At 38.7% G+C, this 576,716-nt stretch overlaps 1 protein-coding gene across 1 annotated transcript; it reads left to right on the top strand.

Annotated features, from left to right (window-relative positions):
• Positions 1–234,399: 234,399 nt before the first annotated feature.
• Positions 234,400–529,256, top strand: TOX (thymocyte selection associated high mobility group box; the record flags this gene model as incomplete). The annotated part of the gene is made up of 9 exons (XM_079722330.1): positions 234,400–234,501; positions 378,310–378,375; positions 396,250–396,492; positions 483,090–483,371; positions 496,396–496,626; positions 508,716–508,796; positions 521,531–521,896; positions 528,740–528,885; positions 529,220–529,256. 9 exons carry the CDS (start codon positions 234,400–234,402, stop codon positions 529,254–529,256), a joined length of 1,554 nt encoding a protein of 517 aa, XP_079578456.1.
• Positions 529,257–576,716: the final 47,460 nt, after the last annotated feature.

Here is a 576,716-nt window from a genome sequence, read left to right as displayed (position 1 = left end):
CATTTACCAACTAAATTTATATATACATTAAGAGATGTAGTGGAATAAATCCATACTAACCAAATGCTAAACTCTATAATAGCCTAGACATTTTCAAGGAACTCAGGGGATAAAGATTAACTTGTGCTACCTTGGGTACAATTGAAATTTTATGACTGTGTAATGAGGGTGTAAATTGCCCTCAGGCTCAGATATGCTGCCATTAAGAAGTTGTGGTTTCTCATTCATATGCCAGATAAGCATGAGTTTACTTCCTTTTGCTCCACAGAGCAAAGGGGAAAGGGACCAATTCGTAAATTTACAACAGGAGACCAGATGAAAGTCACTGCTACTACTCTCATGTCTACCAGCTGTTCACAGCAAAATCAGACAATTAGCCTGCTTCTAATATCTGTTTTAAGTATACTTAGAACATCACAAACATTGTCCTTTAGCCTTAGATTGGCATTCAACTTTGTAACTACTTCTCAAAATCACAGGCCATTCTCCATTCCAGAATTAAAACTAAATTGAGTATTTTTATTTCTTTCTCCTGCTAACACATTTCTGGGTACCACTTACTATCAAGACATTACACAAGCTGTTCCCAGTTTAATGACTATTGATGTCAGACCATACATTTCAAGGTCAGCTCAAAGTCATGCAGCACTTTGTCAGGGGATGCAGGAATCTGTGTGTGAACTTCCTTCGCAGTTCTCTCCAAGTGATATTTCCACGCGCTTCTCAAGTGCTCATATGAGAGCTAAAGGGGTGTTTTAACAGCTGTGTCAGTCACAAGAGCTCGCTTCAAAGAGACTGTATTATTTGTTAGAGTTTCACACTGTTCCTTTAATTTACATAAACATAGTAATCTAAAGTCAAGATACTTATTAAAATAGTCACAGATAATATCAGGGATCTGAAAATACATCCGGGCCTTTTTGAGCTTTATGAAAGTTCAGCCCATGCCTATACCTACAACATGATTGAAACCCAGTCCTGTAGGGTCTTACCCTAGGTACCTTTAAGATCAATACAATTTACTGCATGATCAATTTTGCTGAAGTGATCAGTATTGATCATGATGATGTGCTAAATTAATGTATCAGTGATTTAGCTCCTAACTGTATGCACACACCATCATCATCAAGCAGATGCTACCAGTGTAGAAACTGGGTATTTCAGAAGGCATATTCACCATTTCAAGACTTACGGGCATCATTTAGCTGAATGCAATGACTGTGTTACTTTCCTTCTAAGAGAAACTTGTGTGCTAGATAACCTGACTGCTACTATGTATTGAGAATAAAGTCAGACAATCCATTATGTGATAGGAGTGAATGCACATCCAGGAGAATGGGAGAAGAGAGATGTTATTTCAAAAAAAAAAGAAAACCTTAAGTTAATGCCCAGTGCCTTATAATAAATAGTCAATACTTTAAACTTGTTAACCTTGAAACTACAAACACACACACACACACACACACAAATACACCCACCCCCTGAGTTTGGACCTGCTGTAGATGGGAGACAAGCCCTCAGGGAAGGAGATCCAGTCAACTTCTCTCTTTCCTCACCGAGTAGGACTCTTTCTCCTTTATCCTCTCCTCCAGTCCTTCATCCATCTTAAGGAGGTTGCAGTGCAGGGAAGGAGACCATATATAGTATCACAGGCCAGTTCTGACACAATTACAGGGCAGCTCTTCCTATTGACAGTCTTGACAATTTAGCAGGTTAGCCAGAGGTCCCCTCATGCCCGGGGACAGGAACTTCTGACTTGCATCTCTCTAGATGTAAATGACTCACCATCCCCATCTCCTCCTTAAGCCTCCTCTCTCGCCAGGCATCCTGTGATACCTCCAGCTTCTCTGATGAGGTTGCTCCCCCTTCAGCAGCCCTCTTGGCCCCAGGAGCCTCCTTTGTCCCAACAGACTCTAGGAGTACCTGCAGCTGCTTTTCCTTGTCTCCATCACCAGCTGCTGCCCCAGCCAACTCTTGCTCTTCAAATTTCTCAGGCAATTGATCTGATTGCAGCTCCACAATCCTGATTTTACACAACATTTCATTTTGAACTAAAGACGCTCTTCAGGGGCAAATGGGATGTGTGAGCTACCCAAGTTAACTTTCTATCACTTTTCCTATAACATATGGAAAGCCACGTACTTACTGACACACGTAGGTAGTGATAGAAAAACTCTATCATTTGCAGAGTAAGAGAGGGTCCTCTTTTATCTGATTACATCTATTTTTACTTGTTTATTGCCTACCTCTCCAACTAGGGAGCCCCACTGTAGCTCAATGTCTGCTATTTCTTTGGCGAATGAATGGATGAATAAATGAAAGCCAGTTTGGAGGTTTGGAGAGCCTGGAGTTAATGTGAACTGGGTTTTGCTTTACAGACACCTCCTTCCTTCCACTAGGGTGTGGGATCCACAAGGTCAGAGATTTCTATAAGTATTCACTGAATGGTCCCTGTAACAAGAAGACACCTTTCCATGAGTGTTGTTGGCTGGATTGAATGAATTGATTGAATTGATTGGATTGAACGAAGGTACAGAAAAGAACTAGAGCACATTGTTGTAGATGGAGAGGCTAACGGATTGGAGGTAGGGGCTCAATTCTTTCCCAGGTGACTGAACATTACTCATAAAAAAGGATGCAGTGATCACTCATATTAGGGGGTGGTGTCTATTTTATTCAAATGATAAGCATCTTCAAAATAAACAACCCCCAAAGGATAACTCTCTATGTTGTAAAATATAAGCATTATTTTTAAAATATAAGTCTATTTTTAACATACACTCAAATAGTCATAGATTCTCCAATACTGTCTTTTGGCTCATGTACCTTTGTATGAGGTTTGGGGATATCCCACTGATACCAGAATTTTCTTGACTCTGTGTGTGTGTGTGTGTGTGTGTGTGTGTGTGTGTGTGTGTGTGTTTTCTTTGTAAGTTGATTTCTGGAAAGAGTTTGACAATTTTGCCTGCCAAATTTTGCTTTGCAAAAGTTTAATCCCATGCAGTTCCTGTGAATGAAATTGCTGATATTGGCCAGTGTTGCCATATTTTCCATATAATGTTGTTAAAATTCTACTACTTGCTATTTTACTTGTTAGTTTATCCCAGGAAAAGCAGATTTTATTTCTATTTAGTTTCAAAAATATCTTCACAATTTTTTGAAGAAGTTTAAAGTGCTTTGGTGTATATTTTTGGTTATGTTGTAAATCAAGTCTCACGTTTGAATTTAATTTTAAGAATATATGACAGTTACAGTATAAATATAGTGGTTTTTCTTTGCTCCAGACTTTTTAGTTCAGCAAGCTTCTAAATAGGAACACACATTCTAATTAGTTTTCAAATTTCAATTAGAATGCTCTAATAACTCTTAGCTTCCTGACATTTCACTTGGCAAGAGGAATAAATGTAGTAAAATTCTTATGTAGACTGCTACTAAGAGCAAAGTATTAAAGGCACTGAGTTAACTAATGCAACCAAATGTAAATTTACATTCTTTGAGACTCTAATTATTTGTTAATTAGGTGCCAATTGAGTGCTAAATCATATTTATTGAGGCTGAACAACAAAGATATGTCTATTACCATATATACTTGTTTGTCAAGAGCTATGCTCTCCACAATTGTATCATTGATTAAATGTGAATACCTTCCTGCAGAAGTCAGATTTGCATATTCATCCTACCACAAAGAGGCCTTCATCTTAAGCGATATTATGTATATTTTCTGTTCAAGTAACTAGATTCCTCTTGATTATAAGACAGATCATAGCTTTTACATGAGAAAAAGATGTAACCACATTTCCCAATTCTCAGTCTGCTTTTATATGTACAAATTTACAGATTTACAGATTTGTTGCTTCTTTTCCATTTTGTATTGGAAATTTCAAAGAAACACTTTCCCCCCAAAATTGTACTATATACAGTATTGCAAATTGCCTTTTTAAAATCCCTCTTCCTCTTTAACATTGAGATATATAAAGGAAAAATTTAAAATATGTCAAGCACATGAGATTTCTAAGATTTTGTAGCCAGAACAATCTGTACCTCTTGGAAGAAACCTTGAGATTTTAGCCTGAGGGAGAAAAAACAATTTAGCCACTAAATATGTACTCTTCTTGCTTTCAGGAAACCAATTTTGATGTTCATGGGGATTGAAGAATGTGTAGACCAAATTCTTCCAAGTTAAAGAACACAGTCAAAAATGGTGCTTCCTAAGGGAATATAACATTTCTGGTAGAGAACCTCTTCCAAGTTGCTGGAAGAAACGTCAACATCATAAAGACTGTAAGGTTGATACTGGAAAGCACCCAATAGTGCCACAGATGAATTTATTTAGTAGGGGAAAATCATGGAGTTGCATTACCCTGCAGTGGAATTCTAGAGAAACACTATTATTTTTCTACATGGCTTTAAAAATAGTTGGTATATACAGAGTACAATACGATGCCTTAGAAAGTAAGCAGAAGTGTAAGCATTTAAAACTAGATCCTTACTTTCCAATCTTTTTTTAATGAAAAAACCTATTTGTCTCAGCCCACTGTAAATGATTTGGATTCCCTTCCTTCACTCCAACCTTAACTTTCTAACCCTGAGATACTCAGGGAATAAATAAATAAACAAAACACACACATACACAACACAGCAACACGTCTTTGCTTATTGGCTGTTTATTTTACCAATGTGTTTTTTGATGTTTATAAGCATGCACTTCTTACTTAACTCTACACCGACACTCAGATGTAAAATTATATTTAAATATAAAGCGCTTTATTTTGGGAAATTGCTTTCTGAATTTGAAAAAAATCCAATAAATATCTTTGGCAAGTATTTACCTAAAGGAAAGAGAAGTTAAAGGTTTGGAGAGAATGAATGGAGACACTTGCAGAAGAATCAACAAAAAATGTAATTAATTAAAGGGTCTGGGGTCCAAAAGGGATCAAACACACAAGTATGTACTATATTCTTAAATAATATTATGGAAACAGACCAATCTTTTTAGAATTTTAGAGTATGAATTAAATAGACACTGTATTATTTATCTACCACTGTGTAACATGTTGCCCCAAAATTAGCAGCTTAAAACAACACACATTTATTATTTCACAGTTTCTGAGGGTCAGGAACCTGAGAATGGTTTATACAGGTCCTCTGTCTCAGAGTCCCTCATATGACTGCAATCAAGGTGTCAACTGTGGCCATAGTCTCACCTGAAGGCTCAACTGGAGAAGCATCCACTTCTAAGCTTACTCACATGGTTGTTGGCAGGATTCAGTCCTTCATGTGTTGTTAGACTGAAGGACCCTGTTCTTTGTTGGCCAAGAATTACCCTAAGTTTCTTCCCAAATGGACCTTTCCAACATGACATCTTGCTTACTAAAGAATGTAATCCAAGCAAGCAATGGAAAGAGTCCAATAAGATATGTCACAATCTTGTAGAATAATCATGGGAGTGATATCCCATCATTTTTGCCATATTCTCTTAGAAACAAGTCATTAGTTCCAGCCTACACTCAAGGAGGGGTGTTACACAAAGGCACGAATACCAGGAGGTGGGGCTCATTGAGAACCATCTCTGAAAGCTTCTTACTACACACTGTTCTATTCATGTGCACTCATCCCTTACTTTGAATAAGACTTGTCCCTTAGGAAGATTGTAAAGATAGACACAATCTTGTTGTTTTCACCAATATGCAAAATTCCTACTCCTTGATAACTTGGTGCTACATTTGCTATGTTCACACCGGACAGAAGAAAGATTAGTGGGGTTTCCAGGTTTCTTTTGGCATGGGAGGAGAAGTGGTGATGCTGGAAGAGAGGAGGACAGCCAGATTCTCTCAGTCATGACAAATAGTTGCTGTCCCAGAAAAAAATATTTCAAAATCTCTTTCCATACTACCTTCCATTTTCTGGTTTTGCCTCCTGAGTACAAAATTCACACCAGTAAAACCACTTCAGTCATCAAGACCTCTCTGATATCTCCAAGTAAAATTAGTGGATATTCCTCAGGGCCTTTCACACACTTAATACAAATCATTTGTGCTGCCTAAAATTTTCCCTGGGTGTTCTTTACATAACGACTTCTACCGCAAGTTAGCGGTTGGTTAAATGTAAGAATGTAGAGAGTGGAACAGCATCTTTAACCTTTTCTTTGGGTGTATATTTTCCCAGAAATAAAGGGTTTGATCATTCTAGAAGTGTTCTCAAGCATCACTTTCAGGCAGTGTGTCAATGATTCCCAAATGGAATTCGTAAAGTAGCAACTACAAATGAACAATGAGGTTGGGAAAGCCATGAAGTAGGGAAGCAGAGCTCCTGACAGAAAGAGAATCTGCCATAAAGGGACTCTGACTTTTCAACTTGAAATAAATCTTCACAATATATTGTATGGGAAGGACTGTTGGTCCTATTTAGCTAGAAAAGGGGATGAGTGTTTATCGGTTTCAGATTAGTTTCAGTTTCCTTACCAGATTGATTGTATATTGGCAATTACTAGAGAGAGGGTCTCTATTAAATTAGTTTGAAATATATGAGTTAGTGACATTAACTAAATTCTTATTAAGAACAACTCAGTCTGGCTACTTTATTTTGTAGCTTCTCGGGGGTTAATTACTTGTCCACTTGAAAATATAATCTATCTTGATCTGTATTGTAAAGATTAAAAGAGATCAATAAAAATGCCCAATACCATCCATGCCCAACATAGAGGTGGTGATAAAAAGTTGGTTTCACTTTCCAATTTCTTTCCTTTTTTAACAATTTTATGTATTATTTAGGCAATATGATAGTAGCCAATCCTTTCCAGTTAATCCTTTTTTTCTACTATTATGATCATCATCACCTTAATTCAGAACTTATTATTTCTACCTAAACAACTTAATGTCCACATCACTAGACACTTCTTCAACCTGTTCTAAACTCCAAGCCATCAGTTTCGACTTCTGAAAGTGCAGCCCTGATAATATCACCTGTGTTACTTCTCTGCTCGCATATCTTCAGTGGCTTCGTTTTATTTACTAAATTCAATGCAAATCTCTTGACTATCTCACCGGCCAGGAAACTAACCTCAACTTCCATTCTGGATTTGTCTCATATGAGTTTCCTAAGCATACCTTATATTCTACTAAAACTTGATTTCCAATTATTCTCTGAACATGTGTTACACTTTTCCATATTTATGCTACATTTTTCTAACCGAAATATACAACTTCTAACCTAACCTATCAAAATCCTGTCTGCCTTTTAAGCTCAGTTTGCACCAGATCCTTAGACCCTTCCATGGTTTTCAAGGCAGAAATGTGCTCACATGCCTCAGGAACTTCAAAGCATGCTGTAATACACATATACAGTACTCACTACAATTATTTCTAAATGCGCCAGAACTTATGCATTGCACTACAAGCCATTTAGATGTAGAAGCCATTTTCTACATAACATCTACATATCTTCTACATCTTTAGATGTAGAACCCATTAATTTCTATACTTCTACATAACATCAGCTGCAGTATCTTACACAAAGTAGAAACCCAATCATTGTTTTTTTGCCTGAAGGAACAAATACAGATAAATGCTTCACACAGGCCTTGATACTTTCTACTTTCTTTTAACATTTAGTTAAACCCTTTAAATGTTCATCTAAATTTGCTATATTAAAAAAAAAGTCTCTTCTGAGTTGATTTGGGGAAGAAAACTAGTGTTTCTTGAGGGACTATTGCGTCAAATAATATGATAGGTCTTTTTCAAAACATCATCTCATTTGTATTTGCACTATAAACTATGATATGATATCACTAGGGTCCCTGTTTTCTTTGGGAAAGTTGAAGTGTTTAAAATAACATCTAGATTATAGCTTAGAAGTTGCAGAAATAAGATTGAAATTCAGGTCTTTATGAATCAAAACTACATATTCTTTGCACAATGCTATCCTTTCTGCTTTCATGGCATGACTCAGTATCAACAAAGGTTGTGTATTTTGAGGCCAAAGTGTGTGTATTTTGAGACCAAGGTGTGTGTATTTTGCCTCGCACTGGTTCTGCCACTATATTTTATTTATAACAAGTGCTCAATAAATATTTTATGGATTACTCAATAAGCATAAACTAATAAAATAATTTTAAATATTGGCAGCTCCTAGGAAACAAGACTCAATCAGAAAACTCAAACCCAAAGGATTCTTATCTGAATTTTTGACTCATACATTTAGTCAACAAATATTACCTAAGATCATGTTGTTTACAAACAAGAATAATTTTACTGCCCTTGCCTCTGGGAACTCAACCACCATGTGCAAGTTTCTGCTCTATGTGTTTTGGACACACCAACTCTTCTCAAGTTGGAACCATTAACATCTCATTTTTGGAGATGGGGAAACTGAACCTCAGAGTGTTCAGGTAGCTTGCCCAAATTCACACAGCTAAAAATTTCCACAGTCATTATTTGATCCCAGGCGGCCTGGTTCCTGAGTCCATGCTCTGATTGACAATGATAAAATGATAAAAATGCTTCAGGTTCAATTTTAGAGATAAATATATTGTATTGATTTGTATAATTTGAGAGATACAAATATTGCTGTAGGAATTTGGGAAAGAAAGTGACTCTATCTTACAGGGAACTTAGGAATGGCTCCGTGGAAGAAGCAGCATTTGATCTAAACCTGTAGAGCCAGCTGGAATTTCTATAGAAAGAGACCAGAAGGATTGGAAGAGGGACATGAGTAAAGCAAAAAATGGAAAAGGTTTTTTGGGTTTTTTTTTTTTTTTACATGGTGAACAAACCATTCTGGCTAGCGTAGCCTTTCTAAGTAGAAAATTAGTGGCAAATAGGAGCAGAGGGACAGATTTCAGAGAACATAGTTTGCCAGTGTGTCTAAACTTCATTCTGTAGGCAGCGCTGAAAATTTCACACCAGAGGAGAGATTAGTAAAGCGATGATTTATAGATTTTAATACGGCAGAGACAAGAGGGTGCCAAAATGGAGCAAATCCTGGCAAAATTTTATAAACAGGAGAAGCATTTTTATTTTCAGAAGATGAATTTAAAATGTTTTATTCTTTACAGTCTTGGGAAAAGTTAACAACCTAATATCCATAAACAGGCACAGAAAGGGGCATCTCAAACAAAATGACAGAAAAGAAGAAATGTGTTGCAGATTAGAGTTTTAAATTGGAATGAGAGGGTGAAAGGTAAATTACCATTTCTCAGATATTACAGCAGCCATGTTTTGTAGTAAGCTTAACATCTCCTAACATACATAAAAATTATACTCTATTAAACCATGCACTCTTCTGCCTTAGGGCTTTTACTGTTGTGTAAATATTCTGCAGTTGGCAAATTTGGTAAATAGTGTACAGCTGCAACAAGCAGGTAACCATATCAAATAAGTCAGTGTTGTTTCTAGAACAGATGAAATATCATATGTACAATTTTGCAGGCTGTTTTCTAAAATAAAGATGGTAATGAGAGTAAGACTACTATTTCCACTGAATAAATTCAGTCCCTTGAAATGGTATTTTCTTGTGGCTATAATCCTTTTGGAAAATGATATCTTTAACTGGAATGAGAAGATGCATTTTTATTTTACATATGACTTAAATCCTATGATATTTCAAAGTTATTACCTTGGGGATGGCAAATTTTTTTAAAGAACATATCAAAGGACCACAAGATCATTGAAACTGGTTAAATTCACAAAATGTCTTTATTCACTATTGTTTCTATTGTTGGCATTTTTTTCACCTTGGAAAATGTACAAGGTGGGCTCATTTCATTTTTACATTTAGTCAATTTCATTTTATACTGCATTTCACAAAGAAGCAGGATAAGTTTCCCCCTTACTCACCCTTACTTCTCTTCATTTTTTCCTCTCTCTCTTTTCAATCAAACCCTCCCACCCAAAAGAAATTGCTCCAATTGAAATTTCTAAGAAAGTTCTATTACCCAAAAAAAAAAAAAAAAATCCCTCTACTGGAAATTGCTACAAAAGAATTTCACCCTATTACTCACTCTTTTCTTGGCACTTCATTAACATCAGTATTAAATCAGTCCTCAACTGGAATCCTGCATTGTGCATGAATTATTCTGCATGAGTGGCCTATTGTAATTCAGAAGTCTTTATTTTTTTTTTCAATTTCATTAAAGCTATATAGTTATATTGCTATTTAATAAGGCAGGTTTACATTCATTTCCAAGTCTGGTTAAGGCACCTAAAGACATTTTGAATATGCCCTAAATGATTAGGCTAAAGATATTATTTTTATGGGGTAGTCCTTTTAAAACTCAGATGATAATTTAGGTACCAGTAATCCATACCAGTGATCTCCACCGTGTTCCACATGCATATTTCTTTTGTAATTGATGACACAGGTGTGTTCTCTTTCATGAAATACATTACAATATGCAAAATAAATTGAATAAAACCAAATTTTACTAGGAGCATCCAAGTACATTAGCAATTAAAATGTTGACTTCATAATTTAGGTTTATTAATCACTGTTTATGCTGCTTAATGAGAAAAAAATACAGTTCTGAGAATGTGAATTTTGTTAATTCAGGTACATTTGGGTAAATGCTAAACATGTTCAATATTTGATTAGCCAAATAAATGGTTTGAAATCCACTAGATAATTTGCAGCTATCTGCACTGTTTCCTTCTGACTTGGTATCTGGAAGATGCATAAGCCAGTTGCAACAGGCTAGAGCAATTAACTGGTAATTTGGAGCATTTAACTGGAAGATTGGCTTGCGAGGAGGTCTCTCAGCCATGATGCTCACAGGAAATGGATTCTGTATGTAATCTGGCTCAACAAAATGGTTCATGAAACACTTTCACAGCAAGACTGTATCAGAAGCCAATGAGCCCTTGTGAAAATGCTTTCTGGGAAAAAATTTGTTCTAGTCTAAGCCAACTTTAAAACAATTGCCAAATTAGCTAGATGCCTTTATTTTTACATCAAGAAGCATCATTTTAATATGGAGAAATGAAGTCCAAAAGCAGATTGAGGGATATTTAAAAGCTTTACATATGAGCAAGTTATAACCTCACATCTTTCCAGTAACTCATAACTTTAAATATACTTCCCAAATTTCTGTTCTTGCTTTGATTTCTTGCTGTATCACACTGAATTCTGTTAGTCTTTCTTCATTCCTACCAAATGATTGTATCTTCTCAACATCAAAGCACCAAATTGTTTTAGTTGGTTTACTCCAACTTCTCTCAAAGTCTAAGAGAATTACTACTTTGGAAAATTTATTTGAAGAATATGTACTCCATCTCCTCTTCTAGAAACTCTAAATCTTATCATTTCAGAAAATCAGACCAACAGAAGGCAGAAATTTGGATCAGTTAGTTGGAGAATGCGATAGTATGGAAACAGTGATGATTACTGAACCAATTAGGGAAATCCATTAATGGGTAGAAAAATCGCAAAGTAAGAAAATGTGATGGGGCAGTGAAAGGAGAAAGGAACAAACTAAGTAGAGCAAAAGAACACAAAATCAAAGAGCCTAAAAACAGATGGCCTTATCCTCCAAAGGAAACCTCCCTTTCATCCCTACTGAGGAATTCCATAATTCCAGATAATTATGGTTAAATTACTATAATGAAGGATATAGCTGGTAAAGAAGATGTGATATATATATATATATATGTAAGAATATTACTCAGCCATAAAAAAGAATGAAATTTTTCCATTTGCAACAACATGGATGGACCTGGAGGGTATTATGCTAAGTGAAATAAGTCAGACAAAGGAAAATACTCTATGTTATCACCTATATATGGAATCTAAAACATTAAACAAACTAGTCAGTAAAACAAAAAAGAAATGGACTCACAGATATAAAGAACAAACTAGTGGTTAACAGGGAGGAGAGGGAAGCGGGGAGGGGAAAGACAGGGCTAGGGAATTAAAAGGTACAAAGTACTATGTATAAAGTAAATAAGTTATAAGGATATATTGTCCAGCACAGAGACTATAGCCAATATTTTATAACTATAAAAGGAGTACAATCTATAAAAAATTTGAATTACTGTGTCATACACCTGAAACTAATATAATATTATAAATCAACTATACCTTAATAAAATAAATAAACTAATAAATAAATAAAGGATATGGAAAGTTTATTTTTAAAAGAAGAAAGGATATAGTTAAGAAGAGCTGAAAGAAAAAGGGAATCTAACGTTAGAACAGTAGCAGATGAATTGAGAAATAAAATACTTTCACAGAAGCAAATGTAGTTGAGCTGTCTATAATGCAAAATGCACTCAGCTTCCTGGATTTCATTGAACAGTTAAATTATACGATTCCACATATTTTATAACTCTGGCAGCTATTAGAGGTTAGAGATAAACTATGTTACTCTAATTCCATTCAGATTTGAAATAATCAGTACAGTTGAATATTGCATCCTTCCAATTTATAATATAGGAATAGCCATATGAAATCTATTATTATACTTTCTGTAAAGACGTTGTTAAAGACATTGTCTGCTGCAAAACAGTATTCCCTAAAGTTCAACGTAACACATTTCTTATCTAATTCAGTGTCAGGGAAAGCTATGTGTCACTTAAAGAACACACATGCTTTCTCTACTGTGATAATAAAAGTTACATAATTGATTGTACCTCAATTTTACCTAAAAATATAAGCCTTTTATTTTTCTTAAATGTAAAATTTTAAATTCAAATACCATACCTAAAGCCTGGAATTTGGAAATGAATAGGATTTTATTTTAATCCATTAGTTACTTGTTTAATAACAAGTAGGTTACTTAATATCTCGCAAACTTTCAATTCCTTATTTATAAAATGAAAATAATAACAACTATCAAACCACTAGAATCTGAAAGGCACAAATAAAGAATGTATTTATAATAATAAAAATAATATCAGCAAACATTTGTTGAATGCTTAGACTATAACATTACTGTGCTAAGCTCTTCACATACCTTATCTTATTTAATGCTTATAAATGACCCTATGAGGTAGATATTATAATTATTCCTATTTAACATCTGAGACTATTGGGCTTTGAAGAGGCTAAGTACTTGCCCAAATTTAAAGAGTTAAAACCATCATATTTTTCTTGGGCTGTTATCAATGTTTCTGCTTTTAATCACATAACAGCACTAAACTACCTCTGCTCTATTTGTGCATAAGATGAGGAGAATATAAAGAATTTACTTAGGCTATAGAATTGATAAGATTTGGCGATTGATTGGCTGTGGAGATAAGAAATAGAGATTTATTTCTGAGTTTCAGATTTAGGCAATTAAATGGATGGTGACATTATTTATTCAAATAAAGAATTCTAGAGCAAGAATAAGTTTGGGGGAAGGATATAATGAGCATGTTGAATAAGAAAAACCTGTGGGACATCAAGTTATACGTGTCTAATGGGTGGTAGAATAACAGTCTGAACCACAGAATAGAGGTCTGGACTGAGGTATGTCCAGCACATACCTAGAAGTTAAATTAATAAGCATTAATGAGATTATCTAGGGATAATGTATGGAGGAGAAAATAAGAGATGCAAAGACAAGGCATGCAGAAGAGAAAGAGCCATCTAGACACTAAAAAAGAAGGGATCAGGAGGATAAGAGGAGGACCAGGAAACATGAAAACAATATAAGAGAAAGTCTTATGAGAAGCAGTGTCAAAAGCTAGAAAAGTCATAGGAACTGAAGACTAAATATGACTGTTTGCTTGTCAATCCCTCAAACACTGAAGGAAAAATTGTAGAATTTATGCTAAAAAAATAATTATTTCCTACAGTTGTTGGGGAGAAAAAAATTTCCTTCTACACTTCTAGGTTCTGTGGCTGGTCTAATAATTAAATTGAGATAAGACTCATTAACAAGACAAAAATAAATTAAATTTCATATGTACAGGAATCCCGCAAAAAAATGAGACCCAAGCGCAAGGCAGGCAGTTGAAGCTTATGACATTCTGAGCTAAGGAATGGGATGGGGCCTGGGGATTCAAAGGGGAGGAAGGTAATTCACTGGCCAATAAGAAAAGCAGATGCTTGGTAATTAGATCTTTGCCTTGCTATGCAGATAGATCATTCAGATAATAGTTATCTCTGGTAATAGTAATAGCTCTCTCTCCAAGCCAAGCCCCCAATCTAAATTATTTTAGGTAGTTAAGGGAGAGGTCAAAGATTTTCTTGAGACTGCTGGATCTTGATTGCTTTCAGCTCAAGATAATCCACATGCCAAAGTGACATATTTTGCGGTCACATATTCTACTCCTCTTCACATGCAAGTAAGAAAAAGTTTACCTATCTTTCATTCTTCTTAGGAAGCTATTAGAAGATAGTCACCAAAACCAGGGAATAAACCAAGAAAGAGAAGGACATGGAATCTAAGAAACTGAGTTTTAGGGGAGACTACGTAGACTTCTGAACAGAGATTATTACCAAAAATAAAAAAGAATACTACATAATGAGAGAGGGGCCTATTTATCAAGAATACAAAATAACCTGAAATGTATATGTACCTAACAAAGACATTTATAATATATGAAACTGAAACTAATAGAAATAAAAGAAGAAATAGACAAAGTCTCAGTTATATGTGGAGATTATGACACTGTCCTCAGTAATCAGTCCAACAACAGAGAAAACTGGGCATAAAAGACCTGAACAACAAGAGCAACAAAAATAAACACAACCTGATTGACATTTATACAATTTACCCAATAACAACAGAATACACATTCTTTTCAACTACACATGAAACATTCACCAAGGGAGATCATTTTCTGGACCATACAACAAGCCTTAATAATCTTAAAATAATTAAAATCATACAAAGTATGTTTTTTGACCACAATAGAATTATACAAGAAATCAATAACAGAAAGATATTTTTTAAATGTCCAAAACTAGACAAAGATATTAACAAAAAAGAAAACTACTGAACGATTTCACTGATGAACGTAGATGCAAAAGTCCTAAACAAAATATTAACAAATTTAATCTGCAATGTATAGGTATAATATATCATAAGCAATTGAGATTGTTTTTCCCCAGGAATGAAGATTGATTCAATTTTTGGAAATAAATAAATGTAATTATCCATATCAGTAGATTGAAAAAGAAAAATCATATGATTAGCCCAGCAATAAGAAAAAGAAAAACATTTTTAAAAAGACAATCTTCACTTACAATATTTTTTAAAAACTCTCTGCAATCTAGAAGTAAATTTCCTCACCTGATAAAAGATAGCCATGAATGACCTACAGCTGATATACAAAATGGTGAAGTACTGAATGTTTTCCTTTAAGACTGGGAACAATGCAAGCAAATCCACTCTTTCCACTCCTATTCACCATTGTGCTGGAGGTCCTACCCCAGTAAAATAAGGCAAGAAAAAAAAAAAGAAAGGAAATGTTTATAAATTTAAGCAGAAGAAATAATAATGTCCTAGTTTGTAGACTACATGATTATCTAGATCATCCCAAAGAATATACCCCCAAAGCTACTAGCTCTAATAAGTCAGTTGAGCAATGTTGCAGGAAACCCCGTTAATATACAATAGTCAATTGTATTTATAAATACTAGCAATAAACAGTTTCAAAACAAAATTTAAGGTACCAATCACAAGAACATCAAAGTCTGAAATACTGTACTTATGATAAATCTAACAAAATATATGCAGGGTTGCTATGGTGAATACTATAAAACTTCAATGAAAGAAAATTAAAAGACCTAAATAGTAATGAGAAGAACCATGTTCATTGATTCACGTTAAACAGTCTCAAGGCAGCAGTAGGTGCTAGGTAAGAAGATCATGTAAGAAGACAATGAGCTCAAATAGATTGAGGCAGCCGAGCGTGAGGGTGGGTGCTGTTGCTCTGTTGCTGAGAAATAAATTCCAGACAACAGTTAAGTAATATCATAGCCTGCAGTTGTGCCAAAGGGGTAGGGAAGGTGGAAAATCCATGCCTCACCAGAACCAGGGAGGCAAATAAGAAATTGCGTTATAACAGCACCTTCAAGGTAGCAAGGCAAGTGAGAAACAGCCTTATGCCAGATCCTCATAGGACTGCCTATCTTGTTGTGTTCACAGGAGGGAAGATGGCAGGGGGTCCATCAAGACTTTGGTCACCCAGAACTTGAGTCTTGAGTACATGGCCAACGGGGATGTGTGAGGTTGCCTGGGTGCCCTGACAGAGCAGTTCTCCTACAATCAGAAGACTTATAGTATCATTAAGATAATAGTTCTCCCAAAATTATCTGTAGATTCAATACCATCTCAACCAAAATCCTAGAAATCTTTTCCAAAGAAATTATCATAAGATTCTAAAATACACATAAGCAAAATAATTTGATCAGCTAAAGCAATTTTTAAAAAAGAATAACAAAGCTAGAGTCACACTATCTGATTAATTAAAGTTACATTAATTAAAACAATGTGGTATTGGGGTAAGGATGGACACAAAGAGTCACTGAGGAGAATAGGAAGTCCAAAAATACATATGTACATATACTGAAGAGTCTTTTCAACAAATGGAACTAGAACAACTAATCATTCATATGCAGGAAAAGAAAAAGAAAAAATGAACATCAACTCTTACACTGAATACCAAAATCAACTGAATACAAAAATCAACTTGGATCACAGAACACTTGTAAACTTTCATAAGAAAGTATATGAGAAAAACTTTATGACCTTGGATTAGGCAAATATTTCCTAAATAGAACACAAAAAAAGCATGTACTGTAGAAGACAAAACTGATAAGCTAAAATTAATATTTATAATTTCTGCCCTTCAAAAGACTCTTAAGTAAATGAAAAGATTAGCCACAGACTCAAAGATACTGTCAAAACATGTATCTGATAAAAGGCTTGTATTTAGAATATATAAATAACTCTTACAACTCAATAATAAGAAAACTAAAAGCCCAATAAAAAAAGTCCATAAAATATTTGAACGGAAACTTCACCAAAGAATAGCTATGTATGGCCAATCACATACAAAAAATGCTCAAAATCATTCATCTTTGGGAAAATATAAATTAAAATCACTATGAAATACTATCAAACAAATGTTGAAATTGCTAAAACTTGATAATACCAAGTGCTGGTGAAGATACAGAGCAACTAGAACCCTAAAACATTGCTGATGGGAATGTAAAATGGAAAGCAATTTAGCTATTTTTTATAAATGTAAACATATGTCTATCAGATGACCTGGTAATCCTCGTCTTCAGTATTTACAAAAAAAAGAAAGAGAGAAAATATACACTCCCACTAATAAATGTATGCAAATATACAATAGCAGATTTATTCATAATCATCAAAATTAGTTACAATCCAAATGTTCATCATCTGGTGAATGGATAAACAAATTGCATTCATACAGTGGACATTCCCCCCCGCCCAGAAATTACTAAGTAAATAGGAATGAACTACAGATAGATGCAACAACATGGATGATCCTCAAAAGTGCTATGCTAAGTGAAAACACTCAGACATAAGAGGCTACACATGTATATTTCCATTAAGACATTCTGGAAAAGGCAGAAATATAGGGTGAGAAATCAGATCAATGGTTGCCAGGGCCTGGGAGAGGTGGGAAGGGAATGATGACAAACGGTCAGGCTCGGGCTTTAGGGCTGATGGACATATTCGTGGTAGAGGTTATAGGACTTTATATGTTTCTCAAAACCAGCAAACTCAAAACCTAAAAAAAGAGTGAATTTATGTATGTGAATTATACCTCAATAAAGCTGACTTTAAGAATAAGAAATTCCTTATAAAAGGGAAATTTGGTCACATACAGAAACGGAGAGAACACCATGTGAAGATAATGGCAGAGATCAGAGTGATGCAGCCACAGCCAGGGAACACCAATGATTGGTAGAAAACCACCAGAAGTTAGCAAGGAGGCATGGTATAGACTATAAATTTCTGTTGTCTAAGCAAAAAAATAAAAATAAAAATAAGAAATGGCCATGAAATAGAAGGAAAGGCAACAAAATGTGGGATGTTCGCAAAGTCACCAAAGAAAGTTTTTCAAAAAACGTCAGCAACTGTAGCATATACTGCTGAGACATCAAGTGAGAGAAAAGGGAGAAAAGTGACCATGGGATTTGGAAGCAGAGGGATCCCATGGCCCTTGGCAAGAGCAGCCTGAGGAGAGCCGTGGATAGACGTCCGGTTGAAGCAGATGGAGAAGAGGCTGGGAACTAGAGGAGCTTCTCTATGGAGACTGAAGGATGGAACATTATTTAGAAGAGGAAGTCAGTTCATGAGATAAGGTTGCTGGGTTTTGTTTTGTTTTTTGAATACAAGATGTGCCAGAACATCAGTGTGTACTGATGCAAACATTGATCGTAATGGCAAAAACAATGATGCTTCAGAAAAAGGGAAACGGATACTTATGAAGCACACCCTGACAAACCTAAGAGGCATATGGGATTCCCAGCCTTAGCGAGGGACTTGTCTTCAGGAACTCTCTATCCGTGGTAGCAAAATGGATTCACACTTGAACTTGACTACATATAATTATGTAATTGTACCCTACTTATTTATGAACATATTTTTAAGGCTAAACCAGAAGAGGTACCATCTGAAGAAAGCAGAATCAATAGGGGTTTTTCAGGCAACTGAATTGATCAGATTGTAACACTTGGGCAAGACATTAAGCACTGTGATTTTTGTCAAAAGAAGCAGAAAATATAATGAATCTGGTTATGTATAATACTTCCTTTCCCACAATAAGGAGCAGGCAAGTTGGTCTACGGAGACACGGTTTTTCTTCACACTAAGTTCAGGCAGAAATTTAACCACGAGTTGGGCAGCCTTTTTAAAAAGCTGTGAAGTTCTCCTCTTAGCCACGTAGGAAGGCAGAGAGAGAACAGGAATGCTCAAACCAGCAAGAGTTTCTGTGAAGGCTGAGAGGAATGCATAGTTAATACTTGGCTAAGAGGAAAATTATAAAATAGATTCTCTTGGAATGAGGAGCAGGTAAAGTTGAAGGGAAGTTGCAAATGCCACTAGAGTATGGAATTCTTTCACACATTACCCACCAGAAAACCTACCCAAATACCATACTGTTCTTGTTTGCTTACCATTTTTTTCTATATATTCTTCACTAAACTGCAAACTCCATAAGAGATTAAAGCTTGGTTACAACCCTACCCCAACTTACACATATTGCTCTAGATTATACCAACCCTCAAATATCTATAGAAGGATTGTTTCAAATCACTGGGGAAAAAGAGAAAAACTCACCTTGTGTATTAAGACGATTTTACCTAACTACGTAGCACTAAGGTTGCAAAATGGCTCCCACAGAATACATGTGTAATTTGTCAGTTAAAGCCCTCAATGGATTGATTAATTGATTGATTCCAAAAAGGAGGAAAAGTAGTTCTGGCTGCATAAATGATATAAGGAAAAGCCAGTTGTAACCATCAGAACAAAGAGATAATAATACTTTTTATTTTCGTTTATCCCTTTGCAACAATTTAAAAAATGTATTCTATACCTGTTTGTTCATTCTATTCCAAAAGCATATATTTTCCAAGTTGAGAAATGGTTCCTTTGACAACACAGTGTGCATGATTATTCAGAATATACTTAGTGGTATAAATTTGCTTTCTTTACAGCTCTCTGATTTTCTGACTTTCAGTGTTAGAGTCTGAAGTATGTGTCTAAGAGAAATTGCTAGCAATTACGAGTTTTAGGCCTCTGGGGTACCCACCCTTGGGTACACAGACAATTATATTTCACCTCCTCTTATCACTGTAGCTCACTTTTTTCCTCCTCTGCGACCTTATATCCTTCTTCAATGTAGCATCTTTTGTGTCTTTTGTACTCCCAACATTTTTATGATTGAACACAATGCTGGTTTATTCTGTCCTGTCTTTTTGCTCCAAGTTCTGTATGCCTGAATTTTTGTAATAGATGGTAAATGTGAAGTTCTTTTCATTAAAAGTAATCTTTTTTCCCCAAAGCTGTCTTTGAAAGCTGCTGATTTGTTATGAACATTCAAGGAAGAATTAAACTTCTGAAAGTTGCCGCACGCTGTTCCAGCGGAGGTCCCTGCACTTGGGCAGTGTTAGGTACACATAGCAGGAGGGAAAATTTCTTAGTTGTTACAGAAATAATAAAATAGTAGCAGGTGTGACAACTGACATGGATTGAAAAGTGTGTACAATCCAGCAAACCATAGGAAAAAAAGCCAATCTGAAATGGTTCGAGGTTATACAATTTAATATCAGTCATGTCACCTCTTCATGAGATGAGCTTTGAGGAGGAGAGCCAGATGAGCAAGGACTGAAATATTTATTCTACATGTAATTCCACTGTCACAAAATGAACCATTGCTCAGGCATACCCCTGCCAAGTTGGAACATAGAAATATGGAAAGCGCAAACTCAGGACACTATATTTGATTCAGTCTAGGACCAAGAGATGCTGTTGATAATTAGCCTTCTTTTGAGAAATACATATTTCCACAGATGATGTTCCTTGAAACAACAGATTCTTTGCTACTCATTAGTTATAATTTCATCACTACTGAAAGATGAAGATACACTGTGTTGTGGATGAGAGACTAAATTTATTAGCCTCTAACACCCAGAACACTGTCACATCCTGCCTGCATTAGTCTCATCGTGTCTACTCTTTGCATCTCTATGATACTCAAACCAAATCAATGACCATCTCCAGCAAACCCCATCAAACTCTGGTTTCCCCACTTACAAAAAATATGCAAAAATTCTTTTGCTGAGGTCATAAGATATATTTCACTTATGAAAGTCCATATTGTAGCCAGAGCCTGCTTATTAGTTCTGTGCTACTTTATCCTGCCATTTCTTAAACTCTTGCACACTGTTCTGTTGAAGAAAGCCTGAAAGGATGGTAGTGTTCCACAGAAGGAACCCTGCCCTTAGATTGCTGTTGGAAGTGCTGGCTTCTAGTTCTCATTTGGCTAGTTATGAGACTACTTTGGGCATATCACTTAATCTCCCTGGGTTTCATTTTCTCCCACAAGTAAAATTAAGGGGATATGCTAAATTATTTCTAAGTTTCCTTCCAATTCTGGCATTTAATTATTTCTTTCAGACAGTGTTAATGTCCTCTGGAGTTTTCCATTTATCAGAATGTTCAGGATGAATGACTTGTTGATGAAAGCTTGTTGAGAATGTTGGCCTTCAGAGTGCTCAGCATAACATTAGTCTACTTTTCTCGTAAGTCTCATAAATCCCTGAAAAAGACTTAACTATTAAAGAAGACTTGATGACAGTTGGTTAGCTCAAAGAAAGATAAAAGGCAATGCTCTGGTTAAGAGGACTCTTTCACTTCAATAGGAAAGCTGGCAAATTCTAATCCCTAGCAGTGAGCCAATGTCAGAAGTTTTTTAAATACTCTGGAGACCACAGTCTATAATCCTGACAAAAGACACATGGATTCTACAGCAAGAATCATCAGGCTGGAATGATGGGTTGATCCAAGAATCGATTAACCACAAGCATGAGGTTTAACACTTGAGGAAATGTCAACAACACTATGGAAAAGAAAGTGAATCATCTTTGTGCCTAGGCAAAGTTTCAAAAAAGAGTCTGAAAGTGAAAAACAGATGGTGAGATGACAAGCCAAAGATATCTGACATTTTCACAACATCTCTAAGACAGCAGCTTTTGTAATGTTCTGAGTGACAAGACAAACTATTAAGTATTTATTGAGGATCTTTTACATATTCAGCACTGGACAATGTGAAAAAATAAATAGAAGACATGTAACCACATATTCTTGCCCAGAAGGAGCTTACAATCTAATTGGGGAAACAATTAAATAGTAAAGCCTTCTATTTCCTGTTCAGAACAAGAAAAATAATGGAATTTTTAGGTAAGGATGATGAAAAAGAATCCTCAATAGCTTAATTTATTTCTATATTCTGTTTCAAGGAGAAAAATGCTCAATCTGGTTAAGAATATTTAGGAATGGAATCAAAGCAAGATGATTATGTAAAGAGGCTGTAAGAAATTAACAATTTGTTTTGAAAGAACTCAGTCTCTCGAAGAATCATATCCCAATATACCACCAAAAACTCAGATGGGATTCCAAAAATCGCTGTCAATAATTTTAAGAATACATGGAGAATAAAAGAAGGTTACTAAAGATAGGAAAATATTCCTTAAATTTGAAGAAAAAAAGGGGAGGTGTGAAAGATTATGCCCAGATTTATATCATCAAAATTTTAAAAAAAAAGATATCTTGAAGATTAGAACAAACTGTTAATCAGATGAGTTGTGATCACTTAGGACAGAAGAGGCACTTAATAAAAGCCAGTGCAGGGAAGATTTATTTATTTAAGAAGTATTAAGACGTCAGTGAGAGTGAAACATAGAAAAAACTGTAAGCCAGAAATACTTTAGTAAAAAACATTCTGTAAAGGCTGCTGTTTATCTTCTTTTTTTCAAACTTGAGTACCAGAATCTTGGTTGTAATAACCAGGTAGTGTTACTAACAGAAATATGTTTTTGAAAATCATGCTCTTAATAAGAGATATATAGATTTTGCCACACATTATACAGCAAAAGAGAAGGTCTACCGAGTCGGTCTTATGTCCACCTGTAATGTCCAGTGCCCCCTGACTGAACAGAGTTCCCATGATATTCTGTGGTGCCACATGCGTGTGTCTCAGAAGACTTTCCCCAAGCTGATCTCCCTGGGTGTCACTTCTAAGTTTTAGAACCACAACCACTTGATCTTAAGACTTACAAGTACATTTCATATCAGTGGATTTCTGTCAGAGGCTTTGCTTATCTACAATACGCTCTGCAAAACGCTGGCTGCTGTCTTTACCAGATCATGGGAACCCCTGTCAGGGTGCGGCCATCTGTTTCTCTCTACCCTGAGTTTAGGATTTCTGATCTTGCCCTCCCTTGTGTTATCTTTGCCACTATCTGCCATCTCAGAATGCTGTGGTCATGGGCGTGATGGTTCTAAAAGGTTTTGGGCAAGAGGGATTACTTTATGTTTGGCGTTAGAGCTGAAAAATCGTTTCCCATTGCACCATACCAATGCTCTTCCTGCATCGCCCTAATAAACATTCCCTAGGGAATGCGGCTTGTCACATTTGCAAAAGACACAAAATGAGAAAGGGTACCATGATGTGGGATGACAGAATCAAGGTTCATAACTCTCTCTCGGTTTGGAAATATGAGTCAATTAAAGAGATGGATTTTTAAGTGATGAATGAAAACATCTCCTATTTGATTAAATTGATTGTACAAGTAACATGTGGATGATCAAGCTTAGCAAAAGTTTGAGTAATAAAGATATAGGGGTTTTCACTGATCCCAAGCTCAAAGTGAAAGAACAGATATTGAATGGAAACTGAGGTCCCAATAATGTAATGACGGAGTCCTTTGAGGAATGATAACAGTCCCATATCACTCCACACTTTTCAGACCTCATTTGGTGTATTTTATTTCATTTTACTCTCCATATTTTAAGGAAAATATTGTCAATATGGATGTCTTGCTTATTACCTAATTTGTCCCTGGTTATAGGTCAGACTACACTGAGGAAGGAGAAGGGGATAATATGTGACAGTTATCAGTTCTTGCAGCTTCTCCCCCTTTCTGAAATCTGTTACATCAACCAGTGCCCCTTCTTGAAGTGGTCACAGCATCCTTTTCTTATGTTGAAAATCTCTATAACTGATTCACTTTGTTATAAAGCAGAAAATAATAAACCATTGTAAAGCAATTATACTCCAATAAAGATGTTAAAAAAAAAAGAAGAAAATATCTTCTTTTGGGTGTCTGTTCCTTCATACCTGTGTTTTAGTGTCATGAGAAGAAACTATGCTTTTGCCAAAATCATTGTTCCTTTCAAAGGAGTATGAATTTGTTTTCCATGCAAAGAAAAGTCTTTCATCCTCATGAGTCAGAGTATCTCCTATCCTGTCATTCTTCTTTGCATTGGCCCAGTGCCAACAGTCAGTTATCAGTCACAGTTGTAAATAAAAGTTTATATTGATGCTGCAGGGATTTCTTTATGATATTTATGATATGAAAGATTCCATGGGAGTTGCTAATCAAGCAATAAGAAGGATCACCTATACCACCAAATGAGGGTTACATGTATTTCTAAATGAGGGCAACCAAAATGATGAAGGCAAGGAATCAACATCTAAGAACAGAAGAACCATGGATGTGTAGCCTGAATAAGAGTGAGGGATACATATAGCTACATTCATATATTTGATGTATATCAGGAAGGAAGGGAGTAGTCCCAGAGGTAGAGCTGGGATCCATGAAGGAGAGCTCTTTGCATTTAGAGTTTGGAATGGAAAATCTAGCAAGGTCCATCCAAAAAATATGGCAGATAACCTTCTGAAGTCAGAGTTCACCAGCGTAGGAAGTGTCCTAACTTCATACCAGAAAGGGTTTAGCCAAGAGGAACGTTTGTAACACTATGGAACTGTTTTGTTAAAGACCTGCTTATCTTTTGTCTGTTTTAACAGCTACTGAATGCAATGAAGGCATTTTCCAGTTTGTCCTGAATTTTTCCAAAATCACAGGAAAATGTATAAAATAGTTTTAAGCTCTTAATTTGAGACATAGAATTAGGACGGAAATGTCAAATGTTTTAAAGGTGCCAAACGTAGAAAAAGTTAACAAAGAGAAATAATTCCAATAATAAGTTTGGATATACCACCTTTTTTCTACTATAGAAAGTAGCTTTACAAGATGACAGAAAATTTTTAATTCAGTCCATCAACCCAGTTAACCACCCAACTGGTAGATTTTGTAAAGTGGTAAAAGATGGCTGAGTTGATTACAAACTTTTTTATTAAAGAATTTTGAGTAACATTAATACTTAGCACTGGTCGTTGTATGCTGTTAATATCTCAACTCATTTTCCATATTTAAATACAAAGACTTTTTTTAATTATGAGGAAATTATATTAAATGTAAGTACAGAATATTCAACTCTGGAATATATCAAACGTAATGTCAGAGTTTAAATTGAGCAGGGCACCTTTAAGGATTGTTTTCTCTTGTAATCACAAGAGAGTGGTGAAGCTATGAGCATTACACAAAATGTGTACCAAGGAAACCATTCACAACCCATAGGAGCTTGTAATTATGAAACAAAGCTAAAAAATTCCCAGTATCCTTATTGCACACAATAATAAGGGAGTGTTAATATGCTTTTAAAAATTATTAAATAAATATTTCCATGAAATGTATTGATAAAAGGAAATAGTCATATAGAATCTATCCTGAACCAAGTAGGGGCAACTCTGTGGTAATTTATTTCCTATAAAGGACTTTGACTTTTCTATCATATGCTCATTTCACTGTCAGTGGATATGAACATCCAGTAACAAGTTGTATTCTCTATTTTTTATTAAAATATGTTCTTGAACTATGACATACAGAGCACATATTAAAGTATTATATAGAAAACCGCACAGATTATATGTGTGTAGTTCAACGAATTATCACAAAATGAACCCACACATGTAACTACCCCAGAGTCAAGAAATAGCACCTCAGGGCTTCCCTGGTGGCTCAGTGGTTGGGGGTCCGCCTGCCGATGCAGGGGACACGGGTTCGTGCCCCGGTCCGGGAACATCCCACATGCCGCGGAGCAGCTGGGCCCGTGAGCCATGGCCGCTGAGCCTGCGCGTCCGGAGTCTGTGCTCCACAACGGGAGAGGCCACAACAGTGAGAAGCCTGCGTATCGCAAAAAAAAAAAAAAAAAAAAAAAAGAAAAGAAAGAAAGAGCACATCACTAGTACTCCAGAAGGTTCCTTGTGACCCCCAGTTCCTCATTATCCTGATTTCTAATATCACATATTGGTTTCACCTGTGTTCAAATGTTTTGTAAAGGGAATCCTGCAGTCTGAATTCTTTTATGTCTGGGTTCTTCCGTCCAACATTTTGTTTGTGAGATTCATCCATGTTGCTTTATGTATTGTAACAGGAGTTTGTTCATTTTCCTTGATGTATAGTATCCCCTTGTGTGAATAAATTACAGTTTGTTTTTCCATTCTTCTGTTGGTGGGCATCTGAGATGTTTTCAGTTTAGTACTGTTATGAACATTATTATACACATTTTTTGCATATATGTATAGATTTCTAATGATATATAGCTAAAAGTAAAACTGCTTGGTTATAAAGTATATGTATCTTCAAATTTTGTAGCTACTGCCTAACAGCTTTCTACAGGGATTATACAATTTTTATTCTACCTGCAATATAAGAAAATACCATTGACTCCATATCCTTACTAATATTTGGTTACATCAGTCTTTATAATTTCAGTCATACTGATGAATGTGTAGTGGCGTCTCATTGGGTTTTCATTTGCATTTCCCTGATGACTACTAAGGTTAAGCACTTTTGTTTTTGTTACATGCAATGTTCCACTTATATCATTTATATCAATGTTGGTAGCTTGTTGTTCAAATCTTCTGAATTTTTCTGCTCACTGACTTTTTTGTCAGCCAATTCTCAGTTACTGAAAGATGTGTTATAATCTTCCACTATTATTGCAGATATATTTATTTATTGGCTTAGTTCTGCCAAATTTTACTTTATATATTTGCTAAATTAGGTGTGCTTTTATGATAATTAAATCTTCCCTGTGGAATGAACCTTTCCATTATTATAAAAAAAAAAAAACCTTGAATCTTTAGTATTCTTTGGTTACTGTTTACATAGAACACATTTATCTGTCCTTTAAATTTTAACCTTTCTGAAATTCTGTATTAAGATGGGTTTCTGATAAGCAGCAAATGGTGAGGGTTTTTTGTTTACTTATTTTTTCAGTCTGAAAATTTTTGTCTTTCAATTGAAATATTTAGTTGATTTATATTTAATGTAATTACTGATAGTTGATGCTTTAAATTTACCATCTTACTATTTGCTTCTACTCTATTTTTTCCTACATTTATTGTTACATTTTTTGATTTATTTTTAATCAAATAAGCAATTTTAGTATTTATTTGCTCACTGCAGCTTGATAGTTACACATTATTTTATTATTCTTCTAGTGGTCACTCTAGAAATAATAACTGCATTTAGATTTGTGAATATCTAAAATAAGTTAGTATGTTTACCATTTCCTGGATAATTAAAAGATTTTAGAAAATTTTAACACTATTTACTCCACTTCTTCAATACGTGATATTGTTGTTATATATTTAATATTCAATATATTATTCTTGTTTCATATGTCAAAATTCATTCACATTTATCTATACATTTACCATTTCTGCTGTTCTACATTTGTCCATGCATCTTGAGATGCCATAGGAAATCATCCCTTCTCCCTGAAGAAAATTATTCATTGTCTATTTTAGTTAGTTTTGCTGCTGATAAATTCTTATCATTTTTATGTGTCTGAAAATGAATATTTATGTCCTCATTTTTAAAGAATGTTTTCACTGAATATACACTTCCAGGTTGTGTTAGGAAGTTATTATTATTGTTCCATTGTTTTTCAGCTTCATTTTTAATGTTTAGAGGGAAACTGTCATATGTGGTATGTCTATTACACATTAGACCTGTAACACTATATTCTATACTGCTGATTGAAACATATATTGTGCAATACCTTTACAAACATTGTATATTACTGCTGAATATGGCTTAGTGGACTGAGTAACACCCATTTCATCCTGGACAGCTTTGACTGAGTGGTCACTTAATGTCCCAAAGTCATGTGTTCAGTTTCCATTTGGCTCAGATAGCAGGTTAGTAGCTGCCTCTCAAAAAGAAATGGTGTTCCTGGAAAATGGAGCACAACTCTATTCTAAAACCCTTCAGTTCTGTGCTGTGATTATCTAATGGGGAATTGTCAGAGGCTCCAAACAGAATTCCTACTTTGCCACAGCACTTCAGTTGGATCCTCTCTGTAGCCTGGACCTGCTGTAGAGCCTTCTAGGGCAGGACACTTGCTAACAGATCAAAGCCACACAAGCAGATGTGAGATGTGTTGTCTCCAAAATCTGAAGAGGACCACTAACCCTCTTTATTTAGTAGAATGTGTTGTAAGATTCAGCAGCATATTTTTCTACTGTCTAACTAACAACTGTCTTACTAAAGCAGGTAGGGCAGTACATCTCCAATTCTCTGACTGAAAGACCAGTTTATTTTCCCTAATTCATTATGGACTGATACTTTTATAATCTGCAAAATCCCATACTTGGATGTTGCATCAATGTCGAATTGCTACAAAAGTTTTCCAATGCATATTCTCACATAATGTTTTTATCTTGTCATGAACAGATAACACAGTTTATGGACTAGCACCTGGAATGCATACTATGTGCCAGCTTTATTTTAGACACTATGTATTAAGGGAACAAACTGGGAAATGTTCATGTTTTCAAGGAGTTTATGTTCTGGTGGAGGATAAAAACCATAAAAAATAGAGTTAAAAATGATTTAATGTCTGGTGATGATGAGTATTATAAAGAAATAGTAGGGCACTATCAGGCCATATAGAATGATGACTGGGTGCTATTTTAAATAGACTGATCAAGGAAGGCTTTTTTTTCTCTTTTTCATTTTCAGGTGACATTGGAGATGAGACTAAATGAAGTAAGAGAACACGACTGTAGAAATGAGTAATCCATGCATGTGAAAGTTTTGTAAAGGCTCTGATTTTGGAGCACCTTTAGCACCTGTTAGGATTGGGGAAAAGTTCCATGTGGCTAGAGTACAGGTAGCAAGGTGAAAGTGGTAGGAATTGGTGGTTGGTCATGTAGAGCTGGAAGCAATGTTAATACTTTGAATTGTTTGAAGGTTTTCAAGCAGGATGTGTAAATAATGGAGAACTACTTATGTTTTAAAAAGATAACAGGCTACAGAGTGACAAATAGTTGAATTTGAGAGCCTAAACCTGGTATATGATTTCTAAAAGCCTTGTATAAAGCAAATTAATTTCAACACATTAGAGTCAGTGAGCAGAGATTACAAATTGATAGATGAATAATCTAGATTTTTACAAAGCTTTCTCTATGGCCACATGTACAGGGAGCAATAAAATTACATGTCTTAAAGGTTTCCAGCCATTTCTTCCCTCCAGGAGTATTCAAATTAAGAGGTTGCCATATGGAGCCATCTTCCAGTGACAGGGCAACTTCCTAAGGCAGATAAAGATAAAGCCATTTATCTCATGAACTCCTTGGGGTGTAGAGAGAGGCTCACTAATCCCTTCTTACTCCTGCTGCTGCCACTCTAGGCTGGCTGCCTGGCTTCAGCTTCCTGTGGCTACTTCATTTGTTTAAAGCTCTTTTTCATTGATTGTTATTGCTTAAAATTTGGGGGAAGGGGGGTTCAACCATGACATCCAGACTTCACTGAAAAATGTAAAGGGCCAAGGAATATATATATATATATATTTAATGGAACTCCGATATTTGGGTAGATTACATCTACAGTAATTGCTTTAAGATGCTGTTAGATTACTTGTATTTAAATCATGCTTATTCCCCCACAGTACTTCATAACCATTCAGTAAAATAATACTTCACTCTAACAATCAAATGAGCTTTAACTAGGGGGATCTTTTACTACACTAAACTAATTTGCTGAGGAATAATTTAGCAGGAAAATTATTTCCTGAAAATCAAATATATATATATATATATATATATTTTGTTGTTGTTACATTTAGTTTTGATCTCATTTTAATATGAAGGAAAAAGCTGTTTACCTGAAGTTAAACTCAACTACCAATTGACTTTGAAAAAAAAAGATAGACAGAAACCTTCTCTTTGTAAAAGAGTAGATTATAACTTCTAACCTCTCTAGGGAGTGTACAGAGTGATCTGGGGGCAAAGTAATATGGTTTGGTGTTCTACAAGTGTCAAAATCTCACTGGTTTCCATGCTCCAACATGTCCACATCATCTGCCAAAAGAGTACATGCCCACACCCTGCCAAAGGACAGCAGGTCATTAAATCCTGAGTTCCTGACCAGAGCTGATGGCCTCTGGGATGTCCCTTGCCCCACATAAGGAAGTGAGAGGGAGGAGGTGGGCACAGGGAATCTTGAGTGTGAGAATTGTGGATTGGAACAAAGAGACTATTATTAGTCTTTGCTAGGTGCCGAACTTGAAGCCAATAGAACCAGGGCACATGTAGCCATATTTAGTCAAAATGAATAGAAAATATAAGAAAATCTTCAAAGGGATGAAAATCTGAAGAAAGTGTACAGAAGGGACCCAGAGGGTCCAGAGACAGAGCCTGGTGTAGGTGCCTGTAAGGTGTATTTGTACTTTCTACCTACCCCTACTTCCTCAATACATTCAGTCTTTCATTTAAGATGGTTTTAGTCAGTTTCTGTTTCTTGCAAACAACAAGGTATAATCAAAAAAGGTAGATTTTAGACCAAACTAATATGGACTAGTGTACATCAGTTAATTTTTCTGAGCTTCCAAAAGAGATTTTAATATTTTCCTTATATACCTCACAGAGTTGTCATAGAATCAGGTCAGGAAGTACCTGTCAATGTGCTTTGTAGGCTAAATAATTTTGAAACTTAAGTCATTGATAACTTTATCATCAATTCAAAAGAGGGAGCCGTAAGACAGACTTGCCAGACCTAGGCAGACATTGTGCTGAGATAGCTCCCAATTTATTATCAGAATGACCCAAGTTTATTGCTGCCCCTCACAATGAGTCAGGCTCTGTGTTATTACTTTATATTTACCATCTCATTTAACAGCTAATGTATGAAAATAACTCAATGTTGAGAGTTTAAAAATCACTCATAAATCAATTTATAGATGTTACAGTTAAATGCTTGCTTTAAGTGGTGAGGCAAGAGAATGCAACAATATCAAGAGTGATGGGATGGCATTAAAAATGTAAATGAAAGGCTTTATGCAATAAATGAGAGTGGCAATTTGAAAGGGTTCAGGGAGATGCTGTTTAGCATTATCCCAAAGACTGTCTGCATTTTAAGAAAAGGACTTCTCTATAAAATTTTTCACCAAAATCTCATAACTGAACATATGCGCACAATAAAATATTTAAAAAAATATAATTGGAGGATTCTTGTTTAGTAACAAATATTGTTATGGTGAAATAAACTTTCATGGATACCAAAGAATTTTTTTCTCAGTACAATACATCACAATTACTGGAGTAGGTTGTAATTCATTAAATTATCAAATAAAATTCCTCTTTTCTAATTTAATAAGTAAAAAGTAAATGCATATAATTCATTTGTAGTGGTTGTTCATAAAACAATGTAATGGAGAAAGAGGGAAAACAACACTGATAAAGATCTTTCCATATTAGAATAAAATATGTTTGTCTATAGAACCAACTGTATTAAGACTCATCTGCTATCAATAACATAGACTATCTTGTTCATTATCTTAATTGAGAGATGCCAGAGAAAAAATCATAGAAAACAACAGTGGGAGGGACCCTTTAATTACTTGCTAGCTCAGTTTCCAATTGCATTTAGTCTGCTACAATTACCTAATACGGACTGGGAGGGAAGGAAACTAATTTAGGAATTTGCTCCAATTCTTTCTGCTGATTTTCTGCTACAAGTGTAGAAAACAAAAGACATGTGTTAACTTGTGGAAATATTCTCTATTGTACTTTATTTGTAGGTGTAGAATCATTTATTTCTATTTTTGGTAAATGAATGGCCAAACAAGCATCTCTCTTCTTTTTTGAACAAAAAAATAGAAAATGTTGAGATTAAAGTATCATTCTAAAAAGTACTGTTACTTATTGAAAACTATAATACCATATGTAATTTCAATTTCTTTAAAAAATTTTTTAAATAATTTAAAAATTATTTAAAATTTTTTTAATAAATATTAGACTCTAAACCCCACTAGGAGCAGTGTAAAAACTTCTAAGCAATTTAACGGCATTGATTATTTTTTCCCATATACTATGAGCAAGTATTTTCTGAATCCAAATCAGCATCTTTAGTCTTGCCACCTAAAATAAGCAGCCAAATCATAGAACTCTTTTGCTTCTTCAGTGCCTCCTGTTGGTTAGGAATTGGAAACTATAAGAGAGGTGAGAATAGAATCAGTGCTGCTTGGGGAAAGGGATACTGTAGTGTCAAAGGAACATCTGTTTATCTTGATAAATTCTCCGTGTGAAACTCAGAAATTGTTCAAACATTCTGATTGTGTGGTGGTGTGGTAGTGTTTGGCTAATCGATTTGGAATTAACTAATCTCCCTTTAGTTCTCTGAATATCCACTCCTTTGTCATTTAGGAACATTCCTTGTTGATTATAGAGCATGAAAATCATGTCTTTTCCATTTTTTAAAATTGTTATTCGACAAGTGTGGATAAGGAAAGGCAAATTTCAGGAATGCAAATGCTTGAACATATGCACAGCTTCAGATGGCATTGCCAAGTTGTGGGGGCCAATGCTGGTGCCAGCAGCCTAGTGAACACAGAAATGGTTTTGTGCCCTCTCTGGTTGATAACAGATTTGTTAGAGATGATTATATGAATGTCATATTTTCATATGGCACATAAATAAAATAAAATTGTCATAGGATTGCATAAACTGGTGATCCTTCAGTGGGGTATTAAGGTCATTCCTTCATGAATACAGAAATCTCCCACATCTGAATATCAACTTGCAAATGCATTATGTAACATAATACTGTATGTTTATACTTTATACATTTTAATGAAATATTAAACAGGCTTATTTTGAGTTCATAATATAAATTGCAGTAGAGGTCATGACAGTAAAATGAATGCAGTCGTTTCCTTAGAACAATTTTTTTAAAGCCCTACCCTTCTATAACCTAGGAATAATCAAAATAACACAATTATAAAAATTTCTATCATCATGTCTTTCCTCCCCAATTCTCTCTCCCCTTTAGTATCAAGGAATACAGTTCTCTAAATATCTGAATGTCCCTCTAACCTACCTCTTCACCCATAAGGTCTTAAGGTCAGAGGCAAATTGACTACCAAAGATTCTGCTAAAGTGGAAAGCTGTCCTACGCAAAAAAATAATCTATTTCCCTCAATTTCTTCGCATTAAAGAGTTCTAATGCACAGTAGGCATAAAATTAATAGGCAGTTTACATAACATTTGTAATAAATTACCAGATAAAAAAGCTTTCTCAATTGTGTGATTCCGAGATTGAAGAAATAAAACTATAAACTTTATTTTTTACTTGCATTGCTGCCAGCATATTGTCTAAAACATCTGCTCGGGTAATATGTCATATCCAGTAGCCTGTGCAGATTAGGCCAGTACATAATAGAAGTAGATGTATTTTTAAATGCCAGGTTTTAAAAGAAGACAGCCCCACTTGGTATTTCATTATAAGTAAAATGACTTTTCATGTCATCCCATCAGTAGTCATGCAACTTTGGGGAGAGTTTCAAAGGTCAACATCCATAACTCTTTATTCTGTACTCATTCACTATTTTCTCATGAGAGAAATGCAGGAAGACTATTTTCTAAGTGGACTTTCGTTTCATCTAACAACAACAAAAAAAAATTGTTGCCTGAGTTGCTGTATATGCCAACCATACCTTCAATTTGATACATACTATTACCAGAGGAACAATATATCACAAGGAAAAAACAAGTTAAAGCTCTTGTTTCTTCCTTACATCCAAAATGCATGACTGCAGAAAATATGCTTAAAATAATCCAAGGTACCTAGAGACAGTCCCTCAAGGTAAATAAGAAAGACATATACTTCCTTTAGAACTGCAAGGTATTGACTTCAGGGAAACATGTTTCTCATTCTTTCAGTCAGTATGTCATCCTCCAATTAATTCCAATAAAAATAGTTAATAGAATTAGCAATGCAAAGGCGTTACATACAACAGAAAACAAAGATGCCAGCCTGTCTGCAGGCTGTTCATTCCTTCCTTCATTCCACAGCAACAAGGTTTTCTGAAACTCTTCTCTGGGCAAGGCAGGTTCTAGGCTCTGGAGATGCAAGAATGACCGAGGTCGTCTAAGTCCTTGCCTTTATCCAAAAGATGGAGATAAGTAAGCAAAACAATATTTAAAGAACAACAGCTTTAGGTAGAAAAAGTAAAAAGTATTAAAAGCATATGAGGAAAAGTTAGTTCCTTTTATTGAGTAATCTCAACTCATGATTTTATTGGTAAAATCAGAGAGAGAGAGAAAAGGAGAAGGTAACATGATAAAAGTCAATTTTGCTGGTGGAACTGGGACCACCCCACATGGAGGAGCGAGCATCATGGTAACATACTTGCAGGTTGGGGTTGCAGTGTACCTGGAGAGTTAATAGCATTCTTCCAGACCATTAACAAAATATATTCTTTTCACTCCTCACCACTCACTCCCTACCCGCAAACTAACTGCCCATCCCATTGCAAAATAACTGTTACAAAACCCTGGCAATTCGTGCCAAATAGATTATCTAATTTCCACTTTTGTGTACCTCTCCTTTCCATTAAGAGTCCTATGCTCTCGCTGTTTTCCCTCAAGTACCTTGCTGAATCAATAGCTGTGTAATCCAATAATATGGTTCAAGATAAAAGTATAAATGGCAGAGAGTGGTTTTTATTATGTTAGCTCTATCAAGGGCTTCCAATAGCTCAGCATAAACAAAGGTGGAAAATGTTGACTTTCCAGAAATTGTGGCAGACACAATAGGAGAGTTATCTTTGGAAAATGGGACTTTTAAGATTTGCTCAGAGCAGAGCAACAAGAGCTGTCACCCTTCTTTGCAAGTCATGCTGACACTACACCATCGCCTGCTGATCAAATTATGTGGAGGACAACCAGACATTGTGTACCGACTGATATAATGTAGCACGAATGCCACAGCTTCACCTGTGAGTATTCTTGCCAAAAATGTTTAACCTGAATTTAATCGAGCCTTTAGAACTAACTCTCAGAACGGAAAATACAGAGAAAAGAGGAACAAGTTAAACAAAACCATGAGAAAACTATCAGACAAATCGAAAGGTGGAACATTCTAAGAGATAATTGATCTGATCCTTCAAAGAATCAATGGATGATTTATGCATAAAAGAAACTTTAAGAAACCAATTAATTACTTTAACACATTATCCTTGAATGATTCTGTTTTTTTTTAAGAAATGACTATTAAAAGTATTTTAATAACAATTGTTGAAATTTAAATATGGGCTAAGTATTAGATGATATTTTTAGATTACTGTTAATATTATTAGCTGTGATAATCGTATTGTTTTTATGTAGGATAATGTCAATTTTTTTGGCTGTGCTGAAGCATTTAGGGAGAAGTGTCATGATGAAATGGTTCAGCAAGTATAGAAAAGGTTAACAATTCTTTTTTTAAAGTTTTTGTATGATTAAAGACTTACAACTAAAAATGGGTTTATTATTTGTTTTTCATAAACAGAGTTCTTTCTATATGGCCAACATAATTTTTCAATCTCATGGAATTTTAGTACAATAACTTTGTTATCCAGAACTCTGGCTAGAGTCATTCTAGAAATCTGTATTTTCCAGATAACCAACTTAACCCCTTATGTTACAAATGTAAAATGTTCTTCTGAAATTACTGTGAAATAATCAGCTCTGATAAGTAGAATTTACATAATATAATGGAATTTTTTCTTATTGAACCTAGGTCATTCTTACAAGTAATTGACATTGTGACACTGATGACAAGACAATTATGATTGAGTGAAGCTGATACTGATATATACCCTGGTACTTATTTTCCTGAAACTCTCCGGTGTCAACTTAACCTGAGTCTTTTTTCTTTTTCTTTCACTTCTTTGGTAGTATTTGTTGAGCATGTACTTTGTGCCAATTATAGGTCTGGGTTCCAAGAATGAATGTTCAAGGGGCTAGATAAAGGTGTAGGGCCAGGAAAAGTGTATTTGGGGACAGACACACTGAGCCTGAATCTCTTAGGACTGGTACAGAATCTCATTTGGGAACCAGGAGAAACAGGTCCATGAGAAGATGGAAATGTAAGGAAAGCTCAACCTCCCTGCGGAGGGATTCACAGAAGAAGTAGTTCTTTAGCTAAATCTTAAAAGATGGAAAAGAATTTGGCAGCTAGACAAGGAATGTGGAGTGTCAGATATTTTGAACATGTGTTACTACGAAGCTAGTGCTGTTTTCAACGGAGAGTGAAAAGAGATAGAAAGGTTGTCAGATCAGTTTTAATGAAAAAGATGAGTTCAGTGATGCTTAGATCAATATGATCATATGATAAACTCTCTTACTATTGTATCATTGACAAGACAGCAATAAAGTCAGATATCATTTCTGTCTTCTTTTTTACCAGCCTTGTAAGAAAATGGGAAAGAAAGTTTAACATAGGATCCAAGACTCCCTGGCTTCAAATCCCTGCTCCACCGCTTACCAATTGAATAACTTTGGGCAACTTGAGCTCTATGTGCTTGAGTTTCCTAAAAACTACCTCATAGGGTTAAGAGGTTGAAATGAGTTAACACACATGAAAAGCTCAGAACAGTGTCTGGGACAGTGTGTGTACTCAGTAAATATTAGTAATTTTTAAATTATTAAATGTTCAAGGGTGAGATGTCTTCAATTATTATTGCATGGCTTGATCAAATACATCATCTTATGACTGATTTTTAAATATTCTTTCTTAAATTTAAAATTTATCCCTCCCATTTTGAAATATTCTTAATAGCTGCTCTAAAATAACAATGGTATGTAGAATAGTATAATAGAAATAGTATTACTATGATGTCAAAGAAAATTTAAACAGACTGGCCAATGAAGCAAATGCTAAATAAAGAAAAGCAGTCTTCAGCATTTCATTGCTGCTCCCATTGTGATTGCTATGAAAGCTCTGAAGCTTTCATATTAAGAAGGCAAAATGTCCTTGGTTACCATCCCCAGCGTGTAGTTCTGGCTACCTCTAAACATGCCAGAAACGTCTGGAGAGTCCACCCCCAGACATGAACTACATGAACTGCATTTAGTGGTCCAACAACGTATGACGAATTGCTAGGATATCTATACACAGTCCTATTTGATCCTCCTGACTAAATTGTTACTCTTACTTTTTTCTCTATGGTATTGTAAACGTATCATAAAATTTTTTAAAAGATTGAGGAAAATTGTAGGAGGTCAATTTAACATCAGCAGAAAGAGTTTTGTGGGTTCTGCAGCTCTTCAGAACTAAGCCTGGGAATTCCCTGGTGGTCCAGTGGTTAGGACTTAGCGCTTTTACTGTCGTGGCCTGGGTTCAATCCCTGGTCGGGGAACTAAGATCCTGCGAGTTGCATGGCGTGGCCAAAAAAATAAAATAAATAATTTTTTCTTAAAAGAACTAAGTGCTCTCTGGAGGAGAGCACATAAAGTGAGAACTGCAAAGCTCATGTCACTATGTCCACCCATACGATGTTGGGGGACATTAAGAAACCCTGTCTGTTCTTGAGGGTTATTAGCAATTACTCTGATCCACTTGTATCTTTCCCAGGTTCTTTCTTTTCTCCTTCTCTGTTCCATGCCAGATCTTTCTGAAAGGGCTCTTAGATGTAGGAAAAACAATAAAAAGAAAAGGAGGGCCTCCCTGGTGGCGCAGTGGTTGAGAGTCCGCCTGCCGATGCAGGGGATACGGGTTCGTGTCCCGGTCTGGGAGGATCCCATATGCCGCGGAGCGGCTGGGCCCGTGAGCCATGGCCGCTGAGCCTGCGCATCCGGAGCCTGTGCTCCGCAACGGGAGAGGCCACAACAGTGAGAGGCCCGCGTACCACAAAAAAAAAAAAAAAAAAAAAAAAAAAAAAAAAAAAAAAAAAAAAAAAAAAGAAAAGGAAACATGGAAACCCATGGAATCTGACCATCCCTCTCTTATTTTTGCTCTCCTCTGTCTCATCTTTAATTTTTATCCATTCTAGCCTGTTTGGAAAGGTGCATTGGATTCAAAATCTATGAGTAAAAATGAATGTACTATAAATAATCTTTTCTTTTCCTCGAAAAAGAATTTCAGTATCTTAGCCCACAAATGGGACATGATCAGTTCTATGATGTAATCAACTTTAAGAAATAGTATAATATAATTTGCAGTGCCCTTCAGAACATTAATACAAGCGGCATGAAATAATGATTTAATATTATAGAGCACTTCATTTCATCAACAAAAGTACCCATGCAGCCAGCAATGCTAACAAATGTGCACACTCAATTCAAATCTCATCAACCTGACATGCTTTTCATTATTATAATGTCAACTTCTCAAGAGCAGAATGGATGAAATGAGAGTTACCTAAGATTCATGAATGTTCGAGGGTGACCATCTTTCCTTTCATTCTGCCAGTGTGAAAGTCATTAATGACCCCTACCACCCTCTACAGCTTTTGCCTTTGTTCTGATTTGTTTCTCCAGCAGATGCAAAGAACTGCTGGTTCTTTTCCTCACACTGTCTTTTTCACCTTGGAGAAGAACTTCTATTAGCTTTCTGATCCAAAGCCTAGGAATATATGCCTTCACTTCCAAAATGTACTAAATGCCTCAAAATATGTGTTCTAACCTAATTCTCTTTTTCATGATTTTTTTTCTTTTTAACATGCTAAGGTTCTCAAACCAAAAATGCACCCAATATTGTATTTTATAGTAGTAATATTTTCCACATTCACAATATTCTCAATCCAGAAACTCAGGAGAAAGTCATCTTTATTATAAGATGTGCTTGTATTCTAAAGTGATGAGAGAGAGGGTTTTGCTGTCCATTTCAGAGTAGCTGGTATAACATTATGTTAGGTTTCCTGGGACATTAATTATGAAATATCTTACCCCATTAGCAGCATGTATGTCAATTATATGTTCTAGATTAGGGGTTGTATTATAGTCACTGGGTTCAAACAAAGTCCTGTAGCATCTTAATTATTTTTATGCCCCAGTGGGTACGTGATATCCATCCACATCCATCTTCCAGTGTTATATATTCATTACTGCCTGGGAGGGAAGAATGAAAATTGCTACTGGGTGGGGGGGGGCTGAGAAAAAATATATATACAAGGTTATGATGGTTTTATATTTTTGGTGGTGAGGGAATTCATTTTTTAGCATATCAGCAAAATTAGAGATATGTAAGAAATAATTATATAATTGTGTGTATATGTGTGCAAAATGTCAGTGCCCAAACTTGCTTGGCCATGGGAATAAAACAGATGAAGCAAACAAGCTGAGGTTGATCTTTACAGGGCTAGAGACTGACAGGAACAAAAGGCAGCAAGTCCACGAAGGTGGGGTGAATGCCAGCCCAAGCAGAGTTCATGCCAATATACTAGTACGTGGGAAGGATGTGGCTAAAGAAAATATGGGTGGTAGATTTTAGACTCAAGTGGGTCACAAACCAGTGAAGCCTGTCCAAGTGATTGAACATCACATAGAAGCAAGGGTCATCTGTGTCCGGTTTATTTTACTTAGCATAATGTCCTCCAGGTTCATCCATGTTGTCATGACTGGCAGGATTTCTTTCTTTTTTAAGGCTGAATAACATTACATTGTAGGTTTATACCACATTTTCTTTATCCAATCATTTGTTGATGGAAATTTAGGTTGCTTAAAAATACTACGTGATACTACTTTAAAGATAAATTTAAAATAGTAAAACGCATAGAAGCAGAGAGTGGAGTGGAGGTTTTCAGGGTCTTGGGGGAGGACGAAATGGGAGGTATTAGTCAAAGGGCACAAATTTTCGGTAACACAAGATGAATAAATCCTACAGAACAGCACGATGCCTATGGTTAACTCTATGATATACTTAAAATTTTGCTAAGAGGGCAGATCTTATGTTAAATGTTCTCATCACAAATAATAAAATAATAATAAAAAAGATTGATGGAGGAAACTTTTGGAGGTGGTGGATAGATTTACGGCATACATTGTGGTAATGGTTTCATGGATAAGGTACTTTTCTGCAAACTTATCAAGTAGTATGCATTACTTATGTACAGCTTTTTGTAGGTAAAGAAGTTTAAAATATAAATAAGTAAATAGATAAATAAATGAAGTAGAATTCAAATCCCTGAGGCATTAGGCAGGAGCATCTGGACCCAATCCAAGAGAGCTGGGATTCAACGCCATGTTCTGATCCTTGTTGGAAGACAAATTCAGAACCAGGCATCTGGACAGTCAAACAGACTGAGCACACATGGGGTCCCTGACCACACTGACAATGGGCTTAAGGGCACCAGACAGTTTTCAGAAGGCACCCCTATGGGAGAAGATGCCCTGTAGGTTGCCAGAACCAACTCTTGATGGTTTGGGGCTTAGGATGAGTCTGGGAGAGCAGACCCTAATCCCCTGGCACCAGGCAGCCAACCCGGGCTCTGGGCAGTCTCAGAGGAGAAAAAGCATACAGAAGCAAAGAAATGCAAGTAAAACCATATGATGTCAGGAATTGTGGTGGATATTTAGAAGTAGCACACCAGACAAATTCCTTCCTTTCAAATTCCACCTGATGAGAAGCATGAATTTACTTAAACTTCAGCAGCATAAGTCAGGAGAACACACCATTCCCATTCCTCCAATTGTAAGTGAAGGTGACATAACTGGCATTCAAGGCTTTTACTGCCTAGGGTTCTGTGCACTTTTCATTTAGGGTGGAAATATTAGGTGACAAAAGAGTGAAGGAAATAGTTGAGGAGCTCCATTCTCAAGATAATGAAAGGAAAGGCCAGTGAGGTTCTCAGTTGCCATGTCAACAATAGAGTAAAAAATTTGAGACTATGCTATAAGAACCATGTATGATGTTTTAGTATTTCCAACTTCCTCATCTTTGTTATTTTTATTTTCCTTGGTCTGTTCTCCTCAGAGATTCAAAGTTAAATGTCCATACAAATAATTGTTCCTAGGGCGAGCAGGAAATTAGACATTTTTCTAAGGTAAATATTCTGGGATGCAAAAGCCCCAAGGGAAAGTGGGTAATATCGGGTTTAACTAATAAGTAAACAAGCAAACAATTGTTCACTTTTTGGAGCATTTGCTATGTATCAGGCACTATTCTAAGAATTGTATGGATACAGATACAAATGTAGATATGGATATAGATGTAGATGTGGCTGTAGACTTGGGGATGGAGATAGAGAGTTACAGATACAGATATACAAATTCAAAGAGAAAGGGAAAGCAAGCCGAGCATCCGCTGCCTGCCCCAAGGAGGAGAAGGCAGCCAGGCAACCCGGGACAGAAAAGTAGCCCGAGGCTAAACTGTGAGGGTTTCCTACCTTTCCTAACTAGAACTCTTCCACTTCACGGATGCTCAGGACAGAGCCTGGATTTGTGACCAACTAAGGTCAATGCTTATAATCCCAGATCTGAAATTAGCATGATTTCTAAAGCTTCAAGAGCTTTTGGCCTTTCTGATCCCACTTGGAGAGGTTGAGTAACCCCCAAATGTTCTACCGTCTTACCTTTCAGTGTGGGAGACACAGAGACAGGGACTCCTGGACCAAGTACGTGGAGCTGTGTCTCTCACACCATAGAACATGGACCAAATACATTGGCACCACCTTCAGCCTTTTCATTTTATTTTTCTTTTTTTAGACTTCAAGTGTCTGGAATTGAGTCATGGTAAATTGTCATCATTGGCCCAAAGAAGGTTCTTAATTTATTGCATTGTACTACATTTGCTTTATTTTATTTTATACTTTCTCTATTTTCCCTTTTGCCTACTAACTCAGTCCCCTCCCACCATAGGCACCCAGCCCTGGTATATTTAATACACGTCTTTTCCATCCACCTTCTTTACGTGTACTTAGGTATATGTATCTCACACATACGTGGCATATGCAACATTAATTCTATAATTAAGTTTGCATATTATTGGAGATTTTTGTTTTTTAATTAATTTAAATAGCATTGTACTATAAACCTTGTTCTCCAAGTTTATTTGACTTAACATTGTATTTTGATAACTTCCATGTTGCCAAGTGTAACCTTAGTTAACACTTCTGAATTCTGAAGAGTGTTCTATCCCATTCACATGCCACATTTTACCTCTCTATTCCTGATTGGCAGACACTTGGGTTACCACTGGCTCGCTGGTGCTACAGTAATTGGAAATAAAACAAAAGCAATTTATTAAGCTGATACAATTTTCTTCTGGAAAAAGAGGAGTTATTAAACAAACCAACGTTTTATGAATTGTAGGGGTATTCTTGAAAGTGATCAGAAGGCTGTAATAATCTCCTCTGGAAAATTATCTCAGTTGCCACTGATTGCAGTTTACAAAGTGAGTGCTTCAGAAATTTGTTCTGCAAAAAGCAGAGTTGAAAAAGTGAACTATATTTCTTTATTGTAGGATTTCTCTGGGTGTTTAATATCTAAAGGAGCATATGGCTCTCTCCAAAGACATAAAGTAATGATATAAAATATTGCCTTAACCAGAATATCTGTGAACTTGTCAAACTAGTGTTCCACAGAATATATTTCAGGAACCACTATCATGTTGTTGTTATATCTTTTTAAAGACACAGTGATAATATTAGAACTGAATGAGATTTTCACCAAAAAAATTAAGCTTTTAAAAGAAACGATGTCCTTTTAAAGAGGAAAACATTTTGATTGTAGTTTGATGTTATTTGGTTTTTTTCCAATATTACACATTTTATGGTTTCGTGGTTTCTATTTTTCCAACAGACTAAATCACAAATCTCTGCACAAAACCATGTTTAGGAGAATGTGCGACTGGCTAGTTATTAACAGTGCTTATGCTTCGCTACACTTTTTGCCTGATCAAGTCCACCAACATAGGAGAACCGAATCTACTGCAAATGGTAAACCAAGGAAGTAGGCTTGGAACTTGGTTGTGAGAACAAGAGCCCTCTACGTGCCTGTCTGCAAGGCCCAGGGTGCCCCCGTTCCCCAGACCAGCTCTGAAGATGTTGGCCACACAAGTTCTATGAACCAGCACCTGCAGGGTGAGCACTTGTGTTTAACTGAGTTCAGGGTCAGCCAACTGGATTCAGTATGTTCAGTCTGAAAACACAAGCCATTGTTAAAAGGCAATGCATTGTTAATAAGCGGGAGAACAATTGTCTGGGAACCTTCAGAAACTAGGTTTTCAGGTTTGGCTTCTCGTCCAAGCAAAACTTTGGAAACTGAACTTTAGGAGGGAAACTGGGAGTCATTATTTACCATATTGAATTCAAACCTGAAATTTGCAATTTAACGAGCAAAGGATCGTGGCATGCATTTGGGGAAAGCAAGAGATGATTCCAAATAAAAGGCTATACATTCATTTATTTCATCTTTATCATTTATTTTTGTGAACTGCTAAAGCTATGTTTTATTTATTGCAACTCATCCATATATAATTCTCTGTGGTTTATAAAACAGCATCTAACATTTCCACCCCAAATTTATAAATTGCATTGATTTATTTTTGTCTCTAAGCTTAAAACCATTTATTACAACAACAAAACATCCTCGTATTCTGGTGATCCAAGAACAAAGTCGACCCACTTACTGTGTGGTGAGCATTGACAGCTGGCCAAATGGGGTGATAGCTTTGATTTTAATGTGTCTTAAGAGAGTAAATGAAGCAAAGGCAATCTTCATCTCATGTGAAAAGTTGGATTTTTGTGTGCCTTGTCGGCAACACTGAGGTGCAATTCTCACAGTACTTCATTGATTTTCCACTCAACCGTGACCATTCAGATGGCAAAAAGCAGGGTCAAAGAATTTTTAAAGCTGTTTTTTTTTTGTTTTTTTTTCCTGTTTGTCTATAAAAGTACAAACAGAATCAACTCTAATTACTTCGGTGGTCATCAGTGGTTTGCCAGTACCAAGTCTTTAGGGGTTTCACAGATTATGAAGTTTTAATTTTACATGAAATGAAGTGGTTTTATAGAGAGAATCATTAACATCACAAAGACAGGGAGAATAAAAATTCTTCACACCTCCCCACCTGTGATGTTAGCATATATCATGGATGACAAAGCACTTTGCATTACTTGCTTTAAGCTCTGAAAGGAGACAGACTTCAACAGCAGGACATGAAACAATGCTTGTAATAGAGCTATGAAGTCTGGCTGCTGTAGGATGGCAACTGGGCCTCAGCTTAACTTTAAATACAAAGTACCCTTTCCATACGAAGATTAACTTTTTCATCCTCTCCCAGAGGATGAGAAAGCATTTGGAGAGGGAGGAGGTGACAGCTAAGCTCTACAGGGACTTTAGCCACTAGATAACATTTAAACAAGTGGAAATACCAACCCCGCGTGCTTCAAATTTGTACTTCTGTCATACAAATAGTAGTCACAATCAGTACAAGCCGTGAGACCACTGTTCTGGTATATTATAGTGCAGTCCTTGAATATACACAGATTTAAATTTCTCAGGTCTGTAATTTAGTTGGTGTATCTGTGTTTACTTCTCACTTTTCAATATAATAAAATAAAACAAGAATAGGTTTTGGAGTTGAGTCAGAAGGTCCTGAATTTTCACCTGCTTTGTCGAATTAGGAAGCAAGCATAGCTCTTTCAGCCTGTCTCCATCTCTGTAATGGGAATAATAATATGACCTATTTTGCAAACTTCTTACACCAATTAATTAGATTACCTATCAGAAGTGACTAATAGTGTCTTACATTCAGTACATTTTAGTTCACTTAGCACATGTGGCTAATATGCTACAAGAAGCTTGCTATTCAAGGTCTACTTGTTAGAAACATAAAGCATTCTCACATTCAAGGGAGAATGCACATCCATGTAACACAACGCTCCTAGAGCCATACTGCTCCAGCACTCAGAGCAGCCAAGTGACAGCAAGTTCTCTACTAGGTCATCCTGCTAGAGAATAAAGGCAAATTCCCAGGGATCCAGTATTCTACGGTGTCACATGTGACTGACAGAGTAACGATGTGTGGCCTCCTCCAAGTCCATGCTTCATCGGCTAACCTCAGCATTTCGGAGCATTTCAGAGTTTATTCGCGTGTGCTGCTGCATGGTGGGAAGCGGAAAATGAAAACTCCAGCATGCCATCACCTGGAAGGCCACAGATGCTCGCTGGAAAGTGAACACTGAGCGCTCACGAATGGAGTTGCAAACGCTGACAAGATAATTGCCAATATTGCGAACATGAAAAAAACATTTCACCCAGTCTAAAGGAAAGAAAGCCCAGAGTCTTCTATCTCCATACTCATCCTGGCAAGACTCTGAAAACAATTACTTTTTCTTCCCATGGCCTTACCAAGCACCTAACTGCCTTGACTTCTCCCATGAAGCAGCGTTATTCACCCTTTCAGATGAAAGAAGAGCTCTGAGGTTAATACTCAACAACCAAGCGTGGACTTTGCCTCCCTTCCCCCAGCAAGAAGGCTAAATTGTAATAAATAAGTAAATAAATATGCACTCTAGGCAAGTCCCTAGCTCACTGCTTGCTTTTTTCCCTCAACAGAGAAGAGCCAGACAAAAAGGACCTCCTCTGTCGAGATGAGCGCAGAATATATTGTCCACTTTTTACTTTCAGCGGAAAAGGCGAGGCCGATGTGACAGGACCCTGAGACCACAGGCACCAGCTGGCACTGTCCAGGCAAACCAGGACCACAGCCAACTTGCCTCCTGCCTATCCTGAGGGCTAAGGATGGAGCAAGAGACTGGCATCACGCATATGGGCTTTACTAAATGAATAGAAATAAAAACATTTGACAGAAATAGAAATTTTTATAGGTACAATTCTTTTCTCTTTTGATGAGAATTTTTAAGATCTATTCTCTTGGCAACTTTCAAATATACAATACAGTATTATTAACTATATCTCCAGGCCATAAATTACATCCCCAGGACTTATTTCTTTTATGACCAGAAGACCACCTTCATCCATTTCACCCACCTCCCACCCCTCATCTCTGGCAACTCCCAATCTGTTCTCTGTATCTAAGAGTTCAGTTTTTTTTTTTTAAAGATTCCACATATAAGATCATAAAGTATTTGTCTTCCTCTCTCTGACTTACTTCACTTAGCATGATGCCTCAAGGTCCATCCATGTTGTTGCAAATGGCAAGAGTTCCTTCTTTTTATGGCTGCATAATATTCCATTGAATATATATATTCTTTATCCATTTATTTATCTATGGACACAAAGTTGCTTCCATGTGTTAGCTATTGTAAACAATGCTGCAATGAACATGGGGGTGCCGATATCTTTTCAAGGTAGTGTTTTTGTTTCCTTCAGTTTAAATTCTTGCATAGAATTGAATAGAATACTTGAATAGAATTGCTGGATCACATGGTAGGTCTATTTTTCATTTTTGAGGAACCTCCATATTGTTTTCCACAGTGGCTACACCACTTTACATCCCCACCAACAGCACACAAGTGTTCTCTTTTCTCCACATCCTCACTGACACTTGTTATTTCTGGTATTTTGATAATAGCCATTTTAAGAAGTGTGAGGTGGGGACTTTCCTGGTGGTCCAGCGGTCAAGAATCCACCTTACCATGCAGGGGATGCAGGTTCGAACTAAGATCCCACATGCCACGGGGCAACTAAGCCCACATGCCACAAATACTGAGCACATGCACCTCTACTAGTGAGCCCATGTGTCACAAACTACAGAGCCCACATGCTCTGGAGCCCATGCGCCACAACTAGAGAGAGAGAAAAAAAGAAGTGTGAGGTGATACCTCATTGTGGTTTTGATTTGCATTTTCCTGATGATTAATGTGTTGAGCACCTTTTCATATATCTGTTGGCCTGTATGTCTTCTTTGGAAATATGTCTATTCAGATCCTCTGCCCATTATTTAATCAGATTTTTTTGTTATTGATTTGTGTGTGTTCTTTATATACTTTGGATATTAACCCATTATCAGATATATTATTTGCAAATATTTTCTGACATTCTGTGGGCTGCCATTTCATTTTGCTGATGGTTTTCTTTTCTGTACAGAATCTTTTTAGTTTAATGTAGACCCACTTTATTTTGGTTTTGCTGCCTTTGCTTTTGGTGTCAAATCCAAAAACACTGATGTCAAGGAGCTTACCACCTAGGTTTTCTTCTAGGAGTTTTATGGTTTCAGGTCTTACATTCAAGCCGTTAATCCATTTTGAGTTAATTTTTGTGTATGGTGTCAGGTAATGTTCGAGTTTGACTCTTTGCATGAGGCTGTCCAGTTTTCCCAAAACCATTTATTGAAGAGACTGTCCTTTCCCCAGTGTATATTCTTGGCTCCTTTGTCATAAATTAATTGAATATATATATGTGGTTTTACTTCTGGGCTCTCTATACAGTTGTATTTGTACAGTATACAATGCAAACATATTGATCTATGTTTCCGTTTTTCTGCCAATACCATGTGGTTTTGATTATTGTAGTTTTGTAATATAGTTTGTACTCAGGAAGTGTGATGCCTGCACCTTTGTTCTTCCCTCTCAAGATTGCTTAGGCTATTTGGGGTCTTATGTGGTTCCATGATGCCACTGGATTTTTTTTTTTTTTTTTGCAGTACGCGGGCCTCTCACTGCTGTGGCCTCTCCCCTTGCCGAGCACAGGCTCTGGCTGTGCAGGCTCAGTGGCCATGGCTCACGGGCCCAGCCACTCCGCGGCATGTGGGATCCTCCCAGACAGGGGCACGAACCCGTGTCCCCTGCATCGGCAGGTAGACTCTCAACCACTGTGCCACCAGGGAAGCCCTACCACTGGAATTTTGATAGGAATTGCAATGAATCTGTAGATTGCTTTGGGTAGTATGGACATTTTAACAATATTAATTCTTTCAGTCATGAGCATGGAATGTATTTCCATTTATGTGTGTTGTCTTCAACTTCTTTCATCGATGTCTTAGAGTTTTCAGTGTACACGTCTTTCACCTCCTTGATTAAATTTATTTCTAGGTATTTTATTTTTTGATGCAGTTGCAAATGGAATTGTCATCTTAATTTCTGTCTCTTGTAGTTCATTATTAGCATATTGAAATGCCACAGATTTTTGTATATTGATTTTGTGTCCTGCAACTTGACTAAATTTATTTACTAGTTCTAACGGTTTTTTGGTGGAGTCTTTAGGGTTTTCCATATATAATAGCATGTCAGCTATGAATAGTGAGTTTTACTTCTTTCTTTCCAACTTGGATGTCTTTTATTTATTTAAGATAAATCTTAAATTATTTCTAATATGTGTTTTCTCCCCCACATAGTTTGGAAACTACTGCTCTGTTTTATGTACAATTGAGGACTTAAGGGATTCACTTATTTATGCACTGGAATGAACCGAGATCTGTGTTTGAGATAAAACTTGCTTTATATGAGGGGACTTCATTGCCCAACTCTGTATGAATGCAGGAGAGGCCATCTGCTCAGGTAAGATGTTTGTTTGGCAACTTATTTTTCGTAGACTCATATTAACCCAAACCTCTGCTCAAGGGTTTTCAGCGAATATGAGTCTGCCCTTAATTAACAGCATGGAGGTCCCACATACTATATACTGTCAAAGACTGTATCTTTCAGATGTCCACCTTTCTATTAAAAGCCAGGCTGTGAGAAAAAGACTTTAACAGAGGATTGCACAAAGTCAATAAGCTTCCATTCATCCATATTTTCCAAGTTGTACTTTTTATTTTAATTGAGGGAAAATTCACATAATATAAAATTAACCATTTTAAAGTATGTAACACAATGACATCTAGAAAATTCCTAATACTGTGCAGCCATCACATCTATCTGGCTCCAAAACATTTTCATCAAGCCTAAAAGAAACTCAATACCCATTAAACAATCTTTCCAATTCCCCCCAACCCAACTCCTAGTAATCACTATTGGCAACCACTAATTTGCTTTGTGTCTCTATGGATTTACCTATTTTGGAATATTAGACAAAAATAGAATCATACAGTATATGACCTTTTGTTTCTGGCTTCTTTCACTTGGTATGTTTTCAAGGCTCATCCATGTTGTAGCCTCTGTCAGAGCTTCATTCCTTTTTATAACTGAATAATATTCCATAGTATAAATATACCACATTTTGTTTATCCATCTATCCACTGACAGACATTTGGGTTGTTTTTACCTTTTGCCTGCTGTCATTAGTGCTGCTATGAGCATTCCTGTATACGTTTTGTCTGAATATCCGTTTTCAATTATTTGGAGCATTTATTTATGAGTGAAATTGCATATAGATAGATGATAGATAGATAGATAGATGATAGATCTGTGAGACTTTCAAATTTCAATTCCTTTTTAGAAGATATAGTGAATAAATAAGTCATAAGATCCTTTCCCTTGCCTCCTGGTAACCAGAGAAACACTGTAGATGATAAATAATGTTAACTCAAGCAACATTTCCTGTCTTTCCTGTCACTTTGTCTACTTTTTGCATATTTTTCCTCCTTTTGGAAGCGACTACTTACCCACCATTAGTATCTAATCCCTGCACCCAACACCTCTCTACAAAGTGTACACTTCATTCTTAAATCACATGCCTTCCAGAACTGGTTAAGGAATTAATGTAATGATTAATGGATTTCATATATATGCTTATGTTGTCAATGTTTATTATGTGTCTTATCCCACATAGAAAAATGTACATTTAATAAGTATTTTCAAAGTCTTGTTAAAAAAAGAAGAATATTAATTTACGGCATATTCAATACCATGGCAGAGACAGTGAAGAGGACACTTTAATAAAAGAATAGCTGTACCTATTCCAATGCATCTCAAAGAATGCCAACATGCAGCCTTCTGCTCCTTCTTCATGAAAAGTTAGACCTAACTGGAATATTTGCATTCAATGAAGCAAAGAATCTCCTAAATTTCTTGACAATATCTGTGAGATTCAAGGGTATCCCAAGCAATCCATTTGGGAACTGTAGATTTTTAGGAACTACATTTCAAAGCAATACAGTTGAAACTACATATAGTTTAAAGTTATACTTCTCAGATCCGTTATTTTTGCAAAGCTCCAGTGGAAAGAGCTTTAGAATTGAAAAACATCTTAATTAGCATTACATTGCTGAGAAATTAATAAAATTTGTGTCTTTATTGTTCTTAGGAATAATTAAAATCAAGAAGACTACAGCTGACTACTCATGAGGATGAATATTACCCTACACAAATTTGCAGTAATGTCAAAAAGTGGAACTTGAGCTTCTAACCTCTCCTTTCCCCTCTTCTTCCTTCCACTATCTCTACCAGTGCAGAACATGCTAGCCCACATCCTTCCTTTATGCAGAGGAGATCACCTACTCTGTCCCTTTTTGGGTGTGTAGAAATCTCCACCGGCTATTCTGAGCCTCGAGTCTAGCATCCAGGCTTACCAGAGCTAGAATAGGGAAACACCTCCTGCCAGGTGACATTTACCACATGGAACAGGGGGAATTGTACTGGGGTTCCAAGAGCACATCACAGCTACTGTGCCCTCAGCAGCCCTGCCCAACCATTGAAGTTGACTGTACTGGATGAGACAGTGGATTCATGCCTATAGTATTAGAAACCTTAAGCTCAGCATCCAAGTCAGATTCAAGTTCTACTGGTTTTAATACTCTTGCCCCTACTAACCTAGCCCAGAATAACCTCCCTTCCTCTGAACTCTCAACACACATTATACCATGTATCCAACCTTGGCAAATATGCCTTTGTATTCTTTGTGTTTCATTTCTCCCAATAGTTTGAGAGTATCATATTTTCTGGCTTTTATTTATACCACTTTGGCCAATGTATCAGGTGCAGTGTTATTAAATGCAAGATCAGTAGCTGTAGATTGATTATATATGTGGGTATATATGTGAGATGAGATATTTGAAACTTTAGGATGTGTTAGCACATGAGGCTGCATATGCCAACAACCTTAAGCAACCTGAGCTATAATATAACCCTGAATTCAAAGTTTTGATCAATTACAAAGTGCTATTTCAATAGTTTATATTTTTGTTTTTCGAATTTTCCGTGTGCTTCAAATGCACAACACAGAAAAGCCATTTTAATGCAATGCCAGAGCCATGCCTTTGTATAATTTGTGAATAACCAATCTTATATCTTTGTATCAAAGCTATGGCCCCTTCTGTTTCTGGGCAATTTAAAATTGCCTTTTGGGGAAAGGGGTCTGGCCCTTTAAGAACGAGAATTAGGTATGGGTATAAAACTTGAATTTCATGTATGGTAGCAAAGGATACTGTACGTTCAAGTTCAAGCCTCGGTTCCAAAAGTTAGGAGCTGATCAGGAGTGAGCCATAGGAAAGATATTTTCTCCGAGTAGAAAAAGGACATCGTTCTCCATGGATGTGCATATGGCATGGGCCTCATAGCCACAGAATCATCTCATTTTAGCAATGGTGAAGATTCAGAGGCGAACTTACCTGATACTCTCATTGTACAGATAAGTAAACTCTGTCTAGCTAAGCACCTGCTCCCCCACCTCCCACCCCTCCTCAGTCCAGCAGGATTACACCAAACAGTGGTCCTGGCCTCAGGGATGGGGAGACTCACCTCACCTCCTCTAAAGCCCCACTGCTTCCCTTGTGCTGTCACTTCACTTTATCCCTCTTCATCCCCTAGAGAAGGACGCCTTAAGATTTCAATCAATTTATTTTCATGTCTACTTCCAGTTTGTGGGACATGTTTGACCTAGCAAGTAATTTGAAGACATGCTTGGTAACTCATCTGATCCTCAGTTGTGACATGACCTTGAAATAAAGTTCCAACTACCTTGAAACAAAGTTCCTCTCTAGTTCTAGACTTGCACTGTCACATATGGCAGCCACATATGTCTACTGAGCCCGTGAAATGTGGCTGGTCTAAACCGACAAGTACTCTAAGCATAAAATACTTCAAAGACTCAGTATAAAAACACTTTAAACTATTTCAATAATTTTTATATGATTCCAACTTTTAAATAGTATTTTGAATGCCTGGAATAACCAAATATTATTAAAATTAGTTTTACCTGTTTCTTTTTGCTTTTTAAATGTGGCTACTACAAAATTTTAAATGACCCCTTTGTGACCTACATTATCTTTCTATTGGGCAGCATTGTTCTAGGGTCTTAACTGGTTTCCCAAATTCTGTTCACTGTACCACTGACATCAGAATCAGGGTGCTTGTACCCCCATGTTGATCTCAGCATTATTTATAATAACTAAGATATAGAAACAACCTTAGTATCCATTGATGGATGAATGGATAAAGAAGATGTGGCATATATACACAATGGAATATTACTCAGCCTTAAGAAAGAAGGAAACCCTGCCATTTGCAAGAACATGGGTGGACCTTAAGGGCATTATGCTAAGTGGAGTAAGTCAGACAGAGAAAGACAAATACCGTTGGATCTTGTTTATATGTGGAATCTAAAACAAACAAATAAAAACCAAGCTCATATACCCTTTCTAACAGCTTGCCTGAGAGTTTCAGACTTAACTAGCCAGCCCCTACAATCACAAAAGCCAATTCCTTAGGATAAATCTCTATCCTACTGATTCCATTTCTCTGGTGAAACCCTGTCTCTGAGACACTTAGTATATAGCAATAAAGATGATTTTTGAAAAAAACAAGACCAAGCTCATAGGTACGGAGAACAGATTGGCGGTTTCCAGAAGACAAGTGGTAGAGCGTGGGCAAAATTGGTGAAGGGAGTCAAAAGGTACAAACTTCAAGTTATAAAATAAGTAGGTCACGGGACTGTAATGTACAGCATGGTGACTATAGTTAATAGTGCCATTGTGCATATTTAAAAGTTGCTAAGGGAATAGACCTTAAAAATTCTCATCACAAGAAAAAAAATTGTAATTGTGTTGGATATTAACTAGACTTATTGTTATGATCCTTTCACAATATATACAAATATCAAATCATTACATTGCACAGCAGAAACTAATATAACGTTAAATGTTAGTTACATTGCATTAAAGAAAAAGAAGGGGGGATGGAAGAAGCAGGGGCTCTTTTTACTAATTTAGACAGCCAGGCTGCCTCCCAGATTTACTAAAACACATCCTGAGGAACAAAGTCCTGGAATCTGCATTTTAACTGGCTCCTGCACTAATTCTTCTGCCCAACAAAGCCTAGGATCAACGACCTAAGATGAGCTTCAGATAATATCTCACTTCCTCTCTGCTGGTCACAAGGGAAGCAGAATGAGGAGTCCAGAAATGGAACATTCAAAAGACAAAACAGCCTTAATCTCGTTAAGCCTACCCATCTAGTGAGAGATGACCCACAAAGGAGTTGGATGCTGAAATGTAGCGAAGTCCCACTGCAACAGAATTACATTCATTTGCCTTGAAATGCTTCCAACCCTAGGCGTGGGGGTAATGGATGCCTGCGGGGAGTGGGCAGGAGCAACTGGTGGCTATTGCACAGACTTCTGAGTTAGAGGTGGATTCCAGGGTCTGTCCCTGCAATCAAGAGCTGTTTCTGCTGGGAATGACACCTCCACTTCTGAGAGTCCATGCTCTCATTAGCAAAGCAGAGAAAGTAATGCCTACCTCAAAGCTTGTTGTGAGATTTAAATTAAAGGATGTAAATGAAATGCCAGACACATGTGTAATAAACATTCAACAAATGGTAACAAGTTTTATTATCATTAATGTAGGTTGAAGGATGAATTTCTTCATTTAGTCTTAAACATAGGGTTAAATATGATTAGAATAAACAGCATCATTTAAGTATTGATATTCATGATAAAGATTCAGATGATACCTAGATATTTATGCTTTTAAAATATTGCTCTAGGGGACTTCCCTGGTGGCACAGTGGTTAAGAATCCACCTGCCAATGCAGGGGACACAGGTTCAATCCCTGGTCAGGGAAGATCCCACATGCTGCGGAGCAACTAAGCCCGTGTGCCACAACTACTGAGCCTGCACTCTAGAGCCCAAGAGCCACAACTACTGAGCCTTTGTGTCACAACTACTGAAGCCCACACACCTAGAGTCCATGCTCCACAACAAGAGAAGCCACCGCAATGAGAAGCCCGCACACTGCAACGAAGAGTAGCCCCCGCTCGCCGCAGCTAGAGAAAGCCTACGGGCAGCAGCAAAGACCCAACACAGCCAAAAATAAAAAATAAAATTAAAATATTGCTCTAAATTGTGCATCATTTGTTTTAAAGTTTAGCAATTAGAAACTATTTTCTGGGCTTTATCACTTGCATAAAATTTCTTAACTGAAAGGCATAGCTGAATGACTCGTATTAAATTTCATTTTATTTATCCACAGTTACATGAAACCTTACAATTCAAGCCATGGAGACATTTCCAGTCTTACTCTTCATCTGGAATCAATTAGCAAAATTTTAGAAAAGTCCCTGGAAAAAATAGTATCTAAAAATCTAACTTTGCTAATTAAAAGCAGCACAATCATTATTGTATATATAAAGGAACAAATCTGCTTGTGCATAAAGAAATGCAATAGCATCCAAAATCTAAACTGAGTCTCAATTCCCTCTGATCTCAATGGAAGTAAAATAGCCACAGATGCTACGTCTTGCCCCTTGGATCTGGATCAGCACTGTGACAGAGGTGTCAGATTGATCAGAGTGTCAAGAGTCATGAGACTGTAAGAAGTAGCGAGGAGGCGAGGAGAAGAGTAGAGGCTTATTGATAGGGGTAAACTAAGAGTGAGGTCCAGAAAAAAAGATAGAGGTCAGACAGAGAAGTGTGATCAGGGGTAGAGGTGATACTGTGGTGGGAAGATGGAGTGGGTTGGGGCCAGGTTGATGGTTTTGAGTGTGAAATGCTGGATTTTGTTGTCTTTCGCAAATACTATGACTTTTGGTCAATTGATTTTAAAAAATTGCTTGATAAATTGCATATGCCTTGTATATTTCTCTCTCCTACCTTTAATTTCCATTTCCTGGTAGTCAAGTTGCCTCACTTTCACCCTTGCCGATTCATTCATTCACTTATTCATTACATAAATATTTATTTTGCTTATCTCTACTATTTTTCAGGCACTCTGATTGATGCTGGGGACATGAAAATTAATAAAACATGGTCCCTGTAGGAGATAGTCATTGAAATACATAGAGCAGAGGTATGTACAAGGGCTCACAGAAAAGGTCTCTAACTCTGTGAAAGAAAACCACGCAAATTGAGATGATATTTGAATTGAGTCCAAAGGTGTTCACAAGAAAAGCCAAATGGAACAAGTCACTCTACACTTATGAAGTAGCAAGGTCAATGACATGGAGACAAGACAGGTCAGGGTACATTCAGAGAATGACAGATGGCTTGTGTGACATCCAGGATGCACAGAGGTGCAGCGACAGAGGGGAGGTGGGGAAAGTAGACACAAGAGAGATTCATTCATAAGAGGTCTTGCTTATGCTAAGGAGAGGGGCTTCATCCTATACAAATGAAAGAGTATAAACCAGAGTTAATAAAATGGAATTTGCATTTTAAAAGAATCACATCAGTTGCAGGTGATAATGAATTAGAGAGAAACGAAAGCTGGAGAAAGAGAGATAGCTTAGTAAGAGGTTGTCAGAAGGATTCAGGAAAGAGTAGATAGTGCCCTGACCTATGCCGGCAGGCAGAGCAGAAAGTGTGGAGAGCTATTTTAGGAGGTAGCCTTGACATGGACACCATCTATTTCCCCCCTAAGATACACAGCAGTGGGTCCTTCCATATGCAGAACACTGTAATAGTCAAAAGAGAGTCAGAGGCTCATGCTTTGAAGAGAAAAGGCTAATAAGACTAAGGCAAACAGTAGATCTAGTTATGTTTTATTAAATGCAATGCAGTAATGGACAGAGGACCTGGGGGAACCCTCACTGTTACCCATTGTAGCTTCTCCTTGCTGGTGATAGGTAGATGGCAGAATAGGAGGTGGAGGAGAGAAAGGACCATTTATGAGCTTGTGTATTGATCAAGTGTTTAAAATGTGGCATTATTATGCATTGTGTATTTTAAGAGATAATAAAAAAGAAAATTGCTGTAAATTGAAGTTACTCCTAAGAATAATAATGACTTACTGAATCCCAAGGAAAAGCAACCAGGTTACTTCAAAAGAAATATATAAATTTATTAATTTTGAGGCTATTCAACAATTTCTTAAAGTCAGAGAAATTGATGAATTCTTAATATATTAATTCTAGAAGCTTAGAAGTCCCAGGAATTAGATTTCAAAGGATTTTCAGATACTGATTTCTTACAAATCACATTTTAATCACACTTTTAATATATATTCTTTGTTAACAAACTGGAAATTGATCTGCTGTCTTTTTGGATTATTTTGTCCATGAATCATTGCCATAATAAATTAGCAGCAGCATATGAAATTGGGGATGGATGAAAGGTTCGTATTCACTCTTTTCCAAATGCACAAAAACCCCACATTTCCTATTTCATGGAATGCCACTCCTTCTCCCTCTGAAATCCTTTGCAGCAATGAGCCTTTAGGCTTCCAGCTTCTCTCTCCCAGAGAAAAGGACTCAGGAGGATGGCAATGTGTGGATGTCAGGTGTGACTTTCTCCTAACACCTCGGGCACATCTCAGGAGTTAAAATACTGGCTGGATTATCAGCACTGGACACCTGCACACAGGTGAACATGTCTGAGAAAGTGGTTTACTTCCATTCTTGTTCTCTCACGTCTCAGGTCTTCACTTGGTTGGCCACAGTTAGGCTGGTAAATATGGGTTAAACTTTCAGAACTCATCAGTATTGAGTCCAAAACTAGATGAAAACTGTTGCTTTAATGAATGACAGAACAGCCCAGACCAGGGGTCTTTTCCAGAAAGATGGCATCTAGTGGTCAGAAAAGGCAGGTAAGAAAAATTCAGAGGTCAATGGTAACTCACAGAAGCATGGCTTGGCCAACTGGGTAGATGATGGTACCTACCAATTGCTAAAGGTCCACAGGGGAGGAGCATGTCTGGGGAGAAAACTGTGTTTGACATACTTGTAGGACATGCCCAGTTGGATTCAGGATTGGAGGTTGAAAAAATCTGGAAAGAATATATAAATTCGTGAATTATTAGATAATGGTTGAAGAAAAGGATGTAGATTCAGCTCATCATAATTTCTTTCAAAAAGGAGGAGGGAAGAAAAACACGGATCAATTTTTTTTCTTCTCTAATCCTCAAAAGTAGAACATCCATTCGAGCTTGATGCTGCTGAATGACAACCAAGGGTAAAATTATTGTACCTTTTTTTCTTTTCTAAGTTTTTAACGTGGAGATTTTGAAAGAATTCTTCAAAGCAATCCAGTGTGTGTTTGTCACAGCCTCTAGGTGATATGTTCTTAGGGAGAAAATATTGATATTTTCTCTAAACCAAGCTTGGCGAGGCAAACTTATTGTAGAAAAATACCTATGAATAACTAACAGACAACTTTCCGTTTTAGCCTGTCCACTCTGGCAGAAACGTGTAACAATAGCATACCACTAAGAGACATGAAATCATCACCCCTCATTATCCTTAAGTGCTTGCAACTTCAATTAAATTGTTACTATAAGTACTGTTCTGTTATAATCTAAAAAAAAAAAAAAAAAGATCAAGCAGTCTGATCACATAGTCTGATCATATGGTACAGTTCGCATTATAGGAAGCGCACAGTCCTGATGTAAAGACTTCCCTGAAGTACTTCAACCAACATCTGACTTCTCCCTCTAGAAATGCAATGTCTTCATGCAAAACAGCCAAAGAAGCATCTCTTCTAATACACTCGCTATTTTGCAGGGGATGTAGTCTTTATTTTTAAAAAACAAATAAAAATTTTAAAATCCTTATAATCTCCTAAAACAAGAATTGTAGGGATTCTGAGATAAGAACTGACAGTGCTGCTTGGCATTTCCCTGTGCTAAGTGATGCATCTCCTGGAAAAATGTTGTCGTTTTTTGGAGTTGTTCTAAAAACAAACGGAAGGATGGAGAGAGAGTGCTGTTATAGATTTCCCACCAGCAAGGGATCAAGATTGATTTCTGATTCAGTCCTGGGAGGAAGATGACACTTTGGCAAAGAGCAAGTAGAAGGTTTCTAAAGCCTTCCTTTCACTCTCCCCTGACCAGCCATGGGGTTAAGAAGCAACTACAGGAGGTGAATCAGCAGCTAGCTTTAGGGAAAGATCTGACGTTGTATTGTTCTAATTAAAGTCCAAAAAGGAGTTGATTTCACAGAGCTTAAAAATCACACTAAAAATATCCTTTGAGACTTTCTTGGCAGCTTGGAATTACTGCAAAGAATTTGGTATGGCACAACTCATTTTTGCAAAAAACCCAGTAAACAGAGACATATTTTATTAAATAATAACAAACTCTAATACGTTTAAGCAGCCAACTAATGTCTTCTGTTTTCTTCACATCAAAAGGAAGAAACAAAGAGTTTTCCATCAGGATTTGTGCTTTTTCATGGACAAAAATTTATAGTAATCATTGCACTGGTTGAAAATAAGGTTCTCGGCAAGTTCCACTATATTCAATATCTTGTAGTAGCCTATAACGGAAAAGAATCTGAAAAAAAAGAAAAATATATATATATACATATAACTGAATCACTTTGCTGTACACCTGAAACTAACAGAATATTGTAAATCAACTGTACTTTAATTTAAAAAAAGGATAAAATGCAAACAGAGCTAGTCCAAAGAGAGTGGTGTTATGAGAGGCCGTGTGTGTGTGTGTGTGTGTGTGTGTGTGTGTGTGTGTGTGTACCCAAGCAAGTGTATCTGCACCTTCTTGCTCTTGCTCTGAGGATGTTGTGAGAGGGACAGAGTCAAAGGATGAGAGGAAGTGTAGGGGACAGTGTGGGCAGGGCGTGTGATCATTCTCTCTGACGCTCCCTTTTGGAGAGGGCAGCCGGGTCCTTGAATGTGGAGAGAGAAGGCTGTACTAGCATGTACTGGGTAACTTAGTGCTCGAAGCCACGCTCGTCAATGGTGGCAGGAGCCTGGACCTGCTATTCAAAGACCTGTCTGCTAGTCCCAAGTTCTCTGAGTTTCAGTAGCCCCATCTGTAAGACAAGGGCACAGATACATGTGATTGATTTTAGGCATGTGAATATCAGGTAAAGTACAATGAAGAGTTATTATCATGTCTCCTTGGACAGAAATTATAACTGAGTCTCGGAGGTTGGGGTCACACTTATGAAGGGCTTGTAGGACACTGGGCTGCACAGAGGTACACCTGCTTCTGCCTTAAAATGAACGCAAAGAATGTAGGGTTTTACACAGAGTCTACGTTTAACTCTTCCTCCTTGAAAAAAAGGGGGGAAAGAGATAAAAAGGCAGAGGGAACTCAGTGTGTATCATTTCTGAGAAATCCTCGTGGTTCAGCCATGCATACTTGTGGTCAGGAGATGTCCCAACATCCGTCACAAAAATGCCCAGTCACTGGACCTTGCAGCATCTCCGTCTTGTGCTCAGAATATACCAGGTGACAGTGTTTCAGTTATGGCCATGCAGCCCCCAAGTAAAAAGTTAAAGTGAAGCCGCAGGGACATAAAACTTTGTTTGAGTATAGAAAGCACCTCACCTTGCTTGGGGCGGTGAAGGAACCAGATTGACCCAGAGGACTTCCTGAAAACTGGGTAAGATATGGTCATTGCTTGAACCAGGAACTATACTTTAAGATGTGAGTTTTCTCCTTGGTTTTGTGTTCAGGAATTTCTTAGGAGAAAAACAAAGTCATCAACAATGAGAACTATTCTATCATTTAGAATGCTTACAGGGACAGAAAATCCCCCCCAAATTGCTTTTAGGATTAAAAAAAAAAAAAAAACTAGGCACCATAACTGAAAAAAATCAAAGACATGGTCAACTTCGGGCAACATGGCCCAAGGTTCAAGTCCAAATTCCCATCCATGATGGCTTCATTTTCAGCAAGCTCTCCCTTCAAAGGCACAAGTTCACACAGCACATTTACACTTCATTTCCTCAGATTCAAATCCAATGAGAAAGAGCAAGAGTATATTTCCCAGAACTGGCCAAAATCGCCTTTGCCTTATGAATTTAGAACAATCAGAGCAATTGCAGTCTCTTACTTTGCTCCACTCATGAACTTTAGGACTCACTCTGATATCACAGAGGCTCAATTTTTTAATATGTTATAATATTGAAATTTTTTCTATAAACAAAATATGGTTCAGAACTGGAAAACAAGTCATTATGAAGAAGCTTACAAAATAGATGTAAATATTTCATTTATTTGCCTAGAAACATACATCTCAGGCTCGTTTTTTTTTCTGTTTGTTTGTCTTAACATCTGATCCTCAAAAATCTTCCCATTAAATCAGCATTAAAAGTCAACAAAATTATTAAACCTTCATCTGTTTACTGAAACAAATTTCAGAATTTAATCTTCCATTTCAAACTAAATCTCTAGTGGTCTACATACTGTAAACATTAATTAAAAGCACACTCTGGAAAGAAGAGATAAATTGGCTGGGGTACACACATTTGAGAGTCAAAATGTAGGAAACATTTCCAAAGCAAGTAATTACTTATAATGCCTATTTCTTTTAATATCTACGTTATTGGTAACTGACAGATTATTTTATGCATTACCCCATGCCACATAATATTCTTGATGTAGACAATTGTTGCTTTTTAAGATTTTATATTTTAAAATCATATATTTTATAAGTATAAAATTATATATATAATTATATAGTATAATTATAATATAATTTATATATAAATTATATTATATGTATATTATAAAATTAATATTATATTTTATGCATAAAATTATATATGTATATTTTATGTGTATTTTATATGTATAATTACCTTGGATGGACATATATTTTATATGTCCATCTGAGGTAATTATTTTCTAACTGAATTATATATTGATACTACGACCCAATTTAAATAATAAATTAGAAAATAGAGGGAGCGAATGTTTCAGATTCTACAAAATTCTAGCCTCAACCCTTTTTTCACCCTCCAAACTCTTCCGTTTCCATTCTACGTAAGGAAATCATAAATCCCTATTTCTACTTCAACTTTATTTCATTTCATTCCCAACTGAATTCTAGACTCTTCCACCGAGATGTCTGATTTGAACCTCCAAGTACAGGTACAAAATTTAACTCTGGGCTTCCCTGGTCGCACAGTGGTTGAGAGTCCGCCTGCCGATGCGGGGGGCGCGGGTTTGTGCCCCGGTCCGGGAGGATCCCACATGCCGCAGAGCAGCTGGGCCCGTGAGCCATGGCCACTGAGCCTGCGCGTCTGGAGCCTGTGCTCCGCAACGGGAGAGGCCACAGCAGTGAGAGACCCGCGTACCGCAAAAAAAAAAAAAAAAAAAAAAAAAAGAATGGGAGGCATAAAGCAGTCATTGGCCCATAATATGAAAGAAATCACATTACACATTGCTAAAGACCTCCTGCTCTGGCAGTAGGGGGGATTCCTCTATTAGACTCATATTTTACTCAAGGCACTTACCCTCCCTCCTGACGTGGTGATCTCTACTATTGGCACCTCATTCTTCCAGACAACTGAGCTCCATTCACCTTTGACTCTTCCTTCCCTTCCTGACCTTCAGATAGCTGCCAAGTACACAGAAAAATGTTTCTGACAATATCTTTCAAATGTTTACTCTGATCTTTCTTAAAGAAATGAAATGTGGAATGCAACATGTTATTTTCATCTTATGAGATTTACAAATATCTGGAACCAGCATATAAGTCAGAGGATATGTAGTTATCTTGATGTATTGGATATGTCACTCTAAACTATAGTTTTATAGAAATATAACTTTAAATTTAGTAATATGTCTGTCTAAATCCATTATTATTTAAAAATTAAAGCAATCCAGGTCAGTCATGTGCTTATCAGAAATATTTTAAAACTTTATTTCAAAGTCATACTCGTACCTCTGGGCACATCTTACAATAGTAGCATCTGTTGATCTTGTATTTTTATGGGGATCTAGTCAACAAGTTCTTATTAAAGATCATCCATATTGCCAAAGAGGATGTGAATTCGTTGCATGGTTTTCTCAAAATTCATGTTAATATTAATGAGAAAATACTTTAAAAACTGCCTTTGAGATTTGATGATTTGAGCAACCTAAATGTCCATTGACAGATGAATGGATAAAGAAGATGTGTATATATACACAACGGAATATTACTCAGCCATAAGAAAGAATGAAATAATACCATTTGCAGCAACATGGATGGATTTAGAGATTATCATACAAAGTGAAGTAAATCAGAAAGAGAAAGGCAAACATCATATGATATCACTTAGATGTGGAATCTAAAAAAATGATACAAATGAACTTATTTACAAAATAGTAATAGATTCACGGAATACATAGGAAACAAACTTATGGTTACCAAAGGGGAAAGGGGCAGGAAGGGGTGAATTGGGAATTTGGGATTAACAGATACACACGACTATATATAAAATAGATAAACAACAAGGATCTACTGTAGAGCACAGGGAACTATATTCAATATCGTGTAATAACATATAATGGAAAAGAATCTGGAAAAGATTATATACATATATATGTGTATATATATGTATAACTGAATCACTTTGCTGTACACCTGTAAATCAACTATACTCAATAAAAAAAATAAAAATAAAAAAGAAAGATAAAAAAATCCAAAATTCTTCTATTCATATGTTAATATCTTACAAAGGTTCTGGGAGAAAGTTTCTTCAAGTATTAAGTACAATCATAATTCTTTTGTAATTTAACTTGATTAGATTCTAATTTTGCATGAGAGCAAAATTAATGTTTTTCTTTGGATCTGAAGAAATCCCTAAGGCCTATGAAGTAGGTGGGAGACAAAGAGGAGCCCTTGGCTGGACTGAGCTCCCTGGCAGCTGCCGCCTCCTGGTTTGTTCCAGAGAATTCGAGGTTTTCTAGCAGCTACCACCTACCAGGAACTGGGCTTGGACATGGTCAGAATCAGGTAAGTGAGGGCGTTGCATCTACCTTCACACAGGTCAGATGCGTCCCCTCATTGTTTCATCAGTTTCTATCCCCCCATAATGGTAGGAAGTTTCTTCTTCTCTCTCGATCAGAGGAGTAATTGTTGCAAGCGTACATAAGGCAGGAGAAGAAGTGGGGCTATGGGGATGAAATTGAAAATTAAAGGAGGATTACGAGAGCTTGCAGTTTCTTAGAGGAAATGATGCTTGATTATAGAAGGTAATTAGAGGATCATTTTCTGAGTTCTATGTCTTATAAGTGATTCATTTTATATTATCTAATATTTATATTTTGTTTAAACATATTTTAATCTCGAAAATCTTTTTAAGTTTGTAATTAGGCTTTTAAGAGCAGCATTTCTGCAATATTCCACACTTCCTTTCTTACCTACATTTAGTTATAAACTGAAGTCTTGTAGATATCTCATAAGATTCTGAACATATATTTAGGAATATTTTAAAAATTAGTTTCATATTATGCTTTGGTAAGGTTTGCTAATAGCACAATAGGTCGAGAGATGGCCAATCTGGGTCAGTGAACTGTCTATTTTACTGATGCCACTTCAGAATGGGAATGACAGGCAACTTCAATATGCTGCCACTGCACCTTGTACATTTATCAGTGAGTCCCTGAAGGGTTAAGTCTTCATTGTCCCCCAATCCCACCCACTTCCCACAATTACTTGGCCCTTAGGAGGTATCCAGGGCTGAATAAGTGACATAACCAGGATAGCATCTACATAATCACTAGGTATTGCCACTTAAATACAATATATTAATAAATTCATTCCTTAACTGATGTTTTTAACACTATGTTCAAAGCTAATTATCTAATTTTAATAACTACTGGAAAATGCAATATTAAGTAAACTCTATGAAAAAATGGAAACCCATCTTAATAGTTGGTGTTGTTATAAACTCTAACACCCTTCCATAAAATAAAATTATTCTCAATAAAAGAAAATTCAAAATACTTTTATCCTGCTTCTTTTATTACACACTTAGAGAACCATCCTTAGTGTGAAATCAATGGTTAGATGTATAAATATAATATTTTTATAAATATGTATAAATATAAATATATACTTTATAGATATATAAATATATTTATATTTATATTTATATTTATTTATAAATATATTATTTATAAACAAATATAATTATAAATATATTATATTTTATATTATTGTATATTTTAAACTTTATATAACAAACTTATATTCATTAATAATATATAATATATTTTAAGTAATATACAGCATATTATTAAACTATATCTTTTACATTGTAATTACATGTTATATATATATTATTATATATAAATTTCAAAATACATTATTTTACTATAAAGAACTTAATAATACATATAATAAATATTAAGTGTAATAAATATATAACATTTAAAATATATAATTTATATTAAGGATATTTAAACAAGTACAGAACAAAAGTAATAGCACCAGGTTAATAAGTGCTAAGAATTTATAGTCCAACTACACTGTATACATCTGTTATCTCTATGGTCACCAGAAGGAACAATTTGACATCACAGCAAATTCTCCCATACACTTATACATCACTAAACCAAAAGTTTCAAAATTTCAAAACACAATATCTTGATTTTGTATTTCAAATGAAACACCCACTGAATACAGAGGGGAAAGTTATGCCTGCTTAGCCATCTGTGATTTTTCATTCTGTAAAGCGTATCATATACAAGTGAGAGAAATGATGTTTTGCTCTGTTCATGGAATTTGCCAATGCAGGATGTGAGTACAGTAACAGTGTTGTCTCCTCCCAACGAGGTCTGATACATTCATTCATTTGCCAGACAGCTATGGAGAAAAACTAATTCAAACAGCATGGAGAGTGAGAGAGTGAAAATAATTGACTATATAACTTCTGTTGGGACATACTTTGAATTTTCAATTTTTGTCATGAAATCAAATGTCTTAATTTCATTACCATTTGCATATATCATTCAAAGCATATTTTAAAAAATTACATCTATATACAGTTAATTCATCTCATCTGAAAATTCAGATAACGAGGGATAAAGTGAATTTCATTTATCTTCAATTACCGTCAATATTCCTTGATTACCAATGACACAGTTTTCAAGCTTGACGTTCTGCATCCTCGCATTTTGACAAATGGATGAGGTGGTAAGGAGAATGGAAGGGAATCAGAGATTCTGGAACTTCTTCCCATTGGTACAAGCAAGACCCTGCTAAGACACACCTAAATAGGAAGAGGGAGAAGAACAAAGTGTGCCTCCAATAATTCCAGCATTCAGGCTCTCCATGAATCCAAGAATAATCAGTAAAATTGATGTGGTCAAGCAGAACCATCAATTGTGAACATCTAAGAATGCAACGAATGATTTATTTTGTGTTCATGTTTTGACGTATCCCTCAGAGAAGAGATGGATCAATCCCCCTATTTGTTATAAAAACAAAAAAATTTTTTGATTAAATTATTTACTTTTAGTCTGTTTGTGATCGTTTTACATAAATAGAGCTCTGCTTTCACATATTTTGAAAAGTGGAGGGGAAATGCAATATCACCAAATAAGACATTCCCCCTGAAACAGTCATCTGCATAACAGCAAAGACTTCTGCTGATAAAATTTGTATAAAATCCATCTGTAAACCATTGCTGATGGTTCACCTGAGGACAAAGAACAACAGGATTGGTCTTAGGTCTGAACGGCGCAGGAGCCTTTAAACAAGTTGCTTGTGTTGTCACATTTCACTATAAAATTTGATTCCTTATATGAGACCCACGCAATTACTCTCTTTGCCAATAAAAATATGTTTTTCTCTTCAGTTATGTAGTTATGTAGTTGTTATATGAGTACTAGTCAGGTTCTAGGTAATTTCTAAACACAAAAATCCATTTAATGAATTGAATATAGTATGAATTTACACGAAGTCAAATAACACACTTGACTGAACTGTTATCTGTTCCACATGTTCAGAGGCACTGAGAAGTAGTCCAAATGTCTCTATTAAGAATACTCTCAGGGGTTTCCCTGGTGGCGCAGTGGTTAAGAATCCGCCTGCCAATTCAGGGGACATGGGTTCAAGCCCTGGTCCAGGAAAATCCCACATGGTGCGGAGCAACTAAGCCCGTGCACCACAACTACTGAGCCCACATGCCACAACTACTGAAGTCCGTGTACCTAGAGCTCATGCTCGGCAACAAGAGAAGCCACTGCAATGAAAAGCCCATGCACCATAATGAAAAGCATGGATACATGTCATTATGTGGTTGTTCAAACCCATAGAATGTACACCAAGAGTGGACCCGAAGGTAAACTATTATCTCTGGCTGATTATGATGTGTCAATGTAGGTTCATCAGCTGTAACAAAAGTACCACTCTGGTGAGGGAAGTTGGTCAAGGGGAGGCTACATGTATGGACGCAGGGCGTATATGGGAAACCTCTGTACTTTTCCTCTCCATTTTACTGTGAATCTATAATCGTTCTAAAAAATTGTTTTTAAAATGTTTATTTCTGGAGAACAGAAGAGAAGAGAAAAAAATACAGGGAGGAAATTAACATTTATTGATGACCTATTTTGCTCTGGGAACTAGTACTAGGAGTTCTAGGCCCATGAGGTGACCAGAGGTGGCAGGCAGGTGAGAACAATAGCTTAGGCTCATCTTCAAAACCTTTGAGAGATTTCATGGAAAAAAAGGGGGAGATGGCAGAGCTGTCAAGACATTATTTTTGTGGGAGACTAGAACATATTGATATGGCAAGGGAGAGGACAAATGGAGAAAAAAAACAAAGAAATAAGAGCAGAAAACGTTTAGTCATTAGATGAAGTCTCAGAAGTGATACTGAGAGCTAACTGGTGGAGCCTTTATTATTACTAGTCCCAGTTTAGCATGAGGACCCTGAGGTTCTAAGAATTTAAGTGACTCTGAACAGCAAATGAACAATATCATTTGATCTACAGTCTTGTTTGCTAGATTTTTTGAGAAAACTCTCGGTATTCATCCTTAAACACATTTCTTAGTCACTCATTAAAAAAAAACAAAAAAACAAAAAAAAAACCTATCTCCCATTGCTTGGGTCCTAGGAGAACATAGAGGTGACAAGCGTCTTACCCATTTAGATCTCTGAGCACCCCTAAGCCAGAGACATGTGAGCACAATGCCTGGGAAGCCTCTGAAACCTGAATGCCTGGGAATATCACCCAGAGGTAGTAAGAAAGTATCCAGAATATTCCTAATTGCCAAAGGGGTCCTGCATGCAGCCCCCATGGAAGCACAGGCATGAAAGATCAATTGGTAGTTCTATTTTTAGTTTTTTTGAGGAAGCTCCATCCTGTTCTCCATAGTGGCTGTATCAATACTGGGCATATACCCTGAGAAAACCATAATTCAAAAAGAGTCATGTGCCACAATGTTCATTGCAGCTCTATTTACAATAGCCAGGACATGGAAGCAACCTAAGTGTCCATCGACAGATGAATGGATAAAGAAGATGTGACACATATATACAATGGAATACCACTCAGCCATAAAAAGAAACAAAATTGAGTTATTTGTAGTGAGGTGGGTGGACTTAGAGTCTGTCATACAGAGTGAAGTAAGTCAGAAAGAGAAAAACAAATACCATATGCTAACACATATATATGGAATCTAAAAAAAAAAAAAAAAGGTTCTGCAGAACCTAGGGGCAGGACAGGAATAAAGATGCAGACATAGAAAATGGACTTGAGGACACGGAGAGGGGGAAGGGTAAGCTGGGGCGGAGTGAGAGAGTGGCATGGACATATATACACTATCACATGTAAAATAGATGGCTAGTGGGAAGCAGCCGCAAAGCACAGGGAGATCAGCTCGGGGCTTTGTGACCACTTAGAGGGGTGGGATAGGGAGGGTGGGAGGGAGGGAGACGCAAGAGGGAAGAGATATGGGAACATATGTATATGTATAACTGATTCACTTTGTTATAAAGCAGCAACTAACACACCATTGTAAAGCAGTTATACTCCAATAAAGATGTTAAAAAAAAAAAGAAAAAAAGATCAGTTGGGTTAGAAAACACCAGTGCATGCTGTGTCTCTCTGTGACTAGACGCTAATGCTTCCTCTAGTACATTCTGTCTTAGAAAGCATTTTATATTCCTATTCCCTGAATACACAGTCACAATTGACACATTTGCTTATTGAAACTGGAGGTCACAATAAATTTCCTGCCCAGCACCCTCCTCATACCATACGAAAATTATACATATTCCTTGGAAACAGAGAATCATTTAAAACATAGGGAGTTGTCATGGAAATACGTCCAAGAGTGCTGCGAATGTGCGGTCGATTGAGGATGTCCGGGAAAACTGTATAAAGGAGGAGGAGAGAGAAAAATAACAGGAGGACATTTTCCTCTCGGTTTCTCTGCAGCACCCAAAACGACTCCCTCTAGAGAATGGAAGAGAAAAAACCTCAGTCGTGTTCCTCTCCCTTCCACAGCCTTCCACCTAAACCTGAATCTTGTTCACTGAACAAAGAGTCCATCTGCTAAGGTCACTGGTCTTCCCAGTCAGTTAAGCTAAACACTGTTCTGTGCTAGCCCAGAAAGAGCCCAGACTAGTGTTCTTAAAAGATGGCAAAAGTCATGGGGAGGATGCCTAGCAGGATGCCTAGCAAGACGCATGGCCAGGGCCCACGCCCAACAACCCACAGAAAAATTCTCAGATAATGCAAATAGTGGATGAATTCACCAGGGAGGGAGATTGTTTCCGTCCTGCTTACCCTGTGGTTCACAAAGACTGTCTGACTTGTGTGGAGTTGGGCTCATGTTAGCAGCAGGGTTTTCAATGAGAGAGTCTTTTGTTTTTTTATAGCTGTAAGATTACATTCAGTGGTACTTGCTATTGTAGTTAACTGTGGTCTTCACTCCTCATTCAATTAATATCTAATCCTCTAAGTGCAACATGGTGGAGCGATAGAAGAGGTGATTCAGCAAGTACAACGGAAACGAACTGGAGAAACAGCAAGTCAAGTGCTCAACATGAAATGCATATCAAATATAAGATTTTGCAAAGGGTAACTTAATTTGCATGCTCTGAAAATTCCATTTTGCAGTGAGGCATTAATTTTTGACCTCAGGAGAAAGTTCTCTCATAAAATGAAATGTAAAAATACTACTCATTGGGTCTCTCTTTTTGCTCTGTCTTTTTCTTCTCTCCTTTTCCCTTTTCATTCCTCAACGAAACAAGAAAAAATAATCAGTATAGGCTTCTAGCACAGCGAGAGAAATGTGAGACTGGCCCTTCAGGGAATTTTCATTCTCAAGTGGATGTAAATGTATTCATCAATTCAAAGAAATGCATAGTGTGTTATATACACAATACATTAATAAATAGCCATGCATTAAAAAATAATGAGGTTTCCACAAAACAACATCCGTGGTGCATAGGGTCATAAAAAAGATACAAAAAGAGGGAGAAAAGATTATGTGTGAAATCTGATTAAAATACAGAACCGCCAACATATATGTAAGATGTAATAAATATTTTACTAGTTAACTATAAACAAAAGAACAAATGTGGTAAAATGTAATTAAAAATGTAAAAGTGAAGGATGTGATTTATTTCACTATAATAATATTAATATTACAAATGGTATGTAAATGGGTCTCAAGCCTGTATTGTAGAAAGAGTGGAAGGAAGCCATTCATTCTTATAATGAGATTTCATCTCTTTTTTTTTTTTTTTGATTTACATTTGTTTAAGCATTTCAAATAGTGAATGAATAATGTTGCTCTTAAACCTTACACAGCTTAGCACATTCTCAAATTTCCATCAGCCCATGGACGATATTTGCATGTTGGCAGGCAGTTTCCAGGCAGAACAACTAATTGTGAAAATAGAAGAAAATTGACTGGCAGAAACCAAGAGTATTTTTAGTGCTGTTGGCTGAATGAGTTTGGCTTTGAGTAGTAATCCTTACTAGTGAGTGTGCTGGAACCAAAAACAGCATTTTACAGAAGTTGCCTCAATTAAAACAGGTGAAAAGACCAAAAGGTAGCATTCATCAACTACTACTGGCTTAAAAACTGTTAGGGGGTCTAAACTGCCGAGATTATGGGAATTGAACTTTCCTGCCATTGCCTCTGAAACTGAGCAGAAAGCCAGAGGTTTAATTCAACACCACTGCAACCCAAGCACACAAAACTACAAAAGATGTTGAGACTTGAGGTACACCTTGTATTAGAGGCCATCCCTTCTACTGGTTGAGCCTCAGTCAAAGGGAAAATACATCTTACAGAATTCTCTTCCACATTCATGTAGAACATGCCGTATAAAATCGCCCTCAGATTGGACTACAGTTTGGTGTCGATAAATGTTATTTGTTTACAAGTTTCCAGCATTCCCCATTTCAGTAATTATTTCATACCTCTCTTGCGGTACATACCTCATGAAAGGTAATAAAACCTCTCTTATTATTATCAGATAGACGGGAGACTGAGTTTCAGAAAGGAACTGAATTGGCCAGCTTGTTCAGCTAGTATGTAGCAGAAATGAGGTTTTAATTCCAACTTTCTGACCCCATATGCTCTGAGCTCTCACTATACTCCACTGCCCCAAATTCCATAACATCTCCAGTGTTTTCTGCCGGTTTCCCCTTTCTCCCTTAAGATGCCGCTGTTTCCGACCTGCCCGTTGCATTAACTTTACCTAATTCCCATGTTTCCATATTCCATTATGAACTGGGCCATCCTGCTGCCAGCTCCCCAAGCCTTACGTTGGTGTAAGTCACTGTCCCCATCTCTGGCATCCCACACCCCCTCCGTTGGTGTAACCCAGAAATGAGCTCCGCTTATATTGCTTACATTATCCCCACCTCCAGATAGGATCTAAAGCAGAACCACATCATGGGAATTTCCTCTAATTCAAATACCCCAAGTCATTTCTCCCACTATAAAAATGATCATGAAACACCCTCTTCTCAATGAAGTTTTCTGAATAGATCAAAGAGCAATTCTTACTTCTCTGGTCTATTGGAGTATAAGTCAGGAATATTTTATCTTAACAGGTAGAAGGAAATCCAGCTACAATGGCTTACACCAATCTGGATTTCTTTTCGTATACAGTAAGATGCTCAAAAGTAAATAGTTCTTGGTTTTGCTTCTTCAGTTTAAAAATGTAAGGACCAAATGGCACCACTTTTCTCTTATCTATCCTTCATGGTCATAAAAAGGTTGCTGCAGCCCAGCCATCACCTCTACACCCGAGGCAAAGAGCTGGAAGAAAGCACAATTTCAGGGGTGATATGAGAAAAACAGGAGCTTTTCCCGGAGTTGCATATCAGACTTCCCCTTCTCTTTCATTAGCCGGAAGTATGTTGTGTGCCCTACACTAACTAGAAGTTGGTTAGAAATAAGTTGGGAATGGTGACTTGGTTAGCCATCCAAGAGTGTCTGCCGCAGTCATTGAACCAAAGTAATTATGTTTCCTCACTGAGCAAACATTGTACCAGATGTTTATCCTCTCACTCAGTCAATAAACAAAGCCTAACTGAGAGCTTTTCATGTGCAGGGCATTATGTTTGTATTATGGGAAGTACAGAAATAAACCAAACACAGATGCTACCTTCACAGGACACAGCCCAATAAAAACGTATATAGACTATGACATATATAGCATATATAAGGTAAGCCTTGACTACCTTAAAATCTCGATAAGTATGCCTGGCACTGAAGCATGGTAATAAATGAGGATGCTTTTAAAACTAGCAAACAGATAAAGCAGTCTATTGCAAATACATACCGGTTCAAGACAGTATAAAATGCAGATAAGGGGAAAATTATAATAGGACAGAGTCAGCAGTAGAAATTTTCTTGTGAGAAACAATGGGGATGTCACGTGTTAAGCCTAAGGAAGAAGAAACATGAGTTAGAACAGAGATTTCTGAAACATTGTTAGTCGGATAGCCCTATCAATAAAAAAATCTGAGCATTTGAGCACTATGTGTAAGGACAAGCTGTTTATAAGTTATATATATTCACCATTTTACTAATACAGTATATACACAATAGAACACACAAAAAATTGAAAATTTAGAGAGATGAGATTCTAAGGTATCTCTCTACAAGATACTTATCAATTACAGAGTTACCTGGAAGATGCCACCTTAAATAAATGACAAAACTTAACATGACCACTAGTAATTGGTAGTGGTGTATCAATATCATCTGCCTTCTAATGGACGATATCACTTATATGGTATTCCTGCTAAAAATGCATACCCTGGTTTTAAGCATGAGGAAACATCACACAAACTCAAATTAAGGAACTTCTGCAAAATACTGGGCCAATGCAATTAAAAATAAGTCAAGTCCATGATAAATAAAGGCAGAGCTCCAGTCTTTCCCAGATTGGAGACAAATAAGGAGAAATGGATGTGGATCTTGTACTGGATCCTTGAACACAAAAAGGACAATTTGAAACATTTGAACATGGTCTTTAGATAAGTTAAGGGTATTGTATCAATATTAATTTCCTGGTTTGGATAAGGGTACTAATGGTTGATTATACAATATGTTAACATTTGGGGAAGCTGGGTAACGGGTATACAAGATTTCTTAATACCATTTTGCAACTTTGTCAAAGTAAAAAACAAAAATACTAAAAAGGATAAAACCTTTAAAATATGGATATAGAAGTTCCCAGCAATGTTTTTTTGCCTTAACCCAATGGACTGACTTGCTTATATCCTGGTCCCTAGTGTTTGTGAAATTCATATCTGGATGCCTGATAAAGCCACAGAAGAAAGCCAGCCAGGATTTGAAGAAGGCAAAAGTGATTGTGTCAGAAAGTCTCTTGAGTTAATGTAACTCTTCAGGATGGCAATGTTATACATGTTTTTAAAAAATGCTACTTAACTATTTGACTAAGAAATTCTACTTCTAGGTACTTAATGGGAGTTCATAATCAGCAGTGAAGACCAAAGTATACAAAGACTTCACTGGGGTATTCTCTGAGTTTAGACAACTGGAACGAATTTCAATACCTAAGAGCAGTTAAATTTATAGTAAATCCATATGGTGGACTGCTTAGTAGCCCTCAGAGTTACATGTTCCATATTATTTAGGAGTATGGCAGAATACTTATAATCTTAAAAGGAACAAACAATTGAAAGTTAAAATGCAGTTTTATTCCAATTGTGAGTGCAAGTTCTGTGTGTATTTAGATGTACCAAATACTGTGTCTTTCTAATGCAAAATTCAGACATGCAGTTTAGAATTTTAAAAAGTAGAAATGAGTAATCATTTGTGCTTAGGGTTCTGAAGAAGTATCCTGGACCCTGAGCAGGTGTCATCCAGTCTAAGGGTGCTTGGGGTCTAATTAGACTACTCTAGGCAAGGTAAAGATGGGGCATATATTAATCTCTTTGAATCTCCTTGAAATTAAGAGGATAGGAAATACAAGATAGAAGCTTAGGGCTTCCCTGATGGCGCAGTGGTTGAGAGTCCGCCTGCCGATGCAGGGGAAGCGGGTTCGTGCCCCGGTCCAGGAAGACCCCACATGCCGCGGAGCGGCTGGGCCTGTGAACCATGGCCGCTGAGCCTGCGCGTCCGGAGCCTTTGCTCCGCAACGGAAGAGGCCACAACAGTGAGAGGCCCGCGTACTGCAAAAAAAAAACAAAACAAAACAAAAAACAGAAGCTTATACAAGAGTAGGAAGAGACCAGCAAGCAAATATTTTGTAGGGTTCCTTTACTTTAGTATCATTCTCATAATTTGTATTTTTGTAATCCTTTGTAAATTCTCCATGGTAATTGACAACAAAAGCCTACAAACACAAATGGTTGGTGTGCCTATCTTCAGCATCAGGAAGGAAACAGTGAGCTGAGGGGACTGTGTCCTTTCCCACCACGAGGCTGAGGGAGTATGCAAAAATCCAAGTGGGTGAGGCAGCTTGAAGGAGGAGACAAAGGACAGCAGAGTCCCTGGGTCGTGCCACAAAGAGGAGATTTAGAGCACAGGAAGCCACCCTAACCATGAGCAGAAATCTTGGGACCCAGCAAAACAACAGGAGCTAAAGGACAATAAGAAACATGAGATGGTCAGAGAGAAAAATGATTCTGCGCCAACACATGCTCTCCTCCCACCCCACCCCAATGAATCATCGGCCAGTTTGTATTATCACCTTTAACACACACGTATTGAATGCCTACTGTTAGTTCCCCCATGAATTCAAAAGCATTTATTGGGCACCAACTTTGTGGAGAGGGCTTAAGGAAATTATTTTTGAATGAATCAAGGTGGCCATTAATATGGTCTCCCCATAACTTTGTTGACCTTTACCTGTACTCTCTCTGCTGTTAGGTCGCAGCAACCTTTGTGGAGACACCTGCCGTCTTTGACCAGCCCCTGTTTGCTTCCCTTTCAAGTATGACACTTAAGGCATCTCTTTACCCCTGGTCTTTACTCCTTGGTCCATGTCACTGTCCCTACCAGCTCTCATTCAACCCAAGGTAGAGCTCCCAGATGTGACCACCCAAATGTCACTCCAGGAATGGAAGAAGAAAGAGAGGAAAGGGGAGATGAAGAAGATAATTATGATCTCCCTTTCCACTGTAAAGTTCCAAAGCCTAAATCCTGGGGGGAAGGGACAAGTGAAAGGAAGTTCTGTGATAGCTCCACTGCTTTCCCCAAAACTGTGGTAATGCCATCATCCTGCCATTGCTTTTCCCTTTATATTTTACTGTTAACATCAGATTAATCAAAACAGTAACAAACTTAGATGACAAAAACTTAGGGAGTGAAAGACAGATTTAGATATTGAAGGTAGACCAAAACAATGAAAGATTACAGCTAATTTTTGAATTGAAGTAAATGAAGAGATGTAATTTAAATGTTCCCATATTTCAATATAAGTTACAAAACTCTTATGCCTTCCAAACTAAGTTCATAATCACTAACAAATAATTCTATTTTAATGCTCTGTGAAAGCATATAATCAAATCATTTCACAACAGTTCTCAACATTCTATTGGCGGGAGGGGAACCTATGATAGGTAAATTATAATTCAGTGGCCTATTGGAAGGTTCTGACAGGTGAATTTTAAGGGGATGTGCCTGCAACAACAGAGAAGGAAACTCACACTTCAGAGCATCAGTTATTGGCCAGACATTTTACTTCTCAATCTTATCTTACTGAGTCTTCATCAGTACCTTTAAAATAGAGACACATTTATTATGTCATTATATACTGTAATGTAATCATAATATTCTAGCTATTATTGTTACCACTAATACAATGGAGAGAATTTCACTTTTTATTCTTTTGGTCAATGTGTAAGGAGGAAATTAAGCCAAAATTACCCCCATAAAGTCACTTAAATTGCACTTTAATGTCTAAGAGTAGACACTTATCCAACCAATCATTATTAACTTCCTCTATCTCTGCTTTTGGTCTAAGCATTCCTTTCCCTCCTCTCTCTCCATAGTTGCTTTTAGGTAAGTTAAATGTACACCCAAAGCAAGTACATCATCATTCATTGAGCCTCTAGTATGTGCCAGGAACTGCGCTAAATTCTTTGTATATGTATGATTTCTAATGCATAAAAAAATTTGAAACCTGTGAAACTTTATCACTATTTTACACAAGAGGAAATAAAGCTCACTCCTATAGGTTAAAAAATGCTGTTTCCTCTAAAACTTTGAATGTGAAATGTCTTCAGCCCTCAAATTAAAAAAGCCTGCAATGTGGGTACACGGACACTAGGTGACAGGAGGTCTTCAGTCATAACTTCATGATCTACATGGCAGTTACCATGTGTGTTTGAAAGCCTCCATCACTTGCTAACATCCTAATCGCACTAGGGTGTAACCACTCCAAGCCCTGACTGCCCTGTTTGAAAACGGAATAAAATTAGTGCTGACTACATAAATTGAGTGTGAGGATTAAATAAAATAATGAGACACAACAAGTGTTCAACATATATTAACCCCCTGGAATACTTAATCTTCTCCCTTAATCCAAGAGTTTACCTGGCATTCCAGACTTTTCTTTAACAACAAGGAGTATTCTTCAGCCCTTTCTGTTGCTCTGATACACTACTTCCTGTTTGCCAGCTCATAAAATCTGGCCTCTCCCAGCAGATAGTAGATTATATAATATAATATATAAATAGCATCATACATATATAATTATGTATATAATATATGTTGTATCATATTTATAAAGATAGCATTTTAGAGAAACTTCTAAAGAAATACTCAATTGTTAATATGCATGGGGTGCTTACTGGGTACCCGGCACTGTACTAAGTATTAATTTAGAAGTATGATTTCATTTCATCTTCACGACAAGCTTTTGGAGTTGGTTCATAATAATAATGCCATTCCCAATATTATTTCCATCTTACAGCCAAGGAAATGGAGCTTAGAGGGGTTAACCAACTTGTGCTAAGACATGTAGTGAGTAAGAGATCAGCTTAGATGCAAACGAGCAGGCCAACTGGATAGCCCAAACCCTCAACAATATACCAATGATTATAAAACTTGACTTTATACCACAGTGTCTTGGGGAGTGTTTGTTTGTTTTTTTTCTTTTTGCGATACGCGGGCCTCTCACTGCTGTGGCCTCTCCCGTTGCGGAGCACAGGCTCCGGACGCGCAGGCTCAGCGGCCATGGCTCACGGGCCCAGCCGCTCTGCGGCATGTGGGATCTTCCCAGACCGGGGCACGAACCCGTGTCCCCATGCATCAGCAGGCGGACTCTCAACCACTGCACCACCAGGGAAGCCCTCGGGGAGTGTTTCTTGAAAGCACTGGAAGCTTTCCACGTCCACTGAATTAGAATCTGAATATCCTCATTTCCACAGGCAGTTGGGTTATGCAGACAGACTTGAGATCAACTGTGTTACACTTTTCTGCCTCCCGCTAATAACAACTAACTTGGGGCACAATTCTCTACTTTTCTCGATCATCCTGAAATTTTCTTTTCCCTGAAAATGAGTTCTAAATGTTCAGGGAGTTTATCCTTAACCTCATCAAAGCACCTCTTGCTGCTCCTCTGACAGAAATGTGCCTGCTCTCTGCCTCACTGTTATAGGAAGAATAACTGCCAGCAAGCAAGATAAAAAAACAGGTTCTCTTCTGTGGTTTCCTGTTCCTGGTTCTACTGCATCTTTCTCTGCTACTCTGTCCTTGCACCACTTGAAAGAAGTAAAAAGAAAAAAAAAATGACAGCGTAGCATAATCCTATGGAGACCCTAAAGTGGCCACAGGGGCTGAGCATTTAGAAGACAGTAAAAAAATTCTACACTTTTACGTTAAAGAAATATTAAGTTGCCTTTTACCATTCACATCTCTAGTTGGATGTAGCTTATTTAAATTCATTTAAAGATAATAATGATTAATATTAGCCTGTGGGCTCAACCATTTTGCTTTACCAACACTCAGTAGACTGTTCCCTTTCTGCCTTAGTTAAGGAGTTATTAGACAATATTTCTCTTCTCAGCAAATCCAAAGATCGAGGGTCTAACCCTGCCTCAGCACATACTGTCACATGTTCTTTGGTCATTTTCTCCAGACTTTCAAATTTCTCCCCTGTGAAATTTCAGGATCGTACTAGATGACTTCTAAAGTCATACCTAATTCCATAATAGTATGATTTTATCACCCTAGAAAAATATGAACGATGTCCTTAATATAATTATTTTTCCCTTCAAGTGCTTGCACTGGTACAGAAGAAAGAGGTGCGGATGTGTCAGAAGTTCTTGATGCAAAACACTTGGGTTTTTAGAGTCTCATGAGCTCATTTAGCAAGTGCTGAAAAGAACAAGGTATTCTAGGCTACATCATAAGAAGTATAGTTTTCAGGTTAAAGGAGGTGAAAGAAACATCGTACTTTTTGTTATTCAGATGACATTTGGATACATATGTTTAGTTCTATCCAGTGTCTACCTTAGGAAGACATTGGCAATCTAGAGTACATCCAAAGAGAGGCAAAGAAGAGAAGTCTCACAACCAATACATGTGAGGAACAGCTGAAGAAGCTAAGAATGTTTGATTTCAAAACTCAGCCTGCCACACATATGAATGATCTCCTTGTGAAATTTAATTTATTCAATGAAGTTCCAGAAAGCAGAAACAAATGTTGGAATTCATAGGGAAGCAGTTTTGTGTTTGATCAGAAAGAATGTCCCAACAATAAGAATTATCTAAAAATAAAATAGATTTCCTTCAAAAGTAAATAATTCCATATCATTGACCCTATACAAGCAGAGGCTGTATGGCCAAGTAGCAGGGATTTCATCACTTGGGTTTCTCCATTTGGACCAAGCTCAATAAAAGATGCTATGGTCCCTGACAAATCAAGATTCTCTGAACCTAAGAGTGTGTCACTTCCCAGCCACATTGCGGTCAAAAAAGATACTTAAGTCAATTCTTTTGCTGAATTGAAGAGAGCACACGATAGGTAGAAAAATATCTTTTCCTGTTTTGTTCTGAAGAGTTTCTAATTAATATTCACCCAGTCTGAAAAAGTGAAGCAGGCCCATACATTTGCATCCAGTTCTAAATTTCTCAAAACTGTGTCCATGAGAGGTGGATCGTGGTGCCTTTCTTCCATCAATCACCTGCTCCTTTCCCATGATTACACCCAGTGTGGTCTGGACTCTAATAGTTTTTAAACTTTTCATCAAGATTAAATCTACAGAAAGTGGTCTTACATTTTCATAATAAAATTAAAATCCATTAAAAGCAAGAATTACTGTGCTAAAAAGCTACCCCATACACCAGATTCTTTGACATTATATTTCAAGGATAATCCATGAAACTGTGGAAAAATAAGGGTCAATTTGAATATTTACATTAAATTAGGCAGGAGGTTAGAACAAATGGGCATGTACTAAAAGGACAGATGATTTCTAATCATTCACACTGGCTTTGAAGGCATAGAATGGGATGTGGCCTGCAGTTAGTCAAAGAATCCCAGGTCATATCAGAATCTCTTTCCCGTAGTTTTAAACCATTTTGCTTGCTCTCAAGATGTTATCGGCACTTCTGCTTCTACATCAAACCAAGGGCCACCCCAATGATAACGTCCCCCTAGGCAGCTAATGTAACCAACCTTGTTTGTGAATCATGGTTTCTAAATGACAAACACAAAAACTGACCTGCTTTCAGAACATCAGTTAAGAATATAAATGTTCTCTGCAACACTTAATAACGTTAAGAGAGAAAAATGCTTCTCCCTTGTAGAGTAGAAAGAATTAAAATGATAAATGAAAGCATACATTAGACTTTCCTGGTTTTGAACACCTCTGGATGATTAGTTGGTAGAGAAGAAAGGAAAACTCCCCAGGGTTCTATTTTTACTGACAATTGAGGCCAGAAGTTCAGTGCAGGCAGAAACACAAAATAAAGGGGAGAAAATTAAATTCTATTTTTTAAATGTGTATTGCCACTGAATCTCAGATAAAAGTTTCTAAAGGAAAGTCATTTGCATTAATTCCAGTAATTCAAACAGGATACATTTTGCATGTCTGTGTTCCCACAACCTTGTGAATATGAAGCTTGTCCCAACCTCTCCAACTTCTCTCTTTCCAGTGTCTTTGACCATGATTGCCTTTCCTCTCCTTGAATCCTGTCTGCAGTTCAGGCTCTGGTGAGCAAGTTACACGGAGGACATAAAAACACTTACGGTGTTGGCAATGTTCATTGCAACACTGTTTACAGTAGCCAGGACACGGAAGCAACCGAAATGTCCACTGACAGATGAATGGATAAAGAAGATGTGGCACATATACACAATGGAATATTACTAAGCCGTAAAAAGAAACGAAATAGAGTTATCTGTAGTGAGGTGGATGGACCTAGAGTCTGTCATACAGAGTGAACAGAGTGAATTAAGTCAGAAAGAGAAAAACAAATATCATATGCTAACACATACATATGGAATTTAAAAAAAAATGGTTCTGATGAACCTAGGGGCAGGACAGGAATAAAGACGCAGACATAGAGAATGGACTTGAGGACATGGGGAGGGGGAAGGGTAAGCTGGGACGAAGTGAGAGAGTGGCATGGACATATATACACTACCAAATGTAAAGTAGCTAGCTAGTGGGAAGCAGCCACATAGCACAGGGAGATCAGCTCAGTGCTTTGTGACCACCTAGAGGCGTGGGATGGGGAGGGTGGGAGGGAGGGAGATGCAAGAGGGAGGGTATATGGGGATATATGTATATGTACAGCTGATTCACTTTGTTATATGGCAGCAACTAACACACCATTGTGAAGCAATTATACTCCAATAAAGGTGTTAAAAAAAAAAAAAGATGAGTAGTTACAAGGCTAAAAAAAAAAAAAAAAAACACTTATGGTGTTGGGTGTTTACCCACGAGGGATACTTGCATTGTAACAGGGTCATGACCTTAGTCTTCCAGCTCTTTTGTAGAATTTTGGAGTCAGAAACTTTGGACTCCATCTGAGGGAAGTGGATAGTCATTGTGGGGCAGGGTCTTCTAAAAGTCCTAAAATTAAAAACATATGCAGAAATATGTCATGAATGCGTACTTTCAAAATAGCCGTTCTACCGATGGCATTTTGTTGTGTGTGCTGGAAAACAAGCATTATTAAAACTGCTTCACTGACTCCTAGCATCATTGGGTCCCTTCTTGAAATATTGTAAGGGAGCTCCTCCAGCATACTGGAGAGTGTGAGATGCCAGGGCCTTTGGAGACAAAGTCTCACAAGTGTCTGATTAACACATCCATTCATTCATTCATTCATAAAATGCTGATTGAGTTACTACTAGATCTCAGACCCTGTGCTGGGAATGAACAAGGCATGATACACACAACTATATATAAAATAAGTAAAAAACAAGGTCCTACTGTAGAGCACAGGGAACTGTAGTCAATATCCTGTAATAAACCATAATGGAAAAGAATATATACTTATTTACATATATATATATATGAATCACTTTGCTGTACACCAAAAACTAACACAGCTTTGTAAATCAACTATATTTCAATTTAAAAAAAAAAAAACAAGGCATGGTCCCTTTCTTCAAGGAGTTAACAGTCTAAACTCCAGCCAAAGAACTTTTCCCCTCTATTTATATTGTGATGGCAAACTTAAAAGTACAATGCACATAGGAGTTTGAACTGAACTTTACTGTTTTTTTCCCCCAAGTCTGTATTCCAGAACTTGCAGGGTTTGCTGCTTCTGTTATATAATATCATACAATGTAAATACCAATATAGCGTATGGACAACCATTTTGGAACTAATGTTTATGCTTAAAACTAAGCTTCAGCCTTGATCTTTGAGGATCTTCCTGCAAATGAAAAGGAAACCCCACATTCTCTGGGATAAGTAAACTTAGTGATCTCAAGTTATGGATGATAAATCTGCTGCTGCCTGTTCAAAATACTCATATAAAACCACACCAAAAAATCTTAATCAAATCCTTCTTTTGAAGTCTAGAAGTTGGTCTGTTATTGATTATCCCTTCCCAATATGTATAAGGCTAATAAAAAATCATAAATATGCCATTCACAATGACATGGATGGCCCTTGAGGGCATTGTGCTCAGTGAAATAAGTCAAGACAGAGAAAGACAAATACCATATGATCTCACTTATACATGGAATCTAAAAAAAAACAGATTCATAGATACAGAGAACATCTTGGTGATTGCCAGAGGTGAGGGGTAGGAGGTGGGCAAAACGAGTGAGGGGAGTCCAAAGCTCTAAACTTCCAATTATAAAGTAAATAAGTCCTGAGGACATGAGGTACAGCATGATGACTATATTTAATAATACTGTATTGCATATATGACAAGTGCTAAGGAAATAGATCTCAGAAGTTCATATCACAAGAAAATAAATTTTTTGTAACTCTGTATAGTGACAAATGTTAACCAGATTTATTGTGGCGATCATTTCACAATATATACAAATATCCAATCATTATGTTGTACACCTGAAACTGATATGATATTATATTTCAATTACATCTAAATTTAAAAAATCATAAATACAAGTATAAATATATACTACTCTACTTCTCTCTTTTTTTTTGCAAACTTGAAGCAAACGTTACAGTGCCTTGGCAAAGATTTACTGGACAGAGGTGGGATTGTAGAGTCCCAGGGCCACAGATCTGGTTGTAAACATTAGGTACACAGTAAATATCTAAATATATGAATTATCAAGTTAGAGTGCTAGTCCAAAGGTTTTTATTTCGTTACTTGGTTTTGTATCTCAATAAAGGTACAGCGGTCTTTAACCTTGGGAAAGCTACAGCTGTCCACTACCACTTCTTAACAATTTTTCTTAACTCAGTTTAATTCAACAGGATTTGAGTGCCCTGGAAGTTTCAGCTTAGGCATCTGTGCTAGAAAAGGACCCAGAAAAAAATATTGAGTAATTTGTCATTTGTTGTCATAGAAAAAAAATAATCAATATATTGTGTTTTTTGAATGACCTACTTACCAGTTTACATGTACTTAGAAATCAGTTTTATTATTTACGTAATAAAGAAAGGTTCACAGTTTGATATTTCAAAAGCAATATACGTGTGGAAATAGGATTCCTGTTTAACTCTATGTGGTTTATCTGCAGACCAATTTTACCAGACCTTTACTTAAAACCACCCACATTCTGTAATTGAGAAGTGTCTATACCTTGGGTGGTCACCTAAATGTTGATTCTTCTTACATTATGCTTCACTCTTCCTTTGATTTTTTTTCCCCCAGTTTCAGAATTCTCAAGTTCAGCTCCCAAGCGGCACCATGGGAAGTTACTTTACTATGATTATAAAGAGAAAGGATAAAGTGTGCACTATTTTCATTCCCATCACAATCATTGTCACATGAATAGATTCTTGATCTGACATTTTCTATTCTTATGGCAATCTTTGTCACAAGAATAAGTTTTTTCTTTAAAAAGATGTTTCATCCGTGCTGTGAAAGCCAGCGGCCAAGTCTACAGCTCTGACCTTTCTAATGTTCTTCATTTGATTAGGCAGCCATTTCTCGTCTTTCCTTTTAGCACCACTGGTAACTTAGGAAAAAGGGGCAGAATAGCTAGTCAATCAATAGGAGACCATATAAAAGGTGAAGGCAGAATAGTTTACTGCCTTTCACAGATAACACTAGCCATTGAGAGTCTCATGTCTTGTTCTTGTGACAAAAAAAAAAATGGCAAAGGAACAGAAAATGGCACAACATGAATCCATTCTCATAACAACAGTCGTAACAAGAGTGAGAACTGGTACAAACAACCCGTTCCTCTTCTAATCTTCAAGTTGGAAACTTGTTGCTCTATATGACTGTAGTTAGAGTTATCTTCTGTCAAGTCAAGACAATTTCCTTTTTGAATAATGAATTAATTTAAATGAATTCCACTTTGGGAAAATACCAACCACAGATGAATCATAATCATTTTATTTCCACTCATCTACCTATAATTTCATACACTTGTCTCAAGATAAATCATTCCCATGTAATGGACTAAAGTCACCAAACAAAAAAATGTTTCAGAATTTTTTCTCGAAAGTAGATGAAAATAAAACATTTGACAATAAAAAATATCACTGAGGTTGAATCAATCTGGAAAGAATTAATGACTAGTCGGTCTGATTTTCTGGCATCCTGTATAAATTGTGAGTTGGAATCTCTTTGATGAACTTAACTGGTGTGGACAGCCAATGCTGGTCATCACTCCAGATAGCCAGCTCAGGTCCTTGAGCAGACCAGGAGAACTAGACGGTCCACATTGACTTTCTGATCAGATTTATTGTCAATTCCTACCTTTTTTTTCATATGTAGATATCTAAAATCATCTAAATCATCTAAAGAGACATTATGAGACAAATAATGATTATTGATTATGAAACAAATCATCTAAAGAGACATTATGAGACAGTTTTAAGGTGAGACACTCACCATTGAAATATTTTTATTTCAAAAGGAATCATTTTATCTATAATTTTTTTTAAAATCAGAGTTAAAGTTTTGACCAAATCTATTGTATTTATTGCGTATTTGGTATTGTGTAAATGTTACCTTTGTTTCATGCATCTAATATGCATTCAACACATAATGAGAAGACTTAGAAAAGATAGCAGTAATGAGGGGAACCCCAAAGCCCTTCTAGGGTTTAGCTTTATTAGTAGGAGACTGAGTCAATTTCCACACCCTGAGCATTTAATCCAAGCAACTTCTGGCTGAATCTAGCACACAGAACTCCCTAGAACAAACTGAAAACATTTGCTTTGATAAGTTCAGGGCATGGTCCAGATTTGGCCCTTCCATGGTCTTTTGGATAGAATGCCAAATTTGTGTTTCCCCATGCTGGATACTCAAAGGGAGAGTTGTTAAGTTGAACTAATGTTAACAAAACAGTAGCTGGAAGTATGTAAATATGCCCTTTTGAAATCCTTGCTTTAAAGGTGACAGGAGTTTAACCCCACTAGTAACGTTTAACTCATGTAGTTGCTTCAAACACTCTGAGGTAGGAACTTCAAGATAGAGTTAGATGTATTCTCTGCATGAGTGACATAAAGAAGGTCAAAGCGAGAGCCATAACCAGACAGATGAGAAATAAGAAAAATCTTCTGTATTAGAGAGAGCTCACATCAAATCTTTACAGCTGTTGTATAATCACTTGGGGTGCAGGATTCTTTCCAAAGGCTGTAATAAAATTCGTCATTTATTGTAGCTGACTGGTGCAAACTTAATATCCTTTAGGTGTTATAAAATCTATGTCCTGAGAGCAGTTTTAGTTCATCATTTTTCTTGTTCCTCTAGAAACGCATATTCTCTTTTGAAGCATTCTACTCGTTCCTGTATTATATTTTGAAACTCCTATGTGAATATTTTGGTATCCATATCACTTTTTATAGCTTTTCTACATTAAATGAAAAAGTGAACTTTTTCTTGGTACTTTGTTTTTCTGAATTTGAATTTATGTCTTAAAAAAGCAGAAACAGGAATATAAAATATTTTAAAAAGACACAGAAATGAATACAGTATGTACAAACCCAAACTCATTTTGGAGGTTTCCTTTAAGTCGAAAGGACTCAAACCAAAGCAGAAGGAAAGCAAGGGTGAAAATCATATAATCACAGGAAAAGCAGGACCATTCTAGAATTGGAGCCTCCACTCTGTGCTAGATGAGCCTCACCAGTTCGTAATGACATAAGGACCAGGTCCCAATCTATGCAGAGCCTTCGGGCTGGTGTTGCAAAAGTGTCGTGAGTCTATTTAAAGAAGGTTCCTTGTCATTTCAGGCATGGGGACACAGGCCCCTCAAATCAAACTCAGGGACAGGGCCCTGTGTGGCCTGAGCCCGCTCTCCTCTCCAGCTCACCTGTTGCCCGTTGCCCGCTCTGGTTTGCATCCACACCACATGTATTGCTTCGTTTGTGCCTCAGCTTCACTTTTCTGTCTGTGACCGCCCTCCTTTTTTTTCTTTGCCTAGATAACTTCCCCGGGCTTTTCAGAACTCAGCTTAAATGTCATTTTATTATGAAACCTTTCAAGACTCTCTAGGGGTTCAGGCTAGATACACTTCCTGGGGCCTCCATAGTACCTTGTGCATCCCTAAAGCTCACCCTTTTGTATTATAATTGCTTATCCACTAGTTTCCATTCCTACTGAGTTTGAACGTCCATGAAGGCAGAGGTCCACCTATGTCCAGGTACCACTTTCTGTGCTCATCACAAAGTAGGTACCGAGTAAATATCTGTGGAAGAATAAATGAACTTAGGAGAGAAATAATTTCTAATCTATGCAGGTTAGCTTGGGTTACTAAAGATTAAGAACCATATGACAGAAAATCCTAGCCCTGAAGTTAAGATGTGCTGCCAGCACAGATGTGACCACACAGGACGCCCAGAAGAGAATGTTGGCTGGACACGCAAAGAAATTAGATTTAACACCAATTCCCTAGTTATATCAGAACCTATCTCTAACTTTAGAATCTGCTTTAATCTGTTCTAGTACAGTAAATTGAATACTATTCTTGTTAAGAAGAGTGAGCTCAGAAATTTTTAACAAATTTTTTTGTCATTTCCAAAAAGAAGTCATTTTAAACACCTCTTAGGTATTATGATTAAATGTCTTATAATAAGAAACATCCCACTTACCATAATTAAGCTTCCTAGCGGTGAGAAAATCATAAAAGCATCCCTCTTAAAGAAAGACATATGAGTATACTAACTGTTACAATTATTCAACACTCAAAACCACCCTGAGAAGTTTCTAAGTGGTGATGATACAGTGTTGTACTCCAATTAGACGGTGGTTACACAAATCTGTGCATATGATAAAATTATATTCATCAAAAAAATGCACTGTTTTTGCACTATTTTTAAACTATTTTTGCTTTATTTTGTATAACTTTTTCATTTTGCATTAACTAAGGGTAAATGAGGTCTTTGTTGAGCTTTTTTCACTAATTTTGCACTATTTTTGCAGCTTCTTGTTGCAAATTTTAAAGTTTTAAAAATGCACTCTGTGATAGAAACAATTACCTTACTGTGTCCAGATTAGATAACTAGAAAAGTTAGCCATTTATCCCAAGGTCTTCCAGCTGGGACACAGCAGAACTGGGACTGGAATCCAAAGACCATGTCTCCAAAGACCATGCTTTTCGCATTTCAACACAGAACTTGCTTAAATCAAGTACTCCAAGTAAACTATCAAATACTGTTTTGATGCTCTCAAAAACTTTTCTTAACCTATTTGATGTTTTCTTGCAAATGGAACACACATCTTTACTAATAGCAATACCACATAGACATGCACGCCAGCTCACACACACATACACACACACATATACACACATACCTACTTCCATCTCCATCTTCAGTGCCATCAAGTCATGCAATGAATAGTTTGAATAACTTGACAGGACAGATCTAGAACCAGAGGAAATCAAAAGTTGACAACAATAAGAAATCTTTCTCTGTGTGATTTTGGTAGAACAGCCACACCCTCAGATACCTTATTGGTGCAATTTACATATTTGGAACTGGAATTGGCATAACAGTGGTGGGGAAAAAAACTGAGACTGGAGAAGGATTTTTTTTTAGCAGGATGCAATTCAGAAATGTGTTCTTCCATATGTTCTTTGGATAAGGCCAATTTTTTCACTTTTACATTTAAAAATGATTCTATTTTTTCCCCACCTCAAAATTTTATAAAAGTATATCATTTCCAAATTTTCTATAACATCTTAAGTAATTACCCTTCAGAAAATTATATAATTTTCTACGACAAGTCAGATCCCACTTTTGCCCCCTACGTAGGACACACTTACTTAGACAAAGCATTTGCTGGGACTAATACAGCCCAGGAGACCAGCTCTAAAGGCATTCAGTGGTGATTATTAACAGCCTCCAATCACTGTTCTATCAGAGTGAGACAATGACAACAGAGGCACCACTTGGCAGAGACAGGATGCCAGCGTGATTGTCTATCTTTGATGTTCTCTGCTTCTAACCCTCACTTGGGGTTAGAGCAGAAGGTACTAATGACATTAGAAGGTACTGAAAACGCTCTTCTACTTTACAGTCTTTTTTTGCTTTCCCTTCAAGGTCTTCAGTGTTGTACTTTGTTCTTTTATGTGACTTGTCTAGAGAGATGTAAAACCCTTGCATTCTAGAGATGAGAAATGAGAAAAGCAGACCCAGTCAGTCAATCAGACCTGATGTGATTAGAGTCAGTAGCGATAACAGAGAGAGCGGGGCATTAGAGTTCAGACTAGTATTGCCAAAGCTAACAACAAAACCACTGTGCTATGCTTTCTCACCCTTTTCTACTCCAGGGTATCATAATCTGATTAAAAAGGGTGCATCCTAAAAGTGTATCCCTTGTTATGAGTTATGATTGAATTATGTCCTCCTGAAATTCATGTTGAAGCCCTAACACCCATTGCTACTGCATTTGGAAGTACAGCCTTTAGGGAGGTAATTAATACTAAAGGATATCTTAAGGGTGGGGCCCTAATCCAATATGACTGGTGTCCTTATAAGAAGAGACACCAAGGCCACTGGCACACAGAGAAAAGGCCACATGAGGACACAGAGAGAATTCAGCATCCCCAAGCCAAGGAGAGAAGCCTCCTGAGAAACCAACCCTGCTGACACCTTGATCACAGACCTTCAGCCTCAGAACCACCAGGAAATAAACTGCTGTTGTTTAAGCCCCAGCCTGTGGTATTGTGTGATGGCAGCCAAAGAAAATGAATACGGCATTCACGATTCTATAGGAAACTAAGATAACACATTTGATCAACTAATTCAATGAGAATTTGTTGTACACTCAAAAATTGTGTGATGCAAACTGTAAATGGTATAGAAGTTCAGAGAAAGAAGAGCTCGGTAAGGCAACATGGAGAAACACAGTAGTGAGCATCTTGCATTTTGAAGGGCCAGGTAGAAAATACATGGGGTCTTTGGGCCATGTGGTCTCTGTCACAGCTGCTCGACTCTGGCATGAAGAGCAGCCACAGACAATACAAAAACAAATGAAGGTGACCTATTCCAACACGAGTTTATTCCTGGACACTGACTTCAAATTTCATGTCATCTCCCTGTTTCATGAAATACTTTTTTAAATAAACTTTATTTTTTTAAAACTTCAGATTTAGGGCTTCCCTGGTGGCGCAGTGGTTGAGAGTCTGCCTCCCGATTCAGGGGACACGGGTTCATGCCCCGGTCTGGGAAGATCCCACATGCCACGGAGCGGTTGGGCCCGTGAGCCATGGCCGCTGAGCCTGCGCGTCCGGAGCCTGTGCTCCGCAGCGGGAGAGGCCGCAGCAGTGAGAGGCCCGCATACTGCAAAAAAAAAACCTTCAGATTTACAGAAAAAATGTGACGATAGTACAGAGAATTCTCATATACCCACACCCAGTTTCACCTGTTACAGACACTTTACATTACTATGGTATGTTTATTACAATTAGCGAATCAGTATGTATACATTATTGTAAGCTCATACCTAATTCCCATCTTTTCAGTTTTTACCCACTGTCCTTTTCCTGCTCCAGGATCCCATCCAGCACCCCACACTGCATTTTGGGGTCATGCCTCTTTGGCCTCTCGCGGCTATGGAAGTTTGTCAGACGTTCCTTATATTTGATGAACTTGACAGTTTGTGGGGTACTGGTCAAATATTTTGCAGAGTGAGTCTCAATTGGTATTAAACTTTTAATTTTTTTTAACCATTTAAAAATGTAAAAACCATTCTTAGTCTATGGGCCATACACACACAGATGGGGGACCAGATCAGGCCCTGAGGCCATGGTTGGCCAACCAACCATGGGGTTTCAAAATTGTTTTAGCTTCAGATCTCCTTGTTCAAATGGAACTTTGCAATAAATCTCAATAGAGACAATGATGAAATCAGCATGAGGAGGAAGAATGAAGCGCCCAGTCTGTCCCTCACCAGGATTCCAGAGAATCCCTAGAATGACACAGGTACGGTGGTTTAAGGGGCCAGAAAACCAGGTTTCTATTCCAGTCCTCTCACCTATAACCTGTGAATTATGGCCAATTATGTAAATACAATGTACTTCAGTTTCCTCAACTTCAAAAGGAGGGGATTTGACCATACATACACTTTTGTGCAAAACTTCTATTTTTTATGATTATTGTCAATGACTGACTCTTTAGGTAGATCACATCTGAGCTTTGGTTTAAAGGATTATGAGGATAATGAACCAAGGTGGGGTGCATTTCCATCCCTCCGTTTCCCTCTTCCTCATAGAGAGGGCTCCACTCCAGGGAAGAGTCTGAGAAGGGTAGCCCCTCGTTGGCAGCCCTCAGATACATGATTTCCCAGGGCCAAGCCAGGGCGGAGGTTGTTTGACAAGACATGGGAACAAGAAAGTGTCACCCCAGGAGGAAGCAAGTCTGCTGCAGCCTGAGGAAACAACTGAATCTGGGGAGCTGAGAGAAATGAAACCAGCAATATACCACACTATATATATAGAGACTGTGGTGATAAACAGAGCTGGGTGTATCAGGTAGGGCTGGATTGCGGAGAACCAAGGAAACAAGGCAGATGGGGTTATCCTTGGTGTCCCAGGCAGATGGGGGATATTTAGTTGTACCATAGCAGGGCCCATTAACCAAGCAGCAACAGAAGATGCAATACAGCAAGACTTTGAGAGTTCAGGCCCTGATGAAAGAAGGCCTGGTTTGAGACCCAGCCTTTTCATTTGCTAGATTTGGCTTTAGACAAGTCACTTAACTTCTCAGTGCCTCTGTTTCCTCATCTGAAAACTTTAAATAGCAATAAGACATCCTCCTTTGGTTCCTGTGAGAATTAAATGAGTTAATACATGTATAATACACAGAAGAGTTCCTGACATATCATATGTGTTCAATAAATGTGGCCTATTATTTTTATACAAAAAGAATTAGCTACACACACACACACACACACACACACACACACACACACACTACGAACTATACTCAGAAAGATGGGCAAAAACTTTTAGAGTGATTTAGCATCTAACATTAACATCTGGATGATCGCAGAATAGGAAAGGATGGAGCTAAAAGAAATTTCAAAAGAAGTGTTGGTTTGACTAAATGACAGATTGAAGAGAACGACCCAATAAAAGATTATTCAAAAGTTTTATGTCTACATGGCTAGGGAAGATGTGGTGTGGTTGACAAATGAATGGAGAAGCTGTAAAAGAGAATCATTTGTGAAGGAAGAGCCCTGTGGTTTCACGTATCATGTTTGAAATGCTGAGAAATTGTTTATAAGTAGTTCAAAGACATGAGATTGGAGATTGGGCCAAAGTTTAGGGCACTGAAAAATGCAGCTGAACTGTAAGATGATATCTAATCATTAAGCCAAGTAATGAAGTTAGGAGTGAATGGAAGCCTAAAACTTTAGAGAATGGGAAGAGTTAGCAGATGGAAGCAGAAAGAGAAACCATCAAAGGACACCAGAAAAGGTGCAACCAGAGAGGTAGTGAACAAACAGGAAAATGTTGTATGTCCGAAGCCAAGCAGCAAGAGAGTTAACACTGCAACAAAATTAGAGAGAATTACAACGGAAAAGAGGACACTAGATTTTATGATAAGGAAGTGATTGGATATCTTTAAGTTAATAGATTAAATAAATTTGTTGGGATAAAAAACATATTGCAGAAGGTTAAGAAAGAATAATTTAGGAAGGAAAAGGAGTAAGTGAAGATGGACAATTCAATCCAATTTAAATAAATTAGAAATCACAAGTAATTATCTGTCATTACTGTGAAGGTTTTTCTAGCTACTTGAGATGCATAGTCAGTAGGAAAGGAAGGTGTTGAATGCCTCACATGATCGCCAGAATATGGCAGCTCCCTTTTTTTTAAAGTTTATGTATATTCTTCCTTTTTGTTATTTTTATTTTATATTGGAGTATAGTTGATTCACAATGTTGTGTTAGTTTCAGCTATACAGCAAAGTGATTCAGTTATACATATACATATATCTATTCTTTTTCAGATTCTTTTCCCATATAGGTTATTACAGAATATTGAGTAGAGTACCCTGTGCTGTACAGTAGGTCCTTGTTGATTATCTATTTTATATGTAGTAGTATGTATATGTTAATCCCAAATTCCTAAATGATCTCTCCCCCGCCAACACTTCCCTCCTGGTAACCATAAGTTTGTTTTCTATGTCTGTGAGTCTGTTTCTCTTTTGTAAATAAGTTCATTTGTATCATTTTTTTAGATTCCACATTTAAGTGATATCATATGACATTTGCCTTTCTCTGTCTGCCTTACTTCACTTAGTATGATCATCTCTAGGCCCATCTATGTTGCTGCAAATGGCATTATTTCACTCTTTTTTTATGGCTAATATTCCATTATGTAGATATATACCACATCTTTTATCCATTTTTCTGTCAATGGACATTTAGGTTGCTTCCATGTCTTGACTATTGTAAATAGTGCTGCTGTGAACACTGGGGTGCATGTATCTCTTCTAATTATGGTTTTCTCCAGATATATGGCAGCTCCCATTTTTGACAGAGATTGCATGTTCTCTCCCAACATCCATCATTCCCTTCTTTAAATATCAAAACTGTGGCTTTCAGTTGAGCATATTGTCAGCCAGACGTAAGACTACATTTCCTAGCTTCCCTTGCTAGGGAAGGTGTTGGACTAAGTCCTGGCCAATGAAATATAATCAGTCTTATGTTGTACTTCCAAAAGGTCTTCTTAAGAGAGAACAGAGAAACCCCAACCGTGTCCCTCCCCATTCTTCCACCCAGAGACAGATGTATCACCTAGAAATCACCTTCGACCTCCTGCAGTAGGTGGAATAGTGAAAAGAAAGAGCCTGGCTTTCTGATGACCTTCACGAGGGCTCCATAAATGCCCTGAGTATCTATTGGGTTAGCCAAAACGTTTGTTCAGGTTTCCCGTAAGATGGTACAGAAAACCTGAACAAACATTTTGGCCAACCAGATACATTGCAACTTCCTTAATGTAAGAGAGAAATGTGTTTCTATCTTGTTTAAACAACATTATTTGAGAGAAAACATTTATCTTTCTATTATATGCCAAACCTAATCCTAACACTTAATCAATGATAATCAGAAGGGTCTAGGGACAAGATGCAGAAATCCGGAACCTGCTCTGTTTATTATTATTAGAAACAATATACACTCTGAGAAACCAGAGGAGATAGAAGGAATCTTTACCAGTATGGCTTTTGGCCCAAGTGAGATGGCACCCTCAAAAAGGGAAATAAGAGAATGTAATGAAGGTATTGTTTATCTAGACATGCAAAGCTAATGGAAGCCCACAGCGCTGATGTAACACTCTAGAGCTAACAGGAGTGGGAGATCATTGCTACTCCTCAGCCTGAAGACCGAAGTGGGAGCAGTTCCAGGAACTGGATAGGGCTGTAATGATTCAGCACTTGACAGATGCTCTGGCCTTCAGAAGGGAAATGTAGTGACTGTGGCCTGATGGGGAGGAAGCCACAGCACTGAGCACCCAGGATCCCCTTATACTCTCTGATCTCTTGAAGGTACCTCCCACTGACAGAACCCAACCAGAAGCCAAGGACAGGAAACCCACAGATGCCAGTTCATAATGTCCAGCATAGCAGGGCACCAAGCAGAGAGAAGAAGTGGACTGGGGGTGGGAAGTGGGGAATGGAAAATATCAGAGATTATTCAAAGTGAAGAAAATGGTGTGAAGGGAGTCATGGTAGAGAAAATTCTGTATGATGCAGAATGAGACAGTATGTTGTTTGGAGCAGGGTCTATGGGGGATGAGATGAAAGCAAGGACCCGGAATATTTAGGAGAGTCAAGAAGAACATATTTTTTCTTCTTGACTCTAGTGTGTATGGGAGTCTGTATAATATTATTTTGTGGAGACCCTGTATAGACAATTTTGATTTTACAAATTCATCACAAAATTCATGGGCCCATGTGAGAAGTAGGGATCAGTGGATGAAAATTTTCAAATCTCCCTCTGCAAGAAAAGGTTGCAACGCCAAGGCTCTCAGGAACCCGCTTGTACTGAAACAATATTGATCTTCATGTTCTTTCAGCTCCTTAGGGCCATTTTTAGCACTGGTTCCATGCTACTCCTGAGCTGTATTGCCCAACCTGCCCAGAACACCAGCTTCCAGTGATAAATGACAAGGTTGGTACTGAGCTTCCTGGAGAGTAAGCATGAGTGCAAGTCTTATCCAGAACATGCAGGAAAGTGTGAACACTGACTCAGTTTCTGCTGGTGTTAAATTCACCTTTCTGAAGATGTGGTACATATATACAATGGAATACTACTCAGCCATATAAAAGAATGAAATAATGTCATTTGCAGCAACATGGATGGACCTAGAGATTATCATACTAAGTGAAGTCTGACAGAGAAAGACAAATACCACTCGATATCACTGTATGTGGAATCTAAAATATGACACAAATGAATTTATTTGCAAAACAGAAACAGACTCACAGACATAGAGAACAGACTTGTGGTGGCCAAGGGGGAAGTGAGGTGGGGGAGGGGTGGATTGGGAGTCTGGGGTCAGCAGATGCAAAGTATTACATATACAATGGATAAACAACAAGGTCCTACTGTAGAACACAGGGAACTATATTCAATATCCTGTGATACACCATAATGGAAAAGAATATGAAAAAGGATGTATATACATATATGTATAACTGAATCGCTTTGCTGTACAGCAGAAATTAACATGACATTGTAAGTCAACTATACCTCAGTAAAACAAATGTTAAAATATTAACCTCTCTGAATATTATAACATCAACTTAGACCAACACATTTTCCAATCACAGTCTCCTTTCAAATGCTTCAGGCCACACTCACTGCACCCTACAATAGGACCTCTCTCAGTGGTTACCAGACCCGAAGACAGGCGAGTGAGAAGAGGAGTCGGTTCCTTCCGCAAAACTAAAGGTGGACCTGGGGGTGCGTATCGTCACCACATCTGCCAGAGAAAATATCAAGGACAGCGAACTGAAGGGCCAGGTGGAGCTGGGTCAGGAAGGTCCTGGGAGGAAAGGGGCGGCCACGCCCAGAGGGTGCTTAACGTGCAGTGCGGATGCATGGAGGGAAGTGGGACCGCCCTGGGGGACCTCTGCCCCACCCACCTCCTTCTTCAGGTGCTGCAGCCAACCCACTGGCCACACGACTCAAGACCAGGGAAGACCCGTGAGCCCCTCTTGTGTTCCATTTACAGGAGGGTCACTTAGCATCAGCACATTGGCTGCATTCTGGTGAACTGTCAGATGACCCAGGAGCTACAGTGGATGGTCAGGCACCCACGTGCAACCAGAGCCAGGCCAAGGCATCAAGGACCTGCCCAGGGGAGCCAAGCTGACGGGTGGTATGGAGGGTGGAAGACCTCTCAGGAGGGGAGGAATGCAGATGGTGTCTAGTCTGGCCTAAGGCCCCTGTGGAGATGGCGCTATGGGATGAGGCATCCTGGGCAAGGGGACAGGGTGGAGAGAACATAGAAGTTGGAGAAAGATGCTCCAATTCCAGGCCTGGTACAGGGCTCTGCTTGCCTCGGTCTGCCTGCCGGCTGGTCTAAAACAGACAAAGAACAATAGAAATAAACTCCCTAGAAATAAACTCCCAATAAACTCTTCCAGCAAGAGAAAGGAGGGCACTTAAGTACCTAAGAGTTTCCCTAAAGTTCTATTCACCCATTCATCCCAATAAGCCTTTGAAAAACCAAAAATACACTGACCTGGGTGGCCCAGCAAAATCAAATCACATCTTCAAATTGAAGCTTCAGCCCAGTAACCATAACCAAGTGGAGAAATCCATGCAATCTTTACATTTAGAAATTCCTTCTTGATTTTTCTAATGGCCACCCCTAGTGATGCTTTTCCTCAATAATCTTGTACTTTGAAGAGATGTAAATACAGTAATGATGCTCTATATTTGTGAAGAAAATGAAGGGAAGTGTCCAGGGCATAAGAACCTATAGTTACTGCAGCTGTGGAGTCAGACGTGATGTGCCAGGTCCCCTGTGGTATCATAACAACAAGCTAGGGCATCAGATTTCATGGAATAGAAACCCTTAGTTTCTATATATAAACCCTATATATATAAGGGTTTATATATATAAACTCTTAGTTGAGGTTTTAAGCTAATCTTATGTATCTAGCTCTTAGCAAACCAAAGGTACTGTGAGAATCATATCTCAAGTATAAGGCATGATACTTATACCAAAAAAAAAAAAAAATAGACCTGAGGCAATTATCTGTATAACTAGAAGAGAAGAAAACACTGTGGGAAAAACAAGTGGAGACTGTTTACTCTGCTCAGATTCACCAAATGATTGCTCAGTTCTCGAATGGGTGTGAAAATGCAGTTTTAAGTTAGTTGGGGATGAAACTAAGGAGATAGCTTTACCAATCCAGCCCCTGCAGATATCCTACTGGGCAGACATGACAAAATTGCACCTATTTAGGGGAGAGTTATAATACGGAAAATTAACTGTGGCCCAAAAATAGATGATGAGCATGCACGCAGCTGTGTCCCCACTGGAACCCAGGCGGCCATAATGGAGTTGAAAGGCCACTCAGGGTGGACTCTGAACCGAGTCTACAGTGCACCCAGACTGCAGATGCTTTTGCACTTCAATCAAGATCTCTTTACTTCCCTGCTTCTCATAGAAGGTCTTCTGGGAAAATAGTGGAATGCAAGCCCAGAATATTTCATCAGCTGTTCTGTGCCAGACCGAATTTCTTCAGTTTATATTTAGAAGACTTAGGTTGGCAAGAAGCACTGAAAAACAACACTGAAGTAGTTCTTGTATAAATTACAGTACATCAGTGTCACACAAATCACCAAAACTAAGAAATTCTAAGAATTTTATTTATAAGTTATACTTTTAAAAGTCAAAAAATGGGAACACTGAACAACACAGAAGAATTCTCGAGGTTGACTTCTCCCCTCTTTAAGTTGACAAGAGTTAAAAAGACATGTTTCCATTTTCTTTACTAATTAGAAAAAATTAAAATACATCCATCTGTTTTTGCTATTTGGATTGATGGCATCTCTTTCAGGTTTTCTTCCTAGACTGGAGAAAAATCACAATTTTTTGTTTTCTAAGCAGAAAAGTACCCTTTTTAAATATATTTTTTCATCCCATGCCATGAAAGGGAATATCATAGACTCCCTTATTTATTGGCAAATATTCTTGTATTTCATTTATGCTTTCAAGTGCTTCATTGGCAATCTGTGACAAACTGTAAAATTCACCACCTCTCCTCAGAACAGCTTATGAAATCTGTCAGCAATCTGTGTAATTTACAAGAACCTTAATTATGAATCAGTGTTACGTTATGAATAGAGGTGTTCGTCGTTAATACCATCAAAGCTCAGTAAGCAATACCACTGTCCCAGAAAACAATATCCCTCTGCCCAGCACTTACTTCTGGATGACCACTTCTGCAAATTGGTGCACACAGACTTTTTACCTGATCTGATGGCCAAGTTAAAGGAAAATGATGCACGATCTAGGGAATTTTTACATTGCAAATAAGCAAGAATATTCTTACTGGAAAAGTGAAAGTCTCCTGAGACTCTTGGTGACTGACACGATATTTTATCTGCACACTGAAACAACACACTTATCAAATGAAAGGGAAGAAGAAAAATTACTCAAGATTTGATCTCCTTTATAGCTTTTAATAGTAAAATACACTGTATGATTAATGAACCTGTCAGTTGTAATGGGAAGAATACGTAACAAGTAACTGTGCGTTACTCGTTTGTGATTTTATCTTTTATAAATTCAGCCATGTGTAGTGTGATAAAATTAACTCTTTACAATTTTAAGGTAATGCTGTAAAGTGAGTTAAAAACCCAGTCTGTTCAATTTTTGACTCTCTGCCAATTGTCAATATGACTTTTAAGAACACATTTCCTGCAATCAATAATTACTCAATTAACAGCTTATTAAGTTTATATGTCAATAAATTTTGTTACCAGCTGTTTGAGGAAGGGGAAAAAATACCCTGGCACTCCTCGAGTATGCAATATTTCTATTAGAAAAATTAGTTTGTAAAGTTTTCTTTGCTGAATTTATTAACCTATATAATATTCGTAGAATTCAAGCCTAGACATGTAACTACCATTACTCAGAAATATATGCAAGGCTTAAGTTAGGGAACGTAAGGGAGTCTGAATATCATTTTATATCAGACGTGGAAAGTAAGTAAGTAAGAAAGAAAGAAAAAGAAAGAAAGAAAGAAAGAAAGAAAGAAAGAAAGAAAGAAAGAAAGAAAGAAAGAAAGAAAGAAAGAAAGAAGAAAGATGGGAGGGAGGGAGGGAAGAAGGAAGGAAGATGAGAAAGATGAAAGATGGGGGAAGGACAGAGGGAAGGAGGGAGAGAGCGTTAGAAGACTAGACTAAGTAAAGGAGAGAAGGAATGAGAGGGAAGAGAAGGGAGATGGGAAGCAGAGGAGAGGGAAAGTGAGGGAATAAAGGCAAGAACGGCACAGAAAACTCAGAGGAAACTCAGCGAGAAGAGTTAGGTAAGGGTAGTGTTATCACTGAAAGAGCTTCCCCATCGGCCTCTTTCTCTAAACTTCCTGATAACTGAGCAAAGTGGTCTCAGTTACATTCTTCATGGGAAATGCAAACCCTATGTGAGCATCTCAACGTTTACGTCCTAAATCCTTGAGATTAGGGGCCAGGCCCTGTATGGTTTGTTGGGTGCCGAAAAGCAAAAGAGCAAAAGTGGCTTCTCTACTCTTGGTCTACTGGGCTCTCCCCTGGCCCTCAAAACTGGCCTGAATTCCCACTGTTGAGTTATTTTAATAGACTATAGAGGTTGGTTGCAAAGAAAGAAAGGTCAAATTTACAATTGTCGTACGTAAAAATGAGGGAAGGAGAGGGAAGAAGAGGAGGAGGAGAATAATTTATGGAGCTTTTACTGTGTGTCAAGTTTGGCATTGTATCTTTACATGTATTGTCTTATTCAATCTTTCCATTAAAATTGTCAGTTTATTCTCATTTTACCTATGAGAAACAAAGGCTTAGAACAGACATGTTAGCTGCTCAAGTTCACAAAGCTAAGAAGTAATTGTGATAAAACTTAGACTTAAATGAGCCACAGTCAGCAAAATGAGATTCAAGAGAAATCTAGTTTCCAGTGGGAGAGAGAGCAAGTCTGCAATAGGTTGTTTGGAGTTTCCAATCACAGAGACAGCAAGAGGTCATGGGCCACCAGGAAGAGGAAGAGAGGGTGGAGTAAGGGCCACTTTGAACAAAGCTCACTTACCTCACCTTCCTCAGGCCCCACTTCTTCACATCTACACAAAGTCACAGTTTGTTCCGCCTCTCCCAGAAAGGAGAATTAGTTCCATATTGCTTCCAGAGTGCAACATAACTAGAAAGGAATTTGGACATAAAGAAAAGCCCTGAGTTATATCCTGGAGGCTTTCCATGCACAGTTGTTCAGGTTGTACCCTGTACAACTCTAAGTCATGACCATTCTGTAAAACCCTCATGGCGGCATCTAAACCTGGCACTGTTCAAAGGGAGCTCTGCCACCTTGGGGAATTTATGCGACTTCTCTGAAGCCCACTTCCTCGGATGCAAAAAGGGCATGAAAATTTCTACCTCGTGGAATTCTTTAAAATTACACCTGGCACAGAGTTGGCTGTTCAATAGATGTTATTGATATGACTCTATTGAGAGAGTCTAATGTCTTCAATTCAATTCAGCTGAGTTTTTTTTTTTAAGATCTTCAAAATGGAGAAGTAGAAAATCAGTTTAGGGACTTCCCTGGAGGTCCAGTGGTTAAGACTTCGCCTTCCAATGCAAGAGGTGTGGGTTCGATCCCTGGTCAGGGAGCTAGGATCCCACACATGCCTTGCAGCCGAAAAAACAAAACATAAAACAGAAGCAATATTGTAACAAATTCAATAAAGACTTTAAAATTGGTCCACATCAAAAAAAAAAAAAAGAAAATCAGTTTAAAAATAGGACATTCCTACATGCGTTAAATGCATTCAAATTATAATTTGATATATATGCAATTGACTAATCAAAATGTGTTCCCACAGTATGAGAATTATTACAGATTATATTTTGGCCAAATAGTGGGGGAAAGAGTTTGTCTGCGGGGTCAGGGAACATTTTGGGGATAAGATAGGATTTAACTATTGGAGTATTGACAGCTTATGGCAGGGTGGGGAGGAGAGGTTGAAGGAGAGCATGAACGAATAAGTTGTAAAATCCAAAATCAGATAAGAGAATAGTGAATTCATGCAGCAAATACCTAAAGTAACTAAGGGGTACCCAACAGGAAAAAAACAAAAAAACAGGCGTTGGGGAGCCTCTTTGTAGTCCTGGATGGGACAAAGCCCTTTGATTCTGGTCAAAATTTTAAAAAAGAAATTACTCACAAGCACAATATTTCTTTTAGCAAAATAATAATAACTTGATTTTTACTAAATTGCCTATATTTATAAATTATGTGTACCTAATTTTATTACTTATCTTGTAAATCTCCTACTATGGTATCCAAACACTAAAGAATTTTACTTACCAAAACAAAAAATTTTAAGTCACACTCATAGATTGTAATAATAATAATACTCTGTGGGATATTAATTTGGGATATAACTCTAGTTTAATTTCAACTAATTACTACACTATCTGTGGTTTTAGTGCCAGAATTTTCCACATTTGGGTAATCCATAGATTAAAATTTATCAGAGGTTATTACATGTGGCATATAACATGAAGTTAATGACTCCAAACTCAAATATGTAACTTATGACCTTATCATTTCCTACAAGTTTCTATGAAAACCACAGAAAACATTGCCAGGAACAGTTGATCAGCAAATTATAGCATTCCTATGCCAAACATATGAACAAGTAAGAACTTTAATGTGCAGATAATTGGTCTACCTGAGATTTATTATTGCACCCTCTATGGTACCTGGGGACACAGGTGAGTTGTGGGGACTGTACACTTTGAGGCCATAATTTACACTCAGCAGAAATCTTGAGTCACAAAATGATTGTGTTTCGAATCTTTGTTGCAGCCTAATGAGTAACATATGGAACACAAGCAGTATCTTTTTAGCCTCCATTTACCCAAGCAAAAATGAAACGATGGTTAAATAAAGACCGTCCTTTATTAAAACCCAATGTTTTGAATTTGAGATTGAACCTCCCTTTAGGACAAACTAGAATCAGGTTTCTTTTGACCGCATTTCCTTCCTTCTTCCTTTCTTTCTTCCCTTACCTCATGGCCAAAGGTCCTATTTTATGGTCTTTACTTACCTCCGTTTTGTACATAAATGAAGGTAAGAAGCATGCTTTGTAATTCCATTAGTGGAATAGTGATAGCTACTGCTTTCCCTTATTATCAGCTATAGTATTTGATAAGAAAAATTCTATTGGATGGAAGTATCAGTTAATATTTAAAAGCTCATGATTTCTAGGTAGCTATTCTTTTTTTTTTTTTTTTTAATGATTTGCTATCTTTTAAGCTTTCTAATTTAGGCTAAAAGCTCTTTCATTTCTTTCACTGGTTTTTCCCTCTCTTGAAAAGTGTTGTATCTTCCTCTTTTTAAAAACTCTCTTCAGGTTTAGAAATAATACAAGTGGTTTTGCAATAAGTTGTCAATTTCTAAGTACACGAAGAGGTAAAGTGTATGTCCACGAAAACATTCAGTTTCTCAATAATTTTGATCAGCCATTTTCAATTAACTATAAACTAGAGTTTATGCTTATTTACAACTAACATCTGTTTTGACCATTATTCTCAGTTGGGTCAAGACAGAATTACGAAAAATCAGAATCCTAGAATTTTAATATTCCATATGGCTAAATTCATTTTGCCTCTATGTGAGAGGCCGTGTTTCCCTTACAGAAATAACACAAACTGTAGGTTGTACATTTCTCTGAATGTGTTGAGTTTGCATCAAAAAAAAAAAACAAGAAAAAAGCTGTGAAAATTATGTCACTTTTCCTCCTGCAGAAGCTTCTAAGCTCTTTACACTATGAAACAGTTAATAAACTCTTCACATTTAGATTTTGGCCTGATGTGCTGAGACATAGAAATGACAGCCAATCCTGGGCTCCTAAACAAAATTTCCGAAGCAACAACGTTCAAGGCCTGTTATTGTGTGTGTGTCCACCTAACTTATGATGTCAAGTTTATGAGAGAAGACACTTAATTTGGGCTGATCCTCCTGTTAGGATACTGCTGTTATTCAGTTGCATCAGACTATATTAATGCAAAATTACTTTTCAGTTGGAACCCCAGATCTAATCATTGTGGAATATTTATTTTCTTTTTTTTCCTTCTATTTTCTAAATTGTATAAAGTGTTTTGAAGTATGTTTTAAAACTTCTCTTTTGGATTTTAAAGAAGCCAACAAGAACTTTATAACTGCTCATAGGTAGGTTTGGGAGGCAAATTGATCTCTCTCTGGCATCTTTCACTAAAGGTATTCTACCAAACTAAACCTTCCCCATGGCATACAATTAGCCTGATTCAAGGGATCACACTTTTAAATCCTAATTTTCAGACAATTAAGTTTACAGTCAAGTTAAAAGTTGCTACCATTTTGATTATTATGTTTTATCTAGCATTTAAATGCCACTTTTACTCAAAGTGAATTCATAGGATGTAAAAAAAAAAGAAAAGACTGCAGGACCATCATTCTGCCAGGGTTATCTTAATCATGTCAGGACATGAAATGCAGCTTGGCAGTTGGCACTGTTCAAAGCATGCCAGACATGGACACAGCCTGGTAACTAAAGACATTCTGATAAAAATAGGAGTGAGAAGGAAAAATAGGGGCCAGGTAGATAGGGAACTACAACAAGTAGTAACCATTTCAAGGGAATACTTCTGTTGCTAAGAGAGATAAATCAGACACACAATCAAACTCAGATCTCTTAAGGCCAACATTGCAAAATTAAACTTCTCTCCACTTCCTTCAGCGTTTCCCAGTCCCACCACCCACCATCCAATCAGGCCTGAGAGCTATCCTAGTATCCTCCCTCTCCCTGGCTCACAGCAGTTAGAATTAAATTTACAGTAGAATATTTATTGACCTAAAAGATATTCTATATATATTACTAGGCAGATTCTAAAACTTTAAGTGCATTGTAATAGAGATCTGTAAAAAAACAATTATATTAACACACACACACTGAGAAAAAAAAGTAGTAATATATTTATACATATACATGTATGGATACATATGCAAATCCACCTCGACTTATGATGATATCATCTCCTGATAATTCCATCATAAGTTGAAAATGCATTTAATGCACCAAACCTACATCACAGCATAGCCTTGCCTACCTTAAACATGCTCAGAACACTTACATCAGCATACGGTTGGGAAAAATCATCCAACACGGAGCCTGTTTTGTGAGGAAGTGTTGAATATCTCATGTAATTTATTGAATACTGTACTGCAAGTGAAGAACAGAATGGTTCTCAGTGTAGGAGTTGTTTTCCCTCGTGAACACGTCTGACTGGAACTCACTCCCGCTACCCAGCATAGGGAGAGAGGACACGACCACACACCACTACCCCCAGGAAACAATCAAAATTCAAAATTTGAAGTATGGTTTCTAATGAACGCGTATCACTTTCACACCATTGTCAAGTGGAAAATGGTTAAGTCAACCATCTAAATCGGGGACTGTCTGTATACATAAAAATACATATGTGTTTTATATTTATTTTTATATATGCATATCTGTATTTGTATATTTCTTCCAGGTGGTTAAATCTATGGGATGGGGTTGTGATGATTTATACTGTTCTCTTTTTGTTTTTCTATAGCCATCCCAATAAACATAGGTCACTTATAAAAGAAGGGGGGAAAGTTTATTGTTAATTGACTCTCTATTTATCTAGAGACAAATTTCCAAACATTTTGGCTCTCACACAGATTCTTCAGGATCTACCCTGGCCACCCCACATACTCTCCTTCCCTATAATGTACCTGTTCTTTCCTGCTTCAATGTTCTTTCCTGCTTCAATGCCTTCGCATATGGTTCTTTTTCTCTAGAGTAATCTCTCTCTACTTGTCCACCTGACAGATGCATTTTCTCTTTTCAAGACCCGGAATTCGCCAGGAGTATTCCCCTCTTGGTTCCCATGCTGACTGGTACAATCATCTACCATTGTGCTCATCTACCATTACACTGTGAGTTGCCAGAAGGAGGGACTGTGTTTAAGTCACCTTTGCTTCACAAGTGCCTGGTAGTAGGCACTTAATAAGCGTTGAATAAATGAATGAGTGAATGATGAATTCATAGACTTCGTAGAGTTATGTTGAATGTTAGATGTAAGGTATAGAGCAGAGTGCCTGGAACATAGCAAGTGTTCGGGAGATGAGTAGTATCTATTACTGTCGTTACTGTATGGTACACCTCTGTCTGCTTTGCCTTGAGTGTTGGGTCTCTGCATTGCTCAACAACCTCCTTTGAGGCCAACATATCAGTATGTTCCAGAGAATCAAGAATTCTGCCATGGGTGCTGCATATTTGATCGTATTCTTTTTTTTTTAACAGCGTTATTGGAGTAAAATTGCTTTACAATGGTGTGTTAGTTTCTGCTTTATAACAAAGTGAATCAGTTATACATATACATATGTTCACATATCTCTTCCCTCTTGCATCTCCCTCCCTCCCACCCTCCCCTCTAGGTGGTCACAAACCACCGAGCTGATCTCCCTGTGCTACGTGGCTGCTTCCCACTAGCTATCTATTTTACATTTGGTAGTGTATATATGTCCATGCCACTCTCTCACTATGTCACAGCTTACCCTTCCCCCTACCCATATCCTCAAGTCCATTCTCTAGTAGGTCTGTGTCTTTATTCCCATCTTACCCCTAGGTTCTTCATGACCTTTTATTTATTTTTTCTTAGATTCCACATATATGTGTTAGCATACTGTATTTATTTTTCTCTTTCTGACTTACTTCACTCTGTATGACAGAATCTAGGTCCATCCACCTCACTACAAATAATAATTTCGCTTCCTTTTATGGCTAAGTAATATTCCATTGTATATATGTGCCACACCTTCTTTATCCATTCATCTGATCATGGACACTTAGATTGCTTCCATGTCTTGGCTACTGTAAATAGAGCTGCAATGAACATTTTGGTATATGACTCTTTTTGAATTATGGTTTTCTCAGGGTATATGCCCAGTAGTGGGATTGCTGGGTCATATGGTAGTTCTATTTGTAGTTTTTTAAGGAACCTCCATACTGTTCGCCATAGTGGCTGTATCAATTTACATTCCCACCAACAGTGCAAGAGTGTTCCCGTTTCTCCACACCTTCTCCAGCATTTATTGTTTGTAGATTTTTTGATGATGGCCATTCTGACCAGTGTGAGATGATATCTCACTGTAGTTTTGATTTGCATTTCTCTAATGATTAATGATGTTGAGCATTCTTTCATGTGTTTGTTGGCAATCTGTATATCTTCTTTGGAGAAATGTCTATTTAGGTCTTCTGCCCATTTTTGGATTGGGTTGTTTGTTTTTTTGTTATTGAGCTGCATGAGCTGCTTGTAAATTGTGGAGATTAATCGTCAGTTGCTTCATTGGCAAATATTTTCTCCCATTCTGAGGGTTGTCTTTTCATCTTATTTATGGTTTCCTTTGCTGTGCAAAAGCTTTGAAGTTTCATTAGGTACCATTTGTTTATGTTTGTTTTTATTTCCATTTCTCTAGGAGGTGGGTCAAAAAGGATCTTGCTGTGATTTATGTCATAGTGTTCTGCCTATGTTTTCCTCTAAGAGTTTGATAGCTTCTGGCCTTACATTTAGGTCTTTCATCCATTTTGAGTTTATTTTTGTGTACAGTGTTAGGGAGTGTTCTAATTTCATACTTTTACATGTACCTGTCCAGTTCTCCCAGCACCAATTATTGAACAGGTTGTCTCTTCTCCACTGTATATTCTTGCTTCCTTTATCAAACATAAGGTAACCATATGTGTGTGGGTTTATCTCTGGGCTTCTATCCTGTTCCATTGATCTATATCTCTGTTTTTGTGCCATTACCATACTGTCTTGATTACTGTAGCTTTGTAGTATAGTCTGAAGTCAGGGAGCCTGATTCCTCCAGCTCCATTTTTCCTTCTCAAGATTGCTCTGACTATTCGGGGTCTTTTGTGTTTCCATACAAATTGTGAAATTTTTTGTTCTAGTTCTGTGAAAAATGCCGGTGGTAGTTTGATAGGGATTGCATTGAATCTGTAGATTGCTTTGGGTAGTAGAGTCATTTTCACAATGTTGATTCTTCCAATCCAAAAACACGATATATCTCTCCATCTATCTGTATCATCTTTAATTTCTTTCATCAGTGTCTTATAATTTTCTGTATACAGGTCTTTTGTCTCCCTAGGTAGGTTTATTCCTAGATATTTTATTCTTTTTGTTGCAATGGTAAATGGGAGTGTTTTCTTAATTTCACTTTCAGATTTTTCATCATTAGTGTATAGGAATGCCAGAGATTTCTGTGCATTAATTTTGTATCCTGCTACTTTACCAAATTCATTGATTAGCTCTAGTGGTTTTCTGGTAGCATCTTTAGGATTCTCTATGTATAGTATCATGTCATCTGCAAACAGTGACAGTTTTACTTCTTCTTTTCTGATTTGGATTACTTTTATTTCTATTTCTTCTCTGATTGCTGTGGCTAAAACTTCCGAAACTATGTTGAATAATAGTGGTGAGAGTGGGCAACCTTGTCTTGTTCCTGATCTTAGTGGAAATGGTTTCAGTTTTCCATCATTGAGGACGATGTTGGCTGTGGGTTTGTCATATATGGCCTTTATTATGTTGAGGAAAGTTCCCTCTATGCCTACTTTCTGCAGGGTTTTTATCATAAATGGGTGTTGAATTTTGTCAAAAGCTTTCTCTGCATCAATTGAGATGATCATACGGTTTTTCTCCTTCAATTTGTTAATATGGTGTATCACGTTGATTGATTTGCGTATATTGAAGAATCCTTGCATTCCTGGAATAAACCCCACTTGATCATGGTGTATGATCCTTTTAATGTGTTATTGGATTCTGTTTGCTAGTATTTTGTTGAGGATTTTTGCATCTATGTTCATCAGTGATATTGGCCTGTAGTTTTATTTGTGACATCTTTTTCTGGTTTTGGTATCAGGGTGATGGTGGCCTCATAGAATGAGTTTGGGAGTGTTCCTCCCTCTGCTATATTTTGGAAGAGTTTGAGAAGAATAGGTGTTAGCTCTTCTCTAAATGTTTGATAGAATTCGCCTGTGAAGCCATCTGGTCCTGGGCTTTTGTTTGTTGGAAGATTTTTAATCACAGTTTCAATTTCAGTGCTTGCGATTGGTCTGTTCATATTTTCTATTTCTTCCTGGTTCAGTCTCGGCAGGTTGTGCATTTCTAAGAATTTGTCCATTTCTTCCAGGTTGTCCATTTTATTGGCATAGAGTTACTTGTAGTAATCTCTCAGGATTGTTTGTATTTCTGCAGTGTCAGTTGTTACTTCTCCTTTTTCATTTCTAATTCTATTGATTTCTAATTCTATTGATTCTGCAGTGTCTTCTCCCTTTTTTTCTTGATGAGTCTGGCTAATGGTTTATCAATTTTGTTTATCTTCTCAAAGAACCAGCTTTCAGTTTTATTGATCTGTTATCATTTCCTTCATTTCTTTTTCTTTTATTTCTGATCTGATCTTTATGATTTCTTTCCTTCTGCTAACTTCAGGGGTTTTTTTGTTCTTCTTTCTCTACTTCCTTTAGGTGCAAGGTTAGGTTGTTTATTTGAGATGTTTCCTGTTTCTTAAGGTAGGATTGTATTGCTATAGACTTCCCTCTTGGAACTGTTTTTGCTGCATTCCATAGGTTTTGGGTCATCGTGTCTCCACTGTCATTTGTTTCTAGGTATTTTTTGATTTCCCCTTTGATTTCTTCAGTGATCACTTGGTTATTAAGTACTGTATTGTTTAGCCTCCATGTGTTTGTATTTTTTGCAGCTCTTTTCCTGTAATTGATATCTAGTCTCATAGCATTGTTGTCAGAAAAGATACTTGATACAATTTCAATTTTCCTAAATTTGCCAAGGCTTGATTTGTGACCCAAGATATGATCCTGGAGAATGTTCCATGAGCACTTCAGAAAAATGTGTATTCTATTGTTTTAGGGTGGAATGTCCAATAGATATCAGTTAAGTCCATCTTGTTTAATGTATCATTTAAAGCTTATGTTTCCTTATTTATTTTCATTTTGGATGATCTGTCCATTGGTGAAAGTGGGGTGTTAAAGTCCCCTACTATGACTGTCTTACTGTTGATTTCCCCTTTTATGGCTGTTAGTACTTGCCTTATGTATTGAGGTGCTCCTATGTTGGGTGCATAAATATTACAACTGTTGTATCTTCATCTTGGATTCATCTCTGATCATTATGTAGTGTCCTTCTTTGTCTCTTGTAATAGTCTTTATTTTAAAGTCTATTTTGCCTGATATGAGAATTGCTACTCCAGCTTTCTTTTGATTTCCATTTGCATGGAATATGTTTTTCCATCCCCACACTTTCAGTCTGGATGTGTCCCTAGGTCTGAAGTGGGTCTCTTGTAGACAGCATATATACGGGTCTTGTTTTTGTATCCACTCAGCCAGCCTGTGTCTTTTGGTGGGAGCATTTAATACACTTACATTTAAGGTAATTATCGATATGTATGTTCCTATTCCCATTTTCTTAAATGTTTTGGGTTTGTTATTGTAGGTGTTTTCCTTCTCTTGTGTTTCTTGCCTAAAGAAGTTCCTTTAGCATTTGTTGTAAAGCTGGTTTGGTGGTGCTGAACTCTCTCAGCTTTTGCTTGTCTGTAAACGTTTTAATTTCTCCATCAAATCTGAATGTGATCCTTGCTGGGTAATCTGGGTTGTAGGTTTTTCTCCTTCATCACTTTAAATATGTCCTGCCAATCCCTTCTGGCTTGCAGAGTTTCTGCTGAAAGATCAGCTGTTAACTTTATGGGGATTCCCTTGTGTGTTATTTGTTGCTTTTCCCTTGCTGCTTTTAATGTTTTCTTTATATTTAATTTTTGATAGTTTGATTAATATGTGTCTTAGTGTGTTTCTCCTTGGATTTATCCTGTATGGGACTTTCTGTGCTTTCTGTGCTTCCAGGACTTGATTAACTATTTCCCTTCCCATTAGGGAAGTTTTCAACTATAATCTCTTCAAATATTTTCTCAGTCCCTTTCTTTTTCTCTTCTTCTTCTGGAACCCCTATAATTCGAATGTTGGTGCATTTAATGTTGTCCCAGAGGTCTCTGAGACTGTCCTCAGTTGTTTTCATTCTTTGTTCTTTATTCTGCTCTGCAGTTGTTATTTCCACTACTTTATCTTCCAGGTCACTTATTCGTTCTTCTGTCTCAGTTATTCTGCTATTGATCCCTTCTAGAGTATTTTTAATTTCACTTATTGCGTTGTTCATCGTTGCTTGTTTCCTCTTTAGTTCTTCTAGGTCCTTGTTAAATGTTTCTTGCATTTTCTCTATTCTATTTCCAAGATTTTGGAACATCTTTACTATCATTATTCTGAATTCTTTTTCAGGTAGACTGCCTATTTCCTCTTCATTTGTTAGGTCTGGTGGGTTTTTACCTTGCTCCTTCATCTGCTGTGTGTTCTTCTGTCTTCTCATTTTGCTTATCTTACTGTGCTGAGGTCTCCTTTTTGCAGGCTGCAGGTTCGTAGTTCCCGTTGTTTTTGGTGTCTGTCCCCAGTTGCTAAAGTTGGTTCAGTGGGTTGTGTAGGCTCCCTGGTGGAGGGGACTAGTGCCTGTGTTCTTTTGGATGAGGCTGGATCTTGTCTTTCTGGTGGGCAGGTCCATGTCTGGTGGTGTGTTTGGGGTGTCTGTGGCCTTATTGTGATTTTAGGCAGCCTCTCTGCTAATGGATGGGGCTGTGTTCCTGTCTTGCTAGTTGTTTGGCATAGGGTGTCCAGCACTGGAGCTTGCTGGTCGTTGAGTGAAGCTGGGTGTTGGTGTTGAGATGGAGATCTCTGGGAGATTTTCGCCGTTTGGTATTACATGGAGCTGGGAGGTCTCTTGTGGACCAGTGTCCTGAACTTGGCTCTCCCACCTCAGAGGCACAGCCCTGATGCCTGGCTGCAGCACCAAGAGCCTTTGATCCATACAGCTCTGAATAAAAGGGAGAAAAAATAGAAAGAAAGAAAGAAAGAGGATAAAATAAAATAAAATAAAGTTATTACAATAAAAAATAATTATTAAGAAAAAAAATTTTAAGTAAAAAAGAAAAAAAAAAAGGATGGACAGAACCCTAGAACAAATGGTGGAAGCAAAGCTATACAGACAAAATCTCACACAGAAGCATACACATACACACTCACAAAAAGAGGAAAAGGGGAAAAAATAATCTATCTTGCTCCCAAAGTCCACCTCCTCAATTTGGGATGATTCATTGTCTATTCATGTATTCCACAGATGCAGGTACATCAAGTTGATTGTGGAGATTTAATCTGCTGCTCCTGTGGGAGAGATTTCCCTTTCTCTTCTTTGTTCTCACAGCTCCTGGGGCTCAGCTTTGGATTTGGCCCCGCCTCTGCGTGTAGGTCGCCGGAGGGCATCTGTTCTTCGCTCAGACAGGAAGGGGTTAAAGGAGCCGCTGATTCGGGGGCTCTGGCTCACTCAGGCCGGGGGGGAGGGAGGGGCACGGATGCGGGGCGAGCCTGCGGCGGCAGAGGCCGTCGTGTCATTGCACCAGCCTGAGGCGCGCCGTGCGGGCTGCACAGGCTCCCAGAGAGGAGGTGTGGATAGTGACCTGCTCGCACACAGGCTTCTTGGCAGCGGCAGCAGCAGCAGCAGCCCCAGCGTCCCACGCCCGCCTCTGGGGTCCGCGCTTTTAGCCGCGGCTCGCGCCGGTCTCTGGAGCTCCTTTAAGCAGCGCTCTTAATCCCCTCCCCTCGCGCACCAGGAAAGAAAGAGGTAAGAAGAAGTCTCTAGCCTCTTCGGCAGCTCCAGACAGTTTGCCCGGGACTCCCTCCCGGCCAGCCGTGGTGCACTAACCCCTTGAAGCTGTGTTCATGCCGCCATTCCTCTCCCTGCGCTCCGACCGAAACCTGAAACCGGAGCCTCAGCTCCCAGCCCCGCCCACCCCGGCGGCCCAGCAGACAAGCCTCTCGGGCTGGTGAGTACCGGTCGGCCCTGATTCCGTGCGGAATCTCTCCGCTTTGCCCTCCGCACCCCTGTGGCTGCGGTCTCCTCCGCGGCTCCGAAGCTTCCCCCCTCCACCACCAGCAGTCTCCGCCCGCGAAGGGGCTCCTAGTGTGTGGAAACCTTTCCTCCTTCACGGCTTCCTCTCACTGGTGCAGGCCCCGTCCCTATCCTTTTGTCTCTGTTTTTTCTTTTTTCTTTTGCCCTACCCGGGTACGTGGGGAGTTTCTTACCTTTGGGGAGGTCTGAGGTCTTCTGCCAGCGTTCAGTAGGTGTTTTGTAGGAGTTGTTCCACGTGTAGCTGTATTTCTGATGTATCTGTGGGGAGGAAGATGGCTTCCGCGTCTTACTCTTCCGCCATCTTTCTCCTGTCTGTCGTATTCTTCTATGGGCACAGGATAACAAGAGCAAGACATCTGGACACAGGGATGACCTAAAAAGCTGATGATTCTTAATTTTTTTCAAAACACTAAGGGCCTGAGGCTTTTATAATTAAGAGGCAGAGCAAGAAGCAATTGTCTTTAATTAAAAAGTCTTCTATCTCCCACTTGTATACCCTTCCTTCAGGAAGCATTTGCCTGTCTGATTAACTTTCCCATTCTTTTTTCCTTTTAAGGATATTGAACATTGCAATGTTCAGTATGCATGATGTGTGTGTATGTTACAATATGATCTGTCAGTACCCACTTCCCCTGTCTCAACCTAAGGCTAGGCCCAGACCTCAAAAATACCTAACAAATACCAACAATAGTTATCTGCTGAACTGAAAGAAAACTTGGCAGGAAAAGTAAAGAATAAACATGTTCGAGCTAAACCCTTATAATGAGCTCTTACCTGGTAGAATGGAAAGATGCCTAATGTGTAACCTCGAAAGCTTCTTTTCGACTGAGAAAGCCATGGGAGGGACAGCGTTTTTCATGGAAGACCCAGGGATATGGCACCATTCACATCATTCTGAAACAAGTACTAGCGTACCCATGTATATGTTTACAAAATACTTTTCCAAGATTCTTTCCATCTGTTACAGGTCATAAACTTATTCTGGGGTTTTTTTGTTTTTTTTGTTTTTGGCCTTTGGCCTTTCTATCTGCCAGTGACTTTGTAGCAGTTTATTTGGGTTGGGTTCTGATACAGTCCAATTCTTTTAAGTCATTTATTTTAATATTTTTAAGTGTAGGGATATTTTTCACTTATGAAAAGATTTAGCTTTTCTACACTGATTTTCCTAAATGTTCCATCTATAATTTCTCTACTTCTATTAACTTGATTTTCTTGCCACTCATTCCCCTAATTATTTGGCAGTATTTTGCAATGTCTACAACAGAAGGACTCTTTTATTTGGCATATCATTCCACAATATATGGTCCCAAAAGCAAAAATCTATAGGATATATTATCTCTAACAAACTAGTTTTATAAAAAATGACTTAGATTAATCTGGAAAGATTGTCATTACATTCTTCACATACTGTATGTCAGACATTGTTAGTACTTGTGGGTGTTGATGATTGTTTTATGTAATTACTCATGTTGTTTTGTGAAAGTGCCCCATAATATCACTCTAATTAAGATTCTGACAGCATGTCCTTTTGGTTGTTGAAATGCTTATTGAACAAAAGTCACTGTTTTTCAGACTAAATTCCAACATGAATAAAAATACCTAAGTCACACATGTGATTAAAGTGAGATTCTAGTTCCAAAAATGATTCTCTAGCACCTGTTAAAAGGACGAGAAAAATAAAAGTCGTGTACATACAGAAGGATATTATCATTTGAATTCGTACATAAGTAGGTATATAAATAGGCAGAATTTAAGAAGCATTGGATAAGACTCTCTCCTTGAGAATATCTGTGCCTAGCATTTCACTATTAGAAATCAAATTATTTATATTTCAGAATTCTTTGGTGTCTTTATTGACCCATATTAAATCCTAAAGTTATTGGAAAGGGCAGTCCCTAATGGCCTTATCAACTATACCATATGGAAATTAACTGACAGATGGCAGAACAGCAGACTTTAGAAATGGAATGCACATAGGTACCTGGTTGAGGGAATCACCAGGAGGGGGAAGTAAGAATACTTCAAAAGAAGTTAAGAGGACAACACTGAAAAGAATTTAATCTGAATAGATGACAGCCAAATAATTTTCATTCAGCTTGTGCTATAAGTAGTGAAAATTTACATTTAGAAATTGTGACCTAATCATTGAACACATACAGGGCTTCAGTTTCAGAATTTTCACATGTGTGAAAAAATAACAACAGTGTAAATTTGTGGAAACATATTCAGATGTATCAATACCAAAACAATGTTAGCCTTTTTTTTTTTTTTTTTTTTTTTTTTTGCTAAAGGGAGAACTTACAGATTCCTGAGAGTATAACTTACAACTAAAGAGAACAACTTGGAGACATATTGAATCAAAAATTAATTATAGGGCTTCCCTGGTGGCGCAGTGGTTGAGAGTCCGCCTGCCGATGTAAGGGACATGGGTTCGTGCCCCGGTCCGGGAGGATCCCACATGCCGCAGAGCGGCTGGGCCTGTGAGCCATGGCCGCTGAGCCTGCGTGTCCGGAGCCTGTGCTCCGCAACGGGAGAGGCCACAACAGTGAGTGGCCCGCGTACCACAAAAAAAAAAATTTAATTATATATGTCGAATTGGATGATTAAGTAAATGGATGGTGGCTGGTGGGAGCAGGTTTCTCACTGTTGGGATGGGAGTTTACAGACAAGCAAAGGGAGAAGGCTAGAATGATCCATGTGTCAATGGATTAAAGTTAAAGACATCAGAAGGAATTCATGTTTAGCTTAATACAGATACAGATGGTTACATATACATATGGATACATTTATGGATATTTGTATATATACAAGTTAGTATACATACATAGTTCCTTTCTCTGCCAGCTGAGAGGGCCCAGAAGCAATGACACCCCAGAAGCTAAGAGCACACCTGGGGCCCAGATCTTGGTTTCTAACACCTTTGTCAAGTAAAATGACTCCTTGTAGAAATGGCTGGACATAGGACTGAGGCCAGAAATATACAAGAAGAGCCGGGAGTATCTCACAGTGCCAGGAAGTAAGGAGGTGCTAAACACACACACACACACACACACACACACACAGTAGAATTGGACTATAATGAAACTATAAAATATTTTTGCATCCATATTAAAGTAAATAAATAAATAAGTAGTGCAGGCTGCACTTCCTTCCAAAGATGACATTCTCTAAAAGGGATGGGGAGAATAGAGTAACTTTACAGTGGGGAAACTTGACAAACAGTAACTACCTGTGCCAGGTGATCAAGGTCAACATCAAGGATCATTCATTTTGATAGTAGTTACCTTTGATATGATGGGATAAAAATGGTAATTTATCTCTGTGATCTTCCTCCCCAAAACATATCGCCCTGCTCTAATCATAGGAAAACCTCAGACAAATGCAAACTGAGGGACATTCTACAAAATACCTGACCAGTGTTCCTCAAGACCATCACAGTCAGCAGAAATAAGAAAAGTCTAAGAAACCGTCACAGGCAAGAGACATGATGACTAAATATAATGTGGTATCTGAATGGGCCCTGAAAGAGAAAAAGGACATTAGGTAAAAACTAAGGATATCTGAATAAAGTATTGACTTCATAATGTATCAGTATTGGCCTGCTGATGGCAACAAATGTACCATCCTAATATAAGTTGTAATATGGGAAACTGGGTGAAGAGTATATGAGAACTCCCAGTATTATTTTCACATAGGATTGTATGTAAAAAATATCCTAAAGACTTCCTTCAAAAAAAAACTGTTTTGAATTAATAAACAAATTCAGTGCCATCGTAGAATTTAAAATCAACAAACAAAAATCATGTGTTTCTATATATTAATAATGAACTATCTAAAAAGGAAATTAGAAAAACAATTCCATTTACAATAGCACCAAAAAAAAAAAAAAACTTAGGAATAAACTTACCAAAGGAGGAAAAAGGCTAGTATACTGAAAACTAAAGAACCCTGATGAAAGAAATTTTAAAACACATAAAATGCCAATTATATCCCAATAAAGTTGAAGACAAGACAAAAAAGTGAAAAGACGTCTGTGTTTATGGATTGGAAGACTTAATATTGTTATGATGTCCATACTACCCAAAGCAATCTACAGATTCAACTCAATTCCTATCAAGATCACAATGGATACTGATTGTAACTGACCCATAAATGTGTTATGTGCAGAGCTATGTGTATGGAAAACTACAGTGATGGCCTGTTCTTTATAGATCAGTAATTATTGGTTTTAATAACGAGAGTTGGCTTCTGTGTTACAGTATTTAATATATATGGTCTTCTCAGATATAATGAAAAGGTGTATAGCCTTTGCTATCAGACAGGCCTGAATTCAAACCTTCAAATCTCAGCCTGCGACTTAATAGTGCAAGTTACTTAAACTCCAAACCACATTTTCCCTTCTATAAAGGGTGCATGATAACGTGGCAAGCTTATCTGGGTTTTTTTATGAGATTCAGACTCTACACAGACATATACATGTACATACGTACATACATACACAGATATATAGATAGATGATAGAGAAAGATAAAATACAGATAATTGATAGATAGATAAATAGATAGATAGACAGACAGGATGTAACTAAGACACTAGAAATAGCCAAGAAATAAGTTTTGATACTATTGCTATCCCTGAGATTCTTTCATGGCTCTGTTAATTACCCATTGATACACTTTAGTTCTAATTCCTCCCAGGTTCTATCACAGAAGACAAGCCTTGTGGGTGTGCAGAAAGCCAGGTTTTTGGTAAGCATTATATACTTCTTCCATGCCTCCTACCAGGCAGCAGATCTTAAAATTTCCCAGGCAATTCCATGTACCAATTCCCTTGATCAAAGTTCTTTGCAATTACACACCAGTGTGAGGCCATCTCCATTGTGAGGCACAGAGCCACCAGCCATTGCTGACCACTTCAGTTCTTTGGAAGGAAGGTTATACTAACAATAAAGTGGTAACTGCCTGGGAGGGATGCCAGTTCTTAATATCAGGAATACTCTGGGTACCTTTGCAGCCCAAAAGGCTAACAAATGGTGGGCATGATGTTGTAGAGTATTGGAATAAAACAAATTCTGGTGCATCTGTGCCTGTAATATTTCTCCTGGTTCTGGTGGCCACAATTCAAGAAAGGTAAAATGGAACTGGAAAATGTGCAAAAAAATAGGAATTTAAATGTTAAAGCAAAAACAGAGATTTGAGGTCATAACTCATTAGTTACTGAAGTCAAAATAACTTTATTTTTAAAGCATTTATCTCTGAGATATTCTTGGAGAATAGGTTCCAGGAACCATCGCTATAGGGAGGTGCCATTAGAGATTCAAATAATAGAGTATAAATACATTTATTTAGACAGATATCTTGTGCTCTATGTATCAGGTTATTTCCAGATTATGCCAAAAAAAAAAGGCTTTATGGACTTTTTTATTGCCATGCTTCTTAATTCCAGTTTAACTCTGTGGTCACATTGAAGCTGCTTAATTACTATGTTTCCACTCAACACATCTCTATTCTGTAACCCCACAAGTAGTATATTAATAGACTTTTATAAACAGGATTTCTACTGACTTCCATTAATGCTGAATATTATTTTCATTGTAGCTAAATACTATAAAATATTAAAAGGAACACTGGGTAAGAATTGCAAGGAAATTTCTTTCTTTGCAGACATAAGCATACATGATGAATTGTACAAAAATAGGTTCATCTCTAGAGAATTACCTTTGCAGTCTCACCCTATGGTATGTATGGAGTACAAAGCAGCGTTCTTTGGGAGAAGATTTTATCTTTCAGTATTAATTCACTCCTACACTCCCTACAGAAGGCAAAGAAATGCCTGCTTTCAGAGTATATGACATCAGCATCACAAATATGAGTACGATATCATGGAGGAGTTTTTCTTTCGAAGGGCTTGTGAAACCATTTAAAAAGTTCTATTCTTGAAGGTCAGTCCTCTAAGGTGGATTTCTTAAAGACCAAACAGTTGAAGGATCTAGCTTTGCTTTTGCCTATTCCACGGTGAAAAGGTAAGGGATGGGACCTATGGTCTCCATGAAGAAGTTGAGTGCTGAGACATTTCCTTAGTTGTGGCTGGATATCAGTAGGATGTACAATCCTACAAGAAGTAAGTTTCAGACCTAATAGCTTACCAAATGTCTACCAACTGAGCAGAGAATGTGGAAGGAGGCCAGTGCGAGGGAAGAAAGTACTTTTCTGTCAATATTTATTCATTCTTAAAACATCCCTTGAGTGCATTACTCTGCTAGGCACCTTGCGAGGCACTGGAATCACAGCATAATTTTGTAAGATTAATTTCCCCTACATTAACTGTAATGAAACTATATTGAAATTTGGCTTTGAAACGTTTAATTTTAAATTATCAGATGTTCCCCATTTTTATATGAAGACTCACTCTTCACTCTAGTCACCAAACTCACTCGCTGTCCTTAGAACCAAGGTCAGAGGCGCCCCTGATTTCTTTTTCCAAGGTAATCCTACCAGAGAATCATAAAAGAGAGGAGTTGGATGTGAGTCTAGAGATTGCTTGGCCTAATTTCCTCACTGTACCGGGGAACGCTTGTTAAGTGCACCAGCTTTGTCGTTAAATTTGCCCTGGTTTGAGTCCTCTCTCTGTGGGACCATGAGATACAGATACGAGAAACAGAGGTAATTGCAGAAATGATCTCTCAAGAGTTACTGGGAGAATAAATAGGAGTGTCAGAAAAATGACAGAGTACAGCAAACGGTCACACCAATCAATGTTCTCCAGCAATATTATTGATACTAACATATTCTTGTACTATCACTATTTTTATATTTCTATCATATTATTATCATTGTATTGTTATTCTCATTGAGAAGCAGAATAAAGCAGAATTCAAGAGGAGAAATTCTGGAGCCATACTGACTAAATTGAAATCTCGGCTCCGCCATTAACTGTTAAGTTACTTAATCTCTCTAAGCCTCGGTTTCCTCACCATTAATACAGAGATAAAACTAGGACTTCTGTACAGGATTATATGAGGATTAATCTAATTTAAATTGTTTTAAAAAAGAAACACTTGGAAGAGTGCCTGGTGTATAACAAGCACTATTTAGTGTCAGTCTCAGTAGTAAATAATAACTACAGTTGCTTATAGGTGAGGAAGCTGAGGCTCAGTTGGGGGAGGTGACTTGAGAAAGCTCAGAGTTGACACTCAAACCTGGTCTTCATTCACTTTGAAGTCTTATTAAGTAATAGAAATAGAAGTAGAAACGCTGAAATAAAGTAAGCAGGAATAGGTATTTACATGACATCTTTCTTTCTGTTAGTGCTTTTCTATCAAATTTACATTTCTTTTTAAAATACTTTAAACTTAAGCTCGAAACGAGGACAAATCAAGGCACTCAGGGACAGATGATTTATTAAACTGTTTATTAAAATATTTTATTTTAGGGACTTCCCTGGCGGTCCAGTGGTTAAGGCTCCGCACTCCCAATGCAGGGGGCAAGGGTTCCATCCCTGGTAGGGGAACTAAGATTCCACATGCCGTGCAGCATAGCTAAAACTAAAAATATTTTATTTTTATGTGAAATATTAAAAGCATATTTATAAAAATATGATTTATTGTCTACTAAAGAAAGACAATAGTTGAATCTCACATCTCCCTTCTTCAGCTTCTACTTCCGTCACCACGTCCATTGTTTTCTCAAAAAGCCCAGCACTCAGCTCCCCAAGGCCCAAAGAAAAAAGTCTGAAGTCCCTAGTGTGACACTCAAGGTCTTTCACAGTCTGGCACCATCCTAACCTCCCAACGTTCCCTGCCCCCTCTTGGGACAGCTCCTGTGTGTTTGTCAAACTATTCACATTTCCCCAAGCTCCTCATGTATCTTCCAACACCCCTGCCTCTTCTCTGGGTGCCTCAGCCCATTTCCTCCCTGGGCTGTTCGGGTTCCTACCCACCACTTGTGTGCATATCAGAATTCCACGAGTCCCTTCAAGATAGCTGAAACGTTGGCTTATGAGAACTTTTCCTCAAACTCTCATTCACATTCCACTCTGTCTTCTTTTGCGTTTCCATATGCTTTGCTTACACAAAGTTACACTTACTTCACTTGCCTCGCCCTGTAGACAATTTGCATTCTGCTTGCTCAGAAGGTCACAGCAGGAGCATTTGCCCTGTGATTATAAGCCCTCTAAGACTTCTGGAACAAAGGCTACATGATACTACATCCAGAGGCATACCATAATTTACTCCACCATTTCCTTGATTTTGAACACTTAGTTTCCCTTTCTTTTCACTACTGTACTCAGTGCGGCAATAACAATATAATGAATTGTCAATGACTTTTGCAAATCACTGGAGACTTTGAGAATTAATTTTTGTGAGCTTTTTGTTATATTTTCAGTAAGTCATTATTCCTTTGTGTTTCACCTTTCCTGGTGGTCATTTATTTGATGGACTTGTTTTCCCAAGACATAATACTTCATAAAATAACCACTCTCTCACTTCCTCAAGCTGCTCCTTCTCTCTCTCACACCCACAGAATATTGTCGTTTTGGCTTTTTTTTTTTTTTCATTTTTGTACTATATAGTGGCATTGTGAAATCTAATAAAAATATTTGTGATATGTTTTGAAATGGCATTAAAAATTCTATCAAAAAAAAACGTTAATCTTTTGAGGTAGCAAAAATTTTAATTCTTCCCCCCCCTTTTTTTAGTTCATTTCATTTTTAGCTAAGGGAAAGAACCATATGTCTTCCAATGTTTTTTCTTGTTGGCTTCCTCAATGAAATTTTTCTTGAAAAATAGGTCAAATGAATGGAGGAAAAAAGTTGGTCTTTGCACTTGAGAAAATTATACCAATGTTTTTTTAAACACTCAAATTTCCAAGTTATCTTTCTGAATATTTACTCAGCAATTTTTTACTACTCCCACTTAATTGTAGCTTACAAACTATATAATACAAAATGGAAAATATCGGGTTTTTGAGTCACTTATTTATTTATAGTCTTGTTGCTTTTAATGAAGCCTTTGAAACTAGGCCATACAATAGTTTTGTAGAGAAATCATTTTGCATTTCTTGAGAAAAATGCTTTGTTAAAACCTATTCAAATGTGTTTTCAGAAACTAAATGCTTGAAAAGTAAAAATAGGGATTTTTTTTTAAAAGTGTAATCTATGCCAGAAGCCAAGCTGCGAAGCATCCAGAAAATTTTAGACTGTTGGTAAATATTCCAGTGACATTTAGATTAATCAAGTTACCAGAAAGAGAAAGATAACAATGAACCAGTACTTAGATGAGGGAAAAATGAAGAATAGCAGCCAGCTTCTAAGAAACATCTAATAAAAAAAAAAAGTATCAGAAAGGGCAAGGAGAAAGAGAAAGCAGAAAGTCAAGAAACTTAAAAACAAAAAGGAGGACTTTCCTGGTGGTGCAGTGGTTAAGAATCCACCTGCCAGTACAGGGGACACGGGTTCGAGCCCTGGTCTGGGAAGATCCCGCATGCTGCAGAGCAGCTAAGCCCATGCACCACAGCTATGAAGCCTGAGCTCTACAGCCCACGAACCACAGCTACTGAGCCCACATGCCACAACTACTGAAGCCCTCGCATCTAGAGCCTGTGCTCCGCAACAAAGAGTAGTTCCCACTTGCTGCAACTAGAGAAAGCCTGTGCGCAGCAATGAAGACCCAAAGCAGCCAAAATTAAAAATTAATTAATTAATTAATTCCAAAAAAAAGGCAAAAAGGATCTTTTCTGTAATGGTTATACATCGAAAGTTCTTAGGTTTATCTCATTAGAGAGAAAAATCAAGAAAAATGTAAAAAAAAAAAATCTTTAACAGAAAAAATCTGAATAAATAGTTCATTACCCAGATACGCTAATTGGAGGTTTGAAGCTTCATCTAAGCCAAAAAAGATACATAGCAAGGTAAGTTTATTCAATCCTTGTGAGAAAACACATCTAGACTAACCAATATTTACAGAATTTAACCATTAGTGAAATGGGTATCTTACTGTACCTGAGTTCTTTTATTTCTTTATCTCAAACTCCAACCTGGGTTTTATCTTTTTAAGATACAATAAATTAGTAAATTTGGCAATGTAGTCATTTTAGCAAAATACTATTTTATAGACAATCAGCAACAATTAAATAAGCATGCTATAATTTTGACTCAACTAATTATGCATGCTTAAAAAAGTCTATTATAACTGAATACTTAACCTGGCAGAAGCAGCCACATGATGCTACTTTGCCACATGGCCAGTTTAGGAGGAAACATATATGACATTGTTGGATTGTTGGCCGTACCTTTTTGAACCAATGAAGAAATGCCAAATATTAAAGATTCCATAATTTTTATGCTCCAGTGGGCCTTATTTGTGATCCATCTTCATAAGAAGAAAAAAAGAAAGCAGGTTCTTAAGGAACATGTGTATGTATACATCTGCTGAAAGATCCATCCTAGTCAGAAGGGAATATAACCAGCTCCTGGTTTCCAACCAGGAGGTTGAAGAAGTCAAGTAGGTACCATCAGATGCTAATTTGGTAACCACACAAATAGAATCTCTAGTGCCCATATTCTCTTAGATATATGTCACATGACGCCGACTTGGCACTGCAGATACTATTATGCTTATTTGATCTGAAATGGGCTGATTTTACTGGACCACGTCTCTTCATACATGCCGAATTCCCAGTGAAGTGAAGAACCCTTCTGTTTACCATTGAAGTTTATCATCATTCTGTTTATCATAATGAAGTCAATGCGAGCTCTGTGCACACAAGGTATAAAGCAGCCAGCAAACTCAAGCCCTAAATACTAGAAATCTGGAGAGAGGCCAAGGATGAACTGGCATGAAAATGGAATTGCCATCTTGCCTTTACAGCTGGTCTCTTGAAACGAAATGGGAGAATATCAGAGGACGCACTGCAGAAATGGTACCTCTGCACGACATTCAGGCTCTGGGCAAACAGATGACTGAAGCTGTGCTGCTGTCAATCTGCTGCTGGATCCAGGGGACCACTTTCAACTCCTTATGAAATTAATTAATCAAAGGGAAAATTAAAGTGGAGCAAAGCTATCTTTGAAGTAAAAAACGTGCATCTCGTAAAGCAATGGTAAGTTCAATAATTCAAAAGGAAACAGTGGTTGAAGTGATGATCTTACCCACATTACGTCAAGGTGTCCCCCCACCGCATCCACTCCCACCATAAACACGCATTTTCTGAAAGGATTGTCTCAAGGTCTTATCAGCACTAACTGTATTACCGAAGCACAGAGAATACAATCAGATCTCTCCCCTTCATAATGTAGATGTTGTCTTTTTAAAGCAAGCTTGATTATATTCTGAATAGGTCAGTCTGTGTGCCTGACATTTCTCCCCAGTTCCCCGTGACCTTTTAATAAGAATGACTCGGGTTTTGCACTGCCGAAAATGGAACTGTCCCTTTTCAGTCAGTGAGTATGAGAAGCACTGTTTGAACAGATCACATTTTCTGTACTGAGTTATTACTCATACCACAGCAGAGTAAATGAAACCTTATCTTTCTTTAAAAACACGTGTCCTATTTGGCTTTAATTTTACCTTCTTCTGCAGCTCGTTCACATACATTTGTAAATATTTAAGCAAATGTGCAATCACATTTGCTCAGGGAAAGTAACAAATTAATAAAGTCTCTGTTGAGCAAATCTGACTTTTATAATGTATGCTTAAACAGATGTCATCTTTGAATAGCACTGCAAAGAATTATTAGCACGGACCTTCCATGGTTATAGACAGAAAATTATCAACAGTAATCCAATTTCTAAAATTTCAGAAATGTTCCTCTTTATTAAATTCCAGTAACAGAAGATTCAGCCAGACAGATCATCCATGCCCAGACGAACATGAGAATGGTAGCCATCCCAACTTGAAAGGCTATAACCACAGCGCCCCAGCACCAGCCTCCTGATTTCCTACTACAATACTGATCTGTCTGTAAAACCCACAGTAGGAACCCATTATGTACAACTTGGGGACGTGGGGTCAGATTCTCCTCTGAATAAATATGTACTGGAAGGGCCTGGCTCTGAGCTTTATTCCCACAACTGGACTGAGTTTCCTGATGTAGAAATTACCTGGGACTATTTAGAGGATGATAAGGCAAGGATGATAACTAATCTAGTGTGATGTGAGCAGGGAGAACCAGCCATAAAAAGGTATCAGCGAAGTGGGCAGCAAGTATGTATTTAATGCTCACGATGGCAAGACAAGTGTGTGAAACTCTGGGTTCTATTCTCAAAGATTCTTCAAGGATGGCCCCAGTCTTTGTGGAGGCTGGAGGAGAAGCAGATGATCAGCAAGTAAAGACACTAATAAGCTTATAATTGCAAACTGAGGTGCATGATGTAAAGAACATACCAAGAATGGGCTAGTGGAAAAAATTATCTAAATCAGGAGTTGGCGCATTCTTTCTGTAAAGAGCAAGATAGTAAATATTTTGGGCTTTGCAGACCACATTTGATCTCTGCCGCATATTTTTATAACCTTCTAAAAATGTAAAAGTGGTTCTTAGTTCAAGGGTCTTACAGAAGCATGACAAAAGCCAACCAGCCCATGGGCCATAGTTTGCCAGCCTCTGATGGCAAGAGAGGAAGGTGGCAGCTGGAGAACAATTCTACAGAAAGGCTCAAGGTGGAAAATCAAGGTCAGCTTAGTTGAAGCAACAGAGAGAGAGGCTGGGGAGGTGTGCTGTGCTCCGCGGTCACGGTGAGAAGTTTAAAGGTTATTGTAAAGGCGGTAGGAAACCACCAAGGAGTTTTGAGCACGGGATATGACACGATCCCATTTACATTTTGAAAAAGCCCATTTGCTCCCTGTACAGAAAATCGGCATCAGTTTTGTGGCAGAGTGGTACCCAGAGCCTGTTGAGAAGGAATAAGGCAGGAGAGAGGGAGCAAGTAGGCAGGATGGGGCAGTGGGGTTGAGAAAAAGTGGACAGGGAGAGCTCCTGTCCCTTGACCTGGCTCTTTGGGGGCTGGAGAGCCCTTGCACAGAGGTGAAAGCATCTCTCATCTGGCTACTTCTAAGGCTCTGCTGGTTGGGCTACTGCTCCTGGACATCATTTCTTATTCTTTTAACTTCCAAGAACCCAATTGTGAACGAAAAAATATTCGCTATTTTAATGTGGTTGGTTCAACCAGCCATATTTTGAAAAGTAGGAATGTGTCTATTTAGGGGAAACCTGCATGGATATGTCAGCCCAAATGAGTGAGAGGGAAAGATTTAGGAGCTAATTGGTCTCCTCCTTTTCCCCCGTCCTTTCCCCTTTTCTATAAAGGAGCATAAACTTGATTAGACCTGCCTGGACAGGGGAAGCAGAAATGAATTGTCTGCTGTCTCCAGGATGTGACTCACCATTTCCACCCACGCTCCCTGCCATGCCTGGAGGACTTCTCAGCACGCTTCTGCCAAAGGCTCAGGACTCACCTTTTCCATGAAGCCTTCCCAGAAGACAAGAAGGACTCACCTGCTTTAACCCGTGACTACAGATATGCACACCTGTGTTTTGAACGTCGGTCATGGATTCAGCCTCTTTTCTTGGCTTTAGGTTCTTGTTCTTAGTTTCCCATCCCTACTTTCAGCCAGGGGCAGGCATTCACATATTCCAGGATGATGTTTACTCTATAAAGTTCCCCCTGAAAGGACTGCCCAGTTTGTTACTAAGGAAAGTATCAGAAATAGGGGCAGCCTTATGAACAGACACTACTAAGTTGGTACTGACTCAAATATTACAAAGGGAGAATCTTCTCTAGTATGTACCCTACTCACCTCTCAAGGGCTTAGGAAATTCCTACCACAGCTTTAGTTCAAATCAACAATGTTCAATGTGTCTTACATGGAATACTATCCTCCTTAAAATCTCTAGTAAAAGAAACAGCTAGATGTGGTCAAACACTTCCAGAGCATTCTGCATACTAACTTTCTCCCTTGGAAACTCATAAAGCAGACTAGCGCATCAAAGACTGACCCTGTTAAACTTTATTTAACCAACGGTTTCCACAATCCTGTGCCCACAAGACCCACTACTGTTCAACAACCTACTAGTTCCTCAAAATGCTTTAGCAAGTGCAGAGTTCAGGCTGCCCTCAGCAGGCCTGGGATGGTGTGGGGAGTGGAGGAAAGGAAGAAGCAGTTGTCTGGGTGATGTGACCCAGGTCAAATTAGCTCCTTGAACTAAGAAGGTAACTCTGACCTGGGCGTGGGTGGAGGAAAACAGTGTGCCCTACCTTGGGTCATTTCCCAGGAAGGACAGGTGGGGTCAAATGGAGATGTGTGGCCCTGTGAGTGGACAGGTAACACTGACTCCACAGAGGGACAACTGGTCATTCGAGAGCAAACAAACTGCCATGTCAGAATGAGCCCCAATCCTTAACTGCTAGGTTTTGGGATGGGGTTGCGGGGAGGGTTCTTACAGTGGAAACCACAGGCTTTTTGCCTCAGGCAGGATTGGATTAAAATCCAGGCCTTTCCCCTTTCCAGCTGTGTAACTTGTCCTGTAAGCCCTGTTTTTTGTTAAATAAGATGAATAATATTAATACAGGATTTGTAAAAATATAAAATTTTCTATTTCTATTTCAAACTAATTTTCTCAAAGTAACTAATATATGACTAAATAAATAGTAGAAACTATATAGTAGCCTCTGAAAGAAACTTTAGGAAGTGTCTTCATGGACCATCCCTAAATTTAGCCAGAATTAACACTTTTCATGTTAGATTCAATTATTCCCTAGTGCAAATTTAAATCAGGTATTAATTTTCCTCATCATGCCCTAATCTAAAGGTCCATTTATCCCATACATCTTATTTTTGTAACAATAGAAAAATATCTAACCATATGTAATTCTTCAGAAATAAATGACAATTTCTCATGGAATTTAAAAAGGTGAACCTTTGGCCCAAAGACACATGGATGGCCGTTGGCTTAATTTCAAAATCATTTGTGCATTTCTTAAATATAAAGCTTTTTCACTAGACATAGCTCCTATTTCATTTAGTTTTTTTTTTTTATTTCATCAGTAGGAAGGAGACGATACTTTTTATATAAAGTTGGACTTAAGATAGAAAGTGACTCAATTTGGGCAGTGAAGAGATGAAGTGCTTCGTGGATAGTCATCAGAATTCTGCAGCTGCCCAAAATACTCCTAAAAATCAGCTGTGCTTACAGTCTCTAATTCTGATGGTGAAATGTTTTTGGCCCAGATAACATAGTATTTGCTACACAAAAGCAAATCAAAACACATCTCCCATGTAAACGCCACTAAGGAAGGCATATTATATGGAGGTGTTTTGTTCATATGTCTAACTACAGGCAGCTTAAGTTGAAAAGAATCTCATTATCTCGGGCCTACCATATGTATGTGTGCATATAAGTAGAAGGAAAACAAACTTAAAATACGGCCTCGGCTTGTAGGATTGTGAGGGCCAATCTAAGCTCTTTAATCGAGGTATTGTGTATTAAGTTTAATACTTATGATACACATACTCCAAACACAGACCCTCAAGTCAAGAGAAGATCAGGTAACTTAAATGTTTACACTCACAATTAATTAAAAATTAAATAATGAAATCTCAAAACAGTTACAAAAGTTGTAGTATAGTTTAAATGTTTTCATTTAACAAATTAACACTTTAACATAAAAATGCAATGCAATATAAATATGCTTTTCACAGGATAGTCATAAAACTTATTAAGAATATATCTAGCTCACAAAGAGCGTGGCCTAGTAATGGGAGAAGCACATAAAGCTCTGTGATTATCATGTTTTTTCATTTTGGTCATAGTTCCTCTGCAATAATGTGTGTCACATCACTTGGAAATAGCATCAAATATATAAATTTAAGACCTTGATGAACATGAAGGTCAGGCAAATGTCCCTTATAGTTACATACCAGTGATAGGCCAGGCTTTCATCAAAACTCTTCTGTGTATTTATAATGACCTAAAGAAGAGACATAAGTATGCACTTCAAATTTCACAGTTGGAATTAATATTAGATATTATCTGATTCAATATAATTTAATGACAGATGGGAAACCTAAGGCTCAGAACAACTAAATGACTTGCACATAAACACAGAGCTAATAAGAGTCTGATAAGACAAAAATCTATGTTCCTTGAGCATATTTCCAAAATATTTTGCTTATATCTAATTTTAAAACACAAACTGAGAACTTGGATCTATTTCAGCATCAGGAGGGAAATGAGAAAAATCTCAATTTGATAATTTAATAAAGTCCCAAAAGAATTTAATAAATAATTAATATTAACTATAGAATAAGCTACACACCCTCATTTAATCATAAAGAACTATTTATGTGCTACTCTAATCAAAGAAACTATGTAAACAAATATAATACAGTGAGATAAAAAGTTATACTGAAACTTTCTAGTGAATGTATAAAAGTAGTACCAAAAAACTTTTAATAATACTTAACTTTGGGAGAGGGCCTGGTCATTTATTAAAGCAATTAAAAAGAAATTTTACTTCTCATTTTATTTTTTCTATTCTCTTTGTCTTTTGTAAACATGTGTTTTTCCTAATTTTATTTCATCAAAAAATAGCCAAACTCTACATCTTTATATAAGAAATTTAATATGCTACAAATGAATAATATTCCTTCTTTGCAAATACCCGTGGAAAATTCACCCCAAAATTAATCATATACTAACTAGGGCAAGGAGAAAGTCTCAGTAAATACACAAAACAGAACTCATTGAGCCATACTTTCTGACCCTAATGAAAAAAAGCTACTAAAAGGTTCTATTTAACAATGAACAAAATCTTGTGTTTCCAACCACGATGTAGTAACAAGAACCAGATATGTAGTCCCAAATGAAATAACCAAAAAACTGGACAAAATATATGAAACAACATTTTTCAAGACACAGAACATCAGGCAACAAATGACAGTGATCCTTGAGGGATGAAACATAAACAACGTGAGCCATATGACTGCCCATAGTTTATGTCCTTGAGAGTTTCCAGGCAACAGCACAGGGAGATTTAACCTAGGTGAATCCAGTGGACTCCCTGAGTTGAGACAAAGCTGAAGTCCAGGAGATCAAGGCAATTAGAGTTACCAGGGCAGAATACGGGACAGGAAAGCTGTTGCTGACGGGGAATTCCAGAGATTCTCATTAAGTAGTGATCAGTTGTCCCCCTTGATTACTGATCAGTGCATGCATGGGATAAAATTACCTACGACTGAGGAAAAAAACACTTAAAAAGGATTGGAAGTAACAGTACTCAGCAGCACTCACATAGTACAGAGAAAAATGTTTGTTCCTACCAATCAGACTACAAAAATTTATAATTCCTGGGGCACTGGGTAAAGTACACAGGAAGTTCTTGCCTCGGTGGTAGAAAATAATGAGCCCTAGTCTAAGCACTGCACTTGACTCACCTAATCTTCAAAGTAAGTCCTGAAAGAATCAAACTATTTCCAAATAACTTGACACTGACTGAGAACTAAGCAGAAGAATATTTATAAGAAGTTCAAGTTTTCAATACTCAAAAAAGTAAAATTCATGGTGTCTGGCGGCCAGTGAAAAGTTATCAGGCATGCAAACAAGCAGGAAAATATGACCTATAATAAGGAGAAAAATTACTCATTCAAAAGCAGTCAAAAATTATATAAATGTTAGAGGTACAAACGACTAGTTTTGTAAAATAAATAAGTTACAAGAATGCAATATACAGCACAGGGAATATAGACAATATTTTATAACTTTATATAGAATATAATCTATAAAAATATTGACTCATTATGTTATACATCTGAAACTAATATAATATTGTTAAGTCTACTATACTTCATTAAAAAAGGTAACATAAATGTTAGAAATACCAAACATGTTCATTAAAACAGTTAATCTAACTGGATTCCAAATGTTCAAAATATTAAGGAGAGACATGGAAGATCCAAAAAAGAACTAAACTAAATATCTATAGAGAAAAACTTCAGTGTCTGGGATGAAAAATACATTGAATGAGATTAATGGCAGAGGAGATATTGCAGAAGAAATGATGAGTAACCTTAATAATCTAACAAAATAAGCAATCCAAAATGAAATGCAGAGATAAAAAAGAATTTAATGGGCTCAGGGACAACTTCAAATGGCATAATGTACAAGCAATTTAATAAAGAAGAGAGTATAGTACAGAAAAATTGCTCAAAAAAAATAGTAGTCAGGAATTTTCTAAATTTGATGACAGCCACAAACCTGCAGATCCAAGAAGATCAATGAATCAAAGCATAAGAAACATGAAGAAAACTACAGCAAGTCACCTCTTATTCAAATTTCTCAAAACCAGTGATAAAGAGAAAATCTTATAGTAAGTGAGAAAAAAAGTTACATACCAAGAAAGAAGAGGAGAAGGACATGTTTCTCATCAGAAATGATGACAGCAAGAAAACAGTGAAGCTATATCTTTAGAGTAATAAAAGAAAATAACTTTCAACTTATAATTCTGTACCCAGAAAAAACATCTTTCCAAAGCAAAGGCAAAATAAAAAGTTCTAGCAAACCTACACTACAAGAAATATTAGGAATCTAAGAAAAAAAAAAAAGGTCATGAAGTACCTAGGGGTAAGATGGGAATAAAGACACAGACCTAGTAGAGCATGGACTTGAGGATATGGGGAGGGGGAAGGGTAAGCTGTGACAAAGTGAGAGAGTGGCATGGACATATATACACTACCAAATGTAAAATAGATAGCTAGTGGGAAGCAGCTGCATCACACAGGGAGATCAGCTCAGTGTTTTGTGACCACCTAGAGGGGTGGGATAGGGAGGATGGGAGGGAGATACAAGAGGGAGGGGATATGGGGTTATATGTATACATATAGCTGATTCACTTTGTTATACAGCAGAAACTAACACACCATTGTAAAGCAATTATACTCCAATAAGATGTTAAAAAAAAAAAAAAGAAAGCTGGAGAGGCAAAGTAGATTTCAGAGGAAAAAATATTATAATGGATAAATGTAATAACATAGTACTAAAAGAGTCTGCTCATCAAGATTGCATAACAACTCTAAACATTTATGCACCTAATAACAGAATTTCAAAATACACAAAGCAAAAACTGATAGAACTGCAAGGAGGTATAGATGTATACAGAGTTATAGTCAAAGATTTCTATACCCTTCTTTCAATATCTCATAGAATAAGTAAACAGAAAATCTGTAACGCTGTATAGAAGACTTAATAGCACTATCAATCAATTTGATCTAATTGATACTTACAGAACCCTCTACCCACCAACAGCAGACTATGCATTTATTTCAAGTACACATGTAATATTTATAAGATAAACAATATTTTGGACCATAAAAAAACATTTTATATATTTAAAATATTGAAGTCAAAGTATTTTCCCTAACCACAATGGAATTAAATTAGAAATTATTAATAGAAAGTTCATATACTTGATCTTATCAATAATGCTTGCATCAAATTAAAAAAATATAAAGGGAACAAGAGAAAGTATTTTTAAGTGAGTAAAAATGAAAGCACAATATTCCAAAATCAGTAGAATATTGCTAAAGCAGTACTCATAGGGAATTTCTCACCAGTGTTTTGTAGTTTTTAATGTACACATCTTGCACATCTTTTGTTAGAAAAACAATTGAGGAGACTTCCCTGGTGCTCCAGTGGTTGAGACTTCACCTTCCAAAGCAGGGGGTGCAGGTTCGATCCCTGGTCAGGGAGCTAAGATCCCACATGTCTCGCGGCCAAAAACCAAAACATAAAACAGAAGCAATATTGTAACAAATTAAATAAAGACTTAAAAAATGGGGCTTCCCTGGTGGCGCAGTGGTTAAGAATCTGCCTGCCGATGCAGGGGACACGGGTTCGTGCCCCGGCCCGGGAAGATCCCACATGCCGCGGAGCGGCTAGGCCCGTGAGCCACGGCCGCTGAGCTTGCGCGTCCAGAGCCTGTGCTCCGCAACGGGAGAGGTCACAACAGTGAGAGGCCCGCGTACCACGCACACACACAAAAAAAATGGTCCACGTCAGGGCTTCCCTGGTGGCACAGTGGTTGAGGGTCTGCCTGCCGATGCAGGGGACACGGGTTCATGCCCCGGTCTGGGAAGATCCCACATGCCGTGGAGCAGCTGGGCCCGTGAGCCATGGCCGCTGAGCCTGCGCGTCCGGAGCCTGTGCTCCGCAACGGGAGAGGCCACAACAGTGAGAGGCCCGCGTACCACACACAAAAAAAATAATAATAATGTCCACATCAAAAAAAAAAAAAATCTAAAAAGAAAAATACAGTTGATTTTTCCATGCTGATCTTATACCCTACAACCCTACACTCATTTGTTTTAGTAGCTTTTTTGTAGATTCCATGGGGTTCCATAAACTATCATGTCATCTGTGAATAAAAGCAGTTTTACTTCTTCCTTTCCAATCTGGATGCATTTTATTTCTTTGTCTTGCCTTGCTGTATTGGCTAGAACCTCTCCTATAATGCTGAACATTTTTGTTCCTGACCTCAGAGAGGAATCTATCAGTTTTCTCCTGTTATGTACACTCTTAATTTTAGGGTTTTCATAGATGCCATTTATTAGGTTGAGAAATTTCCCTTCTTTTCTTACTGTGCTAAGACCTTCCTTTTATAAGGAACAGAGGTTGGAGTTTTTTAATGTTTTTTCAGCATCAACTTATATAATCATGTCAATAGGTACAAAAAACTGCAATTTAACATCATATCAAAAATATGAAATACTTAGTGGTAAATCTGACAAAAGAGGTACAAGGCCTATACAGTAAAAACTACAAACATTGGTGAGAATTGAAGAGGACCTAAGTAAATTGTGATATTCTGTGGTCATGTGTCAGATAGTCAATATTCTTAAGATATCAACTATTTCCAAATTGATCTATGATTTCAGTGCAATCCCAATCAAAATTCCAGCAGGATTTTTTTCTTTCTTTTTTTTTTTTCAGAATTGACAAGCTGATTCTAAAATTCCTATGACAGTTGAAAAGACTTACAAAAGCTAAAATAAAATGCCTTCTAATTTACATAAAATTGTTGAAGAGGATGTCACTGATAAAAAATTCCTCTGAGCAGAGATATAAAGGAAGTGAGAGAGCAAATGAGCTGGGAAGCTCTGGGGAAAGGGAATTTCAGGCAGAGGGAACAGCAGGAGCAAATGTCCTGAGACAGGAGCATGTTATATGTGCAAGGAACCAAAAGGAGGCCATTATGATTGGAGTGCTCTAAGCAGAAGAAGAATAAATAGACATGAGATTAGAGATTTAGCCAAGTGCCAGATTATGTAAACTGAAGACATAGAGTTAGGACCACACCGAAAAACTATGAACATTGCAGTGTTATGATCTAACTTGGGTTTTTGTTGGATTAATTATAGACTGAAAGGAGGTAAGGCAGAAGCACAAAGACCACTGAGAAAGCTATTGCAATAAGCTAGTCATAGTATGATAGCTCGGACCAGGCTGGTAAAGGTGGAAGTCAGGAGAAATGGTTGGATTCAGTATATATTATGAACCTAAGGCCAACATGATTTGTGGATGGATTGTATTAAGGTAAGAGAGAAAGAGAAGAATCGGGCTGTCTCCAAGATTTTTCATCTAGGCAATCTGGATTACCATTTGCCAAAATGAGAAACATCACAGAAAGAGTAGGATGGAGGGGGCAAGAAAAGTTTGGTGTAGTTCAAGGTAGTATCCCTACCAAGATAGTCAAGTGGAACTGCGAGCATAGTGTTCAGAGAAGCAGTCCTGGCTGAAGATACGAATTTGATATTTAGAGCCATGAGACTAAGTGAATTCACACAAAGAAGTGAGAGTGAGCCCTGACCTGTCCAGATGTGTAGAGGTGAAAAAGATGAAGAAACAATATGAAAGAGACTGGGGGAATTCCCTGGCGGTCCAGTGGTTAGGGCTTGGCACTTTCGATGCCATGGGCCTGGGTTCAGTGCCTGGTTGGGGAACTAAGATCCCACAAGCCACACGTCGCAGCCAAAAAAAAAAAAGAGAGAGAGAGAGAGAGAGAATGGGAAGAAGCAGCTGGAAGGATGGGAGGAGACTAGAGAGTGGTGTCCCGGCATTCAAATGAAAACAGTTTCAAGAAGGAAGTAATTAACAAATGTGTCAAATCCTGCCTGAGGAGTGGTCACTGGATTTAGAACCAGGGAGTTCATTTGTGACTTGAACGCCAAAAGTTCAGGGTGCAGTGTAAACATGACTGGATTGGGCTCATGAGAGAATGGGAAGAGAGGATTTAGAGATGGAAAGGACAACTCTTTTGAGGACATTTTCTGTAAAGAGAAGCAGAAAAATAGGTCAGTAGCTGAAGAGGGGATATGAAATAAAGGGAGAATTGGAAATAAATCAAAGCTTGCCTTTGGGTGATAGAATGAAAGGAGGGGTTTTTACCCTTGATTTGTTTTTGTCTATATTTTCCAAGTCCCTATAATGAATATATGTTGCTTTTATAACCAGACACAAATGAAATATTAGAAAAAGAAAAATATGTGAGTAATTTCTCCTCCCTCTTATGTATCTGTCTCTCCACTACATATAGATAATGTCTGTTAACAAGATAGAGAAAAACAAGCTTTTTTTTTTTTTTTTTTAAATATCCCAGGCCACAGCAGCAAGAGACAAGCTATAGAGCTCTTTCACAACCTGCATCAAAATTCAGGTGCCTTGGCTCAGCCTTCTGTGCCCCAGGCAATGACCAGAGGTGTGGATGCCACCCAAGAAGCACTTTCAGAGTCTGGGAAGCCTTTCACTTTAGTATCCATCTGTTTGTTACTGTTCAGGCTGCTTACTATAATTTTGGATTAGAAAATGGTTTTAATACCAAGTAAGTTTGCTTCCTTTCCCATTTGTTAAGAAGCTATGGAAATAAAGAAACCAATACCATTTACAGTTGCATCAAAAAGAATAAAATACCTAAGAATAAATTTAACCAAGGAGGTGAAAGACCCGGACATTGAAAACTACAAGATATTAATGAAAGAAATCGAAGAAGACACAAATAGATGGAAAGATATTTCATGCTCATGGGTTGGAAGAATCAATATTGTTAAAAAGTCTATACTTACCCAAAGCAATGTACAGATTCAGTGCAATCCCTATCAAAGTTCTAATGGCATAGTTCAAAGAAATAGGACAAATAATCCTAAAATTTGTGTGGAAAGACAAAAATCCCTGAATAACCAAAGCAATCTTGAGAAAAAAGAACAAAGCGGAAGGCATCACACTCCCTGATTTCATATTATATTACAAAGCTATAGTAATCAAAGCAATGTGGTATTGGCATAAAAACAGACATAGATCAATGCAACAGTATAGAGAGCCCAGAAATAAACCCACACATATATGGTCAATTAATTTACGACATAAAAATTTTGCCATTTGCAAGAGCATGTATCATGCATAGTGAAATAAGTCAGACAGAGAAAGACAAATACTACAGGGAGAAAGGATCTAAATGGGACACATTTAGGTTCTTCAGTGACACTGCAGATGCCATCTGAGTCTTAGGTAGTAGATTAACAATTGTCTCTTTTATTATTGTGCTTCATAACTTGCATATATATTTGATCTTTTTGTATGTTTCAAATATGACATTAATAATAATCTTATTTGCCCACAATATTAGCTTTAGGAAATCAATTTCCCCATAAGCAATAAGCAAGCAAGTGATTGAACAAAATATCCTTCTCTTCCTTGACCTCTTCTTACCTCAATATTCCAGATTATTCAAGAGAAATGTTTCTGCTTATTTTTTTTCATTTGATCAACATAATTTGATGGGATTTAAGATGGCTACCACCTTCCATCTGACCCTTTAAATGAAGTCAGTTCTTCCACACATCTTGTGAGAATTGCACAGAGAATACAACTGTGAGCAAGAAAGTGTTCCCATGCCCCTTACACGCTCAATCCATACCTTCCCATTCTGAAATCAAAAGAAGAAGCAGCAGCAGCTGTGGTCTGAGATTCTCTAACTACTTCTCATATTAACTCTGCTTAGTTTTCACTAAGGGTCCAAACTCAAATGAATCAAGGGTCCATGCAGGCATAAATGCTTGCACACACACTATCTAAATGATGAACCCCATAGAGAGCACAAACTCTTCAAAAGTAAGCTGTAACCCCTGGATCCAGGCAGCAGTTGTCCTGTGAGAATGCAGGCCCTGTGTTTCTAAGAAACAAACAACCATGTTTTTATTAGTAAAACCATTTTTCAAAGCTGGCTCAGCATTTCGTTTTAAACACAGTGTGTCAAACAAAGCATGACTATAGCCATCCTGCCAGTCTTCTGGCCGACACTTGGAAGTCCTTCTTTGTAAAGTTTCCCTCACTGTGCAAATGATACTGCTATGGAAAGCAATGACATCCGAACAATTAGGGCCCAGTGGGTGCTGTAGCTGTTTGTAGGGTGTGTGGCCTGGCATCCTTTGAGAGCTCCTCTGCCCTTTCTGCAGGGGTGTTGGGTGGAAGTGCCAATACATGACTATTTAAGGTCTTGCAGCCTGTTTGCTCCTAAGCCAACACAACTGAGGCCTGGCTTGTTGTCAAGCCACCCCTCCAGGTGTCAAGAGCACTTGGATCAGCTCTGTTTAGGAGGTTGCCACAATGTCCTCATGCCCACCAAGGCCTTCCTTTTGCCTCATCCTTATCTCAGGCTGTAGCTCCCCACTGATCTGCTGGCCTCCAGCCCACCAGTTCAGCTCCCAGTTCACACTTGGTCTTCTCAGCATACAGGCTGTGATATATGGATTGGCCTTAGGATCTCCACATAAACTTCACCACACTCCAAGATAATCCTAGAACAGACTCATTATCCCCTCTAATCCACTGCTGCACTGGTGGCCTCCCCAGCACCCATTCATCTTTTTCAAAATCGTTAGTTTCCATTTAGGAAAGCATTTGTTTCTAAATAGTTGTTATCAGGTGGGTTAAACTAACCCAATCAGCAAAGCTCACCCCTCTGGCTATAGCTATTGATTCAGGAGTGTACAAGTAACAAATCAATAGAATAAAAAATACTATTTCAGTTAGAATTCTGAGCAAAGATGTCTCATGGTGGACATGAATATATGTCAGTAGATCACTCTAGAAGATTCAGACATTAATCTGGGAGCCATGGGTGAAGAAAGCCTTGAGAATGAAGTCAACAACACAGCAGAAAGAGTAGAAAACAAAAGGAAATGGGAACCTTGGTGACAGGATTAAGTCCCTTAATCAAGCTCTACCTGATGCCTGCCCTTGTATAGACTTTTCATGTTGGCCAATAACATCCTTTTGTAGTTTAAGCCAGTTTGAATTGAATTTTCTGTTATTTGAACTAAAAGAATCCTAAAGAGTTCTTCATCCATAATCCACCTAATTTAGACTCTTATCCAAGTGCCAGCTGATTGTAACAACACTGACCGTAGATACTGAACAAGGCTGAGAGGGGGGACTCAAAGGGTTATAGGCTCTGTGATCAAGACATTCCTGGATTCTTCTTACTTAGAGAATAAAGGAACAGAGAACACTTCCTTTTTTCCCAAATCTATAAAATTCGGTAGATTTTGGACTAGATTTCTGGGAATTCAACAGAAAAGAACTATTTGACTCAAAAAAATGTGCAAGGTAAATGAATGTGGTAAATTGAAAACTATGACCACAAATTCATCCCATCCCAGTACGTGCACCCTCTTCCAATGTAACTTTGCCTCCCTTCCCAGGGAGTGGAGCCCATCTCCTCCCTCATCGTTTAATTCAGACTAATGTTCTGACTTGCTTTGACCAACAGAATGCAAAGGAAGTAAGCCATGCAACTTCCGAGGTTGGAAAGAGGCCTGAGGGGGCCCTGCAGCTTCTGCTGTTTCCTTGAGACTATCACACAAGGAAGTGTTCTAGCCTCCTGGAGCATGAGAGGCTCTGTGGAGGAGAATGAAGTACCACACCCACAGGTCAGCATTGCACTGACTGCCAGATGTGTGAATGAAGCTGTCTCAGCCCTTCCCGCCCCCTGCCCCAAACCTCCAGTTGAATGTATCTGCGTTGAGCCAAAGAAAGCCAGAAAAGGATTCTTTCAGGCAACCCAGAGAATCCTGATAAACAATAACTCACTGTTGTTTTCATCCACTAAGTTATGGAGTGGTTTGTTCTGCAGCAAAATCTGACTACTTCAAAGAAGCTTAAAGAAAGTACATTAATAAAGACACAAAGAATTCTCTAATGTATATCAGAACTCTTCAAATCTTTGTCATAGGCCAAAGCAGGAAAATCCTGCTTTGGGGCTCAAAGCAGGAAAATCCACATCAGAAAAATGATAGGGAACATGACAACAGAGACAGAATCTTACATTATCCATTCAAGGACCTGTGTACACATTCTTAAAAATGAGATAGAATATGTGAAAATCCCCCTGAAGCGACAGTCACATCTCTTTCTGGGATTACAAAACACATTTACTTTAAATATTTATAGTATATGGAAAGATTCACCAAGAGAAGCAGGAAAAGATCATTGAAAAGAAAAAACATACTTGTTATGTTGAATCAGTCAATAGAGAAGGAAGATGAAATTTTTCTCTTCAGTGTATTCTGATAGTTTGGTGGTGTTACCAAAAACAAATTACTGACAATGTGAAAGCATTTTTTTCTAAGCACATACTGGTTTTTGTATTTGTAAAGTGATTAGTTTAAAAGATGAAAGGCAGGATGGTCAATTTTTCCTCCCTAAAAAGATTCCTAAGTATTTATTGAATAGTGTAAGTATGAACGCAGACTTGGGACCACATGTTTTCTGGGTCTAATGAAAACGGATTTCTAAGAAGGAAGTAGGTACCTAAGGTTTGGCAAACCTAGCAATGACACGACCCTTGTCTTAGTTTACTGGAGCTTAGGGTTTTCGAAAGAATCTGTGCAAAATGATCATTTACATAATAAGTAAGTTTCCTCTCCTTATCTGCCTACCTTCAGTCTGAATGGTCTTTATGTAGATTGCTTGATTCTTTTAATCCAGCGATGTCACAGGTACTTGCTGGGCGTATGGCACTAAACAAGACCAACAAGGTCCCTGCTCCCATGCAGTTTACACTGTGGTATAAAGAAACTGACAGGGAAGGAGGCAAGGACACTGAAAAAATGCATACAATTTTATTCTCTGTGTAACTGGCAGCTACTGGCTGCTCTTAAGCAGGGAAATGACAGGATCATTTTTTACATTTTTAGAAAAGCACTCTGGCCACTGTGTGGAGAATGGAATGCTGACAGGCAAGAGTAGAAACAGGGAGGCCAGGTGGGAGACCATGCGAGTCTCTGGATTGGGCGATGGGAGTTTAGACTCTAATGTGGCTTCGTAGTATATTAGCTTGGCGGCCCGGGGCAAGCAGGTTAACCTCTCTGTGCCTCTCTCTCTCATTTGTAAGATGGAGATAATGCTCATTTTGTGGAGTTGCTGGGAGGATGCTTAGGACCTCGGTATGTCATAAGCGCTCTGTAAGTGTTTGGTTTTGCAAAATTGCAAACTTGGCCTAGACGTGCACTCGTGAAGATGGAGAAAAGGTGGAGCATCTGGGTAGGTTTTGGGGGTAATTCTATTGAATGTGCTAAGCATGGAAATGGATGACTCGAATGTATTGATATTTACTTAATGACACCTTTACAGCTTGCTATATCCTTTTGGATAAGACGTGAGTCATAAAAGAACAGGACTAATCTGTCATGAATCAGAGAATTTTATATCTGAAAAAACATTCAGAGCAAATGCAGTTCAGTGGTTTTTCAAAAAGTGTTGTGCAAACCCAAGGGTTCTTAAAGGCTCCCCAGCAGTGGAACTCACAATGGAGGTGCCTTCCCCATGACAAGATATTTTGGGGCTAGCACAATGCCTTTCTCCCAGCAGGCATTTCTGGTAAGTATTGCATCCTTTGAAACATCAGCAAAAATGGATGGAAAAGAGAAATAAACCAAGTAATTATAATGCTCAGTTATAGATCTCCTAAAAATGCTTAAAATGAGTGACACAACTCCCTCCCAAGTAAGCAAATTCCTTCAAATTTTATTTTCTATATTTTTATATTATATTATAGCAACCAACTAAAAATTCAATATTATTGAATTCAATATTCAATATTCAATATTATTGAATTCAATATTACTGAATTCAATATTCATTTTTCCATTCCTTATCAAAGAATCTCTGTTCTTTAAATCCATTTTTCCATTCCTTATCAAAGAATTTGTTGAATCACCCTTTGAATTAATTTCCAGCCTCCAGCAATGCTTTGGAACTCTCTTCTTTAACCTCCTCCCAAACTTATTTACTCTCAGTAGTCATTTCTTATGAAAAAGAGTGTAGCCCTTTGTCTCCCCTGGCCCATACTTCCAGGCTCTCAACTTTATCTTTCCACATCTAAAATTGCTCATCAAGATCTTTGTAAACAAACACATTCCTCTTTTAAGAGAAATTTTAGTCGTCCTCATTAAAAAAAATAAAAAATAAAAGCTAACATTTTGTATCTACTGTCTCTACAGGTATAGGTAGGAACAAAGCTAATCAGATTCGGGGGTTAACTGCTGATACAGGGGTGACTCATAATTAAATCATGGCATCCATCATGGTGTGACCACCTCAGGTGCCGTCCAGGTTGACTTTACTATCCTGGGAGTCAGTCTGATGGGTCATGCTTGCAAGCTGAAGGGACTCTCCATGTCAGCCACCAGGTGTGCCCCTTGTTCTCAGTGATTCAGCTAGTTTGGAGCAAGACACTAACCAGTAGCATGATGGGTGTAAAAGGCAGATTTGATCCCTATGGAAAGCACATTGACAGGTACAAAAACAAATGGAATTGGATCCCTTGCTGCTCTCGGAAACCAGCACAGAAGGCCCATCCTCCATGCTCTGCAGCACAAGGATGGTCAGAGGAAGAGTCAGCAGGACTCAGTGAGGCAGGAGAAGCCTTGTGCTCTGCACAGAATTACCGGACTTAGGACAGCAAAATTTTCAATTCCACGCCCTAGAAAGACATCCTGAGACATAGTCATCTTTGGCGATAACTGTCTCGAAATACAAGTTGGGTTAGCCCTGAAGGTTGAGAACATAGTGGGCAATGCTTGGGAAGGTCAACGTGACAGGTTGGAGGAGTTTTTTTATACATAAAAAGTAGAGATGCTACTTATTTTATTTAGTGGCAGCTTTGGAATTTGATTTTTAAAATTCAAAATGGTGATACAAAATGCCCAGGTTCTTTGTGTCCATGAGGAATCCACTGTTCCTTAAAGTAAATTTCTTATGATTCTTAAATAGTTTAGGTTCTGAATTCTGCTAAGTGAATTATTATTAACTGAGGATTGTGTGTGTGTGTGTGTGTGTGTGTGTGATTTTATACCCCCATTGATTGGTTGCACTAAAGTGCAATACATTTGAGGAGAGAGCCTAGGAAATTTTCTATGATGACAGAAGCTATCTTCATATTTTCTGTTATAAGTCACCGTTATGATGAGTGTGTATGGTGGTATATGCATATGAATCCAGGTATGTAAAATAAATGAATGTGGATTGTATATCTTTGTTTCAGATTGCGACACTCAGAGGCAAAAAGATACACATGTTAGTCTTAATCCACATCCCCTATAACTCAAGGCACTTGAGTTCTGCTTTGATATGACCAGGTCTAGCCTTTGGACACACTCCAAGGCAAAGACAAAGCTAAAGAAAGGTGAGCAGAGTGACAGTAAGAAGGTGCAGAATGAGGTTTGCAATGGCAGGCCTATGAACTGCCTTCACCATGACAGCTATAAGCACATAATCCAATTTTCAGGTAGAGTTATACCTTCCTCTAAAAGGAAACATTTGATAATTACAGTATTCACATGAAATATCATCAAAGTTGGATGAAGAAGAAAGAGAAGGAAACAAAAGCAATGCATGCTGCTATTAATTTATAGTTCTTGTAACAATAATTAGGGTAGGTAGACTAAAAATCTCCCATACTTAAGTAAATGGTTGAATTACTTCCAATTTTATTTTTCTATATTTTTCATTTTTGCTCCCATTCAGCACAGCTTATTGAAAGCTGTAAGCTTTCCTATTGTTTGAGCAATAATAGTGAATCCAACTAAGATGCTCTCTACATTTCTTCTTTTTCCATCTGACCTCAAAAATCTATACCCTGTCTATTTAGATTAAGCCATCTAGTTGTGCCTACAACAGTTGATTGCCATGTTTATTATTGCCATTACTATTTAATAATCTGTGAATTTACCTCCAATGTTTTACATCACCCAAGGTAAACTATTTCTGATCATGTTGCTCCTTCTAGAATTGCTCTGAGTCACATTCACAACTTCTCCAAGTCTCAGCTTCCATGGAAGGTGCTGCCTACACTGTCATCTGTGAAATGTTAAGAGAACTATCTAATCAATTCATGTAAACTGTTATTATTAATGAAAATATTTTCCCCATAGGCTTGCACATTGTCTAAAATTCCTATCACTATGTCATTTTATAAGGTCTATCATTTGATACAACTTCAATGAGTTTATCTGTTTAATTAACTCATTATTAATTAGCACAGCCTGGGACAAATAGGATTCCAGTAAAGGATGAATAAATTGTGGTGAAGATACAAAAAGGAAAGCCAAAGAATCACACCAGTTCCCAGAATACAGCTCAAAGTTGGTCAACACACATCCTGACCCCTCTACAGACTGGGTACACTTAGGCAATGGGAATCATGTGCTGAAGAAAATGATCTAGAGTCTGACCTCATAAGACTGCTGAAAATAATTGGGAGATCACCATGGGAAGGTTCAGAGAGAAATGAAGGCAACTTTTTTGTCTTCTAAGCAATTTCCTGAAAATCTCTGATCAAGTCTTCCAGAACCTCAGCACTCCTTGATCTGTTCAGGACAACACTGAAAATTTTCCATCTATCAATTGCCTAATAATGACATTGGTCCTCCAAATAAGTAGAAAAAATTATCCCTACCACTGAAATATTATATTCATTAATGTACTATTTGTATTGTTACAGTAATATGGACTAATGCATCATGTAGGGGAACAAAATCTTGACCGTATCTCTCCCACGGAGGAAAAATGGCATTCCATTGATTGTGCCTGGAAAGAATCAAGTGCTCCGTGTTCTAAATGGTTTTGAGCTTATATAGTAATTTACAGGAAACTAATGTTGTGTACTCAGGTTAGAGTTGAGAGCTAATTCTGTAACACTGAAGTGTTTTTTAAGATATCAGTGAGGTTGACTCATTTTAAGATAAACCACAAGCCAGTAGAGCAAATGTTGCTAAAAAGGAAATGTATTCCCAGCATCACATTAAAGCTGCTGCTGCTACTGAGACCATTTTAGGAAATTTTGAAAAGGCAAGTACTCCTTTCCAGTTCTTCAGCTCACTTTTCTTAGTTTTAAATCCTAAGTACTCAGAGGAAAGGACCCCACCAGACGGAGGTCGTGGAGTCGGGAGCTGGAGAATGGGTTTACAGACTGCCCTCGTTCTGCTCACTTTTCCCTTTTCCTCCTTTTCTTTGTTATGGCTGATCCAAAGCCGCAAGTGGCTGAGATCACAGAGGAGCCATCTGCCCCTGCACAGAGAATCCTGATTTCTCCCTTCTTTAACTGAAGTCATTCTGATCATAAACAAAGGAAAAATAAATGTAAGAAGAAACAGAAAAAAGAAAGACTACAGTAAACAAAAGCACAAAGAACAAAATAGCCTCACCCAAAACAAACACAGACAAAGAAATTAAATGTGTGCAGATTTTTTAATTTTTTGATCTTGTAACTTAAAAGGGGGAGAAATAAGATACATTATTTTAAATATTTTCAAATTATATGTCAGAAACTTCAAGTAAATCAACTTTGAGATTTGCCTCTTGCTGATGATTCTAGCCTGGAAAATACAAAATGGTTTGTATCTTAATTGCCTTCTCCCAATGGAATAATTACTTAGAATATTGATGTCAGCCACGTTCCCAGGTACCTAGAGGACTCCTAACCATCTTTTAAGACTCAGCTACTATTTGTTTTCTTGGGCAGCTCTCCCTTACACTTGACCCCTGAACCCTCGAGCCCTTTGTGTCTGTAACAGGTATTTGGTACCTATCATGGACTCATGGACTACTTTGGTAGTTCTGGGTGCCTTTCTCTCCCCAACTATACTGACATCTCTTTAAGGACAGAGTACCTCACTTCTTCTGTGTCATCCATAATCTGTACCATGGTTCCTTGCATGATCATCATCATCATTGTAGTAATGAAATAATGCAAAGTGTTTTCATGAATAAGATCAACTCACCCTTGGAACAATCCTACAAAGAAACTGAAAGAAAAGTTAAGCAATTCACTTAAAGTTAAATATTAGTAAATAACAATGATCAACATATTTATTAAACTGTTACCCCTTAATCAGTGATTCCTAATATTTACCACATCACAGCACACACGTTTGGATGGCACTCTGGAGAAAATGGGCTGCTGGTGACTGGGAGTAACTCACCAAGGCTGATGGAAATCCATTTATCAGTATACCTTTGACCCACTGTGGCACATCAACACAGCATGGCCACTGTATCAGGTCTTGACAGTTCAGGCGTAATAAGAGTAGCAATAGAAAGTGGAATCTGGGGATTTCAAGTACACGAATTAATCTACTAGAAGGCAGGAATGGCAAGAAGTCAACAAGTCCAGGCTGGAAAGGGAGGCCACTGTAATGGAGAAAGTGACAATGGACATGGAAAATGCAATGGGACTAAATCAGGATTACATGATGCAGTGCATATAAAGAATGGTTTCTCTAGAAAGGAAGGGGGGTTAAGCAAGTCAAAAAGAGAAGGCGATCAGTGGCATGGCTGGTGTTGACTAAAGCCAAGTGGATGTAGAAGTTCCTGGAAACAAGATGTGAATCCAGTTTTAAAAGGGCCATCAGGATAGATAATGAAGTTGCCCTAGATGGTTATTGGAAATAGGATAAAAGACGTGAAGTCACTGGGATTTTAATTTTTTTTAAGTGCTTACTTATGTATGGGAAGTAAATCATAGATTCTAATGAATAAATGATTAGATTCTCACCTTCCGTGTGAAAATATTCTCCAAATGTCTCTGAGGGTTATGACAGTTAGCTCAGTCTGCATGGCAACAACCAAAATTTACCCATCTATTTACAGCTTCCCCATTCTGTTATGATGCAAATATGTTTGTTTCCTACTGAAGAAAAGCACCATTTTCTTTCCAATGATAAAGAGTCTTAGTTTATGGCAATCTGTGAAACCCATTAGGTGAAATGAGATTTTTTTTTTTTTTTTTTTGCTTTTTCTCGCCTTTTCTGAAAAAATGCAATAGCTTCACATTATATGTGAACATCTTCTCACAACTTTCCTATTTAGAAACTATTATAAAATATCCAAATGAGAAGTAAATGTTCTCTTTATTTCACAAACCACTTACAGGAAGGCAAACACGTACAGATAACAGATTTGAGAACGTGTGAGAAGAAACTCAGGGAATTCCAAGAACTGAAACAGCATTAGTAATGAATAATCTCATCAGGATTTACACTACTGCATTTAATTCCATTTAAAATGTGGTTTCTAAGCTTACCTGTCCTCAGATGATCATTATCTAGTGCAGTCACCTTAGTTCTTGTATCTGTTGTCATCAACATAGAAAAAATATTGGCAGCATTAGAACCCCTGATAGAAAGACTCATTAAAGAATGCAAGTTTTGTGGAGAGAAAGGTTTGGGACATTACTGGCGAGGTAGTTCATGACGAAACCCAACCTGAAATGGAGTGTACAATTAAGAGAAACAGTGATATCGTGGAAGGTATGGTGCATATTTTACCAGGATTGGTTCTTGGCTGCTCAATTTCAAGGCCACCTGGCCTGATGAAATTTTATCAAAAGTAAGTTCATTTGTTATGTAATGAGGTGCAATTCAAAATCCCTTGATTTACATAAAAATTATCTATAATTGCCATAAATGCCCAAGCATATGGAATCATTACCTTATAGTACATCCACACAGCAAAATGCAATGAGATAATTTTTTTAAAAATCACATTCCTGAAGAATATTTGATAACATGAAAAGTTCCACATTATATTCTTAAGTAGGAAGAAAAAGGAGTTTACAAACCAGAATCATTGACTTGATTCCAATTGATAAAAAAAATATATGTGAGTGCCTATAAAAGACAAAGAAATTGAATAGGAAAAAAAATTCATAAAAACAGTGGTTCTCTCAGCTTGTGGAATTAGAGATGATTTTTATTATATTTTTCATGTTTCTCATTGTTTTCTAAATGTTCTGCAGTAAATGGTTATTAATAATTTTTAATACTCAATCCAAAATGGTAAAAATATTTAATCTGAGTTTTTAAAAACATTTGCTGAGCTCAAGCCTGGAGGTCAAATAAGTTCGGAAGCTGACAGCCAGAAGTATAGCAGTTGAAACCACAGCACAGATGAGATGGATGGCCTGGGAAACACATATTTCAAAAACTCCACTATTAAATTATGGCATCCAATTATCCTGGGTAAATCCCCATTAAAAATTGAATAAGGACAGCAAAGAAATGAATAATACAGTAAATGTACAACAATTAGATATATGTCAAACTCTGTACACTCCTAATAGGAATTACATCTCCTTGAAAGATACTAATTTAGTAAAAAAGGCATCAGGCTTTGGCATCTCACACACCCAACTCTGAGCTCCAGCACTGCCACATACTAAAGATGTGATCTGGGCAGGTCACTTAACTTGAAATCTATTTTTCCATTGTAAAAAAAGCGTAGATAATCATTCTTACTTTGCTGGATTGCTATGGGGATTAAAAGAGAGAAATATTGCAAGCATTTTATATGGTTGGTACTTCAAAATCATTAGCCATCTCCTCCCCCACTATCCTGTCAAGTGTCCACAGATAATACAGAAACACCGGTACTGTACTATGCCAAAAAGAAAAATAAATAGATTCAAAACACCAAAAAGTTGTATGGATTATTGTCTCAAGATCCAACATGATAAAATCAAATACTTCGCGCGTCATAAAATGCAAAAACTCATAGACACACTTCCCGCAATGGCAATTATTCAAAGTAAAATGTTAAGATCGCTTTATAAAATATTTAAAAATTACTGCAGATGAAAACACTACAAATCTGATCATAGGAGATAAAGGTGGAAGAAATCTTAGAAAATTATTTCTACATTGTACACTATAAGTCCAGTACTTCTTTTTATTTATTATTTTTTTTAGAAAAAAAAGGCTTCCTAGCTGTACTACCTCTGCTTTTGTATGTCAATGTATGTGTGTCATTGGCTAAAGTAAGGGTCTTTAAAATTTAGAAATTTGGGTTGACCACTGAAGGATCACAATATTTTCCAGCAATCTATAGTAGGTGGACACCATTATTTCTGGAAATGTTGATGTTTATAGTAGGATAAAACGATTTAGACAGTAGAAAAATAATAGATGGATGACAAATCTAGAAGCTAATTTTGTGGGTCAACCAATAATATAAAATTTAAATGGCAAATCTAATAATGGAAAAAAGAAAAACCTAAATTAAAATAGGAATGGAAAAGAAAATAAGATTATTTTAAGTGTTATGATGTAATAGTCTCACTTAATTTTAATTACTCAAGCAAATGGCTGAAATTCTATAAATTATTACAAAGTATAAAATTTGACATGAGTTAAGATATCTATATAGGTCCATAAATATAAAAGAATTATGAAACATTTATTAAAAATCAATCTCTAAAATACACCAAATATTGATAGATTTACTAAACAGTTATTTGAACTATCACAGAAAAAAATTTTTTCATGTTAATTTATCACAGAACACTCAAAAATAGTGGGAGCCACCTAATTTATTCAATGAGGAAAATATGAATTCAAACCTTAAGCTTGATAAACATATCAAACTGAGGTTATCTATGTAATATCTATTAAAATTGATAAATATATCAAACAGAGCAACATAGAAACAAACATGTTAAATTTTAAAATGTGAAAGTCACTTTGTTTAAAATCTATTGGTTACAATAACTAATTCTTTGAAAATGAGTATTTCTAGCAGTTTGGTAGGTAACTCTGGTTACCTGGAGAATTTTTGCAAATTATATTGAGTTTTTATTTTTCCCCTTTAAATGATGGGAGATTTTAATTTTGTTTTGTATTTTCTTGGTTCAAAATGTATTTCATTTTGTTAACAATCAATATCTTAAAATAATTTTTGTTCTGTGTTGTTTATAATAATTAACAGAAACAATACAGATGACCAATAACAAGAGAATGACTAAGTAAACAATGGTACAATGGAATACAATATATGTGAGTGGATTTGTATATAATCGTTAATAATGATCTTGGAGAAATTTACCCATTGCTACGGAAAGACAATAATGAAAACAGACCATATTGTACATATGTTATTCATTCCATCTATGTAAAAAAATTTTAAATGTGATTGTATGTGCGTTGGAGGAAAAAGGTCTGGAAAAGTATGGAAGAAAATATTAATAGTCAAAGGCTCTTGGTGGGTTGTATGATGGATGTTCTCTTTTGTCCTTTTTATGATCATCTCTTTTTATCTGGATTGAGAAAAAAGATTAAAATCTATGAAAAGTAGACATTTAAAACACTATGTAATTCCAAGCTTTAAGATTGTTAAAGCATTTTAAATTCAATTAATTTTAATGACTTACGCTTCTTCCCCTTTAGAAGTGTTTTCAATTATTTGTCAACAATCTCTTTTAAATTCTTATTCTCAACTAAAAGCACACTAAATATTTTAATTATTTTATGCCAAACAAGTGTCATTAAGAAAAAAAAAAAAAACCCTACTGAAATTGATCCAGAGTCGATGACTAACAGTAGAGATAAATCCTGCTTAAATAAGAGTGATGGGGAATATTTATTTTAGGACTAATTTTATGTTATGATCAATTTGTTTCTCACCAAATTACTTTCACCAAACCCTATGCTATACCATGATCAAGAAAGTTTTATCCTGTGAATATAAAGATGTTGCAATATTAAGAGAGTTATTAGAATAACTCTCATATAGTTTCCCAAAAATTGTTTTTCTTTGTCATATCCCTCCCTTTGGAACTCTGCCCCACAACCTCCAGGCTCTTCAGCTTTCCTTATCTCCAAACTCTCTCCTCTGCTTAGGATCCCTCTCTCTACACCATGAACTGACACGTACCTCCAAGAGAAAGTTAGAGCAATTCTAAGGCCTATTTCATTTGTTGTTTCCCTCTTTGAAAAGATCACAGTTCTGTGCTATCTCTTGTCTAATGTACAAAATTGCTATTACATATGTTTTATCCAGTTTTCTAGTTGGGAAAATCTGCTTTATGTTATTCTATGCTTAGAATCTGGAAATATTATGATGAAAACCCTTTGGAGAGGTGCATAAAGAGGACTGGCCCATCAAAAACAAGTGAAAATTCTAAATTCGAATTAGGTAATTGATCTAGTATTCATTAGATACACTAATATATAGATTTATCAATATTCATTATTACTATTATATTTCATGATTTTATATCTATGTTTTGGATGTGCATTTTTGAACACACAGAAACATATTTAATAATCAATATTTGAACTATATGTCCACTATGTAGAAATTGGACTATAACATTTATAATTTTAACAAAATTTTAATTTTAATAAGAATATTTTAATTTTATTTTAATAGCATTTACATTATAATTGAGGATTTCACATCTTATTTTAGTACATTGATATTTTACAAAATAGGCTGAGGTGTTCCTTTGTTAAAATCTAATGTTGGTAACCCATTTCCAATTAAAAACATACATGGTAATGTGTGTGTGTATGTATTTAATGGATTCTCAATAATAGATTTTCCTAATATATTTTCCTTACCTTTGCTGCCTGTTAATTTGTCTGTCATTCTAGCAGTTGACTAAACAGATAAAAAAGTGACAAAATATAAAAGGAAAAATAGAAATAGTGTTTCTAAAAACATTAATGATACAGTGGTATAGTATTATTTTAAAAGATCATCATATGTGATATAATAATATTTTATATTAATAAAATTGCTCTTTGTTCATATGATGATTCTACATGTTTGTTGTAGCATAATTTCCACAGGATTTGCGACCCCAAAAAATTGAAAATTACTGATGAATCTGGTGTTAATTCCCTACAACAGAAATAGGGCTTCTGATTTAATAGCATTCTAATGAGAAAAATATGATCTTTTTGTAACAATTCAGTTTATGATAAGATTTACAGAAGTATATGGTGCAGAAAGATAAGAAATGTTACTATGTTTTAATGATTTACCTTTCTTTTTTATTTAACAGAAGGTGAAAATTTATTAAGTTTAGGGGAAAAAAACAATATGACATTTTAAAAATTCTTTCTAATACAAATTTGACCCTCTGTTGAAATATTTCAATTATGTGAAATAACTCAAAGCCTACCGGTAATGAAATATCACTGCTAAAAAAGGAAAGTGTATGTTTACTCTTGCTGAAAACAAAAGTTGAAGATGAAATGTGGATGACAGACAGGAAAGAGATAAATAGCCACACTTGGTTATCCCTTTCTACCTGAGACTTCACGCTTACAAAGGAAAGGCATTCCTCTGAGTAAACTCGATCATTTTGCAGGAAAGGTTGGCTTCAGAAAAGGAACAAAGGAGGGAAGAATTCTATTCTCAGAATGGTATGGTAGGAAAAAGTAGGAGACTCTGAAAGAGACTATAAGATAGTTAACAGGAAATGTATAAAATTATTAATAATTATTTTGGGCTCATTATCCGTTTGGCACATCACTGTTTGCTCATTTTCCAGGAATGTGAATTTGTCACTCCAAGATAAAAGTGCACCTCTCTTGGAAAAGTAGCATGCCCTATCCTATGAGCTAGACATGTAGCAGGACTTCAAATACTAGTTTAATTCATTTTCTCAGCCTGCTGTTCTTTTCATTAAAGTTATTTACTCTTGAATTTTGATCTTCTAGGAACCCATTTTTCCCTCATCTATTACCTATGGGGGGGAAAATGATCAAGAGAAGTTGAACAGACGTTATGACTCAGACCCTTAAGAGAAAAGCTTAGTGAAAAGGTTGGAACTTTGTGCTCCAGCAGAAATATGTTTGTTTCTTTTCACCTTTCAGGGGTTGCACATGGGAGAAGTAATGGCAGCAACTAGATTGCTTGCCCTGACAACAGTGAATCGAGACTCACCCAATTGTTGTTGTTCAGAGCAGGAGCTGTACCTCTATAATATAGCCTTTTGAATGACCCTTAAGAGCAAGGACAGAGCTGACTACATTTTCTGAGAAAATTAAAAATGAAATCTATTATCGATAAGAGCAGTCAATACCACGTAGATTCCCTGTTTCATCAAATGGTTAGTAGTTGAGGTTTATTACAGATAGAATTAAAACCACCTGCTTCTCCACCTTCTACCATCATACTACTACTAATAATAGCACTGAATTTGGAAGTGGGAACTTTTAAAAGCTTCGTTTTGTTGAGAATAAACAGTTCCTATAGTGCATATCTTTAAAACATAACTCTTAAAACCATTCTTTCTTAAATCCTGCTTGATTAATCTCAGCCTACTCTGAAAACATTCTTTTTCCACTGTATTTCTCCTGTATTCCTTGGGATCTGTTGCTATCAATTGACACTTTTTAATACAATGCCACTAATGTAATTAAGTCTCTTTCACATAAGTGTACTGGATATCCATTTATTTATTTATATAAAAGCTATTTCTTGAGCCTCTCTTGTGTGCCAGACACTCTTCAAGGTGCTGGCAATAGAGCTTTGATCAACCACATACAGGTTACTCCTTCTTATGGAGTTCAAATGAGTAAATGGCTAAACCAATAAACAAAATAGATATATTGATATTCTAATAAGGACTAGGAAAATAATAAAAGATGGTGGTATTATAGATAGTGACTAGGAAGCCACCTTACATTCAATAGACAGAAAATTAATCTTCCAATAAAGATCTGATTGAGATGCAGAAGTTAGCTATGAGAAGACTTCAGGAGAAAGTGCAAGTATAAATGCCCCAAATTGGGAATGGACTTGGTCAAATCCAAGAACAGGATTAAGGTTCATTCATAGTGTGTGGCAGGGATGAGCTCATGTAAGAATTAAAGGCAGTGATAAAGAGGTTGGATTTTTTTTTCTAAATTCAGTGACAAACAGAAGAACAATACAACCTGATGGACGTTTCTAGAAGATCACTCTGGCTTCTTTTTTTTTTTTAATTTTTATTGGAGTATAGTTGATTTACAATGCTGTGTTAGTTTCAGGTGTACAGCAAAGCAAACCTCAATAGACTTCAGATTGTGTAAAAACAAGAATGAAAACTAGGAGAAATGTAAGGAAGTTATTGAATTAAGCTAGTAGATCCTGGTGAAGCTTTGGACTGAAGTAGCGACAGTAGTGATAAAGGCAGACAGGTATGGGACATATTTTAGAGGTAGAGATGAAGTTCTGGTTAATACATTAGATGTGAGGTGTGTGAGTGAAAAAGCAGAAGGGGGGATGACTCCAAAGTTTTGGGCTTGAGCACCTACCTGGATGGTGGCACCATTGAATTAGACACAGAAGACTTGGGATGGAAAAGTTTGGATGGGAACTACTGAGTCAGTAGTTGGACACATATATATGGAAATTACAGACATCCACACAGGTATATACTGAATCCTTTAAAAATGGAAACCATATTTTTTTCACTTTCCTTTGTAGTAATTGTATGACAAGGAGAAGTGCATGATAAAAGCTAAAGGAAACTAGGAAACTCTGTTTATGGTCTTCAAACTTTTGTCATTATCATCCTTGAAATCAAATACCGATTTCCTTAGTTCTGTAAAGTGGGGGGAAAAAATCTCAAGTCACCAGGCAGTAGCTGGGTCTTTTGATGTTTGGATTCCAAGTATCGTACACAGTTCTCGGAACAACTTCTTCACTCAATAGATGATCTGATTTAGCGTGACACTACCTAGAGATATCTGCACCACCCTCCTCCCTTACCCTCAGTTCTGCTTCGTCCAACTCTTCTACATAGGAGCCAGGGTCTTTCCCTAATCTGGGAGGGTGAGTAACCCCTGTACTGTGTCAACACCCAAATTTAGCTGTGAACCCTGATGCCTCCCATCTTCAGAGAACAAGCAGACGTGGTCAGTGTTGCCTGCCTGAATGTAGGAATTGCCAGCCTGGCTTGTACATTATTCAGTCTCTATTCCAGGAGGTGCGCCAGGCCATTAAGTAACCACCAACAGGCCAAGAGTGGCCCAGAGAAGCCTAGATTACAGTAAGTTCCCTGCATACAAACAAGCTCTATTCCGAGAGCACATTCATAAGTCCAATTTGTTTGTAAGCCCAACAAAGTTAGCCTAGATACCCAACTAACACCATCGACTATACAGTACTGTACTGTAATAGGTTTATAATACTTTTCACACAAATAATACATTTTTAAAAAAACACCAAAAAATAAAGAAAACATTTTTAATCTTACAGTACAGTACCTTGAAAGGTACAGTTGGATAGTACAACCACTGGCATCCAGCAGCTGGCATCGAGTGAACAGGCAAGAAGAGTTACTGACTGGAGGAGGGAGAGGAGGTGGGAGGTGGTAGGACACAGAGGGCAAGCTTCAATGTCACTCACACCTGACATCGATGGAACACACGTTCCCATCTTTGAAAGTTCGCAACTTGAAGTTTTGTATGTAGGGGACTTACTGTAGTAGGAAGTAGACTCTTTGGGCTTCTTGTGTGAAATCTTCTTCACAAATATCAAGCATTTGTACATGTAACCTAAAATGACCTAGTATTCATCTTGAACCAAATATCATCTACAGTTCAGAGACTAAGAAAAAAATCTTTAAAAATTATATCTTTCTAAAAAATATTATATCTTTCTAATCTCTGCAGAAGATGACAAATTTGCCATGTACCTCTCATGTTCAATAATTTAAAAAAGGAAAAAAAACCTTAGTACTTGTAAGTGAAGATTTTCGTGCTAAAAACCGTTTTGTGAAAAATAAATCAAATGCTAGAAAACTATTCACCGCCAATATCTTTGGCTTCCACGAGTTGCTGTTGTATGTATGCAAGGGCCACAAAGAATTAGAAGGGAAGGTAATAGAGGAAACGGTGCAGACAACTCGGCTGTGTTAGTTACACATATTTCAGGCTGCTCTAGGGAAGTTGAAGAGGAAGCACAGCAAAGCACCTTACTAGACCTAGAAAAGAAATCCTTTAATCATAAACTCTTTCTATTTCTGATCTGGACAAAAGGAATATAGATAGATATTTTGGATGCTGAGGCAAGAAATAAAAAGCTCTGAATAGAATTTCACTCTGCAAGTATCAGCTCCCAGGCTAGATAGTTAAAAAAAATTTCTTTTTAGCAAAGAAGCACCCAACTAGCCTGGTTTTATTATTGAAATTATAGATGCTGTTATAAGGCAAATAAGTAATTTCAGAAATTACTTATTTGCTTGTTTTGGCAATTATACTCAAAACACAATAAATGACATAATTTTTTTAAAAAGCAAAATAAAGTCGTGCGTTTGAAAGAAATTATTAGCAGATGTTGGATTCATGTTGGGTTCTAGAACAGTTCTAAAAAGTAGTAAACAGAGTAAAGGTAAAAGTAACCAAAACTTCAAATGTATTATTACATTCCTGAGGAAAAGTTAGGTGGAAGGAGAATGAATGCTGGTTGGGAGGGGACGAGAAGTTGGCACTGTGATCCCTAGGAGACTGGTTCTCAAGTCACCTTATGGATTCATGTCTGAGTTAGTTACAGAAAGGGCCTTTGGCAGAAACAAACTTAAATAATATTTGTGATATTTTATAAATAAAGGCAAGGCTCCTCGATTATCTCTGAGTAGTCTTGCCTTTATTTACAAAATCTCCTTAGAGATAATCAAACTGGCTTAAAACAGTGATGGGGATCAGGAAAACTATCAGTAACAAGAAGCAAGAACAATGGGAGGACGTATAAGCAATAGTGATGCCACACCATCTAGATACTGGGGAGACCTCACTAAAGACATCACTACAGCAAGGGAGGTGAGAAATGGCGGCTAAAAGAGCAAGTGTGAAGGCATTTATGATATACTGTCCAGGACTTGCCAGAAATTGTTAACTATGTTTAAGGTGTGGAAGGGAGAAACTAAAAGGCACAAAAGAAGTAGCCAGAAAATCCTAAAGTAGCTACAGTTATTTGTAACGGTTAACAGTCTGTCAAAATGGTATGCTTAAGAATTTGTAGAGGGTTGTTTTCAAATAAGTGATTAAAACTTATAAACCTGGGCTAGAAATTTAATCCTACCCTCAAAACACACTGAATTCTTGAGTAAATGATAAGCAATTGTTTGCATTGATAATGATGGAATTACCCACAATCCAGAGTTTGCCGTAATATTTGTAATAATATGTATTCCAGAGCAGGTAGAATGTGAAGCTCTTCTAAATCATGTTCATTCAACTATGATGCTGCCCTTTATAACCTAAGAGGAAATGCAGGAAGTAGGGAAAGAAATACAAGGTAAACATTTATCTATGAGAATCTGAAACGGGAGGAAAAATGTAGAAAATAACCAGCATGCCAAGATCTCAACTATAATGAAAGGAGATGCATGAGAGGTGAGTCTCAGAATCATCCAGGATGTTTTTTTTTCAAATGACACTATTCTCCAGTCCCCTCCTAGATTCTAACAGAAACTCTGATATGCTTTAATCCAAAGTTCCAGTTAAGCAGGTGCAGTTACTCTCCTTGACAAATTCATGTCTAAATGCTATCATGACTTTCTGGATAGAGTTGAGTAGCTTGTGATATAACAAGCCATCTACCAGGAACATCAAAAAAACTGAGTATGTTATAAAATAATTTGTTTAAAGCTGTCAGAGACCTACCCAACCAAGAAGGATTAGCGAGATGGAGAACCAAAGAGAGGCCAACTAATGACCTGCAGCTTCTTTTTCCCTGAAGGCATTTGCTGATTCTGTGTGCAGGAGGAGACACTGATAACTTGGGCTTTGTCCCAGCAGAGACCAGCTCCAGGGAAGAGAGAAATATCTGTGCTTTGGGCAGTTTCATGAAGCTAGAGGGACAAACTGGAGACCTGAGAGGCATCAAATATATGGCCGTTTTTGTCATCAAGATTTTGCAGAATTGTGAAGAAGTGCAGGTAGGAAGCAAAAAAGCTAAGTAAACTAAAGCAGAATTCAAGACCCACCCGGAGGGAGGGACTTGTAGACTGTACCACTTAGCCAGTTGGAAATCCTGGAGAGATACACCCTAGAATCATAGCAGGAGCCAGAAGTAGACGGAGCCTCACCAAAAGTTCAATCCTGGCCTGACTCTCACAGTCCCTGATTGGATTAAGATAATCATCCAGGCAAAGAAAGAGGTGTTCCATATCTCTGGAGCCTTTATGTACCAAAAGACAAGGCTAAATGTACCAAAACCAATGGAAAAAAATAATAGACAATAGAAACAGACTTACAAATGATCTAGATACTGAAGAGAAAGGACAGGAATATTCAAATAACCATGTTGAACATGTTAAATTAAGTGAAGAAAATAAATAAAAAGAGGGAGAATTTCACCATAAAATTGGAATAAAATAAATGGATACTAAAAATTAAAATGTACAATATCTAAAATGGATTTAATAACAAATTGAAGAGATAATGGCCAAAAATGTTTTTGAATTGTTGAAGGACATCAACCCCAGATTCAAGAACCTCTGTAAACCTCAGCAGGACGAGGACAAAGAATTCCCCTTGGGATATCATAATATAAGTGCTGAGAATGGGGGCAGGTAGAAGGCAGAGGCAGAGACACAGACAAACAGAAAGAGGGAGATATCTTAAAAGCAGCAAGAGAATAAAGGTAAATTACCTTCAAAGAAGAAATAATAAGACAGAGAGCTGAGTTCTCAGTAGAAATCTGAAAATAAAGATATTTTCAGTTAAACAAAATACAAGTAGTTTTTGCTATAAAAAAAGCAAAACTATACTAAAAGAAAGAAATTGATGATTCAGATTTTTAATAAGAAATGATGATACATTTAATTAAAATTTTAAAATGCTACTTATGAGAGACATAAATATAAAAAACAAAATATTTAAAAGTAAAGGGATGGAAAATATATACCATGACAACACTAACCAGAAGAAATCTATTACTTTTGTATTAATATTAAAGCATACTTTAGTACAAAAAGCATTTCTAGAGATAAATAGAAATATTTCATAATGATAAAAACATCAATCTGCCAAGAAGTTATACAATTCAAAATCAGTGTGTATTCAGTAAAAAAATGAAAACATATGCAACAAAATTAATGAATTAAAAAAGAGTAGACAAATTCACACTTATACTGAAAGATGAAACATTCTCAATATCTGATAGAACAGGAAGATAAAAAGATATAAATAGATAGAAAACTAAATTAACAAATTTAAGTTAATTGAAATGTATAGAACATTGCTTTCACCAACCACAAAATACATATTTTTTCATCTACATATGGAATACTTACCAAATTAACCATATGCTGCATTATGGAAGAAGCCTTAAGAATTTCAAGGACTGATTTCACTCTAAGTATGTACACTGCCAATGGAGGAATTAAACTAGAAATTAATGACAGAAGATAACTAGAAAATCACCAACTATTTACAATTAAGCAGCTAATTTCTAAATAACACACAAATCAAAGAAGAATCACAAAAAATTAGAAAATATTTTTAACTGAATGATTATGAAAATACATATCAACACTGGTGGAACTCAGCTAGAATTCTTGGACTAAAATTTATAGCATTCAAAGGATATATTTAGAAAGAAAAAAAGCTGAAAATCAATAATGTAAGATTCCACATTAATAAAAGAAAAGAAAGGCAAAGAAGGTAGAAAGAAGAAAATAATTAAAATAATTGGAAAAGCCAATGTATCAATAATATAAAAACTAAAATACAATATAAAAAATAAAGAAATACAAAAGTTGGTCTTTGAAAAGATTAATAGAGTTAATGAGTATTATTATTATATCTTCATTTGAACTCACATATTGTCAAGGCCCAGGACAATCTGGATTAACAAGTAAATAGAGTAATTAGTAAAAATTTCATACATTTTGGTATAATGCAATTTAAATGATATTTATATGTGGCATTCTAAAAAAAGTATTTTAACAGCCAGATTTGCACTCAAACTATATGCTTTAGGGGTATACGTGTCATACATTTATGTAAAATAGTATAAATTTCCCTTTTCCCTACTTCTTGTCCCTGAGCAGGCAAGAACTGATAGGAAAATTATCAATTATACTGATTGGATTCATTTTAAACTCATCCTACTTAAATTTAACTGGACTCATATTATTGCCTGGAAATCCTATCATTCGTACTGAATAACTCCCAAGGGTACTGAGCTCCCCAATCCCACACTTATCCTCACACATTCATAAAATGTCCTTGAATTCTAATTTCCTAAGAATATTTACATCATTTAACATTGATGACTGAAATTTTCTTATTACTTTATTTAAAAAATTTTTGATCTTCGTTGATCACACATAAGTGCCTTGAAAACAGAGATTACTGTCTTGTTCTTTGCTGTCCCTCCAGATTTAAAACAGTGTTGGGAACAAAATAAACACAAATATTTACTAAAAGAACATATTGGAGGTTTGTTTTCCTTTATTGTAGGCCAAGTTGTTCAAACCATACCTCCCTCTGAAAACTAAAGCACAAGATAAAATGTTTGAAGTATCTTCTCAAAAAAAAAGAGCTGACAGAAGAAAGTACTGCCTGGCCAAAATATAAGGAGAATATGAAGCACAAAGAGGGAAGCAGATAACCAAAACACTGAAGCCACTTTTGTTCTGAAAAATTTGCTGATCCCTGAAAAGTTAGGCTTCAGTTTGGCAACCTCATCAGGTGAGATAAGGCTGAGTGGTCACCCAAAATAAGGAGTTTAATAGGAGAAACTCTTTACAGCAAGAAGGATTTTCAAAGTGCTAAATGCTTAAGGTAAAAGGTAAACCAGAAGTTAATCTATGCAACAACACACACAATGGATCACAAGGAAGATTATCTTGGCACTAAACAAAGCAAGGTGAAAAAGAAAGAGAAACAATAATCTGAGAACTTGTGGGTGTATTTGCAACTTTGGTTCACCTTACCTGGGTGATCCAGGCAAATTCAAGCCTTGAACAGGATAAAAATGTCCCCAGAGTAGTAAAATAAATAATAATCTTCTCTGAATAAAGACACCTTAGTTCTAGTCTTCAAAAAATCCCTTCCCTCGGATAAGTTTTTCAAGGACAATGAACAAACTGTCAAAAAAAAAAAAAAAAACACACAAAGAAACAAGGTACTATTAAAAAAAAAAACAACTAGCAAAACCAACAAACAAAAATAGATTCACACAAATATTAGCTATTAAAATTTTCAGAACATGTTATTGAATGATTATGCTTACTGTTTTAATAACAATAGCAATAAGTTTATCAGTATCAATAAAAATAATAATAAGCTTAATATCCACAAGAAACTGAAAAAGAAGTAAAAAGAATTTCTAGTAATGAAAAATACTAAAGCCAAAATTAGAAACTAGTAGCATGTTACACAGAGTTGAGAGAATTAGTGAATTGGATTATAGTCCTAAAAAGTAGCCAGAATGCAACAGAGAGAAAAGGGAGAGAGAGAGAAGGAAAACAGATAAAGAAACCAAGAACACCTATCGAGGAAGCCTAACTTACTTCTTTTTTTACTTATTTCAGAAGAGTTTTAGAACTAACAACAACAACAAGAGAGTACAGAGAGTTCCTATGTACCCCACACTCAGTTTCTCCTATTATTAACATCTTATAATAATATGGCACATTTATCATCATTAATGAACCAATATTGGTATGTTGCTATTGACTAATGTCAGCATAGTGTTTCCTAACTTTTTTCTAATGTCCTGTTTCGTTTCCAGTATCTCATCCAGGACACCACATTACATTTAGTTGTCATGTCTCCTCGGGCTTCTCTTGACTGTGAGAGTTTCTCAGACTATTCTTCATGGTCAACATGACTTATCACTGTTGATGGTGACCTTGACTCCTAGCTTGAGGAAGTGTTTTTCAGGTTTTCCATTTTGCATTTTCATCTATGATCTATTTTGAGTTACATTTTGCAAAGAGTGTCAAGTCTACATCTAGATTCATTTGGGTTTTTTGGGGAGGGTTCTTGTTTATTTGTTTGTTTAACATCTTTATTGGAGTATAATTGCTTTCCATTGTTGTGTTAATTTCTGCTGTATAACAAAATAAATCAGCTATACGTATACATGTATCCCCATATCCCCTCCTTCTTGCGTCTCCCTCCCACCCTCCCTATCCCACCCCTCTAGGTGGTCACAAAACACTGAGCTGATCTCCCTGTGCTATGTGGCTGCTTCCCACTAGCTATCTATTTTACCTTTGGTAGTGTATGTATGTCAAGATTCATTTGTTTTTGCAAATGGGCATTGAATTGTTCCAACATCATTTGTTAAAAAAAAAAAACACTATCTTTTCTCCATTGTATTGAGTTTGTTCCTTTGTCAAAGACCCATTGACTATATTTCTGTGGGTCTATTTCTGGGCTTTTTATTTTGTTCCAGTGATTTACGTGCCTATTGTTTTGCCAGCAGAACCCTGTCTTGATTGTTGTAGCTTGATAGTCTTAAAATCAGGTAGAGTGAGTCCTCCCATTTGTTTATTCTTGAGGATTGTATTGGATATTCTTGGTCTTCAGCATTTTCATAAAAATTTTATGCCAATACCTGCAAAGTAACTTGTTGGAATTTTGACTGAGATTACATTGAACCTATATACCAATTTGGAAAGAATTGACATTTTAACAATATTGAATCTTCCCATGATGAACATGGAATGCCTTTCATATAACATACTTTTAATATAAGTTCCTCAAAGAGAAGACACAGGGTGGGGTCGGGGGAGAAGTCAAGATGAAACAAGAGAAAACAAGAGAAGGGAAGAGAGGGAAAGGTTAAGGTAATATTTTAAGGTGTATGGAATGAGATTTTTCCATAATTGATAGAAAAACACCAACTTATAGATACTTATACTAAACAAACCCTAGCTAAATTTTCTTTAAAAAAAAATTAATCTTAGATGCATACTAGTGAAATTACCAAGCACCAAAGACTGTGTAAATTTTTTAAAGCAGCCAGATAATACTTTTTTTTTTTTTTTTTTTTTTTTTTTTTGCGGTACGCGGGCTTCTCACTGCTGTGGCCTCTCCCGTTGCGGAGCACAGGCTCCGGATGCGCAGGCTCAGCGGCCATGGCGCACGGACCCAGCCGCTCCGCGGCATGTGGGATCTTCCCAGACCGGAGAACGAACCCGTGTCCCGTGCATCGGCAGGCGGACTCTCAATCACTGCGCCACCAGGGAAGCCCCTTTTTTTTAATTTATTTATTTTTGGCTGTTTTGGGTTTTCATTGCTGCACATGGGCTCTCTCCAGTTGTGGTGAGCGGGCCTACTCTTTGTTGCGGTGCACGGGCTTCTCATTGCTGTGGCCTCTCCTGCTATGGAGCATGGGCTCTAGGCGCGTGGGCTTCAGTAGTTGAAGCAGTAGTTGTGGCTCGCAGGCTCTAGAGCACAGGCTCAATAGCTGTGGCGCACAGGCTTAGCTGCTCCACGGCATGTGGGGTCCTCCTGGGTCAGGGCTCGAACCTGTGTCTCCTGCATTGGCAGGCAGACTCTCAACCACTGCGCCACCAGGGTAGAGTCCCAGATAATACTTTTTAATTGCAATGAAAGTAATGACAACTAAACTAATCGGTGATATTTCAAAGAGCATCAATAAAAACCGCAAGTGAGTGGAACCAAATCTTCAGTGGAATGAAAGAATTCTAAATGCCCAGTGAAAATATTTTTAAACACTGTATGTGAACTATTTTTAAAGGCTATATGTGAAATAAAGGCATTTTCTGATGGAATAAACTGAGATTGTCACTTGAAGAGCCTCAGTAAGGAAAATTCTAAAAGATGTACTGCAGACAGTGGAAGGTGATACCATATAGAAAGATTAAAGTCCAAGAAAAAATGAACAGCAAAACTTAGTAAACATATGAATAAATTAGGAAAAAGATAGTACTTAGTGTGCCTTTATACTAGATGTAATAAAATACTAAGTGCCAAATAAATCTCACAAAGACCTGCAAGACATATACAGAGAAAACTATAACACCTTCTTGAAAGCCATAAATAGAGGAAGAGAAGGTCTTATAATTGGGGGAGGGAACAGAGGGACCCTGGGGAGGCAGTCAAAGTTCTATTTCTTGAAGTGAATAGTAGTAACATGAGTAGTCTTTTCATAATTATTCATTAAACTATATATTTTTTATTTGTTTTCTCTATTTTATGTCTATTTTACAATTAATAAGAGAAAGACTAAAAAGAAACTGACTGGTCCTCACTTTTAAATTAAAATAGTTTCCTCTTTTTCTGCATATTTTATAAAGAAAGAAGAATCTTAAAAAAAAAAAAAAAAAGTTGACCCTACTTCTGAAGTGAACTTTTAAATGAAAACCTCCAAAGCAAACAATGAACTTCCTCTCTTTGTACCTTCAAATCTGTTTTCCTTCTTATATTCCTTTCCCCCATGTGAACCTTGCCTGTTCTAACTTTCCCTTCTTGGCTCCCATTCCCTTGCTCTGTAGGATCTCATTCTTTAGGGCTCTCAAAACATAACATAACATAACACCTTTCCTTTTTTCCTTTTTCTAATCATCTCTAGCATATAATTCACAATGTCCACTTGCATTTCCTCACCATCTGGGCACTCAGTAAGCCTCCAGAATCTGGTGTCTGCTATCACCAACCAACTGTGAAACTGAACTGAAAGTTCACAATTCTTCTGAAAGCCACGGTCAATAATTTTATTCGGCATCCTAGACCCTTGAGTTTTTGGCTGGATTAGCTTGGTTTTATTGTATTTGAAAAACATAAATCAAAGTTTGAAATGAAAGCACAGACTGATATAATCAAGATAAAGAATAAGGGAAATGGAAGCAAAGATACTGTGGCACCAGAGGACAAAAGAGTAATAATGTGTGTGAATTAAACGCAAATAAGATTTAAAATGAAACCAAAATATGGAAGGAAAAGATATGACAAAACACTCATGAAACTAGAGAGGGCCTGAGAAAAGGTTGGAGGGGAAGGAGAAGAGGGGAACTCAATATTAAGGAGCATATGTCAAGGGCAGAGTTCTGGACTTAGCCCTTCCCATATTTTGCCTCATATAATTCCCACTATAACATGTGGTACAGGTATTATTATTCCCATTATATATAAAATAGAACTGAGGCTCAGAGAAATTAAATATCTTTCCCAAGATGGAAATGGAAAAGCATGATGATCACCAAGCCCATAATCTTAGTGTTAGTGGTTCTCTATACGTAAGGAAGGACAGAACAGGAGAAAGCCAAGAGAGAGCAGAGGGAACTATACAGCTTCAAATTGTCTATCTTTGCTTCACCTAGAACACCTAGCACAGTGTCTTTCACATAGTAAGCATCCAATGATCTATGAATAAAATTTACCCAAGGTCATATAGATCATAAACATATTAATTGTTTATTCAGTCATTACTTAGTAAACATTTATTAAATACCCATATGTGCCAAACTGTAGACATTTTAAAAGATTTTATTTCATGTGAAATGTGACTTACTTTAGGTAAGATGGAGAGTATGGAGATCCTTCCATAAATCTAAAAGTTAGACTGTGATTAAGATGAACTTGTTTAGGATTATTACAAATCAGATAAGACAGAGATACCTAGAGGCATCAGAGAAGGGTGATTCGGTTTACCAGTTGTCTTAAAGATGAAGATTTGATCAAGAGTGACATATAAATCATGACTCATTGTAAAGTAAAATATAGATTTGAGGAGCAAGAGAGTTATTTACCATTTAGGATTATATTTGCACCTCTACTGTATTCCATTTATAGGAAAATCAGAAGTATTAAAAAACAGAGCCTTTTTCCACCCAGTTACTGCTTTCTAAATTACATGAGTTATTATGTAAAATGGACTTAATCTTTTATCATCCATTTGAGATATTACCATTCATTTGAGACCACAGGAGTTATTACATACCTAAAGTGACATTTTTATCTTCAATAAATTCTAATTCGGTTCATATATTATCTAGAGAAACACAATTTTAGTGTGCTTAATCAAAATGCTTTATGGATTCTTCATTCCATACCAGTAAGAGTATGATGTTTTAACAAAAAAATAGTAATAAGTATTCATTTGAATAACCATAAGGAGGTTTTTCTCCTCGGTCCCTTTAGGGAGAACCTGTCAATGGCCAAGCTTGTTTGGCAATTCCTGCTCCTCAAAGGTGCCATGATAATTTAACGATTTCATTATTTTCTTTATTTTCCATTTTCTTAGGATTTATCTATAGGTGCCATTTGGCAACTTCACTTTAAATAACTCCTATATAACTTATAATCTTATAACTCATAAACATACTTTTACTGTCACTCCTATAAAAAATATATTTTTGTAACCCAACATTCATTTGGCCTTAACATAACTGACCAATTGATGATTAATTCCAGTTGGTGTGTTATTTTAAGCCACTAACTGTTGAAAAGCAGAGGGTACACCTTTCCATAGTTATAATGCCATTTGCACAATGGCATATTCTGAATATTTTGTGAAATACCATATATGATTTATATATAAGCCTTTATATGCAGTTTTGGTGCATAAGATTTATTTCCATCTTAAGGCATACTTTTGGTTTAAATTCAGAGTTTTTAAAAATTTTACATGCCCTTTTTGTAATAATAGTCCTTCATCCAAGATTTATAACCTTCCCGATATCATCAACTGTGAGTTTAATGAACTTACATTACTGTGTAAATTTTTAAATTTAATTTTCTATCTCATCTTTCAATATCTTCACTTCCATGACCATACAACGACTAAAAGGTTTTTGTCTCTAAACTAACATACCTCTTTGATCAAATTTTTAAAGATTCATTTCAAGGAAGACCTTTATCTGTAGTTGTATGCTTATATTACTCTTAAAATTCTCCACAAACACACACACACAAACAATAGTTTATCTAAATATCCTCAAAATTCGTTTTACTACTTCTACAATCTTTTCCTGAAAACCGTCTTTATTCTGTAAATGGAAACCACATATTTAACTCTTCTCTAGCCCCAAGAGAGAAGGTGATGATCAGCCATTCTCTTCTTAAGCAATTCAAATCCTTTACGTAACCTTTGAGGCATCTCAACCGGTATCAGTGATTACAGGATTGAACTTGTAAAAATAAAATTCCTTATTTTTCTCATTCCTTTTAGGTTTTTTCCATTTAAAAAGAATAAGGTTAATGTTTATGTAAGTACACAAACATACTCCTAGTTTTGTTTCTTTATCACATAAATGGCATATATCCATTTTCAACTCTGAATCTCTTTTTGACTATTAATATCTTTTAGGGATACAAATTAAACTTCAAAATGAGTCAGCCTTAAATAATTTAGTCATACCTTAAGGCAATTCTTTCTAGAGTTTTCACAGAGGACTTCAGACTATACAGATGGAATATTTTCTTTTAAAACATGTTTTGAAAGTCCCTGTCCAGAGCCATAAGCTTAAATTTTGACAATTACAAGTTCTTAAGTAAAGTAATTTCAGTGTTCATGTCTAGCCACGTTCCTTCAATTTTTTAATACTTTCAGGATGTCTGGGCCCAATAATCTTTTAAATTTTAAATACAGGTTTTAGCTACTCTCCATTTCATTAATCACTCATTTGAAGTATTTTAACAAGTAAGGAAATAAATCAGCATGAAGTGGAATAAGCTAAAATCTTGCTACAGAATTAATAGAAACCTGGATGCAATTTGGGGAAAATCTGCACAGACCCAAATTTGTTAATTATAGGAGAAACTGGAACATACAAGAAAGCACATTGGTAAAGGAAAAGAAGAAATATGAAAACAAAATGTGTTTTTTATTTCTCTTTATAGCATTTTATAAAACTAATTGGACTAAAATGTGATATTTTCATATAGCAAATACTATATCCCATTTACCTCATACAGAAAAGTTATTTATAAATAGTATATGGTGTATTTACCTACATGTAGCTAGAATGTAAGCCATCTATTCATTGTGAGTTTGACCACAATTACTGGATTCATCTTCCACCATCAGCATTTCCATCGTTCCATGACCTTGAGAGAAATGGAAAAGAAAAAATTGTTTATAAAACCCATTTCAGTCTTGAGGAGTACAGTTTTTAGGATTAATGTCTTTTCCTTCCTTACATAACAAGACTATCATAAATTCTATTCTCATAAATTAAAGAGGTTGGAGATGAAATTCACATTTTTATATTAATGAGAAATCATAGTAGAATGTTAAATAAATTATCTCCAAATCTGTGTCTGATTTGAAGTGATGGTTTATAAGCTAAATAAATTTTTCTGGGTCAATTACTCCAGTGCTCAATAAAAGTAAAATGACAAAAGTTGAAATGAAGGAATGAGAAAAAACAAGAAACTCTCTGTATGATTCGCTGCCTACTTGGGGATTTCTGAAAGAACAAATTTATGGTGTTAATGTAATGAGCTAGTCTGAGATCTCTTCCAAGAACATCAGCTTGTCTAATTAGGTTTTTGAACAATTTGCCAGCAATAAATAAGTTACAGGAAAAGTTTCTTGTTTCTATGAGTAATATATTTTCCTACCATTCCATATCATGAAATTTGTCCTTTTCTCAAATTCCTTATTTATTCTTGAATATTTTTAACAGGTGATTACTCTTCTATTGATGACAGCATCATCTTTTTATTTAAAAATAAATTGCCTGTTGACTGGCACCTTCTAAGGAACTACTTCCTTTAAAATAGCTGTGGGTTCAGCATAGATTTTTCTATCTGACTTTCTAGCAGCCAGGAAAATTTAATCATGTGGGTCATCTTAATGACTCAACTTTTCATAAACCCAAAAAAACTGTGTTTGCTTTAATGGTTAATAGTTAATCAAAAATGTGACAGAACATGAGTGAATATTATGTAACACACCTTATTTAACTCAGCTCAGAGCATTCTTACAGTTCAGTTGTATACCATATAGTTTCAATATGCTTCCCAAATGGCCAAGAAGCAGTAAACATATGGTGGACTACAAACTCAGATTTGTCACTTTATTTTGACATTAGGGATATGAAATAAAATTATGATGGAAACGAGCATTTGTGCGTATTCACGCTGAGTAGCAGTAGTAAAGATTTGATGTTTATGGTCCTACTTTTGTTGCATAGGGTCATTTTAGTCTGCTTGCATTTGAAAAACAGAAGCCTTTCAATTTATCTTACTCCTAATTGATAGGTGGCATTGAGTTAAATACTACGCAGAGGATCTCCTGGTCCTTTATTTACAGATAATAAACAAAATCTATGTGAGGTAATCCTCCCCCCCCCATTTTAACCAAGGGGGTTGATGGTAATTAAATATACTTTCACATCAGTTCTAACCAAGCTCTCTACTCCTAAAGGACCTGTGTGGTCCTTTTGCTTTTCCCTTTATTTTTTCCCAGTTTTATTGAGATATAATTGACATATAGCATTGTATTAAAGTGTACAACGTAATGATTTGATATTTGCATATATTGTGAAATGATTACCACAGTGAGTTTAGTTAACATCTATCACCTCCCATGGTTAAAAAAATTTTTCTTGTGGTAACAAGTTTTAAGATCTATTTTCTTAACAACTTTCAAATATACAATAGACTATTGCTAACTATAGTCACCTTGCTGTACATTACATCCCAGAACTTACTCATCTTACAGCTGGAGTTTGTACCTCTGACCACCTTCACCCATTTAACCCATCACCCCATGCCCACCCCACCCTGGCAACCACCAGTCTGTGCTCTGTTCCTATGATTTTGGTTTCCATTTTTTTAGATTTCGCATATAAGTGATATCACACAGTGTTTGCCTTTCTCTGTCTGACTTATTTTACTTAGCATAATGCCCTCAAGGTTTATCCATGTTGTTCAAATGACAGGTTTTCCACCTTTTTTGTGGCCATGATATATATATATATATATATATATATATATATATATATATATATATATATATACACACACACACACACACACATATATCAATATATATGTATATATATATCACATGTTCTTTATCCACTCATTTACTTATGAACACTTAGGTTGTTACCATGTCCTGGCTATTGTAAATAATGCTGCAATGAACATGGGGTGCAGATATCTCTTCGAGATAATGGTTTCACTTCCTTTAGATATATACCCAGAAGTAGAATTGCTGGATCATATAGTAGTTCTATTTTTAATTTTTCCAGGAACCTCCATACTGTTTTCCACAGTGGCTGCACCAATTTACATTCCCATCAATAGTGCACAAGGATTCCCTTTTCTCCACCTCCCTTTGTGAGGTAATTTTAATTTTAACTTCATGAGGTAATAAAAATGTGGTGGCATAAATCTTTTTAAAGTAACAGTTAAACCACACCACAGGATTTTTTCACCTGCCATATCACACAGCAGATGTATGTGAAGGAAAGGAAAAGAAAGTGGGTGAAATAAAGTGTAAGCTTCTCAGAAGCTCAGGTACTAATGAAGAGAGCAAGAAAGCCAGCCAGAGCATGCTCCTGGATACCCAGCTAAGCTCTCCCCAGCTCTAAAGAAAAGTTGAAAATCTTCATTAATATTTTAATGCAATGTATTTGGAGAGAAATTCAGTGTCAGGGCTGTGTAGATTGAATGGGTGAATGCTGATCTAAATACAGTTACACTTGAGTAATGGCTTGACGGTTGATCATCGTCGTATGAGGAAAGGATGCTTCCAGTGGAGAAGGGTTGCCCGCCATATCTTGTTTTGTTTTTTCAGCAACAGGGAAGACAAAGGTAAAGGACAAGTAATAAGCCTCTCTCACTGTCTCACTTTTCCTCTCTCACCTGTTTACCTGTTTTCTTTGAATTAGGCATCTTACAATAAATATAGGTGAACAACGTGATTATTTATGGGAAGAAAGCCAACAGAAGAGGTTGATGTTCTGGAATGTAAAGCTCAGTTTTCTAAGCATCTTCCCTGAAGGCTCCGTCATCTTCTCAGCATGGTTAAATGATGCAAGTCAGGGAGCTCATAGCTTTACCCCCTCCCATTGTGGTCTCAACCTCACCCTCTTGCCCTGTTAATAGTTCCCCTGAAATCCTATCACTTTGCTGGAGGATTGATGTAAGTCTCCAGCAATTAACATAATTACAAGCCTGATTATCTTCTAATTGCATTATGAGTATTTGGTTATTCACTACACAAATTAGAGAAAATTAAAGGGGATCAAGATCCTGCCGTGTGAGCATCAAGCTTTCTAAAACAGTTATGAGCATTTGAATGCAAAGCAATAACCCAAAGGTGAAGACCGTGTTATGTTCCTGTTGGCTCACAGCTGCTGCATTTCATTTTGAAGAAAGATACTTTCTTCTTTTTTTCTTTCTTTTTCCTTTCTTTTTCTTTTCTTTCTTTTCTTTTGTTTTTTTTTCTTTCTTTTCTTTTCTTTTTTGATTAATGGCACACAAAATTCTCTCTGAATGGTTTATAATTTCCCTCCAAAATATCAGAAGCATAAAATGAGCAGCAATAACTCCATGCTGGTCTGTGTTGGTTCATGTAATAAGATCTGTGATTAAAAACAGCTAAATAGGGCTGCCCTGGTGGCGCAGTGGTTGAGAGTCCGCCTGCTGATGCAGGGGACATGGGTTCGTGCCCCGGTCCGGGAAGATCATCCCACATGCTGCGGAGCAGCTGGGCCCATGAGCCATGCCCACTGATCCGGTGTGTCCAGAGCCTGTGCTCTGCAAGGGGAGAGGCCACAGCAGTGAGAGGCCCGCATACCACAAAAAAACAAAAAAAAGCAGCTAAATAAGTGACAGCTTAAGTTAAATAAGTGACAGTCTGACAGCACTCAAGTCCGACATTTAAGTTGTAACTAAAATCATCAGTAGTTTGTTAGAAATCATTGTCATCATCATCATCATTCTGGGAACATTCTTTGTGAAGGAAATAAGGCATCAAACTGCAGTCTGTGGTCTTTATATGCTGGATATCAGACCTCAGAGATTAAATTCTTCATTAAATGGAAGGCAAGAACTATCTCAGATTGAACAAATTTTGGTGGAACAAGTGAAGTCAGCTCTTCTTTACTATTTCACTGTGTTATAATCTCCTGCTTTAATTTTTGCTGCTGCCCCTATGCTTGACGCTCCAGGGAGAACACACCGCTTCTAGTATCTCTAGTATCTCGACCAGATCTAATAACTCACATCAAAACAAACAAAAACACTGTTAAAGTAGTTAAAAGAGGATGTCATTAGACTTCGGTGGCTCTAACGCCCTGGCAGCCTAGGGAAGCAAACTGAAAACTAAGCCAGAGTCAATTCCTGTAAGTGCCTCGAGGCAGAGAAATCATAACCTAAGAACAACCAATCACCAACATCCAACTAGGCTTTCCCAGAAAAGGTGACCAAGCTATAGCCAATCAAATCGTTGCCTTGTTTTGCTTCTGTGTCTACTCTGTAAAAGCCTTTTCCCGACTCCTGTTGACAGAGGTCCCTAACCACTGTCATTCTGGTGCTGTCTAATCCAAATCTATGCTAGGTATCTCCAAAACCTAAGGTACTTCAGTTCACATTTTAACAACACAAAACACATTCTTCCTTGGTTCCTCTTTGCACATTTCAGACCAGCTGGCATTTTCAAAGACAACTTCATCAAATGCTAACAGAGAACAAAATGAAAATAATTAGAGAAAAAACAAACATGAAAATAGCCCAGTTTCCCAAATATAGGTACCCAAGTCTACAGGAATTCCCCAAGCACTGTTATTTAGGGTCTTCTTCGCCCGTGCCTCCTTGCCGACACTTACAAGGTATGAGTTGCCCTATTTCCTGTCTCACAAACACATTATTTTGGATATCTCCGTGTTTTCCAAGTCAGGAACTGCACTCAAGTTTCCCAGCCCCTCTAAGGCTCTATCAGTGAGAAAAGCACGCTATTTCCAGGGCCATTTGGCAGGACTGGGTAATTAATACAATGGCTTCCAACCATGCATCCAAGAAAGCCCTGTTTGCTACCTTCCCTGGTTCTAATGGGGTATGATTGATCCTAGGAGGTCAGGGATAGGACTGCCAAAATATTTGTCCATAAGTAGCTTTTATTCAGGAATCTCTAGCCTTTTTCTAATACCCAGCCTGGAAGAGTGGCAGTAGAAATGTGCTAGAGAGAATTTTTGCTTATAGCAGGGTCCTTGCTGACAGCTGCAATCTCCTTGCCAACTCATAAGAGCGGCTTGATTGGAAAAAATCAAACATTGGTAATTCTAAATCTGCTTTTGACAAGGCTGTAGCCCAAATAAAATTTTTTTTTCCTGGCTAGATAAGACATCTTATCTGCTTCATAAATTATTCCTCGCATAGTACTCCCATCCCACTTTGCTCACCCATTCACTTGACACTCATCCATTCACTCAGTCAAGATTTATTTAGTGAGCGCCTATGAGCACCTATTATGTGTTTGACACAGGACAAAGCCAGATGAAAGCCTGCCCTCCTGGGGCATACAGTCAAGTAAGAGACACTTACAGAGCTGTAGGTATGAAGGTAGTAGAAGTAGACAAGGTGCTGTAGGAGCTCATAGGAAGGGAAAGATAGGAAAGATTTTAATTTTAGTAAGAAAGAGCGAGCCAGACAAAGCTGGGTAGGAAGTGGGGAAAGGGCAACAGAGGAAACACAGTGCATCAATCTAAGAAAGACAAGGGAACAGTGTGTGCAAAGACCACAAGACAAATGCCTACAGTGTGGGTAGGAAATAAAAATAACTTGCTATGGCTGCTGGCAAATAAGGTGTGAAAGAAGTGTTTTATAACTTATATGACATTTGGTTCATCAAAAGTGTCATTGCTCATTTAATGTCTGTCCTGGACAATAAGCTCCACAAGTGTCAGCACAGCATCTGTCGTGTTCATTGTTAAATCCTCTCACCAGCACCGTGTGGTACATTCTAGGTGCTCAGTAAATACTGGTATAATGAGACTGAATTGAGATGAGGTTGCGGACCGACTAGGAAGCAGAGCATGAGGTGAATTACAAGCCATGTTAAGGGATTTGAACGCTCTCCTGACCACAGTGGAAGGTTGTCTAAAGGATTTAAACATGAGAAGAGCATGATCCCATTTGAATTGGAAATACAGGTCATTTATTCATTTGATAAATAGTGATCGAGTTTCAGGCAATGTGACAGTGTCTGGAAATACAGTGGGACACCAGATAGAGCCTCGGCCCTTGCAGACTTGGTTTAGAGTCTACAGAGGGCATAAAGGAGATAAAGCCCATGAAGAAAGAATCCATGTCTGCTCAGATCTTGCAGCAAAGGAACCCGAAATTGATTGCTGGGTCAAGAAAGGTTTTCCTGAGGAAATGACACTGGAGGTGAGAAAGGCCGTGCCAGAAGGACTCCTGGGCAGTGTGTACATGAGGAGGGGGAGTGTATCTTCTAGACTCAGGGCGTGTGACTGCAAGGAACTTGGAACATGGGAGGAAGAGAAGGCAGGCTGGCAGCATGGGAGCACAGACAGCAGGGAGAGCAGGAGAGAACACAGGAAAGGAGGAAGTGGGGTCAGGTTATTCACAGCCTTGGAGCCACGATAAGGATTCTATTCTTTAACCTCAGAGCAACGGGGCAACGTAATCAGAATTTTTCAAAATATCGGGTACTGCAGTGTGGAAAACAGGTTTCAGTTAGAGGAACAGGACTATGAGAGTTTCCAGGCCAATTGGGATTATATTCTGGATTAGAATAGCGGCCATGGAGATAGAAGACACGTGGATAGATTCAAGAGATATTTGGCAGAGAGACACCTGCAAAATGTGGCAATGGATTAGATAGACATTGAGAAGACAAATAAGGGAGTAAGAAGAGACAAAAAGGACTCCCGGGTTCAAGCTTGTGAGTAGCTGGAAAAAGGGAAAATGAGAAGCACAAGATTCAGTGTCCTATATGTTGATCTTGGGAAGCTTTGAGATATAGACATTCGAGCAGAAATATTTAGAAAGAGGTAGGATAGGTTAGTCTGGATCATATCACAGAAGTCTAGATTAAAGTTAAAATTTTGGAATCATTGGGCTACAGAACCTGGACTAAAGAGAAGGGTACGGCTGTGATTCCCTTGAGAGAGAGAATAAGGTGAGAACAGAAGGAAGGAACTCCAAAATTCAATGGTTCAGTGGAGGAAGATGCACATGCAGAGAGGAAAAGGGAAAATGCCCAGAAGAATGGCAGATGGATGGGTAGAGGAGATTTTGAGGATGGATGAGGGGAAGGCTTGGCAGGAAAAGTCAGGCCTCAGTTCTGCAAACCAAGTGAGAAACAAGAGTGACTTGAACGGAGGTAATATCTGTGGGAATAGAGAAAAGTGGATGGCTGCCAGAGGGTCTTAGTTAGTAGGATCGGCAAAGCCTGGAGACGGCATGGATGTAGGAGATGAGGGAAAGACAAGAGTTAATAAGACCCAAAATCTGTGGTTTGTGTCACTAGATAAATTCATAGAGATAGAAAAGAGGAAGAGGAGGAGTTTTCTTGGGGTGACGAAAGGAGGCAAATATCTGAGTTTACTTTAGAAATTAGCAAGAAGAGTGGTGCTGGAAAACTCGTCAAGAATAGTTTCAGTGAGGGGGTAGGAATATTAGTTTAATTAAGGAGGATTAACATTTTAGTTTATGTTACAGTTATTTGGACACATTCCCTTACTGTTCCTACTAGATTTGAAGTCATACAAATGGGAAATGTAGGGCAAGATGACGGAACAGAAAGAGGAAAAAAGATAACATGAGCTAGTAACTCACAGGCAAGGGGAAATAATTAATAATTAAAATGAAATTTAACTAATAACAAAGAGATGCAAGTTGAACTAATGGCATACCTATTTCTGGCAGAAAATTAAAACAAAGGCAAAGCCTTTAAACCTTGTTCACTTGTACCCTACACTACAGTTGATATTTCCAACTGCACTTTTTTTTTTTTTTTTTTTTTTTTTTTTTGCGGTACGCGGGCCTCTCACTGTTGTGGCCTCTCCCGTTGCGGAGCACAGGCTCCGGACACGCAGGCTCAGTGGCCATGGCTCACAGGCCCAGCCGCTCCGCGGCATGTGGGATCTTCCCAGACCGGGGCAGAAACCCGTGTCCCCTGCATCGGCAGGTGGACTCTCAACCACTGCGCCACCAGGGAAGCCCTCCAACTGCACTTTTATTTAATGCCATAGTACAGAATAAATATGTTCACACCATTAATATGTATAATATAAACTATAAAATGTTCACAATATCAACGTGTATAATAAAAATTATAAAGTATGAATTAGATGCCACCTAGATGCCTAGAAATAGTAAAATGCACATCTTCTATAATACGATGCAGTCACTTGAAATAATAATTAGAAAATTATTTGCAGGTTTAAATCTAGTTATTATCTAAAGTGAAGCCAAATAAAAGCAAAATGAGAAATGACTTTCATTCTATGGTTTCAGAAATTATTATGGGCAAGACTGAGTCTTTGTTCAACTTTGGGCCCCCTGGGTAGGCCTAACGTCCTGTCTACTAGTGAGGACCGAGACTCATCAAATAAGCAGATTTCTACAGTTTCTCCAATACCAGTTGCCAGCGTTTACCGTTCCAAGTTTTCTCTCAGACAGCCAGGCTGACAGAAGAGGAGAGAGCATAGATGTGAAAACCCACTTTTTAGTTTTTATTTTATTTATTTTTATTTTTATTTTTGGGGCTGCACCATACGGCTTGTGGGATCTTATTTCCCCGACCAGGGATCAAACTCAGGTCCACAGCAGTGAAAACCCGAGTCTTAACCACTGGACTGCCAGGGAATTCTGGAACCCCGTGCATTAGAATCCACAGTGAGTCCCCTCAAAATCAGCGGGGATTTACTCTCCTCAGAAGCTTTCTTATACCCTTACCTCCAAGTGCATCCGTCATGAGCTCATCTTCCCCTGCGGTACCAATTCCTCTCAAGCTCCCACTGGCTCTCTCCAAGGCAGAACTAGACAGAGGATTCCTCCTCTCTTTCCTATTTGCTTCTTTTGTAAGCTAGAGGTTTGTGAAGGGAGCATTAACAAGGGAAACGCCATCAACACCAGGCATCCAAAATTCAATCTTTCAAAAGACTTTAGCTTTACCTGGTTATTTTAACAACTGTGGGTTTTTTTTGCGGTACGCGGGCCTCTCACTGTTGTGGCCTCTCCCGTTGCAGAGCACAGGCTCCAGACGCGCAGGCTCAACGGCCATAGCTCACGGGCCCAGCCGCTCTGCGGCATGTGGGATCCTCCCGGACCGGGGCACGAACCCGTGTCCCCTGCATCGGCAGGCAGACTCCCAACCACTGCGCCACCAGGGAAGCCCAACAACTGTGTTCTTACTAGATCTGTTCCCATGTTCTGTTACTTGATAAGGTCTTGCTGACCACTGCACCTTTTCCCAAACTGAGTAGTAACACATTTTACTTCTTGTATCTAACTTTGATAACTTTTTCTACTTCGGTAAATAAGTCATTTCTCTGAATACCACCTCTGAACCAATAGTGATTACTCTTCATATATGAATAGTCTGAAAGGTAAACATTTTTTAATTAAAGCTATTTTATTAAGATAATTGGGTACAAGGAAATTGTTTTCATTTGAAACTTCTATTTTGCTTTAATTTTATTATTGTGCCAAAACATAAATTTTTTTCAATCAACAGAAACTTCTTGAGTGGAAGTTTCAGATCTTCCTGGTTGACTGCCCAGGGCTGTAAGCAACAAATTTTTTAAAAAGGTATAAATATCTGAAACTGGCAAGCCACCTCACAAGTGAAGCAGATTATCATTTAAAAAATCTCCAGATTTGTAAGAACACTTGGCATGGGAGCTTGGGCAATCTGGACTCCAGATTACTGTTTATGAAACAAACTAATTATTTTATTAATAGCTGGATTTATGCAGCCCAAAATACTATAGTTTCATACACCATTTTATGCATTTATTATAAAATGAAACATAATTTCTGGGAAAGTAAAAGTAACAAATTTTTCCACTGTAGCTGAAATGATTAAGCCAAGATGCCAAAGATGGAAAGCAAAAGAGACTTCGTTTATTAATTTTCCAGGGAAAGTGGTTTTATTTTATAATGTTCGGTGGAAGATTTACCATGAGGTTACCATTAGGCTTTCTTTTTTAACAGACTATATTTTTTTAGACCAGTTTTAGGTTCATAACAAAACTGAGCAGGAGATACAAAGATTTTTCAAATACTCCTGTCACCAAACACACAGCCTTCCCACCATCTATGTCCAGCACTTGACGAGGACGTTTGTTACAATCAATGAACCTCTACTGACACGTCATTATCACCCAAAGTCCACAGTTTACTTTAGGGTCCACTCTTGCTGCTGCACGTTCTATGGGCTTTGACAAATGTAAAATGGCTTGTATCCACCACTGTATATCATTTAGAGTAGTTTCCCTGCCCTAAAATTCCTCTGTCTATACATCTCTTCCTCCTCAAAACCCCTGGGAACCACTACCATTTAACCAAACCTTTATACTAGTAACACACGTTTTACAAGATGTTCTCAAATGCCTTTTTATACTTTCTCTATTGGTTACGTAAGCTTCTTTGTGGCTGCCTCTCCCACCACCCCCATCCTCTCCCTTTTTTAAAAACATTATTTGTTCTACAACATCATTTTCTGAAATAAAGACCTACAAGCATTAGTGCTGGAAGTTTTATTAAATATTAAAATTTAAATAACAATGATACACTCATTTATTGGAAAAATATAAATTGAAGGCTTACTCTGAGGCAAGCTCTTGGGACACTGAAATGAACAAAACAGGTACAAGTCCATATGCTCTCGTGTTACTTACGTCCTATCAGTAACATCTGGTACACCAAGGTTCTGGATGGTGAGTTGGCTGGTACCCACTTTCAGCTCTTGATACTGCTTCTTCTTATGCCTACAAATTGAGAAAACAACAACATAGGGTGAGAAATATAAGATTCTTAGTCCAAAAATTCTCATTGTTACTGCCTTGATTAAGAAATGTCACAATTAGATTAAAAAAAAAAACTGGGACTTCCCTGGTGGTCCAGTGGTTAAGACTCTATGCTTCCAATGCAGGGGACTTGGGTTCAGTCCCTGGTAGGGGAACGAAGATCCCACATGCCACGTCATATGGCCAAAAATAAATAATCAATTTTCTAAAAGATGCCAGTAAAAAAACAAAAACAAATGTCACAATTAGAACTGGCACCCCAGAGATTAAGGTTAAAGGGATTTTGTTTTCCTTACATTATTTATCAACAGGTTATCAATATTATTTATCAATAGTAGAAATTTCTAAGGTAGGTGACTGTAAAAGTAGAGATGAGTTTTCTCATTATTGCAATCTCCATGGCAATTGTAATAAAAGTAACAGTTACTATGTATGGGATATAAGCTAAAGCTTTATATATACGCTTATGTAGGTATATGTGTGTGTATTTCTATCACATCCTTATAAAATAAGTATACTGCCCACATTTTACCCCCAGCAAAATACCATGCTGAATCAAAGCATATTTATTTAGCACCAACACTGTCCAAAAATGTGATAAATTCTGACAGATATAAAAAAATATGAGATGCTACTATTTTCAAATCTAACAGTGATCAAGATATCAGCAGGAAATACTACAAGCACAAATTAGAGGTAAATTTACTAGTCCCTCTCTGACTTCTTCATTCCATTCTTTCAGCAAAGAAATAACAAATGCCCACTTAAAACTGCCAAGCCCAGTTTTAATTTTAGGAGATGTCATGGTTAATAAGACATAATCCCTGCCTTCCAAGAGGACTGTTTAGTGTGCAAAGGCAACAAGTAAATAGGCAATTAAAGTCATGCTTACTAATTGCTAAGCTATGGGTATTTACAGCGTAGTCAGAGAGTCAGTACGCATATGAAAGAGATATTTTCTGTATACGTTCCTCCAGACTCCATTCTATCGTTAAATCCCACTAAGTCCCTCTGGATATAATGTTGGAAGGTATTATGAAAATCTCTGACAGTTATTTTTAATACTCCTACTATTACTGGCTATTACTCAGCCTTGAAAAGAAAGGAAATTCTGACACATGTTACAATAAGGATGAACCCTGACATTCATCCACTATGCTAAGTAAAATATACTAGTCATGAAAGGAAAAATATTTTATGATTCAACTTATATGAAGTACTTAGATTAGTCAAATTTATAGAGACTGAAAGTACAATTGTGGTTTCCAGGGACTAGGGGAAGAGGAAAAGAGGAGTTATTTAATGAGTATAGAGTTTCAGTTGGGGAAGATAAGAAACTTCTGGAGAAGGATGGTAGTGATGGTTGCACAACAGTATGAATGTACTTAATGCCACTGAATGGTACACTCAAAATGGCTTAAATGGTAAATTTTATATTACATATATTTCACCACAATAAAAAATATTTTAGAAAACACATTAAAAAACAACAATAACCACAGACAATTGAGACAGTGTAAAAATTTATTTTTCATAATTGTGTCTTTGGATACAGGTTTTAAAATTAAAAAATGTTTTAAAAACATTTAAATTTTAAAAATTGTATCCAAATACACAATTAAAAAATAAAATATGCTAGAAGACTGTATGCACAGATATATATATATATATATATATATATATTATATATATATAATGGGATGTGTCATGGATTTAAAATAACTTATCTTTAGAGTCTTATAACTTGGTCATAAGCCCTTATAGTTTGGTACTAAAGCATTTTTTAAGACAAGGAATAATTAAGTAGGAACTTAAGGAGAAATTGTAAATTGACTATATGGATTAAAAACAGACAATGATATTGTGTTTTCTGTAATTCTAGAGTTGAAAGCTGGTTTCCCTTGAGATGTGATTCTCCCATAATAAAAGCCCTTGCACAGAAACGAAGACCCAACACAGCCAAAAGTAAGTAAATAAATAATTTTTTTAAGGCAATTAGGGGCTTCCCTAGTGGTGCAGTGGTTGAGAGTCTGCCTGCCGATGCAAGGGACATGGGTTCGTGCCCTGGTCCGGGAGTATCCCACATGCCGCAGAGTGACTGGGCCCGTGAGCCATGGCCGCTGAGCCTGCGCGTCTGGAGCCTGTGCTCTGCAACGGGAGAGGCCACAACAGTAAGAGGTCCGTGTACTGCAAAAAAAAAAAAAGACAATTAAACAGTCACTTTTAAGGACAACATATGGTATATGTAGAAAATCCACATTAATCGACAGAGATTCTACTAAATTAATGAATAAATTAACAAAGTGTCTGGATACAAAGCCAATAGAAAGAGTCCATTGTATTCCTATATATCATCAAAAAAGCAAAGTTTTTTTTAAGCAAGTTTCTTTTCTTTTTTTTTCTTTTTAAAATTTTATTTATTTATTTATTTATTTATTTATTTATTTTTTTGTGGTGCATGGGCCTCTCACTGTTGTGGCCCCTCCCGTTGCGGAGCACAGGCTCTGGACGCGCAGGCCCAGCGGCCATGGCTCACGGGCCCAGCCTCTCCGCGGCATGTGGGATCCTCCCAGACCGGGGCATGAACCCGTGTCCCCTGCATCGGCAGGCGGACTCCCAACCACTGCGCCACCAGGGAAGCCCTAAAATTTTATTTATTTATTTATCTATTTTTGGCGTGTCGGGTCTCTGTTTCTGTGCAAGGGCTTTCTCTAGTTGCGGCGAGTGGGGGCCACTCTTCATCGCGGTGCGCGGGCCTCTCACTGTCGCGGCATCTCTTGTTGCGGAGCACTAGCTCCAGACACGCAGGTTCAGTAGTGTGGCTCACAGGCCTAGTTGCTCCACGGCATGTGGGACCTTCCCAGACCAGGGCTCGAACCCGTGTCCCCTCCGTTGGCAGGCAGATTCTCAACCACTGCGCCACCAGTGAAGCCCAAAAAAGCAAAGTTTTAAAGACAATATTATTTACGATAATATCAAAATCTTCAAATATTTCAATAATCTAAATAAATTTATGCTAAATATCTACACTAATATGTAGTTTAAAAACACTGAAAGGCATTAGAGATCTTTTTAAAATTTCAGGGCTATATCATGTTCATAGATTAGAAAACTCAATATTTTAAGATGGCATTTCTCTTCAAATTATCTATAGATTCAATAAATCCTAATTAAAATACCAGCTGATTTTGGGAAAGGAGGGAATGTAACAAAAATGGTTAAAATTTATATGAAAATGCAAAGGGCCAAAAATAGCCAAGGCACTGTTGAAGGAGACGAATAAAACTGATAGATTACACTACAAAATATCCAGGACTACTATAAATCTATGATAATTAAGGTGGCATAACACTGGCTCAAAAGTAGAGAAACTGGGCAATGGAACAAAATAGAGTACAAAAGCAGACCCACAGCTACATAGTCACCTAATTTATGACAAAGGTGACTTCACTGCAGGAGGGAGAAACTGCTAGATGAAATAGTTATATAAGGACACACAAGGCAGATGATAGTGACAGAGGTGCAGATCCAAATATAGATATTCTGACTCCTCTCCCCCAACACCATAGCCAAAAGTCAATTCCACGTAGATTGTAGGAAGTTTACATATGAAAGATAAAGAAAATAAAATAAAACAAAAGTAGGTTTTAGAATAGAATCTAATAGTATATCTTCATATCTTCAGAGTAATTAAAGATGATTTTTTAAAGATATGAGAAGGCCAACCAACATGCGAAACCGTGTTCAACATCACTCACCATCAGAGAAATGCAAATCAAACCACTATGAGATATCACCTCACACCTGTTAGAATGGCTACTATAAAAACAACAAGACAAAACAAAACAAAACAGAAAATAACAAATGTTGGAAGAAATGTGGAGAAATTAGAGCCCTTGTGCTCTGTTGGTGCAACTATGAAATAGAGTAATTCCTGTGGAAAACAATATGGAGTTTCTTCAAAAAGCTAAAAATAGAACTACTGTATGATACAGCAATCCCACTTCCGGGTGTGTGTCCAAAAGAATTGAAAACAAGGTCTCAAAGAGATATATGTATACTCATGTTCAGAGCAGCACTATCCACAATAGACAAGAGGTGAAGCAACCCAAATGTCTATCAATGGATGAATGAATAAACAAAATGTAGTATATACATACAATGGAAAATTATCTGTCACCTGCTACAATATGGATAAAACTTGAAGACATTATGCTAAGTGAAATAAACCAGTCAGAAAAAAGCAAATACTGTATGATTCTACTTTTTATGAGGTATCTAAAGTAGTCAAAGTTATAGAAACAGAAATTAGAATGGTTGTTACCAGGACTGGGAAAGTGAGGGGAAAGGATGTGTTGTTTAATGAGTATAGAATTTTAGATTAACAGATTTTTTTTAAAAAGCTCTGTAGTTCTGTTCCTTAACAATGTGAATATACTTAACACCACTGACTGTACACTTAAAATGGTTACAATGGTAATTTAAAAAGACATGAAAAGTACTAAATTAGACTATATTAAAATTAATATTTTGAAAATCAAATTCACCATTAAGAAAAGGCAACTGATAGAATGAGAGAATATAATCACAACACATGTCTTAGTAAAGGGATTCCTATCTAGAATGCATTTTTCAAATCTTAGAAATCAATAAGGAAAAGACACGTAACTTAGTAGAAAAATAGGCAGAGTCAACAGACACTTGAAAAAGTAATATATTTAAATGGCAAATAAACATATGAACATCAATAACCTCAGGGAAATACTAAAACAATATAACAAAGTAAAATATTACTATACACTTACAATAATGTCTAGATGAAAAAGATAATACCAAGTGTTGATGAGGATGTGGGTCAACTGGGAACTCTCCTACACAGCTAGTGGAAGAATAAACTGGTACAACTTCCTCAGAAAAATCTCTGTCAGTGTCTACAAGCCTAAATACACAGATACCCTAGGACTCAGCCATTCAATTCCAAGATTTATGCCTAACAGAAATGTGCATGTTTGTTCACCAAGAGAGAACTACTAAAAATTCATACCAGACATACTAGATAACAATTATCAGTACAATCTGAAATTCATCAAATGACCAGCAGAAGTAGCGGTGAACACGTTTGTGGTACGTTCATACCACCTGGAAGGCTACTCAACGATAAGAATCTATGATATTCAACAATTAGAATCAATGTTACAACCACTCCATAAAAGAAGTTCCATTTGTATAATTGGTTCCATTTATATAATTAATCTCTTCTTTAGAAGTCAGTTGATTAGAAGTCATGTGTTCCTTACAGATATCTTTTGTTTGTGAAAATCCATCTTAAACATTTATATATGCACTCTTCTACATGTAGATTGTAAATTAACTAAAAAGTTAAACAATAAATGCATACATAATTTATAAGGAAAGTGTTCAGAGTTTTCTTCTGTTCTTCCCTTTCCCTTACCTTCTTCATCCAATTGGTCAAAAATTTCTATGAAGACTTCCTTCTAAATAATTTCAGCATGTTCCCAATATTTCTGTCCCTAATGCCACTTCCTGGTTTCTTCCCACCCACTGCTCTTTATTCATTAATTCAGCAATATGTATGAAAGTATATATAATATGTGCCTGACGCTCTTCTTGAGCTGAGGATACACAATGAATAAGAATGGCAATGTGGCCTGTGACCTCTTGGAAGTGTTGGACTCCCATTCACCATCTGTCACAGTGATGGTTCCACAATGTCAGTCGGACCCATGCCAGACCAATCAGAATCCTCCCTAGGATTTCAGTGGTGAGGGTGTGAGTTGTTGCAAACTTCTTGGGAAGTATTCCGGAAATATTTGTTAAAATAAGACTACACCATGCTCTTTGATGCTTCAATCTACTTTTAGAAATCTAGCTTACAGAAAAAAAGCATATGTTTATTGCAGCATTTTTTTTATCATGGCAAAGCATATATATATGTGTGTATGAAACATGAAAATTTTCCCAAAAGTCCATCGATGCAACAATTCTTCTTTTCTTTTACATTGTTTCTCTCTCCATTTCTGACCTTTTTTTGCATTCTTTTCCTCCTTTGGACCACTCTCCTTTCCCAGAACTCCTGCCACTACCCCAACTTCCTCTACTTTGCTTGCTTGGTTGTACTCATCCCTTAGAGCTCAGCTGACACCTGCCTATCTCTAGAAAATTCCTAGTCCCTCAAGGACTAATGGAACAGGCAGTTTCTTTTGCTTCAATTATATTCTGTGATGCTTACTTTCTATCTTCCACTAAACACTATAAAGGATTAATTAGGACCTGCCTGATTCAGTTCCAAAGAGAACATATGTATCCAAAAATAATTTCAAAATAAATCAACATTTTTGTTTTCTCAAACACCTTGAGGGGGCTCATAGATCCCCAGAAATACTTAAGATCCCTTCTGTCCCTATTTCTTTTATTTTTTATTTATTTTTTATTTTTTATTTTTTGCTTTATAACAAATTTAATCAGTTATACATATACATATGTTCCCATATCCCCTCCCTTTTGCGTCTCCCTCCCACCCTCCCTATCCCACCCCTACAGGCGGTCACAAAGCACCGAGCTGATCTCCCTGTGCTATGCGGCTGCTTCCCACTAGCTATCTACCTTACGTTTGGTAGTGTATATATGTCCATGCCGCTCTTTCACTTTGTCACAGCTTACCCTTCCCCCTCCCCATATCCTCAAGTCCATTCTCTAGTAGGTCTGTGTCTTTATTCCTGTCTTACCCCTATGTTCTTCATGACATTTTTTTTTCTTAAATTCCATATATATGTGTCAGCATACAGTATTTGTCTTTCTCTTTCTGACTTACTTCACTCTGTATGACAGACTCTAGGTCCATCCACCTCATTACAAATAGTTCAATTTCATTTCTTTTTATGGCTGAGTAATATTCCATTGTATATATGTGCCACATCTTCTTTACCCATTCATCCGATGATGGACACTTAGGTTGTTTCCATCTCCGGGCTATTGTAAATAGGGCTGCTATGAACATTTTGGTACATGTCTCTTTTTGAATTATGGTTTTCTCAGGGTATATGCCCAGTAGTGGGATTGCTGGGTCATATGGTAGTTCTATTTGTAGTTTTTTAAGGAACCTCCATACCGTTCTCCATAGTGGCTATACCAATTCACATTCCCACCAGCAGTGCAAAAGTGTTCCCTTTTTTCCACACCCTCTCCAGCATTTATTGTTTCTAGATTTTTTGATGATGGCCATTCTGACTGGTGTGAGATGATATCTCATTGTAGTTTTGATTTGCATTTCTCTAATGAGTAAAGATGTTGAGCATCCTTTCATGTGTTTGTTGGCAGTCTGTATATCTTCTGTGGAGAAATGTCTGTTTAGGTCTTCTGCCCATTTTTGGATTGGGTTGTTTGTTTTTTTGTTATTGAGCTGCATGAGCTGCTTATAAATTTTGGAGATTAATCCTTTGTCAGTTGCTTCATTTGCAAATATTTTCTCCCATTCTGAGAGTTGTCTTTTGGTCTTGTTTATGGTTTCCTTTGCTGTGCAAAAACTTTTAAGTTTCATTAGGTCCCATGTGTTTATTTTTGTCTTTATTTCCATTTCTCTAGGAGGTGGGTCAAAAAGGATCTTGCTGTGATTTATGTCATAGAGTGTTCTGCCTATGGTTTCCTCTAAGAGTTTGATAGTGTCTGGCCTTACATTTAGGTCTTTAATCCATTTTGAGCTTATTTTTGTGTATGGTGTTAGGGAGTGATCTAATCTCATACTTTTACATGTCCCTGTCCAGTTTTCGCAACACCACTTATTGAAGAGACTGTCCTTTCTCCACTGTACATTCCTGCCTCCTTTATCAAAGATAAGGTGACCATATGTCCGTGGGTTTATCTCTGGGCTTTCTATCCTGTTCCATTGATCTATATCTCTGTTTTTGTGCCAGTACCATACTGTCTTGATTACTGTAGCTTTGTAGTATAGTCTGAAGTCAGGGAGCCTGATTCCTCCAGCTCCATTTTTCGTTCTCAAGATTGCTTTGGCTATTCGGGGTCTTATGTGTTTCCATACAAATTGTGAAATTTTTTTTCTAGTTCTGTGAAAAATGCCAGTGTTAGTTTGATAGGGATTGCATTGAATCTGTAGATTGCTTTGGGTAGTAGAGTCATTTTCACAATGTTGATTCTTCCAATCCAAGAACGTGGTACATCTCTCCATCTATTTGTATCATCTTTAATTTCTTTCATCAGTGTCTTATAATTTTCTGCATACAGGTCTTTTGTCTCCTTAGGTAGGTTTATTCCTAAATATTTTATTCTTTTTGTTGCAATGATAAATGGGAGTGTTTCCTTGATTTCACTTTCAGATTTTTCATCATTAGTATATAGGAATGCCAGAGATTTCTGTGCATTAATTTTGTATCCTGCAACTTTACCAAATTCATTGATTAGCTGTAGTAGTTTTCTGGTAGCATCTTTAGGATTCTCTATATATAGTATCATGTCATCTGCAAACAGTGACAGCTTTACTTCTTCTTTTCCAATTTGGATTCCTTTTATTTCCTTTTCTTCTCTGATTGCTGTGGCTAAAACTTCCAAAACTATATTGAATAAGAGTGGTGAGAGTGGGCAACCTTGTCTTGTTCCTGATCTTAGTGGAAATGGTTTCAGTTTTTCACCATTGAGGACGATGCTGGCTGTGTGTTTGTCATATATGGCCTTTATTATGTTGAGGAAAGTTCCCTCTATGCCTACTTTCTGCAGGGTTTTTATCATAAATCGGTGTTGAATTTTGTCGAAAGCTTTCTCTGCATCTATTGAGATGATCATATGTTTTTTCTCCTTCAATTTGTTAATATGGTGTATCACGTTGATTGATTTGCGTATATTGAAGAATCCTTGCATTCCTGGAATAAACCCCACTTGATCATGGTGTATGATCCTTTTAATGTGCTGTTGGATTCTGTTTGCTAGTATTTTGTTGAGGATTTTTGCATCTATGTTCATCAGTGATATTGGCCTGTAGTTTTCTTTCTTTGTGACATCCTTGTCTGGTTTTGGTATCAAGGTGATGGTGGCCTCGTAGAATGAGTTTGGGAGTGTTCCTCCCTCTGCTATATTTTGGAAGAGTTTGAGAAGAATAGGTGTTAGCTCCTCTCTAAATGCTTGATAGAATTCGCCTGTGAAGCCATCTGGTCCTGGGCTTTTGTTTGTTGGAAGATTTTTTATCACAGTTTCAATTTCAGTGCTTGCGATTGGTCTGTTCATATTTTCTATTTCTTCCTGGTTCAGTCTCGGCAGGTTGTGCATTTCTAAGAATTTGTCCATTTCTTCCAGATTGTCCATTTTATTGGCATAGAGTTGCTTATAGTAATCTCTCATGATCTTTTGTATTTCTGCAGTGTCAGTTGTTACTTCTCCTTTTTCATTTCTAATTCTATTGATTTCTAATTCTATTGATTCTGCAGTGTCTTCTCCCTTTTTTTCTTGATGAGTCTGGCTAATGGTTTATCAATTTTGTTTATCTTCTCAAAGAACCAGCTTTTAGTTTTATTGATCTTTGCTATCGTTTCCTTCATTTCTTTTTCATTTATTTCTGATCTGATTTTTATGATTTCTTTCCTTCTGCTAACTTTGGGATGTTTTTGTTCTTCTTTCTCTAATTGCTTTAGGTGCAAGGTTAGGTTGTTTAGTTGAGATGTTTCCTGTTTCTTAAGGTGGGATTGTATTGCTATAAACTTCCCTCTTAGAACTGCTTTTGCTGCATCCCATAGGTTTTGGGTCATCGTGTCTACATTGTCATTTGTTTCTAGGTATTTTTTAATTTCCTCTTTGATTTCTTCAGTGATCACTTCGTTATTAAGTAATGTATTGTTTAGCCTCCATGTGTTTGTATTTTTTATAGCTCTTTTCCTGTAATTGATATCTAGTCTCATAGCATTGTGGTCGGAAAAGATACTTTATACAATTTCAATTTTCTTAAATTTACCAAGGCTTGATTTGTGACCCAAGATATGATCTATCCTGGAGAATGTTCCATGAGCACTTGAGAAAAATGTGTGTTCTGTTGTTTTTGGATGGAATGTCCTATAAATATCAATTAAGTCCATCTTGTTTAATGTATCATTTAAAGCTTGTGTTTCCTTATTTATTTTCATTTTGGATGATCTGTCCATTGGTGAAAGTGGGGTGTTAAAGTCCCCTACTATGATTGTGTTACTGTCGATTTCTCCTTTTATGGCTGTTAGTGTTTGCCTTATGTATTTAGGTGCTCCTATGTTGGGTGCATAAATATTTACAATTGTTATATCTTCTTCTCGGATCGATACCTTGATCATTATGTAGTGTCCTTCTTTGTCTCTTCTAGTAGTCTTTATTTTAAAGTCTATTTTGTCTGATATGAGAATTGCTACTCCAGCTTTCTTTTGGTTTCCATTTGCATGGAATATCTTTTTCCATCCCCTTACTTTCAGTCTGTATGTGTCTCTAGGTCTGAAGTGGGTCTCTTGTAGACAGCATATATATATATATGGGTCTTGTTTTTGTATCCATTCAGCCAATCTGTGTCTTTTGGTGGGAGCATTTAGTCCATTTACATTTAAGGTAATTATCGATATGTATGTTCTTATTCCCATTTTCTTAATTGTTTTGGGTTCGTTATTGTAGGTCTTTTCCTTCTGTTGTGTTTCTTGCCTAGAGAAGTTCCTTTAGCATTTGTTGTAAAGCTGGTTTGGTGGTGCTGAACTCTCTCAGCTTTTGCTTGTCTGTAAACGTTTTAATTTCTCCATCAAATCTGAATGAGATCCTTGCTGGGTAGAGTAATCTTGGTTGCAGGTTTTTCTCCTTCATCACTTTAATTATGTTCTGCCACTCCCTTCTGGCTTGTAGAGTTTCTGCTGAGAGATCAGCTGTTATCCTGATGGGGATTCCCTTGTGTGTTATTTGTTGTTTTTGCCTTGCTGCTTTTAATATGATTTCTTTGTGTTTAATTTTTGACAGTTTGATTAATATGTGTCTTGGCATATTTCTCCTTGGATTTATTCTGTATGGGACTCTCTGTGCCTCCTGGACTTGATTAACTATTTCCTTTCCCATATTAGGGAAGTTTTCAACTATAATCTCTTCAAATATTTTCTCAGTCCCTTTCTTTTTCTCTTCTTCTTCTGGAACCCCTATAATTCGAATGTTGGTGCGTTTAATGTTGTCCCAGAGGTCTCTGATACTGTCCTCTGTTCTTTTCATTCTTTTTTCTTTATTTTGCTCTGCAGCAGTTATTTCCACTATTTTATCTTCCACCTCACTTATCCGTTCTTCTGCCTCAGTTATTCTGCTATTGATCCCATCTAGAGTATTTTTTATTTCATTTATTGTGTTTTTAATCGATGCTTGATTCATCTTTAGTTCTTCTAGGTCCTTGTTAACTGTTTCTTGCATTTTGTCTATTCTATTTCCAAGATTTTGGATCTGGGAAATAGAATCTTGGATCATCTTTACCATCATTATTGTGAATTCTTTTTCAGGTAGACTGCCTATTACCTCTTCATTTGTTAGGTCTGGTGGGTTTTTATCTTGCTCCTTCTCCTGCTGTGTGTTTTTCTGTCTTCTCATTTTGCTTATGTTACTGTGTTTGGGGTCTCCTTTTTGCAGGCTGCAGGTTCGTAGTTCCCGTTGTTTTTGGTGTCTGTCCCCAGTGGCTAAGGTTGGTTTAGTGGGTTGTGTAGGCTTCCTGGTGGAGGGGACTAGTGCCTGTGTTCTGGTGGATGAGGCTGGATCTTGTCTTTCTCGTGGGCAGGTCCACGTCTGGTGGTGTGTTTTGGGGTGTCTGCGGACTCTTTATGATTTTAGGCCACCTCTCTGCTAATGGGTGGCGTTGTGTTCCTGTCTTGCTAGTTGTTTGGCATAGGGTGTCCAGCACTGTAGCTTGCTGGTCGTTGAGTGAAGCTGGGTGCTGGTGTTGAGATGGAGATCTCTGGAAGATTTTCGCCGTTTGATATTATGTGGAGCTGGGAGGTGTCTTGTGGACCAGTGTTCTGAAGTTGGCTCTCCCACCTCAGAGGCACAGCACTGACTCCTGGCTCCTCAATTTGGGATGATTTGTTGTCTATTCATGTATTCCACAGATGCAGGGTACATCAAGTTGATTGTGGAGCTTTAATCCGCTGCTTCTGAGGCTGCTGGGAGAGGTTTCCCTTTCTCTTCTTTGTTCTCACAGCTCCCGGGTCTCAGCTTTGGATTTGGCCCCGCCTCTGCGTGTAGGTCGCCGGAGGGCGTCTGTTCTTCGCTCAGACAGGACAGGGTTAAAGGAGCAGCCTCTTCGGGAACTCTGGCTCTCTCAGGCCGGGCGGGAGGGAGGGGCACGGAGTGCGGGGCGAGCCTGCAGCGGCAGAGGTCGGCGTGACGTTGCACCAGCCCGAGGAGCGCCTTGCGTTCTCCCAGGGAAGCCGCCCCTGGATCCCGGGACCCCGGCAGTGGCGGGCTGCTCAGGCTCCCGGAAGGGCGGTGTGGACAGTGACCTGCGCTCGCACACGGGCTTCTTGGCGGCGGCAGCAGCAGCCCCAGCGTCCCACGCCCGTCACTGGGCTCCGCGCTTTCAGTCGCGACTCGCGCCCGTCTGTGGAGCCCCTTTAAGCAGCGCTCTTAATCCCCTCTCCTCGCGCAGCAGGAAACCAAGAGGGAAGAACAAGTCTCTTGCCTCTTCGGCAGCTCCAGAGTTTTCCCGGACTCCCTCCCGGCTAGCTGTGGCACATTAGCCCCCTTCAGGCTGAGTTCTCGCCGCCAGCCCCAGTCCTCTCCCTGCGCTCTGACCGAAGCCCGAGCCTCAGCTTCCAGCGCCGCCCGCCCCGGCGGGCGAGCAGACAAGCCTCTCGGGCTGGTGAGTGCCGCTCGACACCGCTCCTCTGTGCGGGAATCTCTCCGCTTTGCCCTATTTAGGTATGTGGGGAGTTTCTTGCCTTTTGGGAGGTCTGGGGTCTTCTGCCAGCGTTCAGTAGGTGTTCTGTAGGAGTTGTTCCACGTGTAGCTGTATTTCTGGTGTATCTGTGGGGAGGAAGGTGATCTCCGCGTCTTACTCTTCCGCCATCTTACCCGGAAGTCTCTGTCCGTATTTCTAATGTACTGTCTTCATAAACCACAGCGGTTTTCCTCAAAAGTCTCCCTCCCAAAGTAACTCTTCCAGTCTTCCTCCATATGCACATTTTCTTGTTTTTCTCCCCTCCTCCTTTCCTCACAATATTTCATCCCCCCAAACCCAAAAGCTCATTTGGCAAGCAGCCCCCTCCTTGGAGAGGAAATGAGACTGAAGTGGACAGAGCTAGTATCCTCTTTAGCTTGACAGGTAGGGAAAGGCTGGGACTTTTCATATATTAATAACCGTTAGCCAATCACACTTCCGTTCTAACAATTATGACTCCACAGCAACATCGGTATTTATATGACTGGTTCTCACTAGAATGAAAGATTCTTGAGTTCAGGGATTTTATCTTCCCCATTCTTTAGAACACTTGTGCATTGATATAAATATGTATTGAATGCTGATAGATGGAATTCCTTATACTGTGAATCTAACTTCCTATCTTTAAAAGATCTTTATAGGTGCTATGGTATTTTCATTGAGATTTTTGAGACTACATATATGTTGATCAAAGCATCCTATTTCGTACAAAGTGTATCTGTGAAGAATATTTCAGTGAGGCTCTTTTTCTTACTTACAGAAAGTACAATATCTTGTACAATACTTACTTTTTTGAGCATTCAAGAGCGTTATAAAATTCACTCTTTATCAAGAGAGCAGAGACTATGACTCAACAAACCAGATAGCTTATATACAAGAAAGTATATTGCTTTGACCTTAGTACCCAGCACAATGCATTTTGATCTTAACTCTATTCTCCAAATTAGGAATTCTAGACAAGAGAGATTCTACATGCCAGTCAGTTCAGCAGAGACTTGGAAAGTTTCCCTAGGGCTTAATGAAGATACTGGGTAAAGGATGCTCTACTGAACAATCTTGAAGCTTTGTGGTACACAGCAGGTCTCCTTCAGAGAAATCTCAGAGTAAAGACATGAACTGAAAAATGTAAATATCAAATCATTTCTCTAGCTGAAGTAGTTTCTAATGAAATACTTGTGAAGAAGGAATTTCTGAAATGACAGAATTTTAATGACTTGTTCTTTTGGGTCCCGTCAGTCCTAGGTACTTTCATTAACCACTAACTTCCTATTTGAATTGTTTTATTTTGTTGTTGTTGTTTGTTTGGTTTGATTTCTGGTAAAAATATAAAGTTTACATAGCAATGTAGCTGAATTGTCTCATCAGCTTTAACTGCTTTCCTAGAATTGTGCTCAATTAGCTTTCTGAGTTTGTTTATTATCATATAAGATCATCATGGATTTTAAGCAAAAACATTGCTTGGTTTGATGCTGTTTGTGGTATGAACAGTTATTGGTTTCATTCTTAATAATAAAAATGTTTAGAAAAAAATTTAACTAGTCTTTTATCACTCTATCCTTTCTCATAATTCTAGCATCCTCATTTTAAACAAGTATGATATGTGATAAAAAGATTATATCCATTTCTGAGTTCACACAAGTAGGTCAAGACTGAAACTCTGGTCACCAAATGCCAAGCAACATCATAGAACTCTATTGCTGCAAGGAAATCTGGAGAACTGCTAATCCACTCATTTTGCAGGTGAGAAAATGAACTCTAATGATGTTAATATCCTTGACCAGCATTACCTGGCTGTTTGGAGATAGAACAAAGACCAGAACTGGAGTAGAATGCAGAGACTTGGAAAGTTTCTCTTAACATACCCTTCCCAAATGATTTTTACCACCATCATCATTATTATGTCTAGAGTATTGCGCATCCTAATAGAAATAGTTGGGTTTGCTGTATGACATGAAATGATAATTGTCCTGTAGGACAGTTTTTAAATTTAAACATTCAGGATTTTAATGAAATGAGAAGATTTTTTTGCTTTGAAGGCCAATAAAAGATTTTCCTCAGCAAAGATCCTAAAAGACAACAAATTCTAGTAATTTATCTTTCTGCCCTACCATCCTAACATTTATATAGAAATATCAGGTATCAGGCTGAACTTTTAACTTTACATATTTTTCCCCTGAATGACCAGTTGACTTCTTTGGTTAACAGTGAAAATGAACTACTTGACCAAAACATAGCCAGCAACAAAATCAGTGTGCTAAGCAGAGAAATCCAGAAACATAGCCCCTTGTTTGACCTCAGCTTAGAGTCATAATGGGTTTCAGAGTGAGGTGCAGGATTTCATTTTCTACAAGAAAATATTAAAACATTTCTAGTAAATAAGGACATAGACAATTTTTTAAATTTCTTATGCATCTACCAGGGTTAGACACACATCTAGGAAGTTCATCAAATGATTAAATCAAAGAAGAAAGATGTGTAAATACTGTCTTCACTCAGAATAAACCATGATGATGAATAGATCAGAAGAGGTACCAAAGGATAGTTGCCATTTATCAAATACCAAATATCAAGGCACAATACTAAGCACTCTACAAATATATTATCTCATTTCATCATCACAAAAGGAACAATTATTATCTTTATTTAAAATAAAGTCTTAGGGCTTCCCTGGTGGCGCAGTGGTTGAGAGTCCGCCTGCCGATGCAGGGGACACGGGTTCGTGCCCCGGTCTGGGAGGATCCCACATGCCGCGGAGCGGCTTGGCCCATGAGCCATGGCCATTGAGCCTGCGTGTCCGGAGCCTGTGCTCCGCAACGGGAGAGGCCACAACAGTGAGAGGCCCACATACCGCAAAAAAAAAAAAAAACAGGTAAAATAAAGTCTTAGAAAAGTTAACAAATTTGCCCAGAGCAATAAATCCAGTCAGGTTCAGACCATAATAGAGGCCACATTGCCTAGTGAAGGCTCCATGCAAGAAAACCCAAAATCAAACTAACCAAAAGACAAAACATACTCATTTAGTCAATTTTGAAAAAAAGAAAAAAGCATGGTGGAAAGGAAATTTAAGCTAATTGCTAGAAAGAATTCAGGGAACTGCTTGCGGATTCCCATTGACCTGAGCTTTCCATGTTCTGAGGTACCAGGAGTTGGTGGCCTGTAGCTGAGCTATCTATGACAAACCAGTTTTTTCCTCCAGTTATTGGTGGCTTATATGACTCTTTCTTAGTATTGAGAGTTTTCAAATTTATTCTATGTTATTCTTCACATGGAACCTGTGAAAAATTTGGCAAAAATAACATCACTTTATAGATTAGGATACTTAGATGCAGAGAGTTTAGGTGATCACTTTCACATCCCACAAAATAAAATTGGGAAAATCAAGGATGAAAATTTGGTTGTTATTGAACTACTAGTCCTCAACTTTTTTCTCAACCACAGTGTCCCCGCTGAGTAGAAGAAAATATTCTTGCCTAAAGTAACCCAGCTAAAATGTAGAGGAGAACTAGACAAACTGAGTGGTAGAAAGGAAGATCTGAAGAAATTATTGTTCTAAAGAAAACCAACCCATTGGTTCTGAGACCAAAGGAAATGGATTGAAACTTGGATAAAACAAAGTATATTCCTTAGGAAGAATGCTTAACAAATAACACAGCTATAAAATGGTGTTGGAGATGATCCAACACACAAAACACTGTAGGGGAGCAGCCTGTTCATGAATACAGTGCTAAGACAGCCCTCCAGCTCTGGTTCCTATGACAGAGTGTGACCTTAGAGAAGGCACTTGAGTTCTCTGTACCTCAGTATCCCCATGTGCAAAATGTGGATGCTAACAAGTGAATCACGAGGTTGTAAAAGTGCACCTCTTGTTTTAGATGGTATAGGTTTAAAACGGCCCACAGGGGAAAAGATTAAAGAATCACATTTGTGGCTTCCTGAAGCTTTAAGCCTACAAGAAAATTATAGATATATCTGAATTATAGAAATTCAGAGGAAAATACACTGTCCCACAGAGACTCTCTAAAACATGGATTTGGGGGGATCTGGAATCAGAGGGAAAACATACATACATAGTATAGTGTATAAGGATTTGACATTACCTACTCAATAGAGGAAAGAAATGCAAAAGTTAAACAAGAGAGGCAAGAATGTTAATAGCCCACCTGTAACACTGCATTTATTACATAGAATTATATTATCTGTGTCTGTTCTGATGCTCTAATTTTAAACATATATATCTAAATATATATATATATATATATAATGTATACATATACAAATATCCATATGTAGTATGTATTTATATGTTTATATATTTTTATATATTTATATTTTTTATTTATGTATTTTATATATTTTTTAATGTACACACACACACTTAGGGCATCATCCTTAAGAATGCAATCTTTTGTGGAATGCCTCCATTACCAAGGATTGTGTTTTTGGCAATTCACTGAATTTTCACATTTGCTAAATATGATGCATATTGAGTCTAAATAGCCTAGTACATTAAATGAATCTTTATTACTTTGTCCCCCATACAGTCCACACCACATTCCCAACAATAAAGGTGCTGCATATGGATCCAACAGTCATTTAAAAGGTATATACCACCAACAGATTTAAGTGATTTACTGGACCTGATGTTATTAAATAGTAAAATTTCAATCGAATTGAAAAGATCAGATTCATTCTTTTCATTTTCAGAATTCAATAAGTTTAATGACATTTAGAAATGCAGAATGGCCACAGGATTGGGCCATTAACTCTTCTGAAATATGAATTTTCAAAATTAACATTTGAAGAGGAAACAATCAATATCACACAGAAACCCTTATTTTGAGCTCTCAGGTTGCCGAAGCAGAATCTAACTTACTTTTACAGTATTATAAAGAGGTGTAGAAAAGTTATTCCTACAAGGATTCATAGCTAATTAAAAATTTCAAACTGTATAATCTGAAAATTAGTGTTTGCAGCAAAATCAGCCACTCAACCTTGAACATGGCATTCTCTGTGTGCAGCTATAATGAGCTGCTTTTGTGCGGTGTGTGGTCCTTGACATTTGTCATAATCCTCAGACCACCCAAATATAGCAATTTGCTATTTGGAAAAGACACCCCACAAGTTTCTCTTTTCTCTTCTTAAGGCCATAGTTTTAAAGAGCCATCAGTTATCTGTAGCCTTCACTCATCATGCTAATGGCTTCTATAAATACTCTGACAGATCATTGTTCTCTAAATTGTCCAGCAAAGAAAGGATAAGAAAGGTGTCCTCAGAGGATGGACGTGAAGAGGGCCACGAGCCTACTTCCCATCTCTGGTGAGCATGGTGAGAAAGCCATTGAAGGCCCTACCCACTAGAATATTCTTGTGTGCAACAACGCACAAGAAATCCCAGGTAAAAAGTGGTTAAAAATATGAAGCCAATGATTCTCCTAAATATTTTTTAACCTTTCACACCATAATGTTTAAGTGGTGGGTAACATTTTATTTATTTTACGAGTTCTTCAAGAACTCTATTGGGACAGAAGTTACCTGTTTTATCATTCCCTTGAAAAAAGCCAACTCCTTGAATAAGATAATCAATTTGCCTTTTAATCATCAGTCAAATTTCAACACCTACACTCTCTTTTATTCAGAATAAAACTAGGAGTTCCAGTCACCATCTAAAATCTGAGTCTACCAGACACAGGTAGCACTATTTTTGAATTCTGCTTTATGGCAATCTTATCAGCAATAAACAATATAAAAGTGGCGAATGCAAACTAACACCTGATGATGATTAGAGTGAACATATAATTTATCATCCTGATTTCTGAGATTGAAAGGGAATGCTATTACTAATTATTATAATCATTAATACACTTATAAGTACTAATGAATATCATTATGAATAAATATTGCAGGACAAGAAGCATAAACCAAGACTGTCCCTCCAGATGACCAAGAAGGCACTATGCCGAATCTAAGGTGTGCTTTGCCGTATTTAATTATTTCACACTCACAACATAGATGGATAGCAGGTATCATTATCCCTGTTTGACAGATGAGAAAACTAAGTCTCAGAAAAATTAGCAATTTAGTAAATGGAGGAATTGGGATTTGAACACAGCTGCCCATCTGACTCCAAGCCTGGGCTTTTCTTGCCATGTTGCCGCTGCTGCTATGAATTCAGAAATAATGTTCCTCTTTCTCTGAAAAATTGACAGAGTGTGCTTCTCTCATGTTCTGTCTCTCCTGCTCTCTCTCTCTCTCTCTCTCTCCCTCTCTCTCTCTCTCTCTCTCTGTCTTTCTCTTTGTATGTAAATATAAGTATAGCTACAGAAAACAAACATTTCACTTCTTATAGGTCAAAGAGATGGAAGATAATTCTGCATCTAGAAAAGAAAATAAATTTAGAATTTCACAAATCCTTCTAAACCAAGTGACGGTATTGACTTCTGGTTCAATAGAACCATTCTTGGACCCCTTTTCTTCCCTTTGGAACTAAGGCCTCTAGACCAGCAGAGCCTTAAAGTAGCAGGGACAGGAAGCAGAACTTTCATTAGTTGACACTGTGGGGTTATAGTGAGTGAAGGATTCCCATTTCCACCCCTTGATTCCCGGATGTGTGACTTCTGACTATGGGAGAAACAGCACCATGTATTGGATGCCAATTTAGATCTTATACCACCTCCTGGAGGACATTGCCCCTCCCCCTAAGGCACTGTCACCTAATTGATGCCATAACTCAGTCTACAAAAGGCTACTCCAAAAAAAAAAAAAAAAAAAAAAAAAAGGCTACTCCACTATTTTATCTAGCGAGCTGCTTCAGGATGGTGGGAAACATGGTACCAGAAAAGGACCCACCAGCATGGGCCCGTTGGCACTCTTCTTTTGCTATGAATTAGTTCCTTGTTCCTTGTTGAGAAGTGAATATGTGTGGAATGCTATGACAACGAATAAGACATTCTGTAAGTTCACAAATGGTGTTTTTTTGTTTGTTTGTTTGTTTGTTTTTGGTTTTTTTTTTGCCGTACACGAGCCTCTCACTGTTGTGGCCTCTCCCGTTGTGGAGCACAGGCTCCGGACGCGCAGGCTCAGCGGCCATAGCTCACGGTCCCAGCCGCTCTGCGGCATGTGGGATATTCCCAGACCGGGGCACGAACCCATGTCCCCTGCATCGACAGGCGGACTCTCAACCACTGCGCCACCAGGGAAGCCCACAAATGGTGTGTTTTGCAGAAGCATTGCAGGCAGAGGAAGCAAATCCATATCCAGAGTAAGAACCTATTCCAGCAAGAACAAAATGCTGCCCCTTCCATCATGGAAGTGCTCCAGTGTAACCATCCTGCCATCAAGTAGCTGGCTGATCACCTGGGGAAGGGTGCCACATCACAGACTCTGTACTGGCCTCTGCTGCTGGCAGATTGAGCACTCAGCAGTGGCGGTGGCCAGGTTAGTCTTGGTGAGTAGACACCTATGTTGCTGTGACCACGTGTACCCTTGATTCCTGCTACCCTGGCCATTTTGTTCATGAGCCATTGGTCAATGACAGGAGTAGCTGAGGAATGGTGATTGATATCAACAAAACAAATCCTGTTATCCACTTCTGCTGACTTCACGTGCGACACAGCTATCTTTACATTCTGGGACCATTTGGAGAGATTTATCCACATATTTTCCCCTGATGTCCTTGTCACCAATTTTCCAACTGCACTCCTTCCAAAACCCTAGTTCTGAGTTAGGGCAAGAAGAACAGGCCCTTAAATATCAATGTTGATTAGTCATTGAAAGGAGATATGTTCTCCAGTGAGGCAATTTGTCTTGAGCCAAGGCAACCCCAAAGAGGAGCTACAACAGAGAGCCCTCTTCCAGCAGCACTCCCAGCGGCAGAGGGAATACGTTCTTCACGTACGAAGGGGTAGGGTCGGGGCAGTGCATCCCAGGCCATCATGGTATCCACCATCCAGATCCTTAACTTCTGTTCTCTACCTGCTGAGCAATTTGACTCAAAATGTGAGTTAGAATGAAAAAATTTTTTAAATTATTTATTTATTTACTTATTTTTGGCTGTGTTGGGTCTTCGTTGCTGTGCAGTCTTTCTCTAGTTGCAGCAAGTGGGGACTACTCTTCATTGCCATGTGCGGGCTTCTCATTGCGGTGGCTTCTCTTGTTGCGGAGCATGGGCTCTAGGCACACGGGCTTCAGTAGTTGTGGCATGCAGGTTCAGTAGTTGTGGTGTATGGGCTTAGTTGCTTCACAGCATGTGGGATCTTCCCAGACCAGGTCTCGAACACGTGTCCCCCGCATTGGCAGGCAGATTCTTAACCATAGCTCCACCAAGGAAATCCCAGAATAAACAATTTTTAACATAACTTGAAGTATTATGTTGCTACTGATATTAACAATGTTGACACCATCAATTTGAATTACAATAAATGTTTAAAACGTCAAGTATTAATTAATTACTGAGTTCTTATTCTTCTATCTTACTTAGTTTCAGGGGTACCATTTCCCATGCCAGTCATTATTGGAATGATGGCCAGAGCTTATTTCTCCCCCTGACTATGGCAGATTTCTGCAAAATGAAAAGACCTACAGGCTCCCTTCTTTGTAACCTGGGCTTCCTCCAGAGAGCAATGATAAGTTCATTACAAGAACCATTCCTTAGCTTCTTGAATACTCTAAATTCCCCAACCCTCTTGATCTTTTTAAAATATCACATATAATAAATTGTTCTGCAGTTTCTCTCCAGCATGTACTAAATGGGTATGGTAGAATGATTTGTAATGCTACTCTTCTTGAAATGATATGCACATCCAAAAGATGCCTTTATTAACTAGGTTAAATCTCAGTAGGAAACTGAAGGCTTCTGAGATTCTCTGCCAGCTCAGTGATGCTGTCCTGAGCTCAATGTCCAAGAGTGATATGTCTTCTACTCTCAACTCTTCATTGGAAAGGAGGTAGAATTGTCCATGTGTAGAACTCAAGGGAGTATCCTGAACCCATTCTTCGATGTTTATTTAGCACAAATGAACAGCACGTTCGTTTACTGAGTGAGCCCAATAGAGCTTACTTAAATGCTTTTTAAGAAATGATTTTGAAAACAAATTGGGCTTCAATATTTATTTTATAAAACAATTTCCAAATGATTGGTCCTCCAAAAGAACTCAATTATTTACTTCAAAGTCATTACTTTTTTTAGAATTTACCTCACAAAATCAGCTGAAACATGTCACTATGACCATATTCCCTTATACTCAAATTTATTATTGACTTTCTACAAATCATTAAACATGCCCAAATCCTGGGCATTTATAGAGTTACACCTGTAATTTATTTGGTTTGCGGTCACAATAGGTTACAAGGAAAACCTGAGTCGCTGTCTCACTCCCCAGCATTTTCTCAGGCAGAGCTGCATTTTCTGTAGGGCCTCTGGGTCTCTACAAACAGCATGCTTTGCGCCAGGCACTTTGTAATGTGCAATGAACGGTGTCATTTATTTTCATTTCCTCATACTTAATTGCATGCTTCTTGCTTCCAACATTAAGCCAGAAGGCAGGTGGCAGAAGCAATGAACTTAGCTGGGACTAGTGTCGTCGTTATAGGCTATGCAACCTCCCTTAAAAGCAAGCCAACTGTTTACAACCCAGCAGAAGCCACTGGGCTGGAAAAACGCTCCATTCCATTGCAAGTTCTGACTCTGCAGAAGCTACTGTCAGGACTAGCACCCAAGCAGGAAAAGGCACCCAATTGACTCTTTTCTCCCTAGCATCTACATAAAGTGCTGAAGTTATTAATCCAATACTAGATATCAAAACTAAGTAAATAACCTGCTAAACTACATCAGTTAACTACCAGATGATATGATGAGAGAACCAACTGGTCAGAGTATAGCTCTTACTCAAATGATATACCTCACTCCTAAACAATCTCTCTCCATAAATATTTAGCACACCTGCTTAAAATGGATCATCCTAAAGAACAGAGTAAGTTAGTTGAACAAATTAAATATCAAATTTATATAATTATTTATAGGCCATTTAGCAACATCATCAAAGATGAATGATCATTTTCAAAAGCTGAGTGATATCTCAATACTGTGCAGTTTTGTAACCCTAAATAAAATTGTTTAATATTGAGCCATAATAAAATTAGTAAAAATGTGTTCTCTTTTCTCCAATAAATGCAACTAATAACTGATTGAGATTTATTGACTTCTTTCCCCAGATGACAAACCCTCTTTTTCCTGTTACCGTTTTCAAGTAACATTTTATGACACATCAGTTATGCTTTTTCAGTGACGTCACCCACGTGTTGCTAATGGGATGTCTAGAATCTGAGAATGAACACTACTTTAGTGATAAAGAGCAACAAATGTCAATCTGATTTCTGTTGCTCTTTTCCTAGGAAAAAAAAAGCAACCGTATAATATGAAATGCACATTTTGTTTACTCTTTTTTTTTTTTTTTTTTTTTTGGCTGCTTTGGGTCTTTGCTGCTGAGTGTGGGCTTTCTCTAGATGCGGCGATGGGGGCTACTCTTCGTTGTGGTGCGCGGGCTTCCCCTTGTGGTGGCTTCTCTTGTTGCGGAGCACAGGCTTTAGGCACGCGGGCTTCAGTAGTTGTGGCTCGCAGGCTCTAGAGCGCAGGTTCATTAGTTGTGGTGCACAGGCTTAGTTGCTCTGAGGCATATGGGATCTTCCCGGACCAGGGATCGAACCCGTGTCCCCTGCATTGGCAGGCGGATTCTTAACCACTGCACTACCAGGGAAGTCCCTTGCTTACTCTTGATCATTTTTATACAAATGTAAGAAGAAATGAAGGGAAGAATAGAGCAGGGGCTCCCACTCTTGTTCACTTTCAATGAGACACAAGCTCAGAGGCCTCCACAGAGCTTTCTCTTTTGCCCCAAATCTGGATTCTGTCTGCATATCAGGAATGGAAAGCATCAGTTGTACTTTTTTTTTCCTCAACCCTCTCTCCATCCTTTCCTCAATCTCTATTCCTTCTCTATTTACCACTTCCTTCAAGTTTTGGCTGTCATGACACCCTAGATCCTCTATCTTAGTGTAGTACAAATATTTATTTTTCCACCCAGGTTTTTTATGTCTTCTATCCAGACATCTGCAATCTTTTCTACTCATACAGCTGATAGTCTACAAATTGCTATCACTAAGTAATCATTTGTGAAGAAATGAATGACACAACAGAAACTTGACCATAAATCTGATACTTGATCTGTGTGTGATACTTGACCTGCATTACCTGTGTGTAGCATCATTTCCCAAAGTTAAAATAATCCTTGATTAAAAGGCTCTGTGATCAAGTAAATTTAGGAAATGCTGCCCACCAAATTTGAAAATTGAAATCCACAATGCAGTCCCATTGTAAAGAAACCTGTTTCACTCAATGTCTTCCAAACTGACCTGAGCTTGGACTCCACATTTTCATGAAATGCCTGTTAACATTTCTTGGAACACATTTTGAGAAACTTAGAAGCTACAAGTTTAAGCAATTTTCAGATAATAATTTAAAAGCAATCAATAGTTACATTTATGCAACTACATGGCTAATAAAGCAAGTCAAGAATATATTCCAAGTATGATTTATAATATTAATATAAATAATGTATTTTAATAACCATTGAAAATAGTCACAAAGACTTGATTTGTTCATATTCTCAATTGCAAAATCTAATTACGCTGGAGTGTTGGCTTTTATTTATGCCTCAGCATCAAAGACCTTCTATTTCTGGTAAAGTTCCTCTGATTCAGATTGGAAAAATAATGCTTGCTGTTTATAAGTTTATTGTCAGTCTACATATTTTGTTGTTTTGTGAATCTTTCCATGATCTGTTAGATGGTGAATGATTTTTTCATGTAAAAAAGATCAAAGTCATTAATTTGTAACAATTAGAAATGATCACTTCTTTGGTGATGATTTTGACTTTTTCAGATGGAAGATTCATTTATTCACTCATTTAATAAATATAAACATCTTTATTGGAGTATAATTACTTTACAATGGTGTGTTAGTTTCTGCTTTATAACAAAGTGAATCAGCTATACATATACATATATCCCCATATCCCCTCCCTCTTGCATCTCCCTCCCTCCCACCCTCCCTATCCCACCCCTCTAGGTGGTCACAAAGCACCGAGCTGATCTCCCTGTGCTATGCGGCTGCTTCCCACTAGCTATCTATTTTACGTTTGTAGTGTATATGTGTCCATAGCATGTATTTTGTGCCAGGCTTTATCTTGGGTTCTTGAATTCATCAGTGAACAAAACAGACTAAGATTTCTGCTCCTGTGGAAGTTATACTCCAGTGGAAGTGGGAGGAAGTGGAGGCTGTCAATAAACAATAAGTATGGTAAATAGGTAAGTCAGAGAGTGTGTTACAAGATTTTAAATGCAAGGCAAAAGAAAAAAAAAAGAGAGAGCAAGGTAAGGGATTTGGAGAGCTGGAACAGGGAAAAGAGTGGCTGCAATTTTAAATAGGATGTCCAGCAAAGGCCTCTTTGGAAAGATGGCATTTGAATGAAAACTTGAAGTTGAAGGAGTTTGATAATTAAGAGAAGAGTGTTCTCAGAGACAGTAGACAGTACACAGGCTAGAAAAATTCCTGACACATCCAAGGAGAAAAAATGAAGACAAAGTAGCTAGAACAGAGTGAACAAGAGGAAGAAAAGTAGGAAATGAGACCAACTAGGTAACCAGGAGCCTGAAAATATAAGATCTTATAAGGACTTCGGCCTCAATTCTACTGAAATGGGCAGTCACTGGTGGGATTTTAGGAGAGAAGTAACAAGATTAATTCACATTTTATACGAATTAATCTGTCTATTGTTGAGAACAGACTGTAGAAACACAAGAATAGAAGCAGGGAGACCAGCTAGGAAACATAGTAACAGGGGAGATGGTAAGAAGTATTAAAAGTCTGAATATATTCTGAAAATAGAGCCAAAAGGATTTCCTGAAGACTTGATTGTGGAGTGTGAGAGAAAGAGAAGATCCGAGAAAAACTCCAAGGTTTTTTTTCCTGAAAACTGGAAATGGATAGTTGCCTTCAAAGAGATGAAACAGATTCTCAGCAGAGAGAGTAGAAGGAAACCTGAGGTTTTTTCAGGAGTGGACAGTGTGTGTTTGAGATGTCGTATCTATTATCCACCCAAGTGGAGACGTTCGGAGAGAACTGGAGATATGAATCTGGAATTTGAGAAAGAGTTCTAAGCTGGAGACATGAGTTTGGGGATTGTCAGCATTTAGGTGGTTTTAAAGACATGAGGCTAGATGAGAAGAACAAATATGTGAGTATAAATGGAGAGGAAAAGAAGATCAAGAACTAAAATTAAAGCACTGTGCTACCAAGACATTGTAGAGCATGGTGGGAACCAATAAGACTAAGACTGAGGAGTAGCCAGTAACTTAGGAGGAAAACCTAAAGAGACTGATGTCCTCAAAGCCTCATGAAGAAAGTGTCCCAATTAGGAGCATGAAATCACTTGCCAGAGAGCCGACAACTGAATTTAGTAACATGGATGTTCTTTGGTGACCTTGACAAGAGTTGCTCAGTGGGATTGTGGGGGCAAAAGCCTGACTGGTGGGGGCTTAAGAGAAAATGAGAACAGGAAAAATGAATGAAAACAAACATAAGCAACTCTTTGAAAAGTCCTCTTTCAAAAAGGAGCTGAGAAATGGGAATATAAATTACTCAAATGTGGTGTCAAGAGAATTTTTATGTAACATGAGAAAAATAACAGCATGTTGGTTTGGTGATAGGAAGATCCATCAGGTGCAAAAATATTGATGATGCAGAAGAGAAAACAGAGAATTGCTGGAAGAGTATCTGTGCGTCGGCAAAAGGAAGTGGGGCCTAGTGCACAAGGCTTTCCTAAAAGACTCAAGAAGCCACGTGACACAGGTTTCCAGGCAAATTTTGGCATCTTCAGAGAAGTCTGGGTAAAATTAATGAGGGCACATAGATTTTTATGACATTTTCCTTATTATTCAGAAGTCAAGAACTCCTTAGGGAATACGTGCTCACTACTTGGAGTTTGGTTATCCCATATAGAATTAAGAATTAATAAATATTTATGGCTTCATTCATATAGAGTTTATTATAAAGCATGAGGGAATTTTTGGTTATTTATCATTCTTCAAAATCATAGGTTATATGCCCAGAGAGACAGTAATCATGGGGACACTTGGCTAAATAATAAAACATGTATTAGTCAGAGTCTGCAAACAGCTGAAAATAATCACCTCAGTGTATTTCAGTGTGGGTCCATGACGGAGGGGGGATGGGTGATCCAATCCACTCCAGGTTGTTTCACATTGTATCTTTACTATTTTCACCACATAGTTTAAAGCTTGGCCTCCCATCAGTAAACTAGAAGGTGGTGGGGATAGAGCTGAAGGGAGAGGAACAATTGCTGTTACCTGCCTCAGTCTAGAAGTGATATATGTCACTTCTGCTCAAACTCTGTTGGTTAAAACTATTCACATGGCCCCATTTAAATGCTAAGAGGCTAGGAAGTGCAGTTTAACAGTTAACTGTGTGTTCAAAAAGAAGTAATGTGTTTGGTGAGCATCTATCCAGTCTACCATAAAACATATACAGTTTTATGACTTCATATGGGTTGTTAGACCTACATTTCTCCTTTTGGCTCATATGCTAAAGTGAAGACCACTGGATATGATACCAGTGTTTGATAGTCTGCTGTAGCCATTGCCTGAAGATGACCCCATATCATTATATAATAGGCCAGTGTTGATTACATTAATGATTCAGATTCTAAAAGTCATCCAAGGAAGAAACTTCATTAAAAACATTCTAGGGCTTCCCTGGTGGCGCAGTGGTTGAGAGTTCGCCTGCTGATGCAGGGGACACGGGTTCGTGCCCCGGTCTGGGAGGATCTCACATACCACGGAGCGGCTGGGCCCATGAGCCATGGCCGCTGAGACTGCACGTCCGGAGCCTGTGCTCCACAACGGGAGAGGCCACAACAGTGAGAAGCCCGCGTACAGAAAAAAAAAAAAAAAAAAAAAAAAAATTCTAAATTTTGATAGCTATATACTGGTTAATGAGGAAGTTACACAAAATAAATACAAAGCTAGATAGACCTTTCTGGAGAGCAAATAAAAAATGTATGGATGGATATTTCAGGGAAATGGAATATGATGTGAAAAAGATTCAGGTTAAAGAAGAGTGTGGGATATGCAAATAGTTTCTGAAAGAACGATTATGAGAGAATAGAGTCTGGAGAGATATGCTCAATCTGGATTACAGAAGCCTTTGTATACTAAGGAATGAAGTTTTATCTTGCATTGGGACATCACTCTTCTAAACAAAGCATAATATAGCACGAAATGTCTACTTCGAAAACAGTGCTAATCTGCAGGTAACACAAAGATAATGTCTTTATATGCAGAACACCCCTGTCTCATCCTTTTTGGTCAAATACACATTCAATGAATATCCACCAGTATTATAAGATTTCTGCATTCCAAATAAGGAAATCACAGCCTGGCAAAATTTCAGGCAATGGATTCTCTGACTAACTCCTTTTCTGGGAATCAATACACTGGCAGTGCAGAATCCTAGCAATTATAGTGGGGACCTGAGACGAGCCACAGAGCTGGTAAACCCGAGGTCTCACTCTAGAGTGAGCATCACTGCTTTCCCCTTCCCAATCTCCTGACAAAGCAGTGACTGATGACACTTCCCTTTGTAAAAGGAATTTAACTGAGCTGGAACTTAGAGATGAGAGGTTCCCTGATAACTCAGCACAACCCCCATTCATGACCTGAGATAAAGTCCATTAAGCAGAAGGTAAATGGGATGGATCAAGCCCCAAAGAATCCTGCTAAGACAGAGAAACTCCACTGTAATGACCCAGCCCAGGCTGCTCAGGTAAAGAGAGCCAAAGATTGGATGAGCTATATTAGATCACTTTAAAAGTATCAATACTTATTAGGTAGGACTTTCAGTCTGAACTAGATGGCATTGAACCAGTTTTCCCTGCTCCTCTCTACTAAGCACAAGTATAAATCCTTGAAATGGTGCAAGAGACAAGCAAAGGAGAGCTCTAAAATGTGATAAGAAAAAGATGAGCTAAATGCATGGTCACAAAGATTTACCCAGGTTTTCTTCTAAGGTTTTTCTAGTTTTAGCACTTATGTTAGACATTTGATCTGTTTTGAGTTAAATTTTGGTTATAGTGTGAGGTAGGATGTCCCAACACCAAAAACATAAACAACAAAAGAAAAAAACAGATAAATTGAATTTCAGTAAAATCAAAACATTATACTTCAAAGGACACCTTCAAGAAACTGAAAAGATAAGCCACTGAATAGGAGAAAATATTCACAAATTATGTATCTGATAAGGGACTTATACCTAGAATACAGAAAAAGCTCTTACAACTCAACAATAAAGGGACAAATAACCCAGTATAAAAATGAAAAAAGGGTTGGAATAGACATTTCCCCAAAGATATACAAATGACCAACAAACACATGAAAAATGCTCAAAATCATTAGTCATTAGGGAAATTCAGATCAAAATCACAGTGAGATAACACTTCATACTGACTAGGATGGCTAGAATCAAAAAGGCAGAGACAACAGTCAGTGTTAGTAAAGAATTGGAGAAATCAGAAGCCCCATGCACTGCAGGTGTGATAGAAAATGTTGCAGACGTTGTATAAAACATGTTAATAGTTCCTAAAAAAGTTGAACATAGCATTACCCTTTGACACAGCAATTCTACTCCTAGGTATACATCAAGAGAATTGAAAACATATGCTCACACAAAAACTTGTGCATGAACATTCATAGCAGCAGTATTCATAATAGCCAAATGGGGAAAATAACCCAAATGTCCATCAACTGGTGAATGGATAAACAAAATATGGCATATTCATACAATGGAATATCATTCAGCCATAAAAATGAATGAAGTACTGCTGGCAGGCTATGAAATAGATAAACATAAAAAAAATTATGTTAAGTGAATGAAATTAGTCACAAAGACCATATATTATTCCATTTATATGAAATGTCCAGAAGGCAAATCTATAGAGACAAAGTTGATTTGTGGTTGACTAGGTCTGGAGTGGGGGATGGAAGGACTGAAGGGATTGAGGGGTGATGTCTAAAGGGCATGGGATTTCCTTTTGGAGCAATGAGAATGTTCTAGAAATGATTGTGATGATGTTTGCACAACACTTTATCCTAAAAACTATTGAATTGAATGAATTGTATGATATGTGAATTATATCTCAATGGAGCTATTACCAAAAAAAAAATCAGGAGTAGCTACATTAATCTTTAATAAAGTAGACTTCAGACCAAAGAGAATTCCTAGATACAGAGGAATAGTACACAATGATAAAAAGATTAATCCACCAGGAAAACATAGGGATCCTGTGTACACAGCAAACAACAGAGCTTCAAAATACATGAAGCAAAATCAGATAGAGCTCAAAGGAGAAAAATACACAAATCCACCATTATACTTGGGACTTCCCACCCCACTCTTAGCTACTGAGAGAACTGCTAGAAAATCAGCAAAGGTATAGAAGATCTGAACAACACAATCAACCAACAGCCTCTAGTTGAAATATATAGAACACTTCACCAAACAACAGCAGAATACATATTTTTTCCAAGAGACCATGGAGCACTCACCAAGCTAGAATATATCCTGGATATGCTAAAATGAACCTCAAATTTAAATTTAAATCAAATAGCATGTGTTCTCTGATCATGGTAGGATGAAACTAGATGTCAATAACTAGAGAGACAGCAGGAAATTCTCTAAATGCATGGAAATTAAAGACACACTTCCAAATAGTCCCTAGTCAAAGAAGGAGTCTCAAAAGAAATTTTAAAATGCACAGAATGCAATGAAAATGAAAACAAAATTTATCAAAATATATAAAATGTAATTTAAGCAGTGCTGAGAGGTAAATTTATAGCAGTGAATGTTTACATTAAAAAAGAGGAAAGGTCTCATATCAATAACCTAAGTTTCTACTGAGAAACTAGAAAAAGAAGAGCAAAATAAACCCAAAGAAAGGAAGAGGAAAGCATACAGATGAGAGCAGAAATTAATGAAATTGAAAATAAGACTATAATAGAGAAAATTAATGAAACAAAAAGCTGATCCTTTGAAAAAACATCAATGAAAATTAAAGTCTCTAGCATGATGGACAAGACTAAAAGTCGAGAAGACACAAATTTCCAGCATCAGGAATTAAATAGGGGATGCCACTACCGATTTGCAGCCTTTAAAAGGTTAATAAGAGGATAATATGTCCCGGACTTATGGAGTTCATTCTCTAGTATGTGTTAGACAGTAAACAAGTAAAAAGTTTAAGCAAGAAATAAATCAGGTAGCACTCTGGCTATGACAAAAATATCTCAAGGTGATGTGAGAGAGCGACAAAGCAGTGACTTGAGATGGAGAAGCCAGGAAACACCTCTGCAGTGTTGATATTTAAGAAAAGAGCTAAATGGACAGAAAGAGACAGCTCTGAGAAGCTCTCAGCAAAAGCAGAACCTTCCAGGCAGAGGTGACAGCTAGTGCAAAGGCCCTGAGGCATGGAAGAGCTTGGTGTGTTTTAGGATTAGAAGAAGTAGGTGTGACTGGAGTCTAGTGAGCAGAAGAGATGCTGGCAGGTAGTAAGAAAGGTCACCAGGGGCAAGATCAGATGAGACCTTACAGGCCAAAGGTAGGGATATGACTTTGCATCTTGAGTGAAGGGGATATTGGGGGAAGTTTTAAGCAGGAAAGTGACGTGTTCCAAACAACATTTTAAAAAGATCACCACGTTTGCTATTGGAGAGTGAATGGTGGAAAGACAAGAGTGGAGGAAAAGACAAGTTAAAAGGCTCTTGCCGTGGAGGTGGTAGAGGCTTTTGGCTGTAGAAGTAGAGAGAATTAGACAGATTCAAATAAATTTTGACAGGTGATAACTTTTTACCCCCATGTTAAAATTTAGAATAAGAAATTCCACTACTAAGCTTTTTTCTCAGTAGAGACTTGCTAACCATGTAATGAGTGTTTCTGTGTTTTTCTATCTGCAGTTATTATGTATTTTCTTGACTTCTTCATGAGTCATAGTGATACAGTCCCAAAAGAGAAGCAATGTAACAGGAACCACATTATTATTACAAAAGAAAAGGCCCTAAAATGCTTGAAAGAACATTTCACATCTTAAATTTCAGCACTCAATTTAAGTTGAAAATTTTTGCTTTTACCAAGTTGGTAAGTTTTTTGAAACATCTGCTTTTTCACAATTGGATTGTTGAGTTTTTGTCTTAATTCTCAGATAAGCACTTTATATACTAAGACTAGCATCACAATCATGACAGTGTTTTTCACATGTAAAAATTTTTTGGTTTTACCATTACCATGATCAACAAAGATTTATCTCATGTTCACTTGACCATCTGTATAAATAAAAAGAACAAATAGAAATTACTTGAAGTGTATCAAAACTCCACGGTTTTTGAAGACGACTCACAGTGAATACTAGCTGTGCTGAAAATAATACTAGAAACCTTTTAAATAACAGTCTTTAGTGGAATACTTTTGGTTTTGACAGCATATGACTTTGTAAGTGATCTGGCTAACGGCAAAAGTGCTAAAAATCTACAAGTGCAATCTTACTGAACAATAACGTGTTTCTTAATGGTTTGGACATGCAACTCTTCTTAGACCAAGAGTGGAGATTGTCTTCTCTTTTATGTCACATGCAGGCATATACTAAGAACAGAGAGCTGAGCATTTGTAGCTACTCGTAAAATGATCATCTCCTACTATCTAAAAGTACTAGAAATTGGACGAAGTAACTAGGCTTCTCCAAAGCATGACGCAGACTTTTTCATGCTCATGAATTCTGTCAGTTCTAGTCCTCTCACCCATGAAGACAGAGAATGACTTCTCTGGGCTGCCTATCAGATCCAAAAGCTTAATAAACTACCAAGTGACATTCTTATTATGGTTTAAATGCTTTTCTTACATTTCCTAATTCAATCATGCTTAACAAGGGAAAAATTACTTCCTCAGTGGGAAGTTTTAATTAATAATTATACGGAAACAAAGAAAAGTCTTGAAGTTGATAGAATTCTCCTCTTCAGATTTTCATTATCACTAAAGGCAAATTCTCTTGAAAAATATCTCAACAATGGGGCTTTGTGTTCAGCTGACACTGATAAGATATGACTAGATAGAAAGAAAGAGTTGGTTGTGTTTTATACACATATTGACAAGCTGGAACCATGTAGCTAAATTAAAGAAGAATCTCCATTTCGAAAATGACATTAACTCTTACGTTCCAAGTCCACACTAGTCATAGAAAAAAAATCAAGGATCCCAGCTACTATCATTCTTTTATTTGTTAATTTGATGCATATTTATTGAAATATTGTATGTCAGGCACTGTTCTGGGTACTGGGCATATAGCTATGAATGAAGCAAAGTCCTACCTTCCTGGAGTTCACATTGGAGAGAGTGTACTAATATAGACAGATAAAGTTCCTATTCTGTATTACATGATGACTCCAATCTGGCTCTTGTGGGCCTCCCTGAGTGTCTGCTTGGAGCTCTTCTCTCCTGATGGACACGCACACTCAGGAGAGTGAAGCTGCTGTGGTCCCCCTTCCCCAGGAGAACCTGATGCCTGACAGATGATACTTCTCGTCTCAGTTGCACTCAACTTGTCTGCTGGAGCCACTGCAGGCTCCTGTCCCTCTCTCAGCAGCTGTTAGTGGGACAGGCTCATGCCACTGCAGCCAGACTTGCACCTTACCAGGCTCTTCAATGTTCTAGGAACTCTAGAATCCCAGCCAACTAACCAACCTCATGTCCCAGTACTCTTCCACACACACAGCAAGCTCCAGCGCCTGGTTTCCTTGCATCTCCTTAAACTTCCCTACCTCTCTTCCTAGTTATGATCTTAGCTTTGACCCCTTTCTCTCAGATCCTCACATGGTTGCCTCCTTTTCATGAACCAAATCTCAGCTCAGATATCACCTCTTCAAAGAGGGCTTCCTTGGCCACATTATTAAAACATATGCACAATATATACTGTATATTGAATAAAATTGCATCACAATATGTAAGACTCTTGTCTTAGAAGAAGAATCTGAAAAACAAATTTTGTGGGAGACTTAAAGTGCCTCTCCTGGCCTTTGTCAGATCAAAAAACAAACAAACAAACAAAACAGTGGTGATATAGAATTTGCCCTTGTAGCTAATGTCTATATTGAATTATGTACTCTTCAAATATTATATTTTGTTTTTGAAAGTCCATGTAATATTTATAAATATTTAGGCAGCAGACAAAATTTCAAAATTGCAATTAATTCCAAAATTATTTCAATGGTGGGTAAAACTGTAAATTGAGAGAGAACTGTAAAACGAGAGAAAAAGAAAGTGCTTAAAATTTACAAAAACATGTTTTATAGCATAATATATGCTTAAATTTTTTTAACATCTTTATTGGAGTATAATTGCTTTACAATGGTGTGTTAGTTTCTGCTTTATAACAAAGTGAATCAGCTATACATATACATATATCCCCATATCACCTCCCTCTTGCATCTCCCTCCCACCCTCTCTATCGCACCCCTCTAGGTGATCACAAAGCACCCAGCTGATCTCCCTGTGCTATGCGGCTGCTTCCCACTAGCTATCTATTTTATATTTGGTAGTGTATATATGTCCATGCCACTCTCTCACTTCGTCCCAGCTTACCCTTCCCCCTCCCCGTGTCCTCAAGTCCACTCCCTTCATCTGCATCTTTATTCCTGTCCTGCCCCTAGGTTCATCAGAACTTTTTTTTTTTAGATTCCATATATATATGCTTAAATCTTGTAATTGTTCTCCATGATTCAGTCTATAAATGTTCACTCATTTAAGCTTGTTAGTTATGTTGTTTAAATCTTCTATATCTCAATTTTTTGTTTTGGTCAACTGTGAAAGACGAGTGTTAAAGTTTCCCACTCTGACAGTTGATTTGCACCTTTTCTTTGAGGTTCTGTCGATTTTTATTTGATTTGATTTGATACTGTTTTATTAGGTGCATACAAATATAATTTTTTCTATTTCAAGTCAATTTATTTTAATCAAATATAGTGGTTATCACTAGTAATCATTTCTGGCCTTAAAGTTCTTTTATTTCCCCTGTTAACAAAGCTACTCTAACGTGTTTTTTATGAACAAACAAAAACATTCTTGCTCTTCCAATCAAATGAGATTTAACGTTAAGAACTGTTTACACAAGTTGGACTTCCCTGGTGGCACAGTGCTTAAGAATCCGCCTGCCAATGCAGGGGACATGGGTTCGAGCCCTGGTCTGGGAAGATCCCACATGCCGCAGAGCAACTAAGCCCGTGCACCACAATTACCGAGCCTGTGCTCTGGAGCCTGCAAGCCACAACTACAGAGCCTGTGTGCCACAACTACTGAAGCCCACGTACCCAGAGCCCATGCTCCACAACAAGAGAAACCACCACAAAGAGAAGCCTGCCCACCACAAAGAAGAGTAGCCCCCGCTCAATACAACTAGAGAAAGCCTGCATGCAGCAACGAAGACTCAATGCAGCCAAAAATAAATAAATTTTTAAAAAAAAGAATTGTTTACACAAGTGATTGAAGAACTGAGAGGCAAAGAGGGACCAGTGAGGCAACTTAGGTTAGCATCAGCAGGAAGCTGTTACCATCCCCATCACTGGAAGGACAAGGAGAGGAGCAGGTGTTCCAGAATCCCGAAGCATGTTCTATCAGGCCAGAGCTAGATCAAAGCAGGAGCTGCCCAGCAGAAACTGAAAACACAGAGGTAGGGGTTTTCCAAAGGAAGTATAGAGGAGAGAAAGCTACTAGAACACGTATAAGAAATAATGTCTTTTCCCTTCTTTCTGTCCTCTTGTCTTCTATCAGAGCTTCCCATTGGCCCAAACTACACAAAACCAGAGGACAAGGGAACCTGGGAATATTGGGCTGTATGACAAACAGCAGAGCAATGTGAAGAGTGAGAGACAGATGTGAGAGCAAACAAGCAGTTTCCTGGCACTGTTAGATTTGCCTGGTGTATATTTTTCCATCCTTTAATCCTTCTGTGCCTTCTGATTTAGAGATTGGCACTTATTGCCTATCATTTTGTTTTTGTTGTTAGTCTGATAATCCCTGAATGAATATTTATATCTTTTAAAATTATTCATGTGGCTATTTTAGATTTATTGAGTTTTTTGTAATGCCTGCCCTCATCCCATGTTTTCCTTCTGCTAATTTAGAAATATACCATCTTTCATCTCATGATCCTTGATCCTTCTTGAAGTATGTGTTTTTGTTTTGGGGTTTTTGTTTTGTGTGTGTGTGTTTTTTATTGTGTGCCTGTTAGTATTAAATTCTCTTCATTTTTATTGGCCTGAATGTCTTTATTTTACCTTCACTCTTGAAAGATAATTCCAGATTGAGTGTTATTTTTCCAAGCACTTGTCTTCTGGCTTGTGTTTCGGTTGAGAAGCCAGCTATCTATTTAATTATCTTTCCTTTGTCGGTTATCTGTCTTTTCTCTCTTACTGCTTTTAAGATCTCACTGCTTTTGGTGTTTTGCCATTGCATTAAGATGTTCCTACTTGAGACTCTCTTCAAGAGACAGTATCATATAATGGTTAATAGCATGAACTCAGGAGACAGATTGCCCCTATAATTTGCTAGCTGTGAAACGTTGGCCATATTAGTTAAGTTTTCTGTGCCTAAATAACCTCACATGTTGTGAGGATAGAGGAGTTAATACATGTAAATTGTTTTGAATTCTGTCTGCCTTGTGTTAAACACTTTTTCTTTGTTTGGTGTTTTACATCTTTTTTTCTTGCTTGTGATTCATTGAATTTTCTGAATCTAAGGTTTATTTACACATTTATACATTTAAATAGTTCTTCTCCTTCATTCTTCCTGTTGTATCCTGAAACACTGACTAGATATTTATTGGAGTGTCTCACTCTGTCATACAAGTCTCCTAACCTCTCATTTTTTACAGAAGCTCTTCCAGTTTGCTAATTCCTTCTACAACTGCTTCTACGTTACTGTTTAGTCAGTTCATTCAGTTTCTAATTTCATTTCTAGAATCTCTATTGATTTTACTTATTAAATTTCCCTGGTCAATTTTGGTAGTCTCTTATTCTTCTGTCATATTTTTATACTATATTTTTAAAGATATATTAAACTTTGTTTTATATTTCTATCAGATAATTCTAATGTCTAGAGAGTAAAGATTTGATTCTGTAGTTCTTTGTTTAATATGACTCTCTCTCAGATAGCTTGGTTTCTCCTGTGTCTAGAGATATTTCCTGGAACGTCAGCTGTGGGAATTCCCTGAGGCTGGTTTTAGGTGCATTTCTCCAGAGATGATTTGCTTTTGCTTCTTCTGGGCATGGTTAAAGACTGAAATTAAGATTCAATAGTATGTACTGCATTGACATCTGAAACCTGGAGGGCATCAAATGGACCAATCACAACTCACCTTCCCCACTGTACTGCCTGGCTAAGGTCCTCTAGCTAAACAACCCTCCTGATGATGGAGACCAGGCACAGTGCCTGCTTAGCCCTGAACAGCAGGTTTCAGTTCCCTACCAGCCTTCAGAATTATTCAAACAAACCAATCATATCTTCCCACAGGAACCAGGGGTCACCTCAGCCTCTTAATACTACAAAGACCACCTCTCACGTCTCCTGTATATTCACTCTGTTTGCAAGTGCAACCTCTGAGTGAGCCTGCATGACACAGTGCCCTCCTCCCCAAGGCTGTGAGTGTATATGGCTACCCATTTTCACGTCCAGTGTTGAGTGTCCTGTGTTCAGTCATCCTCATATCCCTAGGGTAGGAAACCCTCACTCACCAATAGGATGAAGAGGAGGCAAATAAAACATGGGCTCTGAGACCACTACCAACATAGAGCACTTCAACTAAGTTTCCAGCTAGGAAGTTTGGAGACGCATCTTGTAATGTAATTCAGGCCCAAACTTCCAGTAAGTGTAAGCAAAGTTTATACCTTCTCGCAAGGAAAGGTTTTTGTTTTTTCTCTCTCGTTCCTTTTTCTTTTTCACTCAAACACAAGATAGACGTACATCCCCACCATCTCTCTAGGGACTGTTTTTTCTATCTACTACTGAGGAAGGTGTTGTAACACTTTAGCAATTCCCCTCTTTATGTGAGCTGCAATTTGATATTTAGCCCTGCTCAGCCCCGTGGTTTATTTCCTACCCTCTACACACAAGACTTACTAACCCAGGTTACTCCTAAGTGTAAACCTAACACCTGTGCTTATTTACCACATAATTTCTCCCTTTCTTGCCCTCTTTGTAAAATCCAGTTCTTGAATTCTGTAAAAGAATCCTTTATCTTTTACAGAAGCTTTATCATGTTTTTAAAATATTTGTTCATATATATTATACAGCTGCACTTTTTTTACCTAGAGCAGGAGAGATTTTCTAAACATCTCTCTTTTTCTCTCTCTTTCGCACATACAAACACACCCACATACACACACGATACAAACATAACTTGAATCATTCTGCATGTCATTAAATATTCTGCAAGCATGTCATTATTATTGCTCCACAGAATTTAATCATAGAAATGTAGCATAATTTAGCTAACTTCTATTTTCAGACATTAAGATTTCAGAAATCTTAATATTTTTACAGTTATAAATAGTGCTGCAACAAATATCTTTGTATAAAAATCTTTGTATCTCTGATTGTTTCCTTAGAATAGATTCTGGAATGTGTTATTATCCTGACAAAAGGGTATGAACTCTTTTAGGACTCACGGTGCATTTTGCCAAATTGCTTTCTAGAAAGCTTGTAACAATTTACAATCCACTGCAGTGTGTGATAGGTGAAAAGCAATGTATCACTGATGATTTAATGTGCATTTCCTGATTACTCATGAGGTTAAACATTAACTGACTGTGCTATATGTTTAACCAATTCACTTGTAAGAATATCAGGTGACCTTAATTATCCAGTTTGGAGATTTGTTCATTTTTTCACTCATTTGTGAATCTACTATAAGCATAGCACAGTGCTAAAACTATGGTTTATCTCAACAGCCCTGCATACTTCAATACCCATGGAATAACTGGCATACAAAGGAACAATTATGTAATGATGCAAGGAAACATAGCAGCAAATGAGGGCTTCTGCTCACCAAACCCACTGCTGTACAAAAGAAAAGATCTTTATTTCACTGTTTTGAATAATCAGAGTGAGCCTTAATATAATTTCATGCTTTCTGTTGAAAAGGAAAATACCATATTGAAATCTGACTTTAAATGATTTTTAATTTGGCTGTTTTACAATTAATATTGTTCTTCCAGGGACTTCCCTGGTGGTCCAGTGGTTAAGAATCCGCCTTCCACTGCAGGGGGCATGGGTTCAATCCCTGGTCGGGGAACTAAGATCCCACATGCTGCAGAGCAACTGAGCCCATGCCACAGCTAGAGACCCTGCACACTGCAACTAAGACACGACACAGCCAAATAAATAAATAAAAAATTTTTAAAGGAAAAAATATTGCTCTTCCACCCCCGGGCTGTTTTGGAACTGTTCAGCTCTTACTATTTTCTGTACCAACATCTTTTTCAACTCTAGTGCTTATTTCCATTATCTCTAGGAAGGGATCTAATGATTATTACCTAAAGTAATTCTGAGATATTATTTACAACAGTGTAATACAATGATGGTAAAACCATTGGCTTTTCTCTTAGTTTTATTCTTCACATTCTTATGAAATTAACCTTTTCCTTCTAAAAAATATTCTTTCCATGGGATACATCCCTTGGAACAGTCATTCATTTGTCTTCTTGTTGTAATACTACTTATAATAATTTCTCATCCTAGTGAAGACCGCTCATGTGAAAATGTGTCTATCTCGATGAAATTGTGTAATAGTCTCACCAGGATATTTCTTCAAACCCCAGATAAAAAGCTTTACACCTCTTCATTCCCTTTACATCCAGAGACAGAGGGTCAGTTGAGCATGTATGCTGCAGGCGAGAATAAAAACATACCCACACAGTTCATTTGTCTGTATAACAAGCACCAGAGGACAAAAGGGAAATATATATATATTTCCACTTCAAACAGTAGAACCAGGTAAAATTGAATGCAGGAAGAAAGTAGACTACGTACAAAGAAGCTGCTTTATTTAGGAAATAACTTTTGTTTTGCTATGGTAATTTTTACACTGCTTTCCCCAATGAACTGGCTTCATGAAGCATCCAGTTGCTTTGTCAGTTGCAGAATTAAGAAGTGTCTCCTCATCTCAATCAGTACAGGCCTAATCCTGGTAGACATGATGGGCTAGCAGAGTACCCCACACCACTTATGGCAATTAAAAAAAACTCTTATACTTATTGAAAAAGAGAGAGCGGAAAGAAAGAAGTAAGGGGGACTTCCCTGGTGGTCCAGTGGTTAAGACTCCGTGCTCTCAATGCAGGGGGCACAGGTTTGATTCCTGTTCACGGAACTAAGATCTTATATGCCGCAAAAAAAAAAAAAAAAAAAAAGATTTAAAGAAAAGAAAAGAAAGAAATAAGGGAGGGAATGAAGTGGGGAAGGAGAGAGGGAAGAGTCTGCTGGGTGACTAGGCAGCCCTCTGGTCTCATCTGGATTTGCTTGTACATCTCTAGTCACCTTTGCTGATCCTGGCTGGTCTCTTCTAGCAGGCTAGCCTGAGCTTACTCTCATGGCAGTGGCACTGTGCAAAAAAAAAGACAATGGATGCGTGTCAAGGTCCCTGAGTCCTAGGCTTGAAACTAGCATGCTGTAGCCTCTACAATTTGTAATTGTCCAAAGCAAATTCCAGTATTAATCTGGACTTAAGGAATAAAGAAACGGACACCACCTCCTGAGGGGAGAAATTACAAAGTTGTATTGCAAAAAAGTATGGAAAAGAGAGAGGTGAAAAACAGGGCTATTTTTAAAATCTATCCATCTAACAGATAACAACAGTTTAGAATAAAGTTGTAAACATTATTCTTCCTAATTTTTCCTTAAGTTTATCACATCTTTAAGTGTAACTTTAATAAAAACAAATCATGCTGCATTCATCTCCATCTCTTTGTTATGTAAATAATTCTAGGTGATAAGCATCTTTCTAGGTTAGCACATATAACTAGATCATTCCTTTTAAAGTCTGTGTAGAGTTTAATAAATCAATGTGCAGTAAATTTTAAAACTATTTCCCAATGGATGAAAATATAGTTGACTTTTTTTTTCTTGTTGCAAGCATATCTTTACAAGCACATTTTTGTATGCTTATGATTTTTTTTGTTTCCTAAAAGAGTAATTTCTGGTTCAAAGGGTATATATCTTTTTCATTTTAATGGACAAAATTTACTTTCTAGAAAGAAGCTATTGGTGATATATTTGTCAGAGTAATTAATGCCAGTTGCTGGAACAAGTTACCTTAAAACATAGTGACTTAACACAAAGAAAGTCAGACATGGGTCAGGCAGCCATCTTGGACAGCTCTCCCTTCAAGTTACTCAGAAACCCCAGATCGGGCTTCCCTGGTGGTGCAGTGGTTGAGAGTCCGCCTGCTGATGCAGGGGACACGGGTTCGTGCCCCAGTCCGGGAAGATCCCACATGCCGCGGAGAGGCTGGGCCCGTGAGCCATGGCCGCTGAGCCTGCACGTCCGGAGCCTGTGCTCCGCAACAGGAGAGGCCACAACAGTGAGAGGCCTGCGTACCGAAAAAAAAAAAGAAAAGAAACCCCAGAAACTTTCACTATGTGAAAGGATCTGCCATCTCAAAGAATGTCCTCAGAATTCCCCCAATGGCTTCTCTACATTCAACAAGCTGCCAAGAAGAGAGAAAGTTAGGGTAAGGAGCTAATGGGAGATATTTTAAGGCCAAGACTTGGAGTGGCTTATTTTCTTTCACCCCTAATCCTTTGACCAAATCTCAGCCTCACTCTAACTGCAAGGGAAGCTGGGCAATGCAGTTTTCCTGTGTGCCCAGGACTAGGAACAGTATTGATGAACATCTGGTCAATTTGTGTCTCTGATGCTGATATGTTTTCTGTATCATTTTATTATTATTATTATTTGAAAATCCTGAACAACTCAAAAAGGAACAAATCATACATAATCCCAGATCTTTTAAAATTGTAAAAAGAAGCTAAAACTCCCTTTCCATCCCATCCCAACCCTAGAGGTAAACATTGCCAACAATTTGGAGTTTATCTTACTTGGTTTGTTTCTGAAACACATACCTATACATCAAGTATCTACCTGTTTATCTATCCATATCTATTATATAATCTATATGTTATGCACTGAATTTTGTCCCTCCAAATTCATATGTTGAAGTGCTAACCTCCAGTCTCAACATGTGACTGTATTTGGAGATAGAGTCTTTAAAGGGGGTAATTAAGTTAAAATGAGGCCCTAGAGAGGGCGCTACTGCAATGTGACTGATGTCCTTACAAGACGAAGAGATCAGGACACACACATAGACACAGTCGGCCATGGGCAGACACAGAGAGTGGATGGTCATCTACAAGCCAAGGGGAGAGGCCTCAGAAGAAACCAATCCTGCTGATACCTTAATATCAGACTTCTCATCTCCAGAATTGTGAGAAAATAAATGTCTGCTGTTTAAGCTGCCCAGTCTGTGATACTTTGTCATGACAGCCCTAGCAAATTAACACACACTACGTAATTACACATGAAATATATGGTTTCCAACTCCTCGACACTCCTTCACACTCCCCGCTGTACATGAGCCTCCCTGCCCTTCCTTTTTTTTGGCTGAAAGTAGATCTGTCTAAGCTTTTGCCTACATGTTTTCTCAGTTTCTAGTGAGGATTAGAAATTTTTCTCACGTTATTGACTGTTTGCTTACATGCATTTCCTCTTCTGTAAACTATTTGTGCCATTTATTTATCTATTTTTTAAAATAATTTTGCTACTTTTATTTTTAATTTGAAGAAATTATTCGTACGTTATGGATGACAACGCTTGGTTGTATAAATTGCAAAGCTTTTCTCCCAGTCTGTCATTTGTATTTTCACTTGGTCAATGGGATGGTTGAACTTATAGATGCTTTACATTTTTCTATTTCTTCATGAACCTTTGTTTCTTAATACTGTGCTAGATGCTGCAGGGCATAACGTGATAAGCAAGTGAGAATCCCTGTCGTCAAGAAGATTACAGTCTCTTGGCTGGTTGAGAAGGGTACACAGATATGCCTAATCCATAGCAGCATATGGAAGACAGCATAAGAGAAGAACGTACACTCAAGCTGGGGCAAGGAGGTGAAGAAAGACTTAACAAAGAGCTGTATCTGTGGAGCATCTTGAAACATGAGGTGAGCCAAGAAAACATGTTAACCAGTACAAGAGACAAGTTTATTGAAGCCTTTCTGCCCACAGGGGTTAAAAATAGCAATCTCAGGAGTATTCCTTTATTTCTTTGGCCGATGATGTTTAAGGATTGTATGGGGGAGGGGAATAAGATGCAGAAATATTAAGCAAAAAAAAAAGGGAGGAAAAGAAAATTGATCCCCCTTCAGGTTTCCAGGAAAAGCTCAGAGCAGAGCAGGCTCAGCAAGGTAGCAGGGACCCAACTCTGGCCTCTGGGCTCCACTTTCTCCCCAAAGCCCCAACCCAGGACCTGCACAGGCAAGTGATGAACTGCAGGCCATTGCCAAACCTGGATGATTCCCTGGGCCTTGCAGCACAGCTCAAGAGCGCTCAGCTTATTAGGTGCACACGTGTCCACATGCCCCGAAGGCACCATGAGTCACCTTGGCCATGACCGTGAAAGAGCAGTTTTGCATGGTGAGGAAGAATGTACCTGTGGCAGCTTCCTGCCTGGGCTGGAATCCTGGTCCGACAATTTCCTACCTCGGAGCATCCCTACATGTCTACTTTACTTCTCTGTTCCCCTGGCTCTTTTCCCTTGAACTGGGATTAATTAATAAAGAGCCGACCACATGGGGTAAGAAATTAAATGGGGTAATATACATTAGAAGCTTAAATCAGTGCCTATGCTTAGTGCTCAGTACATATCAGAATTACTATTTTACAGCTTTTGTGAGCCTCTGGACCATAAGGTATGTTTTGTACTATTATTAGCATCCTTGTCTTACAGATGGGGAAATTGAGCACCAAAAGATGGACTCAGTCTCCAAAGTTGGGCAAATAGCAGAACTGGCATTTAGACCCAGCTTGGTGGATCCCAGATCATGGGCTCTTCATCAGCATGTCGTCCTCTCGCACCTCCTGAAAGCATGCAGTAGCCCAAACAACAGAGGTGGTTTTTCGACTCCCTTGGCAAAAATTGTTGCTTGCATTGGGATAGTTTCAAGGTAAGGAGAGCAAAGCCAAATAATGCCAACTAAAAAAGAGTGAGAAAAGGGAAACTTTTCACAATATACTCTTCCAAGCTTATTTAATTATCCAGATAAATGAAACCTTAGACTTGCCTTTATTTGCCAGTGCCCATAGAGCAAATGTAAGAGCAATCACACTTGCTGAAGTTGTCTTGATGTGGTCTTTTTCGCTCTGGAACAGCAGACCAGCATTCCTCCAAGCAGCCCGGGAGCTAGCGCTCACGGCCATTGGAACTGGATCCCTTCGTGGGCATCCCACAAAGCGCCACCAAGCAGTGGTCAGCATGGTCATTAGTTTTCATCTGTACAATTCTTTTTCTGTCTGATCAGTTGGCAATGGGTGTTATTTAATCTGATTTGTAGTCACTTTATCCTGCCAGAACCTCACATTCTCAAAATATTTTAGAAAGGAAACTGTATGCGGTTAGTAAAGTAGAAAACCTGCTTAAGATATTTTAAGGGAGGGCTGCTAAGCTGAAAGGAGTTTTCCATCCAGAAGCTGGTGGCGAACTGCACATTGACCTGAAACATTTACTGGTAAAAGTAAAGTAAACTCAACTGCAAATAAGGAAGAATTGCAGACAATTCAGGAGAATTTTGACACAGCTATTAAAGGGCATTGTAAAACACTTTCTGCTGTTTTGGTTCCCCAGAAAAAACCAAGCCACGAAGGAAAAATAGGTTCAAATACACCCCCAAGGCGGAAGGGATGTTCATGGTTGCTTCATCGCTTCCCTCAGGTTTTTTTTCTCATATTCTAAAAATAAATACAACAGTGCTTTCTACTAGAACAAGTGGTTACTTTATTTGGGGACAGATTAAGTTAGTGCTATTTTTTTAGACTCCCTTTTTTAATTTTCAAGTCCCAACACTGAGATTAAAAAGATGTTTTGCAGCTTCCTTGCTTATCGAAGCCCAAAGACCCAAAATAAACCCCTGAGTGCTAAGCCAAGTTTATTATAAACCCCCCATCTTTGGCTCCAAATACACCTTTGCCACCTTTGAGCCGCTGAGCAGTGTACAAAAGTCCAAATAGTCTTCCAATTAGGGACACACAATCCAAGATTATATAGTAAATGTGATTATATCTGTGTGTATATACATCTGTATAGATGCTGAAAGAATTCAGATAGGCAATAGATGATGTCATAATAAAATTATTAAAGGAATGCTCTTAAATAGGTATATGTTCCTACTCTTTGAAACAAGTGTCACAGAAAAATAAAATCATTTTTTATCACACACTGTCAGGGAAAACAGGCTCAGTATTATCAGGATAATTTTTGCGCTTTAGCGATTAGAGCTAAATTATATACCTGGACCAACAATTTTGAATACATATTCTGTCTATTGTAGGGATAACAAAGCTATAGGGGTTAAAGTGCAGCAAACTACTCGTGTTCAAGTCCTGGCTCTACCACTGACTGTGATTATGGACTTGTTATAATTATTCTGTCAACACGTAGTGAAGAGAAAACTGTTTGAATGTATTTGACTTCAATTCAGTTAAACAAATAATTACTGAGCCCTTGTTATGTTCAAGAAATTGTGCTTGGCATTGCAGGGGTCTCAGAGATGAACGGGACCTGGTAATACTGCCCCAATAGCTTATTGAGAAGGAAGATCGGATAAAATACATAGAGCGGTAATAAAAGGTGAAAGAAGAAGAGAAGTCCCACGAAAGAATCACCAAGAGTTGCTCCAGGAACGAGAGCAGGGAAAGCCCAGATCGAGATGGAAGAACGAGGAGTAGTTTCAGGGAGGCAGTGGCAGTTAAGATAAGAACAGAAGCAAGGGGGTAATGATGCTGACAGGGGGAAGTGGAAGGCAGGACACCGCTTAGGAACAAACACACAGAAATCAGAAAAAGTCAGGGCACGTTAAAAGAATATGAAGTGATCTGCTCTGGTAGAAACACAAAAATTGAGAGAACGAAGACTAGAAACAAGCCGGTGTCTGGAATGATGCATGTGGAATTCTTACTTAACTTCAAAAGCAATAAAAATGGGCCACATTTACTGATATATACCCAGCGCCTATGGAAGCTTCTAGAAAGATTAAATACTGGCTTAAAACTCTAGATGCAAAGATAGTAAATCAATAGGGAAGCAACCTTATGAGTTTTCTTATGTGAAAATAGCAGACTACAATTTGAATGGAAATTTATAAATTAATTTACAATTTTTAAGAATGTGTTGGAACTTTATCACATTTTACCAAGTGGCAGCCTCTCTGAAAGACCTTTTATTGCAGGAATTGAAATAATTAAATTCAAGATTCAGTGTACCTTTTCAATCATTTTACTAAAAAACTCTTTCTGGTTTTCTCTGAGGGAGAGATAAACCACAGCTAAGGAAGTGGCTAAATCTTTTTTTAAACTACTGTATTCACCATAAAATATATGACACTATTCCCAAATAACACCTAATAGAAGCTGGTCACATCAAAATCAGAAAAAAACTTGCCCTTTCAAAACTAGCTTTTTGTACTCGCTTCTATACCAGATGTTAGAAGTACAGAGATGATTGAGATGTAATCTAGAACAGAAGAAAAAGAGCTTATTAACTAACCATTACAACATGGTAATGAGGGAATACACAGCATGCCCGTGGAGGGGGAAAGCAGGGCTTAACATGGCTTTATCGGGGTAATATTGGCTGTGGGCCTTGGAGGTCATGTGATTATCTGGTACTAGGGATGCTTTTCCTAGCCCGAGAGAGCAGGAGGTGCGAATGCTTGAAAGTTAGGCAAGCACTTGGGACTGTTTGCAGGAGAGTAAACGGTCTGGTGGAGGGTTTGGGGAAATGGTGAAACCTGTCGAGGTGTTTAATCAGGGAACTGGTGGGCTCAAAGAGTCTTTTAGGTTGACAGTCATGGTGGGTATAAAGACACTAAATTGTAGGTAAGGGGACCCAGTGGGAGCTACAGCAATGGTCCAGATGAGAAAGGAGAAACAGTGAAAGCCACGGTTAACCATGAGTATTAAGTACAACTATGAAGTGAGACATGGATTCAAAGAAGAAATCATTCATATATGTATTATATTTATCAAGATTTATGTGTACATACTGAGCTTGAGTGACTGAAGAAATATGGGCAGACACAGCCAGTAGACAGTTGGAAATAGGAACCTGGGACACAGAAAATCGGAAAGGGACATGGATTTGAGAGGAATTGGAAAATGAGATGTAGTTGAGGCTATGGAAGCAGATGACCATCCAGGAGGGGGTGTAGAACAGCTTTTGTGGACTTGGAGCCTAGTGCTGTCTGGCATACAACGATTGTCTTGTGGTCTTTGATGACTGGGTGAACTATTGAGTAAGGGAATGGTTTAATGTCTACCATTTGCCCTCTGGAGCACGCTCCTCCTTGGACTCTATGATTCTGTGTTCCCTTGATTTCTCTTATTTCTCTGTTTCTTGTCATGCTGCTTTCTCTACCTATTCATTCTCTTCATGTGGGTGCTCCCCAGCTGTCTATCCCCAAAGACAAGTAAGGCAGGATCCCTTAGCTCAAAGGCTTCACAATCTAATGGAACCTCTGTAGAGCTCCAAGGAAGTCAAGTAAGGTGAGGAATGAAGAGTGCCCTGGGAAATGGACAGGTATCAATTAAACAGCAATCTTAGGGAGAAGAGTTTCAATAGAAAATATTTCAGGAGCAGAAATCCAGATTGCTGTGGGGTGAAGAATAAATGAGTGAGGTGAAGAAGAAGACATGAGGAATTGTTTCAAGAAGTTTAGGAAAATAGGGTGGAAGGAGATAGAGCTATATTTGGAAGAGGAGGCAACGGTAAAAGTTGTTTTGGTTGAAGGCGATGGTAAAAGTTGTTTTGGTTGAAGGTGACGGTAAAAGTTGTTTTGGTTGTATGAAAAAGATGAGTGCTCTTTAGATCAAGAACCCAACAAAGCATAAAAAACATTGTCTTTGACCTCAAGGAGCTAACCGTTCATTATAGAAAACAGACAGGTAAATGGACGGTGATGGTAGAGTGTGATAGATGCTATGACCAACTAGGAATGTGAGAGTTGAAGGATCTGTGAAGCCATCCTGAAGAAGATTATGACCTGATGCCTGATCTGAGTCTAAAAGAGAAATAGGAGCTGTTTATGCACAGACAAAGGGAAAGGGGATGCCGGGCAGAGGAAACAGTGGGAACAACGGTGGAGAAGTATCAAAAACGTGAGGGTTACAAGTCATTCGTCATTTTCTCCCAGCCTGTGGAATGCATTTTCATTTTATTAATAGTATCTTTTAAGAATCAAGTATTTATTTTTTTCCTGAAAGTCATCAAACTGCATTTTGTGTCCTAGGGAAGCTTTGTCTAATCCAAGTCACAGTTTCATCCGATATTTTCTTGTATTATTTTTATAGCCTTAGCTCTTACATTTAAGTCTGTGCTCTGTTTTGAGTTAAGTTTTATACATGTGTGAAGAGTTTATTTTTTGCATATGGATATCCAATTGTTTCAGAAGAAGTTGTTGAAAAAACTATCATTTTCCCACTGAATTACCTTGACACCTTTGTTGAAAATCAATTGACCATGTATTAATGGGTCTATTTCTAGACTTCTATTTTGTTCAGTTGATCAGTATGTCTGTACTTATGCCACTATCATGTGGTCTTCATTATTGTAACTTTAAGTCTTAAAGTAAAGTAGTGTAATTCTTCCAACTTTATGCCTTTTCAAAATTGCTTAGGTCCTTTGCATTTCCATAAAAATTTTGAAATCAGCTTATTGCTTTCAACAAAAAAATTCTAGGATTTCTATTGGGATTTCATTGAATCTATAGATCATTTTGGCAGAATATCTTAATTATATGAAGACCCTCATACTATGAACATAGTATAGCTCTCTTTATTTATGTCTACTCTCATTTCTCCCAGCACTGTTTTGCAAATTTTAGTGCACGGGTTTTATGTATATTTTATGGAATTTATGTCAAAGTATTTCACATTTTTGATGCTATTATAAATTATTTTTTCAATTTCCAACTGTTTCTTGCTAGCATATAAAAATAGAGTTGTTATTTCATACTGACATTTTACCCTACAACCTTGCTAAACTCACTTATTAGTTTAGTAGTTTTTTTGTAGATTCTGATAAAGGACTTATATCTAGAACTCATACAACTCATTAACAAGTGGAAAAACAACCCAATCTTACAAAGGCAAAAGCTTTTCTCCTAGAGAAATGGAAATAAAAACAAAAATAAACAAATGGGACCTAATGAAACTTCAAAGCTTTTGCACAGCAAAGGAAACCATAAACAAGACCAAAAGACAACCCTCAGAATGGGAGAAAATATTTTCAAATGAAGCAACTGACAAAGGATTAATCTCCAAAGTTTATAAGCAGTTCATGCAGCTCAATAACAAAAAAACAAACAACCCAATCCAAAAATGGGCAGAAGACTTAAATAGACATTTCTCCAAAGAAGATATACAGACTGCCAACAAACACATGGAAGAATGCTCAACATCATTAATCATTAGAGAAATGCAAATCAAAACTACAATGAGATATCATCTCACACCAGTCAGAATGGCCATCATCAAAAAATCTAGAAACAATAAGTGCTGGAGAGGGTGTGGAGAAAAGGGAACACTCTTGCACTGCTGGTGGGAATGTGAATTGGTACAGCCACTATGGAGAACAGTATGGAGGTTCCTTAAAAAACTACAAATAGAACTACCATATGACCCAGCAATCCCACTACTAGGCATATACCCTGAGAAAACCATAATTCAAAAAGAGACATGTACCAAAATGTTCATTGCAGCTCTATTCACAATAGCCCGGAGCTGGAAACAACCTAAGTGTCCATCATCGGATGAATGGATAAAGAAGATGTGGCACATATATACAATGGAATATTACTCAGCTATTAAAAGAAACGAAATTGAGCTATTTGTAATGAGGTGGATTGACCTAGAGTCCGTCATACAGAGTGAAGTAAGTCAGAAAGAGAAAGACAAATACCGTATGCTAACACATACATATGGAATTTAAGGGAAAAAATGTCTTGAAGAACCTAGGGGTAAAACAGGAATAAAGACACAGACCTACTTGAGAATGGACTTGAGGATATGGGGAGGGTGAAGGGTAAGCTGTGAGAAAGCGAGAGAGAGGCATGGACATATATACACTACCAAACGTAAGGTAGATAGCTAGTGGGAAGCAGTCGCATAGCACAGGGAGATCAGCTCGGTGCTTTGTGACCACCTAGACGGGTGGGATAGGGAGGGTGGGAGGGAGGGAGACGCAAGAGGGAACGGATATGGGAACAGATGTGTATGTATAACTGATTCACTTTGTTATAAAGCAGAAACAAACACCATTGTGAAGGAATTATACTCCAATAAAGTTGTAAAAAAAAAAAAGTACTATGAAACAGAAGAAATAAATGTTAATATCTTTTACTTTAAAAAAAAAAAAAAAGAATCCCCAGTCCCTTCACGATGAAGTTCCAGCTTTTAGACAAACTTTCAGGGATCTGATTCCCTCTCCGTGACTCCCATCCCTCTGTCCTAATACCAGGCACCTTAAAAACTACAACAAATACCCAGTTGCTTGTTCTGATTGTTCCCAAACTTTTCTTTGTCTTGAAAGCCTCTTTGACTCTGTTTATGCTCGTCTCTCTGTTTAAAGGAGGTTTTCTCCATTCTTTCTCTGGTTAACTTCTATTCTAGTGGTTATAGTTGGGTAAAGCAGTATATAGAGGGTATGGGTATATAGAGGGACCTTAATAGTGGTTTCCTTAACTATAAGTGATATTCAACCATGATAATCCAGATGAGGCAACATAGAGAATAGAGCACTATTGTAACGCTTCCCAACTTGTCAATAAAGTGGAAGTGTTTGCATATTACGACATCCTGAATCTTTACCAATCGCTTCCTAAGTTAAATCTTTCTGAGACCACGGAAAAATATACTAAGTTAACTTGTCTTCTTGCAAAGAACGCTTTTTAGGGACTTGATATATGAGGGCCACCGATCCCATCTAAAAAGATTCCATCCCTTCCCTCCAGGAGCTTATAATAGAGCATCAAACACCTTAACACAGACAGACATGTTGGAACGCCAGTAGGAACACAAAGGAACCATTAAAGCAATACATGGATAGATAGGTAATTGCATTATGTAAAGGTCAAGTATAAGTAGATTTATAGTGGAAGGAAGCAGCGAGTACTTAATCAGAGCAGAGATCAGGAACTACAGGTGGAAACGGGGAAGGTTAAGGGTAAAAAGTCACTTGCCTAATCAGCCCTGGAAGAGTTCATGGGAGGAGTGGGGATTCGGCAGCAACTATCAGCCTGAATGGGAGCTGGAGTCTCTTGCTGTCTTAAAAATGTGTGATTTTTGAATTAGTGAATTGAAGGCTATGCATTACAATACAGTATAGTGAAGCAGGAGGATTCCTTTTCTTTCATCCCTGGCTCTGAGACCATCCAAAAAGGCCATCTCTATCATTTGAGAGTATCCTTTTTTAAAAGTACCATTCTAAAAGTATATTAAATATTTTAATTCCTAGTTTTATATCATATCTTAAATTTTGCCTGCAAAATCAGATGTTGCTATTTCTGTTTGTAACCAATGTCCTTGACAATACTCAGGAATGAGAGCTAACGTAAAAGAAAGCATTTTTTAGATTTCAAAGAGCTACAGGAGATGTCTTGGTTCATTTTTTGGATGAACTTTATCCTAACTAAAATTTATGAGCACGAAACCCTTTAGATAATTAGAGCTAAGTTCAAACCCTCTGTCCACTGGACCTTTTATAAGGAAGGAGTATTTCAAGAAGAGGAGGGGTGTCAGTGGATGCTTAGGTGACTTGACAGATTTTCTCTGGGTGCCGAGATTTTAAAATCTGTCCTAAGGAGAGCCCACACTCTCCTTTGGCAATACGTTCAAGATCACTGGGGGAAATTCTTTTCATGTGTGACTGAATCCTCAGTGCTCTAGAATTACATCCAGTTCTTTATGTCGTATCTTCAGTGGAGGTGTTCTCTGGCTGTTTGTCAAAGAACTCTTGAGATACACAATTTGAGGATATTACATTGCCTGTCAGTATTACCCTCTCCGGTCCTTTCATCTTTCTTAAAGGTCTTATTTTCTAATCCTTTAATCATCTCGATGGTCAAAAACGAAGTGCCCTTCTCTCTGTCTCACCGTGGAGGTAGGTGCTGACTAGTTAAAGTCCTATGAGTTATATTGAGATTTTTCTACCCAAGGGCTACCTTTCTTGTTTAAATCGAAGTGTTGCTGTTGATTCATCATATCTTTTTGAAAAGCAACAATAACAAAACATAGCTTTGAACACATTTTGAAATAAGACACAGGGTGTACAAGTGAAACAGAATTCTTTCCTTTGTGCTAGTCTGTTTCCCCTTTGGGCCCACTTCATGGGAAAGTAGGAGGCTTGATTATCCATTTTCACCAAAATATCATTTACCAAGGCAGGAATATTAACTCAGGTAAGCAAAATGCTTGTTCCTTTCATCTCATCAATCCCACACCTACTCACCTTACAGTTGACTTTTTATAGAACATTAGTTTGTATTAAAAAAAATCCATTTAATTGCATTGGAAAAACACTTCACTGCCACTCTCCAGGCCGATACCATGTTGCAGCTGCTCCTATTTAAGGCATAATTGTAGCCTCCCTCTTCTACAAGGAACTAATTCTGATTTTGAAAGGATTTGTCCTCACAGTTTATCCTGATGAGAGAGGACTGGATTATTGCTGTGTAAAATAGCTGAATAGTCCTATTATAGCTATTATGCCACAAATGTTGTATATTGTTGAAGATCAAAGTACTGTACCACACTCAATGGTAAAATGTACAAGCATGGCACACTTCCCATATTATGTAAAAAATTACTGCATTTTATGAGTCATTGAGTACCATGTGAGGTATCCGTGGGCCCTATATCATTTCCTTCTAACTTTCCTCATCATTCTGAAATTCTTTATTTTCTGGTTGAAAGACTTAGAATCTAGTCATTTCTCGCTAGTCTCCCCAGGAAATAAACTTCAGTACTCTGCGTTCTCTTGTTGCATTATATTATGTATTGCATATCAGTCTAGTTTACATTTGAATTACTTTAGAAAAATATTGAATGACTTTGGACAACAGTAAATTCTAACTGGCAAGTTGAGAAAACGTAAATCTTTCCCATCAAAACCATTAATGATGTTTTTCAAAGCTTTAAAATGTGTAGGACTCAGGGTTGGTTAGGTTCTAAGGAAACAAACAGCTATATCACCCCATAACCTTGTTAGGAAGGTCAACCTGTATACACATGCATAACGAGGTGCCTTAAAATAGAAGGTGGCCCAATGCGGTTCAAATGAATGGTCTGTAAAAAGAACAAGTCTTCTCTTCTACAGGAGAGATTGAGGCATTAGTTTTACTGGAAAGGTCACCCTTAAATAAGAGGCCAGTGAAAGACTGAATATTAATTTAGTTATAAAATATGGCATACTTTGATTTTAGTTTTAAAATTTGGTATTTCAAAATAAATCCCTATGTTTCATCCTCATAGTACATATATAGAGGGAGTCTCCCTCAGAGAAAAACTAACTCCCAAACCTAATAAAAAAGTCCCTCAGGAAGTACCACTTTGTTGTTGAATGATTTTTATAAGACTCTCATAAATCACGGATAGGATGAACTGTCTAGGGGATATTTTCCCTAAAGTAACACACTCCGTATGTAATTTAGAGACATTACTACAAGATTTAGGACTTACCGACATAGTACAAAGAATCAGTAAACATAAAATGTGGTCAAGGAAAACAATTGCAAATTCGAAAACACTACAATTTATGAAAACATAATTAAAATGAAGATGGGTAATGTTTAGGGAACCAAATCAAACACTAAGTGTGGTTTGTAATTACTGGTTAGGATTTCCAATGTAATTTGTAAAACTAAATGAGACAGTGAAATTAAAGGTAAAGAAATGAGGACCAGGTCTAGGATGTAGGAGGCATTTTATATATTGTAGCTATCCATATTATTACATCAATGCTAGTACGGAGATGTTTCCTTCATAGACACATGCTTTCTGGTAATGAGAGTATATAAAATTCCTAGTTCAGATGACCAAATTGTATTTTGGACTTATACAACAATTCATTCATGTTTTATTGCCCAGACCCTACCCTAAATGAACTGAATCAGATTCTATGCAGGAGGACCCTGGGCACAAGTATTTTTCAAAGCTTCTAAGGTGACTCCACTGACCAAACAACGTTGGAAATACTGCTGGATAAGACTCTAAACTCATCTAAAGAAGAAACTGTCCTAAGTAATTTGTTTTTATATGTTAACCTACACACAACATACAGCATAGTGCTTCCCCCCGCCCCCCGTTCATATGGCTTTGTTGAAGAATGTACAAATATATGAATAAAGGGACAAACGAGTACACTTAGCTGTGACATAGAGTTAAATATTCCAGAAATTGAAAAGTAATATAATGGCTCTCTACTATTTTATCTTCCAAAGTAATAAGATTTACTCAGAGGTCGAGCTATTCAAATTCCCCCAAGTTTTTCTTGGTAGAAGTTCACCCATTCAATACGTGATAGGCCTTGGGTGGAGCACTGTAAAGAGAGTATTTTTTCCGATTACACCGAGATGACCCTCACGGTCTACTCCCTATGTATGAGGGATTGGAGTTAAGGATTTTTAAATTTTTTACCAACAGCTCACATTCCCATGTGAGTTGGGTAAAACTTGGTCCTCCTCCTGTGTTTCTCCTTTGCTCTTACGCTACTAGTACACTCAACACTTCTGACACCAGATGTGTGGGTTTTCTCCACATCAGGCAATTCTGTGACACCAGCTGAATGTCCTACAATTGAACTCAATTGTGACACTATCTACCTGGAGATAACATCAGATCCCACGGGATAAGGGCTCATTCTCACAAGACTGCCACCACCCCCTACCAAACACACGCACACTTCAGATACCAATTGCAAGTCTAGGTTGTTACCTGTGCTTCTGACCGATCAGCGATAAATCAGAGGTTCCCATGGCCCCCTCTTCGGGTTTGGTTAATTCGCTGGAGTGGCCCACAGAACTCAGGAAGACAGTTGACTACTGTTTACCAGTTGAATATGTAAGGGTATAACAAAGGATATAGAGGAACAAACAGATGGAAGAGCTACAGAGGGCAAGGTACCTGGGAAGGGACACAGAGCTTCCGTGCCCTCTCCGGGGCCACCACTTTCCCAGCATCTCCACTCTTCACCAACCCGGAAGCTCTCTGAACCCCGTACTTCTGGGATTTCTATGGAGACCTCATCACACAGGCATGACTGATCATTCACACCATTTTCATCTTCACTCCCCACTGACCTTCAGGGGCTACTCTCCATATATGAGTGATTGGAGTGAAGAGCCTTTTTATCAACGGTTCACATTCTCACCCATAACACCACGCCACGCACACACAAACACATCATTTTGACTCTACACACTGCACGTGGATTTTCCCTTGAGACAGAAGAAAGTGGTAAGTCCGTGGAGCAAAGTGGAGACATCATTATCTTCCCTTGAGACAGAAGAAAGTGGTAAGTCCGTGGAGCAAAGTGGAGACATCATTATCTTCCCCCAGGTGTCAAGATGTTGGTAATAATATTGTTTCCGCCCTGAACTATTTCATCTTCTGATGTTCGCAAGGCCATCGAACAGAAATCAATTACAGATGCTAAGGAAGTTTTTAAAAATCCAATTTTGAAGAGATGTAATACGATGGTAATAAATGCTGGATCGCTGACAGAAATTTCAGCTTAGAAATGTTTAATTTAAACCTAAAAGGTTTTTTTTTTTAGTCATGGAAGAAAATGCATATAGGCACATTTTAGCATCTACAATTGAAATTTGAACACTGATGTTACAAACCACAAAACTTCATTTAAATTTTATTATAAAGACCTTTATTTAAAGAAAGAACATATTTTCTACTTCTTACTTTTTTATTTTGTGCCTTGAATGATCTGGAAATATGGAGGTTCTTCTGAATCCAGTGGGCAAAAATTATTTTTTCTTACACTTCTCTCTCCCTACACCAATCTGCACCATGTTAATCTGGAGGTAGGGAGAAAGCTGGATTCTTGCCACTTATAAAAATGATGAGGGTGTGCTCGCTTCGGCAGCACACATACTAAAATTGGAACGATACAGAGATTAGCATGGCCCCTGCGCAAGGATGACACGCAAATTCGTGAAGCGTTCCATGTTTTTTTATAAAGCAATTATACTCCAATAAAGATGTTTTAAAAAAAAATGATGAGGGGAAGAAAGAAAACCATGGCTTACAAGAAAAAGGCTGTAAGAAGTATAAAGCAATGCTTAACAAAATGTTCCTAAAGGAGCCATGTATAGACGCCCAGTGATGTTCATTTTATCATTCCTTATACTGTCCTCATAGATTTTCTTGCAGATCTCTCTGCTTGTACGTGACTGATGCTCTCAATTGCAGAGGAAGCAACATAGCTATGGGAAAGTCACACGGAGCAGTTGGCAATCAACGTGCACTAGAAGGCTGTGCCCGGTGGTGAAATGTTATTAGTATCCTTCTTGGCACCAGAAACAAGTGGAACAGATGAAGTATTTCCAGGCTTCTTTGTAGGGCCTTGGGTCCAGTGTACGGGGCTGCTCCCTCCTGGGAAGGTAACTATCGCCCACTCCTGTTGGAGTTCCCACCAAGGACAGAGCCCCGGGAATAAATCTGTTGGACAGCGGCCAAGATCCGCAAACTTTCCAACCACCAGGAGATACGAAGTTCCGAGTTTCCGGGTTTGAGAAGTAAGGCGGGAAAACGTGACTGGAGCTTTCCTCGTCCCACTTACGGAACAGAGAAATAGGGAGGCTGATTCCAGGTCTTCCGTGGACCTCCAAGAGAATTACTGGGCTTCCAACTAGAAAAGGACAAGAATCCAGTAATGGGCAATTAGCAAACCCACGTGTTTTCCCTCTAGCCCAATCTTGTGTGCTGATCATTGTTTTTCTATTTACCCTTTGAACTACCCCTGTGGTCTTTTGCGAGTCCTTAAGGCAGCCCTAGCCTTCGCAAACCCTCCTGAGGGACAGAGATCACGGGGAGGCGAGGCCTGGAGGCGGGAGCGAGCAGCAGGAGAGGGGAGACCCTTCCAGCCCATCCACACCCTGAAGTCCGTTCGCGTCCCTGGGACAGTGGCCCACTCACAGCACGCAGAGGGTTGGCGCTTCCTGAGGGCTCCCAGCCCCGAGAGCGGCGCTGCCTGGAAAAGTCACCTCCACCAGAGAGTGGGAATAGGGCTGGGGGAGCAGACAGAGGGTTGGGGAACGGCCACGCCGCGGGAGGTGCGGGACGCAGAGAAAGAGGTGGGGACGGCCACGGAGGGGGCGGTGGGAGAGGGGTGGGGCCGGGGCGGGGCTGCGGGGCGGGCTGCGCCACAGCGCCCCCTGGCTGCGCGCTCCCCGCCGTGCCCCGCGGCCGCAGCTGGCTCGGGCTCGCCGGCCCCTTTGTGTGCGACGCGCTGGCCCGGAGGAGCGCGGCCCTGGCGCAGCGGAGGCTCTCCGGGGTCCCGCCGCCTCGGCCCGGGCCCGGCAGCGCTCTCCTCCTCCTCCTCCTCCTCCTCCTTCGCTCCACCCTCCGCCGGCCCCCGGCCCCGGGAGGCCGCCATTGGGCCGCGAGCAGCCCGCGTCGTGCCGCGCACTCCACCCCGCCCGGCCCCGGGCGCTCACACCCCCCACCTCCCGCCCCGTCTCCCTCTCCAGTCCTCCCCCCATCCCAGGCCTCCAAGGTGGAGAAAATAAACTCAAAGCAGAGCAACTCGGAGACTCCAATAAAACGCCCAGTACCTAGAGCCCGAGCGCGAGCGCGTGTGCCGGGCGGCGAGGGGCGCGGGAGGCGGGGATGGGGGGGCGGGCGGGGGGGACAATGAGCGCATGAAGTTACCTGCCCGGCGGCGGCGGAGCAGGCTGCGCGCTCGGCGCCGACGGGTGCGCGCCGCGGCTTGGGGGAGAGTTGAGCGCTTCACCCCCCCTTTTTTTTTCTTTTTTTTTTTTTTTTCTCCTCTTCTTCTTAAACAAACCACAAACGGATGTGAGGGAAGGAAGGTGTTTCTCTTACTCCTGAGTCCAGACACTTCTCTCTGTTCCGTCTAAGCTTGTTTTGCTGGACACTTTTTTGAAAAAGGCAAAGAAAAGGAGTTGCTTGATGTGAAAGTGAAATGGACGTAAGATTTTATCCACCTCCAGCCCAGCCCGCCGCTGCGCCCGACGCTCCCTGTCTGGGACCTTCTCCCTGCCTGGACCCCTACTATTGCAACAAGGTGAATGCTCTGCTTTTGTTTCCGCCGTGTTCTGACTGCTCGGTCCCGGGAGGGGGGCGGCGGCGGCGAGCCCGCTGGGCGGCCGGGCGGTCGTTCGCCCGAGGCCGGTCCCGGGCGCGCTCGGCTCGCAGCCCGCGGCTGCCCTGCGTGCCCTCGGGGAGTAAATACTGCGGAGCCGCTCCCGGGCTTTGCCCGGCCCCGCGATGGTGCGGAAAGTGACACGATTTGCTCGATCCTTTCCTTCCTGCTGTTCGCGACTAAGGCTCCCTGCCTGGGTTTGCCGGGGGGGCGTTGAAAAAAATTAGAAAAGAACGGCGGAATACTTTGGGGGTGTGTCTGGGGTCCGGGAACGCAGGCAGAGAGCGGGAGAATTCCGTTTATTTTCTGGTTTCCCCTTCTCCCTCCCTCCCTGCTCTCCCGGCGGCGGGGGCTCGTGGCACCGCTTCCCCGCCCTGGATTAGTTGCCAGGGGAGCTGCCGGGAGTCGGGGTGCCGGGACCAGGGAGACGCCCCCGCCCCCCGCCGGGCACAGCGCTCCGCAACGCTTTTGTTTTCCCGAACCGGTCCGGGCGCCGGCCTGCGGGCCGGGGTGCCGCCGGGGCGCCAGGGCCGGGGTACAGCTCCCGCCCGGGGGGTGCGCGCAGAAACAGCAAGTTTGTTAGGAGCCGGGCGAGCGCGTCGCGTTCACGTCCAAAGCTGCTGCCCTCGGCGCGGGGCTGGAGCAGGTCCCGGGCTGGGCTATGCTCACAGTCCGGTGACCCCAGGTGCCGAGGCCGCGGGGGCCCGGGGCGAGGTGGGCCGTGAGGGTGACCGGGGCTACTGCGGAGGTCCGCTCGTCCGAAGGATGCAGCAGTCAGGGCGTACGTAGGGAGGGGGTGACTCTCGGGGTTCCTCGAACTCCCAGCCCGCGGAGGGAGGACGCGCGGAGACCAGACTCCGAGAGCAGCCGCAGGTCCACGGCTGTCCTCGCCTCGGGCTTTTTGGACGTGTCTAAGCAGTCCCGCCCGGTGAACGTGGCGGGGAGAATGGAGTTCTCTGAGACTCAGGGCGAGAGGTTTAGACGCCCAGTTCCCGCCCCGTGGTAACCCTGTCAGATATCCCAGCCCCTGCGAGCAATTACGTGTCGGCCCCTCGGTGAATTCCGCTGGATAAATCGTTGGGACTAGTAACATTTGCCTGGTGGCGAGTCATCATCAAACAGCTTTTTTACGCGATACAGAGGTATTTAGCGCGCTGCATCCTCAGCCCCCGGGCTCCCCATCACGCAACGAACTCGCAACTCCGAGTCTTGGTCAGTCGACACGCACACACACACACACACACAGCTGTGAGTTATATCACCCCGTGGAGAAGCTCCCCGATGCCGTGTGTACAGTGCAAAACCCAGGAAAAGGGATGTGCATGTGTTGATGATGTTTAGGCAAGTTAGAAACCAGGGAAATCTAGTCTTGTGCAAGGCAGAAAGGCTTTTCATCCTGCAGGAAGGGGCCCTTTAGCTAGGGGCAAGTTGGAAGGCATGGGTAACTTTGGCCAGAGAAGTTTGCGTGATGAAGTTTCATTATTTGTTGGTAATACAGTCTGTTTTGCCTTAATGAGCAGGTCTTTTGTGTTTGCAACGTTTTATTTTTGCTTGTAACACTGCTACTACTGACGATAATAATAAAGTAGCATCTTATCTGGGATAGTAAAGACATATTCCGCAGTAGTAATTGGAACCAAAAGGTCAGAAACATTTTGGCAATGAAACTGGACAAATCCTATTAAATTTATCAGTGATTTTAGGCTCCAAAAAGAAGGTAATGACTTGGAGACACATTTCACTCGTCATTCTTGTGATAGTAGGGTCAGATTTAATTTAAAAGTTAAATGCTTTGGAAAGTCAAGAATTACTCCAATATATTAAATCATTTTCCAATTAAGTGCTTTAAATAATTTTAGTGGGTTGTGCTGTGAATTGAATGAATTAATTCAGAAAGTCTTCAGAATTTCTTTACTAGCTCACTGAAGTTCCTTTTAAGTCACCCGGTGTATGAGGAGCAAACTGTTCTTTTAAAATGCAAATTAGCCACCCTTTCTATAGACTGGATGCAAGTCTTCTATTTTACTTATCCAGGGAATAATGGATTTTTAAAGATGCACAGTCATAAGATACACTTTTAATAGTAGGAAGAGAGTTCAAGGAAATGTTTCTCACAGGATGTCTGCTCCTGCCTTTCTCTGGGTAGCAGTCTAACAAATATATTTGTCACTGATCCCTGCTTATACTCAGTGTACGGAGTAGCTTTGCTAGGCCCCAGAAAACCCGGGCACTAGTGTTTTCCACTCCATCATGATTAGCATTGGCACAAAATTTCTGTCCAACTCCACAGTTTTAGTTGCTTAGAATGTAGTCAACCAGAATTCATTTTTACAGGGACTCAGGTAGATCTGCAGGGATCTGAAAGGTGGGCAGAAGTTTGAAAGAGGTGAAATAAGAAATCTGTATCCACATTTAGTAAAAACAGGTTGGACCTGACTTCTCCCAGAGAGACAAGACTGCAAAGTAAACCTTGTCTCTTTCAGAGGTGTCATGAATACATAGTTTATTACAAGAAACAGTCACTTTGTCAGGTTATTTGTTTTCAGTAGGATGATAAGATCATAAATTACTAATTGTCTTTATTTTAAATCTGTCAACACTTTACTAAAGTCAGTGTGCCGAATCCCAGCGGAACCAGTATCTTTCTGTGCTTCAGCATCACACAGTTGTAACTAGTTTCTCCAGTGACATTTTTTTCAATGTCAGAAGAGACCCTAATCCAGAAAATGAATATCCTCTTCCTGAAGCTTTTCTAAACTAAAATGAGGTGGTTTTACTTTGCTGACATTTTCCAGCACTGCTGCTCTATAGATTGCCAAAACACTACTTACATTGTTCAGTTGATAAACTCTGGAGGAGGAATTTTTTGGAAAACAGTTTAATTTAGTATCGCTCTATCATGAGAGCGCATTACGTTATGAGCACTTCACTATGCAAACTGGCCTCCATTTTCACATAGCCCATTGCAGGAGAAAAGTGAGAACAATGCAACAATGCTGGTTATGGCAACTGTGCGAGGCATCTCTTATACAAACAGCCAGAACGGATGGCACGTTGCTGTATATAGGTCAGCCTTTGAAATAGCAGTGTAGCTCATAGACTGGACAGAAACATGTAGGCTGGAAGTAACAGTGGTCACCTCTGGCAACTTAAAGCATGGCTATATTTCAGACATTGAGAGATGGGTACCATACTGGAGTTTCGTTTAATTAAGGCCATTTTAAGTAACAGTGTATCCCTTAATTGAGCTGAATGTTACCAAAAGAAATTGGATTATAGGAGCTCACAATTGGAGTCCAGTAGTAAAATAGACTCCTCTTTTTTGGTTCTAGTTGAAGATGTCAGAGCATCAGTTTAAATATATACCCACAGAGTAATAACAGTTCCTTTCAGTTTCTTAGTGCAGTGTCATTTCTGAAGATTGTTTTCACTGATTTTATGCTAAATTGGGACAAAGAAGTGGCACTTTTTCATTTTTGCAATGATATGATGTGTTCAGTTATTGCTCAGTATCTGCCCACAGGAGTACTAATACAATTATGTTATGACATGGCTAATGACAGGGATGCTGACCTCTGCCAGCAGTGGGAGAGGAAATAATGGTCTTTACTGTTCTCAGCGGTTGCTTTTGTGGAATCAGGTCCTGAATCTTTCTTTGGTTGATTTAGACACAAGGAAGTTCAAAACACAAACCCATACTGGCTATATACAGAGTGAAGAATAATGGGCGTTTGGAATATTGGGCTTTTATCATTGAAATGAGGGAGGACAGTGTATAATCTTTTCACATAAACATAGGAGGAAGGGCCTATTGGTGATGAACTCGGCGTTAAAATGTCAGGGCTAACATTAGACATTTGATAACTTCTGAGAAAAACAAGATTTATTATCATCTCTGCAAAATCTCCTTCGAGTTTATTTTCCTATTTAGAGTATTATGGATTGTACTTTAATGTGGCAAAACTCATCCTATCTAAAATACAGGATTTGCAAGCACGTTATGATGGAGTCATTATTTCTACTTTAATAAATGTAAGCAAAAGGAGGAGGAGGAAGGGGAGGGTTATAAGCAATTGAGGGCATCACGCTTGATTAGCTCTCCACCCGCCCCCATAACTCCTAGGACTCTGGGAAATTCATAGTCAATTCTCTGAACATCGTCAGTGTAATTAAAACTCCCATGGGAGTGTTATTAAGCTGGCATCTTTCATAAGTTTTGAGGTCTTTAAATATGTTTTAAATACATTTATAGGTAAGAGCATAAGCTAAGCAATCATATGGTTTTGGCCACTAAATCAGATCGCATACAAAACCCTCAAATGTAGCTAGCTATCTTGACTTTGTGGGATATTTCAGTGTCATAAACTCCGATTTTAAATGTCTAGGCAACAATTACAGTTATGAGCTTTGGAGCTCATGATGTTATTTCTAACATAGCTCGCATGGTTTAGTGTTCTCACAGTTTATCGTGTGTGTTAGAAGTTACTGAGTGATGATATTAAGGAACGTTTTGATATTTTGCTTAGTTGGAAAAACTAAACTGATATTTCAATATGATCTCAGTTGCCTGTTGTAGTTTTTTTTTTTAAATGACGTAATTGCAAGGGCTTAGAACAGAGGAAAGAAGTAAGGTACTTGAACCTGAAAGAAGTAGGGAAAGTTCCAAGTTTAACAATGGTTTTCTTGGTACCAGAACTGGGTCTCAAATGTTGGTTTTGGTGTGTGGAACTATTTCTTGTGGGCCTACATTTTTTTTGTGTGATAGGCTCAATTCAAGAAAGGGATGGGTTAGAGAATTGGGGTAGGGGTGAGAATCTTCTTTAGCTATGAAGGATGACTTATTCTACTGCTTTCCAACCTTTTGCTAACTTCCTAGAAAGTTGAAAAGACCCTGGGGATATTTCTCAGCTATTGGAGATCCTCCTGCCCTGATGGAAGCCTGCCCTCAGCAGCTGCTCTGTCTGTGCGTCTGGTGCCTCTTCCCTCCCTCCTTTTCACCTGCTTCCCAAACACCCCCAATCCTGGAACGACTCCCCCTCCCCTGCTTTTCTCCTTCCCAGTCTGGGTCTGAACCTGGGCGGTGTGTACTTTCGAACCTGAAGCCCTCCCTCTCCTCAGATACGTGGCTCACCATCATGGCTACCTTGGCCGCCATGCTCCCTTTTCTACTTGCCGTCATTGTTATCATAACCGTGTTAACAAATCTATTCTTCCTCCAGTCCCTGACCTTTTTTGGGGTAAGGAAGTTGGAATCTGCCAGTCCTCAGGCCCATATCCACTTCTTAAAATCCTGAACTAGGCTACCCTCCTTTTCCCCATCTGAATGAATGACATTGGAGCCTAGAATAATAGACTAAGAAAACATAGACATGATGCCGAGAGGAGAACCATGGTGGGTATTTCTAAGCTCTCATAGTTCACCTCTCCCCGCACATGTTATGCAGTGTATTTAGAGCTTGAAATCAGCTCCTTGAACATCCCCTATCTGTGAAAAATCTTTATTTAGACTCTAAAATAGTATGAAAGTGGGACTGTGATCTCCTGATGTTTAGTTGCACATAGTAAGTTAGCTGAATTACACTTACAGTGAGTATGTGGGTTGGCCTATTTATGTGTTCTTATCACAATATGCATAGGTGACTAAGATGGGAATAGTTGGAAATGCAGAACCTATTTAACTAATTACTTTTATCATCCTACATCTTAGCTTATCCAAACGCGAATCTCAGGGTTTCTGGGAAGTCGTAAGGTAGAATAGTTAACTTACCCCTCAAGGAAAATTAAATATAGTTATCATGACTTCATTAAATGTTATTAACATTTACATTTAAAAAATATTGTCAGTTGTTTAAGATAAAACTTATATTGTATACAACCAAATCTAAGAATCTAAAATGTATACCTTTAGGAGAAAACAAGGTTGTGGTAAACCATAGTTAACAAATACTGTGGCCCCCCAAACCATAACTATAATCTTGCCTGCAAGAAGCTTCCACATGAAGCATCTAAATGTTTGAAAGCTACCTTGTTTAAACTGAATTTAAACAAAATTTTAACATGGGGAATATTTACTTTTACCTATCTTGAAGATACTTTTTCTTTTATTTACTTCCACTTTGATGTTATTGATATCCAGTCGGCTCTCCATATCTGCAGGTTCTACATCTGCAAGTTAACCAACCTTGGATGGAAAATATTCGGGGAAAAAATTTCCAGAAAGTTTCAGAAAGCAAAACTTGAATTTGCCGCGCACCAGCAGCAACTATTTACATATCATTTACATAGTATTTACAACTATTAACATAGCATTTACATTATATTAGGTATTATAAATAATCCAGAGATGATTTAAAGTATAGGAGAGGATGTGTGTAGGTTATATGCAAATACTACACCACTTTATATAAGGGACTTGAGAAACCTCAGATGTTGGTATCTGAGGGGAGTCCTGGAGCCAGTCCCCAGAGGATGCCCAAGAACAATTGTATTTTCAGTTGATCTTTTGCTTTGAAGGTGCACTTTCCAGAGTCAGATAGCCTTTGTTCTCCATTGGTTGATGGGGCCAGCTGTAGACAGTGCATTTTTTACATGGACTGTCCCACTAGGAAAGCTGAGCACCAGGATGCTGCAGCTTACATCTGCCCTAATGAATTTGAGCATTTTTTTGTTTTAAACTATGCATGCCAAGTTTCTTCCCAAAGAGTAATTTCTCATTAAAAACAGTTGAGTTATAAACTGCTTAGAAATGTGGTTTATAATGGAAGTGCCAAAAGACTGTTAATTATAGCAGTTCTTCTGTAATACTTTGAGACATGGAATTCACATGAACCTGAATGAGACTTTCCTGGTTATAACATTTTCCTCCCTATAGCATTCATTTTGAAAATGGGAACATTATATTGCTCTGTGCCTGGATGTTGATGGTGTAGCAGAAAAGATCAGAGGAGGGATGATGCCAGAAAGAAACCCCCTGCTCTATCACTGGAGGAGGTGTGGATATTTTCCCAGATCTCTTTAGTTTGAATAGGCAAGTAAGGCAAGTTTCCCTTCCTTGATTAAAAAGTTAACTTTTAAAATCTATCTTCAGATTTCCATTGTACTTATGAAACATCGTCATTGATTTATATTTATAATAACAAAGGTCATGAAACCAGTGTCACTGTTAATGCTTTTCTGTTTGTCCATTTTTCACTTTGGAGTTTTTAATGGTTCTGCATTAGCCAAGTATTTATTGTTTTTCTTTCTTGAGTTATGTGCTTCGATGAAACTGTCTTGAAAGGACTCCTAAATAAACTAGGGCCATGGTTGGCTGATAAGAAACTTTGCTAGGGGCTTCCCTGGTGGCGCAGTGGTTGAGAGTCCGCCTGCCGATGCAGGGGACACGGGTTCGTGCCCCGGTCTGGGAAGATCCCACATGCCGTGGAGCGGCTGGGCCCATGAGCCATGGCCGCTGAGCCTGCGCGTCCGGAGCCCGTGCTCCACAACGGGAGAGGCCACAGCAGTGAGAGGCCCATGTACCGCAAAAAAAAAAAAAAAAAAGAAGAAGCAGCTTTGCTAGTGGCCAAGAAAATATAAAATGTTTTGAGTTACTATGTGATTATAAGTTACAGGTATCTGATCCACAGTTGTAGCACTATCAGCTACTACATGGAATACTTTTCCATTAAAGTCTTTGAGCCCCTATCTGGAAGTTACCTAGTCAGAGAAATTGGTGTGTGTGTGTGTGTGTGTGTGTTTGGGTGAGCATGTGTTTTTCTGTCTTTCTCATGGTCCTGGATATATTCTGCCCATAGATGCATGAGAATTTATCATAAATGGCAGAATCTCGCAACGTGTACAACAAAGGCAATCATACTGGTCAGTAGGAATGTGCCTCATTACCACTCCTTTTTAAGAAATGTCGCCATATTTCACATGAGACGATGCTTTTCACGATGCTAGGGCTTTAATTGGGCAAATTATACCTTAATAAGACTAAAGAACTGGATCTTTTCTGAGGAACACCTAGGCCTTTCTGAAGAAAAGACTCTTCTTGAAGATTTCATATAAAAACTGGGGCTCTTGAACCTGTGTTGACTTACCCCTTAGGCAAAATAAATATAACCCTGAAAGGATATGATTCCCTCCCGCTCTGTTTCCCATTCTCTTCAGAAGCCTGACTCTGTTTGATGTCTGGTAAAAGTTCTGAAACTAAAACCTTTAATCCACCTGTGTCCCAATCTTCCATGTATCCACAGTAGGAAATAATTAATGTTTGTATCAAGGCACCTTTATGAGAATCAAGGAGTCAACACAGGTAGATTGTTTAGAAATCACACGAGGAAAGATGTTAAAAAATTCAAACAGTGGTAGACCTTAGAAAAATACCATCTTCTCAGTCCATTTCTTCTGTTTCTGCTACCTTACTGAAATGAATGTGTCTTCCAAAGTTGTAGACTAGTGATTCTCTCACTAGTTGAAAAGAATAAGCTTTCTAGAGGGTCGAAGGTGAATTGGGGAAAATGGGGTGTGTGTAGCTACATAGGTAGCCTGTAATCTCCCCCTCTCAGATATTGATAAGCCCCCAGGGGGCGTCTTTTTCCCTTTCTGCATTGCAAGTCAGTGCACCTCATGAGAGATGCTAGCATGGAAGCTGTTGCCTATGATGCTGTGTAAGAAGATGAAATAAAGTTGAGAATACCTGCTCCGGAGGGAAATGCCCTCTTGCAGTTCCTGACTTCAGGCAAGCAAGCTTGCCCCTCACTACCTTCCTCTGATATATGGGTCAGAGATGGGAAATATAATGTGCAAGATTAATTAAAGAATGGACCAACTGGGTCTAAAGATAGTCCAATTACATTGAAAGCATATCTGCACACCACCTGAATTCCTTAAGTCCTTTAACTCAGTTAAATGGTTAATTTGAAAAATGATGGATAAAGTGTTAGATGCACTGGCATCTCCAAGCCATTGCTTAAACCGGTTCTTTCCTTCTATACCAGTATGTATGCCTCTGCCTAAAATGCCAGGAACAATTGTATAAAGAGAAATGTTAATAATAAAGAGGCAGTATAACCTTTCAACAAAAAGTATATTTTATCATTTGGCAGATGCAGTCATGAACATTAATCATTGAAACCTGCAGATACTAGAAGCTTAATATCAAAGCTAATGATTTATTTTATGTTAATGACTTTCTGCCAGGGCATAAAAGACTGTTCATAATGGACTCTCCGTGCCGTGTTCACTTACTAAGGCTAATGGGATAATCTTTACTCTCCCAAAATTAAGCTTTTTGAAATAAATTATGCTGTTATTTTTCAAGGTAACTCTCCAAAATTTACTGCAAAACTAATCTTTTAAGAACTGATTAAAGAAATAAGGAGGAAGAAAATTCCCAAAGCAGCTTTTCTAGTTCATGAACAGTTTGACTTAATTAAAGAGAGAAAGTTTGGATGTATGCTAATATCCCTGAACCTGTAATGCCAAACAATTTGAAAGTCAGCCTTCGGTGACAAGGTCTGCCTTTGGAGATTCAGCTCCTGTAAGTACATCCCATAATAGAACCCATTTTTGTCGATTACCAGCCAATAATGAGCTGAACGGTAGTAAAACACTGAGTTGTTCACTGGGAAGTTTTAAAAATCATGTTTATAATTAGTTATAACCAACATTCTATTTCAATAAGAGATAATTTGCCTACTAAAGTTCACATAATGTGCTAATCATGTCTAGTGGTTAATAAAGGCCTCCTACCTCACTCCCCTGATGGCTATAAAAGGCTATTATATTCATGGCAGCAGTTCAGGTACAGCTGCTGTGTGTTAATAATGCATCATTGTCCCACTAATCAACACAGCAAAGGTCAGCACCTCTAAGCACCTAAACTACCTATTCTCTTTCCAAAATATTTATTAACACCTTGAAAACATATCTGTTCATCTTCCTTAGCTTCGAGTCAGTTAATTCCACTCCAAGCTACTTGTGTGATAAAGGTTTTGTAACCTAAGCGAGGTTGTGGAGGAGATGAATGTAGATTCACACTAATCTTCTCCCATAAACATGTTTCCATTTCCACAGTCATTCACTGAATTAGTGTGAGGTTGGTATAGCCAGGAACCCCTTTGTAATTGAGTAGGTGTGTTCCAGAGGGAGAACGTTTTCAGATTTTACATGTTATTTAAAGAGACATTTGGAAGAAAATCAACTTTTCAATAAGCAGAATCATTTAAAGTAAACAGAGCGAATCGGGAAACAGGAAGGGATATTTAAAGTCTAAACAGACAGGAATCCACATTAGTTTGTAGACCTGAAACAGTAGTGAAATATTATTTGCTTAATTGTTCTTTTGGCATAGGGAAGCAATAATAGTAAGAGCTTCTTAAACCATATTTTCTGCACACAACATATTCACGTGGGAATTCCATTTTGCTAGAAAATCATGCAAATCAATAAGCCAGCACTTATCTGCATTAAAATTGGGCAGACAACAATTTATAGGCATAGTGATAGTGTAGTTCTCTTGACACCCTTGGTTAGTGTTTAAGATAATCCTTGCTTTTGTGTCCTCAGAGAGCAGCCAAAAATGTTAAGATCTCATTTTCTCATCTTGTATTATTGTCTTCTGTTTTCTGTTATTCATTTTGATAACCTTGTGTGTGTGTGTTTGTGAGAGTGTGTCTTTTTCCTTTAGGGCTTGAGAACCTTAAATGTTTCAAGAGAAGAAAAAGAAAGGAAACTCAACTGTGTTTCCATCACCAAGAGAAACGCAAAAGGCGATCTGGTGGGAGGAGCTTCTGTTTGTGCAGAACATAATGTACGAGGGTACATTTGTCATGCTTTAAATACATAATGCCTACAATGAAATATGTACAGGCGCAGTTGTGATCTATGAAGTTCCTGGCTCCGGTGCCATTGTTTGTAGTCTCTACGGTTGTCATACATTGTTCTGTGCACATCATACCCTTACAGCAGAATTGGACACAATTTCTAGCTTTCAGTCCTGCACCATTTTCATTGCACAATGTACATGAGTTTGACAGGGTGTGTGTAGGAAAACTGGCAAGCAGTTGATATTTTGAAGTGGCAAGCGTTTCAGCAGCTGCCTGCTCGTGAAAAAGGAATGATAAGATATACTGTATTGTTAGTTTCAGGGACAGCATTAAGGTTTAAGCTCTGTAAAAATGTACACATTATTCGTCAGTGGTGAAGCAAGTCTTTTATGTTTTTAGAGCTTAGCTCGCTGGCTGATGTGAACTAGAATGACATTGGTCAGTAAATGAATAGGAGTACTTTGAATTTGAACTGCTGCCAATTTTGCACCAACAAAGGAACTGACAAAAGAAAGATTTTATGTGAAATGCAAAGCACACGTGATGTTTTGGGGGCTGGGAAAGGGAAGGAGAGAGAGAAAGAGAGAGAGAGAAACCCACCCTAGAGAATATTCTTTAACACCTACTTGCAAGGATACCAAACAGTTAAAACACATCTATTTTTCATGGCTCAGCAGCTCCAACCTAAGCTGTTTTTTCTAATGTTCTTTAAAAACCTGTTGTATACACATAGGCTTCTAGAATCTGTTCATATGGAATTCAGAGTGTTTTTCAAAATATCACACTGTGCCCTGAAGGCCTGTTGGCAGGATATCAGAGTTGCCCACTGCTGGAGTCCCCAACTCTCTCTCTCTCTCTTTCTCTCTTTCTCTCTCTCTCTCTCTTCTCTCTCTCTCTCTCTCTCTCTCTCTCTCTCTCTCTCTCTCTCTCTCTCTCTCTCTCTCTCTCTCGTAGTGGGAAATTGTAGTTTAATCAGTTATGGCACTTTCAGTGTGTAACGTTCATTAGCAAGGCAATTTGTCATGACTGCTAATGGTCACAGTGCATCTGCTCTCTCCGTTACAAAGCATGATAAGTAAGAAGACAAATATTTCAATATCTGATAGTATTAACTTGTTTCAAATTTATAATCCAAGGTTAGCTGCTCAAAGCAGACACAGTAGCCGATTAACAAGCATCCTGTATTCAATTTTACTGGGCCCTGTTTTTATGGATTTATGACTTTAAAGCACACTAATGTGCTATTATGAAGGGCGCACAGTCTTTGATTAGATGTTCAACAGAAACTAAGTTATGAGCAGAGTACCTTCTGGGTTCATCTGGAGAGAATTTATGTGCATAATATTTTCTGTGGAGCACCATAAATTGAAAGGTTTGATGCATGCAGTATTTCTGACATGCTAAATATTCTTCTTATGATTTTTCAAAAAAGTCACTTTCCTATTGGCTTATAAACTGGTCAGTCACTTTTCAAGTGAGATTAGAGCCCTGATCTCTTTGAAAAGTTTGAAAATTCTAGTAAAAAGCTTCAGAATGAATTAGAAACGTCACATTTCTTCCCAGAACACTGCTTTATAAGATCATTGTTCATTGTTCTAAACGGGAAAAGTTAAAAAGATTCCCCCCAGTTGAAAAGGCTAGAATTTTTTTATGTATTTCCTATTTTCTAGATATTACATCACATCACTTGCCATACAAAATCTTCTTGACACATTTTCATTTTTAATGAAAGGCCCTAAAATTCAGAGCATAATGATTTCTTAGAAACTGAACCCAATCTTGGTTAAAAAAAAAAATCGTTCTTGCTAGTAACAAAAGCTGTTACTGTTTAAGTTCCTGTTGAGCGCTTAGTTGGTACGCTTCGCTGAATGTTGTCAAAAAGGCTTTCCTCATGATTGACAACCCGGCAGGAATGTGAATGGAGATTTTAATTGCGTATCATGTGTGCATATCAGAGCGAGTGAATTCATGACTCTGCTTAGCTCCACGTCTCTGCAGGTCAGCCATGCCAAAAAAAATGCTCTTTTATGTGCAATTTTTCCAAAAAGAGAAAGGTGTATGTGTATCGAAGTCATTCGTTATTCATTTCTGAAGTGAAACACTTGTGTTCCCTTAGCCTTGGAGTTTGAACGTGGAACAGAAATCCATTTGGAGATTTCTTTCTTTTACTCTTTGCACTTATACTTGGATGATGTAAATTCTTTTCTGTTACAAGTTGGGAAAAGTCTGCCAGAACATATTTTTCTTATGGCACTTGTTATATGAAGTGTGTTTATCTTTTTCTTTTTCCCTAAAGAGTACTTTGAAAAGAAAGGGAAAAAAATGTAAGCCAGCGGAAAAATTTACCGAGGTCAGTTGCCTCTCTATAACTTGCAATCTTTAGAAAAAAAATTTGGGGCGAGTGGGGAGTGGAGAAGAAAGGCTATATTTCTGAGAGGGGGAAGGACCATAAAATTGTATCTGAATTTTGGTTAAGAATAGCAAGAATACAGTGCTTACGGTAAAATGACAGTGATGAATATATGAATGTTCATTTCTTAGAAAAGTAACTCCTAGGCTGAAAATTTAAAGGTCAAAGTTTCATTTCTGCTATCACCTCTTTGCCAAGATGCAATGTTGGTGTTAAACCATTTATCTTAGTTCAATGTCTATATCCAACACATGTGAGATCTTTGGAGTAAAACTTTGTAAGGTAACTTTGGCTACAGTCACCCCAGATTGATCAAGAAATCAAAGTAAAATAAAAAAACTCGGCGATGAATATGCTATATATAAGTTTTCATTTGATGTGATGTGCAAATTTAGCACTTGGGTTGTAAATTTAACACCTAGCTTACTTTTCTATGTCATTTTGAATGGGTGAGAAAAAGATTAATGCCAGGGTCATTTTAAATATAACCCTAGTAATAAGTAGGGTAATGTTGAAAAGATGGTGACTTTATAGCCTTAGGATATCCCTCGGGGACTTAACTTTGTTCTGGGCTCTAATATGTTATCCCAACACATTTTAGAAGGTATCACACTGCAGGTTGATGATTCAGCCCTTAGTATAGTGTTCAGTACAGGGTGATTGTTCTGGGAAGGTGCTGCTGTACCTTTAAAAGACTAAAGAAGAAAAATCTATTTTATTTTTAAAAATTTAGCTTTATGTACAGGGTGACATTTTTCTAATGTTATGGAAGACTATTTTGTACTTTATACGGAGAGCTCAGGCAAGGAAAAATCTATTTACAAAATGAAAAAAAGTGCTCAGCTGAATGCATTTCACTTTTAAAGATGATATTCTGGTAATGAACTTTATCAAGCAGAGAACATTTAAGTGAAAGTATTCAAGTAGTTCCTATTTCGGTTGCCTCACTTAAGGATGTGTCTCTCTTTCCATTATAACTTCTTATTTTCAGGTGGCTCCAATGCAGTCCCCATAAATATTTGCACAGGGATGAAATGAGAATATTCTTGCCCGAGAAGCAGACTTTTTAAAAAATTTGGAATGCACTTGTAAAGAAGCTGTGGGCTTTGTTAATAAGGCACACTTAATTCATTTTTTAGAAATTGAAGAGCATTTACTGGACACCAACTGTGTGCAGAGCCTTAAGCTGAGTGTTGTGGGGGGGTGGACAGGGAGAGGCCCAGAGATGAGTAAGCCCTGGCCCCTGCCTTCGTGTGGCTAGTAGCCAAGAGAGGAATGCAAATAACCATAACCCAGCTCTGGTACAACTGATGTGATATGGATGGAGTCTGTAGTCAAAGTGCTGGCGGTACAGAAGGAGGAAGTACTAATGGATTGAAGTGCGGGAAATCCGGGTTGCTTCCTGCAGGAAGTGGCATTTTAGTTGCCCTTAAAAATCACGCAGCGAGGAGGGGGAAAGTTACTTCTATTTTTTGAACTATTTTTTTAGACTTCCTACCTCTTTTCAAAATGACTGGAGGCAACTAAAAAAACCCAACACCTACAATAAGGCTATTAATATTAATGCAGAATATGATAGCCAGGAAGAAAGACACCCACATGTTTCTTAGCTCAGGTATTTTTCCCTATAATTAAACATTAAATTTGGCTCTTGCTTGTTCACAGAGCAAAAATGGAAATACAATGAGTGACAGAATGCTGATTGTCTGAGAGACATGTGAACACTAATTATTCATCAATTTTCCTCTCGTGAAAGACGGTGAAATGAGGAAATAGATGGAGGTGTGACATCACGGGCTGTCTGATGTGGTGCCTGGGTTGAGGCTGAGGTGTCTGTAGTGAGAAATAGGGCACTAAGTTAGCAAGTTCGGAAGGTCACCAGTGCCATTCTAGAGATGGGTTTGGGGCAGCTGGGGTGGAATTCACGTTACTTATTGTAAGTGGGCTAACGCTCAGCCCTTATAGGAATGTACCAGAGAAAACTGCCTGGGGGAGTTCTGTGGTAAAATGAACCATCAGGTATTCACCTGTTTTTTTGAAGACCTTTCCAATTATAGATGAATAAGCTTTCAGAGGTTTTATACTTCCGCCAAAAGGTTGAGATACATTAAAATCTAACTGCTTAAGAGACACAAGAGTATTATAGTCTACCTGCAAATTCTTTTTTAAATTGATCAGCCCAATCATTAGCAATTAATATGAATGTTTTGCTTTGTGTGTAGTCTTAGAAGTGCACCTGCTGAGTTAACTTCCAAAGTTATTAGTAGTTGCTTTGCTGAAATTTCTTGTTCAGTGACAAATACGCACACAATTATTAGTAAATTGGGAAAGTATAGTAAAGTATCCAAACATATTCAGAAATGTCAACAGCAATTTTAAAGGTATCTCACAATCTTCAAGTAGCCACAGAGCAAAGTCCTCACATTTTTCTACTGAAGTGCCCTGACGGATTTATACCCCAAGGGGCTGGAGGAAGACCCCAGAAGTGCCTGTGAAATCTACAGAAGTCTGAAAAAATGATGCTTCATCTTTAAGAAATATGTAGATTCTATAATATTTTCCATAACGCATCCCTGTCTGTTTTCATGTAAATATAATACTTTAAATGACTTACAGTTGAGTCCATGCTGTGCTCCAGAAACATAGTCTATGTTATTCTAAAGTTCTATTACCTTGGCATATCACTCTTTGCTCTTAGGGGTATGAGTTTGAGAAACACGAAATAACATAACAGTCTTTTATCCTTATTGAGAAATAGACTGGAGGCCTTGCAGGAGTTGATATTGTCAGGTCATCTCTCCCACAGAGATCGGAACATTTTGTTCACCCTTATTCTTTTTTTTTTTTTTTGTGGTACGCGGGCCTCTCACTGTTGTGGCCTCTCCTGTTGCGGAGCACAGGCTCCGGACATGCAGGCCCAGCGGCCATGGCCCACGGGCCCAGCCGCACCGCGGCACGAACCCATGTCCCCTGCATCGGCAGGCGGACTCTCAGCCACTGCGCCACCAGGGAAGCCCTGTTCACCCTTATTCTTTCCCTGACTTTCACTAATTCTGTTTTTGATAAGAAAGCTTGACAAAGTACTTGATCTTGGTTTAAATTGGAAGACTGTGTAGGTAGGGCTCAATAATTGCTGGTACCGTGGGCATAGTGACATTATGCTTAAAGGGAGAGAATGGCAAAGAGGGAGGAAGTCAAATATCCCGTGTGTAGATTGGAAGAGGAAAATCTCAGAGTCACTGCAAAACCTGACGATGCTTAGTGATGGGAAAGGTTGTCAAGAGTGGTATTATGTTGTTAGACATTAGTATGTAACCTAACCTGAAAAGAATTTGGAAAATCCAAGAAAAGGAAAGGATCGTGAAGAAATCGAATGGCTACGGTGATGGTTTGGGGGTGGGTGGGAGCAGGTATAGGATAGAGCAAGACCTATAACGTAACAGATGGCTGAGGTTTGGGTTCCTTTATCTCCCATCCTCCTTCCTTTCCTCCCTTCCTTCCACCACAGACAGACACAATTTGTAAGATGACTGACATTATTTTCAAGATTCCTTTACACTTACTTTCTTAGATATTCTTCTACCTACATTCTCACCTGCCTAAAATGGGCTTCTGTTTCTGGGCAGCCTTCCTTTCCTGCCTTCTGCATCACCATTAGGACACCCTTCAGTGGGCTGAACAGTCTTGGAAAAACAGTAGTTCTGGTTATGCAGTACAACATGGATAGATTTTAGGTGTGTATGCAAGGTTTCCTAACAAATGCCAATCTACTTGATGTCCATAGCACAACATTAAATCAGGCTTGGTTTGTTTGTTTTCCTTTACTTCATGTAAGTCTTAACCTGTTTTTGAAATGAGTTATTTGTAAACCAGTCGGGCATGTGTAAATAATGGCTATCCCCTTTAATGACAAAAATATGTGTTTTCTTCTAGAAACTTCATTTAGGCAGTTGAGCATTTTAGATTTTTCCTTTACCCCAATCAAGGAGCTTTTCCCATACTTAAAACATCTTTTGAAGTTTTATCTGAAATGGCAGGCCAGGGGAATGAATACTGAATATACGTGTCTGCAGTTTACACACATTTATTTGCAAGGTCCTGCAAAAGTGGAACAAAAAATTAATGAAAAGGGGAAGCAGATTCCTTATATTTGGCTCCATTGCCTGTTTCTCCATGAGTTTTGGAGCCCATGCCACAGGGTTGCTACAGACCCAGCTTCCCACAACATGGCATTTGCAAATATTGGTTAATTTATTCATTAAATATTTTCTGAGTGGTTACTATGCACCAGGAACTGTGCTAAGTGGTAGGAATAAAAAAAGAAAAAAAAAAGTGCACTTACAGAGGTAACCATCTTAGATGTGATATAAATAATCCTATTAATAGAAGATGGGTGAAGTGAGAATCAAATGGACAACTTTCATATTTGACCTCAATGCTATTCATATTAAGCTCTGAATATCCCTGTGTTCATTCATGCATTTACCTTCTCTCCTCCTTTTCCTTTTTTTAGTCCAGATGATATGGCTGAGAGTAGACCTAGCCTTCCTTGCCCATTCTCAAGTCTTACTATGAGAGCATCTGATAGCCTATGGGATACGGTAACTTGGTAACTTAAACCAATAGTGATTGTTTATGGAGTAGCCCAAGGAATTAATTTTTTAAAATTGAAATTCTAATCTTGCAAATATTTAAATTTTGGAAATGTTAACTAGATATCATTCAGAAATAAAGAATGGGGTTTATATGCAATTCTTTTTTTGTGTGCTTTAATGGGCTGAAATCAGTTGCTTAATATTATCCAATAATACTTTTATATTTGGTGGTGTTCTTAAGTTCGGAGGTAATTTTTTTAATGGTGAAATAATCAATGTTCATTTTGTTCAGGTTCATTGTAATGGATTTCAAAAGGTAAACACTACTGTGTAGTTTTAGATGTTTTTTCCGACAAATACTGCATATTCTGGGAGATAGTCATTGCAAAATTGCTTACAAAATAATTCTGTGCATCTCATATTTTCTTACCATCTCATTTCTTACCCTAATATGGTATGGAAGCAGACTGCAATTACACTTTCACAATTACTTTATTATATGGTTGAAATATACTCCTGAAGCTCTTATTACCTTTTCCATACGCCATTTGCACAGACCTGCTGATGGCTGTCAGCCGTGCTTCCTGAAGACAATCAGCCATTCTTAGCGGTTGTGTTTAAATTCAGCACCGCAAATAGAAAGCACCTCTCTCTCCTTGGTGATGAATTTTTAACGTTCAAGCATTTATAATAATTCAAAGGACTTCATTATAACAGCTTGCAGAATTAGGCATGTGTGTTTTAGGATGTCGGATATTTATTTGTGGTCTTTGTCAAAGAGAAAAAGAAATGAAAACAACACAGTATTAATAGTGTGTGTTTGTGTCTGTGGCAACCTCAGCATCATGTCACCCGATGTTAGAGCTCCTTTTCCCTGAGAGAGGTTGTTTAAGATTTTCTACTTCAAATAATTCACTCAAAAGCTCTTTTCTCCATAATTGCATTTTAGGGGAAAAAAAAGACGCAACTCTAGTCCATGTCTATAAATGGAAACTGGAATGCCATATATTCAAATATGGAATACATTTAGATTTAATGACAAAATCAAGAAACTTTCTTTTACATTACAAAGAGAAATGTTCGCCTTTAAAAAAAAGCCAGTTCTTAGGGTCTTTGAGAGTCTTCCAAAAAGAGATTTGGTTGACTTTGCGAGCCATATGGTACACTCTGTTACCCTCTTCAGTGGATTTTTTTCTTTACCAGTTTATTTCACTCCCAAACTGTACTTACATTAGAACAACTACATGGTAGGCCATCTTTTATAAAGTTATGACATTTAAAATATATATACTAGGAAATAGTTAAAATATAATCAGCTTATGTGTTTCCTGCTGTCACATGCCAACATAGAGTGATTGCTTCCCTCTTTGAGAAATTAGACAGATTTGAGTCAAATGCTAATATCCTATGGGTATGTGTGTTAATATAATGAAGTCTATAATGTCCACATATAACGAAGTCTGTGATGTCCAATGTTCAGGAATATTCAGATAATTGATTACATGCCTCGATTTTATTCAGTGATTATATTTATCAGTAAACTTTTTGAAACAACATAATTGTTCATTTCTTTGGCACTAAGCCATTTGGTGTCTGTCTTCCAGGTAACCTCTTACATAATTCTGATGATTAGTAATGGTAATGAAATTGGTTGATTAAATGGTCTATTTGTAGCTTTGTGCGGTAGAAAGAAGATGCAGACGGAGTCCCAAGATGTAACTGCTAATTATGGAACTAACCACATGACGTGGGATACGTTACTAATTTCTCATCTTTTCTCCAAATCAAGAGGCTCCATTACCTCCAATATTCTTTCCTGACCAGAGTCAGGGGTATCTGCTGATTTGTAAAATAGTCAATTCCATAATATCAAGAGGTCCTGTGACTAAAAGCAACCAGAGGCCTCTCTATCACAGACACCAAATTTACAAGTTCAATGGTGTTGCCATTCATGAAATACCACTAGTATTCATTGTAACCTGATCAGTTTAATGACTAAACAACACAGCAAAGTGGGTTTCCAAGGAGCAAATCGGAGAGCATATTTTGAACATGGTTTTAACCGGTTCCATCTTGACATCTTAATAGAAAAATGTCATTTTAAAAAATTGAGGTCACTTTTAAAAACTGAAACATTTGGGCTCAATGGCAACTTTAGTTTGTTAAAGTGGCAAATGATAAATGTTTTTCTGTTGTTTCATTGTATTAATAGGGTGAGTTAGGAAAGGTGTTTCAGAATCAGAAGTCAAGGAGTCCCAGGGAGCTGGGAAGAACCCAGGGGTTTAGCTCAGCCTGAAAGAGTGAGCCAGGCGTCCACAATCAGGCATCTTGATGAACTGAAACAGTTTCTTGCCCGGCTCACGCAAGCTTATTATCATCATTATTAGGATTCTTACATTGCTGGGACAAATCCTAGCATTGCTGTTTCAGGCACCTTGAAAGGCCCTATTTTAAGTGGAGAGTTTGCAGGCTTTCCAAACAGGCCTGCCTTCTGTCAGTCTGCTCTCTCTTTAGCAAATAAAATATCAGCAGGATTTAAGAAGGCAAAGTTCCTGACTTCAAGAAGTTTTTGGTTTAGAAAAAAAAAAAGTTTATACTTTAAAATTTTTAAATTTGGGCTTCCCTGGTGGCGCAGTGGTTGAGAGTTCGCCTGCCGATGCAGGGGACACAGGTTCGTGCCCCAGTCCGGGAAGATCCCACGTGCCGCGGAGCGGCTGGGCCCGTGAGCCATGGCCGCTGAGCCTGCGCATCCGGAGCCTGTGCTCCGCAACGGGAGAGGCCACAACAGTGAGAGGCCCGCGTACGGCAAAAAAAAAAAAAAAAAAAAAAAATTAAAAATTTGGAGAGAATAACATAAAAGAGAAATATTCTTAGGGCTCGATTTTCAGTCATTCTTCTCTGTGCCTCAGTTTTCTCATCTGCAAAATGGAAACAATAATACTATTTCCTTTATAGGGTTTATGGTGAGGATTAAATTATAGAAATTGTGTAAAACACCACCCAGCCTGCCTCCTGCTGCTACAGAACTCACTCTGGCTGCATCAACATGGCCAGAGGGCCTCATGCTGTTTGTAAACATCACTTCTGAAACTCATTAACTTAGTCTTCCTTAGAGTCCCTCAGACTGGTGTTGAAGCTGGCGGCACTGTTGTAAGATCACACCAGTGCAGTCATGAGCATGCACTTATCATCTTAGTCCAATGGTCAGAACCATCCCAGACATGGCATCACTTTAAGTTAGATACCTGCCCTGAAGGTGCCAGCAGGCCTCCCGAACCTCAGGTGTTCCCCCCACCTATGGCTCTGGGCACCTCAGGCAAGGCTGAGTCTCAGAACAGAAGCTGACGCATGGGCAACAGTTGGCCACAGTAAAAAGTGCATCTCACCTGGGATGGCCCTCTAGCCTCATTCCCTGATACACTTGCTGAGATGACTTTATCTCATGAATAAACTGACACTTTAGGCCCCAAGAAAAGTCAGACAAAGAAGTTCTGACCCGAGATGCCTTTAGACTTGTACACAGGACACACCAGTTGGGCGCACGATGGACAGAACAGGAGGCCTTTCACTGAAAGAAACGATGCAAAGACACCAGTTATGCACTTCACCTGGCTCTTAACAGTGTCTGCCCTGCAGGGGTTCCAGGTGTCCACAAATCCACGAGTCAACAGAATGCCCCTCCTCCTACGATCCTCTGTGCCTCTCACCATCTTTTTTATTTTCTCTATAATTACCTGAAATTATATTACGACCATTGTCTGTGAAGCGGAAGCCAAATTATCTTTGTTTGGATTTCTGAGTGGAGTTTTAATCTCTTAACTAAAATATAGACTTGTGTGTGTGTGTGTGTGTGTGTGTGTGTCTGCGAGAGAGACAGAGTTTGGAGAACTACTTCCAAGATATTTTAGGACAATCTGAGTTTCATTGTCACAGTTTGCCTATTACACATTCCATAAAAGGTGAGAGGCACTCACTTTTACATTGGAGGTATGCACTCTGTGTGTCATGACTTTCAGCTTTGGTTTGAAGTTAGTAAAAAGTGAAGAGACAAAGTACAAGGAAGTTAAGATGGGTTAGTAATGACCCGCATATTAGCTAGGGACAAAAGCTCTTCATGCTACTAATATTAGGAGTGCTAATGGGTGTTAGAAAATTAAACTAATTAAAGTCATTTTTAAAACCACGTTTGTCCATTTTACCAGGTGATAATAAGAGTGTGAAAGAGACATTACCATTCCATTTATACTTGTAATTTGATAATGAGCAATTATCCTTTAATTGGTATTCTCCCTTATTGTTTACAGGGCATTTGTACACACATTTGAAATGTATAACAACACTTGGGGGCAGAAGGAGTGTGGTAGAGGTGGATATCTGCTACAGTAAAGGAAACTGAGGTTCAGAGCGCTTAAGTGAATTCTTTAAAATCACGTGGCTAGTTCATGACCGAATAGGAATATGCTAATGAGTGAGCTGGCATAAATCCATCTCCAGATACCTATTCTACAGTACATGGGTTCTGTTGAGTCTTTGAAGAAAGCAGACAACCAGCATGTCTGCCTAAACATTCAAATCATGGCTCAGGGAGAATAGCCAAGGAAATGCTAGTTTATTTCACCTTACGGAAGTCTTGTTTTTAAACAGTGCGCAAAAATCTGCTTCTCTTTTGTTATTTTTACTATGACTTTTCTTTCAGGGTATTCTTGAGAAAACTAAATGCACGAAAAGTCAACATTGACAATGCAAGAAAGCTCTCCTTGAAGTGAATGTTAGAAATCTTAAGCATAATTTTTCTAATGTGCTGGAATATGGGCAGAATATACCTCTGAAATTTCTATGGAAAGCTAAAAAATATGACTTTTAAAGCAAATATTTTTTTATGTATCTAATTGCAAAATTAAAGTATGTCCTAAAATGAGTGACCTCAATTACTTAACAGAAATTAACAAAACCATGGAAAATACAATTATGATGAGATATAATTCCTGCTCTTGGGCACTTAGAACGTTATAGGCTGTATAAGATATTTGCATAATGAGGATGGTGCTGTAAAAGAAATGCAAATGTTAGTAAATGTTGAATAATGGTATTCAGATATTAGGAAAAGAAATCATTATCTAGTTTTCACTTGTACCATTATTTTGGGATACAATGTAGCAGTGGACTTTTTTATGCCGCTACCAAATATAATGACATCAGTAAGACAAAAAGGCTCTTTGAGTGTCCTTTCTTTAGAAACCAGGATGAAAGGTGACTAAAATATATGTTTCCCTTATAAAGTTGTCCGCGAAAATGTATACCTCCTTGGGGACGTAGATAACTTTGAGGAATACTGCTCATTCTTCAGAAATGTCAAACCCGTTAAAAGTACAGTCTGTGTATTTATTTCCAAATTCTGCACTGCTTCACAAATCCTTCTATACTGCAACTCATGCCAATTATTGGTTTGTCTTTTTAAAAATTTTAATTACGAAGTCTTTCAAACGCAGTAATTATTATCACTCATAATAATAATTAAAAATTTGATTATTATTATAAATCTTTCAAGCCCAATAATTATGTAATAATTATAATACTTATTCTTGTGTGTATATTATAAATTATGCAGACATAAACAAAATAAAAGGTCAAAACATTCCCACTTTCCCCTCCAGTGCTACCTCCAGAAATAACCTCTGCCAGTAGTTTAGTGTGTATCTTTCCATTTTTTTTACTATTTTTATGTAAGCATAAATGTTTATATTATTAGAGATGCATTTAACATATATTGAGTATCACAGAATCTGTAAAGCATGTAATTTTAAACCAAATTGGAATCATGCTCTGTTGTACTATGTTCTAGTTTATCATACTTTTCCAGTAAATAATAATTTACCATCACTCTTTTGATACTTTGATGTTATAAGTGATTATTTGTCTTGTTTAGTGTAATAAGCCTATAAGTAAATGCAAATGATGTGACATTCTCTGCAGGGAATTTTGTTATTGGCACTTAGCAACAGACCAATAAAAGTTGATCAAGTCTATAATTGAATCCTCCTGAGTTATTTTAAAAGGATTGAATTATTTGGGAAAAAATAGGATTTGTAGCTAAGACATGTTACCATGTAACTACTATTTAATTAAGCATATATGTACAGAAGCAAGAATGTATTTTCAAGCAGACAGGTCCCTATTGCCAGTGCAACTGAGCAGAAAAGTTTGTAACTTACAGCAGAAAGAAAAGACTTTGTGTACATTTTCTAGGCAGGTATTCCCCCATTTGTGTAGAGATAGCTGTAAATATTTAATTACTTCACCAGACTTAAAGGAAACATTTTTGGAGTAACAACTTTCCCAAGAGTTGGCTCAAAAGCATTTTTAGCAACTGAAATATTTCAATTAGAGTAATTGAAATATGACAGCACTTAGGCTATGTCGAGATATAACGAAGTACATAGTAATCATTCATTGAATGTTAACTGAACATTCACCACCTTTGCTTGATTCTATTGGGAATTAAGAATAAGACACAGTTTGTTCAAGGACTTTCCACCTCTGTAAATGCTTGCACCTACATTATTTCTTAGCAACTATGATGGAGAGTGGGCACGGCTATAGAGAGATGAAGCTCAGGCATAATAAATAACTGGCGGTCAGTAAGCGATGAAACCAGAATCGGAAGGAGGCTGTCACCTCAGAGCCTACATAGGAAGGACAGAAAGGTCTGGATTACAGAATGTCTACCGTGACCCCATCCCATGCCCATGGAGAAAGTGCTAATCGGTCTTCTGAATTTTCTCGCTCAGCTCAGAGCTAGCCTCCCTTTCCCCTTCTAGATGCAGTGCTCACTGGTTTGGGTATGGATACCAAAAGCAGCTCACCACCTGTTTGCCAGTCCTTTCCAATGTTCTTTCTGCTATACCTTGTTGCTTCTCAAGAACACGCAGTTTATGTCAGAACAACAAACATTTCTAGTGCACTTATTCTGACCTAGATATAGGAGGTTCAAGGTAAACAGGATAACAGTCATTGTCCCGAAAAGCTCACAGTCTAGTAGGGCAGAGAGACACATAAATAAACAGGTAATGACAATGTACGGTGGAAGATGCTAAAGGGAGGACAAAGGGAAGCCCTAGTCTAGCCTGGATTTCAAAGAAGACTTCATGGAGAAGATGATGGGAAATGAAGAATCCAGTAAGAATTAGCCAGGTGAAAGTTGGGAAGTGTTTCCCAGATCAAGAGACCAACATAAACCCAGGTGGGTGTGAGTCGTCCTGAGACTTTGGGGAGTTGCTTGCAGATTGGTTTTGCTAGAACCAGAAGGATCGGAGCTGGGGTTAGACTCTGGCCTCGTGAGTTATGTTAAAGAGGTTGACATTTACTTGTTTATAAGAAGCCATTTAAAGGTTTTTTTGAGGAAGTAACTTATCAGATGTAGATTGTAGAGAGATTACTCTGGCTTTGGTGCAGTGAATAGATTTGTAAAGACAGGATGGAAGGCAGGAATAGCAACCAGGAATCCATCAGACTGATTTCCAACTTTTTATGGCAGCAAAACCTTTTGAAAAACGTATACACTGAAATTTAATAAACATAGGAGATAGAAAAAGAGGAATCTTAGGACTTTTTGGAAGAAAATTTTGAAAACCATTGACCTAGAGGTAGATGAAGGGAGAATGAAGTGGTAACACTGACCTAACATGGCAGGGATCAATGGGAGGATTTGAGATGTATACAAGAGGGAAAATCAGATATGGATGACTGGTTGGATGCCAGTGACTGAGAAAGAAAATCATTTCCAACATGACAACAACGTTTACTGATACCATGTACCAGGCATGTATGTAGCCCTGTGCTGAATACTCTACATGAATTATGTAATTTTTATAACAACCCTATAAAAGAGATGCTATCATTAACTTTAATTTACAGATGAGGAAACAGGCTAAAGGAGCTAGGCACAAAACCGAGCTAAGACTAAAACCCAGACCTGTCAGTATTATCCAAGAAGAGCTTATTAGGAATGACGAAAAATAGACCAAGAATGGAATCATGGGGGAGCCCAAGTTTTAAGTGATGACCAGAGAAAGAGATTAAAAAAAAAAAAGAGAGAGAATCAGGATAGAGGGTGTCACTGAAGCCAAAAGAATAAAGAGTTCTAGGGAGTGTGTTGTCAATAGTGAATATTAAAATAAGATAAAGACTGAGAAATGGCCACAGAATGTGCCAATATGGACATCATCAGCAACTTGATGAAAGTAGTTTTAATGGAGTGATGAGTCTAGAAGTCAGATAATGATGGACTTAGGAATGAGAGGAATTGAGGCTGTCGAGGCTGAGAGTATGGGTGGCTCTTCAATACGTTTACCTGAGGAGGAAGGAAAGAGATTGAGCAGTGTTTGGGGGAGACAGAGAGCTGGAGTGGTTATTTTTGGATCAGAGAGACTTGAGTATATTTATATGGAGAAGATAGTGCTTTTGGATAAGGAGTGAGTGGTGAAACTTGATGAAGCCCAATCTTGTGGAGGCAGTCTCAGGACCCACTGGGCAGGACCCACTGGGGCTGGAGTGGAGCTGAAATGGCGCTGCCTTCAGTAGAAGGAAGGGCACCAATACTTTGCAACTGGAGGAAGCAAGTAAGGAAAAATTCAGAAGGTGGTTGATTTATATTTCATGGGCTCTAACTTGAGGACGTGCCCACCAATGTCCCTGGTTGCTTAGTGAACAGAGCAGGGTCATATGCTCAGAGTGATGAGATGGGGTTGGTTAGCAGCTTTGAAAAGATGAGTGAAGGTTTGGAACAGGTGCTGTGAAATGAGGGAGAAGGAGCCAACCAAGATAAGAACAAGGAATTGTGGGCAATGTTGTGGACTCATCTGAAAGCAGGTACTGGGAATACCTGAATTTCTTCTCCAAGGAGCTCATAGCCTTGGGAAAATTATATCTAACCCTCCCCAGCATCCTGGACCCCTTCTTTCTTTGGAGGTGCTTCTGTTAATATCAGGCACTATTGGCATTCTCTGGTTTGCCTTTTCCTTCTAAATTTCATTAGAAATACACAAAGGATACACAAAGTGCACATCCTGACATTAGATGATGGCTGGTCATATTATGCACTGGAAACAAAACAAATGGTTACTACCAACGAGCTCCTAGAACTAGGCAAAACTTAAAGAATTACAGAGCAGTTAGTATACTGATAACTTTACTTCAGTTACCTACAGCAGGATTTTCCAGACTATTTGCTGGGAATATGAGTGTCTTATGAAGTTAATAGGTGCTCCATGACAGCAAAGTTTTCCTAGGTCAAAAAAATTAAAATATTGCATACATTCTCAAGAGACTCACTACATGTTAGCTTATAAAAGGTGCTGAGAAGTCCTGCTGGATTATCATTTGTTTAACTTTGTGTAACCCAGTAGAACACGCTTGGGGAAAAATCATTTCACATTTTGCCATACTGCACTGAAGGCACCTGACCACATCAGTGGCCAGTAAATTGAGTCTAGTGGGGACGTCAGTCTGATGTGCTGTCACTGGAGACTGATGGTTAAGTTAAAAAGCTTTACATTCTCAGAGTGGATGGCACTACTGGCCCACAGAGCTTATGGTTAATGCCTTCAATTAAGTAAGGCTGGTCTTGCTTCCCTGAGGCTCTTACATGCCACCAAAGAGTGAAAGGAATCCCCTGGCAGTCACTGAATCTGAGAAGTCACTTCCAACAGCACTATTGGTAAGATAGGAGATACTTGAGGGACTTGCAGGAATTCTGATTGTTCCCCCAGGTTACTGAGCTGAAAGGGGTCACTATGATGGTCCCACAACCAACTGAACTCAAGACAGGCCCCTAAAGTGAGGAAACACACAACCAGAAGTGACCAAAAGATAAGGGCTGTACCATACAACCCTAACCTCACAGGCTACGTCCTGAGCACGCACATGTGCTGCGTCCCGAGCACGCACATTACGTCCTGAGCACGTACGCACGCTACGTCGTGAGCACGCACGTTACGTCCTGATCAGGCATACATGCTACGTCCTGAACACGCACGTTAGCCCTGAGCACGCACACACGCTACGTCCTGAGCAGGCACGCACGCTACGTCCTGAGCACGCACGTTACGTCCCGTCCTGATCAGGCATACATGCTACGTCCTGAGCACGCATGTTAGCCCTGAGCACGTACGCACGCTACGTCGTGAGCACGCACGTACGCTACGCCCTGAGCACGCACGCACGCTACGCCCTGAGCACGCACGCACGCTACGTCCTGAGCACGCACGTTACGTCCCGTCCTGATCAGGCATACATGCTACGTCCTGAGCACGCATGTTAGCCCTGAGCACGTACGCACGCTACATCGTGAGCACGCACGTACGCTACGTCGTGAGCACGCACGCACGCTACGCCCTGAGCACGCACGCACGCTACGCCCTGAGCACGCACGCACGCTACGTCCTGAGCACGCACGCACGCACGCTACGTCGTGAGCACGCAGGTTAGCCTTGAGCACGGACACAAGCTAGGTTGTGAGCGGCAGTGCTGCGTCCTGAGTGCGGGCGTTACCTTTCTTGTCAGCCTGAGGCGCTCTTCGAAGGCATTTAGCAAAGTAAGTTCCCAGAGGTTAAACTTTATTAAGGTTTTGATTTCCGGTTTGTCGTGGAATACCAATCGTACGTTCTTTTTTAGGCCTCTAGGCATTTTATCTTAAATAAACTTGGGTGCGGACACGTTCTGCAGTCCCTTTCGGTTTAAGTGTGCCGGCTCACTAACTGGTAATAATATTAAAATAAGTATTATTTTTAGTTAATAGGAGGTTCTTAGTGCCTTCTATAACCGGTGGCTAGTAAGTACCTGCTAGAAACTGCAGTCGAGTCACTGCGAAGGTACCCGAATGTCATCAGCTTGTTTTGATTTGCGAGGGTGATGCATTGTCTGTGAATGCCCCAGCTTTTCTTACACCACGGCTACCTCATTTGCCAAATATGGGAATGATCCTTTGTTCATGTTAATTGAAAACGACATCCTTATTCATCATATGCAATTTTTTTTTAGTCATTAAAATTCTGTCCAAAGCCTATCCAACTGAGGGGAACGGCTGAGTAATACCCGGGGCTTGTTAATCTATTGTTATCAGCCTTCTGTTTTATCCTTTGACATGAACAGCAGCAGGAACTCTGATGTCCAAACTTTGCCTTTAATTCTGCACCGAAAATGTAATGCTGAAGCAGTTATACTCATGACCTACAAACATATTTTTGACCTAGCTCATCCAGAAAATGTCTGGAGGCTTTCATTTTACTTGAAGGGTCAAAGACTCAGGCCTGATTGTATTCCCATTGGAAATATAAATTCCTATGATAAATTTTCCTTTACGTTGTTTCAACTGAGCAACTTTCCAGTACAATTGATTAAGATAGTGGGGGGAAATGAACTTCTGAAAGTTAAAAAAAAAAAAAAGCCTTTAAAAATGAGTCTGGATCTAAATTATACTGCTAATCATCACCTGAATTAAGATATAGCCATAGGCTGTATCTGTTTAATGTCTTATTCTTTCTTTGTGACCTTCTGAAAAGTAGTAACAAAACACATTAAAATAATTTATATTAGATGTCAAAAACGTGGGTTTTTTTTTTTTTTTTTTGGTAATAAAGGTTTCCAACCCTTTGATTAAATTTATGTTTATATGTGACACTTGCTTGAGGTGCATAAATTCACATGACAATGGAAGTCCGCGCACTCACAGTACCCAGTGCCAGGTTGAGTTGAATTTGGACACATGACATAAATAAAAGTGGTTTTATGTTTCACCTTCATCTGGTAGGTGAGCACTCCACCTTTTCTTGTGAAACATAATCGGTTGTGACATGGCAAAATTAGATCCTGGCTATTTATTATCTTCTGAAATCAAACCCCATAACTGGGAAAGCATGTGGTAGGTCTGCAGGGGCAGCTTGCATGCAGAGAGGAGAGGAGGGGCTTTCCAGTTTTATAAGCTCAAGGTGATTTTCTCCAACATCTCGAGCATTTTAATTACCCTGAAAGATTGAGTAAATCATTATTTGAATACTTTATGGCATTGCATGTTAACTTTTCAAGGACAAAGTGCTGTACTTTGCTTTTCACCAATGCCTCATCTGTCAGAATATATCTTTGAAATTTATGTAGTTTGCTGCGGAGTAAAGGGGGGACAGACCTGGAATCCTATGAATTATGAGGAGACATCAGAGTCAAGTGTGATCTATCCCACAACAAAAGCAGTATTTATTCATATCAGATTTCCAGTTAGAAATTAATGAAATTAATGGTGAAATTGATTAGCTGCATTTTCTCAGAACATGTTAAATAAAGTTGGCTGTCTTTGCTGAAGTTATTCTGGTGTTTTTTTGTTTTTTATTTGTTTTTAAACCCTTAGCAGAGGTGAAAGGCTAATCAAATACCTTCAATTCAAAATAAAACAAATTTTACTCAAATGGTTTTGGGCATGCCAGTTTCACCCTGGGTGCCATGTTTCACAAAGTATGTTGTGAGAGGTGTGCCCATTTGTTTACGCTTATAGATAAAAGGGGTTTTAGCTTGGATATTGAAATCTTTAATATATATGTGTAAAAGCATTTTTCGGCCTGCAGAAAGCCTCCATGTTGAGCTTGACAAAGTCTGTTTCAATGTAGAAAGTGCATAATATGTCATAGGCTGTTTAGTTGATCTTTGTAACCAATAACAAGCTTTTCTCTGCAGATACAATTTTTTCTTTCTCCATAAGGGCACTCAACCTTTTACTAACTTCATCCTACCATCAGTAGATTAGATTAAATCCCCATTTACTGCATCATATTAATATTTTCAATGGCACACTAATCCAAGAAATAAATGTGTCAGTTTCTATGGCTACATTGTAATGGGCATAGCTATCAGAGAGTGCCTTAAGGCCACATAAAAGACTTAATGTACGGATTGAGTAGAAGCACATTATTTATTACAAAGCTATAAGCCAAGAAATTTAGCAATCTCATTGAAAAAATTTGCTCATTTGATCTGGGCCAATTTGCCTGACTGATAATATTGAATATTTAGTATCACAATGTTTTTGCAGTTTTAAGGATAAAGTGTTCTGAACTAATTTGATTTGGAGCAGTTGGTTGAATGGAATGATTTTATGTTCCTGAAATGTTTATTGATACTTCTTTTTCAGTTTTAGTGACTAAAAATTTAAGTGGGACTAAGGCCTAGGCCTCTGATGAGGGGAGTCTCTTAAGCAAAAACAGTAACAGAGATAGAAACAAACCCATTTGGCCTGATTGTGTCATCTGACAGGAATAGGTGGGGAGAGAGAAGATCAGGCATGGAGTTGGGGAGTGGGGAATCGTGCTCCCCACACCCCAGGAGTCAAACAGGTTTTATTCTCTATGAGCTTTGGTGGGACGGTTTGATTCACCCTGAAAATTTGTTAACGGGCGACTCTGAGGAAGGAAGATATGTAAAGAAAAACCTCTCCCATTCTCGTTCTCCCAAAACTCACACCCTTAGTTTCACTTCTGTGATAATAAGAGAAGTGCTAGGATCATTTGATAAAATAGAAGAGACCCTCTCCCAGCACAAAGCCTGCTGCCTTTCTTCAGTATATTTACATTTGAACCAACAAGAAAATGGAAAATGACAATTTCAAATGGGTTATTTTGGCATCATGTAATTTAAAAAAAAAGTTTGATTGGATTTAATTTTTTCTTAAAGTGAATGTAGACAAACTTATTTCAAAGTTGAGTGCACTCTTTGGTGGCTGGTAGAATATATAATTGGAATATGACTAATTATTGTTGATTCATTCACTGAAGTATGCGCATAAGAATCGAGGGGATTGTTTTCCTTTAAGTTTGGTAGTAGAATCTATCTCAGATCAAAGGCTGTCTTGGTCCTTGCTATTGTGTAGTATCTGGAGGAGGGTGACATTTTTCAGGGAGATGTGTAGGGCCCACTTCTGACCATCCTATTTTCATATTTCTTTGCTTGGTTTGTTTCGTTATTATTTGGCATGATTTATCATTTAAACAGACGTAAAATCTGGAGTTGTTACTACAGTATTCATTGACATATACAATTACATTTATACTTGGCACTGCATTTGGAAAACTATATTTCAGTTTGGGATTTGGGTAGAGAATGTTTAAAATTTGGATATGTCTTCTAAAAATCTGTTGAAAGACAAATTTCTTTCTAATATTTCTTTATACTTTCTAAAAAAGCTACTAATAGCTGTGTAGACTGTAACATTGACAAAAGCTGACATCTCTAGAATTTCGCATGTCAATAGAACAGTGCAAGGAGCAGTGAGAAGACAAGAGAGACTTAGAAAAGCATGTTAGTGGCTTAAACTGAGCCCTCCCAATCTACTGAAGTCTTAAACTTTAAGTTCTGGAAAAGTCCATTTCCGGTAAGTCAGAGTAACCCATGACAACATTTCATCAGCATCAATGCTAAGAAGTAAAAGATATTAAGAGTAGGTAGTTTAAAATTGAGAACAGACAGAAGGTTGTTGCCTAAGAATTAGTTTGAAATAAAATGTCTGCATGAACTGGTATATTTTTATTTTATTAGAGAATGTTATCTGTCCTTCAATTAAAAAGTGGCTCATACAGACTTCTGTGGCTGTTTTCCAGCACAGTATTAGCACAGTCATCCTCTCATTTTTCTGAGAAGTGAATAAGGGCTCTTTGTTCTTAAAGAAGCTCTTTGTTTCTATAGCATTTAGTTTATATTTTGATAATAAAAACAGTATTTTAATACTTTCAAAATTCAAGTACAAATACCTAAGAGGCATAATTTAAAATAAATATATACTTTTATAAACTTAGTGAATGGAATGCTTTTATTTTAGTAAGAGCATTCTGTGGGCTAGTCATATTAAAAGTTATTTAAGCCTGTGAGTAAAAGAAATGTTCTTACCATAACATTTCTTTATAGTCTGAGCTTTAAAAGGATTATATGTATTGTATACCTAAAACATTGAGTATTGTTTTCATAAAAACTTTCATATAGCAACAAGTGTCTTCTGTATCAACAGTATTTTTCAATTGAAGTTTAAAAATGGAGGGTTTTTTCATATTCTGCTACTGAGGCTTATTGGTGAGTTTAGAAAGGATAAATGCAAATATTCTAACATCAGAAAACATGAAAGGAAATTTCTATAGCGTTTTGCCCTCTTGGTTCCTAAAAGAGAGAGTTATCGTTTCTCTCTCCCATGGTCGTTGATAATGACAGATGTCCATGGTGCAGAGTTCACCTACATTATTGTCAGTAACAGGACTGGCAAGAGAATATTTATTACAAGAGGAGGAGGGACAGAGACATGATGTTGAAACAGAAGACAAGAGCAGAGTTCAATTGTTTTTTTTTTTCTATTGAAATAAAATATAATCATTCCCTAAGCTTTCTTAATAGCGTTTATTTCAAAGCATTATTGTTGCAAGTATATTTCATCTGCATAAATGTTCCTTGTAGTGTTGGATTAAAAACTGAAATGATCAGGCACTCGTTTTTATTTTATTTTTCCGGTAAACCTAATAACCAAATATATTGGAATGACTCTTAAAATATCATTTGAGTTGTTGATAGGAGGACAGTTGGATTGTTAAGCTCTCTTCCCACCCCACCCCCCCCCCCCATAATATAGAGAACTAAGAGGGTTTAACATAGAGGCAGCTAAGCATTTAAATAGTGATTTCAAATTCTGCTTAAATAAATATAGTAATAATAATGTGTAGCTTCCAAGAGGAAGAGTTTACAAAGTACATTTCTATAGCCTCTCCTTGTTTCTCTCCCTCCTTTTCTATTCCTCCTCTCTCTGTCCTACCCCTCGTTCTAATTTTAGCCTATTAAGGCAACTATACTTGGAATTCCTTTCCTGAGTTAGTCTGTTGATTGTCCATCGAGGTACAAAGGAAAGCCTGTACTTGGAGTCAGGTTTTCTCTGCTTACCCACACTCCCCCACCCCAGCTACCGCAATAGAAGCGGAGAAATAGCCTCTTCAGTGCAAATCTCTAACTGACTGTGAATTCTTTTAAGAAAATAGTGAAGAGGGTGGGGTAGGGAGAAATGAAATTGGATAAATGTGAGGTTCTTTTCCTCCCTAATTTCAGAATAAAGAAAGGGAAGGGATGAGGGACATAGCCTTTCTCGCCCATTAATTTATACAGAAATCATACAAATTCACAAGTATGGAGATACAGTAATGAAGATATATTAAAAGAAAACTTAAAAGCCATTTTATCCCTTAGCTGACAAAAATCGTATGACTTCTCAGCATTATTCTTGAGAACGATTGTAGTTGTAACAGAGGTACAGTCTACGGTATGGCACATAGTAGGTATCCCATAAATTTTAGCTTGCTTTTCCCTTGAGGACAAAATCCCTTTCTTGTTCACTGTCCTATCCCCTTAGCAGTGATCATCGTGCACACCCCAGAAGGCATTAAATGAATATGTTTAACAGTTGTGTGAAGGGTAGATATGTACAGTACATATAGGTATTAATGAAGTAAAATTCATAAATATATTTTAAGATAGTTTTAGCGGTGCAGTCATACTGTTTGCAAGCAACCCCTCACTGTTGGCTGTCAGTAGGTTTCACCATGCCGCTTGACTCAAGGACACCTCGCAGCTGATGGCCTTAAGGTAGAGTCCGGCCAAGCTGGCCCATTGAAAAGCGATGCTTTCAATTTCCCGATTCTCTGTGGAAGATTTTCTTTTAAAAGCAGACTTTTAAGGCATTAGTGGTTTTCCTTTAAGTAAAAAAGAATATGAGCCTTTTGCAAACTAAAATCAAGCCAAACAAATACAAACTGTTACAAAATAGAATTGAACTAATATCTGAAAAGTACTAGTTATGGGCCTATCAAATGTTATTAACAAGAGTAAGGCAAGATCAGAACTCAGCTGAAATGATGTTGCTGTTTCAAAAAGCTATCCTCAGATTGTCACAATGAACCAAATCACTGCTTGGGTTCACTGGAAACATTCAGAGCAGAGAACCAAATTAAAACAAATCTCTTTGATTATTATGGCTCAAGGTAAAAAAATTTTTATTTTTCCTCTTCTTTATAAATATTTAATGATTCAATTTAAATTATGGGAAAATGGAAAGAAATACATACACAATTTTTTGGTAAAGGTACAGAATTACAGTAGCCATGGATAGCCTGCCATGCAGTATTTGCCTTTTCAAATAACTCCGTTGTCAGTTATCTGTGGCTTTTTAAAATAGGATGGAATTACCTGTTATTTCTTTGCCTCAATTTTATCCACTTCTTCACCAGTGCTTTGAATATGATGCCAAAAGAAGCTAGTGCTTCATTCTGCCTGACAAGTCACAGTTATTAGAGCTTTCCCAAGTAACATGATCAATACCTTCAGAGGTGTTTTATTCTACTTTTCTTAGACATCATGTAAAGATACTTTTTCAAGCGCTGCTTTTCGGAGATACTGAATGATGCTCTTCTGTTGCACAATAACAGATATAAAAACAAGCCTTAAGCAAATGAGTGTGTATGGCTTAAGGAGTTGCAGGAATCTTGTGTGGGAGCCACACCTAAGCTTTTGCTGTCTCTCAACTCGGTTGTGCTGTGATCCTGAATTAACTTGAAAACTCCCTTTCTATACAAGAATCGAATTTCTCCCATTTAAAACCCTTGCATGTGCACTGGCAGATACAGCATGTATACCTTTGTAATTTCCACCACCCCACAGGTGAACTCCAACCAGTGGGAGGGGCTGCCGTCCCAGGCTCCTCCGGGAGGATGAGTGACGGCTGCAGAGGTTCCCATAGGACTGCAGACAGGCGGTGGCTGCTCACGCCACGTGCTTGCTCTCTCTGCTCTTGTCCCAAGGTTCACAAACTGGCCCGTGAAACTTTACCTGTCCCCAGGCTTGGAATATAGCACAAGTAGAATTAGGCTTTACGATTCTTGGTGACAGTACTAATATTTTTCGTAATTCAGCTGTTTGTGTGGAAAATACTTTTTGTTCCATTTCCTTTGTCTTCCTTTCTTTCCTCCTGAGTCGATCCCTCTTCCCCCGGCAGCAGCGCATGCACTCCCAAGTGCAACCAAGACTTCACTGGAAGCAGTGGGTTGCCACTCAGGATGTTTAAAACATTTGTCTTACCATGAGTTAAAGGGACAAAATGATTGTTCTATATATAGGATTTTCAGGCTTTCAATTGTCTCTATTCTTTATAGTCCAGTAAGTAAATTTTCCTTTTTTAATGGCACATTTTCTACATCATAGCTCTTAGCAAACAAGCAAGAATCAATAAGTATTGAACTTCATTCAGTATCAGCCATGTAAATAACATGTCAATTGTTCAGGCTCTTAGTCTGGACAAATCTTAGTCTTTCGTCAAGACTCTCTGGAACCTTCCAACTCCCACCAGCAGGGAGTCAGTGCAGGAGCAGTACTCTGTGCGAGAATAATAGCAAATCTGTGCTTGGATATATTCTGTATGTTTTGGGAGCTCTGTAAGAGGGGCCTCGGAAACCCAGGGACCAGAGCCATGAGACACACATTCTTGGGTACCAAGCGTCGTGCCTCTGCTGGTCATGTCCCAGTGAGGAAGTGAATGGCCTCACTCTGACAGAGACTTCATGATGAAAAAGAACTGAAAGAGACACTGTAAACTGACATGGATCAGGAACAGGTGATCTATCTTCGTCCAAACTTGCAAGGGAAAGAGGGAGCTGGAGTCGCAGCATAGACACTGGGCATCTGAAAGCACATTAGGAAGTAGTGTGCTCACCAGCAGACCAAAGAGCACTTACTTCCATGGTTATAGACTTTAAATTACAGGGGGAACACTTTTAATTTCAGGAAAAGTGGTCATCTGTGACTGCAGTAGAACTCCTCAGATACGTTCGCCCCAGACCAGAGCTGCCTTGAGCAGTCAGTGGGGTTCTGATACCCAAGTTCCTGGCCAGAACTCTGCCAGGGACACAGATGGTACAGGAGCTGTGTGACCGTGGCCCATTCTGTCTCTCTCCACTTTTGATTTGCTTGGGAAAATGAAATAAATTACAGTGACTTTTTGGGCTGTTGCAAGGATTTAACTATGAGATAATGTACGTGAAATTGCTTTATAAAGTACGATACAAATGATATTCTAGTATTGCTCCTGATCGGGTCAGAGTTGTTGTTTTGTTATTAGACTATCTTTTCCCTGAATTTAAGTGTTTGGAGAGACCATGTATGATACAACTAGAAAACAGTAATGATGAAGAACATAATCAAATGTGGGGCTGGCATTTTGTGTGCTAAAAAGATTTGGTCTGTGATACGTATTGGGAAGGGTATCTTTTTGAATAGAAATTATTGTTTTCACTTAAAACATACATGAGAGATGATTTATTTATAACAACAATTAACTACCCTAATAGTAAAAACTTACCAGCCTGAAAAATAACCATTACGTTAATCACATTGTATATTTTTTACCCCTCCTAAGAAATGGAGATCTCTCTCCCCTGCACGTGGACTCTTATGACCCCTTAGTAATGGGTAAGCCATTTTTGACTTGACCCTTGTTAAAGAAAAAAGTATTCTGAAACTTGTCAAAATGATAAGAAGACTTTAATCTAGACTATTGTGACAGACTATTGTGTCAAGACTATTGCAGTGGGGAGAGATCAGGTTCGACTCTGAATACAACAAGAATACGTGGGGATTTATAGTCAAAGGGCTAGCTTGCAGGAGGGAGTGGAGGATGGAACATTATTAAGGATGATGACAGTGGTAGGGGTCCTTCTTGCTAAACCATCCTAGCAGGATTCTTGTTGAAGACAGGCCAGGGTGATCGGATACAAAGAATGGGATGATGCGAGATGGGGGATTTGATCAGATATTGGAGGGGAGGATTCTCTCTAAACTAGCTTAGAAAGATCCTTGCTAAAACTGGACACTGCAAGGACAGACACTGTAGTCCAAGGTTGAGGCATGGTTGGAAGAGGGCTCAGAGGAGCCTGACTAAAGTTTGGTCAAGGAGTCTTTCATCCTTCAACTGCTGCCTTCCTCTCTTTGCCCTTACTTCTCCAGTCGGCACATCTGCTGTCACAGTTTTAGCAGTGACTCTGTAAGGCTGACCAAAAAACTAACATCAGTGACATCAAATCCTATGATTTCTGTGTTTCATTTTTACCGATTTTTTTAGGCTCACATCTCCAAAGTCATCTGTCTCCCTTTCATCATTTTTGCCATTATCATCTTCTGTTCTTCTGGTCCTTCAAGCTAAAAATCTGGAAGTCTTCTTTAACTGCACGCTTTTCTTCATCCCATCAATTAATTTTGTCAAGTTGTCTTCTTGGATTGTGCTGGAATCCCTGTTTTCACCAGTACCATCTCACAGCTGTGTCACCACAAGAGCCTGTATCTGCTGTCCCTGCCTTCAGATCTGCTTACAGGTAACAAAGGGTCGTCTGACCTTCCTTAGTCACAGTGTAATTCCTCATTCCTCTCCTGGCTGCTTGCTTTCTCTTGCATGAAATCTTAAGCCTCGCGTGGCCTCCTTGTGACGCGAGCCCACTGTTTCCAGAGGCCTGTCATCTCATGCTCCTTCTGAGTGTTGGACAGACATTCTTGTGTCTCGATCTCTTCCGTGCCACTCTCACCTTGAACGCTCACACTTGACCCAAGTTCTTTGCTTCCTTTGAGCCAAAGGGTCAAGGGCCACATCTTCCTTCTAAACTTTTCCTGATCCCAGTTCACCTTCATTTTCCTCTAATTTCAATCTCTTACATTCAGAGGCGGTCTACTATATTTTAGTTCTTAATATTGCACTATTTTTACACTATATTTCATTGTCACCTCATCATTTTTTTGTGAATAAATAATGTTTCAACAATGAAGTACAGCTCTTAGGGGCCAGATGTTTTTCATCTAGATCCGTCTGGGTATCTTACAGGATACCTGGTAGATAAATGTTCATTCAATACTTATTGCTTGATTGCTGATTAGTTTTCTTACCAAGGAGGTGTTTCACTCTTTACCTGCTGCTTTTTCTCTGTTCTACAAATATTCAACAGTTTGTTAAGAAATGCAAGTGTAGGAAGTATGTTTTCTGGTTAGTTATCAATATATTTCTTAAGCACCCATCCTGTGAGCACTTGGGTGGCACTGTTAGCAGAGAACACAAGTTCTTTGCCTCTCTTCAGTAGAAGTTTGGTAGATATTTGTTCAGAGAACTGATAAATGGCGTGTTTGCAGGCAGATTTATTGTTGGAGAAATTAGGAAATGAGAGGTGAAGAGACTTGCCCAAGGTTACTTATTTCTGTGGCAGTGCTTATTGCCATGGTTGAAATAGGGAATTAAAATTATTATCTGGATAATGCAAGCTATACCAAAAAAAAAAAAACACACAAAAATCTATAAATATCAAGGACAGTGAGGAAATAGGAGAATAGTTTATGAACTTTGAAAATTAATGCTTTATCTTTGCATAATAATATCTACAAGCCACACTGAACCCACCCTATTTAGGTAAAGGGAGTGCCTGGTCACAACTCGGAGGTGTCTTTTGGGGTCCTCTGGAAGGCAGAGGGGCGAATGGAGCAAATTATGTCATTTCTAGATGGAACACTTAATATTGTTTAAGTCAGGTCTTCCACACCTGTCCAAGGGAAGACTGGATTTCCATTAAGTAGATTTATGGAGACCATGAACATTCTTCTCTAGCTCAGGGATTTGTGTTTAATTTTCTGGGATACTGTCCAATGATAATGTCTTGAGGACTTGAATTTTGTGAAAGAAAAACTAAGATAAAAAATATTCTACTATCCGTGCTGGCTTCAAAATAAATTAGACTCTGAATACTATGGCCATGATCCCCATGCCCCCACCAGCCCCAATAGCTATTTGGTTTCAAACAACATACTTAGTGTGGTTTTACTCAATAAAGTTTTGGATATTTGTTGCTGCTGTTGTTATTTTTATTCATTTTTTGAGGTTTTCTTGATGGTTCCTAGGGCATAGCAAAGGGATATTTAACAAAATGCAGAGGTTATAATGGTTATAGAAACTAAGGAAGTTTATGTAGCGCTGATCTCTGAGATGCTTCTAACTCCTTCTAAAATTAAACAGAAGCATGTGTAGAGATTTGCATGTTCTCAGGTAGAATCAGTTATATGGGATTGTTTTTTGTTTTTTGGCTTTTTTTAGCATAAATTTGAAAACTTAGTTTAGAAATTCAACGGGATTTTGGCATTGTGGAGGTATAAGAGATCCATAGGGAGGTGTGCATGGGTTGGCCTTAACTTTCCGTTTAAGCTTAAGCTTTTTAACCATTCAGAAGAGAATCAAAATGTGGGAGAATCACTTATTTGTAAAAATTATTTGTAAATAATTGCCCTGTCATGTGTTTGTTGTAAGTTAGACTAATTACTTTTAGGCAGTATTATAAATACAAGGATTTGAGTTTGATAACAATTTCATATAATGCCAAGCAAAATAAAAAAAAAAACATTTTTGAGGGTTTCCCTGGTGGTGCAGTGGTTGAGAGTCCGCCTGCTGATGCAGGGGACACGGGTTCGTGCCCCGGTCCGGGAGGATCCCATATGCTGCGGAGCGGCTGGGCCCGTGAGCCATGGCCGCTGAGCCTGTGCGTCCGGAGGCTGTGCTCCGCAACGGGAGAGGCCACAACAGTGAGAGGCCCGCGTACCGCCAAAAAAAAAAAAAAACAAAAAAAACATTTTTGACATTTTAATGAAAAAATGAAGAGAAAATGAAATTAGCACCACATCTCGTATGTTGTAAATAATAGATTTTGCTCTATTTAAAAATATGACTAATTTTGTGGCACTTGAAATAGCTGTAATACAGTAATGGAAGAATGGAACAGAAATACTGTAATATAAATGACATGCGTCCTTAGTCGTGTTTCCCAGTGTAAGACATTACAGCTGGAGAAGATAGTCTCATGGTCCACAGAGGTCTCCCTGGTTTCAGGTTTTCTGTGTTTTGCAGCCGTGTGGCTGTGTTCAGAGCAAGATACCAAACAATTAAGTCTTCAGTCATTACTGTGCAACTTGGCAATCACTATCATAATTTATTTCCCTAAAAATACTAATATTTGAAAAATGTCTTCTACATAAGGCAGTTTCCTCTTGAATAGGAGGCCTTCACTGGGATATCACTGGGATATGCTGATGTCATTGATCTAGTGCAGTTCAGCAGTGGCAAAACACTGGTGATACAAAAAGAAAAAGAAATTCAGTACTGTTTCTACCCACGGGGTAGTATACTTAGGGATGTTATTGCAAGAAGTCCCCCCCACTTTTTTTTAAATGTCTGTGTCACAACGCCTGATGATCAAGGAAGGATGCAGTGGAAACTGGTATTCTTGCAGTCGTTAGAAATGCAGGAGTCTTACTTCCTTTTTGGTTAGTATGTTGATCTATGTGTTAACATAGTCACAGACTAAAAAAACAACAACTGTATACTTGAAGTACAGTGGATTTCAACTCATTCAACATTTATCGGAACACCTGTAATGTGTAATCCATTGGTTCCTGGGGAAGGTGAGGGAAAGGGAGGGAGAATACAAGAAAATCAGAGGAAGCTCAGGCCTTTAAAGAGGCAACCTGGGGAGGACTCTGGAGTGTTCCCTCTTTATCATCCTCTGTATCCAATGTATTGCTAACATCTCTCTGTTCTTGAAATAAATCTCTCTCCTGTGCGCCACCCCCGTTTCCTTTGCTACTTCCTCTCTCTGATGTTAGCCCTCATCACTTCTCACTGGATCACTTGACTGTCCATCCTTCTTGCTGTCAACTCTTCTGCGTGGCACACACAGGCCCTCCTGGCTGGACACCTGCCTTCCTTCCACGTGTCTGCCCTCAACACTCCCTCACACATACGGTGCCCTTGAACCTTCCTGTACCTTGCTGTTTCAGGCCATCATGGCACAACATGGGCTACTCTCCCTGCCTCAGCTGCCCCCTTTTTGCCTTACCTGGCTGCCTCCTGCAAACTCTTCACATATCACCCCTTCCAGAAGTCTTTCCAGCCTCACCAGACCCAGCTTGAGTTCGTAGCACTTCTTCTGGGCCCCAGCTGCCTGTAAATACCTTATCCTAACCTTCGGACACTAGGGAATATAGTCATTGTTGGTGAAGTGGTCACAAACCTAGGGTCCACAGTCAGGCTGGCTGGGTTCCAGCAGTCACATCATGATGGTAGCAAGTTAACCTCACCTGTCTGTGCCTAAGTTTCCTGATCTTTAAAACAGATGTAATATTACCCAGCATATCGGGTTGTTGTAAAGATTAAATGAACAAAAATTTGCAAACACTTAGAATGCCTGGTACACAAGAGTAAGTTTTCAGAAAAGTTGGTTTTCTTTTCACTCTTTCTCTTTCTTCCTCTTCTTTCCCTTTTCCTCCTTTCCTCTCCTTTTTCTCCTCCTCCTCCTCTTTCTTCTCTTCGTCTTCCTCTTTCTCCTCCTCTCCTCCCCACTCCTTGTCTTTTTCATTCTCTGCCTTTTCCTCCGTTATAACCATCTCTCCAGTCAGGCCTCTGTGGAAGCTCTGTGGGTGCTGAGACTATGTTATATTCAATTCTGTGCCCCATAACCTATCATAGAGAATATTTCTTCCTGGACAGTGGGGAAAATATCATGTTTTTTCTACCTTCAAAAAATTATTTTCACTCTTCAGTGTTAGGAAATATGTTTCACTAAATTAATGATAAAATCCAGAGGTCTTTAAGAAACCTGTGTGAATGCTAAATATGCAAGAATGAGGTCCTGTGTAAATTAGTAAATTCAGGGGGTCTTTTTGTTAGTCACTGTCACAAATACTCAGTATTATGGGATTTGACTTGTATTTGTTATTTGATTTTTGTACTGCAACTAGTTAAGACTGTAAGCATTTAAAACGTTATTAGTCTGTTCTCAGGAATAATGTCAAACGTTTCTATATCACTTTCTGTGTGTCAGGAATGGTTAAAAGAGCTTTGCATATATGAACTCACTCCATTATTGTTTCCATTTATAAGGTCTAATATTCATGAGTTACTTTTTGCAGTTTACATAGATTACTTATTTTATATATAATAATTGTATATAATAATTATTGTAATTATACCTTTTCCTACTAGAAAATAAATGACAGATATGATTTTATTTCTTGGAAAGTCAAGGAGAGAAATGCCATTTTCCATCAGAGAAAGATATATGGAAAATCTTTAGTGTGGCAGATATGCAAGTTAAATAGGTAAAATAAAGTCTTAATTTTTTAAACTTGTGCCAACAGTTCTAATCAGGGATAGAGTTTTTAATAGGAGAGAAGCATCTCCATTTTTGGGAGCCTGATCCTTGGAGTGAATTCTTATCTGCACCACTGACAAAGAATAACATTGGGACAACCAAGCTTGTGGAAACTGTAAGCTCCAGTTTTCCACAGTGCCTTTAGAAGGAGGGAGTGTGTTTAGAAATAATAATGTGTTACGTTTGTTATTATTGTAGTTTTAAATTGGAACATTAGCTAAACTATATCCTGAAGATTTTTTTTCTTTTCCGCAAATGAAGAGGAATTTCAGGAAATTTGGTTTTCTGTGCTTAAGTAAGTTCAGACAATGATAGTACACCAGACCCCCCTCCTTTTGGGTCTGCGGTGAGATTACGAGTTACCAAGGGGGTCTTCAGAGAAGGCACTTGTTCAGCTTGGTTTAGCTCACTCTTTCTGGAACCCTATCCTCCCCTACCCCAATATCTACTAATATTTCCAGGCACATTAGTGATCTGTGGGACACAGTTTGCATAATATTGGTGTTTACCATTTGGGGTTTAATTCTATGAAATGTGGTGCATTATTTTTATTAACATTAAATTTGTTGCATTTTAGTTATACTGAGCTTTTGGTCATAATGAGTTTGACCCACAAGCTTCTAAGTTGAGAGTAACTGACAATGAACAGGGAAATTAATTTGCAAATTAGACTGTTGGGGGGAATTTTTGTTGTTGTTTTTTCTTAAAGGTACCTGGGCCCTCTGAGTTTAAATGATATTCATACAATGGTTCACTTCCACATTACACAGAGCAGAAAAAATAGTAGATTGTTACTGAAAGAATCTTGGGGCAGGTTTGAAATGCAAAGAATTTGTGGGGCTATTTAATTGAGCTATGAGACATATAATTTGAGGGGGGATGACAGGCAATCCATAATTAGTAAAGAACAGGGGCTCCTTTTGTTAGTCACTGTCACAAACATTCAGTATTATGGGATTTAACTTGTATTTGTTTTTTGACTTTTGTGCTGCAACTAGTAAAGATTGTAAGCATTTAAAACATTTTTAATCTGTTCTCAAACAGCAGTTGTTGTGTGGTTGCTCACTCATTTGTACTTTGATTTGACCTAATAATGGAGAAGGATGCTAATGAAAGCTCACTGGTGTTTCTTTTGTACAAGTAAAGCAGACTTCCTACTTGTCTAGGCTTCAGCCATGACATATTTGTTCATAAATTATCCAGCAGCACATGTATAAAACTATTGTGAGTTTTTTTCTAAATGGTAGAAACGTTATTTGGCATAGCTATACCATATAATGCTTTCTACTCTTCATAAGACTGGCATTCAGTAATATCCAAGAAGGAAGTGTGTTGTTGCCCATGTTTTGGTATCCTTTCCCTCTTCAGTTAAATGTTCCTTCTTTTTCCTGTGTAGCTTCCACCACTGAAGTTTATCATTTGACCGATTTGGCCATCATTTTTCTATTAGGAGGAATTTAGCGTTCAGAATTATTTTGTGTGTGGAAAATTTTGCTATTACTCAAGCTGTCATTGGTAAACCATGGAAACATATTATTCACTCATTGGTTTTGTCAGTACATGAGACTTAACCTGATTATTCAACAAATTTTGTTTTTCTGGAACATGAACTTTGATTCTCATGTGAACTTTTAGAAGGAGGGAACCAGGAGTGAAAGAAACTGAACCTTAGCGTGTTATGGAATTTTGTTTCTACCGTAATTCATATAGATATGCACCACTTTCTCTCTTTTTCCTTCTGTCATCTATGAAGGTATAAATGTTTCGGCTCTGTGACAGAGCTGTGCAGTGGAAAGTTGCCAAGTTCCAAAACTAGTCTTTATAACTAACTAGCCAAATGGTTAAGAACAAGACATTTAACTTTTCTGAACTCAGTTTCGTCATATGTAAAAGGAAGAGATCCAATGATAATAGCTTTAGGCTAACATGCAAGTAGTAAAAATATAATAAGATATGAAACTTGTACTAAGTTACTTCTACAAAATCATTAATAACAAAACTTGCTACCTACTTTGTGTTAACTTTACATGGCAACAGAGGATAGTAATGGCTTCTGAATCACTGAAAACCACTGAACTAATGCACAATCATAATCCAAATTAGTCATTTTTATTCTAACAATCTTATTACTCCTTTGCCCATTTTAAGTTACTGTGATTATATTTTGCTAGCTCTTTGGGAGAAATGGGTTATTTTTTTTAATTATGAAAATGTTATTTCAGTAAATGTAATTTAATTAACATGAGAATTTCTGCCAGCTGTTTTAAAATAAATACAGTATTCTTTTACTAGTATGAAAGGAGTTACTATTTGCTGTCTCATTTCCTCACTAATACGCCTGCGTATTTAGCTTGAACCTGAGCTTGTGGAAGTTTATTCTTAACCAAAGCAGTTCCTTTTTCATGTAAGTAGGTTAAATGTGAATTGGGCAGCCTCAGGGTGCTTTTTTGTTGTTGTTGTTCACTTTAAAAATGCCCCCTCAAGAGGGCCCCTTTTAGAAACCTAGAATCATATGTTTGGAAGGTTGATCCAAATTAACATTAGAATGGTTCTTTTATTTTAAAAAATTATATAGACTATTTAAAATATGCTAAATTGACACAGATTGAAATAAAACTGAATAAGAGCAGTAACATTTCTTGTTCTATTCTACCTCTGTGATAAAAGAACCGAAATCAGAGAAAAAATGCAGAGTGTGTGTTAAGGTAAAATTTCTGTCCCCAAAATACAGGAGGAAATGTATTTGTACAAAACGTCCAAATTAATGTCATTCATTTTCTTGTAATTTTATATGCCCTAGAATGGTGTAAGCAGATCAAGAGTTTATATATGTTTTGACTTCTGAGAAGTTGTTTATTTTTAGAGAAATACTACATTAATAAATTTAGAATTACAATTTAAAATCATCTCATTGATAGAAATGTGGGCAGTTGATGAAGTATATTAATGTATCTTCTCTTTTGCAAATCATATAGCAGTTTTTTCCAGAGTCAAGACTATGCAAACATTTTAATTTGTTGGGAAAGACTGAGCCATTAAATATGAGTAAAATTGCTTAAACTGATTTTTAAAAATATGCTGGAAAACTAGAGGACCACAGATTATGCTCTGGCTATAATTCAAGACTATAGTAACCCAAGTCCCTAAAGTTCTCAAAAGAATGACAGAGAAGCCATGATTTTCAGACATGTGCATTATAAATGCTAATAGCTTTGCAGTGAGAAAGGTTTATATCCTTGTGATAGAGGAAACATTCATTTTTAGCATTTCAGACCAGGGGGAACATAGTAATTACAACAGGCACTAATATCTGTCTCCTTTCTATCCTTGCTTTCACCCGCCTCCCCTTCCAAGCCCTTGAATAATCTCAGAGGAATTAGTAAAAGGACTTTGAATCTATGTCATTTCAAAGTCTTTTATTCTCTCTATAGTAAGTACATTTAGTGCAGCATTGGTCCTCAAGGAACGTATAACATACATTATGTATATATCTATCATCACAGCAAAAGAATTAAGAGTGTTTTTCTTTACTTAAATGTGTCCTAGACATTCCCATTTTGTGATTAACAATGATGATTTTCAGAAGCACAGTACTGAAGTAGTCTTTTATAGTTAAGATTAAGTCTAAAGCTATGCTCTCAGTAAAAATCCATGTCCATCATCAAGAAATCCCATCATTAGCGAGAACAGTCTGGCCAATGTTCAATCTTTTGGAATAAAATAAATTTGCAATTTTTTGTCAGATGAAAAATATAAAAATAAGCAGTTAGCACTTAAACTATTGTGTTGAGATATTTACCAGTACAGGTTTAGTTAGCAGGCAGATCCTGTCTCAGCCCACATCAGAGGCACAGTCTTGGCAATATTTGATCAAGATTCTCACATTCTTAATCCTCAATTTTTAAGTAGTTTTATTGAGGAATGAATGTATAGGGTTTTGGTAGATAGCTCCTTGTAAGCAATATCAGCTAAACATGTGCATTGTAGGGCTAAAAAATGCCTTTTCTAAAGAAGTTCCGCAAGTTTATTTTTACTAAAAACAGGCAAGAATAAAAATATAGAATAAATCCATAAGCTTTTCCCCCCTTTACTATGAAGGCTTCATATGGCTTAATCTTCTTGTTAAAAGCATTAAATGAAATCATTTAGAGAAGTTAATCTATATTATCAGGGGAATAAAAGCTAACTTACCTCAATAGACTTGAAGCTTGGTGATAGATCTGATGTCCTTTTATTCTCTCATTTTAACTCTCTCCTCTGTCTCTGAATCTGTCTGTCTCTCTCTCGCACACAGACACACAGACGCATACACATCCTTTATCTCTTGGAAATAATTGTCAGAGATTGTGTAATTTTTGAGGAAACAAGAAGGTATAGTGGCGGACTTGATTTCACTAGTAAGGAGCAAAGCTTTGGGGAATTTTGTGGTTGTCACAACCTCTGTAACTGGGGAGCAAGTACCACATAAAACACCTGTTCTTGAATTTCTTTTTTAAGTGGAGAAGCTGACCCATCTGCAGTATCCCTTAAGCTGTATACTTAGAACAGGTAATAATCATCACCCGAAAGAGCCATTCTGGTAAAACACAGATAATAAAAGCTTTAAGTAGAAACTGTCTCCTCCCTTACTCCCATGCTGCCTTCCAACTCAATTCATATTAAATTATCCAGTTAAATGTTCCGTATTTATAAAATTATTATGCTTTCTTGAGTAATCACCCCGCTCCCCCTTGTGTTGATATTTGCTCTAAAAGCTAATTTATTTGGACATGTTTTCCCCGGCCTACGTGGCAGGACTGTATTCATGCTTTGAGTCTCCTTTAAGGATTTACTTCCCAGCAAGGCCTTCCCAATCTCTGGGGAAGTAGGACCTCCTTCTCCTCTCCCCACCTCCCCCCACTCATCACACTGCTTTGTAGCTATTTGTCCAGTGTTAAGTCTTATCTTCTTGACTTGAATTCTTAAGGCTGGACACATTTGTCCTATTCATCCCAAATTCCCCAGTTCTAACAAGGTGCTTGGTGAGTGGTAAGTACAAAATGAATATTTATAAAAGCCCAAAGAAAGAGTTTGTGGTGGTGCGAGCTGAGACCAGGGGAGAGAGGGAAAGGAGGAGAATAAAGGGACCAGGAGCGGAAGGAGCCACAACGCTGTGAGAGTAATGGGTAGTCTTTCTACACTTTAGCTCCTTTTTACTTTGCTTTTACGTTTGGATTTTAACACAAAAACCTTTGGTTCTGTCAAAGAAGGATCATGTGGGTGCTTTGGTAGCTTTTTCAGAGGTTGGAGGACATAATGGAGATCCCCAAAATGCTGTACTGGGGGTCACTTCTAGATGTGTTTAGTTTAGGAAAAGTAAATATTCCTCAAAACAAGATTTTGAACTTATAAAATATAGATGAAAATAAATTAATAAAATTAAAAAAAGTTTTTAAATACCAAGTCTGAACGAGAGAAGAGCTGAGAAATATGGTGGAGGATTGATGTGAATTTGCTCTGTCATTGCTTTCTTGGCCTTCCTGACTGGGGCTGAGGACTAGAGTCTGGTTTTCTCTAGTTTTGCCTTCTTTCTCCATGGTGATGTCCAAGAAGACGTAATTCCAGACCTACTGGGTTGCTTGTTGTCTAGATCCCTTGCTTTATGTAGGAAAGTGTCAAATGGGGTAGTGGCCAAAAGTAAAGGAACAAGCTCTATTCATGAACTTGCTGTCCTCTTATCAGATAGATCACTTGACCACTAACTATGAAACTGGTTAAGAATCTTAAAGACCATGTGGAAGTTTTGCTAGTACTGAGAAACTATGGAGTAGGGGAAGAGTGGGGATTTTTACCAGATAATCGTTTTTTAAAATTTATTTAAAAATTGTGGTAGAGGAAATTACAGAAGACAGAGACCATCAAAGAGAGGAAATGCCAGGTAATTACTAAACTTTTACTGCACATTATCTTTTAGAGATACAAGGCTGTATCTCTATTCACAGGAGGTAAAATGGTTCATGGTACTGTTTTTATCCTTTTTTTTTTTTCTTTTATCAAATGCCTTTTCTCAAAGCAATCAGCACCGATTGCTTTGGTTACATTTGTTGTTGATGATCCACACTGACAGTTTAGAAGCTGAAGCATTGCCATTCATAATACCTTGATCCAGTCATTTAATAACATATTTTGATCATAGACACACTCAAACACAGACTTGTTTTGTAATTTTGAAAAGAATTCTGTTTTCATCTTCTATTTTGCATTCTTTTACAGTCTGTCATCTTTACTGTACAATCTCTTGGTAATCTCTTGTAATCCGGGCTGACTCATTTCTCAGTAAATCGAAAAAGATGGAGCTTTATGGTAGATTTTAAGTAGGGAGTGACAAAAGTGAAGGACATTTAGTATGAAAAATTCCATTGTGTTTTTCAATTAAGTTTTTCCCCGAACGGTAGAATTGTTCACCAGCTAGTCTTGGTTGGTTAGCAGTGGTGTAATTTCTCATCCTTAATGTAAACCATGAAGGAGACTAAACAACACAGAGCAATTTGCCATCATGGAGGATCCGTCAGCACTGTGCATCCGAAAGAAATGTCCTTCATCCACCCATTAAGAGCTTTGTGACATCGGCAAGTTATAGTCAGTCTCTCTGAGTTCTGGTGTCCTCATTGGCAGCATGGATAATGGTATTATCTAATTTACAGTGTTGCTGAGAGAATTGAATGACATAACATGCAAAACTTGCTTCAAAAAGTTACCTGCACTCAAAAGGTATTTATTGTTATTATTATTATGTTATTCTTATCCTGTAAAATGATAATACCAAGAACAGTAGTGAGATTGGGAGCCAGAGGGATAAAGACAACGAAAAGAGTTGGGATAAGTAAATCTGTTGAGATAGATTGAGTAATCCATAGACAAAGACACAGAGATACATGGGGGTATCAGATTTTGCCTTAACGGAATTGCACACTCTATATTAAAAAAGTGGCAGTGTCACTTGAAACAAAGCTGAATGATAAAGTAAGAGCATCCTAGTAACATGGGAGATGGTTACACAATTTTAGAATTTTAACAAAGAATGAAAGCTTATTATTTGTCTCTGGTTATGGAAAAAATGACTATGGTTGATCAAGGGAAAAAGATAAACATGCATTAAGCCAGTACCTAATTACCGCCAAAATCTTTGTTACTACCTAACATAAAGCATGGAAACAAGAATTCAATCACTTCCCAACACTGTAATGTGAACTATTTTCTAGATGTTCCCTACTCATTTCTGGGTACAATACTGAGAGTTCTTTTGAAACAATGCCACAAAGCAGCACTAAATATGTGCTCTCCCACACGTTGCATGTAAGGGAAATCAAGTAGGGAACAATTTCACTAACTGTTTGCCAAGGTCAACTTTTCTGTTTTTCAAAGAGTAGCTTGTTTTCCTTGACAAATAATGTAATCCTTTCTGCATTGAAATATGGGCCTCCTGATAGGGAATTCTTCCTTGAATAATAATATAAATCGTGTTATCTTATTTGACAGTAGACTACTGTATGCACATTTAGGAAACAATATTAGTATTAATTTGTTCAAAGGAAATACATTTATTGCTAGTTCTTTTTTTCTTTCCTTTTCCACTCTGTATCTTTACTAAATAGGTAATATTTTTTCATAAAATGATTTTTAAAGCAGTAAAAAGCTTTCTTCAGTTTTTCCTTCCAATTAAATTGTTTTCTCCCCATACCTGAAACAGGGAGTCTTTGGGGGCTCACCTGATTTTTCATTGAACATCAAAGATACCCTCACCTTCTTAGTCTCTTAGAAAGGAAACCTGTATGTGCACTTATTTAATTTTATTTTGATTTTGGTGACACAGGAAAAGGGGAGTAAGAAGATACCATGCTTCAGGGAACATATTCAATATCCTGTAATAAACCATAGTGGAAAAGATTTTTTTTTTTTTTAAAAAGATACCTTTTTTTTTTTTTTGGTTCTATTTCTTTTTATTTATTTCTTTTTATTTCTTTTATTTTTTTAACATCTTTATTGGAGTATAATTGCTTTACAATGGTGTGTTAGTTTCTGCTATATAACAAAGTGAATCAGCTATACATATACATATATCCCCATATCTCCTCCCTCTTGCGTCTCCCTCCCACCCTCCCTATCCCACCCCTCTAGGTGGTCACAAAGCACCGAGCTGATTTCCCTGTGCTATGTGGCTGCTTCCCACTAGCTATCTGTTTTACATTTGGTAGTGTATGTATGTCTGTGCTTTTGAAATTCTCTTCCTTTTATACTCCAGAAAACAACTACTAAGAGCGAACTGGCTCTTACTTCCCTAGTTAGCCATACTCACTATCTATTTAAAATTCCTCTACTTTTTCCCCTCTACAAACTAACAGAAAGGCTGCCAGGGCCCTAGAGCAGAGAGGAGTTCAAATCCTCTTTGGCCAGATTCCTCTTGCTATTCTTAAGAGTGCTTTATCTCCTTGCCTCACATGTTCTAGAAAGACCCACCGTTGCTAGAAGTTGGCCTTCAGGGTGTGGTTGTTGAACTAGACTGAAGACCCGAGCTGGGTGTCTCCCTTGATACCCTGAGCTCTCTCTTAAATTTCTGTATCAGAGGAAACTTTTACCTTTTTAAATGATGGGGTTTTTTTTTTGTTTTTTTTTGTTTTTTTTGTGGTACACGGGCCTCTCACTGTTGTGGCCTCTCCCGTTGCGGAGCACAGGCTCCGGACACGCAGGCTCAGTGGCCATGGCTCACGGTCAGCTGCTCCGTGGCATGTGGGATCTTCCCGGACCGGGGCACGAACCCGTGTCCCCTGCATTGGCAGGCGGATTCTCAACCATTGCGCCACCAGGGAAGCCCTTAAATGATGTTTTAAAAACGCCCCCTCCCTTCTCTGCCTAGAGCAGGGACTGACCTGTCTTTGGTCCACATTCTAGGGTACCCTGTGGATGTTTCCAAATAATATTAAAAGCAATTGTTATGCTGTTGACCCATGAGAAATTAGGACATCTGGAATGGTGTAAGACAAACTCCTTTTATCTACTAGGACACCTTTCAGTGCTTAAAGGAATAATTTGCTATAATAATAGCTTTTACTAAAAAAGAATCTTTGCTGATATTGATGGTAGATAATATGAGGCACTTAAAATTTCTTAAGGTTTTCATGATTTAAGTTTTTTGAAGATCTTTGAAAAATAAATGATTATGAAAGGAACACATGTTATGTGTAGAAAATATGGTAAGTGAAGCTATAAAAATATGTAATCCCACCACTCAGCAGGCATTTTCTTCCAGCATTTATATGTGTGTAATATATAAATATATGTCATTCATATACAGACTGTTCTGTGTATATAGACTGTATGGTGAGAGAGAAAGAGAAAGAGAGGAAGGAGCCTATATACTACTTATTTATATTCAGGAAGAGTGGGGTTAGGAGCATAGGCTCTGGAGTAAGGTGATGTTACTTTAGGCAAGTTATTCGATATCTCTTGGCCGTCAGTGTTTGTTGAGAGGATTAAATGAGATACTGGGAACTAATACTGAATGTTTCCAATGTCTAAGACGTTGTTCTGTTTTTCACAGAATAACTATTTTTAATTCTCACAACAAACCTATGAGGTGTGTATTGGGACACTGCCTTTCATTGTCTGTGAACTGTCTTGTGAAGGAAGCACTTGGTGTGTTGTCAGAGGTATAGTAAATGCTAACTATTTGTACAAGATTTTATTTTACAGAATGTGGCTAGTTAGTAATAGAAGGTTTAATAGTGTACGTTTCATTTTATGTTTAGATATTTTCCCTGAATGATGTTTTTATTTAAAAATAAATTTACAAGTTAATATCTTAAAATATAAGTCTGAGGACATCATTCATACTCTTTCTGCCAGGGAGAAAATCCAGATTCTTAACATTAGTAAAGGCTAGGACTAGCTTGCCATATATTATCTGTTGTTCCAAATCAGCTTATAGTTTTTCTAGATATGTCATGACCTTATCAACTCTTCCCAAGTGGTTAGTTAAAATGTGGAGATTTAACTTGTTGCAAATACTCACTGCTTTGCCTTTTCCTACTTGTTCCTCACATGGGAATATAGACCATGCACAGTTGGTGTCTTTATCAGATATGTCCGAATGAGAGGGAATATGGCTTTCCAGTTAATAAAACCTGTAGTGGGAATTTCTGCACTGACGTGCATTTCTTACATATAATAAATGACATATGACAGCAAACATTTTTGGGGGGTTTCCATAAGATAAGATTTAGCCCTTTAATCAGGGAAGATTACCAGTGTTCACAGATTGTTTTTCACATCAGAGGTTGGGGTTGAGGATAACTTATAACTACAGTCCTAGGGGCATTGTAAAGAGCACCTAACCATTTTAGTCTCATCGTAGTGGCATCAGTACAATTCTGATTGCACTCATGGTTTGGGAACATTTCCAATGAAACTTTAAAAATTATTCATTTTTACTAATTTTTATAGGATGTTATAGCAAAACATTTTGATCTCTTTGGCAAAAGAAATGTGTATGAAGAGTGTCCTAAATCACAGTGTCACTTGGCACTTACTTTAAGTAAAATTATTTTAGGACTTCTAAAGAGTAACTTGAACTTTTGTATTTTGTTGCCAGTGTCTTTCTAGGATGGTGTCCAGAGGCCACTGCTCTCATATCCTGAGATGTCTTTCTGTGTAGTCCGGTTAAAGTTTCAGGATGGGACAGACAGACTTGGAGATTAGTCCAGATAAAGTGAGCGAGTACTAGGAGTGCAGAGACCCGGTTGCTGGCTTGGGAAATTCAGACCTTTAGAGAGAGCTTTGTGTTATACTTTGAAAGGCCTTCCCCGCTTTAGAATTAAAGTACTTTCTATTTTATTTTTTACTTCAAAATATTTGACTCTCTAATGATTTGTTTTTGACTAAGGTGTCTAACATTTTCCCTAACGGCATTTTTGTCATGTATTCAATTTCTCATATGTCTTTGGCCTTTGTCTTTGGTTCGGTCCATTTAGGCTAAAAGGTATGCAGCTCCATGGTGGCTGTACTTGAATCCGCATTTCCCAGCCCTGGCCTCAAGCCTTTCTTGTTGCCTGGAACTCTGTTGTGGTCTAACGCTAGCAGGTTAAACAGAGGGGCTGGACACACTTGGCTCTTGTTCTTTATGCACAAGCTCAGACCTGAGAAAATGGCGCTGCTGAGGGGAGTCGGTAGAGAAAGCCTTCCCCAGGTCTGCCTCAAGCAGGGTAATGAGCTCATCTAGCCCGTGTGTGCTACTGTTGATTCAAGGGTAGAGCTCCTACTGGTTTACAGCAGTGCTTGTCCCCGGGGCCTTTTTGCAGCTGATCTGAGCATGGCTCCCCTTTTGAGATCACAGCAAGCCTGGAGTTTGAATCAACTCTAGAATATGCAGAGTAAATCAGCAAACTGGTCGTCGCATCAGCTCAGTGGGCATGGTACAGTCCGAGAAATGTGCCCGGAAAACCGTAAGCTTGTAAGATGAAGCCAGTTAAATCAATCTTCCTCCCTCCCTCCCTTTCTCTCTCTCCCTTCCTCTCTTTCTTTCTCTCTTCCTTCCTTCCTTCCTTTCTTCCTTCCTTCTTTCCTTCCTTCCTTCCTTCCTTCCTTTCTTTCTTTTTCACTGTCACTGTCTATGAGCTTGTGGTGGCTAGTGGTACATAGTAGAGAACATCTCTATAATTCATGAGACCGTGTACATTTAGAGGAATGTATTCGGTTTGTGGTGAAGAAACTTCCTTTTGCAAAGTTATAATGGGCTAGTCTTTAATATAATTCTCAGAACTGTGTTGGGTTTTTGGTTTATTGTTTTTTCCTGGAAAAGTTGCTAAACATATTTCTGAAACAATATATTTGTCTCTGTCAAAATTTTAATACCAAACCCCAGACCTTTCTTCCCTTTTAATTACTGAATAGTGACAATTTTAAATTACATGATGCAAATCACAAAAGCCATTTACAGTGAACTCATAACTGTCAGGTTAGATTGGCAGGACAAAACAGTTTCTGATCTCTGACATTTGGGAACACTGGACAAGGCTTAAACTTGTCATGTAGTTAGAAATGTTTTCTTGCTTTCTTTCTGCCAGAGGAAAGAGAGAGTACCCAAAGATGGGGATGATTCCTATACACTGATGACCTCTATACTCATGCCTATTCATGAACTGTTTGTAAGAAAGTTAATCATAGCTTCAATTATTTACGGGTATTATAATGTAAGTATATGATTAATAATTAAAATAAGTTGCTATTGTGCACATGTAGCTTTAAACACTGGAGAGTTTTGTTAGGTCATTTTGGTCGTTCATTTTCACATATTGAGCCCTGAACACTGAACAGATGATTAACTTTCAAGTTAGTACAAGTAGTTGAACTAACCACTCTTTTACTCTACTATTTTTTCTAATATGATTAAAATTAATCCTAGACTTCGGATGCAAAGTTGGAAAACAACGTTTAATAAAAGTACATGTGGGGCTTCCCTGGTGGCGCAGTGGTTGAGAGTCCGCCTGCCGATGCAGGGGACGCGTGTTCGTGCCCTGGTCCGGGAGGATCCCACATGCCGCGGAGTGGCTGGGCCTGTGGGCCATGGCCGCTGAGCCTGCGCGTCCGGAGCCTGTGCTCTGCAACGAGAGAGGCCACAACAATGAGAGGCCTGCGTACCGCAAAAAAAAAAAAAAAAAAAAAAAGTACATGTGATCTTTGGGGAATATATATATATATATATATATATATATATGTTATATATAGTAGGCAAGAATATTGCTTGGTCTTGAATGACTGACTATAATTCTAAGAAAAGTGACATTAAAACATTATTAGAGAATCCTCTTTCTTTTCCCTTTCAAATGGAAATAGATTAGGTGTTTGAATATCTCCAGACCAATGATAAGTTCTAAATCCTTAAACAGTGTACATGTGTTCTTAATACCACTTACACATTGATCCAAATTCCCTAGATTCCATAAGGGAAGCAGTGACTTTTGAGCAATAACTCTTAACTCTAAAGCCAATTGAAATATATGACACTTAAAGAAAAATGGTATAAAAATGTCAGTACAGAACATGTTATAAAGACTGTGTTTCTGGATATAAGACAACTGAATTATTCTTATAAAATGAATGAAACAACAGTCACGATGATGTTTTATGTTTTTTCTAGTTGAGGCAGACCAGTATGTTTCCCAGGCAAACCTGCTGAGATGCTAGAGGCCGTGCAGTGGAGAGTGGATTGCTGTAGCACGTGGACAAATGCAAACCACGTGTTCTGTTGGTCTTCCCATTAGGGATTTTAGGTCATTATCGTTTTATAGAAGAAAACATTTTTTTTCATTGTAACATATTTAAATGATAGAAAGGGAGAAGGGATTTCTGCCGTTTTTTTGGTCAAAATACTGAGCATTGCGGTTTTTTATCTTAATACTGAATGGCTTAGTCAGTGAGAGTGTATGTTTGGGCACTAAGCAAAACACTTTGGAAAAATAATTTTATCATGGAATCAAACAATGGTTTGGTTGATAGTATATGTGATTTTTCTTCATTCAAGAAATGTCAAGGGCAATCAACTGTACTTCAATTTTAAAAAAAGAAATGTCAAAGACATCCTCTGAAACTAATAATCATCATTAGCTTTATTGTCATATGAATTTCAAGGATGTGTTTAGACTTATATAAGTCTTGAACTATTTATAACTATATTCTTCATTATTCAGGCTCAGATTTTGGTCCTATATAAGTGATATGCACATTTAAAAAATTTATTTTAGAGCTTCTACATGTGAGGCCTTTTCCTAAGAACTTTTCACTTAAACCTCTTAGCACCTTTGTGAGATGTATTGCTAATATTCTGAAGAATGTCATGTCATGTCATGCCTGTGAGGTGCATACTGATATCGTCAGAAGAAACGGAGGAACAGAGATGTTAAGTAACTTGGCCGGACATCGCCCAGCTGGTGAGTGACAGAACTGAGGTTCGAATCAGGTGCACTGTGTTGCCTCCAGTAAAAACACACCAGTGGGCTTCCCTGGTGGCGCAGTGGTTGAGAGTCCGCCTGCCGGTGCAGGGGACGCGGGTTCGTGCCCCGGTCCGGGAGGATCCCACATGCCGTGGAGCGGCTGAGCCCGTGAGCCATGACCGCTGAGCCTGCGAGTCCGGAGCCTGTGCTCCGCAATGGGAGAGGCCACGGCAGTGAGAGGCCCACGTACAGAAAAAACAACAAACAAAAAAAACACACCAGCATATATGAATATTCAGTCCCAACAAGACCATTGCTGGTGGAGCACCTTACAACCTTCTGGTAAATGGGAAATGGGGATTTTTGTTTTAAGAATAGTCAACTAAAATCCATGGTTGAGTTAATTCTGAAAAGTAAATCTCCAAATTACTGATGCTCTACCATTTCAGGTGCATAAAATTCAGTACAGAAGGTAAAAGCTTATTTATTCTTTAAAATAAATAAGCAGAAATAACGTGATTTGCCTCTACATTACAGGTGACGTTCGATTTTGTTAAAGTGATCTATTCCATAGTATAGAATCTCACTGTATGCTTTGCAGATACACTACATATTCATCAAAAAATGACTGTAGTAAATTGTGAGTCAATATGTAAGGAGATATACTCTTGGCATGATTATAAGTTTAATTGTAAGAAAACATTTATCCATATAAAGTAATGTTATAGTGATACTTTCAGGAGTTTCTGCTACATATTTAAAATCCTCTCATCCTCTCATCTGTATAAAAGTAGGTAGTATAAAAGTATTATAAGATGATTCCTCATATGTTCAGATTTCACCCCAGACTGTTTTCTTTGTAGGTTTAATATTATGTCAAATAAATTAGTTTAGTTGTATTTTTCTTCACATATAAATTCTTAACAGTGTTATGAATCTAAAGAAAAGACAAAATATCAAAACAGAAGGTGTGTTTTTGTTTTGGCAAGCACACCTGCTGGTAATAAAATGGATTCAGGATTGTTCAGATATGTTCATTATACTGACTCACTAAATAGAGCTGATCAACTTCTCCATTTAATTTTGCAATAGTGACAAACCTGAGGTCAGTGTAATGTTGGGAGTTTGAATATCAGTTCAACTTCTTCCATCATCTGTATCATTTTATGACTTCAGTGAGAAATCTAAACATTCAGTTTCATCTAACAGGTATTTTTAAAGCATCTCCTGGAGGCCCAGATTGTTTACAAAAGTTTTTGAAATTCAAAATAGATTTTCTTTCTTTGTTTGCTAAGACTCAGGTTGAATAGAGGTATTTAGGATTTATAAGGAAAAATGGTACAAAGCTTGACTAAAATGCAAATTGTGTTTGTTTTAAAGTTATCTGTTCTATTTGTATCCTGAAGATACTGCAAGCTCTATAACTATTTTAGATGTCTAACATAACCCCAAAGTTTCTATGGATTGTTTTAGAATTATTAATTGCCCTCAATATTTTCTTAAGCCAATCTACTACTTTCCTACACATTAACTAAGGGAAACTACTTCCTCATCAGACAGTGGGAAATCTCTTCCATTTCAAAAGGAACCAAACCTGTCTCATTCTCTTCAGTATGATGCCCCCAGTAAGTGGTGTGAAGGGTCATTTTGTAGATGATAAATGCCATCTATATTTTGGCGTCAAACATTAAGGCTGTACTGTACTATCAACCCTTCTTCCTTTGTTCTTGAAGTCATCTAAACTCATCCTGACTCTGCTGATAATTTTATGCCATAAACCAGTAAGAATATATATATTCATCTTAATCTTTGTATGACCAGTTTCTAGTGTGGCGCCTTGCATATAATAGCTTCCCATAAATATTTGATGATGAGTGATCATGAAAGCAAAGAATGATTTAGTACCTTTGTCAGAAATAATGAAAAGATTTCCATATTAGTGAAATACTTCAGAGTGCAACACACAGAAAGCAACTGAGCTGTTTCAGTTTTGTTTTTATAGATATTTCACAGCAAAAACAAAAACAATTCAAGCTGTCAAAATGAAGGTATAAAACATAAAAAAAAACTTATCATGCTCCAGATGTTAGGTAAGGCAAATATAAGATCCAGAAGGTCAACTTGAGCTTCTTGGCAGATGCGTAGAAGTTTAGAACACATTCAGGTTTTTATATTAATACAAGGAATTAGTATGAAGTGAGGGCATAGGCTTTCCCTCTTTACATTAGTGCTTTACGGTAGGGAAAAAAATCTCAACTAATGATTATGTAATTCTGATTTTACTTAATTCATTAATCTGATGGCTCTTTAAGTACTGGATCAAGGAAACAAAGTGTTGAGTATTGGGAAGATGGCAGATGTAGGTGTTTTTACTCTCTGGTTTATAATTTCTAATATTTGGGTAGTCTTGTGTTGTTCTTGAGACACTTTCACAGACACTGTCTATTTTTGATGCTAACTTAGCCTGGAAGGGAGACTAAAATCTAGCCTGGCTGCCAATTCCAAGTCCAGTTTCCCTGTCAACTCTGAGATGTTGCTTCATTATATCTGCTTTCCTCATGCACTTGCATTAGTTCTGACTATATATATAAACTTTATAATAGGACATAAGTTACAATAAATTGTCACAAAACATGAAGTTACAGGCTCTCCTATATGTAGTTCAAGGCTTAGGAGAGTGAGGTGATAGGAAGTGCACAAGGGAACGGGTTACTGCAAAGCAGCCTCCCTTGAAACGAATCAGGGGATCGATACCAAGCTTATGAAATTGTTCATGTCAGGCATCCCCCGGATGTGTTTTATTGCTTTTATTAGGGTGACTGTATAATACAAGAACATATACTTCTTTGCTTTTAATTTTCAAAGCCCGCTTAGTATAGAAACCCCATCACTCTGCTCTCTTCTTTGACTACATTCCGCAAGAGAGGCGAACTTTCTAAATACTCATATTTCAAACAGATTCACTTTCTTTGGGGAAACTATAAAGCGCTCTGTGATCCACAGAAGTGGTTTAACTCAGGAGTTCATAAAGGTATCAGTAGCCAGCAGAAATGTTCTTCTACCTGAGTGTTTGAAAACCATTGTTTGAAATCCTATTGAAATCTTTTTACAAGGGATTTAAAATAATTTATAGATTAGAAAAACAGAGAGCTGGGTAGTTTCATCACACTGCTGTTTTCAGTAGGCTGAATAATTGCTTAGCTATTGGTCTGCTTTCCTTATCTTATTCAGTGAAGGGATTTTTTTCCTAAACCTAGTTTCTAATACTTAATACTTTGTTATATTGTAGATATGATCATTAACACGTGGAATTTAATCTGTATTAAAATGTTGAAAGATATTGGAGTTTCAAGTTTTTTCAGCCTAATATGCTGATAAAAATGTATGTTTTCTCTAGTTTATTTAGAAGAACAGGAGATAAAACTTGGGAGTCTTTGTTACCCATTGAAGAGGAGAGCTCATTGATCAGCTACTTAATTGCCTTTGATTCTCTGAATGACCACGTAATTGCCAAGTGAAGCCTGAGTAACATTTGTTAGCAGTTGAGTGATTAATTAGCTGTTCTATGATCCCTAAGTTGAAAGAGCAAACTGACTTATAATATGCATTTAAATACAGTTAAGATGCTTAAAGCATGTCTTTTCTCTTACATCACCATCTGTTCTTGGTTTTGGTTTCATTACCTGATAAGTAATAATTGATAGGTACATTAATTTGCTTATAACATCATTGAAAATGAGTCAAAGGAATAGATTCCAAATTATCTGAAAAGAGTTATGACTAATTTTATTTGTGTCCTTGGATGAATTAAAACATTTTGAAAATGTTTTTATTTCTTTGAAATAACTATATTTCATATATTAATGTCTAATATGCTTATGCATACTCATGTACACATAAATAGTAGTATGTTACATGATACAGATACAAATTATTTTTAACACAGGATGTTACTTAGATGTTTAAATAATGTCTCCAGGGGAAAGCCAGCAATAGGTTCCATTTTTTGTTTCTTTTTTTTGACTCAATTCATTCATGATGGTATAAACAGTAAGGACAGTTCCAAGAAAGCTCCTTCCTTTGCTTGCTCTTTGGGGGAAGGTATGTTAACTTGAAATCAGAAGACCAGAAATTTTGCTCTACTATTTGTAAGTTCTGTGTTTTGGGGGTGAGTTTCCTAGCCTCCTGATGTTTTAGTGTTTCCATCAATGAAACAGGAAGGTATCTGCAGTGTTCAAATGGTGCGTTTGCATGGAACTGTCTGTGGGGTGTAGACCTGGGAAGATACATGAAGATCCAGGCAGGGAGCGATTGCTAAAGACAGTCCAACAGATTGGTTAGTTCAGCTGCTTCCTGGTTATTGCTGCTGATAATGGCCAAGAACAGAATTTTCCAGTTACCATTAGAACTGTAACCTGCCAGCATATAAATGTACCCTCACCGGCTAAAAGAGAAGACTTTAGAACGCAGGGTGATTTTGAGAACGCTTTTTCATACTTTGAGATTCTGAGGCACTGTGACTTCAGCCTTTGGAACAATGTCCACTTGACCTTGTGGACAGGAGGGAATGGAACTCATTTACTCTTAGGAAAGTAGGGATTATTTTCTGTAAAGATTTACTTCAGACTTTATTCTGATGTTACATTACGATAATAAGGATTAGTGACTTAACAATTACTATTGAACTCATTTCTATCCCTAGTGTCATTTCAGGTTGGGACCAGGTGTTTAAAATCCAGGTGACACTGTATTGCAAAAACTCTGTGTTAGACATGGTACTCTCTTTTTTATTTACAATTCAAAGAGGGGAATTCTGAATAAAACTTTGCCATTAAATTACTACACTCACTTTTCTGATAATTTAATTAAGATTGTTTATCATTTCATTCTGTGATGTTTTGAAATTAGTTAGTGGAGATGGTGTTTTTTAGGCTCCTTTTTTCAAAATCCTCTGAACTGTTTCTAGTGTTTTTGTTTGCAGCACAATTCTAAGCTCTTTCTTAGGTTCATTGTGGAATTACTCAACATAAACAAACCTGTGGTTAAAAGACTGAATTTAATTAATTTGCACAGTGAGTGTATAGATGTATTGTTCCAGCAGTGAGCAGAATGCATGACAGCTGGAACCTCTTTCCTTCCTCTCTTACCCCATGTGCACATTTCTTTGCTGGCCTGGCCTATGCCGTGGACCAGGGAACTATTACCTAAAACATAGCCATGAAATACGTACTGTGCCATATGCAATTTAAAAAACAGGGCGTGAGGCATGGACAGTGATCCAGTTTACTTAAACTCAGGCTCGAAGTATCATTTTCCTACAGGAAGATGGTGTTTGGTCCTTTAGTCCCTCAGTAAATAATGATCCTTCGGCAACCCTGAGTTTCATTAGCACCCAGGTTATTATTTAGTTGTCTGAAATTGTAGCTCGCCCAGTAAGACCCTCAGGACTCAAAGTGTTGATGCAGCTTGAGCACTAGGAGAATTTAACAGTCTTGAAATAATGAATAGCAGAGTTAAAAAAAAAATACGGATTAAATATTTAATTTATAAGAAGCTTCCACAGTGTCATTATTAATTCTTAGTCAGATGTTTAAAATTTTTCATATTGTATGTATATTGAATGTAAAATGGCCTGGCATATGGTAGACTCACCATAAATATGGGATTTATGTTATTATAATTTGTGCTGTTATTGTCAAATGAATAATTGAATGGAATCATTCAACATGAAGGGTAAAAATCAGCATGTTTCTGTAATGTTGTAGTTTCCTAAAAGTCAGCATATACAGACTGTGTACAGAAGCCTGTAAGCCCAAGATAATGGCCATCACCATTGGGTGTAAACATCAACATGAGTCGTGATTGCCAAGGAAGGGTGAGATGCACCAGCTTAACCCAAGATACCTTGAGTAACTTTGTTGGTCCTAAGCTGGAGCCCTGTTTTACTTCTGACTTTCTGGTAAAATCTGTCGGAAGTCAAGGGCAATAGAAGCCCTTCAGATATTTTGGCCTCATTCCATGATGGCCACAGGTATTCTGCCAACACATTCTTTTTGAGTCCTATAAATGTCAACTTCTACTAAATCATTATTTAATCCTTTCCTAAGTTAGAAGAGATCAGTAGGTTTTTTTCTAGGCAGGAGAGAGGTAGAGAATGGAGCACCAACCCCCAGAATTTTGCTTATCTGATTTGGATGTTTTGGGGCACTCATTGTGTCTTGCCTCAAACAGGAAAACTGATCAGGCCTCATTTTAACATGAGTGACTGTTGGAGGAACTGAAAGCTCTCTAGAATTTAGAGTGACCTTGCTATATTCTGCAGACTTAACTACCATGCATCTAGACTATGTCATTATTCAAATAGCAACCATGAGTAGGAAATAGAATCCTGGCTATTAAACATCAAAGATGATTCCTTTACGTCTGAGCAGCAGAATTATTTTTGTACCAGTTACAAGTCTTGCCTATGAATTATTTAAAAAATAAAATCTTGAGCCATGAGACATTTTTGAAAAATCTTTTATTACCACCATCACATAAACATAGAAAGGAACAGATGTATACTATCAAAGGTGAAACTCTCTTTCATGTCTTAAAAGAAACACAGTGCATTTGCTTCTAAGTATAGCTCATTTAAAGAATAACAGAAAAAAAGATGTGTCTGCAGGTAATTAAGGAAGTAAAAATTAAGAAGGAGAATCATGTGAAAGTAGCAAAAAAAAAAAAAAGAAATAGTTGAAAGAGAATGAAAGTGGGTAGGAAAAAAATTAGCCTGATTTTCACACACACAAAAGGCTGGAAAATAATACAAATCCCCATCATTTTAAGACAATTCCATGTAAAGGTGAATATGTACCATTTTGGCTTCGAGGAATGATATGTATAGGGTTAAATACACTGATAAACTAAGTTTCCTAAGCTATTCCACTAATACTTAAATTTAAAATGGATTTTTTGAAAGCAACGAAACATGTGAGTAGCCAGTTATTCATACATACTACGAATCTGTTGGTTTTTCATTTTGTGCATTCTGAGTTTGATAAGAAGTTGGTGTATAATTTTTTTTCCCTAAGGAGAACATTTAAATGAGTGACACCACTCATTCTTAAAATACATACTCCAGCTTTGTCCAATGTTTACGCATGTGTGAAGAAGAAAGGTGTTGTGTTTCGAGAGAGTCCCCATGTAGAATTTTAAAACACTCTATTATGGTAAAAGGGGAAATTTAGGTATTTTTTTGTCATCTAGTCTAGGTGAAAGAAGAATATATACCTAGAGAAATAAGGTAATTTATTTTATATCATAAAAAATTTCTTTTACATAGAACTATCTGAAATGCTCTGAGTACAAAATGTTATAAATATCCTGTTACCTTCTCTGGGGTTTCAGATGCACCCTCACAGCTTGTGGAAATGTGGACAGAGAATCAACTCTGTGTAGTTAGTGAGGGACAGGTGGGAAATCATGGTTTTGAAGAAGAGGGCACTTGTAGTAACAAGTTACCACAGTCAACTTTTATCTCTGCCAAATGTGTGATTGGCTTAAGCTACTTATATTTTCAAATCTGTTAATTATTCACAGTTTTGGCAGAGCTGTTGCTTCACACAGTGTTGGTGGCTGTAGTCCACCTTTTTTTTTTTTTTTTTTTGATGAGTTGAAAGGGAAATTGGAATTGTTTTTTTCCTTCTGAAGCCTTTAATGATACCACCATAGTTTTTCTGAATTCAGAACAATTTTACAGCTCTGTCATGGAATGGGTGCTAACCTCCCAGCATAATTCTCCAGTTTTAAATGTTACACCAAAACTGGCTCAGGGAAGTAGCTATGTGTGAAGGATTTGATGGGTTCCAAAAGAGAAAAGGGAACAGAAAAAAGGAAGAGTAGATTTGGTGGTTGTAAGACTTATGGTTTAGGGCACCCCTTGGGGTTCAGAGCTGTGCAAAGACAGGAAGTATCCATTCATAAGTCTTGGTCCCTTTCTACTGTATTTGGTATCATAATTTAAATGAATTCAGGGCTGAATGCCAGCATCAGTCAGTTCCACGTTTGATCAAATTTCCATTCTTGCTACATAGTCCTTGCAGAAAGCATACTTTAGTAGAGGGATGAGAGAAGTACTTCAGGGATACACATTGATCTAGCATCTCATAGTGGAGGGAAGTCATAAAGTTGACTCCATGCTCTATAAAGAATTTGATTGTGGGAATGTAGAGATCTAAATACGTGAACTCCCCTTTAACATGACGCAGCTGATCTAAAAGTAGTGCCATTGTTTGAAACATGTTGAGAACATCTCTTCTGTAACTTTCTATATTTAGATCTACATCATAGCTCATAAATTCTTAGTTTAGTTGTTTCATTTACATTATTTTATAGAGTCGGTCTATTACCCAACAGATTTCCCATTTTATTCATTAAATTTAGCCCTGATATTTTTCTCTACAGTTCATTATGGAAAATATTCAAACATACCGCCTAGTTGAAAGGTTTTAAAGCAAAGCTAGATTCTACCTAACTTTATGCTATACTTGCCCTGATGCATAGCTGAATGACTTTTTGGTAGTTTCTCCAAATTTAATTCACCCTAACAAAAGGTTTTACCATGAACACACACACACACACACACACACACACACACACGCACACAAAGGTAGATAATTCTAAAACAGGAGTTTTGAGATAAAGATGAACCCGTAAGAATATTATCAAGATAACTTCAGTACTTTAAAAAGGACTAGTTAGGATCTATGGTTAAGTTCTGATATATTTGCTTAAAAACTAGTCATATTACTATAGAGTCACACCTCATTTATGGCATCAGTCATATGACTACTTTACTATAAGATTAGATCTAGACCATCTACAAGCGCATGTAACTACATTTTAAAGCCACATAATAAAAACTAGGTATATGGACTTGACAGACAGTAAAGATGAATTTATTCATACCTGTTATGTGATACTTTTGAGCCCCCAAACCTTCTATAATAATAAAAATGCAACTATTTCTATAGGGAAGTAAATTGTTCTTAGTTCTCCCATTGTTACAATATGGATTAATACTTAAAGATAGTATCAGACATAAAAAGAGAATATATATCTTAAAAATCCTAAAGTTTCCTCTGGCTTTAAAATTCTTTCATTCATGAAGGTCTGAAATGTCTTTATGACTTTAGTATCATGTTTTCACACTTGAAGGATGTTAATGTTGATGTGAATGATAGGAAATGATGTTTGGTTGACCAACTTCTGATCCTTGGCAGGTAATACTTTGGGCTCCTTGACATGTAAAAAAAAAAACCCATAAACATCAAATTCCTGTAATCTTGGGTTTGTTGGGCTCCTAACCCTTTACCATTAGCAATCAGAATACCTTAATACTTGGACACAATTTGGACTTTATTAGAAATCCCTTTGTTGTACAAGTGTTCCCATCTGAAGGAAGTAACATTTGATGTGGCATGTGTTAAAGGAATTCTGTGGGCACTTTAATGCAAGAAAAACTTACATAAATAGCTCTGAAGGATTATAAATAGACAGATTAAGAGAAAAATCTTAGAATTGTTAACATGGAAGAGACCTCAGAGAGACTCTTCAGTTCAGTCACCTCGTTTTACATAGAAAGTGATGCTGGATCACTCAGTAAGGTCAAGAGTTAGTGCTGATTTCATCAACTTGCCTAAGTTCATTCATAGAACAAAAGGTAGAACCAAGACAAAAACCCAAGACTCTTACTTTCCACTCTTAATTGTTTTCCTACAATATGTCAAGAATTCCTAAAATAGGGTTTTTGTGGGGTTTTTTTTTACCTTTGTTTTAGCTAAAGATACTGGGCCACAGAGGTTAAGTAACTTGCTCAAGTTTCACAGTAAGTGAGCGGCCTACCTGGGATTTGATTCCGGCTGCTGGTTCTGGAGTCCATGCTTCCAACCACAAAGTAGAATCGCTGAGTGAGTGAGTTAGTAAGCGAGTGAATGAATGAATGAGTATGCGGTGGAGGCGGAAAGGAGCTGTAACTCGTTGGAGTTTGGGAAAGACGTGAGGTTGCTGTTAAATCCTGAGTGCACGTTTTCAAGGGGGGAAGGGTAAAGAGCATCCTAGTGCAAGACACAGACTCCTGGAGGCGCCTGGTGAGCTTGGGAACACTGATGTCTCTAACGAGGGGGTAGGGATGGGAGAGTGAAAGAAGGTGTTAGAGCAGCGCAGCTTGGCTCAGAGGGTGGGGCTGATTATGCCATATTATGAAATTTGAAAGTACTCCAGCAATCAAATAGGAAAAGGGAGGAAAATAATGTACATTTAATAACCACTATGTGCCAGGGGGTTTAATGCTTTATACATGTGTGTACACACACACACACACACACACACACACTCCCTCACACTAATTCTGTCCCTCTTATGAGGCACTCCCTACCCATGGCCAAAGGTCTCACTGCTAGCAAGTGACTGGAGCACAAGATAGTGACATGTCCCTTCTGATGCTACAGCTTGTTTTGACCTCATTTGGCAAGGGGCCAGTGGAAGCTTTGAAGCCAAAGGGTGGCCTCACCACGTTTCTTTGGTTTTGGGCAGTAAGAGAAGAGCCAGGGAGGGTAGACCAGTGAGGGGAGGCGTGGGGGTCAGGGAGGCCAGCAAGGGCCAGCCGAGACCCAGAGTCAGGAGGGGCTTTTCCTAGGGCAGTGGCAGCGGGGCTCCAAAGGCAGTTTTGATCTGAGATTCTTTTCAGACTGCCCTTTACTTTACAGTCAAGGAATGCTTTGTCCGAGCTGTGCTAACGGAGCCATGTGACTTAGCAGCAGTGGGCAGTGGGGTCTGTGGCACTTCAGCAGTTGGCTAGGGCCGGGTGCTGATCCAGTGTGAGCAGATTTTGGTCATGTTGACAGTTGTACACTCAAATGGCTTGTTTATTTGACTCGTGATTAGTGCCTTTCACACAGAAGATTAACCCTCAAATCAGTGTTTGTTGAGCTTGACAAAATGTGCGTCGTTGGTGGGTGGGAGATTACTGGTGTACCCACTGTGGGAGGCCTCAAACTTCAGTTGCTGCTGATGGTCTAAGATGGCAGAGGACCTTGGAATTCTCTGAGATAGAAGGAAACTGATGCTTCTCAGAGTCCAGTTGTGACTAAATTATTTTTCACATGTGAATTTCTCAGTTAAGGAACATTAAACTTACCTTGTTTTACGAGCTTTTTTTCATCTTCCCTTTAATGGATTTAAATAGTATAAATCAGAATAAAGTGTTAATTTAGTAAATAATGTGTTGTTTCATCTTAAAGGATATAATTTTTTAATGTTTTTAAATTAATCCTCCTCTATTCAAAACTAGAAGGTAAATACATAAAGGCTTTATAAGTTATTGCTGAATATTTATCTGAAAGAAAAAAAAACATTTTCAGCAATTTACAGAAATGTTTTAGATTCTTTAATTTTTAGCCTAAAGGGAAAATTAGTGGGATGCCAGAATGAGGTAGTTAGGGTAATGATAAGAGAGAAATGAGAAAAAATGGACAATGAAAGGACATTATCCTGTTAGAAGGATAATGAGAGGGAATAAGAAATAAAGAAAGAAGGTGCGCATTAATGAAAGGGAGCCAAGGGTATGAAAGAATGAGTGAAAGAATGAGGCTGTAACAAAAATCCTAAAATCCTTTTTTCCCTCGTCTTTAAGTGTATTCTTCACTATGTAGCGAAGTATAGAGTACTATTGAACAGCAAGCAACTCAAAGCAACTGTAGCAAGGAAAAAGGAAAGAAGAAAAGTGTATAACAATAGTGCTTTCCACTATATAAACAGTCTTTTAGATTCATTAGAAGACAATTTGGAAAATATTTCAGTCATAACAGGTATGTGAACAATACACTTCCTATTCATATCAAATCCGTTTGATTAAGGTTGGTTGAGTTTGACATTCTTTGCTTAATCAAGCTTGTTCTACTTTTTAGATATGTCCCACTAATGAATGACTGATGTGAGCTGACATAATGTAGGTTTACCATAGTGCAGTTCTTGAGTGACTTCAGTGTATTTTGGGAATATTGTTTTAATTCTAAAGCCGGGAAGGGAGGTCAGAGGTCATTTAGCCCAACTGTCATTTCATAAAAGAGGAAAATAAAATCCTAGAAAAGCTACATGCCTTTGCCTAAGGCCCAAGGCTGGTTAGGAGCATCCTAAGAATTACTCACCTTCCCCCAGTCCAGTGAGATTTCGTCACACCAGGCTGTTCCAGGATCTCAGGGCAGTAGTGGAGAAATACATGAATTTAGAAAAGAGTCTTCCCTCTTTTTGCTGCCATTTTACCAGTCAACTTGCTATTTGCTTCAAAATGGAGCAAACCCAAGAGAAAATAAGCAAAACATTTTTAAGGGAACAAATCCCTGAGGGAGAGGCATGTGCTATGGGAGAATTAGTACCAGTTTAAGAGCCCAGAGCCCGTCTCAAAGGTCCCTGCTAATTAGTGAGCTTGGGCAGAGAGCGATAGCTTCATTTTAGGGGGAGAGCAGATTATTCTAGTTATAAGAGGCAGAGGCTGAATCTGGTGAAAACAAAAGTTTCTTCCAGCTTTAAAATTCTGATGTAATATTATGGGTGCCAGTGATAATCTCAACTTTTAAGGACACTTGTGGCTCATTCCTTATCAAAATGAGGAAAAATAAGTAGTGTAATCTCTCTGAGAAAGCTACTGTTGTTATTTAAGAATGATACTGTTGGCTGAAAATCTCAGATGGAATGTGAGAAAAATGTTAACTCAGCTCTACACAAGGGAAGAGATAGCACAAGCAAAGAACAAACTTTTTATTGTAAAAAACAAAAAAAAACTTGACCTTGTCATTATTTAATTATCATCTACCTTCTTGGTCTTGCGTAGACAATTATCAAACTCACATGAAAGTTTAGAGCACTGGCACCTCAACTTTGAGTTCAGATAGCCATAGATTGTGAAGAAAACTTAAGTAGTTCCCTTTAGAGCAAAATATGTTAACCATTATGCCAGAATGAAATTTAATATTCTAAAGGCTTTTCCTAAAATAAATAACCTGAGTTTACCATTGTAACTATGGTATATGCTAAAAGCAGATACGTAAAAAATACCAGGCAATTCATATTGGAGACTTAATTCAGGATTTAATTGGTGTCACCATAAGCAAATTCTTCCACAGAGAATTTTTACATCTCAGAAGTCGTAGACTACTAGGTGCTCTCAAAACTGTCTTGGACCCCTCATATTTTATGATTGTTTTGTGTAGTGTTGCTATTTTATGATCATTTTTCAACATTAAGACGGGATAGATGAACACACAAATTTGACATGCCTTCAGAATCTTAAGATTCTTAAGTAAAAGTGGCATGTTAGGATAATCCTCAAAGAAGAAAAAAAATTACAGAAAATTCTTAACAAAGAGCATGAAGAAATTTTTAGAGCCAAAGAGGGGAGAAAACAACTTTTTAAATAATTGTAAACACTGTCTTATGAGTGCAATAGAACACTCTTTTCGTGCTCGGTTTACTTTCCTTCCTTTACTTGAAGCTTCTGGTAGTAGTAGTATCTTAACTGTTCAACACAAGGGTTATTTGTGATCACAAAATCACACTGCAGGAGAGTTCTGACAGGTGGGAAATGGCTGAACGAGGTCTCAAAAAGCCTGCACAGTCTAACCATGGGCACCTCTTGATGTATATCCTAGGGTATATGAGGGATTGCCAGATTTTATCTTAGAAGGATCATTTTTTTCCAGGCCTCTACGTAAAGCAGAGAAACACACAAAGACTCAGAAAGGACACAGAAGGGCCTGTGTTTTTTAAGGGATAGAAAGATGACCCAGGCAAAAATAGAGCAATCGGTTTAACTTGGACCTTATCAGGACAAATAATATTAAACTTTTCCAGTCATGCACACACACACACACACGTTGCACACACACCAGATTTATGAATAATAAATTATACTAATTTTAATACCAGTAGTGAATAAAGCAGTTTCATCTTATAAATACTGATAGCCAGCTTAGAAAAGAAAGAGTAGATGTAATGTGAATGGAACTTAGTTTCATTGATCAATTGATAATATTTTCATTAATAATTTAGGAAAGAGCCTCACTACTACACAGAGATGAACTGCTTATTCCAACAAATGTTATTCCAACAAACACTGTCCAGCAATACCATCATGGTCCCCAGATTATTAAAATTGTAAATGATAGTTTTCTGTAAGAGGCAGGATGAGGTACAGTAGAGATAAGAAACTGTCCCAGTACTGAGCAGGATAAGGGCCTGTGCACAGGGAGAGGCCTGACTCTCCAGGCTTCTCTGTCTGCTCCTTGAAATGTGACCTCAGTCCACAACTGGCCTACGATATAGTTTCCAAGAGGGATCGGCTGTTTCTAGACTCCGTCTCTTCAGATACTGCATTCCCTTTCTCACACCACACCCCTGTCATCTAACTGTCTTATTCGTACTTAAAAATTCAACTCAAGGAACACCTCCTCTTGGAGGCTTCCCTAATACCCTTCTCCCACCTCCTAAGTCTGACTTGCATCTCTTTTTTTGAGTTTCTGGGACACTCTAAACAGAACTGCTACGGGCACAATATCATGTGATGGTTAGGGCCAAAGACCAGAGCTAGTGCCTGGTCCAGAAGGCCCGTTTACCCCCTGCTCTCTGAGTGACCGAGGGGAGTTGTGTGCTGAGTTTTCAGCTCTCTGAGCCATTTCTTTCTTTGTAAGATGAGGATGACAGTAGCCTCATGGGGTTATTCTGATGCTGGAATGACTTCACATATGTGCAGCAATTAGAACAGGCACACAGCAAACCCTGAAAGTGTGGGCTCTCATCAGCATCTTGATTTGCATCATTATTATTTCGTCATCATTACTGTTATTATGATTACTTGTCACTCACACTGTACTATATTGCTGATCTCAGAAAAGAGAGCACCTATCATGCCATTTTAGGCTTTGTACCCTCGGCACATAATATTTCTCATTAAATGTTTTGTTGAGTAAGTGAATAAATGATAGAAAAGAGAATGGCTACTTACTGCCTCTGAGAGATTGTATGTCAGCAATGGAACATTTGACTTTTTGTTTGCATGCATAAGCAAATGAAATATAGGAATGGAAATTAGACCTAATCTGGGAATTACTGTTTTACAGTCGTCACCATAACTGTTATTAAGTTACTGGTTCTGATCTTCAACTATGCACACATTTATGTTGCTTAGCAATGGAAATCTATCGCTTTATTAATTAAGTATATGTGCTCATATTTTTATGGAGAGTACTAACCTGTTAGTGTCTCCGAGGACAGAACTAGAAGAAATGGGCAGAGAGAGCAACAGGTCGGGGCTGTTCAGTGAACGTTCAGATGTGCAGGCCAGAGGGCCACCCTCCACAGTGGGCACCTGGCCAGCGGCTCGCGAGGGACGAGTATGTTTTTTACTGTCTGTCTTTTAGTACCATTTGACAGGCTTGACATACTTATTATTTTTTTAATTAAAATCGAGATAGGCAAATATTTAATTATTCAGTACTAGAGCAGGCTGTAGAGAATAGTGTAGCACTCTGTGAAATGCCATTTGTGATGAGCTTGGGTGATTGGCGGGTACAGTTGGTCGTGAGGGCACGCCACAGTTTTCCTCTGTGGAAATTCTGCCCCGTGTGCCTGCCCCTGGGTCCCTGCTCACCTTCCTCTCTTCCCTCTTTGCTTGTACTTCCTAATTGTGAGACTGAGCTGGTTCTTAACTCTATGAAGTGTCTAAATTTGCACATCTATAAAATGGGTATCATAATTGTTCCTATCTCCTAGAGTTGTGCAGATGAAATGAGTTCATCTTTTTTTTTTTTTTTTTTTTTTTTTGCGGTACGCGGGCCTCTCACTGCTGTGGCCTCTCCCGCTGCGGAGCACGGGCTCCGGACGCGCAGGCTCAGCGGCCACGGCTCATGGGCCCAGCCGCTCCGCGGCATGTGGGATCCTCCCGGACCGGGGCACGAACCCGTGTCCCCTGCATCGGCAGGCGGACTCTCAACCACTGCGCCACCAGGGAAGCCCGAAATGAGTTCATCTTTGAAAGCCTCAAGCAAACAGCATTTGGCACAAAACGAGTGCTATATATGGATTTGTTGTTTTAACACTATCGCTCTTCTTTCTCTAACTTGCTATTTTCTTCTCCTCTAAAAATCCAAATGCAAAATGGGGTGATGATGAGCTGGTGGTGTAGTCGTGGGGTGCTGGGTAGGAATTCATGTCTAGGTGTGCCCAGGTGGAGGGTGCAGGGACCTCTTCTTGTTGGTCCCCACCTTGGCACTCAGCAGCGGGCCTGTCTTCTTATGAGGGCATCCAACCAACCAACAGGACCAAGCCTTTCTGTTTCAGGTTTTAAGGGGATGGGAGGCTGTGTAAAGCATTGGTTTCATTTTTAATACCTTTTAAGCATGGCGTATTGCTCATCATGGGGGCTGGGGGCTTGGTGGGGAAGGGCACATACCTTAGGCACCTGTTGAGCTGTGCGTGGACACATAACCTCCTCACCTGGCTCCCACGTCAGAGTTTGTGTTTTGGCAGAGTCTGTGTAGTAATTATAGTAGAGATTACTTTATAATAGGACTGGCATAGATTGCAATCTTATCTGGTAACAGTTAACTTATTAATGATCGTTTTGGCCTCTTGGCAGCCGTTGTGTCTTTAAACTGTGAGAGAGATACCATCTCTCAAGCTGCAAGGGATAAGTAATTGGATGGGGGACCGTGAAGAAGTCCTGGGCATCATGGGAAGTGTTTTCAAGGATTTCCCATCAGACTGGAACCGCAGTTTATGCAGAGGGCTGTAGGTCCCTTTGTAGATGGTACATATACAAATCAAAATCTTGACTACTTTGAGGTTTATTTGGGTACATTTTCTTTCTTGAGCTTCCCAAGGATTCCAATGGCTTCCAGTCTGGAAGGGCAGAGTAGCTAAGAAATTACTATAGAAATCTACATTGAGGAGGCCTGATTTGCTGAAATCATAGGAGCAACTCCACCCTGTTCTCCTTGCTACCAGAGGAAGCACTCTATAGAGTAGATATTTCAAGACAATCTGTTTTGAATACAGTCTTTACATACATCCCAGTGTTGGCTCTGCCTTAAATAGTTTTCTTCCACTGACATGGTGGACAAATTGGACTCTCGCTTTCTCTCTGTATATAATTATGACTTGCTCCAATTCTGTAACCACTTTTCTCTACAGTAGATTCTCCTTCTAACTCGTAGCTCAGCAAACTTCTGCATTAATCGATGGGGTAAATTCCAACTGATCCCTCCTTTCTTGTAAAGGTGACTGGGGATAGATACTTCATTTTTAAAATTGTTCTCTGGGCAATGTTGTATTGTGAGTCTGTAGAGGGATAAAGACTCACAACATAAAATTTACTACTTGAGCCATTTTTAAGAGTATAGTTCAGTAGCATTAAGTACCTTTGAATGCTTGTGTCACATCACCACCATTCATCTCCAGAACATTTTCATCATCCCAGACTGAAACTGTGCCAAGTAAATAATAACTCCCTGTTCTCCCCTTCACCAGCCCCTTGTAACCACTGTGGATAGTTCATCTTTCAGCAAGTCTTTGCCTACTATGTACTGGAAGTCAGATGTGATCTCTGCCCTCAGGGATGTCATGGAAGGACAGTCTAGCAATTTGGGGGTCATTTTAAAATCCTCTACAGACTCACAGTGGGACATGCCTAGGAGACTAGAGCAAAGAACCTAGCCAAGCCTTGGTGACCAGGAGAAGCCTCCAAGGAGAGACAATCCACACTGAATCTTAATTTCTCTTAGCCTTGGTTTCTTTTATACAGAATTGGGAGACTACCTCGTAAGGTTTTTGTGAGCTTTGAATGAAATGTCATCTAAGCACCTAGCACAGTGCTTGGCACTCACTGACCAGTCATAAGTATGAGCTTCCATTATTATTAAAGAAAGTGTGGAAATTAGCCAGAGGGATAGACATTAGGAAGGGTGATGCAATCAGAGGTGGTGGTGTAAGTAAATTTTCAGAGGCATCTGACTGTGTGCTATGCTAGTGAAACTAAAAGGAAATAACCATTTCAGAAGTTGAAAGGAATATTCATAGAATCGCTAATAATAGTAAATGATTTAAATATTATTTTGATTAGTTGCTTTTACTGTGCCACAACTCCACTTGTAAAATTAAAGCGACCATAGGAGAACTCTAGATTTTTCCCTTAAACTGTTCCTTCCCTAGTGTTTCCATCTCAGACACCCAATTACTTAAGGCAACATCCTGCAAGTCATCTTTGATCCCACACTGCTCTCCTTCACTCTCCTATTTGCATTTCTTTCTCTGTCTGCATCTGTATCCATTACTGATATTCCCACTCTAGCCAAACCATGAACATAGTTCACCTGGATTGCTGCAGAAGCTTCCTAACTGGTGTCTGTGATTTTCTGCTTACTTGTCTACCATGCCTGTTTCACATGGAAGATAAGAGAGAAAGCATAGATCAGATTATGTCACTGTTCTGCATACAGCCCTCCAGTTTCTTCCCATTGCACTTAGAGGGGAAAATCCAATTTCTTTTCGTGAACTCCCGGTTATGAATTTTCCAGCCCTTGTCCATCTGTCCAGCCTCATTTTGTGTTTTTCTCTAGTTTATTTATTTATCTGTTTATTTATTTTTAATGTTCCTCACATCAGCCAAGCTTCTGCTGGACTCATGGTTGCCACTGAGCTGCTCTCTCAGGCTGTCACAGTCTTCCTTGAAGCTGGCTTGTTGTCATTAAAGTCTTAGCCTAAATGTCACCTCCTCAGAAAGGCCTTCCTTGACCACCCAATCCGGAATGTCCCCACCGTTCAATTTGTATTCTTAACACCTAGCTTTGCATTTTTCATAGATTTCTATGATTGGAAATTATCCTGTTGATTTGTTTAACTTTTGAATTGTCTGTCCCCCCCCGCCACTAGAATTTACACTCCTGAGAGCAGGGATATGCTATCTTTTGCTCACTACTTTATACCACCACTCACTTTATACTACCACTTTTGCTCACTACCACTATACTTTATAGTGGTTAGAACGTGCCTGGAACACGGTGTGTGCTTAGTAGGTATTTGCCAAACAAGCACAGAACTTTATTAAAATCAATAAACAGTTGACTTGTGCCCTGACTATGTAAAACATGGCCCTGCAGTGGGCACTGGAATGAGAAATTTGTGGATTTCATCCTACAAGTTTTCAAACTCAAAGTAACAAACATAAATTATTTCAATGTGCTGTTAACTTAGACTAACGAAATAACAGAACTTTGCTCTAGCTGTGAGTTTTATTTTCCATAAAGCCTCAACCAAATCTCCTTTCTCCAATTCAGTTAATCTCTTCATTGTCCTTTTTTGCACACCATGGCCTCTCTTTCTGTCAGGTTTAACTGGAATGTGTTTCCCACCCTGGGCTGGCCTGTCCTTTGTACCTCCAGTTACTTCTTCTTTGCATCTGGTAAATGCATCTAAGACACACAGTTGATACTTTCATTGGTTGACTCAAACTTAATGTGAGTGTGATATTTCACATCAAATGTTTGGTTTTGTTTTTACAACGAATTTCTGACCTATTGATGCTTCTGATATAATGACGCGGCATGTGGAGTTGCTTTATAAAGAAAATGAGGGGAGATTCTGATTCTTATTTAAAACACACACAGGTAATGCCTGCTTTTTAGAAAAAGTTAACAGAGGAAATCCTTGTGACCACAGTGTAAACATTGTAAATAAGCAGTCTGTTATCAATCATGTTTTATTACCATTGGAATATGTTGAGCGCTTTGATAATGACCTTGGGAGCCAGTAGCCTCTGTAACCTAGATGTAACCAAGGAACTCTAGAGCAGCTCAAAGCCTAAAACATTGACCTTCAACCTGCCTGGAAGCAGATGGAGCACTGTGCACACCTGGCCGTGTGTAAATGTTAACCTGTTTACTCTGTGACGTCAGGAGAGCAGTAAAGTATGCTTATGTCCTTCCATTTCATAGAGCTTCATGGCTTTTGTTAAGAAAAGTTCTTCACATATTAAACAAAAGGCTGTGAAATATTAGATTCACTAGAAATGTAAAACTTACTGCTGCTGCTCTAGCGACAACTGCACAGCACGCTTACAAAAAGTAACATTGACAAACATTACTTATTTCTGTGGTTGTCAACATTTAATTAAACAGGGCCCCTACATCTTAAGATGTCACTGTTTTGTATATGTGCAATAAAAGGTTCAAATTAAAATACTGTACAATTAGTTTGCATAGAAAAATGACTTTTGCAGACCTCCACAATAGACAGTTTAGAGAAATAAGCATCTTGTGTTTAAATTATGCTCCTTAGTATTTCAAACAGATGGCAATGGCTTTCCTCTTGATTATAACTTTGAGGCATGCTTTACTAAATGGAATCAGCGGGGTTCATTAAGGTCCCATTTGATGTATCAGTATTATAAAAATACCATGTTAATTATCCTCAAACGTTGCAAGTTACCTCCATTTTCCTGCAATCAGAAGATGAGAGAAACCCTGTGAAGCAAATTAGTCCTAATTGAAAGAGGACTGATTAATATTTAAATAAGGCATTGTGTGAGGGATTCTGCCATGAGAAAAATAGGCTGAACATCTGAATTAATTGCATAGCAGGTTAAATTAAATTTCATATAATGGGTTGGAAGATGAGTTGGCACGGAGCTTTAGCAGTGAGCACAATGGCTGAAATACCAGTCTTTTCTTTCACTCTTGGCTGAATTCCATCAAGGTCCTTGTAGCCATTACCTCTTTGTTGTCTCTCTTTCAATGCAAACAAAGGTACTAACAGAAAATTGCTACCACATTTTAAAAAATGTTAATCCTTTTTGGGAGACAGCACCTGTCTACACATTTTCTCCATTTCTCTTCCACCTTGGCTGTAAAATTGGGAAATATTAGTATCTTTTTCCTTGCCAGGTTTAATGAGGATTGATGTCATAAAATGCTAATGGCTGGAATATAGTTAGAATTGTGCTATTAGTGGGTTATCACTGTCTGACATTTTTACTGCACTGGAGCATGCATGTGGAGCCTGTTTAAAGTGATTGGGTTACTTAAGGGTCCCTGTTAGGGATATTTAATCCAACATAAATTACTTATGCACTTTGTTAGTGTTCAAAGGAAGAGTGTCCCGTTGTACATGCTGGCAGTTTTCCAGTCAAGAGCTGTTAATTACTGTACAGTGAGTGAATACATTTTGCAGCCGTGGAAGTCCTGGGGGGGGGTCTGTAAATTCCATCTAACTAAAACTGAGTAGGTGAGCACATGCACAGGAGAAGAAATAGACCTGAAGTCAGTTTTGCCCTTAGGAATCATAGTGACCTTTGTTTTCATTTTGAAAATAAACACAAATGACAGTATGAGTCCCTCCAGGGAAAAGTACTTTGGTTATAAAGCATTTCTGCCCCCAAACGAGCAGTTGTCTATCTATATGCTGTTAACGACCAAATACATTTTCCAGAGTCGTAAATCAGAATTTTACATCTGTGTGAACCTCAGGGTTTGTGAAGATATTATTTGCTAATCAAGCCTAAAACTACAGCAGTGCTAAAACAATTTAAAAAATTATGGTTAGCATAATTATCTTTTTAAAAAAAAGTTTCTGGTAGATCAGAAACTATCTTTTTAATGTAACTGTGAAAGATCAAGTAGACTTTGTTTATATTAATAGCAGTTATGAAATCTGCATTGTTTGAAACCTAATTGTGAAAATGAAAAGTTCTTTCGAAAGATCTAATTGTTAGCATTGACTGCCATTGCAGCCAAATAAAAGGAGCCAACCTAATCTACATTCTGGGTTGGAACCTCCTGTATTACTTAGAAAAGTGTTCACAGGTGATATACATATCAAATGTCCTCAGTAATGTCCATTTGCTGAAATAACCAGATGCATATATCATGAATTTTTTTTTGCAAATGATTCATTTTCTACATCTAAGAAGATACAAAAATGTATAGATATTAAGCTTTTGTAAAATAATCCTTCATGCTGAATTATGGCGCTGAACAAAGAACATTTCATTTTTGTAGTTCTTATTATAGCCATCAGTTTTAAATTAAGAGGTGGAAATATGTGCCTAGCGTATTTATAAACTTCCTTTTAAAAAGGGAAAACCCTCATTTTCATACTGAAGAATTATAAGTTAGGCACAACTGGGTCAAACTTGCTTTTGTAATAACAGAAATAAAAATATTTTGATTAGCAATATTAAAAGGAATTTCTTATTAAGGCGATCCCACTGCTATTTCACACAAATCATGGTAACAGACAAATCCGCACAGTTAATTCTAATGCTTAGTATATCATCTATTAATGAAGTCATGCTTCAAAAGGTTTCAAAGATGTTTCTGCTTTGAACAGAGTTGTAAGACCTGGTGTTGGGGAGTTGATGCCTAATAATTCACCAGGGATAGCAGTGAAATATGAAGCCTTCCTAAATTTAACTGGCTAACAAGCACATGAACAAAGAGCAGCAGGTCACAGTTATGCAAGACGGGATCTATTACCATGTTCAAATACATAGAAGTCTGTATCCATCTTTTGATGAGGATCATATGTATATGGGTAACTCCTCGTAAGGCTAATGGGAGTTCACCAAAAATATCCTCTGTGCGCTTCTGAGCGATGGATCAGTCTCCTGAGTGTATCGTGAGTGATGAGACTGTTTCAGTGAAGTCCATAAAAAATCAGGTTGAGCAAAGGTAATAATTTCTTCATAATTGGCCTAATGATGAGAGGGAACATGGAAAGAAATAAATCTGTGCAACAAATCCAGAATGTTTTACAAAGGTGCTTAGACTCAAACCAGTGGAAAGGATGGTTTTAAAAAGAAACCATTTCTGTATTTTGAATCATCTTTAGTTCATTGAAAAAATCAGAACAAACTTGTTCATGTTACAAAAAGACATGTAACAGAAACAAAGACAAGAAACTGCAAAAATGCCTGCATATCACAAAGATTCCATTTTTTGATCTGAAGTGAAATTGAAGGATGACTTCATATTCTGTAATTCTAACATTTCTTAGATAAATAGATATATCTTCGTACTAGAGATTAGAGAGATGGACAGGTCATATATAGACAGACAGTTTTATATATTATGTGAAATTTTGACCTTCTCAGTCACCTAGTCTTTTAGTAACCAGTAATGTCGCAGAGCTTAGGACCAGACAGTCAGGACACAGTTTTAACACTGAACCAAAAGCCAGAAGCATTTCCTTGTAGATTGCACCCAGTCTCTTTCTTTAACAGGTTGTAGCCTTCATGGTGAGACCACAAATAAAAGAGGTGCAGAGGTGAAAGCAGGGAATTAGTCAGTGGAATTGCTGTGATCATGAAAGCCTTTAGCAGTTAACCACTCCACCTTCCCAACCCCACCCCGTATTTCCCTCATGCCTCACTTCTGGCCTAATCACAAGGACGCTGTTTTTTGTTGATTTTGTTGTGTTTTTACAGCAGCTCTACAGCAGTGTTAAATTGCTTCGTGTTCTCATGGAAATTTCGCATCCAAATACTTGGTGTTCTTGGAGCAAGAAGGGCAGTAAACGAACGTTTGTTAAATGTTGGAACTTAAGTGAAACACATTTCTCTCTGGCAACTTGAAGCTTTGAGAAGTGAAACAATAGACTCACTCTGTCCAGTGCACAGTACCTGACCGTCACTCAAATGGCAGGTGCTCTGAATCGCATTTCTTGGTGTCCAAGGGTTATAGGCTTGTAAGGCTGACAGTAAGAGTGGATTCCACATCTTGTAATCTTTCTTATCCAAACCCAGATTACTAGAGGAAAATAGCTCATTTATCAGATTGAAAGAAGACCTTTCAGACTCCATAGCGTGATGCTGTACAGAGAAGGCACCCCTCTCCTTTTTTTTTTTTTTTCTGGTGTTGAACAAGTGAGGTACTCTCGTTCACGGCTTGCTAAATTTCATTCTTCTATTGCTTTTCTGACACTTGCCTCAGGCTTTCCTGTTGGTCCATGACTTTGCTGGCCACTAAAACCATGCCTTCTAAGATGCCAGCACCACTCTGAAGTAAGCCCTCACAATGACATAGAACTGTGGAATGTCCTAGGAAAAGGATGGATCAAAAGTAGAAGCAGAGGGCTTCCCTGGTGGCACAGTGGTTGAGAGTCCGCCTGCCGATGCAGGGGACAAGGGTTCGTGCCCCGGTCCAGGAAGATCCCACATGCCGCGGAGTGGCTGGGCCCGTGAGCCATGGCCGCTGAGCCTGCGCGTCCGGAGCCTGTGCTCCGCAACGGGAGAGGCCACAGCAGTAAGAGGCCCGCGTACCGCAAAAAAAAAAAAAAAAAATGTAGAAGCAGATATTGCACAATTTCAATATTGACTCAGTTGGGGTCATTTACTTTGTTGAATGAATGACTGAATGAATAAATAAAGTGACATAAATCCAAAACTCATCAATGGCCCTGAATGAGTGAAGAGCGTGTGTGTAACCTTTGTCTCATTTTTTTCACTCCTGAAACTTACACCTTGGTAGAGCTGTAGTCCTGAGTGTCTGTACCACTCACTGACACGTCTGTCACAATCAGTTCAGTTCCATTCAGTCAACATTTTTGAGCACCCATTCCACGTTCGGAGCTCTGCTAGTCCTAGAGGTGAAATTGGAGCAAGGTCCCTGTCCTTGACAAGGCCTCTTACTCGGGGAGGGGGTTATGAACACAAGATGTTCTACAGCACAACAGGTGCAGTGATAATGATGAGTACTAAGTGTAAGGGGAACGCAGATAGTCCTGCCAGGGGAAAAGAGAGCCGACTGTCGCTGAGAAGGTGATGTCTGAGCTGGGCCTTGAGGAACGAGTTGCCAAGAAGATGGAGAGACATGGGGGAGAGGGCAGAAAGACAGCCACGTGCGAACGTGCGTATCGGATACTCTCTGCCGAGAGCCCTTGAAGTGGTGTGTTTAAAAGGCAGCATTTATGGGAGGGAGACGCAGGAGGGAGGGGATGTGGGAACAGATGTCTATGTATGACTGATTCACTTTGTTGTAAAGCAGAGACTAATTAAAAAAAAAAAGAAGAAAACAGCATTTAGAGGGTTAGAATGGCTGTAGAGGAGACTAGGAAGGAGGCTGGGATTGTATCATGAAGGTCTGTGTGCCTAGCTAAGAGACGTAAACTTGGCTGCCTGATTTGTGTATGAGTGTTGCCTCCCCGGTTAGATAATGGTCAGCCTCTGGGGAGCAGGGATTGGGCCTCCATCTCATACTGCGTATACCATTCTGATTTATCAAGAATAAAGAAACTATGTTAAGTAAGCTTTTTAATAAATTCATAATTACGTAGTTCCTTTTAGAAATATTTACATTCAAAATGGTTAAAAAGCTTTAGAAGATAGGTTCTTTCTGAGCTATAAGTAAAAGAAAACTATCCAGACAGCTTGTCTCTGAATCACAAAGAGCACTTACTAAATGCCTCTCATATGTCAGACACTGTGTTAACTTCTGGGAAATTACAAAGATTAAGATGTATGAGGCTTGCTCTCAAGAAGTTTGTAATCTAGTGGAAGAGACCTAAGGTAAGCAGGGAGAAAGACATGCCACCCAGCGACTTAGAGGGCTTTCCCCAGAAAGTCCCAGACAGATGTCCTTGCCTTTCCTTTCCATCCCCTTCCCTTCCTTTCCCTTCCCTTCCCTTCCCTTTCCTTTTTTTTTTTTTTTTATTATTATTGCTTATTCTTCCTCTTACCTATAAGGATCTTTTGATTAGAGCAAAAACTATAAACTCTTTTCTTTCATATGCATAACTTGGAATTCTCCTCTCTGGTTTTCCCCATAACTTAACTGAAAGTAAGAAGTTTGATGAGTTCGAACATGCTTCATTTGTTTTTTTTCAAGCCCAAGCTCTTGTGACCCACAGAGTGACTGTCATCACTTTGGGATGGGACACTTCATTGGAAGGAGAACAACCCATTTATTTGGCCTAACAGCACTCCATGTTGGAGTAAATATTACTATTCCCATTTTATAGATGAGGAAAGCAGTGTTCAGAGAAGCTAATAATTTAATAATAATAATTTAGCAATAGTCTCTAAGCCCAGAAAATAAATCTTAGTGACCTCACATGACGTTATGACAGTCAAAACTTCTCAACTATGGAAAAATAATAGGGCCTTTTATCTGGAATATAGTGGAAAGAGCTGTGGATGAGTTCTTTACCAGGTGGTGGTGGGACTTTGAGCAAATCCCTTAACCTTTCTGGGTACGTTTCTCCAACTGTAAAATTCAAGGAGTGACTAGATAAAACACACAAGTATTTTTTATCTGTTACATGATTCTCAGATATTGAAAACCAGAGTCACAGAGTACCTTTAGGATGGTTTTTAATAAAAACATTCTGTTCAGGTAGTTTCACAGTTCATGAGAGTCTGAAGGACCCATGAACCACTGTTATTAAGATTATGGACTATTACAGTACCAGGCATAGGTAGGACATTAACTGTGTATTAAACCAGATTCAGTAATTATTCTCAAATGGTGTAAAAGGCATTGAACACCCATGAGCTAAGCTGTGGGCTCAGAGGTTTTCTCAAAGGCCTTCTGTTTCTCAGCAGAATGGGATCTCAAAGCAGACTTGCCACACATCATTAATATGAACTCCAAAAATTGCATAGTGGAAGTCATACAGCACTGAGATTTCATAATTCAAACATAACTGTCAGTTAAAGGAGTTTGAGTTTTGAGTAGGAACTGGTTTCCAGCCATTTGGGAATGGTGCGTGTGCTTTTAATAGATGCTTTTCACCTTTCCCCTTAGACTAGAGTCGTCCAGGTCTCAGTTCCAAACCTGACAACTAGCTGGGCTTTGCTGTCATGCTCAAGGCAGTGACCCTCTAGACAAAGTGAACCAACAGGCCACTCTGTGCAGCATCCAGGTCTGCTAGCCTTTTACACCCAACCCTGATTGCTCACCTGTTTATTTCTACTTTGTGAATCATCTGTCATGCTAATGATCAGTTTCCACCTGGAAGTCCTAGCTGATACCTTCACCCCCCCATGAGTTTACCAGTTGCTGTATTTCAAGAAGCAGAAATAGTTGAAGAAGAAGCAAATCAGTCACCATGCACACTAAAAAGTAATCTTACACAGTTTGGAAACAGGTAGAATTGTGCATGTGCGGAGGCAGTGTGACGTTATAGGAAAAAGCAAGGACTAAGGAGCCGGAGGCACGTGGATTTGAATCCTGTCTGTTACTGGCTGTGGGAAATTAGGGAAGATATGTGATTTCTCTCATTTTTCATTTGTAAATGGAGTTCAGAAAGCCAACCTCATACGGTTGTTGTGTGGATTAAATGACTGTATGTAGAGCCCTAGCACGGGACCTGGTGTAGTTTTCGGTTGGATTTTCTACACTGATCCTCCTCCTTCATTAGGGAGACAATTGTGGGTGACCAAAATTAAAATGGTTAAGTTTAAGAACTGGGAACATGCCAATGAAATTCATAAAATTTACTAAACCTAAGCTTAACTCTGTTTCACTTTATGATTACAGTTTCTAAGTCACAGTTAAGATATTCAGTCTAATTTAGAAAATCAAATTGATGTAATGATGGCTCATAAACACCTCTACATTTTGTCTGGGCTGCAACTTAAATTTCCTAATTAAAAATGGTGAAACTTCAGGGCTTCCCTGGTGGCGCAGTGGTTGAGAGTCTGCCTGCCGATGCAGGGGACACGGGTTCGTGCCCCGGTCCGGGAAGATCCCACATGCCGCGGAGTGGCTGGGCCCGTGAGCCATGGCCGCTGAGCCTGCGCGTCCGGAGCCTGTGCTCTGCAACTGGAGAGGCCACAGCAGTGAGAGGCCTGCCTACCGCCAAAAAAAAAAAAAAAAAAAAAAGTGAAACTTCAGAGGGTGGATAACTGACAAATAGCTTCTGTAAGGATCCCTTCTTATGAAATGTGAGTTACTTTGAACAGAAAATAACATGTTACTACAGACTTTTAAAATCCCTTACATAGAGACTGACTAGGTGATGATTTTGGTGACTTTTCTCCTTTCTCTTCTATTATGGATCCACAGGGAATATTGTATCATTTATCGCCTAATAAAATTTAATGGAAAGTTTTAGGAAAAATTAAGAAAAAGGTAGTATTAACCAGATATGATGGTTGGAATTTCAATCATGATTTTGGCTCTCTGTATGTATTTGAAAGAAAATGAAAGTATAGACCAGTATATGGTAATTAATAAGAGCTGCTTAGACAGAGTCACCTTATTTTAGAGAAGTATTTCACTATTTGAGAAAACCAATCTGTTTTTGAACTTTGGATATCTTCCAAATTGTAGTTCCCCGTAGAGACCTTTCTCTCCTGTAGGATGACCTGCTCAGTTAAGAAACAGTCTCAGATAGGTTTTCTACAAGTGAAGAAAAAAATATCGCCTGGCAAAATTTCAGAAGTGACCTTTCTCTTCTGACAACAGATGGCAGTGTTTTCAGGGACAATAGTCGTGTATTTATTAGCTACCAAGGAATCTCACACTGTGTTTCTCTCTAGAACCACCACCCTCCAGCAGGACCTGGTATGCACAGGAGCACTTGGACTTCATAGGATTTTTTTGTAACATGAAAAAAATAGGTTTGGAATGAATTGTTCCTTTGTTAGAAAGTTTTAGACATTTTCTGCTGTTACATTTGTTTAGAGAAATTAAAATCTTAGGGAAATTAAATCTACTCTTAATAAAAGGAAAAACTTCCTTTGTACACAGGAAAAATTAATATTACCTGAACTGTATTCTACAGATACCTCCTTAAGTATAATACTTTAAGGAAAGTTGATATTTATCATAAGTTTTCACTATAAACTTTACTATGCTTGTTTTATGAAGGGTATGGTAACACTTTCAGATGAAACTTAAAAAGAAATCCTAAGACATCTAATGATATAACTAGTTGATGCCTTTTCATATAAGTGCTTGGGATTTTAGGGCTTTGACAGAAACTGTATCTTAAATACTCTGTTGTATTCATCAACACATATTTATGTTTCGTAGCTGTGAGGACAGTTTGGAAGCTATGCAGAAACTCTGACTTGGAGCTGGGCCTAGAAAGTAGAGTATGTTCTAGACAGGCAGAGAGGATAAGGAAAAGCATTCTCTGCAGGAAGGAGCAACACAAGTCCCACTTGGTGGGAAGTCATGGAAATGACAAATGTATAGTTCAGTTTGTCCCAAGTGAAAGGCAAGGAAAAACGGTTGGAAAATGGGGTGGTAACCAACTGTGAAATCCTTGAACCATAACAAGGACCAGCAGTTTTTACATTAAAAACTGTGTCCTTTATAAGTGAAATTTTGAGTAGAACCCTAGTATATAGTTTATGAAGCGAAGTAGTTGCTTTTGAAGGCTAGCCCTTAAAGCACCTCCTCACAACTCTTAGCGCTATCTTCCAAGTGAAAGGTGAAAACTACCACTGTAGAAATGACTCATGGGCAAGATCTAGAACTCACTCATTTGTTCATTCAGTCATTTTACAAACTGAGTAGCTACTGTGTGCCATGCAGTTATTTTATAAGTGTATTTTGTTTCATCTTTAAACTTGCAGAGAGAAATATGATTTATTGCAGAGATGCAGGCAAAGTTCATTAGGAGAAGAATATTTTGTGTAGCAAGTCAACTTATAAGTATTACATAGCCAGACTGTAAGACATTGTCACTGTCCATTGAGTAAAATAACAATCTGTAATGATTCCAAAACACATGTTATGCATACTTACATTCCACTTGATGGAGTCAAATATAAATGCCATAGGTATGCATATATACACATACACGCACACATGCATAAGAGTATACATTTGTTGACCCAAACAATTATGTATTTATATGAAAACAAGAGTAACTTAATTAAATGACAATGTATTTTTATTTTACTTAGATACACTTCCTTAATATTTGTCAGTTGCGACACAAATTAAAATTTCATTTTTGGTTTGGTGGTCATTTTCGTATTCCCTTCAACTTTCCGCAGTGTTTTGTGTCTGCTGTGTAACACGTAGACTGACTCTGCTGCTTCTGTCTGTTGCCGTTATGCTCCTCTTTCTCTGCTGCGTTCCTTTTCTCTCTGTGCATTGTGGGACATGAAGGGTTCTATAATTATTTTGATAAGGTCAGGGTTGTAGATGTTTCTTGGTTTTACTTAGTTGTTTGCTAATAATCTGGCTTTAGTGCTGAAGGCTCACAAGTACCTTATTTCACAATATGCACATTTGAAAACCTGATGCCCTGAAGACTACTGTGGTTATTAATCTATTGCCTACCTTTTTTCTAGATTATGTAATTATATCTCAATTTTAGAAAACATATAATGTTTAAATTTTGAATATTAAATAAATCAAATGAATTTTAGATGTTAAAGAAAGCAAAAGATGTTATCCTGGTGAGAAAATTAATCAGGGCCTACCCAAGAAAACATTTCTATAAAATAGAGATGATTGATCAATACCAAGTCCCCAATATGAAGGCCCATTTTAAGACGTTAAAACAAGGTAGCAATAGTGATTAACTGATTAACAAGGTTTAACTATACATGCAGCCGTCTTAGAAGTCTACAGAACTGTCTTGGCAAGATGAATCATTTAGAGTGAACCATGAGTCAGGCCAACCATAATAATCAGCATCTTTTTTTTATTATAATTACTCTGTTCTCAGCCCTGGGTAATCACAGTGGGATTGTTGGATGCACCCTGAAATTTGTTGTTTTTTCCGTGTTTTGTGTGTGTGTGTGTGTGTGTGTTTTCAGCAAGAAAGGCATTAAGTATCAACATATTACTAGAATCAAAGGGGAAAGGCTGGAACTTTCTGGTCCACACTTGTGGAACTCAGCCTGGGGAGCCCACAGTGAGCTTCAGTTTACCCTAGGTTCTGAAGTCCCTCCGTAGGAGTGGAACAATTCAAAGACACCTTAGACAGTAAAGAGGTGAGAAAAGCACATGGAGTATATGGATTTAGAATCCTTTTGCCTGACTCAGAGCCCTTGGGAAATCTTACAATAAAGCTTATTGACCTTTGTTTAACCTGGCATGTCCCAGCTTACTTAACCTGCTTAAGTATAACCTCCCATCATGCTGTGGAACCCACTTCGGGAAATGCTACTCTAGAAGCTTCCTGATCCTAAAATTAAACATGAGGGCAGTTCTTCTGGGGAATTGCTAAACTCTACTGCCAGGGTAGAGGGTTGGGGGAAGAAGGGTGGAGGAGCAATTCCCCAGAATCTTCCTAATTCCCTGTTCCCACTGGCACACCTACTTGGGACACAGGGTAGTTTCTTTCTCACCTGGGTCCTTGTCCACGGAAGGATTAAATCTGCTTCTCTGAGAAGTTACTGTGAAAGTACCATAATATGCCATCAGGTGTAAAATAACACTGTTGATTTCTTTAAAACGTTACCATTTTAATGGTTGAAAACATTTTTTTGAACAGTGTGACACTGTGAAACCATTCAGTCTTTGCTTGAAATTTATGGTCCTAAATTAAAATAAAATGTTCATAAGATTTAACAAATAAAGACTTTATACCAACAGGGAGTACAAAACAGTGCTTTGTATTTATCGTTTGCCTTTGTGGTTGTTGGTATAATGGAGAACATACACTCTCTCTTTCTCTTTTTGACTTGAACACATCAAGGTAAGCAGTTGAGGGCGACGGAAACCAACTGTTTTTCCATTCACCTTATTATTGAGCTGTGGTTATAGAGCTTCCGTTTTGTTATCAAAAGATCTTAACTAAAGCTTCAGTTAAGCAGAGAGAAAGAGTTAACATTTAAAAGTGTAGGAAAATAGTTCTAGACACCTGTTCTGTGTTTGTAATACAACATTCAGAATAATATTACCTGGTAAATTACATTCTAAAACTGACGTAAGAAATATGTCTTATTATATTGCCTATCATGTATCTAATGTCATTGTTCTTGTTTATTCACTTTACTTAGTTTTAAAGAACATGTTTCTTTCTTCTGAGAGATCCAGAACCTAACAGGTATCTAATAATGGAATGCCTAGGAAAATTATCATAAAGGTATCCTCAGGAAAGGACAAACAAGTCATTAACTACTAGTTTAAGAGAACTTTACAATTAACCAGCAAGGCACACTTGTTACGCAGTCTCCCTCTGAGGTAGCTTTTTGAAAAATACTGGAGAAAGCTGAAGGAGTTAGTGAAAACCTCTCTGATGCACAATGCTATTTAAAAAGATGAAAGAAAGAAAGGGAGGGAGGGAAGGGAGGTGAGAGATGGAGGGGGAGGGAGAAGGGAAAAGAAAAGAAGAGAAAAGAAAAGAAAAAAATCAAGGCACAGTTTACATGGGTATGGCTTCTCCAAATTTCATTTAAACGTGGAGTTACAAAGCAATATAATGCCAAGCAAGGTATGTTTATTTCAACCTACTTAAAGGTTTCCTTGCAAAATGTAATAACACCGGCCTGGTGATTGCTTGTTGAAAGCTAGGCACTCTGATGGTAGCAGCCTGGTGGAGGCATCATGCCTCCCAGAGGTGAAATGTGGACTCTTCAAGGATGAAGGATGCCTTCCACGCCTGTGGAAGTGTCCAGGGCTCTGAACAGTAAAGAAGCAATAGAGACATCTTCAGCCAAGTGTTATTAACCTTCCTGCTAGAGGAGTGATAGATAATATTTGGATTGGGAGAATGACCCAAAACTCTGCCAGACTCACATTCTACAAAGCTATGAAAGTCTTAAGTAGAAATAGCTTATTGAAAACTCAGACTCTTAGGTAAAGCAAATGGAAAGGAATCATGCAGTAAAAAATAATTTATTCTATATACATAGCTTATTTTGTCACATAAGCTTAAATAGCCTTTTCCTCTGCAGCTAGTTTGGATCCAGCTGAATACCGCAAATGTGACAGTGCTTGCATTTTTGCTTTGTGAATGTGAGCAAATGCAGAAAGCTAACCGATGCAGTCCTAGTATTGGAAATATGATCTCTGTTGATTGAGTCGACATGATAAATAGCACTTTTAACATGTTAGTATTTATTTAAAGATGCTATTTCATCTATTATGAGCTTAAGTGCTTACAGCCATTTATTGGCATTCATTTTTTTAGTTGAGCCATCGTTACCATCAGTTGTCTTTCTGTAAATAGACATTTGACCCTCAGTATATTTAGTATAATGTGTACTAATTGTGCTTGTATATTTAGGAGTCACAGCGTTAAACAGGGAAAATTAAATGGATATTTTTTAAAAAATGGATCACTAGTTTGGGGGGAAAAGTGAGTTAATGTAAATAAAGCTACTGCATAAAATAAATGGTTTATTTGGTCCTAGTTATTACAAAAACCTGACTTTATTATTTTACCAGTAATACTGAACCCAGCCATGCTTGTCTTTATGCTTGTCTTCATGCTTGTCTTCTTGTGTATACCCTGGCATCCAGTGCAGTTCTTTGCGCACAGTAGGCACTTAATATTGATTAAAAGAAGCAATATATTTCAAGGAGAGACCAATTTAGTGACTGAATTCCACTAAAAATTGAGGTCTTATAAATATGGATTTCTTTAAACTAATTTGTTATTTAGGTCATCAATATTAAACAGTCTGAAAATGGCCTGCTGGAGATTATCTTTTAAGAGCATAAAACTGAAAGCTGAAAAAAAAAGATTAGTAGTACCCAAGTATTTTCTGTATTATCTTTAATGCTAACATTTAAAGAATGGCAGCAATAGAAAAATCTCAAATGACTAAACCATTAAAGCTTAGCCTCACCATGAAAAAATTTGCATGTCCTGGTACTTACTTCTCTGAGCCACATAATCACCGTATGTGTTACGTTAAAAAAGTTGATTTTTTTATTGTCTTCCTAGCTTTCATTTCACATTTTTACAATCATTTTTATACTGTTTGTTTTTATTTCAGGGCTAGTCAGCTATTTATTCCATTAGTATCGAGCAAAGCAAACCAATAGATAAAGAACTGCCTTTTTTTATCTGTCTTTTATAATCATTTCTTTTTTAAGTAATAAATTTACATTTTATAATCGTAATCATGAAATTGCAAATGAAATCAGTTCTAGAAAGATTAATTCAGTCGTGCTCACAGCTGTGAAGATTGTGGAAATAAATATCATTTTGCAATAATGTATTCTTGACAGAGGGCATAACAAAAGAATGATTTCTATTCAGAGATAGTGGGTATATTTATTTTGCATGTTGGGGGAGGGGCATTCAGCTCTAGCTTTTCGACCCTGACCTAGTTTTGTAGCTGCTTATTATTCAGCTATATGTTTGAGAAATCTCTGTAATTTAATTTGGCATCCTCTTCTGCATGTCTGCACCTAGCAGTAGGGGCTCATGGATATTAGCAGTGTCCCATGCTGAATCGTATTTATTTTAAAATATCCTAACGTACTCATAATTCAGAAAAAGTGTTAATTGTTACCAGGGAACTGCTGGATTACAGACTTGCTGTCCCGTCCAGGGCCTGCCATAATTAGTAACCACTGTTGACATTTAGATTTAAATTGAATTTTCTTCTAATTAAACCCAGAGGGGGTTGATCCTCTCAGATGTACAGGTTAATAAAATTAGTCAGAAACTGTTAAACAGTAAGCTGAATTCTCCAAGAGAACTGTCCCAATGTATTGTTAAGAATTCTGTAATTAATATTAAAGGCATTCATTAAATTTGAATTGTCTTGTTCTGTTTTTGAGTTGAATATGGTTTTGTAGCAGTTCTTTCCTTAATATTTCCTTTGATAACTGTAGTATTACTAGTTTCTCTCGTGTTTGTAAATTGAGAATTATAAACACTATTCCCCCATTCCATTTTGCTGTGCATAATTCACACCACCATTATTCTGGGAGCACCCAATGAATAATAATAAATGCTAAAAATAAATACAGTTGTGGAATGAAATTCTGGTACTCCAGATGACTCTTAACCGTTCTCTGTCTGTCAGTGTCCTTGCAACAAAGATATTTAAGCTTTAAGCAGGTCATCAGCATTTCCCTCAGTGTATTTTTCTATCTTGTCTTCATGAGTTTTGACCTAACAGTTGCTTGATTTTGGATTGCTTTGTCTGGCAATAGGAAGTGTTTCTAGTTCTAGCTGCAGTGTAGATTCTACATATCAACATAGACTTTGATTCCTCGTCCCTTCCAGAGACTTGGGGAAAATAAAGCTCAACATTCAGAATGAAAACAGATGACAGGAGAATTTCAGATGATTAGTGCTGAGAGAGATAAAGTGAACTTGGTAATTTTACAGGGAGGCTTCCAATATTCACTTTTTGTAGGGTCTGGGTTTAAAGGAACTTCTGTGAAGCAAATCTTTAGCTACTCTTATCATTGTTTTATTTCTGAGCTTATTCATTAATTTCTTTATGTACCCCACAGAATAATAACATATTGTCAACTTCACCATTGTACAAGTCTTATTTTCAGTATACCAATAACAGTTTCATACATTAATACTTAATAAATAACGCTCTCTAAATATGCTGGATGATTACAGTTTTTTTTCTTTACATTATTCATTTCTAAAACAATGACTGTTTCCTTTCTCTCCCTAGCGGATAATGGATTTTAGAAAAAGGTTCCTTTAGAATTCGGCAAGGTGTTTTAATGTTATACTTACTCCTTGAAAGAGAGACATGGTTATTTCATAAAATGCTGCTTAATTCTCTAATCAAAATAAACAGAAGGAAACAACATGACTTCACTTTTCTTGCACAGTCTACTTAACTAAATTGAATTAAATTTAAAATGCTTTTAGTTGCAGTTAAATTCAGATGGGGAAAATTGGGGCCAGAGTATGTATGCTCAGCACGTGAATAGTTGTGCCTCATATAAGACTATCTGGAGAGGCAGAACTTAAAACCTAGAGTTTTAAATTATGGAATGATTTCTTTAACGTCATCTGAAACCTCATCCTTAGGACATTATGGCTGGAGTACATTAGACGTTTGATGGTAGCCTTGTATGACAAAATCCAAAATAAAATGTTTGCTTAACAGTTCTGTTAGACTCCAAAATCCAGGACGGGAGTAAGGTCCTAGGAGAAAAAGGCAAAAGCAAGTCGGTGGTATGGAATTATCTCACCACATGCCTGCCGGGAATCCTAGAATTAAGACCCGTAGTTGCATGAAGGAATATGTGCATGTGGGCTGATCGTTGTAAACTGCAAGCAACAGTAGGACTAGAATTGCTGGCATATTACAAAGGACTGTATGGCACTCGATTAACCACGGGTTAGCTTGTTTGTCACTAGTGTTTCCTGACTCAGTTTATTTTAGGGTTTTTTTTAACCTTCGGGAACAGATGTGGGTGCAGCAGGAGTACACCACCTGGAAACGGGAGGTTTCTGCTGGTTCCTGCTGGCCAGCTGAGCATGCTTGGGCCAGTCGTTTCACTCTCTGTGTCTCAGTTTCCTTCTGGGTAAAGTAGAGAGACTAAGTTTCCTTACCTCCCTATGATTCTGTATTTTTTGAAGTCAAAGAGAAAGTGAGATGTTTGCACAAAGATGATTCTTTTTTTAAATGTGCTATGGTCATGATAGATATTTTATTAATGAAAGATACAATTATGAGGCTTAATACAAATTAATTTCCTAGTTTTTATTCCATTAGTTATAATTACAGAAGCCTTTTCTATAGTGAGAATAATATCCTGATTCTGACTTTTAGATCAGATATTTTTTTTTTTTCCAAGAAAAAATGTGATTGCGTGTGAGGTCTGTGGTTGAGACTTGAAGCCTCTCCCTGGGCAGGGTAAGTTCTCCGTGGGCGCTTGTCCGTTCCCGTGGGGGAGCCAACGCCTCTTAAATCTCATTCTCCAAATACCCCACTGCCTTGGGCCTCCCTCGTCCAGTTGCTTCTCCCTCACATCCCCTCCCAATATGCCTAGTGTGCCCCAAACTTATTGCTGAAATGTCTATTCCTTGAGCTCCCCTGACCCTTCTCCAAACATGGGATTAAGACTCTTGTTCAAAACTAATAATCAGGGGCTTCCCTGGTGGCACAGTGCTCAAGAATCCGCCTGCCAGTGCGGGGGACACGGGTTCGAGCCCTGGTCTGGGAAGATCCCACATGCCGGGGAGCAACTAATCCCGTGCGCTATAACTACTGAGCCCACGTGCCACAACTACTGAGCCTGCGCTCTAGAGCCCATGCTCTGCAACTAGAGAAGCCACCGCAATGAGAAGCCCGCACACCGCAACCAAGAGTAGTCCCCACTCACCACAACTAGAGAAAGCCCGCGTGCAGCAATGACCCAACACGGCCAAAAATAAATAAATAAAATAAATAAATTAAAAAATATATATATATATTTTTTAAAAACCCTAATAATCAAAGGTGCTCCAATTGCCAGTAATCCAATATCAGATTGCTTATTGGTTCACTTCACCATTAAATTCCTAAACCTTGCACTACTGCATTTTTCCTATAGCCACATTAAAGAATCAAAAGGTTGATTGCATTTTGTTGAGAGGAGGCTAGGGTGATGGGGAGGAAGAGGGTTTGATGCCACCAGGGTGACCTTGCTCTACCCAGGAATGATTTGACCGTAAAAAGTCAGATCAGGCCACGTTGGAATTGAATTCCTTCCCCCTTGAATTCGCGTGTCCAGCTTCACCATGACCTTTAATGAATTCCTCCCTGTGGCATTTCTGCCATCACTATGTTCCTTTAAGGAGTGGTAGTGTGTTGAATTGCTGTTTGCAAGAGAAAGCAGGTGACACAGGCCCCAGAGTAGAGGTGGCAGGAGAGAAGCTAAGATATTGGGGTTATTATTGTGAACCAGGAATCAGGATCGGAGTTTCCATGTATAATCTGACTTAATCTTCAAGTAAATCCCAAAGAGAGGTGGTATTATTATTATTACCATTATTCTCATCAATTAGGAAGCTGATAGGAAGAGATGGGGGAAGTTAAATACCTTGATCAAAGTTCTAGACAGTAGGTGACAGGGCTGCTTATCCTGCAGACCAAAGTTTAACCGAGTTTGAAAGATATGATGAACAAGTAAAGATAGTAGTAAGAAGATTTCAGGACACTTGAAAAAGGATTTGCTGAGTTTTGCCAACCCAGCCTGCCATGTCCAGAAAGCTTAAGCTCCCTTAAAAACAAGCACACAAACAAGGCTGTTTTCAGTAGACTTTGCTGGGCGGGGTTGCTTTGGGGGGCAGGGATTCTTCTACATGGGAAAGCTGCTCATGGTGCTGAGGGTGTAGAATAGAAATAAATAGTATTTTGCTCCAAAGGAAAGCGTTTTTGATGGATTGAAATGACATTGGTGGCAGGCTAATCCTCGGTCTCTTTGTTACCTTGGCTTTTGTTAAATAATGTCCAGTTACTACCTGTATCTTTGTGGTCTTTAGATAAATTATGTGTAATTGTCAATACTGACATGTTCCATGAGCCAAGTGAAAAGGGATCTAAAAAAACAACATGTCTGAAATTAGCTTCATGGTTTTTCCATGAGTTCTTCCTTTAACCAAGCATACTTCTTTTCTCAGAGGCACGAGCTGTATTTCATTTCAGAGAGCAATGATGAGAAACACCCTTTCTTACTATCATGACTGTTACCACTGCGATTCAGGTATGCAAACGTACACATGTACTGGCAACCTGGACTTTATCAGGGAGGCCAGTGGAGGGAACGTGCACAGTGATCTTTTTTCAAAACCCCTGCTGGTCCTGTCCCTTAACTCATTTGTTTTTCATAGAGATTGCATCTATAGGAGAAATAACCTGTGTTTCCCTTAGCGCAGTGAATGCTGATGATAGCACTTGGCCGATTATAAAGCATCGAATGTATTGTTATAGTTGATCTTCACAGTAACTCCGTGTGGTAGGCATTATTAGCCCAGTTTTGTTGAAGAGGGCTGTGAGGGCCGAGATTTAGAAAGGTTAAATGGCTTTCATAATCTCACACAGCTATCAGGTGATACAACTGGGATCACACTCCCATCAAAACCCATTGCCTTGTGGTGGAATCCAGAGTGATTATGGCAGGCAGAGAGGTAACTGTAAATGAAACCTTTGCAGATATTACATTTCAGTTTTGGTTGACCCCTTCATTCGTAAAATTATATGCAGGATTTTAATATTATCTTCTCAGCAGCTACCCACCTAAAATACTTCAGCTGTCTTTTGCAATATTTAAATTCTTCCATGATGGTCTTTCTGAAATACAGTAATAATAATAGGCATAATAATTACTAACATATTTATGACCTGCTTCTTGAGTATAAGGCAGCTTATTAAACATTTTATTTACACTGTATCATTTAATATTTGCAATAATCTTTTCATTAAATACTCTTTGTATCCTCATTTTATTCATAAGAAAACTCAGGCTTCTAGACTTTAAGAAACTAGCCCAAGATTTTATAACTACCTAAGTGGAAGAACTAGAAGTGAATCCAGACCAAACTCTAGAGCCTATGCTCATGAATTCTGCACTATTTTGTATCTTAAACAAACTTTAAAGATCATTTTTAAAGTCCAGAGCATAGTTCTGATAGGAACCCAATAGCTCTTTAATCTTCTAAATCAGACAAAGACTCTGAAGGAGACATCCTATTCTCCTTCCATGTTTATTCCTAATCTGTGTTACAAATTACTGACAGCTGGTCAGATTTTTAAATACATGTTTCATTTGCATATTTCTTGCCTATCTCACATAGCCCTTTGCTGGTGCAGTGCTGCAGGTGAGATTAAATGGCAGCAGCAGGTGCAAAACTGGGAGGTGCTCACTTTGTATGTGGTTGTTCTGAAATAGAGTGTGGAACTTACAGTGGAAAAGGAAGGGATCTAAAAGAATATCCTCCGCCTCCATTAGAAAGTAAAGGAAATGGACAAGGTAGAATGTGGAAGAGGAAGGGAGTGGAAAGGAAAGGGGAGATACAAGAACCAAGAGAATTCAAGATGGAAGATGAGAATGGGTGCTCCTGGGAGACTTGTACTCATTACGAAAGAAAAAAAGAGGAGAAGAAGGAAGGAAAGAATTAATGAATAAAGAAAGGAAGGAAGGGAGGGAGGGAGGGAAGGAGGGATAGAGAGCTGGAGGGAAGGAAGAAAAACTGAACAAAATTTAAGCCAGAAAAAAGAACTGGAGTGAAGTATCCACTGAAATCTTCCTTGCCCCACTCTTCCCTTTGCGCTCCCTAAGAAAAAGCATTCTTCATAGCTTTAATCCAGGTTAACTGAATATTTGTAATGTGCCAGATTCTGTTAAGAAATTGACTCACCGATGGTTACGAATGTGGCCATCTTTATAGCTAGACAGTGTGATTGGCCAGTGAGTTTTCCAGGGGAGAAAAATGCCACAAGGCCACCACCCTGAGAAATTTTGTTGCCATTGAGGAGGCCACCACACTGAGAGACTTCTCTTGGAATGCGTCATTCCCACGGAACTCTGCAGGCTTTACGACTGGTTAAGTCTCATGTGATTTCTGGAGCAATGACTTCTGTGTCTCCTTACGGAAGGACCCACCTTCAGATGACGGAGTGGACTGCCACACGGACCGTGTCCCTTCACAGCTTAGGGCAGGCCTGGCAGACAGGAACACATGTACTCCGCTGCAGCCCCTCTGACAGGACAGGGTTTCAGTGAGCACAGATATTTTTTTTTCTTTTATTAAAAGGTGGGTATAGTCAATGGAACTCCCACTGTTTCTCATTTATCCATTAAAAATCTTATCTCACAGATAGGGATTTAAACCTGTACAGTTTCTTTAATATATTTCATTCTACCACTAAATTAGCCTCAAAATGTGGTTAATTAAGATGAGACTTGTAAATCTGGGTATAGCATAGTCCTTTCCTTCAAGCAAATGCACACATAATTTAACCAGTCTTTTACCAGTTGACCTGAGGAAAATGGAAATCACTCCAATTAAAGTTTGCATTTGATGAAAGAAACTGATAAGAGTAAAAAGAAATAATTTTAATCTATAAAAATGAAAAAAAATGTGTAGTATACTTTATCTATTTTGAAAGCCCAAATAATCATGAGTTCAAATTTGAATTCAGTGGAAGTGAAGCAGGTAAAAGATAACTGCATGGAAAAATTGTCATGCTAAATTTGAAAGTAACTAGGGTCTTCTTAAGAAAGAGATATTTTCCTCAATTAGATTATCAGTGCTATAGCTGATAACCTTCCAACTTCTCAGACTTCCCCAAAGTTGGTTATCCCATATGTCAACTTTGTTTTCACTCATGTAGTTTAATATCTTTAGAAAATATTTGAATAACGTCAGCATATGTTACAACTTCATGGACAGAATGATTAATCAAGTTTGCTCAAAAATGCCAACACTTACTTATTTACTTGCTTATTACCCATAGTATTACCCCGTTACTTATTATCTACTTAATACCCACAGTTTCCAGAAAGAATTGGAAGAGGTTCTGTTGTTCATTCAACAATTTATTTCCTTCCTTTTTAAATTGTGGTTTGGTTGTAGACAAGTTACATTAATCAGATATCATTATTCAAATTTTGTTCATTGATTTCTATCCCCGACTGAATGTTTCAGATCCCTTCATATTTTCTCTGAATATAGAGCCTTGGTTTACACTTTGAGATGTACAGTTCTAAACTCTAGAAACTAGTTTACAGCTCCCATGCATCACATAGAACAGTATACATATGGTCTTCTACTGAAGAAGTTCATGCATTGCGGTTTATGTGTTACTCCTCTTTTCTACCAATTTTAGACGTAGTCCCGGTAGGTTAAATTAACTTTTCAAGAAAGAATAATTTCATTGAACTGTGTCAAGTGACAGAGTATAATTAAAAAAGAAAAAAGGTTTCTTAACTGAAAAAAGTTGTGACAACTCCATACTTCCCTGCAGAGCAGTGGTGACGCTGACAGCTCCAAGAACATGTAAAAAGTGGTGGTTTGTTTTGTGAGCACTAGGAGAATGCAAGGGGCTGGCAGGGCCTTGTTGTCAGGCATAGGGTGCTACGCTAAGGCACTTCTAGTTTCTCTGAACCTTGGTAGTCCAGGATTTTGCTGCCCAATTCCAACATGATTCTGTCTATTGGCAAGTGTGTACCCAACTCATGCCTGTACTCAGCATTATTCCTAATGGAAGTTTTAAGAGAAGAAAGAAATCTATACATTCTAGAGTTAGGAAGGAGGTTTCCTGGAGGCACTGGAATATTAGAAGACACAACTAAAATGCCTGAATTTAAATGGAGTTTTCTCGAAGAGTTATTTTTTAGTCTGGAAGTACACAAATTCTAAATTTCGGTCAACTTATTACAATTAGCTATTTAAAGTTAGCGTCTCAAGAATTAAGGGCCGGTGGTATGTCCAAAGCCAAAGTTAAATATTACGTTTTAAAGAAGGTTGCTGGTATTGCAGTCACTCCATCAATATTTAATGAATGTTATCAGAGGGCGAGATATACATTAGGCCCTTTGGGAGAAATATAAAGTATAGAAAAGAAGTGACACCTGTTCTTGATAAGATTGCAATCTAGCAGTCCTTGACAATGCGGATAGAATTACAGGACTCCGATCAAAAAGATCTAAGCATATACCTAATTACAACTTTTTTCCTTCCCCACCCCCTTCCTTCTCCCAAGGAAAACATCCATCATAATAGAACAGCAGCTACTTTTCCAAAAGAGGACGTAAATCCATCAGGGCACAGGATTACTTTAAAAGCCAGTGATAGGACTTAGTGAGTTAGGAAAACAGCATCCCAGTTTTTCTGAAACTGTGTCTTTTGTTCTTTGTCAGGAATCTCGTAGTGTATGTTCCCGCATATGTGTGCGAAGACCAGAGGCTTAGGAGTTACATGTCAAATCTTTTCTTTTACTAAAGAAAAGCAGCATGGACAAAATGAATCTAAAACGTGAATGTTCAGAGAACATTCGTTTTCTGACAAATGAAAGTCGAAGTGCATTGCCGGGCTTATTCAAACATTAATCTGGAATCCATGCAAAACGTCTCCATAAGCCAGAGCATATGACAGGGAGTGCTTTAGACAATAACTGTATGCACATCTGGCAAACCGAGGCAGGAGGGCAACCCAAGGCTGTGCCTAGAATGGTCTGATAAGTACAGATCCTGGTTGTGCTGCTTTACTAATAAAAAGATTTGAGAAGAAAAATGCATCCAAACTGCTAAACAAATAGCTTTAAATCCACCCAGGACAGCGGTGTTCTTTCAACATAACATGGGCCAGAGGGCTGGTGGGTAGCAAGATAGTCGGCTTTGAGCTTCACTGCAGCAGTATCTCGGAGAAAAATGAAAGACACCGTTTCAGTTCCAAGAAGGTTGTCAATGAGCAAGTCTTGGTCATTCCAGAAACCAACCTGATTATTAACAGGTCGTTCCTCATTGTTTCATGCTCACTAAAAAAAAAAGGATGATAGAAATTTGGTAACAGATGGCTGTTTAGGAAGTGAATTCTATTAGAAAACTAGTTATAGTTTATTGTGATAGTTTTTACTTTTCCAGGTTATAATAAGTTACTATTTAGAAATGCAAAAATGTGATACAATCCCTATCGATATGTATAGGATCCCATTTACCAGCAATTGTTACTCATTTATAGAAAGTATTACCTACCTTCCTTTTAGCTCTATTCAATAATTTAAACACATGATACCTAGGCTGTAATACTTGCTATAATCATTTTTACTGTAGAATTTTTAAAAACCACTTATGATAATAACATTTTCATGTTACGATTACACAAAATAAATTTCTAAAAATATTTAAATATTAGCATTATTTGCAGAATAAAATTAAAGTATAATCACATATACTTCAGGTATAGGTTACTATGCTGGAGTTCTTTCAATGCTGGACTAAGTGAACAAACATTGCTGTTTACTATGGCCACAGAAAAAAAGTGTGCTATTTTATTATTCCACCAATGATAATAATAAAAAATAACCCAACATTAATAATAATAGTCACCATTTACTGTGTTACATGGAGTACATGTCAAGCACTATATTAGGTATTTGTGTTGTCTCACTTAATCTTTAAAGCTGCCCCTGAATGATAAGAATTTTTATCCAGTTTTTTCAGATGAGTTACCTGATTCCTATAGGGGTTAAATAATTTGCATGAATTTTCATAGTTAATAAGTGGTAGAACCAGGAATCTTACGCAAAGACCATGCTCTTTCAGGTCTTATTTTAAATCTAATAAAAACTTCTTTTTCCAGTGGAATATAGGTCTCTAATTATTATAATGCATACAAGTGCTAATGTCTCTATTTAAAATATGTTTCGTTTATGGATTAGTGTCATATATTAGCACTTAGAATGATGACTAAAAGCTTGACATACATAAGCAACCACAAAAATTGAGATAGCGTGTTGTGGACATTACTAAAAGTCACCTCAGTGGGAGAAAAGATAAAGCTATAGAAAATTGCAGTTGACTGGAATCTAACGACACTAGTTGCTTACAATTGATGGTGTGTTATTCAACCACAAAGATAAATTAGAACATGGGCTACTGCAATAGAAAAGTGGTTTAGATGTCATAGAGACAGTATGACTATTTTTATCTTTTAGTTGTATTTGTAAACCATAGCTTACAGTGGCTGAAATGACATTGAACTGTTTTTCTCTTTGATGATTTACAGCCTGTATAGTGCATTTGTAAGAGCGGATGTCACATTTTATGTATTTGAAAGTGTCAACTCTGCTGACTTATGTCTGAAGATTCTGTTCCTGAATCAATAGAATGTAGTGATTTCCATTTTTTAAAAGTGATTTCCCCAACATCGTAAAAAACACATAGTGACTATTGGTCATTATAATGCTGCAGTTAAAGTCTTATTTTTGGTCTTGTATTTTACATACATCATACTATTGATCATTATTTTGTGAAATCTGACTTGAATGAACAAGGAAGGTTCTAGTGAGCTGATCATGTCTGTGCTTAAACAAATTAAAAAAATGTTTGCATTTCATCTCAGACATAGCTGTCCAAAGTCTATAAGATGGATTGAGCAAAGGAAAATGCATCAAGGTTTTCATAATAAAAAATTATTCCCAGAAAGTCCACATATACTTTATTCATCCCATATTTCAAATTGATTTTCATTTTACCATTTAGGGTGCAGTTACTGGTAGTCCCATCTTTTAAAAAGTCAAATTTGCATTTAAATAGAAACCGTTTCAATCATTTAACGTCGGAACCCAAACATTGTATTCATTTTTTTTTCTCTTTTCTGCCTTTCACTGTTGTACTTTTCCATAGTCATCATGAATGCTGAACTTGCATAAAGACTGTAAGCTCCCTCTTCTTTTTGTCGATCATTAAAATCCCATTGCTAATAGATGTTTGGAAATAGGCCAGGCTCAGGTGAGAGCGGAGCAAAGCAGAGTGTAAAGAACCTCACAGCTGACAAGTCAGGGTAGCGGAATAATCTTCAATTAGACCTGAAAAAGAAAACATTTCAATGAGCGTAACTTAGCAAAGTAATGTAGTAACCAAGCGGAAAAAAAGGCGCTCAAAATAATAACCATGCAAGTTGTTATTTCTTTTTACATTGAAATAGTAGACTAATTTTTGTTACCTAGTAACTAAGAGTATATAACTAATTTTCATGAAAAGTGTAAATGTGTAAAAATATTTTGAAGGTTGGTTTGATTTTTATTTACTTACATCAAAGCCATTTATTTTTGGAAGAGCATGAACCAAAGGTCAGTTTTATCAACATGAAATTAGCTCTGAAGGCTCAAGTTAAAAATTTGAAAGCGCAATGAAACAGGACTCTAAATGTAAGGAAATGGAATTCTCCTTTTCAGCATTTATAGGCATCTATGTATCCCTTTTTATTCATTTTAGACACCATTTTCAACAATTTGAGAACATCAAGAAATGGCTTTAGTTGACTTGAACTTGCAGTGCATCCATTCTGCCACAAAACTTCTTAAAATTAATGACTGATTTATTCCTGGTAAGAAAGACTATGTCGTAATATTTATCTTATTGCCCATCTACTGTCTTTTTTCCTTGTGAAACAAAAGCAAAGCACTATAATTTTAATTCACCTGATAATATCATATATGCATTAAATGGTTAGAAGATATAATAATAAAATACTAGAGTTTCACTTTATTATGTGCCTGTATTTTAAAATAAAGTATTTCAGTATTTTAAATTGTACCATTGTCAAGGTGCTCCTTGACAACAGAGAGACATTTTCATTGATAAAGAGAAAGCTTCCATAGCCAACTTATTCATAAGACATAATAATTCTACTCTGAGTATTTTATCAGTTATTTTTCCTGGTCTCCTCTGATTAGATTTGAGTGTGTGTTTGCAACTAACAGTGCAACATGTATCATTTTGTCATCCGAAAGCTATTTCTTACTAATTGAATAGGATAAAAATTTCAAAAAAAAAAACAGACCAAAGTTACTCAAAACAATAGTACTTTTTAATCTTTTTTGGTTTTGTTCTACTAATGGATCTCTAGAGTTCCTTATTTTTAATCTTCATACTCAGGTCTGTCATTAAAACTTACGATGGCAACTCATTTGCATCTTGTATGCTCACTTACGTGAGTAAGGCACAAAATACCGTGTTCTCAATTTTGTTTAGTCCTGTCAATTCAAGTCCCATAGAAACTGATGTTTGATTACAGGGAGTTGCGTCACTTTTTCCATCATTGGATGTTGGCTGAGTGCAGTTTTTTAGGGTGTGGATGGGAAGTATGCATTAGGTAGAAGTGAAGGAGATTGAACCACGAATATTTAGGATTACTTAAGTCAAGAAAACTATTTGTGTAGAATTAGAAGAGGAAAGACAAAAACAACTGTCAGGTGGCTCTTGCCAGTTTCTTTGATATATGAGCATCCCAGTCTACATCTAAAAGGCTGTAACCTTGAAACTCAGGAACCTGGGAAAGTCCTTTATGTCACATGGGCGGTGAATAAATTGAGGCAGATAAAGAGTGATCTTCGTTCTTGCCGATTTTTAGCTGACTCACCTCTGCTTGGAGACTGCTGTAGAGATTGCTGTTGTGGCAGAGACTACGATAATTACCAGTTGTACTAAGCTTGCTATCATAATTCTATCACGAGTCCATATTCTCTTTCTTATTCAGATAATCGAGATAGATTTGTGGGAAGAGAGATAGAAACACCCAAAATGAGACAAAAATCACTTTTGAATTTCATAATTGAATTGCCTGGTTTGAATTTAATTTCTTGAATTACTTCAGTATTTTCCTGAGAGTCCTGAGTTTTTACTATGAGTATAGTGATACATGACAAAAAGAAAATTTTCTTTGAAATGGAGTTTTGATCTCTTTAGTATGTGTGTGTCTGTTTCTGATGACTGAAATAATATCGCTACACAAGTGTCAAATATAGAAATTTTCAACTCAATTTCTGTATACAGCTATACTAAAAGAGTCAAGGCAGTGCTGATCTAGAGCAAGTTACCTACTAAGTAATAAGGCTAAATAATTTGAATCAAGTTAATTATACAGACTACTAGTGGAATTAAAAGATTCTTCAGCTGAACTGAGTATGTCTAAACAAGAAAGTTCTGTTACTATTGGGTTGATCTAAAAACTATTTATAATGAAAAACGTTGGCTCAGTTATGAATCCAGCAGATAGGACAATATCTAATTGCATTTTTCATATTATCCAGCTCATTTTTTCCAATGAACTTTAAATAATATTCATGTAGCCTCTAGCACCTCCCTTTGTACATGCTGCATATTCCCATAGTGTCTTCACTATAATTACTTTATTATTCCTAGAGTGTATCACCATAGATGTGATTTTCCTTTCTTATCACTTTCTCTTTTAATATTACTTCTCCCTTGCTGCCAATCAATTTGATTTAGCCTTATTTTATAACCCCCTCAGCTATTATCTATAAGAACTGAATATACACATTCATTCTTTTCATTTCCTCCAAAGGATTCCCTACTCTTTTACCCTGTATATAGTAGATCTTTTTAGATCAAATTCTTCCTCCTGTAAAGACATGACATATTTTAAAAGGGTACCCAATTGTGAGTTTGTGTACACACACACACACACGCACACACACACATATTAGTATTTTAACTAAATATCCAGATTCCTAATTTCTTTTGCTCTTCCTGTCTTGATTTATAGGCTTGCAGAATTACAGAGAAAAATACTTCTACATTATTTTGAGTGTTAAACCTGAATTTTAAAACCAAATCCAGCTCCTCTTGTGTCTGCCTTGTAAGTTCCTGCATTGATCACACAAAATGGCTTGGCTGTCTCTTCCACTCATGACATGATAGAAACTCATTCAAGTTAATAAATCTGCTTTTCTCTAGAAATCCCCCGTCACATTGTGAATTGGACTCGGTAGCTCCCCATATACCTCTTTCTTAAAAAATATATCACTGTGCCATTATGTCTTTGGTGCTTCCGCCTCCAATGTTTTTCTCTGCTGTCTCTGTCACACACAGATGGGGATAGTCGTGCTATCAAGACTCATGAATCTATCTCCTTAAGATATGTCCTCTGTACCAGCATTCTTATCTCAATGTCACCAAACCTCAATGTGTTTATTTTATATTTTATATCAAAATAAGTCCTAGGTAGTCATTGACCCCATGATTCCACATTCTTTTTTCTTTCCCCTTGAGGGTCTACAGTATTACACAAAAGTCTTGACTGTTTGTTCATGTTCAGAAACTTTGTTGACTTTACCTTTCAGTGTCTTTTCACTTTTGCCTTACTATACCATGCAACGACTTAATTTCCTTTTTCTGGTCATAGTGCTTTAATTTCTTATCTTTTCCTAAGTTATGTATTGATGTTACGAAGATCAAAGAATTTAGCTTTCTTTTTTGTTTTCAGGCTTCTTCATCAGGTTCATTTTAAATGGGCTGGCCACTTGTCTTTATATTAGCTGTTTTCAGTCATGTCTCTAATCTTAAAAGCAAAAACATTTTGTTCTCCCATGATGGCAGTCTGGATACCAATGAGAGTTGCCAAAATTCTCTATAACAATTTGAATTTAGTTTCATTTCGGTTATTGGGAAGAATCAGCTGCTCTTGGAAATTCATGTCACCAAAACAAATGTTTTAATTTTAAAGCAAACATTTTGATTATAAACATGATGCCAAAGAAAACATTTGGTAGCTCTAGGAAGCAACAGATTGAACTGAATTAATAAAATGAATTAGTTACTGGCGAATTTGGAGTGCACTCTGTTGGAAGGATTTAGGAAATTCACCTAATTTTTTGCACTCAGACTGTCTTACTGTTTGAGATCAAGCTCCACCTTTGGACTTCAAAATAGGAGAACTTTCTGAATCGATTATTCAATTAACAGAGTCTTTGTAGGCAGTGAATGATGATTATATGTTCCTAATTATTTGGGAGCAGATATACTTTTAGGCTGCTTCTGATTAATAACTAAAACATTTTTAAAAATCTTACCATATATTGTTATTGAGTCAAGGCTAATCCTCTTCCTCATATTAAATTAATTATTTTGTACATATTCACCATTGATTGATGTTAATATGATGAAAGTATTGTATCTGATAATTATTGTCTGAACATAAATATAATGCTAATGGCCTGAGAATAAGCAATTTCCAAATTTATAATACTATTATAAATAACTTGCATATTTTAATTTCATTTAACTGTTTTTCTTAAATTTTATTTTATTTTTATACAGCAGGTTCTTATTTGTTATCTATTTTATACATATTAGTGTATACATGTCAATCCCAATCTCCCAGTTCATCCCACCACCACCCCTGCCCACCAGCTTTCTCCCCTTGGTCTCCATACGTTTGTTCTCTGCATCTGTGTCTATGTTTCTGCCTTGCAAACCAGTTCATCTTTACCATTTTTCTAGATTCCACATATATGCATTAATATACAATATTTGTTTTTCTCTTTCTGACTTACTTCACTCTGTATGACAGTCTCTAGGTCCATCCACGTCTCTACACATGACCCAATTTCGTTCCTCTTTATGGCTGAGTAATATTCCATTATATATATATACCACATCTTCTTTATCCATTTGTATGTCGATGGGCATTTAGGTTGCTTCCATGACCTGGCTATTGTAAATAGTGCTGCAATGAACATTGGGGTGCATGTGTCTTTTTGAATTATGGTTTTCTCTGGGTATATGCCCAGTAGTGGGATTGCTGGATCATATGGTAACTCTATTTTTAGTTTTTTAAGGAACCTCCATACTCTTCTACACAGTGGCTGTATCAATTTGCATTCCCACCAACAGTGCAAGAGGGTTCCCTTTTCTCCACACCCTCTCCAGCATTTGTTGTTTGTAGATTTTCTGATGATGCCTGTTCTAACTGGTGTGAGGTGGTCATTGTAGTTTTGATTTGCATTTCTCTAATAATTAGTGATGTTGAGCATCTTTTCATGTGCCTCTTGGCTATCTGTATGTCTTATTTGGAGAAATGTCTATTTAGGTCTTCTGGCCATCCTTTGATTGGGTTGTTTGTTTTTTTAATATTGAGCTTCATGAGCTGTTTATATATTTTGGAGATTAATCCTTGGTCCACTGATTCATTTGCAAATATTTTCTCCCATTCTGAGGGTTGTCTTTTCATCTTGTTTATAGTTTCCTTTGCTGTGCAAAAGCTTTTAAGTTTCATTAGGTCCCATTTGTTTATTTTTGCTTTTATGTCCATTATTCTATGAGGTGGGTCAAAAAAGGTCTTGCTATGATTTATGTCAAAGAGTGTTCTTCCTATGTTTTTCTCTAAGGGTTTTAAAGTGTCCAGTCTTACACTTAAGTCTTTAATCTATTTTGAGTTTATTTTTGTGTATGGTGTAAGGGAGTGTTCTCATTTCATTCTTTTACATGTAGCTGTCCAGTTTTCCCAGCACCACTTATTGAAGAGACTGTCTTTTTTTCAGTGTATATCCTTGCCTCCTTTGTCATAAATTAGTTGACCATTGGTGCATGGGTTTATCGCTGAGCTTTCTATCCTGTTCCATTGATCTGTATTTCAGTTTTTGTGCCAGTACCATATTGTCTTGATTACTGTAGCTTTGTAGTATAGTCTGAAGTCAGGGAGTCTGATTCCTCCAGCTCCGTTTTTTTTCCTTCAAGATTGCTTTGGCTATTCAGGGTCTTTTGTGTCTCCATACAAATTTTAAGAGTTTTGGTTCTAGTTCTGTAAAAAATGCCATTGGTAATTTGATAGGGATTGCATTGAATCTGTAGATTGCTTTGGGCAGTATAGTCATTTTCAAAATATTGATTCTTCCAACCCAAGAACATGGTATATCTCTCCATCTGTTTGTGTTATCTTTGATTTCTTTTATCAGTGTCTTATAGTTTTCTTAGTACAGGTCTTTTACCTCCTTAGGTAGGTTTATTCCTAAGTATTTTATTCTTTTTGTTGCAGTGGTGAATGGGGTTGTTTCCTTAATTTCTCTTTCTGATTTTTTGTTGTCAGTGTATAGGAATGCAACAGATTTCTGTGCATTAATTTTGTATCCTGCAACTTTACCAAATTCATTGATTAGCTCTAGTAGTTTTCTGGTGGCATCTTTAGGATGTTCTACATATAGTATCATGTCATCTGCAAACAGTGACAGTTTTACTTCTTTTCCAATTTGGATTCCTTTTATTTCTTTCTCTTCTCTGATTGCTGTAGCTGGGACTGCCAAAACTATGTTGAATAATAGTGGTGAGAGTGGACATCCTTGTCTTTTTCCTGATCTTAGAGGAAATGCTTTCAGTTTTTCACCATTGAGAATGATGTTGGCTGTGGGTTTGTCATATATGGTCTTGATTCTGTTGAGGAAGTTTCCCTCTGTGCCCACTTTCTGGAGAGTTTTTATCATAAATGGGTATTGAATTTTGTCAAAAGCTTTTTCTGCATCTATTGAGATGATCATTTGGTTTTTATTCTTCAATTTGTTAATATGGTGTATCACATCGATTGATTTGCTTATATTGAAGAATCCTGGCATCCCTGGGATAAACCCCACTTGATCATGGTGTATGATCCTTTTAATGTGTTGTTGGATTCTGTTGGTTAGTATTTTGTTGAGGATTTTTGCACCTGTATTCATCAGTGATACTGGCCTGTAATATTCTTTTTTTGCAGTATCTTTGCCTGGTTTTGGTATCAGGGTGATGATGACCTCATAGAATGAGTTTGGGAGTGTTCCTTCCTCTGCAATTTTTTGGAAGAGTTTGAGAAGGATGGGTGTTAGCTCTTCTCTAAATGTTTGATAGAATTCACCTGTGAAGCCATCTGATCCTGGACTTTTGTTTGTTGGAAGTTTTTTAATCACAGTTTCAATTTCATTACTTGTGATTAGTCTGTTCATATTTTCTATTTCTTCCTGGTTCAGTCTTAGAAGGTTATACCTTTCTGAGAATTTGTCCATTTCTTCGAGGTTGTCTGTTTTATTGGCATAGAGTTGCCTGTAGTAGTCTCTTATGATGCTTTTGTATCTCTGCAGTGTCCATTGTAACTTCTTTTTCATTTCTAATTTTATTGATTGGAGTCCTCTCTCTCTTTTTCTTGATGAGTCTGGCTAAAGGTTTATTAATTTTGTTTATCTTCTCAAAGAACCAGCTTTTAGTTTTATTGATCTTTGCTATTGTTTTTTGTTTCTATTTCATTTATTTCTGCTCTGATCTTTATGATTTCTTTCCTTCTACTAACTTTGGGTTTTCTTTGTTCTTCTTTCTCTAGTTCCTTTAGGTGTAAGGTTAGATGGTTTATTTGAGATTTTTCTTGTTTCTTGATGTAGCATTGTATTGCTATAAACTTCACTCTTAGAACTGCTTTTGCTGCATCCCAGAGGTTTAGGATCATCGTGTTTTCATTGTCATTTGTCTCTAGGTATTTTTTGATTTCCTCTTTGATTTCTTCAGTGATCTCTTGGTTATTTAGTAACATATTGTTTAGCCTCCATGTGTTTGTGATTTTTACGTTTTTTTCCCTGTAATTTATTTCTAATCTCATAGCATTGTGGTTGGAAAAGATGCTTGATATGCTTTCAATTTTCTCAAATTTACTGAGGCTTGATTTGTGACGCAAGGTGTGATCTGTCCTGGAGAATGCACTTGAGAAGAAAGTGTTATCTGCTGTTTTCGGATGGAATGTCCTATAAATATCATTTAAATCTATCTGGTCTGTTGTGTCATTTAAAGCTTGGGTTTCCTTATTAATTTTCTGTCTGGATGATCTGTCCATTGGTGTAAGTGAGGTGTTAAAAGTCCCTCACTATTATTGTGTTACTGTCGATTTCTCCTTTCATGGTTGTTAACATTTGCCTCATGTATTGAGGTGCTCCTATGTTGGGTGCATAAACATGTATAATTGTTATATCTTCTTCTTGGACTGATCCTTTGATCATTATGTAGTGTCCCTCCTTATCTCTTGTAGCAGTCTTTATTTTAAAGTCTATTTTATCTGATATGAGTATTGCTACTCCAGCTTTCTTTTGATTTCCATTTGCATGGAATATCTTTTGCCATCCCCTCACTTTCAGTCTGTATGTGTCCCTAGGTCTGAAGTAGGTCTCTTGTAGACAGCTTATATATGGGTCTTGTTTTAGTATCCATTTAGCGAGCCTGTGTCTTTTTGTTGGAGCATTTAATCCATTCACATTTAAGGTAATTATCAATATGTATGTTTCTATGACCATTTTCTTAATTGTTTTAGGTTTGTTTTTGTAGGCCCTTTTCTTCTCTTGTGTTTCCGAGCTGGCAGTGTGTTCCTTTAGCATTTGTTGTAGAGCTGGTTTCATGGTGCTGAATTCTCTTAGCTTTTGCTTGTCTGTAAAGCTTTTGATTTCTTCATCAAATCTGAATGAGATCCTTGCTGGGTAGAGTAATCTTGGTTGCAGTTTCTTCCCTTTCATCACTTTAAATATATCGTGCCACTCCCTTCTGGCTTATACAGTTTCTGCTGAGAAATCATCTGTTAACTTTATGGGAGTTCCCTTTTATGTTATTTGTCATTTTTCCCTTGTTGCTTTTAATAATTTTTCTTTGTCTTTAATTTTTGTCAATTTGATTACTATGTGTGTCGGCATGTTTCTCCTTGGGATTATCCTGCCTGGGACTCTCTGTGCTTCCTGGACTTGGGTGGCTCTTTCCTTTCCCATGTTAGGGAAGTCTTTGACTATAATCTCTTAAAATATTTTCTCAGGTCCTTTCTCTCACTCTTCTCCTTCTGGAACCCCTATAATGTGAATGTTGGTGCATTTAATGTTGTCCCAGAGGTCTCTTAGGCTGTCTCCATTTCTTTTCATTCTTTTTTCTGTATCCTGTTCCTTGGCAGTGAATTCCACCATTCTGTCAGGTCACTTATCTGTTCTTCTGCCTCAGTTATTCTGCTATTGATTCCTTCTAGTGTATTTTTCATTTCAGTCACTGTATTGTTCATCTCTGTTTGTTTGTTCTTTAATTCTTCTAGGTCTTTGTTAAACATTTCTTGCATCTTCTTGATCTTTGCCTCCATTCTTTTTCCGAGGTCCTGGATCACCTTCACTATCATTATTCTGAATTCTTTTTCTGGAAGGTTGCCTATCTCCACCTCATTTAATTGTTTTTCTGGGGTTTAATTTTGTTCCTTCATCTGGTACATACTCCTCTGCCTTTTCATTTTGTCTGTCTTTCTGTGAATGTCGTTTTCGTTCCACAGGCTGCAGGATTGTAGTTCTTCTTGCTTCTGTCTGCCCTCTGGTGGACGAGGCTATCTAAGAGGCTTGTGCAAGCTTCCTGATGGGAGGGACTGGTGGTGGGTAGAGGTGGGTGTTGCCCTGGTGCACAGAGCTCAGTAAAACTTTAAGCCACTTGTCTGCCAATGGGTGGGGCTGAGTTCCCTCCCTGTTGTTTGTTTGGCCTGAGGCAACCCAGCACTGGAGACTGCAGTCTCTTGGTGGGGCTAATGGCAGACTCTGGGAGGGCTCAAGCCAAGGAGTACTTCCCAGAACTTCTGCTGCCAGTGTCCTTGTCCCTGCAGTGAGCCACAGTTACCCCCTGCCTTTGCAGGAGACTCTTCAACACTAGCAGGTAGGTCTGGTTCAGTCTCCTATGAGGTCATTGCTCCTTCCGCTGGGTCCTGATGCACACACTACTTAGTGTGTGCCCTCCAAGAGTGGAGTCTCTGTTTCCCACAGTCCTGTTGAAGTCTTACAATCAAATCCTGCTAGCCTTCAAAGTCTGATTCTCTGGGAATTCCTCCTCCTGTTGCCAGACCCCCAAGTTGGGAAGCCTGACGTGTGCCTCAGAACCTTCACTCCAGTGGGTGGACTTGTGTGGTATAAGTGTTCTCCAGTGATTGTGTGCCCTCCTACTGTCTCATTGTGGCTTCTCATTTGTCTTTGGATGTGGGGTATCTTTTGGGGAGTTCCAGTGTCTTCCTGTTGATGATTGTTCAGCAGTTAGTTGTGATTCCGGTGCTCTTGCAGGAGGAGTGAGCGCACGTCCTTCCACTCCGCCATCTTGAACCAATGTCCATTCAACCAGTGCAAGTTATTAGTTGTTGTTGAGTCTTAGTTTCCTCATGTGATTATGGAGGCTGCAAATGTGAAATCTGCAGAGTGGGCCAGCAAGCTGGAGACCTGGGGAAAACCAACGTTGCAGTTCAAGTCAGAGGGTGTCTGTCTCAATTTGCATATTTTAGATGTATACTTCTTTTTTTTTTTTTTTTGCGGTACGCGGGCCTGTCACTGTTGTGGCCTCTCCCGTTGCGGAGCACAGGCTCCGGACACACAGGCTCAGTGGCCATGGCTCACGGGCCCAGCCGCTCCGCGGCATGCGGGATCCTCCCGGACCGGGGCACGAACCCGTGTCCCCTGCATCGGCAGGCGGACTCTCAACCACTGCGCCACCAGGGAAGCCTTAGATGTATACTTTATACAGGGTCAAAAGTAAAAAGTTGCTAGTGAAATATCAGTTTATCTGTTGGCTGTGACTCTGAACTTTTTAAGATATTCTACATGCTCAATAAAATCTTGTCAAATAATATCGATAAACACAATACTTAAGTAGAACAGAGGAATAACTAACTGATTAACCCTGGCGTCCTTCAGCACTTGGCAGGCTGATAAATACAGTTGTTCCAGTTGGATAGGATGAGAATCTGTGACTCTGAAGCCTTGAGGCCTAGTAAAGTCTTCAGAAGTAAAAGACTCATCGAAGGCCTAGTCCCCTGTCACAGATGCATTTAAATTGGCTCCAGAGGTTGTTTAACCGAACTGTTGGTTCATGTCTTAAACCACTGGTCTCCAGCCTGGCTTATTTAGTCTTGCTTGTGTCTACTCGCTGCTCCCATCTCAACGGTAACTTTCAAAGCAGCCCTCCACTTGTTACCATTCTCATCAAATCTGCCTGTGAATACCTGCCTTTTTTCATGGACTCCTACAGCGTTCACATTTCTACCTGTGAATGTTTGGAAGGAAGGCTGTGTCTCCTTTAGGTTTGCTTTGCATTGGACGTAGTCTTACCTTTGTATTTTTATAAGGCCTCTTTCAGAGTGTGCTGATAGAGGGGTCAGTCAGCCTGCTTCTGGTTACTAGTCTGAAGTTGTGTGTTTCATATCATGGTGCATTTCTAAAAATACTTAGGTAGGAACTCAACACCACAGTTACGCGAACCAAAAAGAGAGCTCTTGGGGCAGGGCTCCAGCGCCGAGGCTGTGGTGCAGTCATTGCACAACTGGCTAAACCTTCAGCTCATGCCCAACATGTCACCACCTGAAAGTCAGGTATCAAGACCCTTTCAAAAGACATTGGTATGACATAGTTCATTGTTGTTGTTTTTATTAAACAAAGAATAGTTTTTTTACCGGCAATAAAGGTAGCTGTAATTTGCCTATATAAATAAATATTTTTCATGTCATGTTTTTGTCAAATAGGGCTCACTGATACAATTTGGCACAAAAAATACCAAGGTACAGCAAGGAGACTGACTAGTGTCAGAGATACAAAGAAGTATCTCTACTTTATAGGAAAGGGGCTTTGACCTCATTTGTTTTTTCCTTCATTATTAAATTACTTGGTTACTTATTTGCTTCTCCGTTGTAACCCACCTTTTTCCAGAAAGGATGTAAAGAAAGGAAAATGATTAGAATCTAATCTGTGTGCAGGACTGGGACCTCAAGATTTCTGAGATGGGGGCTTGATCCTCCTCAGAAATGAGACCCTGGAAGGGAAGACCCTTGAAACTGGACTTAGAAGTTGACTTGGCCTCGGCCAGATCTGCCCCAGTCACTCCACACTCATTTTCTGCTTAGCTTCCTAGTGTGGGAGAGATCATGAGGCCTTTGTTGTAAAGACTAATTAAACAATATGTGTAGAAAATTTGAACCCTGAAATATGTTTTACACATGCAAAGCATTTTCAGGGAAGAGTGCATCTCTTCACATTCTCCAGGACTGAAAGGAGAGTGGAAATATGCTCGTCAGAAAGAGTAAAACTGCTATAAAAATTACAGTGTTCAAACTGGACGAGGAATAGATTTCCATATTTATTGAGTAAGGGGAGAACAGGCCCAGTAACAGAGGGAATACCAACTAGATGAAATGTGGCATCTTGGACAAGTAAATTAAAATGATTCCCTGCCCCAGGAAAAACCCACTAAAAACAACTGCTTTTTACTCTATCTCATTACTGAGTGAGTCACCTCGGTTTTGAAATGGCACAAAGTAATTGAAATGATATTTTACCTGTTGGTAAGGATTCATTCAAGCAAGTACATCGGTCACTGAGGTACAAAATGCTGAAGTATATTTTTCATGATGGAAAAGATGACCAGCATATGAAAAGATGGGTCTAATTTCTCTCCTCCAATTCACCATATTTTTATAACATAAAATGAACACATTTATTTTTCTATTTTGGAGTTAATCACTTCTGAGTGTATTTCTAGCTTGATTGTTCATATCATACCTTTTCAGTCATATGTGTTATCCAGAGGAGTGGAGAGATCTTGATAAACAGTGCCTGTGTTCACTATGTATTAGTTCAATTGATACAAATAATAAGTAATATTCATTGTAACATTAAAATGAAACAAGATGATTGCTTTTTTTGCAATATTTATTTTTCTCTTTAGGGGACTGTAGGTTCATAGAGTGTTTGCAATGCACTCTCTTAAAAGTAAAATCAGAAGAAATTTGTGACCCATAAACAGAAATTCAGAAATCTCATTTTGTCTTTGGAAAGTTGAAGTGAAAAAAAGTCACATGAGGAGATAAATTGGGATCTATAATAAATGCTGTACTCTTAGATCTGTATCTCCATTGTCATAGCAGTTATTCCCCAAATGAAATTTAAATAAAGTTAGTGGAGAATGATATTGATGATGATATTGGTGATGAAAGGTTAAAAAATTTAAATAAGCTTTGTTTATTCAGTTGAATATACATAAATAAAGACATGTTCTCTGCCATAGAGAATCTCATAGTCTAGTAGGACAGACAGTTGTGTAAATAATTTATTGAATCTGACTGTGGTGTACACAAAGATAAAGGATGTATGATGCGTGGAAGAGGTAGTAACATGGAAGAGTGTTGAACTATGAGAAGAAAGTTGACTGAAGCGACCAGAAAGTAATACAGAGCCATCAGCTCTTGGCGTCTTCAGGACAATAGGCTGCATCCTACCCCTAGACAGGTTGGCTCTTCCTCCAGTGTTTTGTCACCTGTATGGAAATGAGAGTCACATCAAGATGGGAGAGAAACCAACAACTTCCTCTGGAACAACTAAGTTTTGGGTCATTTCTGAAAGATTAGGAGGTATTTTAGAACCTTTGTTTGATTTAATATATATTTTAAATGGTATGGCCTTACTTTATGCACATCCTCTTATCTCTGTAACATAATACTACCATAGAACTTCTGCCATTGGGTGTACTTAGAAGTTCAGTAGAGAATTAGCAGTCGTGCCAGGAAAAAATTTCAGCATTCCAGACAATAGGACTTTTCTACTAGAGGGACTTGGAGTTCCCAAGAGCCCTAGGGAATTTAGTCTTTTCTAAAATTAAAAAAAAAAAAAAAGCTTGGTATTTTAAAAGCTACAGTCTAAATATAGATATATGACTTTACTGATTTTTTTCTTTAATGGAAATGTATGTATGTGTGTATCCATTCTATTCATTCCCTTATTACACGAATTTGAATGGATTCATCTGTACTTCTCTCATTACAAAGCTAAGTGCTTATTTCTCTAAGTCCATCTCAGGCACTGTCATACCCTTTGACTGAGCTTCCACCAAACACTCAGACTTTTCTGGACTAAAGAAAGTTCACATGGGTCTTTGTGGAAGGACTGACAAAGAAAAAAGACTATTTCCAGTTATCCACTCTTGCTTTCTGGCTCTTTTAGACTTGGCTCAGATCGCTAGAAACCTGATAAAAACTGACAAGAAAATGTTGTGGACTTATGTTACAGTAAACAGTGCTCTATTCTTGAAAACTTTTTCCACAGGTAGAACATTTCACAGAGTCCATATACATTATGCTACCATGGCAACTGGTCACCTAGCCATGCGGGGAATGCTGATCCCTGTATTCTAAAAATGTGGCAAGATGCTTTTCCCCTTAGGTCATCATAGAAGATTCTAGAATTTCCCAGAATGACTATTACAAGTAAGTTGAGAATGCATATTATGTGAAAGGACACCATTGATGAGTCAAGAGTAAAGGTCTGTGATCCTCGTTTTAGAGGATTATGTCCAGGTAGTCTTTCGTCCCTGCCTCACCCTTGTCCAGCAGCTTGAACACTGAATGGCATGACTGAAATGGCATCTCTTCAGCCCCAGAACCCCATATCCGTCTTGCCTCTGGGTGTTATCACGGTTTTCATTTTCTCTCAAAAGAAACTGAGCCTCAACTTATCTTAAATGCATTCATTATATTTCCATGGAAAGCTTGGCTGTTCCCACATGTTGTGGATGAGAAAGAAATTTTCCCATCTGGCCCAGTGCTTTCCTAGCCTGGGTTTGGGAACATCCTGTGCTTACTTGACAGGTTCCTCCTTTTACTCTTCCTGGTGGAACTTCATTAATATTCGTCGAAGAGTCAGTGGCCTCTTGAAGAGGCTATAGTCATAAATATCCCTTGCCCATAGACCCCGCATCTCTCCCAAATGAAGTCTATCCTCAATTTAAACACCATATTTGCTATGAAAATGTAACTTCAAGACAATGATGCTAGCCCTCTCATACACAGAAATTCTGCCGTCCTTGCTAGGAAGGCCTTCATGCTGTCAGCCTCGAAAGCGAGATAGCTGACTCTTCCCGAAGGTTCGGGTTCCCGGCAGTCGGCGTACTTCCTGCTGCCTGTCTGGGCTGCAGCCCCAGTTCTCCGCCCACCTACACAACAGAGGTGCTGGCCTTCCTGAGCCCAGTGACCGACAGCCTTTCCCGACAAGGAGCCCACATTCTCCCACAATACCTGTCCTCCGCTTCTTTTTTCACCTGGGTGTCTGGGGGAGCCGATCCTAACTTCCATTGTTGGAATCTTACCAAATGAAAATACCTTACATATGCAATAATAAAGTTAGCAAACAGTCACAGATGAAGAGAATTTCTTTACATTTTTATCATCTCCATCTTCAAATTTAATTTGTAAGTGAAGAAGAGAGTTGAGGTGAAAAATGTTAAGCCAGTTTAACAGTGATGAGAGGTCTATTTAGTTGGCTTCAAAAAGGTCGAATAATGCTTAATTCTGAAAATGCAGCTTCTACTTAGCAGAGAGTCCTTTGTAAGTTCAATAAGTATGATTTATTGGGATGTAGATGTTTTCTTTCACTAGAGGAAGTGACCATTATTCTCTATAGAAGACTAATGCTAAAGATTTTTACAGTAAGTTCAGAAGATGACAGAGTGTAGCTGACCATCAATCCAGGCAGGCAAAAAGAGGGAATTTGCTACTCAAAGCAAAAAATGATGTCGGGGCCCTAAAATGTGCACGTGATTTTAGGGCTTCCCTGGTGGCGCAGTGGTTGAGAGTCCGCCTGCCGATGCAGGGGACGCGGGTTCGTGCCCCGGTCCGAGAAGATCCCACATGCCGCGGAGCGGCTGGGCCCGTGAGCCATGGCCGCTGAGCCTGCGCGTCCGGAGCCTGTGCTCCGCAACGGGAGAGGCCACGGCAGTGAGAGGCCCGCGTACCGCAAAAAAAAAATAAAAATAAAAGAGTTCCCTTTTGTTCTAGAGGATACTGTTAAGGGACACGTTCAGCTTGACTGTGCTCCACAGCGCAGTGGGGAGGGCCAGAGGGTGGGAAGACGCCCCGAGAGCCCAGGCAGGTGAGCAGCGGTCTCACTGTGCTCTTGTCACAGGCTCGCCAACCGAGCAGCATGGAGATGCCTGTGACAGGGAACTATGAAGACGCGGCTGTCCTGGCCAGCAGCGAGCACGGGCCCTGCGTCTGCAGAGCTCCCCTGGCCCGGCCCCCCACCCATCCCTGCTGTCCCCACGTTACTCCTGCGTTGAAGCATTGCGGCTTTGAGGGTGGAAACGGACAATGACTTTAGTATCCTTCAGATATGGTTTCTATGGGAAATCTTGTGGAGAAAAGAGAGGAGTGCTTTCTCCTCTATTAAGTTTCTTTTGGTTGCAAGTAGCCAACTCTGGCTTGCTTAAGCAAAAATGAACATTCAGTAAGATACTGGAGTACTTCATGGAATCCAGGAATTGAAAAAGCAAGTCTCAAAGGATGGCAGAACCCCAGGGCCATCACAGGGTGGTTAAAAGCACAAACTCTAGACCCAAACCCAGTCTGAGTTCATATCCCAGCACTGCAGCTTGCTAGCTGTGTGATCATAGGCTGGTTCTTTACCCGATCTGTGCCTTAGTTTCCCCATCTGAGAAATAGAGATAATAATAATTAAAAGAGGTAGACTCTGAAAGGGCTGGGGACAGTGGGACCCAGTAAGCACTGCCTGAGGGCTGGTTAAGTTAGAACCGTGGGTACCTGTGGATGCCCTGCCCCCAATTCTGGATCAGGTTGATGTGGTTGCCATGAGGTGTGGACAGGGCTCCCGTGGGCCAGCCTGTCTCCTTGGACTGGGGTCAAAGAGGATGATGCCCCGAGTGGGGGTCTTGCTTATGAGCCCTCCGGCCGTGGTGTGTGCACACCCTGCTGAGTTCAAGGGAAGAGTGGCCACAGCACGTTTCACTTGAGAATAGTTTACATGAATAACTAGCACACTGTCAGATACAGCTAATGGGAACACACTTAATTCTTTTTTCTGTAGCAATACCAAGTCTCCTACAACTCTAATATTTGAAGAGCTTAATGAGATGCAAGTGAAATAGCATATGTTCTTCTGTTAACACCGAAGGAGAAACAATTAATCAAGCAGACATTTAGCTCATAGTTAATGGGAACAAAACACTTGAGGCAAAATGTGCAAAGCTGCTAAATACACACACACGCACACACACACACACACACACACACAAAAATACTGGGCACATCATTGTGCAGAGGGACGCTTCCTTCTCTCACGGGCACCTTGCGTCTCAGTACCCACTGGGTCTCTCAGGAGACACTAGTTTATACTGAGAAGGGCACTTTATAGTATAATGCTTAGCTAAAAGAGTTTGTATTTCCTAAGGCTTTGTAATAGTGGGTTGAGCTCTGCTGTACTCTCAGAGGAGAACAATTTATTTCTATCTTATGTGTAAAGAACCTGGTGAACCAGTAAGGAAATAGGTAAGTTTCTTCCATTTTTTTCACTTTTTCACATTGCAGTCGTTTTTTTTCACTTTTTCACATTGCAGCAGTTTATAATTCACCCTCAAAATTGTGCTTTCCCTGGTATAGATGAGGCAGAATATGGGCTTTTCTAGGGTCATTTAACAATCCCCAATTTCCACCCTAGGGACTCACTTGAGAACCTAAGCCCACAGAAAGTGAAGCTCTTCTGGCCTCCCAGCTTGTCTTCAGTTTCTCCAAAACACGTGCAAATCTATTGACGTCAAGCTCTAGGCTGCTTAAAGAGGCAGTGAAATTCAGAGTTGAGGCTCCTAGGTGATGCTTCATTCACCTTTACATGTTAACACCCAGGCCTCCCTTCACAGCAGGATGACACAGGAATGAAGCCCAGAGGCTGTGGGAGGTTAGGCAGCGCTGGGCTGCTTCTCTCTTTTTCATTCAACCCTTCTTCTGTCTTAACACGTCTTCTCTTTCTGTACTCAAGGCAGCGAGAGAGTGTATCATTTATCGGCTAATAAGTCCTCTGACAAGATAGCCATTTTGTACCTAATTGTTCAGTTTATTTATGTATTATTGATGAGCCCGAACTTGAACTCTTCTTTCCTTGGAGGCTGCTTGATAAATCTCTTGGCTAATCCTAAATTGCTGTATTACCTACTGGAGCACAATACTTGACATTGCTTTTACTTCCTATTCCTAAAAGGCACTGGATATACATTTCAGTGTCTGTGTTTAACAGTAAGAAATAAAATGGAATATATAATTCAGATTCCTCTTTCAGCTTTTTTTTAATGAAAGGTATAAACACATTCACCAAGTCACTTTCTGACTTCACTGTTTAAAGTTATTTTGCACTGTGTGAACTAAATGCCAAACTGTAATCTCGCTTGCTTTTCTGTGGTTTCAGTTGCAACCAATGGAATTGCAGATGAGTAACTGAGATTGAGCACTGGGAACCTATATTCTCTTTCTAAATCGAATGGTACTTTTCCCTAGACACCATGGTTGAGACACCAGAGCCCAGCCCTGAGCACCATGAAGATTTTCTTGCTCTCTTACGATACGTCCTCTGATTAGCAGAACCATGGGTTCTTCCCTTAAGTGTACTTACTCTCTTGTCCTGTGTTTCTACATCAGTAAATTTAAGTGATGACACTTAAGTGCTGTGTTTAAGAGGAGTAGTGAAGATGTTTAAATGAGCTTATTGATGTGCACTGACACTAGACTATAGCGTTTATTATTATAAGGATTGGTATTTGAGCAATAATCAGAGCACTTAAATTATAGCTCAGCGGTGAGGATACAAGGTTCCTTACAAGATTTATAACTATTGGTGAGTTATTAGGTGGCCCCTTATCCTCTCAGATTCTCCCTTCCTCACAAGCAGAAGAAATGGATGTTTTAAAAACGGGAGGTCTCCTTGCATACTTCAATCATGTCTGTTCCTGGTAAAGCACCAAGGGTGGGGAATGTCTGCCTTCCCCCAGGCCCTGGCAAACACAATTCTACTTTCTGTTTCTGTGAGTTGGATTACTTTAGATACCAAATATAGGTGGAATCATGCAGTTTATCTTTCTGTTACTGGCATATTTCGCTTAATGTCCTTAAGTTTCATCCATGTGTAGCATGAAGCATGTGTCTGAATTTCTTTCCTTTTCACGGTTGGATATTCCATAATATGTATGCACCACATTATGTTAATCCATTCATCTGTTGATGACACTTGGTTTGCTTCCACCTTTTGGCTATTATGAATAATGCTGCTCTGAACATGGGTGTACAAATATCTCTTCTAATTCCTGCTTTCAATTCTTTGGGTATGTACCCAGAAATGGAATTGCTAGATCATATGGTAATTCTCTGCCTAATTTTTGAGGAACTGCCGTATTGTTTTCCATGGCAGCTGTACCACCAGCAGTGTACAGTGGTTCTAATTTCTCCACATCCTTGCCAACACTTGTCATTTTCTGTGTTTTTTTAAATATAATAGCCATCCTAATGAGTGTGAATGGTATCTTATTGTAGTTTTGATTTGCATTTCTCTGATGATTAGTGATTTGGAACATCTGGTCATTTGTATACCTTCTTTGGAGGTCTACTCAAGTCCTTTGCTTGAATTTAACAGGGTTGTTGGATTTTGTTTTGAGTTGTAGGAGTTCTTTGTATATTCTGGTTATTAACCCCTTACAAGATATATGCTTTACAAATATTTCCTTTCATTCAGTGGGTTGCCTTTTCATTCTGTTGATTGTATCCTCTAATGCACGGAAGTTTTAAATTTTGATGTAGTCCAATTTATCTATTTTTGTTGTTGTTGTTACCTGTGCTTTTGTTATCATACCCAATAAATCATTACCAAATCCAATGTCATGAAGCTGTTCCCTGTCATCATGGGTTTTTTTGCATTAATTTTTTTAATATTGCATTAAAATATTATTTATATTGACTACTCAGTTCTTTAACACTCTTTTAAGTTTTCCTCCTGAGGCAAACTGGCCTCACCCTAGTACCAGCCCTGAACTTCAGGGACACATATGGAATGAACCAAGTCATTCATTTCCACTGAAGGGAATTTTTCAACTGATGGGCCAAATTGCTTCCATGTTCACCTTGCAAACAGACCCAAGTGGAGAATTTCTGAAATATATTCACTGCATCTGGTCTTGAATGTAGCATGTGGCTTATTCAGCAGTTTTTACAGATGAACCTCTACAGGAGAAAAGGGAGGTGATTATTTCACTGGAGAATCAACCGAAAAGCAAACACTGAAGAAAGAAGAAAGGGGCACTGAGAAAAGTATCACCAAAATGGATTTGGATTTCCAAGGTGGATGGCTTAATTATTTTTATTCATTTGACATTTATTTATATGGCGTTCTACATATATTTAGTCATTGATTTTAACTACCATCCTTGATGTATGTAGAACTAGTGGTATCATGATTTCACTTATACACATGAAGAACCTAGGGCTCAGAAAAGTTGTCTACTTATTCAAAGTTTTGTGGCATTTAAGAGGTAGAAAATAAATCTGAGCCTAGAAGGATTCACTCTTCTTGTGCCAGCGGTTCTTAAAGTGTGGTTCCTGGACCAGCAGCATCAGCATTACCTGAGAACTTGTTAGACACGCAAATTCTCAGACCCTTTTCCTGACCAGGTGACTCAAAAACTTGGTCGGGGGTTGGGGGTGATCCAGTAGTTTCTGTTTTAACAAGTCCTGTAGGGATTCTCTGCACAACGTGTATGGGAACCCACCACTCTATGCAGTGGTGTGTGTACAGGCACTGAACTAGACTTGAGTCCACAACCTGTACTCTCAATGACCTCACAAGCTAGTAGAGCATGCACAAATGCAGACTGTGACATCAGTGTGAGAGAAGTACTAATGGAGGGTTTTCTGCTTCAGAGGAGGGATAAATACCACTCTGGTTTGAGGTTCAGGGAAGGCTATAAAAGAAGGACGGTTGAATCTGCGTATTTGGAGATACAGTATGACATTCCAAACAGAGGTGCCACAGGCATCAGTGCAGTTAACGGGGGAGCTCCGAGGGTGTGTGGAGCAGCTCCGGTTGGCAGTGGTTCCAGCTTCATTGGGCTGAGCGCAGATGGTGGAAGCTTGGATAGCAGAATAAGAACACTTTATTTTATTCAGTTGGCAGTGAGAAGCCAGGGCATATTTTGAGCAGGGGAGAGCCTGTAATTTTTTTTTTTAAATGTAATTTTAAAAACTGTTCTCAGAATTGTATTGGATGGAATGCTTTAATAGAAGCCTGGGTGATAGAAGATCAGTTAGAAGACTATGGCAGCAGTCTGGACAAGAGGTGATAGGGGCATAGATTAGGATTGAAACAGTGAGAATGGACGTTTGAGATGTATAATCTGCAGCAGGACTTGGTATGCAAGGGAGAGAGAAGTATCCAAACTATATTTAAATTATGAGATTCGTTGATTAAGGAGCGTAGATGTGCCATTAATAAAACATAGAGGAAGAGTTTTAGAAGGAAGAAGAGGTGAGCCTTGAACACAGTCAGCGTGGGATTCTGACAGGTTTCTGTGATGACGATGGCCATCAGGGGGTAAAAGTAAAACGATGGATGTAGACAGAGGAATCATTCCTAAAAAGATATTTGAGAATCAGTAGATTCTTGGAACGTGAGCTCGTTCCTGAGAAGAGGATTCGGGGAGCCGCCCCCTTCAATGGCACTGGAGGGTAAGGAAAGGGCAGTAGGGGCAGAGAAGAGGCTTTTGTGGGGATCAGCACGAAAATCCAAGACTGAGAGACCCAAAAGGGAAGGGCTGGTTGTCAGTTCTGAATGGGGGGAAGAGAAGGAGAAACACAGTGTAAGGAGTGAAGATGCCAGCCCAAGACTTCATGGGTTCAAGAGACAGGTGAGTAAGTGGTTAGGAAAAGCATGCAGCAGGCCCACCAAGTTATTCTGAGACATTTTGTGATAACGGAAAGGAGAGAGATAAATGAGTAACTTGGAGTAATTGAGTTTCGGAAAGAACCATTGATTGATTGATTGGGTTTTGTTTTGTTATAAGAATAAAGAAGGAGCTGAGCCATTTTGTAGGCAGAGGAGTGATAAAGAAGAGAAATAACTGATTGGACAAATTACCAGAGGAGGATATAGTTGAGTGTGCAAGGGGAGGTCTGTACTTGACGGGGTGGGGGGGGAAGATATCTCTGAAACCAAAAGGAAAGAAGAAAGAATTTGGTTGCAAACAAAAGTTTGGAGGTGGAGAGGGGGAGAATTGAGGCGGCTTATTCAGGTAGCTTTTTCTCTACAGTAAGAAGCAGGGTCTCCATCGGGGAGAGCTCATCAGGGATTGAGTATTAAAGGATTCTCAGGAAAAAGCTCGGATTAGGCTAGGTTGGGAATGTGATAGAAACTCTCAATGAGAGTTTCCACCTACATCCATCTTTTTCTTTTTACTCCCTGCTGACCATTGTCATCAAAGAAACCTGTTGGAATCCTACAATGACTGTATTCAAGGCTCGAGTCTTCCTTCTAAAACTGTTCCTCTGTTTTTATTAGTGACACATCTCATGCTCCTTAGTCACTGAATCTCATAATTTAAATATCTTTCGAGTACTTCTCTCGCCTTGCATACCAAGTCCTGCAGCTTATAGATCTCAGATACCCATTCCCACCCTTTCAGTCCTAATCTACATCCTTATCATCTCTTGTCCAAAGTGCCTAGTCTTCTAACTGGTCTTCTATCCCCAGGCTTCTCTTAATGCAATCCATCCAATATAATTCTGAGAATAAGTTCTAAAATTGCAGCCTGGTGTATGATTCCCCCTGCTCAAAAAAAGGCTGAGCTAATTAACGTGTAGGTAAGATTGGAAAACACAAGTGCATAGTGGAATTAATTAATTCAACTTCATGATCGTCTCTAGCAGCTTCATGTAACTCTGAAGCAGAGACTAGGAAAGCAAGAGAGTGGGATTTCCCCAGTTTGGGGAAGGGTAAGACAGGTAGGGGGGAAAAAGTCAAAGATGTCAAAAGAAATGGGGTAATAGAGCTTCCTTGAAATGGCCAACTCTGAAATCTAGTTGCATCTTCTTGGAGTCAGTGGAACCAAGATTAGAGAGAGGTGGAGTTATTAAAAGTAATTGGAAGAGTAGATAGAAGACTCAGAAATTTAAAAAGTGAAAGAAGTGGAAAGGGAGGAAATTCTAGTCAGAGCGAGGAATTTTATAACTCAGTATCCATAGAGGCGTTCTGTATGATGACAAGTCCACATTGCTACCAGTGCCCATAGGAAGGTGAAGTGCAGTCACTCATTAAAACTGCAATAACAACAACAAAAAAGTGATGCTAATTTTGAAGAGATCAGTAACAGGGATATTGAAACCAGCAAAGGTAATGAATACAGAGGGAAAGATAGTAGACATGTCCTAGGAAATGGCAGATGACGACAATTAAGACGGAAAAAATGTGGGATGAGCAGATGATGTAGACTCCAAAAGAGAACAAGTTGAAAGTGGCAGTGGAGTGGTGTTCTGGAAGGAACCAATTCTGATCTCTACCTCTTGACCTGTAAGATGAGGGAGTGAGAGGGATTATCTATATCAGAAAGTTGGAAGGAGCTTCGGAGAAGGTTCAAGATTTTTTTTTTACTTGGGAAACAGGGCATAGACTTAAAAGAGGGCCATATCCAGATTGATTAAACCACACGAGCAACTACAAGGGTCTTGAGGGCAGGGACCACACTATCTTGGTCTCTTTTCCCCCTCTACCTTCTGGGAATATGCTTGGAGCACAGGGTTGGTAGCATAATAAATGCTGAATTAAGGATTGAATCAGTGAACAGATTTTTAAAATCGTCGGTCAGTGAGATAATGAAAGTGAGAAAGTGATTGAGTATTGTTCGTTTGTACTTGATTTTAAGTAACGGGGTTGCAGGAAATGGAAGGTTTAGGAGTAGACCCAAAGCGCGTTCTCAGCAGAGGAGTAACTCTTAGGCTTTTTCAAAGTTATCTTCCAGTGCTGGACAGTGGGCTCTGGGAGGGCGGGCTGAGAAGCAGTGCACAGAAGACAGCTGATGAGCCCCTCTACCACTGTAGTAAGAGGCAGTTCACACAGTGGGAGAGAAAGGGAGGCCATCTGTAGGTCCCTCAGATTTTCTCTCTTCCTTCCCCCCGGCTGTGCTTCTCCATTCTTCCTCTCAGGCTTTACAACTCAGGAGCCTAATGCTATTGAGTTAATAAGGCTGGACAATCTTTATTTTGTTTCATTTTTTTAACAGCTTTATTGAGGTACCTTTTACTTACAGTGAAATTCACCTGTGCTAAATGGACAATTAAATGATTTTTTATTAAATTTACCAAGTTGTCTGGTTTTAGGATATTTTCGTTATCCCTCAGAGATCCTTCATGGGTTAACCAATCTTAATGATGAGGTTAAGATAAGGATAATAGCTACATTTATTCATTGCTTGCCATGATCCGAGCTCTATTTTAAGCCGTTTATTTGAACTAACTCATTTAATCCTCACAGTGACCCATGAGATAGGCACTATTATGTTCCCATATTACAGATAGAAAAACTGAGGCATTGGTCACATATATAGTAAGAGGCAGAGTCATCATTAGGACTCAAGCATACGGGTTCCAAAGCTGTTGATCTTAGCCACAATGCCATATTGCTTTGTAATATACTTTTTAATACTGGCTATTTGAGAAGCAGGATAAAAATAGCCGTAACTATCTATGTTCTTTCTGTGTTTCACGCTACATCATCAGTATGGAGTGAGAAGTACAGCTTCAATGCAGAAATACCCATACATTTACATCCATACATTTCTCCATATATTTCCCTTAAGTAGCTGATACTGGAGATGCTGAGAAATTGTAACTTTATCCAGAACAGAACAAAGTTGGAGTCTTGGCAGTTATCTGGTTAACAAAGTAGATCGCTGAGACAAAAAAAAAGTTCTATCTGGTGGTTTGAAATATCTGGTGTGGCTGTCCACGTTCACCAAATTAATAAGGTAATTGCCAGTTCTCTACTCTGTTGTGTATCAACATAGCCTGAAACACAAATGGAGGTTTTTGCTCAGATGATATAAATTTAGTCGCTTGCAGACATTCCTCGTCACCAACCTAGAAAGACTGGTGGGGAAGGTTGGAAATGTTCCCAGAAATTCAGTAATTGTGGTATTGCCTCTTTGTGAAATCAACTACTGACATTTTAATCCATGTAAAATCCTGTATCTACTTACAGATATTTCTGGAAAGATACCATGTCAAGTGAGCAGAGCGTTGAACAGGCGTGTCATTTTCCGTACTCCCCCCTAATGTTAATTTGAGAAAAATCCAGTTCATTCTCAGTGTGGTAAGGACTACAAGTAGAAGCTTAGACGAGGGGGTTTATTTTTAGCAACAGTATTTTTTTGGAGGTAGGGGCAGTACTGGCTAAAAAGAATCCTCTAATTGTATAGATAAAAAATGCTGAACGAAAAAAGGCACCAATATAGCTCTTTTTCTGTACAATACCATAGTGGTGGATACATATCATTGCACATTTGTCCAAAATCATAGAATGTACAACACCAAGCACAGACCTAATGTAAACTGTGGACCTTGGGTGATAATGACGTGTCAGTATAGGTTCAGCGATTGTAACAAGCTCCCCGCTGTGGTGACGGATGTCGGAAGTGGGGGAAAGCTGCGCGCGTGCGTGGGGACCGGCTGTGTGAGAGCTCTCTGCGCTTCGTGTTCGGTCCTGCTGTGGACTTAAAACTGCTCTAGAAAGTGAAGTTTGTTCATTTCTAAAAAGCTAAATGATACGCTGTTTTTAAAAGCAGGTCTATTAATGTATACTTTTCTATCTGGGAGGGAATCGTATTTAAATATTTATAAACATACAGGTAGTTTATTTCCTCTAAGATCATCAGAGTACTTTGCATACATACTCCTTGCCTTCTTCATTAAAGTTACGGAACCACTTTGAAAGGTCGGCCCCAGCAGCACAGTGTCTACCATTTTAAGATGCAAAGGACCCAGACCAACTCCTCCCAGAATTCTGCCTAAATGTAGATATTTTTCCCTGAACACTGCTGACTTCCTGTGTCTTCTGTTTCCACTCAAACTGAAGTGGCCCTATGGGCTGCCCTTTCTGACTTCCAGTTGTCCACTGGGCAGATCATCTACTTTGTGAATTGCCGGGGGCCATCTAAAATCCCTTGCTGACTTCCCTTAGCTGCTCTGAACATCCCTGAGACACTTACTTCAGTGCCTAACCACCACATTCTCAGTGAATGAACCTCATAACTTTGTTAACCAATGAAGTTATGATTGGGGGGATAAACATGCTGCCTAAGAAATATAGAATACTTACCAAATTAGGAGGACTTATTAATTAATTTTAGATTATTTGTTCTTGCTGTTTTAGAGGATAACCTGGTCATAGACTCTCCTTTTTTAGAAAAATTGAAGAGATGGCTTTATATTGTTTTAAAATATAACAGTATTTGGGGAAGACAGGGTTTGGTAAATAGCGTCTACACTCTCCCAACAATATTATATACACATATTGCATATGTATGTCTCAAAGAGTAATATATATGCCTATTTGATATCCAGGAAGACTGCTTGAAAAATAATGGATACTATGAATTAGATGTACCAATAACTGCTTTGTGTTATTATAAAGAACTGCCTTTTTAAACAGATAACATCTTGTGGGAATATTATTGTCCTAAGAACTACATGAAACACAGTGGTGAAATTCCATTTTTATTTATAAAATGAATACTGCCATCTACTCAGAATATTAATGGTTTTACTGAAGATGTAACATCTTGCAAACAAATAATTAGTTTTGTGCATGAAAAGATAAATAAAATCCTAAGTAACAAATCACTAATTTTTCTTAGACGTTTTGGGTTTTAATCATGACAAGCGGCAGTTTTTGTGTGTCGTTTGAAGAATTTGTTATTCAGTAGTTACCTAGAGTAATTATAACTCCAAAGTTTAAGTAATATGGCGTATGTTTATTTTGAAGTAATAGAATTGTAAGCATGGGATGACGAGGGCTCTTTACCTGTTGTTTTGAACACCATACCCAAAGCACCTGGAATATTGCCATCAGCCCCATAAGAGTTGGGTAATTACATTGCATTGTACAAACTATTTAGGCCATATCTAAATGATTTTTTAAAAAATAGACTTACGAATTGATTTAGGATTTGAGTTACCTTTATTACTTAAATGAATAATTTCATAGTGAATCTTATCTCTCATGTCACAGTTTACCAAAACCTCAGACTCAGCCCATTCCATAGACCAGGGTTTCTCAAGAGCAGCACTGTTGACACTGGGGCTGGACAGCTCTTTTCTATGGGAGCTGTGCTGTGCACCGCAGGACGTAGGGGCATCCCTGGCCCTTATACACTAGACGCCAGTAGCACCCCTCAGCCGAAACAATCAAAAGCGGGGACAGAGTTCCCCCAGTTGAGAACTACTCCCATAGAAGATACGGGTTGCATTCATTGTGTTATCTCTATCATGATATTATTAAATAGAATGAACCAAGCAATTGAAAAAACATCAAAACAAAATGTTGAGTTCAAAAAGATCCAAAGAAATGCTAAATTACCATCTAAATAACGGAATGGCCAAACTATATGGTTGATGTAGTTGGCATTACAGAAACCCTTCATTAAGTAGGCCTCTCACCTTAAAGAACACTTGACTGAAAAGTCTTCAGTGACTTCTGATGTGTAAAAAGCGTGGTGCCTCACAGGCTTTCCTAAAAATACACATCCACAAGCCTTTTCCTTTTCGAGAATCAGGGTGAAAATGAACTGTTTTTAAAAAGTACAGTTTTAAAATTTTACATAAAGGTTCAAGTGTACACGTTTTGAGAAACCCTGTTAGCTTGTGGAACCACTGATATGAATGGATTATTACAAAGGCGGGTTCACTGCCTGAAAATGGTATGCAGTGGGGATATTGTAAAATACGGATTTTAAATATTAGATGTGGGATATTTTCCTGTCTTGTGTCCAAAGAGCTTTGTTGCCTAAACTATGTGGAATGGGGAGTAGGCACTATAATAGAACTTTCTGAGAAAAGTTGGGTTAACTCTGAAGAAAAAGCAAATCATTCTGCTTTTAAACTTAAAGTCCATTTAGATAATTTGATTTGCTCTAATGTTTAGTTTCCATCCTATTCTTATTTCAATACATGTTTAAATTATTTGTTTCAAGTTTAATGTCTCAAGTAACATTGAAGGATTTCTTGGAGACAAGACTCAATACATATATATCTAAAATATGTACGTTCCACTCAGAACTATTCAGAAGGCATTTCAGACAAAAATTCCTGAAACTACATAATCTAACATTAATGTTAATTTACTTAATGGTTATAAAAATATATTATGCCAGCATTTTTCATAGCAAATATGAAATGTGCAAAAGATATTAATAATGTAATGTTTCTTACAGAAAGTGAAATTATAGGTTACAGAGTAGTAGAGATTACATAATTTTTTTGATGTGAGCATTATAAGGAACATTAACTGATTACTGAAACAGCTTAAGTATCCAGCTAGGTTATGCAGTTGTTGGACTAGAACAAAAATTGTTATATATAGTTCCCTAAAATACAATGAGCAGTTGTTATCTTACGGATAATTTAATGTATGAAGCTAATAAGCTAAGGAAAATAAAATGCAATAGGAAACCTATATCATCCTATATCATACTACTATATATTTAATATTTAAGTATAATATTGCATTTTTATAACAAAAACTGCCTGAAATCTTCATTTTATGACAATAAATCTGCCTGAAGCAATTTTAGTGAATGTGATATGATGTAGCCTGCCATGACAGCGTAATCTTTTCTCTGTGAATTAAAAGAAGAGTTCAGGGCTTCCCTGGTGGTGCAGTGGTTGAGAGTCCGCCTGCCAATGCAGGGGACACGGGTTCGTGCCTCGGTCCGGGAACATCCCACATGCCGCGGAGCGGCTGGGCCCATGAGCCATGGCCGCTGGGCCTGCGCGTCCGGAGCCTGTGCTCCGCAACGGGAGAGGCCACAACAGTGAGAGGCCCGCGTACCGCAAAAAAAATAAAATAAAAAAGAGCTCAGTAATCCTTTACATTTTCAGGTAATTTCTCCTGCAGTTTTGTGTAGCAGTTTTTAATGTATTGAACCATAATAGCTTCTCCCTTATGTAGCTTAAAATAACTTAAATAAAAACCAAATAAAATTTCAGGAGAAAAATATTTTGTACACACATACAGTAAATATGTACGTATGTAAAAAACGTGTATGTATTTACATGCACATGCATACACATGATGCTCTACAAAGTTTTCATTTATTTGGTAATTACACTACTATTTTCTTTTTTCCACTCCATTGCTTTTCTCTTACCTAATATTTAAGGTAGGACTCTGCCCTTCTGTATATAGTGATAAAAAAATAATGTCTACATATCGTTTTCCATATTAGAAACCTCTCCATAGGTTAATTTGGGCCCATTTAGCCTGATTCTGCACTTTCTGCCTGTTGATCTTTCCACTTAATGATGAAAACAATCAAATAAACTTGCCATCAGAGGGGAGGTACCGTAGTTTCCAGAATGTAGCACAGGGATTGTATGTTTAGTGCTTTACAATTTACAAATGCTTTCCCATATCTCATTTGAATCTGAAATAATCGCATGAAGAAAGTATAATTCTTACTCTCATTCCCCAGACCAGTCTGCTAGGAAGTGTCAGAACCAAGACTCCTATCTGGGTCTTCTTATTTCAGATCCAGTCCATGATAGAACCTCTCCTAAATTCTGCCCCTATTCTACCATACCTGCAAGGGAAGAAGAGGCCCTGAATTACTCAAAAACCACATGGGAAAAAGGGAGGCATGAATTGCACTCTGTCTGCCAATCCAGTTGGCTTTTCCTTAGCTTGCTGGTCTAGATTTGGAGACGATTCAGAGAGCAAAGTGTTCACCAGCAGCTTGACGTCGGTGTGAAAAAATAAACCAGCTTGATCTGGAGCAGCATGGGCACAATCTGCTTACTGGAACTGGGCTTGCCTAGTTGGTACCATGAAGGTTTTCACTATTATCTAGGCGCTCATATAATGAACTTCTTTTCACATTATCCAAACTAGAGTGACTAAAAAAAAAATCGGTCCCTTTAGAACAGGAAGAAATGGAAAACTGGAGTGTGATCTGGTTTACAGAAGCTTTTGTCCAGTGCCCCTGGAGGATCAGTTATTTTCATGGATGGAAATTGATTTGGAAATGAAAGCACATGGAATAAATACAACTGCAGAATAGCAGAATGGTGAGATACCTGAAATGCTTTTAGTTCTCACAATATGGCACTGAATTTATTTAATCATTCATTTAATATTATTTAGTAAATGCTGTGTAGTTGACATATGCTAAGTACTAGGGATAGAAAAATAAATAGGAAGGTCCCTGCCCTCTAATAGTTCATAGTCCAGCGTAGGAGAGGGGTAGCACAAAACAGTGACAGCACAATGAGTTATAGGCTGCAGTAAGCACCTGATGCTGTAGCAAACTTATGGAGGCACAGAGAAGGGACGCTAAGTCATCCGTGACATCAGAGAAGGCTTACCTTCTGGTGGGAAGATACTTCTTGTCTGGGAGAGGCCAAGTATATGCCTGTTGTTCAATCCTATTTAGTAATAGTACCTCCCTTCACTCTTCAGCAGTGTTCCAGGTTGGTTGATCAATTCTCTGATCATCTTTTTACTAGAAAATTGGGAGAGAACTAATGGAGTGGGAGGTGGAAAGGTCTTCCAAGCAGAAGGAATGATGGGGAGGAAAAGAGGCAGGGATTTGCTGCCCATGTATCAATCAGTGACATGAGATGTAGACAGGAGTGGTGTTAAAAATGTTTAACATTGGCATGGCACTGTCACTGGCTGTTTAGCGTGGGCACCATCGAGAAACAAGTGGCACTGCTGTTCTCATCATGAAGGACCTTGTGTTCTAAACTAAGGAAGTTGGAATTTCCCTTGAAAACCTTAGGGAGCATTGAAAGATTTGAAGCAGTGGGGGAGGAGAAGGAAGACCAGTTTAATGGACTGCGTCTGGCTTGGTCTAGGTCATCAAGCAGTAATCAGAAAGGTAAGGGACTTTCTTTGAGAATCAGCTAGTCACGTACTCTGTGCCAGGCGATTCCCCAAGCAGGTATGGTCTTCATGACAATCCTGTGAGAGGGCCACTGAGGCTCACAGAGGCCATGTCTTCCCAAGTTCACAGCTGTTGAGTGGCAAACATGAGTTTCAAACCCTACTCTGTGGTCTTCCTAACACACTTTCTGCCTCTAGTGACTGCTCTGGTCCCATTAGCGTTGACTATGGAATAAGGTTTGTACTTACAGGAAATACCCATTGTCATTAAGTGGACATTGTCACTAAAATAATATAACGAAGTCGGCTGTCCTGGTCGCCATTGAATTGGAAACGATATTCATTAATTGTACAGTCACTTTGGGATTCCTGAAACTTTCATGTTGCTTGACCCTCTTCTTTTTTTTTTTTTTTTTTTTTTTTGTGGTACGTGGGCCTCTCACTGTTGTGGCCTCTCCCGTTGCGGAGCACAGACTCCAGACGCGCAGGCCCAGCAGCCATGGCTCACGGGCCCAGCCGCTCCGTGGCATGCGGGATCTCCCCGGACCGCGGCACGAACCCGTGTCCCCTGCATCGGCAGGCGGACTCTCAACCACTGCGCCACCAGGGAAGCCCTGACCCTCTTCTTTTGCAAGGGCCTTGTTTCCCTTGAGCAGATGTTCTTCTAGTAGGTACTTTTCTGTCCTCGAACAGACCTGGAATTGAGGCTCTGCTCTGACCCTTCCAAGTGACTTAATTCTTTAAGGCTCGGTTTCCTTATTGGTCAAAGGACATGAATACTGCCAGCTTCACAGGGTTGTTCTAAGGATTAAATGAGTGAATGCATGTGTGCATCTGGCACACAGTAAGTATAAAATAAATGTTAGCTCAGCTGCTATCACTGTGAACGGGGCCTGGCACACAGTGGGTGCGAAAATGAGCATTTGTTGAATGAATGATTACCACATTTTTATCTGGGACTGTGTTGATTACCATTACATTTTACTGTATGGCAGCAAGACCATGCTAGATGGTTCACCCCTGATAGTACCATGTGGTGATATTCTCTCAATTTTTCAGTAAAAGAGCATCACATGGTGCCATTCCAGAAAGTAAAACAAAGGAAACCAATCTCTTCTCGCCATGCAGTATAAATAAGGCTTTGAGTGGAAGCAGGCTTGCAGTTTCCAGCAACAAGACTTCCTGTTTCGGGTCTGACATGTTTCTGGCACCATATCATGCTGTAAGAAGGATGTTGTCCAAAAGGAGGATGAAGTATTTGGGAGGATGCTACCAAAAAAAAATTCAAATGGGAGAATGAGGAGGGGACTAGTTAGAACTACTGTAAACATGAAGACAATAGAAAGAAACTTTGGAATTGAAACTCTGTAAGTACATGTAATGAATATGCCTTGGGAAGGGCGCATCTTATGCATGAAGTCTTAAGCTAAAGCAAGGAAAATTATGCCATCATCTTCATAAAAATGTGGATAAGTCAGCAGGGAAGGTTACATGGGATCATGGGTTAAAATAAGTATAACTATATAGTATTTGAAGATCTCAAAGAAAATTTAAAAAGTATACTCCTTTTGATAAAACAAACGGATCGAGTGACTTCTCAAGTTCCTTAAAGTGAAAGATCCATGCCAACAGAGCTTTGCTTCCTTTCCTAATGGACAGATTTATACTCAATGACTTGAAAGATTTAATCCAGTTCTTCAGCATGTCAGTATGTTTTCATTCAGAAAACAGAAAGTCTCTGGAGCCTGAAAAAAAGAAATGTTATATATGATCTCAAAACGGAAATGGAGTACATCTAAACTGAGCTTCTTATATTTCTCGTTGGTCAGGTTTGCCCTGAATAGACCAAAATATATTTCAACACCTGTCCTGCCATTAGGAGATTTTAATGACCAGAAGTCTCTTCCTGTCACATCGTTGTTATATTTAGTCTCAGTGTTATTTTCTGAGTAATAATAATAGGGAAGTGAGAATCTCCGTCTTAATAACTCTGTGCCTTCCTATTTGTATTTTTATTTGGTACCACTGCTTTTACTCTCAAAATTATTCAATAATTGTTTGTCCTCAACTCTTTTTAAAAAGTTTCCATCCCAGTCTAAATGTAACTTCTCTGTTAATCTTTTTCTACATCTGTCGTTCAAGTCTCAGAACCGTCTCAATGCTCTGAACTTCTAGTCTTAAATTTTTCTTGTTTTGAGGTTCCCAGAATAGAGCGTGCTCTTCCAGACCAGACGTGAGAAAAATATTCTCGCCTTTTTCTGTACGTGTCAGATACTGGAAAATGTTCACTGTGCTTTTAAAAGGAATACCAGAAATAAAAGAGCCAACCCCCCCAAAAATAATGACTTTCATACTTTTCATTCCACGTCCATGCAGGATGTAGGTGCTGTGGTAAATGAGGTGAGAGCTGATGTGATGTGGAAATGGTGCACTTCGGTAAGGATTGCCAGCAAGCTTGAATGTACTTCTCAAATTGTTCTCTTAGTAGATGGATTCAGAAAAACTTGTCTACAACGTGATATGTCAGGGAATGTTCTGAAACAATCATTTGAAACTACACTGAGTTTCAACTACACAGTATATAGTTTTACAGCTTTTTGCTTTATAGAAATTCAGAAATTACTTGGAAATTCATTTCAGAAACAAAACTCCCACATGGAATCAGAAGTCATTGCTCCTGATTTTCTGATCTCAGACACCATGTGGAGGGCTTTTAGTAAACAGAGTGATATTTTCATGGTAGTGGAAAATCTTAGTTCTGTTGGTTACTGTTTCATAAATTTGTTTCTGTCTCTGCATCGGCATTTAAAATAGAGCTAATGGGCCTTCCCTGGTGGTGCAGTGGTTGAGAGTCCGCCTGCCGATGCAGGGGACACGGGTTCGTGCCCCGGTCCGGGAACATCCCACGTGCCGCGGGGCGGCTGGGCCCGTGAGCCATGGCCGCTGAGCCTGCGCGTCCGGAGCCTGTGCTCCGCAACGGGAGAGGCCACAACAGTGAGAGGCCCGCGTACCGCAAAAAAAAAAAAAAAATAGAGCTAATGACTCAATAATATAATAGAAGCAGAATAAAGATGGCATGCAATGTAGTATTGCAGTTAAGAGCTGTCATGTACTAGCCTTGGGCCACTCACCGGGCATTGTCTTGGTCCAGGTGCCCCAGAAAGCAGAGCCTGTGGTGAAAGCTCGCATGTTAATACTGGGAGAGCTGGCCCAGGGAATCCAGAGCAGGGGGGACCACAGCAGGGAAGCAGGGAGAACGGAACACAAGGCGCGTGTTTCCAAGCTTGCCATAGCTTTGCAGCCAGTCACCTCTGCTTGTGGGGCACGGGGGACTTCTCTAAAAGGCCGCGGGGACCGCCAAGAGCCAGTCCTCTCCACCCGGCCATACTTCCCCCACGCTCTCAGGGTCTGTTACCAGCCCTTCTGCACAGACTCAGCAAGGCAGAACCTCTTTGGCTCTGGCCCAGGGGCAGAGCCTCTTGATGTCAGTTGGTGTGGGCTTGGGGCACCTCTAACTGTACTTGTGGTGGCAGCAGGAATGGTGGGTCTAGCGACTTTATCACCATGAGAACTGTGGAATTAAAGGCCAGTGGCCAAGGCCTGAGGGTCAAGCAGGCTGAGCAGACCTGGGGAATATGTGACTGGATCCATCACAGCCAGGTTACTTAACTCCTTTGTATCTCAGTTTTGTCATCTGTAAGATGGGAGTAACAGTTGTCACCATATTACAAGACTGTTATAAAAATTAAATGGCTTAATACATTTAACGTGGTTAGAAAGTGCCTGCAAAGGTTAAAACTTGTTTGAACCATTATGGCATCATTATCTGAAGTGTGGAGCCATCAAGTGTGGCTTTTAAGTGTGACTACTTAAGCTAATACAGAGTGCATTTGAGTTAATAAGTTTGGTGTGTTGTTTAAAAAAGCAAACACACATTTCACTGTAGCTGTACCCTTAACAGCAGAGGGAGACTGCTGCTACCATCCGAGTCATGCCACTGGGCCTTGGTAGAGGACAGCGTTTATGAGGACAGGATCAAGGTAAATGCGTAGCACTGTTGCTGAAAATGTCAGTTATTAAAGTTAACAACAGAAACATGATACACAGTTCTTCCCCAAATAAATATATCACTAGGACAAAGATGAGAATGTAAATTCAGTTCCCAAATGGAGCCTAGATTCTAAGCGGTGGGTACAGTGTTCTACTTGGGACGCTATAGCCAAGTGGGATGACATTTTCTCTCTCTCCTCCTCCAGAGGCCAAGTATTCAAGCAGCCACTCTGTGCCCAGATCATATTTCCTCTCCATGCCATTCAGATCTGCAGCAGAGTGTTTACCACTCAAGTTCAAGTGACAGGAGCCGACCGAGAGGGGTTTCTCTTTCCTGGTTCAGCTCTGTGTGCTCCCAGGTTGTCATGCACATCCATTCAAAGCACCAGCAGTAGTTGTTTCCTTTTCTCTGGGTGTTGATGGGCTGTGCTCCACTGGTCTCCTTTCAGTGCACGCGAGCCGCTTTCCCAGCCCCAGTGCTCGGTACCAGTTGCTTTCAGCCTGGCTCAGCATGGAGGCGGACTGCCTTAGACCATCTCACATTTCCACAGTCAGCCTTGAAGCTGGAGGATAAATAAACACATACTCCCTCTCCAGTATCTCCTGACCTTGTTCCTGGAGAACGGAGGATGTGTAGTAAGCTAGGAGCTCACCTTGCTCTATTTTTATTGGCTACACATTACTCTGTGCGTGAACAGCAGTGACAGCAGTGCTCGGCGCATGTCACCCTTCACATTATGCTATAGCTTTTAAAATGCTTTGCTCTACATGAAACAACAAAAGTCTTTGCTTTCATCGACCAAACTTACTCAATTTCTTTCATTACCAAAAAAAAAAAAAAAAGTGACTTTTAATCTTATATTGAGCCAAGCAGTAAAAAATGGATATTTTACTTTGACAATATTACCCTGTCTTATAATGATTTATTATCCTCTAAGAAATATCAAATTAACTGTCTGTTATAAACATTTCCATTTTTAGCTCCTTTAAAAAAAAAAACAGAGTATCCAATATTCCTTCAGAGAACACCCAGAAATGTAAGGTTTTCGCTTTTACAGGAGATACAATGTGGTACTGTTTCACGAATCCCATGAGGTCCCCCTATCCTCCCCCAGCAGCAGTTTTCTGGTTTTCTTCTAATGGTTTCCCTAAATAGATCCCATTTCCTATACCAGTGCCAATGATTGCTTTATACTTCACATTCTATCTTTGATTTTTCTTGTGTTAGTGGTTTTGGGAGCCTAACATTGCTCGTTTCTGCTCGTCGTTCACTGTGCTCAGACAGTGTTGGATGTCTGCTTTCAGTTTTTAAATAGAAGAAATAATAACTACCTAGTTTGAAAAGCTCTTTGGGATTATGGGTTTGGTTAATATCCTCTGAAAACAATTTTTAAAAACTGTAGTAGAAGATTATAAATGACTTTTTATGTGATTGCATCCCCTGGTGCTTTGAAATAAAAACACGAGAAAGAGTATAACGCACTTGGTCAGAAAGGCTAATCCTGAGTTGATGCCATTTACATTTAGATTTAAATAAGTCAGCCTATTTATTCCTTCAAACTTTGCTTCAGGTTTTAAATTGAGAATACATGGAAATTATAAGTCTTAGGATGCTTAGATATATTTTGAAAAGCTATAATGCCTAAATTTAGCTGACTTCTAAGAATAACTGCAACAAACGTAAGGAGTAAGGAAGTGAAGTTAGTTATTTTTAATAAAATCATGTTATTACAACAATTATGAATAAGGTTCATCTAATATGTGGTCCAGATGAAGTGAACTGGGGTCATCAGTGTAATAACGCAAACACTGTGCCTTCCAGACTGTGGGGTATGCAAACAAGCCACACACAAACCATCGGAGATCTGACCCCCCACTTATTATTTGCGATGGAGTATAAAACAGTAGCCGTAGGGTCTGCTCCCTCACATTTTATGGGTGATGGAGTATATGGGTGATGCAGTGTGTCATAGTGGAAAACTCTTCCACTAGGAATCTAGACCTTGATTCTACACCCAGATGTACTGCATGACCAGTAAAAAGTCTGTTTCTTCAGTCATAACATGAGGGGTTCAGATATGATGCCTTCAGGGACCTTCCCAAGACTGAAATTCTAGGACTCTGTGCACTGTAATTCAACTTCAGATGGCAACGAGACATAAACCCAAGCCACAGGATGCATTCTAAGAACGTTGCGTCAGCACACGGCCTGTTGAGATCCCTGGAACCAGCTCCTGGACCAGGGTGTGGTTGGGTGGAGCTGTAAAAAGTACAAGGATGACATTAACCTGAAAGCAGTCTGTGGTTGAGAGGGTGGGCTGGGGCACTGGGATCTTGGCTTATTTTTCTCCCCGGGCTCAAGACTTTGTCCAAACACAGGGGGAATGACCAGGCTTGTTCTGACATACATATATCTTTGTTTGGCAACTCGGAATTCTTCAAAAAGAGGCCATAAGTTAATTTATAGCCAGATCTCTCGATTCTTGGTCAATCTACATGTTTTTTAATTGAATAAAGATCTTGAGGAAGGACAGTTCCAGCATTTAAGTATTGGTGTCCTGGTTATTTCTGTACATTTCTTTTTTCTTTGTGCTCCTATTTTAATTCTGCTCCAGTTTTAATCCACTGTAAGACTGTGAATTTCCCCCCTTCAGAAGCCTTGAAACCATTCTCTAAAAGCTGAATATTCTTCCTCCTCTCAAGTCACTGTCTTCTCTAGGAAGATGATCTATTTAACCAAGCAAATATAGTTTAATTTTTGTTAATTAGACGTTGCCTGAGGACTTCTTATATGCCAGCCCTGAGCTATAAAGACACTAAAGATAACCAAGATGTGTACTGTCTTGTAGCTCACAGCCCCATGGAGTTAGTCCCCTAGCAACAAAACCTGCCTGGAACCAGAAAGCTACCACAGGGAGCGCAGAGGCTAGAGACAGCCCTGACTAAAGGGAACTGAGGGGTGTAAGAAACATTTTAACAAGTAAAAGGGAAGGAAGGCAGTCTGGACAAAGAGGTGCGGATGTATGTGACATGCACCGGGGCACAGGAAGTGGGCATGGTGAGGCCAGAGACTCTCACAGCAAAATCACTGTGGCTTCCGCTCCCCTAGAAAGCAGGCAGTAGTATAAGATAGAGGTCATCTCTTTATGTGTCTCTACATTTCAGGTCCTCCAGAGATAAGCTTTCAGAGGAGTTGTGAATATCTTGATAGTAATAGAAGAAGCCACCTGTCTAGAGTTCACCAGAGAAACTGAACCAACAGATAGATATATATATATATATATATAGACAGAGATATACTAGATATACTAATATATATATATAGATAGATAGATATATACAGAGGCACGGGGAGAAGGAGGGGGTTGGAGAGAGAGGAGGATTTATTATAGGAATTGACTCATGTGATTATAGAGGCTGAGAAGTCCCAAGATCTGTACTTGGGAAGCTGGAGACCCAGGAGTTGTTTGTTTTTTCTTCATAAAAAATAAATATTCAAACAATAACAAATGGTATAGTTCCTGTCCAAAAGCTGGCAGGCTTGAGACCCAAGAAGAGCTGATGTTTCAGTTGGAGTCTGAAGGCAGGAAGACTGGTGTCCCAGGTCACGTAGTCAGGCAGGAGGAGTTCCCTTTTACTCTCAGGAAAGTCAGCCTTTTTGTTCTATTCAGACCTTCAGCTGATCGGATGAGGCCCATCCACAATAGGGAGGGCAATCTGCTTTATTCATTTTACCAATTTGAATGTTAGTTTTGTCCAAAAACACCCTCACAGACACACCTAGAATATTTTCCCAAATATCTGGACACCTGTGACCCAGCTAAATTGACACATAAAATTAACTGTCAGACCACCTCCCTGTGTTTTAAGGCTTAATTATAAAGCCTCCAGGAATATTCTGCCAGCCTGATTACTAAATTGCCAGCTCACTGGGACTCTTGTTTTTTTTTTTAAGCCTCACAATACCATAGAAATTCTGTACAGTATCTCAACGTCATTGAGATACTGTCATCACTCTGCTTTGATAATATATTGACATTTTCAGAATTGATGGCTAACTCATCATGATGATTCAGAATATATTTATATTTCTTATGGGGGTTACATGCATGTGCTAGAAAGTCAGGCTTCCTGGGTTTGAATCCCAGCCCTGCCTTTTAGTAGCTGTGTAATTTTGAGCCTCTAGCTTTGATTCTCTGTGCCTTTGTAGGTAATAATAATACCTTAACTCTTTGTTGTTGTGAAAATTAAATCAGTTAATACATGTAAAGATACAGGTAGGTTACAGGCACATAGAATGTACTCAAAAAAATAGTTTTTCCTGTAGCCACATATCTTTTATTTAAAATGCTGTTTCAGCCTTGGCTCAATATTACTTAAGCGCTGATACTTTTTGAGGAAAGAGTCCTTAGGAGCAGTAACATTGCATGTATTCAATTAGCATATACTTTGGATAGACTAAAACCAAAACTTCAAAGCTTTAGTTGGCTTGAGAATGACACCAGATTTAGAAAATGAGTAAGAGAAGATGAAATAGAAAGTAACACATTTATAGAGTATGCATACGCAGTGGAGTATTTGATTCACTTCACTACTTCAGTTTAGTTTGCTACAGTCAGAGAAACTGTCCATATTTTAAATGGTTCTTTGGCATCTTAACATTAAAAACATTTATAAACAAACCAACAGTGGGTGGCGGTGGAGAAATGCTAAATGATGCTCTTTGTTACGTTTTGAGCCGGTAGGAGTAAGGCGGATCGATTGGGGCTAGACTATCTTTGGGTTGAAGGCATTCACCTGACTGATGGAAAACCAGCCTTGGGTAAGTCACTCGGACTCAGGGCTCCTATGCCAGATGACAGAGCAACCAAACTGTCCAGCTGTTCTTTTCTGGGTGTGCTATTTCTGATCTGTCCGAACAACCACATCTTTCAGTGAGTGACTTCAGATCTGTTTAGGTAAGTCTGTTCACAAAACATGAAATACATTTGCAGGATGATGTGTGAGGAAATCCTTTGGTTCTTTGAACTTGATGAGTGCTTCAGTGTCCTTAGGGAGGTCTTTACTTGTGCAGCTCACGTTTATGTGACTCTTCAGGGCACTGACTGCTGCTGACTGTAGTTCAGAGCCAGTTCCGAAGCTGTGGTGTGTCCCCAGTGTTCGTAGGGCCTCTAATGCCATGTCTATAGCACAGTTTTCCGGTGGCGTAAAAGTATGTCCACAGAACTGTGCGTGTCTCCATCAGGAACACTGTTCTGTCTTGAAAAGTAACTTCTCAGATTTTCAAGTTCCCGTGTCTGAAACTAGTCTGCAATGAAAGTACATTCAGACTCAACTCTTTGAAGCTGGCTGTATTAGTCCATTTGATTATTTCCTTGGGAAAATTCTTCTGTTAACTAAAAGGGAAATGCTTTGCCCGTTTATCAAGTGACTAAAGATAGCTGAGGATTAAGTCTGAATGGAGTGATTACTGCTTTCAGAAACCCGAATAATGAAAAGTATGCTGTTGTTGTTGTTGTTTGTACTCTTCCACAGCTCTGCACTCCAACTGCCCCCAGGAATTTTCTCCTCCCATCTTGTTCCTAATTTGTAAATTCCTATATGGATTTCTATGCATTTGTAATACTTACATTAATTCTGTGTCTTTGAAAAACTTCGGAGAGGAAAATTTAATCATCGAGCCTGTATATTTTTATTGTTATCCATTATTATTATCATTCTTAGCCATGCTTGTAGTGGCACGTGCTGTTTTCAAATACTATTATAAAATTCTTTAATCATAAGGCTATTGTGATGAAGCCAATTTCAGTCTATTATGAAAACTCTGCACTTTTTCATTTTTGAGAGCCAAACTCAGAATGCATTGAGCTGTGCCTCCGTATATTTTCCATTATCCTTTTCTTTCAGAAATCATGCCATCCACTTAATACTTCATTACAGCCGAACTGCAATATGTATATACGTGGTACGCAAAATGAGCCATTTTGTTTTAAAACAGATTGCAGATGAAAGGAAACCATTCATTTCTTGCTTGCTTGCTGTAATTACTAGAGCACTAATTACTCCAAATCACTGACATCCAGGGTCAGGAAAATGACAACAGAAACATCAAAGAATAGATGTGGCTCTCTTGCTGTACAGATTTTCTGTATTTCCAACCACAGTATTTTTTTTTTTTATGGCTACTGTTTTCCAGTTTGATGGTGGAAAAAAAACAAAACAAAACAAACATGCACACAGTCAAGATTGCTGAATGTTTACTATTATTTCATTCGCAGTTTGACGGTGAGAACATGTATATGAGCATGACAGAGCCGAGCCAGGACTATGTGCCAGCCAGCCAGGTGGGTTAATTAATCTTCTCTGCCTTGTTTCAAATTGTAATTAAACAAATTCAAAGAGTTGCATTGCAAATGAGTAGCACTATCAGTAACTGCCGCAATCAGGAATAATCATAATTTATAAACAAAGCATTTAAGCCTTGTTTTCAGTTAATGAGATCGAGCTGATAAAACACCGGAGTTGGCATTTGTTGAAAGATAATACCTTGTTTCCTCTCCAGAACGGCAAGCAGCTGTTTTGCCAGCATGATCTTTCCTAAACAGTTGTTTTACCTTTAGGAAATAAAGTCTTTACAGGTGCGGGTTATTTGAGCTTCTGACTATAGATGAGTTAATTATTATAAGCTACACATGTCACAAATAGCGTTAATGATCAATTATTGGGGCAGTTTTCAATAAAATGTTACATTGATCACCAGAACCGCAGGGCCAGAAAGCGCTCTATGGCTGTTTTCAAGCCAAAATCCGTGATATGATGGGAAACCTTTGAAGGGCACGTTTGTATCCATTTCACTGGGAATGGTTGACAAGGTATTTAATCATGAGAAGTGACAACAAAAGTCCAATGAAAATGTAAATGGTTACATTTATAGAAGTGAAGGCTTGGCTATTTATTTTTAGATACTTAAGACCAGGCCCCTTGATCCACAGAGGGAGTCTGAAGCAAAATGTAACTGCCCTAGGGGGCCACTATAATACGATATGTAAGAACCTTGTAAGCAAAAACAAATAAATGAATAAATGAAAGTGAGGGAGAGTTCACAGGAGCATTGTGTGGACTTGCACATATTTTTTTCTGGAAGAGTAAAACCATGGTAGCTTGGAGTTTCATGTGTCAGTAACTATAGCATAAACTCAAACATTGAAAACAGTTGTTTTCATATCCGCCCAAATAGATTTGATAACTGGGAAGGGTGGGGGAATAGGGAACAAAAATAGAACTATTTCTCTTCATGGTGCTTGTCAGTGAGTTAAATCTAATGTATGTGTCAGGGGTGCACTTTATGGGGCTTTGAAATTTCTCTAAGAACAAAATGTCTCAGGCTTAACTCAAAACAGAGGCAGGCCTGCCTCTCCGTGAACTTTGCATTTAGAAGTCATCATGACCACTGCCTTCTCTGGCAGACATTCTTGAAACTATACTATGTTGTTCAGATGAGAAGGTCATCATTAAGTTCAGAGGTCCGGGCTACATTTCCTTCCATTCAACTGAGTCGGCCACCCTCAGAATACCTTTGGAAGGCTGGGCTTTGCATTTAGAATTTTTACTTAACTGAATTCATTCAGCTAAGTAGCCGGCAGGATCCATAGGTAGTTCTGAGTAGGACTGTTTGATTAAAAAATGAAAAATGTTACTATTAATTTTCTTCCAACCATCAATCCCAAAACTGTACTGACAAGTTTAGTATTACTATTAGATTAAAGCAACCTGGTATCATCTCTTTGTTGCCTTTAGGGTTTTGAAGTGTAAGGGCTAATTGAATTTGTTTGAAACAGTAGAAACACAAACTCAATAAATGATTGCTGTTATAAAGCAGCTGCTCCCTTTCAGAGAATCATTATGTCCGTCTTAAAGACTTTTGGATAAAGGATTGGAAATTCAAAGCATATACAGTATAACAACTTAGATTTTTAAATTCAAGTACAATGAATAATATTAAACCCTGACTAAAATCAAACAACTAACATTATTTTTCTTAATATTTCAGTCAAGAGTTACCAAGAATGTTTTAAATACCAGTGGTAATTTTTGAAAGAGTAGAGGGCTCCAGATACTTTATGTGCTTCGTAAAGATAGAGCAGGTTTGTGTGCCTGAAGCAAACTATTTTTTAATAATGCGGCACATACGAAAATGTTTTTAGAATGTGCTATTTCAAAAATTCAACTAATGTAAAATAATACACACTCTGGCAGAGGATAAGCTTCACAAATTACGTAAGTCGATTGGCCTTAGCTAAATTTTACACTTAACATTCCTTTTGTTTACTGTAATACGGTATATTCAAGAATTCATTACCTGGTATTCTTCTGGGAATTTTAATCAATTTGCCCCTTTCGGCAACTATAAATAAGATTTTAGTCATCCTGCAGGAAAAGAAATAGCTTTGTTCTCTTTCCTACATAACGTCAAACATCTGCACAGTTTAGTAATCCAAGGCAACTTGCCTCTTAGTATCTCTCAACAATTTTAATTCCTGTTCAATTGTCAAATCAGTACATGCTTTGGGACTCAACAGACTAAGTTGCTAAGTAGTAGCATATGGCACACTACTGCTCCTGTGATGTTGCTGCAGGCAAATAGCATGATTCTAAACTTGAAATGATTTTTATAGAAAACCAGTGCTGGAATGGCTCCAGAAATGGAAGGACACTGTAAAAATTAATGATATTCTTTTAGACAGTCCCAGAGGGCTCTCTGGCACTATCTACTACGTGAATTCTATACCTCTTAAGCTAGTGTATACAAATCCTTAAAATTTTTTACATATAATTTTGTAATTGATAGGCAGCTTTTACATCGAATATACCACCCTATAATAAGCCTGACAAGTATGCAATAAAAACCCATGACATTTCCACTTCTCCCGGCTTCGTCCTTAGAATATTGACTGTTTTCTCCTATAATAGCCCTAAGTGTGCTGGCCACTCAGTGCTTTAGACACCATTTAACTTTTTCTTACTCTGGGTAGCATTTGAACCATGCAATACAAGATTTCTTTGTGGGTTTCTGGACCCTGGCTAAGGGGGCCCATGTTGCTTGATACCTCATGAACTTGCAGGTTCCCTTCTGTATAGTTTGGGGGAAAATGTGCGTGGCTAATGGAAGGGAAGCGAGACATGAGGAGGGGCCACTGGCCATCCCACACTCCTTTGTCATTCTTCACGTGTCATGTTGGATTGACCAACATGCCGAAGGACACAACAAGGAGGGGGAAGGGGATTGGGCTGCCCACCAGAGCTCCGCCCCTCCTCCAGAACAGCCCAGGCCCACTCGTGCTGGGGATCGATCCTTCTCTTCCCCTGAAAGACTCAAGCTCCTTTCTCCAGCCCTTACAATGCTAGTACCTTCTGTAATTCCTTATATGTGATTGATTGTGCTCAAGATATAAATGTTCATTTGAATTAAGTACATCAAAGGAAACAGGAGTCCGGTTCTCTTGATAGGAACTTTCTGTGGCACCAAGGTCATTTATCTATTTACTTATTTTTTCAGTTTTCTTTTCCTCATTCTTTTTCTTCTATGGAAGTTACAAAAATATCATTTTCCACGACTACCTATTCATTCCATGCTTTCCACCCACACTGGCAACATTCTTTACCAGTTCCGTGGACATAGGAACTCTTCACTTCTCACCTGTGTCTCAGTTCAGGAACTGTGTGGAAAAGATGGAGAAGGACTGTTTTTTTTTTAATGTGTGTGTTTGTGTGTGTGTGTGTATATGTGTGTGTATACACATACACACAAGAAATAATCACCTGATGGGGAAAATCAGAAGATTTTTCTGGTGTCAGATCATGGAGAAGATTTGGTTACTTGATTGAACCATGTTTTTTTAATAAATCCCTTCCTCCTTGACCTTGGCCTTGACTCCAATAAACCATTTCTTTCTGCTTGTTTTCCCTCTTTATTTCCTTGCTTCCTTCATTCCTTCTCCACTTCTTCGTATTTTCCTTCCATCCTCCTTCCTTCCATGAACAGTTATCCTTTCAGCTTGAACTAATCTTTGTTGTTAATTCTGCGCATCATAGTAAACCCTAAGTATTACATGTCCTGACCTAAGATCCTGTTTTAGATTATTTTCAGGTTGTGATCAGCTTTCTTTGCTCCTTTTTTCTTCCTGCACTGGAATTGTCTCTCTTACCTGGTTCCTCACATTTCAAGATTAAAAATAGCTATGATAAAATAAAGCAATATTATTTTTTCCTGGAATCTTACAACTAAGCACCCAACGTGCATTTTGTACCATCCATCTTGAATGCAAAAATTGAAGAGCATCATCTAGGGCAGGTCTCATGTGAGTTTCAGGTTTGATTTCTAACCTTCCTGGGCACCTGTCCCTAACAGCAGCTCAGACTCAACATACCCATTCGTCAAACTGAAATTCATCACCTCCAGCCCACTCCCTCACCCCAAACTTCTTTTTTTCCTATATCGGCTATAGTCGTGAGAGTTAACACCACCCCCAGCCCCGTCACCCAAGACAGAAACTTGAAGAGTCTCCCTTACACTCTCAGCCCTGAGTTGATCCCAGGTGGTTCTGACTCTACTTCTCTGCATCGCTGCTGAATCTGTCTCGTCTTTTCCTTCTGTGTAATTACTGCCTGAGCTCTGGACCTCAAAGGTTCTCATTAACTCAGCTCATCTGACCTCATTTCCATCTTTCCTTCTCTCCTCTTGCTGTTGCTGAACGATCCATGTTCCTTCCTTCCTTACACACCTCCGTGCCTCTCCAGCATCTGGTTGGAGTTATCGAGGCACACATCTGCCCTGCTGTGGCACGTAGCCTGCCCGCCTGACTGTGGTAGGACTCGCCCTTCTTTCTCTCTGGATCTCCTGTGCTTAGATGATGCCCGACACGTTGGAAGTGTGCAGCATTATTTTGTGTACATGTTTTAATCACCATAATTCTTTGAGTCTTCTACTTGCAATGGTTTTCAGCCCTCCTGTGCAGACATTTAGCAAATCTGGCCATGCCCATTCCATTCCAGGAGCACCCCTGCTCCTGGGTGTCAGCGCCTTGCACGTTAGCAAAAGACACCAGCACTCCTGTCTCCTCAGAGAATTATTTCAAGTCCAAGACTCAGAGAACTAATGTGATAATAGACTAGATAATAACAGGCATTTATTGTTACAATAATATCGGATTGCTATTTGTCATATGCAATATAATGGCAGCAGAACCAATAGGACTTTCCAAGTTCTTTTTTGTGCAGTGTTCTCTTAAATCTACTGTTAGAATTGTAATATTTTGAGGTTTGCAAACGTATTAATAGCTATATCTGTATTTTTTTTTCCAGTTATTTTTATTTATTTATTTATTTATTTTTGCGGTACACGGGCCTCTCACTGCTGTGGCCTCTCCCGTTGCGGAGCACAGGCTCCGGACGCGCAGGCTCAGCAGCCATGGCTCACAGGCCCAGCCACTCCACAGCATGTGGGATCTTCCCGGACCGGGGCACGAACCCGTGTCCTCTGCATCGGCAGGCGGACTCTCAACCACTGCGCCACCGGGGAAGCCCTATATCTGTATTTTTAGTTCCATGTTTTCCTAATGAGAAAATTCTCAGGGTTAGATAGAATATAAACGAGGTATGACAACAGGGCCTGGAAAGTATAATATGTTTTAAGAGCACTTTTGAAAAAACATCTCTTGACTTAGGCCATAAAATTTCCATGATGGTGACATAAATTTGAACTATAAATTAGACCAATTTCTTTTAGATTGGTTCCTTTTGGCAGAAATTTCGGGAGTAAGGTCAGCTTGACTTTTTGACCATTCACCCAATAAAATAGCAAAGCTGCCAGGCTTTGAGTAATCTAGTTAGTCCAACAAAGTCTGACATCTTAACAAGCCCAAACTAGTTACTCAAACCAGTCTTCAGTGTAACGTTCAAACGATTACTCTGCGCAGTCCCTGAGGTATTCATTACAGACAAAATTGCTCTTTTGCCTTGCATACAAGCTGAGTTTTCAATGGGAAATGAAAGGATGCCTGGAAAAATAGGCCACCTAATTAAGTTAAACTACTCTAGCATTTGGCTTGACATCTTCATTACTCAAAATTAAAAAGATGCTTCACTCGAGCACACAAGTTACTATTGTCTATGTTGTTTTCCTCCTAAATTGGCTTCTTACATGGAAATCTGTTTTTCAGAATTATATCTTGAAATAGCTCACATATTTCATACAGTTTATAAAAATGTCTTAATAGCTGTATGGATACTGAATCCCGGCGCCAGCAAATACATATCTTAGGGCTCTTGATAGTCAAGCACACCTTAGTCTTTCTGCAGATTTTCTTGATCATTTACATTTTGGTATGGTTGAAAGTTAGATGATTTTTTACCCACCCAGTCTTTATTATTATTAGTTAGGTATCGACTCTGTAACCTATAAATGATCAGTTACATGAGAAACAGATTTCCTCAAAAAAATTTTAAGTAGACCGTAAAATCTAAACTGAAATTCATTTGTCCAGTAGAAGTGTTTTATATCAACTTCTCTAGCAGAGCTATTTTGGGAACATTTTAAAACACAAACACATGTAGAGCACACCATCTACTGATTGCCAGTTCCTACTCATTGACACTAATGAGGCTGCTGACAGGTTAAATGTTGTGTATCATATACATTTCCAAGCTGTGGGACTTGCGAATACAAGACTCATTTTTTATTTCAGAAAATGAATGTTTGTTGCTGAGTATGCTTGAGAATTTTATTATAATTGTCTAATAGTATGTTTTTTCAAGCATTAGGCAAATGCATTTCAGTGATAAAAATTATGAAACTATCTGTATGGAATAGCATGTGTGACAAAAACAGATTCTCCAAAAGCATCGAGCTTCATGTGAAGGATGGTTTGCTCAGTGGACAGCTGTCAAGGGACACCAAGACATTTAGGCACCAGCAAGAGGTGCTGTGACTCTAACACACAGCCTGACCAGTTATACAGTTGATTTTGATACGTTTTGAAAGCAGCCCTTTAGCTTGTTCAGAATCGTATTTTTTTGCAGATGTTTTTCTTTAGCACATGAGCAGTGATGAAAAACTAAATGATCCTTCCTGTTAAATTTTGCAATATATATATATATATATATATGTGTGTGTGTTAGATTTTTTTCTATCACTCATAATAAATCTGTCACTAAAGGATGTCTAAAAACTAGGTATGATACTCAAGTTAAGAATAGCAGTATGTTGAATGATGTCATCTGTCCACGCCAACTCTACTTCCAAGACACTTTAAGGTTGTTCCAAACAAACACTAAAATTTCATTATGTCAAGTAGAAGTGATTTCACCCATTTTTAGTATAAGAACACTGAGGCTTAGAAAAGCTGTTTTTCCACCCACCCCTATATCTTCTGAGACCACCTTCTTCATATCCTCACCTGCCACCCAAACACCTTTTAAAAAGTGTCAAGTTTCCCTTTGCAGTTTCAGTTCCTTGGTTTTGGAGCAGACTTAGCTGGACTTCCCAGAAACACAAAGAGTTTCAGTTTCATCTTTATCCCATATTTTCTTTCTTTCTCCTGTGTTTTTTCTGATCTATGTTACTTTGCAGTTTGGACATAAAAATTTCTAACTATAATCCTAATGATTTGAGAGTAATTGGTGGCTGTCTTGGAAAATGCTGTCCATACATTCCTTCCTCTTTGTAAGTTATGATCATTGATCCTGTTGCAAGCAAAGTCAAACAAGTGACTTCTTGGTTTTGGCATCAGATTTTTCAAATAGAACAGCCTGGTCTGAAACTCACGAGGTTCTCTGAGGGTCATGATTTGAGACCAGTAATGAAGCCTTCCTTGGATGTGACTGGGCCTCCTAGCATTTCAGGAGAAGTCCTGCATTCAAGAATAGCTAAGCCCATTGTGAGTAGTTATTTTCTGAACTCACACACCAGAGTGGCCGTGGAGGAGGGGGAGCTGGGGGCGGGGATAGAGCAGGGCCAGCGCCCCGTATGGAAGTTGCCTTCAGGGAAGCCTGAACTCACCTGTACTGTGAGCACCGAGCTGTTTATTTCTTATGCTCTGACTTCAGTTAAATGTCTTGCTTGCCAAGACGATGGTAAGTTTTAGTAGGAAGCTTCTGCTTGGCTGGAAGTTTAGGTTAGCACTCCCCCACCTCCATGGTAAAGGATGAAGTCGATCCACAATAATAACAGCTGTCAGTTGGCAGCTACCTGTCTGGAAGGAACTAAGCAAAGGCCTTGCACGCATTATCTCATTTAATCCTTACAATTCCTGGAGGATGAAAATGATAGAGGGACTGGTCAAACATCAAAAAGATAGTACATATCCCAGCTAAGTTTCTGGCCCGGAAAGGCCTAATGCCCAAGTCAGACTCCATCCATGGGCAGCAAGGGCCTCACTGTATTTTAGAACTTTAAGGTCAAAATGTTGATGTGCTAACCTCAGTCCTTGTTAGTATTCAGATAACTGCATGTGTTACCGTGTGTGGGAATACTCTGAAAAACAGCAGGTTGAACCAAATGATATTTGACCATCTCTTCCCCACCAAAGCAGCAATTTCATATTTGTTCAAACACTCAGATAAGCTGTGCGGAGGTGAGGTGTTTATTTGCAGTCCCTGGCTTCTTTTATCCACAACGGTGATTCCTTCTTTCCCCTCTTTTCCAGCCTTTTCCAAACCTTTGCCTCCATGGCCATCCCCTTTTCCTCTGTATTTTCATTGCTTTTCTTGTCTGGGTCCAGGACTCTTCCCCTTCTGGTCGCTTTTCCTTTTCTCCACCGAAAGATAAACAAAGTATAGGAGGTCTTTCCATCACAGACGTCGCACCGCTTCCGCTGCTTTCTCAGGGAACCTGCTCCTGGGAAACCGGAGGAGGAGGAATTCTATCTTTTTTAAACTCAGGAAATTATCTCCAATTGTTCATCTTTTTTTTTTTCCTCGCCCCTGTCTTCAGCTCCGCTTCAGCATAAGCTTTCTTGGTAGTGAAGACTGTAGGAAGCGAGATGGTCCTCAGATACCTAGGGATCCAACTGCAGTTGCTTCCTGGTAAAAGATCCAAACAGTAGGAATTGCCTGTCAGAGTGTGATGATCTTTCCTTTTTCTGGCCCTCTTGATTGAGGGAGGAGCCAGACCAAGAGCAGAGGCCATCTGTTTAGCTCCTCTGCTAATCTGGCTTTTTCATGAAGAATGTGGGTTTACATATGCAACATTTACTGATTTCTGTACAACGGGAAAAAATGAAAAGAATGGCCATAAACACATATAGTGTGTATTTTAAAGTTTACATAAAAATATGTACATATAAAAATAGGCCAACACTGAATGCTTAATTCCATGCTGGCTGCCTATATATGATTTAGCAAAAAGAATCTGACCATAAGCAAAAATCAATTTAGCACAGGTTTCTTAAAAAAGAAAATTTTATTAAAGCTCAAAGGCTGTACATGCTTTAAAATAGTATATTAAAACCCAAATGCATTGGGCTTCCCTGGTGGCGCAGTGGTTAAGAATCTGCCTGCCAATGCAGGGGACACGGGTTCGAGCCCTGGTCCAGGAAGATCCCACATGCCGCGGAGCTGCTGGGCCCGTGAGCCATGGCTGCTGAGCCTGCGCGTCCAGAGCCTGTGCTCCACAACGGGAGAGGCCACAACAGTGAGAAGCCCGCGTACTGCAAAAAAAAAAAGAAATACCCTAAATGTTTGGTAATAAGAAACTGGAATAAATTACAGAACATGCACACAATGATATAATATGTAGTCATTTAAACAAAATGTAATAGATGATATTTATTGACATGAAAAATATTCACATCCTTTTAAGTGACCAGGTTAAATTATATGATGGTATAAGAATATAGCTTACATTTATTGATAGCTCTTATGAGCTAGTATATTACTCAAATTTAAATAATTTGTAATAATAATTTGTAATAATAATGTAATTTGTAATAATAATAATAATGTAAATCATTATCTCATTTATCTCAGTTAATCCTGATATACCCTTAATGAATTGAATACTGTTATCAACCCTACTTTACAGATTTGGGAACTAAGGTTTAGAAGAATTAAGTAACTACACCTGCTAAGAGATGAGATGAGATTTGCATATAGCATTTCTAGCTCCAAAATCAGAGCTTTATGATTAACTTTTGTTATTAAAAACAAAACAAAAGCCCAGAACAAGATAGCAAATATGGACTGAAAAGATTCTTGAAAGAATGCACATGTTTTAATAGTGTAGGTTTGTTTTTTTTTTCCTGAGTGGTTGAATTTGAGTGATTTTTTTTCATGTATATTTTCTTCTTTTTCTCTCACTAACATGGATTATTTATAAAATAAACCCCCCAAAAATTGTAGAACTGAATCTCAGAACTCAGTGTGAGAATTGAAGACATCTGGAAAACTATAAAAGATGGACTGCATTTGTACATAAAATCTATGCTAAGCAATGAAATTTTAAATGTTTTAATTATCCCCTTTAAACACTGAATGCAGAATGATGACCTATTACCAGAACATCCTTGGGCCCCCACTAGGGTTTCAGAAGTAGCTTCCCCACTTTAATATGCTCTCCCTGGTCATCGTCCATGTGTGGTTTTGGGTTGTGCTGGGGGGTAAGGAGGGGCCACATTATTTGTTTCCCAGAAACTTTTTTTTAAGAGTGGCCCTAGCAGCAGTCATGGCACACAGAAGAGTTCTGGACTTCCCTGCCCTGCCCACCCCTATCTGAGAGTGCTCGGCCCACTGCCCTAACACCCACAGATCCTCAAAGCTTCAGCCTGTTAACCCCATCTCAAGGTCAGAGCTCTCCCAAACCCAGCCCCAGTGTCAGATATTCTCTGAGGCGGCCTCAAGCTAACCCTGTTTTCTGGTGTCATTGAGGCTTTGCACCCTGGTTCTTAATAATCTAATAAAAACAAGTCCCAACAGAGGCTCGCATGGGGCTCAGTACCCCAAAGTTTCTTTTGATCAGTGGGCTCAATCTTGCCCTTGAAGTTTTCTTAGATATTGAAGACCTGACCTCCCTGTTGAACCTCCTTGCTGCACTGTCTGGACTCGCTCATTTGCCAGTTTTGTGGTCTTCCCTTCATCACCTACTGCATCTCAGCAGAAGTGTCTGATCTTCAGGTCCTGTTATCAGGGTAAATCTGCTTATAACAACCTCCCTATCCCCCATCATCCCAGCTTCAAGTAATTCCTCTTTCATTTACACTCAAATATCACTTAGTTTGACAATCGAACATGCTGTTTATTGGAAGCCTAAGTTTTTATATCTCTTCTAATTTACTAATTTACTTCCTTATAGTTCTTTGTATCTCAAATCATACTTTGTGGGATGCCTTACACACAGTAGGTACACAACAAATGCTTCTATGACAAATGAAGCTCTCATTGCCTTTTACTTAATAAGGTTACAAAAACTAATGAGCACAAATAAAATAAATGTGGTACGTTCTACCCAAAATGCATTTTGATAACTGTTGCTTGAAAAATTAGTACATTGTGTGTTTTTAAATGAAGATGATTTATTGCTATTGTCTAACATGTAAAGAAAGACAAAAAAATTGTTTGCAGGATCACTGGCTTGAGCACATCAATGGCACTATTGGACAGTTCTTGCTGAGTGTTAAGATGATTTATGTAACAGACCGAAGCTTTCCACAGTAATACATTATAGTTTCAAGCTATCAACCCTTGTTCATGCAGAGACAAAAGAATCTGAAAAATACCTACTTCTGAAGGTCTTCTCAAAAGAAATTGGAGATAATGTTGATGCTATTTAAACTCTTTCTAGGGAAATCACCATTACATTCAATATCAACTTCTGAAAACATACAGAGGAAGTTTATTATTTTTCTAATGAACCCAATTTACTTTGCTTTTCATTCAGTTATTTAAATTATGCAACAAGAATTTTCAGTAATACAAGATGAAACATGTTTAAACATGGGCATTTTTCTATCCTGAGCTTTCAGAAATTATGTTATAGATTAAAAATTAAGGCATTTCATATAAATTTGATGGCAGTGATATTTATCTTTCAGATAAAGATCTATATGAGAAACATATTTTACAGTGTTATAACCATAGCCATATTTTTAGTGTGTGCATGATTGCATGAAGCCATCACATAATTTAAAGATATGTACAAGATGATATCTTTTGAATTCTTCTGAGTTATGGGACCTCTTGTCACCAAAGATTGAATACTCTGTATAATGATTGCAATATGTGGACGAAAGCCCACAAATACAAGGCCCTTCTGGTGGAGAAACTAGATTTTTAGAAGAGAAGAAAAGACAAAGTCCAGTAGAGATTTCACATTATTTGTTCCCAGTCAGCATATATTAACACTCTATCTGAACAGTACAAAAACATAAATTCTCTGTAGTCAAAAGAAAAATCAGCCTAATTAACATCCCACCTCCAGATGTAATAATGTAGAATAAGAATAAAAAATAAGAACAGGCTGTAGTGAAAGGAAGTGTGGATTGCAGAAGGAGAAAGTAATGTAAACAGGATACCCAGGCCATGGAATATGTAAAGCAAAATGATGAAAAAGAAATGTGAGCATGTCATTAAACAGGCAGGGGAATGAGATCTTCCAGAAATCAGGTTAGACGTTTTCCTTCCTTTTTCACTGAATTGGGGATGCTGGGGGTGGTTGGACATGGGGAAGGACAATGGCTTTAGTCAAGAGGCTAGAAAGGTTCCCAAAAGATCAAATCAAAACAGATCGGAAGGATCTTCTGTTACTTTCCTAACCCAACTCTTGATTCTTGTCTCAAAAACAAACCATCTGATGAGCAATTTGACAGCAGTCTCCAAGGGAATATAGTTTTCCTTCAGACACAAGACAGTATGTTAGAAAGTATAGCTTTTGTTGCCAACTTAGACACTGAAATTCTGCTTCACACATTCATTAGCCTTTTACCTGGGTCAGTAGGATGGAACTGTCAGGAACCGATCAGCCTGGGTGCCGGCCTGCAGCAGAGTTCTCTGAAGAATCAGAGTTGTGGCCCTCGGCACATGAGGTCCTTATTGTCTGAGCTCTTCAGCATCTTCGCCTATTCACCATTTCCCACTATCGTTTTATTCTTTAATTTCAAAACTGCAATTTAAACCCATTAAAATAAAAACAAATGCTATTTATGGGGAGCAATTAAATGAATACATTATATATGAATAGGGCTACACTTTGCTTCAATATGAGGTCTGATCAATGGCAAATATACTGAAATTCCTTTATTACGATGTCTAAATCCTCTCCTATTTGGTCTATAATTGTTTTCTCAGACATGACCCAATCCATGGCATATATAAACACATTTAACAATAACCATAGCTATGACAAAGCTGCCATTTATCAAGAACTTTCTATGTGGCAGACACATATTATTAGGCTTTTTACCTATCTTATGTTTTTGTTTTCCTGCTCATAAGAGCCCCATAAAGCAGGTTTTGAAACTGAGGCTCAAAGGAGAAACCTGTCCCAGAACCCACACTAATAAATGCTTCAAAGAGCCTGCAACAGCCCTGTCTGCTGGACTCCAGAGTCTCCAGTCTTTCCAGCATGTTCCGTGGCCTTCTTATCAGTCACTGAGGAAGCATTATAAGTACTCTCAACCAGTCCAAGATCTGTCGCCTCATCAGAAAAGATGTAGCACTTTGTAAGCTAAATATGCAAATGCAAGTGGTAAGGTTTCAAGAAAATGACTTGAAATAGTCACTGGATCTATTATTTAGAACCATAAAGATAGTCTCTTGAGGATGATAATATTTTGAAATTACTACCTTAATGCTTCCAACAGTCCCCTTATGGCCTCTGAGAAGTTCATATGTAGTCCAGCGTTAGCCAAGCCTCGTGAAAGCACAGCCCATTCTACCCACGTATCATGACTCTTGGCTTCTGCTCCCTGGACACACACGGACTCACAGAGCCTCCCACTCTAGGATAGAGCCGTATCCCAGCACCAGCAATAGAAGGAGAGTCTCCTGTGTCTAGGACCAGTGAGTAACTTAGGATCAGGGAGAATCTGGTTGAGTAACAGTAATATAATTCTGAGGTCTTTGACTCATTTAGATCATGCAGACTAGCTATGGTTTAGAGCAAATCACTCTGCACGCTGCTTTGTTTCCAGTTTACCTTTCATTGTCACCACTTTTTCAAGTTACCATTGACTTTTATCATTTCTTGGGGAAGAGACAGCTGCTGAGAAGATTCTGATCTCTAGATTGGGAGGGGTAAAAGGCACTATAAAGGCTGATAAGGAAGATGATGCCACCTTGAAAGTGCATACCTGCTCTTCTCCAGCATTGTAGCCTGGAACCTAGCCCCCCAGATTCTCAGAAGCCATGGATTGACTCCTTGGTGGTCTCTAACTCAGGCTAAAAAATGCAGCCCAGCGTCTCATCGGGATATGCAAGGTCCTAGGAAGGATCAAATGATCTTTGGTCTCAGTAGAATTGGAGAATGAAAGTTTTTTTAATGCCTGGCCTCACTGAGACTTGAAGGAGGAAAATAAGCCCGAATCAGAAAAGGACCCTGAATCAGGAGAAAGTGCAAGGAATGAGTTTCACTGAAGCTTCTCTGACTACCCAGTCCCTGGTCTCATCACCAATGTCCCTGTTTCTGTGCTCAGAGCACCGTCTCATGCCCTCTCTGTCCACTTGTCTAGCGAGGCCCTTGCTGGTAGCCATCCCAAGGGATCCTGATGTGGAACCAAGGCTTCCGCCAGGTCCTTAGCTAGCTGCAGTAGGGATTAGGTTCCAACAACTTCTGAGAGCCAGGGGGCCCCAAACTCGCCCTTAGGAATCCTCTGGGACTTGCTGTGTTGCCACAGGATGGTGAGTGCAAACCACTTCAGGGGGACAGATCAACAGCCAGAGAGGGACACTAAACTGCCCTACCCATCCTTTCTCAGGCTGCTTCAGCCTTTACGTCTTTAATAGGATACAGTACTTTTGGCTTCCCAGCATGCTGAGCAATCAGCGTTCCATACCATGCTGTCACCTAGCCAGTGCATTCTTGGGAATACAGGATATTTATTCAAGCCCATGGCATACGAGTGGTATAGTCATAAACTTCATGCCTTTGAAGAGTCATCTTCACATTCATTCATTCCTTGTATGCATTCATTCAGTGATTCATTTGTTAATTCATTCAACAATCATTGAACGCTGATTGTAACCAGGCAGCTTCATGGCGAATGAGGGAAAATACTGAATCATATGCGATTGTTACATCAGCCCCAAAACTGCAAATTGCCTCTTAATATATAACTTACTGTGGTTAAGTCAAACTTATTAGGTTTTAAGAAATCAAAATAAAGATGTCATGCCATGGAAGTCAATGTTGAAGAATTAGCTAATTCATTTCCAAATTGAAAAAATAATTAGTAATTAGTCTGGCATTGCAGTTTTTGTGAGTCCTGTGAGATTCTGACATTTATACAATTACCATGATACTTTTATATGGCATCGATTACATTGTAATAGGCACCTGGCAAATAACCATCTCATGACTTCTAATGTGAAGAATAGAAACTACTAAGTAACCTTTTGTTAAAATTCTTGATCCACATAACTACCCATTACCAGTTAAGTTGTGAAATCTGTGGTTTTGGTATGTAAGTGCACGGATTAAATAACATTAATGTGTAATTACATGAAAATAAACCATGTAGCTTAGTTAAATTGCAGTACAATTGTTATCACTGGTCGTAAAGTGATACCAATTAAACCTTCCTTTAAAACACCGCAAATTAAGATTTAACTACTGGAGAAATTCTAGAATGTAAAGTTATAGTACACCATATGTAGACTACCCCTGGGTATTTTCAGAGGTTTAATGTCCTTTATAAAGTTAAAAACATCTTTTTCCTTTATGACTGGATTAATTGTTTCTTATTCAGGAAGGTTTCAAACAGATGTCAATTAACTTCTTAAAAGATATGTATCAACAAGTTCAGCCTTTGAAATGTTGACAGAAAGACAAATTATGAATACTTGTGCTCTTATGGGGTAAATATTTGATTTTAATGGGATGGGCATTGGGATGGAATTTGGGAAGAGGAAAAACCTGATACTAATGCTAATACTAATTTTTAAATTGTGAAATTTTATTGATCAAAAACAGTTGAGTATTGGCAACTTTGTATCATTCAACTTAATAAAATAATAGCAATTAAAGTAGTTATGGAAGTGTTAGAAATAAAAACGCCTTCCTCCTTCATATATCCATCCCTCAAATGTACTGAGTTGATTGCTTAGCAGCTAAGTGAAAGTTGTTTAACTTCAAACTCTCAATTTTCTGTTCAGGAAAACAGGGTAATAATAGCTACACAAAGGATTATTGTAAGGGCTAAATGAAGACAGCATAGTCAAAGGACTCAATACAGCGCTTTCTACGAAGCCAGCATTAATAAGTGTGCTTCCTCTCCCTCCCACCCCCCACCATTTTGCGTCTTTTATGCTTCTTATGCGAATACTTGTACCAGGGGCTGATGGTCTAGGTCTACAGATTAAAGGTCTAAATTATATTAGGCAAGTGAGAATTTAATCAAACTTGCTGTTTCGACACAGGGCACTAGTATATTTTTCAGACAAGACGTAGATACTGTAAACAGGAAAATTTGATAACTTATGATTGAACTTTTAGTGCTGGTGATTTTTTCTTTTAACAGAACTTTAGATACTTAAGAAAAATTATCTGCAGAGATGAATTAAATCTTGCCTTCATACGCCCCCAGTCTGTAACCCACACGTGCCTCTACGCGACCACATCTCAGTGCCAGATGTTCCAAGTAGCTCTTCATTTAATTGTGTCTCCTGACAAAGCCTAAACAAATATATCAAAACTTGTACAACATTTAGCAAGTGCAACTTGAAGGTTTTCTTTCTGTTAGACAAATAGACGGCATCTGGAAAAAAATAACCCCAGGCACTTGGAAGCAGGAGCATGAAGCTGATTGGCTGAACACCCTATGAATACGCTACACTCCTTTCTTTGGCTCCTACCCTCTGCCTGCTCATTTCCAATCTCGCACACTCCAGCAGGCGTGCCGCTGCCAGACAAGCGAGTCCTTGCTACCCCTGTGCTCAGACACTAGGAAGACTCGCGTACTTTGAAAGATAGGCTTGAAAGAGTTATCTGGACCCGCTCTGTTTCCTTCGTATTACGGCACCTGCTCTCTAAAGACTGCCGAGTATTGCTGTGTTTTGATATGAATTGGTAACAATATTTTATTATTCAGTGCCTCCTTATATGTTCCATGTTTACCACATTCCATTTGTAAGCAGGAGCGTCCTCACACACTCCTGCCTGCCTTCTTTGCTCCCTCCCTTCCTGTTTTATCTAAAAGCTCCTTTCTAAAAGAAAAAGCCCCACGTATGTTGTTATTTATTTTACTGATTGACTTTTATTCCTAAATTAGTATTATAATGATATTTGTGTAATTTTGTCTTTCAAAATTGGCCGAACTGCATGTAAATGATTACAAAATTATTTACTGTCTTCTAGGGGTAGATCGAATAAATGTGAATAGTCAGAAATCAAGAAAGCCATCTTCATTTTTATTTTGATGGCATAATCCTCATGATAAAAAATAGCTTTTAATGGCATTATCTTCATATATGACACTTTCTCTGAAGGCACACTTATGCAACATGGTTAAGCTACTGCTTTACCAAATTTTTTTGTCAGTTGTGAGCATCTAGCTCTTCAAAACCCAGAAGCAATTGCCTCAGAACTTCTGGAATTCATTTTATTACATCTCATGATCTGAGCAGTAGGGAGCCTTATGAAACATGTTTGATCAAATATTAATTTTATAAATTGCCTTTCCTTCCCCACAATTCCCATGAAAAAAGGTATTCAGCTAGATTAAAACTCTGGAGCATTTTAATGGGACCTTTGAAATCTGTTTGAGTTCAGCTTCTTGGAACAATAAAACTGCTTAATGGCGGTACTCTTTATCCGAGAAGTGGCTGTGCCTTCGAGGCAGTTTTCTTCCATGCGTGATAGAGAAATTGCAGCAAGATAATCTGAGTGTTTGCAGTGTCTTTGCCAAATCCTTAATGATGCTTGTAATAATATCTGGAAGGGTCATGTGTGTTTGTTCACCATGATGAAAAGAAGGGGATGATAATTTGCATCAATATCACCGTTGTCTTTTCAGTCCTACCCTGGTCCAAGCCTGGAAAGTGAAGACTTCAACATTCCACCCATCACTCCTCCTTCCCTCCCCGACCACTCGCTGGTGCACCTGAACGAGGTCGAACCCGGTTACCACGCTCTGTGTCACCCAATGAACCATAATGGCCTGCTCCCGTTTCATCCACAAAACATGGACCTACCTGAAATCACCGTCTCCAACATGCTGGGACAGGACGGAGCGCTGCTTCCCAACTCCATTTCTGTGGTAAGGGTCTGCTGACTGATTGGTGGCGGGGGGGAGCGGGGGACACAGCGAGGACAAGGTCGAAATTAACGCGAGAAGCTTTCAATCATCGTAGCGTGGCTTTCTGAAACTAGAATCGTTTTTAGCTATGAAATCCTAAATCCATAAATCCTGTAAAATCCTAAAGCAATTTTCCATTTTACATTTAAGTCAAGGCAAAATCAATTAATTACATGTTTGATCACTCATATTTATAACCCAAAGTCCTAAATACTATTTGACACTGAATGTGTGGTCATATGGTCAAAATGTCTTGCTAGCTTTTAGATAAAAAGTTACCATAAAGGTGCCACATCTCATCTAGTGCAGGATTCTTCACCACAAGCGAGATCCCCACTTCTTCTAGGAACTGCTGTGAAAGTTGGTTGCTCCCCTATTTTCCGCTCTCAAATTCCACCAATTTATATAATAGGAAAGCAAGAAAACAATTTTCATCTTTATTTCGAAGGTATAATTTGGGTGATCAAAATTTATCTCTACTAAAGTGTTTCTGTCTCTTGGACTTTGTTTGTCACTTTGAATCTTCTAATGTTCTACACTTCTCAAATTTAGTGAGACTACGTATCACCCAGAAGACTAGCAAAAATTGAATGCCCAGCCCCTACCCAGGAAGTCCAAGAGTCTGTATTTTTAACAAGTATCCCATGCTTGAGAAATACTGACACCATAAAATCTTTCCATCTGATTTTTATGTCATCTAAAACCTTAATAATTTCTCTGTCTATATCTCAAGGAGTAGAGAATATTGTCAGTAGTATATGGCCAAGGGCAGAGCTTTCTACCATGTAATGAAACTCTCTCTCAGGTTAACAGTGACTTCTAATGAGCGTTCTTTGGTTTGCGTCGTTCAATCACTTAACAGTCCAACCACCTCTGTTGTCATTTTTATAAGCCAGTGAACAGTTCTGTCATTTTCACAATGAACAAATCGAATAACTTGCTCATCTTATGTTGTTTCTGATAGGAAAGCGTTTCATGTTACCACTTACCTAAATCATTTGGTGATATATCTCTAACTTTAGTGACTTCACAAGAAGGTTTTTCTGTTTATCATGAACATAAAGAGGGGAGAAAGGAGAGTGGAAAGAGATCCTGTAGTCGTTTTGGGGGAATGGAGCCTTGAGCCTAATGTCACAGGCCATGGTAGGGTATAGAATTCTCCTCAGAACTGGCAGCTAGCTGGGTGGACAAGAGGGGAGGACTTGTTCCCAGCACCAGCAGGAGCAAAAAACTCGACACCGTTGTCCTGGTTTTTAGATGATACTCCACCTGTATAGATTTATCCTAAGAGTATTAACCATGACTTCATAAAATGGAAGATGGATTCTTTAGAAAACTTGCTAAGTGTGTAAATCTGATTAATGTTGTACTTCAAAGTAGTGACCTTGAAAAATCACGTGCCTATTCCTCTTTGGGGCTAAGCCTTCAGACCCAGTTCATGAGCCAGTAAGGTGTCCACGTCATGCTTTATAGGCTTCCCTGTTCACTGAGAAGGAGAGGAAGGATGAACACAGCACATAAAGTACCAGTTCTGTCCTCACTGCTTCTTCCTCACGTGCTAATAAAGTTGGGCCACAGGAGGATAATGAGATGCTCAGTTATATAGTTTTAGTCTCAAAACCCTTTTTCTTTTATATAATTTGCCTTCTTAGCATTCCAGGACCCTCCCACTTCACCATTCACTCTGTGTGAGATGCTTGTGCAACCTCAGTATACACGCACCTGGAATTTTCCCAGTTTTGCCGCCCTTGCTACGTCACTCCACCCTCAGATGATGTGCTCGGGACTGGATCTAGTCGCAGCTGTGTAGCACCGCTTTCTAGGCCCTTCCTCTACTCTGCTTCCCTCTTTCCTTGTCAGGAGCCTCTGCTCATCCTAATTCTTTAGGCTCCTTTCCACCCAACCCACTGTCAGAAACCGGACTTTGGTATTTTCCCATCAACATGGTATTTCCCTTGGAACTTTTCACACTTTACAAGGCAGAGGGTCCCTGTTCAGCCTAAACTAAGTGAGTGAAGCTCTAATTTGCCATTCCAGTTCTTGGCAAGGTGAGTCTATTTGGGTTTTTCATAGGACGGGGAGACTTCCCAGTACCTCCAAACCATATTCTGAGGTGGACATCTAGTTTGCCTCTCACAGTACTGGTCCTAGCATTTTATGCTGTAAGTAAAAAAGCTGCTCCAACAAATTAAGTTTTGGCGAGACTTTGGATAGGCTTCAGCACTGTCCAATAGAACTCTCTGTGATGATGGCTTTTCTGTTATGCATGCTGTCCAGTAGCAATAGTCATTGGCTATTGAACACTTTAAATGTGGCTAGCATGACTGAAAGACTGATTTTTATTTTATTGTATTTTAATTACATTTAAGGTAGCAACATGTACCTAGTGGCTACTATCCTGGACAGCATAGGTCCAGTTAATTATGTTGATTTAACATTAAATCTACAGGAAACCCATTTTTTAAGCCAGCGTGGTCTTGAAGAAAGTAGATTTGGAGATGAAATTTGTTTTAAGAGTCCTTTTTCAAGGCTTGGATCTCTGACTGGATTGCAAGAGCCGGAGTTTGATAATACTGCAAAGTTGCAATAGAAATCTAATAAAGTTGGAAAGGCCGACTTTACTGGAGTCTACTAATTCCTTTGAGAAACAAGGGGCATCTCCAATCTTATTTTGAGCTATCATGTGTTTAGAATGCCACTCATCAGTGTGTACATTTTAAATGCCTTCTGTGCTCTAAATATTTGAAAGGGCTCAAATGATTGATAAAATATGGTCACTGTCCTTCAGGAGCTTGTAAACTACAGAAAAAACGTAACTAAGTATGAAACAGTTTGAGTGAAACATCAAGCAGTTAGAGACAGGAGAAGGGCTAAACACAATTTTACTGGCCGTGAACCCAGTAGGAATCCTGGTTGGAAGAGATTATAGTCATCTGGTTTGGGCAGTTTATAAAACTTAGTGGAAAAGGTAGGACGGCAGTCAGGTCTTGAAAGATGGTTTCGCTTTAGACAAACAGAAAGGAAAGAAAAGGCATCTAGGAGAGAGAGCATTTGAAAAGCAGGCTGGATATTTTAAGTTAGGAGATTTGACAAAAGGTTTCAAAAGTCACTAAGGACTGTGGGCTTGATATGATGGAGTCTAAGAAACCACTGGCTGTTTTCATTCAAGGCAAAAGCATTATGAAAGCAGTGTCATAGGGCAATCCTTCTGGCATCTCTCTGGAGGGATCGCAGTGGCAGGAAACTGGAGTTGTGTAGGGTCTGAGGAGCCCTCTGTTGCTGTAACTCAGGCAAGGAGTGTGGAGACACGCAGGGTGGTGACAGTGAGAACAGAAATACGAGCTCTTAAGTTGTTTGCACATCATTCCCAAATCAATGAATCTGAAGATGAACAACCTTTCATATTGCCATATTTTATATTTAAAAAGGGCTAAGGATTATTTTCTTTGAAGTAACTTTAGGTCTATAAGATACTTTTTTCATGTGTCTTTGTAAAAACTGACTAAAACTCTTTCCCAGCAACTTTGCTCGTGTATAATGTGATCACAAAATTTAACCAGATGATTGATTGGTTTATCAGTTGTTGACATATATATATATATATATTTTTTAAATAAATTTATTTATTTTTTATTTATTTATTACTTCTGGCTGCATTGGGTCTTCCTTGCTGCGCACAAGCTTTCTCTAGTTGAGGCGAGCGGGGGCTACTCTTCGTTGCGGTGCAGTGGCTTCTCTTGTTGCGGAGCACGGGCTCTAGGCGTGCAGGCTTCAGTAGTTGTGGTGCGTGGGCTCAGTAGTTGTGACTCGCGGGCTCTAGAGCGCAGGCTCAGTAGTGGGGCGCATGGGCTTAGTTGCTCCGCGGCATGTGGGATCTTCCCGGACCAGGGCTCGAACCCATGTCCCCTGCATTGACAGGCGGATTCTTAACCACTGAGCCACCAGGGAAGCCCCTATATTTATGACATATGTATGAAATGGAATAGTGCACAATTTAGGTTATCAGTGTTCATATAGACGAGGAAATAATGGCTACAGAAACAGGAAGTAAAAGCTTCCCACCTAGAAATGACAGGGCTCTTTCTGATAACTCCTTTCAAGGTCACCTACAGTTTGGGAACAACTCATAAAAGCTGACACTTGTGGATTCTAAATAATGAACTTGCTGTAGATTTTAAAATCTTGTAAGTATAAGCCACCCTAGGTAGATTTATGTATAGGATCAACTGTCGTCAATTTTATCTTCCAGAAGCTCTTCAGTGTTATTAAAGCTGAGACTTCTGCTGTTAGTAGGGTGCTCAGATCTTTGTGTTAGTATTTTCACATGATGGAATTTTAGAATCTGAATGGATCAAATAGGTGAAAATATTTTAATTCTCATTTAGATATTGTATATATTTTAGAGGTTATTATAATGTTTAACATACATGCATTATTATGTGTTATATATGTTGCTGTTTTGTATAATATATAATCTTTTCTGAAAATTTATTTTAAATTTAAATTTTCTTATATCTGCCTGTTTCTTATCCCCACTGGCAACATAAGTGATACAGTTTTACTGATTATAAGCATTACCAACAAATTTGTAATATATTAGATGTAAAATAATTTAGTCCGTACTTAGAAATCAATATCTGAGTATTTTTATCCCAATATTACAAATGAAAAATGGAGATTCAGGGTACTTAAGAGACTTGCTCAGTGGCTCAACCAGTGAATACCCCAGCTTCCTTACCTGAAAAACAAGGATAATGATCATCCTTACCTCCTGGAGTGAAATGAATATTTAAGAATTGCTTAGACCATTGGTTGGCACATAGGAAGCATTATTATATGTTTGCTAAATAAAATATGAAAAGCAAGACTGTATATGTATAACTCTTTTGGAGAAGTTAAAATGCACGAGAGAAGATTTTCCAAAAGAGTTATTTATACTTAAACCCTTAATCTTCTTCACATTTGTCCAAAAAAAAAGGGGCAATAAGCCTGCTAGTCACCAAAGAAGACTTTACCTTCTACTGAGTGTTCTTACACATCATTCTGATTAAAACTGACATCTTTGGACCACACCCTCCGCAGTTCAAATCCTGGCACAGACCTATACCAGCTGCATGACGTTGAGCAACTTACATAACCTTTTTGTGCCTCAGTTTCCTTACCTATAAAATAGATATAATAAGACACTTAATCCCATACTGTTGTAGCATTAACGTAGTTAATATCTGTAAAGTAGTGCCTGTCACACAGTAGGTGCTAGATATATTCAGTGGGTATCCCTTTCTGATAAAAAGGTCACCAGGGTAGAAAATCTAGATTGCCTTCTGAAACTTGCCATAAACATATACAGGGGTGAAACATACATAGGGTGACAGCTGTTCCTTCCCAAGTTTCCCACCACTTCCTTTTTGTATATTCTTGCCTGTGCCATTTTATGTGTTAGTAGTCAGTCAGGACTCCTGCAAAAAGTAAGATTTCTGGCACTTGAAAAAAGATTCCATTGTCTTAAAGTCCATATTTTCCAAGACCAGGCTATAAAACAGTGTAGAATTTCTATTAGTATATACTGTTGAACAAGTGCCAACTAGTTCTGATTCTCTAGGTCCAAGTTAAACAGCCACTCATGACCCAATATGCAAGAGTTCCGTTTTTCTCAAAATTCCTGAGTTATTTTGATAGTGGATAATTGACCGCCTGTGCTTTTCCAAGAGTGGAATCTGGTTAGAAGAGCACTGGAATGAGAGTCTGGAAGGCCAGGCCCTGCCTGGAATAAGTTTATTAACCATGGACAATTCGCTGCACCCTGTCTGTAACCAGTGGGGTTGGACTAGATCAGGCGGAGCCAGGGGAAGCCAGGAATCAGCCAGAGCCGTGTTGCGCTTATTCATCTCACTTGTTCACATTTCTTGTAAAAATTCCCTTGAACATAGGATTCTGTCCCCAAAGAAGACGGAAAACCACAAGAGTAGTTGATCTCTGAGGTCCTTTCCAGGGCTGGCATTTTCCTATGATTCATTCTCTATCGACCACACAACTATGATCCGGAGTCACGACTCACTCAACTTGTCACTTTAGTTACTTAGTCATTTTTCCCACCATCACTTGGACTAGATTCTCAGTGTTTTACCTGTCCCCCCACCCCAAAACCTAATCGGTTATTAAGATACTTGAACCTATTGGACAGAACATTTCTTTTGAGTGGAAAATATTATTCTGCCATTAAGAAGAAAGTGATGTTGTTTTCATGTTGTTAAAAAGAAACTACAGAGCTATTTTGGGAGAAGGGTAAAATAAGAAAATGTTCATATTAAGTATTCATGGTTTAAGAAAAATCTTTTGATTCGTACAAACTGAAATCAAGAGCCTCTCCTTTTTCTCTCCACCCTGGCACATTCACTGCTGGGTTTCACCATGGACTGGTAAAAGGCAAAATGCAACCTTGTATAAAGTCATCGAAGGCTCCTGCCTGGCCGATATATGTGGTGATCGCTTGTTCTTTGTGCAGGCAACAGAAGCTCTTTCATACAAAGAAAAACCGTGCAAAGTTTTAGAATGGCCTCACAGAAAGGATTCATTTAGAACCTGGGCTTTTTGTAGAGTGTGGTTCCTAATGACACAGTATAGAAAATTTACAATGAAAAATGCAACAAAGGAGATTTCAATTTCTTTGAATGCTTCAAGTTTCCAGTTCTGGAGTTTAAAATGGAAAAAGATGTTAAAAGGCAATAAAATTGGGGGGTTTATTTCCCGAATGCCTTAGTTTTTCCAGGCAACAAAAGCAAGCATAATGTATATACTCAGATTTATTGTCATTTGAAGCTTTCAGTCATGGCACACTTTGCATTCAAAGGCCACTGTACAACTGTTTTGACAACCATCACTTCGGTAGGTACTGCGCAGGACACATGGAACTGAAGCAGGAGTATTTCTCTGGGTCTGTAGGGAGTGCTGTACATCAAGGAAGTCAGATGTATTAGAGCAGCATGAATTGCTAATGTGTCGCCATGATGGAAAGGACCACTAGCATATTGAATAATGTAGCTTTCAAAGCCAGGCAGAAAATGTGATTACACACAATTTGATTGCTGTTTTTAAAATAAATATTTTCAAAATCTGGAGATATCTTATTTCATGTAATGCATAAAGTATGTAACAGTGGACTAGAGCTAAGTATCTTTTGGGTCACGAAGGAGCTGATGATGTCAGCCCCATTCAGATATGAAATAATAGAAGCATTAGCTTAAAATGGAATGGATGTCACCCTGGTTTGTTTCTTTCTTTAAAAAATAGGATGAGAAAAACAATAAAAAGAAATGATTTTGCCCACTTTGACAGAAGAAAAAAGATGAAGAATAATTATTTAGAATTATACCATAATTCATTAAATGTTTAGCAGTTACAGCCATTTTTTTCACAAATTATCCTTTTTTGAATATTGCAGCACATGAGAGCAATGTATTAAACCACTGTAATACTGTGAAAAAATGGGCTGGTTTTTTGTTCTTATTTTTTACCATATATAATAAAAGTGTGTGGTTTGGTTTTTTTTTTTTTTTTAATGTCAGATTCCTAATAAGGCTAAAAATAAGCGGTGGTGGTGGTTAGTTGTTAAGCTCTACTTAAGCCCTTTCTTTGCTCAAAACAGACTACTTTGAATGTAGTATTGATAAGTAGTTCAGTGGACTCAGTATGCTAATGGTTTGGGACTATCTTTTAGTGCTATAATAAAATATTGTTTCAAACTAGAGCTCTCCTTAATAGTGTTCAGGAAAGGAGTCAATTTAAAAATAACACTTTTCCTTTCTTATGCCAAGTACAAAAACTCAAGATTCACTTGGTATATAGGGCTTGCTGTGCTTTTTCTTCACCCCTAGTGTTCATGTGGATCAGTGCCTCACCCATGCGCGGAAGAAATCAAAAAGCTATAAGACCAGTTATACAATATACTGTAAGCAAACTCGGGGAGTTATTCAATCCAGTCTCTTAATTCCAGACAGAAGTAAACCTAAACCAGCTAAGATACATGGTTTTCGATCTAAGAGCCAAGATTCCACAACTTTCCTTGGTAGTCTGTTTGTGTTTAATTAACTTTGTAATGTTAAGTTAAATTGCAGTAAGAGATTTAGATTCCTTCCAGGAAGTTCCTTATTAAAGTTAAACTAAAGTATCTTACTGCACTTTCACTCTGCTGTGTCTGCTTCAGACACCTGAATGCCTGAAGAACAGTTGATTTCAAGTATTTTGACATTATTAAGTCAGTCCTGCAGTTGTGTTTTACTGGCCCAAATAACCCCAATTCCTTTAACCTTTCCTCAGAGGTCATATTTTTCAACTTTTACATCAAATTAACTTTTTTTTTTTTTTTTAATTTGTGATTTTAAGGAATGCCGACCACAAGGGGCGGCAGAGCTCCAGACGTTGCCGGAGGTTGCAGATTAATTTCTGAATTTTTCACGTACTTCTCTGTCCCCACATGGACATTTTATGGTAGCCTCTTCAATAGCATCATCGATTGCTGACATATTTGATTTTTGAAGCATCGATCGCTCCCACAGCATGTGTCCCTTACTGTATTAGTATCTAGCCAGCAATTCCCCATCTTGTTTCTGTGTAACTCATTTCTCATCCTAAAGGCAAACATCTGGGAAGGACATCATGGTGTTACTCTTCAAGGCATCTTTTTTTCTGGCTGGGTATCCATTATTTAAATAGCACTTGGCAAACAAAGAGAGGGAAGAAAAATATAGCTATGCACTACTAATTGTCCTTGGACAAATAGGTTCTAAGTAGGCCCATAAGCAAGACTCCCCAGGTCCTGGCAATGAAGTTTCAGTCACTAGCTGCACCCTCCAGTTGTTAATAAAATATTTTCCAAAGTGTTGAGGGGGAACTGGGGAGAAGCAACCCAGAGCCTAGAGGAAAAAGAGGTGGGAGTGAGAAGAATAAACAGCAAGTGAGAACGGAAGCCTGTTGAGGAGAGAAATCGTGTACCTGAAGGCTCCGTGGGATGTGCGCTTCCTGCGTGCGGCCCTCCCGCCCAGCGCTGTCCGCGTCTCCTCCTAGTTTCGGTCCGAGGAGTGTTCCACCCTCACCCCTCTACCCTAAGTAAGAATGACAGCGCTTCCTGGATCAAGCCTGGACTGTAAGTCAGGGCCTGAGCTGAGCGCGGCACGCGTGTCCTTCCGGCTCTCGCCTTCCTTCCCCGGCCCTTCGCTTAGCGCTCAGGCCGTGCCCCACGCACCACACCCCACCCCCGGCGGAGGGGAAAAGTTCTGCTGCCTCTCCCTCTGCCTGGCAAGCTCTTTGCAGAAAAGAGGACCTAGACACCCTGAGAGCTCACTTGGTTTCACTGTCCAGACTTCCATGTGGAAATCATTAATAACGATATTATAAGTAGTGCTCGGCTCATAGTAGGACCTCGATAACTATTTCTGATCCAATAAATGAACTCGTTTGTCCCCAGTGGAACCCTTAAAATTTTCCCCAGACAAGTACAGGATCATTATTGCTTTTTTTTTTTTTTTTTTTTGCTGACACTTCTAAGTTGTGTAGTCTTCTAAAATAATACAAATATTCCAGCTTTTTTAAAAGTGTAATATCATGTGTTGTGGAGTCTTAATGCACCGAGACTGCTATAATACTTTCAATTTAGCTAAATGAATTTGAGCCCTAAACTTAAATCTATTTTGTAGTCTTAACACTTAATCAACTCACTACTAATCATTCCTAACCCATACCACTATTAAATTGATATATTTGATAATTAATTATAATGTATAGTTGATCTTTTTTAGATGAACAGTTTCATTTTCTGAGTAGAGCTATTTTTATGGAGAAAAATTATCAGCAAAATTACAAGACATCTAAAGGAACATATTTCCGCCTAGTCCCCCAAAATCTTGGGGGCAGAAGGAACAATGTGGCGAATTAATGTTTGTTAAAGATTGGCTCATATGACCAGTGTTGATTTTTTGCTTTAATCACAAAATGATTCAATCTTTGTCTTGCTGTTTGCTTGATTTGGGCGAGTAGATTATTAACATTAAAGTGGTGCATTATAAATCCATTTAGTCATGGAGTCGTAGGAGAATTAGTCTAAAATGCTTCTCAGGAGAACAATGAACCAGTCTCGCTCCAAGACACCACTTCCTTCATTATTCATTAACTGTTCTTATCTAGAGCATATGGGAACATTTTAAGAGCAGGTTTTGTTTTTTTTTCCATTTCAGTTTTTTCCAGTTTGAAAGTTCTGAGTTCTCTTATGTGGACAAACAGTACCTACAGGAACATAATATTTGTCTTTTTAGATTAGTCATTCATATACATTTCTCTGCCAGAAGCAACACACACTCCATTGGAGAAAAGGTATGACGTGCTGCAGAGTCTTTAACCATTTGGGGCAGTCGTTAAAATATTCGATTCATCTTTCCTTTTCTCGATCATTTAAAATATCACAAATGCCATAGTAATCCAGAGAACAGGTCTTTTTTTTTCTCCACCTAATAAATATATTTAGCATCCTGATAGATATATACTAACAAAATTAATATGTTGAGCTTCCCTGAATTTAAGGGCATTTACAAATTCCCCAGGGAAATCTAAGTACTATTTGACGGAAGATTCAACTCTTTTTTTTTTTTTTTTTTTTGGCGGTACGCGGGCCTCTCACTGTTGTGGCCTCTCCCGTTGCGGAGCACAGGCTCCGGACGCACAGGCTCAGTGGCCATGGCTCACAGGCCCAGCCACTCTGCAGCATGTGGGATCTTCCCGGACCGGGGCACGAACCCGCGTCCCCTGCATCGGCAGACGGACTCTCAACCACTGCACCACCAGGGAAGCCCTCAACTCCTTTTTATAATCCAGGATAGGAAAAAACATTCTCAAGATGTGTTACATTTGAAAAGCATTATTAACATTTAAGGGATTTGGGTTTTTTTTCATCAAAATCTTTATTGTCTTTAATAAAATATTATTCAAGCCCCCAAACATATTACACTATTAACATTTTTCATATTTTTATATGCAATGCATAGTTAACACATTTTCTGCTAACCAGCAGATATAAATAATGGCTTACCAAATCGAGATAGGACCAATCCTTCATACATTTTGAAACTTGAAAATGATCTGGATGAAAAATAAAGTCCCTCTTTAATTAAGATGATAGATTCATAAAGGCTGTTGCTAAAACCATTATATTATTAAGACTATCAAAAGACAAATAAAGCTATTAGCATTCTAAAGCATTTTCTTTAAAATGCTTTAAAGAAAATGCTTTAAAATGTGTGGTACACATATCTTACAGTGCTTGAACAATTACCAGGATGAGGAGACGAGTCAGGCTCAACCATGTAACTATATTCACATAGAATAAAAATAAGCTGTTCGCATCTATATATGTATCTCTGTCTCTCCTTCTACATAAATATATGCAGTTACACATTTAGGTATTGATTGTGTGTGTGTGTTGGGGATTCTTATCCCATCATGAGCATACCAGTGGCTGGCAATGGCCATTCCCCCCACCAGGAAGATGCAGATTGGGACCTTTGGTCAACAGCTACTGTGTTACCTGGGGTATTTTCTTATTTCTGTGGCTGTTCTTGCTTTCCCCAGAGCAGCCTCATTTCTGATTATGGCCACCCACGGGGCTGCTTCCCAGCAAACAGCAGACACTACCTTCCCCGCAGCGGTGCCTCAAGCTAGCTTTTCACCCTAATCTCCACATGTTTTTGGAGCGTCTTCACTGTGGCTCCAGTCCACTAGGTGTTACGTGCAGCGTTAGAATCCCAGAGCTGACGGTTCCCTTGGAAAGATGAGGGTCACATATATGAAACCTGGAAAATGTGAGACTGTGTAAGTTCAAATTCCCAGATGCGGTCCACTCCTTAAGTTGTCCAGGGAGTGCTGGTCACCTTCAGAAACCAACCAATGGCCTCAGGGTCTGGAGGAGCAGTGTGGGTGCTGGGTACGCCAGCTGGTTCAGGGGACGAGGCAGCCCGGACTTGGCCCCTGCCTGGCTGCTCGCTGGCTGCATGTGGCTGTGCGTGAGTGAGTTCCTGTGCCTCGTTGTCCTTGGTTGTGAGGCTTCAGTGGGTCCAGGCCTCTGAAGCCCTCGAGCAGCACCAGGCAGACAGTGTGCCTCATGTCAGCTGTTTGCTGTCCCCCTGCTTGGAAGCTCCCACAGCTGCTTGTCTGGGTTTTCCTCACACTGTCTGTCGTTCCTCTTCTCGTTACTAGTGTCCTTCCTGCCTGGGTCATTCCAAGAACTGCTGCGCTGATATTCACTGGACACCTGCTCACGCCAGGTCCTGGGCAAAGTGTTTTACACCGTTTCCTCCTTAATCCCCACAGTCACACTAGGAGAGGGAGGTGTGATCCTTACCTTGCCCAGGAGGGACTGTGGACAGAGGCAGGTTACACAGGTGGCAGCCTGTAGGTGGTGAAGCAGGCAGGCCGAGGTCTTTGTCACTCTGCATTCCTGGTGAGGCAGGGGCTGTGCCTCTCACAGGGTGAGGGCTTGATGACTCTGTACTGAAAGCCTTAATGGGGCCTCCGGTTCTCTCCGTCCCCCCGCCCCGTGGAGGTTTCTGACGGACTTGACGCTGTCACCGCTCACACCAGCCGTGCCAGCCAGACGACATTCCCAATTCTGGCCTCTTCTTTTCTAACAATATAAACTCAGTTCATGTTTACCTTGCTGAAATAATATAATCAGAGAGTGAGCAGAGGAAAAGAGAGATCTTATAGTCCAATGAGAAAAGGGTGGGCTTGGAATTCTAGCTGGTGACCTTGACAAATCACTGGATCTCTTTGACTCTCAGTTTCCTTCTCTGTAAAAGGAAAAAAATGGTATGACAACAGTATTTACAGCACCATGTGGTTTTGGGGATTAAGTGAGATACAAGATTAATATTTCTAGTACCCAACAGTTTAAGTACATTTTCTAGTCATCATGTTGAATAAATTAGCATTCCAGCTAATGAAAAATATTAGCTCTTTGCCAAAAATCCAGAAATTTAAATTCTTAACTCCTCTGTGAGGAAGGCAGTGTTAACTCCTCAGGGGGCAGCAGGCTATGCTAACAGACAAGTTCTTGTGAGCTCTGCCGTGTGACCAGTAGTTGGGTTGTCTGCCACTTGCCAGGAATCCACTATCAGCCAGCTTCAAGATGTTCTTTCTTCTCCATCGTTAAGATACAAAATTTACTTTTAAAAGTACAAAGATATTTAAATTATTTTATAAATAAAAGAAGTAAAAATTCTGGGCAGCTTGCCAAGGATAGCAGATCTGAAATTAGCTAGACGTGTTTCCTTCTCTTTATTAAACTCCTGCTACTTTTTCTGATATGTTCATATTGATTTGTCTCTTCATAAAAATTTGAATATTCTGTATGACAGGGAATTGATAAAAGCCAAAGAAATAGACAGTGAATTGTGTATAAACTTCAACCAGGTTTTCTTCATTCCTGTCCAATAATGCTAAATCAATGGGCCAGGGTCACAAAAGCATCTTGACAGGCCAAGTCCCAAAGGAGCAGTGTGCTCAGATGCCCCCCATGAGCTAAGGGCCCTCCCCGTCAACCCCAGAGTGCGAATGAGGACGCTCGGTCCATGAAGGGCGGTGGGGTCAGAATGTGGGTTCAGAGCTTTCCACGTCAGTGGCCTCCTGCTTCTCACCCCGCCTGTGGAACAGCCCAGCTCCTGCGAGCAGTGCTCTGGAATCCCCTCATGGTGCCAGAGACTGGCTGGCAACTTACTCTGCATGCAGACGCCACAGGTAGTTATCTCGGAGGAGGAGCTGGAAGGTTGGAACATGTCAGCACTTAGTGAGATCTTCACAGGGATTCACAATCCGAGTTAGCCCAGGCACTCAACTGCCTACACAGGGTTTCCCAAGCAGGATCTGGTCTAGGGTGGATCTACCAGGGTAGTTATTTAGACTAAGTACTTTTATGCGTCATACAACCAGTCTCCACAGCAGTGGGGAAGGGACACACCACGCTTGCCTATCGGGAATGGTCCATGCACAGTAAAATGGCACCTCAGTGTTAGAGAGCATAAGCTACGGAAGAACAGTCCCTTAAATGTGGCATAACAAAGAGCTGCTTCTTAGAGCACAAGGTAATTTAAAAGATACACTTAGAATGCTAGCACATTCCATTGGTACAATGGAAAGAGTACTGAAATCAGGGATGTCTGAGGGCAGAGAATCCCAAACATGACCTCATTAAATTCAAAGTTCCATCTTCATGCAGTGATTAAGGAGATAGGCCCTTCCTACCTGCAGGACCTGGCACAGGGAACTTCAGCTGGTTTCCCATTTGCGAAATGCAGATAACAATAGAGTGTGTTTCTCTTGTTGTGAAGATTAAATGACATAGTACAAGCAAGGCAATCATCATAGGTTCTCACACAGTAAATTATAAACAGGTGATAAACATCTGTTTCTTTTGAACGTACCTTAGTATTGGGATTTCCTTAATTCTCATGTGAGGTTTTATTAAACCAATTAAATTTTATACTATATGTTACTGATATGATTTGCAAAGTAATGCTTTCTTATTCATATTCATTTAAAATTTTGGCTTTTTTAAATTAAAAAGATAATAGATTCTATAGCCAATATTTTATAATAACTATAAATGGAATATAACCATTAAAATTGTGAATCACTGTACTGTACACCTGTAACTTATTTAATACTGTACCTCAACTATACTTCAAAAAAAAACAACAAAAAGAAAGAAAAAATAATAGATTCTAATTCTCTGAGGCTGTAAAGCATGGTTACTTTGAAGAGTTGGAGTTAATCTTCTCATATGACTTGCCATCGAAAGCTTTGGTGTTAAGGGTGAAAGGGCCGAGGGACATGGGCTGTGGCTGTGGCTGTGGATGGGGCGCCTCCACATGTAGAATCTGCAGGGTTCTTCTTGCCAGTAAAGCGCTGTACAGCAAGGCAGGGGAGGAACTCAGCTGTCCTCACATGTTCTCGCGCCATTCTCTAGTGACCCTATGATACGAAATGAAAAACTGTGAAACTATTCCAAAAAACACAGGCAAAGTAAACAGAAAAGAAGTGACTACAGTATACAGCTTCCTGCAGAGGCCAGAAAAGATGAAATTAGGAATTAAATCTCTCTGGGCAATCTATCAAAATACTGAGAAAAATATATTACTGACGAGAAAATATCAAATATCTACTGGGAGACAAATGCACGTAACTCTGAATCGTGGACCACAAAAAGGTTTCCTCAGGCCCCTGGATGGCAACTTTATGATGCATAAAATCGTGGATTCTTCTTATTACAGTTGATTGGATAAGCACCTGCATGAATGCAGGGCTGCACTCTGCCCAGGAAAGAAGTATCTTGCCCAAGGCGCTCTTGGCCCAAGTTGTGAAGAAGACCGCCACTCAGGCATAAAATGCAGGAGATGAGAAAGTGATTAGGGTTATGTCCACGAGAGAGCAAACAAATGTTCTGACAAGGAATAAACCTGGTTGTAGGTCCTTTGCCTTGAGAATATTTGATCAAATGTTTGTGACAGTAATCCTGTTGACAGTTATCAGGGAGTTTCATTTCAAACCCTTCCTGTTGCTGCTTAGTTTAAAATTACAGAGGTGAGAACGACTCTTAACACATACTGTACAATCTGGAAATCCCTTCTTCCATCTTTGCAACTTCATATGTCAATGGAAAATCACAGAATTACAATACCAAAAATGAATATTTACCTAAAATAGCAAGATGCTTGAGGCCCCAAGGTCTTCGAGTATCTGCAGCTCGTTTTGCATTCCACTTCCTCTTTGTAGGCAGACAGAGATCACATTTCGGCAGTACTAAGTGTCTTTGCTTTTTGGTTGGATTCTTTATCAGAAGATTAATTCTTTTGGACTCTGGCAGAGTCTAAAATTGAGCCCCAATTTTTCCTCTTTGTGTTGCATTCATATACATAGGCCTTGAGTCTTAGAATAATTAGGTAGTATTGGGCATCTGCCATAGGTAAGATTACCATATAATTTATCATTCAAACCAACACGGTTTTGAGAGTAAAGCACCTAACTAGTAATGATTAGGCCTAAAATTGGGACTGTCCTGAGGACACTGGAATTCCAGTTCCAGTGACTCTGTGTGAGACACAGCATGTTGATGGTGAGGATGCAAAACTGATATGGGAACAGTTCCCGCCCTCAAGTGTCTAGTGAAACAAATGAGTTTCATACTTAAAAAGTCATCCAGCATTTCAAAGCATGGCACTTACTATCACAGAGTTATAAAATGACATGAGGAATCAAGGAAGGCTACCTAATAGGGGTACAGTTAGAATACGATCTCGAGAAATGATTATTAACAGGGAGAAGTGGGGAAGGTGTGTTTGGAGTGAGGGAGTTTCACTGAGTATGTATTATGTGAGTTGAATCACTGTCCACCCCAGGTGTTCAGCCTAAAAACTTGGTGACCTTGGTGACCCAGTGACCTTCGAGCTGTTGGGGATACTCTTTTGGTTGTTGTTGTTTTTGCGGTACGCGGGCTTCTCCCTGTTGTGGCCTCTCCCGTTGCGGAGCACAGGCTCCGGACGCACAGGCTCAGCGGCCATGGCTCACGGGCCCAGCCGCTCCGTGGCATGTGGGATCTTCTCGGACCGGGGCACGAACCCGCGTCCCCTGCACCGGCAGGCGGACCCTCAACCACTGCGCCACCAGGGAAGCCCCGGGGATACTCTTGACTCAGATCTTCACGCTCACTTCTCAGCTCAAATGTCACCTTTCGGAAACACTGGTCTAAACTGGCACTGCCCCCATCACCACCACCACCGCTCACCTCTCATCACACTGCCATGTTTTATGGAATGAGTGAACACTGCAAATCCCGCATGTTAAAAAAAATTAATAAATATTAGCCCTGTTCCCCCAAGTTATCTAGTCTGCTCGGCTAGTTGGTGATCTGCCTCCCACTGCCTCTCACTCTGTGGGGGACCTTGGCTGTCTAATCCCACCCCACCCTCCGTGCCTTGAAGCGCTGTCGGAGGAGACACCCCTGCAGCAGTTGGCAAGTGAGTGCATGTGCACTCAGTGTTGTATCTGCTGGATTAAGCGAGTCCTTAAGAAATTGAAGAGTCCAGGGAAGTTCACACTTGCTGTCCTAATGTAACAGGGATTCCACAGTAGCAGGTGCAAGAGCAGCTTGGTATGTGTATATGTATGTCTACACACACACACACACACACACACACACACTTATTACACTTATTACACACACTCTAACTGTGTAAGTGTGCTCATTTATAATGATTAGAATATATTTCATACCTTATCTTTCCCTTCCCCTCTGGCTTCCTCCTCCTAAACTTCAATCCTGGGAGCCTCAAGTTTGTAAAGCACTGAGTCGGGACAATTCCAAGAGAACACACAGAAATCACTGAGACACCAGGAAGACTGATGTATAAGCCATATGGATTATCCCATTGTTAACGGGCGTTTACATAGCTCCTTCATTTAGGAAGATCCTAAACTAAGAACAGCTACTGTTCCCAACTCAGACGCCTTAGGTGGCGTCAGGCTGCAGAATTCTCTAATCCAGCAGGGAGGGAAATGAGGCACCGAGAGAGTGACACAGAATTCTTCCCATCCCAGGGTGTCTGATTCTAATCCCTCAAAATGATAAACTCTGGGGGTGTGTAACTCATGTAACATCAAAATAATGAAAGTTATGTGGTTGATTGGACTTAACATACTTTTAAAGCATAAACGTTAAGATAAAAATATATGTAGGCGGGGTTTCCCTGGTAGCGCAGTAGTTAAGAATCCGCCTGCAAATGCAGAGGACACGGGTTCGTGCCCCGGTCCGGGAAGATCCCACATGCCGTGGAGCAACTAGGCCCGTGAGCCACAACTACTGAGCCTGCGCGTCTGGAGCCTGTGCTCCGCAATGGGAGAGGCCGCGACAGTGAGAGGCCCGCGCACCGTGATGCAGAGTGGCCCCCGCTCGCCGCAACTGGAGAAAGCCCTCGCACAGAAACGAAGACCCAACACAGACAAAAATAATAAAAAATAAATAAATAACCCATATACCAACTGAATACTATCACATTAAAAAATATATATATATATATATGTAGTCAAGTAGCTTTGAAAACTGAAAACAAAACTTCTTTCAGAGATTTAAAGAGGCCAAGAGGTGTTTAGAAAGACTTTAATGACCTAATTTTGAAAAACAGTTATAAAATTTTCACGTCAAAAAGTTTGGATAAGATCTGGTAGATTGGCAAATAATTTACATAAGTATTTACAAAATGTATAGGGAAGGTCAGAAGACAGTTTGGAACTTCTCTTTTTCTCTCCCATTTCTGCCTCTAGGAACCTAGTCAGGAAAAGAATGCTTGTTGTGTAGTGAAATTCACACTCATTTTGGAGTAATTAGAGGTATTGAGAGTGTAACTGAAAGAGCCTGGCAAGTTCTTAACTTATCTGAGCCTTCACACCAAATGTATTCTAATGCTTGTTTTGGTTATGACATTCTATAACTGTAGGTAATAATTGAGCTTTGGAGAACTGTCATATAGATTTATGTCTTAAAGAATTGTTTATGAAATGTGGACCCTGTCAATTCCTCTGTAGGTTGGAATATCAACTGGATATCCTCTTTGAAGTTGCTTATGGACTTTTAGGTGACTTCATTCTTATTTTACCCTTAGTATCAATAGATTAGTAATTAAACTTCAAAAATAACCATTGTAATAATTATTATAATAAATAACCAATAACCATTGGTTATTATTATAACCATTATAATAAATAACCAATATTATAATTATTATATAATTATTATAATTGGTTATTATAATAATTTTTCAAAAATTAAATATAGCTTGCACATCTTGAAAAGATGATGGAAAACCTTCAGCCCTCAGGCTGGATTTTCTGTGACATTCTGTGTGGTATGACCTTAATGAATGGCACTTCTTGTCTCTTGTTTCCTTTCTTGACTCTTTGTCTCCCCACAAAGCTGGATATGTCCTAATAAATGACTGGACACTTAATGTAAGAAATCAGTCTGTCTGTCACTCATCATGAGTCATAGATGCATTTTTAGCATGATCTTTCTTCAAAATCTTAGCTCAAAGGAATGATTAATGAGCTGGGAATATCAGAAACTTTAAAAATATTTTTTTCTAACAAGCATACACTGAGCTCTTACTCTGTGCCCAGAACTATTATAGATGCCAAGGAAATAACTTCTTACAGAGAAGTTATTATCTAGCTTACTATCTAGATCAGGGATTCTTAACCTTGGTACCCTTGACATTTTGGGTTGAATAATTCTTTGTTGGGGAGGGGGATACTGTTCTTTGCACTGTAGAATGTTAGCAGCAGCCCTGACTTCTACCCCCTAGATGCCAGTAGCACCCCAAACCTTCCAGTTGTTGCAACTAAAAAAACCTCTGGACGTGGCCAGATGTCTTCTGAGGGGAAACTGCTCCTGAATGAGAACCTCACTCTAACTAGATAATTTCTGTAAATGTGGGAATGGGCAGTGATCAGAGATTTGCACAGACCTTCTCTTAAAAGGACACTGCAACAGCAAATGCAGATTCCACCTATTGGTAGTATTACTCTTGCAAGAGCAATCATAGAGTTGGAGATTTGAGCTGGAAATTATGTGGATCACTAAGCAAAATTCTTCATTTAACAACTCAATAAAGTCAATTCTCAGAGCTGTTCAGGACTGCCTAAATTTATACAGCTACCAGAGGCAGGACTAGGCCAGCCTCTCCTGACTCGGTCTTCGGGTCCTTGCCATCATAGTTCATTGCTGCTGGATAAAGGAGGCATTGATATTGACAGCATGGTGTTTAAAACTATGACCTTCACCGTTTTCCTTGGGTAACCATTTTCACAAACGCACTTAGGCCAGTTTCCATGATTTAGTCAGCTGCAGAATGAAGCCAGGTGGACTGTCTGTCACATACAATTCTCTCCACTCCACTGAGCACACTCTCAGCTCTCTTTCTCCACTGTCATTCCAATAACCAGGAAATGATTTATATTTTCTTGAAAAATGGCTAATGAAAGCTAATTCTGAGCAAAATTCAGTGATACTTAAATTCTAACTTAAATCCAAATTGTCCTTTTTTGGCAAGCATCTTAAAATCCAGCCATAAATATTTTTCACACTTTTGAATAGATCTTCATAAAACATTCTCATACTTTTAAGTGTTGATAATAAAGACAGTAACAGTCAACATTTTTATTAAGCATCTACTAGCTTCAAGGTAGAATGCTACCCTTGTGAAAAATATGGAAATCAGTGAGATACCTGCTAAGGAGGTGAGACATGAATAAGTCAAACTAAAGCAATAGTTAGAAGATGACTTCACTATGACACTATAGGTAAAGCACTAAGAATATTAAGAAAAGGTGAAGAGAAAATAGAAAACAGGCATTAGTCAAGAGCATACTACATAATTTGAAATGGGTATTATTTCCCATGTTTACAAAAAAAATAATGTATTAGTAACAATACAAGCAAAGGCATATGTGAAGGAAAGCAAAAACAAACGAAAATATTTAATTTCATTCCATCATAAAATGGGTGAAAGGGAGAAATGGCACATAAAGTGGGAGTATCTTGGATAATTCCTGGCCAAGAACCAGATCTCATCAAACATAAGTTGAGTGGATATAGGTGAAAGAACGAATATTAGGCTGGGGCCCGTTTACAGATCCTGGAATATGAAGCAAGGCATTTGAACTTCATTTGTTAGTCAGTGAGAACAGATGGAGGATTTATAATCAAACGAGACATGATTGGAGTTGAACGGTTTACCATTCTTTTCCTGAGTCACTCTGTGGATTTCATGTATGGCTAGAGAGTTCTGCATAACATTAAAGCATGACTGAAGTACATTGGGAAGGCCCAAAGTTAGCATAATCATCATGCTCACAGAGAGAAAGGAGAGGGTATGTTTATTTGATACAAATAAGATTGTGGTGATAAAGAAAAAATGAAGTTCTGTGTTCCCATGCTGTGTGCCCCACTGGGTCTAGAAAGTTCGTTCATGAGCCATGGGCTGTCTCACAGTGCAGCTCACAGATGGGCAGCATCCGCATCGGCTGGGAACTTGTTAAGAAGGTAAATTCTTGGGCCCTACCTCATACCTTCTCAAACTCTGGCTGTTGGTCCCAGGTATCTATCTTTTAATAAGATCTCCGGGTGATTCTCTTGCACGCTCAAGTTTGAGAACCAATGTTCTAGCGTAACTTAATTTAAAACAAAGAAATACCATTCTTTCTCGCTCGGTAGAAAAAAAAGAAAATCTAGGCCTCCCACTCTTCAAAAAAAGAAAATACAAAGAATCATAGGCCAAGTTTGAACTAGTTTTCTTTAAGATATAAGCTAATCCAGATGCAGACTATTATATATAGAATGGATAAACAACAAGTTTCCACTGTATAACACAGGGAAGTATATTCAATATATACGTATCAATATTCAGATATATATCTGAATCACTTTGCTGTACAGTAGAAATTAACACAACATTGTAAATCAACTATACTTCAATAAAATAAATTTTTTTAAAGATATAAGCTAATCATAAATGAAATTAAACCCACTCTGCAGTTTCCTTATGCCAGTGAAAGAACAAAACGATCTATTTGAAAACCTTATTTAAATGCATGAAGAGACACAAAGTAGACCACGCTTCTTTGATTTTCAAAATATGAATTTGTTAAATTTAAGAAACATTATGAGAGAATCGGTGGAGACAAACAGATAAGATAAAGTTCCATAGCCAGAAGGAATTATAACAAAACCAAAGTCCATGACAAAGATACTTTCTGGAACACCAAAGTTCCATTATCATTTTAGCTCGAGCCTGTGACTTTAGCTGGAGTGGTGGCAGGAGAGTTAAACTGACAAGGAATTGACCTTGAGTATTATGTATGCTTTTTTCCTGCTCTGAGATGACTTGATCACCTTCCACTGCAGTTCAAAATAACCAGCTTCAGTTCAGCCATGTCAGCACTGAATCAATGCCGAACAACGCATAACTTTCCATTTAGGCTTATCTGTGGTGTAACGCTTTACGTAATTGTGCATTTTATGAATTTAATCATTAAATTACTAAAGCGGAGTACATTTAGTAAGAAAAAGTACACATATCTTCAATATACATGTATATACATATATATCTATAATCAGGAAGAGAAATAATATAGACTAAAAATTTAGAGTAGAACTAGATATTTCTGACTTTTATGTACATGTTTCAATTCTGCTTCAAGTATTACCATTGGAGTGTCTGGACTCCAGTTACCATCGGAGATCATTCCGAATGATCTCTTCAGCTACATGTCCACAATATTAAACTAAATAACTGCTCTTGTCCCAAACTCAGAGTGACCCATTTAAAAGAGCCCCTGCTCAACGCTTTCAAAGGGAACTGCTTAAAATGGGCCATCCTGTATTAAACCATGAAATAAACTCCCAAGGGAATTTGGAAGACATCCAAGAGGTTGTGCAATTTGACAGTGAAAAGGAAAAAGACTACAAAATACATGATGGGGAATAATGCTTCTCTGAAGAAAAAAATGAGGACTGGGAAATATTTTATCAACCAATTAAATATAGAAAAATATTTAGGAAAAGAGGTGTCTTTAGTCATCCAAGATACAGGTACTGCAGATCTTCAGATCTCTAACATCATTTGACCGTGATTGTGTTTATTTGCGACTGTTCTTTAGATCTTGATAAACACCAGCGATAGCTTCAGACTAGCGCTAGGACCCAGGGTAGGGGATACACACAGCTAAAATAGAGGAATACAGATAAGTCTTCCACAAGGCCTAGTTCTTTGTGCCTTGGACAGAATTTACAGGCCTATGCTACTAAGGAAATGGGGACCTTTAAAAGATATTTATACAATACATTTTGTTAAATCAAATCATGCTCTTCAATTAACTAACTTTATAATATCAAAATTGTATTCCAGGAGAAAGTAATAAGTTCCCAAGTAATCTAATTCATATTGTCACAACATCCTCCAGCAAAATGTGGGCCACCTGCTAGACATAAGAAAGTATCCACTGCTTTATAAAGAGCCAGTTGGACGTTGAAACTTCATGTTATTTCTGTTCACACAGGATCCAGTAAACATCTACCCTTTCTTTGACAGATAGCCCTTAAAATTTTAACTCTAGGAGATTCCAGACTTTTTACATTTTAATTTCAAAACTTCATCAAATTCCTCCAACTTTAAAAACAGTCAAACTTTCAAGATTCATTGATTTAAAAAATAGGTAACATCCCAAGGATTCAGTAATTCTACTAAGTTCACTTGTATTTTATGATTCTCAGTAGCTTCTGTATAGACTTGGAAAAATTTTGTCAAATACATCCATATGTTTATATGGTCTGCATATGGATTCCTAGACCATTGCGGTGACCCCAAAATGTCCTAATTTAAATTTGGGTATTACTGCATAATATGTGGGACAATTAGGACAATTAAACATGTTGCTAACATGGCCTCTGAGGCTGGGGTCTGTTTCTCCCACCTCGTCTACCGTATCAGCTACCCAGAAGCATGATCTGCTCCCTGATGGACAGTGTGGGAACTTGAGATCTAAAAGAGATTGAGGCGTAGTCAGTGCTTCTCAAACTTTAATGTATATGCAAATCATTGAGACCTTAAAATGTAGAATCTGGTTCAGCAAGTCTGGGGTGGGGCCTGAGAGGTGAGGCCTGGCCGCTAGTCCAGGGTCCCTCACTTAAGTAGCAAGAAGAGTTCTGCTATCAAGACAAAGTGCTCACCAGCAGGCGGAATGCATTGGGCCCCGCCCCAGAGCCACCCGATCTGTTTGTTCTGGGGTGGGGTCCAAAGATTAGTATTTTTTCAGAACTCGTCAGGTGATTCTAATGTGCAACCGGGGTGGAAAACCACAAAGCTACAGTTTTTCTGGGTTCCCTGAAAGGTACTAATCTCCAAACCTACTAGTTCTTAATAAGGGAATATAGACAATGTCATTCTGTCCATGAGAATCTCTAGAGGACAAAATGATGAAAAAAGAGAGAAAGCTGTAGGCAATTTTCAACTTTGTGTAGTAAAACACTTATAAAATAGAACTGCCTGTGCCTTGAGCAGGCTGCTTTAGGTTGAAGTAATTTTTATCCCTAAGAGATAGTTTGAGGCAAGAGGACTCTCTATCAGAAAAGGATAAACAAGACACTTGGATTAAGTCAATAAATATATATTGAGTGTCTTCTGTGTTCCAGGCACTGTGCTAGGCACAGGCCTTGCTGTGATACCATGGCCCTTGACTCTAATATCACATAAAAAGACATACAAATCACATAGCATGTTATGGTCATTGTTTTGGAGGAGGTACAAACAAATTGCATATGGAACATAGGAGAAATTGCTTATGAATCTGCCAGCAGTGTTCAGAAATGGCTTTCAAACATCTTTCAAAGCTGAGGTTTGCCATGTTGGGGGAGTGAAACCCAGATGAACATGCAGGGCAGGCTCTTAGGGTGAGGGAACGGCATGATCAAAGAATGGCACAGAGGTCAGAGTGGCATGTTTGGGAAACGGGAGATTAGGCATAAAATCGTAAGACATGTGCAGGGAGCGGAGGCCAGCCAGGTGGGCAGGAGTCCCACCGTAAAGGCCATGCTTAGGTTGATGTGCGGATTATGTGTAAACGGTGGGAAATATAACCTCAGGATTCCACACTAGTGTGATCACTGTGCAGTTCTACTGTGAGGATTTTTTAACATCATGTAGTTGTCTCATATTCAGCACATCACAGTTCCTCTTCCCAATTTATAAGTTTGGATCTTTCTGTATATTTGACGACACTGAGCATATTTGAGACCAATGACTTGGATTCATATCACTTGCCTTGTATAAACTTTCCATATAAAAAAACTGAGCATTGTTTGCGCTCTCCAAGAATTGCCATGGTTTTATTCTAAATTGATATGATTGTACTAATCTGAAATAATCCAGTGGTTTATTAGAGAACATCGTCAAAGTTGGACTAGGTGTTAGGACACCAGAAGGGTCCCTTCCAGCCCTCACCCTAAGCTACCCTATGTGCTGCCTTTGTGCCTGAAAGCCACATTTCTGGTACCCCTTTAAATGGAGTCACTGACTCTTTTACTACATGTTAGTTGCAGGCCATAATTATGATTCCCAGAATGGGCAGAGTATTAAGCATGATCACCTTAATGATAAACATCTGAACATAAACATAGAAACTAGCAAGTGCTTCTCCTAAGTGGACCCTCAAAGGGCAGGGAGTAAAACATGCATGATTTGATATAGTTTCAGTGTTTGGTACATTTCCATAGGGTGTTTGACAAAGAGCACAACCCCAGGAAGAGTGAAGCCACTGAGTGCCTGGGAAGGAGGTGGGCAACGGAAACACGGGGTTTGAGGAGAAGCTGGGAGGATCTCAGAGGAAGGACAACCCAGTTGACCAATCTCCTCCCTTGTGAGTTCCAGCAGCTTGTTCCTACCTGTAGCTGTAGAGGATCCCTAGGCCTTGAACGTCAGAATATGATTAGGAAAAGAGACTTAGATTTTCATGGCTGAACACTGAAGGAATTTCATGCTATCCCAGACAATCGCAAACAGTGTTGCCAGAACAGCCAAAAACTGTTAGGTTTTTTTGTTCTTTTTGTTTCTTTTTCATAATCTCATGCCAGGAGAGAGGGGGATATAAGCAAATATTTTTATATTTTGAAAAGGATGTTTTATTTTATAACATCTTGAAGGAAAGAAAGCAAACAAGCCTGGCTAATGCCTTTTAAAAAGAGAGAATATGTTTTTCCTAGTTAACGACAAAGATTTCACTGAGATGGAGAAAAAAATGTAGCGTTTATAAAAATGTTGATGTAGATATAATTAGATCCATTTTAGGACCAAAAGTTTTATGCAGAAACTGACAGAAGGATACACAATAATTATAGTTTCCTGACAAGCTGAATAGAGTTTTCTTTTTTTATCTTATGGTTTTAGAAAACCAAACTGTAAATAAATATGCAGTTTGACAGATTGTAATTGCGATCAGCAAGGCGTCTTTTCATTTAATCAGATGGTGTTATTAAAATGGGGGCACAATTAAACATTTTATAATGTGACGTAGAACTCCATTAAAATTCTTCAGCAAACAGCAATTTACATCTGATGCTCCAGCATCCTTTTTCTATTTGCAGAAACGTTATTGGCTGTGACCTTCCACTGGATGGGTCTCTGTTTTTATTTTTTATTTTTTCTTCTTACTTTGATAAATGGTATTGAGAAGCCACTTTCTTCTGCTCGTTACACAACTAACATATTAGTTTTGCGTGCTCTTCTTGAATTATTGTGACCCTTACAGTACACGTACTGGACCAAACAGAAGGTTTGAAAAAGCATGTTTACTTGAAATTCATTTTCTCTGTTTATGTAATAGTCATCCCCATCAACTTCCAATTAGTATTGAACTTACAGTTAAATTTGTTTCAGGAAAAGATTAATAGGAAGCTTCTGCAAAGTGTAAATACCAGTTAATATTTTATATTCCCTAGAAAAGTACATCCTTTAACAAAGAATGAAAAGGTGTGAAATTGAATTTGACAGTAATTAAAAGGAAAGTGGCCTCAAAATGCTGGCAGGGCAAAATTATGAGATGCTTTACTGTTCTTGCTCAGAGTCTTTGGCATGATTGTGACAGAACATCGCCTGATCTTCATAAAGAACATTCAGAAGTGTGACTAAACATTGCCATAGGATCCAAATCAGATGAATGGATAATGGAACATAATGGAAAAGGGAATCCGAATTTTAACTCTACACTTTTGACATACAAAGGAGTAATGCAAGCCGTGGTGTACACTGTGAACTTGTTCTGTAAAATCACTGAAAACCTGTCCCCAAACAAAGTGTACGGAAACCTTAGATTGATTTATAGAAGCAAATTCAGCACAACATATAGGAGGCCTTCTCAGCTTAGTGCTGATCGAAAAATCCCCACCTATACATCTTATCCAGCCAAGAAAACAAAGAAGTTTACTGATAACTGACCTTGGTTGCCCTCTGGCAGCATAAGCATTGGAGGTATTTTCCATTTTCAAAACGAAGCAAAGCGTCTCTGGTAAACTGTAATTAAAGATTTTTTTCCAAAGGACAACTTTCAAATTAGGAAAGTTTCAAAAGGGAAACATTGTCTATGTGAGTGAGACCTTTCAAGGAGAAAATTTTTTAGAAAAGTGGTCATTCGACTAATAAATATAATTGTTTCCTTGTGGTGGTAGTGCAAAAAGATAATTTCAAATTATTCAGTGGCCAGTTATCTACTTTTGTGTAATAGAGACATGTTATCGCTCATTCATCTGCTGCCTGACTTCCAGCCGCTTGACTGTCTCATTTCCTATCCCCAGGCACCACTGTCACAGGGTGAAGGATTTGAAAGTCAAGCCTGTCAGTGGTTTCAGAGCTGTGGACTGACTTGTTGCTTGTTGCTTAGTCACCTCCCTCCCATTTTATAGATAGGGAAGCCCCAGTTATGGGAAATTAAATGTTACATAGCTAATTCATGAAAAACATGGATGAGGACCAGAGGCTGACTCTTGAGCCTTGTTCTGTTCCTCTGCATTCATTCAAATTTGGTTATTTTATTTTTATTCATTCATCAATAAATATTTATTCAGGTCCTACTATGGGACAGGCATGTTGAAGTCATAGTGAGCTCATGGAAACTTTGAGACTAATTCATAATCAGGCAGTACAACGTGGGAAAAGAAAAAGTAGACAGTAGGGCCATTACCATGGCTAGGCCTCTGCTGCCACGACTTAAGAGTAAGAAAAAAGTAGAAGTGATTGTTGGCTTATAGCTGTAATCTATGAGCCTACCAGAAATCTGGTTAGAACTGGTCATTTCATTTCAATAGAATGCTAGCAATTGTCGTGGACTGCCAGAGCTCAACCATAGGTGGAAATGGTTCTCCAGTCCCCGATAGGATATGAAGTCGAGTGAAATCATAAAAGTGCTTCTTTGCAACCTGAAAAACCCCTAAATAATCTAACAGCAAATATTGTACCCCCTACTTGGAACGAGGCTCTGTGCTTTAGCAGCAGTAAAAAAAAAAATAGTATATATATATATAGCACCTACAATTGTGGTATTTACAGTCTAGCAGGAAAGACAGATATTAAACACACATACCGAAAAGAAGTCACACATTTAACAATGAAAAAGCATTTTGTAAATTGTTACTGTGTAGCATTTTGTGGATCCAGAATTTGTCTCTTTCTTAACAAAACCATTCAAATCAGTGTATTTGAATATTTTTCCTTTGGAACACACCATACATCTCTTGATAAAACATAATCTGAGCCCTATTCCCTAAACATATATTCTTACTTAACTGCTAAAATAAGGTTTTGGTGTCACTTGTATGGTTCATTTTTATACTGCTGCTCATCTAACCTCTGTAACCTGGAATAAGAGAATCCATTTTATTAGAAATATATATAAAACCAAAATAGCATAGTGAAAAGAGTCCTGAGTGATCAGGTCAGGGCCCAGGGTTAAGAGTTCTGCATCTAACATCATATATTTGTGTAATGTTGGGCCATTCATTAATTATTTCTAAGTCTACATAATAGGCCCTGGATATATGTTAATTCATTAGCAATTCGGTTTTCTCCCATGAAGGAAGGATGCAAGACTAGATGATCCCTGAGGTCTCTTCCTGTTCAAAAATTCTATATTTACCATGTGCCCCAATTTAGTAAGAGTTTTACTAATGTAAATATTGGCCAACTTTCAGAAAGAACCCTTATTAAACTTGGAAAGCAGAGATGAGTATTCCTGGAATTGATGGAAAACCCATCTGAATCCAATTCTAAATACCATTGGGGGTAAAAATGCAGCAGCTGCTTAGCAGTGCAGAAAAAAGCTATAGCTGAATTTTGGATTAGAAGTGAAAAATACCTTATCCAGTTGAAACTACACTGGGAATTTAGATAGGATGTAATTATGCAGTTGGAATTTGTCCAGGCTTTTGACTAACCCACCTCCTTCTAAAAGAAGTACATTTACCATGGGATCTTTAATGATGGCATATGATCAAGACCGTCAATTTTAACACCCCATCTAAAACAAGAGTCCACTACATGTTTGAAATATAGTAAATTCCCTTAACGCCCATCTTGGAACATTTGTTTAATACTGTGTTTTAACAGCACTAATTCTTACAAAACTGTGTCTTCGAAGACCTCCAGGGCCTCTAGTCTCACTCTGACTGAATTCTGCAATTCTTAATTTCTGTGATCATTGCCTGGATGGACCATATGAGTCCTATTTGCTCAGTTAGTGCTTCTCATAAAAGGTTAAGCTTCATTCAAAGACGTATTTTTTAAAAGTAAACACTATTTTAAAATTTAGGACAGTTACTTTCATTTTCATGCTTCAGGCTGGGCCTCCAGCCAGCAGTTAGTGAGAGCAGAGGGTAGTACAAAGTCATTTTAAAGCTTTGTAACGGGGTGACACAGAGAACTAGTAGAGCTGGCATTATTCTAAGCAAGGGGATACTGAGTAGAGTTCATAGGAGTTCATGAAAAGATTGCTGGATTTTTCAAACACTCACAAAAGCTATTCAGCATTATTTTTAGGCATTAGGATGGACTGAGGAAGAAACAAAGAGCCATATTCCACTGTGAAGTGGTAGATATAATTCATGCAGCTCTCGGAAGAAAAATGAATTTAAATAATCCAAGTGATCAGAAGACAGAAGGATTTATGTCCTGTTTTTGACAAAATAACATGATCAACTAGCTCATCTTTCCAGACAACATGTAAGACGTTTCCTTATAGTAATAATAAAAGTTCCCTGATGCAAAATGGAACCTAAAACATTACCCAAATTCTACATTTGGGGAAGCCTCCAGATTTGACATTGTATTCTCAGCCTGGGTTTGAGTCCCAAACTAGGTGCTTCTCCCACCGACACCCATTTTCCAGAGATTGTGATTCAGTAGGTCTGGGTGAGCCAACCGATTCTCTTTTCGGAAGCCCCCCTATAACTCCCACCAATAGAGAACCACTGGTTTGGATCAACATGTAGATGCTGGAACAGGAATAAAGATGCAGACGCAGAGAATGGACTTGAGGACACTGAGAGGGGGAAGGGTAAGCTGGGACGAAGTGAGAGAGTGGCATGGACATATACACACTACCAAATGTAAAATAGATAGCTAGTGGGAAGCAGCCGCATAGCACAGGGAGATCAGCTCGGTGCTTTGTGACCACCTAGAGGGGTGGGATAGGGAGGGTGGGAGGGAGACACAAGAGGGAGGAGAGGACTTCCCTGGGGATGCAGGGGACACGGGTTCGTGCCCCGGTCTGGGAAGATCCCACATGCCGTGGAGCAGCTGGGCCCGTGAGCCATGGCCGCTGAGCCTGCGCGTCCGGAGCCTGTGCTCCGCAAGGGGAGAGGCCACAACAGTGAGAGGCCCGCATACCACAAAAAAAAAAAAAAAAAAAAGAGGGAGGGGATATAGGGATGTATGTATATGTATAGCTGATTCACTTTGTTACACAGCAGAAACTAACACACCACTGTAGAGCAATTATACTCCAATAAAGATGTTAGAAAAAAAAGAACAAGACATGCAGATGCTGGATCGAATTGTTTGTTTTTCATTCACCCATGAAGATGGTGGCATGGTTATTCTTTTTCAGTCCAGAAATTGATGGTGACCAAAGTTAAAAGTGACACCTACTAGGAAAAGGCCGTTACTTTTGCATTGAAAGAAATATGTACCCCATGTTAAAGAGAAAAGAGGAAAAAAGACACACTTATTCTCTTGATGATTGCCCTGGGTTGAAACCCTAGATTTATTTTTTAATGCAATGAGATGAATCTACATATAAAAATATAGAAATAAGTTACTAGTATTGAAAAATTAAAAGTGTTTAGAATTAAGCCAAAAATCATATGCCATACAATAAATATAACTACGCATTAATATATAATACCTTGTCCATTTGACAACAATGTGAAAAGTATACATGGTGCATTCTCAATCCTAATCAGTAAAACTTGGACACATGAATATCACTAGCATATGTATACCTGTTTATGAAGTTGGCCTTTAAAGCTTGTATTGTACGCTACCTATTGTTGTATTTTTACCTTTCAACTTGCACGTACCACGTATTTATAAACCATCCCAATCAAGCTTGAACCAGCTTGACTACTTTTGATTTGTGCTGTAAGATTTCTTCATTCTTCCTGGAAATTTCAAGACATTTTACTCCAAACCTGTTCTTCCTTTCTTTAGATTTATTTACTACCTTTAGAAGTAGAAAAGTCCAATTTCAATCATGTTTGAAATAACTCATTTTAGACAAGTACGTGCTGCTCTGCTTACGAAACATATATGAGTGGAATATGCAATTACTACAACTCAGTTTCCTGCCACAGAAACATTTCAGCATTATAGCATTACAGAAATAGAATGACATGCATAATGAAAGATTTCAAGATTCACCCAAGGCATTTATTCTCTTCACCTTAATGTTCTCAGCAGTAGCAGAGTATCCATTAAAAGGTACTATGAATTATGGTTGCCTAGCAACTGGAAGGAGCTTGTAACAGCACCAAAGAATGAAATGGCTGGTTGATAAAATGAATTTTCTCTGAGCATTAGCCTGTTGAAACTGCCTTTTCTTGTGGAACATAAAGTGCATTTATTTGTCTCATGCATTTTTTATTAGAAAATTATTTGAGTTCCAGGGACTTGAATCCTTTTGCTACAGGAGATATTTGATTTTAATGTGTTGTACTAAAATAAGTAATAAAAGACACTTTCTTCAAAGCAAAGTCACCAAAGAATTCTATGTGGATTTTTGAAGGAAGAAATAGAATATTTGATAAGCTATTCCATTACTGGTTTCTAATTAAGAATGGCCTTAGATATAACTCAAAATTCTACTGATGCTGTAAAAGGTATGAGGTTAAGATGGTGGGTTCTTCTTGGTTGTATGAACTGTAGAACCATTCTTTTGACAATGAAATGCAAGAGAAGAATGGATTTTTAAAATCTTACTCATGGCTATTTGTACAAATTTGTTTCAACAAAGGTCTAAATATTTACCAAAAACTCTGCCAATTATACATGATCTTCAATTTAATTCATTTAATTTTATTGTTTTAAACATCTTCATCTTAGCATGCTGTCCACATGGAGAAATATATATATATATATTTCTCTGTTATTTCTAGGTTTTCCTTATTTGCAGTGATTAGATTATGGTCCGTATAGTATTGTCTTGAAGGTCTCTTGCGCCAAGAAATACACTGGGATGCCATGAATAGGTGGTGTCCAAAGCTACTAAAAGTACATATTTGAAATTGTTATATTGTATGAGCATTTTTTCAATTTAAAGTAAATCAGATCTTCTGCTTAGGTTTATAGAAACTGTAAACAACCAAAAAATTGAGGAAACAGTTAAAAACAGCTGAAAGCAGAAACTATTAAAATGGGAGCTCAGACATCGGGTATGATTTTCTTTTTGGCTACTCATTTTCTGCATTCCTATATTATCATTATGTATACATCTAGAATATTCTGTGTACCATATTTATCTTGCTGTGCAGAATATAGTGTCATATGTATTCATCTACTCATGTACATATGGAAATTGTATTACTTAAATGCCAAGCATTACATTTTTAATAGCCATTTTGTATAATATATTGCTCCTGATGTTCAGTACATGATTCATTTTTATAACATAATCGCTGGTTGAAAAAAGAGCTATGTTGGGCCAATGTTTATTCCACTGGGTGAATAGTAGGTATTTCTTTGTCCTTAGGCATCTATTCAATTCCAGCCTGGGCCAGAGCAAGGTAGTTTCAAGTTGGGGTGGGGGGGAGTGTCAGATGGAAACGTTATTGATCACTGTAAATGGAAAGAATTTTATGCAGAATAATTACCCATACAGATAGCAACGAAAGGATCATCTCTTAAAATGACCATCTTGGCACAGTCTTTACAGTCCAACTAAAAAAGAGCATTGAAAATGTATTTGTTGAAACAGATCGGTATACGCAAACAAATTTGTGACTTCAGACAGTAGCATTCAGTGCTAGTGTTTTCTCTGGAGCCTGAATTTTCCAACTGACAGCCTCAGACCTTCACTTCAGTGTGAGTGTTTAGCTTATCTTATGTTATCCTTTAACTAAAGTTAGGGTAGTGGTGTTTCCCTTTTTGTGAATTCCATAATCAACCCAGTTTTCTCATTTTCAGGGTAGAGAAGTTCACATTTGAGCACTCTATTACAATTGTGTGTGGGACTCAGATAGCATTTTGCTTGAGCAAGTCTCAAAGTGCTGATCAAAAGAGATAGAACTTAGATCTTTTTAAAAGACTAAAGCCCAGATTCTGGTCAAAAACTGAAAAATGAGAGTGTCTACCTATATTGATTATTAGTGTTTTTCCTAGAATGACTGTCTGTGAAGGCCGGTCTTCCCTGGTCAACAATAAGAAGCTTGTACTCTTGTTAACCACTTAGTGGGAGAAAGGAAAGTAAAGATGAGAAATGATTGTGTTAGCCTGTACCTTACAGCTCTTTGTAGCTTACAAAGAACTTTCCTTTACCTGATCTCATTAGATTTCCACAGTGATATAAGTAGGACAGGCCCTAGCAATAAGAAAGGCAGAGTTTACTGCAAAAAGCACCAGACTTGGAGTGACAAGACCAGGATTCAGGTCAGGGCTGCCCCTTGACTATGTCTCCTTGGCCAAGTCACTGGACCTTATAGAGCCTCGATTTGTTTCAAAGGAGATGATACTGCCTTCCTCAGAGAGTTAGCCTCAAAATTAAACGTGCAAAAGCACTTAGCATGTAATAAGTACTGAATACAAGAGAATAGAATCTGAATCTAAATAACCACTTTGCAACATTGTACCTTAGACTGACTTCCCAGGGTCAAACAGATGAAAAGGCAGGGATGAGGCTGAACACCTCTAAATCTTGCTTGGTGTGCTAGCAGATTCCACCCCTGCACTTCCCATTGCAAAGGAATCATGTGAAGGAACTGGATTGGAAAGTAAAGGGACAACTTGGACTCAAGCCAGAGTGTGAGCACGAATGACTGTCATTCACTGGTGTAACCCAAGTGCTGCCTTTATCCCCCTGCACCAGAAACCTTTCTCTTGAGCCCACTGCTAGCATCTCCTGAAACTTTTTGGCGCGATGCTCTGCTACTAGAACACAAATACTTTGCACTTAGAAACAATATGAGTTGCTTTCCGGAATCAGAAGTTTCATAGATTTGCTTTGATGTTTAATGCATTAACAGTTACATTACCAGAGTTAATGATAAGCTACTGGGACTAAAATGTAAGTATGTTTTTCAGCATAACTAAACATAAAAGAATACAGCATTGAGAGGTGAGAGCCTTCTTTTTAAAGGTGTATACGAATAATCAAACATATGAATAAATCACATATTAATCACTGCTAATATTTTGCAAACGTGTAAATTGAAATTCCAGAGAGAGCTTGGCTGATTTGATTAACAATGAGTTTAATACAGCAGAATCCCACTTGAACATAAAACTATTACACTCGCAATAATCCTATGTAGTTATCGAGACAGCCAAATTGAAATTCTTTCTGATATTTGCATAGAATTACGAGATACATTCTGCTTGTGTTTACCGTGTGCTTACTAGCAAAAGGACTTTTATTGGAGTAAGGTGCCTGAAAATATTTTATGTTTGTATCAAATATATTCTCAAAATGTTATCATATTGCTATAGTTTAAGACCCTATTATTAGTTTGTCTTCTGATTATGGGAAAGCAGTATTAAGTTCAAAATAAATATTTTAACACAAAAATGTTTCATTTAAACATGTTTTCTCCACAGAGGCAGTCGGGAGCTAGCCAATCTTGTGATGGATTGCCAAGCCACTAGTAGAATAAAAAATTTTTTTGTAGAAATATCCAGGGTAAGAGGGCAAACAGGATTTATCATTCATGAAAATTACATTCATGGTTCAGCCACAATTGTTACTGACTCATGTATGTAGGATGTGTTAAAAAAAAAAAACTTCTATTTAAATGAAATCCCACTTCTATGGTCGTCTATGAAAAAGTGGCAGAATCTAACATTTTAGTCTTGGAATGACTATAGCCTCATGAATATTCCATCACTGACAGTTGCCAAGATCTTCAAATAATCAACAACAGAAGGTCAAAAAGAAGCAGAGAACACATTACTGAGTTTTAGTTGATGTTACACTTTGATTTTGAGGGATACATTTTTCCATACAGTGGGTACCTTTCTGCCTGTGGTTGACATGCATTTATGATGTATAGCTTACGCTCTTCTGAATGTGTCCTAAAGCCACTGCCCACACAGGATATTGTCTTTCTGACTTGTTATTTAATTCTGTAGTACCCAGGAATTCTACATTCAAGTTCCTGAGTTCTGCCATCCAGATAGAAAATCCATAACAAGAGTAGGTTGAATATTAATTTAAAATAAACATGTTTGTAGGATATGGTATAAGTGATAATTAGTGAAAATGATAATCTAGGAGAAGCAAGGCAACTTCATGTAGGTAACTTTTGCTTCTAGAATGTTCTATCTCTAGAAAGATATTTTATAACATTGGGTATAAATATCCTGACTTTTTCAATCCATCAGTGGTGATACTAGAAGGCTGATAACAATTATTAAGAAGTATGTTTTATAAATATCTCCAGGTCACAAGAATTACAAAAATTCAGAGCTATCCTTTAGAAAAAGAAACATGACAGTCTGACAAATAAAAGACCAAAATGTCTTATTTGCCTTTCTGCTACTTGAGACAGAATACGTGTCTCATTCCTAATTCAGGAATGTGTACAGTAATAAATTTCAGCATTTCTTCCTGTGCGGTGGAGAATAGTGAGTAAGCAAATCATGGGTTTCTTGCGTATTCTTTTGCAAGTTGTCAGGTGATCCATGCTGGGTAATAGTATTAAGCGCGGCCTGTTAAATAAACAAAAGTACTGAAATGGCTGTATTTACGGTTAAAAAGGCTTTTTAAATGTTGGAATGAGATGGCATTCTGAAGGCCAGCTCAGGGAGGTGACAGCCATTACCAGAGGCACAGCCCCTTCCTCAGGTGGATGTGGCATCCCCCCCATGCCATATTGTTTGCATCTTCCTGCACCAGGCCTCTGTCACTGGAGCCTCCTTGTGAGGGGGCTGTGGCCTGACTAGTCCATCTGTATCATGCCAGGAAGGTTCTACACCATGTTCTGACATAGGTAAAAAACAGAGAGCAGTGCAATTTAGTGAATCAATGTTACATAAACGTGAGAATCTTGTTAATATTGCCCCCCCCAAAAAAAAAATAAAGAGTAAAAAAGGGATAAAAAGTCTTACTAACACTTACTGTGTCTTCCTTTAAATCCCCTTTGAGGGTAATCTGGATATATAATAAATCACTCTTTAATAACTTATGTCACCTAGTGTGGGTCAGGCTGTCATCTGCTTTGGATGATCCTGGATCATTGAGCCATGATGATGTCAAAGGTTGAATGTCAGGAGCAGACGATGTCAGTGGTTGGGGCTGGGGGGCTGGAACTGGACCAATTGACACTTCATCACTGAATGGTGTGCTGAATGGTGTGCAATTTAAAATTTATGAACTGTTTATTTCTGGAATTTTCCATTTAATATTTTCAGACCTCAGTTGACTGCAGGTAACTGAAACCAAAGGAAGTAAAACTCTGCATAAGGTAGGGCTCCTGTATATATTTATATATATATTTATGCATAAATAATCTTATGCATAAAGAACTACAATCTTTTTGTTTATGAGGATAGACTCTCCAAATATTTTTTTGTTTTCCAAAGACCAGTCATATTTTAAAAATAGAAGGAAGATTGCTCAACTAGACTAATAAGAATGCAAGTTAAAAGAGCCCGAAAATAACCCAAATTGTTAATAACGCACGTATTAGGAAAGATAAATGATTGGTAAATAAGCCAATATCAGTTACTCTTTTAAGAATGCATCGTTATATCAAAGCTGATGTGAATTTAGCTTTTTCTTCTAGTCTTTTAAAATCAGTGTCAATAAAGCTCAGCCCAACTTCTGACTTGTCGTGGATGACACTTAACTTCAAAGAACGTTTATTAATTAATCTGCAAAGCAGGAATAATAGAACCTCCCTCACTGAGCTGTGTTGAGAACTAAACATAAAGTACCTGCCCAGATCACTGTAGAACTGCAATAAGGTTGGCAATCAACAAAGATTCACTGAATCCAAATCTGATTGGCTAGTGGTACAGCAAGGTGTTCAGCTTTCAAAGGAACTTTGAATTATGATCATCATACTATTACTTCAAAGGACATGAGTACAACTTAGCAAAGGAGGCAAGCTCGCAAATCAAGTTTTCAGTAAGCCAAAGACTGGCCCATTTTACTCTAGTAAAGACGATTTATATTCAGTTAGAAAGGGGCCGAGGGTGGGGCTTTGGGGAGGGGTGGGGAGTTAGTGTTTAAAGGGAGGTGGATGATGGTGAGAGTTGCACAGCAATGTGAAGGTACTTAGTGCCCCTGAACTGTACAGTTACATGTGGTTAAGGTAATATGTTTTCTGTTATGTGACTTTTACCACAATAAAAAACATTTTTTTAAAAAAAGTGATCCTTATATGAAAATAGTGCATCTAGTTTGCAAGGGGAAAGTGAATGTCTTCCCAATATGCTAACTAGGATAGCTCTCAGTTTTACCTGTTGACTAAGTAGCAGGGCATATTTTGAATTCGCTACTTCATGCATTTATACTTAAAAGTTTTTTCATTCCTGTAGCTTTTACATCTGCACGCTTAACAGTTTTAAGGTACATCCCAGTGTTCAGTTGTCTTTTGAAGTAAACTTCCCGAAAGCTTTCGTTACTTTCTGCCAAATGAAACAGTCTTATGAAGATAATTGCACTGACCGTGTGGCAAGTTAAAGAAAGAGTTTATATAAACATGTACTAAAAATAATTATGTGCTATAGATTTTTAAATCATATATTGTCTTTTGAAAAGACTCTGCAAATGCTGTTTCTAGGATGTGTGGTACATGTTACTTAGAAACCACTGCAATAGTGAATGTCATCTGGAAATGGGCAATATTGGGAATGGGCATTAATTTCAGAAAAGAGATAAAGATAATGTCTTTGAGGGAAATAAGAAATGTTTTCTTCTAGCCAAAGATGAGAATGAAATTGCTGAGAACTCAGTTTTTTCCAGTATTTATACCAGTGTGTGTAAGTATATGTGTTTGTGTGTGTGTGTAAGTAATTTGGGGGCAATTTGAAGGGTAAATCATGATTCCTATGCAAAATTATAACTTTACGAAACTACTATAGACACAAAGCAGTTAAGGGGTTAAATGGCAATTGGAGCAAAATAAATAAAGGAATTTAGTAGCATAATATAAAGACAATTGTTTTGCACTTAAACTTTTATTTGACCTGAAGCATATGGTGGTAGACCAACAAATTCATCTGCTTCTAGTTATTTCTAAGACTAGGTAATTACATAGTTCTGTAACATTTTATGTTACGGTTGCTTACATCTTTGCTATTCTAAATATTTAGTCCCCATGATCGCTCCAACTCTCCTGAGCAGTAGGGCGCCCGGGGAGCTGGGAGATTAAGTGACTTGCCCACAGTTATACAGAATTAATGCAGAAATGAGGGTAAAAACAAGGAGAAGCTTATTCCCAATATAGCACTTATCCAAAGACCACCTCGTGGGAGCGGTACAACCATACATGTAGCCAAGAACTGACACGTGCAGGCTGCGTCTGAATCAGATATAACCGGTGTGTGTGATTTTCATATCTCTCTGTTAACTCAGTACTTTAAATCCTGCACAAGCATAGTTCTTGTGGCTGTGTGGCACTTTTAAGGGAGCCCAAAGCCGTATTCATTCCTTTTTCATCAGTTTTAGATACAATATAGGTAACATCCTTCATACAACTCTAATCCAAATGGATTTCAGTCTAATAGCAGGGCAGATCAAGTTTATGTTTGTTCAGTTTAACTGTTACAGTGCCCACTAGAAAAATGCAATCACCAACCACCAGGAAAAGCAGTTTCATTGTAAGTGGAGAAGAAAATGTCTCTTATAAATAAATCTTCTGTCTGTCTGTCTCCCCGCCCCCCGCCCCCGCTTAAATCTCCCTCATTCAGAACTTTGTTCATCCTGGAATTGAACCCATCATTGAGCTGGATGCCTTACTTTGCACTTAGAAATGCCATAAAATGAAGAAACACTGAGAACCAAAATGTTAGGCTGTATAATGCCTTTCTGCATAGTAGCGAGTGGAGCAAAACAATTATAACAACAGTAAATTGTTGAAATTTCTGAAAAGCTTGATGAGTAAGCTCTTTAGAAATGGTTCCCACCCGGGAATGGTGTTTTTTTTCCTTCTCACACAACAGCAGTCTCATTGTCTAATTCTATCTATGGTACGGTATGAATACGAATGGTTTAGAAAGCGTGCTGGGTGGCAGTGTCTGGGTGATTTCGTTCGAGGACCAACGTGTGTAAATAGAAACGATAGCCCGCCATAGCTCTCTATGGGACACTGTTTGCCCAAACACAGAGCCCACCTCTCCCCACAGCAAAGTCTGCCGAAGCAGAAGGGCAGCGCTGCGTATCTCACGTGCAAAACGTAGCGTTGCTCCTGTGTCCAAAGTCACGTTCAAATGCAGGGCCTGCTGTCCCGCTAAGCCCCCAGCTTCGCAGTTCCACGAGGGAGCTTCACTTCACTTCATGAAGAAGTCTTAGTGATCTAGCACAAATCTTTTCCACGTCCCTTTTCCCTTCCTAAGTGTACTCTCTGTTTGTGCCTGTTCCCTTTCCCTCTGTAAGCCGCAGGGTGGGGTGATCAGAAGGCAGGGAAGCAGACTGCTTGGGTGGGGCCCCCTCACTGCACCGCCGTGTGAGGCCGGCCAGTGTCCACAACCCTCCTGGCCTTGGTGTTCTCGAAATTACATAGAACACAGGGCTGAATATATAAAGCACAGCATGGCATCTTATTCCTCTCATTAGTCCTTCCCTTTGGCTTCTGAGGAAGAAGACTCTTTTTTTTTTTTTTTTTTTTGTTAAACATGTCTAAATGGCCGTACGTCAATTATATCTCAAGAAAGCTGGCGAAAAAACCCAACATGTCTAAATGTACACTGGGCCTTCCAATGTTCCTCTTTATCTTTAAATATTGAGTCTCTCAGTTTGGACTGACCTCCTACTCACAGATGTGTATCAGTCTCCTATTTGCTTAAAAGGCAGTTAGCAACTGTTGCAAAGGACTGCTGTTTACTCACATACCTGCCCCATGTCTCCGCTCTTCTTTACCCCAGACCTCAGTGGAGGTCTACATCTCCTTCTGTGAATCGATGGAAACCATCGGGCTCATTTTTCTCCTGTCATGACCTCAGTTTGCTCACCTGGAAAATGCCAGGAAGGGAAGAGAGGAAGGGAGGGTCTTAGGGATCGATGTGTTTAAGGGAAGGAACGCTTTGAGCTCTCAGAGCCTTTTCTGCTTAAATGTGAGTCTGCGACTCCGGGTTGTCGCCGGCCCCATCTCTGCTGCTGGTCGTCATGTGAGCACGCCCACCATGGTGCTGCCTGTGTCTGCATCCCTGTGATCTCAGCCAGCCCCGCAGTTTCCACCACAACCGCATTTAGGGAGTGTACACATCAGTGTCTCCCATGCTGCTCTAATCTTCAGCCTCTAATTCCATGACTTCAGATGCCTCTCGAACACCCCTCCTGGGTAGCAAGGAGCTAGCACCTCAAATTTAACAGCTTCCTCACTACACTTAGTCCCTCCTCCTTACTTCACCCATGCTACTACTAGTCTCCTGGTTACCAAGACCCGAAATCTTAGTGTCACATTTTCTGCTCACTGGTCTCCAAAAGCCTATTTCCGTCTCTCCATTAGCTCTCACATTATTACTTCCTGCACATCCCAAGCATCAGCATCCAATGTGAGAGATTTCTAACTATTCCGAGCAAGGGAAAGTAAGAGATTGTCTCTTGTTTGGAGTAATGTTGTTAAGGTCTTAAACCATTTCTTCTCCATCCACTCCCTTATGCACAAATTGCAAGAATGTCTTCTTTTAAGACATAGGTTTGTTGTATTATCATTTCAGTGCTCAGAAGTCCTTAATGGATCCCTCATTGCCCAGTAGAAAACACATACTCCTTGGGCAGAGCTGCCACTGTGTGGCACGTACCCGCTGGGGTCATGCAGTATGGAAGCCCTGTCTTCCCTATGGTCTTACATCAGCTATTTGCCACCTCCCATCACAGCCTTGCTTCTCTTTGCTTCTCATCTTGTATCCTACACTGAATGTAGTCTGTCTCCTGCAGCCGTACCCTCATAACGTTGTGGACCCCCCCAGTGTTGGTCTGCCGCATTCTGCCCCGATCGTCAGGGTGTTGTAGGTTCTCTACTCTACCGTCATCTCTCTGAGCATGAGAGCTACGTTAGCTTCCTCTTTGAATTCTCCCCGGTGTAGAGTGCCAACCATATGTTGTACATAATAACTCTCATATTTATTGAATGAATTGATATATTATCTAATACATCTTATTTTTAATTAGAGCCCCCCAAAAGATGATTATCAAAGTTATGGACATAAAAATGTCTTATAAAATGTATATGATGACTATACCTTACTTCTCTGATTTTCTACCAACATAATGTTTTAAAATATTCTTCCGTTTTCACACCCCATCTTTGGTGAATACAGGCATGCCTCGGAGACACTGTGGGTTCAGTTCTAGACCACTGCAATAAAGCGAATACCATAATAAAGCAAGTCACATGAATTTTTTGGTTTCCCAGTGCATATAAAAGTTATGTTTACACTATATGGTAGTCTATTAAGTGTGCAATAACATTATGTCTAAAAAAGACAATGTACATACCTTAATTTAAAAATATTGCTAAAAGATGCTAATCATCATCTGACAACGCAAGGTTGCCACAAACCTTCAATTTGTAAAAAAAAAAAAAAAAATGAATTATCTGTGAAGCACAATAAAGCAAGGTTCATTAAAATGAGGTATGCCTGCAGTACCTAGCCATCTGGGAAAGTGTGAGTCATATCTCATGGTATATAGTGCCTCTAAGCTTTTAAAATTGGAATCCTTGTTTTTATAATGTTAAGAGATTACTTTAGTCATAGTTTGAATTTTAAACTCTTGGCAACTAATAATATACCTTTAGTTGATTTTGAAATACACATTTAGCAATATTAATTGAAGTAAATGCAAGGCATTTGAGCATTGAAATTTTGCTGTGACAATTCTTTTGAATATAGCAAATCACTTCTTAAACCATAACTTCTACTAGATAAGCTCCCTCTTAAGAGGTAAAATCTTATTTCAAAATATCTACAGGAGAGCCACCTATTGCTGATAGATTTTTTTTCATAGTATAATTGTCCTTTTATTGAATTATTAGTACATGCACAGAATTTAACATGAGGGATGTTCCTTTCTTAACCTCCTATCTTCCCATTTCCCACACCATCAAAATAACTAACCACTGATGTTGTTTCTTCACTTTCCAGAGTTTAGAGATCCTTCTTCCCTCCCCCACTTTTTCTTCTTACAAAAGATGACATACTGCTCTGCTGCTCTTTTTTCACTTGGAGATCTGTCACATAAGTACAAAGCTGCCTCATTCGTTTTCATGGTTGTATAGTGTTCCATTGTGTAGATGATTCCTAATTCAATTCAACCATCTCCTGTTGCAAGGTGTTTTGCTTTAGTTTTTTTTTCCTGTTGCAAACAATGCTTCAATAAAGAGTCTCGTACAAATATTTTGTATGAGACCAAGTGCAGTGGAATTCCTTGATTAAACAAAAATGTAGTCTATGCATGGACTTCCCTGGTGGTGCAGTGGTTAAGAATCCCCCTGCCAGTGCAGGGGACACGGGTTTGATCCCTTGTCCGGATAATCCCACATGCCTCAGAGCAACCAAACTAAGCCCATGTGCCACAACTACTGAGACTGTGCTCTAGAGCCCGCGAGCCGCAACTACTAAGCCCACGCACTGCAACTACTGAAACCTGTGTGCTCTAGGGCCCGCGTGCCACAACTACTGAGCCCATGTGCTGCAACTACTGAAGCCCGAGCACTTAGAGCCCATGGTCCGCAACAAGAGAAGCCACTGCAATGAGAAGCCTGTGCACCACAACGAAGAGCAGCCCCCACTTGCAGCAACTAGAGAAAGCCCGTACACAGCAGTGAAGACCCAACACAGCCAAAAATGTTTAATTAATTAATTAATTAATTAATTAAAATAAAGAAAGAAAGAAAAGAAAAAGAAAACCTCAGTCTGAGAATTTTTTTAAAATGTAGTATATGCATTTGTAATTTTAATAGATATGCCAAATTGCCCTCTATGGGTGTTATAACAACTTACATTATCATTGTCTAAATATTAGAGTGTCTGCTTCACTCTAACTTAATCACACTTTCAGATTTTGGTCAGTTTGACAAATGAAAACAATCTAAGTAGTTTTTTCATGTAATTAAGAGCCATTCATATTTCCTTTTTTCATGAACCATCTGTTAGAACTTCTCCTGGTATGAGGTAGGAGGTATGGATACAAATTAATTTTTGTCAGTTGGCTCATCGTGTATTGAGTGGACAGCCCATCTTTAGTCTACTGATTTGAGGTGGCTTTTCTATTATATAGTAAATTCATGCATGTAGTTGAGTCTATTTCCAGATTTTCTGTTCTATGGTCTTTCTGTTCCTGTACTAATATTCCATTGTTGTAATTTTTCCAATGTTTTAATACACTGTAGTATGTATTAGTGCTAATCTTTCCTCATTGCTCTTCCAGGCTATTTCTGTTAGTTTTTCTATTTGAACTTTAGGATAACTTGCCAAACCCCATAAAACAAATATTTCCTAGTATTCTTTTACTGATATTATACTATATTTCTGAACTAACTTATAGAGAATCAATATATAAATGATATTAAGTCCTTTTTTTCAAGAACATGGTATGTATTTTCCTTTCTTCAAGTCTTCTTTTGTGGTTTTCAGTAGTGTTTTAAGGTTTTCTTCTTATATATCTTGCATATTTCTTGTTAAAACTTGTTAATAAATATTTAGTACTAGTTATGTTTCATGTTGCTGTTATAATGGGATGTTTTCTTCTATTATATTTTCTATCTGGTGGGAGACTTTCTAAAAAAATAAAAATGAAATATGGCATATCAGAACCTATAAAATATAGCTAATGCTGTGTTAATAGGAACATTCTTAGCCTTAAATACTTACGTCAGTAAGTATATAAAATATATTTAAATGAAATAAGTTAGATTTGAGAGATGGGTAAGTTATAAAAGTACCAACAAAATAAATTTAAGGAAAGTAAAAGAAAGTTATTAATAAAGAGCAGAAAATAGCAAGTTAGGAAACAGAAAACATTAGAACTGAGAAAATCAAAATACAGTTTTTTGAAAAGACAAAAAAATAAATTGGTCGAAGAAAAGAGTAAAGCACATAATCGCAGAATCATACAGAGGATTAAGAGAATCATAAATGACTACTTTGTTTAATTCTTTGTAAATAAGTCTGAAAAACTGGAAAAAATGTAATTTACAAAAAACTGATCACAGAAAAAATAGAAAATCAAAATAGACTGATATTAAAAGAAGAAAATAAGAATGCTGCCCCCCTTCCCAATAAAATTAGCATCATGCCTAAATGGCTGTAGAGAGGAATTCTGACAAATATTTAAAGCTGTTAAAAATTGTTCCAAAACATCCACGGAGAAAAGAAATTTGCAGCTTTTTTGGTATGAAGTGAGTACTATATTGGTACCAAAACTTGATGAGAATCATGCTAAAAAAAATGAAACTAGTTTCACTAATGAGTATCAACACAAAAGCCCAATTAAAATATAAAACAGAAATCAGGAGTAAGAATATATCTTGACCAAGTAAGTTTTATTCCAGGGATGCAAGAGTGGCTATTTTTCATTTAGGAAGAAATCTGCTTCAGACACATACATCTATGCACAGTCCACATGCCGTCCTGATGGCATCTCATCAAATACTGATTGGCACCCAGTTTCCCCTGATGTAGCTGTGGTGTGAGTACTTTCAACTACTGTCATTTATAGCAGAAAATAATAGATTTAGTAAACAATTTGATAAAATAACTAAAAGTTAGTTGTATTTTTTTAAATTAACCTGTATGGCATTCGTGTCTACTGTAGCTTTTCTTAATATCTGATATTTTCATAGTGAGAGTGTTAAGAATGTAAGGTGTGGGAGGTGACAGGCTAGGGACTCCAGCATCCTGCTCAGTGAAGGCCAAGTCCCTCTGAGAAAAACTAGCTGGAAGCAGACACAGATAAGAAGGTTGCTGTCTCCTGAAACCTCTTAGGGTCTGTCTCTGGTTTAGACTCAGCAGTAGCAATCAATTGGTAGAATGCACTTTGGGAGAATCATCAGGAATAAATTGTGACATGTGTACCAGTGTTTGAAATCCCAGAAACCGCAGCATGCAATTATATTCAAGGTTTCCATCTCAAGAGTATGTTGTAAATGGAGTCATGATTTAATACTTCAACAAAACCCATGTTAAGGCAGATATCCTACTGTAGGTAATCACTTTGATTGAAGTTTCAGGATATATTATATGTGCATTATTAGAGTGACAGCCAAATTATACAAAATTTTAAGGCCTCATTGAAGCATAGGCTTTGAGGCCTGATTGTAACAAATAACTTCTGAAAATCCACACAGCAAACACATCAGACCATCCTGCAGTGCTTCGGGGCAGGATGGCTCTTGTTGACCATGGGCTTGAGCAGTCTTTGTCATGAAGTGACAATAAGTCGTGGAAACAGACAAGGACAGGCGATAACGTCATCTGAATTGAAAATCACTTTGGGGTATATTTGGCATTCACAGGGCATACTGACATTTTTTTTAACTAACATAGTAAAACTCTTTCGATAGCCAAATAAATTATCATTTCTATCTGAACAGCCTCATTTTGTGAGGACAGGGTCAACAGTCAGTGGTGACCAGAGAAAGGTGATAAAGCAAGAGGTGGGATTTCTCACACAGTTTAAAGCTACCCTGAAAAAAGATTGTTTGCACATAAGCACACTCGTATCAGTTTTCCAGCCAGATGTAGCAACAGGTGGGTTCCTATATGACTGCTGTAATCAAAGAAAATAATGTCAGGTGATGCATTTAAAATGGATAGGAACAGCCATGAAATGACTCCTTTTGCCATATTTCCCAATAAGCATAGGAACGATGGAGGATATAATAACTTCCTTCATTAAGTCCACACCCAAACTAAAAAAATAGACATCATCTAGAACTCATTTCTCTGCTGTAATGTAGAACTACCCTTACCATCAGAAAGCCCTTCCTATTTTCTGGAAAAAGTTAATACTGTTTTATCTTAAGCTTATTTTCCTCTCTCTCTGAGGACAAATAGTACGTACAAACCCATCTAACTCTTGAAAGCATTATACGTAAAGACATATTGTTACACATGTTTGGAAATAAACATTTCAGCCCATGTTCCGCTGTGAATCACTTCATTACAGTGTTAATTCATAATGTTAAATGCTTGAGAATGTTTTTACTGTGCATGTTCTTATACATGCACCTAGTCTTAAGGGAATAATTGCAACTAGAAATGCTCTTATTATTTGGTAAAGCTAAAAGAAGTTTAATTAGCAGGGGTCACAGTGAACCTTTATAGAATAAATAAAGAAAAAATAATTTTTAAAGCCTTTGTAAGATAGTAATAATTCAAGGCTGTGCTGAATTAAAACTTGGTTTTGAACAAACAAGAAACAGCCATAGGTATAGTGTATTTTGTAGTGTTAGAGTTGGTGCTGGTGCCTAATTACTGTAAGCCATCACACTTTCAGTAAAACACCAGAGTCTTCTTGTGCCTGCAAAGCTCTGTGACAGTCTATTGTAATGCATTTCAACCAACTTATAAATCATTTTGCAGAGACTAATGATTTATTACTGCTGTAATGAACTTCACAAGCATCAATACATTAGTATCCACTTTGAAAAGAAACTTGTCAGGTCCCATTGGAATGATGCTCAGATTACTATTGTTATTAATGACCCTGATCAGCTCTTTGGATCTATGAATAACCTTTTTAGATGACAGAGGCCTTCCATTTGGGAGAAATTCAATGCATATGTAAAATAAAAGTATGTGCTCTTCTTTTTCCAATCCCTTTATTAATGCCAGGGATTGTTGTCAGCTGGACAACAAAACTTGGAAGCTTCAAAATTATTTTAAAATCTACCTAATTCAACCCTACTAAAATCTGGTGAATACATCTTGAAAGGATATTGTCATTCCAATTACTTTTCTCTATGTTACTGAATTATGGTGTTTTCTTTCTTTCTACTTGAAGCCTCAGCTGGACCCTAGTGGTTTGACTAAAATAGAAATTACCATGTTAGGGCTTCTTCTTCTTCTTCTTTTTTTTTTTTTTTTTAATGTTCAGTGATGTCAGACATTTGACCTGTGAGGCTTTTAAAACTGACCTTGTTGCTTCTTTCCATTCATTAAACTACAACCTTTGCTCTCTTGTCATAAAAGATAAATGAAGATTCACAGAATCTTTGTTTAAGAGAAGATTTATTGTTTACATTAATGTAGATTAAGTGGAAAGATACCAATTATTTTTCAAGTCAATCAGATGTCTTCTTTGAGGTTTCAATTTATGGCCTGTTTCTCATTATTACAATTTCTGCATACTCAGTAGACCTTTTTCAAAAAGTAACATACAAATGAACAATTTTCATGGAAACCCCACATTCCATACTTTTTCTACTTAACCAGACAAACAAGTTCTAACATATGATGTTTTTCCATAAGTGATTAAAATTGGGCTTGAAAATGGTAGTTTTCATTCTACAAAGTTGTCACAATGATTAATGTCCATATAGGATTAAAGCTTTGGAGAAAAATTTTGAAACCAGAGGGATTATTTGTAGATTTAGAAAATGGCTTTTAAGAAAAGAAGTTTTAGTGTAGTTTATTATAGTTCAACTTCCCAAACTAAACATTTTTATCATTAGCCACACATACACACAAAAAAAATAGTGAAATAAGTCATTTTTAATGTAAAATTTTTTAAAGTTTTAATGGGCCACATGGAGAGAATATAATGGAATAAAATAGACTTTTTTTAAAATGTATGATCTGAAAGGAAACAAACAGGTCCTGTAATCAAAGCCCTTTATTTTACTGGTGAGAAAACTGAGGCCTGGCAGAGTCTAAGGCATGTCTTCCTGTCAGAGGTCAGAGCCCACTGGTGACATGGAGCCCAGAGCTGGGGGTTCCTGTGCTGACATCAGATAGGACATCACATGGGAACTTTGAACTCTGCAGCGGTTGTAACCCCAGAGCCTAGCACTGTGCCAAATCACTGCTGAGAAAGCCATAAGGACACGGATTGCTGAGAAGACAGAATGAAAAGACAAAAGCACGGAACAGGTGGGGTCCCACATGTGACCTTAGAGCTTCTTCTAATTCTTCGTCTCTCATTTGAACACTTCCACCTTTGTCTCATGGTTTACCTTGATAATGATTTTATTCATAAATGGATATTTGCAAGTGAGGCATTGTTTTTCTTTACCTTAAAGAGTGGAATCTCCGACCTGGGTGGATATTTCTCTCATGAATTCTAGATCCAACAGTAAATAAGCTTGTGTGGGACACTTTGATGAATCTTGGAGTTGACAGTGACACACCCAGTTATCCCTCTCCCCGGTGCAGTAACCTGTCTGTAACATGCCTCTCATGTCATTATCAAGCTTGTGTATTAACATTCTCAGTGATAGGAGCCGACTTCTTTGCATGGCAGCCTGTTCTGATACCACACAGTCTGTTGGTAAAAGGTCTTTTTAATGTTGAACTTGAACCAGACTTTTTTTATTTTTTCAAAATTGTAGTGACATTGGCTGTGTGTTCTTTGAGGAAACGGGTCAGTCTCTGGTGAAATCAGGCCAACTTCATAGACACTGGTGCCCTCAAAGACAGAGAGGGTTGCAGAGCACAGCCAAGGCCAGCCTCAGCGGAACTCATTTTCTCAAGTTCTGTTTCAGCTATAGCTGCTGTGAAATCAGAGCCACAGCTAAGGAAGTTTTGACCACTGAGAAATGATTCTCAAGCAGCATTTGAAATTGTTTACGTTCCTGTTGTCTGGTATGACAGTAGCTGCGTGTGCAGTGAAAGATAAAGGCAATGCGAAGCCAGGCGTAGAATGGGTCAACCAGTTCAGGAAACTAAGATTTCACACAAGGGATATGAGTTAGGACCATCTCCTTGTTCCATACATATGCCGTCTTAGGGTTTGTGTGGCTAGAAAACAAGAGTGGTTATTTTCTCTACAAGTCATAGTCACCAGGCATGTGCTGTGACATCATGAGATGGCACTGGAGTGGTAAAGTGGGGTTCTAGTCACTTTCTCAGTTACATTGACCTCGGGCAAGTTATTGCACCTCTCTAAGTAGTGCTTGCCTCTTCTGAAAAAAAGTGAACATCATGCCTTCCCTATCCGCCTTACAGGGTAGTTTTATGCTGGAGATGATGCATAATCAAATTAGATGATAATAACCGCAGGTCCCTTAGCCGGTGGTGATTTTGTGACTCGGTGTACGTGTCGTTTTACCAGAACTAGAGTGTAAGCTCTTGGCCCCCTGGTCGGCGGTTCTCATATACCGATGTAAGAATGGGTACTAGTTAACTCAAGTTCTTAGTGCTCCTCACAAAAATAAGGAAATTTTTGTTCATAAAGCAAGATTTATTCCTTTTTGAGGATAATGCTTTATTCAGACACATCCAGATTTCATTAGTATTAAAATATCTTTTATGAAATAGTGATGAGCCAGTAATCATGTCTGCAGTGTACTCATTTAATAATATTAAAAGTTGGTAAATCTCTGTCATTTCCATCACTTTGAAAAACTTTGTTGGTGGTGAAACCCTAAAGTTTGGGTATCTGTGATGTACATCTTTACAGCTCAATTCTCACCCCACCCCTGCCCTCTCACTCCAGGAAAATCCCTCCTTTATAAGTGAGAGAGTGGCATGGACTTATATATACACTACCAAACGAAATAGATAGCTAGTGGGAAGCAGCCGCATAGCACAGGGAGATCAGCTCAGTCCTTTGTGACCACCTAGAGGGGTGGGATAGAGAGGGTGGGAGGGAGGTATATGTATAGCTGATTCACTTTGTTATACAGCAGAAACTAACACACCATTGTAAAGCAATCATACTCCAATAAAGATGTTAAAAAAAAAAAAAAGAAAGAATCCACGAAGTCAAAGAAAGACATGAGAAACAGAGTTTATGGTACTGAAAAATACTCAGTAGTCTACACTAAACCAGATTAAATTGCTAGGACTTTTAAGATGACAGCAGTGGTACAAGGAGAAGAAGGGAAGTTTTTGCTATAGCCCAGCACCACAGCTTTGTTGATGCTCAGTTTCTGAAAGCACTTTTCAGAAGAAGCTTTTTTCAAAGGTTTTGTTGTCTAACATCAAACACCAATGAAGTTTTTTATGGCTCTTTAGTTTCTCAAGAGTCTAGATTTATTTCTTTCTTTACTCACCCCCAATATATTCAATCCTTTCTTCTGAATATAACAGAACCACGTTAGAATAGTGAATAAATGTCTCTGGCTTTTAGTTTTTGTAAAAAAAAAAAAAGGAAAGGATTTAACTAGATAATATGTAATATCTATGTAATAATATATAATCCAATGTGTAGTAAGTAGCACAATATGATAACTATAGGTATATGCTGTATAATGATAATAAATTGCTCAAAGCTTATGTTAATAAATATAAGGCCCACAAGAATTATCTGTTAAATAAATTAATCAATTGGGGATGTGTTTCCTTTAGAGGCTAGATGGTATATTAGTCACATTTTTTTTTTTTTTTTTTTTTGCGGTATGCAGGCCTCTCACTGTTGTGGCCTCTCCCGTTGCGGAGCACAGGCTCCGGACGCGCAGGCTCAGCGGCCATGGCTCACGGGCCCAGCCGCTCTGCGGCATGTGGGATCTTCCCGAACCGAGGCACAAACCCGTGTCCCCTGCATCGGCAGGCGGACTCTCAACCACTGCGCCACCAGGGAAGCCCTATTAGTCACATTTTTAAGGTAGCTGCTCATACTTTCAATATGTGCAGCTGAATTGATCAAAAGTAAGACTCTCAGTATGTCCAATAAATCCAGTTGCTTCTTCTCAAGTAATGCTACTTTAAAGCATAGATAACTTAGTTGGATAGCACGGAAATTTTATTTGTAATAAGATTCAGAGGTAATCTTAGGTCCACATAAGTACTTTTCCAGCTCATTGTTTTGCTGTGCACTCCCTCACCATCTCAGGCCATTTACATCCCTGTTCCTCTCATTTGCTTTGGTGTGTTTAGCTTTTAGAGTCTTTATTCTAGTAAAAAGAAAGAGAATGCCCACACTTCCTATTATCTGATGACCCATCTAGTATCCACTAAGAGGATATTCGGCCATTGCCATTCTGGTCTTTTCTCATCTACCTCCAGGTAGAAAAATAAAATCTGAAGTATGTAAAAACTCTCTCCAGCTACTGGCTGTAATGATAGTAGTCACCCTTTGTTAAGATCTAAATATATGCCAGATCTTTTGCACATTTTATTTATTTCTCACAACTCTGTGCCATTGGGTCTTATCATCCCCCAGCTTACATTTTGGGAACTCGAGCTCGCGTTGTTAAATAACCTGCCCTCCCTCTGCGACGCCGTCAGCAGCCTTGCTTCCCCAGGACTCTGACTTCTGGGCAGGCAGGAGCAACTGGCACATCTCCGTCTTTCCCTCTATCTTTAGGGCTGCTTGTATGTGTCTCTACAAGCCTCCCAGGCAGCAGGAATAATCTTATTCTAGACTAGCATCTGTGTAGGCCGCTCTAGTTCTCTTCAGAAATCAATTTCCTGGTGAACCAGTCTTTCTTTTTGAATGTTCCAGGACCGATCTGAACAGTTTTAAAAGACACTGAAGGTAATAAAACATAATAACCCCTTATTCACTGCTGTTTGTTAAAACAAAGAGAGTAATAAAAAGAGAAGTGTCAGAAAAGGGCCCCCCCATGCCTAGATTCTATGTGTGGTGGCGCTACAAAATTTTCTTTAATTCTTGGGGATCAAATAACTCAAATATTTATCCTGAGATTGGTCATAGAAAACTGGTTCAATAGAGCCTAATTTGTTTTGCAGTTTGATCAACTACAAACTTAAGGTTTTGTTTTGTTTCCTTTCATTTTGTTTTTAAGAAATGCTTTGTTACAAGCCAGTCCCTTCATTTTTGCAGGGAATGAAAGTGGCATTTCCCAAAGGACTAGTCAACCACAATGAAGAATTTATTAGACAGCTAGATTACATGGTTGATCACTCATGGGGCATATATTTTTTTCACTTATAATAAAGTGTATTTGCCTGATGTAATAACTATGACAAAAAATATGTTGCTTCACATACTCCCTGATACACAAAATCAGGTGATTCCTTTTGGTTTAAGCAGGAATTAGGTTTTCTTGAAATGCTCGTTTGGATAAAGTTAATTTTTATTCTTTGGGGAGAGCATCTGACTTTTACTTAAAATTCTGGAAGACTTGAGGGTAATTTCTAAATTATATGCACTAATTGACATTTCATTTTAGCCATGATGGTAAAACTGTCTTAAATAAATTACCATAGAAACATAGAAATTCTTAGCTATCATGCCAATAGTGTAGTATGATTTCTGTAGCAAATATCAAAGCATGGTTGATTCTGTAGAACTCTAATTGGAGGTCTTTGCGCATGAATGTAGCTCTTAATGGAAATGAGATTTTATTCATTTTCCTTCTGTTGCATTTACTCAAACACAATTCTTATGTGAGGCTCTCTGTACTGGCAAAGAATAAAATATTCTCAACAAATGCCTTCACAAAGGCTTATTTCCTTTTCAGCCAAAAGAGAGCTGGGAGCTACGGAAAGGCACTGGGAATGTTACAGGACCCAAAAAAGGGACGGAAAAATTGAATTCCTATCAAAGATAAACCGAGCTGACTGTGTCAGGCCAAGAACACATTGCTCTGGTGTCATTGCTGTGAAATAGAATTTGATTGATGATTTCTCTATTTTCAAATGACCTGGTTTATCCCAACATTCATCTAAGAATGAAGTAATTAATTATTTCAGAGCAAATTAAAGAAGAAAAATGGGTAAGCCCCAATGATTTTAAGGATGACTGAGATGATAGACCTAAAATTCTAAAGTTTCTTTCTGAACTCACAAAAGATTTCTCTGGGGATTTTAAGAAAGGATGTTATACAAGCATGTTCTCTACAGAATGTTGTTTGGCCTTGGCTATGGCAACTCCTCCCTGTTTTTCTGATGAACTTGGGGAGGGCAAAGAAGATTCTAGATTTTCTCTTTTCCTCTAAGAACCACCTGACTCTGAGTCATTGCTTATTTCCTATAAAGAAGAAGAAAGAGCTGTTAGTGAAGGTGAGCTGAACTAGGGGTTGATGGCACTTCTGGTGGTACGTTTCAGATCTGAATCCTTCTGGAATCTAAGAGTGAATCTTAGGCACCATGGTTGCTGAGAACATTTGGATACCTGGTATTCGTTTGGGAATCAGTATTTGATTCTCTTATTCTGCTTCCTGCTTGGAGATAGAGTCAGGATACCCTCCAGCAGCACCAGTGCCATCCCCATTACCCTGAGCAATCAGAATAGAATATTTAGAGCAGGCGAAGGCAACTGCAGACTTCTCCTGCTGCTTTTTTTGTTTAACGTGCTGGCTTTCCCCAAATATTCTACTACTTGTGCAGTAAAACAGAGGCTGTTGCTGGATTTAAAAAGTGTTTGATAGGCCTGCACCTTTCAGTACACTATGTGACTTCACATTTGCTTTGGATAACAAACATGTATTTTCTTTCTGCCTGAAGAGACTGTTTGTTTTGTGAAGTACAAGTTAAAAGCGACTGAATCTAACGTGGAGGATGCTCTTTCAGATCCTTGATTACATATATCTTGGTTGTTGTGAGCTTTATTGGATTATGTACAGTGCTGTGGTTCCACTAACTGTGTGTGCAAACAGCAGGCCAGGTTGGAGGGTTATTAAGAAGGCTCATTGATTCTCTCCTTCACAGGATTGGAAAGTGAATACATTTACTGTAATCAGGGTGGACCAATGCAGAATTAATAAAGTTTAGAGGAAGTCGTGCTGGACCTCTAGCACATTCCCTCTAGCACTACTATAATTAACATCATTGGGGCTTTTATTTTCTTTTCTTGTTTGATGCATCTATTATGTTAAATGGCATGTCACCATTTCACTGCTGTTTTTAATGTATAAAGACTACATGAAGATCTGCCCCATGTTTATGGAAGAATTATATGAAAATAATATATAATGCTGCTATAGACCATCTAGACACATCATTGTAATAATTAATAAAAAGGAAGACATGGAAAATTTTCTCGTAATGAAAAGCACAGTTGTGAAATTTGGTTTCAGCTTCGGCTCCTTCTGTAAACTGAGATCTCAAGAACTAGGACATAAATCATTCTATAACTGTAATCCTTTAGTCAAAGTACAGTCTCCATAAATATTTTAGCAGCACTTGTGATGCTTTTAATTCTACGTCACTTCACTTTAGTTCACTTCAAGGTTAAATTATTAATGTTTCTTCCTAAAAGTTCAAAATACAATATACTGAAGAGACTTTACTACTTGGAATTCAGAACAGCCTCTGGATGTCTGAAAGTATATTGTTCACGTTTATTTGCATTTCTAGGAGAAAAACAGAATGGGCTAGGCAAAATTGTAACTATCCCCTTCCACCCGGCAGAGTGCCAGTCATGTAGAAGGCACTGCATGAATACTTGTGGAATGAAAATTCTAAAACACGAGTTTTTTATTCCAGCCTTTTAAGTGTCCTTCTTTTCTGCTCCTTGAACACCTAGACTCCTTCCTGCTGCCCGCTAGTTGCACGTGGCTGGGCGTCTGTATCCTCTCTGCTCCCCACTGCCCCCGCCCCCTGCCCAGGAAGGTCCACATCCTCTTCCACTCTCCTTCAAAACCACATTTACTCAGTGAAACTGATCACATAAACTCTAAAAGGAAAGCAGTCAGATTAAAGTAATTCAAACAGAGATGTGCATGATTATGGCTGGCTTCATAGATTTACTGTTGCCCTTTTCTCCCCCATTTTAAAAGAGAAAAATGTTAATCCAAATTAGTGATTGCCTAAGGGTGCATTTTACCCAAGGTACTTTGAGTCTGGAGAGCTGCTATAGACCTCCTCAAATCATAACACATTCTGTTCTGCCCACCAATACCCAAGACTGACCTGATTTCACAACCTTATTCTCAGGGTGAAATTCATACTGATAAAAAAATATATATATGTATGTAATTTCTATCATATATTATTAAATAAATATCTATATTTTCCTTTGGAGGTACTTATGTATTTTGTGGAAATGTTTATGTTTAGAAATATTTATCCCTTTACTTAGTTTATTAATGAAATATTATCACCTGACAAAAATGAGGCATCCTTGGAAGCTTTATCAAATATTTTGGGTTAAGTACATGAAGAAAAAAAATAATCTAGAAGAACTGGAGAGCCAAGTCTATCTGTCTTAAGCATCACTTACAGCTTCGATGATCCAGACTTAAAGCTGTTCATTCATTCTTTTGTAACTCACACAATATACATTTGTGAACGGCAGCCCCAAAACAGGAAAACCTAAGGAATCTTCTGGTCACGCCCCTGTATTTTAGAGAACAAAATCTGAAGCTTAGAGACGATTTGTGATTGTCTGTTGTGGCTAACCTAGAGGTGAGCGCAGCTCTCCTGATCCGTCCTGAACTTGTCAGGACGTGTGTCGTGCCTGCCCTCGCTCCTGTTTGCTCTCACGGCCCACGAAACCAGTTGCCAAAGAGTGTCGCCAAAAATGTTAAAGATATTTTCCCAGAAAAATTTTGGCTTAAGTTATTCCAATGGACAACCAGGAGATTGTAAATCATGGTCTTTTTAATTATTAATGCTCTATTTTAGATTGTTTTACTATTCTAAGAGGAAATTTCTTTTCTGAGTCTGCCCTGGAAAAAAAAGTCACTGAGTTCAGAACATCTTCTTTGAGAAACTTAATGGCAGAGAGCAAATGCAAAATATTAATGAGTTACTCTGCTAGTGCATCCCTCACCTGGCGGACAATACATGTAATACCTTCATCCTTGAGGTCTTTAAGTGACTTAAGAAGAGTTTCTAAGGAAGATAAATTCTTGACTCAGCAGAATCTCTGAAATGCATGCTGGCTCACCATGTTAGGAGCCACTATCTCTATTTTTACAAAAAATGAAAGAAATGTCTGAAAAAAAAATAAAAGATCTCCTTAGTAGTCTTCCCACATGTGACACGGATGCAGTGACAGAATTCATCACTAGGAAGGGCTTGTACTTAGTCCCAAACACTAAAAAGTACTATCGAAAGGCACTGTGAACTCTGATTTGTACTCAAAAGGCCTTCTGTGTGCTCACTGACCTCTAGAACAAATGAAATGTAGGAATCCTCCTCTTGAGTGTTTAGATAGAGCCTTCAGGGTGGAAAAGATAAAGACAATCTCCAAAGGTCTCAGTTATAACAGGGACTCCAGCCTTCTGGTGTTGGAGACCCCACATGTTTTTGCATCATTTGCAACCCGTTTATCTCCTCCTAAACGTTTTTCATGGCATAATATCTGTGTTTCAAATTAAAATAGATGAAAATTAATTTTGCCTTCAGCATTGTGCAATATCCATTGAGAGTTTTAGACATCTTTCTTTGGGGATTGAGTCTAATACAAATAGACTTTCTCCTCTCAATAAATAGTACACGATTCTCATCCTTGGCTCTGATTTTCTAATCTTGGCTCAGAAGTGCCTCAAGTAGGTGAATCCAGAAGCCAGAATTACCTTAGTGCTCTCAGTCTTAGGAAGCCAAAATGTTCTTGGGAACACACGTATTCCTACCACTGTCTACCCACACACACTCAAAACACCCCTCGGACTCGTCCTTCTCCAAAACAAAATAAAAATTCCATCATTCTGAAAAGGCACTCCTGTATTTCTGTGGAAAGTAAAAAATTCCCTCACAAAAAGTTTAATACCCACGTTTTTAAAATCTACTGGGGGATAATGAAAACACGGGTGGGCTTGTTCGCACAGTTCCAGCCCTTAGCAATCTGGTGGAGTGTGTGCCAGGCACCGATGGATGAAGTCCCTTACAGTAGATTCACTAGCCAGGTAAAAGGGACACTCTGGAAGTTTGTTTGCCTTCAGTATGGTTAATGATAGGGTCCAGCTCCCGTCACACTTGGCCAACAAGGAGTCCTCATCTATCTTGGTGAGAAAAAGTGCTGGCGTTCGGCTTGTGTATTCCTTTTAGAAGGGACAAGTCAGGAAATCTCTGGTCTCTGCCCTTAAACAGAATGTAGAGGAGAGGAGAAATACCCAATATTCATGGACCCTCTGGCAACTAGACAGCTAAATGTAGTCTCCCTCATGAGCAAAAACCAAATGTATTCAGATATTCTGCTAGTATACTAGCATACCGAATACAGTAGAAGTTTGGTGCCTTTATTTGCACAGTTCTGTCAAATGCCAGGCCATTGAGCAGTTGGAGAAAGAAATCCAGTGCTGACATTCTTAGCCTCACGCTGATTCACGCATGTGACATTGTGGTGTGCAGAGAACTTCCTTCTACATGTAATTAAAATTTCTAGATTGTAGTAAGAAAGATCAGAACACAGTAGCTACTTGGTTAAAAAAGCAGTTAAGCATGTCAATGCCCTGTCATTGGGGATAGGACCAACACTCTGTCTTAGTGTTTGCATCCAAGATTGCAACCCTGGGCAGCCTTTGTAATGTGAACAACAGCCATAAAACTTTGTCTATGAATATTTTCTCTTTATACTTCTTTAAAATGGTGCAAGAAGTTAAAGAGACTTATGAGACCATCCAAAAGAAGATTCTTTATGGATTTTTACAGTAGTTTTCATAATCTTTTAAAGCATCGTTAGGTCATGACTAGGCAGCAAATTTTTAAGTAGACTGTCTTGATTCAGCCTTTCCAGAGCATTAAACTTAATTTATATAGAAACAGTTCTCTTTGCATGCATGCAAATTTAATCCGTTTATATGCTATTTGAATAAATGTGACAATTGCATTAATAAACACAACGTGCATAAACAGGTTTGGAAACTCATATACCTGATTCTTGTTTAGCTTATAGCTGAACTACTGGGAGTAAAACTGGGTCAGCTTTTTTTTATATAATAAACTTTTTATTTGAGAACAGTGTTAGATTTACAAAATTATTATTTTGTACCAGGAGTTCCTACTTACCCCAGACCTTGTTTCTGTATTATTAACACCTTCCATTAGTATGGGACAGTCATCATAATTAATGAACCAATATTAATACCTTATTCTCATCTAAAGTCCATACTTTATTTAGATATCCTCAGTTTTTCCCTAATGTCCATTTTCTGTTCCTGGTCACCATCTAGTTATCCTATATCCTTAGGCTCCTCTTGGACTGTGGCAGTTTTTCAGACTTGTTTTTGATAACCCTGGCAATTTTAAGGAGTACTGTCAAGTATTTCATAGAATCTCCCTTGGTCGAGATTGGCCTGAGGTTTTTACTATGATTAGATTGGAGTAATGTTTTAGGAGGAAAACCATAAAGTGCCATTCTCATCAGATCATTTCAAGGGTTCATATTATCAATATGACTTATCACTGTTGATGTTAAGCTTGATCACTTGTCTGAAGTAGTGTTTGTGAAGTTTCCAAACTGTAAATTTACTCTTTTTTTATTATCCCTTTCCATACTGCACTCTTTGGAAGAAAGTCGTTATGTGCAGTTCACACTTAAGGAGTGGGGAGTTATGTTCCCCATCCTTGAAGGTGAGTATCTACATAAATTATTTGAAATTGTCCTGTATTGAAGACTTGCCTGTTCTCTCCCATTTATTTTTTTACTTGTTTGTTCATTGAATCATTTACCTTTTTTAGTATGGGCTCATGAGTGTTTATTTTTACATTTTAGGTTATAATCCAATATTACTTACCTACCTATCTGTCTGTCTTGTCTATCTATCTGCCTATCTATCTATCTCAAGTTATTCCAGCTTTGGGGATTGGGAGCTTTTTCAGTTGGCTTCTTGTACCCCTCTGGAGTACACCCATCACTTTGTGTGTGTTCTGGGGGGAGGTGTTAGTTTTTTTGGTATTTTGAACACTTTAATTTCTGTTACTGCGGTATACTCCAGACTCATCTTGTATATTTCCTGTTCCTGTCCTAGAACCAGCCATTCTCCAAGAAGCCCTGTTTCCTTTTCTTGGAGAAACTAAGATCTGGGCACCACGTTTGCCCATTGCTACTGGGGTTTCATTTCTTCTAGGACCTCTCAGCTGACAGAGTAGGGGGATATATGTATGAATACTAACCTGTGTACATACACATATCTATAAAGACTTCTATGTGTAACCATCTGTATCTAGTTTAAGCTGAACATTAATTCATACTGATGTCCTCAACTCTAATCCATTGCCATAGGCTTCTGCCCTTGCTTATCTGTAGCCTCTCACATCAGCCGTGAGAAACCTGACCCCCACCATCTGCTATCCATTTACTTCATTGTTCATTCCTGGAAATGTGTATTCACGTTATCAGAATTGTTAACCCACACTCCTGTGGGAAACAACTTTATGGAGTAGGATACGGTGCTTATACACAGTTCCTTTACCTTTAGTCTTGTAGACTCTACTCGTTTCCAAAGTCACATAGGTCAGTAACTTATTACCCGTCCCCTTTAATGAGATTATTTCATACACTTGCAGTACATTAAGATTCTTTTGTGATGTCCTGCATCTCACCCACAACCTCCTAAATATTCTTTTAATTTGCATACATGAGTGTTTACTTTTTGTGCAGTAAAGTTCTGTGGGTTTTGACAAATGCTTAATGTCTTGTATTCACCACTACCGTATCATACAGAATAGTTTCACTACCCTGAACAATTATCTTTGTTTTACTTATTTAACCACCTCTCCCTTCTGAATGCCTGGCAACCAATGTTTACTATCCCTCTAGTAATGCCTTTTCAGAATGCCATATAGTTGGAATTATACATACTTGTAGCTTTTCCTGACTGGCTTCTTTCACTTAGCAATATGCATTTAAGATTCATCCATGTCTTTTCATGGCTTGATAGCTTATTTTTTTTAATCACTGAATAATATTCAGTTGTATGGATGCACTAGAATTTGTTGCTCCATTCACCTGTTGCAGGACTTTTTGGCAATTATGAATAAATCTGCTGTAAACACTGGTGTGCAGTTTCTTAGGTAGACGTAAATTTTCACATCAGTTGGGAAAATACCTAAGAGTGTGATCACTAAATTGTATAGTACGACTAGGTTTAGTTTTGTAAGAAACTGTCAAATTGTCTTCCAAAGTAGCTGTACCATTTTACAGTTCCACCTGTACTGAATGAAAGATCTTGTACCTTTTTTCTTTTTTATATGGATGTTCAATTGTTCCAGCATCATTTGTTGAAAAACTATATTTCTCCGTTGAATTGCCTTAGTTATTTCACCAAAGATCAGTGACTATATTTGTGTGGGTCTATTTCTGAACTCTCTCTTCTTTTCCATTGATCTCTGTGTCTGTTCTTTTGCCAATACCATGCTGTCTTTATTACTGTAGCTTTAAAGAGAGCCTTGAAACCAGGCAGTGTACATCTTCCAACTTTGTTCTTCTTCTTCAGTATTATGTAAGCTATTCCAGGTTCTTTGCCTTTTCATATAAACTCCAGAACCGGTTTGTTGAAAACTATGAAATAGCTTGCTAAGATTTGATTGGGATTGTGTTGAATCTATAGATCAAGTTGAAAAGAACTGCCATCTTAACAATATTGAGTCCTCTAATCCATGAACACAAAATGTCTTTCTACTTATTTAGATCTTCTTTGATTTTTTTCATAAGTGTTTCTTAGTTTTCTGCTTATAGGGCCTGTACATGTTTTGTTACATTTATGCCTAAGCATTTCATTTTTGGAGTACTATTGTAAATGGCATTTTTTAAATTTCAAATTCCAATTTTTAACTGTTGGTAAATAGGAAAGCATTATATCCTGCATACTTACTATACTTGCTTATTATTTCCAAGAGATAATTGTTGTCATCATTGTTGTTGTTGTTATTGATTCTCTAGGACTTTCTCCGTAGACAACGTGTCACCTGCAAATTGAGACGATTTTATTTGTTCCTTTCCAAGCTGTTTTATCTCTTTACTACCTTATGCATTAGCCAGGACTTCTAGTACAGTGTGGAATAGGAGTGGTGAAAGAAGACATCTTTACCTTTTTTCTGATCTTAGGGGGAAAACATCCAGTTTCTTACCATTAAGTATGATGTTAGCTGTAGAGTTTTTGTACATACTTTAAATGAAGTTGAGGAAGTTCCTTCCTATTCCTAGTTTGCTAAGGGTTTTATCATGAATGGGTTTAGATTTTTCACACCTTTTTCTGCATCTATTGATACGATCATGTGATTTTTGTTCTTAGTGTGTTGATGTATTGGATTACACTGATAGGTTGTCTAATGTTGAACTAGCCTTGCACACCTAGGATAAATTCTACTTGTTTATGGTGTATAATTCTTTTTATGCATTATTAGATTCAAGTTATGAATGTTTTATTGACGATTTTTACATTTATGCTCATGAGAGTTATTGGTCTATAGTTTCCTTGCAGTGTTTTTATCTGGTTTTGGTATTAGAGTTATTCTGGTCTCATGGCATGAGTTAGGCAGTGTTTCCTCTGCTTCTAATTTCTGGAGGTATTATGGAGAATTGGTATGACTTCTTCCTTAAATGTTTTGTAGAAACCATCTGGGCCTGGTGACTACTTTTAGAAGGTTGCTAATTATTGAATAATTTATTTAATAGATATAGTATTCTTCGGGTTATCTATTTCTCTTTGTAGGTGTTTTGGAAGTTTTTTAATTTCAAGGAATTGTTCCATTTCATCAAAATTGTCAAATTTGCAGGCATAGAGTTTTTTGTGTTATGCCTTTACTATCCTTTTAGTGTGCTTGGGATCTGTAGTGATGACTCCTCTTTCACTTCTGATATTGGTAATTTGTGTCCTCTCTTTTTCTGTTGGTTAACCTGACTAGTGGTTTATCAACTTTAATGATTTCTGAAAGAACTGGTTTTGGGCTTTGTTGATTTTTTTTTCCTATTGTTTTTCTGTTGTCAATTTCATTGATTTCTCTTTAATTTTTATTATTTCTTTTCTTCTGCTAGGTTTAGAATTAACTTGCTCTTCCTTCTCTAGTTTCCTAAGATAAAAGCTTAAGTTACTGATTTTAGACCTTTCTCCTTTTCTAATACGTGCATTTAATGGTATAAATTTCCCTCTAAGCAGTGCTTTTGCAGCATTACATAAATTTTATTTTTTATTTTATTAAAAATTTATTTTCACTTAGTCTTCTAAGTTATTTACATGTTAAGAAATTCTAAATCACTAATTTTTAACTACTTTAGGAAGGTTGTGCCCTATATTTTGAAAAATTTTGAAGACCAAGAGTCACGGTTTATTCCCACATTAGCCAATAAACTGTCACGTTTGGTGGCTGGAGGCTCCCCCATTCCTCATCCCCAGTTAATTAATAATAGCTTGAGACCTGCAAGAAATAACATTCTCATCAGTCCACCCACCGAAAAGCCAGGTCAAAGTGCCCCATTGTCTGTCGGTAATTCTATACCATAATCTCCCGGCGTGAAAATAAGCAAAAGGGGCTTCCCTTCTGGCGCAGTGGTTGAGAGTCCGCCTGCCGATGCAGGGGACACGGGTTCGTGCCCCGGTCCGGGAAGATCCCACATGCCGCGGAGCGGCTGTGCCCGTGAGCCATGGCCGCTGGGCCTGTGCGTCCAGAGCCTGTGCTCTGCAACGGGAGAGGCCACAACAGTGAGAGGCCCGCCTACTACAAAAAAAAAAAAAAAGAACCAAAAGGATCCACGAAACTCTCTTGGGAGAGCTGGGAGCTTTACCAGCTGGTTCTGCAGTTCAGTTTGCTGCTGCATGATTCTCCCTGAGCCCAGTGCTTCTGGGTACCTGAGTCTTGCACTGAGAAAGGGCAGCAAACAAGACAGGCAAAGGACCCTGCTCTCAGAATTCAGAGTTTGGTCAGGGAAGTCAATCACGAACACACTGATTAGTGCCCTGCCACTCAAACTTGGCTTCATGTACCGGCCACATTGGCACCACCTGGGACCTTGTCAGAAACTCTGAATCTCAGGCCCCTCCCAAGACTCCCTGGGTCAGAATCATATTTTAGGAAGATCCCCAGGGGATTCATGTGCTTGTCAAAATTTTCAGAGCTCTGCCCTAAATAATTGTAGATAGTCCTCATGCTGTGAAAAAGATGCCTGGGATGGGGAGGATGAATGTACTTTGGTAGGCCTGTCAAGGCAAGTGTCTCTGAGGAGGTTGCCTTTGAGAGACCAAAGGGTAGATCCTTATTCATCTTGACACCCACCCCTAGTCAGTTCTTCCCTCCACCCCACCACCACCAAATCCAGGCCACACCTGAGTGCGTGCCACAAACAGTGAAAGTTTTGGGGGCAAACAAGACAAGGGACGTAAGCCCCAAAAAAGCTATCTGCCTGTTTCATTAAAAAAAGAACATGAAAATACAAATATTTCTAGTCTTCAACTAAAATACCCCTGGCCTGTGAAAGAGGAAATAAAATGCAATGCATCTTTTAAAAGGTTCTGACTTCTGGCTTTTCCAAGAGCATTTTTTTCTTCAGAAAATAAATTGTAACTGGAAATTTCTATTAGCTCTTATAAATGTAGATGTACATTTTATAAATGTAGAAAAATGATCAGATGGTTTTAAATTTAAAAACTGCTGGCTAGATATTCTTTCTTGTTCCCTTATAATAGGCTCTAAACTTTAATGTTGTAAGTTTTTCTCTTTCCCTTCAGTTGATCAGTGTAATTGAGATTTTTCCCATTTATTGGATTGTCATCTTGTGGTCATATAATTATGCTAGAGATATTAAATATGTTTTAGACACAAAATTGTAAATACAGTACAGAGGAACCATGAGCTTATTTCCATATCATTAAACTACATTTTACCCATGAGCAAAGTGCATTTTTCATAACTTGCAAGAAATATCTTGTCTTGCAGTAGCACACATATTTAACATTCTTTTAAAAGCTACTCGATTTGGCATTGGTATTTGGATTATTTTATTATCAGGGAATAAGGGGACAGCAGAATATTAAGTATCAATATATAACTGACCAATTAGTAAGATTCTACTACTATTCTAAGTGGCCATTCGACCAATGAATATTTTTTCTGGGTGCAGTGTATAATTTTGGAGAAATGTTCTTAGATGCTCTCATGGCATTGCTTAAGCATAAAAGTTACTTACGTCTCCAGAAGTAAATTGTAATACAACAGTCGTTTTTATCAGTTACTTTGTTGCAATTAAATTTTCATAATAAACAATGCTCCTATTTTTATTCTGGTGGCATTGAAACGTTTGGGGTTTATCAGCTTTGTAATTATGCAAATCTTGAAATTATTTATCCTTTCTAATGTCCAGAACTCTGTTCTTGTTGGGCTTTCCTTTTGAACCAATGCTTGATGAAATGTCCGTATACCTTCTCATACAGCAATTTCTGTATGTACTAGATGCAAGTAAACTCTTATAATACAGGTTTTTATTGTTTAAATAGTTCTGTTAGTATATGGATTTAGCCTAAACACAGGCTTTTAGGCTTTATCTAAGGTGAAGTAGTTCTTTTCTATCGTTAAAATACATCAATGCTATTACTAAAATTTAGGGGGGAAAGTAATAAAATAATAAATTGAGTATAACTTCTAATATAAAAACAAAGTTCCCGTGGCAGGTTTCTGTTAACAAGAGTCCACTCAAGCAGACTTCTCAGCTCACTATTACTTTTTATTTTATTTTACTTTTCTTTTTGCCACATAACACTTTAAAGATCAGAAAAACGTTCACTAGGAAGGGTGCGTCCACAGATCAGCAAACTATTAGTTCACTTTCCACAGCCACAGAACTACAAAACAGTTATTGAGAGGCAGATCCAAGCTTTTGAAATCCTTCAAGATTCATGATAACAAGAATATGGATTACATTTCAATTAGAATCAGTTATTTAACTGGGGCAGAAAAGTGGGCAAAGGTAGCTAGAACAGTTTTTAACAAGAATTAAGCAAAAAACCAAGACACTAAATTAAAATTAAATTAAATTAAAAGGGACACCCCCTTTCTTGGGAATTTTTAGACATTTTACAGAAATTTTGTTACCCAGATTATGGGCATGAATATTCAGAGTTGCTGCTAATTTAAGTGAATTTTTATTCTAAGATAGCCTTCCTGTCAGGGCAGGGGCCACGTCAGAATCATTATCATCAACACATGTGTTCATCACCCTCCTGTGGATAAACCCTTTGCAGACCACTTTTAAAACTTATGTTGGGTCTCCCTTTACTGTGCTTCGAGATCAACAGCTCCCCCAGTGTCCCAGCCATCCACCACTTCTTCAGGGAGAGCAGGTGGGAGAGATGCCACTCAATGATTAATCAGGTGGAAAAGTTGTCTTCATCAAAAATTGAATGTGATGCGTAGAAAGCGCTTCTTTTCTGTTCAGAGTTCCTGATACCAGCTCTCATAAACCCATCAAGCATCCATTTAGCTAACTTTTACTATTAAAGAGAAAGGAAATATATTTTTTTAAGCAAATGATGTCCACTCAGTGCTCATTCCCCAGAAGGAATCTGTTTTATACTCCTTGTACTTTTCCTTTTTGTCTCAGAGAGATCTGAAGCTTTCATATCACTTATCCATGAGCCCAACCTAGACCTACAGTAAGATTTGTGCACTTACCTCCTTTCACAGAGTGTTTTGCTTCTTTCTTCCTTCTGGGTAACATACTTCACTAGCAGGTGAATGGCGCTGATTGACAGGTGGGGCAGTATAAAGAAAAGTTTTGATCCACTTGTTCTGTGAAAACATAATTTATGTGGCAACATTTTTAGTTAATGAAATGAATGTTGTAAAGATCCAGGTGAAGATGGCTGGTGTTTGTGTGCCCATAGGTATTTTTTTAGAACCCAGGCCCATATTTGGGGACTGATAAAATGGTCTGGGGAGTGATAAAATGGTCTCTCTGCTTATGTAGCATCAAATGTTAGTGAGTTTTATTGGCTTCTTTCAGTTAGAACACCTTGATACTTCAGAATATATTCTGACTTATAGTCTTGAAACTACAGACTAAGTCTCTAGGCATCCGAAGATTCAGGAGATAAAACATTTGGAAGTCAAACTGCTGATTCCCAAACAGAAATCAAACTATCAGATTGCTCTTAGTCACATTTAAAAAAAATATGATTTGATTGTGCATTGAATTTTTAATATTTAAAAATCATCCTTTACTTTAGTGGAAAAGCCACATAATTATTTTATTTTTGTTCAATTTTGTTTCATATTACCATAGGCAAATCATTACTTTCATGAAAATACAGCAGATATGGTGACCCTCTGACAATCAGATGGTGTGTCTAGTGTCAATAATATAGCCTCCAGAGGTAAATTCTACTCATTTCCATTTTCCAAACGTCTTCTTATGTTGAAAAGCACTCTTAATTCTCAGTGGTGCTCACTACAGTTTCAATGCAATGCAGACACATTCCTTGTTGCAGCATTATTTGCACGTTTCAGAACCATCTGTCAGCCATTAGTCCCATACTTGGAAGTCACACTCCTTCCCCTGCAACTCTACAGTAGGGTACTTCCGGTTACAGGAATTAATCCCCTCTGACTTGTATTATAGTATATCTCCCTACACTGGGAGCTCTTCAAGCACAGGGACAGTATATCTGTCTTTATTTCCCTGAGGACCTCTAATAGTACCAGGCCTAGCTTAAGTGTGCAGGAAAATATATCGAATTGAATTTCATACCCAAGGAATCAGTGCATTAAATTCAGTCATTTGAGATTCTAGCAACATCTTCTCCAGTAAGCTCTTTCAACCATCTTTTTTTTTTAAAGGACACCTAAAAACATCAGTTCAGACACGGGGTCATGTAGGCTTTGCAGTTAGGCAGTCTGAGACCAATTCCAGCCGGTCCGCTTACTGCGTAACTGAAGAATCCCCTCTTTGGTCCTTCATGGGTGTGACAGTCTCACCTGGTTATTGTGAGGGTTAAAGAGGGCAGTGCTTATCAACTTCTTAGCACTGTGCTTTGTATATAAGGTGGGACCAACAAGTATCAGATATTATTAATAAGAGAACTTAAGACCACAGTTACCAAAGGCTGGCACTGAGCAGTTGAAGAGACTGATGTGTGGACAGTTACCTGCTTGTTAGGTTTAGACCAGTTCAAATCAGTTGTGCTAAGTGTAGTTTCCCAGAGAAATAGATTCAAACTGTGAAAGGGGTATTTGCTTTTTTTTTTTGATACTGGATACCCAAATTTATTTTACGCCATTATCACACAGGGTTATAATCATGCAGAATTGTGATTTTTTTTTGTTTGTTTTTGTTTTTGTTTTGCGGTACGCGGGCCTCTCACTGCCTTGGCCTCTCCTGTTGCGGAGCACAGGCTCCGGACGCGCAGGCTCAGTAGTTGTGGCTCACGGGCCCAGCCACTCCACGGCATGTAGGATCTTCTTGGACCGGGGCACGAACCCGTGTCCCCTGCATCAGCAGGCGGACTCTCAACCACTGCGCCACCAGGGAAGCCCCAGAATTGTGATTTTTTAACTCTTTAGGTCATAATTATCTAATTTCACCATATATTTATTTGGTAGATGTTAAACCTGTAAATGATAGATAATTCAGATTCTTAACTTTAGTGCTTTAAAATTAGCCACCATTAAAACCTGATTATTAGTTAAGTGAGTCTACGTTAGTGGACATTGAAAGATTGAAAAAATTGAAAATATTTGTCCAAATTAAAATTGGAACATGTAGCTCATATATTTTAAATGAACATGTGTGCTTCTGTAATAATAATTTTATTATCACCAAGTTACAGGATAGAGTTTTAATTATGACCTTTATATCAGTAGAAGCCATATATTTGGGATTAAAAACCTACGGCTTTAACTAGTCTAGTTAAAGACTATAGCTTGATACATTCTGGGCTCCAACTTTTATAAAAACCAGAGAACACTTCTAATAACACTTTTCTAATTTCATGGTTCAATGCACAGTCAGTAAAGATTTAAATAATTCAGAAAGAAAGCCTATTCTCTTTCTTTATTAGAAGTTTGAGTCAGGCAAATTCTTTGACATTTAATAGGTTTTTAACCCTTTTAATAACTTTTTATAATGAAATTTATTGGCAGTTGTTTTAAAGAAAGAGTTATTATATTAGCATGAATAGCAGTCTGTAGTTTTATGATTAGTTTTGAGACCTTGACCTTATATGACTCAAAGTGTATAAAAGCATAAATGAGTGAGTAATGTTAATATTAACTAAATTAGGTATACCCAGAAATATAGAGACTGTATATAACTACGTTCACCCCATTATCTAACACGCTATAAAATTTTGGCAGACAAATATTTGAATCTTTTAATTGTTTTAAAGGGGCTTAAGGTCACTTACCAAGTCAGACACTTCAAAGGAACTGAAAGACATTGTAATTTTCCTAGACTGATTTTACAAATTTATTAATATTATACTCAATAGGAGAGGATTTCCAGCCTTTCCTATCTTCGAAAGGCTATTTTAATGTTTTATAATACATTATTAAAAGGATTATTGGAAGATTTCCATAATAACATACTAATTTAAAATTGTACTTTTCTTCAAGTCCCCAGTAAGTTGGGAGCATACAAATATTCTGCATAGGGAAGCTATCTGGGCCAAGCAGACTACACGGTTTTAATTTTGCTTCTTGAGATATACTTTTAAGGGAATGTCATGTGTATCTAATGATTTAAGAGCCTCTAAATGAACTCAAATATCACTTTTCTGAACTGATGTTAAGATGTCAATATTCCACTTGACATCTCTACTTTTACTAGCATCCCATTAATATTCCAGTAGAAACTATGAAATTCACTTAAATTTTCAGGTTTAAGTATAATATAAAAGACCATTTAAGCTGACTTGTGATGCTATAAATATACAGAGCCAGTTCTCGTAGGTAAACCAGAACTCCCACAGGGCATGTCTCATAACATTTCCCAATTTTCTTATCACCTATTCTTCCAATCCGTTCTTTTTGTTCCAATGCACACAATCCTTTGAAAGAGTTCTGAAAATAAGGCACATTATTCAGTCTCTTCTCTGAGAACCTCAAAGCAGAGGAAATGTGAACAGACATTAGCATGTTTGAATACATGTTAATATAAGATTTTAGCCCCATGAACAAAGCGCTGCCTACACTTTGTAGTGCAGATGTGAAAGACAGGATCTATACAAATAAAGGGCTTCACTGACTCTAATCACAGTAGACACAGAGCAGACTCATAGACTCCTATTACCAGAAGTGTACAAGTGTGTAGGAACTGCTAATTCAGATGTCTGGGGAAGCGGAGGGTGGACCGCATGGTCCCCCAAACCCTTTTATCGATAGTTACAGGAGAAATTCCAGTCCCTGAGCCTTCATGTCCTGCCATGAATTGGAATTAAGAGAGATGCTCCTTGTCAACTAAGAGTGAAGCTCACCCACTGTACATTTGCATGTCTCCCTTATTTGAGCTGGGCAGAGGGACCTGTTCAAGGGCTCCCTGGTGCACAGTGTCAAGCTTGATAACACTGAAATGTTGATAGCTTAGCAGTAACAGCAAGAGACACAGTGTTGGCATGAAGCAATCAAAAATGGAGTGCCTCGATTTGAATAAAAAAAAACCTTTCCAACTGTGCAGTTAGAAGACTTCACTCTGCCCCGTAACCTCCTGGCCATCATTGTGATCCAAAAGAGAGACTGTATGTACACAGTTGATTGGAGAGAATGGTATACTATGAACTGCAATACATTTGTATGCATTAAAATTCTTTTGAACTGTTTATCTACCAGTTAGCCTCTTAGCCTTGATCAGGGAGCTATTAAAATCTGGGTTACAAGTTCAGTCTTTATCTGGGCTATTTACTTTCTCACAGTGAACCCCTGTGCTCTGTGACATGAGCTGCCCAGCTTATCCCAGGGAAGGTCCCCACAGATGCAAGCTTTGGGCAGCCAGAATGCTTGGTCACAACCATGTCAGTGGCTCACCATGAAAGAGAACTAGTCAGGGAAAGTAACCCAAGGTTGATAGCAAAAGGTAAACATCAGCCTCTTCCACAAAAGGTAATGCATGTGAGCGTCAACCACAAAATAAGTTCACATTTGGCAGAACATGTTCATAGTTTTTATTCTAGGTAATCCTCACAAGTGCACTTTGAAGCAAGCATTAAGGTCAGTACATTTCTCTCAGGTTGGTCTCTTTAAAACTTACCACTATCAAGCAAACTACGTCTAACACTTATTTATCACATTGTCTGTTTGCCCTGCTGGAAAACGAGCTGAGGAGGGGAGGGATTTTAGTGTGCTTGGTCACTGTTGTTTACCTGGTACCTAGCGCAGTGCCTCTAGAGTAAGCACTCAATAAATATTTGCTGCTGAAAAGTTGTTATCCACCTATTTTGCAGAGGTGGAAAATGAGGGCCATATTAATTATTAAAAGTAAGACAGCTCATTAGGATCAGAGCTAGTCTGATGATGTCATGAGCAGGGTTTCCTCCACCATAGCACACTACCTCCCATCTGGAAAAAGGAAGAAAAAGAAATCAAATAAAATGATACAGAATTGCTTTTCCAGTTTGTAAAAATGAATCCGGATGCATACACTAGGGCAACTAAGATGTTTCTTTCTGGATCTAGGGGATGTAACAGAAATAGAAGTCCAGCTCTGTCAGGGAGGGTCAGGACCTGGCAAAGACACTGAGGATATTCAGAGGTTGGGGGTCCTCCCTCCTTCTGTGGCTTTCTGTCTTCGATGTTTGATCTTTGGTTCATCCCTGGGAGAGCATACAAAAAATTAATTTAATTAAAATTTTTTAATTTAAAATGATCTTTAGCCAGTATAAATTTTAGCCATGACGCTTAAAACTTTCAATGATGTTTTCCTCTATCATATCAAATCCCTTGTGTAATAAGGGTCCTGATTCATGGAAGAGGCTACATACAATGAGGGAGAGACCCCAGTTTGAGGGAGGAGGATGGTCAGGTGTTATGGAAGGTCACATGGACATGAGTGCTTGCTTTCCGAGGTGGTTTTAGTCTTCCCCAAGGATGGTAATTCTAGAGAGTGCTGTGTCTGGGCTTTTGGCAAATATTTAATGAATTATGCTCCAGAGTTCTTGCTTTCTTGTAATAGTTTTATGATGACTATCCTAACTAAACTATAAATATTCCATTTTAGTGCATTGTAAAGAAATCTGAGCACTATTTGTTCATATTGTCTTTTGGAAGAAAAGTAGAATGTTAAATTCAAAAACAATTTTTTTGGAACTTCAGAGTTGAAATCAAGTTATTCTGACCAAATATTAGGATAAAAATACATTTTCATAAAAATCTTTAATCTTTCTTTCGAGCTGCATATGTATTTCCCAGATTTCCCCTCTTCTGACGTTAAATATCAGTCTTCAAAATCAGAAATCTAATAGCAAAAAAGTGTTAAAGTTTATTTAAAATACGTTTTTAAATAATAAATAGATCACACGAGGAAATCACATAGAAATGATTTAATTTGGACAACAAATAATTTAGCTCTCTTGGAAATGCATTTAGGAAAATAATAAATAAAATTTGACTACTAAATTTACCCACGAATTTGTCTGGGTGTATACATTTACATATTAATTGAATCCCTGGCAAAAATATGTAATCAAATTGGGGACTTAAATAATATCAACATTTACATTCTTCTCCTAGCCTCTTAGAGTGCATTATTCCTAAGAAAAATGGAAGTGCTTAGCCTTCCTGGCCTGATTAATCATGCAAGGCTGGATGGGGTACCAAGAGCAAGGCTCAGAAGTTTTTCTTTAGATGCTGAGGATGGTGTGTGTTTGATAGTGTGTATAAAAGGGACCGAGAGTAAGCACTTGTCACAGCCTAAGCCAGCGGGGTCTCCTCATAGCCCTGGGAAAAGCACTCATCAGCAAAGGGTGTCAAATTCTGACAGACAGGGGTAAACGGAAGGGCTTCAGAGATCCCTCACGTTCTCTTGTTCCTGCTGCAACTGGCAAAATTCCAGGCCTCGCCCACAAAGCCCACAGAAGGCAGCAGCTGGTGGAGCCGCATTAGCAAATAAGGCCTCGGGGCTCCCCATGTTCCAGGCTCTGTTCACCAACTGCTGTTCACTCAAACAGCTGGATCAGAGCAGAGAAAGCCAAGACATCATTAGAGCTTTATGTGTACGACTGTTTTGATATGGATTGTCTGCTAGAGGCAGCGATAATGATAGCTTTCAAGGTTCACATGTTGGACTGGGAAGGATGCTGATATCTGAAAGAAGAAAACAGACTCTGAAGGATTGTGAAACACACAATTTTAAATGCTGAAACGTAGGCCTTCATTTGTTCTGGTGCCGTTCAAGTGTGAGATTTTAATGCCCTTTTGTCACGAATACAACTAATGTTGTTTTAAGGATTTTTCTTTTCTTTTGGTATTAGTTATACCAAAGTGTTATTCATTTTTTAAAATAATCTGAGATGAACAACTTGGGTATTTTTTTCTTTTCCTTTTCAAAGAGAATCCAAGAAAAATAACGTGAGAACACGTGTTGAAATATGTATCAAATAGCGTGCCTGAAGTTTCCCACTCAAGCTGTATTCTCAACCTGCTGCTCTTATGCTGTAGGTATGGGCCAGGGGAGAAAGAAACATGGTATTAGCATCAAGCCATGGATTACAAGGCAGGTCATGAGGGATAACACATGATATCTGCTTTGGTTTCCTAATTGGTTTTAACTGAGCTTTTGCTTTCCATTAATTGGAAAAAGGTTTTGAAGGAACTCAGTGGAGTTCATCATAATCGTCATCATCATAATCTTCCTCCATTACTTTAATTGACATTTGTTAGCTCCCATAATTAAAGAACAGTATTGGTCCTCAGTAACAATCTGTAAAATTTAAGGAAACAGTTCCCGTTTTCAAAAAAGTGAAATCTAGCATCCATTTTCAATGGATTGAGTTTCCCCGATGGGGAGATAAATATTAAGAGCCATTCAAAATTAAAATACCAACAACATGCAGGACTTTCAGCCAAGAAAAAACAAAGTTCACTGGGCTTGAAATAAACAAAATGAGAAATTCACACACAGGTTAGAAAGTACCTTGAGACATTTGAGTCCTGAGAATTTAGCAAATGTAGTTTTCCAAAGATCAAGGATTTGTGGTATTATTTATGTGAAGCCAGAGTCATCAATGCTAAATGTACCTGAGCATCTATTCAGTGGAACTCAAGCAAATATGTGTTGAGTATCTACTATGTGCCAAGGTCTGTGCTAGATAACTAGGGCTAAAATGGTAAACGAAGTAGATTCTATCCCTGCTTTTTTGAGTTTATAATCTATTAGGGTGTATCAGTCAAGATTAGTTCTGCTACATATAACAGGAAACTCAAAACCACTGAAAAAAGACTAACATTTTCTTCCCTTCCACATTAAATACTGCCACAGTAAGTAGGTTGTCCAGGGTCCGGTGTCTTCATGATAATCGGACACTCAAGCTTCTTTCCTGTGCCTCCAACATCCTAAGGGCGCTGCCTCTTGGTCCGAGACATTTTCCTGAGTTCTAATCATCACACCCACATTTTTGCCAGCAGAAAAGAACAAAAGAAGGTGAACCCTTCCTTCAAGGAGATTTCCTGGAAGTACCTCCCAACACTTTTATTTATATTTCAGTAGCCAAAACATGGTCACATGGCCATACAGAGCTTCAAAGGAAGGAGGCAGTGCCCTCTGTTAGCCAGCTTTCCAGCTAGACAACCAACTACTGGAGACCTGTCCCTCCAGACAAAAGTAAATGAGTGTTAGAGGGTACAGCTTGAGGTTTCTGCCACAAATGGAAACAGACATTAGTCATATTTTCTTTTCATCTTGGGGCTAATGCTAGATGATGTTCACAGGAAAAAATAAAGATCATCAAACTGGTTAAAGTCAGTTTATACTTGTAGTGTTTATTTCTTCATTTATATACTGACTAGGCAGGTATTTTTTGAATACTTGGAATACCTAATGTAACTAAAAGAGACCTCAGGAAGGATTGAAAAATGCATTAGTCATGTACAAATCATGATTACTGTCTAGGAATACACGTTTAAGAAATTTAAAAGTAATGTCCTGCAAAGAAAGTACAAACAATGCTCTGGCAGTTCATAATAAGAAGGTTCTTAAAGCTTTGTAGATGAGCTGACTTTTGAACTTCACTTCAAAATATTGGGTTGCCCAAAAGGTTCATTGATTTTCTTCCATAAGGTGGCTCTCATAGCACTTAGTTGTCTTTAACTTCATTCAAAACAATTTTGTTAGATCATATGTGACAGCTGTCATATCAGCATGCATTTAAAAAAAGACTTATCAAAATTGGTGAATTTTTGTGTAGCCATTTTAATATTGAAGGTGGAAGAAAACAACATTTTTGGGATATTATGCTTTATTATTTCTGTTTTTAAAAAAACTTTTTAAATTTTCTTTTCTTTTTTTTGGCTGTGTTGGGTCTTAGTTGCAGCATGCGGGGTGGTCTTCATTGAGACATGTGGGTTCTCTCTCTCTAGTTGTGGCACGCGGGCTCTCTCACTGAGGTGCAGGCTCAGTAGTTGTGGTGCGCAGGCTTAGTTGCCCCGTGGCACATGGGATCTTATTTCCCCGACCAGGGGTCGAACCTGTGTCCCCTGCTTTGGCAGGAGGATTATTTACCACTGACCACCAGGGAAGTCCGTCTGCTTTATTATTTCAGGAAAGGTAGAAACACAACCGAAATGCAAAAAATAGATTTGTGCAGTTTACGGAAAAGGTGCTGTGACTGATCGAACATGCCAAAAGTGGTTTCCAAAGTTTCATGCTGGAGATTTCTTGCTGGACGATGCTCCACGGTCAGTTGAAGTAGATAGCGATCAAATCGAGACGTTAATTGAGAACAATCAACGTTATACCACGTGAGAGATAGCCAACATACTCAAAATATCCAAATCAAGCACTGAAAATCATTTGCACCAGCTTGATTATGTTACTCCCTTTGATGTTTGGGTTCCACATAAGTTAAGCCAAAAAAAAAAACCTTCTTGACCATATTTCTGCATTAGATTGTCTACTTAAATGTAATGAAAACGTTCCGTTTTTAAAACAAATTGTGATTGGTGATGAAAAGTAGATACTGTACATTAATGTGAAATGGAAGAGATCGTGGGGTAAGTGACATGAACCAACACCAGCTACACCAAAAGCTGGTCTTCATCCAAGGACGGTGATGTTGTGTATATTGTGGGATTACAAGGGAGTCCTTTATTATGAGCTCCTTCCGGAAAACCAAACGATTAATTCCAACAAGTACTGCTCCCAATTAGACCCACTGAAAGCAGCCCTCAACAAAAGCATCCAGAATTAGTCAACAAAAAACTCATTATCTTCCATCAGGATAACGCAAGACAGCGTGTTTCTTAGATGACCAGACAAAAACTGTTACAGCTTGGCTGAGAAGTTCTGATTCATCCTCCGTATTCATCAGACACTGCACCTTCGGATTTCCATTTATTTAGGTCTTTACAAAATTCTTTTAATGGAAAAACTTTCAGTTCCCTGGAAGACTGTAAAAGGCACCTGGGGAGGACCTTCAAGATGGCAGAGGAGGAGGACGTGGAGATCATCCTCCTCCCCACAAACACATCAAAAATACATCTACATGTGGAACAACTCCTACAGAACACCCACTGGACACTGGCAGAAGACCTCAGACCTCCCAAAAGCCATGTGGCTGACAGGATCTTGGTGCCCCAGCCGGGTGTCAGGCCTGAGCCTCGGAGGTGGGAGAGCCGAGTTCACGACATGGGTCCACCAGAGACCTCCTGGCCCCACGTAATATCAGTCGGCAAGAGCTCTCCCAGAGATCTCTGTCTCAATGCTAAGACCCAGCTCCACTCAACGACCAGCTAGCTCCAGTGCTGGACACCCTATGCCAAACAACGAGCAAGACAGAAACACAACGCCACCCATTAGCAGAGAGGCTGCCTAAAATCATATTGAGTTCAAAGACACCCCAAAACCCACCACCGGACGCAGTCCTGCCACCAGAAAGACAAGATCCAGCCTCATCCACCAGAACACAGGCACTAGTTCCCTCCACCAGGAAGCGTACACAACCAACTGAACCAAACTGAGCCACTAGGGGCAGACACCATAAACAACGGGAACTACAAACCTGCAGCCTGTGAAATGTAGACCCCAAACACAGTAAGTTAAGCAAAAGGAGAAGACAGAGAAATACACAGCAGATAAAGGAGCAAGGTAAAAACCCACCAGACCAAACAAATGAAGAGGAAATAGGCAGTCTACCTGAAAAAGAATTCAGAGTAATGATAATAAAGATGATCCAAAATCTTGGAAACAAAATGGAGAAAATACAAGAAACGTTTAATAAGGACCTAGAAGAACTAAAGAGCAAACAAACAATGATGAACAACACAATAAATGAAATTTAAAACTCTCTAGAAGGAATCAATAGCAGAATAACTGAGGAGAAGAGTGGGTAAGTGACCTGGAAGATAAAATAGTGGAAATAACTACTGCAGAGCAGAATAAAGAAAAAAGAATGAAAACAATTGAGGACAACAACCACCTCTGGGACAACATTAAACGCACCAACATTCGAATTATAGGGGGTCCCAGAAGAAGAAGCGAAAAAGAAAGGGACTGAGAAAATATTTGAAGAGATTTATAGTTGAAAACATTCCTAATATGGGAAAGGAAATAGTCAAGTCCAGGAAGCACAGAGAGTCCCATACAGGATAAATCCAAGGAGAAACATGCCAAGACACATATTAATCAAACTATCAAAAATTAAATACAAAGAAAAAATATTAAAAGCAGCAAGGGAAAAGCAACAAAAGTCACACAAGGGAATCCCTATAAGGTTAACAGGTGATCTTTCAGCAGAAACTCTGCAAGCCAGAAGGGAGTGGCAGGACATATTTAAAGTGATGAAAGGGAAAAACCTACAACCAAGATTACTCTACCCAGCAAGGATCTCATTCAGATTTGACGGAAAAATTAAAACCTTTACAGACAAGTAAAAGCTAAGAGAATTCAGCACCACCAAACCAACTTTACAACAAACGCTAAAGGAACTTCTCTAGGCAGGAAACACAAGAGAAGGAAAAGACCTACAATAACAAACCCAAAACAATTAAGAAAATGGTAACAGGGACATACATATCGATAGTTACCTTAAATGTAAATGGATTAAATGTGCCAACCAAAAGACATAGACTGGCTGAATGGATACAAAAACAAGACCTGTATATATGCAGTCTACAAGAGACCCACTTGAGACCTAGGGACACATACAGACTGAAAGTGAGGGGATGGAAAAAGATATTCCATGCAAATGGAAATCAAAAGAAAGCTGGAGTAGCAATTCTCATATCAGACAGAGTAGACTTTAAAATAAAGACTATTGCAAGAGACAAAGAAGGACACTACATAATGATCAAGGGATCGATCCTAGAAGAAGATACAACAATTGTAAATATATATGTACCCAACATAGGAGCACCTCAATACATAAGGCAAATACTAACATCCATAAAAGGGGAAATCTACAGTAAGACAATCATAGTAGGGGAGTTTAACACCCCACTTTCACCAATGGACAGATCATTCAAAATGAAAATAAATAAGGAGGGGCTTCCCTGGTGGCACAGTGGTTAAGAAACCGCCTGCCAATGCAGGGGAATTCAGTTTGAGCCCTGGTCCGGAAAGATCCCACATGCCACGGAGCACCTAAACCCACGTGCCCAACTACTGAGCCTGCGTTCTAGAGCCCACAAGCCACAGCTGCTTAGCCCACAAACCACAACAACTGAAGCCTGCGCACCTAGAGCCCATGCTCTGCAACAAGAGAAGCCACTGCAAGGAGAAGCCCGTGTACCGCAACAAAGAGTAGCCCCCACTTGCCACAACTAGAGAAGAGCCTGTGCACAGCAATGAAGACCCAACACAGCCAAAAATAAATAAATTTTAAAAAAAGAAAGAAAAAGAAAATAAGGAAACACAACCTTTAAATGACACATTAAACAAGTTGAGCTTAATTGATATTTATAGGACATTCCATCCAAAAACAACAGAATACACATTTTTCTCAAGTGCTCATGGAACATTCTCCAGGATAGATGATATCTTGGGTCACAAATCAAGCCTTGGTAAATTTGAGAAAATTGAAATTGTATCAAGTATCTTTTCCTACCACAACGCTATGAGACTAGATATTGATTACAGGGAAAAAACCTGTAAAAAATACAAACACATGGAGGCTAAACAGTATGCTACTAAATAACTAAGAGATCACTGTAGAAATCAAAGAGGAAATCAAAAAATACCTAGAAACAAATGAAAATGAAAACACAATGGCCCAAAACCTACGGGATGCAGCAAAAGCTGTTCTAAGAGGAAAGTTTATAGCTATACAAGCCTACCACAAGAAACAAGAAAACTCTCAAATAAACAACATAACCTTACACCTAAAGCAGTTAGAGAAAGAACAAAAAAAACCCAAAGTTAGCAGAAGGAAAGAAATCATAAAGATCAGATCAGAAATAAATGAAAAAGAAATGAAGGAAACAGCAGCAAAGATCAATAAAACTAAACGCTGGTTCTTTGAGAAGATAAACAAAATTGATAAACCATTAGCCAGACTCATCAAGAAAAAAAGGGAGAAGACTCAAATCAAGGGAATTAGAAATGAAAAAGGAGAAATAACAACTGATACTGCAGAAATACATAAGATCATGAGAGATTACTACAAGCAACTCTATGCCAATAAAATGGACAACCTGGAAGAAATGGACAAATGCTTAGAAAAGCACAACCTTCCGAGACTGAACCAGGAAGACGTAGAAAATATAAACAGATCAGTCACAAGCACTGAAACTGAAACTGTGATTTAAAATCTTCCAACAAACAAAAGCCCAGGACCAGATTGCTTCACAGGCAAATTCTATCAAACATTTAGAGAAGAGCTAACACCTATCCTTCTCAAACTCTTCCAAAATATAGCAGAGGGAGGAACACTCCCAAACTCATTCTACGAGGCCACCATCACCCTGATACCAAAACCAGACATAGCTGTCACAAAGAAAGAAAACTACAGGCCAATATCACTGGTGAACATAGATGCAAAAATCCTCAACAAAATACTAGCAAACAGAATCCAGCAGCACATTAAAAGGATCATACACCATGATCAAGTGGGATTTATCCCAGGAATGCAAGGTTTCTTCAATCTACACAAATCAATCAAAGTGATACACTGTATTAACAAACTGAAGGATAAAAACCATATGATAATCTCAATAGATGCAGAAAAAGCTTTCCACAAAGTTCAACACTCATTTATGATAAAGACTCTCCCGAAAGTAGGCATAGAGGGAACCTATCTAAAGATAATAAAGACCATATATGACAAACCCACGGCCAACATCTTTCTCAATGTTGAAAAACTGAAACCATTTCCACTAAGATCAGGAACAAGACAGAGTTGCCCACTCTTGCCACTATTATTCAACACAGTTTTGGAAGTTTTAGCCACAGCACTCAGAGAAGAAAAAGAAATAAAAGGAATGCAAATCAGAAAAGAAGAAGTAAAACGGTCACTGTTTGCAGATGACATGATACTATACGTAAAGAATCCTAAAGATGCTACTAGAAAATTACGAGAGCTAATCAATGAATTTGGTAAAGTAGCAGGATACAAAAGTAATGCACAGAAATCTCTTGCATTCCTATACACTAATAATGAAAAATCTGATGGAGAAATTAAGGAAACACTCCCATTTACCACTGCAACAAAAAGAATAAAATACCTAGGAATAAACCTACCTAAGGAGACAAAAGACCTGTATGCAGAAAACTATAAGACACTGATGAAAGAAATTAAAGATGATACAAATAGGTGGAGAGATATACCATGTTCTTGGATTGGAAGAATCAATATTGTGAAAATGACTGTACTACCCAAAGCAATCTACAGATTCAATGCAATCCCTATCAAACTACCACTGGCATTTTTCACAGAACTAGAACAAAAAATTTCAAAATTTGTTTGGAAAAACAAAAGACCCCGAATAGCCAAAGCAATCTTGAGAACGAAAAACGGAGCTGGAGGAATCAGGCTCCCTGACTTCAGACTATACTACAAAGCTACAGTCATCAAGATGGTATGGTACTGGCACAGAAACAGAAATAGAGATCAATGGAACAGGATAGAAAGGCCAGAGATAAACCCACACACATATGGTCACCTTATCTTTGATAAAGGAGGCAAGAATATACAATGGAGAAAAGACAGTCTCTTCAGTAAGTGGTGCTGGGAAAAGTGGACAGCTACATTTGAAAGAATGAAATTCGAACATTCCCTAACACCATACACAAAGATAAACTCAAAATGGATTAAAGACCTAAATGTAAGGCCAGACACTATAAAACTCTTAGAGGAAAATATACGCAGAACAGTCTATGACATAAATCACAGCAAGATCCTTTTTGACCCACCTCCTAGAGAAATGGAAATAAAAACAAAAATAAACAAATGGGACCTAATGAAACTTAAAAGCTTTTGCACAGCAAAGGAAACCATAAACAAGCCAAAACGACAACCCTCAGAATGGGAGAAAATATTTGCAAATGAAGCAACTGACAAAGGATTAATCTCCAAAATATACAAGCAGATCAAGCAGCTCAATATCAAAATCAAACAACCCAATCTGAAAATGGGCAGAAGACCTAAATAGACATTTCTCCAAAGATACACAGAATGCCAACAAACACATGAAAGGATGCTCAACGTCACTAATCATTAGAGAAATGCAAATCAAAACTACAATGAGGTATCACACTGGTCAGAATGGCCATCATCAAAAAATCTACAAACAATACATGATGGAGAGGGTGTGGAGAAAAGGGAACCCTCTTGCTGGTGGGAATGTAAATTGATACAGCCACTATGGAGAACAGTATGGAGGTTCCTTAAAAAACTAAAGATAGAACCACCATATGACCCAGCAATCCCACTACTGGGCATATACCCTGAGAAAACCATAATTCAAAAAGAGTCGTGTACCACAGTGTTCATTGCAGCACTATTTACAATAGCCAGGACACGGACGCAACCTAAGTGTCCATCGACAGATGAATGGATAAAGGAGATGTGCCACATAAATACAATGGAATATTACTCAGCCATAAAAAGAAACAAAATTGAGTTATTTGTAGTGAGGTGGGTGGACCTCGAGTCTGTCGTACGGAGTGAAGTAAGTCAGAAAGAGAAAAACAAATACCGTATTCTAACACATATATATGGAATCTAAAAAAAAAAAAAAGAAGTTCTGAAGAATGTAGAGGCAGGACAGGAATACAGACTCAGACGTAGAGAATGGACTTGAGGACACGGGGAGGGGGAAGGGTAAGCTGGGACGAAGTGAGAGAGTGTCATGGACATATATACACTACCAAATGTAAAATAGATAGCTAGTGGGAAGCAGCTGCATAGCACAGTGAGATCAGCTAGGTGCTTTGTGACCACCTAGAGCGGTGGGATAGGGAGGGTGGGAGGGAGATGCAAGAAGGAGGGGATATGGGGATATATGTATATGTATAGCTGATTCACTTTGTTATACAGCAGCAACTAACACAACAATGTAAAGCAATTATACTCCAACAAAGATGTTAAAAAAAAAATAAAGGCCCCTGGAACAGTTCTTTGCTCAAAAAGATAAAATGTTTTGGGATGATGGAATTATGAATTGCCTGGAAAATGGCAGAAGGTAGTGGAATAAAAGGGTGAATACGTTGTTCAATAAAGTTCTTGGCGAAAATGAAAAATGTGTCTTTTATTTTTACTTAAAAACCGTAGGCACTTTTTGGCCAACCCAGTATATTCAGGGTTTGGATATGTGATTATGGTAATGGCATCGTGGAATTGTGAAAAGATCACAAATATGGAAAATAAGCATGTTTCCACTTTAATCTTTGTTGGTAGAGAGATCTGAGACCATTTATCCTCTACCATTCTCAATAAACTTGTACAAAACAGCCATTTCTGTAGGACTACCTCAAGGGGGAATTATGAGGCTCAGTAGGTAAAAGTTCTGTGCAAACCACAAATCACTGAGCAAAGTATTTTTTGTAACTGTTTTTCGAAAGTTCAAACAGCAAACGCTCAGAAAGTGAATGCTGAAAGAGCATCATAGACAAAGGCACATGTTCAAGGGAGAGAGAGGCAAAGGAAAGCAGTTAGTTGGGTTTGGTTGAACAATCAAGTGTGTGAAGGACGCTTATAAGGAATAAAGTTCATTTGGAATCTTGAATGGTATGCTAAACATTTTGGATTCAATTTAGTAGGCAGATATTACTGGGAAGGTTTTGAGTCTGGCTCATGAAGATTAATTTTACAGTACTCTTTGGGGTGGATGTGAAGATATTCTTTTTAGTTAAGTAGCTATTGCAAGTGAGGAAGTAATGAAGGCCTGAAATACGTGAATGGTGTGTGAATGAGAGGAAGGGAAGATGGAAGGGGTATTGTAGAGCAGACTCAGTGGAACTCACAAGAATAGTGTGATCGAAAAAGAATGAACCCAAAATTACTAGAACATTTTGAGTAGAAGTGACGGGGAGGATGAAGATATCATTGAAAGAAATTGGGCACAGAGTACAAAATAGTTTTGAGAAAGAAAACCTTGTTCGGTTTTCCAGCAGGGGTGATGTCCAAGTAGTGACATCTAGCAGAGTTAGACCTGGAGTCTGGGCCAGAATTGCACGTTTTCATTTAGAACGTTCCCCATTAACAAAATCATGATGCATCTTAGCTGGATGAAGAAATGCGACTCAAAACCAGAATGTTAGGGAATCATTTAGGGGTGGAAAGTTTTAAGAAGAATAAAGTCAGTGAAGGAGCTGGGGGGAGTCAGAACAGCAGCTGAGATTAAGCATGACTTAAGGGAATTATTCACGGTAACTTGAAAATGCTGGAGAGTAACAAGAAATCATATTTTGCAAGTTGAAGTTTCGTATTTCACATTAAGACCTGTAGTTAGTCACGATCTTCCTAGAAGGAAACCAGTAATCAGAACATTTGCTTGCCTTCATGAGCTGACTAATTATTCTTAGTTTTCAGTAATCAGAGCCCCTCCAGTTTAATGTGCCCCATATTATACATTAGGCAGCGATAAATAGTAAACTGACTTCTGTCAAAGCAAGGTGAAATGGAAAAACTCCTCCTAATTCAGAAATGTCACCAAGGGTGTTAAGCTCTACTGCTAAGTGCACCTGAGGCCTCAAGAGATGAGTGTGCTCTCTGATTTGTGCTTGCCACCTCCACAAAGGAAAATTATTCTTCGATTCAGTGTTAAAGCTGCTGTCTGCTGGCCTAACACCATTGGTGACACCATATTTTGAACTAATGATGAGTCTGTTGAAAAAGTGGTACCCTGTTGAGTACTCTGTGGTCCCGACCCAGATTGATTCCCTACCCCCTTCCACCATGCCCACCTCCTTCTACTAATATAACAAAGGTGGAAATACAATTTTAGTTCTCAGAGATCTACCCACCACACTAATTAGCATGAGAAAACAATAAAAAAGATTACAGAATGGAGGAAGAGATAGGTGCTCTAAAGTGAAATTTGTAGTCGTAAATCTGGAAATTCTGTGTGTAAGTCAATTTAGAGATCATCTTCTGCAATGTCACGTGAAAACCACAATATTTCTGAAAGAGTGAGAAGCGGGCTCCCAATAGGTTACAACTGTTCATGCTTGTAACTTGGGATTTACGTGACAGAGAAATAAAGATATCAATTAGCTACATACGTTTGGAAAGATAATTTAAAGTATGATTTTGTTAGTAAACATTTTTAATTTGCAGGGCTCTAAAAATGTGTCCTCTACAAACAGATATGTTTGAATATGCGTGTGAGTGCTTTATTTGGTGCAGGGCTGGGAGAGGGAGCTGCCCTATATAGGACAGTGCCCTTTATGGGCACCCATTACTCTGTGCCCACAATGAGACACCCGTTCTACATGCTAAGGGTCTAAGGAAGAACACAGTAGGACCTCAGGGCCTTAGAGTATGGGCCTGAAAAAGACTCAGTGGCACAACTTTATGGATAACTGTTAAAGCTAGTATTATTTCACAGGGAAGGTCAGATTATGGAAGTTATAGGAACAGTTAAGCAGGAACAGAAGCTATTTTAGTAAATCTGAGTGGAGGCAACATGAATGGGCTAGATAAAAACCATGGATTCAGGTAGGCAATATTGGATGGGTGTTTTTGACTATCTTTAATTAACTATAACTCTCTCTTTGGGACACGTAAAATATTGCATCAGCTGCTTAATACAGTAGGAAGTATCAAAGACTGGAATTGAGAGATGTAGGTTTTAACTCCAACTGTGCGGTTCGGGGAAGTCATTTAAGATCTCTGGGTTTTAGTCATTCATTTATATATTTATTCAACAGACATTCAAAGCCCCTCAGTCTCCTCTTCTGTAGATTGAGAACGTGTCACTAGAGCCTCTGCAGCGCTAACATGTATCCCTGAATAGTGATACCTGCTTAATGAGGGGTTTCATAAAAAGGAGAGCTATGAGCTACTTTTGAAGGATTGGAGGAACGTGGTTTAAATTATGGGAAAAAGGTTGATTTAAACCAGGCAGTCAATGGGTACAAAGCCATAGAGCCAGACTAACCCTTCACCCAGGAGAGCCAGAGTCTAGGATTCCTAGAACTGAGTCTGAAGATGAAGCAGTAGCAAGACTTGGAAAGGTCAAAAGGTATTGACTAATAAGATGCCTTACGGTGGAGACAGTAAACCTAATGCAGAGAACACAGGCAGACACCTCTTCAGTCACCACTCCAGTTTCAGGGAGGTCTAACTAGGTTGGTAAAATGACTAGAGAGCATTGGTAGAAAATGATTTTATTACCAAAAGAAAAAAAAATCCCATGACTAAGTTATTTAATTGACCTTTTCATTATTTCCATGTCATGGTGGTAACATTTGCAGATGGGTAGTTACTAGGCATTCTGACACTATATGGGTTTTTTTTTTTTTAATGAAATAGAGAAAGGTAACATTAGTTTTACTTTTTCCATTCCCAGATGTAACCTTAACATATATCTCTTCATTGCCCCCCTTTTTTCCATTTGTTTCTTTTTTTCTCTCTCTTGTTTTATAAACCCTCTACCTGCATGAACTCCCCAGTGCCCTTCAGAGTGAACAAAACTGAGCTGCTTCTGTAAGCACCACAAAATAGTCCCCATTATTTTAAGTTTGAAAATGCCAGAGAAACATTAAGTGAAATCCACCACACTCTTCTTACAACACATTTGACCTCTAGATATGTTAAGAGCTTCATCCTCCAATGCTTTTAATTCTAATTCTTGCAGAGATGAAATTCACTGCTTGAATTGTAAGAGTGAGTCTCATTAAGGCTAAAAAGCAGTGACCCAGATAGCATAATGGATTAATATGGTGACCTTGCAACTTTAGAGCTTTACTTTCAAATCGGACTGTGTAGTCAAATCATTTCAATAGTCAATTAATCAATTGGTTAATACCAGCCTGTAAATGTTCTGCGTCAGAAGTTCGTAGATCATTTGGCCAGTACTAACCTATATAGAATTAAACTGAGAACCATAGTGTGCTTAACTTTCAAAACCTTTTTTAAATGATGAGAATCAAAGAAATAGTTTCATGAATTACTGTGAATGCTGTAATCACTAATAATTATATAATACTGACACTCTAATAAGCATCAATATTTTGAAACTTACACCGTAAATAGCTGTTAATGCTATATGTTTGCATTTCGTTGCAGTGTAAAGAAGGACTGTAAATATAACCAACCAGGTCTTGAGTAATGAAATGTGATGTTGCCTGAATTCTCAAATTCAGGGTGATATGTACTGTTAGGATTATCCTACTCTGAGTGACGGGGTGGAAATGTGTATAGTTTAGCAGGACATCCTAACGGAGTTTTAAAGCCTAGGGAATTTTATGAATTTTTTCCAGAAACAAGTTTTGTGAAAAACTATTCCTCTGCAATTTTTTTACAGATGCAAGATATACGGAGCCCAGAAGGAAGTCAGTATAGCTCCCATCCTCAGATGGCAGCCATGAGACCAAGGGGTCAGCCTGCAGAGCTCAGGCAGCAGCCAGGCATGATGCAGCATGGCCAGCTCACCACCATCAACCAATCACAGCTAAGTGCTCAGCTTGGATTGAACATGGGGGGAAGCAGTGTCCCCCACAACTCGCCGTCTCCTCCCGGAAGCAAGTCTGCAACTCCTTCACCGTCCAGCTCAGTGCACGAGGATGAAGGCGATGATACCTCTAAGGTATGACTAAGTTATTTTGGGGACCAATAGGAAAGGCTTGCTGCCTAAAAAAACTATTGACTGGCACTTCCCTTGAACTATAGTGGATGCAAGTTATGTCGTCCAAATGAGAAACGTTGGTGGGGGACCGAATGGATTAAATCACCTGCTTGTCCAATTGCATTTTTAAGTTCCTAACAAATCCTCTCAGTGCAAATATATTAAACATAAAAATAGGTTGCACCCACACAGTATGGGGTCTGCATAGTGAGTCAGGGAAAATAAATAATCTTGTAGGACTCAGTGTCCAAAATCAAGCTTAATTCACCACTCATTCCAAAATATCTTTCAATTTAACCACTTTATTTTAAGAAGGCAACATCCCAGGGATATAATGATGGCGCTGTGTGTGTGTGTGTGTGTTATGGTTAGAGGAATCCTTTGAGATCATCTTATCCAAACATTTCATATTTAGGGGACTTCCCTGGTGGCGCAGTGGTTAAGAATCTGCCTGCCGGGCTTTCCTGGTGGCGCAGCAGTTGAGAGTCCGCCTGCCGTTGCGGGGGACACGGGTTCGTGCCCCGGTCCGCGAAGATCCCACATGCCGCGGAGTGGCTAGGCCCGTGAGCCATGGCCGCTGAGCCTGCACATCCGGAGCCTATGCTCCGCAACAGGAGAGGCCACAACAGTGAGAGGCCCACGTACTGCAAAAAAAAAAAAAAAACAGAATCCGCCTGCCAATGCAGGGGACACGGGTTCGAGCCCTGGTCTGGGAAGATCCCACATGCCGCGGAGCAACTAAGCCCATGCGCCACAACTACTGAGCCTGCACTCTAGAGCCCATGAGCCACAACGACTGAGCCCGCGAGCCACAACGACTGAGCCCGCGTACCACAACTACTGCAGCCCATGTGCCTAGAGTCCGTGCTCCGCAACAAAGAGAAGCCACCGCAATGAGAAGCCTGCGCACCGCAACAAAGAGCAGCCCCCGCTCGCCTCAACTAGAGAAAGCCCGCGTGCAGCAACAAAGACCCAACACAGCCAAAAAATAAATTTATTTATTTATTTATTTTAAAAAAATTTCATATTTAGGATGAAGAAAAGAAGGGCCAGAGATATTAGATGACTCCCTTCCAGAAGAAGGAGCCTAGGTGTTTCATTACCTATCTCTTGTTAACCCCAGGCCAGTATGGTTGTCTGTCTGTCTATCTGCATCGCCTTAAGTTATCTGTATAAAAATGTGGGTCTTAATTGTCCTTATTTTGGAAAATTAGCTACAAAAGGTAGTTAGTTCTTTAAAGTGTTCAAGGCAGCCTTTTCAAATGACTGCACCATAACCAAGTACACTCTCCGTCAAGAACATCGAAATCTTTTTATTGCCTTGGTTATCAGTCAGGCATCTTCCAAATTTGTCCCAGTGAGAAGGGCCCTTGCCTGGTTACTGTGAAAAACACTGGTGGCTACATGCATACTTCATATTCCTCCTCTTTGTTTATGTCACTAATGAATTGTCACTTGTGTCAGCCCTTTGTTTTCTTTTCACTTTGTGAGAATTTTGTTTTGGGGAGACAAATGGCAATACCGTGGGGTTCTGATCTCCGTGGTTAACGTAACAATAGCTATAGCTACACTAATCTGTGAACAGTCCAGATAGTGACACGTAGATTTATTTAGCCTGATGACAAAGGCAAGGCTGCTCTATTGGCTATATTTTATTATTTTCAGTACTCTTGAAGCTCTGGCATGTAGGGCCTTAATCCTGGAAACACTGCCAGGGTAGCTAATTCCTAGAGATAGTGAATGACTCCCCTGGGAGCGCATCTTTGATAAACACAGCAACCAATCCAGAGCCAACACCCCAGTCATCTCCTTTATCAAACTCTCACACACCACGCCAGTACCTCCCCCCCCCGGGTTTCCCCCCAGGGCTAGGTATGGACAACTAGGGACCACCTCTGGAGCCAAGCCCACTGAAACTGCTCAAACGTTCCAGTCCTGAGCTTACCCAGTGTACCTCCCCTGCCTCGCCCCTTCCTTCCCACAAAACCCCCAGTAAAGGCTCTGGGCATGCTCCGCCCTCTCCCATCTCTGCCTCCTGACGACCCTGCACGCCCTGCCAGGCCTCCTGTTTCTAGGTTTGTGTGAGTGTAAACTTCATTCATTTCCATGTCTGCTGTCTACCATCCCTGATGACAACAAGTCCCAGGTACATTTCAGGACAGCTGCACAGCTAGATATCAGCACCCCTCTACCTGCACAGTCTCTCCCTGTCAGTGAGCCAGCCTCTCAAGAGGGAAAGTAAAAGGAGGGAGGAGACTGATTGATATTACATAAATAATGTATTGGGCTCGTAAAAGCCTGACCTTTGGCTGATCACTTCGAGGGCAAAATAAATTTTTAAGAAAATCTATATGATTCTAACGGTGTCTCCAGCTGATGAGCACCTGGATCTAAGTGTGAACACCAGGAATCTGTTTGTGGCCAGTGATGTAGATATCAAATTATGCGTGGATAATTCAAGTTAAATTCCTAAACACAGATGTTAAGTACTATATTGCAAGGGGAAAAATTAATGTTCTACTCATAGTAAAGATCAATTTGTGCATCTGGATTATATCTTTATCAGTATTCACTGCTGACACTTCAGGAAATTAATGCAAAATTGGCATCTTCTGACAGTAAATTTTATGCAGGATTATTCTTACAATAGCATTTTCCACACTCTTCAATTTATACGAGTAGCAGACTGAGTAGAAACCAGAAATTCATAGAATTAATATTGACAGGTTCTGCCACTTTCTATTGATGCATAAGGTCCATATCTTACAGTTTTGCTGAGGTATGAATTTGTATGTTATGAGTTTCCAGGCTAGTAGGAAACTTTGCCAGTGAGTATCCCACCCAATCACTGAACATCCATATCTCAAAGTAATGTATAGCTTATTATTAATGATCACGTAAGCATTGTATAGTGGAATTTATATTCCATAGTCGTATAGTCTTGAATAAGCCATGTGTGAAGACCTAGGGGTGGATTTCTCAAGAATGCCTCATTAAAATGACTTTCTGTCTACACAGATGTTCTCAAATTTATGTTGAGTTTAAGTGCATTTTCCATCTCAAAATCCATCCTCCCATTCCGGCTCTACGCACTGTCCTTCACCTTCTCTCCAGTACAAAGTTCTCCTGCCCATTTATTCAACTTACGTTTATTAAACGGCTAAAAAAAGTCCCCTGATGAAAATGCTCAGGCATTCTCCATCACAGCTAATGATTAAACCGGAATTTTCCTTCATATATGAGCAGGATTTATGTGGAATGTTGTACTGCAACAACTCCAGTTAAATGTGAAGTAGCGTTAAGTCAAAACGATCATTTAAATCATTTCTAACGAGATCTAAAAAAAGAATATTTAGTCTCACACCTGAAAAAGAAGCCTTTAAACCTTCCCTCTTAATACTTTGTGCTCTCTTAAGCAATTGCATATTAATTCCAGTTTATCTAATTGAACAAGTAAATGAAATAACTTTGTTTTGACAGAGAGAAATATTGTAAATATATCAGTAAAATAAATTACCACCTTATAAACACTCCTTACGGTTTGATTGCTCTGGAGCTGTGTTGACAGCCTGAAGTCATAAACTAGACATGCAGTCAAACATCAAAGAAATACAAACTCGGGTAGCTTGTGGTTCTAAGCCTGTAATCCAATATGTGTAATATAACAGACACTTTAAGACACTTAAAGTATCTGGCATTACAACTGTATTTTTAGCACAGTTTTCCCTTTAAGGAAATTATGGGCTAAGAATCACAAGATATATTTTTCCATCCTTTTACTTTCAGCTTCTCTGCTAAAAGTCTTCTTAAGTTTTATATGTGTCTCTTGTCAGTGGTATATAGTTAAATTTTTACTTTCAAAGGAAACTGACTTCATTTACATTCATATAAATACTAAAATATTTGGGTTTATTTCTCATTTCAGTATTGATATGTTGCTTTCCATTTGTCCCACATGTCTATGTTTTTCTCTTTCTTACCTTCCTTAAGATTGTTCTTACTTTTCTCATTCCAAAATTTCCTATTTTAAGACTGGAAATTTTATAATCTTTCTCTTTATTTAGTAACTACTCCTGACACACAGATGCGTCAAAGTCTAACATTGATCAATATCTTTACCCTTCTTAAATTACTTTTAACTCCAAACACCCTCCTTTCAATTTATACTGGAGCAGTTATTGCTGTTGTTTATCTTAATTATAATTTAAACTATAACTTATCTTAAATTTAAATTAAATGGAATTTTGTGAACTCCATGAAATACTACTTTTATTGTCTTTATAGTCTTTGTTCTTTAGATTTATTCACATGTAAAGTTTGTCATCTGATGTCATTTTCCCTATGCCTTTAAAATTTTCTCTCGTGAGGATCTATTGGGAACATGATTACCTTAAAAAGTACTTCCACTAGGAAAAGAATTTTAGATTGACAGTGATTCTCTATTATCATTTTGAAGAGAATATATTACTCCACTGAATCCTGATTTTCATTATTGCTTTTGAGAATTCTGCTGCCTCACTGTCTTTCCTTTGAAAGTAATCTGCCTCTATTCTCTGACTAGTTTTAAGATCGTCTCCTGCCTTCAGTGTCCTGCAGCATCATTGTGTAGTATGTGGGTTCCTTTAAATTTATCCCAAATTTAAATATTTCTGTTTTTCATCAGTTCTGGGTATTTTCCAGAAATTTCCTCTACCCTATTCTTGCTCCTTTCTCATTCTGTAATTCTGATAAGGTAAATGCTAGACTTTCTCTTCCTATCCTCCATGACTCTTTTCTTTCATATTTTCTGTTTCCTTCTTGCTCTGTATTATATTCTGATTAATTTATTTATATCAATTTCCCAGTTTGTAATTCAATTTTCAGCTATATCAAATCTGAAATTAAAGCTGATATATTGAGGTTTTGATTTCAATTATTTTATATTTCTAGTTTTATTTGGTTCTTTCTCAAATCTGTTTGGACTTTTTTTGTTTGTTTTTTTTAGTTGCTTCCTCTTTATCCATAGATTTAATCTCTTTTGTTCTTTAAGCTAATTCCAATACGTGATGCCTTTTGGGGTCTGATTCTATTGTTTACTGTTGCTGCTGGCTCTTGGTTTTACTGCCTTGTTTCATTTTGCTTTTTTGCTTTTGGAATAGCAGCTGATAGTCATTAGAACTTTATGAGAATTCTGTTAGACCTGGTTGGAAAGTGGACTCCTCTAAGGATGATTTGTGTTTGCTTCTGCCAAGCATCCCAAGAATCTTGGACCATTACAATCTAGAACCGCTTTGGGCTTAAAGTTTTTCAGACCACTCGAGTAGTATGCATTCAGGGTATAAATCCTTGCAAAAGCTGGCTTCTCTTTGTGAATTATCACAAGAGATATTCCTCCCCTCTCATTCAGAATCGTCCTTGCAGGTCTCGGGAGGGAACATGCAAGGGAAATCATTTTATTTCACCCTGCACTGAAAGTCTGATTCTTTTGTGTCCTGACTTTTAATAGAAAGCCTCCCGTTAAACATCCCACTGTTTTTGGTTAGCCGTGGGCTTTGTCTTCTATCTGCTGTGCCTTGACTCAGTTTCACCAGGTTCAGCAGCTGTCTTCAAGATGAAAGCTGGCTTCAGTACTCTGCTTACTTCTCCGGGTTCTGGCTTTTGCTTACTTTTTTTGCTTTTAAGAGTTTCTTAGAATTTGCTAGTTCATCACTGCATGTACATTACCATACTGGACAGAAAGAGAAGGGATTTTTTTCTCAAAAAAAATAGGGTGTCACTAGAGCAACAATTAAATAAGCCTTTAGAAAAGTACTTGTTATTTACCACCGTTCTGAAGGCTAGAAGATTCCTGGAATAAAATAAAAATGGTAGGCAGACAGGTTTCTATAAACATGAGGTGAAATCAAGCAATGTTGGTACCAAATGTCTGGTCACACTGTCTAACATTAGGACAGAATATTTAAAATTGGGATTTTAAAGTCTGGTATTTTCCACATTGAACTGTATATATTACACAGTTGTTAAACACTTCACATGATATAATATGCATGATACTTTTAAGAATTTCTTAAAAGTATCCCAGCAACTAATATGTACTTTTTTTAAATCAAAAATAAAGTATCCCATTGGTTAAGGCTGAACTTAGCAAAGTAGTTCTGGGGAAAATAGTAAAATTCAGTCGAGCAGCCAGTTAGTACTCGATTCCAAATAATGGTTCCTAAAATCCATTTAAGTAATTAAATTATACTAGGATATAGTATTTTCAAGGTGTATACGTTCTTAGATGATTCATACTCTGGATAATTGAGCATACTTGATTAAGTCATGGAATAAAACTCAAGTGAGGCTACACGTAGGCACCTGACATTTTATTCACTGGGACCATATATTGATAGCTTGTGCATTCTGTGTAAGGCAGGAGAAACCCTCAATCAAAAATAATAAGAAGTAAACATATTGCCCTAGACAGGCAAAGTTAGAAAAGACCAAATGAATCTAACAAAATTGATAAACATAACTAACAGGTGTATATAATTACAATCAAATCTTTTCTTCACTTTAAAGTGATTTTTTCTGGACAGTAGCCCAAATTTCTTACCTTATATAAGGCCACTGAGTATTTTTGCTAAACTCATCCTGAAACTAAACTCAGTTATCTTTGGCAGAATCAAGGATCCTTAAAAATGAATTTATTTTACAAACTGTGGTACTGATACAATGCCCTGCACTTGTGAATCATCTCAAGAGTATACCATTTTATATATGGTTTTCTATAATTGATGTTTTGAGTCATTAAGTGTACTGTTATTATTAATGATAATAATAAACCCGATTATAAAATGAAAGAGGTATTAACAGCCTTGCTGATTTCACAGTAACTAGATGACTTTCTTTCCATGCTTATTTGAATTTATTCTCATAAGGGGATTTTAGATGGCATAGTTTAGAAAGAAAAGAGAGAATGAATTTAAGTAGCAGAATTTTTCACTTACAGAAACAGTACCATCACAAAAAGTGCTGTGCTATGCCCTGTTACTATGGTGAAGATTTTATAATATTTACTTTACATGATAAGAGTTATAAGTGGAGTTCTGTGTTGTTTGTTCAGCCTATTATGCAGATGGTGCTTGATTAAAATCTATTTTAAACTACAGCGATCACTGCAAGTTAGTGTGCATTAAACAGCTTTCCCAGCTCCATTAAAGGCTTTGGGACTGTGGCAGTTTATTTTTAACATGCTTATAGACGTTTCTAACTTCTCCAGGGACATTTCAACATCAGTGATTCTCTTTCCTTGAGACTCTTAACTCCAGTACTCTGTATTCTTAAGAAGTGTTCTCTAAGTAGCACCATTAGCACATTGCTTTTTTAAAGTGAAAAATTATTGTTTTCTTGTGATTAATAAGTTAAATACATCACTATAATTAAGCAATAAGACATGACAGGAGGTGGATTACCAGAAGCATAAGGACACCCCCTAGGGATTTGGGAAATAACTCTATGTCTACAAGTAAGTTACAGGAAGCACATGTATCTGTGTAAAGCTTATGTGAGAGTGGTATCTTTATGTATTTGTGTATGTATTTGTTTATTCATGAGTGCTTAAATTGAACACGAAATAAGCCTGTGGGTGATCAAGATTACAGTTAAAGCCTCAAACCAGACATGTTCTTAGTTGCTATGATTTTCATACTTTTTTTTTTTTTATAGAATGGAGTGGGACTCAAGAATTTGCTTTTTTTAAAATTAATTAATTAATTTATTTTTTGGCTGTGTTGGGTCTTCGTTTCTGTGCTAGGGCTTTCTCTAGTTGTGGCAAGCGGGGGCCACTCTTCATCGCGGTGCGCGGGCCTCTCACTGTCGCGGCCTCTCTTGTTGTGGAGCACAGGCTCCAGACGCGCAGGCTCAGTAGTTGTGGTGCACGGGCTTAGTTGCTCCATGGCATGTGGGATCCTCCCAGACCGGGGCTCGAACCCGTGTCCTCTGCATTGGCAGGCAGACTCTCAACCACTACGCCACCAGGGAAGCCCTCATACAACTTTTATATGTGTTTCAAATGTCCTTTTCCTTGTCATTCTAAGCCTCTGCCCACTGCTATATAATACAGGGGTGGAAATGTGTGATGATCCACTGCATGTAAGACTCCGAGCTGATGCTGTGAGGACAGAAAGATAACGGAACCTTGTCCTCACTCTCAACGTGCTCATCCTCATGGGGAGTTTATATTTTTGCATTATATGGCTCCTTCTGTATTGTAAAGATTATGACGTTGGAATTAAATGTAACTCTTCAGTCTTAGAACCCTAGTAACTCTAGAAATGTTATACACTAAAATAGTGTCCAGTACACAATGCTGTACAGTCCTATACAGTAGCCACAAGTCCTGTATGACTGTGTACATTTAAATTTGACTAATTAAAATTAAATAAATAAAAAATTCATTTCCTCAGTTGCTCCAGCACAACATACTCCATAGCCACATGTGGCTAGTGGCTATCCTTTCAAACAGTGCAGAGAACATTTCCATCTTTCCAGAAAGTTCCATAAGATAGTGCTGCTCTAGACTGCAGAAGTCAGGGTCTCTTAGAAAATTAGGACATAAAATTATAAGCTTTCATTCCTCTAAGTAAGAATTCAGGATCCAGACAACACTCAAAATTAAGATCCAGGCACATATTACAAATCCATTTAGCTAATTTTCTCACCACAGTCGCATTTATCATCATTGTGTTCATTCCAAATAGTTGACGGTCAGCAAGGCCAGGTGTCTTTCAAGATACAATCCATTCCTGGTGTGTAAGTGGATCCAAATTATAGCCACATTTCTTTCTTTAGGGAGGCTTTGTATATGAGATATGATCATGTGGTTTTCAAATATGTGATGAAACTACCGCCAGATAGTAGGCCTGACAAATTCCCAGTTCATTATACGGACTCTAAAATAGCAGCTCATTTCTGTACCTTCCCAAACACAGGCAAAATGCAAACTAAAACATGAGACCCTCACACATCAGGAGGCAACGCCCAGTGTTCATGTGGCAGACAGCCTTCACTTCGCACTGCCCACCTGCATGGGTGCGTTAGACATCAGACCACAACAAGGAATTTGTATCCCGTCATTGCATCCTAAAAGCAAAGCCATTGTACATATCCAGTAAGTCTTTATACAAGGAACACTGAGCAGTATAACAATGATGCCCTTCAACGTACATTTTATGTTTAAAAACTCTTTCATACATAATTTTTATTTTCATTGTTTCCTCTTAACATCAGCTTTTGGTGAAAGGGCATTATCTTAAACCATAGTTCAGTTCTATTCGGGCAGTCTTATAAGTGGTCAGAATATTATGAACCAAGAATACAGGAACAAGCCAGGAAAATAGGGGAAGCCTCCAGAAAACCAACCAAATTGATTGGCTGCATGGAATTGTTTAGAGATTCCTATAGGGTTGCTATACGTGGCCTCAAAACAGTAATTTGTGGTTTTGATACACTTGATACTTAGAGCTTCTCACTGGCAGTAACAGGTTCTCCTGTTTCTGCAGAGAATCCCTAGAAAGAAGGGCCACATTGCCCAGCAGGAGGGTAACTGTCCTTTCTGTTACCACAGGGCATCACGTATCCAGTAGGTTGCACCATGTTGTCCAATACCAATTTTAAAAGAAAGGAAGCATAAAGATCAGCAGTTCAAGCACAATTTTGGACAATGGAATCGGGAAACTATTTAAATTATTTGGGAAAATCTTTTAATAAAAATATTTGCAGGGAATCATAGGAAATTTATCTCTACAACTGACATTTGATTATTTTCTACAAAGACAGATATAATCTGCAATCATGGAGATTTTAATGTTTCAGATCACTAATTTTTCAATTAAAATTTAAAAGGAGTCCAGGTAAATATTCCCTATGGAGAACCATTCATTTCCCTACACTTTGTTCCCTTTGTCTGAATATTCCCAATCCTTGATGAAATATGACCTCCAATGTCATGATCCCTTCATTTTTAATATTCTTCATTGTGGTCTTTCTTGAATCCTTTTTATTTTTCTTCTTGATACTTTGTTATTTTGAATATAGGAATAGCTATGTTTAGAAAATTTGGAAATTATAAAAAAAATAAAGAAGATAAAGGTGTCAAATAGCAATTGTTTCTATGCAGTCAGAATTCAGAGGAAAAGAACTTGACACTCATCCACCCACAAATGGTAATGGAAACCCTGCGTCTTAAGACATTCCTAAGTACAAACTCACAAGAAAAGACAATCCACAGCAAAAAAAAAAGAAAAAGAAAAAAAACATCAGGAACACTACCATTTAATGGCCAGGTGGAGGAGGATGGGCCTAAAAATGATTCTGGAAACAGTGAGGACACCGAGGTAGGCATGATACCCAGAGACCGTGATGTCATGGAGCCCTGGAGCTGGAAGAGACAGGACACTCCCAGTGAGAAATCAAGTCAGGGGAAGAGTAAAAAGCCCACTGGGTCGGGGCTTCCCTGGTGGCGCAGTGGTTGAGAGTCCGCCTGCCGATGCAGGGGACACAGGTTCGTGCCCCGGTCCGGGAAGATCCCACATGCCGCGGAGCGGCTGGGCCCGTGAGCCATGGCCGCTGAGCCTGCGCGTCCGGAGCCTGTGCTCCGCAACGGGAGAGGCCACAACAGAGGCCCGCGTACCGCAAAAAAAAAAAAAAAAACCCACTGGGTTTATCAGCGTGGTCCTTGGCGACCTTATTGAAAGCTAAGCAATAGGGAGGTACAGTGAGTTGCCGAAGCTGCCTGCAGCCAGCACAACCACGTGGAGGGGTCTGGCTGTGAAGAGAAGGAAGATGGCTCTATGTAGCCTTGGGGCAAAGAGAAAGTTCGCTTGTTTGTTGCGTGTCTGAAGTAGCTAAAGGGCAGTTGGAGGAGTAGAGTGAAGGGGGACTGAGACCAGTGTCTCCTGCTCCTAGACTTTCTGATTTAATCAGTATAGAGCTAAAGCCTGGACATGAGGGTGTTACTTAAGTTTCCCAGGTGATTCTAACATTCAGCCATTGAGAATGACCATTCTAGATCATATTTGCCTAAATGTTTACTTTAGAGCCGTTACACCAGTTTCCCCAGTATCAACTCAGCCCAGTCCCAGCATCCTTGTCCTTTGGCAGACTGACCTGAGGACCAGTCATTTGACAGGATCACCTCAAACCCATCCTGGGGAAGTTATCTTCTAGTGTTCATCTACATTAGCTTGTCAGCTCAGTTCAGAGCCTCCTGTCCCCATGGGGTTGTTCAGTCTGCTTCAGTAGACCGTTTCAAAATGATAATCTTTTAAATAACTTTCTCACTAAAGCCAAAGCCAAAGAATTCACTTAGTTTTTTTCCTGTCTCTGTTTGGTTCCCAAGGCATATCTTTTAAACCAAGACCATATGGCATCACAAATTAGTGTTAAGGTCATTTCTTTCCATTCATTCAGTAAAAAGTTACTACTGTGTCATAATTAACATCTGAATATCATTTTAAAGTTTTAAACATATTTATATATATATCATCTCAGTAATCACAAAATGGCACTGCAGCTGGTTTGCAGTAGAGGAAATGGAGGCCCAGAGAAATTTTGTAACTTGCCAAGATTTCACAGCTAAAACTAGTAAAGGAGGACATGAGTGTGGATCCTCTGATGTCACATCCACTGGCCTCTCAGGAGATCATGCTTCATCTCCAGTGGTGGCAGTTACTTTACACATATTACTCTGCCTGGCAATTCATCTGAATAAGATACATATTACATTGTTTGCCAAGAAGAAAAAAGCAACAACAGTCATCATAAGAGAAGGTGAGGGTACAGAACCTCCCTGATAGAGGTGACGTCCTCAGGAGACCGTGGATGGGGGCCTGTGTGCTGGTGGGAGAGGCGTGTGGCAAGAGGGTTCCTTCCGAGACAACACTACTGGATGCTCATGTAGATTCATATAATTTTAGAACTAGAAAGAAATCGTAGCCCAAATCTCTCATTCTATAGAGGTGGATAAAATGACATCGCATATAATTAGTATCAAAGTTCAAATGCAGATGTCTTAAATATCAATACATTGTGGGGGTTTTTTCCCACTTGCCTCATAATAACAATTCAGATTATCCAAATATTCATACTCAAGGAAGAACAGGAGAAAATGGAATCTATCCTTAAACTGAATATTAAAGCTGTTCTAGAAATGTCTAGATTTGAGAATCTGGTTTACAGAGGTGTACTCTCCAATATGGTAGTGACTAGCCACATGTAGCTATTTCAATTTAAAGCAATTAAAATTATATAAAATTTAAAATTTTGTTTCTTATTCCTGCTAGCTGCATTTCACATACTCATTAGTTACATGTAACTAGTGGCTACCATATTGAATTGTGCAGATTTTAGAACTTTACCCCCATTGCAGAAACTTCTGTTGGACATCGCTGATCTAGGGTCTAGATTATGCCATTCTCCATGCCATGAGCACTGCTAGGCTTTCCCAGTAGCGTTCCGTAGACCTAAGTGCAACACCAAAAGCCGTTCAACTGTATTCATTGGACATGTTGCCCACTATTGTTTAAAAATCGTAAGTAGGAGGAAAAGGATAAAGCCCCCAGAAGAAAACAGGTTAGATTGTTCATACAGTAGGGTTACTACACGAGGAATCTGCTGCTGTGAGTCACCATGCTGCTCCTCCTTCAGCTTCCTGAAGGAGAACAAGAAAACGTTGAGAGAGTGAAGGTATAATATCTAACAGTACAATAGTATTATAAAGAGAATCAATAATATTATTTTAAAGTTACATAAACTAGGCTGGAAAAGGATGAATATGAAAAGTACATGAAATAAGTTTTACTTGAAAACAGTAACAACAACAAAACCAAGTGTCCCTTAGAAACGTCTGTGTTTGCGTGATGTGTATGGGTGAGTATATCTATGTAAGTCTCAAGGGAGAGCAATATGATTTGTCCTCAAATTTTCTTAGTTCTTCTATAATTCAGATTTTGTTTTATTTCAGGTCAATGGTGGAGAGAAGCGACCTGCCTCTGACATGGGGAAAAAACCAAAAACCCCCAAAAAGAAGAAGAAGAAGGACCCTAATGAGCCCCAGAAGCCTGTGTCTGCTTATGCGTTATTCTTTCGTGATACTCAGGCTGCCATCAAGGGCCAAAATCCAAATGCTACCTTTGGTGAAGTCTCTAAAATTGTGGCTTCAATGTGGGATGGTTTAGGAGAAGAGCAAAAACAGGTAAGAAAAGATGCGAAATGGAGTGAATCAACATGATTTGAGAAAGTGTACACATTCTAAAGAAATGGCTTCTAAGGATGTTGGGTGAATTCTTCAGTTACTAGAACTGAGGCTGAGAATGTGCCCCAACAGAACCAGACTTCAGGGGACTTTGACATGATTTTATACTCCTTTATTGCTCTGTTATAAATAACATGTTAGTTCCTTTGTTTCAAAGTTTATATAGCGTAGTTACTTTTGGAAGGACTTCTACGCATCCCAGCCAGGATTACGTCATTCCTTAATGTTGCCAGTGCAATCATAAAGACAGAAAAAATACCAAAAGTATTTTGAGAGCTGTCCACACCTCTCTTCAGCACTTAATATTTACTCTTTTGTCATCAAAACCCTCTTGGCTTTTTGCTAAATGAGCCTCAAATTTAAGGGTTTCTACCCTTATCCATTCCCTAAAGACCATCAGAGTATGTTATTCAATCCCACTTGTACTATATTTCTAGGTTGTATTAAATGGGCCCAGATGCCTGGTTATTTTCTTCTTCTCTTGTGGATTGCCGTGGTGTGATTGAGGACCACACTGCTGGGGGTGGAAGGCCGTGAGACACTTTGTATCTCAGCCATAGGGCGAGTAGCCCAGAATGTCTTAAGGAGGGTGGGAACTGTGGAGAGAAAGAGCTCAGTATGCAGACGTAGCCTGCATACTTCAACAAAGAAGCAATATTGATCCCAGATTTCTAAACCAGGGGCTAGATTGCCATTGTCACCATCTAGAATTCCATGGTCATGAAGGAAAAATTAGACAAGCATTATCATTAAAGTTCAGTTAGTGAAACGATTCAGTAGTTGCAGGTTTAGCTGCTGCAGAATACTTTACGGCATTAATGATGCGTTAGTCTCATTGGATTCTTGACAGAGACTTTTTACCTCTCCTCATCAGGTCCAGGGAAATATGTAAGAAACAGAACATCTCAAACCTATGTACATCTATAAGGACTATATATTATCTGTCAACATCTGTAATGTATATCATGTTTTATACTTTGAAGAACACTTTTACATGATTTATCTCATTTGTTCTGCTCAATACTCGTAGATACTTTTTTTTTTTTGGTGTACATTGAACATTTATTACAACTAATTGGCGATGTGATAAGACAGTGCTCACATGGCCTGAATATTGGTCACAGTCACAACAAAACTTAATCCAGCCCAGCAGATACAAATGAAAGTGTAAACTGTGAAGACATGTTTAGATACGTAGAAGTATGTATAAAAGTGACATTGAAACAACTGTATATCCTTAAAACATATAGAGCCCACTAATGCCATTTTACCTCATTCAACTCACACTTTCATATGAGAGGCGGTATCTGTTTTTATATTTATGACTTCCAATAACTAGGCAGTGCCATAGAAGGGACAGAAGCTGCCCTAAAGTTTGCTGCACTTCTAAGTGGAGGGAAGGAATAGGGGAGTAAAATAAATTTGGCTGTAACAAGCACCCTGGAAGGAATATTTGTGCTTTAAACAATGACTTACACAACACTTTGTGAAGAGAGTAAAACATTTTCCGTAAGATGCTATTATTAAGAATCCCAGGTAAGTCAACATTTCCATTTTATTTGGGGAGGCATCAAAAACAATCCAACTGGGCTTCCCTGGTGGCGCAGTGGTTGAGAGTCCGCCTGCCGATGCAGGGGACGCGGGTTCGTGCCCCGGTCCGGGAAGATCCCACATGCCGCGGAGCGGCTGGGCCCGTGAGCCATGGCCGCTGAGCCTGCACGTCGGAGCCTGTGCTCCGCAACGGGAGAGGCCACAACAGTGAGAGTCCCGCGTACCGCAAAAAAAAAAAAAAATACAGACTGCATACCTCGGGAGCTGCTGTTCCACCTGCTGAGCCCACAGCAGGGGTCTTCCTTCCCCACAGATACTTTTATCTGAAGTTTGCAGACTGTGAAATGGGGCCAGATGGTCAAATGCAGTCACTTATTCATTCAACAAATATTTGCTGCATGTTTACTCTGTGCCCCGGGCACTGTTCTAGACGCTGGGAGTGGAGCAGAGAATAAGGCGGAGTCCCATTCTGTTGACTGATTTGTGTGACTAGAACTTATCATTCAACTTAACAATTTTTTTCTCACCAATTCATGGAACCAATTATAGTTGTGATGGTCAAACCAGTTGCTAAGGAAACACAGAGCCCACTCCCCCGGTTCTCTCCAACCCCCCTTGACTGTAAGCCAAAGCTGTCCTTTACAATCTGAAAGCTCTACACATTTTCTTATGTCCTTTTCAAGACTGCCAGCCCCAGGGAAGGGCTTCACAGGAGAGCATAGGCCTACCATGTGGAGCTCTGCTACAAGAGTCGTCTCCGAGGATGAAAAACACACCACGGAAACGTTCTCCTTGCATTCGATTAAAATACTCATCTCACAATTAAGAGGGTGGTTGACATTGTATTTTATGATTCTGTTGAAAACCTGATATAGTTGTTTGAGGATTTCAGAGCTGGTTACTATCCGAACTCAGATCAGTTTGTTCTCACACTCCTAGAGCTGAGGTGTGGTCCCCCCCCTGATGCTGGACACTCGTGATGGAATTGTAGAGGGGCTCATTCCTCCACTCACTACAGCTTCACGGATTGAGAAACTGAGTGCACATCCACCAGGAATCCCAACCCCATCCCTGTCCCTGCTCCACCATGATCCAAGCACCAAGACATACCTCTCTCTCTGCTTTGACAACCCCTGTGTGTAGTCTTGGTTAGGGACAAGGCCTCAATACTGTAAGCTCTTTCGAGTGTACTTGTGATGACAAAACATTTTCCTCATTCTCTTTTATTTCCAATTTAATAACTAACCTGTAATGAGTCTGTCTTTGGGCTCTCTCTCTCTCTCTCTTTTTGTTTTTTTTTTTAAAAACATTTTGGCTCTACCTCATGGTATGTAGGATCTTAGTTCCCCGACCAGGGATCGAACCCGCCCCCTGTGTGGTGGAAGCATGAAGCCTTAACCACTGGACCGCCAGGGAAGTCGCTGGGTTCTCTCTTAATGGAAATAGTTGGGGGTTTTTTCAAGAATTTGTTTTATATATAAAGGATGAAATTATATAATAGCTGACCCTATTTAACTCATTGGGTATTATAAAGCAATTTCATAATCAAAATGCAGTTGTTTTAAAAAGTTATGCTAAGATTGCTTAGGAAAATATACTAACAGAAATAACTATCTTTGTCTCTTCTAGAAAAGTTAATATTTTAACATTTGAGCACCATTTTCTAAACAAGGTATTGGGAGAAGTTTGAGTCACTCGAAAATGGTTTGTCCCCATGCCGTATGTTCCTTTGACTTGACAGGGGTTCAGCACAGCTTATCCTTTTCTCTTAAAAGATGATCTTGCTTAATAAAGATAGTGAAACTGCAGAGTATGCCAAAAAGGATGGTTTATGACACATACAGGGTGCAAGTCCATCCCAGGGACAAGCAGAGAGAGGGTCCAATGAATGAAATCAGACGCCACGCTTACAAAAGGGAGCATATTGCATCTGACGGGGCTGCTGGGACACCACGTGGCAGCCCCTGTCTAACAGTGTGCAGGAATGGCCAGCGAAGCGTGCATGCCCACCTAGGACGCACGTTTGGGCATCAAGAGAATGCCAGCAAAATATCCTGAAGTGTTAGCGTGGTGTGTTACCACCTGTTCTTTCCCTTTATGTTGACTCATTGTGCCAACATAATATAATATCTCTATTTCAAGCTTAAATTAATTGTATTTTACTCTCATTTAATATTCAAATTGGGGAGCACATGCTATGTATTTTGAAAGGAATGTTGCTGAAGCCGATTAGAGGCAGACCATTAAACTTCAAAATTTAGGACAAATGTGCATGTTTCAGAACAGCCCCACGTGATGCTGTTGGCATTGTGTAGGCAGCTGGTTCAAGTAGAAAGCTAGGATTCCATGCACCACGATTGTTCAAAAATCCCGTTGTCATAATAGCCCCCAATTATGAACAGCTACAAATATAAACACGAACTGGAGAAAATGGGCAGAATTATTGATGACTTATTAGGGGCTCAGAAAATTACAATACTTAAGGAAAAACAGCTATTAGTGAGATTACAATCGAATGTTTACTTGCCAGCCAGAGGGAACAGGACTAATAGGGCTGCTGTATGTTTGTGTCACATGCTTCCTCATTGTGGAGTTTAGGCGGGGCTAAGAAGCCATGCAGGTGGGCAGACCTTTATTTTCAGAAGCCATGATAAGGGAGAAACTATATGTACTTTGGTTCCTATGAAGAATCTCTCAAAGAAGAAAACTCAGAAGGAAGCTGAAAGCAGTGCTAAAAGTCCTCCAGGAACACAAAACCTCCCGTATGAATCATTCCTACCAAAGCCACTGAACAAACTTCACATGTCAGAGATCTCTCCGTTTTAATACTTTGGAAGATGGTGCTGAATCTGGAATGGGAGCAGGATTGTGTTTGGGATTCCAGCTGGAGGCTTTAAATGCTAATGAATCCTAAGACAGTAGACAGCCCGGTTCAGAGCCATAGTAAGTTGTTTAAAAAAGGCACCAGATGGAGAGAGGGAAATAAAACATAAGCGTGGCTGTGATGTTGGTCTTTGCTATGTATCTTTCACTGACTGGAACCTACAGAGAAAGAAAAATAATAACAAGGTAACGCCCTTTGTATTAGACTCCTCGGAGTTTCAGCAACCCTCAGCATCTTTTTTTATGAAGGTCCAGCTAGATTTCCTGTCTCTCCCCATTATTTCTGAATTCTGTGACTCTGGTCATCCCAGTCTGGGATCTGAGTTCACAGTTAACAGAGAGGAAATCAAACCCCACTAAATTAAAGAGCCCGTCCAGCTTTGAAGCAGAAGAGATTGGTCCAGAGAGCTGTAAAGTGTTCTTGGGTCCTTTTTAGCCATGGAAAGTCAGCTCTTAAGTGGGAAAGGAAAGTCACCTTAAATCAGAACCAGATGTAAATTACTAAGTGAACCTTAAGTTCCTAATTGGAGACACAGTTGGGCTGTAATACATTTAGCAAATTACAAACAAAATGTTCTTGTTTACATTACATTAAATGGCTTTAGAGCTTCAGCCAAAGAGCTAAATAAACATGCTGTTAGGCTAAAAATGGAGTGGAAGGCCTGTTCAGAGTTTGGTGTGTTCAGGAGAAACCACAGCCCACGGTGCCCAGAGAGCCTATTTTTGTAAATGCTAGCCCTGTTGTGGGAGCAGAGAGTGGATTTACCTCGAGATCCAGAGCCTAATGAGCAGATATCACTTGCAGGGAAACTGTTTGAATATTGTACCATATGCCTTCTTTCAGGATGCATAATTCATATCCAAGGATATTAGCCATAGCAGTTCAGCTCAATAGCAACACCTCATTATTTTATCCCTCAGTATTTACTCCTATGTTTGACGCCTTATGAAATGACTGTTAATGTGTTTATATAAGGGCAGATCTGACACAAGTGGGAAGAATGTAATTTCCTGCTCATTCTTTCCTGCTGCTGTGTCCTCTTCCCCTGGTAGAAGTGGCAAGTGTAAATAGTTAATTTGCTTCAATTATGAGCCTGTCCTGCTAAATTAGAAGCAGCAGGGATATGAAGAGCCAGAATTATACTTAGGAGGCAGCTGACAAATCCTCTGAGCCCACGGAATCAAATCATTTACTCCTCACTGGTGCTAAAACACCCACTACAGATATGCTGCCGGGGTTTTTCCCCCCGCCCCATGTCTTATGATAAAATGTGGATTTTATGTCAACAGCACTTCAGGTTAACTAAAATCCTATTGCACTGTCATATTCACACGTGTTTATCTTGGCCAGTTCCTTATAAACACTATGCATTTTCCCCATTTTTTTTTTTTTTTTTTTTTTTGCTGTACGCGGGCCTCTCACTGTCATGGCCTCTCCCGTTGCGGAGCACAGGCTCCGGACCCACAGGCTCAGCAGCCATGGCTCACGGGCCCAGCCGCTCCACGGCATGTGGGATCCTCCCGGACCCGGGCACGAACCCGTGTCCCCTGCATCGGCAGGCGGACTCAACCACTGCGCCACCAGGGAAGCCCTTCCCCAATTTTTTTTAAACTAGGAGTAAAGGATATATAAAATAATTGTTCATTTAAAAACTGTAGAATGTAAGAAAAGTTTATATTTGTAAAAACTTAAAACAGCAGTTAGAAATATTACATGCAGTGGTGAGCATATTTTACCTCTAAAACACAGGTAAGTATAAATACATATAATTATTGGTACACAAATGGGATTATGGCATGCCTTCATGGGTATAAATACACGTAGAAATATTCCACGCTCATACACAGAGGGAGCAGACATTCCACTTGAAAGGTTCCATGGCATCAGCAGGGAGAGAATTTGAATGTAATACTCAAGTCTGCTGTGCTTTATGTATTCTTGGTAAACATGTTTGGGGTGGGCGGGTTGTCTGTATATCAAATCTTCTACTTCTATTGATGCCCACTCTAATTCAGAAGATGCAATCGGTATTTTACCATGAACCCCCATGCCCATGCTGACTCATGCAAGGAGAAACCTGAGACTAGGGATTATACACTGGATCACAGGTATTTCCTGAGCACCTACTATGTACCAAGCTCTGCCCTGCCTGCTGGGGCTTCTGCTGCAGACAAAAAGATGACAGGCCCTGCAGTTGGGGGTCTAAGAGGGGCATCACGGGGAGATCTTATGCAGCCAGGAGGAGCCATTGCATGAACAAAAATGCAAAGATGGATCTTAGATACCGGATGGATCTTAGGTACTTATGTATATATGTATAATATGTATATGTGTGTGGGGGGGTTGTCTGCATTTCTTGTGTGCCTGACACAGAAAATGCACACAATAGAGGCCTATTTTTAATGCCTGTTTTTGGTTCTGTAGCTTCAGTTCCTCACACCATGAAGGCACCTAATAGATACTCAATATATTGTTAAGCATAATCAAACGACATTATACTCGCCCCGGTCATCCTCATTTAATGAATCTACAGATATATTTTGCAGCCATTTTTTCAGATGAGGAGCTTGCTTCTTTATCCCTACCATTCCAAAAACAGGTTACACCATTTTTGTGTAGACTATTTGTATGCATTTGATGGATCCCAAAAAGAATCCATAGCAAGATTTTTGACACATTGTATAATATTTTCAATGCTCTCAATACTACTTTATAAAGTTCTCTCAGTTCTGGAATGCCTAAGAAAATGCTGAGCAAGTTACACAAATGGAAATTTAAGGACTAAGTTCTGTATAAAACACTTGCTCTAATTATCCTAAATAATAACAGCATTCAAAGACGCTGCAGACATTAATTTCTCAAGTACTGTGTATGACAGGGAATTGTGATTAAATTATTATTTCTTATATAACTGTATTTCTAAGCATTTTCTATAAATATGAACTTATACTGGGGGGGAAAAACTGCATTTGAAGTTAACGAAAAAGAAAAGCACCTTTTAGTTTTTTGTTTGTTTTTTGTGGTACGCGGGCCTCTCACTGTTGTGGCCTCTCCCGTTGCGGAGCACAGGCTCTGGACGTACAGGCCCAGTGGCCATGGCTCACGGGCCCAGCCGCTCCGCGGCATGTGGGATCCTCCTGGACCGGGGCACGAACCTGTGTCCCCTGCATCGGCAGGTGGACTCTCAACCACTGTGACACCAGGGAAGCCCGCGCCTCTTAGTTTTATAGTGTTTGATTAAAATCCAGAATTGGAAGAATTATGTTTTTTCTTATTATTACTGTAAAGAGTTGAAATAAACTACAATTAGAGATTAACTAAGGGCCAGAGCCGAAAAGAGGGAAGGAAGAAGGAACTAAATGCTGTTTATAAGATTTTACTTTTTTGTATAAGTTAGATGGATTGTTTGGGGAAGGAGCAGAAAGTGGAAAAAGCAAAATGACAGGTTGTATTAGAATTTTTTCTGTTTGTGTGCATCATATTCACTGATACTGAACTGCTGCTTTTAATTAGAGATTATTAGCCTATAAGACATATATATTACACATGCTGGAACGTAGAGCATTTAAAAAATGATTCACAGAATCACTAGATTACATGAATAGAATTTGGATTCTCTAGAATTGCTATTTGATGTATGTTTTAGTTTAGCCATTATATATGTTTTAGTTTAGCCATTATATATGTTTTAGTTTAACCACTGAGATGCGATCCTTAGATAGGATATGGTAGCTTTCTTAGAATAACAAACCACAGCAAATAACTAAGTTAGGACAGGATGAATTCAAAAGTGTTTGGATGAGCTGGGGAAAATGATGAATGATGTATTATGATTTTTAAATCCTCATCTGGCCAACTTTGCACTTTATTTCAAACAGCTGTAGACCATTTGGAAGCCATTTTGTAGTTCAACTGAGTACTAATATTTACTGTGTGAATCACGTTTCTTTAAAATATTTGTCTTTCCCTGAGAGAGAGAGACCATTTCTTTCCCAAACCTAACTTTGATATAAATCAGACCTATCCTCCTAGATTAGAAGGTTTGATCATTGCAGTGGGCTGTTCATTGCCAAATTCAGTCAACGTCATCTTTGGTTTCAGCAGGCAGAATACTTCTCCATCCATAAATAGAGCTTTGAAACGTTTTTGAGGATCTTTTTACTGATGATTTTTAAATATCTGTTCTGAAGTAGGAATTTAAGTATGTGGAATTCTTACATGTTTTTTTATCATTCACGCATACATTTGAGGTCTTTCTTCAGACATTCCCATCAAATATAGAATTCAGAAAGCATCCCTGTGCAATTTTAGAAGGTAGCATCATAGAGACATACAGCATGAATAATATTTGAGCCATTAGCTAGTTCTCAAAGGTGGAGGTTCAAAATGACTATGGGGAGACCACCTCAGACGTTAATTCTGACCTAGGGTACCGCCCCCTTTAAACACAATTACAGAAATATACCTCCTGCAGTTACCACGCTTTGCATCCCCCCTCTGAACACCTGCGTCTGTTCAGGAAAGAGCGGACCCATCAATCCGTGTAGTGTCACATGATGAGTTTACCCTTTCCTAAAGCGGTATTTAGGCGCTTGTACGATGATCTCACATAGCCCATCATGAGTAGCCAATAGGGAGCCATTTGGAGGAAACAGGGCACTCTGAATGCTGGTCAGGTATCCTGTAACAACATCGATCTCCCAGTGAAACCAGGGGGCACACATTCAGCCTAAAACATGTTGAGTTGCCACCTTTCTCCCATGGTTGTTAATCAACAAATTTCAGGAGAGTTAACACCCTGTGGGACGTTAACCCCTGGGGGCCCCACCATAGTAACACTGTTGCTTTTTCAATAGAAACCAAATGCAAGAAAGAGGGTAGATGTTACAATCTGGCCACCTGGCAACACCATCTTATCTGTGCCACTTAGAAAATGATGCTTTGGGGCTTCCCTGGTGGTGCAGTGGTTGAGAGTCTGCCTGCCAATGCAGGGGACATGGGTTCGAGCCCTGGTCTGGGAAGATCCCACATGCCGCGGAGCGGCTAGCCCCGTGAGCCACAATTACTGAGCCTGCGCGTCTGGAGCCTGTGCTCCGCAACAGGAGAGGCCGTGATAACGAGAGGCCCGCACACCGCGATGAGGAGTGGCCCCCACTCGCCGCAACTAGAGAAAGCCCTCGCACAGAAACGAAGACCCAACACAGCCATAAATAAATAAATAAAATTAAAAAAAAAAAAAGAAATGATGCTTTGGGCAATGCTATGGACCCAAGTGTGTAATATTTGCCTTTGGAAGCTAAATGAACCCTAGTTAGCTGCCCAGGGGGTCACTTAGAGTAGCATATGAATAAAATACATGATAGAAATGCTTCTAATATACAAAAGCATACTGCCATCAAAGATATTTTTGCTAAATATTTGCTTCAGAGTCCTGAATAGGATTTCTGTCTGTGTGGGAGAAAAACCCTCTCCAAACAGTTTTAAGGTATTAAAAGTAAATGTAAACATTTTCAGTGTAAGGTCATTAATTTTAAATTATGTCTCGGAGAAGAGATTGGAGGGAGAAAGAACTACAAACAGAAATCTGTCTTTGGAGAACGAAATAAATCAATAAAAAGCAGGAGGGCTCTGTGTTTCTGATTGTGTCTGACCAAAGCATATAATATACATGAATCATACTGTTCAAAGACATTCGCTGTAATCTAGTGTTTATTTGCTTTCATGTTTGAATGTCTAAAAAAGGATTTGAATTTTATTTCCAATAATTAGCTCCGTAAATTAAGAGTTCTCTTGTAATTGAACCAAAGGATTAATTTGGCTTTTTACTAAAAAATTTCTTTTAAGTTTCTTTAGTTCCATATATTGTAAAGATGACCCAATGATTGTATGATACTGTTGCACAAATTCTTAATCGCCTTATTATAATTGCCTTTAATATACCAAAATGCCAAATATAAAAGACTAGGCTGGGGCTTCCCTGGTGGCACAGTGGTTGAGAGTCCGCCTGCCGATGCAGGGGACATGGGTTCGTGCCCCGGTCCGGGAGGATCCCACATGCCGCGGAGCCTGCGCGTCCGGAGCCTGCGCGTCCGGAGCCTGCGCGTCCGGAGCCTGTGCTCCGCAACGGGAGAGGCCACAGCAGTGAGGCCCGCGTACTGCAAAAAAAAAAAAAAAAAAGACTAGGCTGAAGAGCTCCTTAAATTAGCACTTTCATTTCATAGGGTGCTTTATAATTCTGCTGACAAGGTTACTCATTTGTTTACCTTAGGTGTTCTGCTTTAATTAAAATATTCATAAGTAAGTAATATTTCTCACACCTTGAATTTCACAGCTGAGGGCTGAGCTCAGCAAACCACCTTCCACATCAGAAACCATGAACTGACCTCTGCTGCCAACTTTGGCAGATACTTGGTCTTTAGACATAATTTATATTTAACTATTTTGACTAATTCCAAAGCCACTTTTCACACTGAGCTGTGTCTGGTTTTGAGCTCAGCATTACAAAATACTAGCCAAGCACCCCTCATTCCCTGCTGTAAAATTCAAGATGTGGGAAATTTAAACTAGTCATATCGATGAAAATACATCCAATGGTGAAAAATACTTTATTCTTTAGGGGTGATTTCAAAAGATTGACAAAAACAGACTCTAAAGCCTTGAAAGAATGAGCTTAATGGTAGCAGACAACCGTGTGTATTCACTTTGCTAATCTTTCATTTTTGACTCTAATGACTTTTTTTCTGTTTAACTTAGCAATGTGACCTTTAGCCTACCAGCAAGTCATTTTTTGGTACTTTTGCTCACTTTAGGATGATTTTACTTGTATTTGCAAAATGATCCCCTATGAAAAATGAAAAGCTTCTGTAAACTGAAATTCAATTCTGAACATTTTTACCTGTTCACACTGAGGCTTCCACACACTCATGCCATCCAGTGTTTTTGTTGGAAAGGGCATGACCACAGCAGACTGCACGGCACACACGCATTCCTTGGCCACTCAGCGTCCCCAGCCCACTCCCAAATGTGACTTTGACTGCGATTGCCAGCTCCTGAGTCTTTGAAAATAGAACTTCAAGACACAGAATTTTAAAATAGTGATGAACCTGCAAACTCCATAACATATTGAACATAACTGATCATCTTTTAATTCTGTCCTTGTTTTTATATTTAGCAAGGAGAATATATATCAGGATTTGAATGCACTGTAGAATTATCTGCCCATTTTGTAAATATGAATGACTTCTTTATTCACATGTAGTTTCTTTCCCCAGGAACCTTCATCAATAGTATCTTTCTAAGCCAACTACTTCCACTGTCAAAGTACCCCAGATAAATCTGTACATATGCTTTATGGAAAATGAAAAGTTTTACTATAGTTAATCTTTTTCTTATCTAATCTCTTGCCATACTTCTTAAAAACTTGTTTCAGTAAGAAAACACGATCTTTGGGGAGATGTATGTTAATATGTGTGTGTGTGTGTGTGTGTGTGTGTGTGTGTGTGTGTGTGTACACACACAGTTATCATTCTGCACTGTACTTCTCTGGAAACAAAAGCAGATGCACTTTCTAATTTCAGACTCTCTGTTGTTACAGGTTTATAAAAAGAAAACAGAGGCTGCAAAGAAGGAGTACCTGAAGCAACTAGCAGCATACAGAGCCAGCCTGGTATCCAAGGTAACATGCAACCATGTGGTATTGGGATGGATTGTGGCCATCTCATTGCAGACTCTGATGGTCATGTGAAAGCATAAAAGATTACTTCAGCATTTCTGCACAATCTCCTTTGCTGAAGAAGAAAAAGTAAATCCTAAACAAAGCTATATGTTATGAAAATATTTGTTCATACCTAGAGGACCAGAACAACATCCTCTGGTGTCATTCCATCCATCCTTTTGTGTACTATTGCCCACCTGTGGATTACTGATTTTGTGGGTTAGTCACAGTGCATTCTTAATCCCTAACCAACTTTCTGTTTCACCATGTTCCACGCTTAAATTGCCCTCCACCCTGACCCCATCCCATTGGTCTTTGCTGAGGAGATGCTAACTGTCTTTAATCCTAGCCTCATTACAACAACATCAGAATGTAAGCCTACCAAAACAAACGAACAAATGAAAAAAATGCATCATTTCATTTGAAAATGAAAACACCACTAAAATAGTTTATGCTTTAGAATATCTCAAATACGAGCCCTTGCTGGTATAAAGACTCAAGAGTTAACTCTGTTTGGTGTTGGATTATTAAAGCTGTATTTCCTTTTATAGATTTCTCAGGCAGGTAACCTCAGAGACAGGGCTGAAGCTGTGAGGACAGGACACTGTGGCATCTTAAGTCCAGATGTGACTGGTACCCAGCTCAGTGCGGGTGGGGCTCTGGACTTCATTCCATTCACCCATGAAAATACTTTCTGTTTTATCCACAAATATCCACTCCCCTTCCAACAACTCTAAAGTAATTATATAAGTTAGTTTTTCTTGGGGAAAACATATACTGAATATATGATACAGAGAAGAAAAAGGAGCACAAAGTACAAATGCATAAGAAATTTCGGTACACTGTTGGTCTAATGCAACTTTGCATTCCACTTCTAAGGTATGACATTGTGGGAAAACTTAATATTTATTATTTAACCTTAAAATTCCTAGCTCATCTGTACTAACTCACTATGGATCTCACACTTTCTAATTTTTCTAACTCCTTTTGAAGCTGTTTATATTTTCTGCTGATACCGTCACACATTTCTGTATATTTATAGAATTCACAGCATGTATGTAAAATTATAGCAAAAAAACAAGGTGCAAAATATTAGATCCATCCAACAATTAGGTTGTATAGTTACTTGGTATTATTCAGATTAATATGCCCAAGATGTAAGGGGGCATATGAATTCTTCTTATTTCATCCAAGGTAAGTTTCTTCTTGAGCATTTTAAATAGAAGTTTTAGTCAGAACATTTTACATATGAGAAAATCAATACATGAAGTGTCAATCCCAATACAAAGCGCTCTGGTTAATGTTATGCAGATTGCCAGAATGCTATAATACTGACTAAGCTTTACTTTCAAAACAAGTGTCTTCAGATTTGCTCTTAGCTGCAACTTTTCTTACTATTCATTCTCAGAGTTGCAACCCTCAGTATACGGCAATTTGTATAAATGCTGCGAATTGCCATTTCTACATTTTAAAAAAACCAAGCACTTTCTTTATAGCTTACTCTGACGTTTTTCTTCTCTTTGGCAGCAGGAATTTTGCTGGAGCTGTTGAATGTCTATTTATGTACAACTATCTATTGTATGTATACAGAATGAAGCATAGTTATAAACACCCTCTCCAGGTTAGAAAAATGGTCTTCTGATGTTGTATGTGAATGGGATATTTGCAGTATAACCTTGCAGACACGTGCAGAAAATTTACCAGCCTATCCGCTGATTGCACACAGAAACATATATAAAAATCCATTGCTTTTCCATTTAAAATTATCACAAGGAAAATAGCAGCCATTCATGTTTACACATATATTTTTCTGTTATACTTTTTTTAGTATGTTATAAATTATTTCCCTATTCTGAAAGATCTAAAGGTGCAATCATAAATGCTACATGGTAATAACAGTCACCAATCCAGGCAACCACAGTGTGACAGCCGAGCTCCATCTTCTCCATTCACTCGTTCATGTGTTCATTTGGTGAATTTCCCTGGGCATGTGATCTGTGCCGAGCGCTGGGCCAGGCTTGGAGGACACAGCGGAGTACTGGCAGGTGTGTCCTCTGCACTTAAAGAACTTTCTCTTCAATCCGGGGAGACCACTAGTGAAAGCATAAGTTAATGAATGACCAAGATCTTTGTGAATCGAAGCCTTCTGGGAAATCAAGGAAGGCATCTGATAGGGTGGTCTGCTGACTCCTCTTTGAAGATATGACCCTGGAGCTGAGAGCAAGGAAAGACAGGAGCTTGCAGGACACAGGGAGCCTGGGACAGAGCCGACCAGGCAGTGCAGCAAATGCAGGCTCGGGGGACAAAAATACCTCCTTGGATGGAGAAATGGTCAGTGTGGCTGGAGCTGAGCCAACAGGGGAGTGTGGTTTGAGATGAAGCTGGGAAGATGGGCAGCGGCCAAGTCACGAAGGCCTTGCAGGATGGGGAAAGGAGCTGGGTTTCATCTTCTGTACAAAGGGACGCCACTGAATGGGTTCCAGTAGGGGGATGGCGTGATCGGATTTATATTTTAAAAGATAACTTTATGTGAATGACTTCCCTCACTCCCCATACCTTACCCCTCAAAGTAGGCTTGATTGTCAACATTTCACTGAAGAGGAAAAGTATCACATAGGCAACAAGTGCCCAAGCCCTGTGTTGACCTCCCACTCCCTCAGTCCTTGTGCTGGGCCGTGCTGTCCCCAGGTCCTGACAGGGTGCTCGACCTGCTTCCCTAATCCCCTGCCCCAGAAGTCAGGATGGAGCATCGACCTTCTCTCTTCTAAGCCCACTTAAAGTAGTTTATTTACAATATTGTGTTAGTTTCAGGTGTATAGCAAAGTGATTCAGTTGTATATATTTGTCAGATTACTTTCTGTTATAGTTTATCACAAGATAGTAAATGTAGTTCCCTGTTCTACATAGCAGATCCTTGCTGCTTATCTATTTTATGTATAGTAGTTTGTATCTGTTATTCCCATACTCCTAATTTATCCCCCTGGCCCCCTCTTTCTTTCCCCTTTCCCCAAAGTTTGTTTTCTATGTCTGTGAGTCTGTTTCTGTTTTATATATATTAGATTCATTTTATTATTTTTAGATTCCACTTACAAGTGATATCATTTAGTATTTGTCTTTCTCTAACTGATTCCACTTAGTATGACAATCTCTAGGTCCATCCATGTTGCTGCAAATGGCAGTATTTCATTCTTTTTATGGCTGAGTAATATTCCATGATATATACATATATATATATATATATATATATATGTATATATATACCACATCTTCTTAAACCAGTCATCTGTTGATGGGCATTTGGGTTGTTTCCGTGTCTTGGCTTTTGTAAACAGTGCTGCTGTGAACATTGGGGTGCATGTATCTTTTTTAGTTAGAGTTTTCATCTTTTCCAGATATATGCCCAGGAGTGGGATTGCTGGATTGTATGGTAGCTCTATTTTTAGTTTTTTAAGGAACTTCCCTATTGTTTACCATGATGGCTGCACCGATTTACATTCCCACCAACAGTGTAGGAAGGTTCCCTTTTCTTCACAGCCTCTCTAGCATTTGTTATTTGTAGACTTTTTGATGATGGCCATTCTGACCCATGTGAGGTGATACCTCATTGTAGTTTTGATTTGCATTTCTCTAATAATTAGCCATGTTGAGCATCTTTTCATGTGCCTCTTGGCCATCTGTATGTCTTCTTTGGAGAAATGTCTATTTAGGTCTTCTGCCCATTTTTTGACTGGATTGTTTGGTTTTTTCATATTGCGTTGTATGAGCTGTTTGTGTATTTTGGAGATTAACCCCTTGTTGGTTTCATCATTTGCAAACATTTTCTCCCATTCCACAGTTTGTCTTTTTGTTTTGTTGATGGTTTCCTAAGGTCACTTTTGTCAGTGAAATACTGTATTAGCCAAAGCTCTGTGTCCGGTTCCCTAAGTTCTCACTGGCAATTTTGATTTACTCCTCCAGAGCTACATATTTGGGTACCAGTTTTCTATGCAAATGTGTTTCATCCAATAAGGCCTTGTATCCCTGGGCCAACAGCTCTTGCCCTCTCTAAAGTGTAACCACGTCAAGTCGGCTACTTCTCACTGCTTCCACTCCAGGCCCTAGTCTGCATCCCAGCCAGAGCTGCACAGCACCTTTTCCACATCAGGCACAGGACTTGGTGCTGAGAGCCCAAAGATGAGCACAACAGATCAGAGTGTTTCGTGATACTTGAGAGGTTTGAAACTGTACTCTAAAAGTAACTGCTTCTCACTACTCTAAAATTAGCTGTTTCTTACGGAACATAAACAAGAAATAGAAGCAGCCAGTGAATATTGGCTCCATCCAAGAGACTGAGTCATAGGATTAACAATGCACCTCTCCTTTCAATTACATTTTTGCTTAAATGAATTATATACCATCTAACCCGGCATATTAATTAACATGACTTCAGACCCGAGTAAAATTGAAATTAACCCAAAATAAAAAAGCTCGGTCGTAGTAGAATATTCTAACCTTTGTACTTGAAAATGACAATACAGACACACTCTCAGCTGGACACCGAATTTTTTTCAGTAACAAGACAAATACAAATGGCACCTTGCCATCGAGTAGCTTCTGTGTGTCCCACGCTGTGCTCGGCATTTTACATATATTTCTACTCATCATCACAATAACCCTACAAAGTGAGATTTAGCCCCATTTTCTAGACAGTCTCTAGGCAGAGAGACAAAGTGACCTGGAGAGTCTAAGAGACGAAGGAGAGGCTGGTGGTAGCAGAGGGAGAACTCACAGTCCTCGCTCTCCGGTTCCAAAGCTTGTAGGCTTCTCTCTACCCTGGGTGACTGTCGGTTTTTATATCTTTAGCACTACGGCCTCTTCTTATCCTCAGTAAAATTCTGTGCCAACTCTTACGTGTTAGACAGCCAGGAGTCAAGGTGTCCTCGTTTAAATGAGGCTGGGGATGAGGGTAGAAGCCTGGCCCTCCCTTCCACCAGAGGCCGGCCCGAGACCCTCAGAGGACGCTGGGACCTGCAGAATGTTTAGGAAGCCTTGTTCTGTGCCTTGCTGTTCAGCTGTGCACGTGCTTTACCTAGTCACATGGAGCCAGTGACAGACCCACCCAGGGTTAGATCCGCTCGGTGACAGACCCGCCCAGCACAGCCCCTCTGCCGTGGAAACACACGCGCAGTGAAGGACACGGGAAAGGGAGCACTGGCAGCTGCAAACACAGCCCGGGTAAGACCTGGAAAAACTAACCTGTTCAGTTTTAGACTCTATGATTTAAAGAGGGAAGTTGGAGAGATTGCAGAGGAAAAAGTCATAAAGCAACTGAAAAGGGAGGGCAGGAGATAGTAGCAGAGAAGAGTGGATTTGACATTTCTAAGCCTGAAAAACACAGGTGTGGGCCTGTTCACCCCATGATGGGTGTCAGGCATGGGCATTGGTTCCTTGTGCTCCGTTTTCTCTGAATCCAGAACAAGAATGGAGACACCATGTTACCCTAGAGGAATTTAATCTGAACAGGGAGCATTACCAAACTCTTGGATTATTTAGGCAAACAGTTTTTTTCCATTGAGAAATTTAAAAGTGGGAAGCAAAGGTTTATAAATAAGGTTTGGAGAATATCTTGAAGGCGTCTTCAGCACCTGTGCTTCCCCAGGCACCAAGGGAAGCATTAAAAACCTTTAACGCACCACCAGTGTCGCTCGAAACGAGTCCTCAGGGGTCAGAAACGTCCCCACGCCCTCGGGGCAGCTCCATCTGGGTTCAAATTCCAGGTTTCTCACTTCCTAACTGCTTGCTTTTATGCACGTTATTCAGCTATTTAAAGTCCCAATTTTCTAATGTGTTAAACAGAGAAGATAATAGGACCTACATCATTAGGTTTCCATTAAAATAAAATAGGAAACTCTATATAAACTGCATGATTCAGGATCTTGAACACAGGAGAGCACTTAATACCAGCAATTATTATTACTATCAATTTTATGATTAACGTTATTGATAGGTGCACAAAGAACTAGGAGAGTTTTGTATATGATTCGCGATATAGCTGGATCATATTCTCAATGTCTGCAAGGCTGCTTTGATACAAAGAAACTTTTAAAGTGGCATTAAAACAAGAAAAACTTGCTTCATACATATATTCTTTTATAAAGATAAAAAATGATTTAGACATTTAAAACAATCACCTCCACGGGTTCCTTAATTGAAATGTCTTTATGAGCCTTTAGTTGAGGGAGCCTACGAATAGTTTGAGGGTCAAGAATATCTGCCATTGTGGAGCCTGCGGTTTCTGGGCTGGAGCGGTTTTACATGCTATTTCAGATCATTTTGGGTTGGACTGTTAGGTAAACCTTAAGGAAATACAGTTTTTCCATAGACTCAGGAATTCCTAGACACGAGCCTAAATTATGTTGAAAGCAATGTATAACTTTAAAGCAACGGGAACTAGCTTTATCTTACCGCATAGACCAGAATTCATATTCCCAAAATGAGTGTTGCATTCAAAGGACTCACCTTGGGCGGCTACAAACTTACTTTATTATTGCCCCAGAGTTCAGAAGGCTTTGGCAGCTCCTCTTTTAGAACCGCACTCTGCAAAAGTTTATGAGCCACCTTAGCAAGTCAACACTGTCACATGGTTTTCACACCTCATTCTTTTCCCCAAACATCACCCATATACATCCAACAGACTTAGCTTCAAGTGACTATTAGCTGTTTCCAAAAATCAAATTCACCGCCAAAAGACAAAGAGTTGTCTGAGGGTATGTAAAGGGATGTCCCACAGGCACTGAAGAAAATCCTGTACGGAAGTTCCCAAGTATTCCAAGTAAAAGCAGCATTATTGAAATAAGCGTACAGCTGCTCAGAAGTGCCAGCCTGGAAAGAGACAATGTTTGGATGAACATGTTCCTGTATGTTCAGTATAAGTAATCAGATTCATGACTTTAAGGTCACACATCAAATATGAGATTTTGTCTCTACCTTGAGCTGGGGTGCCGAAACTTACAGAGGCTGATGGAAGCTTTTTATAATGTACAGTATAGGACAGTGTTGAACTAAATTTAGTAAGTTCTCTGTTGCCATGACCGATAGTAAAGAAACACAATTCTCAGTTCAATTAAAGGATAGTAAATTTGAAACAAATGATTTCTTTTTACAGGATGAAAGTAACTTATAGAATTCATGCTGTAGAGAGCTATTGAGACAAATACTTAGTCTGAATATGAAAATAGGATGGATCATTTTATGACTGTTAACATAAAATTTGCAGCTCTGTAAGCCCAGATCGTGATTTAAAGATAATAAAATCTCATGCTTCAGGGTGTAAGCTAATCACCTGCAAGTACCAAGAAGAATTTTCCTTCCAAAAGTAACAATGCACAGTTGAGTAGGTGCATACATTTTGTTTAATTTCCAATGCATCAAGTATTGGTCAGCACTGGAAACAAGAATCAAATTAGATGAACTATTAATCTGATTTGGTTCAGCGCCTCCTATATTGTTATTTCCACTGAGCTTTATGTCTTGTGTTTATACTTTGCTGTTTTAAATAACAATTGCTTTGTCAATCTTTCATTTTTATAGCACTTACCGTCCCAGAAAGGGAGCATTTATAGACTATGCAGTATTATCTTCATTATACAAAGTAAATGGGATTGAAACTATCTTGGACAATCAACAACTTGATTAATAAGAAGTACCTTAATGTTTATAGAGTCGTATCCTTTGTGAAAGACTACTGAAAAGACCCAAAAGGTCTTCATTGAGCCCCCCCCACACACACATTCCATTTTGCTTATAGAAAACATCCTTTAGAATCAGGGGCCCAAAAGAAAACAGGAAATAGAGCTTATAAACCAATAGCAAATACACATTCATCCCATGAAAATGTCACACTCGAGGGTGGATTTTCAGTTGTGTATACACTGATAGGGTCCTATTTGGCAGGTGACCGACACAAAGCACACACCACTAAATAAAAGTGGTTAATGCGTTTGAGATTAGAAACAAATTTAAATGATTTAGACTGTATGAGAAAGTAATTCTAGTTTCCGAATGGAAGGTATAGAGATCTTCATATGCAATGTAATTACTTGCAAAATAGTAGCCTTGCTTTCATAGTTTAATTGGAAGAAAATGACGGTGAGAGTATATTAAGCTTATGATTTCTTCATATTTCCATTTAGTCATGACGCTTTGCTGTGAATTCATGACACTTTGCTATGGAAAATGAACTTGTTCTGCCTATCTTCCAAAACAATAAAATATCTCTGTAATTAATAGGTGGTCTGTTGTATTAGTCTGATTAAGAATTCATCAGAAGTGAAGCTAGAAGCAGGTTTTTTTCCCTTTCTAAGTGAATGAATCTCTACATAAAGATAAAAATTCTCAAAATATGGATGAAACGTGGTAAGCTTCCCTGCTTCCCGCCATCCACCCAAGATCCAGTGGGGAACAAAGCACATGGTACCTAACCAAAGGGCAAAGCTAAGGGTTATAATTTCTCATTTCTTCTGGAAGGGTGTGGTTCATGATGAGAGCAGAGAATGAAGATCAATCTGATACCCTGTGGGTTTTCAAAGATTTCAGATCTTTCCTTACCCCTTAGGAAGAGGAACAGAATGTCTTGTCAGGAATATCAGCCAGGGCAGCAGTGACTGCTTGCGGTATTGTTAAAGAACAGTCACTCAGTCACTCAACAAACATATTTGTCTTCTCTATACTTGGCACTGTGTCAGATGCATGGGACACACAAGATTCCAGTCCCGACCTTTAAAAAATCCTTTCCTGGGAATTCCCTGGTGGTCAGTGGTTAGGATTCAGTGCTCTCACTGCTGGGGTCCAGGTTCAGTCCCTGGTGGGGGAACTAAGATCCTGCAAGCTGCACAGCCAGAAAAAAAAAAAATAATAATACCTTTCCTGTTGGTGCAGGACATCATGGTGAAGAGAGAATGCAGGGAGAGAACCCCCAGTGGAGTGCCTGCCATGTCTAGGCACGTAGCTAGATGTGTTATTATTTATCTTGTCATATTCAACGACTTCGAAAATACAGAGAAAACATGTAACTTCCCAAAAACTCTTTCTCTCTCTGTGTTAAAAATTGTTTCAAGTGTTGTCTAAATCCTTGGTTTGGGAAATCTGTTTAATTTGACTTCATTATAGTCCTTCTAGTGATTAAAAACTACTACTATTTCAAAATAGGTTTAACAGTACTGATCTCTACATGCTTTAGAATTGAGAAGACAAATGACAGACTAACGGCTGGATAGACAAAATGTTTTGTGTTTAGTTACCATGAGGAGAGTCTTCTCAAGGTTGGCAGTAAAGTACCTCAAGTAGGTTACTGTCTGTTTCTGTATCTATCTGTCTGTATCTCTATCTCTACATCTATCTATCATCTAACTATACATCAGACCGCATGTTTTTATTTAGAAGGTGGAATTCAGGAGAATTCGGTTCATGGTTTATTTTGAATTTGCCTTAATGTATCCACGCCTTAGTTCTTCCAGGCTATAGCTGAGAAGTTCCTGACTTCCTAATTCCTTCAGGAAGTGGTGTCACTGTCCTTGGCCTAGAATATGAAATTCTTTATGCAGATAGTATTCCAGTAAACATGAAACAAAGGATAATTTTGGTTTTACACCTGGATGGATGTAATTTATATATGCATTTGGGGGCAATACAAGTTAGTTTATTTGAGGCAAGAAACATGACTATTTAAATTGAAATGTATGTTCTATTTGTCATTTTAAATATGCATGTGTAATTTATTAATTCTTCTTCTGAACCAGTGTTTTCCATTGAAGACTATTTCAGTGAAATGGCCACTGAGGAAAGACTTCTGTGATGGTCCCTTGGAGATTCACAGTGTACCTTAACACACTCAAGACTCTGACAAGTCCTGCAGGAGAGGCCCCCTCTTAACCTGGTGTGGCCCAGTGCTCTTCCCACACATATTTTGTCATGGGAACTTGTTTTTTAAGGACATTTATGTTTCCACAAACCCCCTCTAATACAACTTGGAAACTGTGTCAGTGGGGGGCAAAGTGGTTATTGTCCCTAGAGCTGCTTGCCAGGACTGGCTTCTGGCCCATGAAGCCAGCCCAACTGCTTGCTAAGCATCTGTACCCACTACAATCAGTGATTTCTAAGTGTAGCATAAGTATATCCCTTTAGGTTTGTTTAATTTAAATATATTTTTAATTACCTTGTTGGAATTCCTGGGACGATCCTATGATCATATCTGAACCTGTCATGTTGTGTTCCCGTACACACACATGTGTACATACAAGCTCAGGCTACCTATCTACTGCTCTCTGTGTGTGCCATATCACTAGATAATGATGTGATTATTGGCTACAGAAATACAAAGTGAAAACATTTTACAACTACATAGATTTTATAGTTTTGACAGTATGGGAATTGTGAGTGATTTTTCTTCTGTTTAAATTAAAGCAACTCTAAGGCCAAAAAGAAGACACACTGACATGTATTAATTTTTGTAGCTATCTGGTCATTGTGTAATTGTTCCTTTCCTGTATGAAGTTGATGCAGTATGTAACTAAATATGAAATTAGCCCTTCTGTGCTAGGTCAAAGAAGAGGGAATGCAAACACAGTGAAAACACTTTGCCTCGTGACTTCAACACACAGACACACAAAAAGCACATAATCTTCTTGGCATATATGGAATGACTTTTGAGGCATATCACCGCAGTACCTGTTATTCTGATGTAAAGCTAGTCACTGTTTACACAGCCTGAGTTAACCCATTTGACCTTTTCCTTGAATTGTTCACTGCTCTGCACATCAACAATAAGAATTTTTAAATGGAACCAAAAAAAAGAAAATGACTTAAGTTTTTTTTTTTTTTTTTAATTGAAAGCACCTTTTAGGTACTACATTTCATAAAGCTTCTTTGGTCTAAAGCCTCCCCTTGAAAATTTTTGTGAAGAGTTTTTGACCTCTTTCATGTTAATGCGGAAAGTAGGGAGTCTGAATGTCTATTCCTATTTCAGAAAATCTTCATCACTACTAACACAGAGAAAAATATTATAATGAGAGGATTCTTTGGGGAGCTTGAGTTCTTTAGGGTTCACCTTACTATCTACGCTGCCTGGAGTAAAATCAGAGTCTCACAGGACCCCGCATCTCCATGGCTGACATGTTTTTAGAGATGGCAGTTGTGTCCGTCCTATAGGGAGAGTATGTGAGGCCACCAGTGCTCACCCCAGCCTGGCCTCCTCCGCTCAGCACACATGCAGCACCGTTCTTACTGTGGCTCCCACTCAGTTTTCCTACACTGTTGGGAGGAAATGAGTTGCGTTGCTGGCTGCCTTGTGCAATGAGGTTCCCACGCGGAGTCTCACGGCGCTGTGCATGATGAGCCGGACTCGTGAACGTGCCCGTCTGTCCACGGTGCTGTGCGGAGACCCAGCAAGGGGAGCCCAGGAAGGCCCTACAGTTCTGGGTAACAAGAAGCTCGTGCTGACTTATCAGCGGAAGAAGCATGACATCAAGGTCACAGAACAAGGGCACAGATGCATCCTCAAGACCTTGTTTTGACCAAGTGACTTTTTTCTCCAGAAGGACATTTCAGCATTTTCTTTCTCCAGCTGGTTTCACCTTTCACCATTTGTTTATCAGCCTCTTCCTCTCACCAGAAGTAGGCAGGTTCATGCCCAAGAAGAAATGCTTTGGGGTTCATTCTTGACGCTTTTCAGCTTCCACTGAAATGTGTAGTTTTAAGTCAATTAAAAGATTATTAGGAAATGACCGTGTGAAGGTGTGAAAAAAGTTAGGGCAAAATTATATTAACTTATGATGGAGTCTAAAATTTCTAAGAGAGATTATTTTTATCCAGTTCATTATTGAGGATAATTCATCACCAACTCTTTAAAAAATCAAAATGTGTTCTATGGTTACTTTGAAGATATATTAATGTGGTTTTATATGACTTCAGAAAGGTATTTTTGAACTCTTTTCTTCCTTATCCAGTTCCATCAACCAACTTTGTTTCTTTGTGCAAATATCTATGCCAAGGCTCTTTGAGAATATAAAAAGGAAAAATAAAAAACTAAACATACAATCAACAGAAGAACTCCAGAAGTGACTTCCTTTCCAAGTGAGCCACACTGGTTGGTAATTCCTATTAGGGCACTGATGGCATCCACCCCACCCCTCATCTTTTTATCTCTCTTTGGATGATGAGAAAAGTCACCAAATTAGAGCTTAGCATTTAAGCAAAGAAACAAAAATGTCATCATACGTTGTTTTAGATTTTATAAAAGAGGTGAAATGAGCTCAGACTTGCATAGAGTCACGTGGCAAATGATGAAGGAGGAGTTTTTTTTGTTTGTTTTTTTTTTTTTTTTTGTGGTACGCGGGCCTCTCACTGTTGTGGCCTCTCCCGTTGCGGAGCACAGGCTCCGGATGCACAGGCTCAGCAGCCATGGCTCACGGGCCCAGCCGCTCCGCGGCATATGGGATCATCCCAGACCGGGGCACGAACCCGTATCCCCTGCATCGGCAGGCGGACTCTCAACCACTGCGCCACCAGGGAGGCCCAAGGAGGAGTTTTTGAGAGTCAAGAGTAGTAACAGGTGTTGATTCACGTGAACGTTCACGAGTGAACTCACAGAGCATCTTCGTAAGGAAAAGCAACACCCATGTGTCCGTCTCTTGACTCTGCTCTTGTTTGTTCCTCCACAGAGCTACAGCGAACCTGTTGACGTGAAGACACCTCAGCCTCCGCAGCTGATCAATTCGAAGCCGCCGTCAGTGTTCCCTGGGCCCGGCCAGGCCCACTCAGCTCTGTACCTAAGTTCTCACTATCACCAACAACCAGGCATGAACCCTCACCTAACCACCATGCATCCCAGTCTCCCCAGGAGCATAGCCCCCAAGGCCAATAACCAAATGCCAGTGACTGTCTCTATAGCAAACATGGCCGTGTCCCCCGCTCCTCCCCTCCAGATCAGCCCCCCTCTTCACCAGCATCTCAACATGCAGCAGCCCCTTGGGACCCAGCTCCCCATGCAGGTCCAGCCCGCCTTACACTCCCCCACCATGCAGCAGGTACGTGCCACGCCGCGCCGCGCACTGGACTCCCCTTCAGAGGTGCTGGAGGGTCTGTTCATCCGGCGGGGGCGGGGGTGGGGGGCTTGTCCGTTCTTCTGTTTAAGTGGAGAGAGGATGGAAGATCTTCAACAAATATCTGCTTCCCGAAAAGTAATTTACAGAGGGTGAATTGGGCAGCCTCATACCATCACAGTAGCTTCTGCTTTTCGTAATCCCTGACTTCTTTCCCACGGTACCCGTTTTGCTTCATGTTTCTAATCACCCTTCCTGTTTTCTGCCTCTTGAGTAAAGTACATTTGTTGTTTTCAGATGCCACTACTGCTAAAGATCTCTTCGGGGTTGAGAAGTCTACCTTTAAAATATATGCATATATTGTTTGGAAATGAGAAAGTCTTGATGATATGCCCGTTGAGTCCAATAAATGCTGCAAGATGAAATCAGGCCCACTATTTCTAGTCAGAAATATCAAATTTGGTACACCCTTAAGAGTCCTAAGAAATGAAAATGTTAACCAGCGTTGTATTTAAAAATGGATATCTGGGGCTTCCCTGGTGGCACAGTGGTTGAGAGTCCACCTGCCGATGCAGGGGACATGGGTTCGTGCCCCGGTCCGGGAAGATCCCACATACCACGGAGCGGCTGGGCCTGTGAGCCATGGCTGCTGAGCCTGCGTGTCCGGAGCCTGTGCTCCGCAAAGGGAGAGGCCACAACAGTGAGAGGCCCGCGTACAGCAAAAAAAAAAAAAAAAAATTGTTGTAAATAGATATCTGGCTTCTACATAGATTAGAAAACACAGGAGGTTTGGAAGCCTCCCTGTCCACCCCCCGATTATGGAAACCATTTGTGTACAATCTTATCTTAACTTTTCTTTGAAATCAAGTTTTTCTTTTGGATTTTGGTGTTATTTTAAAATTTGAGAATAAGGAGCAAATGATGTAAACTGAACGTAAAGCATTTAAAAATCCTAAAAACTTGTTTTAACAAAATAGATCAAGGTAAAGCCTATAAAACATATCAAGTTAATCTCTCGCTTTTATAATCCAGTGACTCTGTTGTCCCAGAGCTGTAATTAAATATGCAAGCATAGTCTTCCTGTGGGAGCGGTATCTAGCCCTCTGTGGAATTCGAGCCTAGAGTTTGCCACAGTGGGGTGGAGAGGAGGCAGAAAGAGCAGTCACATGTAGTAAATTCATTTGTAGTATTGTCATTGTAGACAGGACTTCCAAGAGGTGACAGTGACAAACCTTAATACATTACCTTACCTCGTCTTTAATTTCAGAAAATTTACAGTGCAGGTCCTGACGTTGCCTTCATTTCACAGGTGAGGCGACTCAAGCTCAGCAGAGTTGAGTAACGTGCCCGTAAGGTCAGAGCTGGAATTCAAACCCAACTCTGTTCAGCAATCAGAGCCTGGATTCTTCTTTTTTTTTTTTTTAATTTATTTTTGACTGTGTTGGGCCTTCGTTGCTGCGCATGGGCTTTCTCTAGTTGTGGCGAGCAGGGGCTACTCTTCATTGCGGTGCACGGGCTTCTCATTGCGGTGGCTTCTCTTGTTGCGGAGCTCGGGCTCTAGGCACGCGGGCTTTAGTAGTTGTGGCGCACGGGCTTAGTCGCTCCGCAGCACGTGGGGTCTTCCCGGACCAGGGCTGGAACCCGTGTCCCCTGCATTGACAGGTGGATTCCCAACCACTGCGCCACCAGGGAAGCCCAGAGCCTGGATTCTTAAACGCTAGGCCTGCTGCCTCTCACTCTTAATCATTCTTGTAAATTCTTAACAATTTCTTCTAAGAATTGGGAGGGTCTTTACATCCTAGTTAGTTCTGAGATTGAATGGTTGTGGAGAGCAAAGGACTCATCTCTTTACTGAAGTCTTCTTTGGTCCCTAAGCCAAGGATATTGATAAAGCTCAGACAGCTGACTTACCTGTCAGCAGACTGGCTGTCGACCCACTGGGGAAGAGCCAACCTCCACCATCTTGCCTTGTCTGCAGCAGGCTTTGTGACCAGCAAGTGATATTCAAGGGGTCCAGTTGCCATTCTTTCCATCAGACGTCACTCTCAATAAGAGGGACAGTCTTTGGGTGTCCTTGCATTTTAATGAACCAATAGTGTTTGAGTGAAGAGCTAATACCTTGAGGGACTCGACCTTCAGGTGTGTGGGTTGAGTCCTGCCTAGGTGTGCTGCCTGGCTGAGGGCCCGTGTTTTGCTCACAGTGCTGTAGTGAGGGGTGTTTCTCCTCAGGGAAAAGAATACAGAAGTCACGGTCCCCTCCCCAAGTTGAGGGCCAGAGCTCCATGCAGAGAGAACACCTTTCTACTAATTTATCCACTCAGAGACCGTTCATTTTCCATTTATACTCATACCTTAGATGAGCTGGCTGTGACCAACATTTCAGAATTGCATAAGGCCACACGTGGAAACTTAAGAGATGTGTCTTTCCGTATAGAATCTTAACTGAATAGGAAAAAATAGAACAGATTACATTGGACAAGTTACTCATCAATCTTTAAGTCAGTTCTATTAGTGTATCTCAGAAAGTGTTCTTATTGAGATGGTAGGACCTGATTTCAATTTACATTAATAATAGAAGACAAAATGGCATGAACCCAAAATGGAGAGGCAATACAGCTGCAGAGACCACAGTGACTGAACTCACTTTTAACAATGCCTTGATCATTGTAGATAGTCAATAAAATAATTGTTGAAAGGACAAATGAACAAATGAGTGAATAAAAAATTAGTAGTAAAAGTTTAAATATTGGAAGAAATTACAGGCTAGTTTGTAGAATCTCAAATCCTTGGAAGTTTTAAATCTTTTCATTTATTCAAAACAGATTAATTGAGCCCCTTAACGTGCCAGGCACTGTCTGGGCTCTAGAAATTGAGTGAGTTGTGCACGCATGGAGCTCACACCAGAGTTGGGGCGGGGAGGTGGCAGGTAGTAATAAGACAAACAGATAAATTACTAGGATCCCATGGAAAAAATAAAACGGGGGCAAACTGCAGGGTGTGTGCAGGAACGGCAGGTATTTTGCTGGGATGGATAAAGAAGGCCCCTCTCAAGAGCAGGTGGATGAGAGGAGGAGGCAGCCTTTAAGAATCAGAAGGTGGAAAGGGTAGATACCAGCGGAGAACAGTAGCAAGGAAAAGGGGCTCCTGGCTGGAGGACCTCACTGGGAGGGGCGTGGCTTGTGCAGATGTGGAAAGGAGGCCAGTGGGGAGCCTGGTGAGGAAGGGCGAGTGCTGGGCAGTGAGGTCAGCTTCATGGGTAGGTCACTGGAGTAGGATCTGCAGGCTAAGGGGGCTGGAAGCCCCAACGAGTTGACAGCCCTACAGTCAGGATCAGAGAGTCCATCACCGCTCCATGTCACTCAGCTTCTTACAGTCACAGCGGTCTGTGGGGCCAGTGTTCATGTCATCAAAGTGGGCCTTTAGCCTGTGGTTGTAGAGCTAATGAATGGGATTCGACCTGTCTGGTCCATCATCTTTATCCTGACAATGTTTGCTTCCTGGGCATGGGGGCCATGTTCCCATTTTCAAACACCAAACAAAGAAAAAGAGAGAAGGAGAAAGAAAGTTAATGGCTCCTGTATTTTTAAAGTTTCATATTTCAGTATTACTTTAGTTATTTTATTATCCTTTGGAAAATGAATGTATCCTACAAAAATGATTGTATAGTCCACCAGGAATAATAGTTTTTTGTTTTTTTCCTGGAATAATATTTTATACAGTAAGCCCATAGACCTGGGCTTTTTTTGGTCCAATTTTCTTCCTTTTTTTGTTCACTATATTGTCGAATGAGGTTAAGAGAAAAAAAAATCATTAATATCTGTCAACTTCCTTTATAACCTTAAGAAAAAAATCTTTGTATGATATCACACAGACAGATTTTCAATTTCCTTGTGTAATAAACAGCTGCTTTAGGATGTGGGTATAATTTAAAGGTTTAAAAAAATCACATTGAGATTGATGAATAAATCAGTTGTGAAGACAAAAACATTGATGCCTGTTGAAAATACCTCTCCAGACAGGCAGGAAATGAAATTAGTTCCCAGTAAAGTGTGGATATGAAGATCACTGTTTGGTATTGCTGCAGGCTTTTTTAGGACTTGCTGTGGTGGCACAACAAAACTGCTAGGGCTACAGAAATCTAATTAAAGAGCAAATGTCCCTTCTGACATCAAATTAATCTTTATCATGTTTCCTATTTTTATTTCAATCTGGCACCAGAAAATGAAATTTAAAATTCCAGGCATGCTACAAAACAGTTGGTGATTTTTCTCTTGAGCATTAAAATGCAAAATATTCAGCCTTGTTTAATTAGACTGCTAAGCAAACAGTTTTTCAAAAATTTATATCATCATTGTTGTTTCATATTTACATCAATAATAAAAACGTCCATAGTTCTGGGTTTGACCTCAGCATCTCTTAATACAGTCTTCAGAAGAATGTTTCATTTTCTAAATTGAAAAGAAGTAAAATAATGGTCTTCAGGCTTTGCTTGTATTTTTCTTGGTCCTTGGTTGTTTTAATACTAGTGATCTTAAATTTAGGCATTGAAGTTAGCTGAATTTTAAATCTTTGAGCTTTGTAGATAATGCATAATTTTGGTTTTATAAACTGAAGTTACGCATTTAATCTTAAACTGATCACTTAAAAATTAATGTTCTCCTGATATTCTCTCTCCCAAGCTTGAGGGGCCATGTTCATTGAATAGGAAAAAAAACAATGGTCATTTCCGTTTTTTGATTATGTGGTGTTGGATGGAAGCAGGTTGATTTATTTTTATTTATTTTTTGCTTTCTCATATGTTTCCATACCTTCAACACGAGATATTTTCAACTACTCTGTTTTTGAGGCTTACTTACTTTTAGGTTACGTTTTGTTGGTTGTGCAAAAATCCAATGTGGAGAACTTTTCATTAAAAAGATAGGAAAACCTTGGTATTTACACAATTATATTCCCCAGGCCTTTCCAAGATTAGCATCAAATAGTCAATGTTAAAATTTATTTATTGGAACACATGATTTATGGACCCACTACTGTGGGTTCGACCCTGAGAATATCCAGTAAGCAACACAAACACTCTCTGGTCACTGGGCAGCCCTGATGACGGGGCGGAAATAAAAGTCAGCGCGAGGCTCTTCTCTCTGGGGACTTTTTCCTGCTGTCTGCCTAGCATCACACAGCATCACATGAGACACTCGGGAAAGAGGTCCAGAAAGCTGGACAGTAAGCCCCATAAAGACATTATGGGACCATAATGAAACGAGTAGTTTGCCGAAGCCAGTGAAACTCCTTGTGTCACAGAGGTACAGGATGGTCTGGAGAAAGAGAGGATGTCAGCCTGGAAAGGCCTGGAGAACCAAATATCCAGTTATATACCTCTCACTTCTCACCCCCCTATTTTGGAAAATGTTTATGGCTGGAGCTGCAGGTGGTGTCTGCATAAACAAACTTACCTCTCACAAGCCAGTTGTTAGTTTAGGAAACATTCTATTCCTTCTAGTCTGTGTGAGGTCAAATAGCCCAGCTGGCTGATTACTCTACTTTTCAATGATTTGTCTTTGATGAGCAGCTTTGGTGGGGCTTTGAGTGGACATTGGCTTGAAGTCTTTATCACTTGAATGGAAAATAAATTAATATCTTAAAGTCAATATTGAGAATTGAGGACATTTGATAATAGATGTCTTTGAGTCTTTACCCAAGGTACCCTCAAATGAATGAAAGTCTAAGGAAATAGCCTTACTTGAAAATCAATTTTCTGACCATTCTGCTGAATTTTTTTAAAAAGGTAAAAATCTCAACAATATTATGCCTTCAAAAGAAGCTCCCTGCAAGGAAATAGAGAATGATTTGTTTTCAAATCCCTTGATTTTTCAGTGGTTAAAAACCATGTATGAAATCTGCTGCAAAAGAGACAGCCACAAGATTAATTAAGTTGCTTTTTTGGTCATTTCCAGTAAAGCTTGCTTATGCTGCTCTTGAATTCACCAGATAAGCTAAAAATAAATCTTAGCGTATAATGCTTTTTGTTTACCAGATATAGCTATCTACTTCAGAGATTCTGTCCTTGAATTTTTAATAGCTCTGCAAGGATTAAAAGTCAACACTTCACCATACCAGTGTATTAAAAGAACCTTCCTGAAGTCTGATTATTATTTAGTTAATAGACTTTGCAATTAAAAAATATTTGCTCTGTCTTATACTTTTCCTTCTCTGTGTTTTCCACTGGCAAGTTGTTTTGAATCTCCTTCCCTGTATTAGTCCAACAACTGTTAAAAAGCTTTGGATGAAATTTTTAGCTGAGAAAGAAGTACAAATAAAAGAAGAAGCAGATGGTCCCTTTGTGATCGACTGAAGAAAACGGGTTTTGAGAACAATATGTGAATAGGTGTAGAGTCTAATAAAACACTCAGCCACCTGCTGCCTGGATCCTTCAGAAAGGATTCTGTTGCATATTCTGGGGATTAACTATTAATGTATCCTTAGGCTTGATAGAAAACATAAACTCTGAGGGGTTTAGGGCCTTTTCCCTTTGTTTTGATTGAGTTGGCTTTTCTAAATTTCAAATTGCTTCTAAATTCAATTTATCTGCTCAAGGGTATAATTCAAGGTTTTCCAACACATGGTTAAATGAAGGAAAGGTAAAAAGGATGGGTGGTGGGCACTTCCTTTCCATCTTTGTTTTAAGTTTTCTGTGTCCTTGGGATAAGCTTGCCCTTTCAGGGACACTAGCAAGAAGGCAGTAGTGTTTGCAAACAATGGATAAATATTTAGGTGCTTTTCTTCTTAAAAAGGCACTTTGATCCTTATTTGTGGACTTGCTTTCCCTTTCAGGGATTTAATCTTCCCGACTATCAGACTATAATCAATCCTACGTCTACAGCTGCACAAGTGGTCACCCAGGCCATGGAATATGTGCGCTCTGGGTGCAGAAATCCTCCCGCCCAGCCCGTGGACTGGAATGACTACTGCAGTAGTGGGTAAGTGGCCAGCCATCGCCACCTGGTGGCAGACAGCTCTCATAGCAGGCATGTTGTGCCCTGCTCTCTGGTCGTTGGAAAGATCCATCATTTCTTCCTGCTTTACAAAAGATAATCTAGAACGGTTCCATGTTCGTGAAAGCAGACATTTTTAAGCATCCTTCCAACCATTCCAAGAATAAATGCCTTTAGATCCTTTTGGCTTTTACTGTGCACTTTCCCGGTGCCCAACTCCACCCCTCAAGCTAGAGCAGATAGACACGTCCCCCTTGGTCACCTGTAGCAAGGCTGTCCTGTTAACAAGGCATCATGTGTCTGTTTTCTCTTTGCACAGGGGCATGCAGAGGGACAAAGCACTGTACCTTACCTGAAAATCCGAACACCTCTTCTTTCCACTGAGGCATTCAGGGAAGTCTTTTCACCGTGGATTGCTTTGTATAGTCAAGGCAGTTCTCCATTTTATTAGAAAAATACAAGTTGCTAAGCACTTAGGGCCATTTGAGCTTGTGGGTCACCCACTCTGGAAGAAATAGTCCTGCTTCTTTATTATTTTTGTAATCCTTTATGGACATTGTTTTTCTTCTTCCCTGAAGGAAATTTGGACCATTCAGATTTTATGTTGGTTTTTTGCTGTGAAGTGCTGCGCTATAGTAACTGCCTTAGCAACTATAGATGTCTTGGATAAAAGTCCTGGATTTTCCATTGGTTTTCATAATGGGTGTTTATATGAAACTACTAAAGACTTTTTAAATGGCTTGATGTAGCAGTCATAGCAAGTTTGTAAATAGCATCTATGTCACACTCTCCTAGAGTATAAAATGTGAATGTTTTTGTAGCTAAATTGTGATTTGAAACTGGCTCATTCCAGTTTATTGATTTCACAATAGGGGTTAAATTGGCAAACATTCATATTTTTACTTCATTTTTAAAACAACTGACTAATAGTTCTATATTTTCAAAATATTTGAAAAAAAACCGTATTCCCAAACGATTTTCATTTAAAAACAAATTGGCTTTGTCTCATTGATCAGACAAAAAGAAACTAGTGTGAAGGGAAGTGCAAACACGTGTATTTTGTACGGCAGAAAAATTGCTTTTTTGTATCACTTTTTGTGTAATGGTTAGTAAATGTCATTTAAGTCCTTTTATGTATAAAACTGCCAAATGCTTACCTGGTATTTTATTAGATGCAGAAACAGATTGGAAACAGCTAAATTATAACCTTTACATACGGCTCTGTATCATTATTTCTTCATACTGTGTCTGTATTTAATCTTTTTTTATGGAAACTGTCGCGCCTATTTATGAAATAATAAATATAGGTGTTTGTAAGTAAATTTGTTAGTATTTGAAAGAGGTTTCTTTGATGTTTTAACTTTTGCTGGCAAAAAAAAAATTCACGCTTGGTGTGAATACTTTATTATTTAGTTTTTACAGTGAATAAAGCCAAATCTACTTTTCATTTTAGCAGCAAACTAAAGTAACCAGCCCTTATTTCTATATTTCTTTGGTTGACACAAACGAAAAAACTATGATATTTAAGAACTTTCTTCATACAATAGAACAGAGAATTGCCCTAAAAGTCGCATAGGCTCCAAGACTAAACAGATGGGTCTCTATCTGAAAGAAAAAGGCGGCTTCTTGGTTCTCAGCTGGTTTTAGTCAATCTGTAAACTCCCTCCCCTCCCAGCAAAAAAGAATTAAAGTGAAATCAATCAAATTCTGCAAGCTGCATGCTTTTCACAAAATCCAGAAAACATTTAGGAATTAAACCAGGGGCGGGAGGAAAGAAAGGGGAAGCATACTGTCAAGAATATATCTAAACATGGAAGGTGGGTAACCAGACAGGAGAAAGGAAAGGGGAAGCAGCCCCCATTCAAAAACCGTTGATAGAAATTGAGGTTCCTGCTGTCATTTGTGCCTCTACAAGCTACTGTCTTTCCAGAATTCCTGGGTCTTCCAAGAGAATTCTGAGGGTACTAGAGATTTGCTAAAGAACAAAAAGCATTGAGAATCTGGCTGAAGGTTTGCATAGCTTTTACATCAAAAAGAGCAAATTACGCCCTTACAGAGGGTTCTATCAAGAAAGCTAGTCTGGTTGGAAATCAAGAGAATGGCTGATGTCTTTTTCGTGGAATGTGTGAAATAAACTTAGCAATTTAACTAAATACAAATATATGCATTGTGTAATCCAGTCAGAATTTAAAAGACAAAAGGTGTGCTTGCTTTGGAATGATTTTAGGCATTGTACAACCTTGAATCAGCTGAGCATGTAATAACAAATAAATAATGCAGATCCAATGTGATTATTAAAATGACTGTAGCTGAGAGCTCTAATTTTCCTGTCTTGAAACTGTATAAGAACTCATGTGAGGGCTTCCCTGGTGGCGCAGTGGTTGCGAGTCCGCCTGCCGATGCAGGGGACGCGGGTTCGTGCCCCGGTCTGGGAGGATCCCGCATGCCGCAGAGCGGCTGGGCCCGTGAGCCATGGCCGCTGAGCCTGCGCGTCCGGAGCCTGTGCTCCGCAACGGGAGAGGCCACAGCGGTGAGAAGCCCGCGTACCGCAAAAAAAAAAAAAAAAAAAAAAAGAACTCATGTGATTAAGTTCACAGTTTATTGTTTGTTTAGTATTTTAGAAATATACCAGAGCTACTAATTACCTAATGTCTTATTTATTGTATTATGATAAAGCAACATTTGCCCTTGTGTTAAGTCTGAGAAGGTAATTACCGGGGTGAGAACAACCAGCTTTGACTTTGACAGGTGGGTTGTACAGGAAAGTACCATGTTGTTTACAGTTTTTCTAGAGCAGGTGTGCAACCAGGGTAGAGAGAGTATTGAAACTCGATACCAAAAACAGTAAAAAATAAATAAATATAAATAAAAGAAAACATCATAAATAAAAATTCTGACCATGCATGACCATATTCTATTTGGATATCCATCAGTCTCTGAAAGACAGACCCAGCCAGATGAGGGATCCCAAATAAATTTCATGGCAGAAGCGATCGGGCACAGAAAGGATGAACAGCTGCCCCAGCCACAGCCGTTCCTTCCTGAAACACTGAGAAAGCCCTCTGTCAGGTGTTGCCTGAGAAATCCTCTACTTTTAAGGAAGCCAGAATCCAGCCTGAGCCCAGCAGCTACTAGCTTGTAACCGTAAGGACCAGTGATGGTGTCCACCGAGTTCCCTGCCATGTAGCCTTCCACAGGATCCCGGGACCTCCAGTAAAAGCATTCTGAGAGACTCAGCAATAATGCTGATCATAGAATATCTTTTCCGACATGCCAAAGTCAAAATTATAACTCATTATAACTCATTAGAAAAGAAAAAAAGACCAAAAGGTGTGACAGTGACTAGGAGCGGTTGAGTTGTCTCTCTAACATCCACAAGAAAGAATAATCTAAAATCCCAATTCCCATTCTAATGTGAATGAGTTGACAATGGAAAAACAGTCAAAGAATGACTTTTAGCCAGTCAAATTATTGAACAGAGCTGAGGATGAAAGCTGGTCTCTGTGGTTGTTTTTACCTTTTACCTTTTACCTTAAAGGAAAGGAGCCCCTTCTGACTGAGGCATCAGTGGTCCATCAGCGGTCATGACAGCAAAGAACTGTGTGTCCTGACTCAGATTCATTGCTAAGAAACTTTTTAAATTTATGAATTCAAAGTTTAAAATAGGCACATCAACAATCCATTTACCTTTCCTGTGGACCTTTTGCCTTTTGCAAAAGAGTTGCCACACATGTTTGGAAGGTAATTAGATTTAGCCGTATGAAATTGCCTATATACAACCCTTTACCTACAAAAATGGCAATTTCATACGGTTCCACCCATTATGGCTGAGAACTAGAGATGATGGGATTTTGGATACAAGGTCAATATGATTTCAGATGGAGTTAGAAGTTCTTTACTAAGTCCAAGGAGAAGAGACTCAAAGAAGTAATGTTGTGCTTGTTTACAAGATGCCCCGCTTCCAGTCAGTCCCAGACAGCCACGTTCAACCAAACAAAGAATATTTCAAATTACCAGATTCCAGGAAACCCCAATAAACGTCCTATTTCTTTGTTATATTAAAAAAATTAATGTGGAAATTTGTAATGAATAGATTATCTGCTGGAACATGAAAGTTTTTGTTACATACAGATGTTCTCTTAATGCTTATTTGTTGAAAGGGGATTTGATCTGCATTTTCTTATTCCATTCATAACTCTCATTTTAAGGTAACTACAGAAACAGAGAAATTCACCTGTTTTGCTGATGGCTGAACATTGAAATAATGGCAAGGCAAGGTACAGAATTCACATCATAAGTTTAATCCCCAAACATGTATTACCCCGAGTTACCTAATAGATGAATCCATGTGAGTCACCCAACAGTACAAATCTGTTTCTCTAAAATAGAATAACTTCTTTACCTCCAAAGCAACTTGGAATGTCATAGCGCATAGTAGGTGCACAATAAATACAATGATATGTAAAACAGTGGCACGTCACAAATTATCCTCATCACATAGCAGTTCTATGGTGTTTCCTTGATTATTTAAAAGCTCTTTAAATATAGAAGGGAATTAAATATTACAGACAAGAACTGGGAGGTGAAGAAGAACGGAAATTTTTCATTAAAATTTTTTTTGTAACCTAAGGTTACAAAAAGATAGAAGGAATTTTAGAATGAGTTATGCTGTATTCTTTGGGTCTACATAATCAAGCAAGAGTTTCTAGTTACAAACAAAATAAAAGACGGAATATACACTAGTCACATCGAGAAAATGAGAAGCCAAGGAGAAAAAAATGTGTCAGACGAGTAGGAGTGTTGAGCGCAGGAGAGAAATTTCAGGAGCCAAGTTTATAGAATGCTAAATTAAAACATTGATGAACAGGATGTTGGGTTGTTTTTCTAATTACCAAGTGCAAGTATGACTTGTTGTAACAAATAAAAGACCCTATGTCCTGGGCTCTATTTAAATTACACCAGGATGAGAAGAAGTGGTCCTTTTTTTGACTTCTTTAAAAATGTTTTATTGGTGTATAGTTGATTTACAATGTTGTGTTAGTTTCCGCTGTACAGCAAAGTGAATCAGTTATACATATACTGTATCCACTCGTTTTTAGATTCTTTTCCCATATAGGTCATTACAGAGTATTGAGTAGAGTTCCCTGTGCCATATAGTAGGTCCTTATTAGTTATCTATTTTATAGATAGTAGTGTGTCTATGTCAACACTAATTTCCCAGTTTATCCCCCCGCCCCCGATTTCCCCCCTGGTAACCACCCTTTTTTTAAAGATGCTCAAAGGAGATTTCCCTAGGTCTGTTTTGGACCAGGTCCCAGCATGGAAGAGCCTCCCCTCACAGACAAGTTTCCAAATCTTCACACAAGACTATTGCTTGTGCAAAGAGCGTGGGAGCTGCCTGACCTCACAGTCCCGAAGGAGGGAGGCTGGGAGCTGCGGGAGGGAGGGGTCACTTCTAACGCAAGATAGACACGCTCTGCAACACGTGTGTCTACAGCGACATGAGACTGTTTTCTCTTTTCTTACGCAGCCAGCGTCTTGTCCTTTGTATCCAGAACCAGATTACATTGTAGGAGGTAGGAGGTGAAGACGAAGTGCTTGCTCTGGACCTGGAGACCCCTGAGGACAGTGACGTGTAATATGTCAGCACTGGTCAGACTTGTGCCTCATTATCTGAACCCACCAGCACGCATCCTCAACTGTCGTCATTTCACATTTTATTAACAGCTTGCTAGCAAAGACATTTGAAAGTGAAATTTCATTCACACTGACATGAGGCCAGAAAAACAAAATAGTGACTGGAAATGAAATGGAAAGACATAATTCTACAGAAAGAAAAAGAAATCATTCTAAAGAGAGACTAAACCAAACTACAGTATTTTAAAGGCTGCAATGTCCCTCTTTGACAATTGTGTGTTTACAATAAGCCTAAGCATAATTGCTCTGATGGGCTGTCAGGGAAAAGATTAATTTGGCAAAGATTAGTATTGACTTGCTGTTTATTAAAGCTTTTAAACAGCTGTATCTGGCAGCATTCCTGTAAGTGCCTGTCATATCTGAAAATCAGCCTCACACCCTGGTGCTCGCCAGCTGTTACTAAACAATCTTTTACCACTTTGAATGTCTTTCTCCAGGCCAAAAAGCAAGAGCAGACTATTGCCAAATGAGCCTTTTTCTCCTCCTGTCACTTTTTTTTTTTAAGGTGGGAGTGGGGAGCTTCTGAATGCTGAAATGTCAGCTCGTGGCCGATGGCTTGGCTGATAAGAGGTGCCGGAAGTCAGTAGGTGGTTTGGGTGCTAGATGAATGCATTCCCCACATAGAGAGTGCTGGTGCTGTGAAGTCACCTCGCACAGACAAAAAACCACAGTGTGCAACTGTCGGAAGGCAAAAAAGGTTTTCAAGACAGTTAGAAATTGGCGATCAAAGGCTCAGCACCATCAGATGTCCAAAACTAATGTTTTGTTTCCTCGGACTGGCACATGCCCTATCAGCCACAGGCTAGGCAAGGGCCCTACCGTGAGATGCTGAGGGAAGTTCAGTGCTGGCCATTCATCTTCATCCTGTGAACTGGGGTTCCTCGCTAGAACTCTGAAAGGGGACAAAGGCACTTGGTAAAACATGCACCTCGCAATCTGATTCAGTGGAGACCTGTAGAATAAGACAGATTTGGATGTTTTGAAGTCCTTAAAAGAAAGGGCAGATTAAGTTTTGTACTGGAACAAGACCCAGTAGTTTCAAGTCCAAGTACAGTCACAAAGCCAGTGGAAAGCATAGCATTCCAATGCAGTTAGACGTCAGGCTATAAAGGGCCCCGTGTCAGGGTGAGAGGCACATTAGTCTTTCCAGTGTGACTGCTTTTACGAAGATTAATCTCAACCTTTTCTAGTTGCAACAGGCAGAGCAGATGCAGGAGGATATGGTCGTCTCTTAACCCTTCCACTGTTGGCACTTTCCGTTCAACCTCGTGTGTGGGTGTGTGTGTGTGTGTGTCGGAGGTGGGGAAGGAATTGGCCTAGGAACTACGCTTTCAGGATGGACATTTAAAGCAGGTGTTTGTCAATGTTTAACCTCCAAATAACGTTTTTTGGAAGTCTTTGCTGTGGATGCAGTCTGATGCCTGACATTTGAATTAGAATCAAATCCAGTCAAACTCCAAGGCATAGACAAAAGTATCCTACTGCTCAGTCCTAAGAGCGTGCCATTCCTCCGTGGTCATCCACAAGCCCTATCCCTAATCCTCGACACACAACCCGCAGATGGGCGAAATAATACTAACTCAGCACTTACGTAGAGAAATGAAGTGACTCGCTGTTGAGAACAGAAGGCAAGATGTGTGTTTCACTGAGCCCTACAGGACCCACTGAGCTGGGCTCCCTGCTTGGAGCATTCATTCCTGTTGGAGCTCATGCCCAGGCAATGGGCAAAGGGAAATCTGAGTGTAGAATCCATTTAAAAATTAATCTATGGCCCTAAGTCACAGAGTGTTCTAAGTCCTAAAATAGCCCTAGACTTATGGGTACTGTGGCCACTTTCTAGGGCAAGAGCTGCTGCTGTACGGACCTGCCCACCCAGAAACTAGGCCAAATACTGAACTGTGCAGAAATGCACCCTCTCGGCTTGGTCCAATGGTTCCTCAGACCTTACCTGGAAGGGGCAGTGCCCTAGCTGGAGTCCAACCACACCTGCTGCTGATTAAGTTCCGAGAATACAGCATCAACCTTGTAGTCCAAAAAAATTAATATCATTTCTAATAGAATCCAAGAAAGTCCAGGGTGAGGGCAGGGGGAATGGATCGCTTAAGGCATGTTTTGCAGGAGAACATTTGGCAAACTTTTCTGCATAGTTTCCTAGATTTCGTTCTCTCCCATCAGATGAGTAAACAGTGTGGGAGGTGAGGAATAAACTAATTCAGCGATTAAATCTGATGAAGCCAACAGACTAGGTGAGAGTCCAGTGAGTTGTGGAGGATTCCACTATGGTTGCACAAGAACCGAAGAGAACAGTGAAGGAAATGATGCCATCCCCGTGGCACGTGGTCCGTGGATAAAGTCCTTCCAGAAACAACATTATTGGTATGATGTTCAAACATGTACAAGTTGTACCTTATGAAAGCAGCTCGCACCAACAATCATGGCTAGATTTATCTTTGACCTAGTTTTATCCAGTTTCCAAAGCCTGAGGAAACCCTGTAGAATTCACCTCTCCATAAATTGTAACTAGTTCTGTGGAGTATTCTGTATTTTGTTTTGTTTTTGTTTTTTTATCAAGGTAGACCCACCGAAACCTAAATCTGGTCTTGGCAAGAGTTTCATACAAGAAGAAAGGAAGAATGGTCTATCTAAATGTGACTGCAGTTTCCGGGTAGTATTACAAAATACACTTATCTACAAAGCCATTCTCACTGTTGAGTTGGGTCATTTTTAACACCTGGTTTCAAGATGTGGTTTCAGCAGACCGACACAGCAGAAGTGTTCGATGGGGTTTCTCTCTCTCTCTCCCTCTTTGTCTCTCTACCTCTCTCTCATTCTCTCTCTCTGTTCTTCCTTTTCTTACAGGGCAAAGATTCTGCTACTCTATTTAACTGACCAGTTTCTTGAATGACTTCTGGTCTTGCGTTTCCAGAATGTTCACCCTCTTCACAGGGACCACGGGGGGAGCCAGGTTGCCAGCAGCCAGCACAGGTTGGCCTCCATCGTCACTTTGCTGATCCCTTTGCTAAGTCTCAGATAGACGGACAGAAACTCCGCGTTCTCTCTCCCCTCTCCTTACTGATGTAAAGCAAACAGAAGTCTCTCAGGACCTTTCTATACGACTTCCCACTCCACACTGCACATGGTTTCGATAAAAACGATTAGTTTCATTTATTCAAACAGCTTCATTTCACCAAAATGAGTCTATTTTTAGCATTTTGGCTAAAGGGTTTTTTTCCCATTTTTGTAGCTGTAAAGGAGTTTACTGATGTTTCGGTCTTTAATCATCATTATTCCTGCCACCCAACGAGCTTTTGGACTAGAGTGAATTTGATGAGTCCTCTATGAGGAAATTTACATTTTTATAAAGTGGCGTTAGAATTGGTTTACAAGTTTAACTTACGTATCATTTCTTACAACCTTTGAGTGTTTGCATTTTTCCATGAGGTTAGTTTTGACCTTTTCAACTTCACTGTAAATACAGTGTATGCTGCCAAACATAATAATGCCAGCGCTTTATCTTGGTTTTATCTTGATGTCATTACTTTGGAGAATATTTTCACTTGGACAGCACACCATACTGAAAAAAGGACTCTTAGAATACATATTCAAAGAGTGAAACTGCAAATAAGCAACTGCAAAACTTTACCCACTTATTGGTTTTTGTGCAGAGTTGACATACACTACTTGCTAGATGTTACCTTGTGTTCCTGGGTTAAGACAAGAATTTTTAAAAATTATCTGCTGTTATTTAAGGATTAAAATGGCGGGTGGAAATATATAATAATCTTCTCTAGTGACTCACAACAAGAACTATATAGTGGTGTGAAAACTTGGCTGATTTCTCAAAAAGTATCTGGTGTAAACTAACCAACTTGTCTTCCAACTCCAGTTTCCCTCTCCCCACCTCCCTCACCTCGATGGGTATATTTCTGACTCTTTTCCCAACGGTGTCACGTGTGCCTGTGTGCTCAGTGGCCAGGGAGATGAGAAGATTCGCTCCTTTGCTTATTTCCCTCTTGGTTATTAAGTAGCCTCAAGCTCTGCCATTCCTTTGGAGATTTTAAAGGCACCAAGGATTGATGTTTTATAGGATCAAGCTAGAGCATGTCAGCATCCAAACCTGACTTTCTCCACCACTAGGTTTTAAAATAACCCTTTAATTATTTTTTAACCCATCGGATGTAATAGACACGATGTAATAGACACAAAGTCACTTTCACTAGCTGCCCATAGTTGTGGATTATGTGCCTGCATGCACGAATCTGAAAGTGGTATAGAAGAATCATAAATTAAAGCTGTATTTCTCAAACCTTAGTGTTTTAAAAGTAGGTTCCCAGGCTCCATGCTCAGATAAGTTGATGTAGTTAGTCTAGAGTGATGCCCTAGTGTCTGCATTTTGTTAGCTATCACAAGAGATTTCCATGCAGGCGTCCACAGAATAACCTGTAAGGGGAGGGCCAAGCTTGCCATCAACTTTGAAGACTCTGAGATTCTCTGTTGCCAATTCCTGGGGTTAATACGGACTTGAGGAATCAGCTTCTGATAATAAAGACACACTCAGCTCATATATCTCTAAATTATCTAATTCAAGCTCCTGGTCTTGCACAGCAAGCACTCTCAGGGCAGAGAGGCCAGGGCTGTATGGCGCTCAGCAGTGCCGTCTTCCCCGTCATCCTGAACGTGGAGGCATCCATCCCCATCCTTGCTGCCTCATTTAGTGCTCTAGGAAGGAAGAAGGAGGAAGCGCCGAGAAGAGAAGGAGCAATGCCTAGCAGGACGCCCAAACTTCCCCAGAAATCCCCAGCCGGTCTCCACTTACATCCCATTGACCAGAACAGTGTCACAGGGTTGTCTCTGGATGTTCATTGCCCCTTAAATAAAACCAGAGTTCTGCTAGTGAGGGAGACCGGGAGAACAGACAATCACAAGAAGAGTATCAGAGTCCAACACAGCAGCCTCCATGTATTCAACCGAAGCCCTTTCTGCTGCGCTGCTACTGACTTTGCTCTTGAAAAGTAGCCAGAAGGGTCCCCTGGTTGCCGACTACAGAGGCCTTATATTCCTCATTCATCTTCCCTGATTTCTCTGCTGCTTTTGGCATTATTGAAACCCTCCCCCAAATCTCTCCCTTCATTCTTAACTTCTCCTAAATGCTAGACCGTAGTTCCCCTGACCACAGACAGACAACTCCATCTGGTTTCTCATGAGCATTTGACAAAGTTACCTAAATCAAATTCATGTCCTCCAACAAAGACTTGTCTCTCTTCCCAAGGTCCTTTCCTTGGAGAACAGCATCTTGACCTACTTAGCCAGCCTCCCTAGCTAAGATTCTTTTGATTTTTAACTTTTTCTTCCTTTCATCGCTCACAAGTATAGGACCATCTATTTACATTTGACAGTGGTAAGTCCTGATGTGTTCTCAAATTTCCTGAATTACTTTCCTGCCATTCTTCCCACCTACCTCAGTTCAGTCCCCCTACTTTCTGCCCTGGAACACCACCACCACAATGATCTAAGTGGTCTCCAAGTTTACAGACAACTGCTAGTTTCTTTTTTATAACCCAGATTTAATACTATAACGCCTTCATTTTTTAAACTCTTGTGGGTCCCCATTGATTATAGATTAAAATTCAAACAGCTGAGCCTGGGGCATACAACCACGCAAAATCTGGCACCAATCTACCTTCCTTGTTACTGCTTCTCAATTTTCCTTCCAAGATTCTAAAATCTGGCCACCAAATTCCTTGCCAATCCCAACCACACTAGACTCCCAGGCTCTTGCTGGTATAGCAATTATTCTTCCTGCTGCTGTCTCTTTTCTGAAGCTTTCTCAATAAAATTAAACTTATTTTCTCAATATTTCCACAGCACTCTGTTCCATTCTTGGAGGAAAATTTTTTTAAGTATTGTAAGTATTTGCTTAAGGGTTTATTTCCCTGACTAGATTGATTGTTCCTTAGATTCTATTCATCTTTGTGACCATTCCAGCACCTAGTACAGTGCCAGGTAAACATTTATTTAAATGATTGTTGAAGGAATGAACACTGTTTATTTTATTCTTCAAGACAAAACCTCACAAGCACATGATGATTCCCTAGACAAAGAGGTATATCAAATCATCATTCTCTGAGAATCCTTTCACCAAAGCAATGGAGAAATCAATTGCTTTTACAATCACGATCACCTTCTAAAGAGGCTGGGTCCTATTAAGAGAGGGGATTACCTGGTTGATTTGTCTTGCAGAATGCCATAATGGGCCGGCATATACAAAGGTGAACCAGGAGCTGAGTTTAAGTGCAAGAGCTAAAAAGAGCTGAACTGCCCAAAAACAGAATGCAGATAATTTTAAGTGACAGAGGATATTTTATACAAAAAGGAGTGAGGGAGAGGAATTAAAAAGGAAGAAATATTGGAATCAGCAAGGAACATGAGCTTAGAGGCTCTGGGACAGGTGAAGCGTCCGGTGTGACTAAAAGTTCAGGGTGGCTTTTAAGTTCACCCCCTAAGGAGATCTCACACATGTGTTCAAGGAAAAATAGAATGTTCATGCAGAGCTGTGTGTGACAGGTAAGGCTGAAGACAACATCAATGTTCATTAGCAGGAAATGGATAATTCTTGGAATATGCTTACAGTGGGATACTATACAGCTACTAAGGAATGAACCAGAGCTACGCACATCAATATTGGATGAAAAAAAAGCAAGCTAAAGAATGTTACGTACAGTTTGATATCAATTATATGAAGCTAAAAACATGAAACACCATCGTCTATATTCATTATTGCTACATGTGTAAGTAAAAGCATAAAGCCAGGCATGAGAATAATAAACAGTTTATGAGAGCAGTGATGTACTGGAGGACAAAAGGACCAAGATCAGGGAGGGTCGCACTGGAACCTTAACTATATCTATAATGTTTTATTGCTCTGAAAAGATGTATCCAAAAAAGTATGGCATAAGGTTAAGATTCATAAGCCTGGGCGGTGGATACACTGGCTGTCATTATATTATTAGCTGTTTCCGCCTGTATATTTTAAAGATTTCACAATTTGAATTTTCTCAGTTTTAGTCCCAAATACAAATAATTTAAAGACTTTTAAGTCCAGGAACATTAAGTCTATAGACATAAGGATTTATATGCATAATTTTTGTGGCTATCATGGAAAGGGGCTGTGTTCCACATTGGTCAGTGCAGTGGGAAAGAGTGACATCTTGCAGGACGCAACAAGATAATCAAAAACCTCCCCAAATTTAGCAGATGCAGGAACCTGCAGTCTGAGTGCCAGTGAGGTGTGAGGACCATCCTCCCACCCCTTTGCCAAGAGTGGATTTCCATGAGACTTGGAAAGGGGCCTTTGAGCAGATCTTACGAACAAGTAGGTTTCAGACAGTATGTACATACGCCATCGACATTACTGTCATTGGTAATAAAGAGAGAGTCTCAAAATCTTTGGGTGAACATCCAAATACGACTTTAATAATCAGACTTGCTTTTTTTCCTTCTGTTTATTTCATTACACTATTACATTTTCCCCCTTATATATCATGACCGGGCTGAAGAAGAAAATAATAGGAAATTTTATCCAGATTATTATTTTCTATCCCAAGAAAATTTCTAACTCCAGCAGTCCTTGCTATGAACTTCATAGCATCCCGAATGGGATAAAGGCTTATCTTCAAAATAACATAAAAGAAGGCTGCTAAAAGAGAAACCAAAATTGGGGCAACTGCTAACAACCAGTTCAGAATTCTTTACATCATAATTTCTTGGACGTATTATTCTTTTTTCCTCTAAGATGACTTGTTCCAAAGCCAGGCGCTTGGGGAGCAATAATCTGAAGCAGTCATATCAAAACAGGTGAGTGAGAGTGTAAAGAGAAATCTTTGATACCAACTAAGGTGCCCTCTGCACACACTCACCCCATTCCTCTCTTTCCCAGAGGCTCGGGCTGCGACCAGAGGACCAGATGGGTGCAGAATAAGTCAAGTATGGGAATAAGGTAATAATGTCTGTTTCACACATTATCTAGTAATTTGTTAAAGAGCTGAAGGTTTTACGTTTTTTTAAGCTCTATCAAAATGGTCTCTTCAAAATTGCATCTTCATACTGAATGTGCCCCAAAGGCCACATCAGAATGGTGAGCACCCACATTTTTGGGGTGCTTGGAAGGGTAATGAGGGGAGTAAGAGAAGGAAAAAGGTCATGAATGAACCACTGAAGCAGAAAATTGGTAAAACTGGGATGAGGGGATGGTGGTGACTGAACTATTTTAGGTGGTCACAGGCCTAACTAATTCTGATGAGACGTGACCCAGAGACAGTTTTCTGTATCTACAGCAAGCTTAACCTGAGACTTCACTCTTCTCCCGAAGCTGCCAGGTAAGTATCAATAATTCAGAAGAAGAATAGCAACAGTTAGTTGATTCCTCCTTTCTCTTCTTTTCTTTTCTTTCGTTTTTTTTTTTCTGTTCTCTTCTTTTCCCTTTCTTTCTTTTCTTTGGGCCCTTTCCAGTGCTTTTAATTCTCGAGTGAGTCATTTATTTAACTGAGAATTCTATCTTCTGAAGTTGTACAGGAAAATGCTACTTGGAAACCAAAATGACATCCATTGTTTTTATTGAAGAGTAAGTGGCATTTTCTGTTCATTTCTAACCTCAGGCGAGAGGGTTACTAGCTGGCTTTTGGCTTTTACTTTTGGTGTATTTGTTAGTTTTTAAATTGGGAGCTTTCTAATTCTCTAATTTAGCTGGTATATTTTAACAAAAAGTGAAATGTTCATGAGAAACTTCTTTTTTTCACACACATAAAAGAGACCTTAGTGTCTCCCTCTCTGCCTCTCTTTCTCCTCCTCTCTCTCCCTCTCTCACCCCAGTAGGTTAAAAAGTCACTTATGAAAAAAAAAAAGATCTCTCTTTCCTCCTTCAACCATGTGATGGCGAAACTATTGAAAAGCATGAGAAGAATTTTTTTTTTTTTGGAAATTAGTCTCTTTAAGACTACTCAAATTATTCTAAACTAAATTCCAACCAAAAAGCTTCTTTGTTTATACCATTAGCAAAGAAGTTGGAGGGGGGAGATGCCATTTTGAATAAAAACAGAAATCTATGCTCACTGCTGAGATAAGCCTCATCTCTTCTAGGCGATGTCGAAGAGAGGGTGTCCTAATTCCTGCTCTGAATAGATTTCTGCAGGTTGAGCCAATCAATTAGTTGCTCTGAAGTATGAGTCATATTAAACTAATATTACAAAATATTTTTTGAAGTCATACCCCATCATGGCTCTTAGGACCAAAAAAGGCTTGATAACACTTGGGCCTGTTTGAGGAGGGGAATTTTTGAGATGTTTTTCTATGGCTTTTAGTGCTATGCTCTCTCCTGCCATGAAGCAGCTGATGCTGGTGCGTTTCTCACTGTTCAGACACTCTCCAAATGCCAGCCTCACACCCAAAGCCACCACCAAGAGGGTGCCAACAGCCTCGTACCGGAAGAGCAGTATGGGTTCTTCTTACTGGCAGCTCTAGTCACGGTGCCATTTCCTGGGAAAACACCAAGCATCTCATTGGGCAGAGTATTGGAGATGACTTTCAGGGGCTAAAGTGCTAATCTACTCACCAGATGGTACAGCTCCGTATAAAAATCAGTACACGTCCAAACGGCCAGAGTCTAAAAAAAAGGCAAAAGTGCCTCATTAACCTAATAAAAGTTGACATGTCTCTGCCTTTACGCCAGTGTTTCTTTTGGTTTTGATTTTTGTAATCCTGTATGTTTGAGAAAAAAACCCTTAGTGGAAAATGTGGTCGGTGCCAGTTGCTCCTGGTCTGTCTTGTGGAGGAAGGTAGATGACGTGGGTAGAGCTAAGGACACTTCTCTTGTGGAAGGGACGTTCCAGATTGTTCAGGCCACATGCACTGGACACACTCTAACCTCCTAAGGCCATTTGCAAGGCTTTAGAGGAAGTCTGTGAGATCTGGTGTCAAGAGGCTTTGACTCAAAAGCCAGGTCACACATCATCTGAATCAAGAAAGTCATGTGGGTGGAAAGGGGTGATGCTCAGAGTTACAGCAGAACAACAGAATGAACAGGGGCCACGCTGAACCGACCGGCAGGCCGAGCGCCTTAGTCATGAGCCATGCGGGCCACGAGCTGTCACCTCATGGAGCCGCCGCCTCCTCGGTAAAATCGGACCGCGAGAATCCCAGCGCCTCGGGGCTTGACAGCAAGAACTGTGCAAGCCTAAGGCCCTGCATCTGTGAATGATATTTGGAAATGTGTCTCTCAGGAGCAGGACCGAGCCACCTCCGGACTGTCTGCGGACCTCCACAGCACGGCCCCCGAGCCCTCTAGGACTCGCCAGCTCTCTGCAGCCAAGGTCTCAGAGCCAAGATGCCTCCGTGAGGTGTGTGTTTCTCTGGTCTAAGAGCCTGTGCCACTGCCCAGGCGCCACAGAGGGATCACAAACTGCTCTCAGAGGGAAAATGCTCATTTGGTCATCCCGTGGCTACAAACGCTCGGGACGCTGTGGTCCTTAAAGCCACACCCAGGCCCGGCAGAAGATTTTAAATCATATACATTTTTTTTAAACTCATTTCAAAAGCGACTCCCCCCTCTAGCCTTTGTTTGCCTCTTCACACCCAGAAAGGCCCATAACATCTGAGCCCACCGGCAGAGCACACCTGGGTAGATACAGCCATAGATCATGTGATATAGCAATAGACACGGATATATGATAGTGGGTGTGTATACACACACACACACACACACTGCACAGAGGAGCTTCAACCCCAAGACTAAGCAAATATATTGATGGGAAATGAAGAGTCCCTTGGGAAAGAGATGCACCAGGCTTTGCAGACAATTAAGAGCTAAGTCACACAGGAGCGTGTGCTGGCTGCCATCACGGGCCACCCAGACCTCCCCCTGCACAACTCCAGCCTCGCTCTTCAGCTGTTGAAAGTGTTAGCTTCTGGGATCTCAGCCGAGTCCCTCTCTGGGAATTGCTCTGCCTTGTCCAAGTTCATGGCCCCTCCCCTGGGGCAACGCACATCCCGTGGCTGGCATTGTGGTTGCCTCAAGCTAGAACAAACTCTGCAGGACCGTGGTGGGCGCTGCCCACCCAGACCACAGGGCTGACCGTGACGTCACCCAGCAGGGCACAACTGCTCTGTGTCCCAGCAGCACCCTCGCACAGGCAGCTCATCTGCGGATGTCTTTTGAGTATTGTGGGACCGGAGTTTGCTCCTACTTTTGAAGAATCGTCGGAGTTCTGGTTTAAAGTCTCTGGGGCTTTCTTGAACATCCCTTTCATTTTGCTGTTTGACTTTCCCTTGAGCCCTAGTCTCAAAGGTAAACCAACAATAGGGAGGGTAGAGGGAATTTTGAAACAAAAATTTTAGAAGATTCATGTGACTTTCTCCTGGTTACTCTCTGGACATTCTGTAAACTCCAGTAGCATTCCATTGCAAACAGAACATATTTTTTCTCACTCGGTGAGTAGACATCATCTTACAAACCGCAGAAAGGAAGTGCCTGAAGGTTAGTTCACACTGGCTTTGCATTCAAGTCAGAGTTCCCCCATCTATTTTGACGCATGGCCAAGATCATAGCTCGTGGAAGACTGGCTATGGCTAATCTCCTTGAAGAGGTAAAGTGAAAAAGTTAGGTGCCATCCAGGAAAAGAAAGCTGATGGAGGAGTGACCGAATGGCTTGGAAGCTCTGCTTTGGAGAGCTGTCTTCACAGGATGCTATTACTTTCAGCAGCAAGACTCCTACCACCACGCTGAGTTACCACATCAGGACTCCATCCCATATCTGGAAAGGACTGTTTTGGCAATTTTGGATCAACATAAATTATGTGGCCCAGAAGTAATTTCTAATTTATCTCTTACGTTATCCTAGGATCTAGAGTTAACATGTTGTCTTGATCCCAACACACTCACAATTTTAGCTTTGCAAATAGAAAGAGAGAGGGAAAAAGAAATGAGAAGAGGGGAGCTGGTCTCTTTAGGAGCAGCAAATTGACTACGCCAGGCGGAAGGTCTGCGCCCCAGGACCCTGACTCCCATCACAGAAGCTGGGTGGGTCATGACGGAGTGTGGGAAGAAGCCTCTCGTCCTTAGGCACGATCCTGTCACCAGGCAGGGAGTCAGCGAGCAAAGCAGGAGAGCTTATCCTCCTCGGGGAGCCTGAGCTTGTCATTAAGGAACAAGGAAAACCCGAGCTTCTCTGTCTCTCTTTTGCCTTCATAAACCAGGGGAGAAATGATCGGTTTTTGAAGTTGATAGGTTTCGGTCTATACGGCTCTTAACTGGTTGAGGGCAACAAAATCCTGGTTGCTCGAGGGATCACCACTGTCTCTGAGCTGCCTAAACTGTGTGGCTGGAAATCAGAGGAGGAGGAAGGAAAATTCCAGCAGGAGGTGGTTCTGTGTTCTAATGATGAAAGCTCAGTGCCGTTCAGTCGTACTTACGCAAATACTTATCCTCTAAAACGTTCCAGGGCGATGGAAGGCCAACATATCCCTGGCGCGGGGAAGGACCAGCCTAGGACCAGAACCCCAGGAGTCCCAGGAGAAGAATGGTGAGGTAGAAAATTTACATTTGTTGCTTCGACCATTTTTCCACCATCGTGCATAAAACAGGTGAGTGATTTGAAGAACAGTAGAAGTGACAGGAATGGTCCATGATGAGCCTGATGCAGGAATAAGCAGAGGACGGTAAGGGGGTGGAGAGGAAGAGGAGTGTGTCGACATGTTGTCGCTGAGGCTTTCCGGAGGTGCTGGGGCTGGTTGGGGGCGGGGGAGGGTTATCTTGAATTATTCAGCAACCACCATGAAGACTGCCACAGCAGTAGGCCCAGCCACCGAAAGGAAGACTCAGAGGTGCCAGGTGGGATTTCTGTCCAGGCAGGGGGGACACATGTGGCCATTTCCTACAAGGAGACAGCAAGCGGTGTCTGGATGCAGCCAAACCCACGAGCAGCTGCCTAAGGGCGACATCTGCTCACCATCACTCCTGGGCCTCACTGCAAGTGTCTTCTCACCCAGAAGTATTTGTCTACAGGCCCTTCCTTATGTCCACAATCGAAGAACTGCCTAGACCCACACAAAAGCAACCCAGAAGTGCTGACCTGGGTTATCTGACTCATAGCTGGTACTGTCAGCTGATTTGATTAGCTTCTTTGATGATGAGGACAAGTACAGAAAATTGAACATTGCAATATGACAGAACTGCTTTGAATTCTTTATAAACGGCAGTTTGAGTCAGGAGTTTGAGAAAATGAGAAGCTGGTGCACTGCAGTGAGAAGCCCTCACACCGCAATAAAGAGTAGCCCACGCTTGCTGCAACTAGAGAAAGCTTGCGCACAGCAATGAAGACCCAATGCAGCCAAAAATTAATTAATTAATTAATTAATTTTTAAAAAGACACATATATAGATACCTTGTTTTTCTCTGGGTGCCTCATGTGACATGACATTTATTTTGAGATGTATTTTAAAATAACAAACATCAATAGACATGAACGTTATAATATTTTGGCTACCGTAGTTTGAAGAGACAAGAACTTACGTGAAGTAAACATATCTATTTAACATTCATTATTAATGTCTTTGATTAAAGCTAACCATTATGAAGCTTTGAAATTAATGCAAAGGGAAAATTTAAATTTATAGAATAATAATGGGTCTAATTGGATTACGGATTAAGGGAAGTAGCCCTGACTAAAGGATTATCCAATCTTAATATTCCTGACTGATGGAGTTGAGTGTGGGAAGGAACAAGGTCCAGTTTCCCAACCTCAGGACAGATCTGGTTCTCTAGCTCTACATGTGGGTAAAATCACCCACCAGGATAGAAAGAGCAACTGGTGTGTGACGAGGAGGCCGAAACCCCAAGCAGCCCCGTGGTGGACCTGCCATGACCTCACTTCTCTTAGGCAAAGAGTTGAACTCTTTGGTTCAGAAGCGCTTCAGTTAGAGACCCTTCCTCTCGATGGTGCTGACTGGTGGCCCCCATCCCAGGAAGGAGCCTCTGGGCCTAAGGCATTCAGAAGCCCAGGAGGTCTGAGGACGGGACTTCCTAACTGTTGGATCAACTCTAGGGCATCTCGTTCTTTTACTTCGCTGTGGGTAAAAGACTTAATGGAATGTGCATCTCCTCATGCCCTGCTGTCCTCCCACTTCTGTCCTCTTTCCATGCCCTCCTACTTCTTGGCCAGCTTCTTCTCTCTGATCAGGACAGGGGGCAGCCTGGGTGTCCCTCTGCCCAAATCCTCCTCGAGGCCACTGACTCTCCCTCACAGCAGGTGCTGTTTTCCTACAGAGGCTTATCACGCTGAAGGCACCAGCCCTCTCCACTTTCACTCAGTGACAGTCCTGCTTGAAGGAAAATTACACCCCTTGCAATGATGGTTAATTTCATGTGTCAGCTTAGCTAAGCCATGATACCCAGGTTTTTGTCAAACACGAGTCTGGATACTGCTGTGAAGGTATTTGTTAGATGTGATTAACATTTAAATCAGTAGACACTGAATAAAGCGGATCGCCCGCCATAATGTTGGTGGGCCTCATCCAATCCGTTGAAGGCCTTAAGAGAAAAACACTGTGGTTCCCTGAGGAAGGAGGAATTCTGCTCCCAGACGGCCTTCAGACTTCAGCTGCAACATCAGCTCTTCCCTGGATCTACACTACACTGCAGGTTTTGGACTTGCCAGCCTCTACAATTGCATGAGCCAATTCCCTAAAATAAGTTCAATCTCTCTCTCTCTCTCTCTGTGTGTGTGTCTCTCTCTCTACACACACACACACACAGACACACACACACACACAGACACACACACACACACACACACACACCCCACATCCTATTGGTTCTGTTTCTCTGGAGAACTCTGATATACCCCTAAATGCACAAATTTAAGGCCTCCTAAAACTGAAAGAGAGACTCCATAGAACCAACCTATTTTCTGGCACGTTAGTGCCGCACCTGGGTTTTGTGCCCCACCACTTACATGGACTGCTTTATGAGTGATCATCCAGAGGAATTTTAAGATCTCCCTGGAGTAACCACCTGATTACAATGAGACTGAACTAAGAAATTTGATTTTATGTCTAAATTAAATTTTCAAATACGATGGTTTACTAAAGCTGCTTCCTCTCTCTGGATTGTTTCTTTGGCTGTTCTGTCTAACACTTGCATTTTGTTTCTCTGCTCTGTTGTGAAGAACAATTCCTCCTGGTTTTCTGTAAAATTGTCCTAGTTGGTCTTAGTGCTTTGCCTTGTGTCTGTAACCTTTTTCATTTTTAAATTTGGTATAAAGTCTGGCACATAATAGGGTCTCAATATATATATTGAGACTTGAGAATGTTTAAGATAGATACATAAATCTTCTTATAGCTGAAACATCTAGGATTTTATAGGAGAAAGATGCCTGGGACTTTTTTCTTCCATTTTAAAATTTATTCTAACACTGAAGAAAATTATTGAAAGGGTAGAATCATCTGTGTTTGCTCTGTCCTAATATATTCTTCTAATTATTCTATGATGCCCAGGGACTTTTAGGAACTGAAACACCAACTAAAAGTCAATATTAGGAACTGTTTTCATTTCATGCTCCATGATTAATAGGGGTTAGGATATTTTCATTGCTGCCATCTCAGACGTGCTCACCAAATCATGGGATGGATGATATGGTGGGGACGCCTCAACACACCTAATGGACCACACATAACAGAAATGGATTCCTTGCTCATATAATCTTGTTCCAGGTTGGGTTAGGGTCCTAGGAGGAGGAAGGGTGGGTAAGGAGGCTGTGCTCCACACTGTCATTCAGGGAAACAGGCTACTAGGTTTCTATCATCTCTAACAGGTTGCCCTGGATATTTCCATATAGGGCAAAGCAAAGAGCTGGGAGGGTCAGTCACGGCTGGTTTTACATCTCACACCTGGAAGAGGCGCCCATAACTTTCATTCATGTTTCATTGGCTAAAACTCAGTCACATGGACATACACTGACTCCTGCAACGGAGACTGAGAAATGAATCAAGCTGTGTGCCCAGGAAGAAGCAGAAGTAGTTTGGTGAACAGCCAGCCTGTCTGCGATTTTAAATCAGAGTAACCACTAAAAATTTTTACAAACACTATCTGGACAATGATGCATGAGCCAGACATATCTGAAGGCTGAATGTAGCCCAGGGGCCTCCAGTTTACAACTCTGCACTGTATAAAATGGGAAGCACCGTTTTTTTAACTGAAGTATAGTTGACATGAAATATTATATTATCAATAGTTTTAGGTGAACAACATAGTGATTTGACATTCCTGTACCCTAAGAATTGATCACCACAATAAGTCTAGTAACCATCTGTTACCATACAAAGTTATTTCAATATTATTGATTATATTCCCTATGCTGTACATTACATCCTGTGACATTTCTTTTATAACTAGAAGTTTGTACCTCTTAATCCCTTTTACCTATTTTGCCCTTTGCCCACTGCCCCTCCCCTCTGGTGAGTACCAAATTTGTTCTCTGTATCTAAGAGTCTGTTTCTGTTTTGTTTTGTTTTTTAGATTCCACATTTAAGTGAAATCATATGGTATTTGTCTTTCTCTGTCTTGCTTATTTCACTAAGTAAAATACCCTCTAGGTCCATCCATGTTGTTGCAGATGGTAAGATTTCATTCTTGTTAATGGCTGAGTAATATTCCATTACTCATCTTCTTTATCCATTCATCTGTTCATGGACACTTAGGTTGCTTCCATATCTGAGCAATTTTAAATAATGCTGCTATGAACATTGGGGTTCATGTATCCGTTTGAATTAGTGATTTTGTTTGATTCAGATAAATACCCAGCAGTGAAATTCCTGGATCCTATGATAATTCTATTTTTAATTTTTTGAGGGACCGCAATACTGTTTTCCATAGTGCCTGCCCTAATTTACTTTCCCACTAACAGAGCACAAGTGTTCCCTTTTCTCCATATCCTCCCCAACACTTGTAATTTGTTCTATTTTTGAGGATAGTCATTCTGACAGGTATGAGGTGATATCTCATGGTGGTTTTGATTTGCATTTCCCCTATGATGAGTGATGTCGAGCATCTTTTTGTGTGACTGTTGGCCATCTGTATGTCCTGTTTGGGAATGTCTATTCAGATTCTCTGCCCATTTTTTAAACTGAATTATTGTGGGTTTTTTATTATTTTATTATTTTATTTATTATTTTATTATTTTATTATTTTTATTATTATTTATTATTATTATTGTGAGTTCTTTATATATTTTGGATATTAACCCCTTATCAGATATATTACTTGCAAATATCTTCTCCCATTCAGTAGGTTGCCTTTTTTTTGTTGATGGCTTTCACAAAACCTTTTTAGTTTGTTGTAGTCCCATTTGTTTAATTTTGCTTTTGTTGCTCCTGCCTAAAGAGACAGATTCAAAAACTATTGCTCATATTGATGTCAAAGAGTTCACTGCCCAAGGTTTCTTCTAGAAGTTTTATGGTTTCAGGTCTTACATTTAAGTCTTTAATCCATTTATTTTGTATATGGTATAAGAAAGTGGTCCAGTTTTATACTTTTGCAGATAGCTGCCCAGTTTTTCCAATACCCTTTATTGAAGAGACTGTCTTTTCCCTACTGTATATTCTTGGCTCCTTTGTCATAAGTTAATTGACCATATAAGTGTCGGTTTATTTCTGGGCTCTCTATTCTGTTCCATTTATCTATGCACCTCTTCTTGTGCCAGTACCATACTGTTTTGATTACTATAGCTATGTAGTATAGTTTGAAATCAGGGAGTGTGATACCTCCAGCTTTTTCAAGCACCATTATTATTAGCTAAGATGTAATTCTTTGGGATATTGAGATATTACTTGGGATATTGAACTCACTTAAAGTGGCAAACGATTGCTTTAGAATGTAGTGGGTTTCTTTTAACCTTTCATGCTTTTCATATGAAAGCTTCTCTAATTCTTCTATTATTTTCTACATGATTTTCTGTACCACTGTCATTGGAAGGGCGGCACACAGGAAAGTATTCCTGCCCCACATCTCTCTTGTATGATGCTCCAAACCTTCCAATAGTAATCACCAGCCACCTCCTCTCACTTTTGCCCCAGATGATTTTCTTCCTGGAACCACACTTGCCAAAATCTTTTCTAACACACTGACTGGGCACAGGGTTTCAGTCTGGCTGGTTAGGTGAGATGAGATAGTCACTTCTGTGCTTGCCCAGCAACCTCTCAGATTACCCCTCCTCATCCCATTTCTGTCCTTCTCTGCAGCAGTGGGTGCAGCATTCAGCTCCTCTAAATCTATTCTACTTAGGAAATACCAGCAGGAAAGAAAAGGAGTTACAGTTGAAAGGAAAGGAAATCCTAAATGTAAATTTAGTTTCTAATCACTTGAAACACTCTGCCTCCTCACCCACTCTTCAACAAATAAATAGGTGACTTTGTTTAAGGCCTGGATCAACTTTAAAGCAGCAAAGAATTGCTGAGGAAAGAGAAGTGTTTACTCTAGATTCCAATGAAGTGGACCAGTGACTCGTGGACACAACCGAAAAGAATGAAGGTTTTTTCCCTCAAGAAGCCCATAGTCCAGAGGAAATAAAAACACGTGCATTTTTTTTAAAGCTTGGGTTACTAGGGATATATTGACAGGTTAAAAGGATAAATGAAAAAATAAATCTTGAGGAAGATGTAAATTCTTGATCAAAGTCTCATGTTGAAAACACATCTAAAATAGGGATGGCCCCCACTGGGGGGAATAATGGTAGATTCAACTAGCCAGGAGGGCAACATATCAATATGTATAAAACCTGTAAGCATATTTCCTTTATCCAAATAACTTTATTTCTAATCATTTGTCTTAAAGAAATAATATAGGGTGGAAACGTGTGTATGTAATTCATTTGATTACAGGGTGGCATATAATGGGAAAAAATGGAAACACTTGAATATTCATTTGTAAGAATGATTAAATTATGGTACACATATATAAAGAAATGCTACGTAATTAATTTAAAAGATGAGGCAAAACTATATGGGTTGAAATTTAAAGACATCTACTATTTACAGTGAATGAAAAAAGGAGATTAATTAAGCATATTATAATCCTAATTAGAGAAAATGATGTTTATAAAGGCATTGGGATATCCAAAATGATACTTACTAAATTATGTATCGTATTAAGTAGAGGGGGTTTGAGGAATTGTCAGAGTTATAATTTTAGCAGCATCATCATTATACTCACCATCATCATTATCATCATTGTCATTTGGGGGACACATCCTAGGGATCAGATGATTTACATATGTTACCACATTAAATCCCTATGACAACTCTATGTTAGGTATTATTATTCAGAATTTAAATATGAAAAAAATAATGTACAGAAAGGTAACTTGCCCAAGGTCTAACAGTTAGGGAGATGCAGAGCTGGACTCAAACATCTCTGCCTGACTTAAAAGCTCACACTCTTTTCAAAACACCAGAAATACATAAGATATGTTACCCACTTTCAAAAAAGTAAGTTTATAATCTAATGGGGCAGGAGAAGAGGAAAAAAATATATATAACTGAGAACGATAATGATGATAATAATTACTAAAGCTTATTTAGGTTTTACTGTTTACCAAACTCTATTCTAGGTGTTTCATATTTAATCACATGTTTGTACTTTATGGCAACTATGTGACAGGTTCAGTTAGTATCCCTACTTTACAGTAAAGAAAACTGGGGCGCAGAGAAGGTCAGAAACTTTCTCAAGTTCACACAGTTTCAGGACCTTACTGTTTAGCTACTCCATTTACACCACCTCCAAAAGTAGCATAAGAAAAGAACCAATGAATTTTCATGAGACATCAAGGGACAAGATTACTTCCAAATAAGGACTTGTAAACTCTGTGAGGTTGGGGACCTTGTCTGCCTGTCCCCACTGTGTTTCCAGAGCCTAAAACAGAGCCTGACAAAAAGCCCTGCCATAAATGTTTGCTGGATGAACTAAGCATCACGGAGAAAGCATTTCCTCAGAACCGTACAGAACTGTGAGATTTGGGTGAGGGTGGAGGGAGTGGGGAGGGGTGGGAAGGCTGATGAAGACACACGTTTCAGACAGAAGAAACTCTGTGAGTTCATACTGAGGCGGTGAAGGGTGGGTCCTGCAAGGGAGAAATTAAAAAGGGATGTTTGCTGAATGTTCAAGCACATGAAAGGGCCTATGGAAGATGAGTTTGGAAGTTAGGTTAGCACTAGGTGATAAAGGGCCTTGATGGCAGGCAAAGGAGCTTGGATTTTAGTTAGTAAATAAAGAGGGATTTGTTATGATTTTTTTTTTAGCAAAAGCTTGACAGACACAAAATTGAATATTAGTTAACATCCAGTAAGATCAAATGAAGGGGAGAGAAGCCAGGAACAAGAGACCAACTAAGGGCATCATCTAATGGTACAGATGAGAGACTGAGAATCCAAGCTAATGAAGTCACACTAAAGATGGAGAAGGGGAAAGGATGCAAAAGATACTGAGAATGTAGAATTGGTAAAAGTCTCCTTGGATCCTGTCTATGAGTATGGCATTGTGGTTCTTAAAAAATGGCTGCAAATTCTCTGACTTCCTCCCACTGGAGACGGGGCCTACGTCTGTTCCTCTCGCACGTGAGCAGGGTGAGTCAGAAGAGACACTATGTGACTCCCAAGGCCATGTGGCTTCCAGCTGGCCAGGCACCACGTTAGAGGTTTGACTACCCTGAGACCACCCTCTGGAGAGGCCACATGGAGAGCTCCAGTCAATCATCCCAGCTGACCCCAGCCTCCCAGCTTCCCCACCAAACGCTAGAGCCTGTGAGTAGAGCCTTCTTGAGCCTGTCTGCCAGTCGAGCACCACAAAGGGCTGTGCTCAAGGCAAACAGAGGTAAAAGAATTACCCAGGTGAGCCCTACAAGAATTCCTGACCTACAGTATCAGGAAGTATATTAAAATTATTGTTCTTTTAAGCCACTAAGTTTGGGGAGTGATTTGTTACATAGTGATAGGTAATTGGAACATAGGGCAGTAGTGTAATTTATCGCCCAAACCAGCACATTTTGGGGAATGCAAGTAGGTGTTAGTAATTATGGCAAAAGAAGGGCTTAACTAGGGTATGTTTATCCTGTCTGTAAGCTTCATTATTGTATCAGCAGCACCTAGCATTGTGTATAAGCACACCTTTATTGATCAAATAAATCCATTTCTTTTTCTTTCTTGTAAATGTATAACTTCAATAAAGTTTACAAATCTCAAGGGCACAGTTCAGTGAAATTTTAAATACAGATAGACCCATGTAACCACTACCCAGATCAAGATATAGAACATTTCCATCTATCCTGAGGTCTCTCTTATACCCCCTGCCAGCCTATAATCCACCCAAAGGTAGCATTATTTTCATCTCTAACACCGTAAACAAGTTTTGTCTGTTGATGAACTTCATAAAAATGGAATCATAGAGTATGTACCCTCTGAAATTGTGTCTGTGAAAGTCATTGTGTGCTCAGGCCACTCAAGATGACTGTTCTCTCACTCTCTGTAGATTCCTTGCTCAACCAGGCCCTGCTTCACTCACATGACTATCCAATCCTCTTAATTGTAGGGCTTAATTAGTCTCTGGTAACTGAGTCCATCTGACGTCAATTCCCCATACTTCTCCCCCGAGTAGTGAAAATCGCTGCCATGACCTGCCTGCCCGCCCGCCCGTGCGCCTGCCTGCTCCTGCCTGCCTGCCATCTGCTGTAAACGGTAGGGTGTCGCTCCAAGACTGTGTAAGGTCCCCCGTCCAGCAAGCCTGTCTCTGTCTCTGTCGCTGTCTCCGGGCTCTTTCTTCAGTCTCAAGGCTGGGCAACACAAAGCTTTCAAGCCTGCAGTTGCAGCCCAACAGTCATCCGTGTTGTATGTAGCAATAGTTCTTTTTCATTGCTATGTAGGATTCCATTGTATCTGTATGTCACCATTTATCTATCCTACTGTTGATGGAGCTCTGGGTTAACTACTCTTTGGACTACTATGAATAATGCTGCTATAAACGTGTTTGCACATCTCTTTTGATCTATCCACTGACAACTCAATTACATCATCCTCTTTTCTAACAAAGGTTTGGAAACCACTAGCTCATTATATTTGTTTACTTTATCAGTATCTGGGAAGAATACCTTAAAAATTTTACCAATATACAATAAGTGATTATTAATTTACCTGCTACTCTTTCACTAAGTGATACATTTAGCCCAGTATTCTCAGAAGGGAGGATGGGAATTTTAATAGTGTTATCTTCAAAACACCTTTGTCAATGTTAATTGTCCCAAGTTAATTACGTATAGAGAGTACTTTCACTCTCAGAAATGCCCCTAAGGTTTGGATCATAGGTTTTAGGATCACAAGAGTTTCTCCACTCTAGGCAGGATTCACACTGAGTGAGACCATGCTTTTCTTTTATAAAGTGGAAGAAACATGATAATGACCATGGAGGTGATTTGCATGTGTGTTCTCAGGAAAATTAATTTTAGGAGAAAGAGCATATGTGGAAATCAAACATCCAAATGTTATTCCCTTAAAGGGTTTTTGTCTGTGGACCACCTGGAAAATATTTCCTATCCCCAAAAGTACTTGGATCCCAGGTCCAAGACAGCTGATTCAGTTCACCTGAAGTAGAACTCCCCTGGATATCAGACAATTGAATTTACTAATTAAAAAAATTAACTGTTCAGGAACTTAAACTCATTAATTATAGGAAAAGAAATCCTTAAACAAAAGCCTTTGTTCAATTGCTAGACTTTTCAAAAAGTCATTTGTTCATTTATCCAACAAATATTTCTTGAGCACCAAGTATGGACCAGGCATGGAACTAGGCTCTGAGAGGACAGCAGTGGACAGGGCCGGCATTTCCCCACGTGTGGGAGTTTACAGTCAATGGAAAATGCCGCAAATAAGGAGGGTTGATGAGTCCTATAGAAGGAACTCTGAGAAGAGACTTTCCAGTCAATCTCAAAGGACATTTTCATTGCTTTGGTTTACAACTTAAAAGATGCGTCATATTCAAGTGTATATAAATGTATGTTTAAATGTAATTTGCTAATGAAAGCCATCAACTGTGTAACAGATGAAACATTACTGATCCACGTGGACCCCAGATCCTGCAATGTCACGGTTTAGAGCCCTGTTTTCATTTCTGTTGGGGTCTCTCATTGTGTTGCCTGTCAGTAAACTTGATAGACACATTCAAATTTTATACATTTTACTTTTAAAGTTAGGAAGAGAGTAATATTTCACATATTAACACTTAAAATCAAAGCCATGGTGTTTCATTTAGATTTACACATTATGATCCTTCACAGAGCTATAAACAGAACTCTGGTTCATTAAATTGGTAATGACTCTGCCCTGCTGAGAACATTTATTTCTATTTAGTTGTAAGCCACAGTCCATTCCTACTCATAAGCAAAAGGACCTCTGGTGAGTTGTTATCTGAGGTTTGCCAAAAAGTTTGTTTCAAAGTAACGGTCCCTGTTAGCCTGTAGAGTTCTATGAAGAAACCAACAGTGCAATTGTGTGTTTCCAAGAGCCAGTGATTCTGAAATCACCTAACATGTCTGGCTCATAAATGTTCATAAAATCTGAATGGCAGATAAAATATCCTTTAACATTGCAAGTGTATTGGCCAGAAGACCAATATATTAAGCTTTTATCAATCTGGGTGAAATTGTATTATCATTTAATTTTCCAGTTGCCTAACAAGGACTCAAGGGAAGGGGAAAGAATAGCCCTTTCCTAAAACCTCTCTTCCTTAAGTGCCTGATTAGAAGAGGAAGCTGGGACTGTTCAGGGGTGTTGAAAAAAATCACTTATTAGAAATGCCTCATAGACCCAGAGCTGCACCTTGAACTCCCTTTTTCCAGTCTCTCAAGGGACTCCCTTTTTCAGTCCCTAGAGAACTAAAAGTTTTGCTCTCACTAAAATTTTTTCCAGTCGTTGGGTTTCTGTGGACTCTGCTGAAACAGATTCCTGACCACATCTGGGCTCCATGGGTGCTGTGATCTATTAGTACTGTCTGCCACAGGCATAGCAGGGAGGACAGGCAGGACAGATGGCATGTATTTGCCATTTCTGTGCTCCACAGCGATGTTTCTGGCAACCAGTTGGGTAAACTTCAAAGTTCAGGAAATTAGAATCATTCTCTCCCTCGTGGATGTGATTAGATGATCACATGGATCATGTGATGTCTCACCCCTCTCTCCTTTAGGTAGTCATCCAAAAAGCAATTCATTTACTGCAACTGGTCTGGATATTTTTTTCCTTAAATAAGGCTGCAACATTTATTTTTAATGGAAAAAGATCTTAAATTGATTGAAATGTTTTGTAGTTTTTTAACTAAAAGTCTATCGGTCCAAAGTAATACAATTCCATGATTCAGAACATTTCATTAAAATACCAGTTCACACAATGTAAACCATCAATTAAACAGTTAATTGAACTGGCTGGTTACATTCACTTGTAACAGGCAGGGCCATTATGATCTCCAATTCTCAAGCCAGCCACTTAGGTTCCCTCCTGTTTCTTTCACTTACTTCCCCTATAGCTTTAGGCAAGTTGTTTAAATCCTCCAAGCTGTGTGTTCCTTACTGTAAAATGCATATGACAATGATTCCTTCTTTGCAGGCTGTTTTTTTTTTTTTTTAACATCTTTATTGGAGTATAATTGCTTTACAATGGTGTGTTAGTTTCTGCTTTATAACAAAGTGAATCAGTTATACATATACATGTGTTCCCATATCTCTTCCCTCTTGCGTCTCCCTCCCTCCTACCCTCCCTATCCCACCCCTCCAGGTGGTCACAAAGCATGGAGCTGATCTCCCTTTGCTATGCTGCTGCTTCCCACTAGCTATCTAGTTTACGTTTGGTAGTGTATATATGTCCATGCCTCTCTCTCACTTTGTCACAGCTTACCCTTCCGCCTCCCCATATCCTCAAGTCCATGCTCTAGTAGGTCTGACACACACAACGAATTATCCCAAATCGAGGAGGTGGACTTGGAGAGCAGGCTGTTTTGAAGAAATACTGAGATGACCCTAGTAAAGTACATGTGGCACGCTGAGTGAATATCATTATCACAGTTTAGAAAACTTGGGAGGCTGAGCTTTTAGCTCCTTCCATAGCCAAGTGGAAATAGAATTAATTCGGTTGTCGCAAACCATTTCACATCTCTTCTTTCTTCGGTGATCACAAACAATTGACTTCTGTTTTTGAAGGTTTTAAATATGTTTATGTTTAAGAATGTTCTACTGTGGAAGGTCCTAGAAGATCCAGATAAGTAAAGCCAAAGTGAGGTAGAAATTAAATTATATTTGAGCACAAAACACATTTGCAGAGACTGTAATGTTTGGAAAGATTCCTCAAATGTGTGGAATTTCTCATAGAAATTCTGAGATTCCATGGGCTTTCACAGAGGCAGAGAGAAGGATCAGAGATACAGCTCTAATTTCTCAAAAGGGAATAACTATATTTAAAGGGTAACTATTCATTTACCTTGTAGCACCCACCTTGGCCTTCCTGCACATTTTATCTTACTCTCCCCATAACTATGAACTAGCCTGATGATGGATTAACCTATTTATTGTCTTAGGATATTTATGTGTAACTCTTCTTCTTTCAAACCTGTTGATCACTGTCTATGTTTACAATGTGGGAGGATGCTCCTGGGAGAAGCATACAAATATTAATGTCTGATCATACCTGCTTTGTATAAAATAGGTTTACGTGAAGTACAAACACTGCAACTTCAACAGAGCAAAGGTTCCTATTCATTTTGTGGCATTATTTTTAATGTTAGTTTGGTTCATGTGTGTGTGTTTCTTAATCAGAAAAGGCCTTAATCTGTCTGTTCAGAACTCCAACTTGTTTTATTCTTCAAATGTAATGGCCTTCATCATTTCACTAAGTAACTTAAAAATTTGTTCACTCATGTTTAGAAATTAAAGAATCAGGTTACATTAACCTTAATAGTATCTTTTTTTAAAATTATAGTTGACTTACAAAGTTGTGTTAATTTCTGCTGTACAGCAAAGTGATTCAGTTATACATATATACATTCTTTTTTATATTCTTTTCCATTATGATTTATCACAGGACATTGAATATAATTCCCTGTGCTCTACAGTAGGACCTTGTTGTTTATCCATCCTATGTATAGTAGTTTGCATCTACTAATCCCAAACTCCCACTCTATCCCTCCCCCAAGCCCCCTCCCATCCTTAATAGCATCTTGATGTGTGTTGCAAGTTCACTTTTCCAGAATCAGATGCCGAGATGGAGTTTGGGTGTAAATTTTTTATTAGGAATCCACACCTGTGAAAGGAAGGAAGTGGAAGTAGATTTGGTCAGAGAAGGAAGTAGAACCACAATGCAGGCTGGATGAAGAAGCCTTGGCCACAGTACGGGAAAGTCTGGAACGGGGGCTGACTGCCGGTGACCCACATCCAGCTGAAAGGGCTAGGCTTTCCCCACCAGTCACAGTCAGTCACCAACACCCCAGGAAGGACATCACCCCAGCCAGGTGGCTGTCCACAGCAGGCAGGTCCCAGGGTGGCTGACAGCAGACTGTCCACTGAGCACACTCCCCGCAGCTGGGCAGCCCATCCTTCTTGCAGGGAACTGGGGGTGCGGCTGTGTGTCCATCACCAACTGACTGTGGACACTCTGTAAAACCAATGGCCTCCAGACTGAGGTAAGTAAAACTCATCCACTGGAGGCAGGAAAAAATATTAAGAACTTGAATATTTTATATTTTGTTATTATGATAAAATGCACATAATATAAAATTTACCATTTTAACCATTTGTAAGTATACAGTTCAGCAGTGTTACATATTTTTACATTGTTGTGCAACCAATCATCAGAAGTTTTTCATCTTAGAAAACTGAAACTCTATCTATTCAACAACTCCCTCCCCATTCTCCCCTCCCCCCAGCTACCGACAAGGAACCTTTTACTTTCCGTTTCTATAAACTTGATAGTCTAGGCACCTCATATAAGTGGAATCATAATGGCATTCATCTGTTTGTGGTTGGTGTATTTCACTTAATATATTGCCCTCCAAGTTCATCCATGTTGTGGCCTGTGTCAGAGTTGCCTTTTTTTTTTTTTTAATTTTATTTATTTATTTATGGCTGTGTTGGCTCTTCGTTTCTGTGCGAGGGCTTTCTCTAGTTGCGGCAAGTGGGAGCCACTCCTCATCGCGGTGCGCGGGCTTCTCACTATCGCGGCCTCTCGACGCGGAGCACAGGCTCCAGACGCGCAGGCTCAGTAATTGTGGCTCACGGGGCTAGTCGCTCCGCGGCATGTGAGATCTTCCCAGACCACGGCTCGAACCCGTGTCCCCTGCATTGGCAGGCAGACTCCTAACCACTGCGCCGCCAGGGAAGCCCAGAGTTGCCTTCTTTTTAAAAGCTGAGTAATATTCCATTGTATGTATCTACCGCATTTTGTTTGTCCATCCACTGATGGACACTTGGGTTGCTTTCACCTCTTGGCTATTATGAATAATCCTGCTATGAATATGGATGTACAGATGTCTGAGTCTTTGCTTTCGATTCTTTTGAACATGTATCCAGAAGTGGAATTGCTGGACTGTATGGTCATGCTACTTGGAATTTTTGGAGGAACCTCAGACCGTTTTCCCTGTCAGCTGCACCATGTACACTCCCCCCAGCAGGGCACAAAGGTTCCAACTTCTCTACATCCTCACTAACACTTAGGACGGCTGCTATGAAAAAAGCAGAAAATCACAATGGCTATGAGGTGGTGCCTCACTGGGGTTACGTCATCTTTTTAGCTTTTGTCTGTGATTATAATACAAGTGCTCTATGACTACAGTGACAGGTGCATGAATTCACTCACTCAACAAGGAGGGCTGAGCAGCAGCAGGGGCCAGAGCACGTACAGCCTTGCGGGCCCTGGGAAGGGCATTTCAGCATCTCTAAGCCAACTTAGAAACTGTTAGATGACAAGTATGTAAAAATATATTGGGGTGCTGATTAAATATTTTATCAATAACATTATAAGATCGAAAAGCTTCCAGACAGTTGTTTCAAGGGGAGTTCTTTGGGGCTCCAGAAAACGGAGTCCAGGATCCTGAGACAAATGTCTGTTTCCTGGTTCTCAGCCAAAGACACACATGAAATTGTTATTATTTGGCTTGTACGAAACACACACACATCAAGACCTAAATTAAAATGTGCAAAACTCTTTTTTGGCAAGGAGTAAAAATTGCATAAATAGTAATAAAATGAAATAAAACCCAAATATATTTAAATTAATGTTAAAGAGTAAAACTAAATGAAACCTAAAGACATTTAAATTACTAGATTAGAAGAGAGGCACTTCTCCTTAGCTTTCTAGTTGTTCTCAAAGGCAAAAACCCGTTAGCACATAGAAAATGTCAGTGTTTGCGTGTTTAGGGCAAACTTGAAATTATCCGCATGGCATTACCCAGTTTTTTGGAGACTGGCGACTTAAATGACTGCATGCCAAAAACAGCCCTGCAAGATGATAACAAAAAATAAATAGAATCAGACAGTCCCATTAGACACGGCTCTCTTCCGCATAAGTTCACCTACTGAGTGAGTGTCAAAAGACACAAGTGCACAAATGAATGTTCCAAAGGCTCTCTGGTGGCTTTTGTACTAAAAGCCAAGTCATCTTTTTCCATCCAATCCTTTCAAACAATAGAGTAGCCTGGGCAAGATTGAAAGTAGATAGGAGATTTCAAAGATACTTGGAGAACATAAATGTTAGATATAATTATGAGCTCCTTATAAAAATATGGAAGACTAATGTGGGTTAATCAATTTATGCATTAAGTTCTACAGAAGACTTACATTTATCCCACCAGAAATCAAGAGGTGACTTGAGACCAACAGAGAGTGAGCCAGTGATGTGTTCCAAAGGGAAGCCTTGGACTTGATGGCAGCCATCGCAGGCTCTCCATAGCTGAGTCGTCTCTTAAAAGAGTAGCAACAGTGAAATAAAGCACTAACAAATTTGGCTTCTAAGGCTTTACTTGCATTTAGTTCCCGTATGTTTTTAGAAACCCAACTAGCTCAAATGATCTCTAACTTCTCAAAAGTCATAGAAATAAAATGCTACCAGTGAGGTTTGAACCGTTTATGAGGACACAGGTGCCTGAAAAGTCAATAGAGTTATCGAAACCATTGTAATAATAAAGTAATCTGGACGTCTCCCACAGTGCAGGGCTGAATGTGTTATTCTCCATGCTACCAGATGCAAAGCCGAATGTTCCAGGTTCATAAAAGATGCATCTAGACCTGCCCCATATTCATAAACAATATTTGCAGGCATGAATTTTCCATTTCTTGTAATATCAGAGCTGTGATAAAGTAGCAAAACTACTCTCCTAGAGCATGGTTAAAAGAAGATAAACCTGTATAATTAACATCGGCCACTTCCCTGAGATAAGGGAGGTTTTGTGGGTTTTGTCATGATTAAGTTGACACAGTGTGGGAAAAGCAGATGTAAGCCCAAAATGTGAGGTCAGTTCAGTTTCTCAAAGTGATCATATCATGCATAAAAAGATAGGCTATTTAGCAGTGATGATTTTATGATCAAATCATTTCCATCTGTTCTATAACAGTGGATAAAGTTATTTAAAAAGAAAAAAAAGTAAAGTCAAAATAAAAGATTTTAAAACTAGCCTGAGACCATTGGTATATGAATACCAAAAATGGTGCCTTAGACTTGTCATATAAAATTCAGCTAACTCATGTGCTTTGGGTCCCAACCAAGGGATGTTAGCTACCAGAAGAATCACAATGGACACAGACTTAGACCTGCAGAGTTCCCAAGCCTAGATCATAAAGGCAAGAGACACACCAGGGCACAGTCACTCTGGGTTTAGAGATCTAGGATCTCATTTACTAAGATATCAAGATATTTTATATCCATTTTTTAATGGTCACAATATAATATTAATGATGACTTCATTTATCATGTATGTTTTTTACTATTGGCTAATCAATAAGGCACTGTGCTAAGCACTTGTACACATGGATTTTTAAAAATTTAACTCTTAAAAAAATATGAGGTAGGTACTATTACTGTTTCCATTTGACATACAAAGAAACTGATACTTAGAAAGGGTAACTAGGAGGTAAAATTTATTATTTGTTTGATCTATTTAGAGTCACCAGGATCTAAACCCTGGCAGACTGGCTATTAGAGCCCCAAGTTTCAAAATACCCCCTAGGAACGGAAGTGTGTGTACACTGAAATAAATATATAATTTTTGCGGGAGTCAAACCGCGTGGCTTATAGGATCTTAGTTCCCCGACCAGGGATCGAACATGGGGCCACATCAGTGGAAGTGTGAAAGTGCCAAGTCCTAACCACTGGACCACCAGGGAATTCCCTGAAATATATATTTTTAATAAATATATATATATATATATATATACGTTTTTTTTTCCCTGCAATGTCTTGTCATAAATAGAAGTTCTGTTTAGAAAGAAGTGCTAAAGCATCTTGAGCTAATCTGGGTGAGCCTTTCATTTCGAAGCTTAATGAATATCCCAACTTACTCTTTCCTTTTACCATCAATCTCTCCTATTTCTCATGTCCAAGATGTCCTCTTTTCCAAGGTATCAAAACACACGTGGCCAAATCAAACACGACAAAATTTCCAAGAACTCTGAATTTACAGAGCCCTGTGGCTGGGAGCAGACTTGCAGGGCTGTGGGCATAGCACTTAGCCAACCAGACAGGGTGCCTCTTTCCCTCACTTCCAACTCTTTTCTTTTTTAAAAAATAAATTTATTTATTTATTTATTTTTGGCTGCATTGGGTCTTCGTTGCTGCACGTGGGCTTTCTGTAGTTGAGGCGAGCGGAGGCTACTCTTCATTGTGGTGCGTGGGCTTCTCATTGCGGTGGCTTCTCTTGTTGTGGAGCACAGGCTCTAGGCACACGGACTTCAGTAGTTGTGGCACACAGGCTCAGTAGTTGTGGCACGTGGGCTCAGTAGTTGTGGCTCGCAGACTCAGTAGTTGTGGCTCGTGGGCTTAGTTGCTCCACATCATGTGGGATCTTCCCAGACCAGGGATTGAACCCATGTCCCCTGCATTGGCAGGTGGACTCTTAACCACTGAGTCACCAGGGAAGCCCCCTCACTTCCAACTCTTAACACATACCGGCACCTTCTCTCTTACTAGAGGAACTCGAGGAACTGGAGATGTCCTTCCAGTTAGGCCTGTTTGTCTGCAGGCCACATCTTGAAAATAAGCTTGACTTAGATCCAGTGGAATAGTCCAACAGAGGAGAAGGCAGAGGTCTGGTTGAAGAACAAGTCCTGGGTTTCCTTTCTGTAACCTTGAGTAAGCTGTTAAACATCCGGGGATGATAGCAAGAGTGCAAGGAGAATACTGAAAATTACAGTCAATCTGCCAAGTATTACAATCCACACACCACACGCTTCACTCACTGCCTGGAAACACTCCTGTCTGCACAGCAGAAGGAGGGTCTGGAGGGAACCCCGGGGCCTCAGTGTTGACCCGGAGGGCAGCCATCGTGTTATGGGGAGTCACACCAGACTGCATCTGGGACTGAGCCAACTGTGGTTTTTAGGAGTGTGGAGGCAATGAAGCAGAAAGCTGGGTTCAAGTCTGTGTTCTCATTATCACACATGTTATTTGGAGAAAATAACCTTTCAAAACCTCAATTTTCTCATCTGTATAATAGGGACATAAATCTCCTTCTCACAGAAATTTTGTGACTATGAAAGTAGGCAGTGCATGAAAAATTAACAGAAATTCTGGCATGTGGGACATACTTCATAATGTTCCTGTTTTTTTTCTTTTGTTTTACTGTGATAAACCAGCATTGGCCTATTTTCCCCTCAGTGAATCACGCTGACTGAATGCTTTGGCATCATCACAACACAGACTTTATCTTCCTTTCACACAACTGTTTAGTGGCTCTTATTTATGTTTAAAATAAAGGAGAGATCAACTCTGAATATGTTTTTAATAAGTAAGCCCCAGTGGTAGTAATTACTTTGGTCCTGACTGTTGAATAATTTTGTACAGGTTAAAAAAAGGGTATTGAGCAAATATTTTTTATCTGTTCGAAATTATTCAACAGTTAAAAGAAAAAGGTACAAATGAACTTATCTACAAAACAGTAATAGGGTCACAGATGTAGAAAATATGGTTACCCGGAGGTAAGGTGGGGAGGGATAAATTGGAAGATTGGGATTGACATGTACACACTGCTATATTTGAAAAGGATAACCAATAGGGACCTACTGTATAGCACAGGGAACTCTGCTCAATATTCTGTAATAGCCTATATAGGAAAAGAATTTGAAAAAGAATAGATACATGTATATGTATAACTGAATCACTTTGCTGTACACCTGAAACTACCACAACATTGTAAATCAACTATACACCAATAAAATATATATATATATATATATATATATATATATATATATAGAGAGAGAGAGAGAGAGAGAGAGAGAGAGAGAGAGAGAGAGCATATTATGGACAGCAACTCTATTTTTCAAACCCAAATATTTAAAAATTTTAATAATCCTACCAGTTTTTGAAAATTCGGCAGAAAAGCTTTTCTTCTCTAAAATTGATAAGACCCTGTAGGTTACTTTTAGCTTTTCAGAAATAGGACTGCATGAATAAAAGATGTTCGTCTGAAATATTTTTGTCCTCAAGGGCAAAAAAAGAGAAACCACATCCTAACTTTGCCTGCACCCTCCTCTGGGACCCAGTGCCTGGTACCTAGTACTGGCCTGTAGAGGGCGCTGAGCAGTGTACCCCTCACGCACTTGACTACCATTTCACCAAGCAACCTCCCCTTGCATTTTTATCTCCCCAAACCTATTCACTTTCCAACATACTCTCCAATGATCCTTTCCCTGCTACTGAACTCACCTGCTTCAGCTTCTACAGCTTTTACAGTCTGAACACACATTCAGTGCTCTGTCAGCCACTGTTGATCTCAGCAATTCAGCCTTGTCGTCCCCAAGCAGATTATAAAGTCCTCAGTGGTAGAGACTATACCCTTCTTTTACCCACCACCGATAAGACATGACTTAATTGTTAAGTGACTGTACTCTGAAATGGGGCAGTCTGGGTTCAAACCCCAGCTTCCCACTTGGTAACTGTGACCTTGAGCAAATTGCAGGAATAATAAAAGTACTTTGCCTCGTGGGGTTGTTGTGATTTAATAACATGACATTTTAGGAAAGGGCCCAGCTTATCACAAGTGCTGTGTAATTGTTAGCATTTGTTATCGTGCTGGGCCACATGTTTAAGTCTCTTAGGTGTCTGTATCGATGAACATGAGAAGTGGTAGATGAGACGCCATGTGGGATGAATAGTGGTTTCTGCACCAATCGTGTGGGAACACAGAGGAAAAGATGGTTCCCGATATCCAGAAGCTTACAGCCACCCCGTCACTTATGGAGCAGAGAGAGCACCTCATGGATAAGAGCTACGTGAGACTCATTTCTGCTTCTCGTAGTCCAGTCCACGGCACATGGTAGGTATTCAACAGATGCCTGTTGAATTAAGCAATCAGTGGACTGTGGAAAGAAGTCCATTCGGTAGATACCTACAAAGACACACCGCTGCTACGCGATGGTCCAAGGACAACTGTGAAATGAGAAACCTCACTGAACTGAAAAACATGGTGGTATTGAAAAATGGGCCATCAAATTCATCATCTCACCAGCTCTTGCCTCCATTTTTGTCCTTGGATTGGTTTCTCCCCAGACTGACTGGTATGAAATTAACAAGCCTGGAGCATCATGATGACGGTGGCAAATATCACAGGGACCACACTCCAGGATCAGAGCATCACCACCTTCTCATAGCTCCACCCTGGCCCACCGGGGCTCCCCATCCCTGAGACCTTCTAACTGGGCCCCAGCTTGGAGTCGCCCTCTCCGTTAAACCAACCAGGGCTGAGGACCCAGCTAATGAGGTTTCTGAGTTGAGCCTGAGTTGTCACTCACTTCCCCCCTTACCTGTCCTGAGAAGATGGCTTTAGGCTTGATTTCTGAAGTCAGCTTCCCACACACCTCTCTACCCTGTGTGCCCCAGTCTCAGGAAATAATATAGTGACCCATCTTCCTCTGATCTCCTCCCCCGCCCTGGCAACTTCCTCCTCCTGCCTGAATCCCACCCATCTTTGACCCCTGCTACCAATCGACAGACCTCTCTAGTTGTACATCTTTCCTGAACCCCTAACTGGATCCCATCATTGTCTTTGCTCTGTCCACCTAAGAAGACACACCTGGATCCTTCGGTGCTGGTTATTGACAGAAACTGTGACTTAACATTGAGTTTAGATACCATGCTACGCCTACCTGAATCTCCAATTTTACCCAGGCCACTCCCAACCATTAATGGCAGCCCAGTGAGTGAATCTCATGAGAGGCCGTAGTTCCTTCCCTATATTCCTGCCTCAACATGGAATCCTAACATGTAACAACTAGAGCAGGGTCCTACCCCAATGGCCCCTTTGCTAGAGTCCCAGGGGTGGAGAATGTCCGAAAGCCCAGAATTGGGCTTATTGGAGTATAATTGCTTTACAATGGTATGTTAGTTTCTGCTGTATAACAAAGTGAATCAGCTCTACGTATACATATATCCCCATATCTCCTCCCTCTTGCGTCTCCCTCCCACCCTCCCTATTGACCTATGCATTTTTATGTCACTTTTCCTTGTCTTCTAGCACACTGCTATCATTACAGATTAAGCAACCAGAATTGTGAATTTAAGGATTTAAAGGTGGACAGTGAATTCTGTGTTTACACCATCACTCCTATTTCTAAATTTTAATATTCCATAGCACATTATAAACTCACGAAATGGAGTTTCAATATTCAAGGAAGATCTCAAGCTTTCACTTATCAAGAAGGCAATTCTACTTGGAAAACTGCCTGAGCTTAATCCATGGTCCTGCCTTCTGATCTCTCTCTTTCAAAACCATCTGCTTTATTGATGGACAGGGCTGGGCTCAGAAACCAGATGTGTTTTCCAAAGAAGTTGCAGTTATTCTAAAGGACAGAATGTCTGACACATGACAACAGGCAGGAATTTTCTTGTTTATATTAGTTGTTAAATGTGGAACAAATCGACAATATGTCTCTCCTTAAAAATACTTTGGCAGGCTGTAGCTCTTTTCTATTTACAAATCTTTGCTGACATAATTATAAGATTGCTTGCCTTAAATATCTTACTCTGAAGTTAGCTAGCCTGTAACTCCCACAGCGCAGCCCAGAATTCTGTGTGCTTTTGTGGAAATTTTCACAAATACAGCACTAATAGCAAACAAATGTGCCTTCTCATTTTTGCCCTCACATAACAGGGCTCAAGGACTGAAAGAATAACTGGATGTAGCAAGTTTCTGATGATCACAAACATTTTGAAGTTTAAGAAAATAGAGTCAATTAATTCTATACATGAATTCAATAAATATTTATTGAATCTTAATTATATATCAAGTCCTCTGCCAGACAATAAAGCTACAATACAAAGGTGAACAAAACAGATGTGAACATAACTTACAGTGATGGAGTTTTCTTCTTTGGGGGTTTTCCATTGCTTTGCTTAAGTCTATTATAAAGAACTTTATCAATTTAGCTTCGGTTTCCTTGCTGTGCCAAATATAACATCATAAACGTTTAATCAATCCTCAGTGAGGTCTGTGGTGGACCTCTCTCTTGCAGCCTAAAAGCTTGAAAGTATCATGCATGTTCTACTCTGTCAGGTAGAAAGTACACAGGACTTCAGAAAAGAACAGATGTGACAGTTTTATTTCCCCCCAAGTCTATTCCAGTAAGACCAACAATATCCCATTCATTGATGCCAACCTTGATCTGCATAGAATGGAGAATCCATTCTAAGCTAAGATGGAATTTTGGTACAAAGATTTGGCTTATTATACACTGTCAGGAATCTGTAATTCCAAAATATGTTCAGTAGGTCTTGACTGATTCTTGTTTTTTTTTAATCATGCTTTTTTTTTAAGTCCTAAAATTTCTTCTAAGAGCTCTCTCTATCCCTGTAACAAGTTGTTTTCTTCCACAAAATGTCCTTTTAAAGGTCATTTGCACTCAGGCCAATGAGCAAATGTTTTACAGGCGCAGGCTATGTCATAACCAGGCAAATTATCCCTTAACTTTAATCCAGAAAATTTCATTTTGGTATATCCTTTAAAAAAAAACTAACAACCTCCCTTCCCCCCGACCTTACACCTCCAATAAATCCATACAAGACCAAACCTAGAACCTAGACAGGGTTCTAGGTCTGAAGAGTTCCAGAAGCCTCCTGATCTGCTTATCTCCCTTTCAATCCTGATGCCCAGAAATCCACTATTAAAGGTCACTCTTCAGTGTTTCATTTTTTTTAATGTCTTCAGGTGAGTTTCCTATGACTATAAGAAGAATAAGTCCCCATTCATTCATTTTTCATTTATTCAACAAATATCAGGAGGAACACTTTTATACACCAGGCGCTATACTCCTTTGTAGTGTCCAGAGTGATTTAAGAATCAATGTGTGGTAATAACCTATAATGGAAAAGAATCTGAAAAAGAATATATATATGAATCACTTTGCTGTACACCTGAAACTAACACAACATTATAAATCAACTATGCTTCAATTAAAAAAAAAAAAAGAATCGATGTGTCCACAGAGCGCATACACGACAGCACACAGGGTCAGACTGTCAGTGCAGATGCACGTGGAATCAGAGATCTGGCCCAGCCTCAAGCTTTAGTAATAATTTCAAGGATACAGGTCACTGTGAGTCACAGACACAGCAGAGAGGTCTGTCACCCTCACGCGTCTCCCTGGGGTCTTCCTGGCCATAGCAGGCATTCTCTAGTCACATCAACATCTGAAATCTGTAAGCTACGTAAAAGGTTTGCATCACTGACACAAGAGGAGCGCCGGCTCAGGCAGGAAGTTTTTCCAGCTCGGAGAGTTGCACAGCTTCTGTGAGGGGTTCCAGGGATGCCATGTCCCATATATCCATAGATTCCAGATTTGTTTACCACAAGCAGTCCTAAAAAACATTTAGCTTATTTGTCAGGGATGTCATTAGCGTGTTTACACAACGATTTCAAAGGGGTCCCGTAGGAAGAGAATGGATTGCAAACCTACTGCTTCATCTATGCCCTTCCCATACCCAACAGGAGACCAGCTCCAAAAGGGAGACAGTGTGACCCACCCTTTCCAAACTCCGGGCCCAATAAGGGTCCTGCTGTCCGGTATCGTTGGTACCAATAGAACGAGACCAAGTTGGGTTCAGAAGCAAAGGAAAGCTTTATTCTTTGATCAAAGAGTGGACAGCTGGGAGCTCTCTAGATCGAGCACAGGCTCTCTGGACTGGCTGTGGGCGGGGCTGCTTTGAAGGTCAGAGGGGAGGGGGCGGGGTTCCTGGGGGAAGGACGCGCTGCGCTGCTCAGGCCCCGTGTGCAGCCCGCCTGCCCTCAGCGGCCGCCGCCATCTTGAATCCACCCTTTTGCCCCAGGAACTCGGGTGGGAAGCGCCGGGGCTCGGCCTCGGCACACGGCAGCCTGCGAGCAAGTGAAGCTAAACTAACACCAAAGGGGAAAAAAAGGTTAGACTTAATTTTATTACCCAGGTTCTGTCTTCATCCCGCGGAAACTGTTACCGGGCTTTGTGGTGAGGACGGGAGGCCACCAGACAGCTGTGGAGCACGGTTGATGACTTCTGTCCACCGTTGGCCTCGACAGATCAGACGGCACCGTAGTGCTATCTGCACGGGCGTTGAGAGAGGAGAAACTGCGCACTGTGACATTTCATGGGGAATTTGCCAGGCGTTTTCCGCAGCGGAATCCCCAGTGCCCGGAGTTGCAGAGCCGCCACTCCCTGCCCGGAGCACCGAGCGCCCCTGCAGGGCAGGCCTGAGGCTGAGCGTTTGCAGGTAGGAGCTCATTTAATTCCCGAGCCCTGAGGGCGGATACTCACCCCACTTCTGAGCACCGGAGGCTCGGAGAAGTCACACACCTGCTCCCCGAGGTGGCTAGCGTCCCACCCAGGTCAAGGTCAAGGTCTCAATCACCACCCTCACCAAGTGGGGGGGTGGGGAAACAGGAGGAGGTGGCTCAGATGCTCCGGGGGCCCTTCACTGTCCTGAGGACCCCGAAGCTGCAGGAGAGAATCCGCCCCAAAGAGCCAGCTCCCTTTCTAGATCCTTCTCTGGTGGCACCCACATACCAAACAGTCCACTTTTCTGGGGAGAACTCAGGTTAACGAGTTCTGTAGAGCACAGTGCCTGTGTGGGCCTAGGTGGGAGATGGCAAAGGAAGGTCTTAGAAAAGCATATTTTGGTCCCTGCCAAATCGGGAGCCTTGACTCACCTCCAGAAAGTCCCCAGAAATCGTTCATAACTTTTCCTATTCAGGGGTCTTCTAAACTGTAAGTTCATCAAAAGACATGTTTGAGGGAACAGACATCCTGGGGTGATGCCTAGCAGTACTGTCTCCTGAAAGATATTCAGAGTGCATCTCTGTCCTCTGGTGGACACAATGTTGTGATGGCCTCGGCTGTACACGTGACAAAAAATAGAAGCCCCTCCGTATTTATTCCCCGGGCTAGTGGTGTTTCAGAGCACTTCCTTGATTTCAGAACTCTAGATATTGGATGAACTCATATTACACTGCAAAAAGCCCTTCTGGCATTGTTCTGAAGTTTTAAAGAACACTATAACTAAGGATTTTTTGGAGATAAAAGATAACACTTTTCCAGGACTAATAAGCAAAAAAAGATTTTAATCATATCAATTTCATAATTGAATTTGGGTATTTTTTTTTGTCCTGCTGTAATGGAGACAATTTTTAGAAAGAAATTGGATGTATGCAACCAAGACAAAGAACATTTTGAGGCAACACACATCTGTGGCTACTGAGTGCCTGTTTTGAATAACATTTAAATTGCCTGAAGAGCATTTGGCAAATGGAAAATTTTAAGTTGGTTTAAGCTTTTCCATGGACAATTTAGGTTTTGTACTGTTATTGTTATATCTGTGCTTTTGCATTCAAATCTTTTCAACCAGCCTGGAAAAGAGAAAAACATTGTGTTAAAGGCTTTTTAATGACATAGTAACTCCTCTTGACAAACAGTGGATCTGTTCCATTATCTTATCTGCCAAAAAAGAAATATCTTCCAGGAGAATAATATGTGCTTAATCATGAAAGGCTTCAGCTTTGAAAGCTTCAAATGATAGAATCAGCAACAGAAATAAGTACTCTACATGCCCAAATTAGATGTGTTCTTTTGATTATCTTGCAGTAACATCTGTGGTAACAATACTTTCTGGAAACCACTGCTGATATACTCAAATAGCTTTACTAAGTTGGCCTGGTTTGTCGTGTAAAAAATCAGTGACCTAAAGCAGCATGGGGTCGCCCCTCCGCTCGTCCTTTGCCCTGTGGCCTTGCTGCCCCACTGGGGGCTGCTGTGAGCCCCGACTCCAGAACAGCCGTCCTCTAATTCTGGTACCTCTCCACGGAGGTGACTGTAATCCCATGTACAGTGAGACCAGTCAGCTCCAGTGAAGCCATCATTACTTTTGTTGCCTTGAGAATTGCAGAATTATACTCAAAAGACAATTTATAAATTAGAAAATGCACCCACTCAGAATGGTTGTGTTGTCCTCCTTCTAGACAGTTTTTTGTAGACCTTTTCTTATCCCCGAGGCCAGGCTACTTTGCAGGTGAGAACTGAGGTTCCAGAGTTCTAAAGTCCATCTTACCTGTGTAGGCCCAGATCAGGCGTAGCACAAATACATGGCAGTCTGGGAGTCTTTGACTGTGAACAGGAAATTCAATGATTTGACCTCACTAAGAAATAGAGCCTGTTTTCCCACTGCATTTGCGAGGTTTCCTGCTCTGGGTTGTGCATTTATCGAAGCGACATTAATATTACAGTGCTAGAAAGGACAGACTCCATTCGGATCAGCATCGAGCGTTGGTGTGTTTGTGGAGGGTGGTGTGCTGATTTGGAGAGAGGGTGGTGAGTGGAGAATCTGATGAGAGAAATATTGAACTACCAAAGGTTTGGATTCAAATGTGTTCTTGGTTGTCAAATGGCTGACAGAGGCGAAATTTCTGAGAGATGTTGAGCTTGTGGGAGACTAAAGAAGAGAATGCTGAGAATTTCCACGTCACTGCTTTAGGATTTTTCGTTTTTGGCCCCGCTTCACCTCTACACATGGGAGAAGCTGTGTTGTGCAGCAGAACTAGAAAGCAGCGCTCATCCTTTCAGAACCACCAGGTAGTATATTATTCATGATCCATCCACATCGGCCCCTAGAGACAGAAAAAGCGGCCCTATGTCTTAGGTGAAATATTATCGGTGCTGAGACAGAATCAGGGGATTTGGTTTCACAATGTTATACTTCATATGGAAAGTGTAGAAATAGAAATAGAAAACCCTGAACAAATGATATAATCTGAAAATAAATTTCATATACTCTCCCTCTTCCTCCAAAAATAAATAATAGTAACACAATCAAAATACAGCCAAACAATATTATCCATGAGAAGGATTGCTGCATTCTTATGCATACCTCCTTGGTAAGATTCGCTATAGCTCGTTTTACAGAAAAAACTTTAATAGGGCTTCCCTGGTGGCGCAGTGGTTGAGAGTCCGCCTGCCGATTCAGGGGATGCGGGTTTGTGCTCTGGTCTGGGAAGATCCCGCATGCCACGGAGCAGCTGGGCCCGTGAGCCATGGCCACTGAGCCTGCACGTCTGGAGCCTGTGCTCCACAAGGGGAGAGGCCACAACAGCGAGAGGCCCGCGTACCGCAAAAAAAAAAAAAAAAAAAAAAAAACTTTAATATAAAATCATTTTGATAGCATATTAAGTTTTTAAATAGCCTACAAAATTTAGGTTTTGAGTATGCTTACATGTGTTAAAAATAAGTTCACTTTACTCAGAAATCATTTACTCATGCGTAATGCATGGTAAGGAGTTTAATGATGGGGACGGTGGCGATGATGTTTGGAACAGCTGTGGAAGTAGATTCATACATTGGTTTTATCTGGTCTGTGTGACAATCCAGATGTAGAAAGATTCCACCCAAACTTGGGGGAAAATGTATGGCCATTCAAAATGAACGGAAATACATTATTTTTGAAAAGGATATTAATAATAACGCAAATGCCTTTCCTATCTGAATTTTGAAAAGCAGAATAAAAATGAAATTCATTAGCAGGTATTTGTGGAAAACTTAGATGTTAAAAACCTGACTTAATTGACTGAAAAACATAGAGTTCTGGAGTGAATGTGACTTGAGTTAAGGTTTATTTTAATTAAGAAAGAGCTAGTAGTCGGGATGATTTTGAAGGAAACTATGTAATTCTCTGCACTTGAGCAGGGCTAATATGGCCAACTGCCAACATGTGTGCCTTTCTGCAAATGGGCGTTTTAAGCAGTGCTTCACCACAATGCTTATAAGGCTCAACTGAGTCTGTCACAGTTTGGTTGTATTTTTCTTGGTTGCCATAGGAGCTGATCACAGAGTCCTCAAATCACTAGTTAAAGGTCAATTTGCTATGAATGCTAAAATTATCTGGACTAACCATATTGTGGCCCAGCTATTTTGATAATTGGAATTGGGTGAATTGTGTGTTGATATAAACAACTGTGCTACAATTACTCTAAAGATGGTTGATCTCAGAAGCTGTATAGACATGCGCGTTCTCATCCTGCAAATCACACTTGGGAATCAGGAACGTTACTGAGTTGTGGCTGGTCACCTCCAAGGTTCTGAATGATACAGCTGTCTTTTTGCTCTAGATTCCCAACTTTCAGCAGTAAAATCAATTAAACATATTTCCTAGAAAATTTTTCTGACTAAAGCAATGCAACTAGTTCCCTGCTTACTGAAATGACTTAGAAAAATGCTTTAGGGCTGAATGTAACTTGCTCCCCGTTTTTCTATTATTCCCCAGTACTGAAAGAGGGGACTGTTTTCAGGTCATGGTAAAATGCCCCACACATATTTACTGCCACCACCGGGTGT

Source organism: Hyperoodon ampullatus (assembly GCF_949752795.1).
Source record: "Hyperoodon ampullatus genome assembly, chromosome: 17".
Classification (NCBI taxonomy): Eukaryota; Metazoa; Chordata; class Mammalia; order Artiodactyla; family Ziphiidae; genus Hyperoodon; species Hyperoodon ampullatus.
Note: the sequence above shows the minus strand (reverse complement) of the source record. Positions and strands in the feature narration are given on the sequence as shown.